This window comes from Eublepharis macularius, chromosome 4 (assembly GCF_028583425.1).
Source record: "Eublepharis macularius isolate TG4126 chromosome 4, MPM_Emac_v1.0, whole genome shotgun sequence".
Classification (NCBI taxonomy): Eukaryota; Metazoa; Chordata; class Lepidosauria; order Squamata; family Eublepharidae; genus Eublepharis; species Eublepharis macularius.
The window spans coordinates 145,932,168-146,508,883 of record NC_072793.1 but is presented as its reverse complement, the minus strand read 5'-3'; the positions used below and the strand labels follow the sequence as shown (position 1 = coordinate 146,508,883).

General features: G+C 42.7%; 2 protein-coding genes and 1 long non-coding RNA gene across 5 annotated transcripts; 1 reads left to right on the top strand and 2 right to left on the bottom strand.

Annotated features, from left to right (window-relative positions):
• Positions 1–152,310: 152,310 nt before the first annotated feature.
• ADAMTS9 (ADAM metallopeptidase with thrombospondin type 1 motif 9) lies at positions 152,311–325,873 on the bottom strand. The gene is made up of 40 exons (XM_054976014.1): positions 325,768–325,873; positions 324,303–324,706; positions 320,977–321,139; positions 288,366–288,655; positions 287,271–287,354; positions 286,950–287,074; positions 285,419–285,459; positions 285,192–285,297; positions 280,011–280,157; positions 279,265–279,406; positions 277,720–277,827; positions 264,206–264,351; positions 258,236–258,417; positions 256,378–256,514; positions 255,139–255,256; positions 254,474–254,569; positions 249,739–249,902; positions 249,484–249,613; positions 247,060–247,186; positions 241,577–241,787; positions 237,809–237,973; positions 237,247–237,411; positions 232,230–232,349; positions 229,593–229,697; positions 229,285–229,452; positions 227,970–228,260; positions 225,452–225,613; positions 223,886–224,062; positions 195,447–195,614; positions 184,839–185,012; positions 176,595–176,765; positions 169,411–169,605; positions 166,307–166,439; positions 164,812–164,906; positions 163,316–163,410; positions 163,080–163,213; positions 161,935–162,026; positions 159,005–159,109; positions 156,852–156,946; positions 152,311–154,081 (listed from the first exon to the last, which is right to left on the bottom strand). The coding sequence occupies exons 1-39, from the start codon at positions 325,871–325,873 to the stop codon at positions 156,857–156,859; spliced, it is 5,832 nt and encodes a 1,943-aa protein (XP_054831989.1). The 3' UTR covers positions 152,311–154,081; positions 156,852–156,856.
• On the top strand, positions 322,826–407,035 carry LOC129327396 (uncharacterized). 3 transcript variants are annotated; one of them, XR_008596815.1, is made up of 4 exons: positions 322,826–323,042; positions 394,573–394,684; positions 395,267–395,316; positions 406,773–407,035. It is a non-coding gene; the product is annotated as an uncharacterized LOC129327396 (long non-coding RNA). The 3 variants fall into 3 exon arrangements; XR_008596817.1 differs by lacking the exon at positions 322,826–323,042 and adding an exon at positions 392,578–392,626; XR_008596816.1 differs by lacking the exon at positions 322,826–323,042 and adding an exon at positions 392,860–392,938.
• Positions 351,527–351,907, bottom strand: LOC129327394 (small nuclear ribonucleoprotein Sm D3-like). Its single transcript, XM_054976013.1, has one exon. The coding sequence runs from the start codon at positions 351,905–351,907 to the stop codon at positions 351,527–351,529; it is 381 nt and encodes a 126-aa protein (XP_054831988.1).
• Positions 407,036–576,716: the final 169,681 nt, after the last annotated feature.

The window sequence follows — 576,716 nt, the reverse complement described above, 5'->3', positions numbered from 1 at the left end:
TACTATTCAGATTGCTGCCAGTGGGTATTTATGGTATTCACTTAATAATTCTAACATTCCATTAACTACAAAATATAACAAACAATGTATACATAAAATATTAAAACAGCTATAAAGGGGGAAATAGGGAAATGGAAGGAAAGAGACCCCCAAGGGAGAGGCAACCATGGATCTCTTAAACAGACATGAGAAACAAAATATAACTATGAGAAAAGGGAGAACAGGTGAATATACAGAAGTAGTACAGCAAGGGAACTAATATAGGAAAACAGGACTAAAGCATGAAAATGAAATCTGCAAGCAGTGGGGGGTGTACAAGCAAATAAAAAGCTCAGGATGAAGCCCTAGAAGAAAAGAAATTTCTAACATAGCTGGGGGCTGGTGGTTGTTGAGGGCCTTGAAAACCTGCAGTGCAATCTTATATTTTACCAAAACTAAACTAAAACAAGCACCTGCTGAGTAAACATAATCAATCATAGTTGCAGGCAATAAGTAGCCACTCTGAACAAGCTACAGATGAAATTTGGAACATTCTTGCCTTTCTCCTCCCACAATAGTTGACGGGGCTCCATGAAATGCTGCTCCTGGTTAGGATAGGGGATCCCAAGGACATGATGGTGGTTTGTAGTAGAAAGGGGGATTCAGTGGAAATTGTCAATTTAATCTGGATCCAACCCACAAGGAAGAATCCTGCACGGTAACACTTTTCTGTGGAAGCCACGTTGCTGCTGCAGCTATCAATGCAGCACAGCGACAATGAGGCATCCAGGTGTTGGGTTTCCTGTCATGTCCTTTCCCCCTCCCCTTATACTCCTGTGGGGGACTTTTTGAGGTTTTTTTTTAAAAAAAAACATTGTATCTATATATCAACACATCAATTAGCTGGAAAAAAATCTCCAAAAAGCTCCCCAGTGATGCAGGAAAAATGGCCACCGAGGGGGGTTGGGAAGGGGAAATGGCTGCCATGTGGGTGGGACCAGGAAAAGCCATATTTTCCTACCCACACAGCAGCCATCTAAGCTTTGCTGTAATATTTTACAAAACTTTGCAGCAAAGCAGTTTTTAGGTTTGCGGGATCCTCTTACCCTTCTGGTGGGAGGGGAAGCTCAGCACTCATCTTCGTGCCGCCATGAGAGTGCACCTCTGCCTGCGCGATGATGTCACTTCTGGGAAGTGATGTCATCACACAGGTGGGGAAGCACGTGCGCTGGGGCAATCTGGTCCCCAAACAGGCCCAATTCATTCCATTTGGGGCCCAGATTGCTCCACTGCAAAGCGTGGGAACTCTCTCGGGGTGGCGGGATGATGTCACTCTCAGGAGTGACATTGTCACACCACTCAAAGAGTGTGCCTGGGAGGCCTGTTCCCCCCCTTTCCCCCGCACCAGCCAGGTGAGTGGCAGCAGGGGGTGGAGGGTGGAAGCAGGCGATCCCACGTCCCACCCGGGGGACCTGGGATCACTAGCAGGTTTGGTAAAGATTGGGGAAAGGCAGGGGATAACTGCACCTTGCTGCTGTGGGGATGCAAGAAAAAAAAAACACTTCCCAACAGCATCAAGCCTTGGGTAAGCCTATGTGGAAAAGGAGGCTCTCACAGGTGAATCCAATCACAGCAATTCTCTCATAGCCCACAAGCTGGCCTCCTGGCTGCAGCTTCAAGGTGATATGATTTGGAGGTTCTCCCCTTCCCCCCCGCCCCACACAGGAAACAGTGGAGAGTAGCTGGGGGAACCTTGCGCAGGGACCCAGCGAATTGGACTCCTGGACTCAATTTACTCAAAGCCCCATGAAGTCTGTAGAGAACAGGCAACCCTCACTCTGCTGCAATTTGGGTGTAAAATGCATGAAAAAACAGCCCTTCCTGTTCCACAGAAAGTTTCCCCTATAAGGAGTAATGGTCCCAGTCAGGGCTCATTTGGAGCCGGAACACACAGGAACGGCCTTCCCGTAGGTCTAAAAAGAGGTTACGTGGGTTTTGGCCCCGCCCACGTGATTTCTTCCAAGTGGAAGCCGAGTGGTGCTGGGCTCCAAAGGAAGGCAAGCTGCTTGGATTCCTTCTGCTCTGCTCTTTTACTTTCATTTGTGACGGGGGGGGGGAGAGAAAATGAGTGAGTGAGTGCAAGCCAAGTGGTGCTGAGCTCCAAAGGAACGCAAGCTGCTTGGAATTCATGCTGCTTTATTTTCATTTGTGACTTGAGAGTGAGTGGGTGCAAGCAGGGCTGGCTCTCCAGAGGAAGGTAAGCTGCTTTGAGTTCATTCTGCTTTAAGGAAATACCTGGAGACTTTTGCTGAAAGGGGCCTGAGGGGTGGATGTTGCCTTCTGACACACTTCCAGTGATGTCAGGGGGTGTGGCATATGCTAATGAGTTATGCTAATGAGTTATGCTAATGAGTTCCTGCAGTTCTCTTTCTAGGAAATGACCCCTGGTTCCAGTTAATTCAAGAATCCTTCCAAAAACTGGATCTGAATAAGAAAACTGCTGTCAGTGGTTGTTGCTAGGCAACTACAACAATATTGCCAACCTTCCCACCTTGGTTTCTGTCACTGAAAGGCAGGGGGAGGAGCAGGGCCCTTTCCAGTGCTGTTTTGGCTTTTGACGGAGGCATCAAAAGAGACACTGAGCAACTTGATTCTATGAAACCTGCATGACTCACCCAGGACTGGCAGCTTCCACAGCAACCACCTTCAAAAATACAATTTTGTGTAGTGGTTAGTTTCAGAATAGGACCCGAGAGACCCAGGTTCCAATACCACTCTGCTGTGAAAGCTCACAGGGTTTTTGCGAGGATAAAATTGAAGAGATTATGTAAGCTGCTTTAGGTCCCCGTTGCGGAGAAAGGCAGGGTATAAATGAAATAAATCAATAATAACTAAAGCTGAAGATAGGTGGCAGATAAAAGTTAGGTTTAATGGTGAGTGGGAAGGAAAGATCCTGGACCCATTCCAGTCCGGTTTCTGCCCAGGTCACGGGACTGAGACAGTGCTGGTCACCCTCACAAAATCTCCGTAGGCATCTGGATCAAGGCAGGTCAGCGCTGCTGGTGTTGCTAGATCTCTCAGCAGCATTCAACACGGTTGACTATGAATTGTTGACCCACTGCCTTGCTGATGTGGGGATCCAAGGGACTGCCTTGCAGTGGCTTGTCTCTTTTCTCCACAGTTGGAGACAGAGAGTGGCGCTGGGGGAGAGGTTATCAGCACACCAATCCTTGGTGTGCGGTGTCCCACATGGGGCATTACTCTCCCCAGTGTTGTTTTAATCTCTACATGCACCCTCTTGCCCAGCTGGCACGGAGTTTCGGACTGGGTTGCCATCAATATGCGGATGACACCCAGTTGTACCTGTTGATGGACGGATGGCCTGGCTCTGCTCCGAGGCACTAATTAGAGCATTGGGGGCTGTGTCTGGATGGGTGAAGCAGAGAAGGCTGAAGTTGAACCCCATGAAGATGGAGGTCCTGTACCTGGGCCATGGGGGGTAGATATGGGGATTCAGCTCCTAGCCTTTGAGGGGGCACCACTTGTGCCCATTTCATTGGTCCAGAGCCTTGGTGTGCCACTGGATTCCTCCTTGTCAATGGAGGCCCAGGTCAAGGCAGCTGCCAGAACTGCCTTTTCCCATCTTCGGCAGGCCAGGCAGCTTGTCCCCCGTCTCTCAACCTATGACCTAATGACAGTGATCCATGCAACGGTCACCTCCAGATTAGATTAATGTAATGTGCAGGCCTGACCCGGAAGCTGCAGCGGGTCCAAAATGCTGCTGCTCATGTCCTGACAGGAATTTCATTCAGGGCACATGTGACTCCGACTTTGCAGCAGCTGCATTGGCTCCCCGTGGAATTCCGGATCAGGTTCAAGGTTCTGGTTCTGACCTATAAAGCCCTAAATGGACTGGGACCAGCAGGGAAAGGGAGTTGCCAGGAGAGGAAAAGAGTAAATAGTGTGGGGAAGAAGATATAGGTACCCCCGGCAAGTACTTGCTGTTTCCCCACTGTGAAATTGGGCATGGCCCAGCAGTCAGTGCCATAAAATTGGGCCCTATTTTACCCAGGTAGAGAGTGCCAGGGGGGAGAAGGAGGGAAAGCTGAAGACAGAGGCAGATAATGGTAGTTGGCTGATGGGTGGGAAGGAGAAAAGGAAGCAGGAAAATGGGAGAGGCTATGGGGGCTTTCAGAGAAGGGAAATAGTGGGGACAGAAAAATGAACTGTACCCCTTACAAGTCCTTTCGGGTCCCTTGCATGTGAATATATAACTTGGGCATACCAGCCAGCATTGTGGGAAATGCTAGAGCTCACAGGAATGCGTGATTCTATATATAAGCCACACCATAATACAGAATGCTTTTATCCATGACAACCAAGACTCCTGAAGGGGAATAGTGATAAAACAGAACCTTGAGGGTTGTTACATTAAAAAAAAAAAATCTCATTGTGGAGCATTCAGTTGAATCTGATTTTGCTATATTTCACTGAAACCGCTTATTTTTTCCAGTTCAGGAAGACTCTTCCCCATTTTAATTTCCCAGATGGAATTTCTCTTGCTTTTGGTTTTCTCCTGTAATATTTGCCTCTTCCATGCTATTCTCAGGAACAGCTTTCATCCAATTTGAGCCCTTACTCTAAACATTTGATTCAGGATAATATCTCCCCAAGTTGCTTGATACCCTCATCTAGCGTTTGTTTTATCTTGCCCCTTAGTACCAATTGTGTTCTGGATCTGATCCTACACAGGCCCTCCTGTATTGTGGCCTGGTGCTCAAACAGGGTGGCCAGCTGGTGGTCAGCACTCAGAAGGAGACTTGGGGTTGGGTGGATATGGAAGTGACATCATGCTGTTGATGTGACACTACAATTCACTGGAAACTCTATAGTTTTACCATAGAGTTTCTGGTAAATGCTAGGGCATCATGATGATTGTGATTTTTGAGTCATTCCCCTCCCTACCCTCTGTCCTAATGAGTAGTGGCAGAGGTCCACAGTTGCTGCTGGGAGGTCTCGGACATCATCACAGCCAGTGGGAGCATGCCCACTGCATGCTGGCCCAGGAAGATTTTGCCTCCAGGTCCCATTCCCCACACCTTTCCCCACCACTGATCAGGTGAGTGGTGGAGGGGGGCAGAGGCGGGGAGCAGACTGGCAGCTGTACTCTCACTGTACCTGGTGACCTTGCAGCCCTGTACACAAATGAACATGTACATAATTCTGGTACACTGAGAAATAAACTACTGCATTCTTGTTTTAAAAGCTGTTTGAGATGTAAAGATTATTGGTTGTCAAGGTCTTACACACAAAGGAAGCTGGACAAGACGAGTAATAAAAAAATGCATTCCTTTGATCATTTATTCCAGAAACGCATCTGATGAGACTTTACAGATCTTTGCTTTAAGAGGCAAATATCACCTTGGGAAATAAGCCCCAATACCCTTTCATAGTACTTAAAAGGTCAGTCATCAAACAAAGAGAAGGTTGTTACAGATCACATGCCCTGTATTTATGATGAATAATCCACACACGACATCAACAGATTATATATACGGTTTTGCTGATAAACTTCTCACGCTGTTAAATAGGCTAGTGCTCTTTCAAGATCCACACCACCCCCCATAATCTCACAGGAATAGTTTCACTTAACCAATGATTTAAGTGGAGAAAGATTATTGCCAAAATCTTACAGATTTTTAACATTAAGAGGGCAATCTTAAACAGAACTACTCGGAATGCCTCTCAGGAGGTCTACGCTACAGGCCTGTCCTGGCACCATGTGGGAGGCTGGGGTGGGGGGAATATAGGGGTCAACATGCTGCTTAGAGTGGCAGGGAGAAACGGGAGCTGGGGACTGGCAACCCTAGGGTTATTCAATAGGGTTTATTTTCAGGAAAAAGTTCTTATTGTAAAGTATTTATCTCACACATTTGCACAGTGATCATATCCTTGAGTTACACCTGCTTTTGAACTCTGCTTACACTGGTGATCACAAATCCATTAGCCCTGGCACAGTGGTTGCCTAGTGCTGTGGGACAATAGGATTCCCCTGCCCAAATCATTATGGGTGAATCGGCAGCTTTGGGGCAGCAATATTCTAATGCGGAGTGGAAAGCTGGGGAGGCTGAGAATACCAGGGTCAAGTACGCATACAGTGAACTGTTGCAGACTTGCCCCGGGTTACAATCCCAGATGCAGTAGAACCTGGAACTGCACATTAAACAAATAATTCAGCAGATTGTACATTATGACTCTAGTGCCAACTATTGCTATAATGGAGGTTTTTGACAAATAAATAACATTTTCTGATTTATTAAGTGTATAATCAAATAATACTTGAGCAATTCAGACAATACAGCCCGGAAAACCCACAACAACCAATTTATTTCCTTGTTTAAAATATTTATGTATAATTCTTCTTCAAAAAAAAATCAACAAAGAGGGCAAAAAAATCACTACTATCATTATGACCCACTTCAAAGGATTAAAAATAGATTTAAAAACATGCTATAATACAAGCAAATAATTTAAAATCAAACTGGAAGATGTATTAAACCAGGTTTGCTTGCCAGGAGGATTTCAGCGTGCCATCAGAACAGAAGCTGTTTGGGCACTCAAAAGGGAGGAAGGGAGTTCCGCAGGATCAGAGCTGTGATAGAAAAGGCCAGCAGATAGTCCTGCATGTTGCATGGAGAGTAGAGCAAAGCCGTCCTCAAGAATCTCAAAAGGTCTGAAGGTTCACATCCAGGCTCTGCAGAATTTGCCTTCATCTCTACAACCAACATTTTAAAGTTCCTACAAGCTACCATTTCCCCTTATGTTGTTCATGACTTTGTGAACTTGCTTGAAACATGAGAATCTAGGCTATGTGCATATAATTCCTTCCTGATCTCTATAGGATTAAATGGTTTAATCTGCATCTTGTGGTTTATCTATGGAATATGTTGCTCGTAGCTAGGGCTGCCAGGTCCCCCAGTAGAGATGGAGATTCTCTGCTCCCACCCTCTGTCCCCCGTAACCACTCATCTGGCTGGCGGGGAGAGGCAGGGGAACAGATCTCCTGGGCGTGCTTCCAGTGACATCACTACCGGGAGTGACATCATCACACAGGCACCGGGACTGCTCCCACGCTTCGCACCAGGCCGATTTGGGCCCCAAACTGGGGCCTGCGCAATGATGTCACTCCCAGAAGTGATGTCATCACTCTGCGACAGGAGTGCATATGCAAAGAGGAAAAAAGGATGAAAACAGGATTCCCCCCTCCCCCACTCCCTGCTGGGAGGGTAAGGGAACCTGGCAACCGTAATAGTAGCTGGTTCTTTTCAGTCTTTGGTTCCATGGTGCTGCCAAAACCCAAACCCTGCTAATTTGTCTATGATAATACACATAAAGACGCTTAAAATAGCCAACTGTCCAGCAATAAGTCTGAACTAAACCTCAAAGAATATTGAAGTACTATAGATGCTCTCTCTTCCCTCCCCTTTTCATCTCACACACACATACGTCCTAGGTGGGCTGTTTTAAAACAATCTACTTTGCAAAGCTTTTATAGTTCGATAAGTGAACTCCCATCACATTCATGAAGTTAGCCAAACCAACTGTAAGCACTGAACATCAGAAGCTATTTTATATTGCATCGCAGCATTTGTTCATCTAATTCTCCAGGGTCTCAAACAAGAGGCTTGCCCACTCCTACTACCGTTAAAGGATCTAACAAGAGATGCTAAGCACTGAACTTGGGGAACTGATGTTATGAATGCAAAGCATATGCTCAGTACGAGACTCTTTCTACCAAGCACAAACTCAAATACATTCTCCGATATTTTATTTATTTACATTGTTGTGCTGTCTTTCCACCCTATTTACAGTTCCGCAGGTGGAGGATCCCCAATACAGATACATTCCAGGAGGGAAGACTCTCTCTTTGCATAATTCATTCTCTTCATTCTCACTGCTCAAATCGGTAGTATGCTTAATTTTAAAAACATTAAAAGACCCATTCCATTGGTAAGTAAATAAATAATGGCCTCTGGCTTTTTTTAAAGACATCAGCAATCCAATTTACCTGCAAGCTGTGAAAGGAGCTTAGAAAATGTCCTCAGCAGTCCAGAACATGAAGGTATCCAGTTTTCAATAGGCAAGACACATTGTTTAGCGAGTTGGCTTCAGGGAAAGACTGTGAAAACAAACAACTGCTGAAACCCTTTTCCTGGCAACTCAACTTTGGTCTCCTGTTAGTTCAACCTCTGAGCAATACTGGCATGGTTACCAGGATACCTGTTGCTGAAGGAGACGTACACAATGGAGCTGAGTCTGACAGATGACAAGAAGCAGTCAAATCTCTTTGAGATGGGCAAGAACTCAGCTTGTCACATGTAGACGTTCCCTCCCTGCATGGGAGGAGTTAGGATGGGGAAACAGACATGCGTATACCCACAAACCTGACTGATGACAATGCTTTCAGCACAATCCAAAAGAGATGGTGTTGCACCAGAGCCAATTCTTTAATAATCAGCCCCAATACTATATTTTGGGCAGACTGTTACAAAATTGGCTCTGGTGCAACACCATCACTTCCAGGTTGTGCCGGAAGCATTCTCATTGACTGGGAATGCAGGCATGCACATATAGCCTTGCAGGATCATGCCAATTACACACCGCCTAGTCATTTCTGACTCTGCCTGACAACTACCTGCTGATCAGCGAGAGGAGGGGGAAACAGGCACAGGAAGGAACAATCAGCCCACACACTATGTTTTTGGATGATTGTTAAACAATCGGCCCTGGCACAATGCTGTCTCTTCTAGGTCAAGCTGGAAGTGATGTCATCAATTGGAGCCATGGATGCGTGTGCATGCTGGAACATGTACACACTAAGAAGAGAGTTGGGTATCCCCCCACCCCCACTGGTTGCCTGAGGGTACCTGGCAACCCGACATGTGTGGACATTTGCCCAGCCTGTCTCCTCCCATGCATGCTCATTTCCTGGGCCTGCTTCCTCCTGTGGATCAGCTGGAGATCAGCAGGCAAAGGCATGAATCACCAGGAGACTGTCCACCATGAGTGGGCACTTTCCAAGGCTAGTTACAGCCTTCTAAGACCATTAACTTGAATGGATTTAAAAAGATGTAAATCTTCTTAGGATTACACTATAAATCATGGTTTAGTATTCTGACAAGAGGGAAGGATAGAAACTCCAAATTGCACAGGTGCCTGCATTTGGATGTCATGGCAAATTGGGAGTTTGATTCAAGGCTTCTGAAACCAGGAAGGCTTCAATCACACTTTGAGCATGAAGGGAAGAAAGGAAGGGAGAAATGATTGAGCGTGGCAACGAGCTGAGTTTTTGTCTGTCCCAAACAAACCAGAGGTTTGTTCATGATATGTGAATCAGCCAATATGTAGGACACTAGAACAGAAGGGGATTCAGACGCAGTGTGGCAGAAGTGTTGTGACCGGGGCAAACTAAGAAAATGTGCCAAATGTAATCAGGATATCCTGTAGTCTGCATGAAGTCTGGACATGTCATATTTTGTAGATGAAAATTCAGTTAAAGGAGAATATTATACCCAGCGATATATGCAGGAAACTGAATTACAAATTGTTTTAAAAAATCATTCCTTTAAGATATGTCTGTACCGAAAACCATGAAGATTAAAAATACAAGCCTAACAGAGAAGAGCTGACTATTTAACCCACAAATGCAACATAGGATCTTGGGCAGGACTCCTCGAGAAATTAGGGACTTGATTTACAGAAGAATCTATGAAAGAGTGTCCCAGGCCTCAATAAATGTGTCTTCCATTGCACTCCGATAGTGACCTAAGGCACTATTTGTTCTTTATTTAGTGCATTTATCTCCCACTCTTCTTTCAAAGAGCTCACGGATACTTGGATTGCCAGCAATCACAGAGGAGGTGACAGAGTCAGCAGTCAGCAAGGTGAGGCAGATGAGGCCTGAGGGCTTCCCAGGGGGGGGGGGCTACTCCTAGGCAGAAACAGAGGGCTGCAGCATTACAAGACTGTGGTTTTGAAATGAAAACTTCAGGCCTTACTGGTTTATTTAGGGCTCAGAATCTGGATACAGTGTATTCTTCTTTAAAATGCTGCCTATTCTAGAAATGAAAAGGTTTTTTTTTAAAGAAATGGGTGCAGTAGATTTATGGTGGAAGATTTTCTCTTTGATTTAATATATATATATAAAGTTTGGATTATATATGTCTTTATGGATCGGATCCACACTAAACTGGCAATTTTCTCCAATTCCCCCTTCCTGCGACAGACCCCCCCTTTTGCTATAGTGCAACACCAATGCATTTGTGATTGCAGCTCTGGCTTGGTAGAATCAGGCCCTACCCAGTCCCAGATATCAGCTTTCTTTATATTCTGGATTAGTGATATAGCACTAAAATGGAAGCATATGTATAAGCACTAAAGGAAAGAGAGAGCACTTAGTATCAAGAGTGCATACAGCAGTCATTCATTTAGACCCTGACATTCTGGCTGATCCTGCTAACTTCTGGTTTACCAGTTGGACAGACAGTGACTAATTTAAGGATCCATGCTGTCCTCCGTATGATTTCCATGTGGCATGTGCCAAGCATGAATCAGTGCTCCAGACACCCCCTCAAAAAAGCCTCCATCTGCTAGTAGCCAAATTTAGAAATGATAGCCAACGTCATTAAAAAGAGAAAAAGCTCACATTTACAGCCTCTTTGGGAAAGGGGAACTTCTTAAAGAGGGGGAAATGTGTGTGGTTAAAGAGAGCTACCGGCATTCTTTTGGTGAACATTCGAACATAGCAACAGTGCACAGAACTCAGTGGGACTGATCCCAATTACACATGAAATGGAGTTCCATTTTGCTAAATGAGAAAAAAGGATCCTCTCCAAGAGCAGAAACTCTATCCAAAGCAAGCATATCACCCACCACAATGATGCAACAGGGAACCAAGAAGAGTATTACTGCATCAGCAACATATGCCTTAGCTTTTAAATGCAAGGGTACGTTCTACTTACTGCTGCGCAGACAAAAAGAAGCCAATGACAAGTAGTTCTTAATCTCCTAAGAAGCATTCGCCATCCTATAAACATTCACATGACACAAGCGCTAGACTGCTAACATATTTGACTGTGCTTTTCCAAAACAAGGGCCCCGTTTAAGTGGGAACCAGAGAACAAAATCTCTCTCTCTCTCTCTCTCTCTCTCTCTCTCTCTCTCTCTCTCTCTCTCTCTGTGTGTTTGTTTACAGATGCATGCACATTTCAAGTCAACTTAGCAATTCTGGGATATACGGTGAAACCACATTAAACCAAATAGCATAAGAGGACTAGTCATATTTCAGACAAGTCAACACAGTCAGTTCAGATGACGCTCATGAGATACACATGCACAATTGTAAGCAGAAAGCGGCCAAAGGAAGAGGTGCCTAGTAGCTCACTCTTAATTCCCCACTTTCCCACATAGCTTCTGAGACCCTCTGCACAAGGGATTCCTCAGAAGTAATTTTAAGAGGGAGGTCATCGTCTGTTAGCCATAACTGCAGATTACCTGACTGCTTCCCTCTCACATATTTCCCCCCCATCTGTCCATATTGATCCGGATTCCACGAGGCTTCCTTCAGAGTAAACATGCTCTATTAGGTTGCAAAGGCTGTGTCTTCAGTGAGCCATATCTTTCTTATCTTTTTTGCAGGGTGGCTAGAAAACTTCGACAATATTGCTAAGCCTTCCAAACTTGGCTTTCTGTCAGTCAGAGACAGAGGAGGCAGGGATGGACTGATGAGCCAAACACTTCTGGAAAGGACCCCTCTCCTCTGCCTTGCTCCCTGATGGAGAGAAGACTCACCCGGGACCTCTGTCTAACTTGTCTGGGTGACTCCAATGCAACTTGCTTGACTCAGCCGGGCCTAGAAGTGGTCACCATGAACTCACTTGGGTGACTTGACACTGTATAACTTGTCCAGGCCCAGGTTGTAGTATCCCTTGGAATTCCCAACATCCAGGAGGTGACTGGAGATCTCCAGGGATTTCAACTGATCCAGGTAGGGTTGCCACGTACCCACAGGGTTCCGGTGTTGGGGGGAGTACTTACTGGAAGCAAGTTCTTTGTGTGCACACTCAAAGTGCATGCGCACTCCTGGCCTTGGTGCAATGATGTCACTTCTGGCCATAGGAAGTGCTCCTGCACTTCACATGGGGCTGATTCTTAAGAATCAACATGTTTGGGTCCAAAATTGGTGCCCATGATGCACAGGAACATTTCCACAGCCAGAGCTATGATGTCACTTCTGGAAGTGATGTCGTCGTGCTCTGCTGGGAGCATGCCTGCTGCATGTTTGCCTGGGTTGCCTGCCAGTGGCAGGCAAATGCCGGGCAGCTTGCCACCTCTCACTGATTACCAGCGATTGGCAGGCACAGGGGCAAACTGCTGGGAGTTTACCCATTGCTGACAGGCACCTGGAAACCCTATTTCCAGGTGACAGAGATCAGTTCCCCTGGAGAAAATGGCTGCTCTGGAGGAGGGATTCTATGACATAATAACCTCCTCCAGCCCCTCCTCAATCCCTGCCCTCCCCAGGTTCCATCCCCCAAATCTCCAGGAATTTCTCAACCTCAAACTGCCAATCCCCCTGGAACGATCCCCACCCCTGGCTTGGACAACGAGCTGATTTATGCTTGCCCACAGAGTCAGGAGGAGGTAGACAGGGTCCTGCATGCTGTGAAACCTACCACATGTCCACTTGACCCGTGCTCATCATGGCTGGTGAAAACTGGTGATACTGGGATTCGGGTCTTGTTAGCTGACATCATTAATCTTTCTCTGAGTTCTGGGGTTTTCCCAGACTCATTGAAGGAGACAGTGGTTCAGCCCTTATTAAAGAAGCCATCACTGGATCCTGTTGATCCAGCCCATTACCACTCATTTCGAATCTTCTGTTCCTGGGTAAGGTAACTGAGAGGGTGGTAGTGGAACAGCTGTAGGTATACCTGGATGATGCCTCTATCCTGGACCCATTCCAGTCCAGCTTCAGGACAAAGCATGGTACAGAGACAGCTCTGATCGCTCTCACAAATGATTTGTGGCAACACCTGGATCAGGGCAGGTCAGCACTGCTGGTAATTCTAGATCTTACAGCAGTGTTTGACACGGTCGATCATGATCTCTTGACCCACCGCCTCACCGATGTGGGGATTCATGGGACAGCACTGCAATGGCTGATCCTTCCTCCACAGGGACAGAGGGTGGCACATGGGGAACAGATGTTCACCCACCATTCTTTGGTATGCAGTGTCCCTCAGGGGGTGATTCTTTCCCAAATGCTATTTAACATCTATATGACGCTTGCCCAGATAGTCCGCAATTTTGGGCTGGGTTGTCACCAGTATGTGGATGACACCCAGCTCCATCTGTTGATGGATGGCCAGTCTGATTTCACTCCAGATTCCTTCGCCAAGGGTTTTGAGGCCATGATGGCATGGTTATGTCGGAGTCACCTGAAATTGAATCCCCTGAAGATGGAGATTCTTTGTCTGGGTCTTGAGGCAATGGAGTTGGGGACCCGACTCTCAACCCTCGACAGGGTACAACTGAAGCCTTCGTTGATGGTGAGAAGCCTGGTTATGACTCTGGATGCCACACTTTCAATGGAGGCCCAGGTCACGACCATTGCCAGGTCTGCCTTTTATCATCTCTGGCAGGCCAGACAACTGGTGCCCTATCTCTTGCCCTGGGACCTGGCTACAGTGATCCATGCAATGGTCAGCTCCAGGCTAGACTACTGCAACTCACTCTACGCTGGGCTGCCTTTGGGCCTGACCCAAAGCTACAGCTGGTCCAGAACTCAGCAGCACGCGTTCTTACTGGTACGCCAGTTTAAGTGCACATCCATCCTGTGCTGTGCCAGCTGCACTGGCTTCCAGTGGAGTTCTGGATCCGGTTCAAGGTGTTAACCTTGGTGTTTAAAGCCCTTCACAGACTGAGACCAGCATACCTGTGGGACTGCCTTTCTCATTACATCCCCTGCAGGGTGTTGTGCTCAGCAGACAAGCAACTCCTGGTGGTCCCTGCCCCAAGGGACACTCATCTGGCCTTGACCAGGGCTAGGGCTTTTTCTGCCCTGACCCTGGCTCGGTGGAATGCTCTCCCGCTGGAGATTTAGGCCCTGTGGGACCTATTACAGTTCCGTAGGGCCTGTAAAACAGAGATGTTCTGCCAGGCCTTTGGCTGAGGACCAGTGGGTGTCCCCCCTCACTCCATCTAAGACTACCACCTCTTCTGTGACTGCCTTCGGCCATGTGTTCTGCCCACATGCTATGGCCTATATGCCGGTTTCATTTATCTAAAGCAGCCTATGTATAAGGTGCCTGGACTACTTTAATGACTGTTTTAAGATTGATTTTATAGTTGATGATTAATTTATTGAATTTTATAGATTATGTGAGCCACCCTGAGCCCATTCATAGGGAGGTTGGGGTATAAATGAAATGAAATGAAATGAAATCAATAAACCCTAAGCATGTAGGAATGAGTTTACCTCTCCAGCAGCACAAAGGGGACTTGAACGGTTCCAGCAATGGGTTTCTTTATTCCTCCCAACAGGAAAGAACACTTGCATACCAAGACTGCTACAACTAACTCTCACACACTAAACTGAACCAGTGAGACCGTTCCCATACATGCTGGAAAAACAGGAAGTAGTTTGTGAGACCTCGCTTAAAAGCATACACACATACATAAGTCACTAGCCTGGATTCAGCAGCAGCCACTACACAATTCACCTGGAATATTCACTACAGGCAACTTCACAATTCTACTGGGTTGGTAGTAGGCACTGCACAGCTCAACCAAATGACTCACTACTGTTCAACTTTTGCAACTTGGACAGACTTTTCCCAGTGGCCATAATGATCAATTCAACCCTGGGAGGGGAGGAGTGACTGAAAAAGGTAAAAGTTGAAAAGGAGGGAAGGCAGGAAGAAAGGAAAGGGAGAGAAGGAGAAACTAGGCTTCCCAGTTCCCAGCCAGTAGAGGGCAATCTCCCAGGGGTCTGCCCATTGCCCACTGATTGTTGGCAATTGGTGGAAAGTGGTGAACTCCCCGGTGATTGTCCGCCACCGGCAGGCCACCCAGAAAAGCATGCGCTGGGTGAGCTCATGGTGGGGAACGGTGTGACATTATCACACCAGCTGTGGGCATGCTCTCATGCTTCACTGGAGCCAATTTTGGCCCTAAGTGGGCTGAATTTGCCCCGCACAAAGCGTGGGAACATGCCTGTGGCTGGCACAATAACATCACTTCCTATATGTGACATCATCAAGTAAGCACCAGGAATGTGCATGCACAATGAAGACTCCTGAAAAGGAAAAGATAAGTGTCAGGTCCCCCCTCCCCCACTCAGGAGGTATAGGGAGTTGGCAACCCTAGGAGAAACTGAAGATGAAGGGAAACAGAAAAAGGTAGTTAGGAAAGTGAAAGAGAAAGAGGAAAAAATGGGAGAGGCTGCCAGGAGGAGGGACAGTTGAAAATGGAAGGTGCAAACGGAAGGTAGTTTCATTTGTGGGTGGGAGGAAGAGAAGGAAGCAGAGAAAGAGGAGAGGCTATAGGGGCTGCCAAGGCGAGGGGATGAAGAAATAGCAAGAGAACGGGTACAGGGCAAAATATGCTACCCACCACAACTCCTTGCAGATCTCCCACTTGAGTGTGAGTGAGTGTGGTTGTAGGACTGAGAGCTTCTTGACAGCCCCCCCCCCCCGCCCTCTCACACACATATACTGCCATCTTTACAATGCTGAAAAATTATATATAACTACACTCTAGGATTAACATTTTCTGTTGCTGTAATATACCATGAAAATCTTAGTTGAGAAAGGGAACACCACACCAACCACCTTTGTCTTTGAGGGGGAAAAACAGCTTTAGCTAGAAGTGACTCCCAGATATCTTTGACATTTTAGTTCTTGGTTTCTCACCTTGGTGCTCAAATGACATCCATTTCTTTGATGGTATATATCTTCAATTTGTCAGTACTTGATGAAATATTAAAAGTACTGAATATAATTTCCTCCATCACTCTAATAAAAGCGTCTGAGATCTCTTATAAAGTGACCGCGAGCTAAAGATGCCATAATGATACCCTGGCTGTGTAATAGGATAGAACAAGTAAGACAGATTCTTTCAATTCAGTTCCTGGAATGGATAAAATAGATCACCCAGCAGAGCTGAATATTCTTGTTAGGATATGGCTTCACTTGACACACACACAGGGGGCCCAGTGAATAGCCTGGGAACAGCTGGTGCTACAGTGTGGCTGAAGCTAAGCACACATGGATCTGATCAGTCTCAGGAAACTCCATGTAAGAGCAAGATACAACTATAAAGAAATGAGTATTTGCTAAAGCACTTGAGAAGCATGCTAGAGTAACTTCTTTCATCAGCTCAATGCAACGTACAACATGATTCCATGATGTGAAAAGAATTCTGCATAACCACTCAAGAAAATTCACCGTCTTTGCCGAAGACCACAGAACCACAAGTGACAAAAGGCACAGATTGGACACTTGTCAGCTTCCCTCAAGTTTTGATGGGAAATGTAGGCATCCTGGTCTCGCAGCTTGGCTCTCTGACTGCTGTCCAATGGACTTTTCAACTGTCACTTGTCCAACATTCCGCCAAGCTGCCTACATTTCACATCAAAACTTGAGGGAAGCAGACAAGTGTCCAATCTGTGCCTTTTGTCACTTGTGGTTCTGCTCTCAGTGAAGACTTCCAGCTGCACCTGATTGGCTTCTGTTCTTTTCTAACTCACTGCCTTCTGTTACCATATTTCTTCAGTATTGCAATTCACCATGTATCCATCTTTGAAATAAGCTAATGTCAGTGTGGTGTTATGTAAATCTTCTGTCTAATGTCTCATAGATATTAGAGTTCTGACAGGGCAATCCTCTGTAGGGTTACTCCAGTCTAAGCCCACCAATTTCAATTGGCTTATATGAGAATAACTTTGTATAGGAATGTACAGTAAATTTCTGATTTATTTCATAAGAGGGACATTTTTTAAAATACAGACCATGCTACACAGCTATTTCATACACTGTTGCTGATTTTTTAAAAAAAAATTAGAAGTGGGAGCATCTGTAAAGTATAATTTGTGAATGATGCCAGACCTACCCTGTGTATTATTAATGAATTAAGAATGCGACAGGCCGACAAATGCAACCATACAAACAAAATGATAACTGTAAATTTGCAAACGTATATGAATCTCATTTTAGCCATTAGGTAGTATAATGCAAGCATTTTTATTATTCATAGGTCAAGCCAAAAGACCAAGCTAGTAAAACAGTTGAAACTATGAAACAAGAGCATTCAGTGCTATAAATGTTTTAAAATGTTTTTTGATGAAACCAAAGTATTTCAAGTAATATTATTTACACACTGTGAATGTACAACAGCAAGCTGGGGGAATTTATTTGCATACAACAACAGACAGTGTGGCTAGGTTGCTTAAGCATAATTCAGTTGAATGGAATGGTTTCCCGCCACCCCAAACAACGTATGTTCTAATAGCAACCTAAAGGAGTCCCCCCTCCCCCACCGAATCTATTCCATTGAAGGGAAGGGCCAAAGCTCAGGGACAGACCACAAGTTTTTCCAGGATAAGATCCTGGACAGGAAAGACCTCTGGGGCAGGGCCTCTGCCAGTCTAAAACGGCAACACTAGGATACTCGGTGAATGATTTGATTCAGTATAAGGTCTCTGAACACCCTCTGCAGTGCAGCTTCAGTTTGCCAATGATGTAAGATACTGCTAGCAAGAGACTGCAAGCCTTCTGAGTCAAAAACACAAGTTTTAAGAAAGAGTAAAATCAGTACAATATGTTCCTCAAAATGAAAGGCACTTGAAGTCCATGTTATTTTGGATAGTGCACATGTGTACGCTCATGCCTTAAGACCTATGATGTTATGGGAAATATAAACAGATGTATTTCCAAGAGCAGATATATATGTAAGGTAAGCCTCCTGAAGCACATCTTGAGATCACTTGTCTTCATTCAGAAACAGATGTATTCAACGTTGCATGTGATATTTTCATAGACCTTCAAAAAGGAATGTTCTCATCCTTTTCAGTTCCCTAGATGGCCCATGACTTTGGCAACCCACCACCCTGCTGCAACCTGGGTGTATGGAGGGCTGGACAGGCACAGAGCTGCTGCTGCTGCTGGCTGGGCGCTGTGAAGCCGGTGGCCTCCTGCACTTCCTTCTTCCTTCCATCAGGGGAATGGGCTGGGGAAAGGCAGCCCAGGAAGGCATGTCCTGTCCTCCAGTTGATAATGAAATTTACCTGAGTGGCAACACAGGGCTGGCGGCACCCCCTCCCCCTGGGGCCCAGCACTGTAGGCAATTGCCCAGGTCCACCTAATAGATGGGCTGGCTCTACCCCTTTGTCTTCTTAAAGTAACACAGGAAGCAAATCAAAAGAAGCAGAAGACTAGCATGTACCAAATCCTTCTGATGAAATGCTGACAGAGAAAACATTCTTTTTGCAGAACAGAAAGTGGCCTTCAAAACCCTATGGAAAGATACATTCTACCAAGCGTCTGGCTTGCCATCTATCTCAGCATACAAGAGGCCAGAGACAAGCAATAGGCTGCAAAAAAGAGATGGATTGTTTCAATTACAGCAGCTCAGTTTCTTCTCCACTGATGCTTTTCAAGAGGCACATGGGTGAACAGCTGTAATGGAAAGCTTGTAATTGACCGTGTAAGATTGAAAAAGCAAAAATAAGTGCACAAATGAAGCCAGGCAACATACCAAGTAGAGGACTTTGGCAGACCATAAATAAAATGTAAAATAAGTCCCTAGTTTAAAAAAAATGAAGGGAGTAAACCTGGGAGAATTTTGTTGCCTGGAAGCAGACATCTTTCTACATTTAGTAGCAAAATTCATATACAGGTTTCCATTACATTCATGGTTTTACATCTTCAGGCAATAAAGTTGCACATTTGAAGTAGCTATGGGATGTGGGGTGGGAATCATTACTATTCTTGTAGTGTGCCATGAAACGTTTAATGGTTCATTGCCTTGAAGACAGCCAGCCCAATCTAAATGCTAAGAACCACTGAAAGGTGTCAAGTGGCAAACAGGCTCAGACCAGAAGCTCAGGCACTGGACTCCCCTCAGTATTTTGATAGGCCTCAAGACTAAAACACACTTCTTGAAGATGTCTCTCTGCCTTTTTTTCCATCTTTGAATTTGCCCACTAAGTTTTCACAGCCGGTACAAAAATCATGGGAATAATTCAGAATGTTAAGATTTCTACATAAAATTTGTTTAGGGTTGCCAGACTGAGCCTGGTAATCAGCTGGAGGGTTGTGGGGTGGGGACATGGAGCGGGTGTGTGATATCAGCGATGCCACCAACATCATTATGTCACTTCTGAGTAAAACCTGGAAGTGACAATGGTAGCTGTGGGAATCCCTGCAACTCTATGGTAAAGTTCCATGGTGATTCCTAGAGCTACCATTGTCATTTCTGGGTTGTACCTGGAAGTGATGTGCTGCTAGGCTGGAGCTTTTTAAAAAATATTCTCTCGCTGCTGCTTGGAGCAGTGATGTGCAATGGATTAAATCCCTGGGAGATTTCCCACCATGAGCATACAAATAGTAAGCCTTTCTGTGACTAGGTTGCCTTGTGGAATGATCAGCAAGGACAGAATGTTGGACACACACCAGAGATACTTGGATTCAAATTGCTCAGCCAGGAGTTTGCTGTTCCAGTCACTACTGATCAACCTCAAAGGGATATTATGGATAAAACAGAGCTGTAGAGTTTCCTACTGCGGCTTGGAAAATTCCTGGCAATTTGGGGGCAGTGCCTGGGGATGGAAGGAAACGTAGTGGAAGTGTGATACCATGTTTTAATATGTAGCAGTAGAAAAGAACAAGAATCCAGTAGCATCTATAAGACTAACAAAATTTGTGGTAGGGTATGAGCTTTTGTGAGCCACAGCTTACTTCTTCAGATAACAGCTCACTTCTTCAGATGTTTTGATATGGCACATCCAGAACAAATGTTAGCTCCTTCAACCCTTCCTACGAGGTCACTTCCTCGCATCATAATTTACATTTTAATTTTGTGCCTCACATCACTCCTATCCTGCACCTTTTTCTCCTACTTGATATCAGTTGTAGTATTTTGTATACATGTGTTCTGCATGTTGTGCTAATCCTTTGATCCTAAATATTGGTTATGGTATAATTGATGTATCCAGCTATGTTCCATTCAACCTTAAAAAAAAAACTCTCAAAATCCTCTTCAGGTTTTTATCTTCAGGTTTTTTATTGTTACGATGAAAAACCCACTCTGAAGACTCATATGAGGACAGCAGCCAACAGTAACTCCATAATTCACAGCTGGCTTCTGTTCCTCAGGTTTGTCAACCTCCAGTTGGGGCCTAGCCTGATCTCCACATCATGGAGATAAGTCCCCCTGAAGAAAAAAGCAGCTTCAGAAGTGGGACTCTATGATGGTATCAGATCCTCCACTAAGCTCCCTTCCAAAATTCTGTCCTCACCAGGCTCTGGCCCCAAATCTCCAGGAATTTCCCTACCTGGAGCTGAAAACCTTATTTTTCCTAGTTGCTATGACATACCATATAATTTCTGTGTTATACCATAGGTAGAAACTAGAATATTCACTTTCTGTAACCACTCTAGGACTTCCATTTCTCCTAAACTGTAAAGGTATTCCATCAAGTCTGCATTACAAAATTGCCATTTCACCTTTCAGCACCGTTGTCTGGAGATCAGTTGTAATTCCCAGAGGACTTCCGGTCTTACCTTGAGGTTGGTAACCCTCAATAGCTTTCACCTTGAGCTCCTTGAAGTTTTTGCTTATGGAAAAGAATGAGACGATTCATTCTCCATAAAGAGGAAGATTAAAGAAAAACACTTGCCAGGAGCAGGGAGACTGTTCCTTATTCCCGAACTGATCTTTATCATATGCCATGGAAGTGGGATAGGAAAACTGCTTGTGAACAAGACATTGTCTACACAGCCATGCCATAGATTTACTTCTTCTGCACAGTGGCAATTATCCTTTTTTTTTAATTCACTAACAAAGCTCAAGCAGGAGAAACATGTCAAATTGAATTTCATAATACATGAATCTTGCTTTCAGGCTGTAGGCACAGGCACTAGAACGCATAACAGGTGGCCCAGGATAAAGAAGCACATCACCATGCTCCTCAAAAGACACGACCTACCAGTCCAGTAAGACTCAGACAAGCCCAATGATGCACAGTGCATCTGTTATCGGTAGTGCGTGCCAACACACATGAATCTCTCTTCTCAATTTGGGGCACTTATTCTTGGGCCTATACTGTGCAGTGACACTATGGCTCCAAATGGCACTTCAAACAGGAACATTTTGTCAAAAGAATGATACAAACAAGCCTAGAATGCACCACCATACTGAGTAATTATCTTCTATTTTTATTTGACTCTGCTTAAATGGGCTCTTTTTTAAAAAAGAAAGAGATCCATGCCTCTAGCTATATTAAAAGACCTGACTAAAAATCAGATACGGAAGGGGGGGGCTGTTTATATACTTTGGCAGTCTGAGTAATGTGATATGTGTCCCTCTATTTTCACAAGGATGACATTGTGCTGTATAGAACAGATCCATATTCTTCCCAGGCTGATGAGCAAGCTATTAATGGGGCAAGATAAATGCAAACAAACCCATCCAGTACCTGGACACACTGCATACACAGAGAGGAAGTATCGTATTTAAAACCACACAACAGTGATCTGTGGTATAGAAGGTGCACCTTTCCATGAATTTCTTCCAGATGGGGACCAAGCACTATGGGTGGCAACTGGAGGATTTAAATTTTTATGCATGATCACACAACCATCTTTTTGAACATGATCCCGTTGTCGGGCCTCAAGCCATTAGCAAAGCAGCTTCAGAACAGAAATAATTAAGAATGTACTATTTACTGAGAAAACATTTAGGGCATGTTTTGCAGAGTCAAGCTACTTTTAGGTAGCTGCAAGGAATGATCCAACAGAGGCAATCAAGGCTCGGTCAGGAACAGTTGTTTATTTATGATGGCTGGGGAGAAATACAGGTAACTGTAAATTTTCACCCACAAGATTAGAAAGAGCTGGGGTGTGTGTGGCTTTTTTCAAGAAGAAAACAGCAAGGGAGAACAGGATTCAAGTTCCCCCTCTCCCACCATCATTCTACTCCTTGATAAAACCACCTTTGCATTTGCAAAATCTCTTAGAGATGTCCCAGAATTACAACTGTTCTCCAGATGACAGAGATCAGTTCTCCTGGAGAAAATGGCTGCTTTGGAGGGAGGACTCTATGGCATTATATCCTGCTGAGGTCCCTCCACTCCCCAGACTCTGCCTTCCTTAGGTTCCACTCCCAAATCTCCAGGGATTTCCCAATCCAGAGTTGGCAACTCTATCTAAAATGGAAGAAACCATAATTTGCAGTTGAGTCTTAAGGCAGGCGAAACTACAGTGCTGTCCCAAGCAGGCCATTGCAGTCAATGGGTTTTGAGGATGTAATTCTGCATAGGATGGCGCTGTTAATCACTAACCAAAGGAGGAAACAACTAACAGCTAATCTGGATGTAAAACTGATTTCTCCCAAGGTAAGTTAAACAAAAGATATTTTAATGGAAGTGTGCTGATACATATAGAGGCTAGCAACTCTAGATCACCTTGGTTAGGGTTATGATGGATACCCCTGGAAACTGGCGAGTGGCAGGAGATGGAGGGAGGCTTACCATTGCACACAAATGAGAGTGCACATGCTCCGGTGATGTAAACACATCACTTCCAGTACTGATGTTATCACATTGCTGCCATATCAGAGCTGCTTCATGCGGAGGTGTGATGACATCACTTCCGAATGTACAGGAAGTGATCTTATCCAGTGTGTGCAGTGTTTAGATTATCAGATTAGGATCTGGGCAGCCCAGGTTCAGTTTTCTGCTCTGGCATGGAAGCTTGCTGGGTAACCTTGAGCCGGTCACATACTCTCAGCCTAACCTACCTACCTCGCAGGGTTGTTGTGAGAAACAATGTAGGATACGAGAATGATGTAAATCACTTTGGGTCCCCAGTGGGGAGATAGGCAGGGCATAAATGAAGTAAAATAAATAAATACATAAAAATAAATTTACAGTGTTGCCAGGAAGGGCCTGCAGCAACCAGGTAAGTCCCATCTCTTTCCCTGCCAGCCAGCTAAGTGGCCATGGGGAGTACAGTCTGGAGTTGAGGAATTCCCTGGCGCCAGTAGGGGGCTGGGAACTCTAAACTCCCTTCAAAATACAGTCAATGAACAGACAGAGAGAAAGAAATGAACAGGGGATGTAATCTGCCTGAAAGCTAATCACAGAAGTAGTATTTAATGGCTTGTTTTTGTGATATGGTTTTAATTGTAGGCCGCCTTAAGCAGGCCTCAGAAGAGCCAGCATAAAAATATCCTAAAGAAAAATGACCAAGAAAAATAATTTCAGTGAGGCCTATGCAGAAAGTATTCCCAGGGGATTGGTATCCTTACTTACCTCCTCTTCCAATAGGATAAATCAAATTTGCACAAAAACGAAACTAATGCTTCCTTTTTATTTGTCCCTGTACCTTTATGTGTCTATAATAGATTCCTGGTGTATGTCTAAAATGACACTTTAAAAGGCCACAGTACATAAGTGTATTCTTCCCTAGTAAAATGAACTAAGCTGTACCTTGCAGTGCCCATAGCAGGACTTGTATTTCAGGATACTTGCTAATAGGTTGGAATGACCATTCTATGAGACAATGTAAAGGTCTATCAGAAACTTTCTCATATGTCCTATCATACAAACAGTGGGGCTCAATTCCTGCCAGTTTTCCAATGGATGTCATGAGTGATTTTCAACACAGTTTATACTGCAATCCTAAACAGAGTGACACCATTCAAAACACACTGACTTCAATAGACTTAGAAGGGTATTTCTGTGCTTAGGATGGCATAGTTAGAGCATTTTAATCTTTGTATGCCCTCCCTCCATTGCTTGCCTTTATCCTGGCCCCTCATTTACCTATCACCTCATTTACCTCATTTACCTATAAGCATTTTATTGTTCTCTAAAAAGCCATGTACATTTTGATCAACAAGAACAGGAACAGCAGCAAATAATAAAAATAACAATAACAACATTTGATTTATATTCTAACAACAACAACATTCAATTTATATACTGCCCTTCAGGACAACTTAATGGCTACTCAGAGCAGTTTACAAATTATGTCATTATTATCCCCACAACAAAACACCCCGTGAAGTGGGTGGGGTTGAGAGAACTCCAGAGAGCCGTGACTAGCCCAAGGTCACCCAGCTGGCTTTAAGTGAAGGAGTGGAGAATCAAACCTGGCTCTCCAGATTAGAGTCCCATGCTCTTAACCACTACACCAAACTGGCTCTCATATATATATTCAGCAAGCCCATCCATAGTTGGGACACAACTAGATGAGGTGCAAGCAATGTGTGGTTGAATCTTTCAAGATTCACTACGTGGAAGGAAAGTGGATTTTGATTGGGGCTGGTGGACTGCGGGGTATGAAGGGGTTAACCCTTCCCCATTTATGCAGTTTATCAGATAAAAATTAGCCCTACCAGCCATGGTTTGCCCTGTTCTATCCTTATAAAATAGTTTACAAACCAATATTTTCAGCAAACCTGTTTTTTACTGATATATTAGAAACTCTCTCACACACATAAAAATTACATTTATTATCCTCTGGGCCCAGGACACAAAGAGTCATGCCTAGAGAAGCTTTAAGAGCTCACCAGAGAGAGAGAGAGAGAGGGGGAGGGAGGGAGAGCTGCACCACCCTGGAATTTCCATAACCTTTTTGATGATGAGGGCAAATTTTCCACGCAAAAACTGACACCGTCAAATATTCAACTGAATCCTAATTTTAACATTGATACTGTTTATGCTAGAACTGACATTGCTTACTGTAAGCCTGCTGCGGGGAGAGGAGGGTAAATGTAGAATAAGGAGCAGGGATGGATCCAGAAAAGAGCTCGCTTAACTTTTGGAGACCATTTCCCTCTTTGCTCTCCCCACTGCCACAGTGACATCATGGGATATGCAAAGAAGAAGAATCAACACCTAGATAATACTGGGAACATTTCTCTGCATTTAACAGTTAACATGTGACCCACAAACCCCCCCCCCCAACCAAAAGCAACCAGAGAATGTTGTAGTGGTTGGGGTGACAGACTTTGATCTGAGAGACCCAGGTTGAAATCCCCACACTGTCTTGAAGCTTGCTAGGTGACCTTGGACCAATTGCTCTCTCAGACTACCCTACCTCTCAGGGTCGTTGTGAGGATGAAATATGGGAAGGGAGAACTGTATGTGGCAATTTTGAGCTCTTTGGATGAATCAATTTTCCTAGAGTTGAGTATGAACATACTGGTGCATATTACAGAATGTTTATGAAGTGTATATCAAAGCCAACCCCCAAGTTCCCAGCACAGTCCTGCTTGATGGAAAGACATAACCGTGAATGGAACTACACAGACAGGAACAAGCTTGAATCTTGCTGGCTAGTACCATAGCAGGGAGCAAGTTTAGCCCCTACTCAAAGCTTCCCAGGAGGGCCGAACTAGACATTAAAGCAGCAGACCTAAGAATCCGGTCACTACTGAGCTGATACAAAGGTCCGCTGGTGTCCCTATTGTTTCTCTGTATTATCTCCCATTTCAATGAAAGGTGGCTTGTCATTCCTTTCAGGAGGAATAAAGTGTTGCACTTGTGAGAAGAGCAAAATCTGCCTTCCACTTGTGACACAGACAGCCCACCCCTCACTAAGAGACAGCTATAGCACGCTGTTGTGTGTAGAGCGCATAGAGATGCATGGTACTCTCCTGGGTCATTGAAAGCCAGGAGCCCCCTTTCCTAATAACCACATTTAAACCTTGCATTGTATTGCTGATTTTATATTTTATGCGGCCTAGTTTTATTATTGTATATTTATACTGTTATACTGCTGTGATCTGCTCTGAGCCCGCTTGTGGAGAGAGCGGAATATAAATTTAATTAAATAATAATAAATAATAACAATACATTTAGCCATGTAAAAGGAGAAGGAATGTGTTCTCCTTTTCTCTTTAAAAAGCATTTGAAAATTGCAGTGATGCACAGGTACGTTTATCTTGTTTTTTCACAAGCCATAACTAAATCTGTACTCTTTAGGAATGCATAATCATACTAGCAAAACAATCTTCTACCTTTGTTTCTTTGCAGCTGCTATGGAAGAAAAAAAAACCTTTGCACTTAGTGCCTCCCACACCTGCACACATCTACCTAGAATAAGTTAAACAGGTGCTTGCTAGGACAGTGTATCAGTATTCAGAGTGGCGCTTAGTTCAGGCATGCCAGTGTCCCAAGTTATCACTCCAATTGTGATATCACCTAACTATTCATTGGTAACATTAACCAACAAACATTTGGATCAAGAACAGGAAAAAAATTGTTTCAGGCTTAGAACGAGGAATGTTATCAAATTTCTCATCCCTTCAAGTTCAGCTTGAAAGTTCCTGTTTTAAGTTTCGCTTCTCCTTTCTAATAGAACCCATGAGTCTTGATTTTTACAATATTTTCTGTTTCCTTGTGCTGAATTTTTCATATTTTAACTTTATTTTCATGTCAACTGCATATTAATTGTACCAAATAATTATATAGCACGACAGAAACAAGCTTATTGGGGGATAAGTAACAAAAATTAGTGAAACCAAAAAGCTCAGAATAATTAACATACAAAAGCAAAGAAAAATGAAAATGGCATGTTTGTACACATCGAGTGTAGAGTGCTGTCAAGTCATAGCTGACTTATAGCAACCCCTAGCAGTGTATTCATGGCAAGAGACTTGCAGAGGTGGTTTGCCAGTGCCTGCCTCTGCCTGCCCTGGCCTTCATTGGAGGTCTCCCATCCAATTACTAACCAAGGCCAACCCTGCTTAGGTTCTGAGATCTGACAGAGTCAGGCTCACCTGGGCTATTGAGGTCACGGCATTTGTACACCTAAAGGCATCATTTTTCTATTCCAAGACAAATGTAATACTGCTCTCTTTAGATTTTAGGCCTAAAATTTTTGATGTACCGTACAGTCCTAAACAGTGGCTCCCATCTAAGCCCACTGACTGCAATGGAGTTAGAATTATGTAAATCTGTCCAGGACTGCACGGGTAATCTTCTAATTTTGGAAGCCAAACTACAAAGTTGATCGCAAGCCCTAGCCCATCCATTCATCTTTCACACAGTGAAAAGCTATGAAATGGTAACTTGAAATTTATTTGCTATAGGTAGTGGATTGTAAACTGCCTTGATTACTGAAGATATAAATGTGCAGTAAGTGAACGAATAAACCAACTAAACCTATTTTTTCCACTTGTGCTTCATTTCAGTTGCAATCAGTGCCATGTTGCTGAGATGATGATTATGCTGAAACTTTTACATTTATTTGATTACTTTTTCTTCCAAGAACCTTTGGGGATACAACTACACATTATTGGAAAATAATGTCAAAAATGCCAAAGAAAAGGAAAACAAACAAACAAACAAACAAATACTCCATTGATCTCACCATCAATCAATCACGTTGGTAGGAAAGCTCAGAGCAGCAGGAATATGAGAGATGAAGGAAGAGGTCTGGTTTATTCAAGACATGGGGGTTGAGCGGATATGTGAATGTAGCATAACCTTGAGCAAACTGCACGTACCTCCAGAGGGAGATGTAATAAGAACATTCAAAAGGTTTGAGAAATAGACCTTGTCTACACAAGTTCATTATCATGTAACTTTCAATGTCAGGCCCATTTCAGGGCCTCAGCATTAGTTTGAGGGGGGATTACAAACTTTTAACCCCTCCACACACCACACACCACCAACACAGTCCCTCAATCCATACATACAATATCATGAACCATGAAAAAGTTTTGATTATGAAATTACTGTTACATATTCTACATTTCTGAAAAATGCCTGCTTTTGTAACTTTTGTTTAATAATAATACCAAGCCAGAGATTCCTACAAGTTTGCTAACTATTATGTAAATCTTTGGTCACTAAAAGGGGATTATCTTGTCAATGTCATTTTTAAAAAATTCTAATAGACCCATGTGGCTGCAAACATTAGGCCAATTAAATTAAAGCTTTCTTTTCCTGATCTTTTTTTGTTGAAAAATCATGAACTAGCTCCCCAAATCAAGTTGACACTCAATTTACCAGATGGCTAGGTCGATTAACTGTTCTTGCTTCATTGTAGAACACCTGCAATTTTTTACGAGTGATAGCTAGCTGAAACTTCTTTTAGCTTCTTCCACAGTCACTGATAAGGTTGCTAGGTGTCCCAGACAATTGATGTGTGTGGGAGATTTACTGGGTTGTGGGTATGCTTGCCGGTAAATCATTGACTTCACTCCTGTGTGTCCATATGTTATACCAGGGAATGCTGGGGACAGTCTGGTATTTGAGGAAAATTCTATGACTTAACCATAGAGTTTTCCCCAAATATCAGTGTGGCCCTGGCTTTCTCTGGTGACACACTGAAGTCTTTTCCTGGTGCATGGAGAGTGACATCAGTGTCTCAGGATGCCACTGAAGTTCTCTCTATTTCCCACCATTCCCCCTCCTTCCACTGGACAGCTGAACAGTGGCAGGAAGAGCTCAATGGCAATGGGGGATTCCCCCATGCTGACCAGGAGAATTGTAAGCCTGGTCACAAACAGTGTGCAAAGAATCCGTAAGCTTATGCACATTTCACTGAAAATTAGTTGACACAAAATCAACCCAGAGAGTGCCTGTGTGATGACATCACTCTCAGAAGTGACATCATCATGCCATGCTGGGGGTGTGTGCACATGAGAAGAAAACACAGGTAAGTGCCAGGTTCCTCCCACTTCCTGCAAGGAGGGTAAGGGGACCTGGCAGTTTCCTTTAAATTTTTTTGTTCCCTTTCTTTCACTTCTTTACATATCTGGCTGCCTGATTTGTATTTATAGCATGGAAGCTTGGAGCATGTGTGTTTGCGTCTGTGAATGAATTGTATGCTTAGATATATTTTGGGTGTGCAAATCCTACCAGAAGCAGCAGCAATACTTGCTTCCCCTGTCTTATGGTGCTTTACTTTGTCCTTCCCAGCAGGTGTCCCTCCCTTCCTCCCTCTTGCTTATGCACAAGGAATTTGAGGACTGATAGTTCTTGATATGAATGATAGACCCAGTTCCGAAGGTTGCTTAAGGCTGCTGCTGTAACACTGCTTCTGATTGGCTCCAGCCAATTTCACAAGATCTGGAAAACAGATACATAGATACAAGGAAATAAATTTCTATAAATGCCCTCACAAATGATCAATAGTTTATCCTAATTTTTTTTGCATGGTAAGGGTGATTGCAGCCTGAATAGGGCCCCTCTGCACCTCTGGGCCCCAGTAAAGGTACCCTTTGCCTCTCCCCATGTGGGAACCAGGCCCTTTTAATATATATGATATTGCATGCACAGAAAAAAATATCTGGAAATCCTTGTTGATATCAGCATTATTGCATTTAAATAGTACCAAATTGAAGAAAACTTTCCTGCTTCACAAAGTTGAAAAGTGGATGGAAATCTAAGAAACGAATGTGATGCAAGGTGGTAGTGGTAGAAAGTGCCATCAAGTCATAGCAGACTTATGGTAAACACTGCTGGGGTTTTCAAGGCAAAAGAATGACAGAGGTGGTTGGCATTGCCTGACTCTGCAATGGCTGGTTTTCATTAGAGTAATCCCATCCAATTACTAACCAAGGTCAACCCTGCTTAGCTTCTGAGATTTGATGAGATCAGACTTGCCTAAGCTATCCAGGTCAAGGTGTTAGAAAAAGAGTCACAATAAAATGATGTCCTTGGACTTTCCCTTACCTTACTGGTATTTCCCCTTGCCATTTTTTTTAGGGGGGTTATGTTTTTCCTGCGTAGTACACACAACAGCACAACTGATTCACATACAGTAAGTAGGGTGATAGACAAACCTACTGCTTACATTTGCCTCAATTTAAAAGATGAATCATTGTACTGACCTCACTAGAGTTAACGTACTTTAGTTTGACTGAAGCATAAATTTCACATCTAGGATTATAGACACACACAGCTATTCTCTGTATCTGCTGCACTAAAACTGCCTTTTGGATCCAGAAATCTGCTCCAAAGGCCTACCTATCACAAAATATGCATAATACACAGAGGATTTTTAAACATTTAAAACAATGAATAGAAACTCTGCAAGGAAAGGTTCACTATTTGCTTATGTGCAAATGTTTTTAAAGGATAAAGCATTTCCACAGGTCAATATGGTATGGAAAGCTTTTTTTTTAGCTAACTTTAAATCAAGTGAGCTCGTTGACGGGATTCCTTTCCCATATTGATTGCAATTTTGCTTACAAAACTGGAATGTCATCAATTCATATTTGCTTTCTTTTTAAAAGAAACAAAGGAGGTAACTATGAGATAAACTAATTTTAGAAAAAGTATCCTAAATGTAGCCCTGGGAGATTAAATGCTACTTGATAAAATGCTTCAGAACATTTATTTGAAAACTGAAGAATAGTAAGCATTTAACATGAAAACCTTGGGTCATTATATCTTGGGTTGCTGGCTCTGGGTTGGGAAATTCCTGGAGATTTTGGTGGCAGAGCCTCGGGAGGGAGGGCTTTGGGGAGTAGAGAGACCTCAGTTGGGTACAATGCCATAGAGTTCACTTGCCAAAGAAGCCATTTTCTCCACGGCAAATGATCTCTGTAGTCTGGAGATCAGTTGTAATTCTGGGAGATCTCTAGCCTGGAGGTTCAGAACCCTAACGATATCCCAGGTATTACACAGTTGTAAATATTATAATTGTATTATAATTAGAGATGGGCACGAACAGCATTATGAACAAAAAAAAGCCATGAACAGCCCGATCGGCTGTTCACAAGCAAGCTGTTTGTGAGGCGCCATTTTAGGCGAACAAGTGGTCGTTGCAAGTCTTGTTCATGTGTTCGTCCGCTGTTCATGAAGCCAGACAGTCAGGCACCTTCAATCAATCCCCTTGGCAATGGAGGCAGGGACTGCCTGAACTCTGTCTGCACTCCTGTCACCCTGGAAACCCCAATTTAAGACCAACTTAGCTTGATGGGCACGTCTTCCTTCCAAGCGTGGAGCTCAAAATTGGTTAAAATTGGTTACATGGGAGCAGAGACCAGGGGGGAGGGGGGTGTTCTGTAGCCATGGGCACTCCAATCTCATCCCTGCAAACCCTGTTAGGCAGTTCTGACTGCCAACCACAGACCTCCTGTTTTGCTCAATGGGACCTCTGGATATAAAAGGACACTGTGTTCCCAGTTCTGGCTTTCAGTTTTAGCAGGCAGTGGAGTGGGAGAGAGCTGTTGTGTTGCTAGCATTTTGAGAGAGAGAGAGAAGGAGAGTGCATTGGAGCTGGGATTTTTTTTGTGTGTGGTGAGATAGGGATCTATCCCCTCTGGTTCCAGGGCTGCTGCCAGGCCTTGGGGCCAAGCTCAGTAGGCACCTCGGCTGAGGGCTCACACTGATTATTATTTTTACTGCCTGATCTGATTCTGGTCAAGTATCTGGGAGTGCTGGGCTAGGGCTCTAGCCCCTCCCTCTGGTTCCAGGGCTGCTGCCAGGCCCTGGGGCCAAGCTTAGTGGGCACCTCGGCTAAGGGCTCACAGTATTCTCTCCTTCTCATTCCTCCTTAATTCTTGTTTGCTGGCACAATGAGGCTTTGGGCGGGGGCCAAGGGTGGTCATGGGAAAGTGCAAAGATTGTCCTGGTTGCCATGTGGGAAGCAGTACTGGGCGGGGCTTGGGGGCAGCAGAACCTCCTGCTCCCCAAGATTCAGCTGTGGGGACTGTGGAGGAGGCTGAAGAGCTCTTGCCGCCAGGGGAAGAGGATCTCCTTAAACTTTTTGAGGAGGAGGAGGTGGGCTAGGGGTCTGTGGAGGAATGGTTGGGATTCGATGAAACATCCATCCTCTCCCCATCCCAAAATCTCGGTGCTGTCCCTGCCTGCAGTCCACCCCTCACTCCGTCTTCCTGTGCCAGCTCCACAGTGTGGCCAGTAAGCCTTTGTCCTCCTTCCCCTGAAACAGTTAGTGGGCCACGTTTCAACCCGTCAGTATGGAGGCACTTTCGGGCCCTTCTGAATGACCTCCCCATGTGGTGTGGTGCCGTGTCTGTGATGGCCTGGTGCGCAGGGGCAATGACCCGAAGCACCTGTCTTCAATGGTCCTGAGTAGGCACCTGAAGATGCACCACCCGAACCTGTGGTCTCCGTCCTCAGCCAGCAAAACATCTGGCAGGGGGAAAAGAGGGCTACCAGCTCTTCTTACCTGGGATCAGTGGGAGAGTCACGGGAATCCAGCCCAAGCAAGAAGCCTTTCCCCGAGGGTGCTGCTGGTGGGAGCGGAACGGTCCCTTGGGGAGGTTGTTTCCTCGGGGTCGAGGATAGTGCCGCGGAAAAGGGTGAGGTCCAGGGTGCAGGAGATGGCCATTTGCATTGTGGCAGAGTTGATTGCCCTACAAGGATTCCTCCTATCCATCGTGGAGGACATGGGCTTCCAAAGGCTGCTTCAGCACTTCATCCCATGGTTCTCCATGCCGTCACGGCGCACCGTTGGGCGTCAAGTCCTGCCTGTCCTCTACCAGTCAGTGCAAGACTTGGTGCTCAGGGAGCTGTCAGCCGCCAAACACCTAAGGGCGTGTCGGCTTAGCTTTGTGCAGCCATTTCGGTGCTCCATATGTGTGTTGCAAGGTTCCTTCGCGTATGGAATTTGCCATCTGAACTGTCCATTCCCACCTAGGAGTGGTTGGCTATTATTGTATTTGTACTTTTTTGATTTACCTGATACGTAGTAGACTGTGTGAATAACACTATTTATATGTTTATAAGTGCATTATGATTGTTATTGCCACCCACTCATGTGGTTCCCACTGTTAGTTATATCATCATGGCTACCTTGGCATCACCGCTCACTGGTGGCATCCAGAGGATCTCCACCAACCCAGGCCAAGAACAGGCACCTGAAAACAGGTGCCATGCTTGACACCGAACTACAGGGTAGTTCTTCTCCAGGCCCGGGGGATAGATGATGTCCATACTGGGAAGAACATTGCCACCACGATAAAGGTGGCTCTGAGGGAGTGGACGGCCGGGGGGGAAGGATTTGTCTGTGGCATCTTGGTGACGGACGTAGGAAGCAACATTTTGGCAGCCCTGAAAGAGGCATCCCTCATGGGCCTGGTGTGGATGGCGCACAAGCTGCACCTGGTAATGAGGGACGTGCTTGGGCTGGGGAGCAAGCGAAGGGACAGTTGGGATGAGGGAACATTGGGGACGCACAATCTGCTGGACAGCTGCCGGCACATCACTTCCCATTTCTCCAGCAGCATCAACTCTTCCTGTGAGCTGCTCCAGAGGCAGGGGAGGGGGGGACTCCGAGCACCAACTCTTCCCGGACCTGCCCACCCACTGGAACTCCACCTACAGCATGATAAGTCATCTGTTGGAGCAGAGAGGCCCGTTGCAGGACATTCTGTCATCAATGGATGTCCAGAGGAAGAGAGAGGAGCTCAGCCTCAGCTCCATGGAATAGAGAGTCCTTGCCCAGATGTCTTGGTTGCTGAAACCCTTTAAGGAGGCCACCGAGCTCTTGTGCACTTATGAGGCCAGCCTGGGTCAGGTCATCAAGATCCATGGGCTTGACCAGTTACTGGCCCAGGAGCTCGAGCACAGTGAAGAGCTGCTCCCCAGGGCCAGGGACTTTGTGAGGAGGATACAGGCATGCGTGGCCGAGCACTTGCATCCTGTGCACCACGATGTGCCGTACCAAATGGCCTCCCTCTGTGATCCCTGTATCAAGGTCAGCATCATCATGCAGGCAGGTCAGACGCAGCGCTGGAAAAAGGAGCTTCACAGAGTGGTGCTCCATTTCCAGGTAGAGAAGGCAGGACGGAGGGAATCGGGCAGGTCCGAGGGGAAGGCGGCGGGGAAGGAGGAGGAGGGAGAGGAGGTGGGAAGAAAGCCACGCCAAGAGAGACCCACCCAAACGGGCCCACTCGATCTCTGGGCCTCATCGGTGGACTGTGTGGTTGGCCGCAGCACAGTGGGCCCGTCTCTTGCAGTGGAGGGCTTGGTGGGGGCCATGGTGCGAGAGTACCTTGCGGAGCCCACCGAGCCCCCCCATTCCAATCCATTGGAGTATTGGGCAAGTAAATCTGCCGTATGGCCGTACCTCATGGTACCATCGTGGCAACCAACATCCTTTCCTGCCCTCCCATCAGCATGCAGAGCGAGCGGGTGTTCTCCCACCTGGAAGACATCCTCCATCCCTGCCACACTCATCTGCACCCAGACCTGGTGTACATGTTGACCTTCATCAAGGTCAAGCTCCATCTGCTGGGATATCCCTACGTGGACCTGGACCTAGCTGGGCTCTGAGTCACCCTGGTCTACTGTGGTTCTAGGCCAAGCTCCTCTGCAGCAGGCTCAAGATCTCTGGCCCGCTGCCTGGCTCCAGGGCCAAAGCTACTCACTGCTATTACCTGTCCTGTGACTGCTCAGGTCAGGTTTCTGTGAGTGGTAGTGTCGTGCTCTAGCCCCCCTCAGTTCTCAGGGCTGCTTCCAAGGTTTGTTGCCAAGCTCAGTGAGTTTCTCGACTCATGGCTCGCAAATGTTAGGTGCTTCCTGGTCCTGCTGTGCAATGCGGCCAGGAAGCCTTTGTCCTCCTCTCCCTGACAAGTTCCCAGTCCCTCTTTCAACCTCTCCCTCTCTGGAACCGCTCCGACCCTTCCCAACGACCTCTCCTGTCCCGTCCTTTCAGTGAAGGCAATAATCCTCCTCTCCCTGAGTAGTTCCAGGTCCTTCCTTCAACCTCTCCCTCTCTGGGACCGCTCAGACCCCTCCCAATGACCTCTCATGTCCTGTCCGAATGGGAGGCAGCATGCCATGGGAGTCCTCCACTTGTAAACGGGGCCAAAGTCAACTGACTCTAATTGTATCGAATGGGAGTTTCCTGGGGGCATCGGATTTGGGAATGTATAACTCCAAGATCCCTATCGCAATCTTGACCAAACTTGGGTGATGGCTGTAGGACAACCTGCTGAACACTCCCTGTGAATATGGGCTCTCCAAGTGCCACATTGTTCGTGGATAGCAACAAACAACGAACATCATGTTTGTATATTTTTTGCCATTCATGCCCATGTCTAATTATATTAATTATTGCAATGTTTATTGTTTGTTTATTTGTTCATTTTTTTTGGCTTCTAGCCTGCCCTTCCTGCAAGCAGGCTCAGAGTGAGTTACAGCATGTAAAAAAATACATTTTGAAATCATAATAAAACCACATCAATTTTTCATAGAACACTGCCCCCATATGGTGATTTATACAACCTACCCCTGCCGATAGTACACGAGAAGGAATAGTCGTTACAGTTCACACTGTAACTCATATGTGGGCTCAGCTGATTATACAGCCCCACTGACAAGAGACCGGTAGGGAGTAGGGTTGCCAGGTCCCTTCTCTCCCCTGGCGGGAGGTTGGGATGCTGGCTCCTACCTTTCTCTCTCACTGTCATGTCCTTTTGCGCATGTGCACTGCCCATGTGTGTTCCCGGCAGGCATGATGATGTCACTTCTGGGAAGTGACATCATCACATGGGTCAAAGGGTGGCCTGGGCGCCCTTTGATTTGCGGCTGAATGCCCCAAATGGCTGAAAGGCCCCACTGCGGGGCATGATTCAGCCCAAAATGGGCCCGCTGCAGGGCATGAATCTGGCCACGGTAGGCATGGTGGTATGCCGCACCACCTGAGGGCACGCCGCACCACCCAAGGGGGCACCCCAGGGCACACAACCCTGCTGGCCAGGTAAATAGGGGTAGGGGGAAAGGTGGGAACAGGGGATCCCTAGACCCAAGCGGGGGAATGGCACCCCTAGTAGGGAGGCTCTAGATGAATACAAGACCAGCCTCAACCATGTGCCTGGTGGAATATCTCGGTTTTATAGACCCATCGAAAGAATAATCGATCTTGGTGGGCCAGAGTATCTACAGAAGGAGAGTTCTACCAGATTGTTGCCAGGATTGAAAAGGTTCTGCCTCTGGCCATGATCAGTCGAGCCTTCCTGGGGCCAGGGACCACCAGTAGATGTTTATTTTAATTATTATAATTTTATAGTATGTTTTTTTTGCACAGCAAAGGATAGACCCATGTAGGGTTCAGTGACAACACTTGGAAAAAGACTGGAGCAGGGAGACTAGGATGTATATATTTCTGCCACCATTTTGTTTTTGGGTTTTTAAAAAAACATTAGACTACTTTTACAGCATTTAAATTTGAAGCATTTAAGCACATTTGATGGTTCACTTTGCACTCATTTATCCTACAGAAGAGAAGCTATCAACTGGGATCGATGAGGGCCTCTAAGAACCCACTGTTTCCCTCCCTCAGTCTCTGGACCCTTTCCAGAAAGGTGCAGAGGATGGGAGAGAGGCATGACTGAGGAACAGAAGGTGGAACTCTGAATTTTCTGTTTAACTCACACATTCCTTATCTGTTGCTCCATCTGTCTCCATTCCCACCTTTCAGGTAATGGACACTTCCCTCTTCTGTCAAAAAGGACTCAAGAGATAAGAAAAAAGGAGATGCAGAATGAGAAGCAGAAGACTGTTCAAGTGAGAGATGAGGGACATCCCCCCCAAGTTCATGGCATGGCTTCAGTTACAGGGTCACATTCCCCGCCCCCCCCCCGCCCCATGGCAACCATATGCTGAGTGAGTGGCATAGGTTCTGAATCCTTTTTCATGTAACTCTGAATTTCTTTTTCATGTGACTTTTCTGGAAACATTTGGGAACACATATAACACATCTGATGGGAAATACAACACCATCTGGGCAGAAGAAAATATAAAGATTTGAGAAAACACCTGTTGCCTGAACAATTTCATCAACCTTGTACAGCAAGAGTCTAAATAGCTTGTTGCAGGTTACTTTTGCAATGGAAAGACTGAAGTAGAATGGAAGGTATTGTCCAAGAAGTAAATACGGCTGTGAAGCAAGTGGGATTCTGCTGGCAATATATGCTTGTACAACCTTTTACCCAGTGCCCAGTCCCTTCTCATTCTTTATTCCCACATAAACATGCCCCCACTTAAGATTTAATTCTTTGTAGCTATAACTAACTGAGCTTCAGCACCTGTAGGTGAGTGGTAGAACTGAAGATGAACCTTCACCACTCAGGAAGGGGAATCAAGGCATATTCCTGTGTCTGAAAGGTAACTGCTTCCTCCTCTTTACCTTTCATATAATTCTTTACTGGAGGACCCATCCATGAGAAAAATTAAAGAAGAATCGTCTTAGAGTGCATGTTTCCAGTTTTTAAAAAGTTTTTAAAAGTTTATTCTAAGTACAAAATAGAGATCTATAAGGGAATGGAAAATTGGGAGAGGGAAACACAGTTCCTCAAAAGAAAAACAACGAAGTATAGTTTTTAGCTAATCCAAAATATAGAGTACTTCTAGTTCATGCAAACTTTTCAGTGCAAGACAGCCAGTCTTTCTGGGTTTCAAGATCAGAGACTAAAGGAGGCCTCTTCTTCCCTGCTCTTTTAAGGGTTCAGTGAAAAGAAGGAGAGAGGACCCTGACCAGTCAAAAAGTGGCGGTGTAGGTGACAAGGCAATCTGGGGTCTCTTGTTGTGGGGGAACAGGTTTCCTCCACAACTCTACACTCCAAGCTCAGGCCCTGCTGGGATCACTAAACACAGACAAAATGGGTTGTGTGGTTTTCGTATTCAGTACGTGTGCGACAGTGTTTGAAGAAGTGTCAAAATGAATTTCCCCAGCACGCTTGACAGAAGTGTGAAATCCTTGTGAGTAAAATGGAAGCTTCTGGCCTAGTGACTCCCACAAAATGGCCTTATGACTACAGCAGATAGGGGAGCTTTATCATTATAACTACAATCTAGGTCATAGGTTTTACAGACTTTCTATCCTGAGGTAATTCTTTCCCCATTGATGTATGGCACACATGTTATGAAACTCGTGTATGCTACAGAGGATTCTGGGGTGTACATCTCAGTTTATGTGGGCTACTAATCAGGAGGTGAGGGCCTTGCCATTTCCCCTTAAGAACTTAAGGGGTCATACGTATATACAGACCAACCCCCCACCCCTTCCCAGCACACCTAATGCGTTTCGGGAAAGCTGTCTTCCAGAAAAACTTTATCTGTCATTGCTGATTGTCTCACTGAAGAAACTCTAAGATATTTGCAAGGAATTTCAGGATTTCTTGGAACAGAGCCTGAAAACCACTGGCTTAGGCATCAGGGAACAGCAAATACAATGAAGTCAATGTATTCTTAGAAGGAAATATGCCAAGAAAAAAATATATACTTATCACATTTAGTTTCAAATAAGTAAACTCTGCCAAAGCAAGAATACAAACCTCATTGTAATTAAAAGTAACTTTAATTAACTTCCTAAAACTTCCTGAAAACTAGAGGGACACTTATTATTTTTAAAAACACAATAAAGATTCAAAATATATATTACATAATAAAAATCCTCATTGAAAGAAATAAAAATAAATACTAACATGGAGGAAATGGCAATATTAATGATGCATAAAAATGAAAAATAAAAAATTTAAAATGTGAAGGCAACCCTAATGAGGGAAAATGAAGAGAACGTTCATTCTTCCAATTTAAAAGGAAATCATAATAGAACGGGCCAAGAAGTCATACAAAATGCAACTGCATAATGTTATAAGAAAATCAATCATAAGAAATTGTTACTATAATTGAAGCAGAAACCTGCCAGAGATTTGGTTGGACCATTAGACCACCTATTGTGAAAGCAACTTTTGAGAAGAACTGACATATCAGAAATGAATTCACAGCAGAGCATTGCACAGCATTGATATTGAGAGAAACATCCTCCAGTGGTAAATCAGAATTTCAAGTGTCTGTAGAAGCATTTTTGAAGCGGACTGAAAAATTACACAACCCAATAAAACTGGTGTTCCTCTGTGCCAGAAAAGGCAAGAATTCGAGGGCTTTTCCTTCTTGTAATGACTCTCCATAAAGTGATTGAACAATTAATGACACAGATTAAGGAAGATAATGGCTTTGAATCATTTTTAATTGAATCTGGCAGCCTGATCCTTGAGCTGTAGCAGAGCTGTGAATAGATTTCTTCCACAGCAGCTAAGAAGCACTCTAACTGTTCCATCCTATGCAGAGTTCCTCCAGTCTAAGCCCACTGCAATCTATGGGCTTAGACTGGAGGAACTCTGCATAGGCTTGCACCGTAAGAGTGGTAGCTGAGGAGGAACCACTCAGCCCATTGCAGGCTGCATTAAACACCCAACTGCCATGAAACAATGAAATCTGTTTGCTTTGATCTCTCTCAGGAAGGCTCCCCCATACCAAGTGCCACTGGCTGCTGTACTTTATGCAACACCACTGGAAAAGGCTGGAGCTATCTTCCCAATGGCATCCATCTGTACCATGACCCCAAGGAAGCCTACCATACCAGGATGCTGTTCAGGAACTGGGTACTGTCCTGGTACTTGCCTCTCTGATTTGCTGCATCAACACAGCCACACTACAGCCACTAATATAATCTTCCAAATGATTTTTTCCAATGTTGTGCATCTTCTTATCAAGCAATCTTATGTAGGTGGACTTAAATCCCTCTAACATGGTCCCAAGGTAACTTGTGAGAGCACTAAGGAGGACAGATGCTATTTGGGGTGACTACATTTCCCAAAAGTAATAAGAGTGGGTGGGTCAGATTCAGCACATTTTACAATTGCAAGAGCTTTGGTACATTATTCTTGATCAAGGACAGAATGGCATGACTGAAGAAAAACTGATCTAGTCCAATAGAATAATGAGCTAGGCTTTGGGTACTTAAACCATGCCTACTGCTAAGTACTTTCCCAGCCTCTAACACATCCGAGGAAGGAGTCTTCAATATTTTACTAGCCACCTGAGTTTCTTTATTTTTCTTCAAAAGTAGCAGAGAACCAAGCATTGTTCCAGTTGTGGTCATAACTAGAGATGGGCATGAACCAGGAAAAAACCAAACCATGTGGTTTGTGGTTCGTCAAATTTCATGAACCATGAACTTTCATGAACCTGCCCCTGGTTCACAAACCAGTTCATTTGGTTCGTGAAAATGTCACATACAGGTCAGAAAATCATCACTTCTGGGTCAGCAGAAGGTCACTTCCGGGTCAGCAGAAGGTCTGCAGGAATTCCATCCCGTTGCCTAGGAAACTGATTGATTGGCACCAGGCTGTCTGCAGTGACGAACCAAAAAGTTCATGGCATTCATCAGAAATGGGATCTGACGAACCGCAGTTTGCAAACCATGAACTGGCCTGGTTCATGCTTAATTTTGGTTCATATTTTGGTTCATGTCCATCTCTAGTCATAACTACTGCTGAGTCCAGCAGTACTTTCAGTCTCTTCCAATGAAGAATATTTCCTATTTCTTTTAACTGGCCACAGAAGACAATTAGACATATGCTGTACTCAGATATCACAACAAGCTACAATTAAACTTCAATGGGGAACAAACCCAGTGCGCTGATTAGCTTCCACATCCCTCATGCTTCTCCCACCTTCTCTAACACAGAGAGCTTGATTGAACACTCCAATTGATCCTTGGGGTCCAGAGGGAATCCTGGAAATTACAGGCCAGTTAGTTTAGCATCTGTTCCAGGTAAATTAGTAGGAACCAGGGATCATTTCGAGGGGGAACATGCAGGAACACAGTTCTGGCAGTTCCCCAAAGAGGTCACATGTCAGGTGGCCCTGCCTATCTGACTCTCGGCCATTTTGGGCCCATTTCAGCCTGAATTAGGGCCGAAACGGCCTAGATCGGGCCTCTGACGGGTGGTGGATCACTCTTCCGCTCAGCAGTGGCCTGATCCTGACCATTTTGGGCCCCTTATCGGCCATTTTCAGCCCTTTTTTGCCATTTTGGGCCCAATTTTGGCCCTGAATGGCCAGGATTGGATCCAAAACAGCCAGGATAGGTGATGTCAGAAGGTGTGGCATATGCAAATCAGTTACGTCAATGACACACTTCCGGTGATGGCAAGGGGTGTGGCATATGCTAATGGGTTATGCTAATAAAGTATGCTAATGAGTTCCTCCAGCTCTTTTTCTACTAAATGACCCCTGGTAGGAACTGTTATTAAAGATAGAACCATCAAGCACATACAAGGAACAAAGCTTTGCCATACCAGCCTTTTGGAGTTCTTTGAGAAGGTTGACACATATGTGGGTAATATAACACAGCAGATATTAATTACTTGGATGTGCAAAAATCTTTTTGACAAGGTCTGTCACCAAAGACTCATGAGTAAACTTAGCAGCCATGAGTTAAAGGATGGGTCCTTTCATGGATTTAAAATTAGTTTATCAGCAAGAAGCAGAGAGTAGAAAGAAATGGACAATTCTTACAACGGAGGCATGGAAGAAGTGGAGTCCCACAAGGATCAATAATTGTATCAGTGCAATTTCATTTGTTCATAAATTATCCGTTATTGTGAGTGAGTACTACAGTGGAGAAGTTCTGGATGATACCACATTATTCAGGACAGTGAAAACCAAAGTGAAAAGGGTGAGTGGATGACAATGTGGCAAATTATTTTACTTTATTAATACCCTATCTTTCTCTCCATTGGGGACACAAGTGACTTACATAATTCTCTTCATCTTCATTTTATCCCCACAACACCTCTGTAAGGTAGATTAGGCTGAGTTTGTGTAACTGGCCCAAAGTCACTCAGCAAGCTTCCGTGGCAGAGTGTGGATTCAAACCTGGGTTTCCCAAATCCTGGTCTGACACTTTAACCACTATACCACACTAGCTCTCAAATGCAGTTTATTGTAGGTAAATGCAAGATGACGCACTTTGGAATGGAAAATCCTGGCTTTAAATAGATGTTGATATGGTCTGAGCTGGTGGAGACTGAAAAGGAAAGAAATCTTGGGGCTCTAGATGACAGCGTGATGAAAATGTCAACTAAGTGTATGGCAACAGTGAAACAGGCAAACTCCATTGTGGGAATTATTAGAGAAGAGATTAAAATAAATCTCTTAGGAAAGCAATTAAAAACAAAACAGGCCATATGTATGGTGTAGCCTTATTTGGAATGTTATGTATATTTCTGGTCACACTATCTCAAAAAGATATTGCAGAGCTGGAAAAAGTGCAGAACAGGGAAAACAAAATAATTAAGAGGCTGGAACATTTTTCCCATGAGGAAAGGGCTTTTCAGCTTAGAAAAAAGGTGATTACAGGGGACCATGATAGAAGTTTATTATATAGGGGGTGCAGAAAGTATATAAAGAACTGTTTCGCTCCATTTCACGGAGCACGTGCCAAATCACGCACCTACTTTAAAATGGAAAGGGCTTCATCATAATCAAGGGTAGCTAACTTTAAACAAATTTAATTAACAAACTTGAATTACTTGACACTAAGTGAAGTATTATGGCTAAGGTGTTATTGGATTAGAAATGGGGAAACGGGTTCAAATCCCCGCTTGGCTATGATGATCACTGGTAGACTTTGGGCCAATCACTTGTTCTTACCCTAACCTACCGCAAAGGGTTGTTGTGAGGATAAACTGAGGTGGGGAGAACTGTGGACACTGTCCTGAGCTCCATGGAGAAAAGAGAGAATAAAAGTATGATACATATTGATCAAGGTTTTGACCTCATCCCTCAACTCTGCTGATGCAAGTTGGCTTCCCCTTCCTCCCTACCACCATGTGACCTTTCCCTCCTCGGGTTTCACAGCTCTCAGCACCACACTTACAGATGGCTGCTGGGAAAAAGTGAAGGTGGGAAAGTTCTACCTCTGCAAATGCCTTCTGCAGATCTAAGTCTGTGTGTTTTGCAGTGGCCCTCCAAGCCCAAAACTAACTGGTAAAAACTGGACACCAAAGAATCTTGTTTGCTTTCAGCAGAAGTCTCTATTTTTTCCAGCCTTGTGCTAAAAACCTTAACCCTCTAACAGGCAACAGGTGAATTAACTGAGCCTCTGCTAGTTTGGGGGTTTCCCTCCCCCTTTCTTTCTTGTTCTGAAAATTCCCACTTGCTGCCATCTTCTGAAAAGGAAGCAGATCCCTCTTTGCCATGCGCAGAGACTGTGCAGTGGAGCAAGCAAGCACAAGGTAGCATGTCTCCTTGTGTGGTCTGTTTTTGAGCATCTGTCTTGCGTTTAGCACAACAGCACTGCAGTGCAAGCAATTAAAACAATCTGCTCAAACGAAAAACCTGGATAAACCCACCCTTAAGCAAGAAATTGGAGTATGGCTAAAGAAGCAGCAGACAGAACAAAATGACACTGGACAATCCACAACTCATTAGTATTAAAGAGGAGGGAGTGAATTGAGAGCAGAAATATTTTGCTGTTAGGAATGCTAACAGTTCTGGGATCTTCAACCTCCTTCCTCCCCCCCAAAGTGCCCCCAACATGCAACAATTTTATTTTTACAAAATCTGGGGGGGGGGGGGAATAAGCAGTATCTTAATTGCATCTACAATATGAAAGTATTATTCCTATTTCCATTCATTTATGCTATCAAATGGGCAAGAAGGTATGATGCAGATCGGCACTGCTGCCCCCATTTTGAACACAGTACATGATGCAGAGATCTCATTGGCAAACACAGCTTGTCCACTTTTGCAGATACATTTCAGAATTAGCTCTATTAATCTACTGCAGCCAAAATGAGTCGTGTGACACCTTAACAAAACTATCCTGCTTCCTATGATCTGAAAGTGAGGCACCTTTCACTACACCCGCATAAAGGGATGGAGAATGAGGGTCTTGTCAGACCCACGCACACTGTGGGCTTCTATGGTTACAGCTGTTTGAAATCAATGTTCAGTACAGCAAGACAGTGAATCAAATGAAGCTCAGCCCAGACAAGACAGTGATGACTCTGTGGCTGAGGAAATGCCTGTTCTGGATGGGATCACACTTTGCCTCAAGAACCCAATGGGGCTGTGTTCCAGGTACCTCTCCAGGGGTTAGATGGCGACTTCTTTTTCCGTGACTGTTTCATATCTGCATCTTGGGATCATTAAGTTCAAAAGCGAAATTAATAAAATCTGTGTTCTAATGCCAAAATTAATTAAGCAACCTATTTAAAGTAATACATATCATGGATGAGAGCGGAAGGGAGGGTGATACTTTGGAGATTGCCCAGTGTTTGTGGCAGCACCGTGGGGAAAAATCCTCATCCTGTCAGATGTGCATAGTTTTACAGCCAGGAGTGAAAACATGGCATCTTTTTGATATGCTAGCATGTCACTATTGGCTGAGCAGGTTCTGGAGGGCAAGGAAGCCCTTCCAAATTTTTGTGATTGCTCCAAAATATGAGACTGATTCTATTCATTCTCTCATATACTCATTGAAATAGGCCTGTGAAGCAAGAGTTAGGAATTACTGAGGTTTTACAGGACTATAGGTGAGATGGATCCACCCTCCTGTCTTTGTCCTCTGAACTGGCAGGAGAAAGATCCAGAGGTGGAAATGATGCTGTGTGATGCATGACATCACATCCAGCCAGATATGACATAAGCAGCACATTGGGAGACATTCCAGAGATTCCCCCAAAACTCCATGGTAGCACAGTGATTCAGAGATGGCCAGAGCACTGCCAGATGTGCTTACATCACTTCCAGATTTTCAGCCAAATGTGACAACATGCAATGTTATTTCTGCCTCAGGACCCACCCCTAAAGATCTTGATGATACCAACTGGAGGCTTGACAATCCTAATAAGCAATGTCTGAGAAGCAACCAGCAACTATGTTTGAAACCAGGAATGCGCCTTCTATCACTTGTTTCATGCGACTGCTTCATAAGTTACAGCCCTCCTATTTAAGGTAGGTAAAAGCCTTATGGGTTTATTGCATAGGACAGAAAATTGCTGAAGGCACATACATATACAGCAAACAAATCTTTAAAAGACATCAGTTGCAGAAAACCAGGTGGCAATGGGACCTTAAGATGACTAAGGCTTGAAAGGAGCAGAAAACAGAAGACTGTAGAGAAGCTGACTGAATTTATTGTACTGGTCTTCTTCATAGGAAATAGTGAAGAAATAATCACCACCGAATTTGGACAGTGGGGGTGGGGGAGATATTTAGGATCTAGGAAAAGAAGAAGCAACACAGGATGACATACTAGAGATCACTGGCAGACTACAAATTCATGCCACTGATTTTCACTTGGAAGTTCTTGTAGAACTCAAACATTGAAATTTTAATAAAACTACACAGCTTGCTAAAATCTATTTCCTTAACAGAAGACAGGTAGCTAATGTACTATCAGTATTAAAAGAAGATGAAGAGGGAAGATGGGATCTCTCAGCCTAACTGCCATCTGGGGTAAATAGGTAAAAAGCTTTATTAAAGCTAGTTAAACATACAGAAGAATAAGCTTTGCCAGAGAAGAATAATCAAGACATCTTTAAAAAAGAAAGTCCTGACTCTCCAACTGTGTAGGCAGAGTGTCAGCTGGCAAGTAGACAGAGGCAACCTGATAAATAATATATATTTGAGTTTCAGCATCAACAACAAAACTTGTGAAAAAGGCCCTTCCCTCAGGCTCCTCCTATATAAACAGTCATGAATTAAAAGAGGACTTTTCCTTGGTATTGATTGGTGAAGGTAAAACTCAGGAAGCAGAGAGCAGAAATAAGGGCAGGGATCAAGGGGCAGTTTTTACAATGGAGAGTAATAAAAAACAGGATCCCCAATGGTCTGTAACTGAACAAGTGCTATTTAGCATTTATACGCGATCTGGAGTCTTTTGAGTGAACCGCGAGATAGTCAAATTTATGGATGACACCAATTTATTCAGGATAAGGATTTCTTCAAACAGGGTAAATTGGCAGCTCAAGGGAAGTAATTGCCAAGGACTCCACATTGAAGCAGAAATCCCTACCCCATATATAAACTGATCAGGTATGAATTGCCTGTGATTACTCAGGAAATATTTTGTGGTTGTACTCTGAAGTTTTAATCTCAGTGTGCAGCAGCAGTGAAAAGGACAAACTGAGTCCTGGGAATTTTTAGGAATGGGGTTGAAAATACAACAGCCATGATCTTATAAGTCTGTACATAAATCTCAAGAGGAAGCCACATTTGCAATGCCAATTACAGTTGTGGTCATTCCAACTCAAAAGGGATATCACAGCGCTAGAAAAGGTATGTAAAAGAGTAGCCAAAATGAGCTAAAGGTTAAACCACCTTCCCAATGGGAAAATTCTAAAGCTTGGTAAGGATATTAGGGGTGATTAGGGATCTGGAGACTGAGCCCTACGAGGAAAGGCTGAGGGCCTTGAGAATGTTTAGTTTGGAAGAGATTGAGGGGAGACATGATTGCTCTTTTTAAATATTTGAAAGGCTGTCATTTGGAGGAGGGCAAGGAGCTATTTCAGTTGGCAGCAGAGGATAGGACCCAAAGCAACAGGCTTAAATTACATGCAAAAAGCTACCGGCTGGATATTAGGAAAAACGTTTTCACCGTCAGAGTAGTTCAAAGGTAGAATCAGCTGCCTAGGGAGGTGGTGAGCTCCCCCTCACTGGCAGTTTTCAAGAAAAGGCTGGATGAATATTTGTCAGGGATGCTTTAGGCTCATCCTGCATTGGGCAGGGGGTTGGACTAGAAGGTCTGTATGTCCCCTTCCAACTCTGTGATTCTGTGATATTAGTTCAGAAAAAAGATGACTGGTAGTGTAATCTTAAGCAGAATTACGCCCTTCTAAATTTATTGTAGTCAATAGCTTTATAAGAATGTGACTATATTTAGGACTGCACTTTCAGGACAGAATGGAGTAGACAAGAGATTTTTCTCCTCTTAATGGCTATTAGCCATGCAAAGTCAATGAATCTCCAGATCTTGGGACAATATTCCTCTGAATATCAGATTCCGAGCACATACTGTGGGGGAATGATGTTGTCTTTCTGCCTTACTTGAGAGTTTTCCAAAGATATTTGGCTGCTGGTCCTTGTTGGAAGATTACATAGAGTTTCATTTTGGACTCTCATTAGGCTGTTTGGCCACACTGCACAAAATGTAAACACAGGAGTAGTTTATTAGAAGTTTGGTCATAACATTGCATTTTAACGGTTTCAGGATGGTTCCGGCTCCCATTATTCTGCAGAATGTGCAAAACAGAAATGTTCAGGGCACTGGAGAACAGAATTGCAGAATAATTGGACAGTCCAAGAGAGTGCTTTTATAAGGCAATAGGATTGTAATCTGTTGCAATGTTTATTGTTTCATCTTATTTTTTATTGCACTGTCAGAAGACTCTGTAGTACACTCTCTACATTGTTTATTGTTTGTCATCATGACTCAACAGTTTTCTGTTTGCATCATTTTCTAATTCTGTAATCCTAATACTATTGCATTGTTTATTGGATGTTTTATGCCATCTAAATAATTTTTTATATTTTGTAGTCTGCCTTGAGTCTCTGCGACACTCAAGCTATAAATAAACAAATACATTACCTGCATACTGAAATGAAAATCTGGTGATCAGCCAGTGATGTAATATCATCCTGACTGCAATGCTGTCTAAAGATTATTTGAATGACAGTGCCATCCCAAGCACAGTTATACCCTTCTAAGTCCACTGAAGTCAATGAACTTAAAAGAATGGAAACATGGATTGCACAGTTAGCCATTTACCTTTCATTTTCCTTTAGGAACACGAAACAACCATTAGTTCTGTAAAGGCCGCCAAAAATTGCTCCCCAATGTGAGGGCCATAATGTTTGCAAGTCCCTTTGCCATATTTGCCAGCCCTGTTGTAATGAACAAGAGCAACAAGATTAAAATATTACAGCCAACCCCCCACAGTCGCCACATGGAAGTGGTTTTCAGCAAGCCTCCATGTGGGGGCTGTAATACATGAAGCCTCCAATAAAGCCACTGTGTGGTCAGTTCCTAGGCTTTTTTTGGATACTTGTATCAGATTCATTCATTAGCCAATGACTTTTGCCAGGGAGGTGAACTTGGTTGTAATTTATGTAATTTTTCTATGGGAGGTGAACTTGGTTGTAATTTATGACCTTTTGCGGTTGTCTGAATTAGCTTGAGGCTGTTTCAATGATTTTTTTTTTATACAAGGCACCAAATAATGCCCGCTGGTTAACGTCAGTTACAAGGAGTCTCTAGCCAATCTATATCAACTGCTTTGGCTAAGAAGTAATACTGATGTGATCATGCACACGTTCACCTAATTAAGTGTGTGTGTGTGGTGGGCGGGGGGGGGGGAAGACTCACATATGTAAATCACCTATTTACAGATCTTGTCAGTGTACCTTCTGGAGCTGAACAGCCAGACTTCCTTTAGTCTCTCTTGAATGAGTTCTCTGACGGTGAGCTCATTATCTGGATTGGGGTGAAAACTATGGAAGCGGCTTGGCCTTTTTTGATATTAATTACACAGGTGATTTGTTCCCCCTTTATGCATTTCTTAGCTGACAGTATTCAAGGAAAGTAAAGGAGCTTCAATTTAATTACTGTACTTTACATTAAGTAACAAAAGTGGTGTGCTAATAGGAATAATAGCTTCTGTGAATGGTTTACATGCAAAAACGAGAGGAACTAATGTGGAAAAATGGACGGCATTGCTCCAATTCTGAACCGAGTCAAACAATATTGCAAGGTGGACAGAGCAATCCACCAAAGATTAACAAAATGCAATCAGGGAAATCAGCCCTCATCTAATTATACTTGCTGTGGTTGTCAGGAAGATTCATAGACCTCTACCTTAACTTCCTATAGTTCAGCTCTTCCCTAGAGGTGGCAGAATGCTCGTCTGATACTCTGATCCCACATTCATTTGTATATATTGATATATAGATCTTCCTCTCCTCATTTGCCGTTTTGGGCAAGAAGAAGATCATATAGCCTACACTATCTGTTCTGAATATTTGCTTTAACTATGATTAGTTTGTGAAGCCAGGATTCAGCTCATAGATGATTATTCAAATCCTGGTTTGCTTTTAGGATGCAACCTTCAGGCTGGCAACCTGATTTACATTGTAGTAGGGTTGCTGTCTCTGGGTTGGGAAATTCCCGGAGATTTGGGGGGAGTAAATCCTGGGGAAGGTGGGGTTTGGTGAGGGGAGCTCAGTGGGGTAGAATGCCATAGCGCCTGCCCTTAAATGCAGCCATTTTCTCCAGGGAAACTGACCTGGAGATCAGTTGTAATTCTGGGAGATACCTAGGCAACCCTTTATTGTGGTGGGGGCCCTCACCAGCAATGCTATGACATCACTTCCAGTGTAACTCAGAAGTGATGCCATTGAGCACGGGTGACACTCTAGCATTCACTCCAAACTCTATAATTAAATCATAAACTATAGAATTTGGGGTGAATGCTAGACCAACACCCAACACAATTGTGTCACTTTAGTGTCATGCTGAAAGTGACATCATGGCACAGGTTCAACACCAATCCCCTTCCATTTCCCTCAGAATCCTCCCTCCACTGCCTAGGTGAGCAGCAAAAGGCAAAGCCAGCAGGAGGCTGGAAGTCTCCTGCTAAAGCTGGAAACCTGGCCTTCCTATTTGCCTTGAAAAATATTGGTTTCATTCCACTTAATCTTTCCCCAACAGACATACCAACCAAGTTGGTGTTCTATCCTGTATTCAGTGAGGAAAGTGTCAGGGAACAGGCCAGGATGGTAACATCTTCATGTGAATTATTAAGAAAGGGACTGAAAATAAAATGGCCAATATTGTAATTCTATCCCCCAGCTCAATACCCTGTCCTGGACTCCTCTGGTTTTGAGAGTGTATACCTTGTGTTTGGACTGTGTGACAAGACTGGAATTTTGTTGGTGTACTGCCCATCTCACTGCCCTACCACCTCCCTGCTTGAGTCAACAGAAGTCATCTGGAGGATGGTGTTGAAGACTCCTAGGCTGGCTGTTTTGGGGAACTTCAAAAACCATGCTGAGGCTACCTTGTTGGGAGCAGCTCAAGATTTCATGGCTTCCATGACAACCATGGGCCTGTCACAGGTAATATCAGGCCCCACACACTGTGCAGGCCACACTCTTGATCTGGTGCTCTGCTTGGGCAGGAAGGTGATCTGAAGGAAGGGGGTTTGAAGATGGTTTCTTTGTCAGAGGACTACTTGTTGAGGCTTATACATACAGATGTACCAAGACTCCACGGTGGTGGGGGATTAAGATGATCTGCTCCTGAAGCCTGATGGATTTGAATGGTTTTCAGATGGCATTAGGGCATTTTCCTGCTGATATGTTTGGTGTTCCTCTTGGTGACCTCTGGAATGAAGAAATGATCATGCAACTGATATGATCGTTCCTAGATGCCCTCTCTCTCTCAGGTCTAAGAGCCTGGGTATCTCCTTGGTTCAGAGGGGCTGCAGATGATGAAAAGACAAGGAGGACAACTTGAATGACAATGGAGAAAGACTTGGAACTTCCCTATCTCTGATTGTCCCTATCTCTGATTGTAGACTATTATTATTTCTAATTCCAATAAAGGTAATTGATTTGACTTGGAACTTATGCAACAAGGCACAGGCTAGAGCTTGTTTTAAAGCCTACTCTGTGTTGGTGATGACTGCAAAGAAATCACATTGCTTGGCAGCTGTTTTATCTGCGCACTGTAGACCTCTTCCAGGCGGTCTGAGCTGGTTGGATTCCAGCATACAGGAAAAGGTGGACCGATTTGTGGCCCACTGCAATCATTTTGCTAAACCCTTTGTGGATAAAATCTCTTGCATCTATTCTGATTTGGACCCTGCATTAGCCATGACAGGATTTGATGGTCTCAGTTTGCCAATTTGTCTGTTTGCATGAGATACCTTTCAGCTTGTCCAGTCTGAGGATGTGGACAGGATTCTTAGAAGTTTGAGACCTACCACATGCTTGAATGACTGTTCCCCTCCTTGCTGCTTGAATCTACCAGGATCCAGGAGTCCAGGAGACAGTAATTGCTCCCCCTTCCCCCGTGTATGTTTGCTTGTGCCTTGAATTGGGGCAGGGATGCATCTGCTCCTGAAGAAATCTATTCTGGACCCAGGACAGCGGAATAATTATAGTCTGGTCCCAAATGTACCATTCTTAAGAAAAGGAACTGAATGAGTGATGGTTGGGTAACTTAAAGGATTCCTGAATGAAGTGGATTATTTGGATCTGTTCTGATCTGGTTTTAGGCCTGGTTATGGGACTAAAATGACATTGGTCACCCTGGTGGATGACCTGCACTGGGAGACAGATAGGGGGAGTGTGAGCCTGTTAATTCTCTTGGTCACCTTTGATACCATTGGTCAGGGTATCCTTCTCAACCACCTTTCAGGGCTGAGATTGGGAGGCAGTGTCCTGCAGTGGTTTTGGTCCTACCCCAAGGGTAGATTTCAGAGTGTGGTGCTGGGGGAACTGCTGCTCCACATTATGGTTTCTGACCTACAGGGTCCCACAAGGTTCCATCTTGTCTCCCATGCCTTTTAACATCCATGTAAAGCCACTGGGAGAGGTCATCAAGAGATATGGGCTGAGTTGCCACCAACACGCAGATGACAGTCAGCTCTATCTTGCAATTCCAGCATGGAAACCATGAACAGGTGTCTAGAGGCAGTTTTGGGGTGGATGAGGGCTAACAAACCCAAAAAAATAGAGATGCTGCTGGTGGGCGGAAGGTTTGCTCCAGGCATTGGGGTATCTCCTGTTCTGGATGGGATTGCACTTCCCCTAAAGAAACAGGTTTGTAGCTGGAGGTGCAGCTGGACCCAGGCCTTCTATTGGATAAACAGGTGGCAGTGGTTGTGACATTACACCCTGACCTGGAAAATCACACAACCACATACATGCTGGCAACACCAATAAGAGCTGTAATTTAACAGTTTTATTGATTTCATCGGGATCTAAGCATCCTAAACGGATTGCAAATTGCCACTTTGGGGCAACTCTTCATTGTTCTATTTTGTTATATAGTTTAAAGTTTTAAACAGAAATAATTTGATCAAGCATGCTCCTGCCCTTTCTGAGATCCCCACCGTCACCACAAGTTTTTGTGGCTCAAGCTACTCAACAAAGAAAGAAGAAGGTTTCAGTCATAACAAAAAAACATATGGGGAAATAGTCTTTGAAAACATATAATCCAATGTTCATGCACCTGCAAATGCTATTCCCCAGCTTTTAGCTACATTTTCATTTCTCGGCATCTTTGGAATGTCTGACAAGATGTACATACTGGCATCTCTGTTTGTTACATGCATTTAGGATAAAGTTAAAACCTTGCCTCTACTTTTACTCGCAGACAGACAGTCGAAAGAATGTTTTATGAAGAAAATTCCAGAGAGGTTTTATATTTCTCTAGTCTTCCTCTCAAAATGTCAAGACTGAGGGAGTTTTTAAACAAGCTCCCAAACTTTTTACGCCTTCTAAATATGCTAGCATAACTTTACCTTTTTATACATCCAAGATTATTTTTTTTTAAACTATGGGTTAGCACTGGTCGGCTTTCCACTGGTCGGCTTTCCACTGACTGACTGAAGAAATTATGGCTACATGGCCACTATTATGGTAAAGGTTGATTGGACCAGTAGTAGTTAGGGATGCCAGTACCCCACCAGAGGCAGGGTATCCCCTGCTCCCATCCTCCATTCCCTCCCCCGGTTACCTGGCTGGTGGGAGGAGGGGAATGCGTTTCCTGGTGTGCACCCCCTGGAAGAGTAGTGCACTCCCAGGTGCTGAAGTGGCCCGATTTGAGCTGAATTTGGCCAGATTCAGGCCCAATTTGGCCTGAACCAGGTTGCTGCAGGGCGTGGGAGCGCTCCTACACTTCGTAGTGGCCAGATTCGAGCTGACTCAGGCCTAAATTGGGCTGAATCCAGCCCAAATTGGGCCCAATTCAGCCCCCTGGAGAACCCAGGAGCTCTTCCAGGGTGGCTCATGACCTGTGCAATGATGTCACTTCCCAGAAGTGATGTCATCGTGCAAGCCAGAAAAGTACAGGGTAGGAGCCAGGCCCAGATTTCCCACTCCGGGGTGGGGGGGGAGGTCAGAGGAACTAGCAACACTAGGAGTAGTTAATAGCCCGTGTAGTATAGCCAAGCTTTTTTTGTGCTGGTATGCACTGGTACAGCATATGGCACCTTTTTGGCCAGCAGCACAGCTGTTTTCCTCATGGATCCCAGGCAGCAAGCAGGGCCTTTGCAGAACCAGTCTCCTGGGTCATCTCCAGGCTTGTGGACAGAATACATGGGGTGGCTGGCCTGGGGCTCTCCTGCCTCACCCCATTGCTCCTGGAGGGCAGGGAAGTGTGGAAATGGAGTCCATGGGGCCAAGGCTGAGCTCATGATGGGGCTGCAGCCCTACTGAGGATGTGTAGTAGCAAAACTACTCCTCACTTTGCACAAAACTGCTGTGACCATCTCAGCCCTTGTATTGGGTGGAGAGGAGAGATGGGAGGAGTGCTGGCCTGCCTCTTGGGGAAACCGACCAACAACAGAATTGGTTTCTCCATGCCACTGCTGAGATGACTGGAAAACTATAGGCCAAGGCCAAGGCCTGGTCTGGGAAGTGGGGGTGGGAAGATGCTAGTTTGGGGCCTTCCTGGAGGTGGGGTGTTGATGTTGGGGGTTGAGGCCCCCCAAAGGGAACCGAATGTCCCAGGAGGATCCCTTGCCCAGCACGCAAGTGTGGGCAGAGATTTGTTCTTCCTTGCTGAAGTGACAGCAGATTTCAAGGGCAAAGAAATAAAAATGCCACTGATCTTTTCCAATTTGCATCTTTCCCTCGGTTGGGCTTTTTATGGTGGAGAGCAGGACATATCATATCATGTAATGTGCACAATGTAACTCAAGCACTTTGCTTTAAGAAAAAAACACAAGAGAATGCCTCAGGTTTTGTTTCTACAATGTGTTTCCTTCCTTGTTTGCTCCCATTTTCTCTTTATTAGTACCTCCAAGTCCATATTTAAAAATACAATTCCACTCTTCTGTCAGTATGGTACAATTCAATATAGTTTCTATTTTGAATGCTATACTCAAGTCCATCTAGTACTGTTTTGGCATTCCTTTCCTCTCCGGCGTTCTCTAGAATTCTTCTTCAGGTTAGCTATTAAAATGGAAGGGATGTTATATATGAGTAGTGACACTTTTTTAAAATGAAGAAACACTGGGTGTCAGAGTAGGACCTGAGGGTCAAATCCCACTCAGCTTGGAAATCCCACTCAGCTAGGAAACAGCCACATTCTTTCAGCCTAAGCTAACTCACAAGGTTGTTGTAAGGACAAAATAAAGGGTAAACCATGTATGCCCTTCTGAGCTCTTTGCAGGAATTGTGTGATAAAAAAGGGATAGATGGCAGCATAGACAACAATAGCTGCTTGATCCCTTGGGTAACTGCGACCAATTAGAGTGGTCAAAACAGAGCTAGATGAACCTATGATCTGCATACGGAAGTTTCATATGTTTAATCTTCTCAGCCTGGTGAGGTGGGGGAGAAACAACGGTACAGTCCCTATGAACTCTGGAGAAATACTTAATCACTGAAGTTAACGAGGGAATGAACTATTTATCTTTGCAAATGTAGCTGAATGCACCTGTAAGACGACTTCTAAAATGATTTACAATGGTTTACTATTGTCTTTCCCTTCAACCACCCAGCAAGAAATGTTGGATAAATTTTTGACTGACCTTCCATCTCTCTTTGTCCTTGTAAGGACTCTAGGACCGCATTTCTACATTAACATTTTGCCAGCATGGATGAGTCACTACTGCTCACTGTGCTAAAAAACCTATACATAGTCACTTGAAAAACTAATTAAAATGTCAAATATTCACATGAATGATTGAAGAACCATTTAGTTTTGTGGCCATCAAGTGCATTTTTGCTTAGATGTTTGCAAGGACAATGAGTAATCTCTATCTCCTTTTCATTATATACTATTACAGTCTTAGACAGAAAGAAGAAAGGAAGGAAAGCTCTCTAGATTCTGATGTTGCTTTTGAGCAATTTATGAAACAAAACTTTTTTTTAAGTATAGAAGTTATTGACTGAGATTACTAAACAGACTCAGATCAACTGTATGAAGAAATACAGATATTCAAAACTAAGCGCTTGGAAATACCCAAGGAAATCTGCAATTTAAAAATCCCCACTTAGTAGAGAGATGGTTATAGGTAGCATCTGTCCATATATTGAAGGAAATTTTACTACTCTCCTTTCTCAGGTTTCTGATCATGAGTACAATAAACTTCTTATTGTCAAAAGTCCACAAATGTATTGACCGAGTAGCCAGTGGCAGCCACAAGCCACTTATTGCTTAGCACAAAGACAGGCTCTTCCCTTCCCTTCAGTTCTCTGCACATGCGAGAGAGGTTGGAGGCAGAAAGGTTCTTAAACTGAGAATCTTTAGACTATTCGCTCACCATGGCATTCTTAATCATGAAGCTTTCACAGATCTATTGAGCTCCATGTGAAACTCAGTTTGCTCCTGTCATCATGTTGTGCCCGTGAAGATTCTGTTGCCTCAGACAGTTGGGAGCAAATGTTTGTTTTCTTCAGTTGCTGGAGGCTTGATTAGACAAGCCAGGGTTGGTTTTGATTACCTATCTTCTTCAAGGAGAGGGAAGATGGTGACCAATGTGGTAACAGACGTTAGCTAGGTGAGTTAGGGTTTATATTTTGAGTGTTTTCCATGTATTGTTACCACCTTGTGTTGTATTATTAAGTTTGGTGCCGTTCCTGCAACCTCCTTGAGGATTTATGTACGTTGCTTCTTTTTAATTCCTCAGTAAAGTCCTGCTGCCTCCCCACTTTTGAGTGAAGAGCAGTCTTAGAGAAGGGACTCAGAGAGTGGGGGGTTGGTTTCAGCTGTTCAGATCTGCCACCTATATATGAAAAGAGAGCCTGAGAAAGCTGAGGCCTTTCTTATACAAACCCAGGAAGGGAGAAAAGGTGTTCCCCTGGTCATTATAAGTCAAAACCTTAGTAGTGTCAGCATCCCTGGAGCCTGAAGGGCTGCAAGGGAGGGCTAAGTGGTGCCAGGGAGAGCCCGGCCCCTCACCTGTGGCAACTTCTCTTACAGGTGGTACTGTGCACCACACTACATCCTCAGAGCAGGTTGTTACAGTTGTAAAGCTGCCCATGAAACAATCCCCAAACTGAACTGCAGTTAACTTAAAAACCTTACTGGAAATCACATTTTGCTTTTCTGCCCTTAATCTGAACATATGGCCCAGACCATCGGTTGATCTAGTGCAGTATCTTCTCTCTGACTGATTGCAGCTTTCCGGGGTCTCAAACAAAGGGTTCTTCTCCAGCACCTGCAACCTGAAAATCTTTTAACTGGAGATGCCAGGAGTTAACAGTGTTGCCTTGTGCCAACCAGTGGTGGGCAAACTTCCAGCACTTTGTCTGTCTGCCCACCAATGGCTGTGATGGGTGGGAGGAGGCAGACTGCCCAGGATTGCTCTCCATTGGCAGGCAGCCCAGGCAAATTATGTGCTCCTGTGTCATGAATGATGATGTCAGTTTCAGTTATACCAGAAGCAATAGCATCATGGCAGGGCTAATAATTTAAGAATTGCCCCAAAACATAATGAAAACTTACGTTAAAGTGAAACATAGTGAAAATTATGTTAGAGAATTGGCCCTGGAGTAGTTACATCACTTCCAGTCGCACCAGAAGTGACATCATTGTGCAGGTGGCCATGTTCACTGATGCACACAAACAAAGAAGACCTCAGGGGTGAGTACGTGCTGCCCCTGCCCTCCCACCGGTTGCCAGGGGGGACTTGGCAATATACATGGGCACGAATTGAAATACAAATCAAATTTTCGTGACGAAGTAGGCCTATTCGCATATCGCGAAACATGTTTTGAGGGGCCGCGTTTTTTCATGAAATCCATGACTTTTGGGGCTGATTTGTTCAATTTGTGAATGCTTCGTGATGCCAGACAGGCTGGCATCGATCCATTGATCCCCTAGGCAACATAGGCCCATAGTATCTGCAGACCTTTTGTTGCCGTGGAAACCCCAATCTTAGCCCACATAACCTTCATAAGCAGCTCTCCCTGCCAACCTGAGAGCTGAGCAATGCGGGTCTGCGGAAGTTTACCTGGGAACTGTAGTTGGATACTCCTTCCCCTCTGTTTCCCTTCTCCATTTTTAAGAATGGGATGATGGAGTAGCAGCGGCAGCAGCAGCATCCTCAGCAGCTCCTTCTGCCACTGCTCTCTGCTTGCCAGCTTCAAGAACCCTTCCTTGACTCATTACCTCCCATCCTCCTGCTGCTCTGACATGCCTTCCCACCCCTACCCCCCACCCCCAAGCTCCCCGGAGTGGATCCTGAGCGGATCCGCTCTGCTTGGCTTTTCCTTTGAGAACTTGGAGGCGGAGGGGAGGGCATGTCAGAGCAGTGGGAGGACGGGAAGGAAAAGTTAGCAAAGAGAACCTGAAGAGAGGAAAACCCAAGCAGATCTGCTCTGCTTGACTTTTCTTCCAGCAGTGGCAGAAAGCAGGAGGCCAGGAGGATGGGAGGAAAAAGTTAGCAAAGAGAGCCTGAAGAGAGCTGCTTGGAGGGTGGCTGGAGGAAAGCCTGCTGAAGTCTCCCTGCAAGTTTGGCATCTCTGGGTATGAAGGGGGCTGTTGAAGTACCCTGGGTTCTGATGAATCACAAAACTAACGAATCATATCATGAAACAGGACCATTTCGTGGAAGTTCGTGTTCCGTGATTCGTGGAACGCAACAAAACGCAAAACTCTTGTTTAGTTTTTTCTCATTTTGTGCCCAACTGTACTTGACAATCATAGGGGTTGAACATGGGACTTTCAGCACGCAATGCATATGCTCTGACCTTGAGCTATCAAATCCTCTCCATTAGCATGGCCAACATCTGTAAGGCATATGGCATTCATACTAAATGTTTTTAGGGCTATTGGCTCATTGATGGACCTTCTCCTTTGGCAGAGATAAATCCACATATAGTAAGGGCAAGTCTAGTCTATAGAAGTCATTCTGCAGCTTAGGAGGCATGTTAAAAAGCAGAGTCAATCAAACTATTATCATGGCTATTATATTTGCCATAGAGATCACTTTAGATAAACATCAGAGAAAATATCTGAGCATGGATACTCATGTAGTACCTTATCCACTTGTGTTTACCACCCACACACTATTTTACTAAGAAGTAATAAGTCTCAAATGAGAACTGTTCCCGTTGGCAAAGTTTATTTTAACATATGGTTGACTCAGCTGAAGGAAAACATGTAAAAAATTTTTTTTAAAAAAACAGAGCTACTTTCTGCATAATGGGTTTTATATTTATATATTTATATATATATTTAAAGACCCATATATATTTATAAGTTCCAAATGTTTAAGCAGGCTTTCTCCTCCCCAAAAAGTAACACCAGTCATATGGTTACTTGATAAATGAAAACAGCCTTTGCATTAGTCCAAAACTGTCAGTGGTATTTTAATTTCAAATGGGTGAGACATAATTTGTGGTTTCATAAATTGTGTTCACCACATCATAGCTCATGCATAGCAATAGCTGCCAGAGGCAGATATGGTATAACTGTGGATAAAGAGTGTTCACTGGATAGGGTGTTTGTTTTTTTTTAAAAAAAAGCAGAAATCACAAGGAATGTGGCAAAAGATATCACATAATTGGGAGAACATTCAGATAGCAGCCTGTTTGGTGTCCATTATCATTGGCTCCAGATGAATGTCAAGATTCACCCCAGCTTCAACTTCTTTACAAAATTAAGCAAATTGACACCAAAAAGAGGCAATGAATATGTTATATCTTGTGTGTAAGAACTGTTAGCAGCCAGGCCCCTTCCTTACACTGAAAGGGCAGTTTATGAATATGGAATATCATAAGCCGCCTTCCTCATGTGCCTTAAGCACATGGCACTGCCAGGCCAGGCAGGACAGACTCCAAACCTGCTGGAGTCAGGCTGGCTAATTACCCCTCCACACTCCGGAGAAGTACTTAAGTAAAACAAAAGGTCTTCCAGGAGTTCCTGTTTATCTCATCAATGCCCTTCCGTATCTTCCCAGCCCCTCCTTCCTAATCTGGGCTGTTCAGAGATGATAGCCCCTCCTTATCTAGTGATCACAGGTCATCAGTCACTTTTCTTACGTTTGGTTACACCCAGGAAGGTACAATCAGGCCTTTCCCAATGTATTGTTTCACTGCCAGAGGCAGCCATTAAACTATTGTTTGGGAGGGCAGAAGACGCAATCTTGCCCCAAGGTATGTTCCACGCTATAATTGGACTGCCCTGCCATGTGCTGTGTGTGTTCTTGATCTTGACCCTTCCATGTATCCTCAGACTATGTCTAAGCCCTCTTCTCCCCCTTCCATGAGACATTGGTCTCTCAGCTGCAACTCTCTACTGATGTCCTCTATCTCTTAGACTGGTAAATATCATCTGCCCCCTGAATCTTTCTCCTCCTTCCTCCCTATTTTCCTAGTTAGCTCTGTGTGTATGCTGTGTGTTCGCCTTTTAATGCTCCTTTAATTTTTTTTAAAAAAAACATTCCTGTTAAACATCCGTCTGTTTATTAGAGAGTCATCTAAGGGAACGATCCTGGTATACACTGGTGGAGATCCTACTAAATTACCCCCTCTCATTGCATCTCCTTCTATGCTAATTCTCCCAATTCTCAAGGAGACCCCCCCCTTTAGGTTAGCTGAACATGTGCATTCCCCCCCCCCCCGAATTCATGCATCACACAAAGCAAGAATGCACAGGTCTTACGTGTAGAGAACTCCGGATGCCCCATTGTACATTGCCTCATACAAAGTACATTACATTGCAAGGATCTTCTGCATGCACCTAATGAAATGGGCTGATGTCCACAAAAGTTTATGCTAGAATAAGTACTTCAACCCAAGGGATGGGATCCTCAAATGAGTTGCAGGATACCGCTTACTGAATTATGAACCTCTATAGAGCAGCCAGGTCTTTTTGCTGCCTTCTGGAAGGACTTGCTGCTGAGGCACATGCATAGAGAGCAAGGGTGCAACACCAGCTCCCTCTTTGCATGTAGAACCCAAACAGTTACATGGGCCTGAATCAGTCTTGAGTGGACCTAAGCAGGGTGCATTGTACAAGTATGACAGGCGTCTGCATCTCTCAGAAGCTTGCCTGGGAGCTGTAACCCATCTCTTGTGCGCTGCTTTCCTGGCATGCAGCTGCCCTGCTCAAAGCTGTAGCCCTACCTGACCCTACAGGAATTTCCAGAAATACTTGATAAATTGGTGGGTGAAGGGGGGAGGGTTCCTGCTGCACCCTGTGACTTCTGAGGAAAAGGGATTATTTCATAGATCTCCGTAGGGCTGCACAGTAGAGTTGCCAGCCTAGCTCTGGCAACACCCCTAAAGTCATGACGAATGGCGTTGCACCGATGCTGCAACATGACTTCCAGCATGACACGGGGTGACATCATTTCTGGGTTCACGCCAGAACTGATGTTGTGGTACTGGCATGATACTGATTTCCTCTCCCCTCTACTCATTTTTTCCTGAAGCTCCACTGAGTTGCAGCAAAAGCAGCTACTTGGAGACGGACAAGCCTGCTGTGCAGACACAGGATAAATCTCAGGTCTCCAGCAAGAGAATCATCTCTTGCAAGAGGGAGAGCAGGTGTCAGGTGCACTCTGCCTCCAGCCAACCTCCCCTGCACTTCAGGCTGCCTGGCGATCACTTCCTGATGCTGAGGCCCAGCATTTCCCCTCACCTCACTCCAAGCTGGTCGACGGGCATAGCCGGGACACTCTACAGCCCAGTGGCTGCTTGCATGCTCGACCAGTGGGGTGCCAAGGCTCTGTGCCTCTTCTAGGTCAATCAGCATTGCATGTAACTCTGGGGTTGTTTTTGAGCCTGGACATCTATATTTTTCAGCATTTCAAGAAACTTCATGCTTCTCTTACTTCTGTCCTGGTACTATAGGAACTCTGATTACAAAGCAGTTCAAGCTAGCATGAACAGAACTCCCTCTGTAGATAACGTGCAGAGTTCATGCCCTCAGTTTAACAAAACTGATTTTCTACAGGAAATAAATGTGTTTAATTTTCTTTCATTTGCTCTGCTTGTGATGAACTTGGTTCCTTTATTCAAAGAATTATGATTCTGTATTGTCATAACCACGTTTAATTGTTGTGATGATTCTTATATAAAGCAGTTCTTATTTCACCACTTGTTGCTTAAGAGGCTTCCAAAAGATACAAAAACAGGGGAGGGACATATTCAGATAAATGAGTGGGGTTTGTTTATACAATTTTAGAATTGAAATTTCAATAGATCGATACAGTTTGTGTCTTTGATTTGATGACGGCATTGATTTTACATGTGTTATATACTAAGGTTTTGGGTTTTTTTAAAAAATAAAGCAAGTCCTGTGCTATATTTTGGGGGCTGAAAGTAGTTTGGATCTCACAAAGCCTGTACTTTACAGCAGCGTCAGCATCTTCAATGAGTCTCCTCTAGTGTGTGCAGCACAGACCAAAGACTGATGAGAGGACTGCCCCTGGAGTTTTCCAGCATAGGCTTCCAGGAAACATTTCCTGGGGAACACAATTGCCAGCTTCAGAGGAACTTCACTAAATGAAATAAAGAGAAGCGTGGCACAGAGGCTTTGGGGGTTCTGCTATGAGCTTCCTGAAACGATCCCGTATATTCCTTCTCTCTCAAAACACCCTTCTCATCAGATCATTTGGCTAGTTGCAATAAAAAACAAGAACATTGTGCATTCCCAGTAGCCAGATGGAAATGGAGCACCTGCTTCACGAGCTTTCCCACCTATTGCTGAAAAGAAATCCCCAAATGAAAAGCCTTGTTCATACATAATTTAATCCAATCTAATACATTTGCCTTCTGTTCTATTTCTCAGGCATTAGGCATATACTGTTCATAAATTGCTCTTATATCAATGCTTTCTGAGAATTTTTTAAATTGACTTCCTCTTTTAGGGCCAACTAAATGTGATGGGATAACTGAGTTTGCATATTTATGAGTCTGCCCTTTCAACACATAAAGCTGGGAGTGGTGCTTTTACAGACACGTAGACAGACACACAAATGGTATGCAGATAAAGGGAGCTGAATGCTTCCTTTTCCTTAGCTTACCTCCCTGGACTCCACTGTTTCGTTCCCCCCCCCCAGAGATAGGTAAGGAGGGGGAAGATTTTGCTCCGCTCACCTACACATCCATTTCCATGTTAAACAAACACCTCAAATTCTGCTTTATATGTGAATGGGACAAACACATCTGCTCTTTCCATGTCTAGTTTGGCCCTAAATATCTACTACATTTAGGGTTTAATTACAACTCCAGCTTGGGAAATTCCTGTATATTAGGGGACAGTGTTTGGGGAGGGGAAGGAGCCCAGCAGGGATGCCATAGAGTCTGTCCTCCAAAGCTACCATATCTAAGGTTGCCATATGTCAGGTTTTCACCCAGACAGTCTGGTATTTTTTGAGGACTGTCCAGGTGAAACATAATTAAAATACCAGGCATCTGGTGCTGCCTCTGCCTCTTTCCCCATCCTCCTGTTTCCAGGCAGCTCCATCGCTTGTCTGCCCAGCCCAGCAGCCTCCCTGAGTGCTGTTGCAGGCCTGGCTAAGTGGCCAGCCAGCCCACCCAGTCACCTGTGCAGCACCACCTAGGGAAATGGCTGGCCACTGTGCCTAGGGAAATGGCTAGCCACCCAGCCACGTATGTGGCTCCACCAGGGAGTGACCAGCCAGTCCACCTGGCCTCCTGCACAGCACTGGCAGGAGTGGCTGGCCAATCAGCCAGGAAGTGAGGGAGGCACAATGAGGTCACTTCCAATAGTGATGTCGTAGTGCTTGGCCGGGAGTTTGCATGTGCCAGTATCAATGAAAAAGTAAGTCCCACACAGCCCACTCTCCTCAGGGTCCAGTATCCCTCCAGACCCCATCTGGCAACTCCAACCATGGACTCCGTGGGAAGTGATCTCTGCAGGCTAGACATCAGTCATAATCCTAGGAGAATTCCAGGCCCCACCTTGAGGCCAGTAATCCTAACTTTGTTCCTTAACTGATTAAAACAAAAACACTTTTCACAGTTGCTTTGAACCACAGACACAGTAGATATTAAGTAGTCTCAATGGCCTCTAGTGTTCCAGCCAAAGGCTTAACATGTTGAGAATGCAATACGCAACTTGCCTTACAAGACACATTTTAAAATCCTGTAAGCACAACTGAAAGGAAATTGGTGCCATGTAGCAAGCCTCTGACTCAGTACCTGGCTGATTCATACAAATTAAAAGTGACGCAATGACCAATTAATGTCACACAACTCAAGAGAAAGGGTAGGAGCACAGGTCAAGGGAAAAGTAATGATTACCCTAGATTTGTGAGTTGCTACAGCCAAAATGAATCATAAAAAGATGATGGCAGGCAGATGTGAATAACTCAGAGACTGCTTGGATGGGGTGCATGGGATATACTTAATTCCCATTTTGGTCTCATGATCAGTCATGAATTTATCAAAGTACCATCAAACCAACAATGTGAGTCTATTCTTGGAGTATAGATTGGTTTATGCCACACGTGCGTGATTTGAAGCGGACTGTCATTATCTGGTATAAATTCAGTGTTGCCAACATCCAGGAGGGGCCTGGAGTTCTCCCAGAATTTCCAATGGTCTCCAGATTACAATGAAAAGTTCCCCTAGAGGAAATGACAGCTTCAGAAGGTGGACTCTATGTCTTCACATTCCCACTGAGCCCCCTCCCTTCCTCCAATTCCATTGTCTCCAGGCGCTGCCCCAAGCCAGAGTTGCTGTTGTTGTTATTTATAGTCTGCCTTTCTCACTGAAATCCAAGGTAGATATAAGCCCTCCGGATGGGCAGTGATCTGCTTCTAGATGTCCGCTGTCCTGCCCCACAGATCCCCAAGGACTCCTGGCAGGGCTCAGTTATGAGAGAGTGGGGGTAGGTTCCCTCCACTTTAACCCCCACTGGCTCCATGGGGGCTCCTCTGGGTGCTGACTTGCCCGCTTGCTCACTCTCTCTCTCTCCTCATCAGCTCTCTCCCCTCTCCTCATCCCCATCCCCATCCCCTCAACCCCCCTCCTCAGCACCTGGGCCAATCCCATGGGAGCGGGACTTGGCCATTGGCCTGTCCCCTTTGGGCTGTCTGCAGTCACTGGCTTTGAGGCTAGGCCCTGCCCTAGGCCCTGCCCAACAGGCAGCTGATGATTTAGCCCAGCTGCAGGATGGTATCTGCCAAAAGCCCTGTTCAGTTGAGCAAAGCTGCCATACCAGAACATAGGAAGAGAGGCAGCTGTGCAGATTTAAGGGGCCTAGGCCACGAAGGGCTTTGAATGTAATAGAGTGCATTACAGTAGCCTAATCTTGATGTTACCATGGCATGAATCCAGGTGGCCAGATCAGCCATGTCAAGGTAAGGGGCCATCTTCCAGGCTAATCTAAGTTGGAAAAAAGCCCCTTTTTTGCTTTCTTCTCTAAGAGCAGTGCTATATCCAATATAACTTCTAGGCTTTTCATTTATCCTGGTTCAACTGGAACCTATCAGAGGTCAGAAGCACAATTTCCTTCAAGATCTCTGCTTTTCCAACCAGCATCACTTCTGTTTTGTCTGGGTTCAGTTTCAATTTATTTGCTTTTAGCCATTTGACAACAGCTGTCAAGCAGCAACTCAGTACCTCTACGGCATCATCAGGGGATTTGGATAGCGTATCATAGAGCTGGGTATCATTTGCATATTGATGGTATCCAATTTCATAGCTACAAATGATTTCTTTCTCCTAAAGGCTTTACATAGAGGTTGAATAACATGGGGGATAAGATTGCACCTTGCAAAATAGTTCCCACACTGAGGATAGCCGGTCTCCAATAGTAACCCTTTGAATTCAAACCAGTCCAAGGCACATCCCGATACCCACTTCTGCCTTCAAATGCCTCAACAGGAAGGCATGGTCTCCTGACCATGCAGATAGATCCAGAAGGAGCAACAATGAAGTGTGGCCTTTGTCTAAATTCAGGCAGAGATCATCAACTAGATCCACTAGAGCCATCTCCATTCCATAGCTTGGTCTAAAAACAGACTGAAAAGGGTTGGGAGCACAAGAGTTATCCAAGAAGGCCTGGAGCTGGTCAGCTACTGCTCTCTCAACCCTTGCCCAGAAAGGACAGGTTAGAATCTGGGCAATAACTGGCTACATCACTTTGTCTAAGAATGTTTTTTAAGTAGTGGGTAGATGATTGCTTCCTTGAGAGGCTGAAAGAAGGTGCCTGCAGGTTAGTGACAGATTTATGAGAGACATCAAGGACTCCTTTATGTGGTCTTTACAAGATTTTAGTAGCCACTTAGCAGAGATTCTGAGAATAGCAGGCTTCACCTTAAAATAATTACCAAGATGCTGCCTGAATGGTTTTACAGAACCAGTATGTTAAGAGAATTGCCTGAAGGACAGCTACCTATCTTCACCAAAAACTCACTGTGTGGGCTGTAAAACAGAATGCAGCTTTCCTCAGCAGTCCTTTATTCAACAGGCTCATGGAGTCTATGGCTGGTGATAGACTTAGGTTTAAGGCCATCTTTTTTTAAGGTCCTGAAGCCTACAGATATTTAGAGAGCACTTCTAAACAGATCTACTCCGAGAATATGTCCCACACTATTCAATGGGGCTCAATCCCAGGATTGCACTGCTAGAATGACTTTTCCCCCCATTCTCTGTTTCAACTTTTAACTACTTTCTGCAACTTCTGATATGGGACTTTCTATCTTGTAGTTTGTAGACTGCGTTGTCAATAACAACAAAATAATCACCATTTTACTTCTTTGTTTTTTGACATGCTTAGGTGGGGATTTGATTGTGGACTTGATTACACTTACAGACTAAGCAGACTGTGGATTGTGTAAAGGAATAAGTCAAATGATAATAATGGTGCCATGCCTCATTAAATGAGCTATTCAAATGATAAGTAGGAGCAGAGATATCTTTAAAAACACACAGGGAGTGCCAGTGTCCTATATCTGTCCCTCCTTCCCAGCTTTCAATAAAGACCCCTCCTCCTCAGACATGCTTATCGATCCCTTTCTCCTTCTCCTTTGCTTTCTTTTTCGTCCTGTCATCACACCATATTCAACATACGCATTCCAAATTCTGCAATGATTGAAACCCTGGCATAGAATAATTCAAGAACAATGGACAACTTTGTATAAAACAACAATGATGACACAGATGTTATTTACTGAAAATCTGGCAATTCACGGGAAAGTACCTAGAAAGACTCCTACATGGTGCCAGAACAGACAGACTGGAAGCACTGGGTGTCGCTATTTCTTCTAATCCTCCATCATGATTATTGCAAAGGAGTAGCTGCGTTAGCCTGCTGTAGTGAAATAAAAGTCCAGTGTTGAATATCTGATGAAGTGAGGAATGTCTCATGAAAGTTCATATGAAACGAATATTAAGTCTTTAAGTTATCACTGGACTTTTGTTTTATTTCCATCATGTTTCCACCATGAAAGGCCCTCCTGTTGGAATTCATGAACCCCGCTTTGTAGACTGAACACATAGCAAGGATTACCGCTAAAGATCCATACACCAACACACTGGTGTGTGAAGAAGGGTGTATGAGAAGTGCTGCATCATACTGTGTTTTTCATCAGTCATGCTTTAAGGCCTTAAGGCGAGGGCTACAAGACAAGCTAAGACATGTGCTTTGTTATTTTTTAATGCACCGGTCTATGTTTATGCCCCAGATCTTGAAAGAGAGAGATTGGTTGCAATAAAGAGCTCCTAGTGAAACTCAGGAGTGCGTCTTAGATTGTTTCTGCTGCTCTCAGAACACAGCAGAGATGAAGTGGACTTGGACATACCATGCAACACAACACTGAGGTTAGTTTAGCTTCTGTTTCCACAGTGAATGCTATTTGCGTCTTTCTCAAGTGCTCCGCAGTCACACAGCAAGCTCTTGAAATTAATTCAGTACCATCTCTGGTTCATCATCTTTGTGACCCATTCCTTTCTCTCTCATATATATTTTATATGGGAAGGATGACTTGTTACCTCCGCTGACTCAAACTCCTTGTAATTAGTTTGCTGGTTCCTATGGCAACAGATGCCAGTTCTTTTTTATGAGAAACAGCAACAGCAATATTTCAAAGTGGTAGCATCACAGCACCGCCGCTTTCATTGTGACTTGGGCTGTGATAAGCCAATAGGGAGAATTTCTTTCACAATTATGGCAAGGAAACAATTTTGAACGTGCGCAGTTGCTGCACCCGACATGAAGGGGGTGGGAAAAGGGCCCTTTAAGCACAAAGGAAAGCAATCCATATTGTCCCAGTTATAGCTTCTTTTTTTCTGCGTGGGAACTACTTAGACAGATGACGCAAAGGAGGTGGAACTGCTTCAGTGTCTGCTTCACTTAAATCTTTATGAAAAAGGGTAAAACGAGATGAGAAAATGAGCCAGTTTCACAGAAACGGGGAAACTGCGGTTGCAAAAGGAACGTATCAAAAAGATACATGGATGTTCTGACTTAACTTGTCAATTTGGCATGGAGATATCTGGGAAGGCATAACTGGTGAGATCTCAGAAACTCCATCAATATATTTCAGAGTATATATGTGGGGATAAGGAGACCAAAGCCTCAAGAGATAGGGTGGGGGAGAAGAGGACCAAAGGGAGATCAAATGGATAGTGGCAAACTCAGTTTCTGTCATCAAGAGTACATAACAACAACAACTTTTAATAATTTAATCAAGAATAAAGGCCTGCAAGAGAGTAAAGGCCTACAGGACTGGCAATAATAATGGTAACTTCAGTCACAGTTAACATTAATCAGCATTTGCTATCAACTGGAGTTTTAACACCAACTTTAAACCCTGACTTTAAATCTTGATTAAGAGCAACCCTGGTTAAGAAGAAGGAGGCCTTTTCCTAAGCCCTCTCCATAGCTTTTAATTTCCAGCTCAGGCACCCTAAAAACCCTTATCATAATTTTGAAATGATTTGTCATCAGCAGCTTAGTGAGAAGCATTTACCTGAGCCCACAAAAACACTGATTGGGTCTACAAAGGCACTTCCATTTTGCGATCAAGGGTTAAATCATGTCTCAACCTGATCTGGCAACATGCGCCAAGATTGATGTCTGAGCCAAAAGAAGAAAAGCCTGCATTCAAGGACTGAAGTCTATGCCAAAACTAGGGAAGCAGTCTGTGTCATGCTTGCACTTCCTTGTATCCATTTCTAGAACTGAAGTGCTGAGGTAATATACTCGTAAACACAGGATTCGCTAATAATGTGTGATTTCTTTTTAGTAATCTCCAATATATCTAGTTGTGTTCTGATAAATTTCCATACATCTGTGTTTTGGTTGATGATAGGATTTACATTTAGTTATTAAAAATATTTTCTGTTAAGATCCTTCGTGTGTTTTGATTGCTTTTAACTCTCTCTCACACAAATTGCCTAGTCGCTTCACCATGAAGGAATAGCCAGACCTTACCAGGCATAGAGGGACAGTGGGCTAAGACACAGAAGGATGTTTGTCCTCATTCCATATATGCACACACTATACACCTTCTGGTGATGCAGGGCAGAAGAGGGGAGCTGGAGAGGGGAGAAGGGTATTTACTCAGGTTGGTTGCAGCCTACAGAAGAGGAGCTTCCTAACCTTTGGAAGGAGTTGGAGAAGAGAGGATTTCTTGAAAAGAGTGAAACAACCCCACACCTGTGTATTCCAAACTCTCTGTCACTCACAAGGGAGAGCCAAAGTGGGGGCAGAGGGTGAATACAGGACAAATAGATCATATAGAACCTGGAAAACACATCACCTGGAATTCCCACAGATCATCAAAGCTCCTCAAATTCTTAATTATTGACTTGAATGAAGTCATTTAATGGAGTATCTAAAACTGGGAGAATCTACAAACACAGCTAAACTAAAAAATTCAAAATTATCTTGATATATCAAACAAGCACGTTTCTAAACAAAGCTATACTGATCATTTAAAATTATTATTAAACTACTGTTAAATAAATAAAGAAATGCAGAATAATTAAATGACAGCCAATAGCACCAAAAGGCTTTTGATGGGATAAGAGGGCTCATCCAATTGGCAAAGGTGCCAGACAGGGATGCATATTATCTCTCTACCTGTTCAATTTCTATGTAGAAATAAGGAAAGCTGGATGAGATCTAAAAGAAGGTGGAGTGAAAACTGGTGGAAGGAACATTAAGAATTTGAGACATGCAGATGACATGTTACTGGCAGAAAATAGTGAAGCCTTGAAACGACTACTGATGAAGGTTAAAGGAGAAAATGCCAAAGCAGGATTACAGCTGAACATTAAGAATACAAAAGTAATGACTACGGAGGAATTACAGTTTTAAAGTTGACAATGAAGAAACTGAAATTGTTCAAGATTTTCTATTCCTTGGCTCAATCATCAACCAAAAGGGAGACTGCAATCAAGAAATCAGAAGAAGATTGTAACTTGGAAGAGCAGCTGTGAGGGAACTAGAAAAGTATCTTACAGATAAAGATGTCTCTTTGGGGACCAAGATCAAGATAATCCAAAACTATGGTATTCCCCATTACTATGTATGGATGTGAAAGCTGGGCAATGAAGAAAGCTGTCAGGAAGAAAATTGATTCATTTGAAATGTAGTACTGTAGCGGAATCTGGAGGAGAGTTTTGCAAATCGCATGGATGGCCAAAAAGACAAATAAGTGGGTTCTAAATCAAATCAAGCCTGAATTCTCCCTAGAAGCTAAAATGACAAATGCTGGGAAAAGTGGAAGGCAGTAAGAAAAGAGAACGACCTAAAACAAGATGTCTTGACTCAATAAAAGAAGCCATGTCCTCCAGTTTGCAGGATCTGAGCAAGTATGTTAATGATAGGATGTTTTGGAGGACTTTCATTCATTGGGTTGCCATAGGTCGGAGGTGACTTGATGGCACATAACACACGCACACACCTCTTATGGATAAAAACGGGTTAAACAACAGGAAGCAAAGAGTAGGAATGGCCAATTTTGTCAACAAAGGAAAGCAAGCAGAGGGGTCCCACAATGATTGATATTAGGGTCACTTTTGTTCACAAATGATCTGGAACTGGAAGTGGGCAGTGTAGTGGCCACGTTTGCAGATAATAATAATATTCGATTTACATACCGCCCTTCAGGACAACTTAACATCTACTCAGAGCAATTTACAAAGTATGTTACTGTTATCCACCCAACAACCACCCTGTGAGGTGGGTGAGGCTAAGAGAGCTCTGAGAAAGCTGTGACTGACCCAAGGTCACCCAGCTGGCTTCAAGCAGAGGAGTGGGGAACCAAACTTGGCTCTCCAGATTATAGTCCTGCCGCTCTTCACCACACCCAGCTGGTTCTCAATAATAACATTTGATTTATATATTTTGATGACACAAAACTACTCATATTGGTGAAAACCAAGGCCAAATGTGAAGAGTTCCAGGAGAATCTCCACAAATTGGGAAATGCGTTACAATGTGACAAAGTTCAGCGTAGGCAAATGTCAGGTGATGCACACTGGAACAAAAAAATGTCCAACTTCATGTATATGCTAATGAGGTCTGAACGTGCTGAGATTGAGAGGGAAAGAGACCTTGGAGTCATAGTACACAGCTCAGTGAAAATGTCAATCCAGCGTGCCATGACATTGATGAAGGCAAACGCTATACTAGAGGTTATTAGGAAATGACTGAAAATAAAACAGCCAATAGTATAATGCCCTTGTGTAGATTTATCATGCAGATTTATTTAGAATACTGTATGCAGTTTTTGTGATCATATCTCAAAAATAATATTGCAGTGCTGGAAAAAGTACAGAAGAGAGCAACCAAGATGATTAAGAGATTGGAGCACTTTTCCTATAAGGAAAGGCTGAAGAGTCTCTCGGACGTAGAAAAGAGATGATTAAAGGGGGACATGATAGAGGTTTATAAAATTGTGCAGGGGAGGGGGTAGAGAGAGTGGACAGAGAACTTTTACTCCCTCTCCCAAAATACTAGAACTCAGGGGCAGTTAATGGGTAGTAGATTCAGAATGGAAAAAAGGAAATACTACTCTACTCAATGAGTGAATAAATGTTGAATTTGCTGACAGATAATGTAGCAATAAGGGTGTGCAACAAAAAAAAATTCAGTTTCCTGCTTCAAAATATCCGAAGTGAGAAAAAGAGTCGGAAATAAGCAAGTTCCAAAGCAGCAAGCCACTTCAGAAATCGCTTGTTAACCTGCTTCAGTGTGCTCTGTAAAGATTCAGAGCACACGGACAAACTTCCTGCCCCTCTGCTTATTTCATCTGGTGAGCAGGAGGAGAAGAATCCCTCCTCTCCCTCCCATCGGGTGAAATAAGCGACAGGCAGTAGTTTTTAAACCCTGTGGCTTGCTTCAGCTGGAAGGGAGGAACGACACTGCCTGACAGCTGAAGTCGGGTTTTAAAGTGTCCCTTTCCGTGCCCTTGGCAAGAGGCATGGAATCCTGCGCCTTGCTTCATCTGACAGGTGGGAAAGTCCCCGCCTGACAGCAGAAGCTGGAGTTTAAAGCATTTTGGAGCTTCCCCAGGCTTCAGCTGGGGGGGGGGGAATTACCCTCCCTCCCAGCTTAAGTTTAAAGCTCCCATTTGGGGGCTTCCCTGGGCTTCAGCTGGAAGGGGGGAATCCTCCCAGCTGAAGTTTAAAGCTCCAGTTTTGGGGCCTCCTGAGGCTTCGGCTGGGAGGAGGGGAATCCTCCTCCTAGCTGAAGTTTAAAGTGCCCATTTCGGGGCTTCCCTGCACTTTAGCTGGCAGGTGGGGAGGGGACTCCCCCGCCTGCCTGCTGAAGTTTAAAGCCCCTTTGGGGCACTTTAAATTCAAGCCCTGAGGCTGGCTCCAGCTGATTGGCAGAGGAGGGAGCTCCCCTCCCAGTCAGTTGAAGCCAGCCATGGCATTTGAAAGCACCCTGAAGCTTTCCAAAGCGACCAGAATCGCTTTGGAAAGCTTTGATTCAGCATTTCCAAATTGGGGCCAGCATGCTGGGCCCAATTCAGAAATCCCGACTCTTTATGAATTGGGTCCAAATCGGAAACCCGAATCACACACCACAGGCACAGATGGCTTTAAAAAGGGCATTAAGACAATTCATGGAAGAAAGATCTACTAGATATGGTGACTACAGGGAACCTCTGTATACTAGGGCAAGAAAGCAACATCAAGGGAATGCCTTAGTCTCTGTGCCCTACTGTTGGCTCTCCAGAGTAACTGGTTGCTCACTATGTGAGACAGGATGCTGAACTAGATAGACCACAGATCCAGCAGGGCTTTTCTTATGTTCTCATAGTATTAGTAAGAAGCATTACCAAGTTATAGTTGATCATAAACTGGCTGTAAATGCTGTAGTACAAAATGCCAATGCATTCTAGGCTAGGTCAATTAGCAAAATCCAAGACATGGCAAAGAATAGGATGATTATGTTATGCAAGCCAGATCTGGTTATTCCTGCTTTTTAAATTCTGCTTGGGGGTCTTAGAAATGAAGGTTTTTGAAGAGGACTTTCTGTGTTGACAATTTGCCCTCAGACTGATGTTAATTGGCTTCCTCAGCTTGGGTCCAGACAATACTTTGTGTTCTAAACACAGATTCCCCTGGCTACAATTTTTATCTCCTTGGACACAACAGTGGTAGAAACTGATTTGCTGAAAAGCCAAGAAACATTTTCTCTAGAAGATTCAGGAATGTGTTTTGCTTCATGCTTGGGAACTAAATAATTGCTATAGATGGAATTGGGAAGGACTTTTTCTCTGATATCTAAGCTTGCCAACTTTAAGTTGGCAAATTTGTGGAGACTGAGGGTACAGCCTGAGGAGGGCAGTGTTTGGAGAGGGGAGGATCCTCAATGGGGTATAATGCCATAGAGTCCACCCTCCAAAGCAGCCATTTTCTTCAGGGGAACTCTGTCACCTTGAGACCCAATACTAAGCAACATCTCATCCACTGGTTTCCTATCACATAGCTAAATACCATGCCGTCTCCCCCAGTTATGGCTGGAATTAAAGGATGTGTGCCAATCTAAGAGTTTGCACATACTAAGAATCCATATTAAACGGCCTTATTTGCAATTTGTATAGGTAATCCTAGTTATGTAGCTTACTCACAAAATGGGTTTTAGTCACTTTATTTTGGGGGATCAGCTTTGCCTCTCTGCTTCTTTAGTTCTGCGTGTGTGTGTGTCCCACTTTAGGACAGATCGTATGGTTTTTCTTACTGCACCCTTACTTAAACATACATGAGCACACTCAGGGGCTTCATACATCACCGTCCATACTAAACTTCACATCTGACATATGGCAGGCCAAAATCTATGTACCTATGTTTTTTGTTGCGTTCTTCATGTTTTGAACTCTAAATCTCGATTCCACTGTTCATTTACCTGCTTGTAGTGAAGCCTCGGTCCAGTTTTTAATTGCTTTGCTCTAGCTTTGCAACTGTTTAAGGTATGAGAAGTGAGACAGCTCGTACTTCAATGTGTTGTTCTATAAAGTTTGTAAGGTACTTTCTAGTATGTGAGTTCATTCCTCTACCTTTGTTCATCTGTTTAGTGGTGTGAGCCATGAGTGTCCTTTCTCATTAATTTGCCATCGTAATTTTTTGTGTATTTGATTAATTCCCCGCTGTGCTAGTCAAGTCACCAGGAGATAGCAAGCCCAGAATTCTCCCTCTCCTCCACCTCACCCCCATTGTTGTTTCCTGGTAGCAAGAATAGCGCCCTCCATAGGATCCCAGTATATATAGTTTACGTTAACCCTATGGATGCCACTCAGCACTCCAAGAGGCACTCGGAGTACTGTCATTAGGGAATGGGGTGCAGACACCTGTAGCCATTCAGGTAACAAGCTGTAATACTACGAGATCTCCAGGCCGCACCGGGAAGTTAGCCACCCTACTGGTTCCTCATCTGCTGATAATTCTGAGGATGGGTTTCTGTTCTACCTTCCTTCAAATCAGTAACCTCTTTAAAAAAACATGGGGTTACCAACCTGGTGGAGCCTTGAAGTTCTGCAATTACAGTGCATCACAATGTTGATGGATGTCCAAGAAGGAACTGTCATAACCTATTCTATTATCAGTCACCCAGATATGGGGAACATTTTTGACTCATGTGGGGTTGAAGGAGGTGTTATCAGTAGTGATTGAGAAGGCACGGGACCAAGTGGCTGCTTAAAGTGTCAGGGTGAGGAAGATTTCTATACCCTGCAAGAACGCAGCTTGTTCCAAGAGGCACAGAAGGATGCAACAGGAAAAGCCAACACCCACCATTTCCTCTTGGACATGAGCTGACGCAGGCACATCAAAGCCAGGCTCCTGTAGTATTACCAGTTTGGCTTGTTGCCAGCTGGTGGTAGCACAGGATGTCATGGTGGACATATCTTTCTCAGAGAAGCAAAATACCTTGAACTAGCCCTGGACAGATGAGCAAGGAGGAAGCAACACATGGCGTTCCATTTTCTGGTATGCAAGAGACAGACATAATATAACAGTAGAGCTCAGAACATTGTGAGATTTCTTTGGATATTACATGTTTTGAGCCTCATGCAGCAAGCCAAGGATAAAGCCTAAGTCTAGGCCATCCACTGTTGTTCTTGCCCTTGACTGTGTTTGCAGGAAATGGTATGGACGCCAACAGGGGTCCTGGCAGGATCCTTCTTCAGACATTCTGGCTTCTGCTTCTTTTGTCAGCAAAACAGGAGACACAGGTCAGCCTGTATATATATTTATCCTGTCCAAGGATGCTGATAAAGGGTAAATACTGCAAAAGGCGAGAAAAGAAATCCTCCCCATATATGCAGCCCAATATCTAGATCAAACTCATGATGTCACCCCAGAGGTAGATGAACCAACCATTGATCTTGCTTGAGCCTCTACAACACTCATGCTCTACAACACTCAGCTACTGACCTTGAAGAGTCAGCACACATCAGCCCACACTCACATCCTATCGGGAGTTCATTGTTAATATTACGTAACTAGAAACAAAGCCTGTTGTGGGAAAAAATACAATGGGCTCTAGAAAGGGGAGAGCAGGCAGGCAGGCATTCCCTCCTCCTCCATCACTGATCTCGACTGGTGAAGGAAGGAGGTGGGCATTGCCACCTGCTCCACACCTGATCTCAGCAACGTGAAGGGGTGGTGGGTTTTGCTACCTGCTGCACGCCTGATACAGGCCGGGTAAAGGGGGGCAGGCATTGCCACCTGCTCCGCTCCTGATCCCAGCTGGGTGAAGGGAAAATGGGCATTGCCTTCTGTTCTGCACCTGATTATGGCTGGGTGAAGGGGGGCAGGCACTGCTGCCTGCTCCAAGCCTGATCCCTGCTGGGTGAAGGGAGGAGCGGCCATTAATTCTTGCTCCTCACCTGATCCCGACAGGTTAAGGCAGGCAGTGGGCTTTGCTACATGCTCTGCTCCTGATGCCAACTTGGTGAAGGGGGTACGGGCATTGCCACCTTCTCTGCTCCTGATTCCGGCAGGTTGAAGGGGGAGCGGAGATTGCTGCCTACTTGGCACCTGATTCCGACAGGGTGAAACTGGGGTGGGCATTGCTGCCTGATCAGTGCCTTATTCCAGTAGGCTGAAGGGGGCGGGCATTACCACCTGCTCCACTTCTTATCTTATTAATATCATTCATAAGAATATTTAGTCCATGGTCAGTCCATTGTCGCAATCTGCTTGAGTGTAATGAAAGGAAGAAGGAATCCAGGTGAAGCAAAGTCATCTAGATGGACTGACCATGGACTAAATATTCTTATGAATGATATTAATTGCTTGTATGAGAGAATAGCCCTTGCTCTTGGGCTGCTTATGCACACAGCACTTTAGAGAATCACTGCAGTATTGACTATTTGGTACTATATATTGTCCATGGTAGTTTTGTATTGTTATATGAATTGTATCAGTAACTTATGCTTCTTTGTATGGGTTGTTGCATGTCTTTTTGCAAGAAGAACATATTAAAAATTCTTTATAAATTGTACTTAATGGTATACTACTTTTTTGTGAGAAGCAATTTCTTAGATTTTGTCGTTAGTTTTCACGAATTTTTGGTGATAATTCTGCTTTCTCATGATACTCTCTGTTTGGTTCTACTTCTGATCCCAGCTGGGTAAAGGGGTGGGCATTGCCCCCTGCTCCATTTCTAATACCAGCTGGGTTAAGGCAGAGAGTAGGCATAGCCACCTGCTCTGCTCCTGATGGTTTAAGGCAGGGGGTGGGCATTGCCATCTGCTCTGCTCCTGATCCCAGCTGGCTTAAGGGGGCGGGCATTGCCACCTGCTCTGCTGCTAATACCAGCTGGGTTAAGGCAGGGGGTGAGCATTGCCACCTGCTCCGCTCCTAATGCCAGCTGGGTTAAGGTGGGTTAAGGCGGACAGTAGGCATAGCCACCTGCTCTGCTCCTGATCCCAGCTAGGTCGGGTATTGCCACCTACTCCACTCCTGAACCCAGCTGGCTTAAGGGAGCGGGCATTGCCACCTGCTCTGCTCCTAATACCAGCTGGGTTAAGGCAGGGGGTGAGCATTGCCACCTGCTCTGCTCCTAATGCCAGTTGTGATAAGGGGGTAGGCATTGCCACTGGCTTCACTCCTAATACCAGCTGGGTTAAGATGGGGGAGGCTGGCACTTACACCTGCTCTGCTCCTAATACCAGCTGGGTTAAGGTGGGGGGGCAGCATTGCCACCTTCTCTGCTCCTAATAACAGCTGGGTTAAGCTGGAGAGTGGGCATTACCACCTGCTCCACTCCTGATCACAGCTGGCTGAAGGGGGTGGGTATTGCCATCTTCTCCACTCCCAATATCAGCTGGGTTAATGTGGGAGGCAGGCATTTCCACCTACTCTGCTCCTAATACCAGGTTTAAGGTGGGGGTGTGCATTGTCACCTGGTGTGCTCCTAATTCCAGCTGGGTTAAGGCAGGGGGTGGGCATTGCCATCTGCTCCCCTCCTAATACCAGCTGGCTGAAGGGGAGCGGGCATTGCCACATGCTCTGCTATTAATACCAGCTGGGTTAAGTTGGTGGTGGGCATTGCCACCTGCTCCACACCTAATACCAGCCAGGTTAAGGTGCAGAGAGGGCATTGCCACCTGCTCCACTCCTTTTCCCGGCCTGGGCTTTCCTCCATGGCATGTTTTCTGGAGTGATATGGTGAGTGACCTGGGCTTTCCTCTGCAGCAGTGCCCTCTGATGGTGACCAGGGTATAAAGTGAGTCGTCTGAAACACACTTACTCAATTATATAGTAAGATACTAATAGTGTGGTTTAATTTAATAATGATACTCAATAGACTTGATTGTAAGATTTTTAAATTTTCTTTATTTATAGCCCACCTTTCTCACTGAGTTGAAGAGAAGGAATTAGAGCACAGAGAGGTATTCTAGTAGAGATGTGTACTATCGGTCACTGATCTTTAACAACTGGAAGCATAAGCTACTCACCAGGAGAAAAGATGAGAAGTATTGTAACTATGACTCTCTTAACATCTCTGGCTCTGGTTACAAGGGAGAGCCATATAATGAGATCAATGTCCCCTACAGGCCCCACTAGGCAATGTTCACCATGTAAGAACTGGTGAGCAGCAAAGAGCGGTCTGGTTAACACCACCCCCCATGTGGTATGGGGGCAACAGAGCCCCTGCGAAGGGCGGCACTCTGAGGTTTCAGTCATGGTTGTTATTAGTTATTATTTTCCTTTGTGAGTGTCTTCAGACACGCAGTTGCTGGAATCTCTGGAACGTGCATTGAGATAAGCAACCATTTAGGGCTTACTCTGCTGTACCAGCCACCCCAGTGCTGCTGGGACTTTGATGTGATGCTACCTTGGATTGTCTTGCTGGTGTGGCTCACTGGTGTGTGCAGTAAGCCCCAGCTATTTATCCGTCGTGACTGTTTGAGTCGAGAGGGAATATGCCCCTTTTTCACTATCAGATTGGATTAGAAAGGTTATTGCAGATGCTCAGATGAAGATGTGATAGCACAAGACTCGAGGAAGAGGCGTGAGAAACAGGACAACTGTCCTAGGAAGCAGTCAAGGAAGAGGAATGGACTTTGTTGCCTGGACATTTTAAACATAAGAGCGACAACAGTCAGGAGGCTCATGTGCGTAACCGGACTGGAGTTTACGTTGCTCCTACTATATTGGGCATTTATCCTCAGTTGCAGCATATCCATATCCTGTGTTGGTTTTAACTGCTTTTAATTTACCCTGACCCAGCCTGCTATATGTTCTTTGGCTGTGGTATACGTGTGTACAGTAGATTCTAACAAACTATACTTGACCGGTGGAAGCTTGTGATGATTATAACCATTTGTGTACAATTCCATCATGTGAGGTCTTCATGTCACTGTCACCGAGATACAGAGAGAGACGTATGACGATGGATGGGCTACCTTTCATTAACATGAAAAAGATAATGGGTGACCATTATATAACAATAACCTGCCTTTCTCCCCAATGGGGGCCCAAAGCAGTTTACAACATTGTTCTTACTCTGTTTTATCCTCACAACAACCTTAACAACAACAACAACAACAACATTCAATTTATATACCGCCTTCAAGACAACTTAATGCCCACTCAGAGTGGTTAACAAAGTATGTTATTATTATCCCCACAACAAACAAACACCCTGTGAGGTGGGTGGGGCTGAGAGAGCTCCAGAGAACTGTGGCTAGCCCAAGGTCATCCAGCTGGCTTTAAGTGGAGGAGTGGGGAATCAAACCCGGCTCTCCAGATTAGAGTCCCGTGCTCTTAACCATTACATCAAACTGGCTCTACCTTGTGAGGTAGGTTGGGCTGACAGAGAATGACTGGCTAAGGACATCAAGACAGCTTCCATAACAGAGTGGGAATTCAAACTTGGGACTCCTTGTTTGACACTCCAGCCATTATTCCACACTGGCTTCCAGGATTTAGTCTGAAAGTATGTACTACAGCAACCTTGCTGAAGCTAAGCAGGCCTGGGACTGGCCAGTGCCAGCATGGGAGAGCCTGAGAGCCATCATGATAGAAAAAAAATAGAGATAGACATAAAACAAATAATCTAAACTCAGTTTGAGGAGCAGAATGATTCAAAACCATGTTGGAAACAGCAGAACACTCCTGTGATTACTACTCATGCAAGGTTATCCGGTGTAACTGCTGTGCAGTGTAATGTTACCACTGAAATCATCTGGAATAATTTTTGCAAGCACTTTTTATTTTAATAACAATTTGGTGAGTGGGTGTAAGGAAATGAGAAGAGAGCCACACCTACTGTTAGTTGAACAGAGTACAGAAGATATGACATATCTCTGGCAACAAGTCACATGAATCATGTATGTTCCAATGTTCCATTTCTAAAGCAATAATATGTTTGGCCAGGCTTCCATAATGGAGAGTGAAGTTAAAAATTATTACTATCTGACCTCTTTCTTCCCAAGAACGTTCAAGGAAGCTAGAAAAGTCCACAGCTGTTTCAGAATTGTTCACTGAGATTGCTGCGTGCCACAGCCAGAAACAGAAGCCTACCAACTAATGGGGGGGGGGGGGCAGAATAGCACCTAGGAAATGTAGGATGCCAAATTTATTTGCAGAGTGTGCCATAAAAAAGAAAACTAGTTCTTTTCAGGTTCCCGATGTCACAGAGTATACCCTGAGTGGACATCTAGGGCTTTCAAATTTTCAATGCCGAGACAACTCTTTAATCCCCACCTCAGTTGCAGAGCAATCACTGCTATGCCTGCCATGGAATACCAAAGTTTTACACAGTCTCTTATGAGACATAATGGCCAGGGCTGTTGGACCTCCCTTATTATTTGGTACATTTTAATCCTACCCTTTGTCTATAAAAAAAAAAAACTCAGATCAGTGTGCATTTGTTCTGTTCCCTTTTATTTTATCCTCACAGTAACCCTGTGAGGCAGAGTGGTCAGCCCATGGTCACCCGGAAAGCTTTAAAGAAGAATAGGGATTTGATTATTGGTCTCTCAGAGCCTAGCCCGACACTTTAACCCCTACACCATATCATGCACTGCAACATGTGACTTAGAACTGACCCCCACCCCCTCCAAAGGTGTTTGTTTGGCAAGCTTGTCCCCCACTACTAATTTTCATACTGATCTGCTTCTAAGGAACCCACGTGTCCTAGAACACATTTCTGATCCCTCATAAATAAATATCATCCAAAAGAAATCAAGAATCACTAACTTGTTCCCCCCACCCCCACATGCAGTTTTTTCACACTGCTGCTAAAAATGCCCAGATGAATAAATACCTCTTTTTCCTTAGCAACGGTACAGAGTCAAAGTCGGGTTTTTTTTCCCCCTTTACAAAAAAGATCATTTAAATGGCAATCAATATGTTCTGTGGGTGTAATCAAAATCACTGGAACACAAATCACACTTTTTAGGCTGAGTTAGAATTGCCTGTGGTTGGTAAGGAGAAACAAGGGGGAAAGGGGGAAGGAGAACGGGTACCACAGCTCAGCATTGTTACAACCCCTCCCCCCATCTCAGTAAACTGTCCAATGTTTTATTCTCTCACCAAAACAGAATCACTTTAATGTTGTCGAGAAACTGAATATTCATCTTTGGCACTCCGTACCCTACTGGAGTTTCATCGGCATATTTATCTGCCTACACACTGTAAAGGTCAAGTACAGTCAAAATCTGCTACATGTATAGCACTGGTGCACAGAATATGTATTCTTTTCACAACTCAATTCCTTTAGCAGTTCATTTAAGAGGGCTGCGTTGCATTTTTTCCATTAGGTGTTGGGGAAATGTTTTCTTTCGCTGGCACACAGCCCAATGCAACAGAAAAAAAAGAAAGTAAGAAACCCCTCTCCCAGTTTCTCTGCAGCACCAGTAATAGGACACTTTATTTACTTTAACTCTTCAGTTACATTTTAGGTATTTGCTTTGGTCCTTTCTTTTTCCATTTTTGTTTATTAATCAGACTCCTTTTCTAACTTTATCATGTAGTTGGGGACAAAGTTTTTTTCCTTCACCATGTGTTGAAAGCAGCTGTAAATTTACAGCATTGTTACTTGCAGTTTGTTCTTTTTTCAAAATGGCAAGGGCTTCTGATATTTATTCAGAGCACTTATATGCCACCTTTCCATAAAAATATGGTAAAGGTGCTTAATAATAACATAGACATATATAGTCATAGCTATATGACACTAAAAACTAATTTAAAACCAGGGGTAGGCTTCCACTTAAGAGTTGCCTGGCCTCAGCCCTCAACTCCTGGGAACTACTGGGGGTGGGGAACAGGGAGGGGAAGCATCAACCAACATCTCTTCCAGGTTTCACCTAGAAGTGACATCATGACACTCTAGGAATTCCTCAAAACTCTATGGTAAAACTATAGAGTCTTGGGGATTGCCTAGAGCCCTGTGACGTCATGTCTGAGTGAAACTCAAAAGTGTTGTTGCGATACCAATCAACCTCAGTCCCTCCCATTTCTCTTCCACTGCTTATTCAAGCAGCGTCAGGGGTTGGGAGGCAGCAGCAGGAGGTCTCCTGCTATGCTGAGTAAACCAGCAACCCTGCAAATTAAAGGGCCTTCCAAACAACCAAAATGACTTCCATTAATGTTGGAAGGCCTACAGTGAAGGGGCTAAACAAGGATGGAAGTTCCAAATTCTAAGGATAGCTGTTGAGAGGGACTTTGTGTGGCTCCCCAACAAATGTACCTCAGGAGACATGGATTCCCACAGGAGTCACAGAATTGCCAGGTCTTTCTGGTAATCAGTAGGAGGGTGGGTATGGGTGCTACTTATCTGCACTTCCCTAGTACACATGAAGCATGTTCGCACTACTGGGCTCTGATCAATAAAGTCACTTCCAGAAGTGATGTCATCACATATAGGGCTAGAAGAGTCTGTATCTGTTTGCCTGGGTTGCCTGCTGATGGTATGCAATTGTCAGGTGGCCTGACTCCTCCCACTGATCACCAGTAATCAGCAGACAGAAGGGCAAACTACTGAGAGAGAGATATGGAGAGAGATGGACCTCCAGGTGGTACTGGCATCCCAAACTATCTAGAACTTTAAACGTCAAAATGGGAACTTTGTGCTGGGTCTAGAAACAAACTGAGAACCAGCATAGTTGGCACAAAATAAGAGTTATGGCTGGCAAACAGCAGGCAGTTGTGAGGGGCTTGCCTTTTTGGCATCACACTGATGACATGACATTTCTAGTATGACTCAGAAGTGATGTTATGGCATCGAGGAGACGCTCTACCGTTTACTCGAAAACTCTATGGTGAATGCTAAAGCACTGCCTAGATTCACTTCTGGTTCATGCCCTTGCCTTATTCCCTACCCAGCTTAGCAGTGGTGGGCAGCACAGGTCTCCCAATGAGTTCATTTGCTATTGTCATTGTGTGAACCAGCTGAAGTTGCAAAGGCAGCTCCACCAGTATAAATGCATTTATTGCTAAAAAGCTACTCCAGACTGATAACCAGCACACTGGATCAAAAATAACAGTACTTAATATCTACATAGGATTTAATAACCTTTACAACAGTGCAATCATGGTAATTTTTACAACATAATAATGCTGGTTGGCCAACATTATTATTGTTGTTGTTACTATTATAGTTGCTCTGAATCCACTAGCATGGAAAGAAAGACAGGATATAAATATTTTTATAAATACTTTTTTTAGGTGGATCTCTTGAACTTAAGGGGGTGGGGAGAGACTTGCCTAAGACCAACTACTAGTTTTGTGGCTGAGATATGAAACCGTGACTTGTGGAGCACAGTTCATTCCCTTAACCACTATGCTAGAATAGCTCTGGAACAGTTTATCTTCTCAAGCCAAACAGACAAATAGGGTGAAGATTGTTACTAGCCCAAATAAAAATGAGTTACCAGTTGCTAAGCATAAAGTTTTACCAACTAGTCAATGTTGTAGTGTATCAGTAAAACAATCTTATTAAACTAGATAACCAGAGCGAAATGCAAAAAGGCAATAAACTCTATTACCTACTAGATCTTCCTAGGTTTTACTTATAATCTGCTAGGGTTTTTTTCCAGACTTTTCCCTAACGTCCTTTCCTCATCCCTCATCTACCATTATCTTTTTCTGTCTTGATTTTACCATATATAGGCCATATTTTTAAACCTAAAGTATTTCCTTTCCTATGAAATGAAATCTTTGTCCTACTCATGCTCCCTATCAATACTTAACTCTTTCCAAACCCATAGCCTCTACTTCTACAACACCACAATCTTCCCCTCATGCACCAAAACTTCACATTGGTCCAATGTGTGCTTTGAAATATAAGTCAACCATCCTATATGTCTGTATTGCCTTGGATTTCATATGGATTTGTCTGTTGGAAAGTACCCTCTGTTTTAAAAATCACAGCCCATTTAAAAAGTTGCTATGTCAGTGAACAAAAAATGTCACATATCTGAGGAAATGAGTGGTGACTCATGAAATCTCAAATTGAAATAAATGTTAGTTTTTAAGGTGTCACTGGACATGGCTACTCATCTACTACTGTAGTTCCCCTGCCCCAACTCATGCTGGGTCAGGTCTTAAATTACTTGCAGGACGCTGAACACAAAACAAACTTCCCCATGGATCCTTCAGCCGCTACAGTGAGGGTAGGCGCCTGTCATTCTATTGGCCCAAAGCTATATGGGAGTATTGTGGATATGTCAAGTTAAGCCCATGTGTCATACTGAATTTGTATGGTACTGAATGCGAAGGGACAGGAAGCACAAGCTGCTGACAATTCCCATACTTGGTGGTTCTTTGAAATATCTGAAATGGAACTCAAGCATGGCCCTCCTTTCAGAGGACATCTAGAATTGGCTAAAGTCCTAGGGCTAATTCACGCACGCACATTTGTAACTAGATAGTAACATGAGTATAACATTGAAGGATGACTTATATGTGGAACGGCAGGTCATAGGTCCATTGGTAATTGCTTTTCAACTCAAAGAGCTAGTTCACACCGTCATCTGGCAAATGTAGAGAAATCAAGTGATGCATGCAAACCAACCCCTAGGGTAGTAAAAGTGAAAAAGTGCATGCAATTAAATTGAGGAGCATAAGAACTGAAGTCATACACAGGATACCCCACACACTGAGATCCGTGATCCTGACTATTCTTCCTATTGCATGGCATTTTCTTAACCTTTCCACTAATACCTGTAACTGAGCCAAGATATGCTGTGTGGCATGACCTTATGTAGGCTGAGATGCAGACAATATGTTATTTGTTTCGGAAACCAGAACCACACACTGTAGCTCACAGCGTGAGTCTATTATTCACATTGCTCGCCTGGGTCCTACCAGGATTTATACATTAAGAAGAAGTTTTGCATGGAGGTCCACAATGTAATATAATAAAATATTTTAACTGTGTATTTAAGTAGTTCTCCTTCTATTGATGTTGGCAAAGGCAAGCCTGTGGAACAATGCTGGAGTCCATTAGCTGAGTCCATGTAAGGGTAAGGTGGTATTTATTACCCGTACTCATGGTGAAATCCACTGTGGTCCACATCTTTCCAAATGACCACCACTCTGAAGTACCCTTTATTTCACTGCAGTTGGCATCTCTTGCTCTCCTCAGGACAGTGGGGAATCAGGATGGTCAAGAGATGAGACCATCTACACAAACAAAAATCCCAGGCAAAGATACCAGCAACCTGTGTACTCTGTCAACATAAACAAATACTCAGTTGACAAAAATAATCAGCTCTGCAGCTCAAGGTAAAATACCCACATTGCCCATATATGGGAATTGATCCCATACAATAAAACATGGTTTTCACCAGGTACATTTTAGCCAGGTATGTAACTAAGATGTTGGCAAGAAGGTAGGAGAGGAAGATGGGATAACTGTACTGTGTGTGTGTGATAAAAGCTTCAGTACAAACACCAAAAATGCATTTGGGCTCAACTATACTGGCGCTCTTTGACAGGAACTCCAGAGAGGTTATTTGGATCCTAAAAAGCAACTTGGTGTTGATATGGATTGTGGCCATTGTGCAAGGGAGAAAGAAGAAGAGAGGTTCATTGTTGCTTTTTAATGCGTGTTTTATATTTTGGTTTTAACTAATTTTATGACATATTTTATAACCTGCTTTTAACTGATAGCCATCTTGGTGACACTGTTTGAGCTAAAAAGTATGATATAAACTTTGTAAACAAACAAGCAAACAAACAGAAGTATTCCCTTTGTACCCTTTCCTGCCTAAAATAGTCTTCAAATCCCAGTATAGAAAACACAACCCATTTTTTAAAAAACTGGGAAATAGTGAGTGGGAGATTAAACCTTTCAGTGTGAGTGATGTTTAAAGTCAAACCACACCTCTAGAGTTCCAGTCATGGAAGTCTAGATCATGTGTAATTTGGCCCTTTGTTACTTGGCCCCGTTGGGTGGGATCATTGGAGCCACTTCTGCAGCAACTGGAAGTTGACTGAATGCCAAGAAAAGTGATATGTCCCAGTTTGGTGTAGTGATTAAGAGTGGCAGGACTCTAATCTGGAGATCCGGGTTTGATTCCCCACTCCTCCGCTTGAAACCTTGGGTAAGTCACAGCTTCTCAGAACTCTCTCAGCCCCACCGACCTCACAGGATGATTGTTGTGAGGATAGTAATAACACACTTTGTAAACCGCTCTTACTGGGCATTAAGTTGTCTTGAAGGGCAGTATCAAATGGTGTTGTTGTTAGGACACTGAAATACATTGAATGTGGCCTGTGGTAAGTCTTCTCTCCAGGTTAGGAGTGTTCAGCCAAGGGCAGTGAATTCTGAGGTCATAGTGAGCCTGACTCATATTATATGCCAATATTAGAATCCAAAGACTTGTGAATGAAAGACAGAAACATCATCTACTTGCGGAGACCCCTTTGATAAGTTTATTCTGCCTTTGTCAGCTAAAAAGACTGCTGAACTGTTGTGAGGGGGACATGAATTGTTCTTTCAAGGTCACCACTTTTAACTGATTCAGAAAACACAGACATTAAACTTCATCATGCAATCAATTCTACCAGACAAGTATTACTAAGCAGTTATAATACATCGTTCATATAAATACAATCAATTTCATCAATAAACAAGGATCCAGGTAATTAAACGAACAGACAAGAAATGTAAGACTTAAAATGTGACACAGCTGCTTTCTATTCCTGTGCCCACCAGCACCAACAGTTTCATGCTTTCTACAGCTTATCAACATCATCAGCTGAGAGTGGTCTTTAACCAAATCCCAGTTTAAAGACAGGGATGAGGTAGGGGAGGGAGCTGGGGAGGTCTGCTTGCCTTGAATATTGAATTCATTTCAAATTAGTGGCTAATATTCTAAAATTTAGTATGGCATTTTATAGTTCTGCCATAAAATGCATCGTCGAAACTGTAATATTGGAAATCCAGCTGCTCCAACTAGTTTAATATCACCGCAGCAAAGTAAAAGTTTAAATTGAACACAGACTTGGCGTTTTTCACAATTACATAACTACTTGAGGAACAAATGCCCCAAAGCCTCTGTTCTCTAATACAAAAAGAGGAAGAAAACAGTCCATCAGCGGCCGGCAACCCTGGCTCCACAAAAACCGATAGCAGAATTTCTATTAGTTTCCATGGAAGAAAAAGAATAGTTCTCCTGATCCACTGGCTTCAGTGCGCACATGCTCTTCGTAAACAAAGGATGTTTTTCAGTAGTGGGAAACGTGCCATGTGCAGAATGTATATGCACATGCATTGCATAATGCTCCTCAGTACTGAACATTGAGCCCAGTTTGCACAAAACCTCCATGTGCACACTGAAATTCTGTAGGGTCAAAGCCATAGGTCCCAATCCAAAAGGCTGCATGGCACACTCACTGCACATCATATAGCTTCTGATCTTCCCTTTTTCAGAAGCACTTTCCAAGAACACTGGACAAGCCACTCTGCAAAATCAAAAGAACTTCAGCAGTAGCCTCCTATGTGGTTGCTGCCAGAAGAACAGGACTCGTGGCAACAGTCTTTATTACAGTATGCTTTAACAATGCACTAAAGGACATTCTGGCATGAATACAATGAACAGTGTGTGGAGTTCCATCTGCAGAACAAGGTTCTTCCAGCTCTTTCCAGGAACCTGCTCTTGATGGGCAAGGGGATGCTCTAAAATGGCATGGGTACCACAACCCAAGGAAGGGTACCTTGGGTTCCAAGCCCTTATTTTGTGCCAGAATTGCATTTATTACAAAACATTGTTCTCTCTCATGCACGGTTAACCATGGTGTCTTGTCAGATTTGAGACCTTAACTTAAGCTCCTTAAAATCTCAACCACTATCACAAAACAAATTCCAGAGGCATGGACATGTTGGTCTATTGCAGCGAGAAAAGGGGGGGGTTGTGGTACAAGAAAGTGAACAGCTGGAAGGGGCTGGATTTGTTCCATGTCACTTGTTTCCTGGACAGTGTGGAGTACTGGTTAGAGTAATGGACCAGGATCTGGAAGACCCAGGTTTGAATCCCTACTCTGTCACGAAAGCTTGCTGGGTGACTCTGGGCCATTCAAACACACACTCAGCCTAATCTACCTCACAGGGTTATTGTAAGGATAAATGGAGAAGAGGTAAACAATGCAAGCTGCTTTGGACCCCCATTGGGGAGAAAGGCAGTGTACAAATAACATAAGTAAATAAATAAATGTATTTTTTATGCTGCTGTTAGGGTAATCATACTCTCTTTCATGCACATCAACACAAACACACATAGCCCTATTTCTTTCAGAAAAAGTAGATGACAGCCAAGGCACTTATTAACATGCCATATACAAGATTTATGTATTTATTTAGAATATTTTTATGCTGCCTCTCCAGAAACCTGCCCAAGGCAGCTTATAAAATAAAAACCATATATTAAAAGATATTAATTAAAATCTAGTATTAAAAACCCAGCCCAGCATAAAAGCATAAACCATAAAAACAGGCCACTGACTGCTTAAAGTAAGTTTCCAGACGAAAACATTGTTAAAAGATCAACCCTTTATTAAAAGCCTGAGTGATCAGAAACATTTTGGCCTGGCACCTAAAAGAAAGCAATCTAGACACCAGGTGAGTCTGAAGGGAAAGAACATTCTATAAGTGAGGTGCCACTACTGAAAAAGCCCCGTCTCTGGTCACTACCTGCCTCACTTGTGAAGGTGGGGGCACAAGGAACAGGTCTTGTGAGGCAGATCTTAAGTATTGGGCTTGACGATACGGGAGGAGGCAGAGTACATATGGAATACAACTTTGTACTCCGTATTCATTAATCCAGAGTAGCCACCAAGCCAGGCAGACTCCACACCCACAAGTGCTTTTTCTCTACCCACAATGAAGCAGCAAAATGCATGTTCAGAAGTCAAAGCCAAGAACATTACATAAAACAGAGAAAACTGCATCTGGATTGTGATGAGGTAGTATCAGTTTCAGAAACTATCAGGTTTGCTCAAATATGTGCCTTGAAGCATTTTTTCCAAGCATGTGTCTTTGGTGTTATTAATTTATGAAACAGGAATGAATGTATAGACTACTCAAAGTCCTTAACCTGTTAAGAGAACACGGTAATTTAATTAATTGCTCACTAGTTCACTCCTTTCTAGGATATAAATCGAGAGCTTCCCCACACCCACCCCACACTGTGCCACCTTCACTAATTGCCTTTAAGGTGTATACCCTTCACAAGTTACTCTGTTGCTTTTACGTGCTGGGAGAGTTTACTATGGGTTAATTATTACTGCTGGGATACAGCAATTATATTATGTTGCAGGCATAATAAAAAACGGAGTTGGTTTTCTTTAGAACTGTTGATTTCTTTCACTCTGGCAATGTTGCTTCAAATGACTCAGTCTCTGACAATTTATCTTGGTGATTAGATGTCTAGATGGAAACCGGGGGAACAAATACAAGGGATGGAACATTTGCTTGAGAAAACAGAGCATTAATTAATGCATTCAATAGACAAAGACAAAAACTTGTTACAAAAGAAGGGAAACCTTATGTCTACTGCTCACACGTTACTTATATAGAGAACTACACTACCTATTAAGGCTGGCAGAGGAAAGGGCCACATATGAACTCTTCAACCACAAGCTTTCACCTTTGTAGGGTTGCCAGCTCCAAGTTGGGAAATTTCTGGAGATCTGGGGGGTGAAACCTGAAGAAAGTAGGGTTTGGGGAGGGAAAGGACCTTGGCATGGCATAATTCTATAGAGTCCACCCCCAAACTAGCCATTTTCTCCAGGTGAACGAATCTCTGTGGCCTGGAGACCAGTTGTAATTCTGGGAGATCTCCAGCCACTACCTGGAGGCTGGCACCCCTACGCTGTTGTCAAGTGGTGGAGGGAAATGCCACACTAGGAACATGCGCCCAGATATTTTCAGTCTGAAAATATAACTTTAAACTACCTTATTGATTATTTTGGGGTGTATTCCAGTCAGCTGAAGTCATATTTGGTGTAGTGGTTAAGAGTGTGGGACTCTAATCTGGAGAGCCGGGTTTGATTCCCCACTCCTCCGCTTGAAGCCAGCTGGGTGACCTTGGGCTAGTCATGGCTCTCTGGAGCTCTCTCAGCCCCACACTCCTCACAGAGTGTTTTGTTGTGGGGATAATAATGGCATACTTTGTAAACCACTCTGAGTGGGCATTGTCCTGAAGGGTGCTATATAAATCAAATGTTGTTGTTGTTGTTGTTGTTATAATATATTTGGGATTCCAGAATACTGACTATTGATTCCCACAAAATCTCAGAAATATTTGGGAATACCTGGGAATATCCAGGGCTCAGACCTGTTTTTATCCCATTTCTCAGGGTTCCCTGGCAACAGAAGGAAAGGGGGAATGTTTTCTGTGATGGAATGGAGATTTAAATGAAAGGTTTAATAAGTGCAGCACCCAGAGAGTGGAAGAGAAAGGGTTAAAAATGGTCTGAAGCGAGAATGATCCCCTCCCCTCTGTGATTGGCCAGTGAGAAGGTAACAATTGGTGCTGACAGAATTGTGGAAGGAGTTGAAATTTTGAGTCTGACAAGGAGGATCGGTCTAGTAATCCTCTGTGTGGGGAAAAATGAAAAGCTGCCCCTAATTGGGACAGCTTTAGGTTTGTGGAAAACTTTTAGTTAAGGAACTAAAATGTGAAAACCAGCACTAATTTACACAGACAAGTTAGAACTGGAGACGTGTTACTGGCAGAGGAAGTGGATAGCGAAAGGAGACTCCCCTTTAACCAAGTGATCAGGGCTATGTCTTTTGGAGACATTGTTGTGTATGTGTGTAGTGTGGTTGAGGAAAAACTCAGTGGACATATAATGCAATACAGCTCTGTTTCATCTAAGGGCTAATTTGAAAATCAAGTGCTCAGTTCTCTTAATGAGATACACCTGGTCTGAGATGCTCTTGTTCTCTGGTATTTCCTCAAGGCCCTTCAGCCAGGAGAACAGCATTAATTAATTTTAGAATTGGGAGGGGGAAGAAAGGAGCAGTGATGTGACAATTCACATCACTGGCTCTTTGGCTCTGAGGAGAACCCTGGGTCTGGTGTAAAGGGAAAAGGTGCTGTATTGAAGTCACCTAAGCTGTAAAGTGAAATCTATGAAGGAACATTGTTAAAATAACTTAAGTCTGAAACTACCAACCTCTCACTTTTAAAAACTATAACTACTGAAACTAAGCTTTAAGAAGATTATTATGCCTAATGCTTGTGAAGTATTCTGTTCCACAATCAAAAGTTACCTCAGCTTTACTTTCCCTGCCTACCTATATACCAACCCTGCCTGTTTAATAAACCTGCTGTTTCCTTTTGAACTTTGCTCAGCCTTTAATGTCATTTCATTTAAAGAAGATGTGGGCTCTTGCTTCTCCCCTACCAAGTATTTCTGCTGGAATATAAACCATAAATACATGTATTTTAAAGTGTGGGACAAAAGTAAAGATTATACCCATGGAAATGATACGAGAGGCTTCCCAGCCACAGCAAACCATCTTGGCCATTTTGGAGGTAAAATCTGCCTTCCAGTGGGGGAGTGAGTGGGGGTTACATCATTTTTCTCCATGCCAAAACAGCACTGATGTGGGTTGTTTCTCCATTTGTGCTGCTTCACATACCGTTTTGTGTGCATGGGCAAAAGCAGATAAAAGAAGCTTGACTCCATTTCAGAGCTATATTTTTTGGGAGTGTGCTTCTGCTACTTTGGCTTAATTTGGATTTCTACTGCCTGCTGCCTGCCTTAGAAGACCTCCTAGTTTTCTGTCTACTCTCTGATATTCTCATAATTGGTGGAATTTGTTTCAAAATTTTATTTCAAGCTTCACTTTCTTTTTTTGTTGTTTGTTTGCTGGGAGGATTGTAGTGAGGGGGTCTGCCCCCCCCCTTTCTGGTTCATTTCAAAATATTTTTCCTTTGTTTGTTTTGTGGTTTTTTTAAAAAAAGATATTTGTTGTATTAGGTTTTGAAGAAAATTTCTTGATATGTTTTAATAATAGTCAACTGTAGGTGAAATTGAAAAGAGTCCAGTAGCACCTTTAAGACTAACCAACTTTACTGTAGCATAAATTTTCGAGAATCACAGTTCTCTTCGTCAGATGCACATCTGACGAAGAGAACTGTGATTCTCGAAAGCTTATGCTACAGTAAAGTTGGTTAGTCTTAAAGGTGCTACTGGACTCTTTTCGATTTTGCTACTACAGACTAACACAGCTAACTCCTCTGGATGTAGGTGAAAGTTCAGGTATTTTTAAAAGAAAAAACAAGATTGGTTTGGCTTGGATTCTCTGGCTTGACATTGGTTCTATTGGGCTTGTTGTTCAGTTTGCACTGGAGGCTTTTGACCAGTGCAGTGCCCCTATATCACACGTATAGTTGCATTGTATCTCTCAATTGCTATGTGGGTTAGGTAGTATATGGTTAATTCTACTGCTAGCTGATCTTGTTGTATTCTTGGTTTTGTCTTCCTCAGCATTATTTTTTAAATTATTTATTGAATGCCAATAAAAGGTTCTGACTGACTGGCCAGTAGTTGCTCCCATGCGTTTGACTATTGGCTTCTTTGAATTTCCTCCCCCCCCCCACCGCCTGCCGTCATAGGAAACAATGGAGACAAGTAGGATGGCCAGGGGAACCCTGTTCACAGGCCTGCATAACTAAATTCCTTAGTCCAATTCACTTGAAACATGGGGGGGAGGGTCTTTCGGAGACAGAATCAGTAGGTCCCCTGCAATTCTGCTGTCATTTGATTGGAAAACAGCCACTCCACACACGTCCCAGCTCCCTTTAGGGAATAACAGAACCCAGAATCCAAATAAATCTGGAATCCCAGAAAAAAAAACCCAAACCCAAATCCTGAAATGGTATCAGAGAACCTGAATACTCCCAAATACTGGTATTTATGCCCTTCCTGAAATCCAAATAATACTGCTTCTGTAGCAAAGTTAAGTGGGAGGACTGTAATTCAGCACTCTGCTGGTTTGAATCCCACTACTGCCATGAGCTCTGCACGTGGCCTTGGGTAAGCCACTCCTCTCAGCCCCAGCTCTCCAGCTAAATGGTGGGGATAATGATAACACTGACTTTATTCACCACTCTGAGTGAGCACTAATCTGTCTAGAAGAGCAGCATATAAGCACACTTTCCATGGTCATAGATCCAGAGGAGTTAGACGTGTTAGTCTGTAGCAGCAAAATAGTAAAGAGTCCAGTAGCACCTTTATGACTAACCAACTTTACTGCAGCATAAGCTTTCAAGAACCACAGTTCTCTTCATCAGATGCATCTGACGAAGAGAAATGTGGTTCTCGAAAGCTTATGCCACAGTAAAGTTGGTTAGTCATAAAGGTGCTACTGGACTCTTTACTATATAAGCACACAGTTGTTACTGTTGCTATACTGGGGGGTTTTTTGGTACACATCCCTATGCCACACTCCAGCTGCTCCTGAACAAGTATCACAAAATAATCACCCAAAGGGGCTTCATACAATAAAATACTGTGAAGTTATCCCAGAATACTGATCTTCAGAGAGAAAACAGTTATTCCCTCTGTTGTGACCATAAGGATCCTAGTTAGGAGTAAAATAGGCTTTACTGAGGTAACTGGGAAGAACAGGTCCAAATATCTGTTGAGCTATAAAGCTTACTGTTTGATCTTGAGCTAAACAATGGCATGTTTCAGGTGAAATAATACACTCCAGTTCACTGTGATAGTCCGTTACATGCAGTAATCTAATCAGAGACTTGTAAGGTCGAAGCAAACCATAGCTTGTCATGACACTCTGGATTATGCTTTCCTGCAAAGCAGGATTAAACTACAGTTTGGAAAAATGCAAACCATAGTTTGCAAGGGGGGGCACATGAGTACAAGAATCCCCCAGACTTGTCCATGTAGTAACAAACTTTTCAATGAAGGAAGACTCCTTTCATCAGAGAAGGGAGACATTATATCCAACCATACATTTGGGGTAAGCATTTTCCTCCAAGGTCAAATTAGTTTGCTGAATATGTGCCTTCCCCTGCAGCACTGATTTTCAGGCTGCAATCCTAAGAACACCTTCCTGGCAGTAAGCCCTACTGAATAAAATAGGACTTACTTCCAAGTAGACTTACTTAGGCTTGCTCCATCAATGACCTTGGTCTAGATGCAACTGGTTTCTTCCTCTGACTTTAAATTCCTTATTCCTATTCTTAAAATCCAGTTTAACATGCCCAAATTTAATATTTAAGCCTCCCAGTGGCAAAAGGTAAACAATAACAGAGGCTCATTAAAATCAGCTGCAGAAATGATTTTCCAGGGAAAAAAGATACACAATTCAAATCTTTATATTTTCTTTATTGTCAGAAGGAAAGAAGAAATCTAGAAGTTCAGTTAAGCGTCACAGGCTGCCATCTGGTGTATGCTGACGTAAAAGCTCTTTTTCATGAAATATTAATATTTATAGCACATTTTAAAGAAAAATCCTTATTAAAACAATGGTTGCAAGATTCAGAAAGAGAAATATGCTAGTGCCTGAAAAGCAAGTGTTAAATATTCATGTATCATACTCTAAGGGCTGCGTTCTTCTGTCAGAAAAAGTAAATATGCTCTGGTATTTATACTGTGTGACCCCTGCAGGGTTGTAAATAAAGGTTCTCTCTCTTGTCCCCAAAACAAATAAAAGAATAAAGCAGCTTTACAATTTTCAACCATTTCTCCTGCTTTATATTTCATCAGGGCCCACATTTACTGCAGGTGCCATTTAAACCCACTGTCGGAACAAGTGAAGAAAAGACCAGTTTGCACAATCATTGCCTACTGTGAAATGCCACCACGAGGTTAAGAAATCCCAACAATTCCTCTGTGCCTCCAGTTTCCCACAGCTTCCAAACGTGACCACTTTTCCACAGTGGCTTCACTGGACTGCCAGATTTCAGGGGTGAAGCCTGAAGAGGGTGGTGTTTGGAGAGACCTCAGGAGGGTATAATGCCACAGAGACCACCTTCCAAAGCTTTCTCCAGGGGAACCGCTCTCTGTGGCCTGGAGATCAGATGTAATTCTGGGAGATCTCCAGCCACCACCTGAAGGTTGGCAAACCTATGAAACTGATGAAACAAAGTGGCTAAGAGAATATGCTTGACATGGGAAGTCTCCAGTTTCTCTCTCTCTTGAATGGGGAGGGAATCATACATGAGGCAGGGCCCTTGTCCAGAGCTGTTTGTCCCTCCCAGTCTGCCCCTGGCTAGAAGCATGCAGACCAGTTTTCTGTGCATTATCTGCAACCATATGGAACTATCCTGTTGCTAACCATGTTCAACCACATCCTTCTGAGAAGCACACAGCGTGGGAAGGCAGCAGTAATCCACTTTACCTGTCCCCCATGGTAGTTGGTTTGCAGAGGTGAACTGTGTCACGTTAACTTTCTTTAGCAAACTGTTATTTTAATTCTAATAATCCAAAGAACAAAAGCCGTACGCAATCAAATATAGTCGCTTGTAAATGTTTATCACGAATCTTACATCAGTTCCTTGTACGGTGACCATCATCACCTACTTTTTTCTTCTTCTTTTCTTTAAAATAGATGTTATTATGTTCACATTTTCCATTCCTAAAACTTCCAACTTTTGAAAATGTGACATTTAGAGACGATACAATTCCCTCATTTTATATCTTTAGATTGCAGAACGCAGATTTAACACAGCGGGAGCACAGACTTGCGATAAAATGTTACAATTAGTTCCGCATGCGGAGAGAGAAAGAGTCGTTCTGCATCTCTGCACTATCCCCAAATAGCTGCTTGTTCCCCGTCATGTAATTGTAAGGATAGAAAGAGTTTTCGGCAGCAGTAGGCTTTGCAGCGAGACCAGTGATTAGGCAGAGCTTCCGCAGAAACCAAGAGCGTGGTTGTCAGAAGCCAAAGTCAATTTCGTGCTGCTAATGCCGGACCCGTTTGCGTTAGAGAGTGGGGGAGGCAGGAATAGCCCCTCTTGCCTTTTGGGCAAAAAACAAATTCAAGGAAAGAACCAGAACCTTTTCTTTCAAAACAGACAAGAACAGCAAAGGACCTGTGTCCCAATCGAACTAAAGGCCATTTGCATGTGGAAGCAGACTTCCTTTGCTCAATGGGAAGCCGCTTATCTAAACAGGTGCCCTGAGCGCAAATCCTCACCCTTATTTATTTATTTAATTAGATTTCTAGTCCGCCCTCCCCGCCGAGCGGGCTCAGGGCAGAGCACAACATTTTAATGCACATAAAACACACACAAACCCTGATCCTAAAGCCCTGTTTTCAGAAGATCAAATCCTCACCACCAGCTGTTTATGGAGCAAAGAGGAAGGCTGGATTCATCTGCCTGAGTTCACAATGATTAGCAGATCAGTATCGCTGAGTCTGGCTTCGGAGTGTAACGTGCATTACAGACAGATGAGCAACAATAAAATAAACGAAATTTCAAAAAGTACTGTGTACAGATTTTTAAGATTTTCTTTGCTGTCACCATAAGGACCAGGGTCTGATATTTAAAATAAAGTCTGGAATGGTGGCTCCAAAATTCATAAAAATGGACACTCTGAACGGTTGTCACAATTTGCGCTATGATGCCCGGACACATTTTCATCACCAATTGCTAACGCTGCTACTTCCTTTCTTCCAACAGCCCTGTGTCTGACAGCAACACGAGAGTCATAGATTTAGCTAGCAAACTTTTTTCCAACACTGATACAAAGCAATGGGAACAGCTTAACCTGCTGAATTTCTGACATTCCACTGCTGAACAACAAAAAAAGTACCCCTTAGCCCCAGTCAGATCTCTATATTCTTTTATTCTGGTTCTCTCCCATGGTTATGCCATGTACCTCAATGCACAAGCAGGCCATGAAATTTTTTTCTTGGCAGAAGATGGAGCTTGTTCTAATGGTAACCTAATGGTTCATAATGGCTACCATTTCTGGCTGGATAGTTCTCTCTGAAACTATGGCAGTGGGAAAATATCCATGATAGCAGTAATGGACATGGGCATTTATTACGTCCTATGTGTGGCATAAACACTTCTGGTGTGATGGTTAGAATGTTAGACTAGGATGTGAGAGCGTGATGGTCAAATCCTACTCTGCCATGAAGAGCTTGCTTGTTGACTTTGGGTCAGTTACTCTCCCTCAGCCTAACCTACCTCATAGGGTTGTTGTGAGAATAAAACAGAGGAGGGGAGAACAATGTTTGCAACCCTAGGGTCCTTTGAAAACTGTTCAGAAATTTCAACTGTTTCACAACATGATGGATTGCTCCCTGGTGAGAGTTGTGGAGATCATAATTTGCCAATGTGGAAAAGATCTGCATTGCCTACCAGATTGCTTTACAGCGTAATTCAAATTGTGTTCATGCCACACATGGGACGTAATAAATGCCCATGCCCATGGCTGCTCTGTCACAGTGCCCTTAAAACCCTCATAAACTTTGCCATTCTTATTAGCAGTGTAAAGGGTTAAAATTACAAAGATAGAATACCAAAAAGAAAGGGGAAGGACAGATCTGTGAATGCCGCCCCCCCCCCTCAGTTACTGCTATCATGGATATTATTCCACTGCCATCGTTTCAGAGAGAAACTAGATAATATGCACTCATATCAGCCTTTTATAATGAAGCATAAAAGGGGGAAATGAAAAATGAGGGCCATATTCAGACCTAAGCTTTCCTAAGGGGGAAAAAAACAACTGTGTTACAGCCACTGGGTGAACATCCTTTGTGAAGCCACTGCTTGCTAATAATTAGGGACCTTTGTTGATGGTAATAGATGGGAGCTAATGGCTACTGCTGTTTCTTGAATGAACAATTTACCTGCAGGGTAGAAATGAGACCAATGCTCCACAAACCGAGTGCCTGGGTGTGAAAGAAACAGAGGTAGATATTAATCTGGACATAGAGATGAGAAGAGCTAAGAGATTATAGCTAGTGGGTAGGAATGCAGGATTAGCACTCTGTTGGCCTGGTGATTAGGGTCCTGCTCGTAGGGGCAGTTTTCATAAGGCATCTGGGACAGCTTGTCCTGGGTGCCAGGCTGGGGGAGTAAGGTGACCATCCGCAGCCCCACCATCTGAACGGAAGGGGGAAGAAAGAGCAGGAAGGCTCCAGCTTGCTGCTTGTACCCTTCCCCTCCAGCTCTCAGATAGCCAGCTGAGTGGTGGCCACACACACCTGCCCATTTCAGGGCTTGGGCAACAGCCAGCTCAGTAGCTGCTATGCATACCTGCCTTGCTCATCTGGGGTAGCCCCAGTGGAATGAATGACCATGATTCTGGGTCCCATCCTAGACTTTTGCTGAAGTCTCCAGAACCAGGTTGATGGTGACCACAGATTTTGCCTGCAGGGTGGCCAAAATTTCTGGGCATCTGCAGAGCAGTCTAGAGTTTGGACTCTCAGCCTCGCTGAGTTCAGCTTACATTTGCTATGGAATTCTCTTGCATGCTACAACAGGTGCATGTGAAAGATGGGTGATGGGACCACAACAGAGTGAGATGCTCATCCGGTGTCTCACCTTCTGCCTTGCACCTTTGAGCGGTAAAGTTTGGATCTGTGCTGCAATCAGGTGACTCCAGCTCAGAAAGAAGCAAAGGCTACTCTTGCATTAGTATTTAGTTGTAGTGAGTTAGACCATTGGTCTATCAGGGCAGTATCATCTACTCTGACTGGCAACAGCTCTCTAGACCCTCTGATAGAAGTCTTTCACATCACCCGGGAGCCTCTGGACTTGAAGCAGAATCACTGAGCTGCAGCCCCTCTCAAGATCTCACAGCAAGGCTGATGCTTTTTTCACCTGCATTTGTAGGAACAGGCCCTCCTTTGCAAAATTGTTTGTAATGACTTGCCTTGTAGCTCGGCTTGAACATTTTAATCTTACTCTGAGTTGCTAGGTGCTTCATTTTCTTCCTTTCAGAAGTTGCAGAGAGCTGGTGTCAAGAAATGGGAGGAAAGAGGGGAGGGGGGGAGAGAGCTTTGCTTTAGCTAATTGCTTGCAGCTGTGACTACATATCCCCACTTTGGCTTACCAGCTGGAGAGTGCGTTGGAGGGAAAATGGTTAGTGGAGAAGGTGGGTTTCTATGCTTTTGCTAGGCTATGCAGGAACCGAGTGGGCATGAAATCCAAGGAGACAAACAGGAAGAAGAGTCTGTTTATCAGCTATTCCTTGTCTCTTTGCTGTAGAAAGATTGCAGTTGAAGCCTTTCCTTCCTTCAGAGGTACCATTGTTGCTGCAGTAGCAATACATACTGCTACAGTGTCCAGCTGAAGCGCAATACAGAAAGCATGTTGCGCCTTCCTTGTAATGGGAAGGCATAATCCATTTTATCTTTCAGCCACAGACGTAATGGGAGCGAGTGTGGTGCAGTGGTTAGAATGACAAATTTGGATCTGGGAGATGCAGGTTTAAATCCCCTGTCTGCCATGGAAGCTCGTGGGGTGACCTTGGACCAGCCACACACTCTCAGCCTGTTCTATCTTGCATGGTTTTGTAATGATAACATGGAGGAGAATTGGTCCCCATTGGGGAGAAAGGCAGAGTAACCAACAACAACAACAAAATAACGATGATGATGTATGCATAGAAGTATTTATTGCAGAACTGTACATGGCTGCGCTCCGGAATCCAGAATTACCCCCTTCTCTTTTCAAGAGTGGACAGGGATTTCAGGAGAACTCTCCGTTCCATGCATGGATGGGTATGATGTAGACTACTGTATGATTCTCCTTCACTACCGTACAGTTCTACTTTTTGATCTATCCAAGTCTCATCCTTTCCCCTTTTTCCTATTATGCCTTCTGCTGGCTTAATTTACTTTCCCCCCATGCCTTATCAATATCTCCTCTATAGTAGTAGTCAAGGTTTATTGTGTTTAGCCATAGGCCATTACAAGTCACGAATAACAAGAAAAAAACAGAAACGTGTTTGCACAAAATTCAAACCTCCTCTATAAGTTTCTTCTTGTGTTCCATTTTAAATCCCTCCTTTTTCTCTGGATATGCACAGATTGCCCCTTGCTCAGATCACCTTTATTCTCTTCCATCTTTTGCCTCCTTTGGGCACCATCGTTAAGTAATGGTTAAAGACGTCTCATGTCACAGGCATTTCCTTCATATTTGTGCATCACTCTTTTCCCTACTTAGCTTGTGAGCATGGTCTCATCTGTTTTTGATATTTTGTACAGTGCTAAGCTTTAGTTTAGGCACTATGTAAATAATAAAAGTGCCAGGAGTGTTAAAGATGTTGCCAGCCCCTGCAAAGCTCTGCATACTTTCTGGAAACAAGTCCCATTGAGCTCAACGGAGCTAACTCTGGAGTAAACATGTTTGAGATTATCCTGAGAAGTATGAAACACCTAACAAAGCATTTGCATCTTCAAGTTCTATGACTTCAGATTCCAGCAGCTACATTATTATTATACTAATGCCCCCTAGAGGGTCTGTAGGGCACTGCACAGAGCACAAAGGCTATTTCTAATTGTTTTCTATTTTATGTAGTCAAAGGGAGAGTTACACTTTCTATTTTTCTGTTTTACAAAAGAATAATTTTCAAGGCTCAGTGATTCAGAACCAAAACATACGTTATATTTGCCAGAGGACTTCTTTGAGTCAAGCGGTCTTAGCCTGGCCCAGCCACAAAGTATAGAACTCATCATCATCATTGTGTGGATTTCCACCCAACACAATGTGTGTTTCCATACACTTTGCAAGCAGTCTTCTTGAAGGTCATACCAAAGGGATTTGTAAATTCATGCACACAGTATACCAATTTGCTGCAACTCTTCTTCAGTATCAGAATGAGATTTTATCTCATTTGGCTTGAAGACAACTCACAATTGTGAAAGGGTCATCGTCTTGGCAAAAACATTTCAAATGTGTTTAAAGTCATTTTATAGCAAAATAAGAGATGTATCTTAATGGGAAGTTGCCTCTTGGGACATTCCAGTTGTTGAACGGTAAGCAGGATATGATGTAACTGCTTTAAGATGTGAATACCTGTATCCCTTCACTGAGTATTTTACTGAGTAGTTTTACTATCCCTTCCTCTATATAAGACTTCAGGATAACACTGGATAATTTGGACACCACAGTGAGTGCTGTCCTATAAGATCTTTATTGGATGGAGTGACAGAAAAAAAATAAGGATATATGAGGAGGAAAGGAATCATATAGAACCATCCATTTATACATGTACATTTTCCACATAAACTTCACAAACAACCTGCAGTTTGTACAGCATGTCACAGATCTCAGCAATTGTGACTCCAAATCTTCTGTTCCTAAAACCACAAGAGATTCTTCCTTATTAGCATCAAACACTGAGTTGCATCCTTGTGTTCTTATAAAGGAAAATTACCAACGCCTTCAGATAATCTGGCTCCCATATGTTTAGAACAGGATAAGGGTAGGAAAAGGAAGTCGCTTTCCCCCCTGTTTCTCTTATTCTTGGTACATTTCCTTGATGGTAGTCAGAAAATCCCTGCTGAGTTTATGAGCATCATCTGTAGCTTTCTTTATCGTTCCTGCATCTTTTCTATGGGGCCTCATTCAAACGAGAGTTCTAGAGCGGAACTACAAGTGACAAAAGGCACAGATTAGACACTTGTCAGCTTCCCCTCAAGTTTTGATGGGAAATGTAGGCAGTTTGGCGGAATGTTGGACAAGTGACAGTTGAAAAGTCCATTGGACAGCAGTCAGAGAGCCAAGCTGCAAGACTAGGATGCCTACATTTCCCATCAAAACTTGAGGGAAGCTGACAAGTGTTCAATCTGTGCTTTTTGTCACTTGTAGTTCCGCTCCTATTCTACTAATTCAGAAAGCTCTACATGGCTTACAGAGATAAAAAAAAAGATTCAAAATTTGGGATGAGGACCCTTTGTGTTAAAAAAAAAACACATGGGAATACATCAGTCCTGATGATGACTATTCTTTAGTACATGGACACTACCGGCAGCAAATTGAAGGAGTTTCCTGTGTGGCTTTGAGGAAACCTGCACCACAATTCTAACCTCTCCATTGTGTGGAAATGTACTGCACCAAAATCACAGCCGAATTCCACTGGTGTTAATGGAGTTCCTACAACCAGGTTCCCAAACCACCTCTGATTATCTTATGGTAATCATACTTCTGCACATTAAACAAAAGAAATTCTGCAGATATTTCCATTATTATTATATACTACCATCTAAGGAGGGGTTATGGCTCAACGGTAGAGCATCTGTTAGCATTAAGGTCCCAGGTTCAATCCCCAGCTAAAAAGATCATGTAGTAGGTGATATGAAAGATCTCCTCTGAGAGACCCTGGAGAGCCACTGCCAGTCGGATGTACCAATGGTCTGATTCAGTTTCAAATAAATATACAATAATATATTAATCCATTCTATTATTCCTTTAGCGCCATTATTTTGCCAGCAATGGACAACATGAAAGCTATTTTGCTATTTTATTTCCCTCTCTTTTAGAAGAGCCTATATAATAATCACGGTTAGAATAGTAGGAGGCCTATTTTGAATCTCTACTTAGCCAATAAAAAGTCTATCTTTTCTCACAGGGTTGTTGCAGGAATAAATAAATGTTTCAGGGATAAGTGGAATTAACCTTAGAGATGAATAGGCTTGTCATTTGCCTATCTACAGCAGGTAAACCACCACCCTCAGCCCCCAAACCTTGTCCTTGAGAAATTGAGGAGCAGGAGAAAAAATGGCCAGAAAGAGGCATACATGGTAACTCTCTAGGCAGTTCCCCATGCCTCTATGGTCTTTACCACAGAGATTAGAGGAAATTCCCAGGGCATCACCTGGAAGTAATATCACATCCTCTCCAAATTCCACCTCCTCAGGCACTGTCCTCAAAATTTCCCGCCATTTGCCCAGGCAGGGATAGAAGCTCTAGATAAGATATGTTGTGAGAGGGCTTCTGTCACACAAAGTTCAAACCACCTCTTCCTCAGGTTTAGACTATAAAACCATCACTACACCTCAGCTTTTACTGATCAACCAGTAAGGAATGGGAACCAAACTGAAATGTCTAAGTAGTTATATCCAACGGTTGCTTTCTCTATTGCCCAGTAGGCCAAATTCTGAGCAGATATGCCATCTTATATTTAAGGAGATTAGTATTGAATGGTAACAGCAGGAAGAGCAAGAAAAGTTCTAATGGGGGCCATTGTGCAGATACTTTCACACATTCTTATCAGACTGATCATAGACAGTAGGAAACTGGCCCAATACCTCAAGTATGTACTGTGAAAAAAAATTATGTTGTTTAGTCTAGCAGGGAAAGGATATGAGATGACATCAGAACTGATTAGATTTTTTTGTTATTGCACACCAGTCAGTGTGAAAAATACATGGTGCATGCTACTTTTCTTTGGAGGCAATGTATATTTTTTGTTAAAACACATTTCCAGATATAGAACGCATACAGATATAGAACATAATGCAAGACTAAAATAAAGTAATGGCAGGACATCCAATATGGACCAAAGAATTCTGTTTTCCTAGTTTAAGTACCTTGTGAAACCCGAGGGGACTAAACATTTTCCAGCGTATGCTGATGTAACAGCCTCGGCTTCAAATGTGTTACAGCAGCTGTGGATTTGTTGAACAATTGATTTGAAAAGTAATTTAATCAGGCAGCTTTTCAAAGCTCTTTAAATCCTTGAAATGTAATCTGGAGTAACTTGCAAGAAGTCAAATATTTTAGACAAACAGAGTTTCCTTGTATTTGCCTAGCACCAAGTATATACACCACACCAACTCTTTTCTCTTTATCTCTCACATAAAAAATCAGTATTTCAAGGCTTTTAATGCAAATACACAAGGCATAAAAATAAATTCTCAATTACAAGTGGCCACAGAACTCTAACGAGGTTCATATTTTACTGTCCACTATTTCTTTATAAATCTTTTACTCAGAAGCAAACTAGGCATGATTGCTTGAGTGCTATTATTTGATGTATTTTTTCACCCTAAAAATAATCACTGGGGGGGGAATATAGTGCTGAGGGTTTCCTTGTGCTCCCCTTCCCCCCACTTACAATGCCTTCCCCTTTGGCTGCTTTAAGTTCTGATTGTGTGAGGGAAGGTACTTGTCTTTTGATCAGGCAAACAGCACTGAGGGAGTGGGGGAGGGCACCTGAACTCCCCCTTTCCCCAATTCATAGCAGACCCTCTGCAGTTGCTTTTTAAACACCCAAAGTCAGGAGATCTGTTCACCGAATACCAATATATTTTGCTCTCTGTAATCATTTTCAAAGTCCAAGGAGCCATTACAATTCAGAGGTGAAGCACAAGCTTTTCATGAAGATGATGCAGATTCAATCTTAACTTTAAACATGGTAGCTGTACTAGAGATGACTGCTGCTAGAGAGCTAGTGCCAGCAAACAGAATCACTATGGGAGGGTCTACATGATACATGTAGTTCTGTGACGCCTTTGTCTCTAGATTTTATACAGCAACCATGAGAAAAATATATGACTCACCATATGCATTAACAACTTAAACAATGGCCAAGACGACACTGTTCCGAAGCCCAAGTATTAAATCCTATTGAAACAAATACACTGGGGACTCTCAATAGTGGTGGAATGCAGGCCAAAACATAGCCAAACCTCCTCATCCAGAGTAAGGCAATGGTAAGAGAACATTGTGGTGAGTCAGGCTCATCCCACACCACTAGGACTGCCTGTCCCCCAGAGGGGAAAGGGGATCCCCCCACTCCCAGCCTCTGCCTCCTGCAGCCACCCACCATGCCAGTGGTGGGGGAGGCCCCAGGGAATGGACTCAGGAGGAAAGAGTCCTCCTGGGCCAGTGAGCAGCAGGCATGCTCCCCACAGACGTGATGATGTCACTTCTGGTAAGTGCCAAGGCCGCCCCTTCCCATTGGAAGGTTAAGTGCCAGGTCCCCTTAACCTCCCTACATACCACCATGTCCCTGGCCTTTTGTAGTATGCTGCACTTCACAACCCTCATACAACCCTTGACTTACAGCAGTAGTTGCTAGAGCAAGATAAGGCTGAAGGTTTAATATTGTCCTATAATTTTAAAAAATAGAAATCTGATGTTTAAAGGCAGAGATAGATTAGCCGGGTGATGCATGACAGCCACCACAGGGATGCTGTGAAAAATAGCCTCCCTGTGGAAAATAATCCCTAACCAGCCCATCACAGTTGAAGTACTTACCATATGTCTTCGCCCCCATCATATTGTGAGGTTTCTGACACTTGCCCCATGTTTCCTGCAGTTGCTGGGAGTGTGTGTTATGGGAATGACTTATGTAGCAAGCATCTGCAAATGTTACAGGCTTGGTGAGGATCATATACTGAGAGGGAGGCTAGTTTTGAAAGCACCCCCACGGTGAATGTAATGTGTGCTCCACCTCCAAAGCAGTCCTGGAGTTACATTCCACACGATCTTATACAGAATGCAAGACAAACTGCAAGCACTTTTAATGCTAGAAATCTCTGTCAAAATGATTGCAATAATAATAACATAGGGGAAATATTCTCAGGCAGATACTATAGGAAAGGATGCTGGAGCTTGATGGATCATCAGATCTGACCTGCTGTGAGCACTCAGCAGTGTATTATACCAGGAGCCAGTTTCCTTTGATTTTCCTTTACTGTTCAGCTAAGCTTCTACATCCCCTTTTTTAAAAAATGCAAAGGAATGTTAAAGAAAATAGCTTGAGGGTTTGAAGCAAGAAGATGCTGAACTAAAAATGGCCCACTAAACCCAAATCACTCATGCGCCTATTGCTGGACTGCAGCCATTTGCAATTTGTTACCAGCAACTTCTGCAAATCTGGGTGGGGGGAAGGGAATGCAGCCTGTGAATCCTGCAATGACTATATAAACTGAATTGCCAGATGCATGAATAAAAAAATCACCTAGTTTTGGACCCCATATTTAAATCTTTTAAGTCTTGAACTTCAGTAATGCTATAAGTGGTGGGGTGGGTGGATTCTGGAACAGAGGTAGACATGGCATGGCAATCTTGTGGCCCAAGGTCCCAACCCTCCTGCCCACAATGTCAATCTGTGACAATGCTGTCATGGCAGAAGAGGAGGGAGAAATGACAGCTGTACTTGGCTGAATACCCTGGGAGAAAGCTGAGCCCAGCAGCGCATCAGGAGTTCTATCTATAGCCATAAACACAAAACCCGCGTGGACATGGCTGCAACAACCTTTTCTCTGCTTCAGGTGGACTCTTGCAATAGTGCAAAGTGTTCAAAACAGAAGTATTTCAGGAAACAGAACCTGCTTTATCTGTAATGCAGCAGACCCCCTCCACAGTCAAAGCTACTTTTAAAATCAAGTTTGGTGAAATTAAGGCAACCTTGGCAGACTGTTCCAAAACACGTTAATCATGAAAATGAAACAAGTGCAAATGGGGGCGTGAAACGTTACGAAAACACTTGCAGTGTATGGTAGCAATAATTCAGAGGATTTTGTTTTTCAAAACCAGGGACAATTGCTTCATTATTCCCTGTTGTTCATCCCTTTGCTACTCTGAACAGCTAGCAACAAAGCTGCTAGATTTTTTTTGTTTTGCTCTTTGAAAATCTAAGAATCAAAGTAAAAGACCAAAATAAACTCTCAGGGAGCTCTGGATCTCAAAAGCTCCAACCCTGGAAATCTAGTTGGTCGTTAACGCTCTCCTGGACCTGAATCTCTCTCTTCTACCATAGATCAACTCGGCTACCCACCCAAAACTATTGGGTATGTGTCTGAATGCTGTTAAAACTCTACAAGGAGGAGTTTGGATCTAAATATTTGGAGCGTGTTACTACATCATTACTTGTACAAGCCCTCAAGAAGGGAGCATCCAGATCCCACGCAGGATCTGAGACAGGTGCAAATCTTGGCAGTAGCAAGTACGTTAACACAACAAGTATATATATATAACAACACAATTAATGTTTATTTTCCATAAAGTGTTGGGTTTCCAAACTAAGCCATGCTTTCTCAGGGCCCCATCTAGGCTAACATTAGCTTTGAAGCCTTGAAGAGCAGTTCCTGTAAGGTTGCTGCTTTGCTTCCTATTACCTACCACAATAACCCCTTCAGATTTATCAACTGGTCTGAAATATCAAAATCAGAAAAAAGCCTTCCATCTGCACTACATCAGACTGCATGTTGGTACAAACATGACTGAACATATTATGTAAGGCAAGTTTCTGCCCATAGCGTAAAGAGGTACAGTTGCCAGACAAATCTCACTATATAATTAAGCATGTTTCAGACAACTCACTTTATATCCTGGTGCACCATCAGAAGGCGCTGCTGCAGAGGAAAGCCCAGATAACTCACTATATCGCTCCAGAAAACATGTCGTGTTGGGAAGCCCAGGATGGGAAAAGGAGCAGAACAGGTGGCAATGCCCTCTCCGTGCCTTAACCCGGCTGGTATTAGGTGTGGAGCAGGTGGCAATGCCCACCACCACCTTAACCCAGCTGGTATTAGTAGCAGAGCAGGTGGCAATGCCCACTCCCTTTCAGCCAGCTGGTATTAGGAGGGGTAACTAAAGCAAAAAAACCAGGGAGAGAAGACACTTCTCAAACAGTCATTCAACACTTAACAATATTTGGCATATTTAAATATTTAAATTTTTATATTTTGATTGTGCAAAGTGCTAAAGTGTTAAGTGCAAGTACAATAAATATAAGCTGAACATTTAAATATCATGTAGCCGACGGGTTTTAGCTCGCATATTTCCAATTCCCGTTTCATAGGATTTACTTCTTCATAGGCTAATTCTTCAAAGACTATAATAAAATATTACATATAAGCCTCCTGTTGTATATCATTTTGCATATTTACAATGCATAATCACAAGAAACTGAGTGTGGGAGACCAGTGAGTATAACCTTGTTATTATGCATTGTAAATATTTAATTTAAATGTTCAGCTTCAGTTTTCCTCTGTGATGGTCTTCAACCTGTGGATAAAAAGAAACCCATTGAAAGTGACCAATACTCTGTTTTTCACCAGTTGGAGTTCTTACAACATAGACTTGTGATCTCAATTAATTTTATGTACTTATTTATTGTATTTATATTTATATTTATTGTACTTGCACTTAACACTTTAGCACTTTGCACAATCAAAATATAAAAATATCCCAATCCCAATCCTAGCCATTTAATCGTGTCCGATCCTTGGCTACTCTGTAGATCGTATCCCTCCAGGCCTTTCTGTCTCTGATATTCTGTTAAATATGCAAAATATTGTTACATGTTGAATGACTGTTTGAGAAGTGTCTTCTCGACCCGGTTTTTTTGCTTTAGTTGTCTTACGTACCTGGGCGTTCCCCCCCCCTTTTCGTTTCGTATTAGGAAGGGGAGCAGATGGCAATGCCCAACTCCCACCTTAACCCAGCTGGAATTAGAAGCAGAGCAGGTGGCAATGCCTGCTTCCCACATTAACCCAGCTGATATTAGGAGCAGAGTAGGTGGCAATACCCACCCACCCCTTCAGCCAGCTGGGATCAGGAGCGGAGCAGGAGTAATGCCCACTCTCTGGCTTAATCCAGCTGGAATTAGGAGCAGAGCAGGTGGCAATGCCTGCTTCCCACATTAACCCAGCTGATATTAGGAGCAGAGCAGGTGGCAATACCCACCCCCACTTCAGCCAGCTGGGATCAGGAGCGGAGCAGGAGTAATGCCCACTCTCTGGCTTAATCCATCTGTTATTAGGAGCGGAGAAGGTGGCAATGCTGGCCCTCTCACCTTAACCCATCTGATATTAGGAGCAGAGCAGGTGGCCCTCCCCCCTTCAACCACCTGGAATCAGAACCAGAGCAGGTGGCAATGCTGACCCCCCCACACACCTTAACCCAGCCGGTAATAAAAACTGAGCAAGTGGCAATGTCCACCTCCCACCTTAACACGGCCAGTAATAGGAGCGGAGCAGGTGGCAATGCCCACCCTCACCTTAACCCAGCTGGTATTAGGAGCAGAGCAGGTGGAAATGCCTGCCCCCCTCCTTCAGCCAGCTGGTATTAGGAGCACAGCAGGTGGCAATTCCCGCCCCCCGCCTTAATCAAGTTAAGAGTGTTTTCATTTTTTTTTCTGGAGTGACTGTTATTGTGAGATTTTCTAATGCAGAAGTGTGAGTTCCTTACAGTAACATGTGCCATGGTAATAGAAAGGTTAGGCTGCAATTCACAAAATGAACAACTTGAGATAGCAGCTGCATACAAGCATGATAAGAACAAGCCAGACATCCTTCAGCCTGAACTCCTCCCTCCTCCGCTTTAATGTCTGACATGGAAGCTTTAACTAGAATTCTAAACCACCTGATCCTGGGCAAGAGACAAACTGCAGTTTGATAAAGTGTCCAGTTTGGGCATCACAACAAATTGTCATTACATTGGATTTCTTGGTTTAGGAAATCTTGACTCACACTGTGGTGTAGGAAAAAGGGAAATGGCGGAAGGGGGAGAGAGTAAGCACAGGACTGCTAAGATTTCTGGCTTGATCAGGACAAACTAATTGTGGCTTGCTTATGATGCCTGAATGCAGCAACAGATTCTTGATCAAGCTGTGATTTCAACAGCATATAGCTCTCTGCAAAATGCATGGAAGGGGGGCAATAGACATGAAACAGAACACTAATGTGATTTTTTACACTTGCCAGTCAAGAGTTCTCCTCAGTATCATCCTGGTATTTTAAGCTACTGCAAGGAAACATAACTATGGCAACAACATTTCCAGCAAGAGAGATGATTAGCGATTCAAAATATGCCATAGGGGAACATGCACACACAAACACAAATTGGTCAGAAAACACTACTCATTCACTGCAGTATTTTCCATTTTACAACACAGGAATGCAGGCAACTGTACATCGAACTTTAAACAGTGTCTGTTTCAATAGGATGTTCTTAATCAATGCCTTCAAGGCAGCAAATGCAGTTTGCTTCATTCATTCTTCTAGCTAGTAACCATTTCTTGCCCTTAAAGGTTTACATATTCATCCTAATTGCATTAGGGACAGGCTGTAAATTCTCTTTCCCATTCTCTCCTTAGACCATTTTTTTAAAAGGGCTATTTGTGGAGACGAGAGTATTATGCAAAAGGCACTCCTAATAGCCATTCAGTCACCCAACTCCAATGACAGCTTTATTTAAGGCCCAAAGCTTGTTAACAAGCTGAATGGCGAGCAGTTTAATGTGATGCAGATCTGATTAGAAAACAGCAACCAGACTCTCAAAAAGAATTAGCAGGATTTCACTGTCACACACAATACCACCTTTTCCCAAGTGCCAACTGATATTAAATATCTAAAGGGCAGCTGATCTGTTAAAAATCCAAAAGTGTTTAGCATAAGAACAGCCCCCACACGGGCACAGATTAATATTTCAACACCTTGCACATTTTGGTCACAGTTTGTCTTAATATAATTTAAAGGGATCACAGGCTTTTAAAGTAAGGTGGCATTTGGGTTGCTTATGGCAGCTGCCACTCAATCCAAGCAATACAAGGAAGCTCCCACTTCAGGGATAGGTAATCAAATGTCCTGACATTTACTGAACAGGCTGACAGATCAAGTTTCAAGGATAAAGAACATATCTAGAGACAGATCCAAAGCATGGGAAGAAAAACTTCACTGAGGCATGGTGGTCCAGGGACCCCAACTAGGCTGCAAGCATATTACTAGAGTACTATCTATTTAAACTATTTCTAAAATAAATTATTTTTTTTGCATGACAGTACTGGAGGATGGGGCTAGTGCCACATATTGAGAATCTTGGGGTGCTGAATGAGCAGTCATCTTCAATTTTTCAGCATATTGGTTCAGTCTACCAGACATTCAAGAAACCAAAACAGGGAAGGGAATAATCCTCATGAACAATAATTTGGTTGTCCAAACGGCAGCATGGAGTTAGCAAGATTATTGTGGATGGCATAGTCCATAATTACAGGGAAGACCTAGAGCTCAGTGCATGGAACTTCAGCTTTGTCTACAGAAGCCAGTTAAAAACTACCTAAGAAAAGGGCAGCGTATGCATCTTTATAATGAAATGACAGCTTCATACTTATCCCAAGAGCATAGACTGGCCAAAGGTACATAGTATTCATATGGAGACTCCGTACAACCAGGCTGATTCACTGAGCAGATGTTTTTAAAATGTTATGGCCTCAACCTTCAACCTTCATACCACAGAATCATGATTGCCTCTCCCATTTGTGGCACAATGATTGAATTGGCAACCAGCAAATACCAAAGAAGGATTATGAAATAATGCCTTGGTCCTAACAGAGATGCCTAAGAGGCCACTTATTTTCCCCCATCCCATTACACTGTGTAAGACCAACTAAGAATGCCCCTTTAACAATACCATCCATGCAATGCACCAAGAGAATATAAATGCACAGCAAATGTTCTCATTGGCTATCCCAAACCAATGTAAGTGAAGCCTGAGCCAATTGTCTTTAGGAAGCATTGCAAGGCATTCTTTTTTTAACCCACGTGGCTTTACATGGGTACACAGAATGGAAGTTTAGCATTTGTTAATGTTCTAACCTTGAGTTCTTATTCCACACTGTAATATTGCTGCATATCTATTTTCACTGGTGTAGATCATTGTTCTGTTTTAAAGTATGACAGCGATGATTTAAAAACATTTTAAAGCCAACAATGGAATTATTCGTGTGAGTACTATTTTTTTTTAAAAAATCAAGAAAGCGGTAGGGGAAGTCAGATCCAAACTTACCCACCTTTGAAAAATTACAAAAAATTATATTTTAAAATACTTGTATCTGAAGAGAAAATGTTTAGTATTAAGACACACATTACTTTTAAGAGATGGTTTCTACAGAAAGAAAAATGAAGATAGATCTATAAGTATTTGTCAGTCATCTATCAAAGCACCTTCTACATCTCAGGAAAAAAGATTTCCAAATGTCCCCTTCAATCTTTTACTCATATTTTGCCAGATTTAATATAAATATAAAAACTGCAAAGACCATGCAATTTAAAAATCACAGCTAATTAAGAAACATAAGATTCCATGTAACAATCATAAATGAACATAGCTTCCTTCCACACCTGGGATGAACAGCTTTCTGAATGTATTGCAAGCTTATGCCCTATGGTAGCTTATAAATTCCCATCTTTGTAGCCCCAAGTCCAGTTTACATTTAATAGCAAAACTATACAGTTTGGGGTGGGGGAATAACAAAACCTTAGTGGTTAATTGATCTAGATTTGTTTCCTTAAACTAAATATTTCCTTGAAAGATACTGTTTTCTTTCAACATTATCAAGCATTTAACATAGCTGAATAGCTTTAGCTTCCTTCACAAACATATAAGAGACCCAAAAATTTGGCATGGTGGAAACTGAGGCAGTGAAGAACTCCAAAAGAATCTCTCCAAACTGCCTGAGTAAACACTGAAATGGCAAATGAGATGTCATTAAATGTAATACACATTAGGGCAATTTTTTTTTTCAAACGTCACATAAACATTGATGGGATTTGAACTAGCTAGGACACTCCAGAAGAGAGATTTCAGGGTTACAGTGGAAAGCTCAATGAAAATATAAATTTACAAGGCAATTCCATTGAAAAACACAAATTCTACATTGTGAATTATTAGGAAAGGCACTGAAATTACTGTGGAATGGCCACTATTATATTTTCTTTATATAAATATATGGAGCAACTTCCTTTTGGAGTCCACGTGTGCAATTCTGGTGACTCATTCTCAACAAGGCGGCCAGAAAACTGAAAAATATTTTTAAAAAAGGAACAGAAGTGCTCAAGGAAATGAAGCACTTTCATTATAAACAAAATCAAAAGGTTTTTTTTTAAAGAAAAGAAAACCATAGTTGGGGGTAGGGATATGACAGAGATTGACAAACATGGGTTCACTAATTCACTTGCCACAATGAGCTTGGCAATCAGTTTGGGAGCTGGTAAAGAGGATACGGCCTTCCCCTACGATCATGCTCAGTTTTAGAAAGGCTCCAAGAGCCTCTAAAACTCAACAAGACAAAGATGAGGCCTGTCCCCTTCCCCAGCTCTGTGTGGAGAAGTTAAGAAGTAGGGTGTGTGATTCTCAGCACAGTTACGTTGGGCTTCAGAGTTCTGAGTCTCTGGGGATGGCACACTCAGAAGTCACAGTCAGCAAAAATGTTGGTTGGTCACCTAGGCCAGCCTAAGTTTGGGGATACAAACTATAATATTATATGACTCTGAGAAAGTAGATAGAAAAAGAAAACCTCTCTACTAGAAGCTGGGTTTGCCAAACAAAGGAATGGATGTCTTCATGAAGCACAAAATCAACAGAATTCACTGCCACATGAACTCACTTGGTATTTCTCACATGTTGGTGCCTTACCACTCAGTAATTACTTAGATGTATATTAACAGTAACTTTGAAGCATCAGAAGACGCTGATACACAGTAGACTGGTCCTCTCACTCTCTACTTGCTTCCTTTTATAGTGATTCAAATGAAGTTAAAAAACAAGACCTAGTTGAAATTTCAATGTGCTGTCTTCTTATCAGTCTTTATTACTTTGCTATTCATCCATTTGTAATAAAGTTCTGCCCATTTCTGAAGACTGCAATTGTCTTACTTTGATGAAAATTGGCGGGTAAGCTTTGTAAACGTTATTTTTCAGTGTTCGCAGTGAGTCTGTGATTATGTTCTTCTACGCAGCATAACGTAACTGCAGCATTCCCAGTTCTCTATAATGGAAAACAGCCAGAACTCTCCTCAGGTAGCAAGCACAAGCTTTCCTTGCATCTTTTCATTACATATTCAAATAGTCTCCTTTGTATGAATCTTTCAGAGATTAGAAAATGCCTTTGCAAACTCTGTAGACAAATATCAAGTGCAACATCCATAAGAAATCTCTAAACCTTTCCATTACAAATGGTAAGCTGGGCCTCATCAGTGGACCAGAAGAGAACTAGTGGACTACCAGCAGCAGATACTGCAGACAAGGTAACACAAGGGATTGGGATAGAGAAGCTACAAATAGGCCTTCTTCAAATGTCATACTCAACCCTCAGTATGAGCAAAACTACAAGTGATGAGCAAAACTACAAGTGGCCATGGGTCCATCCTGTGGCTGCCAATATCATCTTAGAAACATTTGTAATCCTTTAAAAATTGTTGTGAAAAATTGCACATACATGATAGAACAGCCCCAGAAGCTCCCCCTCCCACACCTTTCCATGTGTCAAAACAGCCCTCCCACTGTTGTTTCAATACCTGAAAAGTTCAGGGGGAAGAAACAAGAGCTCCTGGGGCCTCCATGCCCTAACCCTAATGCTCCCCAGTTCAGGGCCTCTCAGCAATATTAAAAGAACTACAAAAGAACTTCTAAAACGTTATCAGCAGTGGCCATTGTCACTTACAGTCTGGTTCTATATGAGAATGGACCAAATCTTCACACCCACATATCCCCTCCCCCTTGTCCTTATCTCCATGCACAGGGCAAATATTGCAAGCCAGGAAGTTGCCACACTGTCATTTGTTATGGCATCTGAATTGGCACTTTAACACATTGTGGCTTGTATCCTGCTCCACAACTTGGACTAAACTGTGTTAGACTCTATGATCGTAAGCAAGAAACAAACTGCAAATTAATGAAGTCTATGATTTGAACATCACACCAAATGGGTGACTTCTTGAAGGCTTCCTAGTTTGCAATTTTGTTGCTGTGTTCAAGTATTATCACAATGAAGCTGAGATTTGAGATGTCTGATTACAGCTTGGGCCACTCAGTTACACAGCCTAACTACAAACACTTGATGCTGGAATATATACCAATAGCCTGTATTTACCAAAGGTTTGGTTCAGACATATATGTTCCTCACCTGTATGTGTGAATGAGCCATCAGAAATTTGGCCTTAAACCACTTCACAACATAGGGGCTTGGATCCACTAGAATGCTTCCATAGGCTTTTACCCACAGAGCATGAATTTCTCACTTTTCCCCACCTGCAGCAGCCCAAAATGCTATCTGAAATCCTGCTCCTGGATCTAACGTGAGTTTAGAATTTGGCAGATTCATATGTTCCCATGGCTGCTACATTTGCACGGCCCACACGACATTGTGTGTATGGAATCATGTGGGATCCAAATGGTAACACATGCTGTTTGAGAACAACAATATCTTGTGTATAAAGAAGAAGAGCAGAAGATCCTGCAAGAGGCAGCAAGCTTTAGTTAGACAGGACTGTAGGGGGAGTACCTCCTTCTCTTTCTGCAGAATGCTACTCTTAGAATTTTTCTAGATCTCTCTCATAGCAATGCAGCTAGGTTTATTTTCTTCTCTTTCCTATACAGTCTGTTAGTTCTAGTTCTAAAGCTTTTATTGTTCTTAATCAGTCCAGTGTCCTGACTGCTGCATATGCACTCTGCCAATACACAGAGATGAAACGACCAGGCATTAGCATTGATGACACCATAATGGAGCTATTGCCATATCTGTTGCTATTGGAAGCTGTAATAATCAGATGCAGAGTTATTTTTATTTAAAATATTCATATCCCAGTTTATTACCTTGGAATCAAGAGGGCTAACAATGCCACAAAAGCAACAGGGTCCATTAACAATGAAAACACAGGTCACAGATTTTAAATGTATGGATTAAAAATGCACTGATTAAAAATGTAGCCAAATCAGCCAAACAGTTCACCCTACACCAAATGCCCTCTGAAATAAAACTGTTTTATACCTTCCAGTGAAAGAGCCCTCTGCACCCACTCGAACAGGCCAAAAGTTAGAAAAACTGTTAAAAAAAAAAACCTATACAAGCGAGTGATGAATTATTTGTCAGTGATGCCAAAGTTTAACACATTTCATTTGAAGACAAGTATGAGTACTGCAAATTCCAATATTACGAAGCTAAAGTTATTATAATGAATTGATAATTTTTACTCTGATCAGTGTAGAAGGAAGAGAAAGGTCAGTAGTTAGGTGAACCAGATCCAGGAGTCTGGAGCAAAGTAACAGGATCTAAATGGCCTCAGTTCTCCCCAAAACAGTATTACTGTAGTCCTGTGTAACAGTCAAAGGTCAGATACAAAAAAATGTCCTGATGACTGGAACGACAGACACTTCCAAGCAGCCTGTTGTGCAGTAGCCCAATGAGCTAGAAAAGGTGCCCCTCCCCCCAACTTAAGTAAGGCAGCTACAAGGTGGAGGTGCACAGAAACAAACTCTGAGAAAATACATGGGTGTGAACACCGAATAACACATTTGAATCCAACGAAACACATTTGATAGCGGAACTTTCATACGATAAACGCACACATGAACTTCTGAATGTTCCAATATTGCCTCTGGTTTTGTTTTTCAGATTTTAAAAAAATGTGCGAAATGGCTCAATTCAAAATTGCACATTACACAGAGGCAAAGCTGAGTTGGCCAACAAATGTATCGTTAGCAGAAAGATGTGGACAAACACACCTCTGCAAGGAGGTTACCTGTCTGACAGACGTTTGGCATGATTGGCGCTTTTTTGGTGTCCATCTAAGTACATTTTCAAACGTACACCAGAAATAGTATGTAAAACGTGGATAAATCCAGGAAAGCATCCATGAAGTCTACCATTCATTGACTACTAACAAGGCATACAAGAGAGCAGGAACAGAAAAGACACAGTCATCGTCCATGGCTGGTGGTTGTAGGCAGGGAAACACAACCTTGCTTGTGAGCATTAAAGTACACTGAAATATAGATTCCCTAGAAAAACAATTCCATTATTTTACTAGTGCACTGGGGAGACAATGCAAAAGGATCACATTAGAAACAGTCCCATGGCAATTGCTTTGTAGCAGATGGCAAAAATGTGCCTTTCATTCATGGGGAACAGTTTCAGAGGTCCATGAGCAGGAAAATGAGGGGAAGAAAAGCACTTGTCCATAGCCACAATGCCTCGGGGTATTACCCATTCTGTAAATGACCCTTTCTTTCTGTTTTATTTGTCTTGGGATACTGTAAAGCTCTATGGCTCTTTACCAGGCTTTTTAAAAAGTCCCAAGAAGAGATCACATTGCTAAAACAAGAAACCGGAATACTGCAGTGGACTTTGCTCAAAAATTAAACCTGCACTGAATTGCCATTAGATGTTCAACCATTAGAAGTTTTTTTAAAGGAGAAAATGGTTAAAGGGACAGAAACAGCATTTAATTAATCAATTGATTTTGAATGGTAAATCAGGACAAAGCTGGATGGTGAGGAAGGAAACAACCCTCCCCGATCTTGGCCCCAAAGCATACAAATATGGACAGTCAGGAGAAGTCAGATGGGAAGCAACACACACACACACACACCTACCTACCTTGTGCTCTCCCCCCTCCCCGCAGCATCACTGTTTTCTCAACTCCTTGGGGTGTGTGAAATTTTCATTCTCTTACCTCCACCTATGAAGTGCAAAGCCTGGGCATCGGTCACCACACCTGCTGCAAGGCTTCTCTCTCTCCAGCTCACCCAAGGCAGTCAACTTCATTAGTTGAATTTGGAAGAGAGAAAAAAATAGAAGGAAAAGAGATCACAAGAAAACAATATGCTTTATCATGCAAGAATGAAACCGAACGGTGCTCTCCATATATCAGCGGATACCTGCCTGCCCTTTGACAGGAGCAGTAGACCTGATCTGGAATTGTAGGCATTGATACATTCGATCCATTGCTTCATTAGGAAACAGTATGTACCTCCATGGCAAGGGAGGGGAGAGGCTGATACCGCCTGGGTCTGGGGTGGTGGTCCAGGGATCGAGACATGATTCCCTGCTTTGGACAAAGGGAGCAGCAAGCCAGGGGGCTCTGACCTGCCCGTTGCTGGGGCTCGGATGGGGAAAGGGCTGGGGGCTCCTAGACGGCTCCTGGCGGAGGACCAGATCCAGATCATGGTTCAATCGATGTCCCCGCCACAACCCACTGGGACGTCATGCTTTTTGGGGGGAGGGGGAATCTCCGGGTGAGAAACAGGTGCAACCCGCCCCCCCCAGCAGATAACCGGCCACCCCACCCCACTCACCTCCCCACACCCGGCACAATGAGAGAGGAGCGGAGCACTCACCGATCTGCTGGAGAGCCGCTTCCGAGCGCCGCGGCTGAACATGGTACCTGCTCCCCGCCGCCTCAGGGCGCCCGGCGGGGTTGGCGAGCGGGTGGCCGGCCTCTGGAGCCCGGCCGCTGCGAGGGAGAGAAGCGGGACGGACTTGGCCGCTGCGCTGGGCAGCTGTTGCGGGCTTCGGGCGCGCTCTGCGCTTTCGTTTCCCAGTCGCCCCCCTGGCGGGCTACCCGGCGGAGCGGCTGCCGCCTCCTGCCCGCGACGCCCGCCCCCCAGCCCGCCCCAGGCCGGCTCCTGCTGGCGTCCTCCCCTCACGTGTCTTCGGCGCCCTCCGTTGCAGCGCCTCGTCCCTGCCCTCTCCCCTTCCCCTCGTTCGCTCTCCCGCGCCTGCTCGCCACCCCCGAGCGCGCCTTGCCGCTCCCCGTTTGGGTGACACCTGAACTCGCTGCGCCAACACCAAAGCCTCTCCTCACGGACTACCACCCGCTAGTCGTCCCCTTTCCTTCTCCCCCTTCTCCCCTCAGGGGCATTTCCTAGGATCAGGAGGACTGCGCTACCACCCTCTCCTCTCAGCACTAAACCGGTTTCTCTTGCTAGACTCACCATTTCCTTCAGACAGACTTACTAACTGCGTAGAGGTGAGCGGGCCACTCTACCCACCTACCCACCCGAAAGCCTTTCTCCTTCCCTACTCGGAGTTCATTTTCAGACAGCTGGGTCTCTCGCACGCTGCGCTCCTCCCCTTTCCTTACTACCCCTTTTGAGCTAGACCATTCAGCGCTGAGTGATAACCGGAGGATTTAGGATTCACTCACGCACACACACACTGAGATTTATGTCCAGAGGTCTATGTTTTAACATTTCTCAACTTTCTGCATGCTCCTCATGTAGAGCATGCCAAAATGACTGCAGTTTGGGGGATGGATATGTTTTTACTCTTTTTTTATTTTTAGTTATGGGTGTGTGGTGTTTCGGCTATTACGTTTTTGTTCTGCCTTCTATATACCAGTGAGTTAGCTTATCCACTGAGCTTCTTGGCCGAGTGGAGACTGGAACTCAAGACTTACCATTTTTGTCTCAACACTCTAACCACTGCATCAAACTGGCCAGTGTACTGCTATGTGGTTGTTGATTCCAGAATTATAGGATCACTGTAATCTGGCTGTCCATGTTCACCTGTGGGAAGTGTGCCCACCAGGGGTCATTTCATAGAAAAAGAGCTGGAGGAACTCATTAGCATAACTCATTAGCATATGCCACACCTCTTGCCATCATTGGAAGTGTGTCATTGGTATGACTGATTTGCATATGCCACACCCCCTGACATCACCTATTCTGGCTGTTTTGGACCCAATCCTGGCCATTCTAGGCCCAAAATGGCAAAAAGGGGCCCAAAATGGTCAGGATTGGACCACTGCTGAGCAGGAGAGTGATCCACCACCTGTCAGAGGCCCAATCCAGGCTGTTCCAGCCCCAATCCAGGCCGAAACGGGCCCAAAATGGCCGAGAGTCAGGTAGGTGGGGCCACCTGACATGTGACCTCTTTGGGGAACTGCCGGAACTGCGTTCCTGTGCATTCCCCCTGGAAATGAGCCCTGGTGCCCACCATGTTCTGGGGCGTTTCCCTGCTCCTAGCATGGACAGTTGCTGCCTGGCCATGTTCTTATGCAATCATTTGTGGGGATGGTTCAAAGGTCAATTTTAAGTCCATGCAATGATTCTTACACTTGCACAGAGAATGTCTTATATGGGTTGGACTTTCCAGAGTCACACCCTCTTATGAGGAACAAAGCCTGAACATGGTAGCTGGATAAAGTGCTGCCATATTCATGGAAAACATGGGTGAGAAACAGCTCTGTCTATGAGATCCTAGTTTATATATTTCTCACAAAAGATTAAAGTGAGCAGTGGGGTCCTACAAGGATAGGCATTGGGCCCAGTGCTATTGAATTTGTTCATAAATGATTTGCCACTGAGGGTGAGCAGTGTAGTGGCCAAGTTTGCAGACGATACCAAATTATTCTGGATTGTGAAAACCAAGGCAGATTGTGAAGGAGGATCTCTCAAAACTGAGTGAGTGGGCAACAATATGGCAAATGAAATTTAATATGGGTAAGGTGATGTATAGGTAACAAAAAGTCCTAATTTTAAATATATGCTAATGGAGTCTGAAGTGCCTGAGACTGAAAGAGATCTTGGGGTTGTAGTGGAAAGCTTGATGAAAATGCTGGCACAGTGTGTGGCGGTGGTGAAAAGGCAAGCTCTGGGTTAGGGATTATTAGGAAAGGGATTGAAAATAAAACAGCCAGTATTATAATGGGACCTATAGAGGCTGCTCTGCAGTTCTGGTTACCAAATCTCAAAAAGGTTATTGCAGACCTTGGAAAAGTACCAGACGGGGAACCAAGATCTTTAAGGAGTTGGAGCACCTTTCCTAAGAGGAGAGGCTGGATTGTCTAGGACTTTTCAGTTAACAAAAGAGACCACTAAGGAGGGGGACATGATAGAGGTTTATAAAACAATGCATGAGGTAGAGAGAATGAACAGAGACAACTTCCTCCCTCTCCCATCACATTAGAACTTGGTGGCACCCAATGAAATCGTTGGCAAATAGGTTCAGGACAGACAAAAGGAAATACTTCTTTACCCAATGAATAATTATTCACTGCCAGAGGATGAAGTGATAGCCACAAGTATAGGGGGTTAGACAGATTCATGGAGGAAAGATCCAGCAACGGCTACTAGCCATGGTGACTGAAACGGTTGCCTCCATATCCAGAGGCAACAAACTGAATAGCAGTAGCGGAAGGCTGCAGCCTCTATGCTCTGTTTGTATGGTCCTCTTGGGCATCTGCTTGGACACTCCATGAAACACTACGCTGAATTAGATGGCCTGCTAGTCTTATCCAGCAGGGCTTTTCTTATGTTCATTCTTAGCTATCATTGCACGGGGAAAGTACTGACTACATTGACCAGCTCTGGTCTTCTGCTCCTTTCTAAACCATATTCCCAGGACAGGCTTGCCAGACCTGTGGGGGAGAGCTAGACTTTTAATCCAGTCTGATAGAAAGTGGGAAGGATTAACAGTGGCCAGCATTTTTTCTTAATCTTCCAGTAATGGCAAACAGATGAAGGGAGGAGAGATTTCAAGGCCTCCAGCGTGTCCATCCTTCTTTATCCTCTTCGAAATTTCACACTACTAGATGGCTCTGTGAAACTGAGCCAACTGCCAGGTTTTTAAAACAAATCTTGATCAAATATTCTCAGAGCAGCTTGCAACATTGGATAAAAACATTAAAAAACTTCATAAAAAGCCGTAGAAACAACAGGTTTTTTAATAAAAATTCAATCAGCAGTAAAAGCATAACAGAAAAGCCTAAAGGTACCGATGCTTAGAACAATTAATAAAAGACCCCTTTCACATTTTGAGCCTGCTCTCCCTCTAAGGAATTCTCCCTGCCCACCCCCATTTTATCTTCAGCACGGCCATATTTTGGGGGGGGGGCGGGAAAGAGTTAGTCTTCATAGCAAAAAAGCAGAAGTGTTTTTTTCTGGTATTTAAAAGGTAGCAGATTTTATTAGAGGGATGACTTCCTCTGTGGGCAGGGATTTCCAGCGTCTGTGTGCCACTACCAAAAAGGACATGCCCCTGGACCTGGTGAGAGCTGGGGTATACAGAGCAGTGCCTCAGAAGCATTTCTTAATGTGTGATGAAATATATCCAGCAAGAAATTTAGATTTTAAACTCAGGCCAGAGACGTGTCTTTCTTTTAAATCTTGAAGGAAAGTATCACATCGATCCTTTAAAATCATGAGCGTCTAATGTGTGTGCTTGGCTTGCTTATAAGCAGTCAGAAGATGAAAGAAAGCTTGGCATGTGCTGTTTATAAAAGATGACTAAGGTGTGTGTGGGGTGGGGGTGGGGAGATGACTAATGGAAGACATGATAAAAGGGTTTATTTTTCTTGCCTTTCATATAATGCAAGAACTTGTAGTCATCCAGCTGATTAGTTCAGGTCTGGAGCAGGATGCCTGTCCATAAAGTATTCCTGACAGAAGCTATTCTCTTTTTTTTTTTTCTTTCTTAAAAACAGCCAAGGAAGTAAATTCTGCAGTCTCCAGTTATTACCCATGAGGAGAGTGAAGAATGTGACACAAGACATTGTACAGTAATAAAGAAGTGGTAAAAAAGCATTGTAAAATTACCCAGCCTTATTATGTGCTTATCATCTCCAGGCTGCTGTGTGTACCGACCCATCCCTCTAGCAGGAATAAATGGGGTCTAGAATGTGATACTGAACAATTGTCAAGAGCATGTCAGGGCCAGACTCTACATCACGGCTGAGTGTGATTAGTACTCCAGATGTGTCCTGTGATCCTAAAAAGCTGCCCGGGGAAGGGGGGTGTTATGGATTGGAGCTGCAGCACTATGGAAAGGAGAGGAGACTCTTCCTCCTGTGCCATTTACCTGATGAAAAATGGCTCCCCTGAATGGCTTTAAAAGCTAGAGAGGAAAAGGCAAGTGCCTGTATGGTACCAGCACAGAGAGAAGCATCTTTCAATAACAGAAACACTATGGTGGGTAGCAATGTAAAGTCTATCTCCTTTTCCCCAGCACCTTAGCTCTAATGCATTCTGCCTCCTCGCTGCCCCCACATTGCAACCTTTTAGGGCTAAATTATAAATCTGGAGCTCTATTCATAGAACTCCAGTGTCTAGGATTGCCAACACCCTGGAGAAAAATGTTCTGTCCTCTTAATAGATGCTAAATGGAAAGTTATTTACCGCCATGCCGTGAAAAGCATGCAACTGCCCATTTCCACACATTGAGCCTTTGTTAAAATGACAGGATGGGACATTCCCCCCCCCAAGATGTTGGCAAGCCCATGCTGGGGGTGGGTAGAAGGGTTCAATCTCCCCTCCCCATGTGGCCCTGATCCAAATTAGGACCTTACATGGCTGAAATTGCTTTTTAAAATTTTCCTGGTTAAGATCCATTATGCCAGTGACTTATCTCTTGTGATCCAAAGTCAACCCAAAGTTACTCAACCTCATAAAGGTATGCTGTATCAACAACTCAGATACAGGGAGCAATGTAGCAGCAATATTAACTTCTCAAAATCCATAATAGGCAAATGGTCAACATGAAATCAGACAAACCTTGGCAAGTTACTAACATGTTTCTGCCAGCAAGAGGCTCTGATAAATGGATGGGAATTATTTACCACTGAATATTTGATAAAATTTATGTTCATTATCTTTCTAACGTGAACATTTCTTCCCCAAGTCTATCCATACCAAATTCTTTTTTCCTTCCAGCTCTTGGCAGGAGCACAATATTCTTTTGATTGTCCGTACTTCACAGAAAATAACTCTGAAAGAGCAATGCAACTGAGGGAACTTTGAGGAGAGCTTCTACATCTGTCCCTCACTGCCAGATGTGCAGGTGTCCAGTTACACTCAACACATAATTATAGTAGTTCTTTATTATAATAGATTTTATATGGGGCAATAAGATTGCACTTTGGTATTCCAGAGAGGTATTAAACAGTTGTTTATACCTCAGATTCTGTTCCAGAAGATATCGATGAAAGACATATACATATAGATTCCATTACCAATGAAACAGGATGGAAGACAGACTGTGTTTCCATGTGGAACCATTCTGTTATGTGCTAAATTTACAGCTAAGCACTTAGTCAGTAGAAAGGTCCGTAAGGATTTACAATGAATGAACAATATAAGCTTCAGAGGAGTTAGCCGTGTTAGTCTGTAGTAGCAAAATAAAAAAGAGTCCAGTAGCACCTTTAAGACTAACCAATTTTATTGTAGCATAAGCTTTCGAGAATCACGTTCTCTTCGTCAGATGCATCTGATGAAGAGAACGTGATTCTCAAAAGCTTATGCTACAATAAAATTGGTTAGTCTTAAAGGTGCTACTGGACTCTTTTTTATTTCAATATAAGCTTGGGGCTTTTTTATTTCAATATAAGCTTGGGGCTTATTTCAATATAAGCTTGGGAAATTTCCACCATAGCATTGTTTGTTTAAAACATTTATTAGCCACCTTCCTACCTTGCAGGAGCTCAAAGTGGCTTTCAATATAAATAAAATAACAATAATAAAATGAATACAAACGAAGTTTAAAAGTTTAATTGTGAAAGACTGCTGAGGTTTGGGGGCAGCCACCCAAGGCTAATACAATTGCCCTGTTGTGTGGACTGTCAAGCTGCTTTTCTACTTCTGATCAGGAACAGGGCAATGTAGGAAGGAAGCGTTTTATTCTTTCCCTCCCATGCTGTTGTGGGTGGAATGGTATTTAGCATCTAGTCCTAACCCTATCTTCACGTAGAGTTGCCAACATCCTGGAGGAAAAAAGATATTTTCTCCATTAATAGAGGCTTAATGTGTTGAAATGGCCAGTTGAAACTTTTTATGGCATAGAGGGAAATAACATCACTTGGTAAATAACAGCCCATCAAGCCTTTGTTAAAGAGACAGGAACTTACTTCTCTAGGTTCTTGGTAACTCTACCATCATACTGTTCTCCGGGATACTCTAAAGGTTCTGCTACCTTCATATTTCAAAGAGTTTCTATTGCAATCCTCATGATTATTCAAAACCAAAAATTTAGTTTAATTTATATGATTTTTAGCCTGCCCTCCCCACAAGCGGGCTCAGGGCAGGTTACAACCATAATAGAAATACTGGTAATAAAACAACAAAAGCACAAATCTCAAAAGAGCATAACTTGCAGAATTAAAGATCTCAACAATATAGATTCCAGTGTCCCAGAATGGGGCCCCTTCACGCTTCCCTGCTCACCAAACATAGAAAGGGGGAGGTGTGAGTTGCTGTTGCTCTGTGACATCATGTACATGGGGGGCTGTTCACTATATAGACAACTATATAGCACACACACACCCTTGCTGGCAGGAGACTGGTAGGGAGGCTCATTTGATGGACCTAATGCCAGCCTTAACCATATGCCTGGTGGAACATCTCTGTCTTACAGGCCCACTGAAAAGATACAAGATCTTGGTGGCCCCAAGTCTCCTCTGACAAAGTTCCACCAGGGCCGATTCCAGATGGCCAGAAATTGCGGTTTTTCTGCGGAAATAATCGCTTACCGGCCACACGTTCAGTTTCGTCTCCATCCTCTTTGTCTCACAGCGTGCCGTGCCATCCCGCTTCCGGATGTTCGCACAGCCAACTGAGGTACCCGGGATTGTTTGTTTCCTCCCCGTCACAGTTGACGTCGGCGGCCTTCATTGGTTCGCATTTCAGTTTTTTTTAAAAAAAATTTTTTTACGTGTTTTGCGCAAATGCGCAAATGTGCAGGTATGCGAATATGCAGCGTCAACTTTTGTGCATTTGTGCACATTTGCACAGTTCAATGTGCGCAAACGTGCAATTGCGCAAATGGTGCCCGGTTTTAAAAAAAAAACTAAGGGAATATTGTTGCCAGCCAGCCGGCAAAGGAAGGAGGGAAAGGGGAGGGCCTCTCCACGGCAACGAAGTGTCCAGAAGTGTGCAAACCCGCAATACGGCGTTCACACCGTCCGCTTCTGGAGCACAACACAGTGCCATGAACCGGAGGTAAGCAGGGACGGGACATTACAGGTTTTTACGAGTGAGGCCGCTGGAAAAGCGAAAGCACTCGCTTTATTTGTGCCTGTCTGGAATCGGCCCAGGTGGGAGCCAGGGCCCAAAATGCCCTGGCCCTGGTCAAGGCCAGCCGAGACTCCCTGGGGCCAGGGACCACCAGTAGATGTTTACGCACTGAGCTAAGCGCTCTCTGGGGTACATACAGGGAGAGGTGATCCCTCAAGTATGCTGGTCCCAGTCCATTTAGGGCTTTGTAAGTTAAAACCAAAACCTTGAACCTGATCTGGAACTCTACGGGGAGCCAGTGTAGCTGCTGCAAGATTGGAGTAATGTATGCCCTGTATGGAGTACCCATCAGGACATGAGCAGCAGCGTTCTGGACCCGGGTCCATTCCCCCAACCATTTATGTGTTCAGTCCATACCACAAGGCTAAAAAAAGAAGTATTCTGGACTAGTTGCTTTTCTGATAAATGCCTGCTGGTGATCCCTGGCCCCTTGCCTTGACCAGAGCCAGAGCTTTTTTGATCCTGGCACCAATCTGGTGGAACTCTCTGTGGATACATGGGCTCAGCAGGACCCTTTATTATTCCACCAGGCCTGTAAGACAGAGATGTTCCAACAGGCTTATAGTGGTTGAGGCAGGCGAACCACCTGACTGGCCTCCTGCTGGACGGGGGGGGGGGGCGCGGGGGGGGGAGGCTGTGCCCCTCAGTTTCGTTTTCTAATCTGATGGTTGGCTACCCTCAGGTCGCACCGGCCTTCATTGATCAAAATTGGGATTGTGCAATATGTGCGCTGCTTTTAAGATATTTTAACATGTTATATTATATTTGCTACCTATGTTTTATGTATTTGAAAAGTTGTACTCCACTCTGAGCCCACTTGTGTGGACAGCGGACTATAAATCCTATAAATAAATAAATAAAAACAATAATATCTTGAAAGGAGAGCAAGAAAAATATGGTGTGAATTGTGAAGCACGTGTGTGTGTGTTTAAAAGTCATTAGACTTGGGTACTAGAATGTGAAGATGCAGTATAATTTTATACTTTCTTATTGAAATGGTTTCCTTGCCCATCCTAAAACATAAAAAATGAGCCGTATTGGCAATGACTACCTTTTATGTGGCGCAGCCTTTTCCCACTACAATCAGCCAGTGGCGGGAAGGGCCCATCTGCTTGCACAGCCCTCGGCAGCTGGCTCGAGGCGAGGATCCGGCATCCGTGCCTGGCCTAACCGCCCTGCCCTCCTCCGGCTGGGATTGAGGAGCAGGGGAGGCAGCAATGGCCAGCCAGGCCACCCTGCCCTTTCTAGAGCCTATTGTATTTTTTTTGCCACAACAGGCTTTGTTTCTAGTTTTGATATAAATGCTGATTTTAGCTTCTTGATTAGTCATATCTTTGCAGTGCTATAAATCTAACTGGTAAATTTACAGTACCATATTTTAGCATAGCATTTCTGTATTATTCACAAAAAAGAAGTGACGTTGAATGGAGAGGGGTTGCTACTCTACACGTTAAGGGATAAATGGAGGATCCTGGACTTTGATCTGAGTGACCCATCCCCACTGAAACTTGCAGGACACACCAGCCCCCGACACATGAAGTTGCCTATTACCTGTGGCTTTTTTTTTCAGCGGGAACACAGTGGAACAGAGTTCTGGCACCTCTTGTGTCTGGTGGGCCCACCCTCCGATCTCCAGACAGAGATCAGTTCCCCTGGAGGAACAGTTCCCCTGTGGGGGGGGGGATGTGTTTCTCCCTTATCTCTCTCTTGAGAGTTCCACCACCTCTTTTCCAAGAAAAAAAGCCCTGCACTGAGTCAGACCATTGGTCTATCAAAGACATTAGTGTCTGCTACTCTGGCAGTAGATCTCAGATGGAGATCTTTTGCACTGCATACTACCTGATCCTTTTAAAAGTGAAGACACAGCCTGTGACGGACAGGAGGCTGTCCTGCCCCTGAGAGGTAAAACAGTCACTCAGCTGTTTCCTCCCAGAGCCTATGGGAGAGCTGGCTCAGTGTCCAATCACCTTTCAGTGATTGTTGGAGGGAAATGCAACAGCAGTTGCTGAGTGTCTGCCTCAGCAAAAGAGCAGACAGTATCAAGGCTAACTCTACCTTATGGTGTGGCAGAGTGGTTTTGCTCTGCCTCTGGGAGAGGACAGAGTTGTGAGGATTGTCTCTGGTGATGAGCAGCTCTCATACCCTTTAGTCAGACTCTTGCGAAAGGGCTGGCTGGTATGTCCCAGAGAAGATCCAGTCTGGCTGGTATGTGCAAGAGAAGATCCAGTCTGGTCACATACAGTGAAAGCATGTTTGTATCTGAAAGCATTAAAGGCAATTAAAATCACAACCTCAAGCCATAACTAGCTTAAATTTATGGGCCTTCACCGGGCATCTCCTTTGAATGTTGGGAGACATGGGCTATTGATCTGTTCTTTAAAAACAACCTGTACATAAATAAATCTTCTTTGTTATGTTTATAAACTGCCTGAAGAGATCTCTGAATTCTCTGTACTCATCACAAAACTTATCTCCCCAAACCTAAAGCCTTTATACTCACTATGACGAGAACATCTAGCATCTGAGGGAAAGGTTTACGTTACAAAATAAATGAAGTTCCCCAGAATTATAGAAAGCTGTGTAGATTCCATCCGTTGGAAGAAAAGGCCCGTCACACAGAGGACTGAATCTGGGACATTCTACATACAGAACAGATGTTTTACCACTGAGCCATGGCCCCAGCATAGCCTGGTTTCTGGCATGGTGGGCTTCCAGACTATAGCAGACAATCTTGGAGTGGCTGCTGTGCTCATGCTCAGAGCCAAACTAGGTGGGATGTGGGATGTCTTTTGTCCTTTGAGGGAGGATTCATTGGCGCCGGGCCTGGCAGCAACCACTGTGCCACTTGCTACCATGAGACTTCCGTGATTCAATGAGGCCCAGCTACTAGCAACTGTTCAATAGCAGCCACCACACAAAAAATAGTGTGTGCAGTGGTTAAGAGTTTCAGATTAGAGATTTGAAACCTTACTCTCCCATGGAAGCTCATTGGGTAACCTTAAGCTAGTCATATACTTTCAGCCTAATTACCTCACAGGGCTGCTGTGAGGAAAAAATGGAGGAGAATTATGTTAGCTGCTTTGGATTCCCATTGTGGAGAAAGGCAGCATGTAAATGAAGTACATTAAGTATATCTGAAGATGGAGTGGGGGAGATAGAAGGTAAAGTGCCTGATGAGTGCAAAGGAGAGAAGGAAGCAAAGAAAGGTAAGGATATGGGGGCTGCCAGGAGGAGGGAAAGAGGAAAAATGTGAAGAGGGGGATAAAGTAAGGTGCTCTCTGCAAGTCTTTGGGCAAATCCACACTCACTCATCTTCCGCTTATCTTGCGCTGTCGTGGCAATCGCCTTTATTCCGCTACCAGGCTGTGCATCCTCACATCCACCCTTCCAGTGCATCTTCTTGGCGCAATCAGTTCTCCACATGCCACCGAGTACAGTGTTACCATGGGCGGTTCCATCCTCTGCCGTCAGAATTGACGGCGCACGTCACTTCCCTTTTTTTGAAAAAAAGGGGTCAATTATCCGGTATATCGATATCTTGAATTTGTTTCCCACACCTGCCGTTCACTGGAGACGACTGTTGTTGGAAATACAGGATTGCTCAGCTTAGCACCTCACACTCTTGAAAATTGGGGAACTCAATAGGGAAACGGTCCCCATGCAACATGCACATGCTCCGATGACTGTTTCTTTTCCCGCGCAAACTGCTGCTCACTAGGATTGGTTTACTGGTATACTGACCATTATGCACTGTTTAAAAAAAAGGGAAGAAAACGGATTACCGCGAATATCACGTGGTTTGGAGGGAAGGCGCAATAGTGGCGCGGTGATGGCGGGGAACACGCGGATCGGGAAAGCGTGTGAGTATCTGCATGAATAGCACGCCGCTTGCGAAAAAGCAGTGGAATCAAATAGGTAGTGTGGATTTGGCCTTTATAAGTATTCTATTGTGCAACTGGACTTAGTCCAGTGGCGAGAACCTGGCATAGTTTTTCCAAAGAGAGGATGCCAAGGGGAGGAATGGAGGGAAAGCTAAAGAGGATAAAATAAAGATGGGTTGGCAGGTAGGTGGGAAGGACAGAAGGAAGTAGGAAAAGGGGAGACGCTATAGGGGCTTTCATGGAAGGAAAAGAGGAAGTAGTGGGAAGGGAGAAAAGGAAATGTCCTTCACAAGCCCTTGTGGGTGCCTCTTCTTTTCCTATGTCTATTGTCTAACCCTTTCAGAGACAAAAGAAAGTCTTGCAAGCTGCAAATAAAGATCACCAATACAATGATAGAAAAATTGAGCAATTTGCTCCACTAAATTATTTTTTATGCACCAAAGCTCATGTATTTTGAGGAAGATTGCATCTTTCCATTTGGCCATTTTGAAATCTCTTGACCAGTTCTGAAGATCTTACCATTAGTGTGGTGGACAAAGTTTTCGCCTGCTCAGAGCAAGAGAGAAGAGGCTGTAGTAGACGATAGCTTCATTTTACCTGGTGAGGGTTGTCATCATTCTTGTCTTGGTACAGTTTATTGTATTTGTGATGAATATTTCAACCAGATCACCACGTCAGCCTACCACACTTCATTGCTTAAAGCAAATCCTGGCCATCTGGGTAACATACGATCCAATGCTTTCACATGCCTGAATCATCAGCCATAGTTTGAGCATCATGGAGTATTCTGTTAACCATCATAATACGTTCCTTAATTTCTCCACTTTGTTCTCCCTTGTTTTTCCCTGTTCCTCTAACTTTAATGAAAAACCTGCCATTATGTACACGCCGCAGGTATTTATAAACATCCTCCCTCCTTCTAACCTTTGGGTTTATATTGTGTTAGTTGCTAGGAAACTGAACAAGATTTATAGCCGTCTATTGTTAATTTGAAAAGGTGGTCTTTGTTTTGGCTGCTAAATAAACATTTCCAAAGAGGACAACGTGCCAATGCACCATAAAACCTTCTGGCTACTTTCCTCGCATAGGGATAAATGGCCCTTTAGAACAAATAAAGATGCAAAAATATACACGGACCTCTAGCACATTCAGAGCGAAAATCTACAAAGCCCCGTGTGTCGCTCGTGTGTTAGAATGGGTCGTTAGCGCCCTCCGGTGTTCAATTAGATTAATTGTTTATATAGGTTTTAGTACAACCGGGGTAGGCTGATCACAGCATACGCGGGTTATGTGTATTTTATACTAGTCTTGCAAAATCCCACACACTCGTCTCCTAACGTTTGATCTCAGATTCCTATTCAAAGTTTGTACATCAAAACTATTTTCCACCCGCTGCCTAAAGAAGCCAGTAAACCCGCTGCTGCCAGAAATTGCTGGATTTGATGTAAAAGACATGGTGCTCTTAAAATGAGCGGTCATTATAGGCTGTTTTAGTTACGGTAATAACAACACAGAAGGAAGAATGCCACCGGGTGTGGCCTTCCCCATTTCTACACACCTATATATAGAAAAACACTAATCAGTCCAGTGGGTGGTAGATTCACATTAAATACAATTATTTTCAGAAATAAAGGAGTAAGCGAGGGTATGCACATACAGCACTCTAGAAGATCATTATTAGATTGCCAAAAATCCACCGAGTAAGAAGAGCAGTAACATCAACTTCATTTCACACATCACATTTACACATCAGACACCATCTCTAGGAGGGACTTCAAAGAAAGCTGTGATGTTTCTTCTACCCAACATGAATTTCTACACACTCACCCATTGCCAAACCCAAGTATCTCCTGGATATTGGCTAATATCTATAAATTGTTGGTTCTTGAAACTGAATTAAAAACTTAAGCTCATCCTCGGCGTCTATTGTCTCCAGCTTTGTACGTCTTCATATACGTCTATGATCCAGTCTGATATCCAAACTAATGCAGCTGCTTGGCGGTACAATTTAATGTTTGATACTGCCAATCCCCCTCATCTTTTTTCATCCTGCAATCTTATTCTCAGTTTTAAATCTTATTCTCAGTTTCTTCCAACACATAGTATTTATTTATTTGTTGGAAGTATTTGTGTCCAACTCTCAGTTTCAAACTCCTGAAGCAGTTTACAATAATCAAGTTACAAAGCAACAAAAGTTCTGGCAAAATAAATGTAAGTTGACAATTGCTGAGGTAGAGGGTGCCATCGAGTCATAGCTGACTTAAGGTGACCTCTAGGGGGGGTTTCATGGCAAGAGACTAATAGAAGTGGCTTGCCATTGCCTGGTTCTGTGTAGCAACCCTCGTCTTCCTTGGAGGTCTCCCATCCAATTACTAACCAAGGCTGACCCTGCTTAGCAGCTGGGATCTGGTAGCTTGCTTGGGCTATCCAAGTCAGGGCAAGTTGGCAGTAAGGTGAGCAAAAGAGAATTGAAGAGTGGATTGCTAAAGACATTGAGACAAACTATTTCTTTTAATATAAGGAACAGGAAACCTGCCTGGGAGGAGATTGAGCCATTGTGAAGGAAAGTATTGCTTGAGGAAGACAGGGAGATTGCAGAGAAACAAGAAATTATTTGCATCTGTTTTCACTGTGGAAAATGTGGAGTACATACCCACACTGGACCTATAGGAAAAGTGTCTGAGTAAACTTAGCGATCATGGGATAGGAAGATTGGTCTTCTTATGGATTAAAAATGGATTAAACAACAGGAAGCAGAGAGCACTGAGCAAATTAAAAACAAATACATTTCTGAGCCCAGAAGGCATACATTTTTTTAAAAAATAACTCCAATGTGAAATTGTTGATTTTCTAACCAGCATATGTAACTTGTTGCAAAAATCAGCCTCCATACTAGATGGCTAGAAAGTAGCAAATGTTACACAAACAGGATCCCGAGGAAGTTCAGTAAACTACAGGCAAATTAGTGTAACATCTGTTCCAGGTAAATTAGTAGAAACTGTTCTTAGGGATAGAATTATTAGAAGAACAAAGCTCCTGAAGGAAAATCAGCATGACTTTTCCAAAGGTAAATTCTGCCTCCCCAACCTTTTGAAATTCTTTGAGCCTGTTAACAAGCAGATAGACATTATATATTTGGACTTGCAAAAGGTCTCCCACCACAGACTCTGAGTCCTGAATAAACTTAGCAATCATGACATGAGATGATTGCTACAGAGTAGTATATTTAAATGTAATAAACCTGCCTGAGAGAAGGATTCCCTGGGTATGTACTCTGTAAAACCTTGACACATTGTGTATTTCTCTCTGAATGAAATGTGGTTTTGTTCCTTTTTAAAAGCAAGCCATCTTGTGCCTGTCAGTTTGCCTCAGTTATCAATATGGATTTGGGTGGGTTTATATTAAGGCCCACCGTGACCTGGATAGCCCAGGTGAGCCTGATGTTGTCAGGTCTCAGAAGCTAAACAGGGTTGTCCTTGTTTAGTAATTAGATGGGAGACCTCCAATGAAAACCAGGGTTGCAGAGGCAGGCAGTGGCAAACCACCTCTGTTAGTCTTTTGCCACGTAAACCCCACCAGGGGTTGCCATAAGTGAGCTATGACTTGAGGGCACTCTCCATCACTACCATATTAAGTCCTATATTCTAGTCCAGTCCAGTCCAGACCACCTCCCTCTCCCCCACCCCATGTTGACTGAATGCACAGGGAGGGAGAATGGGCACGAGCATACTGGCTTCCTCCCTCCCTCCCCGCATGCATTCATCAGCGGATGGGCATAGTGCCTACACGTGGGGAAAGTGCCTTGTGCGAATGCTTCCAACACTGCTTTCCAAACCCTGGGGATCCCAGGGAGGGAGAGTACATACAGACACTTCCTCCATTTGTTCATACCGTGCAGAGGACCCAGCGATCATGTGGAGATGGGGATCAGGGCCAGCGTGCTGAAGACCATTTTCTCTCTCTGCATATTTATTCAGTGCACTGTAGGGGGGGTGGGCATCCCTACAGGGCTTCCATCCGCGTCACATTCTTCTTAATTTCCTGCTGGGGACCCTAGTGCAGTGCGATAGGTTGGAAATTGTGTATGGCAGAGGAGAACATCCTTTGTGGCGATGTCAAGCCTTTGGGAAATCTAGCACATATATATTTAACTGGTCATATCTATGACAGCTGGGTTAGGATAGCCATCCCTTGATCACTCCTGGCTTTTGATGGGGAGTGTCTGGTCTCTTCTAAAAAAGAAATAATATGGACAAAAGCATCACTGGGCTGAAAGAGGTTTACCAGGATTTTTGTATTCTGTCCCTGGATGGAGGAAAACACGTGTTTGCAACTGGATAACTGAGCCGCTGCTGGTATGGAGAGTCAGGCTGAGCAGTGCTTCAGAAGGGGGGGGGGTCCCCAACATGGTCCATTACATTGATGTGCACTCTGCTTTGAAAAAAAAGAAAAAAAAGAACCAGTAATAGCAATGCTGGCACATCTTTACTTGGGCATCCTTGAGGGGGGCCTGGCCCAGAGGTTTATTGCTCACAGGTAGTAGAGCTGATCAGCTGATCACTGTCAGCTCTGATGAGCCCTAATCACCTGTCTGTTGCTGAAGTGCCGTTTGAGTGTCCGGAATGACCTGCCTGTTAACCTATCAACTGCTGCATAGAAACTGGCTGTCACTTGTCAAGAAGTCACAGCTGCTTAATAAGAGGACCAAATGCAGTGAATGGCAGGACTCCTGTATCTTTCAAACTCTGAAGTGGAGAGGAAATTTTAGCAGGTGTTTCTTCTTAGGTTGTCATGCTACAAGGATGAGAAAAGCCACACCTATTCATGGGCTTCATCTGCGAAACTGTTCAAGATCTAGAGACCCCTTGCTGTCTTCTCAGCTAACAGGTGAGAAGTATACTGGGGCAAAGAAAAGCTGTGTGCTTGTAAATGTATGGAATTGCAGGGACTTTAAAAAAAAATGTTATAGGGTCTGGGACAACATCCAGAGCAAAGGAAGGTAGCAATTACTCACCTCCATCACAGAACAAAGGTTTTACATCTGTAAGAAATTCAGTGCTCTGTTACCAATTCTCTGCTACATTGGTGAAATGCAACTAAAGAATCCTACTTACGATAATTTCTTCCAAGTCGTAGCAGGGAAACACCAACCTTGTCAAAAGAGAAGGGCAGCAGCTTGCAAGGGTGGATTACAAGGGACAATGTCACAAGGAACCAATTAATTGAATTGTTTAGTGTGAAGGATGGGAAACGAATTATGAAAATGATCAGCATATGAATAGAGTTCAATAATCACTTTTTTATGTAAGAGAGAATGTGTTCAGCTGACCTTAAACCAGGTTTGCAGACAGGAATTACATTCCACAGATCGAGTGGCTTTGTCTCCAGCAGCAATTAATACCCCTTCCAAATGTATCAATGGTTTTTCATTTTATGCAATTAACTTATAATCATGGGGTCTACCAGAGCTGCATTAATCCACAGGCTATATAAGTTATTCTTTTTCTTTTCTTTTCTTTTAATTTTATTGGATGGTTAACATAACATACATAATATTATTACATCTTATTGTCGAAGGCTTTCACGGCCGGAGAACGATGGTTGTTGTGGGTTTTCCGGGCTGTATTGCCGTGGTCTTGGCATTGTAGTTCCTGACATTTCGCCAGCAGCTGTGGCTGGCATCTTCAGAGGTGTAGCACCAAAAGACAGAGATCTCTCAGTGTCACAGTGTGGAAAAGATGTTGGCAGGTCATTTATATCTACTCAGGAGGGGTGGGGTTGAGCTGAGTCATCCTGTAAGAGTTTCCCAGGGTGTGGAATGCTAATGGAGGGAGGCTTCACTGTATCCTGAGGAGGTTCTTTTGCATATGGATTGGTGCTTGATGTGCTAATCTTCTCTGCAGGGCTATTGTCGGGTATAGAGTGTTTTGTTAGCCTGGTGTTTTTCAGAACTGGAAACCATGCTCTGTTCATTCTTAAGGTTTCTTCTTTCCTGTTGAAGTTTTGCTTATGCTTGTGAATTTCAATGGCTTCCCTGTGCAGTCTGACAAAGTAGTTGGAAGTGTTGTCCAGTATTTTGGTGTCCTGGAATAAGATACTGTGCCCTGTTTGAGTTAGGCTGTGTTCAGCCACTGCTGATTTTTCAGGTTGTCCAAGTCTGCAGTGTCTTTCATGTTCTTTTATTCTTGTCTGGATGCTACGCTTTGTGGTCCCGATGTAAACTTGTCCACAGCTGCAGGGTATACGGTGTACTCCTGCAGAGGTGAGGGGGTCTCTACTGTCTTTTGCTGATCATAGCATCTGTTGTATTTTTCGGGTGGGTCTGAATACTGCTTGAAGGTTATGCTTTTTCATAAGCTTTCCCATCTGATCAGTAATTCCTTTGATATATGGCAAAAACACTTTTCCTGTAGGAGACTGTTTTTCCTTGGTTGTTTGATTCATCCTGGGTTTGATTGCTCTTCGGATTTCATTTCTGGAGTAGTCATTTGCCTGAAGTGCGTGGTTTAGATGATTAATTTCCTCATTGAGAAAGTGCGGCTCACATATCCGTCTTGCATGATCCACTAATGTTTTCATTATGCCTCTTTTCTGTCGGGGGTGGTGATAGGAGTTTTTGTGTAAGTACCGATCAGCGTGAGTTGGTTTCCTGTAGACCTTGTGACCTAACTGAAAGTTTGCTTTGCGGATGACCAAGGTATCCAGAAATGGGAGTTTTAAATAAATGACCTGCCAACTTCCTTTCCACACTGTGACACTGAGAGATCTCTGTCTTTTGGTGCTACACCTCTGAAGATGCCAACCACAGCTGCTGGCGAAACGTCAGGAACTACAATGCCAAGACCACGGCAATACAGCCCGGAAAACCCACAGCAACCATTGTTACATCTTACTTACTGATTATCCCTATATATATAGTATATGCTCCCCACCCCTCCCCTCCCCCTTTCCTCTATTGACTTCCAACAGCACTTCAACCCCCCGTTTCTTGTTACAAATGCTATCTCTTAGTTGTTGTCACTTTAAACTTAATGGTAAAGATTTACAATATCTTATCTTATTTAATAACGCTCAAAAGACCATAATTGTCCTTTAACATCCCATCTTTTTTCTAAGTATTTTTTCAATTTCCCCCAGTCCTCAAAAAATTCCTTCAGATCTTGCTCTCTCAGTTTCCTTGTTAATTTGTCCATTTCCGCCATATATAACACTTTTTGTATCCACTCTTCAGTTTTTGGTATTTCTTCTTTCTTCAATATTGTGCATACAAAGTTCTTGCTGCCGTTATCATATAGTACAGTATTACTCTGTCCTTTCTATCAATATCTTCTAAATGCAAGGATAACAATAACATTTCTGAATTCTTAACTACATTATTTTGGAGTATTAAAGACATTTCAGTACATATTTTAGACCAGAAGTCTCTAGCCTTATCACAAGTCCACCACATATGAAACAGAGAACCTCCATGCTCTTTACATTTCCAACACTTGTTGGATAGCTGCTTATTAGCAATGGCTAACTTTTTCGGTGTTAAATACCATCTGTATATCATTTTATAGCCATTCTCTTTGATACTGGTACACGTTGAAATTTTTAGAGTATTTTTCCACAGCTATGTAAGTTATTCTTGAGCTAGGAGAAGGATGGATGGACTCTGCCTTCCAAATCTGCTCCAGAAATGGCCTGTTGTAACTGGATTCATTCTCTGAATGTCTCATGCCTAGAAACAAATCTAGGTCCAACCACAAGGCCCTTTTGTATGGCAGTTTTACCATCACTATCCCAGAAACTGGGAAACTGGGAATCCAAGTGTGAACTTCTGACCAGGAATGGGCCAATGAGGTGGTCTGATGGGCACAATAATTTCAAGGCCCATATATGCAAGGCCTATATCTTCCCTATATGCTGAGGCCTGATTTGAATCAATGTTAATTAAAGGCAGGGCTTTTTTTCAGCTGGAACGCGGTGGAAGGGAGTTCCGGAACCTCTTGAAAATGGTCACATGGCTGTTGGCCCCGCCCCCTGATCTAAACTCCCCTCTGTCTGGAGATCAGGGGGTGGGGCCAACAGCCACGTGACCATTTTCTCTGAGGGCAACCCACTGAGTTCCACCACCTCTTTTCCCAGAAAAAAAGCCCTGATTAAAGGCATATACCAATGGGGCTCCATTGTGAAATAAATCTGTGACATCTTCAAAAGTGGCACCAACTCTTAAGTTAGGGTACAAGCCAGAAAGCTTGAACAGTCTTGATCCCAGTGCAAGCATTGCAAGAACGTGCAGCAGCATGCATTGTGTCAAGGGCTCGGATGCACAAATCACACAACAAGAGACATATAACAGTGCTACTCTGCTCAGCGGCTAGATAATAGACCTATTCCCTGGGTGGCGGGGATGGGGGAATAGGTCTCCAGGATGCACTCCTGGGGGGTGCAATGATGTCTTCTTTCACAGGCAATGAGAACCAATCCTTGTTGCCCACAGGTAGCCTCCTAATTTTAAACAACTTCTCACTCACAATAATGTACTTCCTAACATGTACAAGGACGATGGGACCCGGACCTGCTATAAACTAAGATACAAACTCTGTCCCCATATTCACTCCAACAACTCAATTAGTGGTCTTAACAGCACCAGTTACACCATCTCAGGTTCATTCACTTGTTCATCTTCCAATGTTATATATGCTGTCAAGGGTCAGTAATGCCCTTCCACTCTCTACACTGGACAAATAAGTCAGTTCCTACACAAACGAATAAATGAACATAAATCTGACACTGAAAACCACAACACTCAAAAAACAGTGGGAGAACTTTTTAATCTTCCAGGACATTCTGTTGGTTACCTAAAAGTGGCTGTCTTCAAACAATGAAGCTTCAAGAGCAGAAGACAATGTGAGATTGCTGTACTTGAGTTCGTTTACAAGTTCAGAACAATGGAACCCCTGGGGCTGAATAGAGACATAGGATTCTTATCTCCCTACAGATGCTAATTTCTGCTCTAGTCAGCTGTATTGTACCTTCACATCCTGAATCCTTTTCTTGCTTCTCCTCTTCCAACGCTTGACTGGGATATAAAGGCACAGGGATCTCCACTCCTGCCTGTATCTGAAGAATACAGGCTTTGACTCTCGAAAGCTTATAGCCTAAAAACCTTGTTGGTCTCTAAGAGCGGAACTACAAGTGACAAAAGGCACAGGTTGGACACTTGTCAGCTTCCCTCAAGTTTTGATGGGAAATGTAGGCATCCTAGTCTTGAAGCTTGGCTCTCTGACTGCTGTCCAATGGACTTTTCAACTGTCACTTGTCCAACATTCTGTGAAGCTGCCTACATTTCCCATCAAAACTTGAGGGAAGCTGACAAGTGTCCAACCTGTTCCTTTTGTCACTTGTACTTCCACTCTAAGGTGCCACTGGACTCAAATCCTGAAGTTCTACTGTAGATCAACACAGCTACTTACCTGAAACTAGATTTGTGGTGATTACTACATCCTCTAGCAGTGAATTCCACAATTTAATTATTTGTTGAATAAAGAAGTATTTCCTTTTGTCACTCCTGAATTTATTGTCTATCAACTTCATCTGGTGCCACAACAGCTAATATTATGGGAGAGAGGGAAAAAAAGTTTCCTCTATTCGATTTCTCTGTGCATAATTTTATAAACCTCTATCATGTCCCCCCTGGGTCATTTTTTTTCTAGCTGAAAAGTCCCAGACTCTTTAGCCTTTTCCTCATTGGAAAGGTTCTTAGTTGCCTTTTTTGTACTTTTTAAAGCTCTGTAATATCCTTTTTGAGATACAGCAACCAGAACTTTACACAGTATTCCAAATGGGGAAGCTCCACAGATCTATACAAGAACATTATAATATTGGCTGTTTTATATTCCTTTCCTAATAATCCCTGGCATGGAGTTTGCCTTTTTCACCAGTGCAGCATGCTCAGGTGGCATTTTCATTGAAATACCCACTACAACTCCAAGATCTGTTTTCCTCCTAGACTCTGCTCTTTCAAACCTCATTGATGTATATTTAAGTTAGGTTTTTTAAAATTCGTATGTGCATCACTTGTCTACATTGAAGAGCATTTGCCATGTTGTTGCCTAGTCATACAATTCAGAGCAGTCTTTCTGGGCTTCTTCACAATCTTCGTTTTCACCATCCTGAGTAATTTGGTCTTATCTGCAACTTTGGCCAGTGTACTACTCACCCACAATTCCAGATTATGAGCAAAGTAAATAGCTCTGGTCACAATACTGATCCTTGTGTAACCCACCCCCCCATTCTTCATCTTCTCCTCCTAATTCACCCACTTCAGTTTAAAAATGGAAATCAATAAATGAAATCTTGCAAGATAATCTCAGAACATTTTAGCCTCCATTTTGTATTAATTAGGAAACCACAGATAATATTGCCGATGTTGGTCTGTGGTTGCCCAGGCAACTTATAATGCCAGTCAAGATCTCATGAAATAGCCTTGTGAGATGTCAGATCTCTTATATTTTTTGTCAATAAAATATTGCCCCCAAACCCAATATTGATGTGGTCATAGGTATCCTCAAGATAATTTATTGTTTTAGTGGTGAACACGTGTAATCCTGCACTTTGGTGTAATACTACACAAAAATATTTGTATATGGGCACATGCAGTTATACTGTAGTTCCTGTTTTGTAGTGTTTTATAGATGTATGTATGGACAATCATAAAACTGCACAGAAATGATGAATTAACAGGCTCAATCTCATCAAAACTGAAGACTTCGCCCCAGTTTTACCAAGGTGCATGAGTGCATATAGGCGCAATGAGGGAAGAAAAGACACATATGAGCTGAAGGATCTAAAATCTGTGCCAACTCAGCATGCACAATGTATGTGCAAAACTTGGAAATTAAGGAGATGGGTTCAAGAGAGTACTCCTAATGCTTTTATTCCAGTTTGGAAATTACACCAGGTAATGTGGCTCTCCCTATTTTAAAAATGGTCCTTGAGAAGGAAGCCTGAGAAAACTTAAAATAACATACTTTCCTGACCACAAAGCATAATCTTCTCTTGATTAAATACAATTCATTGAGCCTTTGAATTCTTCAAGGCATGTGCTTAATATCTCCAATGGGACTTTGGTATGGGCTTAAGCAATTTGCAGAATACAAAGTTCACATACTTGGCTATCATGCCAATACATCACATGCCTCCAGATACCCACTATCTCTAAAGAAATATATCAGAAAGGGTTAGGAGAGATGCTAACTACATTGGAAGATAGTGAAATGATGACAGAGTATAAAGGAAACAGCCAAGGAGGTTATCCAGGAGTCAGAAAGAGCTGCAGAAGCCTCCAGTGACTTGTGGTTACAGTCGCATTGCTTTTCTAGTCCAGATTTATTATGATCAATGAAATTATTCATCCCTGAACACATTCAGCCCAGCCAATAAACACCAGAGACTCATAAGAATAGATATGAGGGGTGGGGGGAAGGTAATCCATGTGCAGCAGGAAATTGAGCAGAAAAGCCATTTGAGAGGCCAGGAAAAATATCAAGAGTGCAGCTACATTTACATCAGTCTCATTACCTGCCTTTATAAATCTACTCATGGAAGACTTATATGTTGTTGTCATCTGGCTAAGTGTGTGAAGAACTGGCAATGCTGTTAAATCTTCCTTGGACTCCTTTTTAACCCATAGAATTTCTTCAGTAGAAATAATTTTACTGAAATTGACACACCCCCATCTCACCTCTAGCAATAACCCAGATTTTCCACCGTATAGGTCTATCTCAGTATCAGCAAGCAATTGGTACACCCAATCTTGTTTCTCTTTAAAAAATCCAAACATAGGTCAGTTGCGTAGTTCAGGTCCTCAAAGGGAAATAGCTAGCCAAGAAATAAAAGATGAGAGACTTTATACTTTCATTTAGTTTTGTCGAAGTAAGAATTTCAGCACATGCAGTGTTTGTCCTCAGCTCTACATAATAAAGACACTAGATAAAATCCTCTCTTCCACAAAAGGCACTGAAGCCCTATTCATACTTGCATCTGATCACTTGGGTGGTTTTTGGCTTCCATCACTCTTTGACAAATAAAGATGAATGTTGGCAAAGGTGTGCTAGCTGACATGCTTGCTGGGTTCTTATTAGTCGTCCAGGCAGCGAATGGAATGCCAGCCTTTCCAGTTTAGGTTCAAAACAATAGATTTTATCAAGCAGAAAATAGTTTAAAATATAAATGGTTGTTCCATATTGCTTTTTAAGTCTCTGAAAGATTTTGCCCTGGATTTGTACTATTGGAACTTTATTGTTTACAATCTAACCTAAGACATACTCCAGTTGGAATAAAGTAACTGTTTCTTCAGTTACAGACAAAATTAGAACTGTTTCAATCTAACATTTATTTGGAACCCTTTTTGTCAATTCTGTTTTCCCAGGCAGCATGAAGAGGACCATAAGGGTAGAGAGCAGATATGTGCATAACAGGAATACAGTCTACCCATCTTCCCATTTCTGTGCATAGCACTTCCATTTTAATAACAACAACATTCGATTTATATACCGTCCTTCAGGGCAACATAACACCCACTCAGAGTGGCTTACAAAGTATGTTATTATCATCCTCATGACAATCACCCTGTGAGGTGAGTGGGGCTGAGAGAGCTCAGAGAGAGCCATGACTGACCCAAGGTCACCCAGCTGGCCTCAAGTGGAAGAGTGGGGAATCAAACCCAGTACTCCAGATTACAGTCCTGCTGCTCTTAACCACTACACCAAACTGGCTCTCCATCAGCCATTGCACCATTTCCCTAGCTTTGTGATCCAATAGGCAGGCTTTGCTTGTTTCTGCTGGAAGCAGGTTGGAGAATGATAGCCTCTGTTTCTATGATCCTTCATCCCCAATCATCAGGAGGCAGCACCTGCCAACCTGCCAGACAGATAGGGGAGGGCAGATAGGGGAGGATACAGGGTAGGACTTCAGTCCCCAACACACAGATGCTCCCAAACCAGATAAAAATCAAAAGATCAATTATGCTGATCAGATCAGCAATGTGTGAGAGAACTGATTAATGATCTAAGATCTTTCAACTTCTATAATTGCATAAAAAAGCAGTAAGCAGCCATTGTCCTCCCCCACTTAAATTGTCCTTTTCCTGCTCTTATTAGCTCCCATTTAGGCACCTCTGTACCTTCTTACCTCTTACTACAATGCAGGGATGATTTGGCAATCAACCTGAAAGTTCTGCCTGTCTCCAGGCTCTGAACCAATCCTGGGGATTCTGCCCTCAAGCAAACCCTAGAAACTGGCCAGCCACTCCAGAACTTCCCTGGATGGGCGCAGGGAGCAAGCCACCACATTTTGCATAGGGAGAAGTGATACATTTTCCTTTGGTCAGGGAGATTGCACTGTGGATAATACATAAACTTAGTCAGGCTTTTTATTTTGGCACTTTATAAAAGGCCCATTTTCTGGTATTGGTTCTGAAGCCAGATTCTCAGAAAGTCTAAAGAGCAGCCTAATACTAGGGTAGAAGCCTGTCAGCTGTATTAAGAGGTTTGAAAGGAAGCTGAAATGCTGAACAGCCCTGTCTGGAGGAAAAGCATTAATATTTCCCCTCAGCGTTTGCATTGTTAACTTAGGCTCAGGTTCAACCAGTTAATTTCCAGTAAGGGGAAAGTATAATTTCTGGGGGAATGGGGTTGCCAGCCAATTGTACATTAATATTTATTTCAGACAAAAACTTTAACTGCTTCTACAATTTATATGCTGTCAATAAATCTTTGCATCTGATGAAGAGAACTGTGATTCTCGAAAGCTTATGCTACAATAAAGTTGGTTATTCTTAAAGGTGCTATTGGACTCTTTTTGATTTTGCTACTACAGACTAACATGGCTAACTCCTCTGCAAATAAATCTTTGGCTGTTCTCTTCCATCCGTGTGCTGTCTGACAAATCAAAATAGCTTTGAGAAAGGGGTTGTTAATCACCTCATTATCAAATACCACATTACTGGGGTTACAAATAAAAGCCCTTTAGGGAACACAAAGTCACACATTACCATCCAGCTTATGTCCCCCCTTTTCATCGATATTGTGGCAGCTAAGGTTTAAACAGAAGGAGAGGAAATACCCGAGTGTGGGGGTAAAAGGACAGCATCCAGTCCAGGAAGCCTTTACCTTGGAGATCTCTCCCTCAGCTCTTCCCTTTCCCCAACATATCAGGGATACACCACAAATAAAATCAGTTGCAGCCCAAGCCAAACAGTCACAATATACTTTAGGGGGACAACCATGTGCTGTCACAGATGCTCAAACTCCTGTGGGGTCAGATTGCCTCATAATTGCCAGATGCAAATATACCACTGATTTATTGCTGATCAGATCAACTAATCAATGCGCTGTTTATTGGACTTGGCTGGGTGGGATGACTGCACAACAGCACTTAACACAATTTCAGCTTTCACAGATATAAGTAAAATTAAGCACTTGTGGCGTCTTTTCAGTCCCAAGGGGCAATAGAGTGCAGTTCTAAGCTGGTCTACTCAGAAGTAAGTCCTTTTTTATTCAGTGAGGCTTACTTCCAGCCAGGAGAGAGGATTCCAACTCATTCTGCTTTTGACTTTCAAGGAGTTTTGTTTCAGGGACTTGGTTTCATAATCTATTCCTTGTTTTAATGCATGTTTGTATTTCAATGAAGCCCATTCAACATCAATAGTTTTTACCTAGTGACTCAACTGCCTCATAACCCTGTTTAGGCAAAAAAAGCTACCGTGCAACTGCGAACCAGTCTGCAAATTGTTTGTGATGAAAAGTCAACTCACAATAATAGCTGCTAAACTATTGTTCAATTTGCCTGGTGCACAGCAGTGAAGATTGCAGCATCCCTATAACAGTTCACTGCTGTAAGCTTTGTCCCTCATCTAGACGACTTCTGGTTTTGAAGCCAGGCTGAGGGGGAAAAGAAACACTTCAACCACCAGAGCACATTGAAATAAGGCATTGTGCATGTGAGTGCACGTGCAAGGTTGCTCTCCCATTGCCTTTCATTTTGTTTATAAACAGACAGCCCCACCACCACCCTGAAAAGAATGGGAAAGCTTATTCACACCAATTCATGCTTTCCATGCAATATGACATTTTAGATGCCTATAGAACAGGGATGTTTTGTCCTATCTGCATGAAATATACAAGGGAGGGCCTAGTTGGGGAATAGTACAACTGTTCGGAATTTCACCTCCATTGGGTGTCGGGGAAGAAAAAACTGTAAGTTTCCTATTACCTCAGAAGCAATTAAAAGTGATGACTGGATTTATTTCCTTATATAACTACCCCAAACATTGATCTCCACATATTGAACTCAATCTTTTTTTTAAAGGACATATCTGAATATGAGTATAATTCTTGCACACCTCTATGTTGCATGCATTAGCTTTGCTCTAAAGAATTGCGTGTCCAAGGACTTTGTTTTTAAAACAGTAGTCCCTCTTCTCATGCTGCATGATACACTTTTTTGGGGGGGGGGGATACAACTAGTGATACACTGTTGTTCTTGAGTTGGAGGTCAAACCTATGGAAATAAGATATGGATAATTAATGGCCTGAAGAAGAAATTATATTTGAAACGAGTGAAAGGATAAAGAGGCCGGTGTAGCTCGTTGCCGTTGCCATTGACTGCCGTTGCCATTGACTTCAGTGAATGCGGTTGCTGCAATATTCGGCGAACTGTGTCGCTGCTGCTATTACCAACAAATCGTGGACGGCAGCCATTGTGAATTTACCCCGCACATATGGGAGGTTATATTGAACTTTGGTTCCCACTTTGGGATTATTCATCATCTACCCATTTGGGTCTCATTGGTTGTGTAGGTTCGGGACTTTATGATATATGTATATGAATACACTGGTGAATTATATTATATAATTTTTGAGTACTGGTTACTTCCTTGAGCTTGTGTGCTCCCTTTAGCATTATCAATGCATAACAAAAACTCTGTGAGTTGATACATGTTGGTATTATTCACATTAGAGGACATTTAGTGGGCTGACACTCTAAATGCTACACCACACTGGATCTCATGAAAGTAAACTTCAATGATACCCAATATGCACTTCCATGAGACTTAATGTGGCATAGTGATAGATGGGAGAGACCTGGACTGGGTTCAGATGGGAGAGACCTGGCCTGGGTTCGAATCCTCACCCAGCCATGAAGCTCCCTGGGCCAGCCACTCTCTCTCAGCTTAGTCTATATCACAAGGCTGTGAAGATAAAATGGGGAACAGTGGACAACATATACCACCATTACCTTCTTGGAGGAGGGGTAGATTTAAAATGTAATAGATTGTGATAAAATACAGCTTACATCCTGCCAAGTCTCCATTTAAAAGAGTACCTCTTTGTAGGAGAAAACTTCTTCCTCCAGCCCAAATTTGGTGTGTATGCTGATTTAGACTTATACCTCCTAGCACAACCACTACTATACACCACAATACCTACCTTTTCCATTATTCTGTCCCCTCAGTGTTCTCATCAGCTATACAGTCTGTTGGATTCAGGGAAGCAGGCTTGGCTGATGTTTAAAATTTCAATCAATCTATAATGGGGGTTTCCATTTTTGACAAGACTCCTTACAGTTTAACAGAGGACATTGATTTCAATCCTGAGCCCAGGCCTTCCATAACCTGACAAGTAATAAAATAGAGAGCAAATGCCTTTTGCTCATTACTGAACAACTGCAATTACATCTCACTTTTCAGGGCTGCAGCTTCCAGATCAGAATTTAAGCAGACTTCAGACCCAGCATTTTACAAATAAAACGCCATCTTGCTTCACCTTGTTAACTCGAGGTATGTGTCTCGCAATGTTGTCAGTTCTACTTTTGTGTGAAAATGACCATTAATGGCTATTAAAAGATTGGAGAGCATATGTCTGTAGAACATTCCTTTAAAAGATTGTTTTATTAATCCCATGTGTTTTTGTCTCTAAGATCAAAAAGGAAACGAATGGCCTCTCCCGTAAATGGTTAGCACAATTGGAGGGGATACCCCAGGGAGAGTCAAAGTTATTACACAAAAGTTTATACTAAGAATATTATTTACTATGTATCTTATTCATTGTCCACAATGCTTATTAATCATACACAAATTCACATGAAACTCAAAGTCCCCAGACTTGTTCACAAAAGCAGTCCTGTGTCCAAATGGTCCCAAATATATGTTCTCTTGATCATGGGAGTGTTGAACAATACAATCCGGGCCGTGCGCCCAATCCGGGGCCGGCTGTGCATCGGATTTCGTGAATATCTTCTTCAGGGGCGTGGCCTAATAAAAATGGTAAAGTAATACAAAACAATCAACACTTCCCCCTTTTTTTTCTTTTTAACATCATCAAACACCAGAACCGAACACTCATGGTACTGACCTCTGCGATCAACCTCTCATACACTTTACACTCTTTACACAAATGCTCCAAGGACCAGGCGGCAGTATCTTCATTAGCACGCCCAGAACATCACATGAGAACCGATATAAATACAATGCTTCCTTAAGCTCTTAAAGGGAACGCATCCACTTCTCATATTACAAAAAACAATGTAAAGATAAATCAAGATTCAGACCCAACGGATGCTTGGTTTGTAACGTGTGTATCCAAAATGCTTCCTTCTGTAATAACATTTTGTGATCGCCTTTCTGCACAACGCTTAATACTGCCACCCGAAAATCCGCTTCAGGGTGTTGATGGGAGAGAAAATGCTGTGTCATAGGAGCCTCCATTACCTTGTTCCTGATACGGGAAATGTGTTCCAAAATCCGTGTCCTAAGTGATCGTGTGGTACATCCCACATAATACAAAGGACAGGTACATTCAATTACATATACCACATTGGATGTTTGGCACGTGACAAATTGGTTAACTGAAATATTCTTGCCCTTAATAACCAGTTCATGACCCTCCCAGATGTTTTTACATATCCCACAACGTCCACATTTAAAGATACCCACCGGTAAATGCCTATCAATGGTAATCTCAGTTACTTTCGCCCTAACCAGAAAGTCCCTTATGCTTTTGTTGCGTCGAAGGCCACATAAAGGGTGTAAGGCGCAACCCTCAATGTCCCTGACTAACGGCCAATGTCGATTAACAATCTTTTTGATCTCATTGGCTAAAGGAGAGAATTCTAGTGCCCACTTAATTCTGTTGTCGTTAGTTCGTTCCTGTGTCTGAAAGAGAGAAGCCCTATCCCTAGCCCGTGCGCGTGAGAGTGCTGACTGCACCACCCGCGGTGGATAATGTCTATTTATAAATTGCTGGCAGAGCGCCTTGCCATCCCTCTCAAAATCTTGCAAAGTTGTGGAATTCCGCTTAATGCGCAACAGCTGTCCATAGGGGATGTTTGCTTTAAGAGAATAAGGGTGAAATGACCCGAATTCTAAATAAGAATTTCTATCCGTGGGTTTGAAAAAGGTTCGTACTTGAACTCTATTGTTCACACTCCGGTAGGTAGTAACATCCAAAAAATCAATTTCTTGGGGATGATGGTGCCACTCAAATTTAACATGTTGATCCCTAGTATCCAACCACTCACAAAAAGATTCCACCTTGTCATTTCCCCGAAACAAAAAGTATAGATCATCAATAAATCTCCCATACCAAAGAATAGACGTATGGAAGGGGTTAGATTCATGCAAAATATATTGCTCCTCCCATTGGCCCATAAATAAATTAGCAATACTCGGGGCCGCCGAACATCCCATAGCGACCCCTTTAATTTGCAAAAAGAAAGAGTTCTCAAACTGAAAATAATTCTTTTCTAAGACCAAATCTGTTAGCTGTAACAAAAATTCCACTGGATAAGGAAGATTATGTAAGGATCTTAGCGTGTCTTCAATGACCCTTCTAGCCGTTTCATGTGGTATAATGGTGTACAAGGACCGTACATCCATAGTCAAAAAAACGGTATCTTTATCCAACTCTTTGCCCTCCACCTGTGCAATGAAATCCCGGGTATCCTTCAAAAGTGATCTAACCTGAAAAACGGCTGGCTGGAGCACCGAATCCAAAAGAATAGCTAAGAGTTCCAAGATAGACCCGCATCCTGAAATTATAGGGCGTGCTGGGGGAGGTGTGATCTGCTTATGAATTTTGGGAAGAATGTAAAATAAAGGGATCCTAGGGGAAGTGACTAGGAGGGCCTTATGGACATGTTCATCAATATCACCCAGTTCACGTGCTTCATCAACTACAATTTTAATCAGACGTTTAACATCATCCGTTGGGTCTGAGGGTAACCGCAAATAACTAGTATCATCACGAAGTTGTCTAAGCACCTCTCCCACGTACATAGTTCGATCCAGTATTACAACACCGCCCCCTTTGTCCGCCGGTTTTACAATGCGTTCCGTATCATTTTGTAATGTGCGCAAAGCCACCTGTTCTACTTTGGACAGATTATGCCAATTGGTCTGTTTCCGTTCCTCCAATAACCTAATGTCTTTCAATACCATGTACTCAAAAGTCTCAATCCTATGATCCATTACTGGTGGGACGAACTGTGACTGTCCCTTTAATCGCTGGGGTAGTATTCCAAGCCCACTCAACGTCCCTTTATCAGACTCTTTAAAGAAAACCCGAAGCTTAAGCTGTCTAATTAACTTAAATATATCTATCCTTGTCTGAAGGGATCTGTACTGTGGGGTCGGGACAAAGCCCAAGCCCTTGTTCAGTACTGAAATTTCCGCCGGGGTTAATGGGCGGGAGGACAAATTAAAAATTAAATTTTCATTCTGCCCCTTGAAAAGCCTCTCCGTCTGCCTCTGTCTAAAAAAGAAGAAGAAGATGAAGATGGGGAACCTCTTCTAGTGGAAGTTATAGTCCTACTCCTAAGGTGTCTACTACTTGGACTCATCCCCAGAACTATCCGAGACCCCAGACGTTTCAAGATCTGAGAAAGAACTTATAGGCTCAGCCCAAGAGACCTTCCTTTGGCCACCCCTTTGCACATGTGTCTGATCCCACCAAAAGTAAACTCTATTGTTAGCATAATCCAACGTGTCCCTTTTAAATTTTTGTACCTTAATTTCTTTAGTGCGCATTTCAAACTGTTTAACCTGTTTCTCAATATCATTAATCCTTACATCGTAATCCGAAGCAGAAAGGGGTATCTTAAGAGCATCCTTGTGTGTTTGAATCTCCTCTTGCAAAGACTCACTCTCTTTTCTACATCTTCTAATAATAAGAAGCATTAAATCAAAGCTACACTTATTTAAAATAGAAGCCCAATCAGTTTTAAACATATCATCTGACCCGAACATACCCGGTGGCTTATCCGATGCACAGCCGGCCCCGGATTGGGCGCACGGCCCGGATTGTATTGTTCAACACTCCCATGATCAAGAGAACATATATTTGGGACCATTTGGACACAGGACTGCTTTTGTGAACAAGTCTGGGGACTTTGAGTTTCATGTGAATTTGTGTATGATTAATAAGCATTGTGGACAATGAATAAGATACATAGTAAATAATATTCTTAGTATAAACTTTTGTGTAATAACTTTGACTCTCCCTGGGGTATCCCCTCCAATTGTGCTAACCCTTTGTCTCTAAGATAGCAGATAGGTAATGATAAAGGACACTGGTAAACAAGAGAACAACACAAATCTTTAAAAATAACTTTTTTTAATCTTTCTTTTGTGGAACTCAAAAGAAAGAAAGCAAAATAACAAAAGTGCAGGCGAAAGAAAATTATCGATTTTCATAAGAAAATAATGGCATTGGTACAAGAGAACAATGATTATATTTACTTTACAAAAATTGTTATAATCACTCTGTGGTCCTCCTTTTAAAGGTCACACTAAAAATTAGTATCTACCAACAATTTCCTTACATTTTATTTCATCATTTGAAGGCTTTTGTACTAATGATAGCCATTATGAAAGTACGTGGTGTAAAGGAATGTGTAGATTTTAAAAAATAATATTTCTTTGTATAAATACTCAGTCACTTCATTATTGAAAATTAAAAAGCAGATTGCAATTTCCTAAGCATCAATTAAGCACCATTGTTCCTGTCCTAATGCTTATAGTAGTGCAATTCTCCCTTTCCCCTACAGAAATTTTTTAAGGATGAGTGGTAATAATTTTTAAAATCTCTACTCCTTTGACTACTTCTTATAGTTTTTTTTTTAACAGAATGTACGTTGAAATGGTATTTTTGGCATTTTCTCAAAAAAAAGTATGCAGTCTTTTTCCCCCCTTCAAACCATGTATTTGAAAACCTAACATATGAACATTTGGATTGCCTGAGAAATGTAGTCAGTTCATGCAAGATCTATGCTTGCTGAGAATTTATATAGCGAATAATATTTTTCCCTGTGGAGCCAAATGAAGTGCAACATAATCTGAAAGGCAGAAATCCAAAACTTTCAGCTAACCAAAAGTTCACGAGTAAAGATGAATATACAAAGCTGCCTTAGATTGAGACCACTGGTCCATCTAAGCCAGTGTTATACTGGCAGCAATTGGCTTGGGTCTCAGGAAGAAGTTTTTCTTAAGATCCTTTAAGCTGGAGATACCACGGACTGGACTCAGAACTTTCTCTATGCAAATCATGAGCACCACTATTGCACTATTTCCTTCCCTATAAACAGACTGCCACAAACTGGAGACAAATAAAGCTGACCTATACTGAGTTGGCCAGCAATTGCTCTGGCAAGTTTTGGTATTTCTGACTGGAAGTAGCTTTCCAAAATCTCAGACAGAGATTATTATCAGACCCTGGAGATAGCAGGGACTTAACATGAGACCTTATAAATGCAAAATATATGTTCCACCACTGAGCTATGAGTCCTGCTTTGGATAGCCATGGAACGTTCAGCCACCAAGCCAAATTCCATACTCCCTCCTTCTTAGTGGCAGGCAGAATATAGTCTGCTTTGTGCAGAAACCACTAGCACTGGCAAATCCAAGATGATCAGCCAGCACTGGGTCCTCGTAAAGTAAAGCTTAGCATAACCTGACTATTCTGAGGATCTGGGAGAGAGGAATGACAATTGGTAGTAGATAGGTGCAGTACAGTTTGTTGATTGTAGAGACTGCTACTGACCTATGGCAGGGCCAGTTGACTCAACAACAAAAAAATGTAGATTCTGTCCATTCCCATAAAATTCCATTTCTAAACTACAAGGAAAGCTCCTCAAAATGACAATCAAATCCCTTTTTATAGATGGATCTCACTGGCAACCCTACCATCAGAGAAAGAAGTGGAGTGGACCCTCCCCTTTCTTTCAGGGAAAGCAAACAGAGGGTTGGTTGTAGAATAGTTTTGCAGCTACTTCAGAGGAAGTTCTCCACCCCTTCACTTTTCATTTCCCTGATATTATGAAGTTCATGTCCAGAGAGGTTCATCATGGAGTTAAGAAAAATGTAACATTATTAACAACACAGCAACTGGGATGGTGCAGATGATTAAATGTATTCTAGAAAGTCAAATATTCAAGGTGACCATCTCATGCTGGTTTTGTCGCACAATCTATGTCAGGGTTCTTTTATCAGGAACCTCTGTGGTAAGTGATCTGACTTAGTACAAGTCAAGTTGCAATAGGAGGAGACATCTGTATATGTATGGTGTGTCCTATGATATGGATAAAGCCTGGAGCTGGTATGTTTGGCAATAGACTGAGCCTCAATATACTTCCAAACTCCCAACAGAATCAAGACGAATATTTTGGCTTTACTGAATTATTTCTAGAGTGAAATGTAAACATTTGGTCCATCCTTAGACGCAACCTACTGAACTAATGACTTGGGTCTAGAGTGAAAATGGAATTTTCCATGATTTAACTAGCAGTTCAAGTTGTTTATGTCCAGGGCTTTTTTTCAGGGGGAACACGGGGGAACGGAGTTCCGGAACCTCTTGAAAATGGTCACATGGCTGGTGGCCCCACCCCCTGATCTCCAGACAGAGGGGAGTTGAGATTGCCCTCCGCACTGCTCAGCGGCGCGGAGAGCAATCTCAACTCCCCTCTGTCTGGAGATCAGGGGGCGGGGCCACCAGCCATGTGACCATTTTCTCCGAGGGCAACCCACTGAATTCCACCACCTCTTTTCCCAGAAAAAAAGCCCTGTTTATGTCTATCTGTGAATCCAAATTTTGAGAACTGGGCGATGATTCTTCCACCCCCTCCCCATAGCTAATTAATCTTTTACATGCTAGTATCCAGCAGAGAGGTCTAAGGCATGGGAGCCATGCATACAAACAATGCACATCTAGTTACAGGTCTGCACCAACTCTTGTTGTTTATATCCCATTGAACTGGTTGGATGCATCTTTTATAGGGATTATATGGATTCAGAGTTGCATTTTAACTGAAGCCAGAAGTAGCTGCATGAAACTTATTAGATGTGATTAGAGCTGAATTAGGGCCCAGATTTTTAAATGCAGTGAAATATTTGTTTCAGAAATAAAATGTTTCCTTTCAGGCCTTCAACCTGGACACATACACCCACAATAGGCAGCAATTCAAACAACAGTCCAAGCTGAAAAGTCACACAGAACATAAATATCAGCTTTTGACATCAATTTTTAAAATGTTTACATTTTTTGCCAGTTCTAGTTCTCCCATACATGATTTTGTGATTCCATCTTGAACTGCTCTTATGAGGGGGAAGATAGAGCTAAGGTCCTCACAAATCAAAACATTTTCTTAAATGACAGAATCCATTGTTGGAGCCAGTAGATGTTTAATATGGGCTAGGACTTAATGTTTAATTGATAAACCTAACAAACTTTAATTATGACTTCTAATTGTATAAAAAGCTTCATCTCTTTAAGGAACCCTTATTACATTCACCTGTCTGCCACAGAAGCCCTGTACATTTGTAAAGGATTCTGGGTCATATTCTTAATCAGACACAGAGCATAGGGCCATAGGCCTTGTTGTGGCTCCATATGACGTGACAGTATACCTAGAATACTGCTGTGGTCGCACATGGCAAGCTGCCTTCTCATCTCTTCTGAGGAACCCTTGCTTTCTTGGGAAAACACAGTTTGAAAACTACTGTCTTAAACAGACAGTTGGAATTCTTCTTCAGTTTACCAAATGGACCTATTCATTCTCTATTGTCCGATGGAGCGTGGCAAAGGATTTGGCTTTTCAAGCCTGTATGATAATAATAAATATATCATGTTAGCACCAAACCAGTGGCTGGCAACACTGGCTAAAAGAGGTCACATGCCATTACAAAACAACTAAACACAACTAGTGATAAAGCTGTGACATAATGTATGTTCACTGAGTCCTTCTGTAGCACAGATTGCTTTTTTGTTAAAAAAAAAGTAATAATCACATTATATTTTCCTCAAAAGAAATTAGTTCCAAAATGCCAAAAATACCCCCAATGAAAAACCATTTAGCACCTTACAATGATCAGTGCAGCGGGTAACCAGAAGAGAAATTACTGAATGAAAGTAAACAATTGGGTACAGTGACAATAAAAGTTATCACTTCTGTCATAATGCTACATATAATGTAGAGTACGTAAAATGCAGTGGTTTGACTGCAAAGTTAAAACTTTTTTAAAAAATTAAAAAAAAAACAGGATAAGCAGCCTTAATATAAACATTTTACGTACAAAAATATTAAATCAAAAATAAATAATTCAAGACATAAATATTATACTTTAAAACATTAAGAATATACAATATATATATACACACACCCACACCCACGCACATATACTCATACATACTCATACACACAGACAGTGAAAGAAGTACAAAAGTGGAAGGCAGAGGTATTGCTCCATTATCCTTCATCCATCTTGCTTCAGCTCCCAGCATTCAGAGACCCTGAGAATTAGAAAAAAGAAAAAGATGCAGAGTTCTGGTTTTCAGTGCTATCAATATTGCTTTTGGTCCAGTGTGGTATCTGAACCAGGTAATTTTAGGTTGCTGTGAAGCAGGACAAACTCCTAGTTTGTCCTGCTTCACTGCAACCAATCCAAAACCTAGTTTGATATGATCTTTTGAAAAAGATTCCAGTCAAAATGTGGTTGTGTGACAAGTGGATGGGAAGGTGTACATTTTTTGCAGGTCATGCTTATTGGCAACATTTTCCTTGCTCAGTCTCTCCCTCCTGCCATTTTGGTAGCTGACACATTGCTATATCTAATTCTCAATATAGATAAAACCGTGGATACTAAAATCCAGAGAATGGAGCCACGAACAGACAAGATAGCTCTTTCTACAAACCTGAGAAAAACCTCAAGTTTGCAGAAGAATCTGAATGTAAAGGAAAAGCATTGGGGTGGGGTGGGTCAAAGCTGTTATCTGTTGCTTTAAGAAACTCAGACCTTATTTTGGGAGGTTGCTAGGCAACTGCAACAATATTGCCAGCTTTCAACCCTTGGTTTCCATCAGTGAAAGACAGGGGGAGGGGGCAGGGCCTTCTCCAGGGCTGTTTTGGCCTTTGAGGGCAGTCTCATTAGTGCCAGGGCTGGCAGCAACCACTGGGAAACTTGGTATCACCCAACTTGCATGGGTCATCCAGCACTGGCTGCTTGCTACTGTTCAACAGCAGCCACCCCACCAAAGGTGTTGTGTTGGTTGGTGTTTCAGACAAAGGTCTAGGAGACTGTTTAAATCACCACTCTGCCATGGAAGCTCACTGGATGATCCAGTCAAACATCTGTGGCCTAATGTTTTGCCATATAAATATTGTCGTGTCTTTTATTTCTGCTAATTAATGTGGGGTTTTGAAAGTGTTTGCTATGGTTTAGGAGAAGAGAGAGAGTGGCTGGATGAGTGAGTGATGTCTGTTATGATTGGCTGGTAGTTATGGCCTATGATGTGGAATGAACTGCAATTCGGCAGGAAAATGGAGAAAGGGCAATAGAAAGAGAAAGAGTGAGGTACTGTAAACTGAGGGAAGTCTGTGTGACCTTTCTAGTGGATGGTGTTAGCTTAAGTGGCACCTGAGGGAAATAAGGCTTTATGACAAGATCTGATTAGAAAATATGAAGGGAACCTGTATCTGTCTTTCAAGTAGGAAGCTAGTAGTCTTAATGAAACCATTATGCTTTTGGAACTCCCTTGAAACCATTATGCATATCTACTTCTAAATAAACTCTATTTCTGTTTAAGTAAAGCATTTGTTTAATCTAGAAGGAAGGACCCCTTTTATCTTACAGCCACCCCATGCGCTGACTGTTCTGTCATTCAACTAAATATATCTAAGCCTTCCTATGCTATAACTTCCTATACTACAGGTCAAACTCAGAGAACTAAAGTGAGAGCCTTTGGTGGCAGCAAAAATCTAAGAGAACACTAAGGAAGTCAGGAAGGTGGCATAATACAGGTCTCATAAGGTGAGTAAAATGCCACACTACCTCATATTAGGGTAGCCAGCTCCAAGTTGGGAAATTCCTGGAGATCTTTGGGGCGGGGGGGGAGTGAAACCTGGAGAAACCTGGAGAAAGTGGGGTTTGGGGAGGGAAAGGACCTTGGCATGGCATAATTCCATAGAGTCCATCCCCAAAAGTAGCCATTTTCTCCCGGTGAACTGATCTCTGTGGCCTGGAGACCAGTTGTAATTCTGGGGGATCTCCAGCCACTACCTGGGGGCTGGCAACCCTACCTCACATGGTTGTTGTGAGGATAAAATGGAATGGAAGAGAATGATATAAAAATTCCTTTGGGTCCATACTTTGGAGAAAGGCAGGGTGTTCATTGAAATACGTAATATATCTGATCGTGGGAGGCAGATAAAAGATAGGTGTTTTGGTGGGTGGGAAGAAGAGAAGGAAGAAAGGAAGGGTTAGGATATGGGAGATACCAATAAAAGGGAAAGAGGATATCGAGTGGGGAGTGGAAAATGGGAAAGTGAGATTCCCCCTGGGGTTGCTCACCATGCAACTGTACCCAGTAGCCAGCATTGTGCTACTGAGCCAGGCCCGGCACATAGTTTTCCCAGGTGGAAATTGCCAGGAGGATGGAAGGGGGAAAAGCTGGCAGATAAAAGCAAGTTGGTTGATGGATGGGAAAGAGAAAAGGAAGCAGGAAAGGCTATAGGGGCTTGTCTGTGATTGGTCAGTATGGGAAACTGGAAAGTTCTGGAAAGCCAAGCAAAGTGTATAAAAGTAGATTCAACTGTAATGGAAATAGAAAGGTTATCATCGTCAGAGTTGCATGTATTTCTTATATTATTTTTCTTGGCACGGCACCAAAAGGATAATGGCATAGTACACAATCAATTGAAATTTCTTCTGTTATTTAAATCTCAATAAACCAATTTATTTAACGAATCGCTACATCTAGCACTTGATCATATTAATTACCATGCTATATTAATATCTGCTTAGGGTACCTATGGGATAAAGGGACATAAACTCAAGTGGTGGCAGGAACACAAATAGACTGTCATACAGACTGCTTTTAATTTTAAGATTTAGATAATTCAATTAACATTTTTAGCTCAAATTCTGATTAGTTATATCTGAAAGCATGTCCCTACTTGTGATGCAAATCCTTCTTTCTATTCCTTAACGGGTTATCAGATTTTTGCTACCAATATTTAAATTCACTATTTTTAAAGCAATAAATTATACCAAGTAGAACTTACCATTGCTACAACACTTGGACATCGAGGCCAGTTCCAGAAGATGGAGTACATTTTCCACAGTAACCACCACATTTCCCTATTACTTTGGTACCATCCTAAGGGTGAAATATAAAGAGTATCTCTAAAATCAGTTATATCCCATGAAATGCTACCCATTTTGACCAAAGCACTTATGAGATAACAGTGGGAGAAATATGTACTTTAAATTAACCTATTTTTGTGATCAGAAATGAATAGACAATTTTCTGAAGCTGATTATTTTTTTTTCCGTTTCCCATAAACTGAACCCCAAACATTTAAAAATGAGTAGAAATGAAATATTTTGAAATATTGGAAATCATGTAATCTATGTCTTCTTTATTCTATATCTCAACTGATACTAAACATCAGTTCATTGACCATTTTTGTTTATGCTGTAATATGTAAGATTACATCAAAAGTCTCCGGTACCTCCTGTGGGGCTCACGGCTACGTTGACTTTGTATGTTTTTATATTCTGATACTGCTTGAAAGGAAGAAAATACATCAAAGCTGAGGAATGCAAGCTGTGGCATATAAACCTTTTGGGCTTGATACTATTGATCTGTGGTGCCATGCCCACCTCTTACAAGCATCCTTGCTCTCTTCCAGCACCTTAACTTCAACAGCTATGCTTCAAGAGTAATCCACATAGGAGAAGTGTCCTACATCGATTGCCTCTTTGCTTTGGTTTCAGTTCAGTTAAATGGGACTTTCTCCATCCTTGTGCTCAGCACTGATCTTGGCTGCTGCAGATTGACTGAAGGATCTTCCCTTCTGCACTATCCCTTTTAAGAGGAGCCTAATGATTTTTTTGCACTTGCCTTGGCTCCTTTGTTATGCTTTTAGCAGCTGAGATCATTCAAGAGCATCTCAAGCACAATCACCATTCTCTGCTCGAGGCGCCAGTACAGCAGAGTAATCATTCATGGCTATGCCAGCACGCAAAACCCCGGATCATTAATTTTCCGCTGTTGTGTATGCCTGAAATTCTGTCAGAAGCCGAGCCGTTGGATTTCTGACATTATTGGGCCCAATTCTCACATTTTTGTTTTGACCCACTTGAACACATGAAGCTGCCTTATACAGAATCAGACCACTGGCCCATCAATATCAGTATTGTCTACTCAGATCACCTACCACATGATTCTTTTAACTGGAGATGCCACGGATTGAGCCTTGGATCTTCCGCATACCAAACAGAAGCTTTACAGCTGAGCTACAGTCACAACCAACTTATGGTGGCCCCGGCCATGGGATTTTCAAAGCAAGGGATCAGCAGTGGTGGTTGGCCATTGCCTTCCTCCCCATAGCAATCCCAGTGTTTCTTGGTGGTCTCCTGTCCAAATACTGACTACGACTAACCTTGCTTTGCTCACAAGCACTGACAAGCTTGAGCTAAACTGGGCCTTTCGGGGTGCTTAAAATGGCCCTGAGAAGCAGTATATCCCTAGTCGGACATATGAATTGCCTTGAACATGTCATAACGAGAGAAAATCTGCCCCAACTTCCTGCTTATTAGTAAAATTCAATAAATGGTCTTGGTCAGGTGTACTTCTCTCAGGCTAGCTGACTCCAGGGATTCCTGCAATGGTGAAAGAAGTGTAAAAGCATTCTGCATGCTGAAAGGTACTTATATAATTGTATAATTAATGCGCATTAAAGAGAGGCTTCCTGTACATGTTGCAACCGGATTCATGGAGAACGGGTGGTAGTGCGGAACCAGACTTTGAGCATAGGAAAGCACTGGAAAAGGTAATCTCTTTACTACTTTATTATGCTCAATAGCACTGCTAGAGCAGACTCCCTACTGCATATTTCCTGAGGACTCAGACAACTAATTAAAGAAGTGTCTGCACCACTGTGCTCAGTGTTTTTAGCTTCACGGTTAAGCAGACCCACTAATTAATTGCAATAATACAGATCAAGTTGAATTTACTCCAATCCACAGCTCCAAATCCACCAATTACAGACCATGCTTCACAGATCTGATGCCTTACATCAGACTTTAAGAGGTTATTCTGACCCCGCCTCTGCCCATTCTTAGAAGAATACTGTTTATAAGACACAAGGAGATACATTGAAATAAGATGGGGTAAGTTAATAGGTATTAATTGCATTTGGGTTTAACGTACCGGTGATTTGATAATTTCTGAAACAGCGTAATTTCCTTGAGAAAGCCATCTTGCCGTTTGTGTTACAGACAGGCCAGTTCCAGAGAGGCTGATGCTAAAGCGACCCTAAATAAACAAATAGAAAGGATATTGTTTAGATCACGTAGGTCTCCTGAAATGACTGCTAACTATCAAAGTGCACCCTTGCCATAAAGAAGTAAATGTAATTCTGAATAGTGTTATTCTTCATTGCTTCCCCCCACCCCCCCATGTACCAACAAGCCACAGTGTCATTATTCTAACAAGATCTCCCCGGCAATGTTTTCAATTGTTCCAAGCCCTCATAGCGATTAGCACATACTGTACAAATCACAGCAGGAGTGAGATTAAGCATTTTTTCCCTCATTTGCAGCATTCTGTCAAAATGCTGCTTTGCTGTAGACAGCCAGCAGAGGGCATTCTTGCCCTTTGCCTAGTTAAGTTATATTTTTAAATGCTCTGCTGGTGCTGGAGCACGTCAAACATTGCTTCGTGTTCATATCGGACTATATGAAAAAAAAACAGTTGCCTTTCCTTCTTCCCTTTTTGACCTAGAATGGGCGTTCATATTTTTTATTTTATAACATGCTCCAAATGCTCGGTTCAGATGTAATGCAAAAGCATAATTTATTTCCAAATACGGATAGTCGGTGAACCCAGGATTCAGTTAACAGGCAATCACTCATATCCTAATTGCCTTCCCAAATGCAGTGGTTTCCTTTTCTTTGTGGTTAGTAAAACAACTTCAAAATATGGTTACAGATCTTGGTTTGATATACACCAAATAACCACATTCAGACCATCGTACCAATCAATTAAAACAATTTTTGTGACATTTGAACCAAGCCTTTAACTTCGTGTCAGTCATTGCTTGCTAAAAAGAACCCTAAATGTTTTTGCCTTTCAAATTCATCATTAATAGCTTTAATTCTTCCTTAAATGTATCCAAAGTAAAGGTGAACATGATTAATTCTCAGTAGTCTCAATGTGTTAAAGACACTTACTTTGTTTATTTATGCAATTATCTCTAGTTTAAAATAGAAAAGCTTTTTCCTTCTCCCTTTCTCTGTTAGTTCAAAGTATTAAAATGTAAAATGGCTGTGACACAGCAAAAGCTTTCTTTACATTACATAGCAAAGGCATACAAAAATCTTGAGAATTATGATGTTGAACTTCTATCCCACCCCAAATCAGACCATCATGTATAGAACAAAATATTAAATATGCAGACATAAAAAATGGCACATGGTGGTCCCACATAATGTTCCATACACTAGTAAATCAATTCCTATAGAATATACATGTATGCAGAGGTCTTGATGAGAGAATGAGCAGACCAAGGAGAGGTGTTCTCTTTAGATCTATTGCTTTTGGAATCTAACATCATTATAGTTAGCACTTTACATAGGCTAGTTTTTAAAGATGTTTTAGAAGATCCCTTCTAGGAGCAGAGCCAAGAGGATATTGTTGGCTGGCTCTGAGAAGCACCAGCTCAACCCACAGCGTTGAGACCAGCCACCACTGACACATCCTTGCTCCAGTTCCTCTGCTGTTACCTCTACCCAGAAATCTGAGTAACTAATCTCTCAGCTTCTTTAAAAATAGCTTAAGAAATCATACATGTCCTTTACGGTTTCCCAAATCTTGAGGCAAATTTTGCCACAGACCTCTTTGACAGTTGAACTTGTATGTTCAGAGATGTCAGTCAGATGTGAGCCAATCACCCAGCATGCTCAGTGTGGCCCGAAGAGATTTGTATCAGGTTTTTGCAGAGCTACGCATGAGCAAAGACATTGCTGATAGGCAGCCATTAACATTGCTAGGAGGGACTACTTAAGAGAATGCTGAAGAATAGGATTTCATTAACACGCAGCATTTATTTGTGACTTAGTTTTATGATTTGTGACTGATTTAATTGTTGGTTTAAACAATAGCCTGCTTAGCAGAGAAGTTACACAGTGAAGATATAGAGGAGGGGTAGAACAACTCGATCAGAGAATGCACATGTGCGAAAAGCCAGTTCTGCTGTACTGCACATTTAGGAAGGAATACTGTAAAGCAACATGACAAGTAGCCAGAAATGGGTCAACAAACCATTGAATGGAGCATGGAAAAAACAGCAAACAGGATATGAGCTGAACAGGCAGGTATTAGGCATCCTTTATTGAGAGAGTTTGACGACCATTTTTGTTTCCTCATTGCTAGGGAAACCAAAATCTTGAGCCTATTCCCATGAAAGGAAGTTCTTTTGTGAGAGTTCAGGAAGCCTTATAGGGCATGTGTGGCTTGGCATATAGTTTTAAGAGAGGGCCTGGGAAGCAAAAAGCAACAGGGACTGGCAGACATGGAGAAGATGGACACCTGGGATAAGAGGCCATGACAGATGGGCAGGATAATGCTGCATCCCCAAGTTCACTGCCTGAGGCAAGTAGCTCAGTTGATCTCATTGGCCCTGATCCAAAGGAGGACGATCCCTTCACAGTACAATACCTTCAAAAGCTTGTACTGTGGAACACAGTTATAGCTTTTCACACTGTGTGCACTAAACCAGCTTCAAGTATCACAGGGATAATATGGCGGTGTAACATGCCACCAGCTATCACTAACCAGGATTCCTCCTTACTGCATAAAATAACTCAACCCTCGAATTACTTTTTGTATATATTCTGCATTCCCTCTCAACATTAGCTTGGGCCAGCATGTTCAGCTTTACTACCTACAAAGTGAACCATATACTTTTCTGCTAAAGAAGCAATACTCTCCCAGTTAGGAAATATATGGTATGCTACAACTTTCTCCAGCGACTGGACACTGTTATCCTCATTATGACAGTTATCTAACAACAGGCAACAACACCAAGCAAGCTGTTTGTGTGTGTGATTCTGTCCCTTGCAACGTTGTTGTCAAGGTACCTGTGGACACTTGGCTGCACTGTAGCAATCCCCAGCGGTGGCAAAAGGAACAGGCCGTCCATCAAGCGTCTGTGCAAACTGTAAATCGGTTGCTGTGAAAAATATTTGGTGAGAAGGAAAGAGGCAGAGGGAACAGGGAGAAAAGGAGAAAGAAAAGCCAGACATTTGATCATTATTAAGTACAGTGCACCTGCCTCGATCCATCAATCTCATGAATCCAGTGGGATCCTCACTGAATAATAATGTTGTCAATTATACGCGCAATGCGACAAGAAATGTAAACATGTACGCATATTAAAGTAATGATTCTGTGGGAGACCTTTCATCCTTAAAAACAGAGGAATTCTAAACAGGCAGGGGCACCAATCTTTTAATTATGATTTTACACTGAGGAAATTTGCTAAGGATCACAAACATAGATGGTATTTTCTCTACCCTCATTCCACTTCTTCTTTTTCCCCTTTGCCTTATGTTTTGTATCATGTTTGACATTTTAGAATTGTCTTGGGAGGGCTGGAAAAGCAGAGTGACATTCAGAAAGGCTTCTCCTAAAATTCTGTTTTGAGAGGGGCAGTAGTGAGCTTTGACTTTCGTCCTAACAGAGTTTCAAGAGTTTAAAGAATGGCAGCCTAAGAAAACAGGAACTTTTCCACAGGAATTGTCTGCAGGCCTTGCTCTGGATGAAGTAAAAACAAGCTAGGGCACTGTTGCTAAAGGGGGAGATTTGCTATGCACTGCTGTGCCGCATGCCCTCCATTCATTCCAGTGGGGCTTGACTCTGAGAGCAGCTCTGGGAATGTATTTCTGCCTTTGTACAAAATGAAGTCACAGCAACATTATTTGAATGTGGAAAAAGAAAAAAAAAACCTTCCTGGAGACATGACCAGCTGAATGTGCAGTAGGGCAGAAGAAATCAGAGCAACAGGAAGACCTTTCTTTCCCCCCTTGTTTGAACTAAACGATAACACACTCATGATTGGGACTTTAAATGACACTCGCTTTCAAGTTCCGGGTACTGTATTATAAAATTTTAACCCAGGCAATTCAAGGACGTTTCTTGCTAGACTTGCTTAGTTTTAAATAAATAATAGGACAACAACAATAAAAAGAGAGAGATTAATGATAAAGCCCTGTTTGTTACTCACTTATTATTTGCATAGCGTCCAGGTCCAGCCTTACTTTGCTGAAGGCAGAAAACCCAGCTGCTGTGTAATCTTTCCTACACTGGCAGTCTTCTCTTCTGCTCCCATTATATGGACACTCGGTTGGGTTATGCAATCTGAATCAAAAGAAAGTTCCCTTTTCTACTCATGACAGGAAATATAACACCAGGAACAGAAAACAAATTATCATCAAATACGGAGCAGCTGATGTTCTTTACCTGTAGCTGTAGACTTCAGAGAAATTCTCTGCTTCGCCATTTACAAGAGTCACATATTCTTTTGGCCTGTCAGATTCCATGCCAGCACAATAGATCTAGGAAAAACAGGCCACAATTTCATCAAACATGAGCCATTGAATGCAGGACTAGAAAAATCAAAAGATGGAAAATGCCAAGACTGACATCACAGTTGAACTGAAGTACATGTCATTTAGATTCTCAAGAGAAAAAAAACATGGCACTGCAAACTAGTTTCAAGGTGGATGCTCGTAATTAAAACACGAAGTACTAAGTGACTTGAAAAAGAGTAGGGCCGATTCCAGACGGCCCCCCGCCTCACGAAACGTCACGCGTCGTCGCGCAGAAAACGCGAAATATCGCGTTTTCTTGCGCGAGTTTTGCGTGACGTCGCACAAAACTTGCGCGAGAAAACGCGATTATTTCGCATTTTCTGCGTGACGACGCGCGACGTTTCGCAAGGCGGGGGGCCGTCTGGAATCGGCCCAGGAGTTATCTAGTATCAAATTCTGAACGTAAGAGACCTTATTGACCAGAAGAACCAGGGAGTTCCATATGGCTTTGTCGATGTCATTAGAATATCCTTTTGTCCCACCCCATTGCAAATGAAACTGCAACACTTTGCATCAAGAACTTCCTAGTTCTTGGGGAAAGTATAGCTAAGAGACACGGCAAAAGAGCAATCTGTAAAATAACCAGACCTTCCTTTCTTTTATTAATAAGCTCTTTTGACCAGATGTCCTTCAATACAATAAAAGAGACTAAAATACTAAAATACATAACAGAGTAAAATATTTCAATACTCAAATACTATGTTCACAGGAAGTATGAACAAATTATAACCCATCTTGGTAACACCTTAAAGAAATCACTGCTGCCAAAAATTTGGCAACAGACGTGAGTTACTTACTATAAAAAGAAAAGAGATCACCCAGAATTTAGCAGGGGACTGATATTTGACCAGGATAGGCATAATCCAAACAGTACAGTCTATTAATTGCAAAATAATATGAGATAATCTGTAATCTCTATTGCATCAGACTTGCAAAAGCAAATGATTCAAAATGGGATTTGAGCGAAGTGACCCCCTCAGTTCTACCGCTGGCAAACGATTTACAGTGAAATCTTAAGCAGAGTTACTCCAGTCTAAGCCCATTGAAATCAATGGGTTTAGGGTGGAGTAACTCTGCTTAGGATTTCACTGTTAGCCTGCCAAGCATGAAAGCGCAACTGAGACTAGGGACTGTTAGGAAATTTAGGCATGAGGGGAGAGGGGGAAATCCCTATTGCAGAAATAGAACATACGCGCCTTGTACGTGGCTGCATAATAACAAGGTCCAGATTGATTAACCTCTACTTAATTGTCTTGATTTTCCTCAGTGGTGTCTGATAACTCACAATCAGAGCCTCAAGATTTCAAGAAACCCTGGAACTCTATAACCAGCATCACAAAGATATATGAGGTGGTTAAAACACACCTTTAAGAGCCTCCCTTTGACTTTAAGGTAATATTCTCCATCTTCAGTGATGCCTTTGAGAGCATTTACTTCCTTGCAGCTTGTTGGTAACTCACCTAAATCAGAGAAATAGTGTGATTTGTGTTTTAAATAAAAAATGCAAAACTATTGAACTGGATTAGCTCATTTAAATACATCTGTTCTTGGTCTCTAAAACCTGCAAACTGCCTGGCTAGGGAGCATACTGGAAAAAAAAACCCTCCCACCCACAACAGCAACAACGATATTCAAACACAGCACAATAGGAGGTAAAACTTCATTCCAGAGGATTCAATACCAGACACCCAATCACTAGATCATACCACCAAATTGGAGCTGAATTTAATACCTACCTCTATCTGGCTACTTCTGGTCACTCGCCATCTAAAAGCTAAAATATGTATAGTTTTTGTTTTGTACCACCTCTTCATTCAGTAATGACTCACCATCTCTGTGAATCCTTTCTTTTTAGTATATATTTTATTATATACAATTTGCTATTCTTCCTAACTTCTGTCCTGGGGATATTTTGTTTTCCTCCTGCAGTATCTTGTTGCAGGCTAGAGGCCCCGAAGTGGGTCCTTCTCAAACTATCATCACTTTAGGTCCCAGGAGAGGCAATGCTAGCCTAGGAGGAAGGAAGCCATTGCTATAAACTCCTCTAAAGTTATTTCTGACACTGTTTCAAGAGGGATAGAAGGAGCAGCTCAGCAAAGACTCTTGCTCTGGGAAGAGACTCTTAGTACTGTGTGGACCACAGCTGGGGAAATGAGAGCCATAGAGAGTGAGTTTGGTGTTATGATTAGAGTGTTGAGCTAGGAACAGGGAAGCACAGTTTCAGGTCCTCACTCTGCGAGGAAGCTCACTGGGCAATCTTGGGCCAGTCACTCTCTCTTACCATAACTTAACTAAAGGGGTTATTTTGAGAATAAAATGGCGAAGGGGAGACAATATATGCTGCCCTAAGCACCTTGGCAGAAGGGCAAGATAAAAATGTACTAAATGAATAAATCAAATGCAAAAGGTCATTAACTGATAGTGCCTTAAACGTCAGTAACTATTGATGATATAACTCCTTTCTTTTACCAGCACCACTTTGTGACTTTTAAAGTCGGTTTCAAGATGTAGGACTGTCCCCACGTGTACCACATGAACAGAGAAGCTCTCATGTAGATTATGAAAAAACAAGTAAAAATATAAGGGGAAATGTATGGAGTATCAGCAAGGTTACCTCTGCAGCAATGCCCTGATAATTAGATCTCTAGAATCTGTGCACTTCCCTTTGCCAGCTCTAGGCATCTCCTCTGAGGAAATACAGCAGCACCTACTTAGAGTATATGGCTATCTCCTGGAAATGTGGTATCACAGCCCTCATTACACAGGGACAAGGATACAGAACAGCTGTATTGGAACCAGTGCTAACATGGCATTATGGGGAATGTTTTAGCTGTTTCAAGTCGTTTGGAAAGCCTCTTACATTCGTGGATATTGTGGCATGTTCTTCTCTCTTCAGGTTTCAAATCATCAAGGCATAAATCGCTTGCCTGGTCATCATTTGTAAGGCACTGAACTGACCGGTGCATTAACCCAATTCCACAAGTCACTGAGCACTAGAAAACAAAGAAAATCAATGTCAGTTTCATTCCAGAGACAGAAGCAGAGAGAAATTGTTCATGTTTGGAGAAAGACTAAGAGTTGTTTCAAAAGCAAACAACAAGATAGTTGTGTGCATATTATTGTTATTTATAGTCTGCTTTTCTCACTGAGACTTAAGGTGGATTACACAGTGAACGTCAACATGATCAACAGCTGGGATCTTCAAATAGACAATACAACAGTGTATATATTGCAGGAACTGGAAACAAGCAGGAAAGCTGACACTGTGTTGAAACAATGCCAAAACAAAACAGGAACAAGTTGACATGACATACTAACTGATATGGAAACTACTCAGTAGGAACTTACTGCAACATACAGTACACAGTAGTACAGTCTACAGTAGTATAGTCTTTATCAAAGCTTCTCTCTGAACCATTTCCTTACAGCACGGCCTTATTTTCTGTGTGAAAATGCCCTCCTGAATAATTTGGTTTTGCACAGTTTGTGGAAAGCCAGGAGAGTGAGAGCTTTCCTGACTTCTTCAGGCAGGCCATTCCACAGGGTGGGGGCTAACCACAGAGAATGTGCATGTACAGGCAGCTGTCGATTTTGCTCATTGGCAAAGTGGGACCTGCAGAAGGTCCTGTTTAGATGAATGAAGCTGCCATGGCAGAGCATAAGGGAAAAGGCGGCCCTACAGGTATGAGGGGCCAAGTCCTTGAAGAGTTTTGTATGTGATGGCCAATATCTTGAACTGAGCCCGGTAAGTCACATTTCTGTTGTATTTCTGAGTCTTTTGTCATATTTGTCATACACATCAAGACTCACAATGGTTAAAAAAAATTAAACTATGGGAAGGAGATGAGTGTTTTTCAAATGGCATGCAGCGCTGGAAACTGCACATTACCATATATATTTGCCAAAAGAATGACTTGCTGTGTAGCACGCTGCTGCATCTACTTATGCTCACACAATACAACCTGCCATTTAAAAGAAGCGACCGATGGAGGAATGCCAGTACCACTTTCCTGCAAAGAAACCTCAAAGTAAACTTCATTATCCAGAACTGTGCAAAAAGAGAACAGGTACTGGGACGTGCTGCAGGATGTACCAACTCTTTGTAGTATGTTCAAGGACAGTATACAAACAGGCATATCTCAGTGCTGTGTAATTCTTTTTTTTAATCAAAGGACCAGTTAATGCTGTCTGTAAATTAAAAAGTTTCAGCTGAAGACTGCAGAGCTGTGGTGTCTCAGGCATCAGTCTCCTGATATCCCTAGCTAGAAAGCCAATGCAGTGTAGTGGTTAGAAGTGAACTAGGTTCTGGGAGGTTCGGGTCTAAATCCTGAGTCTATTATAAAGCTTGCTGGATTCCTGTTCTATTATACATACTGGGAGCTCACCAAGTAAAGTATGTGTAACCCATAATGTGGTAGCCTTCTTGAGTGTTTGCAAATACCAAAGCTAAACATGGACAAAAAAATCTGTGTGTTGCCCCATTCACATAAAATGGCAACCATGCTGTTGAGAGCATCTCCTATGGGTGGACTCCCACTACATGTGCTTGTAATGTCAGAAAATGACTTCTCTCTCTCAACCTGCTCTGATTCTCAAGAGTTGCTGTGAGCATGGAAAGGAGTACAACATATGGTGCTCGAGCTCCTTGAAGGAAGGGTGGTATAAAAACGCACTTGACAGATGTTCTCATCAGCTGATAGTCAAAAGATAACCTAAAAAATCCTGCAGCCCATTCCATCCACTCTATTCTCAAATCACTGTCTCAAGGAGTGTTGTAGCCGAGCAGTAGAGCAACTGCTTTGCATGCTGAAGGTCCCAGATTTAGACTCCAGCATCTTTAGTTAAAGGGATCATCAGGTGGAAAACTGTCCGGGAGGGGGTGTTGCCTCTCACTCGCTGCTGCTCAGCTTCTGCTGCAAAAACTGCCTGCAGCCAAATAATCTGGCCCAGCAGAGTTTGGTTCCCCAGATCCAATGCGAACTGGCACAGCTGGATTACGCTGGATCGACATAAATCTGGCTGTTTTACTGTTGCATGAATGTCAGATCACACGCCCCTACTGTTAATTCTGACTGAGCATAACATTCCTCCCCACCTGGCTTCTCAACTGTCACTGAGGACTTCAAGAAGTCCCAGCTGTTTGTACTTCTTCTGCCCACTGACTCCCAGATGATAGGCATTAGGAGGCAGGAAGCCCATTTCACTCTGATAGAAATTTCTCATTCTGAAACCCACAAATACCAAAGTCATCTCTGTGTTTAAGGCAATAGTCTAACAGTTATTGAAAGGAAGGAACTATCTACACAAGCAAAGCACTGCGGTGGCTCACTGTTGCATTTGTTCAACACACTAGACTGACTTCCCTCCTCCCGATCAGCAATAATGTACAACAAAAAAACTATGTACAATGAAATGTGTGAAGCCCGGTGAAATTACATCTTCCAAATACAAAAACCTCACTCAGATGCTGTTTGGGAAAAAGTTTTTTTTTCTAACATTCACATGGGGTAGGTTTTATTTTTGTATTTGGGCAATCCAATCAATCGGACACAGCAAGATTAGATCTTTGTGAACTCCAGAAAAATGCTAGCGGTTCTTACATCTTAACAGGTAGAGTTAAATGAAAGAAAAGATGTGACCTTGTGAGTAGAATTTGGGTTGTCTGCTAGTTAAGTTCCAAACCTCCTACCAGCACACGATCACATATTACTTAAACATATTTTGGTTAACCCTAGCCCTGTTCTTTTATCAGTCAATCCCTCAATTGCCCAAGGGGCCATATTGTAGAAGAATGGAGTTGAAAAATTATTAAGAAAAGGAAGTTCTCTCTCTCTCTCTCTCTCTCTCTCTCTCTCTCTCTGGGATACCATTTCCCCCCCATATTTGCTTGTTATGAGCCCTTAGGATAGGTCAGGCTGCGTAAAATGAAAAATGAATAAATAAACAGAATTATTAGAAACATACACTTCCCCAATTTCCAACTCTCCACATTGCCAAAACTGGACATTCACCCAAGTAGCACGAGTCTACATTTGGTGGCTGTGTGCCAGGACAGTTGACTGTGTTCTGATAACCGTACTCGTAATGATCCTTTCCTGTGTAAATTTCACTGCAGGAGACCAGCCGTTGCTTGTAGCCTTTTCCACACGTCACAGAACACTGGGGGGGAAAAAATCAAAGTATTTTGGTAATGTTATTCGTGGATACCCAAAGGAAGCCTTTGCCAAAGAAAATTAAAAACAAAAACATTATGTTATTATCTACCAGCTTGAGGCCTGTGAAATCTTATGGGCAGGATGGGCATATGGGTTGGGAGTCATATAGCCCCTTTGCCTTGCATTATCTTTTTCCTGCCACTTGCATCTTCTTCTGCTTAACAGCTAGTGATGATGGGTGAACTCCCCACTGCTTAAATCAAGATTGGGCTGCCAATTATGAACTGCATTCGCGATTTAAAAAATTCTTTTTACTAAGAGCTCTACAGGGACTCCCCTTTCCTGAGCATGCACATTCTCCCATTGCTGCATGGGAACTGAAGCATGGAAGGAGGTAGCACATTGCCTAGATAGCTGTGCAGTGCTCCCTTTCCTTCCATGTACATTGTGCATCACTATGACACCTTGCTGCACGTTCCATATTTACCAGCATGGATCCCTTTTTGGAGAAAGTAGAAGCAGCAGCTCTGGAGCCCTTTACCAATTTACATTTACAAAAAGCTCAAGTCAGTTTCAGCAACTATGACAGTTTCAACAAAAATCAATTAAGGGATCATACATATTCAACTTTTCAATGTGTGGCTACAGGCCTAGGCTGTCAAGTCCAATAAATGCCAACTACTCAGGCATAAAACCAGAACAGAATTTCAAAATACATCTTATTTTTAATTGCGAATGGAGTAATAAAATAAGGCAAGAGGGACTGACTTGTAATTAAATAAGCATAGCGCCTGACTAGGAGCAAGAGAAACTGGCATTACAAATCTGTTTCTTTTGAACTTCATAGCATCACTACATTCTGTTTTTATTTTACTTCATTTATACCCTGCCCTTCTTCCCAGTGGAAACCCGAAGTGGCTTATATCCTCCTCCTCTTCATTCTTTCTTCATACTCTACCCTACAACCTACTTAGTACCCCCACTTTGTCATTGCTGGTTTCCCTTCCCATATCAAAGTCACTTGTTTTGTCAAAATTGTGAAGCACCAGAAAGGAATCTCTTTCCTTTCTGATTATTCCCACAAATAGTTTCAATAGTTGCTCTGCCCCCAACCAGTTCCCAGTTCTCTTTGACACAGTCTGAGCATGATAATGTGATAAAGAGACCCAATGTTGCAGACTGGCTAGTATATACAAATAGACAATTCTGAGTTAGAGCCAAAAGTCATTTTCTGCTTATGGGAGGCACTTCTTCTCAGTGGAATGGAACTTTCCTTTCCCCACCCTCACGACAGCTTCCTGAAATGCTGTTCATGGGGTATGGGGGGCCCTCAGGAACGGCAGGAGAGGCAAACTGAGGGTCTGCCATCAGAGGGAGGAACTGGCAAACTTAGCTATAATGTTTGGATCCAACTCAATATTAGCTGGAGAAATGCATCTTTTACATTCAATGAGGCCTCACACTATAACTACACTATAACCTATTTTGCATCTCCCCCCCCCTTGAAAACAGATGTGGAGATCAATCAGATTTCAAACAAACTTATGTTGCATGCAAGCACACCAGCTTTTATCCCAAACATCAATCTCTGAGGCCTATACGGCATTCCTGCCCCCTTGAGATTGGCAGCAGACAGTGCAGGGATTCAGACATAAAACACAGAAGCCATGCCTTGAATGTGTGTGTCAAATTTCATTCCAGTATTTCAATGTTAAAAAAAGCATCATGGCACAAAGAAATGAAATGCCAAATCAAAGTCCTACTTAAAACAAAGGGATCATTGACCAAAACACTGGTGCATAGATCTGAAGTCAAGCACTTGAGCAGAATAGGCTTTAAAATTGGGTTGACTGCCTGTATTTTTATAATAATCTCCCAGAAGCAAGGCAACTGGAAACCTGAGCATTTCCAAGCAAAGCTAACATACCCTTGTTTGTTTATTTGAAATGAAATACTGAATTCTGAAACAGAATGCTCCAAGTTTTTATCTCACAGAAGATACAGAGCACTATTTACTTGCTTATTTACATTTTCATTTATACCCCACCTCTATGGGATCCCAAAGTGACTTACATCATTCTCCTCTCCTCCACTTTATATATACCCACTAACTATATACACTGCTGTTATAATCTTCAGCTGTGCATACACTCTGCTTTTACATGGCAAAGAGAAAATGCTTGTGCACGGCCATCGATGAGAGTATATTTCCCCACACTCCCATTGTGAGGAATACATTACAAGTTACTTCTGGATCAGATATCCTGTGGTTTCCTGAAAGCATAAAATCAGGGAGTATTGGCCACACACCACAATCTCAGAAGAAAACCAAAGGAAATGTGTAACATAAAACGACTGTAGAAGAGAATAAAGATTTAGTTGCAACCTAGAGAACATTTCTTTCCCTTTATTTATATTCTTCTTTTTCAAAACCAGTGGCTAGAAGAAATATGAGTCCTATCAGCAGAAACGTCAACATCTCATGGACTGAAATCATGGAACTGTGATGACTTTGAGGAAAGAATAGGTTACAGATTCTCTCTCTTTTGAGGCTGTTTGGGGAATGTCTGTCTTTGGTAGCAATGAGATGATCTGGTCATTTTCTTTTCCTATGTTATCATCTGTTTTGCTGTTGTAGATCGAGGGTTTTTTGTTTCTTTTACTCCATTTTTATACCATATAATGACATTTATACATTACAGGCAATTTATTTGTAATTGATGCAAAAAAATCGGAAAATACATTGGTTGTAATGGGAAAAATTTGGACCAAGGAAAGAAAAATCAGTGTGAAAATACCGATGAGTTTATTTCTCACAAAGAAGAAACAAAACCAAAATGGAGATATTCAAAGTGAATCAGATAGCTTTTGTAATTTCATCTTAGCTGAGGTCTCTTGTAAAGGGTCAAAAACCCACATCAGGGCACATCCGAAGGCCAGGCGACTTTGCCTTTACGAAACTCTTTTATCTTCCTCTCTATCTACCTGCCATTTCCCCATTTACCCCTTTCCTCCTACTATCCCACTTCCTGCCCTTTCACAAATGTTAAATCCACTAGATGCCCCAAAATGTACAGCTATAGTAATTTAGGAAGATAAAGGAACATTATGCCAAAAAAATTCACCTTTGGGGGACAATTCATTTTGGGAATTCTAACAGCATTACTGAGATCAGTATTTAGTACGGCAACTTAGTTGGCTGCCCTTCCTCCATATTTAAGGCACGCAGCACTCACCTCCTGCCTGTAATCCCAAATGGGGTATAAGGAAAGCGAGAGAAGCCATATAAATGTGAAACATTCACTGGGCTCTTCTCAATTCTTTTTCTTGCTACCATAACTCTGCAGTCTGCAAGCATTTTCTGTTTATGATTCTACTCCACTCTGCTCTTTAATTTTCCCTGTTCTGCTAGGTCAGCAAAAGCGAAGTCATTTCTCACTGCAGCTCTTCCAGGTGTGAAATGCTCCTTCATATGATGCAGAAGGAACAGGCCTGGATGAGGCTGTTTCCTTCTACGCTCAGCTCTGGCAACAATGGAAGGCAGTTGATTTCTCTTGGCACATGTGATCATTCTTGTGGGAGAGAACTGTCAATTCAAATTTGTTCAAAAGTATGAATCCGAGCCTCACCTTTATGTGAAGAAATGATTATTTTTAGTTGGCAACGAGTTGGTTTTACTTTAAGGTGGTTATTGTTTTTCATTTTAATTTCCAGTCCAACTGTTCCAGTCATAACTTAAGCACATGGATATTTGCAACCCTCTCCATCGTCTCCCTTTCCACCCACCTCACCCATAGGCACCTAAATCTGAGTGGCAGCTTTCTTGGTTGCATAATACTGACTAGAATGCAGATCCATCAAAAGATGGGGGAAAGGCAAATGAGGATGGCAAAAAGGGGCGAACGGCAGATGCCGACCAATCAGCAGACATTTTGTTTTACCATGGTCATACAGAACTCTTGTAGTTTTTTGGCGTTTACACTTCCAGCTCAATCCTAAGCAGAGTTATACCCTTCTAAGGCCACAGAAGATCATAACTTTGCTTAGGATCATTCAGTTACTTTCAATACATGAATCTTTAACTATTGGGAATGACCACTTTTGAGTGTAATTATATTAAAATGTGCATTCCCCGCCCCCATCCCTTTAAAAAATGATTTTATCTTCATTTACTTGTTACCTCTGGGACACTTTTTGCCTTTTGGTGGGGCTGGCAGATTGTTGACAAGTATAAGCAGCAGTGAGCATCCTATTCCTGTTTTGTTCCATTTTCAGGAGCTGGCAATTAGCTTCCTGGCCTAATTAAAAGTGGTGGTTGCATGCCTTAAAGCCCTAAACGGCGTGGAACTACAGTGTCATATCCTGTATAGACTTGCCTGGGTACAAAAATCATTGGGTCAGAGATCCTACTTAGAGTGGCCACAAGAGAAGGCCTTCTCTGCCTGATAGCATAACTATGGAAGTGTTAAAAGCAGACCTTCCATGGGAGGAAATGCCAGAGTCATGGTTCCATGGTACCACAGTAGAGAAGTCTATAGGTATCTGACCAGTTGTTGAAAATGGTCATTTTAAGGGCAGAATCTACTGAAATTTAGTTATGGATGGCTTTTGACATTGGCTCAGTATTTTCATGATACTGCTTTTAATAATTCAGGTAAAAAGAGAAACTGGAGGCTGTCTTATCAGCATGCAGTTATGTTTTAAAAACCTGTGATACTCAGTTTTATGTTCTTTTTAAATGTGTGGTAACAAATCCTCAAGGTTGTAGGGGAGAAAATACCAATTTGACTTACATGTGACTGTTTGGCTTGGGCTGTAGATTCCACAGATCGTCTCCCAGCCTGCGCCTCACTTCAGATGTTAACAATGGTTGTGGTCTATGAACCAATTTTGAAAAGCAAGGGAACAGACTGGGGCATTTTTACTAGCTGCTCCACAATTACAGAATATCCTTCCAGTCATGATCTACCTGGGAGCCTGCTTGTCACTGGAACAGTCCTGTGGCACCTTAGAGACCAACAAGATTTTCAAGGTATAAGCATTGAAGAGTCAAAACTCTCTTTATCAGATTGATGTAGCCAGCCTTAGAGGATTGCATTTATAGGAATGCATTTCTTTTGCTTTATCATGTTCTTTGTTCTGTGAAGTATGCCATACTGACACCATATTTGTATTGGAAACTTGTCATAATTATACATGATGACATCAAAAGATTGTAGTTCATGGTCTGTCCTGACAAGAGGTCTTAGGAAAACAAGAAAACAAAACATAGTTTCTAGGTACAAATTAAATCAAATGGACAGTGTAGTTAGATAAACAGAAACAGTGAAATCAGAGTTTGTGATCTCGAGAGTTAGTAAAATTGAATGGGTTATCTCTGCCCATGCATTAGTTGTTTGTCAAAGTTCCTTTGTTCGTAAAAGTATATAATGGCCGAATCCACACTTCCCTACCTTCCGCTTTTCATGAGCATTAATCACGCTGGATTCTATCCCACAATGTCCCAGTCTGCGTTCACATCCCTTCTCTTACTGCTGCTGCCTCGCACTATACTTCGTCCACATCCCTGGTAGAATCGCGCAATACGGGGCGGGTTTAGATTCGATGTCGCCAATGATGACATTGTGTTCATTTCCCCCCCCATTTTTTCATCACATTTCTGCTATAGCGTTTTTTTGCTAAATTGCTATGGTGAAGCCACACCCCTATGATGCCTGTGAATGGTTAATGTTATTCTATGCCTTCTTCTTTGAAATCCATTGGACCATTATTCTGGTGGGCTAATTTGAAGTGATATTGGGGGTGTGGGGGTGATCCAAACTCTCCAAACGGGCAGACTAATTATTTGATGCTTGAATGTAATGTTAGAATGATGGATTTCCGCTATAACAGTAATTTCAACAGTTAAAAACACATTAATTTTAACAGCCACCGATATTTACGACTGTTCGGCATCCTAAAAATGACATGGAAATGGAAATAACGCCACCCCTTGATGTCTCCACTGGGATTTTGGAGCACTGCGATTAAGATTTATGGCCGGGATTGTGCAACAGCGCTGGGAAAGTCCCCTTAAATTTTTTTTTTTTAAAAAAAGGGCGGGCAGGCAGGCAGGCACGCATGCTGCAGAAAGAGTGGGAAAGCTTGATAATTGCACGACAAAGAGGGATGGTGTTCCGGAAAGGCTGCAAACACAGAAGTGGGGTGGTTTGAAGGGGGCGGTCTCCTTCTGAAACGCTGCTATTTGTCCACATCCACGGTGAGAACCACGCAAGAGAAGCATTCTAATGCATAACAAATTCGTCTGAGGCACAACGCAAAAGACGAGGGGGAATGGTGGGATTGAGATAAGAGTATTTGAACAGCCCTCTGAGAAGCGAATAACGGGTGGGAAAAAAGCGGAAAACTTGAGACATGTGAAATCGGCCAATGTGTGCTGACACTGTGTATGGGATTTACAACTCATTCAGCTACCCCATGCTGACTGTAGTTGTAGGTCTGCAACTGTGTTTTGGGCTCTGTGTATCTCTGTCTCTTATCTCACCTGTTCTTGAATAAAAGGTTTTTCATAGATCACTGTTTTCATATTCTCCAGTTAAAACTGCCACTCCAAGATACAAGTCAAGAAGGGACTCTTGAAAGTTTGTACCAGGAAAATCTTGTTAATTTCTAAGGTGCCACTGGACTCAAATCCTGCTGTTCTATTGCAGACCAACACAGCTATCTGCCTGAAAATACTTGTTGCTGCCAAAACTCTTTTGTCTACTTCTCTTTTTGTCTTCCCTGAGTTCATTTACTGACAAAGAAAGAAATCCATCACCATCATATATATATTGCAGAATGTCATGATCTGCTCCAAGAAAACAACAGGAAGCATTATATGAACCAACCAATTAGCATGCTTCATCCTTTGAATTTGGAGGGCCTTGTTTAGAGCGTTTCCCCCTCTCATTAAGCCAGAAGCCTAGCCCTCTTCTTCTCTATGAGACATACCTCTGACCAATCCCCTGTAATCCAGACGTACTCGCATGGCGGCAAGTTGCAACTCTCAACCTCAGGTGGCCTCTTGCTTGGATCGCAGTGAAGCGCATCTACTTCTTGTCTGTTTTGATCCATGCAGATCACTTTGCGATATCTGGACCCTTCACCACACGTTTTGCTGCACTGTTAAGACAAAGAGAAAGAGAGTGGTTGGGGGCTATCTGGTGGCACTCATGTAGGCAGGGGAAGGTAAGAAGCAATTGATGAGAGAAAACTTCGTGTCTTTCAGAGAAAGGCTTCTCTACCCCTGCAGTTTGTTTTTAAAATGTCAATTACTTTCCATTTATTTACCTCTGGACCTGAATAAGGATGGGGAATTATACTGAAATTGAGGGTAGGGTGACAGAAAACTGACTAAAAGACAACTGAATGAAGCCTAAACTGAAGCAGTAAACCCAGTAAACATTAGTCAATAGTGTATTATTACTGTATGTCCTCATATTAAGACACATTCCCTTATCATTTTAGGTTTAAAGTGTGACTGACAGCACAAATTGTAACAAATAATTATCATGTTCCTCTGGATTTAAGCAGACAGGACAAAATCCTATATCCATTTCCTAGGGAATAAGCCCAAATGAATTAAGTAGTACTTACCTCTATGTGAATATGAGTATGACTGTGGTGTCACTCTTGCAAAATGATTAGTTCCTTAAGAGCCAAATTACTGAAGCTCTATAACAGGAACTCCAGAGGCACAGCTTGGTTCTTATAAAGCAGTTGTGGAGTGAGAACCTGAACAGGATTGATGGCTGCAGTGTAGGGAAATTGGGAACAGTCCTCCTTCCCCTGGCCTGCTTTCAGTCTCATAAGGAAAAGGCAGATAGATACCCATAATACGTCTTTCTCCCTTCCCCGCAATTACTTAAAACAATGCCAGGAAAGGGCATGTTTGACTGGCAAAAGGAGTTTCCCTAGTGCCACAGTCTTGATCCATATCTGCTCCCCCAGTGGCTTCTTTTTAGTGCCAAATTACCTGTCTCAGGTTCCAGTTACAAATGCCACACTTGTTTAACCAAGTTAGCACCTCTACATTTTCAGTGATCACTAAATTATCCTATAATGTGATAAAATTATTATCATGAAAATTAGGTAGTGTGCAATGCAACTTTACCTAAGTGTACTGCACTATATTAGCTGTCAAGACTAAAATCTGAGGGGATTATAGAAATGAGATAGCATGCAAGGATTTGCTAGACCTCAAGCAAAATGCAGACCAAAGAGATTTCCTTCTTCCTTGTGACCTCCCCACAGCATCCCTGGAATGCTGTATTTAAAGGGAATACATGGCCGTTTTCACACGTCTTACTGGTTCCGGTATGTCGTGCAAAGCTCCCGCAAGGACAGCATCTTCCTGGCTCGATTTTGCGTGAGAACCGGGACATACCGGAGCCAATAAGGCATGTGAAAATGGCCCATGTAGTAGTCAAAGTGGGGTTGTCCACTTCTAGATGCAGAAAGTACAAAGCATTAACTAATGAATACAACTGATGTTTACTCACAAGCGATTTCTTGACTATACTAAATTGGAAAGTCTGTAGGATCAAGGAAATTATGATGGTGTATTTAGTAGCGATTTGCCACAGCTGCAGAATTCCTAACCTGAGCTTGGGGGATGGTGCTTTTGGTAGGAGCACTGTTACACTTTCCTTTAGGAGCAAAAAAAAAAAAAAGAGGATTACTGCAGAGTGATCACTGAATACTAACTGCAGTGTTAATTTAATTTGGATGTTCTCTGCAAATTTCACTTGGTTTTATAATTCACCAGAAGCTTTCCAGTGATGCAGCCAGTTGGGCCTCAGATGGAGGCAGGTCAAGGTGTTCCACAAAAAATCTCAGCACCCTCCTGATACCTAAAGACATAGTCATTCCCATTTCCAGTGATGCTACCACCCAGAACATGGTCACTCTGCCCAAACACCAGGGGCAGGGAGGTATATATGGAAGTAGATTTCAAATGGGATCCAAGCAGTTTATGGATTTAAAGGTGAGGACTGGCACCTTGGATTGAACTCTTTTAGGCCAGGCAAGATGTCGGCCTTACCCTGTTAATAACCCTATCCAGAAGACCCTGTTAATAATAGAAGCCTTCTCACATTGAAGGAAGACTTTAAGTGGAAAAGAGTCTTTGGATTCAGATCAGAGTTTCCAGACCATCTTCAAGCAGTGCGGTACCGCAGGGCTCAGTATTGGGTCTGGTACTTTTTAACTTGTTCATTAATTATTTGGAGTTGGGAGTAAGCTGTGAAGTGGCTAAGTTTGTGGATGACACTAAATTGTTCAGGGCGGTGAGAACCAGAGAGGATTGTGAGGCACTCCAAAGGGATCTGTCAAGGCTGGGCGAATGAGTGTCAATGTGGCAAATGAGGTTCAACGTGGCCAAGTGCAAAGTAATGCATGCTGGGGCCAAAAATCCCAAATATAAATACACAATGATGGGGTCCAAACTGGCAGAGATTGACCAAGAGAGAGATCTTGGAGTCGTAGTAGGTAATTCACTGAAAATGTTGATTCAGTGTGTGACGGCAATAAAAAAGGCCAATGCTATGCTGGGGATTATTAGGAAGAGAATTGAAAACAAATCAGCTAGTATCATAATGCTCCTGTATAAATCAATGGTATGGCCTCATTTGGAATACTGTGTACAATTCTGGTCACCACACCTTAAAAAAGATATTATAGCACTGGAAAAAGTGCAGAAAAGGGCAACTAGAATGATGAAAAGGATGGAACACTTCCCCTATGAAGAAAGGTTAAAGAGCTTGGGGCTCTTTAGCTTGGAGAAATGATGACTGAGGGGTGACATGATAGAGGTTTACAAGATTATGCATGGGATAGAGAAGGTAGAGAAAGAAGTATTTTCTCCCTTTCTCACAATACAAGAACTCGTGGGCACTCAATGAAATTGCTGAGCAGTCGGGTTAGAATGGATAAAAGGAAGTACTTCTTCACCCAAAGGGTGATTACACATGGAATTCACTGCCAGGGGAGGTGGTTGCAGCTTCAAGCATAGACAGCTTCAAGAGGGGATTGGATAAACATATGGAGCAGAGGTCCACCAGCAACTATTAGCCACAAGGTATAGATGGAACTCTCTGTCTAGGGCAGTGATGCTCTGTATTCTTGGTGGGTTTTTTTGGGGGGGGAAATCAGTGGGAGGGCTTTTGGTGTCCCTTCCCCACTGGCAGACCTCCTGAGGACACCTGGTTTTTTGGCCACTGTGTGACACAGAGTGTTGGACTGGATGGTCCATTGGCCTGATCCAACATGGCTTCTCTTATGTTCTTATGTTCTAAGAGTAGTCTCTCGAACTGAAATGAAGCAAAACAAGCACACCTGAATTCTACAAGGACTTTGAACAAGAACATGAAAAGCTGAATCAGCAAGAGAGAGTGGTTTAGGTTCAGGCATTAATGAGCTGCAACCCTGTTTCAAACAGGCCTTTTATGTCAGGTTGGATTTACTACATGGTGGCTTAATTCAGTCTGTACTTAATCTCAATAAATTACACGCAAACTATTTTTATTTGCTAGCAAGGCTTCCCCCCCCCCCTCCACACCAGTTACAGGCTATCAGCCAATCCCTCCTCCCGAAAAGTCCGACTTATCTATATCTATAAAGGACTAAGAATTCAAAAGTGTGAACTAGCATTTAATTAATGATTATTTATGAGGAAGAAGACGATAAAGCTTTAAAAATAATTTTTAAAAGACATCCCTCGTACTCTGTTCCATCACATGTTAGAGATTTAGAGAGAGAGAGAGCGAGAGAGAGAGAAAGCACACACCCACACCCGGCATAGGGGGAGCCTGGAAAGCTTTAGAAAACCAGCGTGACCCATCAAACATTCACCTCCCACAAAAGGGTTGGCAGTGTATGGGGGGAGGGGTATCTAATGCTTTCCAGTTGTGGAAAGTTAAAACAAAAATGGTGAGAAACTGAAAGAGAGAGAGAAAGAAAGGCAGGGCGGGAGCCACTGCTTTGGGAGCTAATTACTCCAATTTGGTAAGTTCAGCAAACACATACTATTTGATGACCTATTTTTTTTAAAAAAGTGCTTGTAAATGAATTACCTGAATTAGTTTTGATGTGTTATGTTTGTAGTGTGTTTCCTACAATACCTCTCCTTTTAACAGTGGTTCTTCCGAAGACCAACTATGTAAGGTCATATCTTTCTTTGTTCTTTGCTATCTACAGGAACAATATTTTGAACTGATGTATGTTACTGTAGAATTGCTTGAGTCACGATGTTTTACAACAGTTGAATTAATATCAGTTTCCTGAGGGTTTCTATTAATCCTCACTTATCTTTATATGTGACTACAGTTTCTCTGGATTTTAAGCTAACCAAAAACAAATGTGTATTTCCCTTTTAAAATTATCCCCATGGTCCATAATATGATTGGAGAGGGTGTTTGCTGGGGGCTTCTGATAGCATTAATGTCACACACTGTGGTCAAAGGATCACTGTGTAAGAGAAGATTAAAAGGAGGAGGCGGTTATGGCCACAGCCTTGGGTATTCCTTCTGCTCTCTCTGAGCTGCACTGAGAATCTGGAGAACTAGGCACTATGTTTGCTTTTTATATATTTTGGTCCCCTCTCTAAACACTGAAGCTCATCAAGTAAAGAGGGCGAGATAAAGGAGTTGTATGTTCAGCAAACAATGCCTGATATGCTAAGCACAAAGTCATAGCCTTCACAAACTTAATGTGGGGAGGGGGCATAAGGCAAATAATCCAATAGCCTCAGTTCAAAACTATATTCTGTGCTTGGTGGTTCATACTTACAAAGTTTTTTTTCCCCACCAGTGGCTTATTTGAGATATACAATGTGAAACTAAAACCACCACACACCTACCACATAGCAACACTTATACATCCAATTAAGACCCTGTTTCAAGAAAGATGCACTCAACGCTCACAGGTAAACCAATGCCTGACCTGTCTGAGAAGAAGTGGACAGACAGTAGACTGAGAGCACAAACAGGGTGTTCCCTCCTTCTTACAGCCTCCTTCCCCAAATTAGCAGATGTTGACTAATCAGCTGTGGAACCTTAACTGTAAAGGTCAATATTAATCATGCCAGATCCTGTGAAACTACTATGTTGAGAACCGTTGGGTATCTCATTATTTCACATTATCCTTTACTAATCAGAATCATATTTAGCATGCTTTAGAAACATGTTTTAATTTTTTTAAAAAGGAGTGAAAATAAAACTAGTTGGAGGGACATTTATCTTGAGAATGGCCTTTCCCCCCCTCACCTACATGCAACTACATTTTATAACTGCACAATTGTTTTCTGCACCTTATCTATGGGACCTAACATGTATAGGGAGGGGAACAGCATTGTTGTGACAAATCCCACAGCAAGATCTGTCCTCAATATTCCTGCGTTCCTTTGAAGGAGTGTTAAATTCTTGTATGCACACCTTTGCAAGATTGGGAACCCTTACAAAATCTGGATATGAAAATGCAGAGTCCTTGATCACGGTGAGAACCCTTTACAGTCCTTGTAACATGTACAGAGAATAGGACTTCTCCACACCTTCAAGTGAATGCATTAGAGGTGGAGATTGCGACCTCGATGCCACTTCCCTTGCTAATTGTGATCAGTCACCAGAACTGGAAAATACTGAGCTCTTTTTTGTATATGATATGATAGTATCTCATCTCAACCATGGGTGGAACTTATTTCACACACACACACACACACACACACACACACACACACACACACACACACACACACACACACACTAATAATAATAATAATAATTATTATTATTATTATTTGGGGAACTTAGCCCTGGCTCAATAGTAGAGCCTCTGCTTGGCATGCAGAAGGTCAAAGGATCAAACCCCGGCATGTCCAGTAAGGACCAGGTTGTAGGAGATGTGAAAGACCCTGGAGAGCTGCTGCAAGTTTGAGTAGACAATACTGACTCTGATGGACCACTGGTCTTATTCCACATTAGGCAGCTTTACGTGTTCATGTATTCATGGCACAGTATTCCAGGTTGCTTCACCCAAGGGGTTTTTTTAAAGGATGAAATACCATTGTTCTTGCAGAACGCAAGTTTTTATTAGTTATATAAACTTCCTTGTAACAAGAGATGTGTTTTTGCTTCTTATGAATGTGCTTAATAATCACAGTGGATTATAGTGAAGAAAAAGCAGTCATCATTTTCTGCAGGTGACAGTAGTTAAGGGGTACTGGTTATGTCGTCCACTTCATAAACAAATCAAACACAGCCCCTTAAAAAGCTCTGTTATTTTGCCTTCTGAAAAATAAGCCTCCTGACTGAAGTCATGGATCAAGTTGCCAGCTTTAAGAGGTTTTTGGACACATCCTTATGTCTCCTTAAGAACTTAACGCTGAGCATTTGCCTGAACAACCAGTCTGATGATCTAACTGGCACTTGCCCATGGCAGTGCGTCCATTCGATATGCCATCCTGCCAACTGAAACATCCAAGCCAATAACCAGCTCAATAATCCCCAAGCTGCATCCTAACAATCATGCTTATGGGGTACAACAGGTGTGCTATTGTCTCTGTCAGACATTTGTCTAATATACCTCTATTGTAACAGTTAGCTTGGGAAATGTGCTGCAAATTCAGGCGTTTTTCAAGGTATAGCTCTTTCTGTGGCCAGATGTGCAAGCATAAAAATATAGAAGATTTCTGAAGAACAAAAGCAGACACAGTGCTTGGGGGGGAAGAACAGATTATATGTGCTCTGTTGGTGGCTAATGTATTCAAAGCTATTACTGCTTCTGTCATTCTTACTATTATTTAATCTAAGTTTATCAGCAGCACTGTAAAATGCGCAGAGTGATAAGTAAAACAGGAGGGTTTAATTCTACTGGAACAGCAAATAACATCAGGGCTTTAAACAGGCCGCTTGTTGTGGGAACTAGACTTTAGTTATTCAGTACATTCAATCTCTGCAAGCCACAAAATACCATCTTTAATTGAATAAACAAATAATATATTTTGACCCTGCCATCTCAGTCATAGATTCCCAAGAAGGTAATAAGTTCCACAGCCACTTGCACAGAAAAGAATGCTATAACTGGGCTAATGCAGGCTGAGTAGCCACACATGTTCTAAGATGCAATGCTAAGCAAATTCCTCTGCCCTCAAAGTGTGTTTGGCAGTAAACATGTAAAAGAACCTCTCATACAGACATTCCTTACTGAATCCCTTCCAATTATTATCCCTCTCTGCTTCAGGATATCTGAGAATGCTTTCCGTGTCCCCCTCCAAAGGGGTGCGTGTACTTCTATAAAGCATTTTTTTAATCTTTGAAAAGGTCATGCAATAGCTCACAGGTGCAGTGAGACTTGAGGACTGGCTCAGAAAGGCATGCTTTCTCTCACACACAGATACCTGCCGTGCAGTTTTCATGTCATAAACATGAATCTTCAAACAAGAATATGCCTGAGGAGAGTCCACAGGGCTTTCAAACTGTAATACAACATTACAGGATGTACCTTCTCCGAGAAGGAGAGCAATATGTATCAGATCTGGGGTGCTGGTAGGGTAAAGGTAAAGGTAGTCCCCTGTGCAAGCACTGAGTCATTACTGACCCATGGGGGGACATCGCATCACAACATTTTCTTGGCAGACTTTTTGTTACAGGGTGGTTTGCCTGCTGATTCTGAGATTAATTATTTTCAGAAATATACATCCATCATCCTTCATTAGCGCATAAGCATACTGCAGTACATAAATGTGACTTTCTCTTATGTACTATTTATATAGTACGTTGTACCTGTGCATACCAATGTATCCTTTCTGTTTTTCCAAAAAAGTATTATGTCTAAGGGCCAATGACCTAACTGGAATGTGTGTTCAGTAGCTCTGAGTTGATCTGGGGAAGTGAAATAGTTGTGCAACTGCTTCTCCATTAAAACAACTTACACAAGTCAGTCAGCATTTTCAGAACAGTCACTCATTCAAAATTTAGCAGTTTGTTAAAGGAATGTGAAAGGACGGTTGAGCTGAATCATAAGCTTTGGTACCTTGCAACTGCATATTTTGAACCACCTTCTATTCCATTCACCACAGTATGCTTTATAACTCCCCCAACCCCACGAGGAATATCACAGTGAAGAATATCAAGCACACTTTTACTTTGATGTATTTTAAATGCAATCCATGCTTCCTGCCACATTCTCTTATTTACTTACATCTTGCCAATCTTCTGTTTCCCATTTGTAGATGGCACATTCAATTATTTGGCATTCCCGTTCTGAGGCTGGTCTGCTGAGCTGGCCGCATTCAGTTTCCCTAATTGCTTTCTGACCGCCAAGATGGCAGTGGATGCTTCTCTGCTGAACGCCTCTCCCACAGGACACCGAGCACTGAAGAAGCACAAAAAGTAAGTGTCAGATATCTCATTTTTAATGCTCTAATAATGTCTAATAATAAACTGGTTTCAGGTTACAGGAAGAATTCTGTGGGAGGTCCCTAACTGCTTTTTGCAGTGGAAATTCAGCAATGCTACCAAACTAGCACTTTTGAGCATGGCTGACACTAGACATATGTCTGAGGTAGGAATTACAAATAGTGACCGCCCCGCCCCCACACACACTTACCTTTCTCCAAAACTGAGATATATACAAATATTTATATTTGGATACAAAATATTCTATTGTGACTCATTTTGTTGGTTGTATTTCCTTTTCCATCAGCTTAACACACTCAAAATCACTTTTATAACCCAAAGTTATAATAACATTCAGCAAGACTGAGCGTAACACCATACGTACTCTTTTAAAAATTGGTGTAAGAAAATGAAGCAGCCAACCACGAGCCATGTTTAGTGGTGACTGAAACCTACTGACTGAGAAAGCCACCTCAGCCCACCTCTTGACAGGGCTGGCAGAATTCCTTCAAGGCCACATAAAAGTGCTTCCTACTCTAGGATCCTAGCAAAGTTGTTCAAGGCACAGCAACACGTGCAAAACTCTTTACACATATAAATACCATCCATCCTAACCTCCCAAGACTGCAACATTTTCATGCTTTGAGGTAAATGACAAATCACAGCCACATGTAGAAGCTTTTTAATGAAATTATAAACCTCCTGAAGGCCACAGCCAGCTTCAACTACTCATCCTTGCCTGGGGGGGGGGGGGAGAATACCTCTGATCTGGAGAAGTTCAGAAGCAACAAAAGGCTGGACAGATGTTGCTGCACCTGAAGATTAACAAACTCTTGTTCTTCAAAGGTGGAAAGCTGTGAGGGCTTCACTATCTTATGAGGTTTCTGGTAAATTCTGCCTCTTTCTTCCTCACGGGAGCAACAGGCTTTTCTGCACCCTCTGCAGCGACTGGTGTGTGGCCAATTGTCTAGCTAGCAATCCATCTGCCTTATTTCCTTTTCCATTTTATCGACTCCTGATTTTATTATCATTTGAACATATTCCACCTAATGCTAATCTCAGTGAAGCCTAGCTAAACATTGTTCCAAACTCAAAACACACAACCCCCAACAATAATTTGTCTACAAATCCTTGTTTTAAGAGCCTCATTAAAACAATTAAGTAAAAGTTGATAGTGATAACAGTTGCAGACCAGAACACCCTTATGTGTAAGTCCCACCGAGGTCATTTATTCATGGGTAAAGGGCCAGAGTTGTTGACAAAATATTGAAAGTACACTTGCAGCCCAATTATATACAATTGTTATTCATAAACAAGGTCCTCTCAGTTCAACAACATTTACTTCCTGGTAAGAGTACCTAGGATTGCTGCCCTTATGTGACAACAGATGACACACAGTTCATCAGTACATCTTAAAAGGCAGCTTGAGTGTATGCAGAAGAGGATAATTACTTTTACAAAGGAAGCTTAAAAGTCAAGGGTGCAACATATTTTAACTGACATTTAGGGTGATTGAAGGTAATAGTTTGATAGGTCTCGTTAATGCAGGAGCTATTAAACAACGATTTATAATCTATTAATGTAATATCTATAAACATTCTTGAATTTATAATACATTTGAAATGTGGATATCGTAGATAACCTTTTGCCATTTACAAGAATTATTTTGAAAGCTCTTGGGATGGCAAGAGTTATTAGCAATAGGTTTATAAATTCCATAATGTCATCACATTTATCAGAGCAAATTAGCAATTTCTTGTACGTCACACTTTTATACCATTTTCTTACATTCACAATTCATATTGTCTTAAAAAATGTATTTAGCCAAACAAGTTTAAACAGGATCGCTCCTGCACTGCAGCTTTTTAGCATCTGTGCGCTCCATAAAGTGAACAGACTCAAAGAACAGCTGACTCGGGACATTCCTCAGATTATAAATATTTATGAAAGGCCAGTTTTGTGTAACTTGGAAAAGTGGAGCACAATGCAGCTAGGTTTCCATGCTGGGTGATGTAAATGCTTCCCATATGGTGTGGTGCTTTCCACTGTGATTAATAACACTTGATATTCTCATGGGACAATGGAGTAGTCAATTTGCAGATGGAGGGATAGACGCAAAACGCGCTTCAGTGTATTTTGAAAAGGATTTTAGCCCTTGTTTGTGATTTACAAATGTTTCACTGTTGTTGTGATAACATACAGTGATACATTCTAGCTGAAGCTAAAGGAAATCAAAGAAAATCTCCCTCTTGGCACTGCTAATAAGACAGTAATAGCTTCTCTGAGGCAAATGTTAGCACATATCAGAACTATGGCCAATGCTTTAGTGTTTCAAAGTTGTGGCTGAGAGCCAGTGTGATGTGTACTAGTAACCAGGAGCAGGGCTTTTTTCTGGGAAAAGAGGTGGTGGAACTCAGTGGGTTGCCCTCGGAGAAAATGGTCACATGGCTGGTGGCCCCACCCCCTGATCTCCAGACAGAGGGGAGTTTAGATTGCCCTCTGCGCCATGCGGCGCGGAGGGCAATCTAAACTCCCCTCTGTCTGGAGATCAGGGGGTGGGGCCACCAGCCATGTGACCATTTTCACGAGGTTCTGGAACTCCGTTCCACCGCATGCCTGCTGAAAAAAAGCCCTGACCAGGAGACCCAGGTTCAAATTCCCACTCTGCTACGGAAGAATGCTATGCATCTCCTTTTGGGGCTGTTATGATGATAAAATAGAGGAGATAAGAATGAAGCAAGCCTCATTGGGGAGAAAAGTGAGGTATCATTACATATGCTTAAGGTCTGTCAGAAAGATCACAGTTCATGTAAATCACTCCTATATCTGAAAGCAGAAAAGTGCAGTAAGGATAGGGCTGCTAGTTCCCCGCTCCCAGCTTCTGTCCACTGTTGTTACTCACCTGGGTGGCACTAGGTCCAGAGAAATGGTCCCAAGAGGCAAAAAACCTCCCGGGCCAGCACGCAGTGGGTGTGCTCCCCATGGGCAGAATGATATCACTTCCAGTAGTGATGTCATTGAACCTGGTGGCAGGCATGCTCCTGCCTTTCACATGGGCCAAAATTCGCCCTTGTCAAGGACAGTAGTGTGCCCGCTGCTGGGTGTGCTGACATCACTCCTGCCCGCGTGTGAGGATTCTGCAAAGGTGAGTGCCAGATCCCCCATTCCCAGTGGGATGGTAAGAAGACCTGGCAACCCTAAGTAAGGTACACTACTAGGGTTGCCAACTCCAGGATGGGAAATTCTTGGAGATTTGATTTTAAGCCTAGGGAGGGACCTCAGGATGGGTATAATGCCAGAGAGTCCACCTCTCAAAGCAGCCATGTACTCTGTAGTCTGGAGATTATGTAATTCTGTGAGATCTCCAGTCCTTACCTGGAGGTTAGCAGTAGAGATGGGCACGATCCGCATTACGATCGAAAAAAACCCACGATAATGGCAATCACGCGATCGTGACCCAGCGGATCATTATCGTCCACGGCCAACGATCCAGCAATCGGGAGAGGCCTGGATCGGGGTGATCAGGCTCGGATTGGGGATCCAGACACTCAGGCGCCAGCAATCTATTCCCCTGGCAACGGAGCCAGGGGAATGCCTGAGCTCTGTTTGCCCTCCTTCTGTCACGCTGGAAACCCGAATGGAAGCCCAGCTTTCCTTGATCAGCAGGGCTTCCTTCCAACCATGGAGCAGCAAAGCAGTCACCAGTTGGGAGAAGACACCCAGGGGAGGGAGGGGGAAGGGGGTGTTCTGTAGCCATGGGCACTCCAATCTCATCCCTGCAAACCCTGATAGGCAGCTCTGACGGCCAAACACAGACGGCCAAACACAAACACAGATGCCGCTGGCATCACCCACCGTTCCTGTATCGCTGGGAACAGCAGGGCGCCCCTTCGCTTTTGCCTCCACGATCCACAATCCACAATCCACGGATCGGGAACAGGAGATGCTCGGTGCAGGTAGTTAAATCGGGATCGTCACCGGCGCTGATCCACGATCAGCTTGATCGTTAATTTTTTTTTGATCGTGCCCATCTCTAGTTAGCAGCAACCTACATACTACTTCTAGTGTAATTGCTAAAAAACTTGTGTTATGAAAAATATTTTATCCCGAGAAAAAAACTTAGTTGAAAACAAGCATTTGAAAAAATGGTGATAAAAAGTTTTGCAATAGATGATAACTGCAAACATTACACAGGTAAGACAGCCCATTTTATTCTTCTCTGTGTGTAAAATTTAATTTCTTGATAGCAGGTCCTCCCATTTTTGGCTGCATCTATAATAATAACAACAGTGTGCTTATATACCACTCTTATAGACAGATTAGTGCCCACTCAGGAGTGGTGAACAAAGTTAGTATTTTATTATCCCCACAACACAGCGGGGGCGGGGGGAGGGCTGGGGCTGAGAGGGGAGGCTTACTCAAGGTCACCCACTGAGCTCACCATAGTAGTGGGATTTGAACTAGCACACTGCTGATTCACAGCTCAAATACATAACCACTATGCTACAGCAGCTCCCTATAGTTTGGTTCTCCTTTCCAAATATGTCACTAATCTCTGAAAATTAATTGCTGCAACTTCAAGTTAGATTCATATTATATTTTGTGGAGGTGAGCTTCTGGCTCTTTTATCCCTCTCTCCCCTGGAAATACTTTCTGTTAATTAAGGAATAGGATTTAAAGGAGGACTACAAGTAAGTCTGGTTCATTATATTGGAAAGTAGATAATGAAACATCAATCATGTCACTCTGTAATGCGCAATGAGATATAATTTGAAAGCAGATGAACACTCCCGATTTATTTCCAAACAAATTAAAAAGCCCTCAAAGAATCAGCTCTTGATGTTGTGGGAGTCCATAAAGCAGGAGTCCCCAGCATGGTGCCCACCAAATATTTTTAGAAAATGGGTGGGGCAAGGAGGGACTTTTGCAAAGCATGGCTTCTGATCGGCCACTGGAGTACTGATTGCCTGTGCAGTTTTTTAAAAACACTGGTTTGACAGAAACTGCTTCCACAGTACTTGAATCTTCACTGTGCAACTGAAGGTAAGCTGTAGCAGCCATTTTGTGGCTGGCTCCACCTCCTGCAGCAGTCTTTTTGTGGCAGCCATTTTGTTGCTGTGCCCACCACACTGTGTCAGAATTGTAAATGTATCCTCAGACTCAAAAAGATTGGGGAACCCCTGCCATAAAGGAACTGAAACATTAGAGGCTATTTTTGCACAGCAGACCTAACTGAGTCCAACCCATATTAAAAATCAAGAACAATTAACTGGCATTATACATTTATACAATAGTTAAGGAATATATTTATAAAACGCTTTGTGGTTGACCTACAGCAAGGAGTAAATTGTTTAAATACAGTCACAAGACAGATATTTGTTCAACAGATGAAGAATGGTAGGCTATGAACACAGCACGATGAACCTGACTACAGAGTAAGGAAGAGCAAATGGTGGTTCCATCAACAAATCAAGGTTGGATCATCTGGCCCTCAGTTGCCTGTTTAGAGGCAAAATGAGTTTGTGGTGGGAGCAGAACATTGGATAGCAGTGGGGAAGTCCTGGCTACCAGGGCTGACAGCCTCCAGATGGTGGCTGGAGATGTTCTGGAATTGCAGCTGCTCTCCAGCTGTATATACTGGTATTCCTGATATGTCCTTTGTTCAAAAATACTGTTTTAGTATTCAGATTAGGCCTTTTTGGAAATCTGAATATATTTGACTCTATTGTTCCATATGGTGGAATTTTTCTGAGGGGCTAGAGGGTCTGTCTTTAATTCAAACTAAACCAAAATTGCAGTTTAGTGAGGCTGCCTGTCCTGTAAAGACCCCCCATGTTTCAAGTGAATTGGACCAAGAGGTCTGATTCTATGGACCCTTGAATAAGGTCCCCTCAGCCACTCTCTATTGTAACCTATGGGGGTGGGGGTTGCATGCTTTCTCCAGGACAAAGAAGGCTTACCAAAACACAGAAGAGCAACCACAGACTCTAAGTCTCCCCAAAGGAACTAATGAAGCCCAACAGAACTGAAGAATCCCAGCTGAACCCACCTAGCAGAACTTCTTGCTTTGACAGAATGGCGTGCCCCTCCTTTCTCAATCCCATGAAAATTATCTCCAATTCTCTGATGAGAGAGAATTGTCATGGTTGGACAGACAGTGCACAGCTCTCCTTAACATGTAATGCCATTCATCTTTGTGAGTTACCTTCATCACACCCCCCAACATTGGTTGGGAAAGCAATGAAAGGTGGGATAGGGGTGGGGATTATTTCCTATGGATGGTAGAGAAACTAGGTGAGCCATTCATAGGAAATAATGGAGCTGTTATTGACTTTGGGCTCTAGACAGACCAGATCTACATAGAAGAAAAAATGGCTCCATCATTTCCTAAAGAAGCCCTGGACTCTCTCTGGCCATATGTGTGGTAGACCTACCTCCAGTGGCCAGGTCTACCTGACCAGCTGTTCATCTGCACCTCCAGTTTGTTTAAATGTTAATGGGCCATCATTTTCTATGGGAATCTTCCCATTGAAAATAATGGCCCTTTAAAGAGAGAGAAAGACACCAACTATTTGGTTCTCTGGCTTGTCTCTTTCCCTCTTGGCTCCTGGCAAATGAAACACTCCCAAAATTCCAAGAAATAACTTTTCATTTCTCCCAGAATCTGAGAGTGTTTGAGGTCAATTTAGGTATCTCTGAGATTTTTGGCTTGGGTATATCCTAATGCAGACCCCTAAGTTTTGCATGCTTAGCTCCACTGGTGTCAATGGGTCTAAGCATAGGCAAACAGGCGCAGGAATGCAATCATAGCCTTTAATTGCCAAGTCAAAGCAGATTATCATAGGCTATAAATCACACTATATACTTATTAACTTGGGGTTTCTTTTCAAATTGAACCCAATGATGTGAGATAATTTTTAAAATTTTTAAAATGTCTGTTTTTCTATATGTTAGGCATCTGACAGACTGTTATGCACTGACCAGCATGATCTCTTTATTTACAAAAATTGTTTTCACCATTAGAAGATAAAAACAAAGCAAAGATATTCCGTAAAGCTTCTGACCAAGAATGGTATGTTATTTAAAAAAGTTAAAAACAAGATCTCAGGCTTTTAAAACTGGATTCTTTAATCTGCCTATAATATATTAATGTAACTGAGGAATCAGGGATAAATGGAAATATTCAAGTACAGCTAAACTCATCACATTGTAAAATGTTGCTGTTAAGTGGCCTGGTTAGCAGTATCTCAGCAATAGTTCACTTCAAAAGCCAGACTATTGTGGTGCTGGTACGGTCTTATCTAAAATACTTTTATCCTGCCTTTGCTCCAAGAAGCAGCAAGAACTGTACATGGTTTACCTTTCTTTGTTCTATCCTCCCCTAAACCCTGCCAAGGTAGGTTAAGGTGAGGGAGTGTAAGCAGCCTGTGGTCATCCTGTGAGCTTCATGACTGAACTAGTGTCACCTAGATCCAAGTATGGCTTTCCCTACCACAACTGGACCTTTTTTTGACTTCAACATCATTATCAGGCTCAGTGTCATGAACACAACAATGTAATAATTGAATATAAGAAGAGCTCTGCTGGATTGGACCTGTTGTCCATTTAAGTCCAGCATAAGGGTGGCCAGCCAGTTGCTATGGAGGGCCAACAAATAGGGCATAGAGGCTAAGGCCTTCCTCTCATGCTGCCTCTTAGCACCTCAGGTTTGCTGTCTCTGTATATGGAAGTTCCCTTCAGTCATTATGGCTGGCAGCCATTGATAGACCTATGCTCCATGAATCTCTCTAACCTTTTTAAAAAGCCATCTATGCTTGTGGCAATCACTAAACCCACTAGCAGTGAATTCAACAATTTACTCATTGAGTATTTTCTTTTGACTCTCCTGAACTTACTGCTCATTAAGTTCATTGGGTGTCCCTGACTTCTAGTATTATGGGAAAGGAGAAAAAGCTCTCTATCCAGTTATTCCACCCCAACCACACTTTTAGGCCTTATGTCTCCCCTTAGCTGTCTTTTTTTTTTCTAAACTGAAAAGTCCCCTTTCCTCCTAGGAATACTGCTCCAACCCCTTTCATCATTTCGGTTGCTCTCTTCTACACTTTTTCCAGCTCTGCAATATTCCTTTTTGAGATACAGAACTGTGTATTGTTTTCTAAATGAAGTCCCCTTCTTTCTGCTCTGGCCAGTAGGGGTGTGTGAACTGGCAAAATAGCTGGATTTATGCAGCAGCACCAGCCAGCCCAACAAGCAAGAGTACGGCAATCCTCACGGTGCGGCAAGAGAGCAGCGCGAGGACAGCGGAGAACAGGCAGTAGCAAGCAGGTGGATTCCCATCCCATTCAGCTCCTCCACCCACGACAGAGATCCAAAAGCCCTTCAAGCTGTTGGTGGGCATCTCTAAACTCTGCAAGTCTGGCGAGACTCCCCCACCCGCACCCCCACTTCAGTAAGGATTCTCTCTAATACCTTTACATTGGAGTTTTACAGTTTGCCATTGGGGTTCTCTGGTTCTCTTGCTTCACTTTGGTTCTGTTGGGCTTTGTTGGTTCAGCTTGCATGGAAGTGGGACTTGCATTTGAGACTGACTTTTGGCCAGGAGTTGTCTTTCCTTAAGATGTCCCTCATCCTGGAAAGCCTTGGAAATGTTTTCCCCGTAGGAAACAATGAAGAGTGGCTGGGGGCAGCTTGTTCAGGGGCCCTAGAATTGGACTTCAGGGTCAAATCTACCTGAAACTTGGGAGGGGGGTCCTTATAGGACAAGAAGGAATAGGTTCACAGCAAATTTGGTGGAGTTTGCTTGAAAAATGACCTCTCCTCCGTCCCCTGGATATTTCTCTCTACTATTCCTCATAGGGGAATCCCTTTAGTCCAAAGTCAATGGGGCAGCCAAGCCAAGAACTTGACTCATAAGAAAGGAGAAAAGCCTGTTATGGACTTGCAGCTGACCAAAAGTTGCTAGCTGACATTACTGGCTTAGCTGTGTCAGTGTTCAAATAACTGACTCTTCTGTGCATCTTCCTTATCCTCTGCCAATGCAGAGCCCTCAACCATAATCCATGGCCCATTACAGACTCATTTTTCCCTCAGCAACTGATAAGCAAACCCAGCTATTCAGCTCAGTCTAGGTCGGTTATGTCCAAGGCAGCACCTGACTGCAGCCTAGGCTGTTGCCTAGCAACCACAGGCCCTGAGCTCCCCTCATTAAACTCCAGTTATAAAAGGAAGGTGCTTATATTAGCTCGAAAGGCCCTTACTTTCAAATAGTAATGGGAATGGCCTAGATATGGATAAACCAGAGATTGGAGGGTATTATGGAATTGTTAACATTATACTGGCCACAATGTACACAACTTCTTACTTCACGCTGTTTTCTCATAACCCCTCTTCAGGAGCTCAGGCTGATCTGCCCTCAGAGGCTTACTTCTCCCTTTTCAATGACATATTTATTAATTATTAATTATTTATTAATTATTAACAAGGAAGGAAGGCGGCATGGTATAGCCCACTCTCAGATCTCAGAAGCTAAGCAGGATCACCAAGGAAGACTCTGCTGAGGATGGCACAGACAAATCACCTTTGCTTCTTACTTGCCTTGACAGCCTCTTGCTGTGGTCGCCATAGGTCAATTGCAACTTGATGGTGTGTGCGTGCACGCATGTGTGCAAGTGTTCACATGCACTTTTATTGACAAGACTTTTGCTGTGGCACAGATGGGCAGGCAAGCCTGATCTTGTCAGATCTTGGAAGCTACACAGGGTTGACTTTGGTCAGTAATTGGATGGGAGACCTCCAAAGAAAACTATGGTTGCTAGACAGAGGCAAGCAACAACTATGACTTGATGGCAGATGATAAATAATAAAAATAAAATTAAAAAAATAAAATAAATAAAATATGCCACAATGAAGAAGCACTGCAGCCAACATTAGTTCCTTTTACTACTGACTGACGCACCTCTGTCAGATGGCTACCAAGAGTGGTTAGTTTAGAAATGGTCAAGCAAACAAGACTTGCAAGCAACATAGTCTCATATGAACATGATCAAAGGCTCTAGCCATATGGACACCATACTCCTGTTTTAGATTTGCACCAATAAACTGGAAAAGAAACTCAAAACAATAGCACATAGCTAAACATATGTAGGCAGCCTTATTCCAAACCAGAATGTTGATCCATGTAGCCCAGTACTATCTGCTTTGACTAGCAGTGGCTCTCCAGGGCCTCAAGCAGAGCTCCTTGACAGCCCTATTACTTGAATTCTGTTTGTCTAGAGATGGTGGTTATTGAATCAGGGAGCTTTTGCTTGGCCAGCATGTGTGCTTCCATTGGGCTATAGCCTCCCTATACTCACCAGATAGGGAGTTTAATAATACTCATAGTGCTTGGCAAAAATAGGATGTCACATCTTACCTGTCCCCAATCTCCTGTTTTCCACTTTGGGCACCGGCTACCTTTACATTTTTTTTGCACATTCGGTTTAACCAGCTGCTTGCAAAGATCATTTTCCAAATGTTTCCCGTCCTTCGACAAGCAATAAACATCTCGGTACTTCTGCCCTCGGCCACAAGAGACAGAACACTGTAACATAAAAGTAAAGACATATGTGTCTTATATAGCTACGCCTTTACACACAGTTACTGAAAAATACAGGATATTGCATTTTGCCAGTACAAGGATGAAAAAGAAGCCATATGACACAATTTCACACAGAGAGGCAGAACAGATCATTGCGTGCGTTTCCTATGATGATCGTGGCCATTTATAGCTGCTCCTCTATCTCTACCTCATTCAATCGTCTTTCATCAGTTTTCAAATAAATGTTTAATAAGGTATGTAGCAATGGGAGGGGAGAAGTGCACCAAGAAAGATTCGGTGTAAAAGTTTTAGTCAAATATGCTATATTTTTAGACCTGTTTTGAAACGGATGTTTTGACTAAGATGTCAAAACGTTCTTTTTTTTAATATGTAAACGCAACAATAAGGGCATAAAATTATGAGTAGCTTGAAGAAAAGGATGGGTATAAATTGTTTACAATTTCATATCAGAACTAAGGGGGAAATGTCTCATTATCATGCAGCAGGCTTAAAATGAACAAAACAGTACACCACAAATGTATAATTTGCAGCAGACTCGTATCTGGACTTGGGAAATATCTGGAATATAAGGATATGAATCAGGGAAGGACCATGCTGCAGTGGTAGAACATCTGTTTTCCATGGAGAAAGTCCCTAATTTGATCCCTGGCATCTCCCATTAATAGGATTAGGTGGCATACGATGTGAAAAATCTCTGCCTGAGATCTTGGAGAGCTGCTGCCAGTCTGAGCAGGTAATACTGACACTGACAAAGCAATGGCTTGATTCCGTATAAGGCAGCTTCATGTGTTTAAGCGATTGTAGCACATAAAAAGTCGTGCAGTTAAACACATTCCCAAGGAGTCTAAGTGATCTTATTCCTAGTTTTAATGGAACTCTCCCAAGTCAAGTCTCTTCGGTGGGCACATTTGTGGGCAATTTCCTATTTTAATAAAAAACAAGAAAACACTTCCTCTGTGGACTGCTACCTTTTCCGGTGGAGCCTAGATTCTCAGCTCACATTTAGGGACATCTAGCCATGTTGCTTTCCTTCCATGATTTTCAACTACTTAGCAGTGAGTTCTTAAAGGATCTGGTTCTGCTCCAACTCCATGTGACCAAGATATGCAGTCCAAGTACCTGTCCACCCTATTGCATGGGTTCTTATCTGATCAGCACAGAAAGCCAGCAGGAAAGGAAATATGTATTTAACCCATTCTTCTGAATCTTGAAAGACTTAAAAATATAGGATTACGGGAACTAGATTTTAAGTCCTAAATTTCTAGAGCATATATTTTTTTAAAGATATGGTTTGAGAAATGTATTTAGTCATGCTATTTCTGTGCTACCTCTTCAGACTCCTGCTTAAGGCAGTCAATGAAGTGGTTGGAGTCTCAGTTAGCACTGGAGGCTTCCACAGTTGCTACCTAGAAAGGAGCTCTGTGTCACGTTGTGATCACTGTGCTGAGTAAATGGATCCCTTCCTTTACAATTTCCCCCAACAGCTACCAGTAAGGATGACCTTTCTGCTCCCCCTTTGATTGCGGTGCACCGGTGAAGAGTAATTCCTGTCAATGAAATGCTTCATTGGCAGTGGCTGAAACTGGTACTGTTGGGGGAAGTGTGTTTATGTGCATTTTTAAGCAGAGTTGGAATTGGACATAAAGTTAAAGAAGGGACTTCTTTTGCTATTGACATCTAGAGATTATTTTGAATTAAGCAGAGAAGTATCAGAGTAGTAGATGCCAGTCTCTGGCATCTCTAGTTAAAAAGATAAGGTAGAAGGTGAAAGCCCTTTCTGTACTTCAGATTCTGCAGAGCTGCTATCAGTCAGAAAATACAATACTGACCTTGTTAAACTAACAGTCTGAGTCAGAATAAGGCAAGTTCTTTGTGGTCATGCAAATTCAAGACAAGGAAACCCAGCTAAAATGTACCATGTTGAAAATGTTATCAGTGTTGCCTTTTATAGTGCAGGTTGTCTGACTCTTGTGGCCTGTTAATTACATATATAGTTAACCAGAAGAAGCTCAGTATTCTTTTTTTACACTTGCCAGCTCCAAAGAAGGCCAAGCAGCCACAACATGACATTATGATCCTAAGCAAAAAGCAAATCAGCAGGTAAGTTGGCTGCAAGCTTTGTAGTAATGCAACAAAATCCAACCCCCTTCTGCAGGTTCATTGAACTTTTTCAAATCTGACCACTTTTGGCATGTGGGCCTCTGAATCATTTTGGTTTCAGATTAGTCTCCACCAAAAGATTTAGGAATCAAAAGGGGTCTGGACGCACAACAAGAATTTAATATGACAGTTCTTTGCCAAGCGGGCCTCTTACTCAGCATGATGTAGGGAGTGATTCAATTTCAATTTCTGCGTTACATGTTAAACAAGTCATTGCATGTTATATCACACGCACTGTCAGCTTAATTCTTCGGCACAAACACATTTCACTGTGATCTAATCAAAGTAATGTTCTCCTGTTTTCTTTTTAGAATGGAGTCAATGCAGGATGATGCAGCCAAGTGACATTTAATAGGCCTCAAAGTCTCTTCCTCTGATTCACAGAGATGCTAATCAGTTCAAGGCTTTAAGATTCAGATTGATTTATGTTAAATAGAAATAGGTGGATACTGACGCTGCTTTCTGGAGATTTAGACAACTGTCAGACTCAGCGACTCTATTATGCTCCTCATGTCAGTTTCTAATCTATTATGTTCATCATGTCAGTTTTGAAACAGTTTTGAAACAACTGTTTTGAAACAATTACAATAGCATTACTATCAATCATTCAATCTTTTGTTTTGCACGACACTGGCAATTTCATTTCACTGTCACCTACCTCTGCTACACAAACCCATCTAATTTCTGTATGAAGCCTGCCCAAGTTGCGTGATAAAATGAACTACTACTACCGTAAGGTTGGTAGAGGAGATTTCCTCCTGTCACTGCTACTGGACCGTTTTCACTGTTATCAATTACTGTTATTACTATTATTAAACAGCCCGACTGACCTGAAAAAACATCTAAAATTGCCACATAATATGAAATATATATAAAAAGCAACATTATTTTTATCTAAGAGCCAGCGGGGGAAAGTGGCTAAAGTGAAGCACTAGGATCTGGGCAACCCAGGTTCGATTTTGTGCTGTGCCATGGAAGCTTGCTGGGTGATCTCGGGCCATCCATACACTCTCAGTTTAGCCTACCTCTCAGGGTTGTTGAGAGGGAAAAATCGAGGATAAAAGAATGATGTAAGCCACTTTGGGTCCCCACTGGGGAGAAACGTAGGGCATAAATGAACTAAAATAAAGTAATATATATATATTACTATAAAATACTGTGAAAAATACTGCCAGATTATCTGGGCTGCATCCAGTGCTCACTGAAGAGTGATAGCAGTGGCGGCAATTTCTGTGGGGAACATCACCATCACAAAAACATTTGATTTATATACCGCCATTCAGGACAACTTAATGTCCACTCAGTTTACAAAGTGTGTTATTATCATCCCCACAATAACCACCCTGTGAGGTGCGGGGGGGGGGGGGCTGAGAGAGCTCTGAGAGAGCTGTGATTGACCCAAAGTCACCCAGCTGGCTTCAAACAGAGGAGTGGGGAACCAAACCTGGCTCTCTAGATTACAGCCTTGCTGCTCTTAACCACTACACAGACCTATGTCTCTATGAATCAGACTAGAGCTTCATCTAGTCAGGCGTCTTGCTTCACACAGCAGCCAACCAGTTATAATGGAGGGCCAAACAAACAGGGCATGGGGCCAAGGCTTTTGCTTGATGATTCCTTCTAGCACTGGTATCCAGTAGTTTGCAGCCTCGGCATATGGAGGTTCTCTTTACTCACCAGCGCTAGTAGCTACTAGAAGCCATTGAGTGATTCATTAATGCGTCTAATCCTAATGCTTCTGGCTATCCCTAAGTCCACAGGCAGTGAATGCCACAGTTTAATTAAAGAAGTATTTCTTTTTGTCTTTCCTGAACTTATTGCCCATCACTTTTACTGGCTGCCTCCTAGTATTATGTAAGGAGAAAAAGCCCTCTATTTACTTTCTCCACCCCATGCACAATTTTATAAACTTCTATCATGCCCCTTCTTAGCCACCTGTTTTTCTGAACTGAAAATTCCCAGACTCTTTAGCCTTTGGCCACAGGAAAGGTGCTCCAGTCCCTTCATCTTTTTGATTGCTCTCTTCTGCAGTTTTTCCAGCTATGCAATATGCATTTTGAAACACAGTGACCAGAACTGACTGAATTCCAAATGGAGCTGCAACATAGCTGTATACAAGGGCATTGCAATACTGACCATTTTTCCTAATAATCCCTGGCATGGGATTATTCCTTTTTAACTCCTTACCCATACAGAGTCAACATTTTTATCAAGGCATTCTCTACCACCCCACAGTTCTGTTTGGGGAAAATGGCATAAACCAGAACTATTGGCAATTTTATATTAAACTGGGATGAGTGGAGCATAGAGAACACAATGAATTCAGACGGAGTAGGAACCTAGATAATTTATGGTGCAGTTATACCCTTATAAGCAATTACGCCCCTGACTTCAGGGGGTTTAGAAGTGCATAATGCTGTTGGCACTAGCTGACAATTAAGGCTTGACCATAATAGAAGATTTGATGAAAAGTTATGCATTCTTATGAGCTGCAATCTGTGTATCAAGATAAATCATGAAGCAAAGAGATAAAACACGTGCTGGAGAGAGGAAGGTTCAGATATTCAGGAGGATTGGAGTCCAGTGGCACCTTAGAGACCAACAAGATTTTCATGGCATAAGCAAGGGGTTCCCAACATAGTGCCCATGGCACAATTGTGCCTGCGGACACCTTTCATGGTGCCTACCAAGAGTTTTTATAAAATGGGTGGGGCTTTTGCAAAGCATGGCTTCTGATTGGCCACTGGAGCATTGATTGGCTGTGCAGTTTTTTTAAAAACATTGCTTTAACAAAAACTGCTTCCACAGCACAAGCATCTTCACTGTGTGACCAAAAGGTAAGCGGTAGCAGCCATTTTTGTGGCTGGCTCCATCTCCTGCAGCATCCTTTTTGTTGCTGCGTCCACCACATTGTATCAGAATTCAAATGTGCCCACATGCTCAAAAAGTTTGGGGACCTCTGCTGTAAGCTTTCAAGAGTCAGAGCTCCCTTTCAGGGTGTAAGCATTCAAGAGTCTCAGCTCCCTTCTTAACCCTGAAAATCTTGTTGGTATTTAAAGTGCCACTGGAGTCAAATCCTGTTGTTCTGCAGATCAACATGGCTACCCGCCTAAAGATATTCAGGACTATATAATATAAAAATATTCAGGACTAAATTATAACATTAGTAATTCCTGCTGCTTTTTTTTGAGCACTGTATATATGGTGGAGTGGCGGAGAGTGCCCTCAAGTCACAGCTGACACGGCGATCCTGGAGGGGTTTTCATGACAAGAGACTAACAGAGGTGGTTTGCCATTGCCTGCCTCTGCAACCTTGGTCTTCATTAGAGGTTTCCCATCCAATTACTAACCAAGGCTGACCCTGCTTAGCTTCTGAGATCTGATGAGATCAGGCTCACATGGGCTATCCAGGTCAGAGCATATATATGGTATAACTCTGTAAAATGGTTCATCACATTCACAGAAATGTGGTATTCTCAGGATAGTAGTTCATCTCATGGTATGACACTTCCAAAAAGGTTTGTATATATGAACCGAGCACCAGGCCTGGACGTGGACTCTGCCTTTTCCAAGGGTAGGCCCCTGGAATGCCACCCCTCAGCTGCAATGCATTCCTAGGAACAGAACTGAGCAAGACAGCAGCGGCTGCAGGAGGGATCCAAAAAAATTATCCAGCTTCCACTGCAGGCAGAAGAGCCCTTGCACCAGCAGAAACGGACTTTAGGATCTAAACTAAATCAGTGTTTTTCAAATATTTTATTGCTTTTTCCACATAATGATGCACCAAACAAAGCACAATTAAATAATATAAAAAGACAACAAAACATGAATTAAAAATTTTCCAAACCCAATGAAAAAAAACAGAAACCCCCATTTTACTCTGCTGTTACCAATTTCCTGTTGGGGGAAAAGGTATGTGATTCCGTTTAACTTAGTTATTTATTAGCTATATTTGCTGGCTTTCCTGCAAAGCAAGAATCCTATAAACAATACAATTAAAATCAATATTACAAAAGACTGAAGATATCACACAGCATTCACTACACACTGTTGGCACTATCAGCCACTCGTTCCTAAGGATTCAGCAACCTGCCGGAGGGTACATTTTTCAAGCTCCTCGCAATGGGACTGTATGTTTTAACTGCTCTCTATAATACATCTAAGCATATTTGCAGGCTGCAAATTCAATCATGAAACCTCATCTGATTGTGAAAAGCTAATTTAGATTCGTAAAATATCCGTTTATGTAAAGCATTTCAAATGTATATAAAATACAGTTAACATGATCATGCAAAGAATGATACAATCTTCCTTGGCCTTTTCCCCCTCATGAACTCTTTATGTCAATAGCTGACTCCAAGAATTGTTTTTACAGCTGGAATCTACACATCCTGTTTGTAATTTCTATCAGTAACAACTCCACTGTGAGGTAAGCTTTGACCTTAGGCTTCTTGAATACACAGAAGAAATACAGATCAGAGAACTCAGGGTTATGTGTGTTTGAAATATTTTAATGGTAGGAACAGGCGAATTTACCACTTCTTTCCAACATACAAGAGTCTCACTCACAATGTTATGAAGTTAGGACTCCCAATCGATTTCAAACCCTGAAGCATTATGCTGACCTGTTCCTTACGCCATCTAGTTTACAAAGATTTCAGACCTACTTGTTACTGTTGAACTCTGCGCTACCAGAAAACATTCAGAGCTAACTTGTGAATAGCCACTGAACCTGCTTGTCAAATACACTACAATATTTGTTTCCTGAAGAAGAGCCTTGGAATGAACATTACAAAGTCAAGAAAAACTAAAACAAAACTCCCAAAGTATATGGGAAAAATCAGGTATTTGTGGTTTATATGTAGAATAATGGATAATAAATTGTGTTTGGACAAAGGAGATGCAAATTCAAGTATCTGTACAGCCACAATGCTTACAAGTTGACCTCAGACAAATTACTTCCTCTCAGTCCAAGTAACCTAACAAGACTGATGTGAGAAAAATTGTCTAGCACAGTGAAAAATGATATATAAATTATTAATTTTTGTAAAAAATACATGGTGCACGATTAATATGTATAGGCTGTATAGTTTTCCACAGTTATATAGGTTTTCAAAGTTCAAATTCAAATGTGAATATCCACAGTAAAATCAGCCACCTAGGTTTTTTTTTTGAAGCACTGGTTGTGAACAGTTACTCATTTCTAGATCAGTTTGTAAAAATGGAGTACTCATCCACTAAGGAATATATTATAAAATATATCACAATCTATGGAGGGCCAGAACTCTTCTACAAGTATTAGCTAGTTAGTTTAGCTATTTATACTTCACCTTTTCTCCCCAGTGGTAACCAAAAGCTGCTTAAAACATTGTTCTCCCCTGTTCCAGTTTACCTCACAACCACCTATGAGAAGGGCCGATTCCAGACGACTAACCGGAAGGCGCTTCATGCTGCCATGTTCTGGATCGCGACGGGGAAAACGTGAAATATCGCGTTTTCTCACGCGAGTTTGGCACGATGTCACGCCAAACTCGAGCGAGAAAACGCGGTATTTCACGTTTTCCCCATCGCGATCTGGAACATGGCGGCATGAAGCACCTTCTGGTTAGTCGTCTGGAATCGGCCAAGGTTAGGCTGACAGAGTGATTGTCCCAAGGTCACCTAATAAAGTTTCTATGGTAGATAGTAGATTTAAATCTTTGTCTCCGAGATCCAATCCAACCCCATGTTGGAGTGGATCTGGAGAGCCAGTTTGGTGTAGTGGTTAAGAGCGTGGGACTCTAATCTGGAGAGATGGGTTTGATTCCCCACTCCTCTACTTGAAGCCAGCTGGGTGACCTTGGGCTAGTCACGGCTCTCTGGAGCTCTCTCAGCCCCACCTACCTCACAGGGTGTTGTGGGGATAATAATATACTTTGCAAACTGCTCTGAGTGGGCATTGTTATCCCGAAGGGCAGTATATAAGTCGAATGTTATTATTGTATTTTGCACAAAATATTATAATTGAGGAACTGAAGAGAGCATCTCATTTAACCCTCCCCCCACAATTTCCTCTTTCCCTTCTTTGGCCAAAACTGCTTCTCCTTTTCCTGCTTCCTTTTCTCCTTCTCACTCACCAGCCAACCTACATTTACCTGCCTCCTCCCTTCAGCTTTCCCTCCTCTTTGCAGCCTCTACCCAGGAAAACATGACCCAGTGGTGTAGTGGCATCGGCCAGGCGCAGTTGTGTGGTGAGAAACCCACAAAGACTTGCAGGGAGCATCTTACCTTCCACATGCTAATTCCCTCCTCCTGGCATTTCTTATATTCTCTCCTTTCTCTGTTTCCTTCTCTCCTTCCCATCCACCAACCAAACTACTAGTATCTTTCGCTGTACTGATATTTATTTACTTCCCTGATATTTATCCCCTGCCTTTCTCCAAAATAGGGACCTGAAGTAGTTTACATCATTCTCCTTCTCTCAATTTTATCTTTACAATAACCCTGTGAGGTAGATTAGGTTGAGAACTTGTAACTGGTCCAAAGTAGTCAAGTAAGCTTCCACAGCAGGGTGGGGATTCGAACCTGAGATTCCCAGCTCTTACCTTGGTTTGAAACACTAACCACTACACAACACTGGCTTTCCTGGGGTAGTGGTAAGCAGCCAGGCCTGGATAAAATCCTGCAAGTAAGGTGGTAGCAAGTCACCTGGTTGTTGTTGCTGGGCCTGATCGCGATGAGTTCTCCCTCAAAACAGCCTTGGAAAGGGCCCTGCCCACTCCCCTTGCATTTTACTGACTGAAACCAAGTCTTGAAAGCTGGCCTACCAACGGCCACCATTTCTTAAACCCTCAGGTGTTGGTTTGAAGAGTTTTAAAGTTTGAAGAGTTTTAAACTCTCCCCCCACACCGTCTATGTTTTAAAGTTTTAAACTCCCCCCCACACACACACACACTTGGGGCTTTTATCAAGTTCCTAGAAAATTCTGTCTGGTCTGTTCATGGCTCCAGTCTCCAGATTTTAAGTATCCTGAGATGGCCATGTTAAGAATTAGATATATTTTATAATGGAATGTCAAGCATCCACTGATGTATATACTGGACTTAGAGCAGAACCACAAGTGACAAAAGGCACAGGTTGGACACTTGTCTGCTTCCCTCAAGTTTTGATGGGAAATGTAGGCATCCTGGTCTCGCAGCTTCGCTCTCTGACTGCTGTCCAATGGACTTTTCAACTGTCACTTGTCCAACATTCCACCAAACTGCCTACATTTCCCATCAAAACTTGAGGGAAGCTGACAAGTGTCCAATCTGTGCCTTTTGTCACTTGTGGTTCTGCTCATAGTCTGTTCTGGAGGTACTGATTTTAAGAAAATACTTATCAAGACAATTCACCAAAACGTGAAATTACAATGCTTTTTAAGATATTTTCCTAGCTTTTAGATTTAGCTTTTTGAGCTCTGATTTCTGTTTTCATATAGTATTTTAAGTTCCCCCCACCAACTCCCCACAGCCACAGAATATTACTTCAAAACAGTTTAAAAGTCAGAATTCTGAAAAGAACCTAAACACAAATATGCCTTAATGATCATAGCATCATTTTATCACTGTACTAATATTTCCCCTCCAGAATCAGTACCTACCTTTTTAGTAAAAAAAGATCTTGCTTTTCTCCTGTAGCAATGCTTTTATTTAAACTTAAATTTAAATGGAAACTAGCTTGTCTATTTTTTCTCTTAAATAACCATAGAAACACACAATTAAGCCTTTTCTCATGGCTTTCTACTTCTACCCACATTTTAAACCCTTAACTGCACATTTGTTGTGAAGAAGCAGAACATGGAAATTCTGCTATTGAGATGGTCTTATCTAAACTGACATGTTTGTACATATTGTCAGTTTTCATCTATTTAGATGCTGTGATCCTCCCTACCCCCAAATCTCTAAACTTTGTCTTTCTCTCTTGTCACAGAGTAGAAAACCAGGATATTGGATGGCAAATGGGTGAAGAAAGAGAATGTGAGACTTGGACTGAAGGACATGGATACTGGAAGCATGTTGTAAATGTAAATTATGCTCCCATATAGAAGAGTTAAACAATACCACCTCCAGTTTTGTAACATATAGAATAAATTGCTGCACTTCCCTGCAGTAGGAAAAAAAAAACTAATGGCATCCACAGAAGCTACCAGATTCTTGGCTCATATCATACTCATTTTATCATTCTCCTCATGATATGATTTTTTTCTTAAAGTAGCCACTGTAACCTCAGTTGGGATCTATGAATTATAATAGTATTGCATCATGCATGGCCTAAACTGAAAAACAACAGCACTCTAAATAAATCCATTAACTAAAACTGAACCCAAAACTTTTTATGATTTCTTAATTTGTGGGGCTTGCTGCACAAAGGGGACTGTCATGTCAACTAACATTTAGGGACTGAATACTACTGAAAGATGAGCATATGCAATCAGGGTCCTTAGCCAAGAATCTGGTAGCTCCTTTAGATTTCATTAGATTTCTATAGGGTTGATCTACTTAACAAGTAAGCACATTTGAAATGGACCCCACATATAAACCATATGCCATATGCCACTGTCTCCTAATGTGAAGCACAAATAACTTCCAGCATAAGCCAAGCCTCTGTGCAAATATCCTGTTGAGCAGATTCCCAGGTTACATGCATTTCCCATTCAAATACTATATGTGTGACGAAGTGGGCATCTATGGTTCACACTGGAGGCTAGGTAGTGTGGTCAGTCAAATTCTGATTTGCCTTGACAAATGATGGTTTCATTTCCTTTGTTTTGGCCAAGTATCTCTGTAGTTAGGGAATGAATGAGGGTGGCACTGGAAAAACAATCAGGACTGAGCTAGTACGTCCACATTCATATATCACATGAATGCATAGTTAAGATTGACCATGGTTAATAAACCAAATTCAAACCATAGTGACAGCCCTAGTTTAGTAGCACTAGTTTAACTAGCCCTAGTTTAGTAGAGCGACATGCATTTAGACAATCATTCTAACCTTAGTTTATTTAAAACATTATGCCTGAAGAAAGTCAGTGTCATTTACACTTATTTTGGTAGCACTGGGCAAACCACTGCACTCCTCAAGTCTCGACTCATAAAATGTATTATTTTTTGCATCATCAGCATCAAACTTTATTCAGGATGAATGTCACAACAACCACATTAAGAATGAATTATTAGCATTACAGAGATTCTATGTGTATTAATGGATAAAGATTATACTATCAGAATGTAAATTCTACCACTACTACCATCCTTAGATTTCTGTTTTAAATTACTTGTGTGAACGCAATGAAAGGCTAAAAAAAAATCTTTTATTTATTCACTAGCAACAAAGTCCATTGTAGGAAAAAATACAATAGGCTCTAGAAAGGGCAGGGCAGGCAGGTGGACCAGGCATTGACCCCTCCACAGCATGCCAATCTTGGTGGGGGAGTGCAGGGCATTGCCACCTCCCTCACTCCCTGATTTGGGTGGGGCCAGGCATTGCCCCATCTGCAGCACCCTGATCTTTGTGGGGGGATGGCAGGGCGGGAATTCCAGGCATTGCTGCCTCCCCTGGGCCCTGATTGAGGCCGGGGGGGGGAAGGGGGGGCCTGTCAAGAACTGCCCCCTCTGCAGTGCCCAAATCTGGGCTGGGAGAGGGCACGGTAGCCAGGGCAGACATTGCCGTCTCCACAGGACCCCAATTGGGGTGGGGGGGAGGGTAGGATGGTATGGCAGCGGCCTGATTCAGCCCTGATTTGGGCAGAATCAGGCTATTGAGGAGCCTGGGAGTGCTGCAGGAGTGGCTCAAGGACACGTGGAGTGCTCCTGTGTTCCACAGCAGGCCGAAATGGGCCGTTCTGAAGGCTAGGAGAGCTGCTGCAGCAGTGCAAGTGGCCCTGAAGCACTCCAGCACTCTGCAGTAGCCTGATGCAGGCCTGATTTGGCCCAATGCAAAACCCAGGAGAACTGCTAGGGTGGCTCAAGGGGCCCTGGAGTGCTCCTGCATGCCAATTTGGCCTAAATTGGGCTGCTGCAGAGGCCGGGAACATTGTTGGGGACATGAAAGGGGCCCTGGAACACTTCTGTACTCCACAGCGGCCTGATTCAGGCTGAATAGGGGCAGCGCAAGGGGACCTGGAGCACTCCTGTGCTCTGCAGTGGCCCAATTTGCCCTGTTTTGGGTTGCTGAGGAGGCCGGGAGCTCTGCTGGGGTGGCACAAGGGGCCTCCTGTGCTCCACAGTGGGCTTACTGGAAGGCACCCAGGCCGCGGGAGTGTGCCAGCCACCAGGGAGCGCACCTGGGAGGCGCGTTCCTCTGTCCTTTCCTACACTGGCCAGGTAAGTGGGGCAGGGGTGGAGGGGGCGGGGATGGCACAGCCCTCCCAAAGCCCTGGTGGCCGGCCACAGCGGCTTCCTTGAGCCATCCAAGGCAAGCCGTGTTGGCCAGGACTCACCTTTCATCCCCGCAGAGGGGTGTGAGTGCACCTGTGGAGGGATAAGAGGTGTTTTGTCGCCAATATGGCTTGCCTTTTATAAAGTAGGATATGCATAACTTGTCCAATACTAAGGATTTAGGGAGTTCATTAAGACTGCAATAAAGCATTATTTAAGAAGATGGTAGGGATTCGTAAGTAAAAAGAAAACCCTGACAAGCTTCCAGTGACCAATCGGCATCAAGCAATTTGTTATATTCTCCAGCAGCTGAAGTTTCTACACACTCATGCCTTCACAAGTGTGTAGAAATTTCAACTGCTGTAAAATATTTATATACAGCACACTACAACAGTTCACTGGTTCTGACTGGATGACTGAAACATGTTAAAGTGTGCCTAATCCATATTTAAAAAAAAAAAAACTAAGTGCATAGCTTGTGCCTCACTGTTGAGGTACAAGGAGCAGATTCAGGAGACACCAGAAACCCCAACGGCTCAATCCAATCCAGTGTAGGATGGCAAGGCAAGTAGGTGGGAGTTAGGATTGGCTTCACTAGTGCCACCTTGATTGACCCCAACTGTGCTTTTTAAAACCATACTGCAGATAACAAGATAGTAGCCAGGAGGTAGATGAATAAACAATTGGAATCATAGGCTTTGATCCAGCATAGTGTTTCTGGGGGTGGGAGGAGAATATCTGCCAGCAGAGTGTGACATTTTTTCCTTCCCGTTCACACTGTAGCCCCAAATGCCCTTGAGTTGCTGCTCCTAGAGAAGAGGGGGCCTGCAAGAGCAGAATTTTGGTGTGTATTCTGGGCTACAACAAGAGGGGAGCAGTGAGAAAGTTGCTTTCTGCGGGTGAATACAAGCCGTGGAGTTTTATTTCTGTATTTATATAGGTCGCCTGTAGCTCCAAGTGACATATAATTCTATATAACCGCAATACAAAAAAACAACTCAAGAAGCAAAAATAGGTAGAAATAAGTTAAAACAGATACAACAGCAGTTGAAATCAGAGCAGCAATAACTAAGTAAAATGTAATACAGAGCACAGTCTGAATTTATCAGGCAGTTTTACCTGTCTGATAAAGTCAACAAGATGAGGCTCTGTCAGGCCTCTTTAGGGAGGGAATTCCATAGCTGAAGTATGCTGACCTAACCTTCATGAAAGCTGAAACATACAGCAGGGTATTGCTCCTAATGGGGCCCTCATATTGAAGAAGTTGCTCTGTAGAGTATCCTGGCCTGTGCCCAGCTCATTAGGACTTTTTATAAAATAATCAATATTACTTACACTAAGCCTGGATATGGATAGGAAGGCAAGCAAATTAAAGCGTACTAGTTATTCCTTGTGCTGATCAAAAACAAAGTCATCTCGTTTTGCACTGGCAAAAAATGCTTACAAACAATATTCTAAGACAGTACACAGAGCATAGTATAGTACTTGGAACTGATAGTAATTTACATTAAAGAGTAATGGATTTGATGTAGTTCATTTATATGCTGCTTTCCACCCAAATAGGATCCCCAAGACATATGACATTTTAGGCAGGGTACTGGATCAAGGAGTGCTCCCAGAATGGCAAGAGTTAGAAGGCAAACTTTCATCAATAATCCTGCCACAAGGTGTTTTAAACTTTTTAAGAAAGATTGCATACTGCTTTAAACCTCTTCAAAGAAAATTATTCCACAGCCTCCCAAGGCAGCTTGTTAAGTTTTGGAATGGCTTTTAGGTATACTTACAATTTTTTCCTAAATGTTTCATGTAAATCTACCTGCCTGTGATTTAAATCAGTTTTGATTCACATCAGTTTGTCTGATTGTCCTTAAGCAAGCTGATATTTTGCCTTGGGTTTCTGCAACATGAACCTCATTTACACACCAACACAGTGAGTCCTGTTCAGAATGTTTCTCTTGTGATTTCTGAAAATAAGGAAATACTCATTTTAATGCTAAATTTAGGGCCATAGATATGTTTTCTCTTCAGTTCATGTTGATGATAGAGGAGGTCTTGCGAATGTAAAAAGTACTGCATTTTCAAACCCCAACTCAGCCCTTAACATCTGGCAAGTTTTTATGAACTTAATTACTTTCTTTTTTCAAAAGCCTTTCTAACTCATTGTTGGATAGCAATCTCTTTTATGCTAGAATAATTTTCTCAGAAATTACTTTTGGAGTCCTAAAATCAATGACAATTTCTTTAGAACTAAGAATTTGCTTCCATTCGTCCATGAGTGCTTTTTTAGAGCTGCCTAAACAGCAACTTACTGTGGAATCACCCTGGATGTCACTGATACCAAAAGCATTATTAAATTCATTTTCCTGGTACTTACAGTGCAGTCCTAAGTAGAGATGGGCACGAACAAAAAAAAAAAAGAACCTTGAGGTTCATGGTTTGTCGCATTTCATGAACCATGAACATGCCCTGGTTCATGAACCAGTTTGTTTGGTTCGTGAAAATGTCAAATACGGGCCAGAAAATCGTCACTTCTGGGCCAGCAGAAGGTCTGCAGGAAGTCCACCCCCAGTTGCCTAGGAAACTGATTGATCAGCACCAGGCAGTCTACAGTGATGAACCAAAAAATGAACCAAACGAACCAGCCTAAAGTTCATGGTGGTTCATCAGGTATGGGCTTTGATGAACCGCTGGTTTGCGAACCACAAACCGGCCCAATTTGTACTGAACTTTGGTTTGTATTTCGGTTCGTGCCCTTCTCTAGTCCTAAGCAGAGTTACACCCTCCTAAGTCCATTGAAGTCAATGAGCTTAAAAGTGAATACAATTTACTTAGGATTGTGGTGTAACACACTTCCCATCACAATAAGGCAAGAGAGTGTTTCTTTTCTCAAGGCCAAATTTTCAAGTGTTTCAAAGTTTCATATACAAAAGTTGCTTAGAAATCTTAAGGGCCTGGCACGGATGTCTAAAAAGATACAATTTCCACACCCAATTTCATTGATGTTTTGCTTACACCCACCCCCAGTTATTTGTATTACTGGGATATTGTATCAATCACAGGAATAACTAATGCTGTACATACCAAGAGGCATTTCATTCTACTAAGATCTGTAAAGCATCATGGTAGACAAAATTAGCTGTGCCATGGATATATTGAGCGCTACAACCATGCCACTCCTTGCTTGAAAACCTAACCTGAGAATGTTAGCTTCAGGTTATTTTGAGAGAGAGATCAGAATTTTCTATTTTCAATAGCACGATTAACATAAGGGCTATTCACTGTATATTGCAGGCTCTCTCAGAAAGGAAACATAAGGAAGCAACTTTTCTATACTTACGTAGATCTCTGCATATACTGCTGTCTTGGAAATAATTTAACATTTGAACAGAGTTAGCTTGCATGCCTCATGCAAGTTGTACTTCCTCACTAGAGCCCCACACCTCACTTCTGTGACCCTGGAAATTATCATTGTGGGGTCAGAAGGGGTTGTAGAAACAGGGAGGAATGCAATAAAAACACCATGTTCTGTCCAAGGAGTAGGAGGATAATGCTGGCAACAATATACACAAGTTTCAAAATTCACAATACAATTATTCAGTTCAGAAACAAGACATTTTATCAACTTCTTTGGGTTTCCTTAATAAAACATGTAATGAAATCACCGCATGGGGAATCCCATTAGCTGTAATAAGAGGAATATTGATGGACTTGAATGCAAGAGATAGAAGGAAAAAAGAAGAAAAGAGAAAGGAAATAACTGAAAAAATCAAAGCCAAAGAGATGCAACTTAAGAAAAGACCAGGGAAGAAGCGAATATATCAGGACATAAAAATATTGCAGGAGCAATTGACGGCAATGAATAACAAAGAATTGGAGTGGAACCTGAAAAAAGTGAATCAAAAAATATTTGAAGGTGCAAATAAACCTGGCAAATATTTAGCTTGGCAATTAAAAAAGAAAAAAAGAGAAGAAAACTATAATTAAGATTTGAGAAGAAGACAGAATATTATTGGATCAATCAGCTATTAGTAAAGCTTTTTATAAATTCTACGCAAAATTGTACCAGAAAAAAGAAATGAATAGAGATTCAATAGTGGAGTATTTGGAGAGAATGAAACTTCCAACGATGTCAGAGGAATGGAAAGAAAAATTAAATAGGGAAGTGACAGAGGAAGAAATAAAAGAGGCCATCCAATCAACGAAATTAGGGAAAGCACCGGGACCGGATGGACGGACGGCAAAGTTCTACAAAATGATGGGTAACGAATTGGCACCTTTTTTGAGAGAGGTAATGAACGAAGTTATGCAAGGCCAAAAGATTCCTGATTCATGGAACGAAGCTAATATATCACTGATTCCGAAAGACGGACAGGACTTGACTAATGTCAAAAATTATCGGCCAATTTCGTTGCTGAATAATGACTATAAATTATTTGCAAAAGTTTTGGCGGAAAGGATAAAGGGATGGCTGTTGGAATTTATTGCAGAAGAACAGGCTGGATTTTTGCCCAATAGACAAATCAAAGACAATTTAAGGACAGTAATAAACGCTATTGAATACTATGATAAGCATTGTGATAGGGAAGTTGGTTTCTTATTCGTGGACGCGGAAAAAGCATTTGACAATCTGAACTGGGACTTTATGTTTGCCACTATGGAAAAGCTGCAAATGGGAGAAAAGTTCATACAAGCGGTTAAAGAAATTTACAGAGACCAATGTGCAGCGATTGTAGTGAATGATGATTTAACCAAAAAATTGAAAATAAGTAAAGGTACAAGACAGGGCTGCCCTCTGTCTCCATTGTTGTTCATTTTGATATTGGAAATATTGATGATTCAAATACGAGACGATGACACAATCCGAGGCATAAAAATAAAAGAATTTTCCTACAAGGTCAGAGCATTTGCGGATGACATAATGTTAATAGTGGAAGATCCAATTGAGAACATGCCCAAAATAATTGACAAAATAAAGGAGTTCGGAGATTTGGCTGGATTTTATGTGAACAAAAAGAAGTCGAAGATATTATGTAAGAATATGACTAAGCAGAAGCAGCAAGAACTAATGGAGATAACGGACTGTGAGGTAACTAACAAAGTAAAATATCTTGGTATTGAACTGACTGCGAAAAACATAGATTTATTTAAAAACAACTATGAGAAATTGTGGATACAAATAGAGAGAGATTTGATAAAATGGAATAAGCTGAATTTATCATGGTTGGGAAGAATAGCAGCAGTAAAGATGAATGTTTTACCGCGTGTGATGTTCTTGTTGCAATCAATTCCAATTATTCGAGACTCTAAACAATTTGACAAATGGCAAAGGAAAATTTCAGACTTTGTGTGGGCAGGCAAGAAACCATGTGTGAAAATGAAAGTATTACAGGATGCGAAGGAAAGAGGTGGTTTGCAACTGCCCAATCTAAGACTATATCACGAAGCAATATGTCTGGCATGGTTAAAAGATTGGATAACGTTAAAAAACCGTAAATTGCTGGCTTTGGAGGGATACAAAAAATATTTGGATGGCATGCATATTTGTGGTATGATAAAGTAAAAGCGGACTCTATGTTTTTGCATCATTACATTCGAAGAAGCCTCTTCACAATCTGGAAGAAGTATAAGGTTTACATGGAAGATGGAACTCCTTCATGGGTGGTTCCGTATGAAGTAATAGATCCGAGAACTGTCGACAATGAACAGCAACGTCTAACTTACAAGGAGATAACACAAATACAACATTCAATATTAAGAATAAAAACAGAAGAAGAGCTGTCTCCTTGTTATGGATGGTTTCAATACAGACAGATCAGAGATCTTTTTAACTCGGACTGTTAAGGAGGAATAAGAATGGAAAATTTAGAATTAGAAGAAGTGATATTACAAGAAGGTAAGAAAGAAATCTCAAAGATTTATAAAGTACTTCTAAAATGGCATACGGAGGATGAAATAGTAAAAGTCCAGATGGTGAAGTGGGCAATAAATTTTCATAAAGAAATAACAATGGAGGCGTGGGAGCACTTGTGGAAAAATACACTGAAGATCTCAACTTGTATGAACATTAAAGAGAATGTATATAAAATGATCTATAGATGGTATTTAACACCAAAGAAAATTGCGTTAGGAAATACTAACATGTCAGACAAATGCTGGAAATGTAAAAAGCGTGAAGGATCATTGTACCATATGTGGTGGACTTGTGAGGTAGCTAAGCAATACTGGGGATATAAAATTGAAGCAATTAATGAGATTTTACAAATCCAAATAACTAAGAACCCAGAATTGTTGCTACTGAACTTGGGAATGGAAGATGTTCCAACGCATTACAGAACACTGTTATTTTATATGACTACAGCGGCAAGACTTTTGTATGCACAGAAATGGAAAATACAAGAAATACCAACTATAGAAGATTGGATTTACAAATTGCTGTACATGGCGGAGATGGACAAAATGACAAGAAAACTTAAAGATCTTGATCCAGGACAATTTATTGCTGATTGGGGGAAATTGAAACAATATTTAGAAAAAAAATGGGATGTGAAAGGAGAACTGTGGCAGTTAGAGAATTATTAAAATGTGATGTTGAAAATAGAGGAGAGAAGCAACTTTACCATTAAGGGGGAAATTGAACTATTATAATCTAAGCTAGTATTATGTTTAAGGAAATTTTATTTAGAACACACAGTTTAATTAAGGAAGAGTAAAATGGATATATTAGTGGATTTAATATAGTATATATATAAAATAATTTGAATATGCTTAGAGTAAGAGATATTATGACATATGTGTTATAGAAGAATATAAGTGAAGTTAAGTAATAAGAAGGGTTAAGGGTTGGAAAGCTGTTGGAAGTCGACAAGGAGGGGGGAAGAAAAGGGTGGGGGTTAGAGCAAATTAGATATAATGGGAATGTATGTATTAAATATGAAATATAAACTCACCAATAAAAATTAAAAAAAAAATCACTGCATGGGGAATCAATACTTGTGGAGATCTAAATGTTTCCTTGAATAGAAGCTGCTGTGATCTGAACTGCTTTGTTAGTCCCTTGTTTTGTCTCTGTCCTGTAGGTGCTTTTTGGTGACCAGATCTTTATGAAAGTCATGTAATATAATATTTACAATATTGAAATCAATGGAATAAATCATCCTGGCCAAGATCATACCACGATGTATATATACTGTTCCCCCTGCCCCCTGGCTTCCCACAAACTTATGTAACCAAGGCCTTGTCTACATATACAGGAGAATAAAGAAGTAAAAAGGACTGTACTACTTTAGACTGCTTTATTAGTCTGTTTGCAAGCATTCAAAAATATGACCCACTCGCCTGCGGTTTAAAACAATCCAGTCAATTTTACTGCATCAGAACATGACCACCTCATTCTATGGCACGTGTAGACTTTACCCAACGCTCCTATGTACAAGAACTTCAGGCTTTCCACACACATTAGATGATATCCAATTCATTTAGATTATTAGTTTAGTGAGCTAGTGTGGTGTAATAGTTAAATTGTCAGAAAACGGTCTGAGAGACCCAGGTTCAAATCCCACCCCCCCATCATGAGACTCACTGGGTGATCTTAGGCTAGTCTCTCTCTTTCTCTCAACCTCACCTAATTCACAGGGTTGCTGTGAAGATAAAATTGGGAAGGAAGAACCATGCACACTGAACTCCTTATGAGGAAGAGTGGAATAAAAAACACACTTGATAGAATCACTACATGTATGTACAGCCTTCTGCATTGTACAAACCAGCAATGTGGCCTGAAGATCTTTGCAAAAGAGATGGGCAAAGTGCCAGTAAATTCCTATTTCCATACCTATGCCCAGTGTCTATTTTATTGAGAAAATGAATAAAAAGGGTTAAAACAGTGACCCACTAAAGCACACGCCTCATAGGTTTCATCTAAACTGAAGCTAAATGCACCTGGCAATTATTTCTTTCTTGCTTGAGTACTGGTTCTCCCATGCATTTCAAAGCCGAAGAGAAGATTGTGGGTACACAGCAAATTACTGCACACTAGTAGCAAGGTTAGATTGCAGACCTAAGAGGTCTCTGAAAGAAGGAAAGAGAAAATTGCCTAGTTCCCATGGGCATTTAGTGCAGGAAACCTGGGCAAAAATAAAAATAGAGAAAGAGACCCAGAGCAATGTGGAAAGGATATGTAGTCATTGCCTTCTGTCACTGATGTTATTGTATTAAGAAAATTAACTAGGGAACACAGTAGTAATCCTGGAGTAAAAAAAAAAAATCAAGTTGGAATATCCCTGCCCCCTTGCGGGGCCTTTGGGAATGGGCAGCCAATAGACTGACCTTTTCAAAGCATTTATTCCATGAGTACTTCTCCCTGACTTACTGGCAACATTCAGATGTAATAAACTGCAGTTTGTTTAAACCAGTTTGTTGCACTAACCTTGGTTAGTCAACAAGATGAACATAAGATCTGTTTATAAATCCTACTTAGAGTTAGCTGCCTCACCTCCAAGCAGAATCCTGAATTTTATTGCAGTGGCAAGTGGGGAATGTTTGCTATAAGTACACTGCAAGAAAGGGGAAAGGAAAAGGGGGAGGGAGAAACCTCAGGCAAGTCAAGCATCCCCTTCCCCCTTCCTGGCTAAGGAATGTCAGGATCCCTCCCCCTTTCTGGCTAGCTGCGTCACAACGTTTGTCCTGTGAAATCTTTTACAACCCTCACCCTGCTTTCTCTTTTGCTAACCATCAGCTACCTTTCCTCCCTGTTTCTACCCAGTCACTTCAATGCATCTCCTGAAGTGTACTCTGAAACAAAAAGATTTTTCAGCCCCTCTGGCAGGGAAGCCGAACATGGAGAGAAGGCAAAGGAAAGGAAGGAGGGAGAGTCCTTGGAAAGCACTATCCGTAGCTGAATGCAGCTCAAGCTGTAAGGTTTTCTGTTTATGCTTCTCTATCTGTATGCAGGAGGCTAAGAGTCAAGCTGAACATCAAGCTAGGGTGGTTTTTTCAGGTTTTTTCCTGCTCCATATGGAGTATTCTGGGCATGTGGAACAGTAAAAACAGGGAAAAAACACCTTCCCATACTATTTTGACACAGGAAATGGCTTGAGGAGGGAGGGAGGAGCCCTGCCCACATGGAGGCATTCCGAGGCTGTTTGGGCTTTCCAAATGGAAACTCGACCCAGACCCAACTCTTTAAAAACTTGCACATCTAGGTTAGCCCTAAGAGCAATGGTGTAATTCAACAAAATGGGATTTCTGCATTCAGGTGTCATGAAAAACACAATTAGTACAAACCACAATTAACACACCACAACGTTGGATCCAGTGGAGTTCTCAGCAGAAAATGTGGGCAGAAGCAGATTTTCAGCACAGTCCCTATCTCCAGCAGCCCCTATACCGCCCCCCCTGCCAACTGATTGACTAATAGCTTCAGCGAGGTGGAGGAAAGGCAGAATACCCCCCCCCACCACACACACACACTCTTATGGCAGCAGTGTCCACTTCCAGAAGAGGGAAGTGATTTCGTTTCCATCCCCCTCCTCACTGCAACCTACTCATCTTGTCTGGTTGTTCATTCATTTGGGTCTTGTGATCCAGAAAATCATCCTTCCAGAGGTTAGAAGAGGCAGCTGTGGACAGCGGAACAAAGTAAAAATCCACATTCAACAAGATCTTCTGTTAACAGCTCCACTGAATCCAACCAATAATTGAGAGTCCTAGTTTAGACTCACCAACAAACCACAGCTTGCTAGGAAGCTCACACTCATACTTCTCACTACACCAGAGTTTAAATGAAGCAATGGTGTATCATGTCTATATGAAGCCAGTCTACCCACTATTGCTCCAGTCATTCTCTGGCCCATCTACTGTAATCTCAAATTACATGGTTCCCATGATTGTTTTCTTCATCTGTGGTCTTGAAAAAAGGTGATCACAACGTTCAAGATGACTGAGAAAGAATTAGGTGGCAGGCAAAGTCAACACAAAAGTTCTGTGTGTTCAATTCCCACAAGAAAGGAAATAAGAGAAGCCCCAAAAGCAATAAACACCATCTTCAAAAATAAATTGACAGCCATCCAATGTGATGTGGACCAGAGGGAGGCACATCCAAGTATTCAGATTACATTCACTGGCAACTCCAGAGAAGACCAAGGTCTTCATAGCTAATTTAAAATAATACCCTAAAGGCCATGAAGATTAGTGGAAATTTGTTAAACTGTCAGGGAACTCTGGCATTAGATTACATAGAAAGAAAGAACAATGTAAAACATTTGGGAACTTTCAGACCAAAGCCATCAGTGTCTCTCAGAAAATGATCAAATAAGAGTTATCTAACAATGTCACTACTTATTCTTGGACCATACCTGAAGGACTTATGAACAACAGAGTTGAACACAGCTCACTAGTCACATACTAGTATTATTGCCTGTCAGGACAGACCCCACCAGTTTTTTACAGTCCTTGGTGGACAGCACGAAAAGGATATCCAGTAGACCTCATCAAACATGGCTGAAAAGCTGTATTCAGTCTGCTGGGCTGTAACCTGTGGGAATCTGCCTTGAGCACTGATGTAGGGAACACCCCAAAACAAACCAGAAACAAACATTTTATACTCGAGTCAAAGTGAACATCCCCATGCAAGCTCTCTCTACTGGCCTGGCAGAAGGATATTATTAATGATAATATCAAAGGAAGAGAGGTATGCCACCCTGAGCAACTCAGAGGAAGGGTGGGCTGAAAATGTACCGATAGGGATTGTATTGGTTTCTCCCCTCTTTTCTAGTTTGTTTGTTATTGCAGTATTAAAAGAAGAAAAAAGTAAAGAAAAATGCATCAAGACAGATACATAGTACTTTAAAGCATAAAAAGGTATTTGCAGACATTATCTCTGTAAGCCACAGAACACTCCTGTAAGATTGGATTGCATTATTTGCATCCACATTGTACAAATGAAGGTATTGAGGCAGTTTGCCTCAGGCAATCTAATGAAGTCATAGAACAGGTAGGGCTTACCTGGTTCCTAGTTTAGTCTCTCACAGTGCAAACCTTCTGGGCTCACAAGGGTGTTAGTCTACTTAGGACTGCAATGTTAGCCATTGTAGTATACTAGCTGTGTGCGGCCATCTTGACTGCACCTCCTACAGGGCTGTACGGTACATGTGCGCTTATCTTCTGAGTGCTGGCTGCAAAGTAACAGCATGTTCATTCCTCCTCTGCTATCCACAATCACAACTGGAAGGACTGATCTGGCTTCAGAAAACTCCGTATCACCCCTAACAAATAGGACAGGGTGGATCTTTCCAAAAGTAGCTGAGTCTCTCCAGTTATGCGCTGGAGAGGTGAGAGGAAGTAAACAATATCTCTTGGGAGCAGGGGCTGCCAAGTTAAGAGACAACAGGAGTCGAAGGGTTTGCGTTTGTTGGAAGTAACAGGTGCCACAATGAAATTTCTAGGTGCCATTATAGCTGGCATCTGGGCTTTGTAGAATCCTGCTCTGGCTCATGACAAATTTCTGAAGAGGCACTCAGCTAAACAAGCTGGTCCTTGTCTATGTGCATTCCTTTACATTACTGTGTTACTCAATCAATTTATTGTATCAAATGACCTATTCCTCGGAAGAAGATCTGAAGGAGAACTATAACATATGCTCTTTGGGAAACCCTGCTGTATCACACTGTAAAATATATACAATGGTAGTGCAATATAAAACCAAAGAAACCAATCTACAAAATATCTTGATTATTACATTCTACTTTAATTTTTTTCCTCTGTCCAACATTCAAACATTGTAAATGTAATGCAACATTTATATAAAATTAAATAACAATGGTTGAAAAATAAATACATTTCATTAACATAAATACATAAAGAAACCCATTCTGCTGAAAAACGTTTCAGCCAATACTATACTCTTGTTTCAAAAGTGTCCCAAAACATGAAAGCAACACTCCATCTGGTACAGATGAAGTACAAATATTTACAGCAGAAAGCTGGTGATCTAAAATGTCAGAAGGAAATGTGGCAACATAAAACTAAAAGACGGCTTTCCTCCTCTACCTATAATAGTAGCACATGGTATATCAAAACGAGGTAGACAAACATTATTGGTTGCACTTCTCAGGTAAAGCAAGCAATTTTGGTTTAAGAATTCGTATTTTTTTACCCATTCAGCACCAGTTGTACCATCATCCATTTACAGGGCAATCCTATGCAGAGTAACCCTAGCCTAAGGCCTTGTGAAATCAATGAGTTTACACTGGAGTAACTCTACAAAGGATTACATGGTTAAACTCTCAGAGTTCGGTTCCATGTGGAATGTAGATATTTCTCATGATATACAAATAAGTGGCTCAGCCCTGCAGACTTTTCTCAGGAGGGAATTTTTCACATGGTAGGACTGCTGGAATTTGGTGAAGACTCTGAATACTTTGGTCACAAGACTCTCCACTGAAGAGCCAAAGGTCATTAATATAAAATTAGAAAAGGTTTACTGCTCCCTGGCTGTAGTGAGACCAGAACCTGGACTGGACTGGGCTCTACTCCTTTTAAGGATTAGTGTCCACTGAGCAGCAGATCCAGATTTTGACCATTTCATTCTCAATGTTTGAATCATATGTAGGCAGGAGAAAAGGGAGGATAGACTGGAGAGGCTACAATTGTACTGGGGGAAAGGCAGGAGAATATATAACTTAGGACACATCTGTTTCTTTATTACAGAATCAGGCCCCTTCTGCCCAAGCAGCTTTGTGATTCCTTTTTTCTGAACTACTGAAATAACATTTAACCACATTATAGTAGACTTTTTTAAAAACCTGATTTAGAAAAATCATCCAATTTAACTGTTCTGCACTAAAAAATTAGATCTCTAGCTCACAATCACAGACTCCCCCCAATTTGTGTTCATTCTCTCTCTATAAAAATACCACTGTGGTTCTAAACTCTTTTTTTTTTGTGTGGGGGGAGGCCTACTATGATTCTTTTTAACCATCTGGGATGGTAATATTACCACTGATACTTGGTATCATTACTTGGTAAGGAATACTGGATGAAACCCTGTATTTTTAATCTTGAGCGTAAGATAGTGAGGAGCAATTCCATAGTCAAGGACCATTATACCCAGCAGAAACTGTTTTAGAAAAACTGAACGGGAAACTGGCCAGAATGCATCTATTGTGATAACTCCATTGGTTAAAAAAAACACATACACACAGGTGCATGAACGATTGTACAATATCCTTTCCGCTCCCTATCCCCTTTGATGCATGGAAGTCTTCAAAAGTGTAATGACATGTTAGCAGCAATCTTTAAGTACATAATTTGGAGAGAAAACCAGCCGCATGAGATGCCGCCTAGCTACATTTCTAACATACTATTTCTAGCACCAACTTATCCCTCTGTAGAGAAAGGGATACATTAGCACCTCAGATTAAGGTATTTTACAGCACTGTCCCTTGTAATGATAAAGCACCATATAGATATCACTTAAGGAGATGTATGGCTATTACACAATTAGCTGAGGTATGGAATTAAAACTGCCAAAAACGTGCCTCAAAGGCTACACAAAGCACCATTCCAGCCATTTGACTATGAAGGTAATATAGGCAGAAGGAAATTCCTACATTTGTTGAAGAGGGCTCTCTTTTATAAAGTGCTTTAGAGACAAATTAAGATCTTTTTAAATACGCTATGAGAAAACAATGTTATTTGGAAATTGATTTGTGACAGACATTTAAATAGACACACTAATGGTTTTCATTCTGGCCACTATGGTCTCATGTTCTAAACTCACAGGGCTAGGGGGGCGGGAAATCAAATAAGTTGCAAGGGGCAAGTATTTCATAAAGCTCTTTGAAAGTAGGACAAGTTCTCTCACGTATTTATTTATTATTTATTATATTAGATTTTTAGTCCGCCCTCCCCACCGAGCGGGCTCAGTACTCCTTTGTCCCAGTAAAACAATGTCTTACTCTTTTTGTGTGTGTAAGTCATATATTCAATGATTAGTTAGGAGTTCTGCAAGGGGGAAATGCTTGCAAAGAAAGACTACCTGTCTTAGTGGCTCTTTGGCTGTCATAAACACTGCTTAATTATTATTAATGCCATTTCTAATAAATTTATAATTTATAATAAAGGAGTTGTTCAAAGCTGAAGTACTTCTTAGCTAATTGTCAGATATGGGGCACTGAGAAACTTGCTTGGAATCAAGGGATCTCTGATGTGTTCACACAAGCTAGGGATTCATAGGGCATGGAACAGGTTGTTCGCATTTTACATACTTGCTATGCATTGCATCAATATGAAGCCACCCTCAAATATGTCTGAATTTCTGGAGGATATGTTAATTGGATCTCTGTTAGTGACACAGCAACAGCCACCAACAGAAAAAATGCTTCAGGTCTGTCTATTTTGTTAACTTGCAATGATTGTGATTGGGAAAGATTTTACCTTTTTCATCTTTGCGCCCGTACATCAGAAAGCTGTACTCAGCAAATAATTTTTATCCTGTCCGATCAAAATGGCACGGGGCAGTGAACAGTACTTTTGAGTAAAAAACATTCAGCTATTACGTGGTTCTTAAAAAGACATTCTTAAAAACATCCCACACTTTTGGACTTTGCTATTAAACATACATCAGTCCAGTACATGTTTATACAATATGTTACTCTCCAAATTTCAGGAAAAGTAATGTTCTGCTTATCAGTATTGCCTGTATTTCTTCAGACAGAATTGTTTATGTCATTCCTATTTACTAGAGATGGGCACGAACTGGAAAAAAACCAAACCGTGCGGTTCGTCGCATTTCACGAACCACGAACTTTCATGAACCTGCCCTGGTTCGCGAACCGGTTCGTTTGGTTTGTGAAAATGTCACATCCAGGTCGGCAAATCATCACTTCCGGGTCATCAGAAGGTCACTTCTGGACCAGCAGAAGGCCACTTCTGGGTTAGCAGAAGGTCTGCAGGAAGTCCATCTCCTGTTGCCTAGGAAACTGATTGATTGGTGCCAGGCTGTCTACAGTGAGGAACCAAATGACCCAGCCTAAAGTTCATGGCGGTTCATCAGAAATGTGCTCTGACAAACCATTGGTTTGCGAACCACAAACTAGGCCAGTTTGCCACAAACTTTGGTTTGTATTTCAGTTCATGCCCATCTCTACTATTTACTAAAAAAAGACTCTTATGTTACCTCAATACATGAGTTTGTACGGCACACTGAAATACATATACAGACATAGCAAGACAGATGGAGGCAGCTTAGCACTGGAATTCTCTCATAACTATAGTACTTTTGCAAAGGACATGAAATAGACATTTAAAAAGGAGATTAACTGTCCTTTTTAAGAAAGAAAAATGGTTTTCGGAAGTTGAATGCTTAAATGATTTTTGTTTGCTTGCAAAGGGTTTCTTCATAATGGAGATTTGCAATGTGCAGCACACGAAACGGGCTAATAAAATGTACAAACTTTGTTATTAAGCAGAAAGTGCCTTTTTAAAAAGTGAATGGGATTTCTCAGCTGAAGCCCTTCCTGAATGCCTATTTTATTTGGAATGCATCATTCTTTTAAGTGCAGTTTTCTTTTTAAAAACAAAACAAACACACATACATGCACCAAATATTAGCACCGTGACCTTAGCACACTCACTCCGTTCCTATGAAATATCTGTGCATGATTAGCCCCCGCCAAATACAGAAGTATGCTATGGTCGTACCGAGCTCCAAGGGCCAGTGCTCCAGGCAGCCTCACGAGGGCAGTCCCGCATATTGCACTGCTCACGGTCTGGTGGCTTGTCAAGAATTTCACAGCTCAGATCCGTAAATCTCTCTCCATTGGGATGCTGGCACACAACCAGTCTTGTTCTGGTTCCTCCGCCACATGGCTTTGTACACTGGAAGAAAGCAGTAGACACACAGATTATGTTAGTAATAATCAGGCTGTTTTATATGATTGCTGCTTCTGTGATCCAGCTCACAGTCCATTCGGATGCCTTTTGGGAGTGATCTGCATATGTCTAGAAACCAGGAAAAAAACTTAAACGTATTTATTTATTTCATTTATATGCCTCCTTCCTCCCCAATGGGAACCCAAAGTGGCTTACATCATTCTCCTTTTCCGCTATTGTATCCTGACAAACACCCCTTGATATAGATTAGGCTAAGTGTGTACGATTGACTCAAGGTCACTCGGTGAGTTTCTATGGCAGAGTGGGGACTTGAACCTACGTCTCCCCCAGATCCTAGTCCAACACACAAACCATTACATCACAAAAATGCAAGCAGTCATATTGGCATATTAAATGAACTCCAGAAGGCCTAGATCCAATTGTAGGCAAGAGCAAGGAGTTACCACTTCATATATCATTTTGGGTTGAAAGATTTATGAGAGATTCCCACATTTGTAAAATCTGGGAATGAATTAATATCTACACTGGTGTACATAAAAGGTTGTATGACACCATTTCTCTTTATTTCTAAAGAAACCAAACCCTATATTAGAAGTGGTGGGGGGCAGGAGAAGAAAATTCAGTAAGTACATATCCTTTGAGGCTGTTCCTCCATTGTGGAGAGCCATTTCCATCAAAAATGTAAAAAAGACATTGCAAAAAAATGGTTGCGTCCCCTCCTTTGGTTTCCAAGTCCTCCTAGAGCTTAAATCAAAGAGCTACATTCACATTAACAAAAGCATGACCGAGTGGGCTAATCAGGGGATTTGAATAACTGATGCGCTGATCACAGGGGCTCTCCAATGCAGTTTTTAGTGGCTCAGTTGTTGATTGTGCTCACTGTCCTTGATCAGAAGCTCCAAAGGAGCTCTTGCACACCCATGGAACGCTCAGTGACTTTCCATTTCACAGCAAAAAAGGGCACATTGTCTGTGCAGCAGTAAACCCATGAGAACAAGAATTCTTTGTAGAGAATTCTTCCCAAAAAGGAAAGGATCCATTTATTAAAAACATGAATAATAAATTTTGGGGGGCAGTCAAACAATTTTAACTGCTTTAAATCTGGTATCCAAAGTCTTAACTGCTGTTTTATAAATGATTCCTGTTCCTAATGAAGCAGCACTTACAGAAACAAGACAATATCACACACACAGTTCTGTGGTGGTGTCTTGCTGTTTTTGAAGTTTCTAACTTTTTAAAATAAAAAATGAAAGGAAATTCAAATGTAGTAAAATATTAAGTACATTTTAATTTCATAATTAATAATGCCTCAGTTATTAAAATGAAAATCTTGGCAGTGATTTTTTAAGATGAAAGAATTTATACTTTTCTTACCTCACCCCAGCTGCCATAGGCCCACTGAGGGCAAGGCCCTGATTCACATGATCTCTGCTCATCCGGTTTTGTTCTTCCATCACAATTACTAGCAGTATATCCATTTTCATCCTGGCACACCACAACCCGCCGCTGGAATCCCCCAGCGCATGTACTGGAACACTATAAAACATGATTATCAAAGGCTAAGGAAGCTCAGTCTAGGACAACTCGTTCACTGGATAAACATCACTAGGTACTGAGCATTCCTCATTTCAATCTATTTGCTTATTAACCTCCCCCTCCTCCCCCATTTCTGCCTTGTCTGTTTCTTGAGAATGGTAAACTCTCTCATCAGCAGCTGTGGTGGCATATTAAAATATAAATACATATTGAACGTCATAGTGTAATATTTATCCAAGAACACAGTTGCTGATGGAATTTGGATGTTCATACAGAACTGGGGCTCCGAGATTAAACAAGATCAACATTCTTAAAGCAGAATGTTCTACACCAACTTTTTTGACCCTGTGGACACCTTTGGAATTCTGACACAGAGTGGTGAGGGGAACCACAAAATGGCTGCCACAGGAGGCAGAGCCAACCACTTAAACGAAACCCAAGTATAGGGGACAAAAAAAATACACTGGGAAAAAGGAGTGAGGGAATGAATCCAGTTTTGTGGTGGCTGCTGCCACTGAAATAATGTTATTTAATGGGCGCAGCCAATCAGCTCTCGAGTGGCCAATCAGAAGCCCTATTGGGAGCCCTACCCTCTTTCTAAAAACATTTGGTGGGTATTAGGAAATGTGTTGGCAGGTGCCACAGAACCAAAAACACCACACTGGGGACCTGTATTCTACGCCAAAGATATCTTCAACAGGACTATGCTCTGCCTTTCCTTTTGTTAAAAAAAAGAAGTAGCAGCTCCTCATTGCACGAAGTGTAGTTATGTTCTGAATTCACAAAATGGGACACTAAAGATGCTTCTTAAAATAGGACAAGGTTAACTATGGAAATAGGTCTTTCAACAATTAACAGACCCCTGATTTGTTATGCTAATAGAGTACTTATGGGTATAAGTAGTTATGGGAGAGAAAAGGATCTTCTCTAGAGGAATTTGCTATATGTTGGCAACATTTCTTAATCTACTGGAATAAAACTAAACTCAGAAAAAATGTTAGGGATTTAACTCTACAGTATATATAGGAGGTGTGGTTAATAGGATGATATTTTCTGTTTCTTGGTGCAAAGATGGTGTTACTATACTACCTAGTTGTGTATGCTTATGTATTTGAGACTGATTTGTTTATAATTCTTTTTACTTTGTATTTGTGAATTAAAAAAATAGTTAATAAACATGACCCAAAGGAGTACTGGATATCAGGGACAAAGGATGACCAAAAGCTGACCTCACTTGGTAACTTTAAGGCATCTAAATGGCCACTGCTGTAATAGGACTGACTAGAAGGCTCTTTGGCTGGATTTGACAAAGAAATTCCAGTGTTCTTTATGTCCAAGGAATGAATCTCCATTAATTTTCCAAGCAGTTGTTTGTTGTTGTTGTTATTATTTAGAATGCTTCTGCAGGTCCCAGATCTTTGTGCCCCACAAAACTTCCCAATCTAACCTTGGAATCAATAGAGTACCTTAGCAGTGATCTAATCAAAATTTAGGCTATAGAACAAAGTGTACTAGTTCAATAAGCAAATGTAAAGATGCTGATATCCACAAACAGAACCTGCTGTTAAGTTATAACCAGACCTGGTGCTAAAGCCAGGAGGTAGCGAGCATTAAAACTGAACACAGCATGTTCCCTAAAGATAGGCACAACACATGAGGAGTCCCAGCAGTTGTCTCCAGAGTTTTACATTCTACAATCATAATTCGGATATTTAAAGTGTATTTTGGATAGCACCAGCACAACCATTCAAATTTTTCTACCAGGCATTATAAAGATGTTTCAAGCAAAGTTTCCCATCCAGATATATTACAATATATTAAGAATCTGTCATCCAAAAGATGCACTCTGCCATTTGGAGAAGCACTCTGCCATTACATATAAAGCAGTCCTTTCATCTAACAAGAGAAAACATACAGTCTTGGCTTAAAACAAAATAAAACAAGTTTCTAGCTCTTGAAAAAAAAAGCCCAACTTGGAAGCATGTAGTAGAATCTTTTCAAAGGTTCAGAGGTGAGACCAGTGGTTGGACAAGTTTTCACAACAGCCGGACAGTGGAGATTTGTGCTTTACTCAGCTTCTTATCCTTTCCCCATGGCTATTACTCCCTACCTTGCTAATGTCCTTTTAACAATCATATCAGCTCCTTTCCCTTTTCTCCAAGCTTCCTGAAAAATCTACCCAATCTTCTTGGGGAAGATAATCTTAACTTAACTAGCATAGTTTAATCTGATCACTGAATTTTTGTTCCCCTTTTTATGGAACTTTGGAAAGTGGGCAAAACAGGTTCAGTCTGGAAATAGCTTACATCCGAGCCAATTCACTGTGCAATTAAACATATCCCCAACAGCTACTTACTGCTCCCCATGGTCCAGTTCTCCACTGACTGCCTCCATGAACATGTCCACGGCCTTGGTTTCGGTTCAGGTTTCCACCATGGTTGTTCTTCTGACGATAGTCAGGATAAGGGAAGGGATGGATAGGCCTGTTGTAGTCAGGGCTGATCTGCTGGCACGATGGCATAGAGCACTCTTGCTCTGTTGCAGGGATATCCTCTGGATCACATTCACTCCTTTCAACAACCTGGTTGTTGTAATCTATGCAGACTACCTGCCGAGTCACTTTACCTTGCCCGCAAGTTACAGAGCACTATATTAACAGCAGAGAGAAATGGAAATGATCACCCTTAGCAACAAGATGTGGGTTTTAAAAAAACGAAGTTGCCTATTTGTGAAAAACAATTGTTAGTTGTTTCATAGTGTATCAACTGATGATTTCATAGTTATGGGAGCTGAGGGCCAAACTACACATCACAACATATGCCATTGGAGGGGATCATGCATACATATTGCAACTGTGAGTTCCTGTGAGAACTCCATAAGCCCTGCAGGGGCCTGACTTTCATTGGAAGCTCTTGCTTTCTCCATGCATGGATTTTTCCAGGCTGAAACGGCACTGGTGTTATTTGCAATAATGCTTACTGCTCCCTTTTGGCTTGAGAAAATGGTGTGGGAGGGAGGCAGGAGCCCTTCTTCCCCCAAGCCCCAGTTCTGATCTGAATTAGGCACCCATGGCACTTTTAAATGGTGTTCCCACCAGGAACTCACAGCTACTATATGACTGCGAGCCCCCATGGCGAACTCGTGTACATTGTAACGTATTGTTTGTTCCAAAGTTGAAAGACTGAGGTCTCAAACAAAAGTGATGCTGGGAGTTCCATGAATGGTGCTCCTAGCAATCTTTTCTCTAAACACCAGGTGTGTGTGTGTGCGTGCGTGTGTGTGTGTGTGAGTGATTCAGACTGGAATTGCACCATGAGGGGAACGCATGTGTATTCTCAACCTGAAACAGCCCTGGGAAGCTGCTACTTGCCCAGTTAGGGAAACATACAGGTGCAGACACAGGCACCTATATGTTTCCTCTGTGGGGCAAACTGCTGCTCCCTGGGGCCCTTTCAGATTAGGATGTAACCTTCTTATTCTCACTTTGGATGTAGTCCTGTTCCAAATTGTTCCCCCACAGCACACACTGTGAATTGGCTCTAAGATTCAGCCAGTGACTCTGAAGTTCCTTGGTCTTATCTTCAAAATGCATTGGTGGATGTGATCAATGGGACATACTGAGCAGCAAGGAAGGAGGGGAAATGTTTAAATTTAAAATAAGGAATGCTTACAGAGCTCCATTCCATGGCCTTCCACCGCCCACATGGTGTTACAGTACAGACTTCTGTCGCTGACGGCTTCAGAAGGTGAAAGCAGGCAGCCTCGTCAGCCACAGAGCCCTGATCATCCCGACAGCTGACATATCTCATCCTGGTGCCTTTCCCACATGTAGCAGAGCACTAGGAAAGATTGACAGGAAAGCTGGTGGGAAAGCTGACCCATGTGATTATAATAGTACACTGCAGACGTATGGCTGCAGGGTTTACCGAGCTGACTCGAATGTCCCCTGGTACCGTATAGCTGAGCAGTTTCAACGTACTGGAGTCCAGGATCCAAATCTCCACTGGGTTCTGTGACTGCCAGGCATGCTCTCTTTTGTTTCTGGATTGCTTGGTTGAAGACGGCATGGCGCTGTTTCACAATCCTGTTTCACAAATGACAACACACACAAAAAACGAGCAAAATATTGAGCAGTATCTTCCATTTCCAGGTATTTTTATGCAGATGGCTGTAGTGTAACAGTGTAACAATGTTATTAGGAAACAGGGTGTGGGGCCCCACCTTTGCTTGTTTACTACAAACACTTCATTGTAGCTTAAAGGCAGATATTCCTGGTGTATTTGCAAAACTGTGAAAGATACTAAAGACTGAGAGATAAATTGCAACAGTTTTTTTTGTACCTGTGTCTCATCATTTTCCAGCAAAAATGCAAGCCCTTACAGGCACATGTTGCCAACTGACAGATGCTTACACTGATTCCATGAATCGCTTATGTAGTGCAATGTTGACTACTTACTGAACAAAGATGACACACAAAGGATTACAGCGTAACACATGGACAAGTCAGGAACAGGGCTGACAGAATAGTTTGGACTTCGAAGGCTGTGGCTGCTTCCTTATGTTTTGCTTTGCTAACAGGAGTGCTAATTTTGGAAGCAACCACGTGATGCTATCCTTTAATTGCCCACTTTTCAAGTCTTCCCTAGCTTTGATCAGTTTTTTCCCCATAAAGATTGCAGTCCAAGTGTATTTGAACACTGCATAGACAAGAAGATGTACATTTTTGAATGCCACATAAACACCATTTTTCTCACACCAGCCCTCTGGGGCTGCCATTTTACCCAATGTGCCACAGGACAATTTTTTTCAGGATTTTAAAAAAATCAGTAATTGCATTTCCAATATATCCCCACCCCAGAAATGTTCTGGTGATGCAATGTGGGAGAAATGGTAGCAGAGAGGTGCAAAGGGAAAGAAAATGCATGGAATGCTGGCATATGGATGCTCTGCTGCCGCTCTGCATTCACATCATCAACAAGAACTGCACAGAGACTGCACACCAATATGAGTGTAGCCTACAATGAATAAAGAGAGATTAAGTATATGGGCACATAAGCAGGGAGAATTCTTAGGTGTCAGCTTAGCCTTGGTGAAAATGTGGACCTCGAACACAGATTTGAAGATGCTGTGGGACTCTAGCAAGCATTGAAGAAAAAAGCTTGTTATAGACAAGGGGAATAGTGCAACAAAACACAGAGAAATGGGAGGAAGAAATAAAGAGATGACACAAACCAATACGCATCACATGGGTGACATCCTTCCTTTACTATTTAGTTCACACTGGAGGAATTCTGTTTTGCTCATGGAAAACCAGCATGTCAGTAGGCAAAAAGCCTACTCCCATACATGGTCATCATTCATAGAGAGGGAATATCTGACTAGTGGTGGGGCAAAGCATTTTGTCACTTTTCCCTTACAAGGTTGTGTGTATCTTGAATGAGTTATGAATAGAGATGGGCACGAACAGCAATACGAACAAAAAAAAAGCCACGAACAGCCCAATCTGCTGTTTGCGAACAAATTGTTCATGAGGCCCCATTCTAAATGAACAGGTGGTCCTTGCAAGCATCCTTCGTTGCTGTTTGTCAAGCCAGACAGTCTGGGCACCTGCAATCAATTCCCTTGGCAACATAGGTAGGGATTGTCTGAACTCTGTCGGAACTCTTGCTGTTGCCCTAGAAACCCCACTCTAAGCCCAATTTAGCTTATTAGGCAGGTCTTCCTTTCAACTGTGGAGCTCCAAATATGTTACAAAGGAGTAAAGACCAGGGGGGAGGGGGGGCTCCCAACTCTGACTTTGCAGACAGTGGAGAGGGAGAGAGACAGTTGCTGTTGGCATTTTGATAGAAAGAGTGCATTGGAGCTTGAATTTTCTTTGTGTGTGGTGGGATAGGGATCTACCCCTTCAAGTTCCAGGGCTGCTGCGAGGCTCTGGGGCCAAGCTATTATTTATTATTGGTACCTTTCCTGGTGCCTGCTCAGGTCAGGTTTCTGGGAGTGGTGCAGTAGGGATCTTGACTTGGATGATGGCTGGAGGAGAGCCTGCTGGCCCCCATGAACAGTGAATCACAAACATATTCGTGAACAGGGCCATGTTCGTGGTTGTTTGTGAGTCCCTGTTTGTGGATAGCAACAAACAACATCATGTTTGTTTGTTTTCTGTTTGTGCCCATCTCTAGTTATGATAGAAGTGTGCAAGCTTTTTCAACTGAGTGTCGGGAAAAATGCAGAATCTCCTTGTGAAAATATTGCTGTGCTGACAAACAAAACAGAAGAGTGAGACATGAGGATTGTACTTGGTCAAACATTCTGGCAGCAAGCTGTGCTCCAAGCAATGTGCTACCAGTACCTCAGGGTACTGGCTTTCAACCCAACTGGTGGCTGTGCTTGTTGGGCATAAGCCAGGCCCATCACTTTCTCTCATGCTGCCAACTTAAGTGCCTGAGAACTTGTCTCATTTACTTGTTTGCAAAGCAAAATGATCAAGTATGCTGCAATCTGGCTCATGTGCCAAGGTTGCCGGCTTATCTCTGTGTTAGGAGTTCAAGTGCTTCACCTCCTCCTGATATTAAAATGGATGGAGATTTCTGTATGTCAGGCATCTCAACACACCTACCTGCGTATCTGTTGGTTTGGTGGCAGCATTGCACTCGTTATCGTCTACAACAGATACATAAGCACCAACCACACATTTCACTGCTCTCATCTGGTAGCCCTGCCCACATGTTGCAGTGCACTGCAGTATAGATGGAAGAGAAATAAAGAAAGCAGTGGTGTATTTATACTTCAAACAAAACTATATCCATTTTATACCAACTTGGCTCCCATGACATTTTCCCCCATCCCCAATATTCCTGGGAACTGCAATCTGACAAGGGTGCCAACAATTTGTGTTGGAGAACTATCATTTGCGGAACCAAATCAAACCACTTTACGTTTGTGGTATTGCATGTGCTCTGTGAAGCAGGCTTTGTAATGATTCGGCCTTACTTTCAAGCATTACAGTCTGATGGAATAGGCAACTCAGCACGCCTTGGACGTTGGGGGGCACTGCATGTCTCTCTGAGCGTATGTGTAACTCTTTTGATTGTAAGCTGCTTCTCTTTGTCTAAGGTGGGAACACTTCCTGATTCCTCCTCTGTCTCTGTGCCTCTTGAAAGATTTCTCCCTCTCTTGCCTCATGGTCTTCCAAAGAAGGATGTGATCCCCTGAGCTCTTGCCGTGAAGGCCTCATCCACAGACCCGCACCTCAGCCTCACTGCCAGGCTGTGGTTAGTGATAGGGAAAGTGACTCTTTAGATTGGGACTCTTTCTCTCTTCTCCAAGATATTGCTATGGATGCACTGTACCTCAATAAAACTGTAAGTTCTATCTTTCTACAATTTGTCTGAAGATTAATTAATGTATGTTGGGTTTCAACACTTCTGACTAAGTAACTCTGCTGCTACTATAAATGAAATACATCTACAATCAAGGGCCAAAACATTCAAAAGCCAACTTCTCCTTCAAAATTCACACAAATTAAACATAAAAAAGATGATTTCCCTCCACTATTTCACTCATTTCCTTTTCAAATTGGGTAAAACCATTAAAGCTTTTCTTTAAATCTTGCATGCTTCATGTATTGTCTTCAAGTCATTATTTTGCAGGCTATAAATTTACCATACTCTGTCATGTTTCTTCACTCAATGTCACACAATCTTAAAAAAACATAATTGTGACAGGAAAGCATGACTAGCTGCACGGAAATGTGTGTGGTTGGGACAGGTTTACCTTACTTGCTTTGAAAGTATGATTCAATTAAAGGTATTCCTATAATTGATACTGAGAGGGTTGAATTAAGTTCTTAAGAGATATTGATAAGAAGGTTTCATTCCACATGAAGTGCATTTTTAAATAAAAATGGCCAAGAAATTATTTAAAACTAGTTCTAACTGTTGGAATATAGAAAGATGCGTGTATAAAAGAAGAAGCTCCTACAGAGAGCAAAGTGAAAAAAGCCAATTAGCAGCGCCGTATCTTGGGTTGTCAGCACACAGGGCAACTCCTGTCAGGTGGTGCCCCTGTCACCACATGTGCATGTGTGCACGTGTACTTCCATGGCCATGAGATGATGTCATTTCTGGGAAGTGATGTTATCACACATGGCACGGCCGCCCCCCTGGGAACGCTCCCATGATTCAGGCTGCTGTTCCCATAGGCGAGGCATGTGGCCAGGGCAGCACGGGTGGCCTCCCAGCCCTCCTGCGCAGCTGCCTGTGCTGCCACCGCCAGCTCCACGTGCCCAGCGAGCCGGCTGCCCCGTTGGCGCAGCAAGTGGCCAAGGCAGCGCGGGCAGCCTCCTAGCCCTCCCGTAAAACTGCCCATGCTGCCACCACTAGCTCCACAGGCCCAGTGAGCCAGCTGCCCCATCAGCATGGCAGGTGGCCAGGGTGGCCTCTCAGCCACCCTGCACTGCCACCACCAGCTCTGTGCACTCCTGGCCAGAAGCTGTGCCTGGCCCCCTCTTTTTGGCAGCACCCGGGGCAAGCGACCCCCCCCCGCCTCCCTAAATACATCCCTACCAGTTAGTGAGGGACAGGTGTCCTGTCTCTGCTTGCCTAGCTGCTTTCTAATTTGTCTCAGAATGCAGCTCTCAGGTTTACTTCTTGATTCTTCAAACCCTCTTCTCTTTCTATCGGCAATGTATCTAGAAGTCAAATCCCTCCAGGATGCTTGGAAACTATTTAAAACTACACTAACTAAGGCTCAGGAAGAACGTGCATCTCACATCAGGAAAAGTACCACCAAGTAAAAGGATGCCTGTGTGGTTATAATGATCCTTGTTAAAGAAGTCATGGAAGGTTTTACTGATTAGGTGAACGAAAAGGAACACACATTCTGGCAAAAGAAATGGGAAGTTGACAATAAGGCAAGGAAGAAGAGAATTTAAGGAGCGAATTGCTAAAAAAACCCCCATTAAGACAGATAATAAGCATTTCTTCAAATATATCATCATCAACAAACCAACCAGGGAGGCAGTTGGGCCTTTGGATGACAAGTGAATGAAAGGATTTTTTTAAAGGAAGATGAGGAGATGGCAGGGAAATTGAATGAATTCTTTGTATCTATTTCCAAGGTGGAAAAAGCAGGACATGTGCTCATGCTAGTACCATTGTTTTTGGGAAGGATGCCTGAAGATCTGAGTGAGGAGACAAGAGAGGAAGTTTAAGGACTACAAGGCAAACTGAAAGCTAGTAAGCTTCCACGGCCAGATGGCATTCACCCAAGGGCTCTTACAGAGCTTGAATGTGAAACTGTTGATCTAGTAGCCAGCATATTTAACTTGCTGCTATAATTGGCCTCCATGCCAGAGGACAGGGAACTAGCAAATGCCATACTAATTTTGAGAAAGGGGTCCAGGAACAACACCTCAGTTAGCCTGACACCTGCTCTAGGTAAATTACTATGACTACAACTATGACTACGATTACAACAACATCATTTGATTTATATACTGCCCTTCAGGACAATTTAACACCCACTCAGAGTGGTTTACAAAGTAAGTTGTTATTATCTTCAGAATGATCACCCTGTGAGGTGGGTGAGGCTGAGAGAGCTCTGGAGGAGCCATGACTGACCCAAGGTCACCCAGTTGACTTCAAGTGGAGGAGTGAGGAATCAAACTCAATTCTCCAGATTAGAGTCCCGCTGCTCTTAACCACTACACCAATTCATTAAGCACAATGAGGAACAAAGCCTGCTGAGGGAAAATCAGCATGCCTTCTGCAAAGGGAAATCCTGAAATCCTATCTCATCAACATTTGGATTGAAAGATTTAGGTTTAGTGCATAAGTTGATGAAAAGGCTGACTCAGTATACGGCAGTGATAAAAAAGGCAAACTCCAGGGATTCCTAGGAAAAGGGACATAAAATAAAATGGCCAACATTGTAATGCCCTTGTACAGAGCTACAGTGAGGTCTCACTGGAATACTGTATACAGCTCTACTCATGATATCTCAAAAAGGTTATGGCAGAGCTGGGAAAAGTACAGAAGAGGGCAACTAAAATGATTAAGGTATTGCAGCACCTTTCCTAGGAAGAAAGACAAAAGGGTTTGGGACTTTTCAGTCTAGAAATGAGATTACTAAGGGGGCAGACAGGTTTATAAAACTATGCATGAGGTGGAGGAAGTGGCCAGTGAGAGCTTTTTCTCCCTCGGCCATAATAATAGACCTTGGGGACAACAAATGAAATTGATGAGCAACAGCTACAGGTCAGGCTACAGTAAATACTTCTTTAACCAATGAGTAAATAAATGGTGAAATTCACTGCCAGCGAACATAGGGATGGCCACAAGCATAGATGGATTCATGAAGGACAGGGACCATCCATGGCTACTAGCCATGGTGATATGGCTACTAGCCATATACAGAGGCAGCAATCCTTTGAATATCAGTGCTAGGAGGCAACATCTGTGCCAGGCCATGGACTCTAAATATTGCCTGTTGCCTTTCCAGTGCAACTGGTTGGACACTTTGGGAAACAGAATACTGCACAAGATTTACCACTAGTCTGATCCAGCAGGGCTCTTCTTATGTTCTAGAAGGTAAAGTCTTTCTTCTATATCTAATACTGTAACTTCCTAAATGAATATTTTGTTGTCTGTAACTGGACACATCTCCCTAGTCAGTTCTCTGTGAACAGAAACTCACTTGGCCAGCAGTTATGAGATTGATCAAAAACTGCCTTTCCTTTTCAGTCCTTCTTCTTATCAGATTACCTACTGTCAGTGATCCTGCTGAGGTAGAACATGTGCTATGACCTCTAGCAGCAAGCTTTGGGACAATCTCAGCCTGACACAAACTCAGATAGTTGCTTCCATTCCTGGCAAACAGCGCTGAGCTTGATCACCCCAAGTGTGACACAGTAAAGGCCTATCCTTTAGAAATACAGAGTTCTAGATCATGATCAGAAAATGACCTGAAGATAAGGTTCCAAACAGATATAATATTGAAGGAGAAGTCACAAAGAACTTTTCACCCACAACTTTCTTCAGGCTTTGCAATATGCATGATAGCTGTCCATTTCATCCAAGTGGAAATATGGTTGACCTTCAGTCTTGGACTGACCATGAACTTCCTGTTCCTTCTACCCATTTAAAAACTGTTTTTAAGTACCATGTGTATCATACATGTATTTCTGTATTATAATTTTAAAAAATGGCCTAATTGATCTGGAGATGGATGGGAAGTATCTTGAACAGCCAATATGATGCAGTGGCTAACACTAAGGAAACCTGGACTCAAATGCCCACAAGTTTTTTCTTTCTAAAAACCAGGAAGACAGGATCCTGATTTAGACTGGCACCATGGCACAAGGAAAGAATGATTTAAGCATTCTCCCTGAGGTTTTCCTGATATAACAGAGAGACAGTTTTAGATTGAGAAAATTGCACCAGGAGGAAATGGTTTAAACATCTCCTCTACTTGGGGTACCAATCTAAACTGAGCCCAACTTTTAGAAACACCGAACATCATGAACTCCATTCATGGAACTCCCACAGTCGCGTCTGAGCTCTCCATGTTGAAACTCACGGAGTGAAATAAAAGCTTAGTAGAGGCAAACAGAAAGAAAAAATGAATTCAAATACCTGGCCCCATGGTCCCACTTGCCACGCAGCACATTCCTGCTGCTGACAAGCCTGCATGGAATCTGGTTTTGTTTCAGGATTGCAAAGCCTGTCGCTTATGCGTTCGCCTCCAAACTGGCACCAAATCTGTCTGTGTTTGTGCCCTTTTCCGCAAGTTACCAAGCACTGAAAGAAGAAAATAGGAACCTCAGGTCCCTGGAAGCAGCTGTTACGAAGCATTGCAGCTTATCAGTGTAACTTTTACAGAAAAGATTAAAAAGGCAAAAATGGTTCACAGGTGAGGATTAGTACTTTGAGTCTGAAATTCAGTATCCTAGCCATGAGGGCAGCTGGTGTAACAAACATTCCTACTGAGGGGTGGCAACGTGTGCTTATGGTGCCAGAGAACTCACCTTGTTAATGAAGGAAGATGGTGTGAAGACATGTTAGGAATGGAGAAGGGAGGGGGAAGAGGAAGAAATCATTTCAGTACGGTCCTTTTACCCATGATGCTTTGGTGTGGCCCCCTGCACTACAAGTCCCCTATCATCCAAAATCTACCGTAATGTGAGAAAACCCTTACTTCTGACCAATCTCCGGTTCTCCACTGTGGACATGGCAGTTCGTTGCATCGCTGAACAGTCACCTTCTCCTGCTGACTGCATTTACTGTCCTCCAGAACATCGTTGAAGGTGTTCATGCAGACAGCTCGGCGTCTCTTTGTGCCACTTCCACAGCTCTTGGAACACTTTTAAGAAGGAAAACAGAGCCAGTAAAGAGAACTGCCCACTTCTCCGCTCAGCCTAGGTCATCTGGCTTCAAGCTGCAACTGTCAGTGAGTGTTCAGAGGCGCATGGGAAAGAAGAGTCAGACCCCTTTCTTCAGAAAACTCTAGCTGAAAGGCATGTTTCTCCCTAGATTCTAAGCAGCTGTCAAATAAGACGATTTTTATTCATTCTACGAAGTGACAAAAACGATCACTTCTTTTAGGCTACACGTAAGCTGTCAAAAAGTGAAATATATTAAATGTGTGCAACAAAACTGTTTTTCCTTTTGGTTCTGTTTTTTCTTTAATTTTTTTTTGTTTTCCTTTTTATAGTTATTACAATTGTTCATCTTCTTTATTCTATTACTTTGTTTTCATTCGTCTCAATGTTTCCAGTTAACTGTTTCCAGTTAAAATGGAACAGACCTGCGGCACTTTAAAGACGGACGAGTTTTTTGTTCATGGTCTAGAGCTTAGTTTTAGTCCATAAAAGCGGTGTTAGAATGAAACACTTGTTAGTCTTTAAGATGTCAAGACTTAGCCTCCATCTATTTGTGCTGCAATAGAAAAACAGATTATCCCTCTAGAACATTTATCAGAAATCTTTGCTGTTTGATTGACTTGTATTTTGTAATCTGCCTTGGGTCTCAGTCTGACTATTAGTAAGTAAATAATAAATGGCTTTGTTTTCCATCTAAATAGGATGACATTTTCAGGAACTGAACTCATCTCTCAAGGCACAAGACTTTTCCTGCTCTGACCTGTTTCCCTCTCAACCAATGAGGGTGAAATTGTCAGGGACTGCACTCTTCTCTCCCTTGCAAGGGCTTCTTTCTGCCACTTTAAGACAGACAGGAGAAAGAGCCTCTGATTTATAAAAGGTGATATTCTGGATTGAATAATATTGCAGAGGGAAGCATTTGGCAACCACCAAAGACAGAAAAAAGCAGAGTAGGAGGTAACTGTACAGCCTCTCATAGATAACACTCAGTACATGCAGGGGGAGTGGCACTGCTGTTCCTTCTTCCGAAACAGTTCCCCAGAGCACAATGGCTGGCAGAAATGCAGCACACAAATCAGAGCAATCCTATTTGGTGCCAGCAGAATCCAGCTTCCTGGGAATCTTCGCTTAGATTTTAAAAATAAAATTTCTAGTCCTTATGACTGGGATGTTACAGTAAAAGGTTGTGATCATGAGAGTTGCCAAACAAGATTTTCAGTGTTCAAGGAATGAGCCTTGCCTAACTCCTTGCCCCTAACCAAAACTCAAATAAATTATGTAAATGAAAACCAAGGTGTTCAAATTTGCATAATTTATGCAGGTTGCAGAGCTGACCTTCCTTTGGTTGGAAATACATTATTTATAGTTTGTCATTGAGACTCCATAGGGATTACATAGTGCAAGTCAAATACAATCGACAGGATTGGGGCATCCAATAAACAGTGCAATAGGGTTTGGATTGCAGGTAACTGAAAACAAGCAGAAATCTGAAACAGGGCTGAAACAAACCTGACAACAAAGCATAAGCATTTAAACATGACACATTAAATAATGTGATTTCATAGGATCATATTTACAATGACGGTCAGATCACCATAGTATAGGCCCTTTTCACACTACTTGCCTGCTCCCGGAACGTTGCGAAACATCGTGCAAAAAACGCGGAAGATAGCGTCTTCTCGCAAGAGTTTTGCGCAATATCGCGTTTCGCAACATTCCGGGAGCAGGCAAGTAGTGTGAAAAGGGCCCCTAGTCTACAGTCCCTATCCCTTCACCGCTGCAACTTTCTGAACCATTTCATTACAGTACAGCTCTATTACCTGTGCAAAAAAGGTCCTCCTGAACAATTCAGCTTAGCATAGTTTGCAGAAACCCAGGATGGATGTTGATGGGATCCTGGGATCGGTGAAGACCTCTACTTGTGCCCTGGATTCATGCCCATCCTGGCTGCTAAAATCACAGAAGGATCACAACAATGAGCCGGTGTCTATCCGAAAACCATCTCTAATCCAGGGCACCTTCCTTTGGCTACTCTAAGAGAGACTTATCTGCCCACCACTTAAAATATCCCTACATAAAAACCTGCTCTTCTAGGCAGCGATTGAGAGTGCAGTAGCATACCGGCTCCAGGTCTTCTTGGATAACTAATCAGTTTTAGACTATTTTCAATCTGGTTTCAGGCTGGTCTATGGTACAGAGACAGTGCTGGTGGTTTTACCTGATGACTTGCTCGCTTTGTTAAGAACCTAGGAGTCATAATGGACCCAGGCAAGTTAATGCAGTTCTAAGAAAACATTTTCTTCCAACTCAGTCTAGCCCAGAAGATGGCCCTCTGCCTTGAAACATCGGACCTGGCCAATTGGATCCACACCGCATTAACATCAAGACTAGACTACTGTTATTCACTATACATAGCTCTCCCTTTGAAGTCAATTTGGAGACTCCAGTTGGTACAGAATACCACAGCTTGGTTATTATCAGGAGCTAGGTGGAGCATGCATATTACATATCCCATTTTGCCATTACACCAATGGCTGCCCATCGGTTACCAGGCTCAGTTCAAGGTACTGGGCTATCTCATGGTTTTGGACTCTCATATCTCCAAGACCATCTCCCCCCTATAACTCCACCATGACAGCTTTGCTTATCTGAGCAGGGCCTTCTGCAGGTGCCATCCTGCAAATGAACAAGATCAACAATTGCCTGTACACATCCATTCTTTGTTGTGCCCCCCCCCCCCACATTATGGAATGACCTGCTTGAAGAGGTCAGGAAGGCTCCCACTCTCCTGGCATTCCACAAACTATGCAAAATTAAATTATTAAGGAGAGCATTTTTACAAAGGTTATAGGGCTGCACCATTACAAAGTAATACAGAAAGATGCTTTAATAAACGGAAAAGGGTGGTAGACTATATTAATGTGTACCGGTGAATCTCCCTACCAGTCTCCTGTTGGGGAGGGGCTGTATTATCATCATGGCCCCCCATAGGAATCCATCCGACTGGAATGTTGTCCCCTTCTTCCCTCCCTTCCCTCCATATAGTGTCAGCAGGGGTGGATGTTATGGATAAGGACCACCATCTTGGGGATTACAAACTCTGGATTTAAACTGTTTTATGATTGTATGATTTTATTGTGGTTTTATATTGTATTTATGCCTGATGTAACCTGCCCTGAGCCCGTTTGTGGGGAGGGTAGGCTAGAAATTCAATAAGATAACAGTAACAATAACAATAACAAAAACAATAACATGTACTGTATCATTGCTGTATGTGTGATCCTACTATGTAGTTTTCATGCTGCTTAACATGACACATTAATAATTGTACTTTGTTTCAGCTCTATTTCACATTTTTGCAACCCTGTTCCTATTGCACTGCTTACTAGATGTCCAATCCCATGTAATGTATTGACGTCCACTGTGTAATCCACCTTGAGCCTCAGTGAGAAAGGAGGACTAGAAATAATGAAATGAAATTAAAAAAAACCTGGAACATAATTTCCATAGTATTTAGTGCAAAAAGCACAGAGCTCTGTTCATACTGTGCCCAGCTGTATTCACCCCGCAAACCTTCATCTTACTTCTGTCCAAGCTGAATAGCGCCAACCTCCAGTGTGGCATTCCGATGAACATTTCTCCCTAGAGTTTGGTTTGGGGATGCCGCTGCAGTATTGATCATCGAATTTCTCAATTTTCCCTTCCAACTTGTTGTACTTTGTGCAGGAAATCTCTAGCATTTGGTATCCCAGTCCACACTGCGCAGTGCATTCACTCTTTCTGGCAATATGCCACCTAAGCACAACCAAGGGAACGTTAGCAAGATTATCATAAAGGAAACTGAAACAGAAAAACAAAAACACCAAGGAGGGAACCAAGCCTTTCCCATCATGTGAAATAAGGTATTATTTAATTTACATAGATTCCCCATGCCAAATGATATTTGATTATTACATTTGCATCCTGCCTCTCCTCAGTTACAAAACTCAAGGCAGTGTAAGTAGGGAACTATCCATATAGAAGAGGAAGAGTCAAGGCTGTTGCTTTTGTGATAGTCGTGCAAAATGTGCAGTTCTATCTACAGAGCAGAGAATTCAATTGTAGACCAACCTTTGGCATGGATACCTAGGCAACCCCATGCACCCGTTAACATGCTGGAAGCAGCTGCTGCTTTGGGTGCCTTTGCATAGGCAGGTTCAGTCCGTGAGAATCCCTGCTTTTTCTGCAGCAGCCTTCTGGAAGAGGTCCACAGGGCACATTCACCCCTCCACACCAGATTCTGGAAGTTACTCAGAGGGCTTTTTCAAATTAAGTTATTATGGAGGGTTTTCATTCTTGCAGCTTTGCCGTTCTGAAAGTTGAAACGAAGCTGCTGCAAGGCTGGATGTTAATTATTCTTATGGTCTCATGAGGCTTCTTTTTATAGTTTTTATTTGTCATGTGGCATTTTAATTTTGTGAGATGCTCTGAGCGATACAATATTCTTTTTTTTTTAAATTAAATATAAATAAAAGCAAACATGACTCTCTCTTCAATGGCAAACTCTCAAGAAAAAGAAGGGCATTTAGGCATTTAGAGAGCCGACGAAGTATAGTGGTTAGGGTTGTCAGACTAGGATCTTGGAAACTCAGGTTTGAATTCCCACTCTGCCGTGAAAGTTTGCTGCATGGCACTGGGCCAGTCACATCCTCTCAGCCTAACCTACCTCACAGGGTTGTTGTGAGAATGAAATGGAGGTGAGAGGAATGATGTGAGCTGATATGGGTACCCATCAAGGAGAAAGGTGGGGTACTATACTGCACCTTTCCTTGGCAGAGTGGGAATTCGAACCTGGATCTCCCACATCCCAGTTCAACAGTCTAACCACTTCACCACATTGTCTTTCAAGGCTCTTCTCTCCTTTGCCACTCTGTTCATGTGCCCTGCAAAAAGCCTGTTCTATGCCGGCTCCTAAAGCAGGATGTCTAACAGATTAAATATATGAAAAATAGTGAGTTCTATGAATGGAGGTCCAGATTTATTCTTCTCTAAAAATCAGGCCCAAGATGGCTTATGGTACAAAGGAGGAGTCAAACCTCCACAGTGCCTGGAAGCCACTACAAGTACTAATAACAGTTTTCCCCAACTGGGCAAAAACCCTGAACAAGGTGACCCCAGACATTCTTGATGGTTTCCTATGGGGGAAACATTTCCAAGGCTTAAGCAACCTCGCCAAAAGTCAATGCAAGTCCCATTCCCAATGCAAGCTAAACCAACAACAAGCCCAACAGAACCAAACTACAACAAGAGAATCCCAATGTTGAACCAGAGAATCCCAAACTAAACCAAGGGGAGGAGGATTGCTGGAACCAGACAAACTGCAGAGTTTGAAAGGTGGCTGGTGGTGGCTTGAAGCACTTTTTTGAAGATTGGGGCTTGGAGGTGGAAGCAGGATGGGAATCTCTCACAGAGAAATGCAGGCACAGTGACAAAGGCAGAGCAGTAGCAAGAGGGCTATGGTACAAAATGCAAGAAAGTGGGCAGTGGCTTGAAGCACCAAAGCAAGCTCCATGGCAGCAGCAGGAGAGCAGCATGAGGCTCACGCTGGCAAGGAGCAGGAGGCAGCAGGCAGAGAGACTGGGAGAGGAGCCAGCCAAGAGCATGGGGAGCTGAGAAGGCAACAGGCTGAGGGAGATGATCTTGACTCCCTCCTATGTGTGAAAAACCCATGAAAGGTTGGAGGAGCAGCCAGCCCATGGCTGCAGCTGCATTCGCCAGATCCAGCCCGTAAGAATCCGGCTTCCTGGATCTGAGCCAGGATTCTGTAATGTAACTTGGTATAACCAGACTATGCTGGATTAGCATAAATCCAACCATATTAATCCCAGATCGCACACCCCTAAACTCAACAGCATTCAACATTTATTATCTGGATAGACAGTTACAGGGGAGAGAAACCAGTGCACATATGCTGATGCTAGCAAAACTTTTTCAAGTTCTCCAAATAGTTCCCAAAAGACAAAAAAGAAATAAAACAAGGACAGTGATTCACCAAAGAAAAATACCAGGCCGGGGGGGGGGGGCTGTCCTGGTAAATAGGGACATTTGGAATTTATGCAATTCTGGTTGCCAGATGGATGTAGATCTAAGGGGAAAGGGGGGACTTTGGAAGTGTGATATTTATTTTAAGGACCGGTTGTGCTGTGAAACAAGATGCACTGTTTAAGTTCTGTTCTTTAAAGAAAAGGAAAAACCCTTAAAATAAGGAACCCTTTTTACCCCTTCAAATAGAAGGCATCTGGCACCTCTCAGCATAAATGTTATGTAAGTTAATAGTAAAAATATTTGGAACTAGTTTCTCCTAAATTGCAAGCTGTTCAAACTGTAACAGCTTTGTAAACTTTTGTGTTCTCCAAACTGCTACATTAGGCAGGCAAGGAACATTTTGTCTGTTGTTATAATAGCCAGGAATAAGAGCCTGTCTAGATGGCAACTTTCCATCCTGGTTGATTTAAACTGAGGAAGTTGTAGGAGAAATCTTGAAAATTAGAAGGATAAATCAGTGCGGGGTTTTGATGAGTAATATTTGAACATTTTGAGGTCTTTCATGCAAGGCCTTGAGGGATGAAGGGAAATTTCTCTTATTTGTACGGATCATTTGATGGAATTTTGGTTAAACCCAATCTGTATGAGACTCTGAATGCCCAGGCACTGGCAACAGTGTCCACATTAAGTTTTTCTACACTCTTTCCTCCATGACCCACCCAATTCCCTGAATTTCTTCTCTGCCATGCCACTGGAAGAAAGTTTTTTTAAAAATTGGTAATTGCTATAGTGTTATAGCTTGCTGGTAGAGTGGTCATGAACAGATGACTGAAGGAAAATGGCACGTGTGTGTGAGGACCTCAGAAAATGTGAACTTTCTAATCCAGGTGGAACACTAAGATGTTTGATCTTTCCTAAAAGGCTGTAGCAGTAGGGGTGTGCGCTTTGGGTTTCCAATTCAGATTTTAACCTGATGGGTTCCCTCCTCCTCCCTCCCATCAGGTAAAAAAAAAAAGGCAGTGGGAAGCTTGAAAGCAGCACTTTTCTTGCAATTTGCAAACAGCAAGGAAGTGCTATGGCAGCTCTACCCAAAGCTTTCCAAAGTGTTTTAAACACTCAAATCCCAAAGTGACTTGCCACTTTGGGATTCAGGGTTTTCCGAATCTTTTCCCCACTTCGGTAAACCTGAAGTGGGAAACCTGAATCTTTTGGTAGAGCACACCTTAGTAAGCAGATTTGAGTAAGAACATGCTGAGAAAACCCACAAAATGGATGGATTAGATGGTTTTGTGCGGATGCTCCCAAAAAAAGAGATTGGAAGCAAAATGTGGAAGCAGCCTAACTAATTTCTGGAGAAGGGTTAAGACTCCAGTGAAGTGAACTGAATCATCTCCAAGCGCAAAGCTCAACTTCCTACCATGCATTTTTCTCCCACCTGAGTTTACTTTTAGCCAAGCCAGCTGATTGCTTAGCCTGTTCCTTTCTTGTACAGAATGGTAGGGGAAAAGCAAACTAGTCTGCTCTAATAAACACATGAAGCTGCCTTATACTGTATCAGACCATTGGTCCATCAAGGTCAGTATTGTCTACTCTGACTGGTGGCGGCTCTCCAGGGTCCACATCACCCACGACCTGATCTTTTTAACGGGAGATGCCAGAGATTGAACAAGGGAAGGGACCTTCTACCAGCAAAGAATATTCTCTACCATTGAGCATGGTCCCTCGTCTTTAAACTTGTTCCCTACCATTGGTAGGAAATTATAGGACATCATGTACCCTATTGCTTATAAGAAATGGATTGGGGTGTTTTTAAAAAGCTCAGAGTCAAGTCAAGCTGCATAGTCCTGCAGTGCTAGCAACTTTAGCTCCAACTCGATCAGCGGCAATGCTGATAACATTATTTATTATTATTTATTTATTACATTACATTTCTAGACCGCCCTCCCTGTCAGACGGGCTCATCCCTTGTTTCCCACCTGCTGGCACAGGCCAAATTCAAGAAAATGGATAAAGTGCCACTCTGCCCCTTCATCTTCGAGGCGCCTTCTCTGTATTAAGGATGTGGACCATCATCACGATTCAAATTCAGATTTTTTTTTTTAAGCTGAAATGTCTGAATATCAGGACTCCATTAAAGTCCATAGGAAACAGCCACTTCCCACTAAAAACAAGGCTAGACAATTGTTAAAAACCTTCCCTTTCAAATCCTGGCAACGTGACCCTGCCTATATAACAAAATAAGATGCTGTTCCAGAGTCACAATCATCTCTTACTGGCACCTTACTGGTTCCCAGAATACATGGAAGGAAACACAAACTATAGTTCAATCAGGGTCAAACTGTATATTATGTGGGAGTTTCTTGATGCTCAAAGGCAGCTGCAATGTACACATATTTCTGTGTACCACGGCCACAGGGTTAAGGGATGCAGTTTAACTCTTTTCCTGTACAAACAGACATCCACCCTGGGAAGCAACTATCATTGACAGATTTTATTTATTTATGCCCCACCTTTCTCCTCAGTGGGGACCCAAAGCAGCTTATGCTGTTCTACTTTCCTCCATTTTATCCTCACAAGTCTATGAGCCAGGTGAGGGTGAGCAAGTGTGACTGGCCCAAGCTTCTGTGAGAGAGATCCTGGTCTGACATTTGAACCACTATACCATATTGGCTCTCAACGACACTCGGGGCGGGGGGGGGGGGAGAAGAGAGTCTGGAACAATACAGTTCAATAATTACCACAGTCCCCTCACCACATTGTCGCTGTCAAGTTTTCATTGCTTAAAAAGAATATTTTCTTTAAGCTTTGTGTTAATTTCCTGAGAAATGAGGGAGGAAGAGAACAGCAAGTATCTGCACTGAAGCCAAGGCACGCTGTCTCCCTTGGTCAGATAATGACAGCAGAACTGGCCTCTTTACAGGCCAAATGGAGCCCATATTATTGCACAGTTTGATTTTCAGCACGTGGAATAGAAACAGAGAAATTTTTAAGAAGTCAAGCCTAAAATATATGAGGCAAGCTATAGAGATAATTATGGGAGCACCTTAATTCACAGTTTGTGTTACACAGCTCAGATACTGGATCAGGTTGGGAGATTCCAACACATCTTTGGTCAGACACCATGAGTTGGTCAGATTCTCGTGTGCAGATAAGTTTCCGCTTTCGTTCCCCTAAAGAAAAAAAAGGTAAGAGAAAAAGATAAAGCTGGACAGACGTAGAGCAAATCGCATTGGATCCAACCAGCTTTTCAGCTGGTGGTAAATGAACAAAGGATCCCCAATGACCACCAAAAAATTCTACGCTGCAGATCATGGGACCTGCATGGACAAACATCATGGGAAATGGAAACTGTGCTAAGAAGGGGAATTGAGCAGAATTTAATGAAAAGGCTGGCTGAATCTCACCCATTGGTTATATCTTCTCTGATCATGGTTGGCCTCATTTTGGGGCTATTACTTTTGGTTTTGATTCTCAGAAAGCAAGAGATCCTCTTGAAAAAAATAAATAAAAATATGCTCCAAGACAATAAGACTATCAGACTTATTGTAGTATAAATTATTGTGAGGCTAACAGATTTATTCTGGCATAAGCTTTCACATGTCGCAATAAATCTAACAGCCTCTAAAGTTCCATAAGATAGACATGGCTCATCTTCTGAAATACAGACCATGTGCAGGAGAATCATGCCTTGTTTCCAGAATGAAGTCACTGTTTACCTGGCAGTACGGAAAAGTATTAACTCAGGGACTTCTGCCAGGCCAGGGTGACTTTGAGCAATTGGTGGCAGGTGGGTATAATTTCAACAACAAAGAACCTGTGAACAAGGCATGTGCAAAAGCATGAGAAGCCTTTGTCCCAGAAAACCAGGGAAGCACTTATCCCAGCTGCAGCATTAACATACAATCTGCAACCTTTGAATTGGATTCACAGAATCACGGAAATTATAAGTATGCTATTAAATCCTCACCTGCCCTGTAAGACAGACAGTCTTCCACATACTAGCAAAAGATTTCATTGGGGGGGGGATGTCCCTGTGCCAAAAGGTTCCAACCCTGCTACACTGCTCATGTAGTCTAACACTGTTACTAGTATTTCTTCATTCCAAGCACTGATTTTCTGATTACTGTCTCCTATAGGTGCATTCTGACTTCACAGTGAGAGCTAGCGTGGTTCAGTTAATGTTCCTGGATCTGGTGAACCTGCCATGGGCAAATCAATCTCTCTTCATTTCAGTTCCCATCTGACAAACTTTTAACACTGTGCACTGAAGTTCTTCATAAGATAAACCCACAATAATGGTCATACAGAATTTTGCAAATAGCACTATCTAAATTACTTGCAATTTTGGTAACCACAGAAGAAGCAGGGAAAACTGAAGGTTCCGATGAAACGCACAAACATGACAGTGGTACTGAAGTATATTGCACTGATGGGAAGCACTTTTTAGTTCAAGGGTCTTTAAGATTTGGGGCCAATTCACTTGCAGGGCCAATTCAGAGACACTATCATTGGTGGGACTGTTACCTTGTGTTGCTTGTGGTAAACTGATTGCCTGAATTGACTGCAATAATAAGCAGTAAGCTACTGGCACTCCATCCGCAGCTTGCAAAGAGCTACATTTGCAAGTACCCTCAAACCAAAAGAGCCACATTTACTCCCATCCTTGGCATGAGGCCTGCACTTCAAAGAGTCTCACAGGTTACCCTTTTCTCCATCAGTGGCTTTCAAATGGGAACCCACTATCAACCACAAGCCCCACCAGGCAAGGAGCATGCCCGTTTTCCTGAAGAGTGGGGCAGGTGCCACATTGGGGAATGGTTCTCAGAAGAGCCACAGGTGGCCTGCCAATGAGGCACAGGAGGCACCCAAGCTGCTGAGTGTCACTGCAATGAACATAAAAAGGAAGCTGCGGTTTTCTGAATATTATGGAAGGTAGGGAGAACAGGATGCACTTGTGCATTCTGGTTCTTCGCTTTTGTTCATAATCTTTCAAGATGAGATTTCACTCCTTCTTTGAGTCCAAATTGCAATCTCCAATCTTGGAATAGTTTGAAAGTCTGATTGCTAGGAGAAGAATGCAACTTCTAGGCTACTTGGGCTTCGTGTTTCCCATCCCATCGGAACCTGTTCCTTGTGTGCTTGCTTCCAAACTGACTCAAGAAAAACTGCAGCGAACATTTGTGGCCACCTATATGCCTTGAGCAGGGGAAGAAAAGGAGCTGGAGCGGTCGGCCCTGAGCTCCTGTCAGTTTGTAAAGCAATGCAGAAGCCTAAAGCACTAAGTAAGGGCCTGGCATTATCAAGACAGCATACATCATTGCACTGCAACAACTCTTGGGAAACCCTAGCACTTGAATTATATCAAAAGCTAAACACAGACAAAAGAAACGCATTTGTCATCACCGCCAGACTCCAAAATAAACCAATAAATACAGTAAATGATGTAAGAAACCCTAAAGCCACATACCTTGGCACACTTTACTGCAGGGCTGCCAAGGGCCATAGATATTCCAATAAAACTGCTGAGGTTTATCTTCAATGGGGATATTGAATGTGTATCGAACATCAGGGTTATATAAATTACCCACTGATAAAACCTGAGAGGAAGAATTACCGAAAAGCATGCAATGAACTGCAAACTTAGGCTGTTTACCCCCCACTCCCCAAATCAAAATTTGCACAGCAGTAAAGTTTGCTTTAAAAATATATATATATTTTTAACCTGAAGAACTATTTCTTGATCAATACGGTATGTAGAATTGATTCGTTCGACGGAAGAATCCGAGCCGCTGTATTCTATCACAGCATTTCCAACTTTGATTTCCTTTTTAAACATGCTGACAACATAGTCTCCATTTAATATGAAGCCTTCGTTACCTGACAATGCTGTGCGCAGGGAAACAAACAAACAAACAAACAAAATCAATGTGATTTGCTCACATAGACCAAGAGAGATGTTATTCGGCCTGAAAAACATTTTATTTACAATTTAGCTAATGTCAAATGAATTCAGGAACTTGGGCCATTTCCACACACCTTCAAAAGGATGGTAACGTCTCTGTTTGCAAAATAGATGTGGGCCATTTGGCTTCTGTTTTTTTGACACCTTTTCTGGGACCATGGAAAGTGCATTCCCAAAAAAGGCACTGAAAAAGCGGACGCCAGATGGCCCACAACCATTTTACAAATGGAGGCATCTGGATTCACAAGGAAAAGCCACCAGCGTTTGGTGAGTGGGCCGTCCCTTTAAGGGTGTGTTGAAACAGCCTTGGTTTCCATGTGTAGAAGCAAGCAAGACAGACAAAAACCGAAGGAGTTAGGGGATCCAAAGATAACCCACCACTAGCCCTAAAAAGTAATAGGTTGGCCCTTATGCTGGCAGCCAAACTTGTGCAGTGGAGCCAACCACAGCTATAAATCCTCCAACCCCCACCACAAGAGGAGGGAACACTCCCCCAAACCTGCAGTATTTGCATATATTCAGACATTACAAAGAACAAACCACTGGAATTTTGGTGACATTCTCTGTTGCTGAGGCATGAAGACTGGGGGTGGCCAGCAAGTGACTACCAAGGATAAGGAAGAGAAGGTGATGGCAGCAGCCAACAGGAGGAGAGCGGGCACAGTGGAGTTGGCACCAATGGATGAAGATGGAATTTCCCCTTCCACATGAGTTCTTTTTTTTTTTTGTACCAATCTATTCTCCACCGAGTCTTAAGGACAACATATGCAAATCATTTGGATCTGTTTGTTTAGTCTGCACGAGTATTAGCATGTGTGGCTCAATAATCCACATCTAAGAATATTTACCATTTGTGTAACACTTTCAAGCATTCAAAGCTCTCAAAATACCATCATCTTGCTGCAGTTCTTACACCAGCCCTGTAAGGTAGATCAGCACTACTGTCCCTGTATTGCAGATGGGAGACTGAGGGTGAGAGATAAAGAGACCTTGTTTAAGGCCATCTAGTGAATTTATGGCACAGGTGAAATTTCAGTCAAGGGCTTCCCAACTCATGACTCCGTCTCTCTCTTACCACACTACACCAGATCTAAGCTATATACGTTGTCCGATGAAAGCATGTTTGGGGATTTGGATTAGATTTGCTCAGAACATTTAATTGGAATCCTGTTTCTGGAGCAGACAGCTGTCTATCCTGATCACCTCTGTACAACTGTACTTACTGCTACGGTGAAAGTGTGGATAAATAAAGATAATGAATTCCTATTATCCATTATTTGTAGGGAAACTGTGCTCTGCTTTTCTTAGAGTGGTTCATACAATTAATTCTTCTACCCTTGAGCCATTAGCCTCAAATCCAGTTCTTAAAAAAATGCCAGCTAGCTTTGGATGAGAAGGCACTATATATGCCACCCTAACAGAGTCAAGGTGGACAAAAGAAATGGCTATTTTTACACTACAGCCAATTCTCTTGTGGAACTCTCCACAAGATGCAGTGATAGCCACTGGCTTAAAATTTGATTGAATAAATTTATGGAGAACATGTCTACCATTGGCTTTTTTACCCATGACCGCTAAATGGGGCCACCAGGCTTAAAGATAGAATGACTGTAATTGTCAGAAGGAGAGTAGCAGGTAAGGCCATTGTAAGGCCCCGGCTTCCCTATGGCAACTAGCCCCGACGGAAACAGGATGCCTGACTCAATGATACAGCCTACCTGCACTTAATCTTCTTAGGTTAAGTTCAGCAGTTATTCCTGCTTTTCTTGGAAATGGCAAATATGGGAAAGCCCAAAGCAGGAACTAAGTTCTTTAGCAATAGGAGCTCTTGTGAGTGAGCAATGAGCATTGCATTTTCAGGCTGTTGCCACTGAGTGGCAGCCAAGGAAAGCATCTGCACACATACTTATCCAAGTGCCTACCAAGAAGGGGTCTAGATTGCACAATGCAACCATTGCAGTGCTGCATGTGGATTTTGCACAGAAAGACAGAATTTTATTATTCATATCACAGAAGATGGTTGTTCCCTGAAACTTGGGACTCAGGTCTTCAAAAATGGTTTTCTAAAATGGTAGGGAGGCATTTGAGAGACTCCTTACAATGATATCATGGGCATCCCCAAAGCAACGAATGGGACATCAGGGCAAGTGCTATCGACACAACAACTTGCAATTTGAGTTCAGGGGGGGGGGACGGGGAGACTGTCTTTCCCCATGTTGTAATGGAAACATTTGCTGGGGCAAAACTGCCTGGATCATGTGCAAGTGCTTTGTGCTAGCTGTGCAATTTGCATGCAGAAAGCATCTGGAAGGCCAGTGTTTCTCATCTAGTGTGGCTAACATTCCAAGCTCACAAATGCTCTGATCTTCTGACAGTGCATTGACCTTTCATCTTCAGCTCTAGGGTGAGCAAAGCCACCTGGGACAAACCCATACCTAATTAAACTTCAGCCTGTTTGTGAGCTGTGGGCATGATGGTGAGCCTAATATTAAACTTTTACTGTTCTCCATCCATTTGCATGACACAACGGTTTTTGAATGTGACTTCTGCAGAAACCTCTGCTATACAGGTGGGCAGTTGAAGATTATTGTGCCTTTTACAGGGCGTGCTACAGGGACATCCATCCTATTCGCTCTCAGGCAGAATTCCAAAGGTTGCTCGGATATGAGACCTTAGTATGGTAGCATGAACAACGCCAGCAAAACAGGTTCTCTTTTTAAAGAAAACGGCCCCCCAAACACTAAATTCCTCCTGTCCACTCAGCCTTTGTCTATCCACGTTCTGGCCTGAAACAGATATTTCTGTTTAACTGGTTTGTCTAAAGTCTCTGAAGGCCATTTGCTTCATATTCTGCCCCATACACAAGATGCAAAAATCAACATGTATGACATGCATGGATGTACAAGCACTCAAGCGGCTATTCTCTTCAGTAACATCCCACGGACACAGCCACACTTTGTATCTCTCTCTTTCTCTCTCTCACACACAAAATTTACTCATTCTCTCTCAATCCTCTACCCTTCTGTAACACAAATAGTACAGAAACCTGCCCCCTCCCTGTCACACAAATCTCTCCTCTGCACTTATAAAATCCCTGAGCTCAATAACTGTGCATTTAAACTGACCTTCCAAAGCATAGTTAGAAGACATTTGGCCAGCATTATATTTTGTGTTTTCTTTCATGCCAAACTTGAGCTATGCACAAAAAATGCCAAAAGCTTAAAGCTCTAAAAAGCTTTCTTATAAAGGGACGGTTTCCTGAAAACAGCAGTCTACTGCACAACTCCACGCTAATGCGATTATGTAGTTAATTTCCTAAGTTAGTTTCCCCACCATTTCACCCATCACAGCCACTACAATGCCCTAAAGGAGAGCTCTGCAAAGAACAGGAGGAGTCTGCAAGAGAGAAGGAATTGTACGTGGCCCTGGCCCAGGCAAGGGAAACATTTAATCACACAAAGAACACACTGCTTTCAAGTTCTGTGATCACACAGAACATTTACATTGCAGTCCTAAGCAGAGTTACACCCTTCTAGACCCACTAGCTTCAGTGGACTTAGAAAGGTGTAACTCTTCTTGGGACCACACTGCAGTCTTTTTCCTCAGGACTTCAGGATCAACTAGCAACCCACAGTACAGTGACACATTCCAAACTTACAGGTGTGATTAAATTTTTCCACAAGAAGGATGGTCAAAAATAATAAACAACGAGAACTGCTGCAAGCACTCAGTGGCCAGCCCCAGCCAGGAGGCAGCAGATGGACACGATTCTCTCGTCTGGATGAGCAATCTAAAGTGTGTCTTGTTGGAAAGGGCCTTCCGAGCCATCTGGTACAACTCTTTTATTAAACACTTCTGTAGGCATCTTTTTTGTGGCGCATCTCCCTCCCTCCTCTGCTTAGGGTTGCCAGCAGGTCTGCATGAAAAACGTCCTGACCCTTTAACAGAAGCTTAATGTTGGGAAATGGGCCAGCAAAGCTTTCCGTGGCATGGAGGTAAAGAACATCCTATTAAGCCTCTGTACAAAGGGACATTTTCCGTCTAGGCCTTCTCTCTATACTAGATTTGGGCGAACATGTTAAGAGTGTCCCTCACTTTGGCCCCTCCCCTTAGAGCCCCCCCCCCCCCATGTGTTTGTGTATTTGCCTCTGTGTGTGCTGCTGAATTGTTTTTATTGTTTTGGATACATGCATTTAAAAATTTGTTTTAATGTTTTGGCTGTTGCCTTGAGGACCCTGAACTGGGTAGAAAGGAGGCATAAAAAGGCTTTAAACAATAAACAGTAAAGATGTTTTAAATAATAAAGCAACAGTAATAATAAAAGTGCTTTTGTATGGGAGCTCCCCGCCTCAGTACAATGAGATTGGAGCGGGGTGAGATCTGAACCTTCAAGTTCTTTCCAAACTGGAGTTTTACGATAGTGTAATGGAAATCAATCTCTGCACATCAAGAAAATAACATGACCTTGCAACTGTTGAGCATCGTTGTATCTTACCAAGGTAGTTATCATCTTCTGGTTTCCCTGAGTAACTATGCTGCCGTACATCAATATTTGTAGCACCAGCTGGTATGCGTACCACAGTGTTATAACCTGGGGAAAGAAACTCAGAAGTCAAGCTTATCTGTACACATCTGTATCATTTGTTGCTGGTTTTCTGATGGGCTCAGCAGAAAAAAAAGTACCATCATTACACCAAAGAAGACCAAGGCTTAGGTAGAAGGCATACTTTGCAGGCAAAAGATGCCAGATTAACAGTGCAATCCTAAACAGAATTACACCCTTCTAAGATCACTGATTCCTAGAAGGATGCAACTTTAAGACTGCACTGTTAATCCTGGGCATTTCCAGTGGTAGGAATCTCTCAGCTGACAGCTGAGAAAGGCATTGCTCTGCCTGAGATCTTGGAAAATTACTATCACTTCAGTAGACAATACTAAGCAAGATGGATCAATGGTCTGACTCAGCATAAGGCAGTTTCATATGTTCAACTACATTTGTTGTTTAGAGCTAGTGTGATGTAACAAGAAAACCAAGAATCTGGTAGCTGAAAAGATTTTTGCACATTTGGGTGTTAAGTTTTTCAGGGCATTATGTGTGGTTACAGAGGGCTGCTGCCACTCTCCTTTTCTCTAGTAAAGCTTCCAGTGACAGATTCTTACCATAGTGCACAGTATTGAATGTCCCTTGAATCGTTCTGCATGACGAATTATCACCACCACACACACCACATTTATCTCTTCTGGCTTTGGAATTGAGCACATGATCACATCCAGCTTGCTTTAGAGAAAGAAAAGTTCAGAACTAGATTGAACAAATATGAAAACAGGACAGAATTTACAGGGCTCCAAATTAAAACCATACATCTGCCAGCGAAGGTCTACGACAGTCTCATTCATTCTTTTCTTTCCAATATCCTCAGTTAAGCTATAATTATAACCATCTTCCAATTAGGGCTTGAAAAATGAGTTTCCTCCAGGCCTGCAATGCGAAGTGCAAAACCACTTGGAAGGAAGGGGGGTGGGTGGGAGGAGGAGGAGGAGGAAAGATCTCTAGAAGCAACATGCAAGATCACAATGTGGTTATGCCACATGGGCTGAGCTTGCACCAAACATAGCTCTTCGTGATTTGTGACAAAGCAACAGAATCTTTGCAACTTCTACCCTGATCTATTTCAACTTCTACCCTAATCTATTTCAATTGTTATGGTGGTTTCAACAGTTCAGAAAAGCAGGGAGAACAAGAAGTCCAAGTCATTTTTTCCCTTGTAACGTTGAACATGAAATGCTTACATCTCTTCCACACTGGATTCCACAAGTGAATCTTTGCAAATCACTTCACAAGGGAAGATACCAAAGATATTGTAGAGAAGTATAAAGGACAAGAAGTGTAAGATACATGTAAATGTCTATTTCTTTTGCTTCTCCACTTTACAGATCCCCAGGAATTCCATAAGGGAGGGATTTCAGTGACCAGATTTTAAAAGCCTATCCTGAACCATCTTGAATTTACATGTCAACTTCAGCATGGATTCAGAGTGAGTCCTTTGATGCCTCCAAGCTGTGGCACAGGGCAATTTCACTGCCAAACACTGGGGTCTGAATGCCTCAGTCTTTTGCCTGTATATTGCATTTACATGGCAAGTGAATTCTTCCCCTCTCCACCTTCCATCCCCTTGCACTGAAATTTCTAATCATTTCATGATCTAGGGCTTTAACAAAACACATCAGATATTATGACAAGGCAGAGGGTAACATGAAACAGAACTCTGAAATGGGAATCTTATAGCCTACGGTAGTTACCAAAGCTCTTTAATTTAATATAAAAAACATGGAGCTTATGCGGGGAGGAACTTTAGAGAAAGTCGCCCTTATCAGAAGACAGCAGAAGGAAATATTTACCCGACAAAGTCCTTGAACACAGATGTCATTTGTGTCTGGGCCACAAGGGGTGCCATCAATAACCCTGTCCCTGAGCTGATAATAGGCTGTGTTTCCTGCCACTCTGCAGAAGAGCTTGCACCTGTCTTTCATTAAAACTGCCAAGACAAAAGGAATCAGGTTATTTTAATGCCAGTCCCTGCCTTCATACGGGTAGAGCCGTCATTCTCTCTCACGGATCAGAATTACACATCCCTTCACTCAAACCCAGGAAACAGATCACCAGTACAGCCTGGGACAAAAAAGTCAATCCTTGCCATGAGTCTTGGGTATCAGGAGAACAACTAATATGGAGGCACAGGATGATAACAGCTTCCACCAGAGAGGGGGGCTTGACAGGAAATAGGGCTATGGAGGTCTGGCAGAATCTGACCCAGAATTTTAAAAAAAAAACAACTTAAGAAAAAATAGTAAACAAGGGTAGGGAGCAGATTGCTGTAAGAAAGAGCCCATTAAAAACTGGTAACTGAACAACTGCCAAAGCTCTGGTGATGACAAAGCAGCCAATCAGTGCTGGCTGTAGGCTTTGGCAGGGACTTTGGGGGCATAAACCTCCTCCTAGAAGAGGGAGCGGAACACAATTCTTTCATGCTACTTTAAGAAGCCTCATTCATACAGGTGAAGCTAAAAGCAGGGGAAAGGTAACGACCCCTCTCCCTCCAACTTCCTTTCCCCCCAAGAAATAGGAGAAAGCCTCAGAGGGAGGGATGCCGTGAATTTCTCAGTGAACCTGTTTGGCAGTTGAACTTATCCTGTTTGACGCTCACGATCCGACTGTTAATCGACCTGCGATATGTTCAGATTGCACTGAGCAATGTGAACGACTGCCAAACCAATTTGCAGCAGCCCTGTTGGTTAGGAGTCAATTTACTGATCAGGGCAAAATAGCTAAATGATAAAAATGCAAAACAGAGAGGAGAAAGAACTTGTTCCTCTTCCCTCCCCACAAAGCTGGCTGGGTACAGGAGCAATACTTGAAAGAAAAGATATCCATTTCCTTCTCTCCACCCCAACTGAGAGATCTTTAGCTGTAGAGAACAGGAGCAATCTCCTTTTATCAAAAGATCGAGCTGACACCTTGGAGTGGGGAGAAGGGAAACCAGCTGGGCTTCTGATCAGCGCCCTCCCCCCAGGCTGAATTTGCTGTGTTTCAGTTTCCAGGATGGGAGATCAGAAGAACCCACATATCAGTTGATCAGCTGAGATTTGACTTCTGATGGATGTCAGAAGTCCATCCCTGTAAATACAAACAGACTGCAAACAGCCAAACAGCCTGTAGATTAATTGGCTGCCTGATCACTGCTGGTGAACGTGAAATGAGCTGAACTGGCAGATGTCTGAACATCCTACTCAGAGGTCCGTGGGGCAATCTTGCATTCCTGGTGGGAGCATTTCAGGTGGGTGATGGGCTCTCTGCTATGATGTAGGTCTTAGCAGATGTCTAATAACACTGATTCTCAGTGCCAGCTGACTTTGCATTCAGTTTTTAAGATAGGAAAGTCACTATCAAATGACTTAATGTTTTACACAATATTCTTGTAAGATTATAGATGCTAAAAATGTCTAGTGATTTTGCAAAATTTTTGCGCAAGAACTTTCCAAGGCATGCTATTTAAACATGTGACAGGGGCTCTCGTGAGACCAATTAGCCACATGAACATTCCCTGGGGAAGTCGCCTCATTATAACCTTTTTGTCTTAGAAATGGCAGAAAGTCATCCCTCAGGAAAGCATATACCATTAAGCAGAAGAGAAGAGGTGTAGATAGCACTACTCGTTGAGATCCAACAACTAGTTAACCAATTTCTTGATGCACTTACTTCCACTATATTTAGGAACCCAGCGCACATTAGGAGGTAGACCGTTAATGTTAAAATGCTTCCCATCAAAGGTGGCACATTGTTCATCCCGGAAATCTTTTTTTTGCTTAGAACAAGGGTCAGTGTTGCAGGATTTAAACTTCATTCTGCGTCCCACACAGTACTTTCCACCATTTTTTGGCCTAAAAAAAATTAAAAGTAGAAAATACACCCACTTACCAACTACAAAATAAAGGTAAAGCTCAAACACACCTATGTTCTTTTATATTTTATATATATAAAATAAAAAACAGTCAGGACAGAGAGGGTATGGGAAGGGAGAAAGGGGATAGAAGGGGAAGGTCAACAAACACTGCTTACAACATTACATATCATTTGATACTACAAGTAGGTGGACTGTGATGATTAACACAAATTATATTCAAGCCTTTATATTCTTAATACACTCAAGTCTTTGTGCTTATTTTTAATCCAATCATAGAATGGAGTCCAGGTCCCAGCAAAGTCCTCTTCCATTTGCCCTTTCAATACTGAGGTCAATTTGCACTCTCCATAATCTTCGCCTCTAGTTCTTCTTGAGTAGGCATTATTTGACGTTTCCAATAATATGCTAATAGGATTCTCGCTGCCGTTACTGCATGTATTATGAAATATTTCTGGTCCTTACTAAATTCATCTGGAATGCAATTCAACAAAAACAGCTCAGGTTTAAAAGCTATTGGGGTCTGTAAAACTGTTTGGAGTGGACCACTGCATGCGCCATTACCAAAAATTTATGTGTATCTTGACAAGTCCTCGGCATGTGGTAAAATGTTCCTGTGTGTTTCCCACATTTCCAGCATCTACTTGACATATTCTTATACATTTTAGCCAATCTATCTGGTTCAAACACACCTATGTTCAACTCATCAGTTTTCGAAAACATCCCTATTCCTTTTAATCTTCCTTTTCATTTACGCTTGTCAAGACTTACAAAAGCCTGAGGCAAGTGGGCTGTTCCTTCTCAACTTGGTCACTGGTAAAACTCCAGTTTGAAAGACACCAAAGCCAGTCAGCCACAATGCTGAATACTAGGTTGCCACAGAAAGACGGAAAGTGCTGCATCTGCAAGGCATGCAGAAGGGCAGAACAAATCCCCCAAAGGAAGGCTGGAGGCCCAGAACAAGAGAGGAAGATTTAAGAACCTTAGCTAACCAATATACAACTCGCCCAACACAGCTATTAGCCGTGAGCTCCATAAAGCTACCCTTTGAATGTCTGCCTGGTCTGCAAAAGCAGAAGAGCTACTGAGCACCTGCCAAGCCACTGTTTAAGGCTGGAGGGTTGTATTCGTCTTGGCGGGTGTCAAATTCTACTGGTCTGGATTACTTGGTGGACAAGGATTTTCAGAGCAGAATATGAGAGCTGCAGAATCCTCACTGGAAAACCACTTGCAAGAACAGATGAGCATTAAAACATTTCAGTGCCCAGTACACGCACCCAGTACAAAATAAATTCTCAAACGTCACCTCATAGATGATGGTGGACATACTTTTCCCTACACAAAAATTACTTGTGTAAGATAAAACGTTATATACTAAAGAACTTGAAAGCTAAGGGATTAGGCAAGATTAGATACAATCTCCACATTATTTTAATCTATTTTTAATCCTCCCCTTCCTCCCAAGAGCCCACAGTGATATACAAGATCCCCTCCCCCCCATTTTGCCAAGGATGGTTGGGCTGAGAGAGAACTAATCAAAAGTGAGCTTCAGAGCAGAGATTTGAATCTGGAACTTCCCTAACCACAGCAGCCTGCTAACTTCCTGGTTGAAATCCAAAATGTGTTCTGCTGAAACATACATCTCTCCATGAATAAAACAGGATTCATTTAATCCAAGAATTAATACTGGTTTAGAAAAAAAATTTCCTTCATACAGGGAAGTAAACATGTTAGTTTGAAGTTGTTCTTACAGAGATACAAAGCCAAGCTTGCCAGACCGCTCACCATAGCAGGGGCTTCAGACAAAAAACGCCCGTGCCCCTGTGCTGATGGGAAAATAGAATCCTTAGAACATGTTATCTTTGAGTGTAAAATGTACAATCAGATCAGAAAAGTCTATATAATGCCTATACTTGTAGTATACCCAGGAAGACAAAGAGCTCTTCTTCTTTCGAAAATGCTGTCAGAGAAGAAAGAGGACGTAACATACAAGGTTGCTAGATTCGGATGGTTGACAATGAAGAGCAGGAGACATTATATTACTAACTAAAGGGAGCTTTCTTAATTTTGTATTTATGTTGGATTAGGTTTTACGCAGTATTGGGTTTTAAAATAATTTTAATGTGTCATTTCACTGTACTGTTTTATTGTCCTGCTGTTTTATTTACCCATAAGTTTTACTATCCATTGTATCTTGCTTGCTGGTCTATGACCGTAATAATAAAATTTGATTTGGCTCACCTTGCTAATAGGGGGGAAGGCACCTAGAAAGGCCAAATGCAGGCCTTAGGCACACATACAAAATGCCAGGTACCCTTACCCTCCTGGTGGGAGGGAGGGTGACCCAGCAATCACACATGCCATTTCTGTCATTTCTGGGAGTGAGAGCATCATGCAGGCTGCAGGAGTGCTCCCGAGTTTCACGCCAGGCTGATTCTTAAAGATTCAGCCTGTTCAGTCCCCAAATTGACCAGGTACGAAGTGCAGGAGCACTCCTGTGGTCTGAACGACACCATTCCAGGAAGTGATGTTGTTGCACTGCACCAGGAGCATGCCCCAGGAGGCCCATTCACCCGCCTTTCCCCCCACCAGACAGGTGTGGGGGATCCTGAGTGTGGGGGGTGCACTCAGGGCCAATTCTCTAAAAATAGTCCCAAACACTAAGTTTCGGGTTGATTTTTAAAGAATTGACCCCCAGCATGACTCATCGCTTCTGTGTCATCCAGAAATGACATCATTTTCTGGCAACACAGGAGCTTGCACAGGTGGAGTAAATGCCCACCCCTCACACACCCGTTTATCCCCCAGGGGACCTGCCAACCCTGTATGGAATCTATACCTAAGTTTTTGAATCATGATCCTCCTAAAAAGAAAGGTTTTATTATTGATGGCACGGATATTTTATTTGAGAGATGGGACCAAAGGCCACATACAGGAAGTTTTCAAGGTAATTCTGTTTTCTGGTGCAATTTTTGCTGTCAGAAGCACTATATTGCAAATTTTGAGCTGTCACAAACTGCATTGGTCTAGATTTTGCTGCCAAGCTATCATCCATCTGCTGAACATTTGCCATAATGAAACTTCTTTCAATAAGAAAGTGTGGGTTAAAACATACAGCTCTGAAATTGATTTTCTTTTCCAAACCTGCCCCAAACCACCCTTACAAATTTTATGAGAGCTTTAAAGATATTTAATGACTGAACATCATCTTTCTTGGAAAGAGAACAAAAACCAGGCCCAGACCTGGCTTTATATACCTCACACAGATAGGAAGACTTGCTTAAGAAAAGAGTCTTATTTCCAATTTGCTGTTACCTCTCTTACCATGCAATCCATTTTAGTAATGAATGCAAGTGGGTGTTTGCAAATCTACCATTCTTATGAAATCAGATTTTATGTAGAGCCCTCTAATAAAGAGATAGAGGCATAAAATTAATCAGGTATAAACCTGAACATTTGAAATGACTGTGGAAGCCCCTTGTAAGATGAAGAATTTTAAACATAAATTATCTATGATCAGATGATTGCCTAGTCTCTTCTCAGGCTCAAGATCCTGGTCATCATCTAGTCTTACTGCAGGGGAACTTTTTAAGATAGAGTACTGCTGCGTTTAAGAAACACAGATTTCAAGCATGATGTAGCTTGTCATGTGTCTTAACATAGTGTAGGTGGGTGACTGCTAATAAAACCCACATTTGTTAAAGTATGTCTTCACTTATTCATTGCAAAAATCAGCAAAGCCACACAACATAGCCCATTTTCAACACAACAACCAAGGAGAATCTCAGTCTGTTTCTATTAAGCACCCAGGCAGTTATCTGAAGATGTGCTTATGTCTTAACACTGCCCGTTTTGAACACCATCAAGATAAGCTCTGGAGGTACGCAGAAATAGAAGATGTAATCCAAGTAACGTCCAGGGATAACGCAGAGATATCAGAAGAGCTGTTCCCCTAGGTAGGGCTCCCTCAGCTTTCTCTAAGGTAGGAGCCAAAAGGGATTCATGGACACTGATGGTCTCCAAAATGGAATGGGGTACATTTTTAAGAAGTCCCCCTCCCCTCATTTCCATTCTGATACCTCTTTAGCTGTGGCCCCCAGGATTAGAATGTTACATTTTCCCATTGCACATTTATTTAGTTAAGGTATTTATATACCACACTTCCCACCATGTGTTTGAGGCAGTTTCTAGATAAAATTAAATCACAGATAAAATAATAGCCATCAACCAAAGCTACAAGCAACAGTACTAAAATGCAGGACAAATGCTATGAGCTAAAAGCAACAGCAGAATATTACAAATTTCAGTAACACTCCTTGTCAGCACCCCTAAACTGGAAAAGGCTAAAAGCTAAACAATTAAAACCAGTGCAGAATCAAAAAGAAGAGTAGATTGAAAAACCTTTACAAGCAATCAAATTAAAAGAACAATCCTGTATCAACTCTTCCACTGCTTGCGATGGCCACAAGGAGGCTGCCACATCTAGTTTGGCCCTGTGAAATCCAATTACGCTGGATTTCATAATGGTATCAGACTTCTCACTGGATCAAATCTCCTTCCAAGAGACTTGCAATGAGCATTCTGACCCAGTGTGAGTCTAAGATTCGATCCAGGCACTTACAGAATCACACGTGCTAAAATGCTTCTGAGAACCTGTCTAGATCCAGTCTAGATGGACTGCAAAAAACCATCAGGAATATTATCCCGGACAAAACCACAGCACACCTCGCTATTGAACTTTCCCACTTTGTACTCACTCACAATTACTTCAAATTTGGTGACAGCTTGTATCTACAGGTTAACGGCACAGCCATGGGCACATGCATGGCACCACCATATGCTAGCATATTCATGGCAGACTTGGAGCAACACTTCCTCAGCTCAACAACTTTCACCCTACTATCAACCTAAGCCTGGACCACTCTACACAGCAGGTACACTTCCTGGATACCACTGTACAACTACATAATGGACCGCTTATACCAGAAACCCACCAACCGATACTCATATCTACATGCCTCCAGCTACCACCCTAAACATACCACTCGGTCGATTGTCTACTGCCAAGCCTTATGTTACAATTGTATCTGCTCCAATACCCTTGATCGGGACTCCCACTTAAGAGATTTACAACAAGCATTTTTGGGGCTACAGTACCCACCAAATGAAGCTCAAACCATCCAGCGTATCATCAGTGATCTACAACCCATCCTGGTAAATGATGCCTCACAAGCCCTGGGTGGAAGACCTCTCCTTGCCTATAGATAGCCCCCCAACCTTAAACGACTTCTCACTAACAACCATGAATCTGCTAGCAGTCACCAGCACAGATACCAGACCCTGCAACAGACCCAGATGCCAACTCTGCCCTCATATCTACCCAGTAGATATATGTACCACTTATCACTGTATGTGTGCTGAAAAGCTATGATTACCTATGATTTCACAGCCTACGTACATGCAGGAAAATGCACTTGTATGTAACAGTCATGTCTTTTCTCCATAAAAATGCTACCCTTGTAGGAATCTCGCTACACTGGAATCAGCCCTGACTTAGCATCTTCATCTCTGTTGGGCTGAAGCCAATTAGAAACGGAGACCCAAAACAGTTTCCTACATTACACAGTACTTGTTAAAGACATTCAGATTTTGGGATGGAGATAACAGCCTATCCTCATTTTTCCAGTTTTTTGAAGGAAGGAACAATGAAATATTGATTCATTTTCAATAGTGAAACAGAATGTACTGTTAAACACTCATGTACTTACTCAGGCCTGTTGCACTCTCGAACAGCATTTTTAATTCCCCCACCACAGCTTCGTGAGCAAGCGCCAAAAGGGCTCCATGTACCCCATGTCCCATCTATCACAGGCAGTTCTCGTTCCCTGGGAACACAATGGCCATACTTGCAGTGCTAAACTCCAGAAATCAGATGGAAGATGGTAGGAGAGAGAAAAAGCAGTTTTACAACATGGTTTCATTGCTGAGACCTGACATTCTAAAACCCTCTTAAGATATACTTTGTATTTGATTGTTTATACACCTTGCTTTAAAAATGTGGCAGCCAAAGCACCTTATATCTTACAACTATGAATTCTTTATCCCAATACCAAATCACAGAGCACAGGTGTACTTATTTAGATAGCTGACCAAGCACTTAGAATATCTGCAAAACAAGCAAGTGGAAGATTCTAAATCAGTACAATTTTCTGTAATTGAACGTCCTGGATGACAACTGCCTTCTAACAGGGGCCAAATTCCTGGATTGAGCAAATGTTGACGTGACAACAACAATAGCTCCACCCCACTGACTAGATCCTCTGTGAACTTACATGTAGACAGAGAGGCACTTCCCTCTCCAACCACCTAGCAAGTACAGAACATCAAAATCCCAGCTAATCCATGATGCGGGAGATTCTCAGCACTAGCATGAGTTTCTGAAACGACATGGCACACCAACATGTCTTAGCTGAGATACAAGAGTAAAACTGGGCTTTCTATTCCTCTAGTTATGGAGGTCATTTTGATACCTCATTCTACAATTCCCTGCATGGTACACAATTGCTTGGATTCTTACATATGTCAGTAAGTCTCTGCAAAATAAAGTCTTAGTTGCTAGAAAAGGTGCTACACATAGGATAGAATCTCCTTCTCCTCCTCTAGCAAATCCACAGTTTCTAGGACTGAGCCTAGTCCTAGATACCAATACTTAACATGTAGTATGTTTCTGTCTCCAAACATGTCTTTACTTTGAGTAAACTGTTTCAAGAAGGGGCCATGAATTCCCACATGGCTCCAAAAGTCTTGGGATTCACGTAGCTGTCTTGGTCAGATTCTGATTGGCAGCATATATCCAGAGCCAAATCAAAAACATGGCTAAAAGCAAGATTAAAACTACAGAAAATACAAACTGCTACGATAAATACTTTGCAAATTTAAGTCCCAAACATACTATTTGATTGAAAGAGTGGATGTCATGGCCCAGTCTGGGCTCAGTGAGAGCGAGGACTCCTCAGGAGGAGAGGGGCTTTGTGTAGCCAGGCAGGACTCCTCGGGAGAAGAGGAGCGCCATGTAGCCAGCCCTTACTCAGCAGAGGCTGGTAATCAGGAGCCACAGCTGCTGGCTAATCGGAGCTTACAGCCAGCAGCTGAGGCAGAGCCACCAGTACTCGTCTCCAGCCCCATAGGGGAAGCTCAGCCAGGGACTGCCAACATCACAGGGGAAACCCAGCCAGGGGCTCACCCCCCCCCCCCCCGGTTCACTTACAGTACACCGCAGACAAAGGCTGAGGCTGGAGCTGCAGGAGAGACAGCGCAGTGCTCGTCTCCTGAACTGACGCCAGCTGCTGGAGAGTGATGATGAGTAGCAGTAGGCTGGAGCCTCAGCAGTTGGCTGTAACCCATGCCTGGCTATAAAAGCTGAGCTGAGGAAACTGCCAGACGTGGAAGCAAAGTGTCAAACTACCTGCAACCACTCTGTGTGCCGTGTACCTTGCTTGTGCCTGCCTTTGGATCTGACACTACTGGCAACCGAGCTTGGACTGCACCTGACCTGGCTCTTGGACTCTGGATGCACTCCTGGCATTTAGTGCATGCTCTGACCACAGTTGGGGCTTCGCTTTCGACCCCTGAACTCCCCTTGGGCTTTGTGTTGGTGCTTGGACTTGAACCACCCTGCTTGGGCTGGCCCAGCCAGTGACACTGATAGACATAACCAGAAGTGGCTAAACTGGGAATTTCTTTGTTAGGAAATTGTTATTATGTAGTTATTTCTTACGGTACGTCCACTGCCCACCTCCTGTTTGGTGAGATGGCTTTTGAATGTTAAAAAAATGTAGCTATAGCTGTATATCCATTCTAAAAATATAATTGTTTCAGATTTTATTTTAGTCATTTTAAAACTTTAGCAAAAAAGAAACACACACACACATAATAAAAAGCTTCAAACACCAACCTCCCCACCCACTCTACAGCAGACTAGTAAGGGCAATGAAAATTAAAGATTAGAGATAACTGAGATTACTATTACAGGCAGTATCTTGCTTCTACAGTAATGTTTTCCCCTATCATTAGTGCAGTTAATAACATTATATAAACTACAGGAACTGCACTGAAATTTTTGTTTCAGAGTCCATAAAAGAATCTTTTATTGCCAAGGTCTTCATTTTCTGAGTTGACAACCTATACCAGTACACCAGTATGTAAAACAGTACTAAAAATCACCCAGAAAAACTACACCGCAGTTCAGATTCTTGAAGGCAATATAGATGGCAAAGCAGCTTGGTGTCAGCTACCCAGCCCCATTCTCCCTTCCAAGTGCTATTGAAAAACGTTTCACAAACAGAGCACAGCCACTAAGGGCAGTGAAAATCCTGCCTAACGAGTAGAGATGGCAAGTATGCTGTTAGACAAGAGCATCTGAGAAGGAAGCTGAATCCAGAGGCAGAACTTATTAGCCTGAATCTTGATGGGGGGGATCAGCATCTGCACCAATCCCACAATATGTGCCTGCATGACAGCAGGAGGGGACTGTCTATCTCGCAGGCACTATTGATATCTCAGAAACGTATACACAGCAGAATACATAAGAGATTTGTCTGTAAAAGCAAACTGCAGGGGGAAACACAAGATGTCAAGAACATAGCTTTGTTAATGTTCCAAATGAAGCAGAAATGAAAGCAATGGGGGAAAGAGTGATGAAAATTCAGATCTATCATCTAATATAGGGCTGCAGCATTCATTCAGTGAATCTTCTACTCAAACACTTTTAAGCCCAATAACAAAGGTTAAATACTGGAAAACTTCTGTTAAAACACATCTTTTTTCAGCTTCTTTGACAAAAACAGCAAAGCCTAAACTAATTGACTCCCAAGTGGTACATGGTCTGTTCTGGCGGTTGAAATTTGCAAGGAAAACAGCTAGAAAGTAGATGGAAGCATTGTAAGCAACACTGGATACAAAGGATTAGATCCAAAATGCTGCCTGTGAACAGATTTTTTCTTGCCTCCCTGCATTCCTCCTGCAGCCCATTGTGCACCTCGAAATAATTCCTGGCAGTCAAGGAGACCTTGGGAATAGTATAAGGTACAATATGGGAGTGGCACATTAGTGGAAGGGAAACTAGTGGAAGTGCCCCCCCACACACACACCGAGTAGAAGTACTGAATTCTGCATGTTGAATCAATTATAGAAACCAAGAGTATTTAATAGATACAGGAGTTAAACTAATGGATCCATAAAATAACAACAATAGCTCTTTCCCTTGCCAAAGCCAATGCCAAACTGCTGAAGAAGAGAATTGCACTTACCTGTAACTGTTGTTCATCGAGTGTCTTCTGTGCAGGCACACACTGAGACTGTGCAGACACAGGCCAGTCTCAGAGAGAGATTTTGTAGCTCTAAAATCTGAAAGAGGGTGTTCCACTTCTACTGCGCATGCGCTAACCTTTTCCCACCAAAAACAGGTAGATAGGTGGAGCACAACTACTTCCCTCAGTTCTCCTAAGTCAACAGAGTAATGAAAAGTTACAGGCAAAAAAGGCATTCACAGCAGGGCAGGAGGGAAGGAATGTGGGCCAGCAAAGAAGACACTCGGCAAACAACATCTACGGGGAACTGCAACCCTGGTTTTGTCGCTGTTCTTCTGTGTAGTCCCACATTGAGAGTATAGCAAGCTAATAACCAATGGAGGAGGACAGGCTGGCGCTGCTGAGGAGTGTGTGGCGCTGCTGAGGAGTCCCCAGACAGGCTGGCGCTGCTGAGGAGTCTGCCAGCAAGCGGCAGAAGAAGGGGACTGTCAGTTTCACACACCCCACGCTAGCTTCAGCCCATTGGCTGAACCCAGTGCAGGGTGAGTGAAACTGACAGCCCTGTTCTGCCACCCGAGTGGCAGGAGAATGGGAGCTATCAGTTTGGCAGGCCCCATGCTGGCCTCAGCCCATGGCATGGGATAAGTGAAACTGACAGCCCTGTTCTGCCGCCTGAGCGGGGTTCCCGGCACGGGGTCTGTCAAACTGACAGCTGTTGTTCTCCTCCCGCTTGGGCAGCAGAACAGGGTTGTCAGTTTGACAGCTGTCAGTTTGACAGACCCCGTGCAGGGAACCCCAAGCAGGGTCTGTCAAACTAACAGCTGTCGTTCTCCTCCCGCTCAGGTGGCAGAGCTGTCAGTTTGACAGACCCTAAGCAGGAGGAGAACAGACCCCGCGTGGGGTTCCCGGGCTGAATCCATGGGCTGAACCCAGTGTGGGGTGAGTGAAACTGACAGCCCTCTTCTCTTGTCCTCTGAGTGGCAGGAGAATGGGAGCTGTCAGTTTGACCGACCCCGCGCCGGCCTCAGCCCATGGGCTGAACCTGGCGCAGGGTCTGTCAAACTGACAGCTGTCTTTCTCCTCCTGCTCGGGCAGCAGAATAGGGCTGTCAGTTTCACTCACCCCGCACCGGGTTCAGATTCACACAGACAACACTAGCCATTTCCACATATCCTAAAAATAGCACCACACTAATTGAACACTGGCAACTTTTTTGCGTGATTTCTGACATCACCGTTTCCAAAAAAGATGCAGGCAGTTGATTTCATTTTTATAGCGTCATCAAAATGGAATCATAACTGCCTGCATCCATTTTGGAAATGGTGACATCAGAAATTGTGCAAAAAAGCTGCCAGCGTTCGGTGAGTGTGGTGCTATTTTTAGGACATATGGAAATGGCCCTTACCTGATCTTTATTATTTAAAGGCCAAGAGTTTTGCATGGTTTGCAGTTATTGATTTAAAAGATGCGTACTCCATACATTCTGATCGCAGGATGTATCTACATTTTCAATGTGGGGGTGAATATCTTCAACACATTCCCTTTGGCTTGGCCTCCGCATCATGGATATTCACTAAGTGCATGGCAGCGGTAGTAGCTCCAAGGACTGCTTCATTTACCTGTATTTGGACGATTGGCTACTAGCAGCAGAGTCCTTTGCACTACTTAATTATCACATTTATCTCACTTCAAACACCATTTCCAGCCGAGGTTTGTCTATCCTTACCTCCAGTCAAAATATATGTTTCATTGGGGCTAGAGTTGACTCCTCCATGGGGAGGGCTTTTCTTCCAGATGATAGGGTGAGAAGACTGCAGTCCTTGGTCCATTTGTTCATTGCCAAGTGTTATCAGTCTGCTGTCTTAAGTCAAATACTGCTGCGTCTCATGGTCTCTACTACTTCAGTCTTTTTTTTTTTGCTTATCTGAGAATGAGACCATTACAAAATTGGTTTTTATGCCACTACAACCCGTGACAAACCATCAACATGCCAAATTATCCTTTCCCAGAACTGTACTCAGATCCTGGAGAGGTGGGCACAGCCTGAGAACTTAACCCAAGGGTGTCCATACCCTTTGGTTCTGGCACAGAGGTAAAGACATCTAATTCTACTGTTCTGGCCATGTATATCATTTGCTCCGAAAATAGGCAATAGTTCTTGTTTGGAGAAGATGATGCTGTGTCACCCACAGCTTCCTCTGGTGATGGATCTGACGCCAGTTCTGAAGTGACATTGGACTGTGAGACAATACCTTCATCTGAATCTGAGAAGGCAGGTGAGTGAGATCAGAACTGATGGGGTGGAACAGGTGGAGCTCCAAGAATGGTAGATGTCTGAACCAAAGGGACTAGAACCAGAGGTGGAGCTGGATTGGTGGGGTTGGAACCAACAAAGGGTCTGGAACTGATGGGATCGGAACTGATGGAAAGCTTTGTAACTGTGGGAACATAGAGGCAGACTGTAGTCAATTTACAAAGTCATGCCAATTGGCCACAGGTGGCGGCACTGGAATCGTAGCTCAAGGGGTGGTCATGTGTGAAGCTGATGGTGTAGACACAGCCTGCAAGAGCAATAGAATGGGTGGTGGTTGCTGAAGGCCTAAGTATTGAGAAGAATCCTGTAAATTTGTAGGAACTGATGTTGGTTCCATAGACTAGGGACTGGTCCTCAAACTGGGAAATCCTTGGTGGGATTATAGTCCTCATTGTCCTCATGCAGGGATGAAGTGCAAGGAGGTGGGGGTTAATGACTTCTTCCTCTATAATAACAGACGGAGTTGAGATCGGAGAGAGACCCTGCTTGCTGTGTGTGGTGGATGCCGGTAGCTTTGATGTTTTAATTTACTCTTCACCTTCTTAGCAGACGGTTCAGAGGTGGCACATTCCTGATGGGTCAGAGCTGGGAAGGGGCGTCTCTTGCATCCCAGAGTGAAAAACTGTTAGTGACTGGGCAGAGGATCACATGCCGTTGAACAAGAATCCGATGGAAGAGCAGCCGAAACTGAGGGATGATGCTCGGTTGGATCTGATGACCTAGACCCTGGAACCGAGGAAGGTGGCTTGGATTGGGATGGTGGTTCTATTGTGGGAGACGACTTCACTGTCAGTTTGTTTGAGCCAGAGAGTACTTTGTCCCACAAGGCCACTTTGAGCCAAGAAGCTCTATCACTTCTGGCTTTTGATGTAAATCTCTGACAGTGCCGGCATCCTGATACACTGTGCACCTCTCCAAGGCAGAGCAGGCAGAGATCATGTTCGTTGGTGTGAGATGCAGGTTTGAATACCCACTGTGCCACAGAAGCTTACTAGATGGCCTTGGGACAGTCACTCCCTCTTAGTCTAGCCTGCCTCACAGAACTTTTGTCAGGAGTATAAAATGGAGGGGAGAATGATGTACATTGCGCAGATGGGATGAAAGAGTAGTCAAACCACTGAGTCCAGCAGTGGAAAACCTCCCAAAGCCATTGAGCTGTGCCCATTTACTGATCCAGAACAAGAAAACTGTTTGTCTGACTTCCTGATTAGTGGTTAGCTGACATAATAGGTCAATAGAACAGACACGCTGAAAGAAAACATCAAATCATTCTGAAATCTAAAAGCATATAAATGATGGAAGACATGCTGCTGCAAGAGATAAGAGAAATCCATTTTCAAGTTAGGGAAGCTTCCTAAAAGTTTTCCCCCTGCAAAACAGTTCAAGATGCTGTTTTGCTGAGAGTTATCCCTGTACTTTATTGTTGGCTGCCTTAGGCGAACTGAAAGGAGCTGTGGTCTACTGAAACTCACTCATAATAAGGGTAAAATAATCCTTCCTCTACCCTCCCCTTTGACAGTGAAATTGACTGGAACACCAGCTATCCACTTGCCAAGAGGGGCTCCAGCCAAACTGCCCTAACAAGCAGATCCCCTTGCGTTCCAGTCTGATGCTTGAAAGCCCAGGAACTTGCAATTAATTCCTGTCCTGGAAACCACAACCCCACAAAGAGCAACCCTGCAACTTGCCTGGCTATAAGTTATTATTTCTTGTTCAGCCAGAAAGCAAAAGAGGAGACAGGGCAAACATAGCTTTAACAAGAGGTGGTGATCGAGAGGGGACCTATAAAGAGAACAAAGCTCCAGGCAAGACAGCCAAAATCTCACTCCTGCAGCATCGTTCCTCTGTGCTCATCAGGGAGGAACACTGCTATCAGCAGCCTTGCTTACTTCCTTGCAAACCAAAGTTCAAATCCATGGATTTTGTTATGGTATCAGGAATGCAGAAGACGTGAGGCTATTCAAGCATTACAGTGCACACACTGCCATTTTTATGCTGTATGCGTGTACAGTTGTTCGAGCGAATGAATTTCAATTTTGAATCTATGAACCAATACCCTGAAAATTCCAGATTGCATATCACACATACCAATGTACTCTCATTGAATGAACACACTTCTTGTTATGAGAATGATATAATGATATAATGTAAATATTCATGCAATCTGCATATGCACAGAATAAAGCACAAATTGAGTGCATGTGTAGACTGGATAGCTGAAAAGAGCTACAGGAGTTTGCTTCAATTACGTAGACATCACTAGGAACACAGGACAGTCAACAAAAACAAAGGTCCTAGATAAAATTCCACCCCATCAATTTCCCATCTTTAAGCATATAATTCCTCTTGCCCCACGACTTAATGACACGACATTATGCATTTCTCACCCCTGCACAGCAATCAAAGCTATTAAGCAGAGTCAAGAAAACGAACACCACAGAGCTGCTGTTTATAACAGCCGATTCTTCTGTAAAAATTAAGCAGAAGACTAGCGGCACCTTAAAGGGTAACAGTGTAATCCTAAAAAAAGTTACACCCTGCTAAGTCTATCAAGGTCAATGGCTTCGAAGGGTGTAACACTGCTTAGGATAACAAAATTTATTTCAACATGAGCTTTTGTAAGGCTGGTGAAGTGAGCTCTGATTCATGAATGCTAATGCCAGGTGTCCTCGTGCCTTGGCTTAGTGGGTGGGTGGGTGGTGGTGGTCTTTTGGGCCTCTGCAGCACTCTCCAGATGTTTTGTTAGCCAGAATCACAGTTTGGAATGTGTGTATCTGATTCTGAGGACTCAGGACAAAATAGGGACTTTGTAGGTGTATCGCCCACCCTGCTGCCCAAGAATTGATCTGTCTGAGGTGACAGAGACGATCTTGGACTTGGCATTGAGCACCCCAAGGCTTGGTGTCCCTGGAAACTTCAATATTCATGCCAAGGCTGACCTAACAGGAGAAGCTCAGGACTTCATGATTGCCATGATAACCATGGGACTGTCCCAGAACATTCTGGTACTTACTCATACAGCACGTCATACACCCAATTTGTTTTTATTCTGGGGATAAAGAATTTTCCACTCTGCTCTTGCCATCCATTATCTGGTAGGATATAGACTCAGACAATCAGAACCTCAGTAAGGGTGGGGAGACAATTAATATGGTCCGCCTCAGGAGGCTGATGGATCCAGAGGGGTTCCTGACTGTCAGTAGGAAAATCCTGTCAGCAGTTGGTGAGACCTGATGAAGCAAACAAGGTGTTTCGAAGATTACAGCCCACCATTTCCAGTCTTGCCCTCATGTCTAACATGCCAGGTTGGGTTAATTAACTGGGTCCAGGAGGTAATAAACGACTATCTGTGATACAACTAAGGGTCAATTTGGAAACCAAGTGCTCCGTGCTTTTAACCAGATGCACTTGGTCTGAGAAGCTTTTGTTCTCTGTTATCTCCTCAAAGCCATCCAGTGGGGAGAATGGCACTAATTAATTTCAGAGTTTGGCGGGGGAAGAAAAGAGCACTAATATGACAATTCTGGAAGATTCTCTAAAGTGAGACATTCTATTGGTTAACATGAGTCATATGGCAGAGCACCTAGAAATCTATACCTTAGCAGGTGTCAAGTGTGAAAAACAGTCTTTGGCACTAAACCTCTTTGGCCTATGGATCTTCTTATGAGGCACTCCCTGCATCTCTACCAAGGGTTAAATATTATTGGGCTTGAATGTTCTGCTACTGCTCAATCAATTGATGTACACTGTGGAGTGAATTAACAACTGCTTCAGGTACCAACTGCATTGTTTAGGACAGCTAGTTTTATTGTTTTGCTGCTTAAAGATCCACTGAGACTCTTCTGGCTTTTAATTACTTTGCTTCATTGTTAATTAATAAAGATTTCTGTATATCTAAGCAGTAGTCTTTATTTCTGAGTAAGACTTCCTTACTTGACTAACTGATTCCAGAAGGTGACGCTGAGGGGCTGCAGCTTGGCCCCACAGCATTTGTGAAACCACTGGGAGAGGCCATCCAGGGATTTGGAATGAGGTGCCACCAATGTGAATGATGCCCAGCTCTATTTCTCCTTGGCAGCTAAGCCAGAAGGGTCTGTGGAAGTCCTGAACAGGTGCCTGGAGAAGGTAATGGATAAAGGGAGAGCCAATAAACTGAAGCTCAGTCCAGAAAGACTGAGGTGCTGCTGATCAATGGATAAGCTGATAGGGACTGCAGAGCTTCCTGTCCTAGAGGGGGCAGTGCTCCCCCTAAAGGAAGAGGTTCGTAGCTTGGGGGTGCAACTGGATCCTGGCCTACAACTGGAGGTGCAGGTCTCTTCCGAGGCACACAGACACTAACTCTCATTGGCTCAGCATTCCACCTGCTCCCATTGGCTATTTCTCAGGAGAAGTGGAACTGGAGCCAGTCCCATCTGTCATACCTTGTTTACTGAATGTTACCAAATTTTACTGAATTAATTTGGTGGCTTGAGTTCAGAATACCAAATCTGATTTGGTATTGCCTATTTTGATCCAGAAAAGCCTAATTTTACCAAATCAGCAAAAATGCAGCTTTTTTTCAAATTCCATACATGAATCACACACCCCTACTACCCAACACACCAGTTGTCTGCCTCTCAATCCCTGCTCTCTATGCCCCCATCCTCAAAGATGAAGTAGGGGGTGACTAGGGACAGTGTGGGGGTGTCACCTTGCCTTTAGCATGCCTTCCCCCTTGAGGCTTGTCTGGTGCCTAATTTACTTTCTTTTATGAGCCAGGCCAAAACACATCTTTGTATCCAGGTTTTTAAATTAGGATTTAATTTTACTAGCTTTTTATTGGTCGGCTTCTGTTTTATTGGTATCTTTTATGCTGCTTATGTTTTAATGGATTGTGTTTTAATACTGTGGTATTTATTGTAAGTCGCCTCAAGTATGACTCTAAAGAGGAGGCATAGAAATATTCTAAATACAGATATAGAATGAAAATTGTTACCCTTTTAAAATCAACTGGATTTCTAACTCATTTTGCTACAAGACAATAACACAATTAGGCTGTTTCTGTATTGGGCAGGCAGCTGGATTAGATGATCTGTAAGGCCCCTTCCAGCTATGACTATGCCTCTGAATTTATGATTCTATGACTACCCCTCTGAATTTAGTTCTTCTGTCAGACTCCATAAGCATCTCTCACCCACTCTAGTTAGATGATTTATACAGAGTAAGTTTCCCCTCCCAAAACTACCCTGCATCACTTGTACGTAGGAGTGTGCAATTCGGGTTTTCGATTCAGGATAAATACCTGAATTGGACCCGATTTGTAAAGATTCAGGATTTCAGTAGGCTGGCCCCATTCGGAAATGCCAATTCAAAGCTTTCTGAAGTGATTCAGGTTGCTTTGGGAAGCTTCAGAGCTTTCAAACCCCAGTTGGCTCCAGCTGATCTGAGGATTGCTGCGGGCCAGCTGGCATTTAAAGGGCCCTTTCAACACCCCAATTGGCCCACATTTAAAGGGCCCTTTCCCTGTTGCTTGCGCAGCAGGGAAAGGGCCCTGCCTGGCTTCAGCTGGCCCACATTGGGTGAAGACTGGCATTCAGTTTCAAACCGAACACCTTGCTTCTTCACCCGATGCAATGGCATCAGGTGAAGAAGCAAGGTGTTCAGTTTGAACATTCAAACATTCAAACTCAAACATTCATTCACCCATCCTGATGTGATCGGATGAAGACGCCCTGCCATTCCCTTCACCCGCTGCAGAAGGCCAGGGAACTCCCTGGCTCATTGTGGGCAAACGGAGTGCCTACAGCCCCGCTGCTACCTTTCGCCTGGTGTGGAAGGGGCCAGGATATTCCCTGGCCCCTCCTGCAGCGGGCCAAGTGTGTGTGGAGGTGTAGGTTTTAAACCTACACTTTTCTAGTCACTTGTAAGCAGCTAGAAAAGTGTAGGTTTAAACTTACCACCCTACCACTTATTTGACCCGATGGGAGGCGAAGCAGGGAACCCCCTCCTCTCCCTCCCATTGGGTCAAATAAGCAGTGGGGCTGGAAGTTTAAATGCCTTTTCTGTATGCTCCAAATCTTCACGGAGTATACCAAAGCTGGTCCATAAGCAATTTCTGAAGTGGCTTGCCAAGTATTTTTCTACACTCCTACTTGTATGTAAGTGCAGATCTCTGCTAGGGAAAGCAACAATCCGAGAGTTCAAGATCTGCAAGATCAATCCCTATACTTACTTTCTGCTTTGACACACAAGCACCACAGCTGTCACAAGTAAAGACACACATGGCATCGATACAAACAAGTGCTATAGGAACACCTTGCAGAACAGCTGCCACTGTGCCGCAAAAATATTTAACAGCAATCATGCTTAGCACAAAATAGACCACTTGGCTCACGATAGTATAGAATCCATACATCATGGAGTGTTATACGTATACCAAGAATTGACAGTTCATGGCAGAAGCTTCATCTGACAATCTCCTGGACCCACTGAAATCTAGTAGTAATTATGAGAAATACAGTTATCACAAATTCACTTTCCTTTCCAGTTACTGATTACTGCTTTCACATTATAAAAGGGCTCTGTCCATCACAGCTACAAACCACGCAAGTTTCAAAAGAACCAGACTTCTGTGTACTAGCTGCAAGTAGTGATAAACATATCTTTCATTCAAGCCTAAATACGGAATCGAATTTTGTAAACCAAGTTTTTGCCTTCCCTCATCATAAAACAGCTCAGTTATTTCAGTGTTCCTGAAGACATTATGAGGAGTGCCATGGGGTTTCCAAATCACTTTCTGACTCCACTTCCACGAACTATCTCAAACCCACCCTGCAAACCTCAAAAGTCTCCTTGCCACACTTTCCCAACACACACAGGTGGCTTGGGCTTCTGCAGAGGACTCTGCTTCTCCCTTTTCCTCACCCAAGAGCCTTGAATGCTGCTCCAGTAGTGACCTATGCACCAGGATTCCTGGGGAATGTGTCCTGAGAACCACAGTGCACTGTTGGAGCAGAAGCCCAAGTGGGAAAGGCACTGAGAGAGAAATGTACAGATTGCCCCTGCCGCAGCCATCACAAAAGCCACAGACAGCAACAGCAGCTGTCAAGTTAAATGGTGCAGAAAAAGGAAGGAGTAGCTCTTTTCCACCCTGCGTCAGAAACCAAGGGGAAGAAGATCTCTGTTTTCAGTTGTCATCTCAGATTGCATGTAGGGTACTCCAAGCCACTGTTGCTTATATTCCAATGCTAGGGATTACCAATGCTGATGGCAGCACTAACAGAAATCATAGTGAGAAAAATTGAGTAAGACGAATTCGCCACACATCCACAACAGGCAGAGCTCAAAGCTCATGAACACCTTTTCTGGCAGCAGGATATGAAGATTGACATCATATCGGCAGCTTGCTGATACAAAACAGTCTGCAAGTGTTAATCTTGTTCAAAAGGGATTCTTCATAGTGCTGTAGTGGAATGTGTGTGTGGACATCACCCACCCATCACCACGAAGGGGACAAGAGTTGTAGTACTGCTCTCCTTTCAAAATGGCTCCCTGATGCTCCCCCCTTCCCCAGCCATTTAAATTTCTGGTCTGCTTTATAAGTGACTTTCCAAAATCAATTAGAAAAGGGATCTTCTATCTGCATGGGGGAAAGCAAGAAACAGCGGTGGTGCCAACCAACCTTTGCTTGACCGCATTCCGTCCCATCAGCCCATGGTGTGTGTTGAGTGCGACATCCCTTGTGTGCTCCATCAGCATTGATGCACCAGAGTCTCCTGCACTGCTTCTGCTTAAGTGATTTTAAAGAGTCAGAGCATTAGTGAATAGCCAGTCTGCCATATGCTACAGCCCGTAAATACATTTTACATCATCTCCCTGGTGTAATTACCATTACTAAGAAAGGAAATGTAAACAATGAATGTCATAAAATAGGGGAAGAGAACTTGGCTAAGCCTGAGAATGCAGAACAATATTGTTTTGCTTTATTTTAGGAGGTCTGAAGCACCTTTGCTATGAGGAAAGTCTGGAGAACCTGGGACTTTTCAGTCTAGAAAAAAGACGGCTATGGGGAGACATGACAGAAAAAGTATTATAAAGTTATGCATGGGGTGAAGAAAGTGAATAGAAGGAGCATTTCCCCCCATAAACTTGGGAGCACCCAATTAAACTGTTAGCAAATGGGTTCAGAACAGACACACAAACTGTGGAATTCACTGCAAGGAGAAGAAGTGACAACCATGAGCACAGATAGCTTTAAAAGGGGATGAAACAGATCCATGGAGGTGAGGTCCAGCAATGGCTGCTAGCCATGGTTACTGGAGAGAGCCTCCATATCCAGAGGCAGCAACCCCCTGAATACCAGTGCTGGGAGGTAGCAGCATGGGATGTCCTTAGCCTTTATGCTCTGTTTGCCCCTCCAGGCCAACTGGTTGGTCATTGTGTGAGACAGGATGAAAAACCAAATGGACCACTGGTCTGACCCAGCGGTCTTCTTACGTTCTTATTTTGCAGTGAGTTTCATGGTTAAACTTGTACACAATCAGAGCTCTCCTTTAATGGAAACTGCAATAAAAACAGCTGCCCATATCAACAAACAGTAAGTGACTGAGGATTTCTGCAAATATTGTTCCTGAGACATCTGACTGTGGGTGGGTTGGGATCTAACATAAGGCCCCTGTTTTATAACATCCTGAAAATCAAGTTCTCTTTTAATATTATTTGTTGCTTGCTTACACATGTAGAGGAATTCACAATTGCTTATCAAATATACCCCCTTCAAATACACATCTAGACACATCCCACTCTTCCCCAAGGGCTGCTGTACATGTATGAATACTCCAAATACAAGTAGTGATTGAATGTCCTTGCCACTCAATCAGAACCCTAGCAGAAAGTTGATGCTAATCAGGTAGGGCAGTTCTATGACATTGGCACTACCCAAATTATTGTAGCACATCCATGAATTATTACAATAATGACAGTGGGCCACCACAAAAGAAAGTAGTTCCCATTCGACAGGTCATTTGTATGAAGGGAATCATAGATATTGAAGAATTTGGTTATGAGAATTAAAAGCTTCAAATTCCATCAAACTAATATGTTCTTTCAGCATTCACCTTTCCCATTCTGGTGTTGTATATGCAAAATAAGTACACGTGTCTTGTTCTGAATAAGCGCATTGGTATTTCTTACTTAGAATAAGCTAAAGAAGTGGAAATGCACTTACCATATACGGGCAAACCTCAGCTCCAGGCCCAAAAATTAACTCACATTGCTTATTGACATCATAAATGAATCCTGGAAGCTGTTGAGGCAAAGTGTACATTCTCGACGAAGGTTCGTCAAGCAAGCACTCTCCATAACCAGTGCTAGAAGGAAAAACAAAACATGCATCTCCACCACTGCACTTGCAAAGGCAGATTAGGAGCATTCCAAAAAGATCTCAAATGCCTAGTCAAAAGAGCATTCACAATGAATAGTAACATCTAGCGTAAGGCCACTTAGGAGCTGCCAACCCTCAAAAATGTCATTAGAAAAAGGCAACTCTACTGAATGATCGTAACTATGTTGTGAAGTCTGCACACTATATAGTAATCTGTTCTCCTACTAGCTTGTGAGAATTGCCATTTAATTTTTAGTTAGAATGTTTCTGTCTCTTATTTTTGTGGAGGTGAAGGTGGAACAGCTGTTCCAGAGGTGCTACCGGAGAATGTGAGAATGGCTTCCGGTAGAGAAATGAAAACAATTATTCACTCTTCCGAAACCTTCTCTTTCTCACAAGTTCCAACACTTCAGTCACTACTGAGTGCGTAACCAGGATCCCTACTCCTTCTTTCCATCTGCCTCTACACTATTCTGTCACAGAAACAAAAAAAGAGTGCACAGGTGTTCAGACACAAATTTCTGTTACCCAGTCTCTCTCATCTACATGATTACAGTCACACGTGCATCCAATGATTGTTATGGCCTTACTCTAGAAATTCAGTGATGTATTTCCGGCTACATTTTGACCACATCCAGGGGTTAGTGTTATAGTTCAGGGTGGGAGCCATAACATGTTGCTGGTTCTTCCCTCCATCTTCTTTGCATTTATTGTTGTCATCATGAGGCATGTTAAATCTAAAGAGAGACAAAATATGGGCCAACATGATACTACTGGCTTTAAAGAGCAGAAAGAAACAAAGGAACAGCTCTGCCAAAGTCTTTTAAAAAATCATTGATTTCAGCACAAGAGTTACAGCAGGTAATTCAATCCTGTTATTTCCCAGAGGACATAATTTTGGTATTATATTTATTATGCCAAAAGGAATAATGTAGGTGGCAAAAACCCCACTCCCTATGCCTTGAACATCAATGGATTCCAAAATTTTGCGAGATCCAAAGCATTGGGTTGGTTCCATTCAGTTTTTTCACTCAGGGCCAAGCTACAAGTGACAAATGACACTTGAACGGCAAGCCATCGAGTGGAGGGCAAGTGAACAGGGAGGAATACACTTGCTGTTCAAGTGTCATTCGTCACTTGTAGTTTGGCCCTCAGTCTTGCCCAATTCCCTTCCTTACTACAGCCACATGCATGACTTTTGTCCATGCAGATCCCATGATCTCCAGCATAGCCTTCTGAAGGTCAAAGGGGACCACTCTTTCCTTTTACACTGGAGGAAAAATCCGGTGGATCCAACCATACTGTTGATAATCGTCTTTATGACTGAATGTGAATTCCACTGCAAAGGTCTGCAATATCTTTGCATAAACAGGCTTTGTCCTAGGGCTTTCCAAAACTAAAACCCAGGTTTCACCTGTCTTGCCCGAAAGCAAGAGCTTTCACTCCTCCACAGGGGGCAAATCATGTTTCAGAAGGCCAAGTTGATAGCAGCAGGCTATATAAAACTCCTCTTGTTCAATCCACATCCCCAAATGACTAAAGGGACAGAAATTCATACTGCATTTACACACTATTTTTCTTATTGTGATAATCTGTGTGTTGCACAATCCATCTATGTGAATTACTCTTTTCCTTGGATCTTAAGCAACATCAAAGAAATACTGAATAAACAGCAACTTCCCCTGATTTTAGTCTTCTATGCCCCTCCAAACTTTTGGTACCATGGGTCAATTTGACAAACTGGAGCATCATGAAAGGGAGTCAAAGTGAAGGACTGCAGTGAGATCAGGGAATTGTTGAAAATCACCCTGCCACATGTCTGTAACCACAATGGGACATTAAGATCCAAACCTTTCTACATACACCTATCATAGAACTTTATTCTATCTGCTTATTTCAGTTGGTGGTCTCCCTTCAGAAAAACGTATTTCATGACCTGGGAGCCACATACTTGAAGGTGTTTCTCTCCCTCCCTCTCTGTCCCCCCATATCTGTCTGTCTGCCTGTCTGATCACCAACTCAGATCAATCGAGTGACTCTTTCTGAATATACTCCTGAATATACCTAACTTTCAAGATTTCAAATTGGCATATGTTGCATCTTTGGTCTTTTCTGCATTAGCATCCACTTTATGGAATAAGCACCTGAGGACATACCAAATGAACTCTCCCTGGTTATGTTCCACAAATTACATAAGGCTGTTTTATTCCAACAAACTTTTTTTTTTGACTGAGCTCTTTGGCTACAGTTTGGGTCTTGGTGCTTGGCAACATGTGTACATATATGTACATATGAGGTTGCCTCATACTGAATCAGATCACAGGTCCATCAAGGTCAGTACTGTCTACTCTGGTGGGCAGCAGTTTCCCAGGGTCTCAGATAGAGACACTGCTACCTGACCCTTTTACTGGAGATGCTAGAGATTGAACCTGGGATCTTCTGCATGTAAAGCAGACACTCTACCACTGAGCTATGGCCCCTCCCCCATGTGCTGCTTTGGTGCTGTCAGTCTGTTTTGTTCTCCCTAAATGCTGCTGTTCTGAAGTGTAGGCAGGAGCTTTGATTGGTTTGTTTGCCAATTTATGTTTCATGATTGTATTTTATGATACTTTTATGTAAGCCACTTTGTGCTCAGGGGAGAGATGCACATCTTTAGAGTAAATAAGTATGCCATGCAACATGCAAAAAACGCCCCCAACCTCAAATTACAACTGTTATATAGGTATGGCTTTATCAGTTACATGTAATTGCCTATTAAGGTGAAGAAGAATTTTTATCAGGCTTACACAATGGGCTCTTCAGTTATTTAATGTACTCAGCCAATGATGTATTGTTATAATAAACCACTTTCATTCTAATTGTGTTTTATGATCCTCAGGTTGCTACTCTAACCAGTGGATGCTACAAAGGGCCTCATTCCACATTTTTACAAAATTTGAACCAAGTATCATTCCACAAGGTAGACTTTTTCCCAGATATAAAATTAGGCTTAATTGTACAGATAATCAAATGGAAAATCTCTACAGTCACTAAAATAAAATCAAAGATATCTGAAGGTGCTAAAAAAAGAATTATGCTGGAAAAACCCAGCCCCTAGTTCAGCCTGCGCTGCTCTTTGGAGGCTGCCCTCAACTCCAAATCTTTCCTGCATATAACTGTCCAATGTACCAGGAAATCCGCAATGGACTCTGGTGCATCAGATATGTTTTTCATCGCCAGTCAAAGTAGTCATAGCAGCGATATTTCAGATTTTCTACTAATCATTGGTGGTTATACATCTTGATTCATGGAAAGCCCCCACGTGTACGAAACGTCTTTCTAATGAGTTAAACTTTTAGCTTTAGTCATTTACATGCAACGTTATTCCTGGTGTCACTCTATAACACAGAGTTAGTCCCCAGGGATAGAAGTGACTCCAGGAATGAATCTGGCTCTTCTTTTTAATGTGGTCCATTTTACAGAAATGCCATCAAGCATCAATATCAATATAACCGTCCCCCTAATATGAGGTGTGGAGCACATGATATGTGAAGAATGCTGCAAATATACCACAGAGACGGAACAGCTTAAGCTGCTGTGCTAGCTGAAGTGGAAGAGAGGAAATGACCTGATGTGATCTTAAATTTGAAGGCTGATGAGTTTACATTTCCATTAAGCTTGCCTCCAGTGAACCAACTTTGCCCCTTTGCTAAAAGATCAAAAAAGAGAAAGAGAAAGCGCTTCCTGTTTGGAACCCCTGATAGACCTTCCAATGAACTGAGAAAAGTTTTGTTCACTGCAGGCAAGACCGGATTCCAAGAAACTGCTATTAAGAAGTCTAATGAAAGGAGGGGAAATAATCTAGAAGCATTTATTTAAGAATAAAAGAATGGCTACAATTTACCCCAATGTCAGCTACTCGAATCAAGAATATTACATCTCACCAATTTCAGAGGAAAACAAAAGGAGTTTTTCTTCCCTTTGTTACCAAATTAAAAACGGGAAATTCAAACCTGGCCAGGGAAGAGAAGGGATTTGGCAACCGCCCCTGCCCTACAGCTCCCAACCCGTTCCCCTCTCTCATTTGTACATCCCTCTCCCCCCTCCACTCTGTGTTTATGTGCTTCACAGGTGTCATCGACGTATGCATTTCTACATGTCTCTTTGCTTCTATCTAACAGAAGGAAAACAGGCAAGATGAGGGAAAGGTGTTCCTCATTTTGCTAGTCTAATTTTTCACTGTCTTCTCCTCCTGTCTCTCCTGCTGCTGCACAAAGAATCTACACACATGTAATTATCATCTAATCTCTGACTGCATCCAGACTATCTAGAAGGCAACCCCTACAGCAACAGAATAGTGATGTCCTACTGCTTGGTCACAAGTCCTTATAGAACTTCTATTTTTCTCTGTCTCTTGGAAGGATCTACTACTAATATTCACACAGAGAGAAAGCCGTGCCCTTCTGTACAAGCACATGAGGAGGACCAGCCGTATGTCAATGCAAGGCCATTCACTTATTCAAGAGTTCTGACCCTTAGCTTGTTCCTCACCTCCTAGAGCTTATTTTTCCTGCCCCGGCTCTCTTACAGTGCAATCCTATGCATGTCTAGTCAAAACTAAGTCCTATTATGTTCAATGGGTTTACTCCCAGGTAAGTGTGCTCAGGATTACAGCCGTGGCCTGTTGCCCACAGTTCTGGTCTTAATACCAATAAGGTCATAACCATGTCTCCTTCTCTTCCCGTAACATGATTTTGATGTCACACAGTTTCCTGTCACGTGCTTGCATCTTGGTGCTTCCCCAAGCTCAATGGAACCCAGGTCAAGAACACATTCCTCTTCCGAAATGGCAGCAACCTTTATATATTCAGCAGAATTTTAAGTAGACTATGTTTGGTAGCAGCTGAGACAATCAACAGATAATAGGTACATACAATTTGGCTTGCAATGGTCTCTAGCTGATAGTTGGGCCCTAAGAGATTAGTGCAATCTCAAGGAAGATATCTGAAGCCAGCAGTACGTGCTGAAATTAAACTTGCAAAAAACATATCAGATATTTGGGTCTTTCTTTCATAAAAGTATTCATAGTTTTGGTAATATTTACTCAATTCATGCAATTTATTTGCTTAGCAGATTGCACTAACAGACAGAAATTTTAGAACAATGTAAAATAAAATCAATATTGCTATCTTATTTGTGAAGCACTGGATTTTAGGATATTCCTCTTGCCCTTCCCCTTGATCAAAAAGTTGTATAGAGCTTATAGAGTAACCTGGAAATTCTTTGTAATTAAATTTCATATTCAGTGAAATTAAATTGGAATGGAAATTTCCCAAGACAACTGAGACTTGGAATATGTAATTTGGCATTCACAGCACAGGATGCAAATAAGCACTCCCAAAGAGTTAATATATCAAATACCTGTTTGATGTATTTTGTTAAGCATGTCTCTGCTGGAAAGAACTGGCTTTCCACTTGGCTGCACGTACTCTCTAGCAGAAGGGAAAGTTGGGAAGTAAAGTTCACACCAAACTGAAAATGTCAGCCTTCGCTCTCCCAGTCTGAAGGCATTTTCCACTAGAGTACCTAAAGCTGACACCATAACTATCATTGCTGAACAATCAATATTGGAATTCTACTTGAAAAGCTATACATTATTGCCCATCTTCTTTAACACAGAGGAATATATGTGTTGTTTAACACGCAATTTCTTACCAAACAAATTATAGTTATAGACTTGCTTTGCAACCCATTGTTTAAAAAAAATAAATCTGTATTTTTACAGAACATACACATGGCCAAGTTCATGGGCAATCGTAAAAGCTGTACTTAGGCCACTGTCTTCACTAATTGAACAGCTCCGGTATGGATCACAGACTGTACCCAGTTCAGCCAGACCTGGGAAATCCAAAGCAGAACAAAAGAGAAAGTTTGCTATTTAAATACAGATATGCAACATACTGTCAAGAACATGTAACATTATCACCTTAAAGAGTAAGAAAAAGGAGATTAGGCTTACCTAAAGTATCACATTTGTCTTGAGCTCTACAAATATCCTGTCTGAAAGCAAAACAGACTTGATGCTTTTAATTTCCATGCAAGTTATCATTCAAGCATACAATAATCAATACACACCACTTAATTATAGTATGTTGGGCTCCCTGCCTGATATTTTTTGAAAAATGTATTTCAGTATATATCCTGTCCAACTCCAAATGCTCAAGGTTGGCTACAATTGTTTTTACTCTTGCTCATAATATCTTACTAGCTTTTTCAAAGGGCTGTCTAATTATTTCACATTTGCTTTGATGTATCTACCACATCCATATTCTTGAGCATTATTATGCCCTCTTGAGGCCTCAGCTGTCATATCCCTGAAAATTTTCAAACAGAACCTTGAACACCTGGCATGATTTTAGTAAATCGTCATGTATTGTTCTTAACTACTATCTAAACCTTATAACAAAATCAAAGTAAACAAATGGATCTTTCCAATCGCTTTTTAAATATGCTCTGGAGTAAAAACTGTGTTATGCCCCAGAGGTAGCTGGCAATGCCTCTCATCCAGACGACATCTGGCCAGACTGGAACCTAAGGAAGCAGCTGATAATGTCCTCAACAGACAGCACATAATGATACTAATATAATGCACCACTAAATTGAACAGATCAGAGGTCTCTCCCTCTTCCCACCAAAACAGCTGGTGTTTTGCTATCTTAAGTCATCAGTATGGGCTGTGGGTACTGCATAGCTTGAGGACTACTCAGGGCCAAATATTTACCACAATCCTCTGTGTTTAGAATCCTCTGTGTTTGGAATCTATGATTCCAAACAGGTCCCAATGGCTTGTGCTAGAACATACACATGCACACACAGCATTTTTTTCATTTCCACCCCAGCAGCTCCTTTCCAAATGGATAAATTGCACTGTAAAACATTCCACATCTAAAACACAGTTTGTGGTGGGAGCCCATCAGAGTAAAAATGAAAAAAGGGTGCGTATGTGTTGGATCACCGCCTATATCCACAGCTGTACTACAAATGCTTGTGTATCCATAAAGCCACTTCCGTTCTCTGCTTTAAATCCTTCATCACAAATCTCTCCTTTTCTGAAAATGCTGTAGTGGGAAAAGACTTCCTTATACTGCTTAGTGCTGTTTAATAAGGAACTTTCACAGATCACAAAACCAGTATCAGTTGACTCAACAAGGGGGAAGAGGGAGACGAAGTTCCTGTGGAAATCTCAGGTTGTCTTCAACCTTTGAGCAGATGGCAAAACAGAAACCAGATTGCAATGTGGTACCCATTCATTATAGCAAACTAATATTCCTTGATACTCCCCTCCACATTGGGACACTTCTGAAAACTGGGCACCACTATAAAAAAAATTCAATGTCATTCTAGTAGTTACATTCTACTAATCTCATTTACTTTAGAGGTCTTAGAAGGGTTAACTCTGGCTAGGATGGCACTGTTAATTTCTTTTGTCAGGCCATAACACAGCAATCACATGGCTTATTTAAGAAGCAAAACTTCCAGCCATGGCATACCTTGTCACCAATACTGCAGTGTCATGTTTCGCTGGATGGTGCTCGCTCGGGTGGTTCTGAGTTTGCTGCCACTGGCAGAAGTTTTTTAATGTTGTCTGGGCATTGTAAGATATGGAAGGTCCATCCTAGTTAAAAAAAAGAATGTAAAGAGGATTAGTATTTTCTATCCTTCTCAACCACCTCTCTTCTCTATTTTGTGTGGTTTAGGCTTTTCCCGCAATTGTACAGTGTCTGATAATAGATACAACAACAAAAGAACCACGTGACATTCACTAGGTTATCTCAAGTGGAGAGAAAGGAAGCATCCCCTAAAGTAATTACCTGATCATTATGTATGATGATTAATTTCACAATAACAATATTAATTAAATTTCCAATGCTTGGGTCTTTATATATCGAAGCTACCTGCATAAAAGATAAATTACGGAAAGTTAATGTTTACAATGTGTTAAGAAAGCAAACTATCCTCACCAATTTTATATGCTAATGTAAAAGGCGACAACCCACAGCAAATTTTGTTCCTTCATTTTGTTCCTATTTCTATGAAGACCAAAACTGGAAGGCAAAAGGGTCCACGTGCAGTTATACAAATGACTGTGACATAAAAACGTATAGGGACAAAATGATTGTGGTTTATTACACTTATGGAGGAGGATATGGGCTATATTGCAGACAACAGAATATTGAAACTGTTTACTGTTTTGTTGCTTACAAAACAGACACAACCAGAGTAAAAGAAAACCAACAGACCGATGGCAATACAATGACAGTCTCTCCACACCCGTATGAGAAAGAGATGTTGGTATGTGGAGGAATAGCCACTTAAACTGGAGGAAGGCTTCAAACTTTGCTACATGCTACTGTGGCAAAGATATACAGAGCCCTCTCTTTGATAGCTACTATGAGCTGTCGGTTTGAAAGTGCAGTATACACTCTCAATTCCTTTCCATAAACCACAGAAACCCACTTCATTTAGGTGACAACTGTTCTCTCTGCACTTCATAACCACTGAATTTATCTAAGGTTGAAGTGATTTAAAGCAAGGAAAAGGAATGCCTTGATAAACAGCCCTTGAGTTTGAAAGGAAAAGCCTCAAATATAAAGCAATGTTCAAGAGTCGTTGTTACTAAATGAAGACTTTGGAACACTGCTATATTGGGCTTTTTCTTAATACACTATTAAAGTGTAGTATGATGTAATGTTTATTTCTGAAATAACAAAGGAAAAAAGGGCAGACACTGGGGGTGAAACTGGATGAGATACAGATCTCCTGATGCTTCTAATTTCCTTTAAAAGAAGTGACAAGGGGCATCAAATTTGATCACACAACCACAGTGCTGGGGGGTGAGTATCTGACCTTTTCCATCTGTATTGTTATTATGATCTAAATATTGTTATGGTGATTTGAATACTCACTATTGACATTAATGTCAAAATGTAGTGTTGTAGATTTGCTCCATGGTAAGCGACCATTCGACTATCTGCTACCACCATAACCTCCACAAAGCGGGGATAGGAGAGGAATCGTTTGGTTCTTCGGTGGCCATTCTTCCCCCTTGTGTTACCAGTCTTGTTGTTGTTGGATGCAGGAAACTGTTGTGAGACTATGCTATGTTTCAATACTTCTACATCAGATAATATGCTAGTTGGGGGCCGCTGTCTTCTCCTGCTTTTCCTCTTGAACTTTCTGTGATTTTTTACATGCCCTATTTAATGAAAAAAAGATAGACAATAATAAATCTGTAAAAGGTTCATTAGTAAAGCGAAGTTTCCTACTCAAAGCCCCATGTCTGCTATGAACATGGAGCCCACACCCAAGGCAGCTTTCCCATTCACTTAAGTGGGATCGGTTCAAAACTCAAATCTCTGCAGACCAGTGAGCTCCGTATCCCCTTGGAGTTTCTGTAAAGAACTGGTTCATTGTAGCTAATGGCTTCATGCACCATATAAATGCTTTAAATACAGGCTGTGCCACGATCTCCCCACAAGAACAGAAAAAACAGAATAATTCCTCAGAATTTTACTTCTAAGAAAGTGACATTCTAGCCCTTGTGATTAAAAAGATATGGAATGTCTATTGGAATTTCAGAGGGAAAGAAGAATAAAATGACTGTGAAGCGAACAGCTGCACAGCAAAAAGAGACTAAATTATGCAAAGTAGCAAAAAAATGAACAACAGATTATTAGCAGTGTGCATTATGAAAATCCTGAGGTATACATGGAAATCACTATTTTAGGTCATCAGTGTAATTTTCCCAAATGGTAACACAAATCCAAGAAATCTGGGAATTATGAAAAAAACCTTCCCCAATTTATTCCGTGATTTATTTGCGTTTGGGTGCTTACCAGCCATGCAGTGCGAGCTTTTTCTTTGGTTCTACTGATTTCTTGAACAATGGAGTTTCTCCCAATCAGATACTTGCAAGGGAGGAGCATAGACCACTCCCAACCAATCAACTTTGGAGACAAGCTGCAAAGAGCTGCCATTCTCCTTTGCTCCCTCTTTCATGGGACTGAAGCCCTTTTTTCTTCTCTGCAAGTAGCAACTTGCGTACCTCTTTCAATGGCCTACAGAATTGGAACCTTGGTCCAATTTGCTTGAAATTCACGGTTCTTTAGTGGGCAGGCAGTCCTAGCTCCACTGCAACTTTATTTTGATTCTTTTCATTTTATTTTCTTTATACCCCATCTTTCTCCCAACTGGGGATCCAAAGCAGCTTACATAATTCTCACAACACTGTGAAGTAGGTTAGGCTGAGTACGTGGCTGGCGTAAGGTCACCCAGCAGGCTTCCACTGCAGTACAGGGAATTAGATTTGGGTCTCCCAGCTCCCAGTCTGTCATTCTAGCCACTACACCACATTGACTGAATTTTGGTGACATTTGGCTGAAAAACAGTCACTCGAATCCCACTGTCCACCGCCAAAGTCCCCCTCAGGGAATAATGGCAGCCCAACGGGACCAGGCAGGGGATCTGCAAAGGAACCTTTACTCAAGTTTGTGAAATGGAGCAAATAACAGACCACAATAGAGAAGGATGGCAAATGCAGATTTTCTAATGGTAAGGTAAAAAATTTTGATTGTCAGTTTGTCACTGTAAAAGTAAGAAAATGAAATGAATGCAGACTTTTTTTAAAAAAATGCTAATGGCCCACTGGAACTCTCCTGGTAGGCGGCTGCCAATTGACCGCCATTTTAGGAATCAGTAGAGAGAGGTGTGGCTGTGCAGAGAGAGACCTATTTTGTGAGTCTGTACAAGTGACCCCCTTTCTTCTTCTTGAAACTTAGGAGGACTTTAGGTTAGAGGAAGGGCTGTATTATGTGCAAATTATCTTTATAAACTGCTGCCCCAGTACCGTGTATACATTCCCCATTGAAAATAACGGTCCCAAACTTCAGAACCCAAAAAACCACATAGATTTGAATCCCCAAACCAGTAATGTCCTACTGAGAAATAAGCAATCATGGTAAGAAATTTCTCCCCCAAAGCTCAGATCCGAAATTATAATGAATTTTTTCTTAGTGCACACCAGCACAGATTACCTAATTTAGTTCAAAATCAGAATTATAAGAAGTGAGAGAAATTATGAAAACAAGTATAATTTGTACAAGTCAAAGGATTAGCTTCTCTTGGTGTAATTTTTGAGTGACCTTGGTGTATACAATTTTGCCCAGCATCAAGCATACATATCTTCCTCTAGCCAGCAATGCAGCCAAGTTACATTTATTTATTTACATTATTTATAGTCTGCCTTGCTCATTGAGACTGAAGGCGGACTACAAAGTGCAAGTCAGCACAGTTAGTATCAAAGACATTTCAATAAAACAAGTAATAGATATATACAAGCAAATTTGCAGAGCTTTAAAACTAGCAGAAACCTAATACAGAGCTGAATAAATGCTAAGCAGAGCATAAGCAGTTCTAAGACTGGCATGTTAAATAACATTAACTACCCAGTAGGATCATACTTACAGAAACAAGCAGTACATAGAAACAAAGTCTACAGACCCAATCCCTTTACTTATCCATCTTTTTGGGACCACTTCCCTACAGTACAACTCTCCTATCTGAGTAAAAAGCCCTCTTGAACCATTCAGCATTGCATTGTTTGCAGAAAGCCAGGAGAGTAGGAGCTTCCCTGACCTCTTCAGGTAGGCCATTCCATAGGGTGTGGTCTACCCCAGAGAAGTATGTGTTCAGGCAGCTGTTGATTTTGCCCATGCACAAGGCGGCACCTGTAGAAGGCCCTGTTCAGATGAGTGAAGCTGCAGTGATGGAATATAGGGAGAGAGGTGGTCCCATAGATATGATGGATCAGGGCCACAAAGAGCTTTGCAAGTGTTAGTCAATACCTTGAGTTGGGCTCAGTAACTGATAGGTAACCAATGGAGTGACTGTAGAATGGGACAGAGCAAAAGTTCAGTAGCACCTATAAGACTAACAAAATTAGTCTTTCATGAGCCACAGGTCACTTCTTCAGAAGTGGTATCTGAAGAAGTGATCTGTGGCTCACGAAAGCTCATACCCCACCACAAATTTTGTTCGTCTTATAGGTGCTACTGGACTCTTGCTCTGTTCCACTGCTACAGACAAACACGGCTACCCATCTCATAGAACGGGAATAATATTCACGGTCCTCTTAGCTCCCAATAACAGCCATGCTGCAGTGTTCTGCACCAACTAGTTCTCTGGATCACAAACAGCTATTAGACAAGCTAGAAAGATATGATAATATCTTTGAGGTCTCAATAATCTCAAAAGGCTACTTCCCATATTAACTTTTTCCTACATGAATTTCTAAAATCCCCATCACAAAAGATTACAAACACACACACACACACACACCAGTGCCATTTCTGGAATCTCAAACAGCCCCCCCAAACTGCTACAAAAGCAATCTGCATGTTCAAGGGAGTAGAGGTCTTCTGAGGTCGGGAAAATGGCAAGGGGGGAAAGAGTTAACCTTCCCCTTCCAGTCCTAATCCAACCCATGGTCTCTTGTGGCTGCTTTTTTTTTTTGAAGGAAAAAATACACAGCAGATCCAATCCACACATTTTGCAGTGCTTGACCCTGAAGTATAGGAAAGACTGGCAAGCAACCAGAATGGTGCAGCACAGTGGCTAAAGACCAAGCTATAAATCAGGAAGTTCTGAGTTCAAACCTCAATTCTGACAGGAACTCCACAGGGAGGCCTCAGTCAAGTCACTCTCAGAGCCAAACTACACGAGACAAATTACATGGGTATGACACGTGAATGCACTTACACGAGTTTCCTCGTTGCTTTCCTGTTCACTCGCACACTACGGCCACACTGCACTCAATCCCGGGCTTGCATTAGCCTGTGTTTCTTCCTCATTCCTCCCAGATGAGAGATGGTATCTCTTCATGCATGCTCAAACCTTCCTCTGCAGCTTTTCTGAGAGGGAGACTTGTTTACTCCATTAGACATATTGGGAAAAAAACCCAACGGGGGGGGGGAGCGCTAGAAATGGGGGTTCCACACCTCTGCTGATATCTTGCAGCTTGGCCCACCAGGAATGGGGGGAATCTATGCAAAGGGGGTGGGTGGGCAATCCCTACTTCGGAAGCAAGGATAGCGTTTCTTGCTGTCAGCCAAAATCAACACTTTCCTGCCTGTTTGTTCCCAGCCACCTCCGATCTCCATTATTACCTATGAGGGAAACTATGGGGGGTATCCAGGGGGCTGGAGGTGGTATTTTGCAAAATGAATCCACAAAATTTTCAGGGGACCTACTTTTAATTGTCCTCTAACGACTCCCCAAATTTCAGTGAGATTGGACCTTGGGGAGCCATTTTAGAGCCACCCCGTTTTTTATTATTGTGGAGGGGAAATGACAGCAGCTGGGGAAATTCATTGATCATGCCTTTCCCGAGGTTCAATTGCCCTGAACCTTGGGGGGTCTTTAGAGGACAATGCAAATTTGGAGCATTTTGCTTGCAGAATGCCACCCCAGCCCCCGAGATAGCTTCCCTAATTTCCCCCACAGGGAATAATGGAGATTGGAGGTGGCTGGGGGCACCTTCTTTTGGGGCCCATAAAGTGGCCCCCTGAAGTCCAATCTTCATGAAACTTGGGGGATCTTTAGAGAATGGCTAGAAGTAGGTCCTCAGCAAATTTGGTAAAATTCGGTCCTAAAAAACCCTCCCAGACCCCTGGAAAGCCCCGAATCACATCTCCCATTGGAAATAATGGCCAAATTTTACCCAATTTGCTCTTTATTGCTATACCAAATGGGAGAACGCGTACTGCCCACCCCATACTTTTCAGGTTCACGTATCAGGCATGTTTCTGAACTTTTGCTCGGATGCTCAATCATGTTGCCACAATCTTTCTTCCCACCTCCTTCTTATCCCAACCAAAGGTGCTGCATGGGGAGGAGGAAGTTACGGGAGGGCGGGGTGCAGGGAGGAGTAGGGAGGCAGTGCCATCAACTAGAAAATGGGAGAATTTAAAACATGCCATATTAAAAGCAAAACAGTTTGGGCATAAGCCAGATCTAAGGGCAAAAAAAAAGGGAGAGGGAATCCAAAGCCATCTAAAATCGACACTCTGCAATGACAACTCGCTGATTATGACCATGGACACTCGCCACCATGACTACACCAGTTCCCCAACACATGCATGAACTAGGGCTACAGGCTATGTGTTCACCTGGGGTAAAATGGACACAGGTAGGTAGGACATGATTCTAGACACTCACATAGCCTCTTATAACACATCTTATGTAGTTTGCCTCTTAGTCTTGATCTGTGATACGGAGGATAACAATACTGGTTCATCTGTTGTTGCAAAGATTGCAACAAAATAATAGTATATTAAATATGTGAATGCTCAAAACTCCTAATGAAATGTCAAGAATTATTATTGTTTCAGATTCATAAACTGGCCAATCCTACTTTACAAAGGTTTCCAGTTGCTTCTCTCTGATTTTCAGAAGCTGGGGCTCATCTGATGAAGCATAGTTGTTTCTTGCACACTACTTCCATCTATGGTGTTTGTCACAATGACTGTCTACCAGCTGCACAAAGTGGTATTTAAATTAGGAACTGAAAGACCTAAAACGGCGGTCTATGGCTTTAGAAAATTAAAGTATCCTGGAGGCAAAAAACTGAATAGCTTCTTAGAGGTCCTTTTCACAAAGGGAAATGGTAGGGGTGAACAGTTTCTAGTAAACCAAGTGTGAACACTACGTAGATTTATACCACTGCACTAAAACCATCACAGAAGGTGCTCCTATGCATATTTATTGCTTATTGTGAGACCTCATGTGTGCCACTTCCTAATAAAGGACTTAAAACAGCCAGCGCTTAGGCAGCAGAAAGTTTATGCCTTATTAGTCAACATGTCAATTATCAATAATGTTTACTTGTATATTTTCCAGTATGCAAGTGAGCATTCTTACATTAGCTCTTTGTGGATTTCTTGATCAGAATTTAAATGTAGTTTGACTCTATATTAATAAAAAGTTGCAGACTCTTATTCTAGAATACAAGCTCAGCACAGAAATCATTAAGAAGTTCTAGTGCTATAATCTGTCATCATGATTATTGTGTCTAGCCTCTATCAATGGTTAGTGTATACTTTCAACATGCATTGCCTTTAACGTACTTAAGGTTTATGAGCCAAATCTCTTATGGGTTACACTGCACACTTTCAACATTTCATTTAACACAGAGAGAATTTACAAGCCACATCTATTAATCTATATTCAGAAAACAATTTCTACATTAGTACGGGACCTTAACATGAGAGCAAAATTCATTATAAATTAGATTTTGACAACAGCACCGTTGTACTTAAAATATACACAATTTTTTCTTGTGGCTTTTATTAGTGCTATACAAACCTTAAAGGTCATCTTATTGCACAGCTATTGGTGGATAAAGGAAGTTTCACTTTTGGTATTTAACAAGACAAAACACAATAGAGTGCTAAAAATATTCTGCATACCTATGGAAAAACTGGCTGCAATGTAAGCAAAAAAGCTTTTTAAAAAACCCTGTATACGGAAACATAGCATCATAACGGAATTTAGAACAAAACTACACATGATGTTAAAGTTCCATGAGTGGAATGCCAGATGTCAATATGTCTTTTTTCCCCCATACCAAGCTGTAAAAATCCCACAGTGCCATTTTCAATTAGTTAAACAGAATAGGGAGTAAGGGAGAAGGCCCTTCCCCAGCGCCACTACTGCCACAATCCATATTGCATCCCCACCTCTGCCACAGCAGCTTTTCAGGGCAAAATTTAGGCCTGTAATTCCAGTCACAGAAATCTAGTACCAGGTATTGTCTGTTTAAACAAGTTGGTATAAACAAGACCAAGTTGGTATAACTCTAATAATAGCTATAGCTCCTATCCTGTATATATATATATAGCTCCTGTATATATATATATATAGCTCATATATATATATATATATATATATATATATATATATATATATATATATATATATATATATATATATATATATATATATATATATATATATATATATATATATATATATATTCATGAACAAAAGCTTTAACAAAGCATCATGCAAGAACCTGGTCTACCAACTTCAAGGATATTAATACAAAGTTTAGATAAAAGCATGCTTAAACTGTTGCACATGACTCTGTGTTGATTAACAGCTTGGAAAACCAGTGCTTGAGAGCAATCTAACAATGCAATGCTAAGCGGGGTTACACCTTTCTAAGACTGTTAGAGTCAATGGACTTAGAAGGGTGCAACTCTTGCTTAGAACAGAACTGTAAGAATCCTGAATTTAGGAATCTGGTGTTGTGATTCAGTGAGTCTGGCAAGGATTCCACAAATAAAAACATGTTGTTTTACATTTGATGTAATCTATGCATCAAAAAACCAGTTGCAACACATGTATAACCTGAAAAACTGAATTATGTACTCTTACGTTATACTGGTCAGTAAGAAATGGGTGATTTTTACTTCATTTCCAATTTGCAGATGAAATCCCCTGGATGAAGCTGCCAATGTGATTTTAGTTTGAGAAATGCTACAAAAGTTGAAAGTTTAGGCAATCTTAAGATTTATAATCGGATATCCATGCATCTTTTAATTCCCTCCTCTGATGTGACATAAAACAAAACTTGACAACTATATAAACATACCAATTTTTAATCAACAGTATTTATATAAGCCTGGTGCCTTTTGTTTTTATATAAGCCTGGTGCTTGTTTTTTATGTGTTTTAGTTTTCATATGGTTTTTGAAAGGTTTTCCACTACATGATATAAGCCGGTTTGACATTTCTGAAGGGAGCATTTCCCTTGTGTTCCTTGAGGCTAGAATGTATGTCATATTTTATTTCTTTTTTGGGAGAAGACACCTGGGGAAGAGAAAAACAGGTATGGGATAGAATTATCTGTAGTCAGATTCACTCTTCAGACAGTACTACAAACTATTTGGAGTAAGGGCAAAAAATGGTTACAGCAAAAACAACAACAACAAAAGAATTTTAGAATACCAACATAATATGTCATAGATCCAGAGGAGTTGCTGTGTTAGTCTGTAGTTGCAAAATTAGTAAAGCGTTTATTGTAGCATAAGCTTTTGAGAATTACAGCTCTCTTCGTCACATGCATCTGACGAAGAGAGCTGCAGTTCTTGAAAGCTTATGCTACAATAAAGTTGTTAGTCTTAAAGGTGCTACTGGACTTTTAACATATGTTATAAGCTTTACTCTAGAACCCATTATATCAGATTTGATGAAGTGGACAGTAATCTACAAAAGTTTGTTTATTTTGCTTTTTTATGCCAAGATATAGGAAAGTTAGTTGCTGGATCTCCATCTCCCTCTATCTAAGATTCTGTCCCATTAAAATAAAACACTGAAAAAGCAAGTAGCAATACTCAGTTCTAATTTCTTGACCCCACAAATACTGAATTGGATTGAAAAGTGCCTTTCCACAGGCACAACAGCACTTACATAAGCAGAAGGGTAGAGCAAGCTCTGTCCATTCTCCCTGCTTCTTGTGAGGGTCTCCTGACCCCAAGAGATGCAGTAGAAAGAGTAATGGGGGACACAGTTCCGGCCCATGCACTTTGCTCTTTCTGTGGTACTTCAGATACAACTCAAAGATACGTGAAACTCAGAAACTGAGAGTAAATTATCCTTTTTTGTCACTTTAAACTTGCTATTTTCCACATTAACTTGTCCTTCACACCAGAAAACATCTTACGCTATTAAGTGTAGCACATGACAATGAAAAAAAGCCCAGTCCAGGTTCATGAAGATGGGGGGTGGGTAAATTTCTATAGCTACTTGGAGTCACCCTAGCTGAGGCTAAAGGCAGTAACTAGATAGTTAATTATTTCACAGACCTTTGCTAAGTTCATCAAATGTTAACCCATATATACCTTCAGGCTGTAGGCTGAAAACAAAGATTTTACCTATTGGTACAATCCTAGATGATGTTGACATTATGTTAATAGACAACAAACAGATTTACCTTGCTAGACAGCACATTTTACCACAGCTCTGGAGGTACTAGGCAGCAACATGGTCTCTTGCACGCAGCTATATATCTCCATAATTGACAGTGAGTACTACCAGAACTATAGAAATGCCACCTCAATTTTTTTTCCCGCGTCGGATTCTGTCAGACATGTTTTCCTTTCTCCTCTTTTAACAGTAAGAATTCGGGGGAATATTCTGCAAGATCTAAAACCTCACAACTCTAGGGGTGGGATGTGAACTGAAATTCTTGGAAGTATTCAGAAAGACAGGAGACAACAGATTTGCCACTGCAAACCCAGAGCGAAAGTAAACAATGAATATCGTCAGTATTTGGGAAAAGAAAAAAAATAAAGACAGCAACTGAGAATGCTGATGCAACTTCTTAGTCACAGTAGCTGTTATCAACATTAGCAGTAAGTTGGCACAATACCCACTTAACTTTTCCGGCTTGTTCCAAAGTGCCGAGGAACTGTCATTTCATGAGAATTCTTTGACTTTTCCTTGAGAAATCCCTTGTCCCCCACTCAGAGCACATTCACACATTCACTATTTATAGGATGTCAGAATAAGAAGCAATGCGTACTCCTATTTGATCAGTTCTGACAGATGCGAAGCTGGAAAATCAAGGATAATATGAGCGATTTATGATTGTGAGTACTGACCATAAAGGGTTTTTTCCACATAATTTTCTCAGAAAAAAAAATCACAGCTCCTTAAAATAACATCATCAAACCTATAGGACCAACTAACAAGTATTCCTTGTGGGACAGCCACTAAACTGGATTAAGTCTGTAGCAGAGACATTCCATTTGTTGAAAGAAATCATAGCTGGTGGTATTTGGCATTCCTCAGAATTTGTTAGGAAGTGAAGCTTTTAATTATGATCCTTTTACTGTGATCATACCTTTAAGAGGGTGTCATTGAAATGCACAACCACAATATTTTTTGCACCATTAAGACATCTTCCTTTCTTAGATCAATGTTTTGCTATCAGTTCTTAGCAATCAATAAAAAAGAAGTCCATGGACAAGGTTATTCCCTACAGCAAAGACTTTCAACACAAATCAAAATCTTAGATAACTTACCCTTCCGGTGGGCTCCAGCAGTTCCGCTTCCCAGCAACAGTCATACTGACATTACAGGTAACATGAGTGCCCCGTTTGTAAAGCAAAGTACTAATCTTTGAGCCTAAACAGGAAGGATTGCTGCCTATCTTTTCATGGACATGCTTTAACAGTAACCTGACATATTGAAAGGAAATTAATCAGATGAATTACGTACCTAGAAGGCCAATTAAAGAATTTGAAGAGAAATGGGGGAAAATATTCACTTACAATGGAAAAAATCTGTAAAATGTTTTAATTCTGTAAATCTGAAAATGATCACATATTGAAACATTTTATACTTTGATTATAAGATAATTAGTTATATAAAGATAATTAAAATAGAATGTATAATATCAAAATATTGGCAAAAAGTTAACTTTGTTATTGTTAGCTAAAGTATAAGTAAAAAGTAATGATAAATAGAGGGGAAATTAGGATATTTTTATTCTTTAAGATAACGAGTAGAAATAGGTCAGAATCTTCAATCATACTTTATATCAATACTCTTAAAAGCTATGATACTCAGTTACATTAAGTAATAAGCAATGTTATTGTAAATAACTGTTATTGTTTTAAAAAATGGAAAGGATAAGTTGGAGCAATATTTAAATAATGAGTTTTTAACATTAAAATAATGAGTAGAAATTGGTTTGAACCTTGTATGTGTAGTATATGTGGAAAAATATATACTAATCAGGCTTAAATATTATTTTAATTACTATTGTAATATCGACAAAGGTTATGATTTTGTACTCTGCACTTTAACAAGCCTTGTAGCACACAGCTTTATATTTGTCTTGTTTGTCCCCTTTGCCCCCCTTTTTAGGTACTTCCCTTTTATTTTAATAAAATTTTTAAAAAGAAATTAATCTTCCCTCATCATTTACCTCCATGCCAGAAAAAATATTTACCAACTACATTCTTTATAAGGGAATAGACATGGGCATGCATCGAAATACGAATTAAATTTTGTGACGAATCGAGCTGATTTGTGTTTCGCGAAATGTGTTTCGTGGGGCCGCAGTTTTCACGAAATTCACGACTTTCGGGCCGATTTGTTCAATTTGTGAATTATTCATGATGCCAGACAGGCTGGCGCCAATCCATTGATTCCCTAGGCAACATAGGCCCAGAATGTCTGCAGACCTTTTGTTGCCATTGGAAACCCCAATCTTAGCCCACTAAACCTTGATAGGCAGCTCTCCCTACCAACTGGAGAGCTTCCATTCTGCCCTATACAGCAAGGAGCAGGGGGGTTAATCCCCTAGGCAACTGAGGAGATGGTCCTTCTGTAGCCATGGGAACACCAATCTCATCCCTCCAAACCCTGTTAGGCAGGTCTATCTGCCAACCAAAGACCTACTGTTCTGCTCTATGTGAGCACTTCTTATATAAGACACAGCTCTTTGCCTCGTGTTTTTCAGTTCCAGTAAGCAGAGGGAGAGGGAGGACCTGTTGCTGGGATTTGGAGTGAGAGAATGAAATTGGGAGCTTTTGGCTAGATTTTCTGCTGCTTTAAAAGAGACTGAAAAGCCTCTTTCTTATTTTCAGCTCTTGGCCTTGCTGGGAAGGTCATTGGGTGAGGGTGCCTTCTTTCCTCCACCCCACCCAACCTCAGTTTCAGGGCATTGCCTGGCTCTGGGGCCTAGCTTGACTGAGGCCTACCTTTTCCCCTTCATTTTTCTTTGCTTATATTTTTGTTTAGAGCATTTGTTCTTGCTAGCTTGTTGGGTGAGGATGGGTGGAGGAGAGCCTGCTGAAGTCTCCCTGCGAGTTTCGCATCACTGGGTATAAAGGGGGCCATTGAAGTGCCCTGGGTTCTGACGAATCACAAAACTAACAAATCATTTCACAAAACGGGACAATTTCATGGAAGTTCATGATCCATGGAATGCGATGAAACACGAAACACTTGTTTTGTTTTTTCCCATTTTGTGCCCATCTCTATAAGGGAGTTAAGTTTATTGTTTATTCAGCAAATTTATATGCTGCATTTCCAGAGACCTGCTCAAATCAGCTTACAAATAAAATTGATACTATACAATCATTTAAAAGAATGCAAGTTATTAAATAGTAAAAGCAAGCCATTAAAAATAAGCAGGGACATAACAACAACAACAGATTTATATACCTCCCTTCAGGACAACTTAATGCCCACTCATAGCGGTTTACAAAGTATGTTATTATTATCCCCACAACAAATACCCTGTGAGGTGGGTGGGGCTGAGAGAGCTCCTAGAAGCTGTGACTGGCCCAAGGTCACCCAGCTGGCTTCAAGTGGAGGAGTGGCAAATCAAACCCCACTCTCCAGATTAGAATCCTGCCACTCTTAACCATTGAAAAAATACTTAGCAGCCTTTTTAAAAAAATCCATAAAACAGGCTAAAAGCAGACCATAAAACAATGGGGGAACAGATAAAATCCTTCAATTAAAAGCATGAGTAAAAAAGAAATGTCTTTGGTTGGCCCCTAAAAACTGTAAGGTAGGCACCAGGTGAGCTTCAAGAGGGAAGAATAATATTCTAGCAGGCTGGACAGTATGGGAGAAGGCAATTCTTTAGGTAGCATGACCGAAAGCTGTTTAGGGTCTTAAAGGTAAGAACCAGCACTCTGAGTTGTGTCTAGAAAGAGACAGACAGCCGGTGCAGATACTTCAGCACACAGATGATATGACCCCTGTATCCAGCCACTGAAAAGAGTCTGGCTGATGCATTCTGAAACAGCTGTAATTTCCAAACAGTAGAGACCCCCTCACCTCTGCAGGAGTATACCGTATACCCTGCAGCTGTGGACAAGTTTACATCGGGACCACAAAGCGTAGCATCCAGACAAGAATAAAAGAACATGAAAGACACTGCAGACTTGGACAACCTGAAAAATCAGCAGTGGCTGAACATAGCCTAACTCAAACAGGGCACAGTATCTTATTCCAGGACACCAAAATACTGGACAACACTTCCAACTACTTTGTCAGACTGCACAGGGAAGCCATTGAAATTCACAAGCATAAGCAAAACTTCAACAGGAAAGAAGAAACCTTAAGAATGAACCGAGCATGGTTGCCAGTTCTGAAAAAACACCAGGCTAACAAAACATTCTATCCCTGACAATAGCCCTGCAGAGAAGATTAGCACATCAAGTACCAATCCATATGCAAAAGAACCTCCTCAGGATACAGTGAAGCCTCCCGCCATTAGCATTCCACACCCTGGGAAACTCTTACAGGATGACTCAGCTCAACCCCACCCCTCCTGAGTAGATACAAATGACCTACATCTTTTCCACACTGTGACACTGAGAGATCTCTGTCTTTTGGTGCTACACCTCTGAAGATGCCAGCCACAGCTGCTGGCGAAACGTCAGGAACTACAATGCCAAGACCACGGCAATACAGCCCGGAAAACCCACAACAACCATCGTTCTCCGGCCGTGAAAGCCTTCGACAATACAATTTCCAAACAGTTTTCAAAGGCAGCCCCACTGTTAAAAGAAGCTTGGCTGATACTACAAGCTGGCCCACAAGAAAAGTTGCCCATTCTTGCCCTGGTAACCTCTATACAAGCAGAGTTGCATGCACATCCTTGCCCTGGTAACACTTTAAGATGTGAGACATTTATCTTTTGCCTCTTAAAGTTTGAGGCAGCTCATGAACTAATAATAATAAAATAAAGCTACAGCTGAAAACTCCATCACATGGTCCAAGGCTCTTTTACCTTCTTTTTAAAATTGCAGTAAGGAAAAATTAGAGTGCTGTTGGAAGCAGGAGGTGGAGAAGGACAAGTTAAAGCTCAGACACAAAGGAGGCAGGTTTTAATAATTTGTAGGAATAGGGATTCACTAGGTGCTGTGCAACTTATCATGCATGAATGGAAAAAAAGATGTAGCCACCAGCGGTCCCTTTTCTACTTTTCTTTATTGTTCCTCCTTCACAGATGTGTGAGAATTGCTGAGGCTGCTGAGTGAAGACACGGCAACTCACTAGCCAAAAAATAGCAGAAAGCAGACAGGAAGGAGGAGGTGGAATGATAAACACCCCCTTCCCTTATATTTAATTCTAAAGTTTTCTTGGATGACAAGGAAATGAAGGTATCATGGAATGCAACTTTGAAAATCTTGAGGGTATTTGGGGGGGGGGCGTGGGGGGGAAGATAGAACTAGTCTTAAAGCTTCCGTAACAACAAAGGTGTCTTTTCAGTTCAGCTTATCTCTAAATGCACTCATTATAAATAGCTTCAAGGATTTCAAAAGACCTTTTGATTAAAGCTAATGAGAATGACTAAGGCTGAAGATAGTGGAAACCAAAGCTCTACTGCCATTGCCCTTAAAACACACACAGGTTTGCAGCATAGGCTGCAGTAATCCAAGCCCCCCAATTCTGCTAATGTGTTTTGCCTTTGACTTTATGGGGCCACCTCTAGGAAGCGTTCCATTTCCAGGTCCAGGCAAGCATACAGTCTGGCTTACACCTTCTGTAATATGGACTCTGAAACTCAAAGCATTTCCCAAAGGCAAAACTGCAAACAAGAGGAGAAAACGTGCCAACCTTGTCTCCTTGTCCTTTCAGGCAGTTTCAAAAGCCTCTGTTCTTACTGCCCACAATCCAGTGGGGTGTGCATGAAGGAAATGTTGACAGGCCCAATTGAAGCATTTCTAAATCACAGAGTAGCAAAATATAGCGATTACTGCTGTTGGGTTAAGCAAAAGAGTTTTAAAAAATCACATCAGTATACATTTACCTTCTAGAAACAATGGATGCCCACTGAATTGTCCCTGAGGTTGGGGGTGGGAGGAAATGAAATGCAGCCACGGTCTTTTAGCACACGGCACTGGGATAAATTCTCTTCTCAGTTACTTTACTTGAAACAGCTCAGGTTCCCTAGAGGCCAGCCACAGAGTCAGCCCTAATCATCAGCCAGCATCCAGCGGTCTGAAGAATCAAATTGGGTGGGTGGGAGGACTAAAATGATTCATATTCTGTTAAGTAACTAAAAGGGTTGCTGTGTCGAAGGTATTCCTACTCTCCTGTTGTTGTTATAGCCGTATGTTTAAATTTTGCTTTGTATTTACCTCAGGTTTGAGCCCTGTTCATTGAGGGGAGAAAAGTTCCACACTAAATGAAATTATTCCAACCACATGTTTGCCCCCTCAATAAGAATTTGATTTTTTTATTGAACGTTTTATGTCTGAAGTACTACTCTGTCATTCCTTCAAGCTGATGCATTTCAAAGAGTTTTGATGTTCACGGAAGTGAAGAAAGAAAGGATCTCAGACAAAGCCCTCAGCTTTTCTGTCACCTCCATTTCACCTTATCAGTCACTGCTGGGAGGGAGGGAAAGACTTTGGCGTCAGATCCTATATATTCTCCCAGAGGCTGGTACCATGCTGAGAACAATTTCAATCTCTTGCCACCACAGTGAGAATTGGAGGAAGTCCTTTTATTCCTGGTTACAACCATTTTAGCTCTTCCTCAAGAAGGGGAGGCCTCTGATCCACCTTCCTACTTGTAAATGAGAAGAGTAATGTTAGGTCATTGGAGTAGCTGGCCTTTTGTGAACACTTCAACTCTCTCTGAAAGAGCTATGACACACTTGGATTTCAAAACCCTCACATCTATTCTCTTGCAATCCCTGCTCTGATGCAGATGTTTAAAAAGGCAAGATAAGCACAAGCAGGCGGGTATCCCACTAAGAGTGGTGGAATCAGCCTTAGTCAACTACATTTACTCCTCATTCCAATGTATGAGGGAAAAAAAACTTCTTATCAGTTACTGCAGCCAGATACAGACCTTGCCGCAATACCAAACAAAGGTCAAAGGGAAAATGATGTGGGAAAAAAAGGGTCAACGTGTATTGCCAATTTTTTAAAAGCATAAAAGGTGAAGCCAGGAAGGAAAATGAATAAGCATAAGGAAAGGTCAACTGATAAGAAAACAGAAGTTTAAAATCATTCATGATACTGAGAAGGAAATACCAGAAACCATTAATTAAAAATACAGATGCTGAATGCAGACAACCTGCATACAAACAAGGGCAATCAGAACTGCAGTTTCTGAACCCAAGTCAAATCTCAAAAATTTAATATTGGGGGAAATCAAAATATCAAAAAACTAAGTCTAACACAAAACGGCATTGCTGCAAACTCTGAATACCAAAAACAGAGAATTAGGCAGTATATGTACATAAAATATCTCAAGTTCCAGACCTGGTATCTGCAAGATCAGGTCTTGAACATAAACATTCTACATAAAACGGCAAGCACTCCATTCACTTTTTGTCCCCTCTTGTATTAAAAGCAATACTGAAAAAAATACAGCCTCTAAGATAGTTCCTGGAGTGAAGGAGAATTTCCTTCGTAACCTTGAATATAATATTCTGTTCCATTCTGTTCCATCTCTCTTTTCTAGTATCTGTTTAAACTTTCAATGACTGGAGACATTCATAGCCCTCCTATCCTGAGGTAAGCATAGCTTCTAAAACCAAGACACCAGAACTGTCAGAAAGCCAAAAGATATCTCAGCATCCTCCCTCACAACAGCATTCTCCTCTGCTGCTACTCCTGCTCTGATCTCCCTCAGTCCCCTGATTTTACATCTTCACAATCTTATTCAGGCCCAAACTATACAAAACTGGCACCTCCAAGTTCGCCTAAGGGAATCATCACAATTTTAGTGGGAACTCCTTTAAACTACATCTCAGGGACTTAATTCTGATCAGGAACAATATGGCGTGTGGGAGAGGATCTGGCTTCTCCCACCACATTGATTTTCCAACCTGAAACTACACTTTAGTGTTATTTGCCCATATGCTTCCAATACTATTTTGGGTAGGAAAAACAGGGCAGGGTAGCAAACAGGATCTCCTCCTTCTTCAGGCCATGGTGGTCCCAACTAGAATTGGGCCACAGAAACAAAGTTCAAAGGAGTTTCCAGATGGGAGTTCACTCTCTAAAATGGCAATGCATCATAGGGATCCTAGCCCCACCTGGGGGGGGGGGATCCCCCTGCTACCATCTCCTACCACCTCTCATCTGGCTGGCGGGGGGGGGCATGGGAATGGGCCTCCCAGACATGCTCCCAGGATGGTGTGATGTCACTTCCAGAGTGACATCATTGTGCCATCCCGGGAGCACTCTTGCACTTAGCAGTGGGTGAATTAGGCCCCATAAGTGCTGAATTGGGCCCCAAATCAACCCACTGCAAAGAACAGGAGATCTCTTGGTCCCTCTTGCGCTTCGCAGTAGGCCAATTTAGGTCCCAAACAAGCACAAATCAGCCTACTGAGCACGGGAGTGCTCCCACCCTGCACAATGATGTCACTTCCTAGAAGTGACATCATTGCATGGCCCTCTCCACCAGGAGTGTGTGTGTGAAGACGTCTCAAAGGTGAATGCCAGGTCCCCCTATCCTGCTGGGAGAGTAAGGGGACCTGGCAAACCTAATACATCCCCAGGATTAACTCAAGAACACACGTGTCTTGTCTAGTTTGGCCCTCAGGCACAACTTTGTTCAGCTATTGTCTAGCCCAGCCTATCATCTAGGGTAGCCAACTCCAGCTGGGGAAATTCCTGAAGATTTAGGAGTGGAGCCTGTGAAGAGCAAAGCTTGGTGGGGAGAGAGGGAGCTCAACAGGGCTATGATACCATAGAGTCTACCCTCCAAAGCTGCCATTTTCTCCAGGGAAGTAATTTTCTGTTGTCTGGAGATCAGTTGTAAATCCAAGAGAACTCTAGCCCCCATCTGGAGGCTGGCAACCCTACTATCATCCTAGAATCTCCCCTTCCTATGGACTCTCAGATTACTTGATGTAGCAGTTAAAGTGCTAGGCTAGGATCCGGGAGGTCCAGGTTCAAATTCCGACTGTGTCATGACCAGTCGCTCTTTCATAGCCTAACCTGCCTCACAGGGTGGTTGTGATGAAGATAACATGGAAAAGAAGAGACTGATGTATGGCACCCTGACTTCCATGGAATAAAACTGTACTAAATAAAAAATAGTTTCATTGCAATCTTTATTTCCATTACTAAGGAAATTCAGCAAGGGTAAATGTAAAGTTTACAATATGAAAGAAGGATGAAGCAGAGAAATATAGGGATACATTCTGGATTGGTAGCAATACTCCAGAGAAAGCTGAGGGGAACTCCAGTGGGAAATACGCTGAACAAGCTGATATTGTGGCTCAAAAACCAACACCATTTTAGCATGGAAACAGTTTTGCTTCCAAGATTTGCAACATTCTAACAGTACTCTGTATATTTATTACTGGTGAGATTTTATTTGTAATGCTGATTTCAGTTCTTTGTAGGGCTAAGCCAAGTGTCCGCATGTTTCAATTTTCATGTCAAAACTGGTATGTTGGACAAGGAGGAAAGTCTTTCATTGAAGAAGTATGCAAATTATGCAAACATTGGAACTATTTTGCTGGTTTTTGTCCAAGGCCTGGACACAAAACACTGCTTAGAGAGCCCTGTGCAGGAAGCCTCAAAAGGCTGTTTATTAATACTGCAGGCAGCTGTGCTATCCCTGAACTTGCCCAGAGGGGCCACACTGAGGGAAGCTCTTAAGTTTTGGAATCAAGGCAGCTAGTCCTTGAGGTCCAAACTCGGGAAAACACCCTTGATTCTAATGAGAAAGAACTTTGCACAGACAGTAATGCTATACACGCTTACCTGTTAGTAGTAGTAGGTTTAATTGTATATGGTCAAAGGCCATCACAATACAGAGTTAAAAACAGTAAAAATAGAAATCTATCTTAAAGCATAAAATACAGTTATTAAAATAATAAAAATAAAATACAACTAAAATGGGACCTTAATAAATACCAGATAGTTAGTTATGAGCAAAGTTAGATTTCTGAAGAAAAAATCTTGGCCCTAATCTTTTTTGCAGCTAAGGCAAACAGGGATACTCTGCTAGTTACAAATGAATCAGTATCAGATAACAAAAAAACTAATTTGTCAATATCAGAGGTACAAGGGTGTCGAACTCATTTGTTACATGGCTGGATCTGACATAAATGTCACTTTGTTGGGCCAGGCCATGTGTACCATAAAATGTAATGCCAGGTACCAGAGATATAAAGTTTATAAAGAACACAAGCAAGCCCAATTATTTTTTACTCAAAATACAAACATGCTTAAAACTTTAATACTCTTACAGTATTTCCTTTATCTAACACTTTGATAACTGATGCCACTTGTTCTGAGCTATTGCATCAAAATCTGAAGTTAAAGCTATTACATATTTGCAGGCCATGCAGTTAAGATTTCAGTTTCTCCTATAAATACCACTCTTCCTGCAACATTTACAAACATGCCAATTTGTTTAAATTTTCACACATACATTACTGAACAGTTGTGTACCAGTCACCTCTAGGTTGGAAATCCCTATGCCCCTTTTGCTTCAACAGCCTTCTTGAAACCCAGATGAGAGAAAACTAGCAGCAGTTGTCATGTTAAGCAACTTTCATCTTGCTACACAAGATTCAGGAACAGTGAAAATTTACAATCCTAAACAAACTTATTTGCAACTAAACACGCACAGAATCAAGTTACCACTCCCACTTCACTCAAGGAGCCTGACTCCCCAGTGAGCACACTCTGAATTATAGCTTTCACAAGAAAGAAGTCCTGTAAACTTTACTAGTATCTTGCTCCTGAATAAGGATAGCTATTATAGGAGACGGGAGAACAATACTAAACAAATTCTATTCAGAATCCTTTTCTGGCCTGTTCAGTTGCTGGAAAGTATTCTCAGGATTGGTGGTGGTGAATGCCCTTAAGTCATAGCTGACTTATGGCGACTCCTGGAGGGGTTTTCATGGCAAGAGACTAATTGAGGTAGGTACGCCATTGCCTGCCTTTGCAACCCTGGTCTTCGTTGGATGTCTCCCACCCAATTACTAACCAAGGCTGACCCTGCTTAGCTTCTGAGATCTGATGAGATCAGGCTCACCTGGGCTATTGAGGGCAGGGTGTTCTCAGGATTGCACTATTATATATGCTTTAGACAACAATACCCAGTGATACCACCCCAGCACCAATTTGCCCCTTCTCACCCCTTACAGCCAAATTATATCTTGCCTCTGCCTCCAGCTTGAACTGTCTGGTACCCAGTCAGCTCCCTACTCAATCCACCACTATAGCAATTTGAACTAGCCACCTTGCCACTGAGGGCAAGTGGCCTCACCAGCACCAGAGCCCCCTGGTGCACAGCATCTTGTGAGAAGCCTCAGCCTGCAAGTTCCGACCTAATGCACCCTCACAGTGCACACCCCGGAGCAGCCTCCAGCCTTTCAATTGCTCGCGGGCCGGATGCAAGCCCTGGAAGGGCCAGATCCGGCCTGTTAGCCATATGTTTAACACCCCTGTGTTAGTAAGTGCTGGTGAACATAATGGAGCTTCTTCTGAATAAATGCATAGGATTACACTGATATTAATTCCTATAATTATAGGTTTATATAATTTATTGCATTGTGTACCTACCAAGAGTTAGTTTCAGTTGAGCAGCTTAGTTGGTCAGCAGTAGAACATTAAAATTTGAGTCCAGTGGCACCTTGAAGACCAACTTTTTTTTCAAGGTATAAGCTTTTGAGAGACAAATCTCGCTTTGTCAAATAAAAATTGGAATGGAGATCCCTGAGCCTTTGTATCCCAGCCAGAAGATGGGATGGGTGTTACAAGGGGTGTCCTGGTATTTCCATTCCTACTTGTATTTAAGCAAAAGGAGCTTTGACTCTCAAAGGTTTATAACCCCAAAATTCTGCTGATCTTTAAGGTGATACTGGACTCAAATCTCAGCGACACCCACTGTGATATAGTGGTTAGGGTATCAGACTAGGATCTAGGAAACCCAGGTTCAAATTCTCACTCTGTCATGGAAGCTTTCTGGGTAACCTTGGGCCAGTCATACTTTCTCAGCCTAACCCACCTCACAGGGTTGCTATGAGGAAAAAACACTGGAGAGTAGGAAGATGTAAGCTGCTTTGGTTCCCCATTCGGGAGTAAGGCAGAGTATAAAAGAAGTAAATAAATACAGTAAGATAAACCATACATAATGAAAATAATAAACTCTATTAAACAGTGTTTGCTAGATTTCAAGCCTGCTGCATTCTGTAACACCTTGGGATGATAATTACAGCAGATGCTACCTGCCATAAACTAGAAAGACAAGGATAAAACAAACCATAGCAGGAAAAGAGGAGATCTTGCCAACCCTCCAATAAATATACTTGGGAGGTAAGTACCAGCACTGGGAAAGAATGATGTACACAATAACTGATATATGCTGTGAGAAAGCAGGTACCATAAAAGGTTTTGAAAAGACCTTTCTGTATTTCACAACATTATGACTCTGCAGCAAATCTAACCTCTAAAGTTCCAAAGTGACCCCCCCCCTCTCCGAAATCATTCCCCATCTCCTATTCTTCCTGGATCTCATGCAGGCACCTAACTATTGAGCCAATCTTTTCCTTCCCTTTCTCAATATCCTTCTCAAATCCTCCCTCCCCTGCTCAGGAAAGACCCAGCTCCTAAACTCTGCAGTGAGCAATTTCCTCTCTTTATTAAAAATTATTTTTAAGCACCCAGCCCCCTCCTTCCTCTGCCTCCCTTCACTTCCCTGCCCATATTCCCTCCCACAATGACTGGAAATGTTGAGATCAAATTCTATTTCAAGCTAGTTGGAAACCTATAAAACAGGGATGCTAGCAGGCAGAAGCAAAGAAGCACTAACTTATAACTTGTCACAAGTGTGTGCCTGTGAGTACAGGTTGCAGCCCAGCAAATCACAGTCCTGAAAAGCACACTGCCCTTTTTGACTACTTCAAAGGAGTGTGTAAAAAGGGGAGAAGGCACTTCGGTAAAAAAATTTCAGCTAAAAAAATCCCCTAGGTTGAATGTCTTGCCAGTATTTATACTTCTGGACTGCAGTCACTGAGTAGGGTTGACATCCTGCCCAGTCTGATGGGTTTCATCTGAGATCTGGGCATGCCGTCTGATGCCTGTTTGGACCATTCGCTGACCCAGATAGCCAACCTTTATTTTTAAAAAAAGTAAATCTCTGGGTCTATCAAAAGATAGAAGACAAATTGTGAATAGTTTTCAGTATTAAATTAAGTAGTTTTCACTACTTAAATTATTCAGTGGACAAGCCCCATTTTCTAAACAAAGAAGGGAGTCATAGGTATGATGGACAGGAAGGCCCTTCCCTTTGTTCTAGTTAATGAGATAAGACATGACTGTGATCGACAAGGCCTCCAACAGCAATCGATAACTCCATTTGTACTTTCTGCTCCTTAGGCTTTAGCTGGCCTCTAAAAGTAAGCCAATTTGAAGGGAAAGTATCTCATGCCATCTTGTGAATTTCCAAACAAATCCAAAAGACAACAATAATGCAATAAAAATTGGGATGTGAAAGGAGAACTGTGGCAGTTTGAGAACTTTTGAAACAAGACATTTTAAACAGAAGAGAGAAGTGACTTTACCATTAAGAATTTATATCTATTTTAATCTAAGCTTGGATTATAATATAGCAGAAGAGGGATGAAATTTAGAACTGATTTTTTAAAGAATAAGATAGGGAGGTTATGATAAGTAATACCTTTATCAGAGTATATGAATAAGGGAATAGTTAAACAAATATACTGATGGGGCATACTATATATACTATTATGTTGGTAGATTAGATTGTATATTATATAATGAATGTGCAGTATGGTGCTGTGTGCGGTGCCACATTGGTGGCAGGGTGCACAGTAGGGGTGTTAATACATATTATAATGACAATAGTATATTTGATAGAATATATGTTTAAAAGAAATAGAATATGTTTAAACTAAGACTTTTGTTATATATTATATTATATTATATCATACTGGTCTATATTGAGGGGTATAAGATTTATACTATATTGATAGTATAATTGATAGATGTATATTATACTGATAGAATATTTGATAGTATAATTGATAGAAGCATGCTATATTGATAGGGTATTTGATATATATAATAGAATACCTGGAAAAAAAATTAGAATGTGCTTAGACTAAGGGAATTATCAAGTAATAAGAGGGGGTAAGGGTTGGAAAGCTGTTGGAAGTCGATAGAGAGGGGAGAGGAAAAGGGTGGGGGATAGGGTTAATTAGATATTGAGGGAATGTATGTATTGAAATTGAAAAGTATACTCACCAATAAAATTTTCTAAAAAATAATAATAATAATAATGTAATAAAAATTAAGCCTCGTTCTTTAAAAAAAATTAAACAGTGCTTATCAATCCCTTCCCCAGCTTCGTCTGTAAGGTTGACAGCGGCAGGGAAAAAAATCATCTTTATATTTTTAAAACTAGAAAATAATATTAGTGCACTATGCTAGCTAGTCAGAAAGAACCAGATTGAGTGATATTACCTAGCAGAAGAAGAGCATGTAATCCAGTTGTAAATCTGTAGGGGCAGCACATGCTTGGAGAATCCATTTCGTTTATTACAAATTTACATATTGTAAGTTTTTGGAAATAAGCATACCTTAAAAGTTGAAACAAGAGTAACTGGCTTGTAATTATTTTCTTTTTACATAGCCAAGAGGTGGGGGGAAGGGAAGGAATAGGTTTTGATAGCAGAAGATGCAAGGCAGCTGGGGAGCAACGCAATAAGTGATGCACTTGATTAGCATGATTAGCCAACAATTTACAATTTATGCTGTTTGACTGCACTGTACAAACTATAATATGCATTCAGTGTCAGCAAGAAAGAAGTGAGGCTAAGAGAGAATGACTTCCCCAACGTCGTTTACAAGGCCAACGGGGAATTTTGAACGCAAGTCTTCCTGAGTCTAGTCCCACACTCTGATCACTACCTCACGTTGGTTCCCCTTACAGTTACTCAACTTTCCCTTACCATTACAGCATCATAAAACACATTTTCCTTCAAGCAAATGTAAGTGTTCCCACACTTGAGTTTTTAGAGGTTCAGAGATGGTATGCGGGAGATGCGGGGGCATGGAGGTAGCTGGCAGCACGCCCTGCAGCTGATTACTTTATTAACAGCTGACTGCCTGAACGCCGGAGAGCTGAACCCTCCTAGGAGAGGAGTATCCAACTGGATGGGAGGGGAGTGCCAGGTGGGCACTTACATTGGAGCAGAGGTTTACAAGCTGCGGAGACCACTGAAATTGATTTATACAACTATGCTGCACTGCAAATGGAAATGAAGTGCGAAGGTCTTGGAGTAAGCAATCTGGCACTGATGCCAGGCTCCTGGCAGCTGGGCAGTAGACACATTATCTTCTGGTGCCTGCTTGACCTGCCTTTCTGAAACTGGGTCACCTACATGGATCCGAGGTACTCAAACAGCCGTGGGGATGGTTAGGGAAGTTGGAGGCTTGGAGGAAATTGGAACTCATGGGCTTGCCAGATGACTCTGGAAATTGGGCTGTCTTGCCTTGTCTGTGGGAACAGAATGAAATTGTCAGCCTCCTTCATGAACCTGGTTGGGTTGTGGTATGACTACCAGCTGCAGCCGAGAACTTCTATGCTGCCATTGGAATTTTGTTATCAGGGTATGAATGAATTTATTAAGATGGTATTTTCTGTCCATGGAATGGAATTAATGTTTTATTGTGTTATTATTAATTGTAGAAATGAATTGACTGTATAGTGTGCTAATATTAATTGTAGAGGTGAATTGATGATATGATGTGCTATGTTGTAATTAATTGGGGCTATATTGGAAATTATGCCTCGTAAGCTGCGTGTAGGTGGAAAGTATTGAGGGCAATTAGGACCAAACATGGGTTCAGATTGTATACATTAGATTGTTGATACTGCCAGGTACTAATTTATGGGGTTGAGAGTGGGGATGTCCATGGGTGTGACAGTGGAGACCAGGGTGGGGCTGGGGATCTCAGTACTCTGGGGTCAGAGGAGGTATGGTGGTGGGGCATGGGGCTGGAAAGGAAGGCCGCAGAGACGTGATGTCCTTCCAAACGGCACCCCATCACGAGGCATGCTGGTTGTGGGGCTAGGAGGATTCACTACTACAAGATTATTTTGTAGAAAGCAATGTGGACCTGGTATGCATGACCAAGACCTGGGTGAAGGATGGTGAAACAGTCGCCTTGAAAGAACTGCTCCCCCCCCCCCTCGGGGTTCTCAGTCCTTCACCAGTCCCAGATGGATGGTCGGGGTGTGTGTGTGGCAATACTCAATCGAGAGACTTTCTCCTTCACTCCCCACACCAAAGATCACAGGCATTGATTGTGTTGGCCTGATGTGGGATACTCAGGAGAGTTTGGCTGACTGGTGTACTGACTTCCTAGCGCATCAGCAGCTACCCTGTTGAGCCTGTTGGAGGTGGTGGCAGGGTGGGCCTTGGAGCATTCCAGGTTATTGGTCCTGGGTGACTTCAACATCCACGTCGATGATGGCGCCTCTTTACAGGCTTCGGACCTGGTGTCATCCATGGCGGCACTGGGACTCACCCAAGTTGTTAGTTTCCATGAATCAAGCAGGCCACATGCTAAGTTTGATCTTTGGGATGGGGATTCAGGTGGACCTTGATGCCACTGAAGTGATGCCATGGTCAGACCACTTTGTCCTGAAGGCTCGTTTGGTAGTACCAGGCCCCTCCTGCATAGGCGGCAAGCTAATTTATGCTAGTCCATGGAGACTAATTGTTCCAATTGGTTTCCAGGATGCTCTGCAGGATCCAATGCCCCCTGAGGGTTCATTGAATGAGCTGCTGGGGGACTGATATGACCCTCTCTCTGAAGCTATCGACAACATTGCTCCCTGTCATCCCCTCCGTTCCCATACTAGACTGGCCCCTTGGTATACGAAGGAGCTACGTCAGATGAAGCAGGAACTGTGATGGCTTGAACGAGTGTGGCAGCGGAACTAGGATGAAGAGACAAGATCATCTTATAGAGCATTTATGAAAGACTATGAGGTGGCTGTGAAAGCAGCAAAGAAGAATTTCTATGCTGTCTCCATAGCGTCTGCAAGCTCACACACAGCAAAATTGTTTGAAGTAGTTTGATCCTTGGTCTCCCTTTCTCAGGGAGACCACAAAATTAAACATTTGGCTATTAGCTGCAAGGCTTTTGGGAGCTTTTTTACAGATAAAATTTTGTCTCTCCGCCGCAATCTGCTGGCCACGGTTGATACAGTAAGGGAACCGGAGACCCTTAGCCATCTTCTGGTCCTTTTTTAAATCAGTCCTGTCTCCCAGAAGGAATCTGACAGGATCCTGCAGCTGGTTCTCTACGTGCTCCCTGGACCCCTGCCTTTCATGGCTGGTGAAGGCCAGAGCGGATGGGTTGGGGGCCCAACTGGTGGTTATTATAAATAGATCTATAAATAGATGAGCTCTGGGGTTTTCCTGGAGCATTGAAGGAAGCCATGGTGAAGCCTCTCCTGAAAAAACCATCCTTGGACCCCACTGATCCCTCCAATTACCAACCAGTCTCGAACCTCCAGTTTCTGGGTAAGGTGATTGAGTGGGTGGTGGTGGAACAGCTGCAGGTTTTCCTGAACGATTCTTCTGTCCTGAGCCCATTCCAGTCTGGCTTCCGCCCAGGCCACAGGATGGAGATGGTGCTGTTCACCCTCAAGGACAAGCTTCACAGGCATCTGGATCAAGGCAGGTCAGAGCTGCAGGTTCTGTTGGATCTCTCAGCAGCATTTGACTCAAGTCGACCATGAACTGATGACCCACTGCCTCGCCGATGTGTGGATTCGAGGGACTGTCTTGCAGTGGCATGTCTCCTTTCTCCACGGTTGAGGACAGAGGATGGCACTTGGGGAGAGCTTATCCACATGCCAACCGTTGGTGTGTGGTGTCCCACAAGGGGTGATGTCTTCCCTTTGTTATTCAACCTTTATATGTTCCCCCTTGCCCAGTTGGTGTGAAGTTTCAGACTGATATGTCACCAATACGGAGATGACACCCAGTTGTATCAGTTGATGGGCAGCCAGACTGACTTTGCCCCAGATGTCCTAGTGGGAGCTTTGGAGGCCATAGCTGGATGAGTAAAGCAGAGCCGACTGAAGCTGAACCCGACAAAGATGGAGGTCCTGTACTTGGAGCTGCCAGACTTGGGAATCCAGTTCCCGGCCTTCGATAGGGCACCACTAGTGCCTGTCTCATTTGTCTGGTGTCTTGGAGTGATACTGGACTCCTCATCGATGGAGGGCCAGGTCATGGCAGTTGTCCAGTCTACGTTTTTTTCACCTTCAGCAGGCCAGGCAGCTTGTGCCCTATCTGTCAGCCCACGACCTAAGTACAGTGATTCATGCAACGGTCATCTCCAGAACAGACTACTGTAATTCGCTCTATGCAGGGCTTCCCTTGGGCCTGACCCATAAATTACAGCAGGTTGAGAATGCTGCTGCACATGTCCTGATGGGTTCACCATACAGGGCACATATTATGCCAATCTTGCAGCAGCTGCACTGGCTCCCCGTGGAGTTCTGGACCAGGCTCAAGGTTTTGGTTTTAACCTTTAAAACCAAACGGACTGAGACCAGCATACCTGAGGGACCACCTCTCCATTTATGTACCCCGGAGAGTACTACGTTCAGCAAATATGAACTTACTGGTGGTCCCTGGCCCCAGGGAGGCTCAGCTGGCCTCAACCAGGACCAGGATCTTCTCACTCCTGGCCCAACCTGGTGGAACTCTCTGTCGGAGGACACCTCCCAAGATCTTCTAACTTTTCGGTGGGCCTGTAAGACAGAGATGTTCTGCCAAGCATATGGTTGAGGCCAGTCTTAGGTAGTCTTGGGATCCTCCCTACTGGTCTCCCACCAGGGGAGCTATGAAATCATCTGCCCCCTACAAGCAGAGTCACTGCAATGTTATTAACTGTAACCCCCCACCCTCCCCTCTTTTGTTTACACTTTGGGGAAATTGGAGGGGGCCGCCATCTGAGATGTTGATCGTATGTATCATTGTTTTTGGATTGTAAATGTATTTAAATGTTTTAAATGTGTATTAACTATATTATTGTACCCCTCCCAGAGCCCATCCGTGGGGAGGGGAGGCTAAAAATCAAATAAATAAATAAATAGATATACAAGTGATCTACAGAAAAAGTCTCTTGGAGTGATATTAACTGCTGATCATGGGAGCATTAGGATTCCTTTAGTAGCTGGACAAGAAGTATCCCACTGACTAGACCTTTGTGGCAGCCATTTTAGGACCTTCTTCTTCCATCTCCAATGCCACGCTGGTTTGAACCTAAAGGGCAGCAAGCCACCTAAATTCTATCTACTTGCCACAAACTTTAAGATGCTTAGAACTTAAGATTGTCTTTGAATTCCAAGAGTGGCTGTGACAAAATGCAAGTTAAAGAGAGGTTTCCGCAGCGCAGCACTCAGAGGGCAGGGGAGGGAGGAGTTGACAGGGGCCTGGAATAAGAACTTGATTGGCAGAGTTCCCCCTTCCCTCTGCTTGGCTAGTCAGAACCCACCTTCAGGATGAGATGGTTGCTGACAGGATTTTGTTCAGTTAGGAGGTAGGATTTGAAGAGAGTGGGTGTAAGTGTCTGACAAGGAAGATCAGACAGGTACATCTCTGAAGTGAGGGAAAAGATATCAGTTGCCCTAACTGTAACAACATTGTTTTGAGGGAGAAGAATTCCCAGTATAAAAGCCAGCACAAGCTGAAACCTATTTACAGAACCACAATAGAACTGGGGCACAGAGGGATTGGGTAGTAAGTGGAAACTCCAATACCAGCCAAAGGAAAGGGTTAATTCTTAGGAAAGGAAGAATAATTCCTGCCCAGTGTCTAAAAGGGGGGTTGGCTCTGTGGAGAACCCCAGGACTGGTGTAAAGGGAAAACTGTGTTGAACTAACATCTGGAAACCTATGTTTAAAAGGGGAGTTCTGTGAAGAAACTTTGTTACTATAAACGACAGAGTAAACAAAACACCTCTCAATAATAAGAACAAGAACATTGAAACTAAGCTGCAAGAAAACTGTATTGCTTTTTACTTTTAAAGTATTCTGTTCTACCAACAAATTTTACCTCAGAAATTTTATCCCCTCACTGCCCATATTCTACCCCTGCCTGTTCAATAAAGTTGCTTTTTCTTTTGAGAGTTATTCAACCTCTAGTGCCATTTCATACAAGTAACAGAGAGGGCACCTGCTTCTCTCCTATCAAGTCCTGGGCTGGGCTAAAAAGCCAAAAATATAACTGCTAACCAAGAGTGTGACGGAAGGAACTATAAACTATAAACAGATACACACTAGATGAGGCTGTTCAGCCACAGTAAGCAAACTTTGATTTTGCGGGGGGGGGGGGGGGAATCTGCTTCTCAGAGTGGGAGAGTGAAGTCGGGGTCCATCATAGTGACATAAGCTGGATTTAAAATTTCCTTCTGTTTTATTACAACAACACCCAACTCATAATATAAGTAAGGGGTAGTGTGCCCAAATCTCAGTCAAGTTAAAAAAAAGGAGTAGTTGGCCTGTGACATCCTTCATTTCCAGACCATTAAGAATGCTATAGAATTCCACGCCCCCTTTTTTGCTCAGAGAAAGATAACACCTCGTTCTTTTCTCCAGTGGAATGCTTCAGAATCAATAAAACAGCAAATATTATCTTAAAGGTTGTAATTCTACCTGTGAGAGTCATGGTAGCCACTGGGAAGATTCAGACATAAAGGATTTTTTAAGCAACAACATAAAATGAAGAGTTCAGAGGGTTAGGAGGTACATGTCCCAAAACAAGATAATTCCTCTAACAGGTTCATTAAGTAAAACATTTGGAAATAACTGTTCGTATGTTCTGCCATGATGTTTTAGAAATATTTTCTGGATGCTGGTATCAGAGAAATTCTCACTTTTAAGCCTTTAAGAAATCCCTTGCTACTAACTCATTAACATGTAAGTGAGTCCTGGCTCCAATAATATTGTAAAAGTCAATCAAAGTCCCTCACTGGAATACAACCACCAAGCTTCACATTTCTAATGAATTTAGTTCTTTTTCTCTGGTTGGCTGGTAACTGTGACTAATGAAGTCAGTCTGCACAAAGGACTGCAGCAAGCTATGTTCCAGTGATGAAGTTGACGGTAGCCACTGTTCCTTCCTCTCCTTCTCCCACCTTCTTGGGCCAATTGCTCATAAAGCAGAAGACATTAAGGCAGAAGAAGGCTCAAGTAGGCCTGTGCATGGAACACAGTACGCTGATCTTACATCTTCAAGGCAGACATCAACACAAGATACACTTAATCCCTTTTCAGAAGAGGAACTCAAACATTTCCATAGTGAATCTTCAATTGATTAAAAAGAAAACTGATGAACTGTGCAGCCCTAAGCAGATCTGAACTCTTCTGAACCCAGTGACTTCAACAGGCTTAGAAGGGTGTAGATTTGCTTAGGATTGTCTGGAAGCCTGTCTGTGTTAATGAAAATCAGTAACAGGCTGTTCAGATGATGGTTCTCACGATTCCAGGTGTGTGGTCAAGGAGACCAGAAAAAAAGAAGAGCAGAAGGACCCACACAATTTTCCCCCTCAGGGTCCTTCCAACTACCTTTGAGTCAGCGAGCTCCGTCATCTGTTGATCCAGTCGTCCAAGGGTTGCTGATGAACTGTGCCAGATGCCATGTTTCTTTCCAACTGTTCTGAGTCTCCTGCATCTGATCTCAAAGAAGGGAGCAGAGACAGCTGGAAGAGAGAAACCAGAGTGGCATAGTCCGGCAGCAACCCTTGGAAGGACAAACCATAAAAAGCCTTGTGAGAGAGATAGTTCTCTCCTGCATCCTCTGCTCCCCTACAACACCAGGGATATTGAGGAGACTGCCTTTGTTGTACTTTGCATTTATATTTCCAGTTACCTTGTGTGTTTTCTCTTAATACTATTCCTGTAGCTATTATCTCCACACAGATCACTTAATCTGAAAAAGAACTAAACCCTGATTTCCCCATAGGAATACTGCATACTGAGGTGGGGGCTATTAAAACACTGCATTGCAATGATTAAGAGAGCTAAAAACTACTTGCCCACAGCATAATATGAGCTCTGGATTAGTGTTTCAAGGAGAAAACTGAGGAACACTAGCCCAGTCGCCTTGGAAACAGGCTGATGCATTCATTTTCTTCCTCATTCCATTCAACCAGAGAGCGAGGGAGCGAGCACCCCTGTGGCTTCCCTTATGTCATGCCACAGCAATATCTGATTGGCTGTGTGATGGCACGATGTCATCATGTTTACAACATGATCCCCATTTAGCTTGGATCATATTTTGAACAAGAAGAGACTGTGTCCAGAACAGCATGCTGGGGGAACACAGAAGCTATGGGCAGCTATAAAGACAGGAAAATAAAACCTAAAAAAAGCACAATATGGGCTTTTGGAGGAGTGGGGATTTAGCAACCTTTGAAAATCCCATCTTTGAATCAAAACTTTTAACAGGAAAAAAAATACAATCGCAGCACTACTAAACATAACAGAGACTCAGGTATTTAGTTGCCATGATTCAAAATCATGACTGCGTTTGAATTTGACAGCTAACAAAGTATACAGAAATACATGCAAGCTGTATACAGAAATATCATGTTGAGCAATGCTGAAATACTATATGGCATTAGCCCCTCAGCTGTATTTGGGACACCAGCATTCCACCTCACACAAAGATATGCAAGATGCCACAATTTCAGTATGCTGCAATAGATATCTTTTCTCCTCCTCCTCGCCTATTATATTAGCGGAAATACGTAGGCCTAATTTTTCACCAATTAATTTTTCAGAATTAAAGCTGGTGGTAAAATTGTCCTAAGACTTTTTTAAAAAACAGAGACCAAGTTTTAGTGATCAACGTGTACTCCATAAAGAGAAGTGAATTAACATTGGGAAACAATCCTACAATGAATGAGATCGAACTGTAACAGGCTTTTAAAAACAGGAATAAATGTGTTTCTGGACAAGCTCAAAAGGAGACCAGGAGGACCTCAAGATACTTCAGAATGAGTATCAGGTGAAAAAGCACATCATGTGGTAGTTTGAAGGTGGAAGAGGATAAGTTTCCATACTCAAGCAGTGAGAAACAAAATTCAAAACATGAGTGATGAAAGGTACAGGTGGAAGCCACTGAGCTTTGCCACTGGGAGATCAATAACATTAGAAGTCAAAGACATCCTAGTCGAGCAATATCACCAAGTTATTAGCTCAGAAAAGCTATTTTTATTGGAAATAAAAGAAGAAAACAGTATCTTCTCACACAAAGGCTACTGATCCCAATATGTCTCTCACATCAAAATTGTTTTACATTTCTCAAAGTTTTGTAAGCTGTCCTGGAACCCCCCACCCCGTGGGGGCAGGAGTGATGAGGACAGGCAGGATATAAGTGATTTAATTACTGTAATTAATTAAATTTGGAATGAAGGTCTGGGGAAATGAAAATGTCAAGTACCTGAAGTGTCACAGGTCTGTCTGTCCCTTGGAGCATCTGTTGGAGGTACTCTGTGTCTGTAGACAACGTGTGGCTTATTATGCTCTTCTTCATATTCTTTCTGGTCAGTTGTCAATAGTGGTTCTATGAAATAGTCTCCATCATGTGACCTGAACGTGCCTAGCTGAGAAGGAATGAAACACCAACAGTGAAGCTTTTAATGGAGCTCTGCTAAGAACAGATGAGAGAAGCTACCATACATTCGTACTGAGACTTCTAAACGTTCTTTTAAAACATTATTCTGCACACTGCTTGTGTCAGTACTGCAGCATTGCCTAGTAAGTTGCATCACATGCACTTCAGTACACAAATAATGCTTTGTATCACCTGCTCCTTTATCTAGGGTCAATTCACATTATATACAGCAAATCTGTTAAGTATATTCCTAAAAATTACAAAATATGAATGTCTGCTTTGAACAGAGTATAATATATAGGAGCAGGGCCAGTTCCAGGTTTGGGGGAACGCAAGGCCAGAAATTGCCCAAGGGGCACTTTCACATTCTTTGCCCATCAACAGGACCCCTGCTATCGCCTCCCTTCCTGTCCCAACCTGCATGCTTCCCACCTGCTTATGATCCCTCTCACTGTTGACACAACTCATACAGAGACACATATCCACTCCCTGACTGTACTGGGCAGTGGATTTGGCTGTGAGGCTGTGATTATCACCACTGTGACCATCAGGACATGGCTGTGCATGCACCACCTGCATGCTCTTCTCTAGTAGAGCTGGGCAACCAGAAGTACAGGTGGTAGAGCACTTACAAGGCACCAGGCAGCAGAAAGACAACACAGGTGGGTAGAATGGGAGGTGCATGGAAGGAGGCTGGGGGCCCTGGTAGGAACCCAGGGCCCCAGCAGCTGCCTCACCTCAGATTATATGGATGTAGGTCTGTACAGGAGCTAGGACAGGTTGCAGCTTTTTGTTGAGTCAAGCCATGCATGATGCTCAGGTTCTGTGAATGGAACTCCCAAGATGTTACCTGATGCTAAAAAACAACTGGTGGGAGGTAGGAGTGGATCAGGGCAATAACACTGGGAAAGAGCAGGGAGTTAACTCTTTCCTGCCACACCATTCCCCAGACTGCTTTAAACCCCAGTAAGTGGATGGAAGAAGAGAGGTACCCTTATTGTGGGAACAGACAGGAGCCAAGATGCTGGAGAGAAAAATTACTGAAAATGCTCCCAGCATAAGCTTTTGTGTGTGAGACCTCATTGTATCAGATACACTGGCGTGTACATGGCGTGTACATAAGCTCCTGAAAGCTTATGCTGGAATAAGTTTTGTTAGTCTTATAAGGTACCACTGGGCTGCTGCTTTATTTCAATTAACTAAGCAGACGGGGCAGGAAGAACTAAAACTATCACACTGGGCTCTCACTGGGAGACTGGAGCAGGAAACAGTGGATTAATATTACAGTTTTTGCAGACAAAATTTCTAACTCTCTAACCTCTAGGAATCATTCCGGAACTCAAAAATACAAGATCAGAAATTACTGAGGTTGGAGGTCATACAAAAACCTCTTGGCTACTCATAAAAACACTCACTGCTTGGGTTCTGTATGTGTATCTTCAACAAACCCCTTTCTCCTTTTTCCACCTTAAGTTTCCAACAGCCAGGAGGCTGGGAAGTTCCTGGACTCCCTTAAGGTCGACCTCAGTAAGAAGCCACAATGCCAAAGTTGATGCCTTCTCCATGAGGAGATGGGGGTAAGAATTCTTTTCTTCTTCCAGCCACGCCTGTAAGGCATGTCTAGATGGCTGGAATAACATACTCCCACCCCTTGCTGGATCTTCCCTGGGCGGGCACCAGCCCTCGTTTCCTATCCATTGCCTCCGCCCACCAAATATCACAACAACAACAAGCAGTGAGGTTACTACAACTGCGCAAGCAGCACCTTGGAGGAAAGATTGTTTGGGAGCAGAGGAAGGGGCTTCCTGTCAGTGCCCCCTTCCCCTTTTGATGTTCTACTCGTAGGGCACTGCCAGTGGGAACGCCAACAACTAGACTGTCCTGCCTGGTTGGTGAGTACAGCTAAACTTGGCTGCTTTGAATCTCTCCCTCTGGAACAGAGGAGGAAGTCAGGGGGGCGGGGTGGGGGAGAGGAGAAGAGCCTCTTTTACTCCAGTTATCTTTGAAGAATATATGCCCCACAGAAAGTAAAATCTCATCTTTGTGTCCCTTTTCATTCAGCCCTCTAAGTGGCACTTTTGGCAGTGGAAGAAAGCTAAGAGCAGCACGACCAAACTTTGGGAGCAAGAGCTGAATGCTATTACTGCTTTGAAGGAGCCCCCAAACACACGCACACATACAAAATCACAGTGCCATTCTCTCCTCTCCTCCATAACCCAGGGGAGGGGGAGGGAGCTCTCTTAGTAAGAACGAGCCACAGAATTGACAGTTTCATATCCTAAACACATTTAATTAGGAAGTAAGCCCTGTTGATTTTTAACAGCTCTTCAAAAGCAAGTGTGATCCAAGCAGAATCTCCCATCTGGAGCAAAGCTTCTGTCCCTAGAGGAAGCGAGAGGAAAGAAACGCGCAGTTTCTATTTTTCTCCCTCCACCTTAAATGTCTTCTGCTCCCAGCCGCAAAGCACCACCCTTGTTTGGGGTTCTGACAGAATCCTCCTCCCCAATCCACCCCTCTGCCCCCTCCTCCAAAAGCCGCCTGGGGTAACCCCACCTCCTCGCTTCCGTTCCCACTGCAATCCCTGCCACACGTCAGAGCAGTTCCCCGGCAAAGTCACCTCGGACGCTGCTGCCCTGCAGAAAAAGCACCTGGCTCCAAAGTCTCTTGCTAATAACCAAGGCCAGTTCCTGGCAGTTCCTTGATCTCTCCACCCTCCTTCTTTCCCCATCAATCTCCTTGATAGTTAAAACTTTTGGGTTTTTATCCTTCACTTTCCCTGGCTTTCAATGGTGATGCTGTCTTAACTTTCTTTCCCACCAGTTGCAAAGAAAAAGGAAGTGATTTAAATGAATCTAGCTGGGTTTTGAAAGGGTGTTTTGAAATTAGGGGGGGGGGGGAGATGAAAGTTGTAACATCCATCAACAAGCAACAACGTTTTAGGGGAAAAGAGTTTCATGTTAACCCTTTGATCTTTAATTCCCATCTCCTGCAATTCCCAAGAAAACCACACTAAGGATTTCCCAAGATATGTGACCCCCCCAGAGACATCAAGAGTTAAGCGCGAGTTTTGTTTTTTAAAGGGCTGTTAAGTTCCATTCGACAAGTCAGAAGCCGAGTCCAAAGGAAAGTAGCACACAGGGCGAGTCACTTACCATCCCAGAACAGAGGCTGATCACGGCAGTGTGTTGGGGCTTGGTGTTCACATGGCCTCTATAAAAGCAGTGCTTAATATTGCTTCCCTCTTCCACGTAAAAGTTTGTTTGATTCACCCCGGGCTCTCCCAGGAAGCTGACGGTGAAGAGAGGGGCGATAAATCCCGAATGGGCTGTAAGGTTGAAGACAAAGTGCTGCCCGAAAGCTGAGAGCTCGTAGCGGGCTTGGGTGGTGCTGGAAGAGGAGGAGGAGGAGGTAGCATCCAGGCCCCAGGGCTCCGCGTCCGAAGGCAGGCTCCGCTTCGACCTTGGAAAGTGGACCTTGGCAGGAAAGGCCTCTCCGAACTCATTCACCCGGGCTGGAGTCACGATCTCGTACTCGCTCAGCGCGTCCAGAAGTTTAGCTGTTCAGAGGGAAATACAAACAGTTCCTGTGGACAGATGCGGCGTGTGCGCGCTGGCACTGAGAACTCCCGAGCGTTAACTTCCACCACGTGAGATAACTGCAGGGAACGGAGCCAGCGGTTGTACTAGATGCTGGGCAAACAGCACCCGCCCCCCCAAGACCTAGCTCAGCGGGCAAAAAAGTGGGTAAGACCCGGGTTCTTGCCAGGCAGGACTGCCTAGTGGTTCTTTTCCTGACATGTTTGATCGCCCAGCTATGCCTCCCTTTCCTGCCTCTACACTCTCTCAAGCATCTAAAGCTGGGTGCTCCACGCAGCGACATAGCTTACTCCAATGGCCCGAGGAATGCCTTCCACCAAAGGATGCATGCACATCACAGTTTAGTTCTTATATAACCAGGCTGGGCATTGCAAAAGAGCGAGCAAACCCGTTAGCGACTGCAAAAAACGCGGCTCAGAAACCCGCCTACTACCATATACACATGTTAGAACACAGCATTGCAAATACTGCCTCACAAAACGCTGGGAATTAGAAACGTTTTTCAAAACTCCGGACCGTAGCAAACAGCAATCAAATTCTCGGCTCGTTTGGAGGGAGCACCAACCTATTTGCTAATAGTTTTAAACTACAGCCTTCTCCAGATTGAAACTTAAAAAAAAAAAAAGAAATAGTTTTCGTTCTGAACTTGGAAAAGGCCAAAGTTTCAGGACAAACAGAAGTTTGCAGCTGCTTGAAGCAGAAATACACGTGACACGTGGGGGGAGCTGTTTTTTGAAGTTTGGGGAGCAAATCTCTGCTTCCCAGTCACATGCCAAGGGCTACCGAGCACAATCTTGCGGGGCTACAAAGTTACGGTTGTAGGCGGAGACTAGCTACGACTGGAATTACAGATGCTTAATACCGCTTTACAGCCCACCAACCCCCCCTACACACACACACACACACACACGCTGTGGCACCGTATTGAATCGTAACCCCCAGCAAAGCGCTACCAAACTTCTCTCCCTTTAAAAACAAAACCAAACCTTGAGTGCTGCTGCTTCTCCTTCCAGCATCTTACCTTGTCTCGGATGCAACCCCTGAATCCTTGCTGCTACACCGGCTACATTCAAGAAGTCTTGCAAGAACAGCGTGCTTAATCCCACTGCCCATAACACAAGCTGCATGGTGGTTTGCGCCGCTCCGTTGCAGCGATCAGCCTTTTCCACCCCCCCCTTTGCAAAAAAAAAAAAATGTGATTCCTCCCTTCTTGCGCCTTCTTGCTGCTGGGGGGGCGGAGAGGGGAGGGGAGGCGGGTCAGAGCCAAAACTTCAGAGAGTTTCTTTTTCCTGCCCCCCTCCTCCTCCCACCACTTCACTTTTATGAAACGTGGGGATCGCTCTCCTCCGGCTTGTCTCCCCTGGGCTCCGCTGGGGCAACAACTGCCAGCTCTGGAGAGTTGACCGGGAGGAGCAGAAAGACTCGAGCCCCGAGGATCGGAGACACCAGCATAGTGTAAGGAGAGGGGCTGGCGAGGAAGCAGGGAAAAGCCGCGGCGGCACGTTTGGTGGGCTGCCTTTCCTCCCTCGCTCTCTCACTCTCCCCCCGTTTGCCGGACGACAAGAGTGCTTGGGAACCAGTTTAGGATACCGGAGGAGGGGCGAGATCCGCCAGATCAAATGCCCTGAGATCCCGCCTCCACTTAAGGAGGGGAGCGGGGGAAGGAGCTGGTTATCCTTCGTCGTTAGATGGTGGAGTGTCACCCCCCCCACCCCCTCGCTCGGTCAAATGTGGCTTTAAACGACAACAGAAAACGACTCTTGTGTGTTGTGGTGAGCTTCAGAAGATGTTATTTAGGATTGTGTTATGATGATAATTATTAATAGTAACCCCCCCCCTCCCAGTTTTTTAAGAAAAAGAGGTCAAAAAGAGCTCTGGAGATCAGACAGCCACCAAAACTCAGAAGTGATCACGCATAGAGAGAGAGAGAGCGAGAGAGCTCTGCGGCCTGAACTGCTAAGGCTAGAGAGACAGAAGAATCGTTTCGACCAAGTGGAGTGGCTGCCCTTTGGTTCCCTATTGTGTGCCTTCCTCCTCCCCCTTAGGAAAGCTAAAACTAACTGCCTGGTTGAATTCTTCCCCTCTGCTATAATTTGTTCTCTTAAAAACAAGGAAGCTACTTCAAGCCTTTGAAATTATAGGCAGCAGCCGGTAAAGTATGCATCTATTTATACTTCCCTGGATTAAGAGTTAATCTGGAACAATCAGGCACTTTATTAATACTTTATGGACTGTGAAAACTCTTTGTGGCTTTGCTGAGCTAGGGGTTTTTCCCCCTCCTTGAGAGAAAGAAAGAGAGGCCATCAGTCACAAAATCCTGCCTTACTACTTTAATAACAACGAAACCCACTAAGAATACTTCTTAATTTTGTTGTGGTTCATTTTACTCAGATACCATTTTAGTGATTTTTATTTAAAGTCATTAGACCTACTGCAAAATATAGATACGTTAGTTGTCACAAAAGCAGCTCACATATCTTGACTGGGAAGTGAGAGTCACTGAATTCAGTATGTCATTGAAATCAGTATGACTTTTGTCTGAGTAAAATGAGCAGCATGTCACACTGAACTCTGTGGAAACCAAAGTTAATCATATTGAGAATCCTGTAGACCAGTTAAGACGGCTACCTCTGTTTCACACCTTATATTGATGTAATGAATTGGGATCCCAGCAGTGATGTCAACAAGCATAATAAAGAGTACAAAAATGACAGTGTGACAGGTAGGAGGGCAACCTGCCCCTGGGAGGTAAAACAGCCGCTCAGCTGACTCTCACCTGAGCCTATGGGAGTGCTGCCCAGCATCCAATCACCTTTCAGAGGGAATGTCGTGTTGGAGGGAAACACAGCAGCAGTTCAGTTCACAGCAGCTTCGGGGAGACAGCAATCAGTGCCCTCTATAGTTTGGCCTGGTATTGTGGCAGTCGTCTGGGAGAGGAAAGAGCCGTGCGGACTGTCTATGACGATGAGCAGCCCTTGTACCTTTTAGTCTGACACCTGGAAAAGGGCAGGCCGGTGTGGGTGGAATCTTGTGTGAAAGGATCCAACCTGGTCACTAGTCAGTGAAAGCTTGTTTGTACTTGAAAGCATTAAATGGAATCAGTACCATAACCTGAAGCCATAACTTGCTCAAATTTAAGTGCCTCAGCCAGGTTTCTTCAGAGACTGTCTGGAGGCCTGGGCTGCTGTTCTGTTCTTTCAAAACCATCTGTACATAAATAAATCTTTGTTGTTTTGTGGAACTTTCTGCTTCAGTGATCTCTCTACTCTTCAGGTACAATTTAAAAATTATCTCCCAACAGTGATCTCAAAGCCTTTACACTCGCTACCATATGAATGTCTAGCAACTGAGGTGAAGGTTTACATTAAAAAACAAACCTAGTTCTAGAGAATAGTAAACCTATGCTGCTTGCTCTCCCAACTGAAATTACAGTGCAGTCCTAAACAGAATTATATCCTTCTAAACCCATTAACTTCTATGGATTTTAGAATGGTATAGCTCTGTTTAGAAGCTGCATTTTAATGGTGTTTTGGCTGAATAATGCCCACTATAAATAGTTTTAAAGGTTCTTTCTTCAAAGTCCAAACTCTTGATGTCTTTTAATCGAAATAATTTAATAAGAGATTAAGACTTCTTTTGTAATTTTTACTCTCACTGCCAGTGACTGCAAAAAAAGCCAAACAAACCCTTTGAAGCAAACAAAGCAATCCCCTCCCCCAATCAATTACTAAAGAGTTGGCAGTCTCATGCTTAAGGAAAAGGGTAGGCCCCTTCCATGTGGTTACGAGTTTGTAACTCTTCCTGGAATATATTAATTTGGCTCCATCTTGGTTTCATTCTGGCTTAGGGTTGCCAGCCTCCAGGGTAGTGGCTGGAGATCTCGCAGAATTACAACTGGTCTCCAGGCCACATAGATCAGTTCACCTGGAGAAAATGACTACTTTTGGGGGTGGACTGTATGGAATTATGCAATGCCAAGGTCCTTTCCCTCCCCAAACCCCACTTTCTCCAGGTTTCACCCTCAAGATCTCCAGGAATTTCCCACGTTGGAGCTGGCAACCCTATTCTGGCTCCACTTGGGGTTTAATTTGGACCATATCTCCTCAGGGGCCTTTACCTAATCTCTGTGATTTTATATGATATTTATTATGTATTGTTTGTTCTGGTTGTAACCTGCCCTGAGCCTGCTTGCAGGGAGGACAGGCTAAATATCCAATACAATAAATAAATAATAAATAAGAACCTGTTTTCAGTGCTAAGGGTTAGCCCAGGAACATTCAAAAAGAGAAAAAGACTGTGCACACACGGAGCCCATCTTCTTCACAGCCCATCTCCATCCCTTTGCAAGATGTCAGCAGGAGGCAGGGCTTCCAAGTCAAAGAGTGTCATCACTTCCTCGCTTGCAGACTCCAGTTCTTCTATTTTTAGAAACTAACAACTGGCTCCATCTATGGGCCAGTGAGCCAGTGTGGGAACCACCTTGTTCCAGAGAGTTTCCTGTTGGGGAAGAAAGCATCTGGAGAAACGAGGATGATGGCAGTTTCCGTTTTGGATTTCTTCTGTATAACACCCTATCCAAACTTCGATGAAATGATCGTGCTTCCCTATCGAGCTTGAAAGAGTATATGATATTGGAGGCAGGCCTGCTTAACTGGTGTCCAACAAAGTTGAATTCAGCCCACAACCATGTATGGCAACTGGCCGGGGAAACAATAAGCCTGAGATTGCCTGAGACTGCAAGAGCCATGAGGGGAGGTGACAAACACTTGGCAGGCCGTGATCCACTGTGGCTGCTGGGATGACTCCGTTTAGCTTAAAGGGTTGATACCTGTGTTTAGCTTAAAGAGTCAAAGTTGTGGAGGCTTGTTCCTTCAGCACTGTTAAGATCCCCATTGCTGCATAATTCACAGGTACAATCTTTCTGTTTGCTTTTGCCTCACAAGAACAGTGGGAGAAACTGCACTCTTCTGTGAAAGAATTCTTCCCAGCTTTTATAGTCAGCAGAGTTTGTGTTTTGCTCCTGTGGTAATTAAATGTGAATTAAATAAGGAGATGAAATAAAAACAGTAAATAAAATGCAATGCTAACAAGCGGGGGGAAATATCACATTAGGTACTGCCTACACTGTCATTTCTGCTGTCCCTATTTATTTTTCGCTAGTCTGAGCAGAGTCAGGTGTGGGGCCATCGTGCTCATGGCCAGACTTCCTCCCTGCACTGTGAGTCGATGCACAAGCAAGTAATTTGCACAGGGCTGTTTACTTGGACTGACAGCAGTTCTCTAGGGCCTTGGGCACCCCTTACCTGATCCTTTTAACCAGAGATGTTGTTGATTGAAGCTAGTTTTAGGTGGGTAGCCATCTTGATCTGCAGTAGAACAGCAGGATTTGAATCTACTGGCATCTTAGAGACAAACAGGATGATTGAAGCTGAGACCTTCAGATGTTCTACCTCTAAAACACAGCCTCCCCCCACCTTAAAAAGAACTTAGTTGCAAGAAAGAATTCAAATCTTCAATGCTCTTTAGAGTACATTATTTTTTAACCCAAGGACTTTTGCTGATGATGACGGCTTTGAGAAGTGCCTTTGGCCAAACAAGATCAGATAGACCTTATGAAGTGCCACTCGGTAAGCACATGTGTTTTTGGCCCAGTATCTAATTGCATTTTTGCCTCTAAGCAAAAGAGTATCCACAACACTCAGATACAAATGTTTTGCACTCTCCCTGCTCCTTCCACCCCCAGCTTTGGTGATGGGGATCAGATTCTAGGTTAGCCAGATGCAGATGACGAAATGGCTCAAACTTTGCTATAAGGATTACATAGGAGATGGAATTTCTCCAAGTGTGGCTTTTCATATCACAGTACTGATGAGAAAAGCAGTATTTTCCCTCCTGTATAACTCTTAAAGCTATAGAAGCCCTTTCCAAAGCTGGGCTAAGGTTGTCCAATTTTTCTGTTAGGGCTCATGTAGCTTAGAGAGTTGCATGACAAGCAGAAATTCAGCAGGTGAAACTTTTCTTACCATTGATGGAGCGAGGGGGGAAAGTTTCATCCATCAATGTTTTGGTCTGGCAAAGTTTAAAGGCATAGAAGCTGTATCAGACAAGTGAGTCTCAACTAGGGGATGGATGTGATTCCCATAGGTTGCCTCCATTTGAAAAAAATCTTGATGGATTTTAAATGCTCAAATAAAACTCACAAAAAGAAAATATAAATTTCAATCACCAATCTACTTCCCTGCTATCTGCCCTGAGACTCTCCTGACTGCCTTCCACAAATTTACCAAATGGAGAGTGAAGATATAAGGAGTTTCCTTACCTATTCTAACTCTGACTGGTCCCCTAGAAAAACACTGCAACTGTCCTGTGAACAGAGTGGAGCCCTGGGAAACACAGTGGACTCAAAAGCCCTGGAGAACTACGTTTCCCAGAGTGCTTTGCACCTGACATTATTATTGCAGCATTTTTCTAGGTGCCCTCCAGAGTAGGGTTGCTATTCCCCCACTGGGGGTGGCAGCGGCCTGTTCCAGGCTGATTTGGGCTCAATCTGGGCTGGATTCGGGAAAAACCAGGCCCGAATTGAGCCCCCTGTGGAGCATGGGAGCGTTCCTGCGGTGGCCATGGCCTGCGTGATGATGTCACTTCCAGGAAGTGACATCATTGTGCAGGCCCAGGGGCGTGCATGCATGATGGAGATAGGTGGTGGGGCCCCCACCTCCCGCTGGGAGTAAAAGGGGACCTGGCACTCCTACAACAGAGTGAGAGATGAGAGAAAGGGAGACTTTGCTGTTGCTTTTGCCCTACATTGTTTGTATCTAACAACAACATTTAATTTATATACCACTTTCGGGATGACTTAATGCTCACTCAGAGTGGTTTACAAAGTATGTTATTATTATCCCCACGACAAACAAACACCCTGTGAGGTGGGTGGGGTTGAGAGAGCTCCTAGAAGCTGTGACTGACCCAAAGTCACCCAGCTGGCTTCAAGTTGAGGAGTGGGGAATCAAACCCAGTTCTTCAGTTTAGAGTCCCGTCCGTGTTCTTAACCACTATACCAAACTGGCTCTACTGAAGCAAAAGGAATTATAGTGGTGATGGTGGTGGGGTAATGGTGAGTCTAGGGTTGCCAGGTTCTCTTACCCTCTTGGTGGGAGGCGGGACCCAGCACTCAGCAGTGGGATGTCCTCATATATGCGAAGCTTCTAAGAGTGATGTCATTGCACAGGCGGCCAGGAGCACTCCTGCACTTTGCACCTGGCTGACTCATCCTATTTGGGGACCCAAATCTGCCTGGCTCAAAGTGGGAGAGCACTTGTGGGGGCTGCGCGATGACATCACTCCTGGAAGCTTTCTTCTCAGGACTGCATGTAAATTTGGTTGATTTCAATAGAAACTATTTCCACAGAATAACTACAAAAGATTAGAGGAGCAAGGGATTCACATTGTTTCTGTCATCAAACACATAACCTGGATGAGCATCTTTGCCTTTCTATAACCAAGTACTGCAATCCTATGTATTTTGGATACAAATCCAAGATTACTCTGGAATAAATTTAATAGGCTGAGAAAACAATGTGACTTAAAAATGAGTACCTTTGTCTAATAAGTATTACTTGTTGTTCAAGGAGGTTTCCAAACAAAATCACCTTGTACAATAAAAAAGTATAAAACAACAGTTTCCTGAACTGAATTGGTAGGAAAACTTCAGATGATAATAGATCTTTAAACTCTGTCTGTGGAGTGAAATGATAGATGCTTCCTCCCTTCCCAAACTAACCATTTATAAATGCCTGAAAAAAGAGGGGAAAAAAATTTAGCCTAGGGCAGAAAGATTAACAGATTCAAAGCCAGCTGAAGGGTTGGATGGGTTTATTCCACAAATGAGGTGCCACTACAAAGAAGGCCTTGTTCTTAGTGGCCACTCCCTTCCCTTCAGACGGCATGGCCATGCAGAACAAGGCCTCAAATGAAGATCTCCAAACTCAGCCAATCTCACATGGGAGCAGGTGGTCCTTTGGGTATACTGGCCCTGGATCAATTGGAACCTTAATTAAGAACTAGTACTTTGAACAGACCCTTCTTCCCAGCTCTTGATGGTAGCTCCTGCCAATTGGTGCGTAAAGTGATTCTTATGAAAAAAATATAATAAAATCTAATAGTTTTAATAGCAGCACAATAAAATCTAATAGCAGACTATTAAATCTATTTCAATCCCTTTTATTTTCTTTTGTTTTCTAACCAGCAGAGAGTTCTTTATGTGCGTTTGATTGGTGGAGTGATAAAAAAGTGCCCATATCAAGTACACATATAAAGGGCACAAGCTAGCGTGATCGACTACTTGGTCTTTTAAGCTTTTCTTAAGCTTTTCTTTAAGCTTTTCTTATCCCAAAACTCTCAATACAAGTAATTTTATTAAGACATGTGACAGGAACAGTAAAGTATTAAAAAATGGGAGTTGCCAACACAGGCCTGGAGAAAATGTTCTGTCTCTTAAGGTTAGGTTTAATGTGTTGAAATGGGAAGCTGAAGCTTTTCATCACATTAAATAACATCAATTAGTAGATAACATCCCATTTAAAGGGATGTTATGGTTTCTCCAGACAATTAGTAATCCTAAAAGTAAAGTAAAATATATATATATATATATTTTCAAATTAAATGAAACTTCTGAGCATCCAGAAATAACACCAATTCGTTGCCAGGGATGCTCTAGCATTTGGGCAAAACTTTATGGAAAGCATCCCTGGTGACACACTAATATCACTTCTGGGCATACGGAGTGATGTCAGTGCATTGGGATGTAGCAATGCTCATCACTTCCCCCCGTTTTGTTGCCATTTTCCTCCTGCCAGACAGTTGAGTGGCAGTGGGAAGGAACTGCTGGCAGCAAGGGATCCCCTGCCACCAGTGGGAGCTTAGTAAACCTAGGCCATAAGTCGGTGGTAGAGCCTCTGCTTTGCATGCAGAAGGTGCCAGGTTCAACCCTCAGTATCTCCTGTTAAAAAAGAACCAGGTATGAAATGAATTGAGAGGCCCCCCACTTGACATTCCAGAGAGCCGCTGCAGACAGAGTAGACAATACTGAGCGTAATGCACTTTCAATGACCTTTCACTGTACTTTGCAACTGAATTTTACTGTGTGAAACAGGAAAATGCACTTGCCAATGACTGCTAAAGTGCCTTGAAAGTGGATTGAAGGTGCATTATTCAGCATGTGTAAAAACAGCCTCTGAATTCCAGATGCAAAAAAAAAATGAAAAAGAAATCCAACACCATTACTGTAAGGAGGGCATGTACTGTGGAAGACAGCAGGGAACAACCAGCTGCGTTAGGAAACTCTAAGCATTCAATTCCATTTATTGCTGGTACAGGTTTTCTGATTCAAATTTAAATGAATAATTTATATATTTACATAATGTTAGCAACATTTAAAGAAAGGTAGCCAAAGAAGGCAAACACACCATGTACAAGCCTGGGCCATGTACAAGCACTGGGGTTTGTCCATGCTTCATATCCCACATTTAGCCCATTTAATATGATTGAATTGCCACACAACAGCTCTGACAGCTATAGATAGACTATATTTACATATGTGGGGTTGAATTTTTTTCTGCAAAAAAAAATCACTGAAAAATCCGCCCCCCCCCATATCACTGGTGTTGGCCAAGCGCTCATGACAACATGTTCCTGGCTATTTTGGAACCACAAGATGTGGCAGCAGAACAGGCTATAGCTGGAAATGAGAATTCCAAGCAATTCTGTGCACTGCATGTATGGCTACCCTTATCTACCTGAAATGTGTTTTTGACACATGCACCATCAAGAAAAGATTAAATACAAGTTCCAGTTATATACAGTTATAAAAAACTTTTGTTTGTAATCTTTTTTTAGATCAGTTTACATACAGGTGCCACAAACCCACATCCAACTGAGGCTTAGGGTGACCTTCCCCTACCCTGAGGTAAAACTTCACCTCTTTAAGCCTATGAAGCTGTATACTGGGCTGGGAAGCCTCTGGTAGTGTGGTTGATGATGTTAAGCTTCAACTTTCCTTCTTGTCCCACCCTTAAGGATGATTAAAAATGGTTACCCAGCCAAGTCTTAGTAGGGAACAGATCAGAGGTTTGCGCTTCCCTTTAGCAGAAACTGGCACACAAGGCTTGGGGAGGTTCAAAAGGTAACAGGTTTGTTTCCAGTAGGTTAATGTCCAAAGGCAGGTAGGCAGATGTTTGAAATTAAGTAACAGAAAGGTTTTTATTCAGCAACTTCACTGTTGTGAGGCACAAAACACTTGGTTTAACACTAGGTTGCTGGCTTCTTTCAGAGATTGACACTACTTCACAGATGTTATACTTTATATACTCATACATAAACACAGTACGACTTTCCCCTTAAGGGTGCTCCACTGAGACAAACCCTTCCTAGATACTGGGCAGGCATTATAGTTATGAGCTATAACCCTGTTCCTGGCACTGAAGGGGTGACTCTTCTCTACCCACTTCCTTGGCCCTCTTTAATCCCCAGATCTGGTTTTCCACACTTTAGTCCTAGGGCTAAAAGTATTTCACAAACATTATTTCCTCTCACAGAGGATTCTCTGGCTAACCCTCTCTGGTCTAAAGCTCCAACTCTCTTGTTTTCTCTCCCACTCCAACTGACAGTTTCCCCAACATTCCATCCCCAACAGCCATTTCAGGATAGCCCCATGGCGGGGGCGGGGAGGGAGGAAACATGTCAATCATTCTCTTACTGTCTGGAAATCTCAGCATCTGAAGCTGAGTCTGTCACACAGGGCTTTCTTCTTTTGTGGTAAATAGGCATTATTTCGTCTAACAGGTGACTCCTCTTATGTCAAACATGCCAAATGGAAAGATCAAAAAACTTAGAATGATTTTTAGCAGTAGTGGCCTCTTTATGAACTTTTACTCTTATAGAGACATGAATTATTATTTTATTAATAATGCTATTTATTTCAAGGGAGTGTGCGTTTTCAGCTTGTTATAGATCTTACTGGGAAACTGGGCTTTTTGCTTTTTAGGGTTTTTTTTTTCAAGGATTGCTTAGAACTGACTTACTATATGAGAATGAACAGCACTTTGAAGTTTGGAGGCTAATTCATGTTGGAGCCTTTGTTCAGAGCTGAATCTTGATGTTATGGTTAAATTGTTTTTATTTGTTTACATATGTTTTACAGGTTCTCCAAATGAAGATCAGTGAAAACCCTTGTAAATCACTTATCGAGTAACGACAGCACCTTATCACCTTCACTCTTTGCTCCTTCCTGTCATACAGACACCAATACAAACACTTAGTGTGTAGTCTGCTAAACACTGTCTGTATGAATTCCTTGGTACTACAGTCAGACGCAAGCCTTTCCCTTGGGGGCTCTGTTGCATATGGTTTCTGTATGCTGCACTGAATGTTGCCAACAACCTGGAGCAAAAAAAGTCTTCCCTTTTAACGGGGTTAATGTGTGGAAATGAGCGGATGAAACTTTTCATGGTGTGGAGGTAAATAACATCACCTGTTAAAAAATTCTTCCCACAAAGTCTCCATTAAAAGGATTGGGCATCTCTCTCTCTCTCTCTCTAAGCTGTTCATAATTGTAGCTGAACTCCTAACCAATAGACTATGAACTGGATGACTGTTGTGACCAGACTCATGCCTATTCCTTCTTTGTCTTGCTCGTTTGTTTGCAGATGGTCTGACAGGAAGCTGTGAGTTGTTCCAACAACGTACTTTTCCATTGTGTGTGGGGGGAGGGGGTGGTTTCCTTGATATCACCATGGTGTTCTGCCTATTGTTGCATATTTATCAAGGTGCTGTCAGAACTGTCACTGTGATTTCTGGATGGTGGTGGAGTTGACAGGAACTCTCTAGGGGAGTGCTGTTTCTGCTGCAGTTTCTGTGCTTTCTATTCTGCTACTGGGGAGGGCTGGGGTTTACAACTACTTTACACCAACATGGTGTTTATTTGCTGGTTGCTAGTCATACCTTGAAAAAGATCCTCTGTTCTACTTGGTGTAGGCCCCTAGACAGGGACAAGAATGCCCAGAATGCCACATTGAGAGGGAGGTGGGTGGTTATGATGCCAGAGAGAGATGAAGGTGACCCAGGCTCAGTGAACTCCCAACTCAGCCATGAAGCTCAATATGTGACTTTTGGCCAGTCACTCTCTTTTAGTCTACCTCACAGGAATGTTGCGTGAAGATAAAATAAAGGACAGGGAAATTATATAAGCTGCCCTGAGCTCTTTGAAAAACAACAATAGCAATAAAAGATGGTGACTAGTGTGTCTGCCTATTAAATAGTGCATTATTAAGCAGTTACACCCTTCTAATCCCATTCTCTTCAGTAGAAGTTTGTGTGTGTGTGTTTGTGTAATTCTGTTTAGGATTATATTGAACATGGTCTTATTTCAAATTCTCTTGAGACAGTTGCCATTATTTTCACGTGTCTTTGATCTGGGCAACTGTTTTCTCCTGAGACTTTCATTGGCTGCATCTAAATATAAATATTTGTTAGGAGTTATATTGGTCAGACACTAAGATTAAAACAGGTAATTTCAAGTTGCACAAAGCTCTTTGTCATCAAGAAAAGAAAACATAATAACTCATAAGTATATAAGAAAGTCTCAGACCTGGATAGCCCTGAGAAGCCTGATCTTGTCAGATCTGAAAAGCTAAGCAGCGTCAGCCTTGATTAATAGTTGGATGGGAGACCTCCAAAAGATACCACAGTTGCTATTGCCATGAGAGGCAATGGCATATTACCTCTGTTCATCTCTTGCCTTGAAAACCCCAGCAGGGGTTGCCATAAGTTGGCTATGACTTGGTGGTGCTTTCCACCGCCACCATATAAAAAGGGCAGGTAGTTATGAATGAATTCAAGTTCGAAGCTTACTTCGGTAGCAATAAACTTGTGCTTTAATACAAAAGGGCTTACAGCAAAACAGAAAGGCAGATGCTTCAGAATGATTGGTAATATTTATGTAGTTTTATGTTATTTAATTTTGTTATTGTGTAATTTTATCCTATTTATGTACTTATCTGTAAGCCAGTGCATTATATGTACTACCCCATCCCCATCACAGAAGCGATAATTAAGTGTGTATAGGAAAGCACATATTTAAAAAAATTAACAAATGCTAAAAAAAATTCTAACCCCTAATTGTCTTAGCCTCAGTGACCAAAAACCATCTTTTGATCTTAAAGTGGTTCTGAAATACATTACTTTCCCATTCTCTGGATAAAGAGTTCTCTGAAACTCAAGAAAAGAACAGTCTAGACTCCTGGAATTAAGCTAAAATGAGTTTGCTGTTCAGAACAGACAACCCCCCCCCTCTAGTAATCAATCCTATTAATTATTAAACCAAACTTTAAAAAAGATAATGGTGGCTTTCATGGGGAAAATATTATATGTTACGTTTAAATAATAGATTGTTGAAAAGAGGATGTTTTTATTAAATGGCATGAATTAAAAGATAACATTGAACAATAATTCTTAAGATGAAAGGGGGTAATTATAAGTATACAGGTGTTTTAGCTTTTTTGGATATGGAAAAAGCAGTTGATTTGGCTAAACTAAGCATCATTCCCAAATTTTTATTTCACTTTCATTCACTACCAGTATTACTTATGAACTACAAAAACTGGCAAGAAGCATTTCTCTGGGTGCTTTAGATAAGACTAGATGAAAGAGTAGACAGCATTTTCCAAACATACACTATAAAGGGGCAAATTTAGCAAGAGGAAAACGTATCATGTGCAGTGGAATGGCCCTGTTGACTCCATGCTGTTTCAGCCCACCAAGATATTTAGGTCATCCCACGACTGGGTCCACGAATGCACCACCCTCCCTGCTTGCCCAGCTCTCAGAGGGTTATCTTGCCTATCTACTTCAATGCACTGCCACCAGCTGGTCTATTTCAGAATTACCCAGTCAAGAGGGCCTTTCTTCCTACTGCCCTCATCGGTTTAGCATGGGGATGGCTTACTGCTCTTGGACACTCCCAGGCTATCAGAAATCTAGCAACCAACCACCTCCTTTCTCCTGACACCTGTTTTGAATAGTATGTTGTAACAGTGAACGCCTAAATGGTATAGAGAACAACAACCCACATTTAAAATAGGAAAGAATTTATTAAAAATAAAAAGTCCACACACGTACTCTGCAGATTGAAGCCCAGATATAAGTCACCCAGATGGAATCAGACAAAAATGGAACCTCCCGCCCTATTCTCTGCCTACCTCCTCTTTGGCCAAACTCTTTTTGAGCCTATCTAGCCCCATATCTTTCAAGTCTCTGTCACCTTCTTGGTGTCAGATTTCAGCAATGGTGTGAGCTGGCCATTTCATTGTTTTCAGCCAGGAAAACCATTTGCATTTATAAAGTTTGATGACTGACTATTTCTCAGAGTAAGGTTCCCAGGTTCACCAGTGGCAGGAAACCTCCTGGCAGCTTGCCCCAGTGCAAGGTAACCCAGGCAAATGTACAGTGCATGTACTTCCAGCCAGGCATTACAAAATCACTTCTGGAAGTGACATCATCACGCTGGTCATGGGAGTGCTCCCACACTTTGTGCAGGGCCAGTTTTGGCCCCAAACAGGCCTATTCTTAAAGAATCATGCACATGAAGGAAAAGAATCTCAGTAAGTACTGCCCCTCCTTCCACCAGTTGCCAGAATGACTGGGCAACTTATCTCAGCACCATTGATAGGATGGGTGATACTTGAGAGCAATTGACTTCCCTATTCCTGTCTGTCTTCTACTAACAGAGAAAAACTTTTAAAACCAAGGGTGACATTTTTGTAAAACCTAAAACTTGAAATAAAATGGGTATCTCCACATCATGAATGTTTAATGAACAAATATAGTTAAAGTATCTCTCTTGGTCCAGAGGACATGAAATCCTAAGCAGAGTTACACTTTTGATTGGAGTAACGCTGCTTAGGATTTCACTGATAGTAATGTTATAATAAAGACCATGTTAAATGTGGGGAATAAAACTAAAAAGATTACAAGTCTGGAATATATCACTTTGGGAATTCTTTTATGCTGAAGAAACAGCATAAACGAGCTGGGAGCATCTTCTAACAGCAAGATATTTGATAGAACTAGATGAAATTCTCACTTGTTTAGACTTAATTTAAAAAAGGAATAGAGAACATCCCTTCTACCTCAGCTTTTTCCATTTTGAGACAATGATGTCACTTTGGGTCAGCTGGAACAAGGGGGGAGCTTTTTAAAATTTAAATCGCCCTTGGTGAAAATGGTCATATGGCCAGTGGCCCCGCCCCCTGATCTCCAGACAGAGGGGAGTTTAGATCGCAGCAGCGCGGAGGGCAATCTAATCTCCCCTCTGTCTGGAGATCAGGGGGCGGGGCCACTGGCCACGTGACCATTTTCAAGAGGTGCCAGAACTCCGTTCTACCATGTTCCTGCTGAAAAAAAGCCCTGCTACTGGAGTCTCTAGTTGTCTTTAAACTCCCTTAAGGCTTTGCCACCTTGACTTCCTGCATGTGTGAACCATGTCTTCTTTTTAAAGTGAGAAGAGTGTTTAATTTTATTTAGATATTTATTCCTCCCTATTCTCCCCAGTAGGGATCAAAGGGGAAGCTTGTAAATGTATTTCTGGATGCCTGTCAGAATCTTTCTCAACATACTTACCAGCCATTAGCAAATGCTAGTCTGTAAGGTCCTATTTTTGCAAACCATATTAGCCTGTTAGTAGCTAATGTCCAAAAGGTAAAACAAAGCCTGGGATAGGAAAGAGACCGATCTATTTTAAAATTACTTCAGGCTGTTGGGCTCCTTTTCCATGCAATGCCATTGTTCTTGCATTCTGCCCTGGCTCTAGATGAAAGAGCAGTCCATTGAAAGCTGGGGAGGTCACACCGGTTCTGTGCTTCTGGGGTTCTAATATCATTCTCACTCCCTGTGTAAGACATTGCAAAATAGGTGGACTTGGGGAGAAATATGGAGGGACTTGGAGGGGGGAGAAATAAAGCTGGAAACTAGGTTCCGCTAGTGCTAACGAAAACAATGTACAGGGCAGAAAAACTGTCCATAAAAACGTTGCTTTCATTAGGATCTTTCTAGGTAGTCTCTCACACACACTTTTACTGCTCTAGCTATGCTTTTGTAGAATCACCACTATTTACACAGTGCACTAGGAGAAGTATAGCCTTTCTTTCTATTAAAAGGGTTGAAGTGGAAGCCAGTGTAGTGGTTAACATGCTGGACTTGGCTCTGGGAGCCCCAGGTTCAAATCCCCATTCTGCCCCGAAATTTGTTGGGTGATCTTGAGTCAGATGCTTTCTCAGCCTAACCTAGCTCTCACAAAGTTGTTGCAAGAGGAAAAAGCAGGAAGGAAGACTAATGAACACCTCCTTGAGTTCCTAGGAGGGCGGGCAGAATAATTATGTAGTAAATACAGAATTGGAAAGGGGGCACACAGGGAGCTCAAGAGGCAGTGGGATGGAGAAAAATGGTTAATGGAACCAAAAGAAATGGCTGGCAAGATTTGCTGTGGTGATTGTGCGGGGGTAATTGGTTGTATTCCCAGCTTGGTTCTTGTATTTTTTAAAAATTATGCTAGAGCAGTATAGCTTCTACAAGAAAGAATGAAGCCAGCGCCTTAAATATTTCTCAAAATGGTGGATGCATATGAAGAACATGCTGTTGCACCACAACTGACTTAAGGTGACTGCATTCATGGGCAAATCCAGGCAAGAGATTAATAGAGGTGGTTTGCCTTTGGCTTCCTATGCATAGTAATCCCACTCTTCCTTGGTGGTCTCCCCTTCAAGAACTGAACGTAACTAACCAGCCATATTTAGCTCCTAAGCTCTGATGAGTCTGGGTTAAATTGGGCTATTTGGGCTGCCGGTAGATGAATAGTTGTTAGGAAAATGCATCTTTTCCTCCAATGAGCACTTCCAATTGTAATTTGGGAATTCTGCACATCCTGTGATTGTTCAGTTGTCACAGGATCTACACTCAGTGCTCCAATTTACAAGGGGATGTGTCTGCTGGAGGAAAAACTGCATTTTTCTAGCCATGAAGCATTGCTGTGTGAGTACAAGGAAAGTGTGATTTTCCCAGAACAGTGGAGCATGGTGATGAAAGATACGTGTGATCTCTTTAACAGCTGAAACTGTGCATTTCTTGCAAATAAAAACACAAGGGAAAATCCTAGTCAGGCTGGTGCCTCTTGTTGCGAGGTACTGACTTGAGCTCTGTAAACCTCACAAGTCACGTGCAGTTCAGCACGTAGAGTTAGGTGCATACTGCATAAGCTATTGGCAGTGTCTAACAGAACAAATCCCATTAAAATTGGCTGACGTGGTCATATCCTCAGATGTTGCAGAACACAGGAAACCTGGTTATCGTATAAAGAAATCCCAGCTCCAAACCATTATATTTCATCACAAGCCTCTAAAGCAACTTCTTTCTTTTTAATTTACCCCTTATCCCTTTCAGGCTTTCTGTAAAGGATGTGTGTCATAAGGGGCAGTTACTCTAAGGAAGAATGTTCAGTATTAAAATGTGTTGATATACTATTATGTAGTGTGACAGGACTGCACTGCCAAACCCATTTACCCGTCTTCATTGTGGTTAAGAGGAAGACATACGTTCTGCCATGGTAATGACAGCCATCTGAATCACTTCACTTTTTCTTCCTGCCGTCTTTAAAGCCAGGTCCAAAGTTAATGCTAAAAGGTCAAACAATAAATGTTTCTTTTTATTTCCAAGCCCGACCAACATATTTTTATGCTGATGCTTAAAAAGCTATCAACTGTGGAATGGTATTATAGATCAACCCCTGCTGTTGCAACCAGTTCCTGGGTGGTATAATATCTGATTGTGTGAATGCCTTTTTATTGGCAGTTTGGATGATATACAGACAAACTTCTTACGGCTCAACATTGGGAATCTTTGCAGACGGGAGGCCCTGAGAGACAGCAGGGAAATGAACAAATATGCAACATCTGAAAGAATGAAGCTATAATCCTAAATACAAACTCAGCAAATAACTTTCCTATCATGAAGGATCTGTTTCTGCTTATAGTTATAGATAGGCTCAGGATATAATACTTGTGCAAAGTTTGCGCACACAAAGAGAAAAATAATGGAAGTAGATGGGTCTTAAATCTACATCTCTCCTGCTAGCTGGGATCAGTATAATTATTAGGTGAGCAACCTGATTTTATGGATATAATTACAAACAGTATTGAAAATATTCAGGAACACTGACCCAGGCCAGAGATGGACTTGTTCTTATTTTAAGTCACAGTACCACAAATGGTACTAACACCGCTTGTTTTCAAAGGGCACAGATTGCACCAGCGGTACAGCCTGTAGAAGCATGTGTAGGGGAGCAGAGTGGTACCCCTGGTCCTTGTTAAAAGCATATTATGGCACATTTGTGCAACAGCTATTCACTTTATTTGTTTACCCTTTTTAGTTTAGTTTAGTAGTATCGGAATAATTATGGTGCCCTTTGAAAACATGATTTCTGGGGAAAGGACAGTGGGGCTGTTGCTCAAGACATTAAACATTAGAGATCACAACCCTCAAAATTAGTGGGAGAACATTTTAATCTTCCAGGATATTCCATTGCTGACCTAAAAATGGCTGTCCTCAAACAGAGAAACTGCAAGGGGAGTTTACAATGTGAAATTGCTGAAATAGAGTTTATTCACAAATTCAAAACAATGGACTCCCCTGGGGCTGAACAGAGACTTCAGATTCTTATCTCACTACAGATGCTAATTTCTACTTTAAGCAAGCTGCTTTGTACCTTTACATCCTGATGCCCTCCCTTGTAACACCCCCCTCCACACACACACACACACCTTTGGCTGGGACATGAAGGCTCAGGAACTCCATTTCTACTGATGTCTAAAGAAGGGAGCTCTGACTCTTGGAAGCTTCCACTTTGAAAATCTTGTTTGTCTCTAAGGCGCCACTGGACTCAAGTCCTGTTAAGCAGGCAGACAAGCAGGGGTAGAACTACTACTACTACTACTACTACTACTACTACTAATTAAATTTATAGTTTACAACATACAATGTGTTGTTCAGACTAAGAGCCAAGCTACAAGTGACGCCTGACACAGGTTGGACACTTGTCAGCTTCCCTCAAGTTTTGATGGGAAATGTAGGCATCCTGGTCTTGCAGCTGTAATGGAGAGCCAAGCTGTAAAGCCAGGACACCTACATTTCCCATCAAAACTTGAGGGAAGCTGACAAGTGTCCAACCTGTGTAAGCCGTCATCTGTAGCTTGGCTCTGAAGAGCTTGACCGGAGTCAGCAGATTTAGAGGACTAGATGGTGCTTGTATCACTTGTTCTGGGCTGGTAGCTGCAGTATCAAGGTTGGATTAGACAATACATTAAATGTGAGCTGGATTGGGGAAAATCCCAACCCAACTTGTATTTCATGTGACACTCATCTTTAAAATAGTGTCTGGGGGGTAGGGCACAAATTGGTTCCCAAGTGCATGTGGAGGCAGAAGGAGCTTCATTCTTTCTGTTCCACCCTGTGTACTTTGGCTAGCAAAAAAAGGGCTGGGAGTGGGGGGGAGCTCTGAGACATATGCAATTGGCAAACAGCCCACCCCCGCAACCTTTTTCTGCTAGCATGAGGTGAAAGGGAGGGAATAATGAAGCTCCTGTTGTCTTGGGAGCCAATAGAATTCCCCCTCACACTATCTAAAATGGAGCATTGGGTCAAACGTTAAATGTGAGTTGAGTGGGGGAAACTTGAGTTTAACATAATCCAACACAATTTACATTTAATGTATTGTGTAATCAGACCCCCACAGTTCAGCCATCTGCATTGGTGGTACTTTAATGCAGCAGAAATGAAGCAAGCAGGGCTTTTGGGCCTCCCACTATGGCTCTGAGCAGTGCCGGGAGATTTTTTTTTTTTTAAAAAAGCGTCATTAGCTATTAAATTACCTCCCTGAGGCTATGAGGGATACATCCATCTTCCTGCAGAACTTTCAAGAAACTCTACAAAAGTGAGCTATTCAAGAGGGCATTTGAGGGCAGAAAGAGAGATGATATTCTTTTAGTATTTGATGTGTTGGGGCTTTGGATTTTATGTTTTTTTTAACTAATATTTTGTTTATTATTGTATATATGCTGTTTTAACTTCTTGTATACTGCTTTAGATGCAATTCAGAAAGATTGTTTAGAGGAGTTTCAAATAAATAAATAAATACCAGAACTAGAAATATAGCTTAAACAAACCAGATTTTAGCTACAGCTTTGGCAGTGTGTATGCTTATATGCATACAGCCCATCTATATGTTGGAAGAATGGGGCATCTGTCCCACAATATCCTCAAAGGGAGAGAAAGAAATCTGAAGCAGATAATCACTCTGACATACATCTAGTTAAAGTTAGTCATGCCTAACAACCAATAAAACAATAAAAATTAACTTTAACTGGATCATAGCCGGAAAATATAATGACAGTCCTGAATGTTGCAGGAAGCCATGTTGCTTAACATTTGACAATGGTTTTGTGTCTCGACCTTTAAGAAACTGCTTAAGTATTTATCAGAAAATAGACATAAAATGCTTACCACACATAATTGTATCTTCTGCACAATCTAATGGGACGAAGGACCATTTTTTAAATAGTACCATTTTCCATTTATTCCTCAAGTCACCAATGGTATGTGTCTGAGCTACTGAGGCTAAAGTCCTCAGATCATTTACTGTGAAATAGTATGAAGGCCTTCAGTGAAACTCTTCTGGGACAAGAGCATATACTACAGGTATCACTCTGCATACCCTCAGGACAGTGACTTTCAAACTTTCTGTGTACTAGAAACATGTTCTGCATTGATTTGTCGAGGAATCCCTGTGGATCTCTTATGGAACCATGTGCACAGAGACAAGCTCAAGTTATTTTGGTGCCTGGGAAAAAACCAAAACAAAACAAAAAAGCAGATGGTATTTTCATGGTCCTAAAAATATAATTAATATAAAAATTCTAAAAATATAATTAATAAACTGTGAAATCCTAAGCAGAGTTACTCCAGTCTAATCCCATTTAAATCAATGGGGTTCAACTGGGGTAAATCTGTTTAGGATTTCACTGTCAATAATTGACAAACTGCCACCCTTTATGGTTAACTCCAAATTTGCCGATGAATTAGGCTACCTAAAGTGCAATGCTGAGGATTTGGGAGTGTGCTTGCAATAGGGTTCCCAGGTCCTTATAACCTCCCAGCGCCAATGCAATGATGTTCTTCTGCAGGTGACATTGTCACGCCATCTGCAAGAGTGCTCCCACCACACTCTACATGGAACTGATTCTTTGACAATCAGCCCAAACAAAGCGTGGGAGCACTCCCGTGGCTGGAACAATGATGTTACTTCCAGAGGTGGCATCATCACGTCTGCAGGGAGCATGCGAGACCAGCGGGCAAGCAGGTAAAATGATGGGCACTTGGGATCCTTAGCTTGCAGTGCTATGAGCTGCTCGCCAGTGTTATGAGCTTACTGCACCTTGAATATATTCAACAAAATGGTGAAATTACACACATATATCCTTTTTTCTCCCTTGTGGAGACCCAAAGTGGCTTACCATACAGTTTGTCCTCACACACACCTTATCCTCACAACAACAACCCCATGTGGTAGATGAGGCTAAGAGATTGTGGTGGGCCCAACGTCACCTGTTAGGCATCCGTGGCAGACAAGGGATTCCCCATTGAGCAGACAAGGGAAACCCCGTTGACCTTATCTGATACACTACACTGAATCCCACGTTGAAGAGAAAGATGAGTTGGGGAATTTAAGCTATAATTTTGGAAAGGTTATCTGCTGTTGCTGATCTTGGGAAATAGGTTGAACAAGTAGGTACTCTAGAAAAATTAAAAGAAAATTTCACTGCGGCTGAACACACGCCATCTAGGAAGAAAAGAAACAGGAGTTAGAAGAGAGCCTTTGTATGATGATGGAAAAGGTATAGATATCTTAATAAATAAACTACTCCTCTCCTACCTTTTGTGCAAAAACTAAAGTACAGCTAACAACCCACGTTTCATTTTGAATGTAACTCCTAATCTCATCATCTGCTCAGCGCATTTCAGAAAGCCAATAAAAGCTCTGAAATATTGTACTTTGCTCAGGACCAGGATGGTTTCAGGACTTTTGCCAGTAAGTGTATATTTCCTGTCTCAGAATTGCTCATTTTGAAGTTGTAAACTTGGGTCCAATCCAGACTAAATTGGTTGTACCTCACTTCCTTAGCGTTCCCTTCCACTGTAGTCACCTTGTATCTCTCCCAAGATTTTACTCCTGTGTTTCTTCCTACTTATCGCTGATTTCACTGAGACTGCTCCTTATAGGAGGGGGTTATCCCTTGTAAATATATTTTCAGTAATTGTGCCAGAGCATTTGTTATAAATCCTACAGCATCCAAGATTTTCATCCCTAGCCAGGAAACCCAAAACCTGCAGGTTTTTGGCATACGTGTAATTTTCAAAAGTCTGCCTGCCAAGCAAAAGCTTTTGATCATCCACTGGTTGAAGGGTTTTAAATTTATGGTCTAACTCTTTACCCAGTAGCAAGTCCTGCTGCCTCCGGCTCTCATTTCTCTGTTATCCCCATATCTCATGGCCCCTACATTACCAGTACTCAGAGGCTAGATGCTGTAAATGTGCAGGAATGGAGGAATGGAGTGCAGGCGGCCAGTTTTAACAAAGCGAGTTCACATATTTTCCTCCAAACTTTTGTTGGACAAAAGTAGGAATATTTGTCATGTGTTATGTGAGACAATGGCTCCTTGTAATGGGGCAAAGGCTAGTTACCATGAGGGAGACACCACTTTGGTGTTTGGAGACTGCATTTATTGTTTCTGTAATGTGATTAAAATGGCTGTTTTCTGAATGTCTTCATAGGGTTGCCAATTCCAGGTTGGGAAATTCCTGGATATTTAAAAGTGGAGTCTGGGGAGGGTGGGGTTTGGGGAGGGGAGGGACCTGCAGCAAGTTATAATGTCACTAGTAACAAAGCCCGTTGTGGGGGAAAATACAATGGGCTCTAGAAAGGGGAGGGTGGGCAGGCGGGCATTGCTTCCTCCTTCATGACTGATCCCAGCTGGGTGAAGGGGGGTATGCATTGCCTACAGTTCTGCTACTGATCCTGGCTGGGTAAAGAGGGCAGGCATTGCTCCTTGCCTGATCCCAGCCGGGTGAAGGGGGGGCAGACATTGGTACCTGCTCCATGCCTGATTCCAGTAGGATGAAGGAGGGTGGGCATTGGTACCTGCTCTGCGTCTGCTCCCAGCTGGGTGAAGGGGAAGCGGGCATTGCCACTTGCTCCACTCCTGATCCCGGCTGGGTGAGGGGGGGGCAGGCATTGCCGCCTGCTCCATGACTGATCCCTGCCTGGGTTTCCCACTGCGGCGCGCTCTCTGGAGGGACAGGCTGCCTTGTCTGGGCTTCCCTCCATGGCAGCACCCTCTGGAGGTGTACCAGGGCAGGAAGTAAGTTTTCAGGAACACGCTTTGTCTTTTATATAGTAGGATGCAGTCCACCCTCCAAAGCAGCCAGATTCTCTGGAGGAACTGATCTCTGTAGTCTGGAAATCAGCTGTAATACCAAGAGATCTCCAGGACCCACCCGGATGTTGGGCAGCCCTATGCCTTCAACACGGGCTTTTGGGGTGGGTTGGATTACAAACATTCATTACATACAAACTGTATGTCAATAAAAATAATTAAAAACCTTCTAAGGTAATGCAAATATGGATTATAATTGTTCAAAGCAATACATTGCCCATACATTGTATTGGGGATGTGCATTAAGAAAGTAATTAGTCAAAATATGCCTCAAATGTGATCAGTACATTAGCAGAGTAACTAACCCAAATGAAATTTCTTTTTGACTTTTAGACCCAAACGAAAGGCCAAACTACATGTCACATTTTGTAATAAGTCATGCTTGAGTTCCCATTGCCCATGTGTCTCCAAAATGGGGCAGGTAACTCCCCTTATGCTGTTTCAGCTCAAGAAAACAGAAGCAGGAGCCTCTTCTTCCCCAAACTATGGTTGTCAAATTTCAGGTGGGGCCTGGAGATCTCCTGGCATTACAACTGATTTCCAGACAACAGAGATTAGTTGCCAGGGAGGAAGTGGCTGCTTTGAATCATATACCCAAACATCTCTGTTTCCCACACCCAGCAGGACCTTGACCCTTGCACTGGGCTTTAAACGAGCTCAGGGCTGTCCTGCCCAAAGGAAATCCTTTAAAAGGCTGGAGAAAGGGTAGCGAAAGAGGACAGACCAGATCTCTACTTTACAGTCAAGAGGAAAGGTGTAAAGCAGTGGAGTGTGGGGCTAGGGTGGGACAGAGACCCCCCTCCTCCCTCAATGACTGAATCTTTGTCTGTGGCCTACTGCTGAAAGAGGATGCAGCAGTCCTAGGCTCCATCCCTCAGATGTCAGAGTCTGACTGAGAAGGGGGAGGGTTAACCCATACCCCCAAACAACGGAAGCAGCACCTGTACCTTTAAGAAACTAATGCCCTTTTAAATGGCTCATTCTGGGGGTTGCTAGGTAATGACAACATTATTGCCAGCATTCAAGCCTTGGTTTCTATCAGTAAAAGGCAGGGCACATGGCAGTTTCCAGGCCTCTTTTAGCCTTTGAGGACAGGACCAGGACCAGCAACAACATTTGGCAGGTACAGCTGCCTGCTACTAGTCAAGAGCAGCCACTGTACAAAATTCAGTGTGGTGTAGTGGTTAGAGTTTTATACTAGGATTTGAAAGACTCAGGTTTGAATTCCCAGTTTGTCATGAAAATTCACTGGATGACCTTGGGGCAGGTCACATGCTCTCAGCTTAATGGTTGTTGTGAAAATAAAATGGAGGACTGGAGAAAAATGTAAGCTGCTTTGGATCCCAGAAAGTTGGGTATAAATAAATTTAGCTGAAGATGGGGGGTAGATAAAAGGTGGTTTGGCTGGTGAGTGGGAAGTTGAGAAGAAAGGAGGGGAAGGGGAGAGGATATGGGGGCCGCCAGGAAAAAGAAAATAGGAAATAGTGAAGGAGGGGGATACAGTGGAAAATGAGATACCTCCCACTCGAGTCCTTGTGGGTCACCCAGTTGTTATATCTAATAGCAATGTACTGGCCCTCTTGTAGGTAACAAAATTAGCACAAGGAAGGAGGTAAATTCACACTTGGGGCAGGTATATGGGGGGATTTATGCATTCATACAGCTATCACACTGTCATAGAAACCAGGCAGCATGAGAAAAAAGGCAGCATGCAGAAGCAAGCTTTTTTAGAGAGTTATTGGGTCAGGAGGACAATGATTATGGAGATAATAGAGAGCATGTGACCGGTATGAGGTAAGTGCCAGGTTCCCTCTACTCCCTCTGGGAGGGTATAGGAACCTGGGAACACTACATAGGACCAAGGGCTGCAGCATGTTATCCATGGTGTAAGACAGCCATAGTTCTTCCTCCTTTTCCATCCTCCACAGATGCAGGAGGAATCTACTTCCAAACCACTTGGATCAGTGTATGAAGGAGGAAGAGATCTTTGACCTCAACAAGGGAGGGGAATTCTTGGGAACATGTCTAACAAGTGCACAAAACCTGGGCTAAACTTCTGTCACTGGCACCGAAGCATGGTCAGGGCCAGAAGTGTCAGCCTCTTGGTCCTTGTCTCTTAGCCAGCAGCTTGGACTTTGCCAGTTTCCAAGGCCATGATAATCGTCTCTGTATCATTCCAATTTTAGTGTGTGGGTGCCAGTGGATCCCAGATGTCGTTTTGGAACTCTTTGGTGTTTCCACATGCACACTTATATTTGGTTTTCTGGATATTTGATCCATGAGGAACAGATCCACTTTAAACCTCTGTAATTCCACACTTAAGGGAGTTGAACCAAAATGGTGTCTGTTTATTTTTTCTGTACTAGAAAAATGCCCAGTTTCTAGTGTGGGCTTTCTGGGGAATACATTTGTTTTGTCAGTTGATTGGCTGAGAACATGTCAGTTTTGTCAGTTGATGGGCTAAGGAAACTTACAAGTTTTTTTTTTAAGGTCCCCATGTTTCAATGTTTTAATTTTTTTTTTAAAAAGCCAAAAAAGAATGGACTAAAAAGTACAAGAAGCACAGAGGGAAACATTAAAATATCCAGTGGGATTCAGGGCTTTCTGCAGAGTTTTTGTGTTAGCCATATTACAGCATTTTCTCCTCCATCCATTGCAATGGTTTTTTGGTTTTTTTTAAAGCACCAAGGCTACAATGTTGCAGTTTAAAAAAAAATCCAGGGAAAAAACTGGATTGGTTGCTGTTCAACAAATCAGGATGCAGGGGAGTAAAGGGGAGGGTGAAAGGCAGGGCTAGGGTCAGCCTTACACTGAAGAAAGCATTCTGTACTTTCAAAAAGCTGCAGTTTGACTTCGCTGAAAAAAAAATATAGGGGTATGCGCTCAGGGAGAAAAGCCAGTAAAAGAATGATTCTGCAACTGGTGATGCAGCCTTTCTCTGTGCAGAATGCAAAAAGGCCCGGGAAGCAGTTTGGAGACTGAATTGGGGTATATTGGCTGTGCATGTAGAATTCTGGAGAGAAATCAATGCAGCATGGGGCAAGAACTGATGGAAAAGCCCCATGGTTTTTCCTGTTCATTTACATGGTACATTTTTTTTACTGTTTTCTAAGAAACATCGTTATTGGAACATACAAAAGCAATTGGCTTCTGACAGCTTTTAGTTCACCCAGCAGAGACAGTCCAAAGTTATCTTTGCTTCTGGAAAATGTTGCCATGCTCCATTCCATGTGCTCTTCCTCTTGCAGCCACCTGGGCTTTGAGGATGGCTGCTTTGCCTCTTCCAGCCCCTGTGCCTTGGTTTTTGTTCTTCATGCTTTTCAACATCGGAGCATTTTTCAACATATCTGGTAAGATGAGAAATCTAATTTTGCTTCCTTGGATGTACATTTTCTCTAACTGTACCACGCACCCATCTCTGTAGGTCACTGTGATGCTGGACATCTGGCAGTTCATATTGTCCTCTGCCTCAAAGAGCTTCCCTTGATACACTTCACCTGTATTGGTTTCATAGGTCAAAACATGGCCCTCTGCTTCACGCAGAACTTTAATTGGCACTCCAGTAGACATGACAGCAGTTGTTATCTGTATTCAAACCCTCCAGAATCCCTCCTGATGTGATAGCTACAATGATGGACTACCCTACATGATACATTTGTAAGCCACTGTGGTAGGGTTGCCACTTGCCAGCTCCAGGTTGGGAAATTTCTGGAGATTTAGGGATTGGAGCATGAAGAGGATGGGGTTTGGGTAAGGGAATGACTTCAGCAAGGTATAATGCCATAACGCTTGGAAGCTGGCAACCCTATGGGGTTCCTGTTGGGGAAAACAACTGAGCAACAAAATGTCTAAATAAATACCCAGATGAGATTAGGAGAGGATGGGGGACAGTTGTGCCATTTCCTCCTCAGAGTGATGAGGGTTCTACTCCTTGGGGTGGTCTCCCTTCTCGTGCCATCTGGGGAAAAATGGAGATGCTCTGCTGTCCTAGCCCATGCCTCTTCAGATCTGTGGAGAGACCTCAAAAGCTGTAGGGAGCTGCAATTCTCACACAGTAGCCCTCATGAAGACTTACAGCTTGATCTTTCATGTGTTTACTGAGAAGTAAACCCTGTAAAGTTCAAGGGATTACTTCAGGTAAATGTACATTTGAGTTCTGTGACACCCTGAAAGGTCTACTGCTCTGCAGGGCTAGGCATGCCTCTAAGCTGTTTGACATTCAGGTATGCCTATAGACTCTATAGAATAAAGCTATTATTAAGAGCCGAGGTACTGTAAGGAAATCCCCACTTCATATCTCATCCTTCACCCACAAAACAGCATTCAGTTTAATCACTATTATCTCATTCCCCCCCCCGCCCTACTAATAATTATACAGAAGATAATTATATAGGTCTATCTTATGTTTTCATTGTGAAGATCACTGAAGTAATTATGGTAATAGGGCTCTGCCACCAACCAGCCACGTCACCCCTCTCATCTCCATAAACAAATATAGGGTGCACAACAACCCTAATGTAACACACACACCCCCATCCTATAAGAGTCCAGAACCTTTGCCAAAACCAACAAGAAGTGAGGGAACTCCATAGCCCACCACGTATCCAGAACTCCAATCTCTTCACTAGTAGACTTCATCAACTGCTCAAAAAACAATACAAAAACCTTGAGCATTCTCCCAGCCCTGCAGTTCCTGATGGATCATCCACTTGTAGTTTTCTCATATGTTTCTTTTCTTATCTCAGGATGTGTGCTTACAATGTTCATAACCAAGTGCTTTTGAAATCAGTGTGACTGCCTCATAAGTGAGTGAGCATAGGCTTGTACCATAATGGGGTGGTGTATCTGCAGGAACAAGTGAACTTGGGAGTGCAGCCCAGGTGTCTTTGCCAATAAAATTATAATAGCACCCAATTAAGTGCAGAAACAACAGATGCTTCTTGCCTTCCAGCCAGAAAATGACTTGTGAAATGTAGAACTTATAGATCATCCCAGAGAGCTTTACCCTATGTATTCTTACATTAAATATTTCATAATGCATGTTTCCATTAACTAAACATTCAAGTAAGCCCATGAGGTAAGTATTATTTCCCCATTCTCTTTCAGCTGAGAAACCTGCAGCAATTTGATGCTTCATCCAGAGCTATACAATCTATCAGTGACAGAGAACAAGAGTGCCAGATTTCCAACTCCATGCATTGTTCATTTGGAAACATTGTGTTACAATACACATTAATGTACAGGAATAAAATATGGGCAGTGAAGCCTGGTCCATTTACATTGTAATTTTCAAGCTATCAGACTTCAGACTGAGGGATGAGTTGTTTCCTCATACATTCCCGTGCCATAGTAATTTGAGGGATATTTGTTTAATGTTCTCAAAAATGGTCACAAAGGAAGAAAAGAAGTTCGTATTTTTCCACAGGAAGTCACTGCTTTCTTGTAAATTGTGTGGACATACTTCACATTGGAGGACTGATGCTTTAGTACAAACATGAATAGAGACAATATAAAATATCAGTTTCCATTGGCAGAAAATGGTATATGGAGTTTCATTATTCTAGTTAAATCTGCAGTTAAAGTCCTAATTTTAGCTAGGAGTGCCAGATCTCTACAACTGAAATTCCAAGAGACAAGAAGCAGAGCCCAGTGATGTCACACTGAATAGCGGTACTTCTACACACCACTTGGAATTGTGTCATATGGTATGAATATATGTAGTCAAGTAGCTTTGAAAAGATGGACTATTTACCACAGAAAAAAAATTAAATGTGGAAAATAATAGGCCGTTTCCACACACGTTGAATAATGCACTTTCAATGCACTTTAGTTATCCTTTAGAAAACCCAGTTCCAAATGATCACTAAAGAGCATTGAAAGTGCATTATCCAACGTGTGTGGAAGCAGACATAATTTATTTATTTATATTTCCATTTATATACCGCCCATCCTCAGGGGGTCTGGGCTGTGGTGCGATAAACATAATGTGATAAACATAAACTGTAGGTTATCTGTTAAGGTTAGATTATTTCAGGTGGGTAGCCATGCTCATCTGCACTAGATAAGCAAGGTTTTAGTCCAGCAGCACTTTAAAAACTAACAAGATCTTTTGGGATTTAATGTTCGAGAGTCAAGCTTCTTTCATCAGTTAAGTTTTTACTGACCATGAGGAAATAACTGATCTTTCCATTCATCCATCTGAAGTCTATTTGGAAAGGTGGCAATAGAGAATACTGGCTATGGTACTGACAAGCATTTTTATTGATTTCTCCTTGGACCTCACTGCTGCTTTGTGCCTGTCCTAGCCTTTCTGTACCAGTCTTGCTCCCTCAAAAAACACTAGTTTCCTTCAACAGCCCCATTGGCTACCAACCTTGAAACTATCTAACCCTTTGTAAATTTCTCAGACTTTCCTGGTTTCCCAGTTCAACTTCAGAGACAGGCCTGCTCCAGCTTAGTTCCAACCTGCCAAGTTCACTACAAACTAGGGATCCCAGGTCTCCCAATGGGGGTGGGGGAACCCTGGCTCCCACCCTCTGTCCCCCTGCCACCACTCACTTGGTTGGATTTGGGCCCCAAATGGGCCAAATCCAATCCCATTTAGGGCCCAAATTGAGCCTGTGCAGAGCTTGGGAGTGCTCCTGGCCCCTGCATGATGGCGTCACTTGCGTGTGAACACATCAAGAAAGGTAAGTGCAAGTTCCCTCCTCCCACTGGGAGGGTAAGGGAACCTGGCAACCCTACTCCAACCATCCAGGATAACAATCTTTTCCAGATTTATTCCCAGTTTCAGGGTTCACAGGGACTTGATCTTTTAACCAAATGCTACACAGCTTGGCTCTTGGCATTGCACCAACTTTCCTTTCTGTTCAATGTTGAGAATAGCTTTATTCTGAAGAGGTCAGAACAGCAGGTTTAAAACCAGGAATAGTCATGTGTTTAAAGCTAGGGCTGTGCTGATCATGTGCCCAGTCAGATTTTGGGTGTGAAATATCCCTTGAAAACAATCTCTTTCTTATCTTGACATAGCACCTATTCATTCCCTAATTCATTGCAGCTTCAATTCCCCACTCCCTGCCAATTTTTTTCTTGGAATAAAAATCCAGTTTGAGATCACATAGGAGTTTTCCTCATGGATTTTTTCCACATACTGCTTCGATTTATCTCCTGATTTCACGTGGATGTTTTCCCCTTTGGTTTTCACTTTATAAAGTTTCTTTTGGTTTTGTTTGTCCTGCCCACTCCCTCCCACCTTCCTTTCCCCCTTCCTGGTTTTAATTTCTTAATTTTTTAAAAAATCACCATATCTTAATGATATACTGACCTACGATTATACGAAGAGATGCAGTAGATTTTCTGAATTCTCAACTTTAAAAAAGCAGCTCCTCCCATAGCAGAGATATGCCATTCCCCTCATATTTCTCCTAGGAAAGGGGCTAGAAATTTACTTTTTTAAAAAATGAAAGCCGTTCTCTGTTGTGGCCTCCTCCGTATGGAATGGCCAGCCTGAGGAGGTCAGGAAAGCTCCCACTCTCCTGCCTTTCCTCAAACTAGGCAAAACTAAATTTTTCTTGAGAGCTTTTTACACAAGTAATAGAGCTATATTGTAATGAAATGGTTTGGAAAGATACTTTGGTAAAGAGAGAGAGAGTACTTCTGTGTAATGTCTATTGCTGTAGGTATGCTCCTACTATGAGATTTCTGCATTGTTTAATGTGCCAGGATTAAATCCTTATTCTTTGTTTCATCTGTGCTTTGAGTCGCAATGAGAAAGGTGAAAAATAAATAAATAAATACTCTCACCAAGTGCTTATGCCAGCTGACTGTATAATGTGATGATCAATGATAAATGTACACAACTGTATATGCACATCGCACACGTGTGTGTGCATGCACGCACGCACGCACGCACGCACACACACACACACAAACTGTCTCAGTTTTAAATGCTGCAAGATCTTCCCATGACCTTGGGGTATATGTCATTTTGCCAGAACTCCAGTAAGTTCTCATCTAGTGATGGACATGAAACGGGGGAAAAAAGAACCCTGAGTTTTGTGGTTCGTTGCATTCCACGAACCACAAACTTTCACAAAATTGTCCCATTCTGCGAAACGATTCATTAAGTTCATGATTTGTCAGATCCCGGGGCTCTACTACAGCCCCATTCATACCAGAGATTTCAAACTCACAGGGAGACTTCAAAGGCACCTTCACCCAACAACCTTCCCAGCAAGGACAAGAGTAGAAAATAAGAGTCTTTTCAGTCTCTTTTGAAGCATCAGCAAATCCAACCAAAAGCTCTCAAATCCATTCTTTCTCACTCCAAATCCCAGCAACAGCTCCTCCCTTTCCCTCTGTCTACTGGAACTGAAAGCATGAGGCAAGTAGCTATGCCTTATATAAGAAACGTTCACATAGAGCAGAACAGGAGCTCTCTGGTTGGCTGGGAGAGCTGCCTAACAGGGTTTGGAGAGATGATATTGGTGTTCCCATGTCTATGGAAGGCCCATCTCCCCCCTGCTCGTTGCTTTCATAGAACAGAATGGGAGCTCTCAGGTTGGCAGGGAGAGCTGCCAGTCAAAGTTATTTGGGCTAAGATTGGGGTTTCCACAGCACCAAAAGGTCTGCAGACATTCTGTGCCTATGTTGCCTAGGGAATCAATGGATCGGCGCCAGCCTGTATGGCATCATGAAACATTCACGAATAGAATGAATTTGCCCCCAAAGTCATGGATTTTGTGAAAAATGCAGTCCCACAAACTGCATTTTCGCGATACATGAATCGGCCTGATTTGTCACAAAATTTGATTCATATTTTGATTTGTGCCCATGTCTATTCTCAACATGTGCCAGTACCTTCTGCCAGCTGACTGTCTAGTGTGGTGAAGATGCCACTGATTAAACAGATGCAAAGCTGCACATAAATTTGAAATACAACTAGGACTGCCAAGTCTAGGTTGGTAAATTTCTAGAGATTTTGTGGGAAGAACCTGGAGAAAGCAAAGTTTGAGGGGGAGGTTTCAGTGGCATATAACGCCATAGAGTGTACTAAACAAAGTAGCCATTGTCTCCAGAGGAACTGATATCTCTGGTCTGGAGATTGGTTCCAGGAACCTAGAACGAATTCCAGGATATCTCCAGGTCTCACCTGGACATTGGCAATTCTAAATAAACTTCATACAGTAGCTTGAGAGTATGGATAATGGGCTGAAGATAAAACAAGCATTGTGAGCTGGGTTAGTTCAGTTCTTGAATCTGTTATTTGCCTTCCCGAAGCCTTTTATTCTTCAGCCTCGAGACTGCAATTCTCTTCACAGCCAAGTAAACTGGTCTTAGAGAAGGTATCCATTCTGAAACGTTGAGTTTACTCCTGTGGTTTCTTCTGGAATGCTGATGAGGTAGGAGTGCACTGCTTACTCTTAAAATAATGCTTCTCAGGGGTGTGGAAAGCAAATGGAACAATACAGCATCCCACCCAAAGACAGAGTTAATTTCTTGCTGGTAAAATGAGTAGATTTATGTTAGTGATCACACCACAGCTGTTTATCCGGGTTTTCTTGGACAGAGGTTTCTGACCACTAGGACCGCCACCCACCAATTTTAGATAGACTCTGCTGTGCCATTTGAAATATCCTGCCTGGGCTAGTACCCAGAGACCAGAGTCTAAGATTAGAAGCAAAATCTTCAAAAAGAAATAAAATTATTGTATATCTTGGCCATGACTATAAGATACCAGATGGTTTTGGAAGAGTATTAAACAGAAGACAAGTTCTTCTGGCATGCCTAAATTCATCCAGGAGTTGTGTTTGTATTTATAACAGAACATTTCTTTTGAGACAAAAATTGCCTACATTGTCAGCTCCACTTACTCTACAAAAGTGACCTAGATAATAAAAAGGGAAACACAGAATCAGAATGTTTTCTAAAATTTAAAAAAGTTGAGAAGTCTGCGTGTTTGCCCCCTCTCCAAACAAAGAGATACATGTGAAGAGCTCCCACATTTGTTCATTCAAAAACTATAAAATTTAGAACGGAGAGTCAATTCAAACTTGCTCTTTCTAAAGCAGAACAGTTGTCTCATGAGATTGTACTACATCAGTTTTCCTTTGGGGAGGTATTTGTTGGAAATGACCCTTACCAAAATGTATCTCAGACACTAATCTTGGTTTTCCAGCCTTCTTTGTATCTTTTTAAATTATTATACTTCCAAATTATTTATCATACTAAAGTTTTTGCTAAGTGCTCAATGGCAAGTAATAAATAGCAACTGTGTGGTCTTATTTCAGTCTGTGTATCTGAATTATATGTTATTGTGATGCCACCCAGAATCGCCATATGGGAAATCCAATACATGTTAATGGACAACAATCGTGTCTGTATGAATCCACATACATTGTCATCCCAGTCCAGGATATAGAATATTTCTGTGTGTTGGTGTCAGGTCTTGCCAGGTATTTCCCCCAACACTTCACTGCATCACTCAGGTGTATGAGTTAAAGTTGTTTTTATTAAAGAAAAATACCAGTGTTAAGATGCTAGGACAGGAGTATTGGCTGGAATGGCCTAAGGTAGCAAAGCAAGGTTAATTATAGGTTACAGTCACCACCACCCCACCCCCCAGTGAGAAAGAAAGTCTGTTAGGATTTTGGTGCGCAGAGCCTGGGAAGAGGAGAGGAGGGAAGGGATGAGCTCTACTCTGCATGTTCTCAGAGGCATATTAATTACTCTAGCAAGAAACTCATAACACATGACAGATGTGCTGGAACATTTAACTCATGGCAGATATGCTGGAGGCTTATCTAACAGTTGTTTGCCAGATTAGACTACTGTAACTTGCTCTATGCAGGGCTTCCCTTGGGTCTGACCCAGAAGTTGCGGCAGGTCCAGAATGCTGTTGCACGTGTCCTGGCGGGTACACCGTATGGAGCACATGTGACACCAACCTTGCAGCAGCTGCACTGGCTCCCTGTAAAGTTCCAGATCAGGTTTAAGGTCTTGGTCTTAACCTATAAGGCCCTAAACACACTGGGACCAGCATACCTGAGGGACCGCCTCTCCCTGTATGTACCCCAGAGAGCGCTTAGATCAGCAGGAAAACATCTACTGGTGGTCCCTGGCCCTAGGGAGACTTGACTGGCCTCGACCAGGGCCAGGGCGCTTTTGGTTCTGGCCCCAACCTGGTGGAACTCTCTGTCGGAGGATACTCTGGCCTGCCAGGACCTTGTGTCCTTTTGGTGGGCCTGTAGGACAGAGATGTTCTGCCAGGCATTTGATTGAGGCCAGTATTCAGATCCACCAATTGGCCTCCCTGCCTGTCTCCTATTAGTGGGGGGCTATATGAGTCATCTGCCCCCACTATGAGTCATCGGCAGGGAAGGGTGGAGTGAATCCCGTCTTGGGATATTAGGAACATGGTGCAGAGTTCGTTTTTATGCTGCTAAATCTGGCTTTTACTATTATTCGATGTACTGTTTTATTAATGTGTTTTTATCTGTATGTTGTAATCCACTCTGAGCCTGTTCGCGGGGAGGGCAGACTATAAATTTAATAAATAATAATAATAATAATAATAATAATAATAATAATAATAATTGGTGATGTTCCTCCACAGTATTTAAAGCAAGATCCAAGCCCAGTAGCATCTTAAATACTTATACGATTTTCAGGGTATAAGCTTTCAAGAGCCAATGCTGCCACTGTCACTGTCTGATAATAAGTATCTGATGAAGGGAGCGTTGAGTCTTGAAAGCTTATACCTTGAAATTTTTGTTGGTCTTTAAGGAGTTGTTGGCCTCAAATCTTACTGTTCCACAGCAGACCAGCTCGGCTACCCATCTGAAACATAGTATTTATGTCATATGAAGGTGCCTAATACCTAATCAGACACCAGCAGGGAACTAATAGTTTAGTAGGCAATTTGGGTTGCTGACAAGCAGCTTGAGAGTGCTAACAGAAATACAAACCACGGTAGGAGACATAGTTTGCCATCTTTCCACAGCATTTAATAATCAGACCTGACCATTTATGACCCTTGGTGGATGGGAATCAATTTACATCTATTGAACAGGTGCAAAATCAGCCACAACAAGGCAGAAGGAAATGATATTTCATCACCACAACTTACTGTGCAGCTGCAAAGCTGTTTGACATGCTGTTCAAGTCAGATGGCTGTGATACAAGGAAGTGTGCTGACCAGCAGAATATGTTCACCACACAGTTCTCAACATCCCCAATAACAACTGCTATTTATAACAGCTTATAACAACTAGGCCTTCTGTCACTATTAGTTTCATGAGGAAACCCTATGAAATAATATTGGGGCTTTCTTTTATCTATCCTCTCTGGATGTAACGTCTCTTTCATCTCTGTTTCTGCAGGTGGACTTATTTCTTAGTTAAGCAAGCTTCATTGGTCTTGTTTGTTTGTTTTTTTAATTTGTGCATTCATAATTCTGTTGCTTCTGGAGTGTCTAAAATATATAATTTCCAATTGCTGGCACAACCTTAGGGTGCCAGCAATTGGAAATTAGGGTGTTGAACTTCATGATACATCATTCCAGGTGAAAAAACAATATGTTCCCATGTCCAGACTAGTTTTTCAGTTGAGTCCCATGGCAAGTGAACTGTTGTATTGGCAAATTCTATGCAATGGGATGCTCATCACTTAAGGGAGTTTATAAAAATCTGGAGATACACTGTTATTTATTATTTACACAATGCTATCAATGGGCTTTAGCTAAGGAGACAATGATCTTCTCTTCCCACCATGACAGCTTGTTGTGTAATAATCACCAGTTTTCTCATACTGGAAACTTTTTGCTAAGCATCAGGGCTTTTTTCTGGGAAAAGAGGTGGTAGAACTCAGTGGGTTGCCCTCGGAGAAAATGGTCACATGGCTGGTGGCCCCGCCCCCTCATCTCCAGACAGAGGGGAGTTGAGATTGCCCTCTGCACCGCTTGGCAGAGATCGGGGGCGGGGCCACCAGCCATGTGACCATTTTCAAGAGGTTCCGGAACTCTGTTCCCCCACGTTCCCCCTGAAAAAAAGCCCTGCTGAGCATTATTGAAGTATAGATATCAAATTCCTTCCATCAAAACTGATACTGTCTTTGGCACTCTGAAAAGATTATTTTTTTGTTTTCGTTTGTTGAGTATGTAAATACACTCTAAACTGTTCTGTTAAACAGCTATTTCCTACATGTTTGTTTCTTATTTTGGCTCAATGAACACACATCTGTTCAGATTTTTCCCTTACTTATTCTCTTTTCTGTACTAAATTTGATTTTGATTTTGTTCCTTACAATGCTTCGCCTGTCCTCATCTATTTGTTAATGTATGTACATGTACATGCCTTGGATGTCCTTTCTTCTTCTTTGCTTTTGGCATTTTCCTGACTTCTAGTTGTTCTTCCTGGATTTAAGCCACCTTAACTCTCTCTCTCTTTCTTTTTTTGTTTTTAATCAGTAGTTTAGGGAAATTTTCCATTATCTTTAACAATAACAATCAAAACAGAGAAATAATAAACAATGCAAATGCTTGAAATTCTGGGTGGTACAATATTTTTTGGAAGCAAAGAAACTCCTAAAATTAGTGTTATTTCCTTCTTGTTAGCTATTGAGCTCTATGAATTAGAATCATAGAATCATACAGTTGGAAAGAGACTTAGAGGCCATCTAGTCCTACCCCCTTCCCAATGCAGGAACAGCATAAAGCATCCGTGACAAGAATTTGTCCAGACGCTCCTTGAAGACTGCCAATGATGGGGAGCCCACCATATCCCTAGGTAGCCAATTCCACTTCTGGATTACTTTTAAAGAATTTTTTCTGTTGTCCAGCAGGTACCTTCCCTCCTGTAGTTTAAACCCATTGTTCCAAGTCCTATCCTCTGCTGCCAATAGGAATGGCACCCTCCCCTCCCCTAATTGACTGCCTTTCAAATACTTAAAGAGAGCAATCATGTCTCCCCTCAACTTCCTCTTCTCCAAACTGAACATTCTCAGGTCCCTCAGTCTTTCCTTGTAGAGCTTGGCCACCAGGCCCCTGATCATCCTGGTTGCTCTCCTCTGCACCTGTTCTGATTTGTCCACATCATTTTGAAGTGAGGCCTCCAGAAATGCACACAGTACTCCAGGTGGGGCCTGACCAATGTGTTACATAGTGGGATAATGACATCCTGCGATTTGAATGTTACCCCTTTATTAATACATCCCACGATTGTGTTCGCCTTTTCACTGTGGCATCACACTGATTGCTCATATTTAGCTTCCTTTCCACCTATACCCCAAGATCATATTCACACCCACTGCTGTCCAGAAGTGTATCCCTCACGCAGTATGCGTGCTTAGCATTTTTGCTACTAAGGTGGAGAACCTGGCATTTATCTATGTTAAACTGCATCTTATTCAAATTTGCCTGCTTTTCCAGTGTGTTCAGATATCATTGACTTCTATCCTTGCCTTCAAGGGTGTTTGCTTCTTCTCCCAGTTTGGTGTCATCTGCATATGTAATGAGTAGTCCCTTCCCACCCTCGTCCAGATCATTTTTAAAAGTATTGAAAAGCACTGAGCCCAGGACCAAGCCTTGTGACACTCCACTGGACACCTCCCTCCAATCAGATGTGATTCACAGTGTTAGATTCTTGTCTTAATCTATGTAAATAAGGGCCAAACTACATTTCTAGGAGTTTTGTGATTGGATTACAATCCTAAAGTGTAATTTGATGCTCAAAGGGCAATCATGTCCCCCATCAGTTAGGATTTGGTCCACACTAAAGAGTATACATGTGGATGGGGTGTCTTACTTCTACCTGCCTGCTATTTCTCTAGTTGGAAATGTCCTCCCGCCCCCCTTTAGTGGAAAAAAGACTGATTTTTTTCTACTTGGACTTCAAGCAGCCAGTTAAGAGATTTCTATTTGAGAAAATGACATAGCCAGAAGAGTTAACCATTCTTCCCCAGTGATGTGATCCCAATAAATATGAGTACCCCCTCATGGCTACTTTTTATAGCCAAATTGCACATTTGGAGTTCTAGTCACAGAATATTATTTCTATGTCTCTTTTGTCTATTTTAGAAACATTCATTATTTCTCTTATCCCCACAAGAAGGCAGGAATTTCAATATACTTTGAGGATCTAGGGTTGCCAGGTGTCCAGTTTTCATACAGACAGTCCAATATTTTGGGGGACTGACCAGAAGAAATGTTCTCCAAATACCAGATACATGGACCCTCCCCTCCCATCCCCTCAGAGGCAGCTGCATTGTCTTCTATGGCTGCATGGCACCACCAGCCCAGGGAACTGGCCAGCCAGCCCAGGCACCTGGCCTCCTGTGAGGCACCAGCGGGAGTGGGCAGCCTGGTTGGCTTCCTGTGGCTGTGCAGTGTTGCCCAGGAATGGTCAGTAGCCCAGGTGCCCAGAAGTGTGGTTGGTGTGATGGCATTACTTCTGGTAATGATGTAACCACTCCAGGACAGGAGCATGTCTGGTATTATTCTGAACCCCATCTAGCAAACCGAGGCATGCAAGAAGATATGATTTACATTAGCCAAAAGAAAATGTTCCAGGAATGTTGAGAGCACCTGAGTGCAGCTACAGATGGGGGAAAGACTGAATGAAATAAGCCTCCTTAATCCCCTGAGAGCTTACAGAATCTGCAAGGGGAGTTTTTTGGACCTGGAGCAGGATTTCCAAATATTTCCACCTCCTCTTGCCATTTCTCACAGCCCCCCTCCCTCTTGTCTTTTAATGCTACCTGCAATTGATGCTGTGATCCCAGGGTCTAAAAGAGCAATGGCACCTCCCCTCTCCAAGTATAACTCAATGAATATTCAGCAGAGGTATTTTCATATTTACAGCCCCATCTTGTGCCTTTAGTTTTCAAAAGGGTAAGGCCAGGAGCAGAGGAGTAGGAGGGAGTTTGTCTTGTGACCATCAGGCCTTATCTCGATGAAAACAGAAGGTAAATTTAAGTAAACTGCATGAATTTTAATTTTTTAAAAGAATTTTTTGTTGCTTATACACATACACATACACATACACATACACATAGAGAAAGGGGGTGGGGGCAGTGAGGCCGGTAGGAACGTGGTTTTGTGGTGGTGTGGACCTTAACTTGTTTGTAGATGTGTAAATAGGAGGTTTACATTTCCGCTACTGATACTTTGTATAGTGTCACACATAAAAAGGTTTAAATATAAGGCAACAGGGATAAGGATGAGTAGCTATTTACAGTCTCTCTCTATTGAGACAACTAAGGATGTATGTAGCGTGAAAGACAAGCAAAGAGCACTCAAAAGATTACTCAATGGATCATTAATCCCTGTTTAAATAGGAAGTGAAGATAGAATTTGGCATCTTCACATACTGCACGTATTTAGTGTAAGGAACAACAACAACAACAAAACCCCGGGGTAAATTAAGCTGACCAACTAACAAGCGTAAATGAAAGTGCTATAGTGCTATGTCCAATCAGGGAACTGACTACATCATTCAGCTCTGTAATTTAACAATTTCCCTGTTTCTGTCTCATTTCTGAGCTCTTGCAGCTTTCTCACTGGGATTTTGTTCCTCTATATCATCCTGCAGTGTTGTCATTTTTTCACACACCAAAGGCAATTTAATTAATTTATAACAAATACTTGCATCTGGCTATTCTCCTGATTGATGGAATTCAGTTTTGAGACACTTGGGGAGAATGTATGGTCAAATCATGGCTTGTATCTACCTCTATTGAATGTGCAAATATTGTAAAATTCTCTGTCATGCAAATGACTGAGGCAGTCTACCACCTCCTTATGCAACTGGATGCCTACCCTGATAAGTTACCACTGTGAATAAATTGTTGGAGGGTGAATACACAGAAGAACTGTTCACTTCATATATCCAGAGTGAAAATAATGCATGTAGAGTGGTGACCTCTGCCTACATGTGATCTAGGAGTTGCTAATTCTGGCTTTGGAAATTTCTGGAGATTTGGAGTGGTGCCTGGAGAAGGCAGAATTTAAGGGTGAGAGGATGGGGTGTCCCTCTAGGACTTTTCTTTATGGTATAATATAGAGTCTGCCTACTAGAGCTATCATTTCATTCAGGGCAATTGATCTCTTTGGTCTGGAGATCAGTTGCAATTCTGGGAGAACTCCTGGATCCCTCAGGAGGATATTATCTCCGAAACTGCAATCATGTGAGTACTGCACCTATTTACATGCACATGGTGTATTCATCCCCATGAATGGAATTCTGCTTTCTCACACATCCTAGATATAAGGATTGTAGCTTATTTATTTATTTTACTTCTTTTATACCTTGCCTTTCTCCCCAATGGGGACCCAAATTGGATTACATCATTCTCCTCTCCTCCATTTATTCCCTCACAACAACCCTGTGATATAGGTTAGGCCGAGAATGTATGATGGGCCCAGGAAGCTTCCATGGCAGACTAACTAATCCACTGAGTTTTTTCTCAAGCAGAATAACACACACACACACAAACTCAACAGCAATGGATCTACAGAAGGTGAGTATCATTGGGTGGAGCAATGGCAGAGGGGAGTTCCCAAGTACTAGAGTGCTGCGACAAGTGCAAAAAACAGTCCTGCTTTGTGTTCACTTTTTTCTTTTTCTATAGTCCCGATAACTTATTCTATTTGCATTCTGCTGTTGCCTGTTGGTTTTCATGTTTCTCTGTTTTTTGTAGTTTTGTTTTCAACTTCCCATAAGGGGTGAGTTCAAAATCCAGGAGGTACCAGGATGAATGACAAGAATGCCCACTGAAAACAATGGGAGAGGCTTGAAGGCCCATTGGATATGATGGGAGCTATGAATACCAATTTACTTGCATTGCTCTATTGAAATATATTATAGTATCAAAAAGTTGCAATGAAAATGTGGAATGGAGTAAAAAATAGTGCTCTGGGACTGAAATGATGACCCTAAGAGTAAAACTATGGTTGCTGATACCAGTTAAATTGCTCTGGGACTGGAAAGATGATGACTGGGATTGTCATTCCACTGCAACAGCTTTCTTTCTTTCTTTCTTTCTTTCTTTCTTTCTTTCTTTCTTTCTTTCTTTCTTTCTTTCTTTCTTTCTTTCTTTCTTTCTTTCTTTCTTTCTTTCTTGTAAATATTTTATTTTTAAAACAATAGGGAGTAGAGAAGGAAAAGGGGAAAGAGAAAAAAAGGTTTAAGTTTGCAAGAAAAAAAACTATAGATACACATTGCAACAGCGGTCATTCCAACCCCAGAGTAGTTCAGGTGGACCCAGAAACCGTAATGAGAACCAGTTTATGTAGTGGTTAAGAGCAGCAGGACTCTAATCGGGAGAACCGGGTTTGATTCCCCACTCCTCCAGTTGAAGCCAGCTGAGTGACCTTGGGGCAGTCACAGCTTCTAGGAGCTCTCTCAGCCTCAGTTGTTGTGGGGATAATAATAACATACTTTGTAAACCACTCTGAGTGAGTGTTAAGTAGAGATGGGCACGAACAGCAATACAAACCAAAAAAAGCCACAAACAGCCCGATCTGCTGTTTGCGAACATGCTGTTCGTGAGGCCCCATTCTAAACGAACAGGTGGTCCTTACAAGCCTTGTTCATTGCTGTTCATCAAGCCAGACAGTCTGGCACCTGCAATCAATTCCCTTGGCAACTTAGGCAGGGATTGTCTGAACTCTGCCTGAACTCCTGCTGTTGCTCTGGAAACCCCAATCTAAGCCCAATTTAGCTTGATAGACAGGTCTTCCTTTCAAATGTGGAGCTCCAAATTTGTTACAACAAGGGAGCAAAGAACAGGGGGGGGAGGCGGGCTCCCAACTCTGACTTTGCAGACAGTGGAGAGACAGTTGCTGTTGGCATTTTGATAGAGAGAGTGCATTGGAGCTTGAATTTTCTTTGTGTGTGGTGGGATAGGGATCTACCCCTTCAAGTTCCAGGGCTGCTGCCAGGCTCTGGGCCAAGCTATTATTTATTATTGATAACTTTCCTGCTGCCTGCTCAGGTAAGCTTTCTGGGAGTGGTGCATTAGGTATCTTAACTTGGATGATGGCTGTAGGAGAACCTGCTAGCCCCCACGAACAGCCAACCACGAACATGTTCGTGAACAGGGCCATGTTCGTGGTTGTTCATGAGTCCCTGTTCGTGGATGGCAACGAACAACGAACATCATGTTCATTTTTTTTTCTGTTCGTGCCCATCTCTAGTGTTAAGTTATCCTGAAGGATAGTATATAAATCGAATGTTGTTGTTGTTATTATTATTCCATTCTGGCAGTTGTCATTGCAACTGGAGAGACTTGTTACAATTTATTTTCCTGGATTTGGTTCATCATTCTCAAAGCTGCTTTAACAAGTTGAACCAGTGAGTTCTGTGTTTAATTCTGGCACTTTCCCCCCATTATGCACTCCCCTAGTCTCCAAGTCGCTGGCCTGAGACAGCTGGATCCTCTCAGCCTACCATACAGGGTTTGTAAAGTTTACTAAGAATATATATGCAAACTGGTTTGCAAAAGTGTTGTACAAATGTTTTTAAGGTGAAGATGATGATGAATGAAATAAAAAAAATACTGATATAAAAGGAAGTCATAATAAACAGGAGTGTCCTCTCAGTTTCCACAACAATGTGCAAAAAAGCTGATAGTTCTGTAAATAGTTTCTGCAAAAGAGAAGTTCAAGAGAACTGGCCACAGTTGTAAAAAAATCAAGCCAATATCAACTTCACTTATTTAGTCTCACTTTGGAAATAAAGATATAATACAATGCTGGAGCAGAAAAACAAATAAAGGTATTTTGGTTTTTTTAAATCATTTTTTACATCAATACACAAATTAACAATGGTTTAAATCTGGAAATAGTTTAAGGAAACAGAGCAAACCAAATAATCATGGAGGAGCTAATAATATCTTCAGAGGCATAAGATTTGTTTCGATTGTGATAGATGAATATATTTTTAATCAGTCTGCTGGGATGGCCTATGAAATAAATTAGTTCTGCTTGCCTCCATAATACTAAGAGTTATTTCACAAAATTGCTTTACCTCATTCATATGGCAAATGGGCATCTGATTTCTTTGCTTTCAGCTGTCATTTTTATTCCACTGAAAACCTAAATATGGGTGAGCATGTTACCATTATACCGTTCCATGTGGGAATCCCATGCAGGGAGATTTTAATAAAGGTATTGTGCAGAAAAAAGTCACTTTTGCAGTGGGAAAGAAAATATCCCACATGTCACAAGAAGTCTTGAACAAAGGTTTGGGTCCTTGAAAATGTTCAAGTGGAGAGCTTTGAACTTTGGAGTGAATGTTAAGCACAGAGACTCTTAACAAGCACTGTCTTTAGAGCAGATGGTCTTAAATCTCTGAAATCTGAATGTGCATTTGAATCTCCTCTTCCTTCTCACTATATTACGTCATGCCATTTCTTTTCTAAGCTGTAAAAAACAATATTAATAAATTAATAATGTAATGGTTTCAAAACATCTATATTCTACATCAGAATGTAAGCAGTATATTAAGATTATATGTATTGAAATCTAAAAAGAAAAAAACCCCTCTTGAATTAACTGTAGGAAATTACCAAACTTTGGTCATTTCCGCACAGCCCATTATTCCCACCTTTTTCCTGTTTTAGATTTGTGGTTGAGCAGAATCATGCTGACAACTCAACTTCCATATGCTGTAGCCTCAAGCACTTACCTTTTGTAACCTCCATATGTACCTCCAAAAGTGGTTTTGGAGGTCAGGCACTTTCATCACTGTTGTCCTTTCCAAAAAAATGTTTTTGCACATGCCCTATTGCGCTACAGTGCTGAATGAAAAATTAAAAAGGAGTGCAGCTACTACTGCAAGCAAGCTTCTGTGACTGGATGCAAATGTAGAGGGGGGCAAGAGCTTCGGGGGGAGAAATGGGGAGAGATTGAGTAAGTAGCGGGAGGTTTCTTCAGAAACGCTTTAAGCATTCATATGCCAGAAAGTGCAAAGAACCCCACCAGAAACACGCAACAACAACAAAACATTGGAGCAAGTGCAGTCCCAGTAAACCCATGAAAATCTTGGCACAGAAACACTATACACATGGCTGGCAAACAAGAATGTGTGCATGCTTGGAAAAAAGCTGCCACAGTTCTGTAGGTGAACCGCATCTCTAATGAAATGGCACCTGTGACAACTCTGCTCCAATTTAAAAGTTTATAGGTCCATATTACTACCTTTGCAGGGAAAGGAGATACAGTAGCTTAACATATATGATTTTTGTGATTTTAGTGTAGTTTCCTTTTAGAATTTTTTCATTTGGCGATATAGAAGATAATTTGGAGGTATGTTGTAGCAAAGAGGTAGGTGTAAGTTTTCTTCACAAACTAATACATATATTTCCTACTTTGAAACATACTATTGAATATTGATGTGGATCCCTCCATGTATGAAGCATAGGAGCAACTGTTCCTCTTTTGAAAAAGCCCTCTTGATAAAAAAAATACTGCTATAATCTGCACAGTATATAACTTGAAGCAGCCACAACATATAAAGGCATTTACTTAGATGTTTATCATACATAGTTCTGAATTCTTCTCTGAAATTATATTTTGTGACATGTCAGAAAGATGGATTTACTACTGTCTGTTTTATGACAGGATGTAATACAATGGTGTTATATATCATGATGTTTATTTGGAAGATTGTTCTAAATCTTGACATTATTAGAATATTATAATAATAATATTATTATTATTATTGTCTGGAAATGAAAACCCCACATCTCCCTGGGTAAATTAAAGTCATGAATCTTTAATTTTGCATTTTTTTCTCTACCCTCATTTGCTTGATTTTTAAAAATATTATCAATACAGTATAAATACCATATGTATACAGGGTGTAAAATTGGTGTAAAATGCTTTTAAAAAATCAAATCATGAATACCAGAAATAAAAATGCATGAAATAAGAAGACAATATAACAATATGTGACAATTAAAAGGAATGAAAAAATGGCATGTAAATGCAACCGTACTATTGAGGTTGAGCCTGGATGTATGTGTATCTCATTTAATTTTTTTAAAGTGCATTTTAGTTTTATAACATATATTTTATCATTGTAACTTGTCAGAAGTTCTAAAACCATCACTTTCACAAGTGTAAAAACATAAGAACTGGAAAGCCCACATAACACTTCCTATATCTCTTCTATTCTAAGATTGTCCCTATTGCATCAAAGAGATTAATTTTCTAAATCCTCCATCTATTTGTGAGATCAACGGGGGGCCAAAGTATATGCTATGAGGATGCCACCACCATTTTAAACCAATTTTTAAAATGCTGCATGGCCCATATCTTGATTAGGTCCAGAGTGTGGAGGCTTTGCTTCAAGTGCCAAAACAGCCATGCGGGTAGGGTATGTAGCCATTTTGGCACTTGATAAGGTGCTGGAGGTGGGACAAAATCACCTCAGCTCATTGCACTGAGGGGGCCATCATGGCATTTTTAAGACAGTTAAAAAGGGCTGCAGCATCCTCATGGTAGCCAGGAAGATGATGTCATGGCTCTACAATGTCCTATGTAAAGAAAACAAAGCCCCGCTGGTTAGGGTAAGTCAGTAGAAGTGCCTCAATCCTAAAAGAACACTCTTGAACACAGCAGCAGGGTAGTACTGCTTTGTTCAGAGACTGGGGAAAATAAGCCTCTAGCTTTACAGGAGCAGAGAGTAAGCAGAGAGGAGTAAGTATGTTTACAGGAGCAGAGAGAGTAAGTATGTCTCCACAAAAGATACAAAAGTATCTTTGTCTGGGTTCTGATTTAGGTTGAAGTCAAGATCAAAGAAACACAAAACAGTCATAAAGAATATTTTGTTTGTTCTAAGTATGCATAAAAAGTTATATTTTGGAAAGTGTGGGGAAGGATAAATAAGACAATAAAGATCTTTCTAGACCTAACCCTATTTTGATGGACTTCCCTAAGTCCATGGAATACCCTGAGGCAGATTTCCCCGCTAAAATCAAAGTTTGTTTGCTGTGCCTGAGTAGCCTCAAGTAGCATATCTCTGTTTGTAGTTTAAAGTTCATTTTGTCTACTCTGAGAAGTAGTTATACTTTGGGGTTTTTTGCCTAGCCCAGAAACTTGATAGGGAAGAAACAGGAGCCCTCTTCTTTATATGAAATGGCCTGGAGGCTGAGTAACTCACAAAAGAAACAGCAAATTTATTGGACAGGCAGAGATGGAATATGGGCAGTAAGGGGATGAAATTGCTGAGGTGAAATCTGTTGGTAGAACAGAATTCTTTAAAACTAATAGGCACAATTGGTTGCTTGCATCTTGGATTCAATGTTTACAATTCTTAAGAGCAAGAGGTTAGTATTTCTATACTTTGGTTAAAGCAGCAAGGTTTTACAACGCAAGTGTCCTGATGTTAATTTAACACTGTTTCCCCTTTACAACAGACCTGGGGTCCTCCTTAGAATGAAACCCTCTTTCTTGACACTGAGCCAGAATTATTATTCTTCATAACACATAACCCTTTTCACTTGGCTGAATAGGAGTCTCCATTTACTATCCACACATTTTGCCAAAAACACACTATTTACACTGGCTGTGTAAACAGGTTTCAATTTGTGCTGGCTTTTATAGTTGGACTTATCAACTGAATGTCTTCCTTAAGACAATGTTGTCACAGTTGGGGCAGGCATTTACTTTTTCCTCACTTCAGAGGGAGTTCTTGTCAGACTCCACACTCTCAATTGAACTCAGACTCATAACTGAATCAGAGAGAGGGGGGAGCAGCCTGTCAATAAATCTCTCCTTCCAGGCAGTTATTAACTCCTTCCATTCCACTCTCTGAATGCTGCACTGTGGAAACCTTGCATTAAAGTGAACTCCGTCACACCTATGCATGCCAGGCAGTCTTTTGCTGTTTTAAGTCATGATGGTAACTTATAGGTGTAGTGTAGCTTTCTTAATCAGCATCAGAGTTTCTAAGTCCAAGGCATCAAGTCAAAATTGTAATCCAAGTGTGAGAGGACACCCATAGTTAAGGAAGGTCATAAGGGACCTCAAAGAGATCCTCTAGAAAAGAACAGACAGACCAACAGAAGCAAAACCTAACTTTCCCAATTTATTCCCAGTTGCCTAGCAACCTGGGAAGATCTCACTAACCAATCAATGCCCTGCAATGACATGTGAGGTTGATGTTCTGTGGTGCATGACAAGCTTCTGTAGATTCACTGTCACAATGGCAACACTTACCATAATTCATAAAGACTCTAGCCAAGTAGGCCTATTTCTTTACACCCTATTTCTTTACAGCAGTCTTCATTTCAGTCCTTCCAAATCTTTAACTTTCTTAAGTGACAGCATATAACCAAGATACATGTTTGTCATATCACAGTCACATGAAAGGAATAGCAGAAGCCAGAGCGCTGGCCTCACCAGTGGCAAGACCTGGCCACCAATGGCAAAACCTGATGAAGAGAACCAGAACAAAAAAATAGAAGCCAAATAGAGGGGATGTGCGGTAATGTGGAACAAACCAGTACCAGCATGTTCAGAAACCTTCTCCCCCTCTCCCAAAATTCTCTCTCTTTGCCTGGTCTAGCCATTCCCCACTACTACCAGTCATCCAGTCCTCCTCACCCACATTTTCAGTGTGGAAACCCCATCCATGAAAGATCAGTGCACAGTGGCACGTACCTGTAATCCCAGCCTGAGCATGGGAGGCTGACACCGGCTGATTGATTTACCTTGGGAGTTTGGGGCTGCAGCGGTGCAACGTCAGTTGATGGTGGTTTCTGTTTCTGTGAGCCTGAAAGGGAGAAAGATCAGTTTTTCCAGGGAGAGGAACTCCATGCCACAAACACTGGAGAACTGATTTGTAAGAGTGACTGGGCAAAGTTTGGAGAAGAATTTTTAATTTTATTTTACTTTATTTATACCCCACCTTTCTTCTCAAGGGGGACCCAAAGCAGCAAATATTGTTCTTTTCTCCTCCATTTTATCCTCACAACAAAAATCCACCTATGGAGCGAACACTCCAAAACTATACATTCTATAAGAAAAGCAGCTAGACATCCCCAGGTCTATTCTTTAGCAACCAAATCTCCTTCTCTTGGAGATGCTCCTTGTGTAGTTGATTAAAATTTGTATGCTATCATTGTGGAGAAGTTGGAGGGAAGAAAATCCTGGTGGCAGGCATTGTCCTTGATTGCCATTTGTTGGCCCTACCCCATTGTTCACAGAATCTCTGCGCAAATGTTATGTACAGAGACTATGGCTGTTTCCTCATGTCCTTAAAATAGTGGCACACTCCTGGAATGCTGGCGGCTTCTTTGTGCAATTTTTGTTTAAAATGGATGAAGGGTGTTTTTTTGGCGCATATTGAACAAAGAAGCCACTAGGGTTCCAGGAGTGTGTCACTATTTTACGGACGTGAGGAAATGGCCTATGAGTGAGCTGTACCCTGAAAAAAATACTGGTGACAGTTTGTATAGAAAGAGGCACTACACTCATAACCCAAGCCAGTGGTGAAGCCAGTACACTATGGAAGCAAAAGTAATTCTCAGATTTGTTGCTTCAGTGTGAAACTTGTTTCATATAGGTTCTTTTACACTGCAGGACAGATCCTTGACCATTGAACATGTTTGCATTCCAAACAAAGTTAAAGAGAAAACCAGACATCTTTTATGATGTTTAAAATGGATTCTTTATTCTATCATCTCTGGGTTTTTTAAAAAGCATTTCATCACTATCTCTTTTTCTTTTGAGACCTGAGTGATGGCCGTTTGCTGATTTGTATGTATGTGAGTGTATGATAACAGCTAATTTTGATTGCCTTTTATAAGGGCTTAGAGGCAGATCAAATCTTCCTTTACCGTTTAAAATGATTACATCCCAATATTACCAGTCCTGTTGTGCTACTGCTATAGGAAGATGAATGGAGCAAAAATAGAAAAGCATAAAACTTTAGAAATCAAATTATGCAGTATCATAGAATCACTTTGTTGCATTGACTGGTAGCATTGGTTTTATTTACATAATTTGAGCACTGCAACTCCTTTTGAAACACAAAGTATGCCACTTTCTTTGTTGAGAGGTCATTCTACAAAGAGAAGTACAAAGAACCAATCAATCACCTGCAACCCATAACTTTTGATTAAAACAATCATGTCATGCTGATAAATTTAAAAACTTTGGTGCCTGCCTGGATGTACCTCCAAACAACAAAGGATGTTTGAATTGAACTGGGTCATTTTATCCACTGGTACAAAGAGGAGAAGAGAAGAGATTCTTTCCAGTCCCATTGGTTTCCAAAGGAGAAATTAACATTCATTCTTCTAGTTTGCCATTTAGTTTGCCAAAATAATATAGGCTAATGCTAGCCCATTCACACTTTGGGAAGTTTAAAAAGACTTTGCGCGAAGGAAGACACTTTAATCAACTTACTTTAAATCAGTCAGTTGAAAAGACTAAATGGATCCAGCCAGCTCCTGAAAAAGGAACAAATGGTCTCATTTGACCACCAACATTTGCTATGCTTGAGACTAGAGATGGGCACAAACCGAAACATGAACCAACATTCATCATGAACCAGGCTGATTCATGGTTCATGAACCAGTGGTTAATCAGAGCCCATTTCTGGCGAACCACCACAAACTTTAGGCTGGTTCGTTTGGTTTATTTTTTGGTTTGTCACTGCAGACAGCCTGGTGCCAATCAATCAGTTTCCTAGACAACAGGGGATGGACTTCCTATAGACCTTCTGCTGATCCGGAAGTGACAGTTTCATGAACCAAACAAATCGATTCATGAACTGGGGCATGTTTGTGAAAGTTTGTAGTTTGTAGTTCGTGAAATGCGATGAACCATGAACTGCATGGTTCATTTTTTTTCCTGTTTGTACCCATCTCTACTTGAGACCATGGAAGCTGGCAGGGGAAAAAGTCATATGGGAAAAGGGCTGTAGTAAGGAGGGGGATAGGGCAGGATTGATGGAAGAAAATGGCTGCATCTGAGCCTACATGTAAAATAAATGTCTCACTAGCATAAAATAATCAAGGGAAATCAGATTTTTTGTATATCCTTCAGAAATACTGCCATACACTGTTATTTTTGCTGTCTTTATAGAGAGAGGTTAGATAATATGGTAGGGAATGTGCTTCCTTCCCTAGATTGAGGAGCATTGAGAGCCAGTTTGATAGTTCTTTCTTTCTACTCCTTCTTTCCACTTAAAGGATCTCAGCTGACAAGATGAGAAAGACACTGAGAAGTGGGGGAACCACTGCAAGGCAGAGTAGACAGCACTTTCTCTCTAGGGACCAACCATCTGGCTTAGTACAAAAGAGTTCCTTCCATCCCCATTTGGGGAAATTAGTTTTAACCTGGGAGAAACAAATGTGTGGAGTGATGGATTCATTTATTATGTTGATTCATGGCTATAGGGAGGATAAGGATGAGATCAGCTACAGACCAAACAAAGGGTAAAGATTTGTCAAGGGTAAAGCAAAACGTATTGTTTAAATAGACAGAGGCTGATACCAAATGATGCACACAGCAAAATATGGCAAGTTAGAAAGCATAGGCTGATAAGGAAAATGGGAACAGGGTTGTGGTCCAAAGGGAATGGGCAGAAGGCCCACTTTGTGAATCTATTTAGCAGGATATCTCAGTCTTCCCCATTGCAGGTTTTGCTGCCTTCCACATTTGCTTTCTAAAATGGGGAAGTCATGCTGACCTCTATTTTGGAGTTGGAGAGAATCCTTGAAGGCTAGAGCCGAGGAGGAGTCTGAAGCCAAGAACTGGCTGCAGTTATTTATAAACAGTTTAGAAGAACAGCATGAACTGGAGCGGGAGTGGGGGAAATTTTCTTTTTGCTGTCTTTGCTGCTTGAGTGAACATAGCAGCATGTTTGGATTTGCTTTGTTACATGCCAGAGGGCTTCATGTTAGACAGTAACGTAAGATCCAAAAGCAGCTCTTGATGCACATGTATGCAGAACTTGAAGCAGGCATGAAATTAAAGTAGGCATTGCACCATTGCCTAAGGTATATCTTTATTAAGCATTACTACCTGTTAGAATTCCTTAAATACATTTAGGATTACCTGTATTATCTGCAGGAAAAATCCAGACATTAGATCTAATACAGGATGAGTATTCATTTGTACTCTGCTCTTTCTGTGTCCTCATGGCTTGTCTTCCCCAAGTAAAGGCTGAAATTTTTGCACTCCACCATTCAACCTAAAGTAATGTGGTTCTCTGGGCCCTCCACCTGCAGAGGTGAAATGGGCGGCAACCAGAGAGACAGGGCTTTTTTGGTGGTGGCATCTCATTTTGGAATTGTTACTCCATGAGAGGCCCTGAGTTGGGAGGCATATTGAACCCCTCTTCCAGGTTTCCAGGGGAGCTTGGATAGCTGTAGACAATGGCTGTATTCTGTGGCCTCCTGAGGACTCATCAAAATTCAGGCTTACTATCAAGGTTTTCAGGACAACAACCATCCTCCTAGGATCACCCAGGAATCTGTTTTACAATGGAGACTAGTCTGGAATTATGATCGAGAGCCATCATCCCAGCCCCTTGCTTTTGCCAACAGGCATTAGTCAAAGCTGTTGCTCAAGTAATTCCATCACCCCACTCAGATCCATCTGACTTTTCCATTACCTCATCAGGTACTTTCTTTCTGCTTGCATCTTGCACAAAGAAAAATCTGAATCCTCCAATCACAGGCAGCATTCTGAAATTTGGCTCTATGACAGAGAAGATTCAAAAGTACAATGAATAGGATTTAGGCCCAAATGTAAATGACTAGGACTTATTTATTTATTTATATTATTTAATTTTTGCCTTTCTCACTGAAATTCAAGATGGATTACACAGTGTAATAGGATAAGGAATGCAGAAATCTGAACCAAGCAGAGTTTTGAAACAATAAGTATTAACATGACATGTTAAATAATGCAGAAATTACATAGGATAATATATACTGCAACCGATAGTACGTACTATGTAAAGCAGTATAATATAAAGGTGGCATCTTGGCATAGGGAAAAGTGGCTTCAGTTCTCTGTTCCAAACTGTTCCTTTCCTACTTCAGGATAAGACATAGTAACATAATGTTTCAGTTCCCTCACCAGAATTGCTCCTCCACTTAGGGGTGCTCCATCTACTAGGTGGTCCTAGGCAATTGCTTAGGGCACCAGAGGCACCAAAAGCAGGCAGTCCCTCAGTCCCCTGGTCCCAGCATTGTTGACTTCCAGGTTACCTGGCCAACTGGCATCTCGAGGTTTATGTGCACCTGCTAGCTGTCTAGCTAGTAAATGTGGGTGCGCCTGCCAGTCCAGCTGATGAGCTAGTGTTCCCCACTGGCTGCACATGCACCCAAAGCCCTCAGGCTGGCCCTACCTCCACCACTGAAACCACAGGACAGATATATTCTCCTTCTTCCTGGACCCTCCCCTCATTCAGAACTTTCACAAGTGCATTGAGACTGCTGTATTAAGAGAAGTATGAAACTTCCTATTTTGTTTCTTTAATCTGAACTTCCTTACCTCCTGACTCTACCCTCCATGCTTCCCAAATGTATCCCTCCCTGGCTCTGCTCTGAGTGCTGCTCAGAGAGAAACTTCAATTATTACCTTTTCTCCCCCCCACCTTTTAGGGACACTGTATGATCATAACAGCACCAAGGGTTCATTCTTATTTTGGACTGGCCTAAGGGAGGGACATCTAGCATTACTGGGACAGCTTGCACAAGAAATCATCCGTTTTGTTTGCTGTTGCTTCTTTATATCCTCGTGTGATTTTATATGTTATCCAGTTCCTCATAGCTCAATGATTCTCCAAACTTAGTATTTTACATTGCTCTTTCAGTCTACCTCCTTGTTCCTAAGATAATACCCAAGTTTGTGCCCATTGAAGTGCTGACCAAAGGAGGTATATTTGTGAAGGAACCCCAGATTTCCAAAAATTTCACTCCCTAGTGCCTATTGTACTTTCATTTACTTGCAAAGCCAAACCATTTTTCCTTACCCAGGCTTTTAACTAAGGGGAACATCTTTTTTAGCTGTGTTATGGTCTTCTCCAAGCCTGATGACTGTTTTATCAATATCATTTTAGACTATTCGATTTGTTTTATGCCACTTCTATACCCTGGCATGTTTTTCTTGACCTGTTTTTGTTAGGTTGACTTCTTTTATTTACTTGTTGGCCTTGTTTTAGTGTGTTCGTTGTGAACAGATTCTGGAAGGCTGGTGTCTATATTTTCTGAATAAATAAATAACACCAGCTCCTACTCTTGGAAAGCAACTAATTTTCAAAAAGGAGGAACTGACAGAAGCATAGTAAAATGATGACTACTGTGAGAAAAATGGTTATCTTATCATATGATCCTGAAAGCTAACATATGGATTAAAGTTTGAGTGTGCAGTGACATGTTTATGATGTTACCTCACATAATGAAATACAAATATTTCACTAAAGGTTGATATTCTGCTTATATCAAACTTTCTGTCTGGGTCTTGCACCCTGGATGTGGGGGAACAGACACCTGAGTTTCTTACTTATAGTCTGTCTATGACAGCCAGCCACAGTAAAGAAATATAAGCACTTAATTTTTCATTAAAAGTTACATTTAGAGTTCTGAGGAATATGCCATATAAAAGTTGATTACAATAACATGCCAACATGACATTAAAAAATGCCCAAGAGAGTTGTCTACTTGTATGTACAGCATAGCATCAAGAAAGCGAGAAACTCAAGCCTGCCTCTTTTTAAAAAACCTGTTCAACAACATTGGGCATAGGGGTAACCACCCCTTGTGACAGGAACCAATCCTTATCTTACAAGTCAGAGAAAGACTGCCAGAGCAAAGCCTGCGGAAATCACTCATGAAATCTTATGCTACTATGAGGTTCCATTTACCCATGAAAATGAAATTTGATTTGAATTACCAGGAAGAATAGAATTTCTACTTGAACCCCTCGACCAGGCTAGGAAGCTTATTAGCATGTTAAATTGAGCATTCCAGGAAAAGAAAAGGCAGTCTGACCAGTACCCTCCAAAAACACAGGTATTTTAAGATTAATTGGGCAATGGACTGGGAGGGGAAAGGGAGAGCTGAGTTGTTGTGGCAACAGGCAAGAAACACATTAGTCATAGCCTAGGTTAGCATTTTCAGCCTGCCAAGTGGAGGTTTACTCTTGTAAAATCAAAGCTAGGAATATCAAGCAGACCAATATAAGTGAAGTGCATCAGACATGCTGTCCCTATAACCGTGCAAGCATCTGTGAGGGGCTTTTTAAAAAAGTTTGAAGGAAAAGGCAAACCCCACCCATGCATTCTTAAAGGGAACCTTAAAATCCAAATTATGGGAACAAAGGGGAAAATGATGTGATGGTGCATTGGTTCAAGGGTCATGTAGGCCATGACTAGGGATGGTCAGGTTCAAATCCCCTTGCAAACATGAAGTTTGTTGGGTGCCTTGGCCATGTGAGGATAAAACTGAGGAAAGGAGAATTAGTATGTTACCTTGAGGTCTTTGGACCAGGATTGCCAACTCTGGGTTGGGGAATTCCTATAGATTTTACTTTTGTCTCAAGACTGAAACCTTCCTTCAGTCTAAAAGCCTCCCTCTAAATCCCACCTACTTAAGAGCCACTTAAGTTGGAGGAAGTCTTCTTAGGCTAGAAGAAGGCTACGTGCAGGACAGTTGAATCCATCCCAGTAGCATTTCTTGAAATGGGCTGAGTTCAAGCCATGTAGGTAAAGATCCCAGGACATCAGCAATGCCATCCCTCTCATTTCTCCTGCTGCTCAGTGGGCAAGAGCAAGCAAAATCATGAACAACATAGGAAGGTCCACAGAGATCCATCTTTCCACCAGTGGGTGAAGATTTTTTGTTTTGTCTGGCATAATCCCAGTAACTGTAATTGAGTAGAAAGACAGCATAACATATTTTAAATACACTACATTATACCAATCCTAGGCAAAATACTACATCTGCACCAGCAGCAGTCCATGTGCACTTTTCAACAGCAGCAGTGTACAGCCAGTATTGCAGTAGTCAAAGCTTGTAGTTCACAAAGTACAAATGATGGCTCAGGGCCGGATCTACGGTTGCCGGTGCCCAGGGCAACCGAAGACTGGCCACTCATGTGCATTCGCAGTGTGCGCGCGCTCCCGGCGCTGCATGATGACATAACTTCTGTGATGTCATCATGCAGGGTGATGCGTGCCACCCCGCGGCAAGCCAGCTGTCCTGGAGCGCAGCAGAACTGGCGGCAGCAATGCGAGTGGATAGGAGGCTGCCTGCGCCATTTGCCTGCCCCACAGGACAGGGGGCGCGCAGCAAGCGTGCCCCCTGTCCTGCTGCCCACGTGCTCCCGGGGCTGGCAGCTGCGCCCAGCGCCCCTTCTTTGGTGGCACCAGGGGCAGACTACCCCCTGCCCCCCTGTCAATCCGGCCCTGTGATGGCTTAGGGTATTTGCAATATATTGGTTTTTCTAGCTTTCAGTGCTAGGAATTGTGGGAATTCCACCTCTTAGCAAGAACAGTTTTGCTTTCCATTTCCAGTTGAGTCTGAGGGTATTAAGGGCTTTGTATGTGGATATTTTGAAAATGGTAGCACATTCATAACAGAAATACTTTTGAGGGCTCATGCCATATTTATAGTGATATGGGCGTTCATGTACAGATGTGTAAAAAGATGGTTGTATGTTGCATCCTTTATATAACCCCCTCTGAAAAATTATTTGGAATCACCTTCTTTGGCTTCTATCCAGTTGTTCAGGGTCCCCAAGCATTCATTTCCAGTAAGAGATGAAATTCCCAGAATGGTGAAAAGAAAAGGCATTTGGGTGTTACTAGATGACAAATCATGCCAATCCTAGAGATGATCTGGCTTCATACAGAAGTCAAACAGAAGATGATCCTGTCTTTTTATTGGCATAGCCGCCTGTTGGCAGACACTTCATTATCTTCAACAACTGGGACAAAAGAAGAATTGGTCTTAATTGGAGCTACTAAACTAGACAAGTAAAATAATCTTGGATAATAAATTGCAGATGTGGAACAATCAAGTTCAGGCCCCTGAGGGTTTCTTAATCCTAAAGCTGCCCCTGGATCTTCTCTCTCCTCCTTTTTCTTTCAGCCCCACTAAGAACAGATTTTCAAAAGCTATTAAGGCAATAATATCACGTGTGGTTTGAATGTCTTAGATCAGCATTAATTCTAGTCTAGTCTATTATTCAGTAAATGAAAACATTGTGGTTCCTAGAGAATGTTCCATGTCTTGACTAAGCTTGATTAAAACCTTCCTTAAAAAAAAAATTCCCCAGAGCTTTAAATCTTAAAAACTGCTGATGTCGTCTGATCCAATATGGTATCACAAGCAGGGGTGAAGGGATCCTATCTCAGTGCTTTGTTCCTGCTGGTCAGGAGAATGAAGGCTTTATGCTGTATTTTTTATTGGAACAAACTGCTAGAGTGTACAAGAACTCTTTGAATTTTTTACTAAATCTGTAAGGTGTATGAAGTGGGGTGACTAAATTTGGGACTGTCCAGGATCTTGCAACTGTCCAAGTCATTTTGGTTTGGGCTGGTAAAAAGTGATAGTAATCCCTCTTTCCACACAGGATGTTTACACTGAGGAAGCCCAAGCGTAATTTCTCAGGGTCTGGCATGACCTTGTAACATGGTCCCCTCACAAGTCATACAATCCCACCCATGTGTACAGTGTCAATCATCGTAAGCTACCACTTACTGGCTTTTCCTCATGCTTCAGATAGCTCACCTGGTTGCCAACTCTGAGTAGAGTTGCCAAATCTGGGTTGGGAAATTTCTGGAAATTTTGGATTGGAGTCTGGGTAAAGTGGTGTAATAATTTCAAGTAAATGAGTGCATGTATCTTTAAATGCTTGGTTTGAGTTAGGTGAAGAGTGGGGGTGAAAGAGAGGGATATGATTGGTTGATGACTGAGAGCGTGGGCGGAGTGAATGCCATTTGAGACTGACAGGGCAGAGAGCAAAGTTTCAGTCAGAAGACGGCAGGCTAGCTGTGTGCTGCCTGAGTATATTGAAGTATTTATGAGAGAAATATAACCTGTGTGGAACCTGAACTGAGCATGTTTGTGAAAGGACACTCAGTCAGGGAAAGAGAGGCCAGCTGTGTGCTGCCTGACCAGGTTTAATATTTCTGTGAATGAGAGTCAGAGAAAGAGAGGCTAGCTGTGTGCTGCCTGAGGAGTTTTAAGTATTTCTGTGAGAGAAATATTGAGTTAGAGAAAGAGGCTAACTGTGTGTGAAGCCTTAGAAGAGATCTGTATGAATGAGTTTAAATGAAGTAACTTTAAGAGCCAAAACACACGTTAAGAAAAACCTAGGTTCAGCATGTGTTCTCTTACCTCAAGGTTTGCCGGGATCTGTAGGAGTCCTGGAAGCTTAAAGTAGGCGTCCTGGAAGCTTAAAGATCTGTAGGGGTCCTGGAAGCTTAAAGTCCTGGAAGCTTAAAGGATCTGTAAGCGTCCTGGAAGCTTAAAGGCGTCCTGGAAGCTTAAAGCTTAAAATACAGGCGCCTGTATTTCCCTTTCCCTTTTTGCTGCTCTGTAAATGCTAAACTTTAAGCTTCCAGGACGCCTACAGATCCCAGCAAACCTTGAGGTAAGAGAACACGTGCTGAACCTAGGTTTTTCTTAACGTGTGTTTTGGCTCTAAGAACCAAGAACTACTTTTATGAAACTGATACGCTTCTTGAAAAAATAAAAGTTTATTTTGTTTTGTTACATCCCAGAGTAGCTGTCATTGCTATATCCCATTGCTATCCTCAGGGCCACATAGAACCACGAAGGAGCCTGACGCTTACGAACGTCACCAAAGGGAAACTTAAATAAAATATCTTGGAATATAATATTCCCGGTGGCAGCAAACTACCCAGAGGGTGTTAAGGGAAAGATTAAAAGAAAAACCTACCCAAGAGAAAGTAAGGGTCGTAACAAGTGGGGTTTAGGGAGGGGAGGGATCTCAGTGGATATAATACCACATTCTCCAAAGCAACCATTTTCTCTAGGGGAACTGATCTATATAGTTGCAGTTCTTGGAGATTTCCAGGCCCCTCCAGGAGGCTGGCAGTGGCAACCCTACCACAGCACTTTTTCCTGTTGTAGATCTTATCCTATTGAATAGTTTCCCCAAGTATCTTAGGGGATGCTGTCTCTAGAAGTCTGTAGAAGGTCATTTTATTTGCTAGAGCTTTCAATGGGGTGTAGGCTTTTGGTGGGAAGGGGGGTTTATTGTAGTTTATGAGTTTTAGATTTATGTTTGTAAGCTGCCTTGGACCATAAGGAAATAAAAATCAGATCAATAAAAATTACATCAATAGGCAATATCATGGTAATGGCCTTGTAGCCAGGGCTGGCCCTCCTCATGAGCAAGTGCATCCATTCCCTTCTAGCGTGTCAAGGCCCTGAGGAGGACTTGTGGTATGAATGTGTTGAACAGTTTTTATCACACTTTCTCCTTTTCAGTTTCTTCCTTCCCATAATTTCCACTGCATGGCAGTGCTGGTTTCAGTTAATGCTGTTCCTGAGGGTATAAATAGATGGACCAGTGACAGGGGATCATATATTGATCTTTTCATTGGCATTCAACATCAAAGAGAGGCTTAATGCATCCAGTTTGTTAGCACTCCATGTACCAGTGTTGGGGAACAGCTCAGTCTCCATCATAATTTTCTGTGTGCTCTTTTAAAAACACTATCAACTACATTTGTCATCAGCATTCACCATGCCAAAGCACGTTTCCTCATAGCAAAAATATGTGGACAACATCTTATACAGATAACATCACTTTTTTAAAAAATGTTTATTTAAAAATTAATGCCCCACTTAATTTCTGTCACACAATACATGCAAATAAACCAGCCAAACCAAACAGCTCCAATAAACCAGGAAACATTACAGCCAGAATAATGACCCTCCACAATCTCCAAGGCCTTCTGCAGTAGGAAAATCTTCTCAAGGATTACTAAATGAGAATAATATATGAAGGAGGGAGAGAATTTTAAAGATAGAACACAACAGGAGAGGCAGCACTTGAACTTGTTGCATCTGTTCATGCCCCCAAGAAATAAAGTGTTGCGAATTTTAACTTTAAAACTATGTTTAGGATGTTTTCACTCACTGGGCCTGCGAGTTTGCATTTATGTTGTTGTGCAATCTGTAAACAAGCATTTTTTCATTGTTCCAGCAAACCTACAATTTTCAGCCTTGAACAGAATAATGTGAAAAAAATAGCTTTATAAGCAGAATAAATCCCAGAACAAACAAAATAAAGTTTGTAACAATTATTCTTTGGAATGCTCAGAGGTGTCTAACCTCATGCCTTTACAGAAAATGAATTAGATAGTTTAATAAGGTTGCATGAAGCTCATGTAATTATTTCTAAATAAGACAGCCACACCTAAAAAACCCAAATCTCTTAAATCTTTCCTGAAAAGCCTTGGTAAGACTTTTAGAAATTGTATATCATCTTCAATTGTAGGCTAAGTAGGAGAAGGGATGGCATATATGATCTTTTATTTATCATCTCATTTAAATATGCTAGTATTTTATTCTGGTTTATTTAATTTGTTCAAGGATAACTAGAGTGACTTTAAATAAGGTTTTTAAAAGACAATACTGTATTGTTGGCTAAGATACAAGGCTTTTACCAGGATCTGGAATGAAGAACTCCTCTCTGTTAAGTTAGAAGACTGGGGTACCTGTAAAGAATGATCATTAAAGAGTCTGATCATTCTTCTTTCTGTGGTTTAGTGGTTAATGGATTACTTTAAAATAGTCAAAGAAAGTTACTCCATAACAAAGATAGCAGGGTCTTCTCTGCAGATTTGAGGACTTGAGGAGGAGCATGTCTTGAGGAGGAATATGTAGGAGTCTCTACATACTGAAGGGACTCCCAAAGTTTGTAAAAAGGCATGGCCTTAGAACATTAACCAAAGGCAGACAGAAAAAATTTAAGTGGCCTGGTGAGAACTAACAGTGCTATCCTGAGCAGAATGATACATTTCTAAGTCCATTGAAGTCAATGGACTTAGAAGGATGCATCTCTGTTTAAGATTCTATTAGTACTATGTACCACATGGAGTCGAATGTTGTTTCTGTTAGGTGCCAGGCCAAAATGTTTCTATTTACCCAAGCTTTTAATTAAGAGGTTGTTTTTTTAGCAACATTTTAGCCTGGAAACTGTTTTTTAAAAGCTATCTGCGGTTTGTTTTTATGATATATGTTTTATGCTGGGATGGGGCTTTTAAATGCTAACTTTTAATTGATATCTCTCAATGTTTTATTCTTAATATTTTTATTTTGCAAGCTGCTTCAGGCAAATTCCTGGAGAGGTGGCATAAAGATGTTCTAAATAAATAAATGTTGAAGACCACTTTTTTACTTGGGTAGAAGAGGAAAAATTTGGTTGCTCAGGTTTCTGAAAGCTCAGAGGGTCCTAGAGGGGAAGATTTGGTGGATCCTGCTGGAGAAGATTTCTGCATCGCCCTCCTTTGATGCCTCTAGCTTGTCATATTCATAACAGCCATTTTTCTTCAATTGTCCCCACCCAATCTCAGCGGGTTTTTTATTGGTTTCTTTCAACTTGCTGTTATTTTTTTATCTGTTTGGATATTTATTCTGCAGTTCTTCTATCAAATTTTTACTCTGACAATTGTCACATTCTTCTGTAGAGAATCTTTATTTACTTTTTTTTAAAAATCCCTAATCCCAACATACTCAACTGATTACTGTTAAGATTCTCATTGTTTATAAGTTTTTATCTGGCATAAGATGTAGCAGAGCATAGCTGACTTTTGGCATATTTTCACATACTGCCTGTCAAATTTTCTCATATCTTTAGGGTCTCTGTTAATTAATCTGAATTGCTTCCTATGCCAGTGGATGTGTTTATTAAAACGGAGATTACTTAGAAGTGATTTGCCAAAGGCACAAAAAGATGAGTTTACTCCCTCTCATTTGGTTATATTTTAAAGCAGTTCATAGTGACTTGTGACCTAGTAAGTCTAACAGAGCCCACTAGCCATATTCAGAATCTGGCCTTCCAAATATTTAAATCCGTCATGGTTTTGCAGTCCAGGACAGGCCGCCAAAACAAGAAGTTTGTTTGTCCCAGAGCTGCCACTGAAATGTTGCTGAAAGTGAAATCTGAATTAAATTTGGCATTTTATCAATACACAAAACATCTGAGACCTTTAAGAGGATTTTGTAAGAGCTCCGTCCTGATACTTCTTTCATACCTGAAGTCATCATATCTCACTTGAGTGAAATTCACAGGTTCATCCTTGGGTAACCCATCTGAAGAAGTCTGAGGGGAGTCTATAGAGTTGCATAAAGAGACTAATAGAATTTCTGGGGCGTGGCTTCAGCTTCGGAGAAGACGGATGCCTGAGAGCTGAGCTCCGTCCCACCCCACTCCAAAACTCTCCAAAACCCTTATCTTTATAAATAAAAAATCGTTCCCAGATATGGGGAAACACAGCTCAAATGCCAAGAAACGAAGAAGCACAGTAGCAAAACATCTGCAAGATTTTTTTCCTGCTCCTCAAGCTTCAACTCCAGAGCTAGCAACTGCAAGTGACGCATGCACAATGGCAACAATGAGAAACGCAGTAGGAGCTTCATTGAATATTCCGCCAGCAGAATCTTAAATTTAGGGGGGTTAATGAAGATATAACAGCAAATCAAGATTTATCTTTATTTTTAGCCTACTGGCTTTCCAGTTTTTTGCATCCAGGTAAAAACATTACTCCAGTAATCTCCAAAGCCTACTGGGTTGGTCCTCTAAAATGAAATAGGAAAGCTCCAAGAGATATCATTGCTACTTTTCCAGACTAGAAGACAAGGAAAAGAATTAAAGAAATTGCCAGGAAGCAAAAATTACTCCAGTACAATGGCTCCCAAATTCAGATCTTTACAGAACTACTCAAGGAAATATTATCCAGGAAAAGAGAGCTCAAACTGATTACTGAAACTCTACGAGACGCAAAAATAGAATATAAATGGATCCACTACTCCAAACTCTATGTCCATTTCAAGGATAAGAAACATTCCAGAAGTTGAGAAAACTTGTTTTTTTCTATTCTTAAAAGTTGGAGAAAAAAGGGAGGGGGAAGTAATCAGAATTTAGAATTAATGGTTTAAAACTAAGCTAGCAGTTTGTGTCACTTCACTCTATGGAGGTTTTGGGGGGTGGGGTGGGGGGAGACAGTTTTTCTCCTTGCTCCCATTAATGATGTCCCCCTAGATGCTGTACACTTGTACAAGGACCCACAGGAGATTTTTTCAGTGCATGCCCTTAGCTGGCAACCCCTGGAGACTGGGGGAGGGGGAGAATTGCATAAATGGCATTCCATTGTGCTGCAACATCACTTCTGGCTGCTTAACCCGGTGATGTAATAACTAGAGATGGGCACGAACTGAAATACGAACCAAAATTAAGCACGGACCAGGCCAGTTCGTGGTTTGTTTGTGAACCGCAGTTCATCAGATCCCATTTCTGATGAACCACCATGAACTTTAGGCTGGTTCGTTTGGTTCATTTTTTGGTTCGTGACTGCAGACAGCCTGGTGCCAATCAATCCGTTTCCTAGGCAACAGGGGATGAACTTCCTGCAGACCTTCTGCTGACCTGGAAGTGTCCTTCTTCTAGCCCAGAAGTGACCTTCTGCTGGCCTGGAAGTGATGATTTTCTGCCCCAGATGTGACGTTTTCACGAACCAAATGAACCAGTTTGTGAACCAGGGGCAGGTTTGTGAAAGTTCGTGGTTCGTGAAATTTGACGAACCACGAACTGCATGGTTCATTTTTTTCTGGTTTGTGCCCATCTCTAGTAATAACATTGTGAGACTCTGTTTCCCCTCCCTTTCTCCACTGCTCTCCTATTGAGAACAGTGGGTGGCCAAGATTAAGGATGGGAGGTTGTCCACCTCAAAATATGGACTTAAAATATACTGGCAGAGATATTTTGGTCTAACATGCAGACTGAAGAATTACGAAGACTCAGAGCCAAACTACAAGTGACATCTTACACAGGTTGGACACTAGTCGGCTTCCCTCAAGTTTTGATGGGAAATGTAGGCGCCCTGGTTTTACAGCTTGGCTCTCCATTACAGCTGCAAGACCAGGATGCCTACATTTCCCATCAAAACTTGAGGGAAGCTGACTAGTGTCCAACCTGTGTAAGACGTCACTTGTAGTTTGGCTCTTAGTGACCAAATTAGCCTCCCATGGGTTTGAAGCAGTCCATCTACATTTTATCTTATAATGCAATCTTAATAAACTATAAAGCAGTGGGGCATTTCCAGATAAGTATGTTTAGGATTACGGTCCATGTAATATGCTGGCCATTTTCTCAGATTCCTTCCTGTCTTATCTCACCATTGCAATTCCATTCCTTTGCTTACCCTGTTCCCAGGACAGAAAATATCTTAGCAAGGATGATATGCCAGAGTGCAAGGAACCCTGCTATGGAGGAAGACAGCAGTCTCTCTTAGGCTTTGTGCATAATGCAGGAGATACTGCAACAAAAGGATTAGGAGGCTATTTCAGGGTAGCAGTCTTTGCTGGCTTGGCTATCGAGCAGAAATTTGAGCAGAAGCAATTGCACCAACATGTTAAATTAACAAACAGAAGGAGCATATTCCAGAAGAGATTAATTCCTCAAGTTGCCGTTTTAATTATGGGAAAGAAGCAAGGCAGCACTGAAAACAGCTCTGGGGAAGAGGGAGAGAACCTGCAAGGAGAAAAGGAAAAGCTTGCCAGCAAATATAGAAGATTGTGTAGTACAGCTCAGTGTACTGATTCAAGCCACTGCACTTGCATTCCTAAACATTAACTCATTGTATCTGATGGCATGTCATAAGCTGAACACAGAACAAGCAAGACACACCATCTCTGAGGGCCACTCTACATGTTACTTCTTTTACGAGTTCTCCGCAGAGCCAACTTGTGCTCGGTGCAGACAAACATCAGCTCCAGGGATTGGCTTCTATGAAAGAACAAACAAACAGGAGTGCAAATAGGCGCCTATAGATCCTTCTGCCTTTTAAAAGAGCATTTTCCATTATGCATTGCTCTAGTCAATACTTATGGTTGTGGTTACCTAAAAACAAACTCTCTGCAGTATCTCTAATGCATGTATATACTTAAAAGTTTATATATCTCATTAATAATAAACAATATCTATCGGGAGCAGAGCAGAGTCACCTGGGCTCAGGAGCACATGGTCTGCAGCTGCTAGAGGAGGTAAGGGCTTTTTGCCTTTCTTGGCTGTGGTGGGTTAAGCTGAGAAGCTAAGGGTGGTCCTCTCTAGCTTTGGGGCTTTTTGTGTGTAGTTTTGTGTTGATTTGAGTGTAGTTTTGAGGCTAAGTGTGTTTGGGCTTGATTGTGTTTGAGGGTGAGTGTGTTTGTAAGGCTGCTGGGGGTTGCTGGAGTACAAGCCACACACCCCCTTTGTGCTCACCTCCTGTGCTTAGCAGGAAGTGACCTTTTTCATTGAAAAGGCAACTGCTGGGCAGGGGCGCGAGCCTTTGGCGCGAGCCGAAGGGCGAGAGCTAAAGGGCTCTTGGCCTGTGGCTCTTAGCCGGGGGATCATAGCCGTTTTCTTTCCTCTTAGTGTGTTGTTCCTAAAACAGAATAATGAAGTCAGAATGCCAGCAGGGGGTTGGGGGCTTTCCAGTGTATTGCACTGAGTGTCACATGTATGACTATCTGCCTTCTGGTCAGAAGTCCTGGATGTGTGCTCGCTGCAAGGAGCTCCTGGTTCTTAGGGAACGAGTACGTACCCTTGAGGCCAAGGTGGCTGACCTGGAGAAGCGGAGACAGTTAGATAGGCACGAGGACAAGATTCTCAGGGACAGGATAGATGTGTCCCACTCTAAAAATGGCAGCGTTCTTGTTGTCAAGGAGAATGAGGATCTTGTGGAATCAGGGCACCGTACTGAGGATAAGGGGAACATGCCCTCAGAAGGGACCTCTTCTTCAGTTGGTGAGCAGGTTTCCTTTCGCATCAAGGAACCATCCCTGGGTGGGGCGGGAGGGAGGCTCTTGGTAGTTGGTGATTCGATCCTTAGACAAGTAGATAGCTGGGTGGCACAACCGCGTTCTGACCGTATGGTGACTTGCCTGCCTGGTGCGAAGGTAGCGGACATTACGCGTGTTATAGATAGGCTGGTAGATAGTGCTGGGGAAGAGTCAGCGGTCGTGGTCCATGTTGGAACCAACGATGTTGGGAAATGCAGTCGTGAGGTCTTGGAACAAAAATTTAGGCTGTTAGGCAGGCGACTCAAGGCCAGGACCTCCAAGGTAGCCTTCTCAGAAGTGCTACCTGTTCCACGCGCAGGGCCAGAGAGACAAACGCAGATCAGGAGTCTCAATGCGTGGATGAGACGATGGTGTAGGGAGGAAGGGTTCAAGTTTGTTAGGCACTGGGATTCTTTTTGGGACAAGCGGGAGCTGTACAAGAGAGACGGTCTCCACTTGTCCCGAGAAGGAACCCAGCTGCTGGCACTTAAAATCAAAAAGGTGGCAGAGCAGTTTTTAAACTAAATGCTAGGGGAAAGCCGACAAGAGATAAAGTGTCTCTGGTTCAGGATGGTTCATCTCAGAGAGATGAAGGGCTAAGTATAACACTTCTACAGGGAGATAGATTAGAGTTGTCAACTGAGATGGAGACAAACAGTGCAGATGACCTAACTACGTCTCGAGGCAAAGTGTGCCGGGGAAGTTACAGGTGTTTATATACAAATGCTAGAAGTGTCCGAGGTAAAATTGGGGAGCTGGAATGTTTAGTGTTGGGCGAATCCATAGACATTGTGGGCATATCAGAAACTTGGTGGGATGAGGAAAATCAGTGGGACACGGTGATTCCTGGATATAAATTATATCGGAAGGATAGGGAGGGAAGGGTTGGTGGTGGGGTGGCTCTATATGTCAGAGAAGGTATACATTCCAGTAAGATTGAGAAGGTAACTGAATTAGATTCGCTTCTGGAAATGCTATGGGTTGAAATTACGGGCCCAAATGGAAACTTAACTGTGGGAGTTTGTTATCGCCCTCCAGATCAGAAAATAGAGGAGGATTATAAAATGATGACAGGATTAAAGATGGCTGCTAAACAAAAAAACTGTGTTGTAATGGGTGATTTTAACTACCCACACATTGACTGGGCCAATGGGTGTTCGAATCGGGGGAGAGAAAGTGAGTTTCTAGACTGTCTCAATGACTGTGCTATGGAACAGATGGTTACAGAACCTACTAGGGGGGAGGTGATCCTGGATTTGGTCCTCAGTAATGCTGAAGACCTGGTGAGAGATGTAAATGTGATTGCACCACTTGGGAACAGTGACCATAATGTTATTGAGTACAACATATGTATAAATAGGAAATTGCCAAATAAGACCAACACAGCCATGTTTAACTTCAAAAGGGGTAACTTTTCTGAGATGAGGGGGTACGTGAAGAAGAAACTGAAAGGGAAAGTAAAAAAGGTCAAAACACTTGGGGAATCTTGGAGACTATTTAAAACTACAATCCTGGAAGCTCAAATTAAATATATACCGCTGGTTAGGAAAGGCACAAATAGGTTTAGGAAAAGGCCAGCATGGTTAACAAGCAATGTAATAGAAGCTGTAAAAGGTAAAAAGGATTCTTTTAGGCAGTGGAAAACTAGTCGGAGTGAGGTTGATAAAAAGGAGCATAAGCTGTGGCAAAAAAAGTGCAAGTCTGTGATCAGACAGGCAAAAAGGGAATATGAGGAGCATATTGCAAAGAACATAAAGAAAAACAATAAACAATTCTTTAAATATATTAGAAGTAGGAAACCAGCTAGGGAGGCTGTGGGGCCCTTGGATGACCAAGGCGTAAAAGGATTACTAAAGGGTGATAGGGAAATGGCCGAGAAGCTCAATGCGTTCTTTGCTTCTGTCTTCACTGTGGAAGATAAGAAGTGCATGCCCACTCCAGAAGCACTGACTTTGGGAGGGGTTTTGAAAGACCTGAGTCACATTGAGGTGACGAGAGAGGAGGTTATGCGACTGCTAGATAATTTAAAAACTGATAAATCACCGGGCCCAGATGGCATACATCCAAGAGTTCTGAAAGAACTCAAGTGTGAACTTGTAGATCTCCTCACAAAAATATGTAATCTGTCATTAAACTCTGCATCTGTTCCTGAGGACTGGAAGGTAGCTAATGTTGTCCCCATCTTTAAAAAAGGTTCCAGGGGAGATCCGGGAAATTACAGGCCAGTCAGCCTGACGTCAATACCGGGTAAGTTGGTGGAAACTATTATCAAAAATAAAATTAGTGGGCACATTGATGACCAAAAGCTGATGAGGAAAACTCAGCATGGGTTCTGTAAGGGAAGATCTTGTCTCACCAATCTGTTAGAGTTCTTTGAGGGAGTGAACAAACAAGTGGGCAGAGCAGAGTCTGCTCCCGATAGATATTGTTTATCTTGACTTCCAGAAAGCTTTTGACAAAGTTCCTCATCAAAGGCTCCTAAGTAAGCTCAGTAGCTATGGGATAAAGGGCCAAGTCCTCTTGTGGATCGAAAACTGGCTAATTAATAGGAAACAGAGAGTGAGTATAAACGGGCACTTCTCACAGTGGAGGGTGGTGAGCAGTGGGGTGCCACAGGGGTCGGTATTGGGTCCAATGCTTTTTAACTTGTTTATTAATGATTTGGAATTGGGATTAAGCAGTGAAGTGGCTAAATTTGCAGATGACATGAAATTGTTCAGGGTGGTGAAAGCCAGAGAGGATTGTGAGGCACTCCAAAGGGATCTGTCGAGGCTAGAAGAGTGGGCATCCATGTGGCAAATGAGGTTCAATGTAGCCAAGTGCAAAGTAATGCACATTGGAACCAAAAATCCAAAATATAAATACAAGTTGATGGGGTCTGAACTGGCGGAGACTGACCAAGAGAGAGATCTTGGAGTCATGATAGATAACTCACTAAAAACGTCAGCACAGTGTGCGACTGCCATAAAAAAAGCTAATGCTATGCTAGGGGTTATTAGGAAAGGGATTGAAAACAAATCAGCCGGTATCATAATGCCTCTGTATAAATCGATGGTGAGGCCTCATTTGGAGTACTGTGTACAGTTCTGGTCGCCACACCTTAAAAAAGATATCATAGCACTGGAAAAAGTACAGAGAAGGGCAACTAAAATGATTAAAGGGTTGGAACACTTTCCCTATGAGGAAAGATTGAGGCGCTTGGGGCTCTTTAGCCTGGAGAAAAGACGACTGAGGGGAGACATGATAGAGGTTTACAAGATAATGCACGGGTTAGAGAAGGTAGAGAAAGATGTGTTTTTCTCCCTTTCTCACAATTCAAGAACTCGTGGGCACTCTATGAAATTATTGAGCAGTCGGGTTAGAACAGATAGAAGAAAATACTACTTTACACAAAGGGTGATAAACACATGGAATTCGTTGCCACAGGAGGTGGTGGCAGCTACAAGCATTGCCAGCTTCAAGAGGGGACTGGACAAATATATGGAGCAGAGGTCCATCAGTGGCTATTAGCCACAGGAGATAGATGGTATTCTCTTTGTGGGGAGGTGGTGCTCTGTTGTCTTGGTGCTGGAAGGAAGGCAGTGGGAGGGCATCTGGTGTCCTGGCCTCACTGACAGTCCTTTAGATGGCACTGGATTTCTAGCCACTGTGTGTGACAGAATGTTGGACTGGATGGGCCACTGGCCTGATCCAACATGGCTTTGCTTATGTTCTTATGTTCTTAATGTTTATTGTATATAATATTGTTGAATGCATTTGTTGTATCATTCTATCTTTGTTGTTGTTGTTAAAAAACAAAAAAAATTCTTAAATAAAAAGTTTTTTAAAAGAGTGCAAATGAGCTTGGAAGGATGCTGCAGGGGACAGGAGAGCTCTTGCCTTTCTCCCAAGCTTTCTTCCCTGTGCAGAAACAGTGTGGAGGACAGTCAGTTCCTCATTTCTGCTGCTCCATATGAAGGTATTGTGTCAGAATTCCAAAGGTGCCCACAGGCTCAAAAAGGTTGGGGACCCCGATCTATGATAGCTTCTTTCAAAGCATGAGTTGGGCCAGGTCACAAAAGGCAGTATTTGAAGTTGGCCATACTTGTTGAAGCTTTCACATTCCTTTGTTGTTGTTGTTGTTCAGGAAATTCACTCTATGCTATGTTCCACTCCCCCATTTTAATTGGTAGGATTTCTATCATTAATTTTAGAATTAGAGCATGTGCTGTAGAAGTCCAACACCTGGAGAGGAATTCAGATGAGAATGTCAGAAGCATCTCTGAGGTTCGTTTGGAGTTAAGGGGAAGAGGTTCATGATAGTAGGTAAGTTTGGTATAGTGATTTAGAGGAGCAGGACTCTAATCTGGAGAACAGGATTTGATTCCCCACTCCTCCACTTGAAGCCAGCTGGATGACATTGGTTCAGTCACAGCTTCTCTGAGCTCTCTCAGCTCCACTCACCTCACAGGGTGATTGTTGCGAGGATAATAATAACACACTTCGTAAACCGCTCTAAGTGGGTGTTTTCCTGAAGGGCAGTATATAAATCGCATAATGTAGTAGTAGTAGTTGTAGTTGTTAAGTGGCTGGGCTGTGAATCAGCACTCTGCTGGTTCAACTCTGCGAGTCAGCACTGCTGCTTTGAATCCCTCTATTGCTATGAGCTTAGCAGGTGGCCCGGGGTAAGCCACTCTTCTCAGCCCCAGCTCCCCAGCTGTATACTGGGGATAATAATAACACTACTGACTTTCTTCACTGCTCTGAGTATGGTATTAATCTGTCCACTGTCATTGTAATTGTTGTTATTAATAATTTTACTTCCAGCCCACTTCAACAATGAGGTGGTAGTGCTGCTTTGTTGTACTGCCCTCTACTACGAGACTAATAAATCTCTTCAATATACAGAGGAGAAAATGGTGTAAGGATGGGAGAAGATGCTGCCCTTTCTGGAATTGGTAAGAGTACAAAGCCTAGGTACTTCCATAATTGTGTTGTCTTCTCCTTTACTTTGAGTGGGGTATTAATGAGGGTTGGTTGTGGAAGCTGATCATAAATATTCCATTATGGCATTGGCATCCCACTATGCCATCTTTCAACCAGAAACTATTCTTTGTGATTCTTGAATAATTAACAAGTTTATTACCAATGGCAGGGTAGACAATAGAATCGTGTCTCTGTTCCTACCCATCTGGTCCAGCCACATTTCATTTACTGACAACTGTAGACCTGGCCTTGCTACAGACAACAGTTTGGTTTGTGGTTTGTGTTTCATGGAGGCATCACAGTCATCCATAAAGAGTTTGCCAACATATGTTTTGTTTGTATACAAGGCTCTCTCCCACATCTAACACATCCATATAGCATCTTATTGATGGAAACAACTTATGTCTGTGTTTTTTTCCCCTGGGCCAATCCTAAACATATTTACTTGAAAGCTGATCCCACTAACTTTCACCAGAGTTTCTTTTCAACTGTTTAGGATTGCCTCTTTCAATTATTTTTAATATAAATGAGCAGGGATGCTTTAATAAGTGAGGCTACATTGAATGCAAACCTCAAAATTGTGGAACGCCCATTCCTTTTGATCCAGGGTGTCTACAAGGAGATAGGACAAAGACAATAAAAAGACGGCTAATGAAATCGAAAGCACTTAAAGTTGCAGCTCTGTCATCATTGCCAAATAAACAGAATGACATGCTAACACTCTTCTCTGAACTAGTCTACAGTTTTTCATATCTGTGTATGAATCACAAAATGCGACAATGCACTAACACCACTTAGAGCAAAAAAGACTAGGGCAGAGATAATTACAAGAGGAGGGAAGAACTTCTGGTTTGTTTCTATTTTATGTTGTCAAAACTAGAAGTAGTTTGTTCTGTTGTGAAGATTATTATGTAAACATAAAGAGGGTGGTTTACTACATTCTCCTTGGTAGTCTTCTTGGTCCAGTTAGAGAAGAACAATGGTGGAAACTACCTTACGCTCTTGTTCTGCTTAGGCAGCCAAGAGCTAGCTGAATATATATGTATGAGAGTTTACCCAGAGAGAAGCTTGGTCCCAAAAGATCTTATACTTTTATTTATTCATTTGAAACATTTATATACCCCAATGCCTCCTGGCACTATCGATTCAGTTTAGGAGGACACGTTCATAACATGTATTAGAACTGAACAGTTCGGGAGGGTGCTTATATAAGGGAATAGTCTATGCAAGGTTTGATAGAGGTATAATCTTGCGTTAATGGAATTGTCTTCTACTTTTTTACTGCACTATTAATAGAATATTGTGCCTTAGCTGGTTTGTTGTTAGAATTGTTTTCTAATCTTGTAATCCTAATTCTGTAAATCTAATTTTGTAATCCTAATCCTGTAGCATTATTCATTGGATGTCATGCTGTTTTATTGCATTTTTAAAATATTTTGTAATCTGTTTTGAGTCTCAATGAGAAGGGCAGGCTAGAATTAAATAAAAAAATAAATATCCAAGGCAGGTGACACCACTAGATATAATATAAAAATAATCCTATTAAAATAATTAAGCACATAATTAATAATACATAATTTAAACAGTTGAGACCATTCCAGCTGCTCCATAGCTCTTCTAAATCATTCTGTCTTACAGCCTTGACAGAAGGCCCCGAGGGTATTTATTTATTTATTTGTGTTATTTATAGTCCAACTTTCTCACTGAGACTCAAGGCGGATTACATAGCGTGAGATTCTACCTCACCACTTTTTTGAGGCTGTTCCATACAGGGATGCTAGAATACCAGCTGGTTCAGATCAGGCGCTGATTGCCCGTTATGTTCAGGCAGATGATACTTTTTTTTAAATTAAATATTTTATTTTAGATAACAATTCAATATAACAATTCAATATAACAACCTGTAACAGATCAACATATGAACAGAAATCTTCCATTTCGTAAAAATTAAAACATTAACATGTTTTGTAGTGTTAAGTAAACTTGCATTATTTAGTGTAAGCAGATGATACTTTGATAACTGCTTCAGATGCTCACAATATGTTTGTGGCTTCTCAAGTGGTTGCAATGTTCAGGAAATGGAGAGAAGGACAGACCTCTAAAGAGGAGTATATGAGGGTTACTAGGTACTGCAGATCTGCCATCAGAGAGGCCAAAGCTCAGTACGAGCTGGGTCTGGCCAGGAGGGCTCGCTACAACAAGAAAAACTTCTACAGATATGTGAGAAGCAAACACAAGGTAAAAGAGGCAATTGGACCACTGTTGGGAGTAGATGGAGAAACTCTGGTGCAGGACAGAGAAAAAGCAGACGGGCTTAATGACTTTTTTGCCTCTGTTTTCTCCCTGAAGAACTCAGGCACATCTAGAGATAGTAGAAAATGTGGCAGGACACCTGAGTGGCTAATTGACATTGACAGAGAGGTAGGGGAGAGGCATCTGGCTGCACTGGATGAATACAAATCCCCTGGGCCGGATGGGGTGCACCCAAGAGTGCTGAAAGAACTTTCCAGACAACTTGCAGAACCCCTGTCCATCATCTTCAAGGCCTCCTGGAGGACTGGGGATGTGCCACAAGATTGGAGAAGAGCGAATGTTATCCCAATCTTTAAGAAAGGGAGGAAGGATGACCCGGGAAACTACAGGCCGGTCAGTCTGACTTCTGTTGCTGGGAAGATATTAGAACAGATTTTAAAGGGATCAATCTGTAAGCATCTGAAGGACCGCTCAGTGATCCAGGGAAGTCAGCATGGTTTTGTTCCTAACAGATCCTGCCAGACCAAACTGGTTTCCTTCTTTGATCGAGTGACCAGCTTACTGGATCGGGGGAACTCTGTTGACGTGATTTATCTGGATTTCAGTAAAGCTTTTGATAAGGTCCCCCATGACATTCTGATGGGCAAACTGGAAGACTGTGAAGTAGACTATAGGACAGTTCGGTGGATAGGGAACTGGTTGGAGGACCGCACTTAAAGAGTGGTGGTCAACGCCGTTTCATCAGATTGGAGGGAGGTGTCCAGTGGGGTGCCGCAGGGCTCAGTTTTGGGCCCGGTACTTTTCAATATTTTTATCAATGATCTGGATGAAGGAGTGGAAGGGCTGCTCATTAAATTTGCTGATGATACCAAATTGGGAGGGGTAGCAAACACCCAAGAAGATAGAATTAAAATTCAACAAGACCTGAATACTCTGGAGAAGTGGGAAGCTGTGAATAGGATGCAATTCAACAAAGACAAGTGCACAGTATTACATCTGGGCCACAAAAATGAGAAGCACAAATACTGGATGGGGGATACACTTCTGGGCAGTAGTATATGTGAAAGGGATCTTGGGGTAAGAGTGGACTGTAAACTGAATATGAGCAGTCAGTGTGATGCGGTGGCAAAAAAGGCTAATTCAATCCTGGGTTGTATCAAAGGGGCCATAGCATCGAAATCGCAGGAGGTCATAGCCCCTCTCTATACTGCCTTGGTCAGGCCACACCTGGAGTATTGTGTGCAGTTCTGGAGGCCTCACTTCAAAAAGGATGTGGACAAAATCGAGAGGGTGCAGAGGAGAGCGACGGGGATGATCAGGGGTCTGGAGACTGAGCCCTACGAGGAAAGGCTGAGGGCCTTGGGAATGTTTAGTTTGGAGAAGAGGAGGTTGAGGGGGGACATGATTGCTCTCTTTAAATATTTGAGAGGCTGTCATTTGGAGGAGGGCAGGGAGCTGTTCCAGTTGGCAGCAGAGGGTAGGACGCGAAGCAATGGGCTAAAACTACATGCACAAAGGTACCGACTGGATATTAGGAAAAAGTTTTTCACGGTCAGAGTAGTTCAAAAGTGGAATCAGCTGCCTAGGGAGGTGGCGAGCTCCCCCTCACTGGCAGTTTTCAAGAAGAGGCTGGATGAATACTTGTCAGAGATGCTTTAGGCTGATCCTGCACTGGGCAGGGGGTTGGACTAGATGGTCTGTATGGCCCCTTCCAACTCTATGATTCTATGATTCAATACTCCTTTCCAACACAACACAACACAACACAGTACAGTAGGTTTTCATGCATGTACATTGTCTCAAATCACAGAGCCCTGCCATCCAGCAGTCATTGCTGATTCCCTCCAGAGCCAAAACACAGGATCAAATCAATCATCAAGCATATAAACTATTGTCAAATCAATCACTGTTCCTTTCTATATTCCTTAGTGATGGTAATGGCTCCCAGGCTGTTTGGACTGGGAGGGTATTAATGCGTGTGCAATTTTGCAGAGCACTATGGGAGTTGTAGTTATCCATTGTCATCATTATGGAAACCAAGAGTGTGTCCTAGTGTTTTTTTTTTCACAGAGATATGAGGATCTTCAACAAGATCTCTGTTCTTCAATTGAAAGTGCTGTAGTACAAACAGTTCCTATTGCCAGAGTTGCAGAAGTGCATTATTGCACTTGGAAAGAAATGCAGACTCTGGTTTCTGCACTTCAGTATGTTAGGTTGAGCTGTTAAAGTGGGCAGGAAATAACCCTCCCCTCTTTTCAAATCTCTTTATATCAAAGAAATGCATTAGCCCTAGTATGACATGGCAGTGCATGAATTGCAGAGTAGAATGAAAAGCAAGCTTTCTATGAAGGTGAAGGTCAGGTCCCACTGTTGTCATGAAAGAACAGTTGATCTTTCCCCGTCAGATCCTACATGCTGCAGAGCCAGAACACGGGTCTATAGGATTGGGTCTCCAGCTGGTTTAAGGACAAGGCCACTTGAGTTGAATAGATTATGGATCACAGCCATAAAATCTTCTTTATGACACTAGCCATTGTATGATAATGGGCCTGAGAGAACTGTGAAAGAACTCTTTTTATCAGCTGCAATATGTATAAAGGGAAACATTCTTTTGATTATAACAACAAATAAGGAGATCGTTGAGAAACTCCATCCATATCCTTTCCAAATTCTGATGTGCTGAGTGTCGTTCCTGCTAATTAGCCTGTTTTTTTTTTCTGGCAGAAAGCAGTGATCAAAGATGAAAATACACCTAGACTTGATGTTGTCATTGTAGTAGAAGTCCACAGCCATAGAGAGCTTCTTATTTGATTTCTTTAGTTATGATGATTAAAACAAAATCCCAAACATAACTCATCATATTTTATTTTATGTAATTTCATTTATACCAGCCGTTCCCCTCAGTGAAGATCCCAAGTGGCTTATATCATTCTCATCTCCCCCATTTTGTCCTCACAACAACCATGTGTGGTAGGTTTGGTTGAGAGTTCATGACTGTCCCAAGGTCACCCAATGAGCTTCCATGGCAGAGCAGGGAATCAAATCCGGGTCATCCAGATCCAGTCCTAGTCCATCACTCTAGCCGCTATACCAAACTGGCTTTGGTTTATCAGAGGGTAAAAAATATTTCTGTAAGATTTGGACCCAGATTAAAGCTGACATTCTACAACATGTATTAGATCTGCCCCAAATTATAGAAACACACAAACTACTGCCAAATTTCCGGTTTGGGTGCAAAATGATTTAGTGTGGCTGTAAAATCAAAGGAAATTGCACTATACTAATCAGCGGCATTTCAGAGGATTGCTGCAAGACTGTTCTTAGGGCACAGAACAAGACAAACAAAACTGTAAACATCACTGCCCCTCTAAAAACACAAGGCTATGTGCAGGGATAAGTACACCGATAGCAATAGGTAATTCCTTTATAGGACCCTTTATTGGCTCCCTGTGTCACCTGATCTCTGATGCGTTGGTATCTACAATACCACCTTGTGGCTATCTCCAGTGATTGTGGTGATGTGCAGCAGAGAAAGGTCCAGTGGCAAACATCAGCCTGCAGATGTACACATGAACACATGAAACTGTCTTATTGCTCTCTCAGAGTTAGCCAAGAAAAGAAAATAGAAAAATTCAGGATCCTTCCCCCCCACAGTACTTTTTTTCTTTTTTTTCTGATGGAAGAAATCGGAAAATATGGGGGAGCATTGGGGAGAAAAACATTCTGTAACGTATCTTCTCTTTTATTGAAATGTCTTTGAAATTGACCGTACTGACTCACACTGTGTAATCCGCCTTGAGTCTCAGTGAGAAAGGTGAACTATAAATAATGTAAATATATAAATAAAAATAAATAAAATCTATAGCATTGATGTTCATTTCTGTGGCGGAACAGGGCCTTTCCTCCCACTGGTAGACCCCGCTCGGCCTTCCCCTCCTTTTCTGCCTCTGGCCAGGCACCTGAAGGGGCTGTCTCCCTTCTCTGTCTCCAGGTGTTTGCTGCCACCACTGTCCCTGTATGGGGTCCTGGTTAGGTGGGACAGCCTCCTAACCCCCTTCCTCTGCTAGTGGGCCCAAGTGGTTGGGGGACTATGTGAAACAGAAGAGCTTTCCTCCGTCATCAATTCGAAAACTCATTTATTGAACTGCTAACTATACACAGGTAAATAAACAGTGAACGGAAGGACTAATAAAACCTAAACAGAAACCCCTACTCTATCTCCCTCATGCCCTAATTAGATGTTGTGTAGGGCAGGCCCAATCCTTTGATACCTGGGGTTACACTAGATCTACCTCTCCCCTCAGAGCCATTTCTCCTGCCACCAACTGTCAACTTCCTCACCAACTGACTCTCCCTCCAATCGCATTCCACTCCAGAACTCGCACCTCCCCTCTGCAGCCCATAGAAAGGTAACTCCAGAAACCACAACGGCGTTTCTCCACAATTTCTTTCTATATTCTAGACATATAAAACATTTTCAAGATATTTTTTTAAATGTAAATAATTTTTGGAAACAATTAATATACTATAATGTGTGTCGTGGGCCAGTCTGGACTCAGTGAGGGTGAGGTCTCCTCCAGAGGAGAGGAGCCTCATGTAGCCAGCCAGGACTCCTCAGGAGGAGTTCTGTGTAACCAGCCCTAGCCCTGACTCAGCAGAAGATGGTGATCAGGAACAACAGCTGTTGGATGATCAGAGTGCACAGCCAGCAGCTGAGGCAGAGGCACCAGCACCCTCTGACCCCAATACCACAGGGGAAGCTCAGCCATGGACATCCAAAGCTACAGGTGCAGCCCAGCCAAGGGCCTCCACCCCCCAGGTTCACCTATGCCCAAAGAATGCTGCAGACAACACCAGAGATTGCAACTGCAGGAGAGATGGTGCAGTGCTTGTCTCCTGAGCCAATGCTAGCTGCTGGAGAGCTATGATGAGTAGCATCAGGATGGAGCCCCAGCAGCTGGTTGAAAACCACAGCAGGCTATAAAAGCCAGGCTGGAGAAATTGCCAGGTGTGGAAGCAATGTGTTGATTACCTGTGTAATTTCTCAAGTACTGGGTATACTTGCATTTTTTCTTATAGAAAACAAAGAAAAATTACAAATTGTTATAGAAAACAAAGATACTGATAAATCCACAAATATTTATTTATTTACTTACGTTAAACATTTCTATAGCACCTTTCACCCAATCCAGGTTCCCCAAGGCAGTAAACACTAAAACATTTCAAAACATTAAAAAACATTTAAAATACATATATATGGAAAATATCTAAAATAAATAAAGCATATAAATACATAAACACCTACAAACAAGGAAGACAGCTAATAAGAGTCAGTGAGGGAATGCCATACAAAATACAAAGTTGTCACCTGCTGATGGAAGACAGCAATGAGTGAGAGAGATTAATCTCCTGGGAAGAGTTTCAGCTCCACAATGGTAACTAAGTTATAAATGATGTATTTTATGTTGTCAAAACAGTATAAGAATTTTAAGTTTGACAGGAAAGTATGAAAAATAGTTTGATTTTTAAAATATATCTTTTTCTGAGGAGAAACATTTTTTTAAAATGTGGTTTCAAAATTTCCAGAAATTTTCTATCTCTAGTATAGTTTGCTTTGGCTTGCAGTAGCAGTCCTAGGCCCTTCATATTACCTTCTACCTAATCCTTTCAACTGGAGATGCCAGCAATTGGACCTGCGATTGGAAATTTTGTATGCAAAGCAGATGCTCTTCAACTGAGGTACAGCCCTTCCTCTGGTGTTCTTCATGAACATTCATAGAGAGAGTAAGAGCCAAGCTACAAGTGACGCCTGACACAGGTAAGACACTTGTCAGCTTCCCTCAAGTTTTGATGGGAAATGTAGGCATCCTGGTCTTGCAGCTGTAATGGAGAGCCAAGCTGTAAAACCAGGATGCCTACATTTCCCATCAAAACTTGAGGTAAGCTAACAAGTGTCCAACCTGTGTCAGGAGTCACTTGTAGCTTGGTTCTCAGATGCTTGGTGCCACTGATAAACATCCTGCTTCTTGCACCCTGAGAGACAGTTGTCTCGACCAAGTAAGGGCAAGAAGAATTAACAAATATCCTTCCAGTTTGGCTGAAATCAACCAACATGCGCAAGCTTCATTTATTGAAGTGAAGTGATCCCCTTACATTTCTTCACACTTTCTCTGTCAGCCCACTTTGACTTTTAATGATATCTTTGCACTGACATCTTCTGCTACTCTCTACACATAGGTGACCTTAGATTATTCACGATGATCATGTTTTCTCTTCTCCCTGAAAACAATCTTTTGAACAAAGGTCTTTTTTGACCTGAACAGCACTGACCTCACAGTGTCCGGTTTTGCTCTGTCACCTAGCTGTTTTTTTCACACTGACATCTCCACTGTAAAACTTCTGACCTATTCTACTATCTCTGTTTTCTCCGTTAAACATGTGTTATGTCTTCTCGTGGGTCAAGAAGGGTGTCATTCTCTCTTCTGTATGATGCTCAACACACTGTTAGTGATATGCAAATTTCAAATAGGAGGAAATATCACTTAAAATAATCAAAATCATTGATTTGAAATTTTAGAAGAGCTAGATGAGTACTTATGAGCTGGAATGATACTATGAGGGGCTGTTCAACCATTGAAGCAGTTAGGAGGAAAAGAATATACAATAAACTAAAGCTTTGAAAAGTTCACAGAGTGACACAGGTGTGGTTGTTGTAGCATAGTTGTCACTCATCACTGATAATCACATGCACCTCCCAGCATGTGACAGTTCTACTTTAAGGAAAAATAGCTTCCTGCAAGTAACGAATTAATCACATCTGTACATTTGTTGTCTGTGTAATCTTATGGAAGCCTGCGTGTATTGCATGAACTCCTTTCACCACTAGAGATATGGGTATGAACCGAAATACGAACCAAAATTAAGCATGAACCAGTCTGGTTTGTGGTTCGTGAACCACAGTGTATCAGATCCCATTTCTGATGAACCACCACGAACTTTAGGCTGGTTCATTTTGGTTCATTTTTTGGTTCGTCACTGCAGACAGCCTGGTGCCAATCAATCAGTTTCCTAGGCAACAGGAGATGGACTTCCTGCCGACCTTCTGCAGACCTTCTGCTGGCCCAGAAGTGACCTTCTGCTGACCTGGAAGTGACGATTTTCTGACCTGGGTGTGATGTTTTCATGAACCAAACAGACCAGTTCACGACCCAGGGGCAGGTTCGTGAAAGTTCGTAGTTCATGAAATTTGATGAACCATGAACCACATGCTTCAGTTTTTCCCCAGTTTGTGCCCATCTCTATTCACCACTGCTATGGCCTTTATTACTTTCCTGGCTAGACTGCAATCCCCTCACATACTGCCATCTGACCAGCTTTGCCTATCTTGTGTGCATGAATACCTTTTAAATGTGCTGGTGCTGTTATGGCAACTTGATCTGCACTTGCCTTCCACTTGCTATAATCACTTGGGGCTGATTTCTACCACTGTGAAGAGATGAGTTTAAGAGAATTTCAGAAGGAGATGCCAGAACCTTTTTCTGTGATCTCTTCCCCAATCTTATCCCTGGAAGTCATTGTCAATGAGGTACTTGTGAGACTCTGAAGAAGCAAAGGAAAAAGGAAGGGATATAGTAGATATAATATTCAGGAGTCCAAGATATAGCAGGAGGAGATCTGGTGCCTTGTCATCTCTGTAAGTTTAATATTTTATTTGCTTGCTTGCTTGCTTGAATGTCTAGGTCATCCAGATATTTTGGTGAATTACGAACAGTGCCTAACAGTAAGTTCAGATAGAAAAATAAAACCAAATACCCATTCCATTTTAGTTTAGGCTTCCTTCCAGTATCTGTTCTTCATAAACAACTATGTGGGTTTCAAAAGCATGCAGATAACATATAATCCTGACCATGCAAAAAGATCTTTCCCTAAGTCAGCAGACATACGTAACAGAGTTTCCTGGGAAGCACCAAACAAAGCATGCTTCAAATATTTTGGGATTTCTCAGACTCCTCATGGAACTGATACAACTACAACTTGGAACAGAAATTTGCACATTGAGGCTAAATTTATGCAAATGTTAAGCAACTAGCACTGAGGTTTTTTGCCAGTGGTTTCAGGATGTGTTCTATAGAATAATTTAAAGACAAGCAACCAATGTGTTTTTCAATTACATAAAACATTTCATGTGTCAGATTAGTGCTACATGGGGAGTCCCATGTAAAACAGCTGTATTTGACCGCTCATTTATATACTTCCTGATGTTCTGGGTCACAAATACTGTTGGTTTCCAAACTTGGCTAAGGGATACTTTGAATTTTATCGTGCTGGCTTGGATCCTGTTTGCTTGGCAGGCTAGCAGCCTCCTGGCTGTACAGATGTCATTTTGCAGCAGTAAGCAGCGAATACTTAAGTCAACTTTTTAAGTAATCCTTGGATCTTGGGATACTATTCAAATGTCACTTGATATATCATTTTCCTTCTGGGATATGTATCAGAGAGGTACCGTCTTTCGGGGGGGGGAGTCATTGAGTGAGGAGAAAAGATAGTGAAATCAACTATCTATTTGTGAAATGGCTATAAATATGTGCAACAACTGGACTACTGGTTCAAGAGAGTTATGTAGTTTCTTTGGCTCTTCCCTGGTTCTGCCCATTTATGTACAATGCAATGATGTCATGATCTGTGGGAAACTCCACACGCTATCAAATTTTGACGATCATACATCACAGCCCTCAAATGGTGGATGCAGTTCTTAAAACCAAACTAGATGTTTTAGCAACCATAGGTCAGACCCACATGGGACTGGTACAACTAGACTTGCAACCCAATTTAAACATCTTTGCTCATTGTCTAAGTAATATTGTAAGTCACTTCAACTTGCCATTTCTTAAAAGTCAGTAAACAAAAGGAGCTGAACCAGCAAAGGAACCAACAAAAATCAATGGTTACTCAAATGTGAATATTCTTGTATTACATAACAATAACGCAACAGTTTCAGTGAGATACTCTGTACAATCTATCAGTACAAAATGAATCACTTCAATACAATAAAAAGTGTGTATATCAAGTATTCACATCAGACTGTATTCCCTCAACTCAGTCTCTCAGTCATGTGGTAGATGTAGTAGATGCTTGCTCTTCAAAATAGTGTTGTAAACATAATTATTTCCCACAGGCTGAAGACTCCTGCCAGGGCGGCAGGACTGGAGGAGGGTCCAAATGGAGAGGAGACAGAGAAACGAAACCCCCGAAGGGTGTGAATCTCCTAATGTTATATTTTCGATAGCAGGTAGAGTGCAGAGGAGAACGTAGGACCCAGGAGGAACCCCAGCCCTACAAGTGACCGGTTATTTTGGCTTGTTTCATGCAATCCACTTCCTCAGGGGACGGCACACAATCCACCTTAACAAATAACTTTTCTGTGAACCAATTAAAAAAACATTCTCAATACAAATGCTTCTGTTTCATGAGTGTAACTGCAAACTTCTCTGTTGTCTGCAATTCTTACCTGACTCTCCAACGAAACAACCTCTCATGCATACATCTCAGCGCACATACAGGAACAATCATGATAGATACGCCCCACCATAATGGAAGAATATATACTTACAAACTAATTAAAATTTAAAGGAATCCACACACATAGCAGCTACATCAGTATTTAAAGTGACAGTCACAAGAAACCAATCCCATCCCACTCGCAGCCCAAGAAACAAGATAAGTTTAATTCAGAGTTAAGCCCCTCAGGCTGCAATGTGCCCAAACAATGTATCCATTCTGCCTCTTGTCTTAAGAGATCTCTCTGGACCTCCAGCTGACTTTCCCTGCATGACACGTATAATATAGTATATTTCAAAATGGTCATGCCCGGGTGATGCTCGGCAAAATGCTTCACCAGCGGAGCCTCCATCACTTGCTGTTTAATTCTAGATAAATGTTCAGAAATGTGTACCCGGGTGGAACGGATTGTACTGCCAACATATAATTTGTGGCAGGGGCACATGATCAAATACACTGTAGCTTCTGTTTGGCAAGTTGAAAAATAATTGAATTTAATATCCCTGAGCCTGTCATCTGCTTTAATTTCTGCAAGTGGCCACACGCACGGACACACCCAACAATGCCCGCACGGGAAATGTCCCTTAGGGAGACTACTCGGGGTCTCCTGTGTTTGGAATTTAGTGTGCACTATCAACTCCTTAACATTTTTGGTCCATCTGAACCCCACTCTGGGTGTTATCTCACACCCCTTAATTTCAGACACCAGATGCCTATGGCGTTCAATAACATGTTTTATACTATTACCCAATGGTGTATATTCAAGGGAACACACAATAGAATTCTGTGGCTTGGGTTCTTTTTGTTTGAATAAGTCACGTCTAGGTGTCAACACAACCCTGTTTTCTGCTCTTAAAAGTCGGAATATCGGTATAGCACAAAAGTAACTCTTTTTTTTAAAAAAAGGGAAGTGACGTGCGCCATCAATGCTGATGATGGAGGAGGGAAACACCCACTATAACGCTTTACTCAGTGGCGTGTTGAGAACTGATTGCACCACGAAGACGCACTGGGAGGGTGAATGTGATGATGCACAGCATGGTAGCGGAATGAACCCAACTGCCATGACTGCGCAAGATAAGCGGATGGTGAATGCATGTGGATTTGGCCTATATTTCTGACTAATTCAGACCCAGAATTCATGGTATAATTTTGAGATTTTATAAGCAGTACTAACATTATGCCTGCCTGTGTACACATCTTTCTATATTGCAATCTGAGTGTTCCTTTATACCTGGAGGATTTTTTACTTGTGCGCTATGTGTAGTGTTTAATTCATAAGTACAAGACTGCACGCATCATGGCAATTAACCTGACCCACAACTGAGTTCTTATTTTACAGAGGTAAAGCCCCCTAGGTCTTCTCTGTTGTTTCCTGCCCATTAGCTGACTACAGGGCTGTTTCCATGATGCGATAATACTTGATTACTGCTCCAAGGGCACTCCCACATTGCACAATGACCTAGAATTAGGAAGGGGAAACCATCAAATCCACACCGAAGGACTGATTATCTAATCAATATGCCACACAAACAACCATGCCATGTCAACAGTCAGTATGATCACCAGATTTGAGTACTGGGCCCTTTTGCTGATTCAGCATACTAAGATTTTTTCAATCGAGTATGTTAAATGTAAAGAATTCATCTTATATGGAATAGGAGAAGAACTTTCGAGTGAGTGGCCCATGAGATGCTTGGTGCTGGGTTTCTACCCTACTTCATCATATTTTTTTAAAAAAAACTTTTAAAAAATGGCATATTATGTAATCTTCTTACTTAAGGGAAGGGTTATAAGCATTTGTTTCTGAGAAGAGGAAAAAGAAAATACCTTTTGGGAAGACAAAAGTATAAATTGGGGAGTTTTTCAGTGTTAATTAACTTATGTGACTTCCTCGCTACCCTAATTACGCCCCGAGGAAAGTCCTTACAGGCAGCTTCTGTATTCCCCCCCCCCAAGAGACTCCTTTCACTAGCTGGAATAGGCCTAGAACTCAAGTTGGTTAATTAAATTGTCCCAGAGGAAGGCCCCCCCTTTTTGCCTCGTTGAGGCAACAGCTGTCCGTTGTATCCATTGACTCTGCTAACTAATCAACACTGTAGCGTCTATCCACAATTAAAATTAATAGCCAAATCAACAACTGCAGTGAGCAATCAATGTCGTTACCCTCAGAAAAACAGAGACTAGCACAGTGGCAAAACAGTGACTGCTGCTGGAGAAAATAATGGGATAAAATTGGTGGTGGATTTTTATTGTTTATGGTGTGCTTATAAAAACAGATGTCATACCTAGAAAAATGAATTCAGTGCCATTCGGCTAGGATAGGCAACTCACCATATTTCTACTGAACACATGAGTTTTATTCACCTTCCAGTGGCAGGATGGTTTACAGCCAGCTTTGGCTTACTGCTTATTTCACCTTAATGGCCATCTTCAGAGCTTGGTTTATGGTCCCTTTAAAAAGGTAATAAAATAAGGTCATAAATTGCCCATACATCTTGGGCAGCACAGATGATTATAAAACTGGATGGAAAGAATTAAATCTGGTTGTCCCATAGAAAGTGACTAAAATGTTGTTATTGGCTGATAACACTTTTCAAACAAGTATAACAAAAAGATATATTGACACAAAGTGGTGCAAAGAATACAAAGATCATGTCTGTGCTAGTGATTTCTTAATACTGCTTTCTTTTAACTTCTGATGTTATGGGGGTCTTTACAGGACAGTTCTGATTGAAACACAAAGGCAGCTCTGTCTTCTCATTCCTCCTCTGTGTCTCGGTCAACCTCTTAATATTTTTTCTTGCTTGTTATGCCAAGTGCAATATTTATCTTATGTTCATATTTGTACAGAGAAGGAAATACTGTCATGACCCCTCCAACCAGCCCTCTGACCAACCCAATGACTCTGATGTGGAGGGTTCTGAAGAAGAGCCTGAGGAGCCAAGGCCGGAAAATCAGAATCAGGGAGGGCCTGACTCTCCAGAGGCAGCTGCTGACTGTGCTCCAGCAGCGCCAGAGGCCACCCTGCCAGAGTTTGCAAGGGAGACCTTGCCACTGGCCTCTGAGATAACCATTAGGGATTATCCCCCTCAGGTCCTGCTCCTACTCTGCGAGAGTGGCATCAGTGGAAGGCCTGGGCCCCAGCAGTGCAAAGGAGAAGAAGTACCATACTGGCAACATGCACTCCCAGTAGGGATCCCAGGTGCCCACCAGCTCCAGGCAACCTCCCAGCAGTTTGCCTGCTTGGCTACTGGTGGGAGGTTGCAAGCTGCCCAGCAGTTGCCCGGTCCTGGCAGGCACCCTGGGCACAAACGTGGCAGGCATGCTACTGGCAGGCATGACCATGTCACTTCCAGAAGTGACGTCATTGGATCAGCTGCAGGACTGCTCCCAAGCTTCATTTGGGGCCAATTTTGGCCCCCAGTGGACTGATTCTTTGCAAAGCATGGGGCAGCTCCCACAAGCAGCACAATGGCATCACATCCAAAAGTGATGTCATCATGTGGAGGCCCGGAGTGTATGTGCAAAGAAAGGAAGAAGGTAAGAGAAGTAACGATACTGTCCCCTCACTGGTGAGCCCAGGAGACCTGGCAAACCTAACTCCCAGCCGGGATCCAGAACAGGGCTCTGGGAGCAGTACTTCTTTGCAGGATCCTTCCTGACCAAAGCACAGCCCAATCTCAGGAGCCTCTACATCTGCCAGCACGTGCGGCTGAGCCCAATAATCTCCCAGCCTATTTGGGCTGAGACTGTACCTTATGCTTCAACCCCAAGCCCCAGTTCCTAGTCTGTGTTCTTTTGTCTAGCCACTATGTCGGTGGTGGTGGGGGTTGGGGTTACATTTTCCTTTTAAAAGGGAGAAATACTATGTGGGAAAATGTAAAAACAATTCCAGTCATCTTTAATTGAAGTCAGTTTGGGGACTGCAGTTGGTATAGAATGCTACAGATCAGTTATGATTAGTAGCTAGGTGGAGCATGCATATTACTCCCATTGTGCAGTCACTCAATTGGCTACCCATCACTTACTGGAGTCAATTCAAGATTTTGACTATCACAAACAAAGCCCTTCATGGCCTTGGGCCCTCATATCTATGGAAATGCCTCTCTCCCTATGCTCCCTCACAGTAGCTTCACTCATCTGAACAGGTCCTTCTGCAGATACCACCCTGCAATTGGTCAAAATCATCAGCTGCCCATACACAGGCTTCTCTGTAGTAGCCCCCACATTTCCTGACCTCTTCAGGTAGGTCATTCTACAAGTTGGGAGCCAAGGCAGAGAATATGTTTGTGTATGGGCCGCTACTGATTTTGCCCACCTGCAGGGTGGTATCTGCAGCAGGTCCTGTTCAGAGGAGCAAAGGTGCTGTGGCGGACCATAGGGGGAGAGAGGGTCCTGCAGATATGATGGACCAAGGTCATAAAGGGCTTTGTAATGACAGCCAAAACCTTGAAGTGAATCCAGTTACTGATGGGTAGTCAATGGATTTTCTGCACAATGGCTGATTCCGCACATGTTGGATAATGCACTTTCAATGCACTTTATCAATTGTTTGAGGTGGATGTTTTTGTTCTGCACACAAAAAAATCCATTCCAAATGATCTATAAAGAGGATTGGAAGTGCATTATCCAACATGTGCGGAATCACTCACTAGGAGTAATATGCATGCTTTGCCGAACTTCTGATAACAGTTGAGTTGTAGCATTCTGCGCCACCATCATTATAATTCCTGATTCAAATATCAGTGGGTTGGGTCCTAAGATTAAGCAAGGGTTTTGTACCCTCTGAGCATGTGATGCATAATAAAGAAGAGTGTGTGAGCATGGGGAGAGTACCTTTGCCTCAGCATAGAACAACCACAATCAGCTCAAGACAGGCACGAGTAATGACTTTCAAAGCAAGGGTGTGGCTTTCAGGTGGATAGAAGCTGCCAGAGTTCAGAAAGTGAACATTGCCTCTCTACAGTGACAGCTAAAGGGAGGTGTGTGAGTGTCTTCTTAGTCTAGTCTTTTTCAGGAATGGGATTCTTCAGGTCTTGGTGAGCAATGCAGGGATGGTGACAGTGGTGTGTGGATACAGCCTTCCTCACTCTGCATATTTCTCCCATTCCTTCCTGTCCCAACCAAGCCTTTGAAACCCCCAGGGATTCATCTCTAAGAATCATTAGAACTGGATGCAGAGAAACCCCACTGTAGAAGATCTTACCTGATTTAAAAATCTCATAGGAATCCAAAATTCACTTTAAAACATTCCTAGCATAGTTATGTCTAATGTATAACAGGTATCAGAAGTGATTTTCTGCCAGGGTGCAGAAAACTAGTCATTATTTCTTTCTCTGGTCCAGGGACAGTGAAACTTTTCGCTGCATTTTTTTTTTGCCAAGCCTATTGGCTCTTTTGAAGACCAGCGTGTGAGCTTTCCTTTCATGGTCCACAAGCCACCAGTGATGCTCCTTTCATTGTCTTTCCTCCATGGGGTTAAAGTTGCCTCAGAAAGGCTCTCATCACTCAGCCTGCTCCTTTTTTTACAGTGCTTGCAGGTTTTTCATAAAATGATGCTTTTTATTGGGCCAAATGCAGTTCCCTGTGCATTTGAGCTCATTGCTTTTATCACTTGGTCCAAAATGGTTGAGACGTCTCTCTTTAGGCCTGCCATGGCAACCACCTTAGAAAACAAAATAAGCAGCTTTGTAGATAACATTGTCTTTTCCATAACTGATGGCTGAGCTGCGTCTGTCTTCTGACCTATTATGTCGATTGTCTCTCTCTTTTGACCCTGGGGACTCCAGGGGTGAAAAACGATACTGTATATTTATCTCCCTTTACTTGGCTGCTTTCTGCATTCATCTAAGACCCTCTGCGTTGCTTCCTTCCTGTAAGAATAAGTGCCTGTAACCCGGCCTCCTGTTTTGTACTTCTTTTTTCCTAGCACAATTGAAAGCCATGTGTTCAGTGCTGCCTGACTGCCTCTCCCCTGTTGTGCTAAATAAGCACTTCAGGAAATGTCCCTCTCTCATCAGAGCATGATCTCAGTAAGATGTGAAAAGGATATCAAGCTCCCTGAGGAGCCCAGGCGAAGGCCGAGTGGCAAAGTACCAATCGAAGAATAGGAGGCCAAGCAAGGGTGTAATCCTGCCTGCTGTTAGCATGGGAAATTCCCACTGAGTTCAACGGGGCTTATGCATGAGTAACCAGGTGCAGGATCAATGCAACCATCATCTTTTATTACTTATCACTATATCCAATGGCAAATAAGATGCTGACATGCTAAATATGAAACAACAAAACCAGGCTGTGCACATAGATCCCCAAGCAGGGGGCAGAGGGCGGAGTCTTTGGAAATTAAAAGACTCCTTCCTTGACAAATATGCTCCTGATCAAGGAGATGGGGGAATCGATTTACTTAAACCACTAAGAATGTATAGAAGCCTATAGGATCCTAGAGGGGACATCTGAGGGATGGTGTGGGGATTTTCAAATGGTTCATTCTTCCCAGAATTCCTCATGGGCCCCAACTTGTACCATACCTCTATCTTAGGCACCACAGAAAACTTTTAAAAGACATACTATTATTGATGAGTTGCAGTCTAGTAAAACATGACACACAAGGAAAAGAAATCAAGAGAGGAGAGAAATTATATGCCAAATGTTGATTCGGGAGGAACAATCAAGAAAGACTGCAGAAGGAAAAATACGAATTTCCAATCAATGCCTTTTAAAAAAGGAAAAGAAGAAGCCAGTTTGTTCTTTAATGGAAGAATGTTCTGTACCACCAGATATAAAAGGATAAAGCTGAGAAATGAGGCATAAGAAATGGGGTTTAAAAAGAAGATTAGTATCTGAATGGCAACAAGACCAAGCTATCAAATGAAAGGAAGAATGAAAGATAGCAAGGGCTAAGACAAACTTGTAATAATATCTGTTTCATCACACACATAATAACAATGACAAATGAACTACTGTGAGAGGAATATGCCTCTATACCATTCATCTGTAGTAATCACAACTGTTTTACAGGCCTTCTTAACAAAACAGTAAATGGTATGAACAGGAAAAGTGTAGATACTGTGAGATAACAGGCTGCAGCTCTAGAGTGTAAAAACTCTACATGAAATGGCTTCGTATTGTGCTAATCTGTATGTGATGCTCAAAACAAAAATTATCTCTGGAAACGGATGGGGATGATTCATAGCTCTATGGAAGAGCACATACTTTGCATGCATCACATATTCAGTTCCAACTGTCTTCAGTTCAAAAGATCTTAGGTGGACTTTGGAGAATCACTACCTGTCAAGATACAGCTCTAGCCTGGGATCTGTAACCTATGGCTCCAGAGTGGCTTGGTATGGAATTAAATATCTCTCTTTAAAAAATAAAATGAAATCTTTTAAGTTAAGATATAATGGGGGTGGGTGGGTGGGATGCAGGGATAACCAGTATGTGAAGGGAATGACAGGTAAAGATTTTTAGGGGGTTACAGAATTTCTTAGAGATGCTTTACAAACACGGAAATTATAAAGGTGAACAGTTGCCAGTAGTCAGTGTGCAAACCATGCACAAATTTATGCCACTGCATTAAGACTTCACCTCACAGGTTGATTCTGTGTAAATGTATTACTTATTGCGAGACTGTTTCCCCACACAGCCAATTCAATACAACTTTAATTTAAAAAATCTTGGACAGGCTGTGATTCACTGGCCTGGATAATGCAGGCTCCATGTAAGGTTGCCAACACCAGGTTGGGAAATTCCTGGAGATTTGTGGATGCACCCTGGAGAGGTGGGGTTTGGGGAGGGGAGAGACTGCAGCAGAGTATAATGCCATACAGTCCACCCTCCAAAGCAGCCATTTTCTGTAGGGGAACTGATATCCATCATTTGGAGATCAGTTCTAATTCTGGGAGATCAGTTGTAATTCTGGAAGACCTGAGGATGGCAACCCTATAGGGCTGCAAGTCCCTTTGCTGAGGGTGGGGGATCCTCTGCTCCCAGCCTCTGCCCCCCCACTTACTTGGCCAGCAGGAAGGAAAGGCCCAGGGAATGGGCCCAGGAGACAAAACATCTCCTGGGCCAGTGTGCAGCAGGTGTGCTTCTGCCAGGCATGACAACATCACTATCGGAAGTGATGTCATTGTGCCCTGCTGCGAGCATGCTCCCGCTCTTCACAGTGGCCCAAATTCACAGGGTCTGGAAGTGATGTCATTGTGCCTGCTGGGAGCATGCACATGCTTTGAGCATGTGCGAGATCTCCCCCCCCCAGTAAGTGCCAGGTCCCCCCCACAGCTGGGAGGGTAAGGGGACCTGGCAACCCTACAACCCTAGCTCCAGGCTCATTGCTCATGCCTAATGGCTCGTGCCTCTGGCTGCACCTGGGCTAAGTACTTGTAAGCAGAAAGGAAAAGAAAATCAGCCCAGATGGTATTAGGCTACTGCTAGGAAGCTAGTGGAATCTCTTGACTTCCTTTCCATAAATATAAAACTCTATTGCAATAGATTCACATTGCATGCAACAAGGTGTTGAAGGGACTGGTGTAGGGTATAATTTACATCAGGGGTCCCCAAAACTGTGAGCACATCTAGAATTCTGGCAGTGGGTGGTGGGAGCAGCAACAATATGGCTGCCACCAAATGGCTGCTACAGCTTATCTTCAGTCACACAATGAAAATCCTTGTGCTGTGGAAGCAATTTCTGCCAAAGCAATGTTTTTAAAAATCTGCATAACCAATCAGAACTCCAGTGGCCAGCCAGAAGCCATGCATTGCAAAAGCCCCACCTGTCCCCACCCACTTTCTAAAAACAGTTGGCAGGTACCAGAAAATGTGTTGACGGGCACCATGTTGGGAAGCCCTGAATTACATGATGCTCTTCTCTCAGAGGTTCCTTGGGCACGGTTGAGGGATTTGGTCTTACCTGTGCATGTCAGAAGTCTGTGAATGTTGGGCACATATTAACATGAACAGGCCTATGTGGCAGGGAGCAGACCAAGAAAAGTGAACTGATCCTTCACTTTAAGGAGGTAGGGGGCTTCTCTAAAGAAGAAACATTCACAGTTAGACACCTGTAGAGGGTTCCCATGGAACAGTCTCATTGCAGTGTTTGGAATGAGGAATGTACTTTACATGAACAAATGCGGAGAAACACAAGGCAAAATCAGTGAAGTGCAAAGATATAAAATGGAAATACGGTCAGTTCGGCACATTCAACATTTGGAATCATTATTGTGGAAAAGATATAAATACCAGTGCTGATATTTCTGTCACTGTAACACATCTAGTGAACTACTATCATAGTAGTCTTAAGAGGTTACAGTTAAGAAAAAAGTCTTATTATTCTGAAAAATTAACATGTTCTTTATTTTATTTTGACGTGTAATCCACTCTCTCCTTAAGAGTTCATGACAGGTAACAATCTCTATAATACACCAGTTCTGCAAAGGATATGTATGATGAAGTGATATTGATTATAGCTTAGGAAACATGGAGATTGCAGTCATTCTGGTGAGAGAAAGAAGTGGATCAGAAGAAGGAAAAGGATTTGCTTTCCTGGCAGCCCTTATGCCACAATGTTCTCTTTCCACCCTCCTATGCCACTGATGGACAGACTCTCGTGCATAGATGTGGACAATCAAAGCTCCATAAACTGACTGAAGAAGCTTAGAAATAAGATTTATCTATATCAGTCCGTTTATGATAATGTAGTCCTTGCTTAGACACGATACATCAAATGCTCAGCCTGATCATTGCCTCTGAAAACAGACTCAGATTTTGGTAACCAGCGGGTTTCTGGCAGCAGTTCTAGGCACTAGCTTTGACATGCGCAGGAGCTTTGTTGGCTAGTGTGCATGTGTGAGAGAAAATAAATTTACACTCAGAGGCTTGGCTTAGGTTTAGACAAGACATGAGAGTTCTTTATTATAGGAACTCCATACTCTGATAGGGAAGAGGAGAGATAGATTCCTATCTATTTAGTCTAAGGATGGGACAAGGAGGAAGTCATGAGATTACAACCTACACATCAAAGGATAGTTCTGGGCAGTACAGAGTAGGTATCTCTGACTTCTCTATTTTTCTAACTTCCTGATTTGTTCCCTCTGAAACTTGAGGACGGGGCAGTGTTAGTCTTCCTCTTGCAACATTTGGGGCCCACATATTTGAAGGAGCTTCTCTTCCTGTAAGTGCCCACACAATAGCTGAAACTGATGTGGTCTTATCTTTCCCCCTTCTTTTCAAGAGACATGATTGTCCTTTATTAGAGCGGCAGTATTCTCTGTAGTAGCCCTGTGTTATGGAATGATCTGCTAGAGGAGGTTAGCAGAGCCCTTTCTCTGTCAAGATTTATGAAGTTTTGCATGGCCACACAGTTCCTGTGGATTTTTACAAGTTAAGACCTGTTGACATTTGCTCTTACCGAGGTCTATGGATTCCCCAGGAATGGATATTAGTGAACTGTAGATCTTTGAGATTAATGGCAGATACTGTGTAGGCTAAATTGGGTAATTTTTTGACTTGGTCTTTGGGGGTTTATAAGTATGCTATTATTTTTGGCACTCTCCTGGACAAATTTAATGCCTTCTTCTAACCTATGGAGATTTCCCCTACTTTTGGCTCTTCCTCCAATTGATTAGGTACAATGCCTGCCACTGTTTTTATGGCTTGTTGGTAATATTCTATGGTGTTAGGAGTGTATTAGTTGGCTATATTATGAGCTACGTGGTGTTATGAAGAAGTGGGAAAAAATAAATAATAAACCTCAAAATGGTGTGGAAAAAAGAAAGAAGCAAAGTGTCATGGACCAATGGTCACTGCTGTGGTTTTCGTAATTTCAGGATGGGTACGGATCTGCCACAGTTGTCTTTTCCTCTGTGCTGTGACTTGAAAACTTGGTTGTAATGTCACATCTGTACTAGGTGAAAACATTTCTGGGTTTATTTTGACAAGATGATGAGCTTTCAATTGTTTGAACAACTGCTCAAAATAGGGAATGACATACAAAAAGTGCACCTAACAGCCTATCAAAGTAAAGCTGTAGCTTAAGCTACTTGTATATATTATTCAGCATCACATTTTTTTCCTGAAGTCCAGAGTGTGTATAAAGAGAGTCCTCAGGCTCCAGATCCTTGCGGTGTACAGGGAGGCTCTTTCAGGCTGAATAAAAGAAGCAGTGTGGCACTCACAAACTTAAAATTGCCCAACTAGCTAATCCGTCTATGGTTTTAATGTTGCTCTTGCTAAAAAAAGAGAGTTTGAAAGATCCACTTGCTTGGAAACAGAAATTGGTACTTTTTGTTAGAACCAAAGACCACAGCTTTTAAGAACAGCGTGTTTGTCAAGTACTGAAAAATAAATGTTTACATTTCCACTGCAATTGCAATAAAAGAAAAAATCTTATCTTGTAGCAAAAGCAACAAGCAGTTTCAGTGTAAGAACAATGTCTGTAAAACCTTCCTGCCAACTGGGCCTGCAAAATCCCTATTTTGAGAGACACCATAACACTCAAAAATTTGTTTTCTGGCTCTGGAGGGAAAATCTGTATCTTCTTACGTGCTATGCATTTCCCTACCTATACAGCCAGCTCCGGGATGGGAAATAACTGTAGATTCTGGAGGTGGAGACAGGGGAGAGCAGGGTTTGGGGAGGAGAGGGATCCACAAGGTATAATGCCATAGAGCCCATCCTCCAAAGCAGCCATTTGTTTCAGGGTAACTGATCTCTGTAGTCTGGAGGTTATTACTGTAATTTTGGGAGATTATCAGGCCTCACCACTATGCAATGTCTCCCCCCTCCAGTCCATCATGTGGGTGGAAGACACTGTATTATTGCTTATGGACCAAGTTTAATGACAACATTTATTTAGGATGTCTGTCATCTGAAAAAGCCTTGTTGCAAATTGTTGCAACAGTTTTTAGGTTGCAGCAACTGCCATCTTCAGATGCCAAAGAGCAGAACTGTTGAGTTGACTTTTCTCAGTACTCTACAATGCAATTCAAAGTTTATTACGGTCATGACTCAGGAAGAAACTTACCAATGCTGGTTAAAATGCTGTTTGGAGAAGATGATGCAATAGAGGAATGGCTTGATAAAGCAATACACTGCAAAACGGGCTGTCTAAATTGCTAGCGCACCCGTTGCCAACAGCCCGGGAGCTTCCTTATCAACCTTCTGGCTCCTGTCGGACCCTCTTCACTCTTCATTGGCAGGTTTGCCAGCAAGAAAGAAGAAACAACCTGTTGGAACTGTACATTTTGAAAGATGAACTTTGTATTTATATACATGTTATTATACATGTATTGTATGGACTGTATTCCATGCATTGGGGCTACATGCGTGCAGATGGATAGTCCTTAGTATTTTTGCACTTTTTGCACTTACCTTGCACTTTTTGCACTCATTGCATTGGCACTTGCATTAAAATTGCATTATTGTTATTATCTATCAGGTTGCTGTAGACCGTTTGGTCCTTGTTTGGCAATATTACAGTCATAGACTAGCATTGTATATACTACAGTATTTATTTGAATGCAAGACCAAGTTTTTTTCTCAGATATGCTATTAAAAAAAGAAAGACATCATCTTACATTCACATACAAGTTGTGGCAATGTCCAGTAATTATTTTATGTATAACATTCTTAAGGGGGTTGCCTTACATTCAAGGCCACCTTTATTTTGAGTAAATATGGTACAATGAGCAACCAAGCCCTTTTTTAAAAAATGGGCTCTAGAAAACGGAACACCCTCCAGAGGGACTGGCCGCCTTGCCTGGCCTTCTCACCGTGGTGGCGCCCTCTGGAGGGACGGGCTGCCTTGCCTGGCCTTCCTGCAGCTGCGCGCCCTCCAGAGGGACGGGCTGCCTCGCATGGCCTTCCCGCCACAACAGTGCCCTCTGGAGGTGCACTAGAATCGACTGAAGGACCCCAATTAATATATTGTGCATCCTTGTTAATCTGTTTCTTGAATAGATTGTTTAACATTTCCATATAAGTTCAGTTTAATTTCAAAATGGGATATTTAATTTCTTTTTCTTTTACCACCAAGAAATGTCTTTTGTCTCATATGTTCTTAATAATGAAAAATATGCAGATGGCTTCATACTTTCCTGGAAGATACTATTTGGTTGAAATTTTATGCACAGACTTTACTTTTTGAAACTTTTGTTTTTCTTAAAGATTAAAAAAGAACTAGTTGGCCAGTAATTAATCCACATGCATTCCCATGAAGAACATCAAAAGACTTCAATCTGTACTGTAGCACAGTGGTTAAATGGTTGGGTTAGCACTCTGCTGGTTCAAATCCCATGAACACCATGAGCTCTGCAGGTGACCTTGGGTAAGCCACTCCTCTTAGCCCCAGCTCCCCAGCTGTATTATGGGTATAATAATAACATTGACTTCGTTCAGCGCTCTGTGTGGGGCACTAATCTGTCCAGAAGAGAATAATATAAACATGCGATTGTTGTTGTTGATGATGATTATTTTGTTATAATCTTTAATTATCCAGCACAAGGAAGGACAGAGGGATCAATGGAACTATCTTTGGTGTTACAGAGTCAAAAAATGTCTGTCATCATTTTGCTATTAAATAGAGTTGCAAGGGATAATTCTCTAGTGACCACTGACTGGTAAAGAAAACATTTCTTTTTAGCCATGATTCACTTCCAAAAATACCTCTTCACAAGGCAGCTATCCTTCCTACATCCACTGGACATATTTTTAAGTAAGTCTTTTGTTTGTCTGCTTCTAATGCTTCATTCCCATGGCTGGTCTCATGCTACCATAATTTAATCAAAGTTAGATTCAAGTGGAAGTTTGTCTTCTTGTAAACAGATTCCTATTGCCACATTCCTATATTTTATTATTTTTTAAATTTATTTATGTCATTTATATTCCACCTTTCTCACTGAGACTCAAGGTGGATTACATAGTGTGAGATTAGTACAATCAGTGGCAAGGACGAAGGCAGGCGTTTTCATACAGAGTCAAGAACATTTCCATAAACAATGTCATAGGATAAATGAATACAAGTTTACAAAGGCATAGTATTAGCAAGGATCCAATATGAAGTTGAAGAATTGCTGAAACAGAACACAATCAATTCTAGGACTTACATTAAACGACATGAAGCACAGGTAGTATATAGAAGTACATATTCAAAGCAACAGATAATATGTAAGGCAACATAGTCTATGGTCCCTAACTCATTAGTGAAACATCTTGGACCCCTTTCCTACAATACTGCCCTCTTAACTGAGAAAAAGTCCTTTTTGAATAATTCAGTTTTGCATTGTTTGTGGAAAGCCAGGAGTGTGGGGGCTCTCCTGACCTCCTCAGGCAGGTTGTTCCATAGGGTAGGGGCCACCACAGAGAAAGCCCGTGTACGGGCTGTTTTTGATTTGGCCCATGTACAGGCTGGTACCTGCGAGAGACCCGGTTCAGATGAGCGAAGCTGCCGTGGAGGGACATAGGGAGGGAGGCGGTCCCGTAGGCATGCTGGACCAAGGCCGTGAAGAGCTTTGTATGTAATAACCAGTACCTTGAACTTAGCATGGTAACTGATAGGTAGCCAGTGGAGTGACTGTAGGATAGGAGAGATGTTCAAGCTCCTGCTCGCTCCTGCCATGTGCCTTGTAAAAATTACCACATCTTTGGTGGTAAGGCAGAGTCCAATGTACTCTGGACATCTAACATGGATGTCATCACTATATAATTGCAAAATCCCTTGGTGTGTGTGTATGGGGGGAGCAATTCTGTCAACTCATGTGCAGATGTCAGCAGCTGCAGAATGGAGGTTATGTACATAACAGAAGCTATAACAAGGGCAGGAGAGTGGGTCAGATAACATCTGAAGACAAAAAGAATTACTTAAATTGTATTCTACCACTCCACTGAACAAAGTCTGAAGTCTTTTATCCTAAGGAGCCTTCCTCCAACTTAAATGGTTCTTCCTCAAAAAAAAAGAGCCACTTAAGTTGGAGGAAGGCTGGAGAAAACTTATTCATCCTAGTGTAGGTTACATGCCAGTGTTGGGAAATGATAAGAGAACTAAGTTGAGGGGTAATTTCATGGGGTTAGAACAACAGCAGCCAAGCAAATAATTTTAGGCTGAGTTGTATATAGGTAGGCAGTTTCTAACATTGTGTGAGACAGTAATGTTTAATAGAATCTAGTACTGTTTTAATGAAGAAATTTTAGAAATGGCATTCAGAGGTATGAGTTGGGATGAGACATGCTGCACTAACTTCCACCACATTCTTGGTTTTTAGAAGTGAGAATATTACTTGGAAATTCAGAGAGAAGGGTGCCTAGCTTTTAGAATTAAAGGTCTGTTGTGTGTGTGTGTGTGTGTGTGTGTGTGTGTTGCAGTATTTTACTAAGACCTTGGTTGTAGCATGCCTATTGCAAGTAATGACGACCATAATTTACCTTGTGTTGAAAACCTAAAATTTCATAACAAGGGATAATATTTTATCTCCCCCTTTTTCAAAGCCTCCCAAGCAAATCTGACAGAGAGATAATAAACAACTCCATGCATAGCAGGAGCTGGTCTGAAAAAGATATTTGTCTTGAGAAGTTCTTTTAGACTTGGCACAGACAAGCATGAGACAAAGAAAGAAAATTCTATACATTTTGTGAGTGATTATATCTTTCTGAGGTGGAGCAGTCCTGCTAGAAACATGAGGAAAACAGATCAGGTTTAGATAAAAGAGAACACACACTATTGCCATAAGGTTAAGATTACATGGGGCCACAGAGGGGAAACCCATTATGGAAGTATAATATGAGAAGCTGTACCTGTTGAAATTCTTCCTCTTATGGAACCATCAAGTACTGAATGGTATGTAGAATGGAGATATATACATCAGTGGTAACAGCTGTTGAGTAATTGCCAGACTGGGTGTTGGATTCTGAAAATATGCTTTTTAGATAAACCTACAGACCATACTACAGATGGTAGACAGATACAAACCGAACAATTAGTTTGCTTAGACTGCCTTCTCTTCAGTTACAAACTACGTTTCAAATTGTTAAGTATCTTTCATGAAAAGGGGAAGATAACCTCAGACTTATATGGAATAACAAAGTAGGATTGCCAGGCCGAGATTGGCAACTGATGGAAGGATAGGGGCAGGGAAGTGAGGTGGGGATGAGTAACATCGGCTATATTGCAACATCACTTCTTTGCAAAACCTTGGACGTAGGGTAGCTCTAGGAATCACCAGAAATTCTATAGTAAAACTATGTGGTTTTACCTGCAAGCGATATCACAACATAGCCAATGTTGCTGTTTTTCCAATTTTTTTTTACCCAGAAGTAATATTGTTACATATCCAATATTGTTGATTTTTAAAGAAAAAAATATCCAGAACCACTGCCAGAGCAAACAAGGCTGCTGGCAGAAGGCCTCCTGCCATAGTTTATGAAAATGTGCTTGATATTGAATGTACTAATCTCTCATTGAGACTTGGGTCTCAGTGAGAAAGGTGGACTACAAACAAACAAACAAACAAACAAACAAACAAACAAACAAACAAACAAACAAACAAACAAACAAACAAACAAACAAACAAACAAACAAACAAACAAACAAACAAACAAACAAACAAACAAACAATGGGAGACCAGGCAGCCTTAGAGGGCTCTGGGGTACAAAAATTTATGCAATGCTAACTTTGTTAGCCTTTAAGGTGTGAAAAAGATTGTTTAGTTTGGATACTATAGGTTAATACGGCTATCTCTCTGGAACCGCCTAACATTATTTAGAAGGCTTTAATAAGAAAGACTAGCAAATTTCAGTGTGTATGTGTATACATGCTATCTCCCCATGCCTTTCTACTTAGGTTCTATAGAAAACATAAATGCAGGTTGCTAGTTAATGTTAGGATGCTTAAGCTATCATCCGCCTCTCAGCAGTAGCAGAAGGAAGTAGCTAGTGAAGAAGCTCCTCGTGTAGTGGGCAAATATTGAGAGGCATTTGGAATGTCTGGCTTGGGAAAGACATACAAGAAAATGAAAGGACCTAAAAAGATTTTCAAAAGGTGCCTATATTTCTCAGGGTGTTCACATATCCCTATAATGGTCTGTGAGCACTAACTATACCACTGAAATAGCTATTTTCCAATTAGGGATAAAGTGATATATCCTGTCACCCTGGAGATTAGGAAAATGAATGTGTGTACTGGATTTTTCTTCTCTTTATTGCTTGCTGATTATTTTATTAAAAATATGTGTACACTAGTGTCCATTCATTGGTATGGAACATGAGGCGCTAGTTCACAAGTATGCATGTGTATAACACTTGATATCCTGTCCATTACTCACAGCAGAATGTGAAAACTGCCTCATTTTAAAATCAGCATGGTTTAGAAAATGCAATTTATGGTGTTTTGACCTGTGATGGTTGTTTTATATATACAAATTACTATTAGATGTTACTGTCATCAAATTATGTAACTACATTTCTGAATTAGTCCTTAATTCCTCCTACTTCTTGACTCAGAGCACCACATTGATAAACTTGGCAGTTCTTATTTTTGATACTCTAGATGTGAAACAGGCCTTTTTTCAGCTGGAACATGGTGGAATGGAGTTCCAGCACCTCTTGAAATGGTCACATGGCCGGTGGCCCTACCCCCTGATCTCTGTCTGGAGATCAGGGGGTGGGGCCACTGGCCATGTGACCATTTTCGCCAAGGGCGATTTAAACTTTAAAAAACTCCACCCTTGTTCCAGCTGACCCAAAGTGATGGCATTGTGCAGTCCTGAGTTCCACCACTGAGTTCCACCACGTCTTTTCCCAGAAAAAAAGCCCTGATGTGAACTATGCCTTTAGTGGAGTATTTTACCATGGGATTTCATATGCCAGCTTTAAAGGAAAGACAATGTTATTTTTTTTAAAATGACAAGCATTTCAAAGTCACAGTCTCCCATCAATTAGCCGTGCCCTTCACTGACTTGTTCATCTGCAGGGCAAGACCACAGTTACACTCTTCTAACTCTTCTGAAGTCAAAGGAATTAGAAGGGTATAACTCTGCTTAGAATAGCAGTGCTAATCTCTGACCTTGTCTTTTTCTTTACACAAAGTCTCTCTGAACTTTGTGGTTTACACTATCTGTGACTACATTTGTAATGGGCAGACAGGGCTACAGTCTCTTGGTTTTGACCTGTCTGACATGCTTCTTTTGAGTTTGTGCTGTAAGAAAATACAGAATTAATAAACATACAGGCTTTTTGCATCAATTAACCATGTATTGGAGGGGGAAGAGACCTATCAGACGGTTTGTCGAGGACACCTGTACAAGCTGAATGTATTTTCTCGTCTTGGCTAGGATTTTTAGAAAAACTGCTATGAGCAATAAATAAGAACAAATAAAACTAAACTACTCTGTCCTAGATGTCAACAAAACTTCTTTACATAGAACAGGATGTTCTTGTTAATTTTGTTTATGACCCTTGAAGTTCACTAACTGCTCATGTGTATAGAGGTCTTTTGGTACAAACTCAGATTACAAGTCCACACCATCAGATTGCTACTTCACACATGACGTATATTTAAACTAGGCCAACATATGCAGGCAAGCAGGCAGGCAGGCAGGCAGAGGGGATGAACGTGGGCCCTGTGCATTTGTTCCCGCTGCCCTTGCCTCCTCCTATGCATGTTTTACAAAATGCAAGCACAGTTCTACTGGAACCAACATTCCCAATCATAGTGATGGAGCCAATGTGCATACTGAACAGCATTATGCCTATGGTTAGAGGTGAATGCACAGGGGCAGAGACATTGTGCTTGACTTGCAAGTAGGAGCTGGGCTAGCACACTGATTCCTACTTGCCCTCAACATGCCCTATCCCTGAACACAAATATGTCACACATAGATGATGATTATGGAGAGTGTCCTCAAGTCAAAGCTGACATGTGGCGATCTCTGGTGGAGTTTTCATGGCAAGAGACTAACAGAGGTGGTTTGCCATTGCCTGCCATTGCAACCCTGGCCTTCACTGGAGGTCTCCCATCCAATTACTAACCAAGACCAACTCTGCTTAGATTCTGAGATCTGATGAGATCTGATTCACCTGGGCTATCCAGGTCAGGGTATGTCTCACACATACAGGGTTCAAAATATAACCCCATCACACACACACACGATTTGAGCACATCACAAGTTGATTCTAGGGTTGCCAATATCCAAGTAGGGGCTGGACTTCTCCAGGAATTCCAACTGATCTCCAGCCTACAGACCACTGGATTCTATGGCATCAACATCCATGTTGAGTTCTCTCTTCAAAGTCCTCCTTCCCCAAGGCTATGCCCGTAAATCTCCAAAAATTTCCCCACATGGAGTCAGTAACCCTAGTTGATGCAGTCACTGGTTCATGCACTTCATTGAGATGTAGTAAATCCTAGGCTAAATAAATCTCACTGAGTATGTCAGAAAGGCCCCGGTGTGTCACACATTGATGCGAGTCTGTACTGTTGTCAATCTGCACAATTTCTCAGAAGACTCCACATCTCTTCAGCAAAGCTCAGCACAATCTAGATTTTAAAAATTCAGAATCCCAACGCAGCATGGAAATTCAGCAGAATCTAGATTTTTTAAAAAAATCCAGTCCCTCTGAAGTATTATTTAAAAGGAACCAAATTATTCTATTGAACACAATTCTTTTTTAAAATTTTACATATTTCATCACAATAAAAAGGAACAATAACATTATGTACTATGAAGTAGTATTAGTATTAGTATTAGTATTAGTATTAGTATTAGTATTAGTATTAGGGTTAGGGTTAGGGTTAGGGTTAGGGTTAGGGTTAGGGTTAGTAGTAGAGTTTATTGTGTATAGCCAGAGGCCATCACAAAATTACAAAAAACCCATTAGATAAGATAAAAATTAGGTAAAATACAATTATATATACAATACAGATTTACCAAAATGCGGAGAAAATTCCGTTAAAACAGACACTGATTAAAACCAGAAATCAATAAGTTAACTGCAAGTTCAAGTACCACCCTCTTTCTTTGCTGCATTAGACCTTATCTTCATAGCAGCCAAAGCAAAAACTCTGTATGAATCATACACATCAACATCAGAAAGCAATAATGAGATTTTCTCTGTGTCTGTGTATAAGCTTAGACCAGATAAAAATCCCGCCAGAAACTTAGATCTGGGATCAGAATATAAAATGCAAAAAAGGATAAAATGAGGTAAATCCTCTAGTGTATGGGATCTTATGCACTATTGATTTACTTATGAAATACTAACCATATTTATTTATTTGATATATTTATAGACCAGTGTGGTATAGGAGTTCAAATCTCCACTCTGCCGTGGAAGCTTACTGGGTGATCTTGGTCCAGTCACACACTCTCAGCCTAACTTATTGCACAGGGTTTGGGTGAGGATAAAACAGAGGAGAGGAGAATGACATGAGCAACTTTGGATCCCAGTTGGAGAGCAAGGGAGGGTATAAATGAAGTAAATAAATAAATAGGTTATTCCAGGCAGTTTAGAGTTCAAAAGAACACCAACAATGTAACAGAACACAAAAATGGGACAGAAAAAGAAGAGGGAAAGTAATTCCAGATATTAACGTCTATGCAACCTATATAAGAACAACTAGAACTTGCAGAGGGGCATTTCATTTTCCTCTCCCCCATTATTTCCTCTTTCTTTTTCCTGAAGGCCCCCATAGCATCTTCCTTTTACTGATTCCTTCTCTCCTTCCCACTCACAACCCAACCAACCTTTATCTTCTCACCCCACCTCCATCTCCAGCTTTCCCTTATCCCCTACAGCAGTCTTTTCCTGGGAAAAGTCTGGTCCGTTTGCGCAGTGCCAGCTGTTGTGTTGGGCCAAGTATCATGGTGCTATCCAGACTGTTTCTAGATGCATGGTGGGCAACCTGTAAGGACTTATAGGGGGCACCCCACTTTCCCCATATCCCCATGCCACACTTTCCCCTCATTCTTTCCTCCTGGCAGTCTCTATATCTTAATCTTTCCCTACTTCCTTATCACCTTCCAGTCACCAAACAACTTTTTAATTGCCCCTATTTACTTCAGTTATACCTCAGCTTTCTCCATAATGGGGAACCAAAGCAGCTCACATAGTTTTCTTATTGTACATTTCTCCCCACACAACAACCTTGAGAGGTAGATTAACAACAACAACAACAACATTCGATTCGATACCACCCTTCAGGACAACTTAATGCCCACTCAGAGCGGTTTACAAAGTATGTCATTATTCTCCCCACAACAAAACACCCTGTGAGGTGGGTAGGGTTGAGATAGCTCCAGAGAACTGTGACTAGCCAAAGGTCACCCAGCTGGCTTCAAGTGGAGGAGTGGGGAATCAAACCTGGCTCTCCAGACTAGAGTCCCGCTCTTTTAATCACTACACCACCAAACTGGCTGAGAATGTGCAGCAAACGCATGGTAACCCAGTGAGCTTCCACAGCAGAGTGGTTATTTGAACCTGGGTCTCCCAGAAACTATAACTTGAAACTATAACCACTACATCACACTGGCTTGCACGGGGTGGCTGCTGTTGAACATTAGCAGCAGTTGGGCCTGGTGAGTCATTCAAGTTGTGTGGTATAAAGTTGCTTGGTGCTTAATGCTGGCCCTGGTGAGCACTCCCTTGCAGGCCAAAACAGCCCTGGCAGAAACTAAGGCTTGAAGGCTAGCAATACTCTTGTGGTTGCCTAGCAATGGCTGTTGAGGACATTTGTTTCTTGAAGCTAAAGAGGCTACTATGATTTGGGGAGGGGTTTTTAACTCTCAATGTTTTTTAAAAAATATATCAGATTTTTCTGCAAACTTAGGGCTTTACTCAGGTTTGTAAAAAGATCTGTCTTGTTTAGAGGTGAGCACGGACCGGAAAATGGACCAAAATTTAACACGGACTGGGCTGATTCAGCATTTGTGAACCGGCTGGTCATGGGGTGACCATTTTCCACAGACCTCATGGATTTTTCACCAGTCCATTGGTCCATGGCCCATTAAAGCGACTCTGCCCCACTGGCAAGCGGCCCTGGGAGTGCTTTAACATTTAAATCTCCCCTTGCTCCAGCTGACTGGTGGGAGGGTTCTGGGCTTCAGCTGGTCTATGGAGGAGGGATACCCCCCTTGCTCCAGCTGACTGGTGGGCACAGCAGTCAGCTGGAGCAAGGCGGGTTAAAATGCTCCTAGCACTGTCCTGGACCAATGGTCAGTTCATGAACTGGCACTGTACTGTGAAACATCACGGACCCATGTCCCATGGGATTTTCCCCGGTCCATGCCCACCTCTAGTCTTGTCTGTTCATGCTCCAGTTTCTGATTTAAGTATCCGCAGGTGGTGACACACTGAAAATTAGATAAATTGAATTAATGATAATTATTCCATACTAGCTAAATGCATACTGGCTAAGGGCGATGGTTCTTGGAGGCACAGATGGTAGTTGATCCAAGGCAGGCTGATGGAATGGGTTTTACTGACTCACCTCTGTCTCTGTGGCAGTCAAGGGGAATGGCCATTGTGTGAAACAGTTTTGGAAGCAGTACAGTCAAATTATGGCATTTGTGTGGCCTTTGTCGTTCTTAACGGATCTTATGAATTCAAACAATAGGCAAACATGAAAGAAACATGCCAGTACATGTTTCTTAATGGATTACTGACACTGACAATAATTTCTCATTCCAGTTTATCTTAAATAGTCTAAAGATGGTTTTGATTTAGAATTTTCCAAGCACCTACAGGAATGAGGCACAGTTATGTCCTTTTACATTTATTTTTAATTAATGTGAAGGCTGATTTTTCCACCCAGGTTCTGTATGAATGATTAGCTGTCTTATTGCATGCTGATGATTTGGCATCGGTTTTTAGGACTCCATTTATACTAAGAAGATCCTGACAATAATAATTATCTGAAATTAGATATTATCAAAACTAAAAATTCTGTGTATGTGGATAGCTAAAAAGAAACCTTGTTGGAATCCCTGAGCGGGTTATATGTTCTTGAGACAGCAGATTCTTGCACACAGTACTGTGTATTCAATCTGCTCTTGCCCTTTAGCATCAGTGGTCTGGGGCCCTTGCTCCTTGTCTTATCTTAAGTGAATAAGATAAACTCTTCCCTCTGCCCACAAACATCCTTTTCTTCTTTCTGCCATTCTTTAAATATTTGAAAGCTGCCAACTTTTCCACAAGGCTCTCCATATCCAATTCCTTCAGCTGTTCCTCACAGCAGGCAGACATGCACTTCAGATTGAGTCTCCAGCCCTTTTGACCCAAGATTTGCTATACACGTACATGGTCAGCAAATGGTGTTTTGAGGTGAATTTCAGATATTTACAAAGAGCCTTTTGCTTTCCCATTGCAGTCTGAATGATAAAGCCTCCAGAGAGATAACAAGAGGACTCCTAGTCTGTAAACCAGATCTGAAATCAATATTGATTGTTGTGCTTCAAACTGGCTTCTTTGTCAGTATCAGAGGAGACCTCTCAAGAAAACAGGATTACCATAAGATCCTCAGGTGTCCCATCCATGCTCTGCAATTCCTATTTTTTTCAGGTACAGTATGTGTGTGTGTGTGTACCCACTTACTCACCAGAAACAGGCCCAGCTGAGCAGAGAATGAAACATTAAGAAAATTGGTTCAACTTCTGCTTATATATTATAGAATCATGAAAGTTCTCAATGTAATGATTTGTTTAAAATAGGGATACAGTGCATAGGAACACCAATGGAGATGATCCTCTTCAGTGGGAATATCTTGCTAACCCTTCTGGTTGGAAGATGCTCCTGTCAGAGTATGTGTTGATTCATTTGTCCCTTCAGTAACTTTCTTACTTTGTGTAGCTGTGAAATGTAGCTAGTGAGGTACCAGAGAATTCTCAAAGTTTTTCAGAGTTTACTATTTATTTTTTTAGTGATAGACTGATTATATCAAAGGAAGGGTGGGGATTTGGTTCAGGATTCTAAATACTTTCTGAATGTTCATCCCAATTAATCTGGATGTTTCTGAGCCTTCTTAAAGAAGGCCATTAGCCATGGCCAGACTTGCAGCCTGTTTATTCTTTATTGTACACTATATGAGTTTTCTCCTAATTAAAAGAAAGCGCTAGTTTTTGAAATACAGCTATAGATATGATGTGGTCTAATCTAATTCAACTCCTGAATGTTTTGTTTATTCATTTTTTATCTGCTCCTTACACCAAAGATAACAGAAGATTATAAGATCATGCTATAATATGAGCTGTTTGCACAAAAATTCCTTCATCACCCTTACACATTTTTGCATCTTCCTGTCCCTTTTTTCTAAACATTTTCTACATCAATACACAGTCCTAGGGGACTGTGATGGAATGGGCTTTTAAATGAAAGGTTTACTAAGAGCAGCACCCAGAGAGTGGAAGGGAAAGGGTTAAACAAAACTGCCTGGAGGGAGAATGATTGACAGTCTGCTCCTCCCTCTCTGTGATTTATTTATTTAATTTCAAATTTGTATTCCATCCTCCCCGCGAGCGGGCTCAGGGCGGATAACAACATATTAAAAATACAATTAAAATACAATTAAAAATTCATGTTCATTAAAAACAGGGAGGGTTTTATACACCCTTTTTTCCAGGCTGGTGGAGGCCAAGCCTCAGCCATATGCCATATGCCTGGCAGAACAACTCTATCTTGTAGGCCTGGCAAAAAGATAATAAGTCCTACCGGGCCCTGATTTCAGCAGACAGAGAATTCCACCAGGTGGGAGCCAGGACTGAAAACGCCCTGGCACTAGTCGAGGCTAGGCAGACCTCCTTGGGGCCAGAGACCACCAACAGCTGTTTGTCCCCTGACCAGAGTGTCCTTTGGGGAATATATGGGGAGAGACAGTCCCGTAGATACACTGGTCCCAGTCTGCACAGGGCCTTATAGGTCAATACCAGAACCTTGAATCTGATCTGGTACTCCACTGGCAACCAATGCAGCTCACATAAGAATGGTGTTATATGTGCTTTATTTGTCACTATTGTAATAACATGCACCGCTGCATTTTGTACCAGCTGTAATCTCCGGGTCAGGCTCAAGGGCAGCCCCACATAGAGTGAGTTACAATAATCTAGCCTAGAGATGACAGTTGCTTGGATCACTGTAGTTAATTCACGGGTTGATAGGTAAGGGACAAGTTGCCTGGTCTGCCGCAGATGGAAAAAAGAGGACCTGACAACCACTGTGACCTGTGCCTCCATTTTCAGGGAGGCATCCAAGATTACCCCCAGGCTCTTAACCCTCGGAACTGGCACTAATGGTGCCCCATCGAGGGCTGGGAGCTGGAGTCCCGAACGTAATCCCCCATGGCTCAAGAACAGGACCTCCATCTTTGTCGGGTTCAGTTTCAGCAGACTCTGCTTCAACCAACCAGTCATGGTGTCAGAATGTCAGTTCTTAAGCCACAGCTACGCCATGTTCTCCTGTTATAATCTGTAGTTATTTAGTTCTTTCCCTCCAGGCCCAGGTGCTTCCCAGGCCACCGATATCCATGGGAATGAAGAATTCTTATCAGCCCGGCCGACCTTGATGTCCTCGTCTTCCCAGGTCTTCTAGACAGGACTAAGGGGGGAGGCTGGGAAGGGGTGTTTGAAGTGTTGTTACTTTCATTTTATGTGTCATTCTCGACACAGCTTTGGTTCAGCTAAGGGCCTCAAGTCCTTAGATCATGGACCCCTGTATCCTGAGCATAATCTTCCAATAAACCTTTTGAAACCAAGAAACCTTGTGCTTCTTGCAGAAGGGAGGAGATGAACTCTAGATAACTGGGATTCCATAGTCTGACATTTTGTTGAGAATCCCTTTTAACTCCCCGACCCCTCAACTGGAGGAGATGGATACCGGTTCGCATCTGACAGACTCGTCTGAGCCAGACACGGAGGATGAAGGGCAGTTTCTACAACCTGATGGTGGTACCGATCAGGACAGAGTGCTTAGAGAGGGGGCCCGGCCAAAAACCAGCGTGGGACGAGGTACCCCCCTGCGAATACCACTGCTTATGTCCTGGCAATGGGATCCGAGGCCCTGGGATGCTCAGGAACAACTTGCCGGCAGCACATTCTCCTGCTCCATGCTTGAAGGCCCAGGGGGCCAGAAAGCCCTCCGAGTCAACCCCCAGCCCCAGGACTACTGGGCTGAGGAGGGCCTCCCGGACTGGGAGGTGCTGCGCTTGAAGCTGGGCTGGGGCAGCGAGGAAGCTGAACCAGCTGGAGCTACGGGAAGAGAGCCGGCAGCCCCTAGCGGAGAGGGGTATTGGGATGGTGCAAATCAGCGAGCCCGAGTAATGCAGTATGGAATACTTGTAGCGACGGGAATTGCCAAGGGTTGGGTGGCCAGCGCAACTGAGATGTTGGGCCCTGTGGGGGCAACTGTAACGTCTGGTCCCCAAGCCCAGTTGCAAGAAGCCCAAGCCACGGAGGAAGCGGTGGAAAGAGCCGACTGCCAGCAGAGAGCTTGGGAGGAGAGCTTGCTCCAGCAGCCCGGAGAGGAAGAGACGCAGCCAGACCTCAACGTAGAGGAAGAAAGCCGCTACCAAGTCTTAGAAGCACAAATGGAGGAGATGCGAGCAGATTTAGCACAAGCCACCGATTTGATTGCATTGCTAGTCCAAGGGGAGGAAGGTGTGGGACACACCGGTGCCCATGCCCCAGAGAGACTACATCAGTTGCTTGAACTAGCGGCAGCCAGGGGCAATGCAAGACCGGCCACCCCACCCGCGCAAGGCCCACCACTACGGTTGCCACCACCACCGGGAGGAGTCGCACCCGCCGCAAATGGTGCACGGGGAGGGGTAGCGCCCCAAGGACCAGCAGCAGGAGTCCCTCCAGCGGGGGGGCCACCCGGCTCCTACCGCCAGAGGAGCGGCCCCTACGGGACCAGGGCCTGCCATTCCTGCTGCAGCAGTACCTCAACCTTGAGGGCCGGCGCCACTGCCACAACCAGGGCCAGGGGGAGCAGGGCCACCGGGGAGACTCCCTGTTCCACCTCCACCTCAGCCACGTCCAGTTGTTCCAGGAGCGCTACCAAGACCTGCGCCGGTTCAGCCGCGTCCCCAAGGTATACCTCCTGCACCACGACGACCACCTGCACAACCGGTTGACTTGGGAGAAGCCGGTGAGGGCGAACTTCCAATGGGATGGATTAAGCTAGAAGCTACCTTCGATGGTGATCCTTGCAAATTGGGGTTCTTTGTTGTACAAGCCCTACAATTCTTCAATCAATGGTGTTACCTATTCCCCAATGAAGAAAGCCGAGTGATGCACCTCACGGCCCACCTGGAAGGCATAGCAGCTGAGTGGTATGTAACCCTCTACTATGCGGGGGCCCCAGAGCTGGGAAGTCTGCAAGCCTTTATTGCTGCACTAAGAGCCCAATATAAAGAACCTCTAAAAGGGGAATGGGCCCGCACGGAACTGCAAACCTTGCGGCAAGGGTCCCAGTCAGTGAGAGATTATGCAGCCAAGTTCCGTCAGCTAGCTGCCAAGTGCCCCCATCAAGAGGAAGGAACCAAAATTGTACTCTTTCAGAACGGGATGAACCCTAGGTTACTGAACAGGAGGCTAATGCAGGATGATCCACCAACGCTTCTGGGGTGGATACAACTGGCTTGCAAAGTGGAGAATCGCACCCAAGTTGTTCGAATGGTGGAGCAACAACAGGCCACGGGGACCCGAAGAGCCCCGCTAAGTCAGAGAGGAGGACGGGGTGCTCCCGCTGTGAGAGGAGCCCGTGAGATGAGATGGAGACAAGGACTATACCTCCAATGCGGCAACAGCGGGCATTTTGCAGCCCAATGCCCTCTTCGGAGGCAAGCACCGGCACCCCTGGCACATCCCATTCCAGCCCCACGATCCAGCAGAGGCCAGAGTTTACCTAAGAAGGGGCGCTCAGAAACCAGCTTGGAGGTGGAAGAAGCATGCATCGAGTTTGAAGCACAGATCTCGGAGGCTGATGAGCTCAGTCCGCCATCCGGAAATGAGATGGATCTGTCGTGAAGAGGCCCCAACGGCAGATCGAAGAGAACACCACCCCAGAGGAGGTGAGAGAAAGAGGGGCCATATTATTCCATCCCATTATGCTAGTAAATCCTAAGAGGGGGACCCATGTTCGAGTCCAAGCCTTAATTGACTCTGGTTGCTCCCGGGATGTTATAGCACCAGCGCTAGTAAACGGACTGGGTCTAGAAACACATGAACTGAATGTCCCAATTGTCTTTGAACAAATGGATGGATCTAATATGAACCCAGCGGTTCTAGAAACAGAACAAGTGCTCACAGGCATGGGCAAACATTGGGAAGTGCGTCCATTTATTGTAAGCCAAGCAGCCAAATACCCACTCATCTTAGGCAGTAGGTGGTTGTGGGATCACAATCCCTACATCAACTGGGCTGAAGGAATGATAGTATTTGATCCAGAATATTGCCAAAAGCACCGTTGGAAAGCAGAATGGGGTACAGTAGCCCCCATGAATCCAGAGGTTGCTCTGTTAACCGCTGAGGAGCTAATCCCTCCAGAGTATCAAGACCTGGCTCAAGCCTTTAGTGAGGAGGAGGCGGATAGCCTGATGCCGCACTGGAACACGGACTGTGCTATTGGATTAATCCCAGGAGAGAAGCTCCCCAAAGGAAAATTATATTCCATGAGTCCAGCAGAAAGTCAGGAATTCAGAAAATTCATAGACAAGAATCTGGAGAGAGGATTCATTCACCCGGCTAGCTCCCCACATGCAGCTCCTGTGTTGTTCGTGAAGAAAAAGGATGGGGGGCTCTGACTGTGTACAGACTTTCGAGGCATCAATGCCGTGTCTATGACCGCCTATCCGATCCTGCTAATCCGTGACCTGCTAAGTGAAGTGGCACAGGGTAAGATCTTCTCAAAATTGGATCTTAAAGATGCATATTTTCATGTTAGAATAATGGAGGGGGATGAATGGAAAACCGCGTTCAATACCCCCTTTGGCCAATATGAATATTTGGTCATGCCATTTGGCTTTTCTGGGGCCCCTTCGGTTTACATGTCAATTATAAATGAGGTCCTACATGAATTTTTGTACAAAGGAGTTGGTTGTTGGGGGTTTTCCGGGCTGTATTGCCGTGGTCTTGGCATTGTAGTTCCTGACGTTTCGCCAGCAGCTGTGGCTGGCATCTTCAGAGGTGTAGCACCAAAAGACAGAGATCTCTCAGTGTCACAGTGTGGAAAAGATGTAGGTCATTTGTATCTACTCAGGAGGGGTGGGGTTGAGCTGAGTCATTCTGTAAGAGTTTCCCAGGGTGTGGAATGCTAATGGCGGGAGGCTTCACTGAATCCTGAGGAGGTTCTTTTGCATATGGATTGGTGCTTGATGTGCTAATCTTCTCTGCAGGGCTATTGTCGGGTGTGGAGTGTTTTGTTGGCCTGGTGTTTTTCAGAACTGGAGCCCATGCTCTGTTCATTCTTAAGGTTTCTTCTTTCCTGTTGAAGTTTTGCTTATGCTTGTGAATTTCAATGGCTTCCCTGTGCAGTCTGACAAAGTAGTTGGAAGTGTTGTCCAGTATTTTGGTGTCCTGGAATAAGATACTGTGCCCTGTTTGAGTTAGGCTATGTTCAGCCACTGCTGATTTTTCAGGCTGTCCAAGTCTGCAGTGTCTTTCATGTTCTTTTATTCTTGTCTGGATGCTACGCTTTGTTGTCCCGATGTAAACTTGTCCACAGCTGCAGGGTATACGGTATACTCCTGCAGAGGTGAGGGGGTCTCTGCTGTCTTTTGCTGATCGTAGCATCTGTTGTATTTTTCGGGTGGGTCTGAATACTGCTTGAAGGTTATGCTTTTCCATAAGCTTTCCCATCTGATCAGTAATTCCTTTGATATATGGCAAAAACACTTTTCCTGTAGGTGACTGTTTTTCCTTGGTTGTTTGATTCATCCTGGGTTTGATTGCTCTTCGGATTTCATTTCTGGAGTAGCCATTTGCCTGAAGTGCGTGGTTTAGATGATTAATTTCCTCATTGAGAAAGCGCGGCTCACATATCCGTCTTGCACGATCCACTAATGTTTTCATTATGCCTCTTTTCTGTCGGGGGTGGTGATTGGAGTTTTTGTGTAAGTACCGATCAGTGTGAGTTGGTTTCCTGTAGACCTTGTGACCTAACTGAAAGTTTGCTTTGCGGATGACCAAGGTATCCAGGAATGAGAGTTTTCCCTCACTTTCTTTCTCCATTGTGAATTGTATGTTCAGGTGGATGTTGTTGAGATGATTCAAAAACTCCCTCAATTCTTCCTCCCCATGGCTCCAAATGATGAATGTATCATCCACAAACCGGAACCATACACTGGGTTTGTGGGGTGCTGATTCTAGAGCTGTTTTTTCAAAATGTTCCATGTAGAAGTTTGCTATAACTGGGCTGAGTGGGCTCCCCATGGCCACCCCATCCATCTGTTCATAGAATTCGTTGTCCCATTGGAAGTAACTGGTTGTCAGACAATGATGGAATAAAACGAGATCCCACTTGCAAAATCACCAGGCTAACAAATGCGCTGATCAAGAATTCCTCACTACATCCCGGCATGCACAGAAAACTATGCAAGACTGAAGCACAGCCACCTAGACTATATGGACTCCCCAAAATACATAAAGATTCAGTCCCACTCCGACCCATTGTGAGTGCCATTGGTTCACCGACATATGAATTAGCTAGACATCTGGCAGATCTCCTGCAGGACCACATCGGGAAAACCTCGTCTTACATCAAAGATTCAGCAGATTTCATCAACAAAATCAGTTCTCTGAAACTCAATCCACAAGACATACTTGTCAGTTTTGATGTTGTATCCCTGTTTACCAAGGTTCCAGTAAAAGACACTATTGCACTGATTAATCAGATTTTCCCAGAGGATGTAACAGCCTTATTCCATCATTGTCTGACAACCAGTTACTTCCAATGGGACAACGAATTCTATGAACAGATGGATGGGGTGGCCATGGGGAGCCCACTAGAGCAGACCCTTCTTAAAGAAGACAAGAAAAGAATATCCAAGGTATACCAAGTACTGTTGAAATGGTATACTGAGGATGAGATAGTTAAAACACAGATGGTGAAATGGGCTATAAATTTCAATAAAGAAATAACAATGGAGGCATGGGAATACTTGTGGAAAACTACAATGAAGACAACGACATGCATTAATATTAAAGAGAACATTTTCAAAATGATCTATCGTTGGTACATGACACCAAAGAAGATTGCGCTAGGGAACTTGAATACTTCTAATAAATGCTGGAAATGTAAGAAACATGAGGGCTCCCTCTATCATATGTGGTGGTCGTGTGAGGTAGCTAGGCAGTTCTGGGGGGAAATAATAAGAGAAATGAGTGAAATTTTACAGTTTCAAATAAATAAGAACCCAGAACTCCTGCTGCTAAACTTGGGAATGGAGGGAATTCCAGCCCATCATAGGACGTTGATTTTTTATATGACTGCAGCAGCTAGACTTTTGTATGCGCAGAAATGGAAAGTACAAGAAGTGCCAACTATTGAAGATTGGATCTACAAATTGCTGTATATGGCTGAAATGGACAAGATGACAAGAAAACTGAGAGATCTGGACTCAGGGCAGTTTAACACAGACTGGGAGAAGCTGAAACAATATCTGGAGAAGAAATGGGAGGTGGGAGGAAAACTGTGGCAGTTTGAGAACTACTGAAGTATAATAAAAGTATAAAAGAGAGGGGTGACTTTACCGGGGGAGGAAGAGAAATGTGAATTTATAAGCAGTTAGATTAATTGATTGAGATATATATAGATATGTATAGGTTAACTGATAGAACATTGATAGAGAATAATTAATGATAAGGTTTAAACATGAGGATTGAGTAAATAATAATATTTTCTTTCTTTGATAAGATTTATATGCACCAAACTGAATGTACAGAAGAGTTAAATTGATTGATTATGCGAGGAGTTATATAGAATTACCATAAAAAGTTGAAATGAGTAATATATAGAGAACAAATCAAATTGTTTGATTTAAATGTGGGAAATTTTTATGGTTTATGATATATAGGTTTATATAGAAATATTCAAAACTGGAAAATGGGATAAATTGTTTATCTAAAGACGTATAGTTTGGGTGTATAATAAGTAAAGGAGTTGAAGATGTACTGCTTAATATAATGGAGAATGTATATCTGTTTTAGACAGAGGAATTTAATAGAAGTAAGGGAAAAGGGACAGAGGGTGGGAAAGCTGTTGGAAGTCAACAAAAGGGGGGGAAAGGGAGGGGGTTAGAAACGAAAAATTAGGGGAAAATTGACTGTAATGTAAAAATAAAAATGTTCTAACCCAATAAAAAATTTTTCAAAAAAAAAAAAAAAAAGGAACTACAATGCCAAGACCACGGCAATACAGCCCGGAAAACCCCCAACAACCATCGTTCTCCGGCCGTGAAAGCCTTCGACAATACATACAAAGGAGTTGTTGTTTACCTTGATGACGTGCTTATTTATTCAGAAAATAAAGAAGCACATGTAAAATTAGTCCAGAAAGTCCTGGCCACTCTGTCGCGCCACAAGCTCCCAATCAAGCTGTCCAAATGTGAGTATCACAAAAAAGAATTGGACTATTTAGGCTACCGCATATCAGGAAAAGGACTAAAAATGGACCCAGCAAAGGTCAAAGCTGTGCAAGAGTGGCAAGCGCCCACCACACGCAAACAATTACAATAGTTTCTGGGCTTTGATAATTTTTACAGACAATTCATTGAAGGCTTTGCACAGATAGCTTTTATTGGTTTTAATTCCCTTACGGAATTACTTAAAACAAAAGGGAGGGGGAGCAAACAACCAAACCCACAGCCCGACTCCTTTGGACCCCAAACTGTTAGCTAGCGTTCAAAACGCTGAAGGATCGGTTTACTACCGAGCCGGTTCTACAACACCCCGATGAGAATAAAACATTCATAGTACAAGTGGATGCCAGTGACTCTGCCATTGGAGCTGTCCTCATGCAAAAAGGGGAACGTGGTCAGGTACGACCCTGTGCATATTTGTCCAGAAAATTTACAGAAGCAGAAAGGAAGTGGAGTGTGTGGGAAAAAGAAGCGTTTGCAGTTAAAATTGCCCTTGATTCTTGGTGCCATTGGTTGGAGGGGGCACGACATCTCTTTCAGGTCTGGACTAATCACAAAAACTTAGAAGCGCTCAGAACTCCCCGACGCCTTAATGCTAAGCAACTCCGCTGGGCGGAATTCTTTTCTAAGTTTGATTTCACTCTGAATTTCTTACCGGGCAAATCTAACTTCCTGGCGGATGCCCTTTTGCACATGCTCCAACACCAGAGCAAGAAGGAGGAGACTATTGACACAGTATTTTCCCCCACTCAATTAGGGGGAGTGGTTACTACTCGTAGCCAGGCAACCCAACAGTCCGACGACCAAAATGGGTGGAGAGCTAAAGTGAAAAGTGAAGTGGAAAAGGAGGGGGAACAAGCGCCCACAGGAAAAATTACACAAACAGCAGCTGGAGAATGGTTTAAGGGAAATCGGGTATATATCCCTGCTAGTTTGAGAAAGCTAGTGCTACAACAATGTCCTGATGCTCGGACCGCCGGCCACTTCGGATACCTGAAAACCTTAAATTTGATACAAAGACAGTTTTGGTATCCAAAGGGATGTGTCTCAATATGTAGCTTCCTGCCCTACGTGTGTCATGGCGAAACCCAGAAGGGGGAAGCCCCCGGGACTGCTATAACCCTTGGAGACCCCAAACAAACCCTGGGAAGTGATTTCTATGGACTTTATTACTGATCTTCCCCCATCCAAGGGTTGCACCTGTATTCTAGTCATGGTGGATCTGTTCTCCAAACAAGCCCACTTCATCCCATGCTCCAGTATTCCTTCAGCAAAAAAGTTGGCCAGTCTATTCATGAAACATATTGTAAGACTGCATTCTTTTCCTTCCAAGGTAATATCAGATTGTGGAGTTCAATTTGTTGCCAACTTCTGGGAGGAGCTTTTACAAGTGGCGGGTATCGAACAAGGAATAAGCTCCGTCCACCATCCCCAGAGTGATAGGCAGTCCGAAAGAACTAATCAAGTACTAGAACAGTTCCTTCGATGCTATATTAATTTTCAACAAGATAATTGGACCCAGCTCTTGCATCTTGCCGAGTACGCGTATAACAACGCAGTACACAGCTCAACAGGAGAAGCTCCCTTTAAAATGGTACATGGCTATGACAGAGTAGTGTTCCCCTCCGAAGAACAACCTCCCAGCAACCGCTCAGGAGACTTGGGCGAATGGTGGATCACCCTGGCAAAACAATGGGCAGAAATCCAAAAAACTTTGAACAAAGCCAAAGCTGATTACAAAAAATATGCAGATCGCCATCGTGTGGTGCAATGGAAATTACACCCAGGAGATAAGGTGTATGTCTCCACAAAAAACTTCAGAACAGAACAACCTAGTAAAAAGTTGGGCCTGAAATACTTGGGACCCTTCCCAATAAAGAAAGTGATCAATGATGTGACTGTAGAACTAGTTTTACCAAAAAATCTATGCCAGGTCCACCCAACTTTCCACATCAGCCTACTCAAGAAAGCACCACCTCCTGATGAATGGCATCCCAGCAAATTGGTGCCACACCCAACCATGATAGACAACCAAGTTCACTATGAAGTTGAGGAAATCTTGGATTCCAAACGCAGATACAATAAGCTCTTTTACCTAATTAGGTGGAAAGACTTTGAGGAGGGGTATCATGAGTGGGTGGAAGCTTCTCATGTAAATGCTCCTAGACTGGTTGCTAAGTTCCATAATAAGTACCCAGAAAAAGCAGGGGCAGAAGGGTGAGGGGAGGGGTCTTAAGGGAGGCAGAATGTCAGAATGTCAGTTCTCAAGCCACAGCTACGCCATGTTCTCCTGTTATAATCTGTAGTTATTTAGTTCTTTCTCTCCAGGCCCAGGTGCTGCCCAGGCTGCCTATATCCATGGGAATGAAGAATTCTTATCAGCCCGGCCGACCTTGATGTCCTCGTCTTCCCAGGCCTTCTAGACAGGACTGGACTAAGGGGGGAGGCTGGGAAGGGGTGTTTGAAGTGTTGTTACTTTCATTTTATGTGTCATTCTCAACAAAGCTTTGGTTCAGCTAAGGGCCTCAAGTCCTTAGATCATGGACCCCTGTATCCTGAGCATAATCTTCCAATAAACCTTTTGAAACAAAGAGACCTTGTGCTTCTTCACGTTACCATCAACGGTCATGGAGGGCAGATATGCAAAACAACCACTCGAGAAAAGAGTATGTATATGTGGGGCTGGAAAGATAGAAACTAGGGGACATGTACTCTTCGAGTGTGAGCTTTATCAAAATATTAGGGCAATCTTCATAACTCCAATTTGTAATCGGTTCCCAGGTAGAAATGACAGATTCTATCTAGATAAGCTTTTAGCCGATAAGGACCATGAAATTACATTAAAGGTGGCAAATTTTGCTGTGCAAGCCATACGGATTAGGAAGTATTTTACAGGGGGAAATATTTAAATATTTTATAATGTTAAGGATTTTAATATTTAATAATTTGGTCTTAGGCACTCAGGTTTTAAGGTTTTAAATATTTAAGACTCTGTATCCTGAAATTTTAGTGAATAGATTTGTAAATAATATGACTTACCATGACTGGGTTGTATGCTATTATTGTGTGGTCTATGACCGTAATAAAGATTGACTGACTGGCCCAGGCTGCCTATATCCATGGGAATGAAGAATTCTTATCAGCCCGGCCGACCTTGATGTCCTCGTCTTCCCAGGCCTTCTAGACAGGACTAAGGGGGGAGGCTGGGAAGGGGTGTTTGAAGTGTTGTTACTTTCATTTTATGTGTCATTCTCAACAAAGCTTTGGTTCAGCTAAGGGCCTCAAGTCCTTAGATCATGGACCCCTGTATCCTGAGCATAATCTTCCAATAAACCTTTTGAAACCAAGAGACCTTGTGCTTCTTGCAGAAGGGGGGAGACGAACTCTAGATAACTGGGATTCCATAGTCTGACACACGGGCCGGCTGCAAAAGCATGTTCCATGACATCTGGGGCTGAGCCAGGCTGGCCATCCATCATCAAATACAACTGGGTGTCATCTGCATATTGATGACACCCAAGTCCGAAACTTCGTAACAACTGGGCAAGGGGGTGCATATAGATGTTAAACAATAAAGGGGAGAGTATTGCTCCCTGTGGGACCCCGCACACCAAAGGGTGGCGGGATGACAATTTCTCCCCAAGCGCCACTCTCTGTCCCCAACCATGAAGAAAAGAGACAAGCCACTGCAAGGCAGTCCCTCGTATCCTCACATCGGCGAGGCGGTGAGTCAGAAGATCGTAATTGACTGTATTGAACGCTGCCGACAGATCCAATAATATCAGCAGCGTCGAGCTGCCTTGATCCAGATCCGAAGATCGTCTGTGAGGGTGACCAGTAACGTCTCTGTCCCATGTCCCGGACTGAACCCGGACTGGAAGGGGTCTAGGGCTGAGACATCCTTCAGGAAGCCCTGCAGCTGTTCCACCACCGCCTGCTCAATCACCTTTCCCAGAAACAGGAGGTTCGAAACCAGGCGGTAATTGACCGGTAATTGACCAGGTCAGTGGGGTCCAGCAATGGTTTCTTTAAAAGAGGCCTCACCACAGCTTCCTTTAATGGCCCAGGAAAAACCCTGGAGCCTAAGGCTAGGTTAACAATGGCCTCCAGCGAGGACCGCATCCCCTCGGCACTGGCCTTTACCAGCCACAATGGGCATGGATCCAAGGGACATGTGATGGGCCTAGCTGATCGCAGGGTCCTGTCAATTTCTTCCCCAGAGAGTGGGCTGAAATGATCAAATATCGTCCCCGAAGACGGCCAAGGGGTCTCTAGCTCATTCACTGAATCAACTGTGGTTGGCAAGTCATGGCGGAGAGACAAGAGTTTATCAGCAAAAAAGCTTCCAAAAGCCTCACAGCTAATATCTGAATTCAAAATTTGATGGCCTCCCTCTGGCAAGGAGACCAATGACTGAACCACATTAAACAATTTTGCCAGGCGTGAGCTAGCTGATGTGATGGAGGCTGCATAAAACTCTTTCTTCACAGCCTTCACCGCCACCTCATTGGCCAGTGAGAGGGTAATAATTGGTGCTGACAGAATTGTTGGGGGAGTTGTGTCAGAACTGTGGCTAGATAATGTCCTTACTCTAGACTACCTTCGGCAATCAGACAAAAGCCCGTTGTTTTCAAAAGTTTACTGAAGAAAGAATGCATTATAGTCCACGAGCCTGAATACAATATTCAGGATGGTACATGTGAATTGTTACCAATGACAGGCAAAGCATGAAGTACAAAGTAACAGATCCCAGCAGGCCCAACCTCCCCCCATAGTTCTCATAACAATCCCTTTGAAGCTCGGAAAGCGAAAGTCCTTCGAAGCTGGAACAGTGGTAGCCAAAACATTCCTCCTCTGGGAGATAGCTGCCTGGGAACATCCTGGCACCTGTGAAGAAAGCACTCATAATACTGAAAGGATTAAAATGGAGTCTCTTTGGCACTAGCATACCTGAAAGCATTCTGATTCTGACAAGTTGAAGTTTGGAGGGTCAGACTACTAAACCTCTGTGTGAGGAAAAAGGAAAATTTTGCCCTAATGGGGACAGCTTTAGGTGTATGGAAAACTTTTAGTTAAAGTAGTTAACTGTGATAGCCAGTTCTAATTTACACAGACAGGATAGAATTGTGTGTGTGTGCGTGCGCGGGGAGTGTCGTTGGCAAAGGAAGTGCGTAGTGAAAAGAGACTCCCCTTCAGCCAAGTGATCAGGGTTTTGGAGAAGAATGCCACCCAGCCAAGTGATCATCTTTTGGAGAAGAATGCCACCCAGTGCCCCCCTCCCCACAAAGGGCTTTGAGCTCTAAGAAGGACCCCTGGGTCTGGTGTAAAGGAAAAAGAGCGCTCTGTTGAAGTCAGACCACCTAAGCTGTGAAGTGAAGGAACCTTGTTAATGCAACCTAAGTAAGTCTGAAAATACCAACCTCTCACTTTTTAAGATCAGTAACTATTGAAACTAAGCTTTAAGAAGATTATTATGCCTAATGCTTGTGAAGTATTCTGTTCTACAGTAAAAAAATTACCTCAGCTTTCCTTTCCCTGCCTACAGAAACATGCTACCAGAGGCTGCCCAGCCACAGCAAGTAATCTTGACAGTTTTGGAGGGAAAATCTACCTCACAGTAGGGGAATGAGTGGGGCTTACATCATAGGGACATTTCTCACAGACTGTCCGAAGAGCTGTGGCTGGATGCTTGCCTGCTGGGACTCACACAATTCAGTTGCATGGAAGATGCATTTTTGTGACACATTTTCCTGAATGTGCTGTAAATCACAACGGCTGCAATCCTTTCCTGGGAGTAAGCCCCACTGAATAAAAGGATATTTATTTCTGAGTAGATCTGCCTAAGATTGTTCCCAATGTCACCTATTTATTAAACATGTTTACCTTAATATGTGTAATTATTCCACAAAACCAGAGTCACTAAAAAGAAGATCACAGCCCAGGGGGTAGAATTTCTGAGATTGACCAAACGCTTTACATGCAGAAAGATCTACTTTCAATTAATAGCATCCCTGTTTAAGAGGATCTCTCTGACATAGGACTATGGAAATTGAATCTGTTCCAAAGCCTGACTAAAATGAGATGTCTCATCCAGAAGTGCCTGGAGCTGTTCTATGACCGCATGCTCAATTAACTTCTCTAAGGAAGGGAGATTAGAGACAGGTCTGTATGGTCACCAAAGCTTAACATATTGAATCAGAACTGGCCCTCTGAGAACCTTTGAACTCAACCAACTGCAATTTTTGAGGTGCACTTTCCTAAAGGCAATGCATTAACAAGCTTGCAGGGCATAATTTAAAAATAGTTTTACAGCAATGCCTGATTATTAAACCCATTTTGGAAACACAAAAAAATGAAACAGTAAATGTATTTCTGCATTTTAAAGTATAACTAGGATATTTGTGTTTCAGTTTTAAGGAGTTCAGATCTCTGCAGGCTATTGGTGTTTACCAATATAGATTTTAAAAAGAAGTTCATAAAGGGAGAGTGAGCCCATAAACAATGTTCATATTATACCATGGCACAAATCCAAAGATCATTTATACTTAAACTGTATTTTCTATAGCAACATAGTTCTACATTTTGTACAGCTTACTACTGGTTGAAGTTTCTTCCCCTCAGCAATCCCATGGGGATTAGAATGTAAAGAAACCTAAGAGGCATAATAGATGGAAATATTATGTAAAATATCAGGGTCTTTGAATAATAGGAATTTTTAAAAACTAGATTATAGGAGAAAGGTAGTCTTCAGGGGAAAGACAAGAACACATATGCTGTGAAATGTGTGGATGTTGCACAACAATTTATTTTTATTTATTTATGTCATTTATAGCCCGCCTTTCTCACTGATACTCAAGGCGGATTACACAGTGTGAGATTAGTACAGTCAATTTCAAGGACAATGCTTGGCTATAGTACAATAATGTCTAATAGTACAAAGTAAAATCCTTTTACTCATGCGGAAAACTTTGCATATAATCAGACTAAGCATTTTCTACTTAAGGGTTCAACTTAAACTCTTTGTTGCTTGTTCATTCTAAGGCATTAATTCCTCTATCAAGAACCTGGCTATCAGATCCTGAGAAATAAAATGGCATAGTGATGGTGGCTTGAACCCATGAACATGGGGGGAGGACTGAGACTAGGATGGGACCCTTTCACAATGGGCTTTGTGGATCATACACACAGATATTGGATATGCCCTATACTTCAGATGTATACAGTATGGATAAGTCACTGATGGTTAGGCTGCATATAGGTGGCTGCAGCTTGTGATTCTAGTCGTGTCCTTTAGCATTGTGTGAAAAGGAAAGCTCACAGTAAATCTTGATGCAGTGTGGCATGAGGGATGTCAGATAGGAATGCAGTAGGGTTACCATACTCAAGGTGGGGCCTGGAATTCTCCCATAATTACAACTAGAGATAGGCACGAAACGAACCACAGAACAACATTCCGTACAGAACGGCTGGTTCGTTTGAAACAAAACACGTGTTCCGTGGGACCGCATTTTTACGGAACAAATGAATTTTTCCAGCCGTTCTGTGGATGGTTTGGAGTTTCACAGACCCTGCACTGGTTTCAGTCCCGCAGGAAAAGAGGCTGTCAGTTTCACAAACCCCGCAGCTGAGCCCAGTGCGGAGTCTGTGAAACTGACAGACCCTTTCTCCTGTCGCTCTGGCAGCAGGAGAAAGAGGCTGTCAGTTTCACAGACCCCGCGCTGGAAGTGGCGTGGGGTCTGTGAAACTGACAGCTCCTTTCTCCTGCTGCCTGGGCTCTCAGTTTTACAGACCCTGCACCGGTTCCAGCACGGGGTCTGTCCAGGTGTACTGTGGGGATAATAGAAACACTGACTTTGTTTACTGCTCTCTGTGGGGCACTAATCTGTCTAGAAGGGTGGTATATAAGTGATATTGTTGTTAATATAGCACAGCCATTGTTCTGTTGCCTCAGAGATCTAAACAGACAAGCAATGTTGGATTCTGCTGGTGTTGTTTAGTATTATGAGGATGTTTGCATGTCAGGGAAGTGCTTGGAAATGTTATGTTCTCTTCAGTTCAGACTATAAATTTCATCTAGACTGACACATCGCATGCTTAAATATGCTGAAATGAGAGAACTGTGTTCTCATGAGCATTTGTTCTTGGTTCTGTTCAACCAACACCCTTCAACAAACTCCAAACCTGTAGCAATCTTTCTGTCCTTTTGAGAAAGGTGATACCCCGCAAAAAAAAATGTCACCCAACACTGGCCTTGCCCAACAAAGACTCCATCAGGGAATGGTTATCAGTCAGCTGAGGATGTCAGTGCTACACAATAGTTTGTTCCTATCATTGACAAAACTCTTGCTGGCCAAAAAATTCTCTTAACTGATACGTCTCCTCTCCACAGTGTGACAAAATAAAATCCACAAGGGCCTCAACATATTCTGGACTGGAACCTGCTCTCCTACCACCTCCTTGATGCCAGAATGGAATTTCTGTATTGCTTCCATTTTCCAATTTGGATCTGCATGTCTTCTGGAGCAGAAATTCTTTTAGCACAAATAAAAGGTCTATTTTTGTGCGGTTTCTGAAAGAGATTTGACTCCTCCATTTCTCTCCTGCTCATTTCCTTGCTGGTAGGGTAGCCATCTCCAGGTTGGGACATTCCTGAAGATTTGTTGGTGGGAAGGGTAAGGTTTGTGGATGGTATAATGGCAGGGTATAATGCCATAAAGTCAACCCTCTAAAGCAACCATTTTCTCCTGGGAAACTGATCTCTGTCATCTGGAGATCAGTTGTAAGTTTTGGAGATCTCCAGGCCTCCCTGGAGGCTGGCAATCCCCTTCTTGCTGGAGTTCAAGCACATGTACCGTTCCCTTGGAGGAAGGGTCATACTGGAAACTTTCATGCAGTTAGTATGTTACTTTCCATTTGGATGGAGATGGGACTCTAGTCTTAAGGTGTAGCATGGGACTTATGCGCTGACAGGGTAGCATAAGTTTTAATATTTGTACAGTTGTATCTATTCTATTTCAATGAATTGTTTTTAAATTACTTATGTCATTAGACATATTGTTCTCAACAAAATGTATGCATGGGGCAGTCCTCTAAACAGATAAGCCAATGAAGGTGAGTGTACGCCAATCACGGGCAAGCAGAAAGTTGGAGTTTGTTGCCTACTTCTGATCTCATTCATGTTTTGTCATGTATGATGGAGAGTGTTCTGAATAGCCAAGCTTGAGGAGTTTTGTGAGAGGTGTTCTTCCAAAAGAAATACAAGCTATTGCCGGAGAGTCAATATATTGGTTAATTCACTATGGAAACGAGCCAAAGAAAGTTCTCTCCTCTCCTTTTTTTCTGGAAACAATTTGCTGCTTGACTTCAGTTATTGTTGGGGGATATTGATGGCTCCCATGTTCATAAAGCCACAAATAAGTCTATTTAAAACTTGTGAGATTGACACGTAGTCACAAGACAAAAAAGCAAGATGTCTTGACTTTAAGGTGGCCTTTCTTCAAAGCCCAAGCTAATGCTCTGCAAAGCAATTACAGCTGGGCCATTTCCCATCACTGCAGCCATTGGAATGGAACTCTGAAATGGCTAAACACGGTTAATAGCAGCATTGAGCTCTTGTTTTGGGATTAACAAACCCTTCAGAAGAGTTTAACCTGCCCCTGGCTTTGCTCTGAGCTCTTCACTAACAAACTGGTCATTAACCACTTGTGGAAGAATCACCGAGTGGTTTCCTGGGATTACATCAGCTGTAATTAAAAAAACCTAATCGGTTGCAAACAATGGCCTACTAAATTACACTAATTTATCATCTCAACCCCTGAAAGGACCTCAAATAAGTGGACAACAAAGAAAGGGGACAAAAAACGCTGAATGAAATGCTAGCCCTCAAAGATGAACTGCCAGCAATGCAAACTGAGAATTTTCGTGGGATCAGACATTCTTTCCATGTTACATTTGTACACATATCTGAGGCTGTAGTCTGTCTCATGTGGGGAGGTTCAAGTGGGTGGGAACAATGTATGCATTTAATTTGGATTTTCACAGGAAACAGATTTATAGATTTCCTTCCAAAAGATACCATATATTTCAAGAGATCATAAAGGAAATAGAAGTATTCTTTTGTTTGTTAAAACTGCCAGTCAAGATGCAACGCTTCTCAGCCAGCCATTAAACAGCTGTTTTACATCTTAATTAAAGAATGGAAGTTCTTAATAGCATGAGTGAGTGTGCACGTTCAAGTATGATATTTGTTTTACTGATAAGTGCAATGTAAATATTTACAGAGCTTATAAAATTCTCAAAGCTAAAAATATTCTCATTGGGTGCCCCTACCTGTTAAGTTCATTTGGCTTTGGGGTGTTAAATGCAAATGTTCCAAGAATACTGATAAGTAATTCTTATGTGTGAAATGTGTTCAGTGACAATAGAAATTGTTGCTGATGAGTTAGTATTTCCAGTGCCTTCACCTTGAATCCCAGTTGATAATATGTAAAATTTCTATTGCTTTCCAGTCTTTTAAAAGTTTTTATTGTGTTTTTAAAAATGTTCATAGTGCTTTAAAATTATGACTTATTTGAGACTTGAAGCATCTTTGTGATCATTCAAGGAAACTGAGATTGGATGTTTTTGATTTGCACCTTCGTTAAAAGAAAATAAAAGCCTTTCTGTTCTGAAAAATAGTTTTCATAATGACTCCTAACTGTCCATACTGGAGGATATAGGAAACCCAAGTTTGAATGAAATGTAGAGAAAACTAGAATTCCACTCTGCCATTTGTGTCTTGAGGGCAGGAACAATTGTGCCACCTCCTGGTGGTTGGTAACATTAAGGGGGGGGGGGAAATGAGCAGATGTTGCTTCAGGAAAGCCCTCCTGGGTGTGCAGTTGATGGAGAATGAAGACAAGAGAAGGCCTGAATTTTGTATAAGTCCATTAGAATAAATCTTTTAGTGAACTATTGTAGGCTTCTACTTCTTAGAAAAAGATTAGCTGTCGACAAACAGAAAAAAGGAAAATTCACAAGAAGTTGGATTCTAGAAGTATTCATCCTGTGTTTGCAAATTAGGAGGTTAGCAGGTGATTCTCCACAGTGAAGCTTTTCCCCACACATATACCCCCCCCTTTAATGCAACCCTTATTGTTTCTTTCCCTTTAGGTTATAAACCTTATCCTTTGAGCTGGGGCTCCTCTGCTGTGGAAAATTCAAAGCCAGCCAACTACACAAGGGAGTATTCATCAGACATATGGTCCACACAGCAGTCTGTTCTGGGGTGAAAATTCACCCAGCCTTTGGAAAGCTAACAGTGCATTCCTAAGCAGAGTTAGACCCTTCTAAATCCGCTGAAGCCAATGGGCTTAGAAGGGTGTGACTCTGCATGGAACTGCACTGGAAATGGCAGAAACATCCACAATCAGGTAAACATTTTCCGGTTATTTTACTCATTCAGTACCTGTGCCCAATTACTTAACCTGCATGATTAAGTGTGCGTATGTAAAGTTTATATGATTAAGAGTCTCAGTGGATTAATTCTCATTTGAAAAGCAATTTGTCCTTTCAGAAAAACATTTGTGAATGTAATGAGATTAATTTGAAGAAAAGAAGCAAGTATTGTCTGATGGATTATTAGAACTGTGTATGACAGGCCCTCATAGTTCATAAAGAAATGTCTTAATTCAGTGAATTCCAAACATCCTATCCTTTTCCGAGTCCATTTCTTTGCCCACATATTTGTCATGGCATCCTTATGGAATTGTAAGGTTACCAACTCTGGGTTGGGAAAGCCCTGGAAATTTTGGGGCTGGAGACTGGGGAGAGCAGGGGTTTGATCAGGGGAGGCATGTCAGCAGGTTATAATGCCATAGAGATCACCTTCTAAAGCTGCTGTTTTCTCTATGGGAACTCTGTGATCTTGAGATCAGTTGTAATTCTGGGAGAGCTCTGCACCTCACTGGGAAGTTAGCAACCCTAAATTCAAATGTGTCCTAGTTAGGCCTAATGCATTCTACATAGGTCTTTCCTCAAAGTCAACTGGGAGACTCTAGTTGGTGCAGAATGCCACAGCTCGGTTACCATCAGGAGATGGGCAGAGAATGCATATTACTCCCATTTTGCAGTCACTCCATTGACTCAATTCAAGATATTGACTATCACATACAAAGCCCTTCATGGCCTTGACCCCTCATATCTGCAGGACTGCCTCTCCCTCATCCTCCACCACAACAGCTTCACTCATTGGAGCAGGGCTTCCAACCACCCTACAAATGAGCAAAATCAAGAATTGCCTGTACACATTTATTCTCTGCAATGAAATGAAATCCTGCCCTCAAGTCATAATTGACTTATGGTGACCCCTGGTGGGGTTTTCATGGCAAGAGACTAACCGAGGTGGTTTGCCATTGCCTGCCTCTGCAACCCTGGTCTTCACTGGAGGTCTCTCATCCAATTACTATCCAAGGCCAACCCTGCTTAACTTCTGAGATCTGATGAGATCAAGCTCTCCTGGGCTATGCAGGTAAAGTTATTCTCTGCTATAGCTCCCACCTTATGGAATAGACTTCCTGATGAGGTCAGGAAGGCTCCCACACTCCTGGCTTTCTGCAGACTATGCAAAACTGAATTATTCAGGCAGGCTTTTTAACATATGCAATTAGGGCTGTGCTGTACCGAGATGTTTCGGAAGGATGCTTGGGTAAGGTATAGGTACAGAAGACTACACTGCTGTGAATAGACATACTGTGTGTTGCTGTAAGTATGACCTTACTATGCAACTTCTGCATGTGTCACTTAAGCTTTGTTTCACCTCTGTTTTCAGATTTCTGCACTCCAAACTTTATTGCTTTGTTTATTGGATCTCCCCTGTTGGAGTACACATGTGCTCAGTTTATATATACATAAACTATGTACCCATGTTTCAGTGCATGTGCACAGTTTTTACATACATATGATCTGTACCCATGTTGCAGTGCATGTACATTGGCAGGGGGTGATGCCAGCATGCACAATCCTGGAAAAGTATCAGGGCCAGCATGCTCAATCCCACTGCCCCACCTCATATGTGGCCCTGTACATACATATGCCATGTGTATGAGGCTTAAAAGTGAGCCCTAGATCATGACCAACACAGTCTTCTGTAGATGCATAGTTTCAGAGAAGATCAGTAAAGGCAAAGGGGTCATGTTGTCAGATGTTCTCAGTGGGGAACTCATGATGAGCTTCTAAGGAATGCCAGCTTAAGAATAGTTTGCAAAGTGAAGTGTCATTCTGTTGGTAAAGGCATCAAAGGGGGTAATAGGAAACAAAATCATGTCTATCACACAGAATCACAGAGTTGGAAGGGGCCATACAAACCTTCTAGTCCAACCCCCTCCCCAATGAAGGATGAGCTTAAAGCATCCCTGATAAATATTCATCCAGCTTCTTCTTGAAAACCGCCCATGAAGGGGAGCTCACCACCTCCCTAGGCAGCTGATTCCACCTTTGAACTACTCTGATAATGAAAAAGTTTTTCCTAATATCCAGCTGGTATCTTTCTGCATGCAATTTAAGCCTGTTGCTTTGGGTCCTATCCTCTGCTGCCAACTGGAACAGCTCCTTGCCCTCCTCCAAATGACAGCCTTTCAAATATTTAAAGAGAGCAATCATGTCCCCCCTCAATCTCCTCTTCTCCAAACTAAACATTCCCAAGACCCTCAGCCTTTCCTCGTAGGGCTCAGTCTCCAGACCACTGATCATCCTCGTTGCTCTCATCTGCACCCTCTCTATTTTGTCCACATCCTTTTTGAAGGCCCCTAGAACTGCATACAGTACTCCAGGTGCAGCCTGACCAAGGCAGTATAGAGAGGGACTATGACCTCCTGCAATTTCGATGCAATGGCCCTTTTGATACAACCCAAGACTGAGTTTGCCTTTTCTCCCACCACATCACACTGACTGCTCATATTTAGTTTACAGTCCACTCTTACACCAAGATCTCTTTTGCATATACTACTACCCAGAAGTCTAGGGATGTTTTGACAGATTTGGCTGCATTGCAATCTGTACACTGTTTTATGACCTGATCTGGATGTCCCAGGTCGGCCAAATATCATCAGATCACAGAATTTCAGCAGGGGCAACCCTGCTTAGGGCCAAACTACAAGTGACGAATGACACAGGTTGGACACTTGTCAGCTTCCCTCAAGTTTTGATGGGAAATGTAGGCAGCTTGGCGGAATGTTGGACAAGTGACAGTTGGAGAGCCAAGCTGCAAAACCAGGATGCCTACATTTCCCATCAAAACTTGAGGGAAGCTGACAAGTGTCCAACCTGTGTCAGGCGTCACTTGTAGCTTGGCCCTGAGTTTTTGTATGGGAGACCATCAAGGAAATCTGGTGTTGCTATGCAGAGGCAGGCAACGCCAAACCAGCAATTGCATTATATCTATTAATTATTTTTGGAAACAATCCAATATCCACCCCATACCCAGACACAGAAATAGTCAGCAATGAAGGATTGCTCCAAAACTTATTTCAATTAATTTCTTAACTGAAGTGAAGTGGCAGGGTGTGTGTGCACTTAAAATGGTTCTATATAAGAGTTACGTGGAAAACCACACAGCACAAGAACAGCTACACCCTTAAGTAAGATTAGATTACAGCTACTGTGCTCATTTAGACTGAGGCAAACCCATAATTGTCACCCAAGTATACATTCAACAAGAAGATGAAGCCAATCTGGACTGGCTGACAAGTATACCTGCATGAGCTACATGGTTGCATTTATGCTTTTGTCACACAGTAGAAGCCAGGTATGATCTTTTAAAACTAATAAACAAAATACAATTATTTCAGTATTGACTTTTCAAACATCTGAGGTATACACCTAAAAATGAAATATGTGAAGTGATGCTTCATCACAGAAGCAAGAGCATAAGAACAAAAATGTCGCCTGAGATTCTAGATGATATAGTATGGGCATTTAGTTTAGTTTAGGCAACTGCCAGCCCAGCTCCTGCCAAATAAACCAGAACACAAAACCGGCCTTCGCCTTGCAAGGAAGTGGTTGCTTTAAGCACCATGTGATAAAGGAGACCTGAATGAAACTGCTGTTGTCACTTGGGATTAAGATTCGACTGATTCTTCCAAAGAGGCTGAATGGATGGACAAACATGAATGAATATGCCAAGAAAACTCCACTATGGCTTTTTCTTGATTGGCAGTTGATAACGTTTTCAATAACATGAACTCTGCTTGGCTGTAGAATGCCACTGCAATCTAGGCATAGTTAAAAGTGTTAACAATTTTGTTGCTTTTATCTGAACACATTTTTCCCACATGCTTTAAGTGACCTGGGTCATAATCTAAAGACAAGCAGTCCTTCTTGTTTTACATGCTATTAGTCTGGTGAGCTATTTCTTTGCCCGGTGTGCAAAGGTCAGCGGACCCCAGGCAACTTCTCTTGCCAGAATCTCCCACAAATCCAGGATGCACCAAAACAAACACAGATGGATTACATGTTGTCTTATCTCAGCATTTCTTTTTGCCTTGCATGCCAAAAAACAATTAAAGGCTTTTTGTATACGCGTTGTGATGAGGCATGCATACGAGTTAACAATTACCCTGTCAGCTACTTTTATTAAATTCTCCATAACTAGAAATTGATCTAAGTGCATACTGCACAGCTCTATTAGCCTTCTGATATGCAGTTTTAAAAAAATGAACTGGGAAAAAATTAAATGGAATATTGAACACAAACTCACATTATTTGGGAAATGGATCAAGAAAATATTTTAAATGCCAACTTAAAAAAAAAATCCAGTGCAATATCGCCTTCCCTAGGAAAAAGGATACAAAACAGATAATCTAAAATGTGGGTATTTAACAGTAGGCTATGCAAGAGTGAAGTCATTTGAGTCTGATATTTGAAAGTCCCTACTAAAATTTTTAAAAGAGAAGTTTGTTTAAAATATATGGAGATAGCATTGTAGAATTGTGCTTTCTGGGTAAATTTACTGTGTTGGTCTGACATGTGATGATGTCAGTTTGACATATGATGGGAACCCCACTAAAATAGCACAATACATCCAACATGCCAGAAGCAAGACACGGTTCCTGCCTGCCATGCAACTTCTGGTATAACCTACTTCCTGCATGACCCAGAAGAACACTTACATTTTACTGGATTCTGTTATGAATTCATAGTTTTTTCTACTTCAGAGGGGGAAAGCCCAATGGCATCTATAACTGTGAATGCTGACAACAAATTAGGAAACTATAGATCAGAGCTTTAGCAAGCAAATTCAAGTGAGAAGAAATTGCTCAAGAATTTCCTTCCCCCAAACATTGCCGCCATGCTGTGCTCATTGGCTGCTCTAGGCAAAAATTACCAATGTGGCCAGAATACAAGCCATATATGCTTATGGGGTGAAAAATACAGTCAACACAACATTCAGATCAATCCATGCAAAAAAGTGAGCTAATTTCATTAAGCTCCTAAAATGGCTGTATGAATGATTCTTAGGATTTTCAACTATTACAGGAGTCTTCAGCATTTTTGAGCTTGCAGGCACCATCGGAAATTTTAGATGAGGTGGTAACTAGGGGAGTGCACTGATAATTTTTTTGTTATAACTTTGGATCCAGGCTTTGGGAGGGGGAGGGGAGTTTAACCATGATTACTTATTTCTGGTAAGACATTACTGATTCAAATTCAAATTTGTGTGTTTTTTCAAGTTCTGGAATTCCAGGACCATTATTTTCAGTGGGGAATATATCTGAGTCTAGGGCATCTGTTTTTACATTTAATGGCACAAAAATTGCACAGAACACAGTCCTCCATTGAACCTAAATAATCCCCAAATTTCAAGAAGATTGAATGGGGAGGAGGGACATTTTACAGACCCCCAAGGTAGGTCTCTCTGCTTCAGCCAGCCTCCAGCATTTAAAAAAGCAAAGCCCTGTCTGCCTTCATTTCATTTCCCTACTCTTTACAGTGACTGAGAATATTTTTTAATCTTTCTACTGAAAACACTGCAGTTGCCAGTCGTTCTTATTTAGTTTGTTGTTTGTTTCCTTTCAGAAAGTGAGGAAGGCTTCCATTGCAGATACCCTCTGGGATATCTGATGAAACAAATAGTTACCTATGAAAAAGCATTGTAAATGCACTGTGCAATCTATAGAGAGGGTTGCCAAGTCCCCCCTGGCAATCAGTGGAGATGGGGGAAGGTGGGAACTTATCAAGAATCATCTGTATCAGATCAGGCCATTTCTGACGCAAAGTGATAGTGTCATGCTGAGGCTGATTCATTTGGCCAAAACACTGTGGTTTTGTCCAAGTGCTAAAGTATCGGTCCTGGCATGGTGCTGTAGCTTTCAAGTTGAGCTGAAAGCAATGTCATCACATGGTTGCACCCTCCTCATTTTGGTGAGCCTACTTCTGCCTGTCCATCAGCTAAGGATTGGTGAGTAGCAACTAGAATCCCTGGAAGATTGCTTGCCATAAGGAGCCGCCTGGGAACCATAAGAGGCCATCTGTAGAGTTCCACAATACTTTGATTCTGACATTTATTCATTCTGATACAGGGTGACTTACATTAGTCATCTTCTTCCTTGAACTCATACTCACATTTTTTTTTAATTGAAAACATTTCTATCCCACCCAATCTCCTTATTGGGGATATGTGTGCATTAATGTAGCAAATTTGCATTAGGAAAGCATGGAATCACATGTGGTCAAACACTCTTGAGACAATGTATTGCAACAGATAAAACTTACTTTAATTGAAGTTGATTCACATTCACGTGCGCTTTTTTAGTAGCAGAGGAAAAAGAGAAACCTAATCTAAATAACTGTTTCCTACTAGAAGTAGCCAGCTAATCTGTCTACATATAAACTGGAGTATGGGTATACCTCTTGCAAGCTTGCACAGGAGAGTTCTGCATAACTGGCTTGCTTCTTGCAAGACCAGGTGATGAGAGAGAACAAAGAGTGGAGGAAGAGAAGGAAGAGCCAGAAGCTGCCAGATAAATCAAAGAGACCCCTCTCCAGAGAAAAATCTGCACCCCCCCCATTGTCCAGGCATACTGAGTTGCCTGTATTCCAACACTCCTTAGACTCAAGGCAGTGAACAATGTAGCATAAATTGATAAGAGATTAAAATACAATTTCAAAGCATTCAGTCTTAACACAGAAGACTTAAAGCATGCAGGATCAGCAAACTCACAGCCAGTTCTGCTGGCAAAATTCACTCTATACCAAAAACTTTCTGGGATAGGACTACCTTCCATGCCTTCCTAAATGTAAACAGATAGGCAATAAACACAATGAGATCCATGATGGACTGGTGAATTCCAAACAGACTCCAGTGTTTATGGATTTGATGGGAAGTGTGAACTATTCTCACAGGACATTTATTGCAGCAGGCACAGCTGTGACTCATGAAATCCAACCAGTATATGGGAAAGTAACATGAGCACAATCATTCAGAATGAGTGCAGGCTAATATGCGACTCAAGAATAGACGCCAATATGAATCTCTCTTTCATTACAGTTTTCATCACGCAAATGATTTGCAGGGAAATGGAGCCATAAGTGAAAACAGAAATAGCGGTGCCTTGTGTGGCCACCCCAGTACTCCTAGGGCTTAATAAAGGTTCCCAGTATTTTTTTACTGGGCCTGCTTCTTGACTTAACATGCAGAAATTCAGCAAGTGATGCTTTTCCTGCCGTAGAGACAAAGCTTCATCCGATTCCTTCCTTCATGACAGGCAACTGGTAAAGGGAGAAGAGCAAGGCAGGAGGCAAACCTAAAGCTTAAACTGAGTCAAGGCTGACCAGCCTCAGCCTCCAAATCTGGTTTTAATACCAAGGATTAGAGATGAAGGATGTGAAATAAATTGGAAGATGAGAATGCTTCTGAGCTGGAGGATTTTACCATATATCTTCCTTCACACCTGGCTGTAAGGGCAGGGTTCCCCGTCAAAGTGTGAGGCCTTCCAATCAAGGCCTTCTCTGTTTAGTAAACAGTAGGCCTGCTAACTTTGAAGTGGCCCCTGTAGCTGCCCTTTCACAGATCTTCAGCGATTTGCGAGTGATCAGGTTTTGTTTCTATGCCAGGAAAAGCATCACCTGCAGATCAAACTCTCTTAAAGGCATGGAAACAGGCCTGGCTGCTTAGCAATTCTGTTATTCACTAGCCCCAATGCCAGTAATTCACACCCGCAAATACCCTGCTGTCAGCTTTCCACACAGTCTTATCTCCTGGGCATACAGACAGCCCTTCCTGGCCTCATCCAGAGGCTTATGTGGCATTATAGCAGCACCATGAGTGTTGTTCCGAAGGGGTGTTTGACTGACTGATAGCCTAGCTTATTTCCTGGTGGTTTTACTAGACTGTTTTGTTCTTTGAAAAATCTATCTAGGGAGCCATTTTGCACTCATAATTTTACAACCATATACTTTTCTTCAGGGCAGCCTTTCTCATATTCAATCCACACTTGGAACTAGCTCTTACAAACATTTCAGCACTTATCACTTGCCAGGTAAGGGCAGATTAGTAAAAAAAAAAAAAAGAAGAAGAAGAAGAAGTTCTTAGCATCTCTGTTCAAAGCAAATTTCCCCCCTGCAAAATTGCTTTTTTGCCAATTTTATTGGCTAAAAATAAGTAGACAACATTTGGAAGGGTACCAGGCCCCCAAATGTTCCCATGCTAAAAAGCACTGGTTGTCTAGCCTGTCAGTTTTAACCAGTTTTTCCAGAAGATTCTGATATGTGGGGGGTGGAAAGTAAAAATCTTTCCTGTTTCCCATTTGAGCTTCACCACTGACTCCTACATGCATGTTTACATGCAAGACAGTCTAAACTGAGTTCAATAGAGCTTATACATAGGCAGGTATGGAGAGAACTGTGGGCTTGGTTCAGTATTTCATATGCAAGATTCATGAGATGTGTTGTGTACTCTGACCAAGCGACACTCGGTGGCTGTGTTTGACAACGGGAATACTCCCTCAGTCTTTCCTTGCAGGGCTTGGTCTCCAGGCCCCTGATCATTCTGGTTGCTCTGCTCTGTAACCATTCTGAGTTGTCCATATCTTTTTTGAAACGAGGCCTCCAGACTGCTCACAATAATCCAGGTGGGGCTTGACCAATGTGGTATATAGTGGGACAATGACATCCTACGATTTGGATGTGATGCCTTTTTATATGCCCCCAAGACTGCATTTGCTTTTTTTGCTGCTGCATCACACTGACTGCTCATATTTAGTTTCCCATCTATCCATATCCTAAGATCTTATTTTAAAAAAATGACCCATAGGTCATTAAATAGAACTCAAAAATCAATCTAATTGTAGTGATTTCACATTAGAGTTCTTGCTTCAACCATAACCCTATTCTCAAAACACATCTGGATTTATTGAATTTTCCTAGGGAAGCAGGAACAGTGAATTGTAGTACTTTTGTATGAGAGATTCCTTCACTTTGAAAATATTGGAGTCTAGCAACATTCTGTGTACAAATAAAAAGAGAAGATCATACAGGCGGCAGCAAGCTCTAGTTAGACAGGATTCTAGGGGGAGTACCTGCTTTCTAATAAGGGTCTTTCTCCTTGTCTGTCTGCAAAATACTACTCACAGGGTAATCTCCTTCTTAGAACTCTCAGCTACAAAACCACAAGTTTATTTGGTCTCTCATAAGTTTGTTAGTTTTATTATTTATTTTTATTTATTTTATTTATAGTCCACCTTTCTCACTGAGACTCAAGGCGGATTACACAGCGCAAGTCAGAACAGTTAATGTCAAAGACATTTCAATAAACAATGTAACTGGTTATATAAATGCAAATTTGCAAAGCTTTAAAACTATCAGAAATCTAAAACAGAGTTGAAGGAATGCTAAAAAGAGCATAAGCAGTTCCAAGACTGACATATTAAACAACATATAAACTATCCAATAGGATAGCAGCATTGCGAATAACCAGCTCTGTACTGTCTGTCGCTGTAAGTAACAGGCAGCTTAATGTGTTGTGTCTAAAGGGCTCTAATTCTTAAGAGAGAACGTGCATTAATGAATGCTTCTTCATTAAAAAAAATCTTGCACAACAGAATCTTAGCTTACTCTTCTGCCCAACATGCTATTTTTCCATGTGATAAAGCATTCAATGATGTGAGCCCTTCCTTCCCGAAGTCTGAAATGGTGTAATTGAAACAATGTTTTACTATCTCAGTAACAACTAGGTTTAAATATGGCCATATAAATGAAGAATTTCTATTCATCAATAACATACTTGAAAAGTTATCTCCATGTGGAATCTATGCTGAAATTTTTCCAGTTCCAGAAAAAGCTACCCCAAATGATATCAGTGATAGAATTAAGCTTCCCCAAAGAATCTTAGTGTTTTAAAAAGTCTAGTTTCTATCTTTTACAACTGCAGAGGTATGCTTAGAAGAATATGGGCAGTGCCTGGTAAAGCCACAGAGGTCAGAGGAATTGTTCCTTGATTCCTAACGATTACCAGAAACATCATAAATTATGCAAAATAACAAAAAGTACAGAATAAATTACACAAAGTAAGAGAAATCATACACATAAGTATTTATCTATTTCATTTATACCCCCTCCCCTTTTCTCCCCAATAGGGACACAAAATGATTTACATTGTTCTCTCCTCCATTTTATCTTTACAACTCTGTTAGGTAGGTTAGGCTATGAGTGTGTGGTTGAATCCACACACCCGTGGAGCGATTCGCGCTAGAAAGACACTACACTTCCGGGTTTTTAGCGAACATTTAGCGCAACGCCGGGACACTCCGCGGGTGTGTGGATTCAGCCTGTGACTGGCCCAAGGTCACCTAGCAAGCTTCTGTAGCACAGTGGGGATTTGAACCTGAATCCCCTAGATCTTAGTCTGACAGCAGGCTTACCACTCACCTGCCCACAGCAGGAAAACTCCCACCCCTACTAAATCAACTGAGCAGTGGCAGAAAAAAATGGGGAGAGGAAACAACAGCATGGATGCTTTGAAGTCAGTTCTCAGTGCTTAGAATGATGTCACAGCCCCTCCTGGGAATGGCAAATGTGGGGAAGCAACCCTATGTGATACTCTAACCACAACACACATACATTTAATGTATAGATTTCACAGAATTTTGCAATATGACACAGCCTATTATTTATTTCTTTATTATGGTACAGAGTACATAGAGCCCCTGATTATAATTAATTTAAACCAGGGTTAGCCAGGATTCAGGCCTTTAAACTGTTTTGAACACTGGTATGACTTAGTTATATAGAGAAGGGTATCTCTGTGCATGTACAGAATTCATTCTTTTCAGAATGGCCAGAGGCAGTCCTCTGGGATCGTTAGATCAAAAGGTGCATTCTTGTGCCCTGACATGATGGAAGGTTGTGATTGACAGGAGTTCAAGGTAAAGCATCCACTCAGCTCTTTCATCTCTGACCTATAGGAGAGCTGCCCCAGCTAGAGTTGCCAGATGGCATAGTAAAAAAACCCGAACTTATCAGTTTAGAAGTTTTTGCATGTGCATGTGCATGTGCTTCTGGGGCCAGCTTGATGACATCACTTCCAGAAGTGATGTCATCTGCCACCCTCACCACTTGGGCAGGGCCGGATTGATGGGGGGGCAGGGGAGTAGTCTGCACCTGGCGCCACCAAAGAGGGGGCGCCGGGTACAGCTGCCAGCCCCGGGAGAGCGCCTGGGGAAAGGCAAACAGCATGGGCGGCCTCCCAGCCACCCACGCTACCTTTTGCTTTCCTGCAGGACAAGGGGCGGCCGGCTTGCCGTGCGCCCCTTGTCCTGGGGAAAGGCAAATGACGTGGGCGACCTCCCAGCCTTTTGCCTGCCTCGGGAGGCTGGGAGGCTGCCCGCACCATTCATCTCCCCCCCCCGCCCCTGTGGCAAGCCGGCTGTCCTGGCTCGCCGCAGAGCTGGTGGCGGCGGAGGCAGCACGAGTGGCTCAGAGGCCACCCACACCATTCGCCTTTCCCCAGGACAAGGGGTGCATGGCAAGCTGGCCACCCCTTGTCCTGCGGGGCAGGTGAATGGCGTGGGCAGCCTCCGAGCCACTTGTGCTGCCGCCGCTGCCAGCTCCACGGCGCGCCGGGACAGCCGGCTTGCCGCAGGGGGCAGGGGGGCCCCCAGCGTGATGACATCATGGGAGTGACGTCATCACACAGTGCCAGGAGCGCGTGCACGCACTATGTGTGCGTGCAACTAGCCTGACTACGGTTGCCCTGGGCACTGGCAACCATAGATCCGGCCCTGCCACAGGGTAAAGGGTGGAGAAGCAGAACAAGGCCAGCCCAGGCCATGGTGCTGCCTCCATCTCTTGCCTGGCCGGCCTCACTGAGTGGCAGAGCGCCAAAACAAGGCCAGATGACCCAGTAGTCCAGTATTTAATCTTGTTTTCCCTGGACAGTCCATGAGAACACCAGACTGTTCAGGTGAATACCAGACACCTGGCAACCCTATCCCAAGCATCCAATCACTTTTCAAAGAGAGGATGTTTGTTGCTGCTGCTACAGAGATCTCTGTATTTTTCAAGGGCAATACAAAGCTAATCTCAAAACAACAGATCCAAATTAGGGTTGCAAAGTCCCCTTACCCTACTGGCAAGAGGGGAGGGATCTGGTGTTTACCTTTTTCTTCCTCCTGGTAGCCTCCTCACGTGTGCGCCTTGCACAACGCAGCACCACACCAGCGTGATGATGTCAATACCGGGAAGTGACATAATCACGCAAGGCAGGGGAGGGTATGCATGCTTCGCAGTGGGCCAATTTAGGCCCCAAACAGGCCTGGTTTGGCCCATTTGGGGCCCAAATTTGGGGCTACAAAGCATGGGAGCATTCTTGGGGTGGCACGATGATGTTAGTGATATTGTCACACCAACCCCAGGAGTGTGCCCAGAAGGCCTGTTCCCTGCCTTTCCTCCTCACCGGCCATGTAAGGGAGAATGGGATCCCTAATCCAAAGCCTCTACACTTGCAACTTGAAGAACCCCGAAGAACTGAGGGGAAGGTTTACATTTAAAAACAAACTTAATTCAAAATTGTAGGAGGCTGTGTGACTAGGCCTTTACTAAAATGTGGGCAGCCACTCAGCTATGCAAAAGTTAAGGTCTTTCCTTTTAGAAACAAAGGGACTATACGTTAATAGCAAAAGAGGGGCTTTGTTCCTTTGGCCTTTGCAGATGTTTGTTTCTGGCAAGTCATCAAACAGAGATGGCTCCATCTCTGACATACAATGAAAAAAAATTTAGGTAGCAGGGCAAGCGGAGGCCTCTGCCTGACACCCTGGAGACCCAGAATCAATCAGTGAGTTGGATGGATGCAGAAGAAAGGAGGCATGTAACTAATGCTGGCTGCCTCAGATGACATTAATTAATTCCAAATATATCCATCAAAGCTGCAAACACATCTCAAGATGGTGATGACTGGGTGGACGATTCTTGGTGGTGATGGTTGGTGATTATGCGAGACAATGGAAGAGGCAGATATTATGAATATTTGTCAAGCCCATGTGGAAATAACTCTCAGATGGAGGATGCAGATTGGGTGGTAGGCTCCGTCGCAACATGTGCCCAACACATGTTCAGGGAATGTTTATGACATAAAGTTGTCCCAGTAGCCACACCTATGATCTCCCTGTGGGCATCTCCACCCCAATATCGCATCATCATATTTGGAACAATTACCGTGTCTTTTGATGTAGAGGCTCATGGCATGAAACTGACCTCACTGCAGCCTGGCACTGGCACAATAAAAACATTCTTAAATTGTGCTAATCTTGAAGAGGAAGGCAACATTGCTCTCAAGTATTTATGTGATCTTGAAGGCATGCTGGAGAGATGTGAACATGAATGGCCTCTTACTGAATACAGGATACTGGCCAACAAAATGTCATCAGGACTAGAGATACCATGTGAAAGGAATAAAGCCTGCACCTAGCACTTGAGTGTTAGGGAGTGGGAGTGGTGGGAGGGAATGAGAACAGTTTATAACTTGTAGTATAGGGGTTTTTTTATTCTGTGAAGGTTGATGAAGAGACATGATTAGTGGAAGAACAGCAATATGTGAAAAATGGGTCAACATGGTTTACTAATAGGGCTGCAGGGTCTCCTGGATTGGTGAGAGACCTCCCGTCTGCATCCCTCTTCCTCGCCAATGCTCAGAGAGTTGGCAGGGGGAAATGCATGTGGGGATTGGTGACAGTGCTGATATCACTTCTGGTGTCACCAGGAACTGACGCCAACATGTAGGTAGTGATGTGTTAACATCTAGTTAAACCATAGAGTTTTGTATGAATACTAGAGCATCACCCCTGCATGGTGACTCCCTTCTGGATCATGCTGGAAGTGACATTGCTGGACAGGACCCTCCCCTACCCCCGCCCCATGGTAAGTCTCTTGCTGGTTGCCAGCCTTACTAAGAATTGTGGAACAAGAGCTCTGAACTATGCTAAAAGATAAATTTCATGGAAGCTGAATTGAACAGAATGATGAGAACTTCCTGGCCACCTTTCTAGACCATGAATATGAGCCAAAGCATGGTATTGTTGAGAAAACAGCTGCCTAAGAGTAACATGCAGCCTAAATAAAGGGTCAAAATGATGAAAATGGCAAAGAAGGGTAGCTTATTCATTTTCTTAAACATAAGTCAAAAAGAGCCCCGTTAAGTATGTGAAAAGAACAACAAACAGTAGTAAGATGGCCCCGTCCCCTCCAGAGCCACATTCAACTTCAGCAACTAATAGGGGGACTGCATTTAGCAAGCCCAGTGTTTAAAAGGCTTACATTATTTCTATGACATACTGTGCTTAATAGAGCTTAAGATAACTTTCATTATCTATTGCTTATGCATGCAGTTGATGGCCAATAAGAATTATTGGAATAGTCTGGCCTGTTTATGTACCACTCCCCTCCCCACCATGTAGCTGCTCCAGTGCTACCCAGAATGCAAAACTGTGGATTCACTTTTAGTCTTGTTTATTGGAAGACACACATTACAGAATATGACTCTTAAAAAAGAGTTTCAAGTGTCAGTGTGAGGTGTAATGAAGAGCTTGTGGGAATTATAAAAATGAAGTACACAGTCCTTGAGGGTTCTCATGAGAAGAACAGGATGCATATCTGTGAAATGAAGAATAATAAACTAGAAAGTGGTCAAGAAGGCACCTGCATGTAGTTTAAATGCTTTTCTACAGCTCTTAAATAATTGTGAGGCATTAATCTGTACACAGATCCTTTCTCCCAAATGCTTCTATGTGCTGTGTTCTTCTCTGATTGACACCTTTCCTTCACCACACAAATCATGTGACACCAAAATGTGGTTTTGCTGTGTTCCATATTGTTCCTCAGGCAGATGTGAAATACACAAGGGAAACATACTGATGATTATGCCAAAGATAAAGAATTTCAGCTATGAGGAGCAGGGGAAACAGTCCCCTTGTTTTTAACAATATTGAACAAAACATATTCTTCAGCTTGCTCTGTTCCTTTTCCTTTTTCAAATTGCCAGCAAACAGCTGCTTGATTGCAGCTCCCATCTTCTCTGTATATGTCAAATACAGATACAGGACTGGATCTTTCTCTGTTCTCAATGCAAATTAACAGTCTAGGTAAGGTAGATGTTCCCCATTCCTACCTCCCTGTGGAAATCATACATGCTACTATAAGAAAGTTTTGTTGGGCTAAGAATAGAAAGGCCAAGAGTCTAGTGCCACAAAATGAGCTTCTGTGAGTATCTGAAGAAGTGACCTCTGCCTCTGACTCACGAAAGCTCATAAGCTCCCATACCTTTTGTTAGTCTTATAGGTACTACTGGGACTCTTACTCTTTTCTACTACTACAGACAGACTAACGTGGCTATCCTGGGCCAAGAATGGATGTTGATAAATTTGGGGTGCAAATCAAGAAAATCCTAAGCATCAAAGCCTCTGGAATAATCTTGGGAGAAAGAACAGGCTTTCAAACATGGCTATAAAATAATTATAAGGGATAAAGTGTATAATATTAAATCAGGGCCAAACTAGATGGGAGGTAGAGAAATCAGGGAATTGTTCTCACTTAAAAAGCCAGGTGGCAAGGAGATTGAGATTGGGTCTGCAACATGAAAGCAGGGGGATGTCACTCTTTCTTGCTATGCCAGTTTCCAAATCTCATTTGGCTTCTTAGTGCTGGTGTTTGTCACATGGAGGAAACATACTCACTTGGAGAACCTGCATAATACAGTGGTTAGAGTATCAGATTAGGATCCGAGAGACCCAGGTTTGAGTCCCCAATTTTCCATGGAACCTCGCTGGGTGACCTTGGGCTAATTAATCTCTCAGTTTAACCTTATTCACTCGGTTATTGTGAGGATAAAGTGGGGGAATGGAGAGTGATGGTGTAAGTTGCATTGGGTTGAAAAACAGGGAACAAATATATAAATATATACAGTCATATGTGTGTGCTTTTTTGTAATTTTTAATAGTTTTTTTTATTTAAACAATAAATAGTGAACGTTACATAAGAGATAAAATATACATCAGAGTAGTGGAACTACATAACATTTCTCCTCTCCGCCCTCATACATACTTAAAATACTTCACATTCAACATTTTATATTTTACATTTTATAGTCAACATTACATTCAACCTGATTACGTTCAGCATATTAGCTTACTAATTTAACTATTTAACTTAACAATTGATCTGTTTTAATATTAATTATACTTAATTCTCCTTAGTTTACAGCTACATATTCAAAAATGGACTATGCTGTGAAACACCTTAGTCTGGATTGTGTAGTCTAATTTGAATGTGAATATGTGGCGTGAAGAAGAATCTGTTTGAGGCCAAGTAGGAGAATTAGATGATACTGTTTCTTTGCCCATCATGATTGCACTAACAGTGCAATCTTAAGCAGAGTTATACTCATCTAAACCTACTGAAATTGATATATGCTGTTTTAAAAGATTTATAATGTTGTGTATATTCTTTTTTAAAAAACAAAACAAAACAAAAACTAGAACATGCTCTAAATGTTAGAGAAGTGAGGGGGGGGGTAGAACCAAGAAAGTTTCTATTTAAGAGATAATTACCCAGACTGTACAGAGGCAGCTCTTTAAGAAAAAAAATTATAAAGGCAAAAATTGCTCAAAGGAGATTTGAAAAATGTCCCTCGTTTTGACATGTAGAAACAAATATTGTACTGGAGTAGCTAATGTGATGATAGATATTTACAGAAAAATTATAACAATATGGCTAAGTTTTCTAAACTTATGAACCTACACTGAAATTGGCTTTTTGCCATGCAAAAATCTGGAAATGATCTAAATTTTATTATAAAATTTCTGAAAACCAGATTTCAGGAAGTTAATAAATTGTATGCTATATTAAAGAGCAGTGCAGTGAAGCCTGCCATATTCCGTGACCAACATACATACCTCTGACCAAGAAACCACGTTTTTTCCTCCATCACATACAAATGCAGGTACACTTGCTCTATTCTCCTGCCCTGTCCCAGTATTGAAACATACTCCTGTCAGAAATGTGGGAACACTCATTTGGGTTCTGAGTTGTGGGAAACTTTTAGAAGAAACTTTAATAACTTTTAAAAGAAGACTATAAAGCAGACAGATCAGTCATCCTTCACACTTTTAAATGTTTTGTTTTAAAAACAAACAGAACAACACACAATGGAAATGTTTGGTGACTCAGATTCAAGTCTATATTTCCAAATGTGTATTTATCATTTGATAATCCTCCTCTTAAAATAACATGGGTGTTCTATTCTAAATATTGGTGCTTCGGTATATGAACATTAATTTTTCTGTTCCTAGATCTGTTTGAACTTTGTTAAAAATTAAAATAAATGAGACATTAAAACACGACCCACAAGCCTATTGTACATACTGTTTTGTAAATGCTAGTTCCCTCTCTCTTTCTCTCTCTGTTGCTTCTCTGCCATGAGCTGTAGATCCAAATTGTGCTCATTCCTCAGTGCAGCAAAAAACACCTCCACCATTATTTTGAACTAAATTATGGTGTGCTCATGTATTTGTTCTCAGATTTCTGCTTGTTCTTGGATTTCTGCAATCCATGCCCTGTTGTATTGTTTATTGAATGCCCCAGCTGTTGATTGCATTGAATTACATGGAGTAATCCGCCTTGAGTCTCAGTGAGAAAGGAGGGCTATAAATAATTGAAACAAACAAATGCATACAAATAAATTTATATAGAAATAGAATAAGTACATATGAAGTAAACATATTGTAAAGTCTTGTCAGGTAAATCCCCAAGCACTTCACTGCATCACCTCAGGTTATGAGTTAAAGGTACTTTATTGATGAGATATAGCAGTATCAAGATATTCAGACAGAAGCATTGGCAGAAGTGACGCAGGGTGGCAAAGCAAGGTTAATTATAGGGTGACATTCCCACCCCTGGGAAAGAAAGTCCGTTAGGATTTTGGTGTGAAGGGTCCAGGATCTCGGAAGGGGGGAAGGGGGAGGATGAGCTCATACCAGTCCTTAGGGAGGGTGATACGGCTTCAACTGGAACTTCAAGGCCACGTTCTCAAGCTGGCCGGGGAATAGTAACCAAACACTTGCAATATAAGCAGCTAACAGTCAAGCAAGCAAACATGTTCCCTTTGCATATTCTCAGAGGTTTAGAATATTGTGCACCGAGACAGTCATGGCAGATATACTAGGGTGTTTCTGACACATATCTTTAAGGAAAACTCAGCTGTAGTGCTAGTAGACAGAGGAGAAGCAGGTAATACTTTATTACAGAAATGTTACATCAATAGAGATATGGTAAATAGTAGCAAAGCACTAAATGAGGGATAGACCTTTTGTATATAATATGGAACAGACATATTAGGACTCTGGGTTCCAGAAATAATTTTATCCATAAGCAAAATTTATGTGTCTGTGTGTGGGAGACATCCACCATCTCTTTGTACATTTTCCCCATTTCTCACTTTCTATTCTGCCTTTTTTGTGTCAAACTTCCACTAATTTTTTACAGCAGTGATCTCTTGTAGTCACAGTGAACCTCTTGATAACAAATTTGGCAAAACATCTGAAAGTTATAGCCTCACAATTTTGCAGGAAATTTTGCAACAATTTCATAAGGACAGCTATGGGCTACCTAGATGCTGTGTGAAAAAATGAGATCCTGATTCCCAAATAGTGGAACAAAACAAAGCAAAATTTATTTTAAATTCTAGTCAATTAAGAACATATAGAATGGACATAAACAATAATGTTTATACAATGTCTCTTATCACATTATCCATGCAACGTTTGATAGTTAAATCCTTAACAGAGTGATACCCTTCAAATATCCTTGAAGTCAATGGGCTTAGAAAGGTGTACCCCTGCTTAGGATGGCATTGCAGGACTCATATCATATAAAATGTCTTGTGGCATTAATTGAAATATAAGGTTGAGCTAATGTTCACTGCTATTCAACCCAACTCTATCAAAAAAGAAGAAAGTTAGTCTGACATGATTTGTTCCTGAGGAACCCATGCTGGCTCTTCGTAACCACAACCTTCTTTTCTAAATGCTCAAAGACTGACTACTGGATAATTGGTTCTAGAAGCTTTCCTGGTAAGCTGACAGGCCAGTAGTTACCTGAATTAGAGATGGGCACGAACAGCAATACAAACAAAAAAAAGCCACGAACAGCCCAATCTGCTGTTCGTGAACAAGCTGCTTGTGAGGCCCCATTCTAAACGAACAGGTGGTCATTGCAAGCCTCGTTCGTTGCTGTTCGTTGCTCCAGGTAAAGTTCAACATCAGAATGTCTTGTGAGGAATTCTCTGAGTTTTTTAAGACAAAACCAGAGTTGCTGAAAGCTGCTAGAAGCCAAGAAAAATACTTATTTTTACTTGTCTGTAAAATTGTCCTCCAACACCACATTTCAAAGAAATCAATTTTTTTCCTGTCAGGTTTCTTCATTGTCCAACTTACACATTCATAAACAGAGATGGAGAATACCATAGTATGAATTATTGTGATCTTGGTATCACCAAGATACCTCCTTATCCTTAAGGATTAGACATGGGCACGAACCAAAAAAAATTATCGAACCAGTGGATCGTGGTTTGGTGTGGACCACGATCCCGAATTCCCAAACAGCAACGACCATCTCCCATCCCCAAACCCGGATCGTGGATCATGGATCGTGCAAAATGCAGCGGGGTGTGCCGCTGTTCCCAGAAATACAGGAATGGTGGATGGTGCCGACAGCCGCCAGGCCTGGCAAGCACAGGGAGGAGGCGGTGGGTCTGCCCGCTTGCTGGCAGCACTCGCTGGCGGTCTGTGTTTGGCCATCAGAGCTGCCTATCAGGGTTTGCAGGGATGAGATTGGAGTGCCCATGGCTACAGAACACCCCCTTCCCCCTCCCTTCCCTGGGTGTCTTCTCCCAACTTGTAACTGCTTTGCAGCCCCGTGGTTAGAAGGAAGCCCTGCTGATCAAGGAAAGCTGGCCTTCCATTTGGGTTTCCAGGGCTACAGAAGGAGGGCAGACAAAGCTCAGGCATTCCCCTGGCTCCGTTGCCAGGGGAATAGATTGCTGGCGCCTGAGTGTCTGGATTCCCAAACTGAGCCCGAACACCACGATCCAGGCCTCTCCCAACCACTGGATCGTTGGCCGTGGATGATCACAATCCGCCGGGTCACAATCACGCGATCGCCATTTTCATGGGTTTTTGAGGTTCGTAATGCGGTTCGTGCCCATCTCTATTAAGGATCTTTTCGAGTTTCTTCATGGCTGCCTTTTCAAATCTGAAGCTCTAATTTCTTGGTTGCAGTCTCCCTTTTGGTTGATGATTGAGCCAAGAAATAGAAAATCTTTAACAGTTTTAGTTCTTTCATTGTCAGTCTTTAAGTTGTGCAATTCTTCCAGAGTCATTTCTTTTATGTTCTTGATGCTCAGCTATAATCCAACATTGGCAATTTCTCCCTCAACCTTCATCAGTTGTCATTTCAAGTTCTCACTGTTTTCTGCCAGTAATGTAATGTCATCCTCCTATCTCTTATTGTTTATGTTCCTTTCACCAGTTTTCATTCCATCTTCATTTAAATCTAATCCAGTTTTCCTTATGATATATTCTGTATATAGATTAAGCAGATAGGAAGATAAAGCACATCCTTGTCTGACACCTTTGCCAACTGAAACCATTCTGTCTTTCCATGTTCTATCCTAACAATAGCCTCTTGTACAGAGTACAGATTGTACATCAACACAATCAGATGTTGTGGCACCCCCATTTCTTTTAAAATCATCATAAGCTTTTCATGATCCACTCAGTTAAAAGCTTTGCTGTAAACTATAAAATGCAAACTTTACCTCTTAGCAGTGCAGTTTATGACTAACAGTGTAAAGTAGGAGAGAGAATAATCTAGGTTACCAGAACTTGTATCAAGGCATCTTTGTCTTTAGATCACATCTCAGCCAGTGGATCAGATATGAGCTATACCACACAGTATGCCAAAAAATGTCCAGATGTGACAATATGTCCTAAAATGATCCAGTCTTTTCTTCAATTACCATATCTAATGTAGCTAGAGCTGTTCTTGGAACAATTGTTGCTGGGAATACTAACTAGAGGAAGGACAAGACCTGAGATTGGGTGGGGGGAACCTTCTCCATTGTATAGCCTGCGCTCCAGGTCAAATTGCAAATGCCGTGCTGTATGCAATTTGGCAGCATGGGAGAGACAAATACATAATCACAGTGGTATGCAATCTGTACAGAAGGTTCAGACCAGATAGGATTACACCACCAGGAAGCAAACAAGCCCTCATTTGCAAAAGCCACATAAAGAGAGGGGATTGCTCTGTACCTCTCCAGCGAGTTATAAATGAAAACAATAATTGCCTCTTTGAAATCACTCTGATATTAATTGACCCATGCATACATGTGTTACGCAAACGTTACCTAAATTTCATTTCCATTCTCTCCCTTCCCCTCCCCACTGTGGAAAGTAAGCAAGTTTAAAGGGATTTCTTTGTTCTAGTGCCAAAGATTTTGCACAGGAGAACACAATCTTCTCTTCTAACAGATTCAAGCAACAACAGTTTTACCTTCTTTGCTCCCACCCCCCATTCAGATGTGCCTGAAGATAAGATTTTAAGGTGTTCATTCTTCCAGACAGATGAACTATAGACATTGGCTCATGTGTCAGAAAAAACTGATGGGTGTTTGGAGGGAAGAAGCGACAGGTCTGGAAAGCATAGAATTGTCACAGAAGGGCACTGATAAAATCAGAAGTTGGATTTGTACTAATACTCAGTATTTTCTGGGTATGTATTTTGTTTTGATTTTACAACCGCACATTATTTGCATGTTATATATGAGAATAAGATGGGAGATGATTGGGCAAGCAACAGCCCAGAAACAGTCAAAGGTTCAGGATTAGGGGTGTGCAAGCCAAAAATTTTCGGCTATAGCCGAAAGTAGAAAGCCGAAAGAAGATTCTCTATCGTTAAAGCCGAAAGCCGAAACAAGAATCTCTTTCGGCTTTCGGCTTTCGGGATTCTTTCGGCATTATTTCGGCATTCTTTCGGCTTTTTTCTATGGGAAAATGCCTCCGTCTTCCAGGACGCCTGGAGGAGGCATTTTCCCACCGAATAAGCCCAAAATTGGTGGGGACCTTCCTCTAACCCTTCTCTAACAACCACCCAAGTTTCAGACAGATTGGACTTTGGGGGGCCATGTTATGGTCCCCCAAAGCAGGTCCCCCCATCCTCCCATAAGAAAGCGAAGGAGCAGCATATTGTTAGCATGCTGCTGCTGATCTTTCTTCATTATTTCCTATGGGGAAAAAATGAAGAGGCAGGCTTCCTTTGCCAGGGGTGGCATTTTGCATGCAAAATGCCCCCCAGCCCTCAGGGGCCCTTCTCCCACCCCTCCTCCCACCCCCCACCAAGGCTCAGCCTGCTCCCACTTGGGGGGGCCATTTCATGGCCTCCCCAAGTAGGTGCTCTAATCTCTACCACTGACAGCTGGGGGAGGCTTGTGTTGCCAGGGGTGGCATTTTGCATGCAAAATGCCCCCCAACCCTCTGGGGCCCTTCTCCCACCCCTCATCCCACCCCCCACCAAAGCTCAGCCTGCTCCCACTTGGGGGGGCCATTTCATGGCCTCCCCAAGTAGGTGCTCTGCTCTCATCTCTACCACTGACAGCTGGGGGAGGCTTGTGTTGCCAGGGGTGGCATTTTGCATGCAAAATGCCCCCCAGCCCTCAGGGAACAATGGGGCTGGCTGGCCAGCCATCTCTGTAGGTGGTGGGGGAATTTGAGGGAGGGTGTCTGTGGTTCAGGTGCTCTTTCACAGGGACCAGCTGGCACTCAGAAGTGTGCCCACCATTGTGGCACCCCTGGGCTGTGCAGAATTGCCCAGGGAAAGAGAGTTTAGAAGTTCCCAGCATAGGGAACAAAGGGAGAGGGCTGGCCTTTGCCAGCCTGTTCCTGGGGTTATGGGTGTGGGGCAGGTGAGGGTGGATTTGGGTCTGTGAGGGGCTAATGTGGGGATTTGGGTCTGTGTGTGGCAGCTGGGGGGGAATTGGGTTTGTGTGGGGCTGTAAGGGGTGGACTTTAGGGGCTGAGAGGACCTACTTGGGGAGGCCATGAAATGCCCCCCCCCAAGTGGGAGCAGTCTGAGCCTGGGTGGGGGTGGGGGGAAGGGTGGGAGAAGGGCCCCTGAGGGCTGGGGGGCATTTTGCATGCAAAATGCCACCCCTGGCAACACAAGCCTCCCCCAGCTGTCAGTGGTAGAGATTAGAGCAGAGCACCTACTTGGTGAGGCCATGAAATGGCCCCCCCAAGTGGGAGCAGGCTGAGCCTTGGTGGGGGGTGGGAGGAGGGGTGGGAGAAGGGCCCCTGAGGGCTGGGGGGCATTTTGCATGCAAAATGCCACCCCTGGCAAAGGAAGCCTGCCTCTTCATTTTTTCCCCATAGGAAATAATGAAGAAAGATCAGCAGCAGCATGCTAACAATATGCTGCTCCTTCGCTTTCTTATGGGAGGATGGGGGGACCTGCTTTGGGGGGCCATAACATGGCCCCCCAAAGTCCAATCTGTCTGAAACTTGGGTGGTTGTTAGAGAAGGGTTAGAGGAAGGTCCCCACCAATTTTGGGCTTCTTCGGTGGGAAAATGCCTCCTCCAGGCGTCCTGGAAGACGGAGGCATTTTCCCATAGAAAAGCCGAAAGAAAGCCGAAAGAATCCCGAAACGTTTCGGCTTTTTTCTTTCGGCTACCCGAAACGTTTCGGCATTCCCCGAAACGTTTCGGCATTCCCCGAAAGAAGCCGAAACACTTTTGTTTCGGCATTCTTTCAGCATTCTGAATGCCGAAACGCACATCCCTAGTTATAGGTTAGGATTGACAGACTTAATTCTTCTTTACAGAATGTTCTCTAAAACCAATCAGTTATGTGTTCTCTGGCTTTCCTGGCAGACAATTCTGTAAATAAACCTGGAGACTTGACTAAATGTGTTAATCAGAATTTTTCTAGTCTATTCCCTTATGCCTTCTCTCACTGTGTTTTATGCCATATTAATTAGGTTACTCTTATCAGCTACAAACAAATGTTTGTAACTCATTAGACCAAAGGATTTTTATCCTTAGAAAAGTGGTAGACTTTTTAACTGTGCAGCTTTTTAAAAAAACTAACTCCATGGGGGCCGGAGCGCCCATGGAGGCCAGGTAGGCGGTGGCTTCGGGCGCGAGGGCACTGGAGGGGCGGTGGAGGACGTGTCGGGGGCGGAGGCGCGTGCAGCGAAGCTGGCATGACTGGGCTGCAGCTACTGCTGCAGCCAGCCAGTCCCATGCTGCCGCCACCGTTGCCACATGCCCCAGCCGGGCAGAGCCTCTGTGAGCCACCCCAGCAGCGGCTCAGGGCTTCTGCGGCCAGCTGGGGCGCGTGGCAGAGGCGGCAGCATGGGGCTGGCTTGCACGCTCCTCCACTCCCACACGCCCTGGCCGGGCGCAGAAGCCACGAGCCGCTGCTGGGGTGGCGCGTGGAGCAGCCTCCGTGTGCCGCCCCAGCAGCGGCTCGGGGCTTCTGCGCCCAGCTGGGGCATGTGGCAGTGGCAGCGGCATGGGGCTGCAGCCAGCCACACCAGCTCTGCTGTGTGCTCCTCCGCCCCCACACGCCCCAGCCGGGCGCAGAAGCTGCGAGCAGCTGCTGGGGCAGCATGCGGAGCATGGAGAAGCTTCCAAGTGCCGCCCCATCCATCTTGCGTTCTGTGATGACGTGACATCATCACGCAGTCAGAGGTGTGCGCGTGCACAGCATGCACGCTCGTGGCTGCAGGCGCCAGAAACTCTGGCGCCGGCCCTGCATGGATGAGCGGGGGCAGGGCCAGAAAACTTGTGCCTGCTCTTCATCCCCATTTGGTGAGTCAATGCGCAGACAGATCATCTATGCGAGGCTTAAGTTCAGTGGGATCAGAAGGGTATAACTATGCTTAAGATAGCACTATTACATAGGGTTCCCAGCCTTACTTTGGCAAATACTGGGAGATTTGGGGCATTGTGCCAGGGGAAAGTGGAGTTTCAGGAAGAAGTGATGTCATTTCTGGGTTATGCTCTAGGGATTTTCTTTAATCTCTATAGTAAAGACCATAGGGACTAGCAAATATCCTACAGCATCATCGCTAATACCATTTCCCTCCCATTTTTTTATCCTGCTCAAATTATTAAGGGTGGGAGATTGATGTGGCACTGGCAGGTGGAAAGCTTACTGTTTGACTCTGAGCTCCACAAGAGCTGTAATATTATGAGTGGAGGGGGCCAAGCCTATGCAAAAGAAGCCATGAGGGTATGTAGCAAGACTGGTCATAGATCTGTTTGGTTCTAAAATGTACACCAATGTTTACGCTTCCTTGATATTTAGTTCTTTTTTCAGTACTGTGTACATTTTATAAGTATCTTTGCTTCAAGTGAAAGCCTGATATACACACACTTTGTTTTGTTCAGAAGTGGACTGCATCTTCCACATGCAGCCAGCTGTGTCAAGAACAACTTGGAGGTACAGCTGCTTCTGAAAGTCAAGAAGAAGGCTGTCCTTAAGCAATTAAGTGCCAAGTGCTGCTTTGCATTATTAACATTCTTCCATTTGAACACAAGAGTCTTTTTTCACAATAAATTGCATGTATGGATAATCCTCACATACATACTTCCCTTTCACATCACCAGCTGTCACACTGTGTGGTTCCCCCCACACCAATTAAGCAAAGAATCCAAGGGGGGGGGACTAGCAATTTTGCCAAACATGCACATTCACTATTAGAAGTTAAAATGATCTATTTTCTCTCCAGCCATGTGCCTATCTTAAAAACTTTAACTCCATGAGGTTACGGTCAAGATTACTTTTTATCTGCTGGTGGGATCAAGAAGACTTTAGATCAAATCTCATCCTGGATGATCCCTGCCCCCTCCCAAGCCCTTCTCTGTTCAAATTCTAAGAACTTTCAGCAACAAGCTACCTTTGTGGAGCTTTTGCCAGTTCATATTCCCCTGTCTTTTCCAGCTCTAAAATGAGAATATTAATGATGTAGAAATGTGAGGACTGTAGTTAAAGTAAAATAGTTTGTATAATATATACTGTTAAATATGTAATGCTGTTAGGATCCACTGAAATGGATCACCTGTAGAGATGGGCACGAAATGGAAAAAAACCGAACCCTGAGTTTCATGGTTCATCGCGTTCCACGAATCACGAACCATGAACTTTCACAAAATTGTCCTGTTTCACGAAACGATTTGTTAGGTTCATGATTTGTCAGATCCCGGGGCCGTACAATGGCCCCATTCATATCCAGAGATTCCAAACTCACAGGGAGACTTCAAAGGCACCCTCACCCAACAACCTTCCCAGCAAAGACAAGAGCAGAAAATAAGAAAGAGTCTTTTCAGTTATGTGGGCTAAGATTGGGGTTTCCACGGCAACAAAAGGTCTGCAGACATTCCGGGCCTATGTTACCTAGGGAATCAATGGATTGGCGCCAGCCTGTCTGGCATCATGAAGCATTCATGAATTGAACAAATTGGCCCCAAAAGTTGGGGATTTGGTGAAAAACGCGCCCCCATGAAAGTTTTTGCGATACACGAATCAGCCTAATTTGTCATGAAATTTGATTCATATTTCAATTTGTTCCCATGTCTAATCACCTGCCTTCACAGTTCTGTTTATAAGCCACAAAAAGTGCCCACAGTTTCAGTAATTATTTGAGGGGAAGGGAGTCAGCAAAAATTTTGACCATCTTGACCATCTTACTGGTGGTAGATGGTAGGAGATGGAGTCACAGGCAGGAAAGGGTCTGTCTTGTTTGGGTGGTACGTAGCAACCTGGGTGACAGTGGCTGCCAAGCAACTATGCTCCTCTCACTGGTCCAAACACATTCAACCACAGGTTCACTCCTTTCCCAGCCTATTCAGAGTGAGGGAAATGCAATAAAGGAAACATTGCCCTCACTTTGAATTGGCTTCCTTTGCTTTAAGTGACATTATTATAGTGCTGAATCTGATTGGCTAGCTGGCATTGTGATCTCATCCCATTCACAATGTGACCGTTGTTTGAATGTTAACATATTGTATGGAAGAAGGAACTATGTAGGAAAAACAAGTTGGATAGAGAAGTCCTAGGATCAATTTTTAGACAACACCATCTTCCACTGGATAGCGGGGATAAGAGTTTTAAGTGCAGTGAAACCTCTGAAAGCTCTGCATTGTGTGCATGGATCATGCAGCAACCCCAAGTGTACATGTGTTGTGAACAGTCTCTTTATTGTAGGCAGTTTCCCACAGACCATCTCTGTTGCCTGCTGCTATGCCAAGTGACAGTGGGAGAAAATTAAAGGGGGGGGGGAATGTTGCTGGCCTCTGTGCCAGTACATCACTTCTGGTAGCTCTAGGAATTGTTGGGCTGTATTTGGAAGTGATGTACTGATGGTGTCACCCCCCAGCCTTCTCGCTGGTTGTTAGGCTCAGCGTGACAGCCTAGGTTCAGTTCCCTCCTTTGTCACAGAGGCTTGCTGGGTGATCTTGGGCCAGTCACAAACTCTCTGCCTGGCCTTCCTCTCTGAATTTGTTGTCAGGAAAAAAATGGAAGAGAGGAGAATTATGGAAGTGGCTTTGGTCCTCACTGGGAAGAAAGGCAGGGTATAAATAAAGTAAAATAAAATAAATAAAATTCGGACATTCATGGAGATTTGAGGATGGAGCTTGGGGAGGGAATCATGGTATAATACTATAGTGTTCAACCTCCAATGATGCCATATTCTCCAGCGGAACTGTTCTCTGTAATCTTAGAGCAGAACCACAAGTGACAAAAGGCACAGATTGGACACTTGTCTGCTTCCCTCAAGTTTTGATGGGAAATGTAGGCATCCTGGTCTCGCAGCTTGGCTCTCTGACTGCTGTCCAATGGACTTTTCAACTGTCACTTGTCCAACATTCCGCCAAGCTGCCTACATTTCCCATCAAAACTTGAGGGAAGCTGACAAGTGTCCAATCTGTGCCTTTTGTCACTTGTGGTTCTGCTCATAGAGATCAGTTGTAATTCCAGGCTCCGCTTGGAGGCTGGCAACCCTTGGTCTCCCTGGTCCTGTACCAACATCCTAACCACTTGACTGTGGTTGCTGTTTGCTTGAAAACCCAGCAAATGCCAGTCAAAGTAGAGGGTATTGCTCTGATGGGACAAATGCCATAGCTCATTATGAGGTAGTTTCGTATGTTTAAACACCATAAGTTCACTAGGGGCATCCTTCACTGAGGGTATTTCATGAATCATTGTTTTCGAGAGCCTCACAATTAGAGTTGTCAGCTCCTTTTTCTGGTAGCCCTGTAATGACAGACACTCAACAGGTCAATAATATTTCCTGTTCATTGCATCGCCATACTGAGGAAAGCGATATCTCTGGAATTTCTGCGTTCCTGCTGCAATCATGTGCAGCAGAATGCTCCAGTTCTCATAATTCTCAATTATGGGAAGAAATCATTGTGCATTTTTACAGTGTAGGGGATTGGAGATTTCAGAGAAGCAACCACAGGCCGAATAAGGTTTATGGTCAGAGTTGGCAGGATGATATTTGGGGAAACTGTGAGTGAATGACCAACAAATGTTTTAAGTTGTGTGTGTGTGTGTGTGTGTGTGTATGTGTGTGTGTGTGAAGGCCATGAGACCACTCTGTTTTCATACTGCTTCCCTTGTTATGTCATTAAATGTAGAATGAAAGTCTGCTCCTCTGTTCTTTTGTATGTGCTCAGAATGTGTTTTGCAAGCTTGCTGCAGTGCATCTCTAAGTAGTACTCCAGAGTCCCCTGGAAGAAGATCATCATTAAAAAATGTACTGTACTTCTGCAGCTGGATTCCTGCTTTGTTTTGCAAATCAGAAATAAACTTCGGCTACATTAAAAAGGAAACAGAAAGCTGGAGGCTTATACTGGCACCCAGAGGCATGTTGATCTGATCCAAGAATATGAAAAAATATGTGTGACTTTCCAATGAGAACATATAGAATTTCTGTTTTAACCAGGAAAAAAAAACCTAGACCTTTTAGACTTCTCTATCACTACAAAAAGTCGTAGGAGAAAATAGGGAGGTATTATGGGTGTTGCAATATGTGAAATGTAAGAAGATTTGACAACAAAGTTATGTATCATTGACTTTTGTTGCATGACTTGCCTTTTATAGGCCTGAAAGGCTGGTGTGTTCATTAGTTACTTGCTCTAAGCAACAGCCGCAAATAACTCTTGGCTGTGCTTACTATTTTTTATGAATTCTGCCCCCTCAAAAACTATGCTCTAACTGTCCCTATTTTCCAGGAAAAGTCTTTATATTTTTAATATATGTCCCTAGTTTAGAGTTGCCAAATTCATCTTGGGATATTCCTTGAGATTTCGAGGGTGGAGCTTGCAGCATGGAGGGAGTCAGTGGGGAACTGATTCTTTCCCCATTTGCCTTTTCCTATGAGAAACTGCTATCTGTAGTCTGGAAAATGGCCACCATCACCATCACCATCACCATCACCATCATTTAGTACATTTGTATTCCGTTTTCCCCGAGAACCAGGCTCAGAGCGGATCACAGAAAAAAAGATATGAAACAAGCAGTGTAATAATTAAACACTTCAGTAAACATCACGGCATTTTTATTGTACAATCACTCTCTCTATAAAAAAAAAATCCCACAACTATGGGTAGCAAGCTGTTTGATGCTCAGCAAACTGGGGGGGCCCCCCGGTCATATCCCCCCGGTGGAGGGGCAGATTGAAAGGGGGAGGACGTTCGCCTCAACCACTGTATGCCTGGTGGAACTACTTCATCTTGCAGGCCCGGTGGAAAGATAAGTAAATCTTGCTGGGTCAGAGTCCTCTGGGAAACTGGAATCTGTATGATCTGTTTCCAGCAATGCCCAGTCACATGCCTCTGGATACTGACAGGAAACATTTCATACTTGGTACCTTTTTATTTGTGAGGGCTTCATTTAGTACCGAGCTATGCATGACGTTGAGAATTCACAATCAGAGCTCATGACATGCAATTTACCTATAGAAGGTAGCAGCAGCAGAAGCAATTATTTTCCTTTCTTTTGGTTTCTTTCCTTTTCTTTTAAACTTCTGAAAATATGTAAAGAAAAAAAAGTTTAATGCTTATCATTGTTCTGTATTTTATTCCATGGAAGGATTTTGGAAATGAAGATAGAGGCAAGATGGTCTTGCGAGGAATGCAGTGTGTGCATAAAATCCTGGTGATCAAAAGAGCTTCCCCTGGATAGAAGTAACTTTTGTGAGGCTGTACATTCAAAGAAACAACAAATGAGGAAACTCTTGGGCCTATTTTGATAACTAAGATAAGGGTCACTGAGAATAGCATGGGCTGTGGTGAATGACCGATTTTAACTCCATCTTCTTACAGAAACTGCAAGACTTTGTTATCTTGCTGCCAGACTGAAGTTTTGCCTGATACTTCTCTGTTTTCTATATGGGTCCTTCCATGCTCAGTCTCAGTCTCTCTATTAGTTTCTTTCCCACTTTTTAAAGAGCTTCTCTTGTTAACTTCCAAATAAGCAGGGGGAAACATAAGGCATATCACAAAAGTGCCATAGGTATGCTATTTAACTAGATAGTCTATTGCAAGAACCAATTTTATGAGGAGTGATCATGGCCTAGTATAGTTTAGGGGGGATGGAAGCTGCAGAGAGGAGATGGCTGAGATCTCCAAACATAGCTGAATGGAAAATCTAGTAATGAAAGGACCACATCTGGCAACCTTCGCAAAAGCATGGCAGAGCATGCAAAACACTTCACATAATAAAGCACTTAGTCATCTTTACAATAAGCCAGCAAGTTTAGCCCATATTGTGAATGGGACTAGACAAAAGGCAATGGCTTAACATTGCCAGGTGAGTTCACGGCCAGAAGTGATATTTGAACTGAGGGCTTCTTGAGTCACAGTTCAGTCTTGTAAATAATGAATAAATGCATCCCTCCTTGGCTTTTTCTCCCAGCACCCTTCTTGCAAAAAATCATAAAAGGATTAGTTCATCAGTGGCCGGCACGACTCCTTAGAAAATAAAGCCACATGCCTCAAAATTGGCCACTGCTTTCAGGATTATTATGAGAGTTGCAGTGCCCAAACCAATGGGAATCAGAGCAAACTAATCCATGTACTCTCCACACACACCCCACTCTTTGCGTGGGAAACTATGGTTGCCTCTGGCAGGCATAACTTACTAGAAAATAAAGCTAGACATCTGAAATTTGTCCAGCAAGTTCAGGATGATGACGACGACGATGATGATGGGAGCTGCAGTGCCAAAAAGATGAAGTGAATCAGGACATCCTGCCCCAGGTTATCTCCAGAAACCCTCTGATCCTATTTGCAATGGAAGCAAAGGTTGTCTGTAGTAGGAATATCTCGTCAGAAAATAAAGCTAGTGATTTCCAAATTGGTCACTGCCTTCAGGATGATCACGAGAGGTGTAGTGCCGAGAATTAAGGGAATTGGAACATTCAGTATCAAACAAAGAGGCTCTCTGTGGGAGAAAGTGCTCATATACTTATAGGGAAAAAATCCCCCACACTATAGGTATCAAGTTTTTAAATTTTTTGAAGAAATTTTTAGAACGTTTTTATAAACAGTGTAGAAAGTGCTGCATGCTTTGAATAAATAGTACAAAATACAGGTAATAAATAATAGCTATACAATAAATATGTGCAACCATCAAACCACTCTTCAATAAATCAGTTGCATGATAGCCAAATATAAACCAGTACAATCTGTGTAAATTTAAATAGTCGCTCCTGGTACTTCTCTCTGGGGCTCCACAACTTCATTCAAACTATAAAGTCCTTATGACCGGTAGTCCTTCAAAAACACTGTGTTCTTCTTTTTTGTAATCTTAGGGCCAAGCTACACATGACGAATGACACTTGAACGGCACGTGTATTTCTACCTGTTCACTTGCCCTCCACTCAATCCACTTGCCGTTCAAGTGTCATTCGTCATGTGTAGCTTGGCCCTTAGATGTTCAAGGTTAGTAGCTAAGAATTGGAACATTCAGGCCAAGGCTGTATCCAGATTGAACCCCCCTCCCCACAGCTATTTGCAGCTATATGGAGGCTAGGCTTCTCTGCTTGTGGCAGGCATAACTTATCAGAACATAAAGCTAAGGATTTCAAAACTGGCCATCAACTGGCCAAGCTACAAGTGACAAATGACACTTGAACGGCAAGTGGATTTAGTGGAGAGCAAGTGGAGGGCAAGTGAACAGGGAGGAATACACATGCTGGTTCATGCGTCATTCGTCACTTGTAGTTTGGCCCTATGAGTTATAATGAGACATGGAACCAGTCTCTCACAGCATAACCTACCTCACAAGACTGTTGTGAGGATAAAATGGGGAAGAGGAGAATGGTATAAGCTGCTTTTGGTCCCCATTAGTGAGAAAAGTAGGGTATAAATGAAATAAATCTATACTCATTGCATGTAGTAAGAGGATGGTTGTGTCTGGAGATTACCTGAGCTAGGATGTAGGAAGCCAGGAAGCTGGAGGAAGCACAAGAAGAGAAGATGGAGAATATTCCTTTTTTTACACAAGAAACCATCAGACAATTTGCAAATTAACAGGACTTCACTGGAATAATACTTCAGACAAAGCAGCAGATTTAAAAGGAGCAACTGCAATGAGCTACATATTAGAAAAATATGGCCAGCACCAGTTTATGGGTTAACCCACAGAGCATGCAAGAAGAGAGTCCCTATAAATCAATACTATGAGTGCAGCGAGCTACAGGGTGGGCAAGTGGAGCAAGCAGACCGGGTCTAGTTCTAAATATAACACCACACCTTATTTCACAGCAACGTTTTTTTTTTAACTAACCTGAGCAATTGTGGCAACCTCCAGTGCACAGAATGTGGGCTTCATTGAACTGGAATATTTTTTGTAATAACAAAAGAACGTTCTTGTGGCACCTTCATTGGAGCATAAGCTTTAGTCTCTTTTCTGCTTATTCATCTGTTCATCATCCAACACTGTGATATATGCTGACATCTGCCAGCAATGCCTTTTTGCATTTTAGGTAGGACAAGGAGATCAGTCATTACACAAAAGAACAGATGGGCACAAATTTCACATAAACAGAGGCAACCTTCAAAAATTGTGGGAGAACTTTTCAGTGTTCTAGGGCATTCTGTTGCAGACCTAAAAGTCATCTTTCCTCAACAAAGGAAGTTCAAATGGATACTCCAATGGGAAACGGCAGAATCAGAATTCATCAGTAAATTCAATAGGATTAGCCAGAACTTCAATAGGTCTGACATCAGGAAAAAAGATGTGACAGAGTTATTTAGGCAAAGGACAAAGTTAGTTAGTAGATTCAGGCTGTGACTTTATCTGTGGGGGGAAAGCTCACTGTCCCATCAACTTCAGTGATTTTTTTTCAATCATTTTTCAGTAGTTGCCGCAAGGTTTTTTAATAGGGCTTTGTTTTTGAGAGAAACCTGAAACTTTAACTAATGTCACCAAGCTTACAAATGTCGATAAGGAATTTTTATCCAAAAGATTATTCATACAGGTGAAACACAGTTTTTGCGTTTCATATTTCACCAGTCTCCCCCCAAATGTTAGTCTATTATTTTGGGGAAATGGTAACCTGAAAACGATTAGTCGTAATTTAAACTGATGTTCCTGCTGACTAGACACTGAATCATCCCAACATTTAACATCCAAATGGTATAAACCACAACACAGAGCAGTAAATCAGAATGTGACGAGTGAGGTGATTAAGGGAAACAATGGAGTTATATTCTGGGTCATGCTTACACTGTTTTTTAGTACTTGCACATGCAGTTTCAATAAGAGAGAGTCTGCTTAGTGTCCCTTATCTTTAAAAATATACCCTTTATTTCTCTTTGCATCTTGCCTGCTGGTTTCATGTTTTCTTGTGTTTACTCCCAGGGAAGTGTCTTTAGAATTGTAGCCTATGATTGAAGTCTTCCAAGGTTCTTATCAAGTTTGAAGAGATCGTTTGCATGTGCGTGCATGCACATTCGCACACACACATACACAAGGCAGTTTTTCTCACAGCAACCATTCAAGTACCCTGATAGGCATGAAGAGCAGGCCACGGCCTGGGTAGGAATACAAAACAAACCAAGACACACCCACCTGAAACAAATCTACTCAGATGCAAGGCCCATGTTATTCAATAGTGCTTACTTCCAGGGAAGTGTCTTTAGAATTGCAGCCTATGATTGAAGTCAACACATTTCCCCTTCTAAACGTTTCCAAAGCTGATAGGCAGGGAGGGGTCTCCCCTTGAAAGGACCCGATCGGCAGGGAGACAATGCCATTATCTGGGTAGCAATGGGGGGGGGGGAATGTGCATTTGTGCACATTGTGCACATTCCCCCTTCCTGCTAACAGTTATTTAATAATGTAAAGGCTCTTTTCCCTTGGGATCCGATTGGTGAATGCCATTATATAATGGGGCTTACTCATGTTTTACTTGCATATGTGCTTTTTAAAAATTTAGCATATAATGTTAATTAATTACAGGGTATCATAGCTTCATAGCATGCATTTTAATTGGAATTATAACTGTTTTCCTTCCTTATAAGGAAAATATTTTTCCTATAAATATTTTTCATATCTGAAGACTGAGAATCCACTTCATGCATCTGATGAATTAGATTCTAACCATGAAAGCTGAAACTATAATGCATCTTTTTTTTAAATGATGGCACGAGATTGCTGTTTAGTTTTGCTGCAACATACTAGAGGCTACCCTTTTAGAATGTGACTCTTCTAATTACTCTTCTAAGATTTCATTAGGGCTTAGCCCAAGAGTTTGTTTTTAGCACAGGCTGAATTCTGAAAGAAGAATACTTCCAGGCATACACAGAATGCCTTCCCCTCAATATGGAAAAACTGCAGTTTCTATTCTTCCCATACACTTTAACGATTCATTAGCATACTTAAAGATGCAGAGGAAGGAGGGATAACTGATTATATTTCCTGGTCCCTCTGTAAAAATGAGGATAAGATTACATGTCCTGTACCTTTCATAACAATAAAATAAAAGGCTTGCGGGATCATACCAGAGGACTCTCTAGTAAATATCTCATTTTCCATGTTGGCCAGCCAGATGTTTCTGAGAATCCTATAAACAGGGAATAAAGACAACATCAACCCCACACTTGCCCCCCAAACTTGGCATTCAAGAGTATACTGCCTCTGAACATGCAGGTTTTATTTGTCTGTCATACCTAATGGCCACTCATGGATGTGTCCACCTCCACGAATCCTTCTAATCCCCTTTTAAAGGCTTGAAACCAGTGGTTGTTGCCTCTTATAATAGTTTAATACATTTTGTGCAGCACATGATACAGTACTTCCTTTTGGCTCACCCTTAAGTTAATTATGAGGGAACTCCGACAGTGAGGCAGAAAAAAATTCTCACTCTTCATTTTCTTCACATCATTCAGTAGTTTATAAGCCTCTTTATTTACAAAGTTTAGCTATCTATATAAGCTTTCATGGTTCTGTAAAAGCAGCATGGGCAACTTTCTTCACCTCTTTCCAGCCAAACTGTTCTTGCCAAAAAAAAGCCCTCGTCTTCTATTTAGTAAAGATGCTTGAACCTCCCCTGTTCTCTTTTTAACAATGCTTAATATGTAATTAAAATCACTTCTGAATATTTAGGGATAGGAACAATTCTAATTCTACATCAGATTTTGATATAAACTGGAACTAAGGCATTCACAATTCCACATTTATAACTATTAAAACATATCACAATGCACGTGTGCTGGGGGGGGGGGGAGAATCATACTTTCACTACTTTGAAAACAACAACTATGCTTATTTACCACACTTCTAGACAGATTAGTGCTCCACTCAGAGTAGTGAACAAAGTCGGTGTTATTATTATCCCTTTAACTGGAATACGGATTAGATCACAATATACTTTAGTTTCATATATCTATTCTAGTGAACTGTGTATGAACTTTAATGTAGTTTGTCAACAGGTTGTATAACAACATAGATGTTCCTTTTATCTTTGACAACCAATTAAAAGTTCTTTAATTGCTAGAATGGACCAATCATGATCTGCTCACATAACTTTGAGTCTATGGTTGTTGTGGGTTTTCCGGGCTGTATTGCCGTGGTCTTGGCATTGTAGCTCCTGACGTTTCGAGTCTGTTTCTAAAGATTTATGAAGTTTATCTTGTATCTGGCTTAGCAGAATGTCACGTGATTGAAAATCTGAAGAATCAGCTGGATCGAAAACCAATCATATTTTTATATTGTTGTCGTGTGTGAAATATTTTAGATGTTTTTATTTATGACACATACTAATTAGTCTAAAATATTTATTTGTTGGTTTGTTTATGTTATTTATAGTCCGCCTTTCTCACTGTGACGCAAGGCAGATTATATAGTGTGAGATTAGTACAATCAGTATCAAGGGCATTTCCATACAATATCAACAACATTTCCATACAGTGTCATAGGATTTTTCCATAACATTTCCATAAACAACGACATAGCATTAGCAAGGATCCAATACAGAGTTGAAAAATTGCGGAAACAGAACATAATCAATTCTAGAATTGACATTAGAAAATACGAAACACAGGTTGTACATAGGAGTACATACTCAAAGCAACAGATAATATGTAAGGCAACATAGTGGTGAAGTCTATGGTTCCTAACTTATTAGTGAAGCATCTAAGACCCTATCCCTACAATACTTCCCTCCTATCTGAGTAAAAAGCCTTTTTGAATAATTCAATTTTGCATCATTTGCAGAAAGCCGGGAGAGTGGAGGCTCTCCTGATGTGCTAAGGCAGGCCATACCACAGGGTAGGGGCCACCACAGAGAAGGCCCATGTGCGGGCTGCTGTTGATTTTGCCCAAGTGCAGCCTGGCACCTGCAAGAGATCCTGTTCAGATGAGTGAAGCTGCCATGGAGGGATATAGGGAGGGAGGCAGTCCTGTAGGTATGTTGGGCCAAGGCCGCGAAGAACTTTGTATGTAATAACCAATACCTTGAATTGAGCATGGTAAGTGATAGGTAGCCAATGGAGTGACTGTAGGATAGGAGTGATGTTCATGCTCCTGCTTGCTCCTGCTAACAGTTGAGCTGCAGCATTTTGCACCAATTGGAGCCTCCTAGTTAACTTAGATGGAAGACCTATGTATAGAGCATTACAAAAATTTTGATGTTACCATAGCATGGATCCAAGCGGCCAGGTTGGCCATGTCGAGGTAAGAAGCCATCTTCTATGCTAGAGTGTGATTGTAGTAAGCATTTTTGTGGCTGCCTTAAATTGTTTTTCTAGTAGTAGTGCTGGATCCAGTATAACCCCTAGGCTCTTAACCAAGTCTGCAAAGGTTAGTTGAGCTCCATTGGAAGTGGGGAGTACAATGTCTTTCAAGATCTCTGGCTTCCCAACAAGTATCACTTCAGTCTTGTCTGGGTTCAATTTCAATTTGTTATTTTTCAGCCATTTTGCCACGGCTGTCAGGCAGCAATCTAAGATTTCTATTGCATCCTGTGGGGACCTGGATAGCAAGATATAGAGTGTCATCTGCATATTGATGACATCCCACTCCATAGCTGCGAATGAGTTCTCCTAAAGGTTATACGTAGAAGTTGAATAACATGGGAGATAAGATTGCTCCCTGTGGAACCCCACAAGATAGTTCCCATTCTGGAGATAGCTGATCTCCGACAACAACCCTTTGAGTCTGTTCCATTAGAAATGGTTTAAACCAGTCCAGGGCACATCCTTTGATGCCTGGTTCTATTTTTAAATGCCACAACAGGATGGCATGGTCTAGTGTGTTAAAGGCTGACGACAGATCCAGGAGGAACAATAAGGAGGCATGGTCTTTGTCTATATTCAGATGGAGATCATCCACTAATGGTATTAGTGCTGTCTCTGTCCCATGCCCTGGTCTGAATCCAGACTGGAAAGAGTCTAGAGCACTAGAGTTTTTCAAGAAGATCTGGAGTGGGTCAGATACTGGTCTCTCAGTCACTTTGCCCAGATTATTTGGGCAAAAGGGCAGATTAGAGACTGGGCGATAATTGGCCACATCAATTTTGTCTAGAGATGGTTTTTTAATTAGCGGGCGGATAACTGCCTGTTTGAGTGGCCAGGGGAAGGAGCCCTGAGATAGCGATTGATTTACAATAGATCTCAGTGATTCACTTATATGATCTTTACTTGATTTTAACAGCCAAGTTGGGCAAGGTTCAAAGGATCCAAGGATCCTTGGAAGGATGGAAGGATGAGTCAACCCTGAGCTGGCTACCTGAACCCAGCTTCCACCAGGCTCGAACTCAGGTTGAGCAGAGCTTGTGCTGCAGTACTGAAGCTTACCACTCTGCACCATGGGCAGTTGTGGGACTTTGGGAATCCTTTGCCAAATCCTTATCTCACAAGACATTTTAATTCTCATTTTAAAAGAATGTCCCTTGTTTCCCTTGTTTCAGATCATCATAGAACTGCAACGAATATCTCTTATTTCAGAGCAGTCCATAGTTCTCCACAAAACAGAGGCAGCAGGTTTGTGATAGCTTTATATTTTTATATGTTTCAGCATACTGCTTTAAAAGAATATCAGGACGACCGACCTTTCTATTCACTTTGCTCAACATTTGCCACTTTCATCACATGTTTATTCCAATAATAATAGGGTGACCTTCAGGTAGTTTAAAAAAATATACAGCCTTCACATTTCCATGGTAACAAACCCAATGTGGAAATCTCATAAGCAACTTTTCTGCTTCAGATTTCAAGGAGATCAAGCCCACACATTGTTAATTTTACTTTTCCTGCTGCTATCAAAACAATTATAGATTAGGCCATCTTGTTTTTCTTAAATAAAATTTCAATATCAATATTCCCACATTTTACATTTTACAACAATAACAACAACAAACCCCACCTGGACATGGTTCACACACACCTTGCTCAGATTGAATTTTTTAAAATGTGAGCCATTAAACAGGCAATTTGCAAATTATATAATATTCCAGAAGAGTCCCATACTTAAGTGGAACATATGCAATATTCACCATTAAAATGCTACTGAAAACAGGATATCAACAGGTAGTTGATATCCTGACTGTAATGTACAGAAATAATTACCATATGAATCAGTCCCATCATATTCCACTGGGGTAGCCCTGTTAGTCTGTTGCAGTAAAAATAAAAAGGAGCCTCATGGCATTTTATTTATTTGTTTATTTACACAATATTCACTCCACCTTTCAGCCCTCCTCAGGGCCACCATGATAGATAAAAGATTTTTAAAAATATAATCAAAACACCTTAAAACATTAAAACTGAAAAAACCCACTCAATTAAAACATTAAAATATATGTCCAATATAATAAAACACACATGCATAAAACAACAGTTAAAGCAGGGTGTGATTGTTGTCTGTGGTCCTGATCAAGCCCAAACCACTGAAACCACTGCCAACCCAGGATTTCAGTACTAGAATTTGTTCAAATACCCATCAGTTTAGCTCATGGCCTGTTCAGCACTTGTGATTAGGAATGCCAATTAATCAACCAGCTGTTCAGGTGACCCCAAACGGTTTGTACTTCTTGCAGCAAGGGATCCAAGAGTCAGCTTCTGATCTCCTGCTAGAGAAACTGTTGTTGCCAAGTATTTCTGCAGGAAAGTTGAAGAGGGGGGCTCAGAAGACAACTCCCAGCTGAGGATTGGCTTCTTATCTCCCAGCCCTGCAAAATGTATTGCCTGTTGCTGAGTGGGACATTTTTTTTAAAAAAACCCATTATTTATAGTTTTGGACATGCCACTTGCATCCATCTAGGTTAGCACACTCTCTTTGCATCTATAGATAGGTAGTGCTTCTGGAAGTGACTGCTAAGTAAGACTGCAAGGACTGCTCAGTAAGCTCAATAGTCATGGAGTAAAAGGACAAGTCCTCTAGTGGATCAAAAACTGGCTAATGAATAGGAAACAGAGAGTGAGTATAAATGGGCAATATTCACAGTGGAGAGTGGTAAGCAGTGGGGTATTGCAGGGCTCAGTATTGGGTCCGGTGCTTTTTAACTTGTTCATTAATGATTTGGAGTTGGGAGTAAGCTGTGAAGTGCCTAAGTTTGCTGATGACACTAAATTGTTCAGGGTGGTGAGAACCAGGGAGGATTGTGAGACACTCCAAAGGGATCTGTCGAGGCTGGGCAAGTGGGTGTCAATGTGGCGAATGAGATTCAACGTGGCCAAGTGCAAAGTAATGCACATTGGGGCCAAAAATCCCAAATACAAATACACAATGATGGGGTCCAAACTGGCGGAGACTGACCAAGAGAGAGATCTTGGAGTCGTGGTGGATAACTCCCTGAAAATGTCAGTACAGTGTGCAACAGCAATAAAAAAAATGCCAACGTTATGCTGGGGATTATTAGGAAGGGAATTGAAAACAAATCAGTTAGTATCAATGGTATGGCCTCATTTGGAATACTGTGTACAATTCTGGTCACCACACCTCAAAAAAGATATTATAGCACCGGAAAAAGTGCAGAAAAGGGCAACTAGAATGATGAAAGGGATGGAACACTTCCCCTATGAAGAAAGGTTAAAGCACTTGGGGCTCTTTAGCTTGGAGAACGATGACTGAGGGGTGACATGATAGAGGTTTACAAGATTATGCATGGGCTAGAGAAGGTAGAGAAAGAAGTATTTTTCTCCCTTTCTCACAATACAAGAACTCGTGGGCACTCAATGAAATTGCTGAGCAGTCAGGTTAGAACGGATAAAAGGAAGTACTTCTTCACCAAAAGGGTGATTAACACATGAAATTCACTGCCACAGGAGGTGGTGGCAGCTTCAAGCATAGGCAGCTTCAAGAGGGGATTGGATAAACATATGGAGCAGAGGCCCATTAGTGGCTATTAGCCACAAGGTATAGATGGAACTCTCTGTCTAGGGCAGTGATGCTCTGTATTCTTGGTTTTGGGGAGGGGCAATCAGTGGGAGGGCTTCTAGTGTCCCTTCCCCACTGGCAGACCTCCTGAGGACATCTGGGGTTTGGCCACTGTGTGACACAGTGTTGGACTGGATAGGCCATTGGCTTGATCCAACATGGCTTCTCTTATGTTCTTAAATGTGCTGTTACAGCAGAATAGTATTGGCAACTGAAATCAATAAGGAATAGGGTTTGTGCCTTTAACAACAGACTTATGGGGATGGTAGTAAGATACTCCTTTCTGCCCCTCTTCCTGTTGATAAAGATATGTTTAAGCAGCAATTGAGACAAGTTCAACTTCTTGCTAACATCTTATGGAAGGGATGGAAGCAAGAATACCTCCCGACTCTGCAGTGCCATTGGAAATTAGAGACAGCCAAGCCCAACCTACCAGAAGGTGACACTGTCCTCCTGACAAAGATGCATCTAGAAACTCGTGGCCCATGGGACTCATAGATCAGATTTTTCACAGCACGGACAGGCTAATCCACAAGATCAATGGCCATGTAGTCAGACATGATGTCCTGAACGCTCACCAAACCAGTCACCAAGGTGGTCCAGCTTGTACTGAAGACCATTCTGGAAGACTGAAGCCACAGTTTGCATGCCACAGTTGCTTACTTTGTAGTTCATAGTGTAGCATGCCTTATATGCCTAGTTATAAATATAGCGTAGCATGCCTCATATGCTTAGACTAATTATAGAACTTCACTAGCCTTGCTTGTTGGGGATAAATCCATGGGATTCCAGGTGGGGCGTGTGCTGTTACAGCAGTATAGAAATGCCTATGTATTGGCAACAGAAATCAATAGGGAATAGGGTTTGTGCCTTTAAGAACAGATTTACGCGGATTTTAGTCAGATGCTCCTCTTCCGTTTGGGATGCACAGGACATATGAGTCTTTTATTGCCCCCTTTCCTGCCTTTGTCTCACTATTTACTTCTCCCCAATGAGGGATGAAGGAATCCATCCTTTTTTACCAGGAGTCTGAATGGATTTGGATAAATAAATAATTTACTCCGTTTGAACCATGTCTGCACTCTTATGAACTGTGAGTAGAATGCATTCTAGAATCTTTAATGTCTGTGCATTGAATCTTTCCCTGAACCAGCTGAGAACATGCAGTATGGTAATAAGAAGCTTATAAGCAAGGCATGAGAGCAAACACATTGCCCTGTCTATCCCCACAGCTGTTATTCAGAGGCATACTGCCTCTGTTTATCACAGCAGATAGTGAGGAGATTCCATGGGATGGAATTGGGGTGGAGCAGGAAGAAGCAGCTTTTAGTAGGTGGAGCTGAGGGAAAGAAGACAAAAGGCTTGGCAAAATGGGTGGGATTCCTGAGGATCCCACTTTTTGGAGACAGTTGCTGCTCCTGAATTGCATAGATCACCTCTACCATGAATACTCTGGTGTACATTTTTTAGAACCTCATGGAAGTTGCTGCCTCTGTGAAGAATTACAAATTCAATGGGATAACTATGAATTTGTAGATTGGAATAACCAGTTTTGCAGATTGCTCCCCAAATTATACGAATCTGATGTCTCTGATAAGGGCCCTCTTGCAAAGAAAAGCTGACACTCTGAGAAATCTGTTAGCCTTCAAAGAGTCACAAGATTCCTTTTTTGCTATTCTTTTTTGTATTTGTTCATTCCATTCTCAGTTTTCCAGAAGAACTGGTGCCGCAAGACTCTTGTCTGTTTTTGTGGTAGCAGACTAACAAGACTACCCATCTGGAATCTTGAATGGGCAGGTGATTAAGTCTTGCCCCACACAGTGTGTGAACCAGTTCTAATCTTGATGAGCTTAGGGACTTAAGGAGAAGGAACAAAAAGAAGTTGATTCCTACACTGAATGGGATGTTGTATAATCAGTACTACTTAGGCAATCTTAAACTGGCTTGAGGTAATTTTTCTGCCTTAAAGCATTATTTAAAAGTTTAGCCTTAATACTAGACAAGAGGTGATTTAAAATTGAATACATTTGAAACATGCAAATGAGCAATAATGAAAGTTGCAAATTCGTTTTTTTAAGAGCTGGATAAAAGACCACAGACTGAAAGGCCTGCTTTTCTACAAAACTCTAACAGATTATGCTTTTCTTTTAAAAAAAATTTAAAATTCAAATATACAAAAACAACTAGCCATATCCATAATACAGTTCTAAGAAGTCTAATTGTATATATATTAACCTTCTGATGAAGTTTAAAGATAAAGCGCCAAAGCAGGATTACAACTGAACATCAAGAAGACAAAAGTAATGATGACTACTGAGGAATTACACAATTTTAAAGGTGACAATGAGGAAATTGAAGTTGTTCAAGATTTTCTATTCCTTGGCTCAATCATCAACCAATAGGGAGACTGCAATGAAGAAATCAGAAGAAGATTGAAACTTGGAAGAGCCGCTGTGAGGGAGCTAGATAAGATCCTTAAAGATAAAGATGTCTCTCTGGGAACCAAGATCATCCATCTATGGTATTCCCCATTGCCATGTATGGATGTGAAAGATGGATGGGAAAGAAAGCTGACAGGAAGAAAATTGATTCATTTGAAATGTGGTGCTGGAGGAGAGTTTTGCAGATACCATGGACAGCCAAAAAGACACATAAGTGGGTACTAGATCAAATCAAGCCAGAATTCTCCTTAGAAGCTAAAATGACAAGATTAAAGCTATTGTACTTTGGTCACATTATGAGAAGACAAGATTCTCTGGAAAAGTCAATAATGCTAGGAAAAGTGGAAGGCAGAAGGAAAAAAGGAAGACCTAAAACAAGATGGCTTGACTCAATAAAAGAAGCCATGTCCTCCAGCTTGCAGGTTCTGAGCAAGTCTGTTAAAAATAGAACATTTTGGAGATCTTTCATTCATAGGGTCACCATAGGTTGGAGATGACTTGATGGCACACAACACACACACACACTCACATTAAAAATATAAAATTACAATACTAGCAAAGACAGTATACTAGACCAGCATTTTTCCTTTGAAAACTCTCACATTTACATAAAATCTTACTGCTGTATCCACTGTTGAAGGTAAAATAAGGTAACCCTTTCCATCCGAAAGATGATGCTTTTTGATCTCCAGATTCATTGCCCCTGCAATAGCCATTTGTCAATTGAGTACTATATAAAATAGAGCTACCAGTTAAACAGATGATCTGCTCACTAGCTAATCAAAACCTGGAAACAAAAATGGCCTGTTTATTAGTTCAAATTGAAAAATTAATGACAGTAATATTTGGAAAAGTTCCAGGTCATTATTATGGTGCCTGTCTGTCTGACTTAGAGTTCACTGAGGTCAAAGGAAGGGGGGGGAGAGAATGACCCAGGAGTTGTTTTCCAATCAGGAGAATTACATACAGATTTTGCCATGGAACAGGATTGTGCTCATTGGTTTGTATTGTTTACACATTTAGGCTCACTACTTGTCCTGTACCTTACCTTGCTGCACTCAACTGCCTTCTGCATTTTTCTACCAACCAGGCTTACTGCAAGTATTTGAGCTGGACTAGTGAAAAATGTAGAAATCAACAATGCACCAAGGTAAGGAGTGGGATTGGTGAGAGTTTAACTCCCCTCACTCTCACATTCAATTTATCCTTAAAAATAAATTCTCCAGTCCTTTGCTTTCTTATGAACAGCTGGACTCCCCCATTTGTGACTATGACTTGTGCCACAGAAACTTAAGAAGAGCCTGCTGGGTTAGGCCAGTGCCTCTCTAGGCCAGTATCCTGCTTCACACAGCAGCCAATCAGTTGCCCTGGAGGTCCAAACAAACAGGATGTAGAGGCTGAAGCCCTCCACTGCTGCTGTCTCCAAGCACTGGTATTCAGAGGTTTGTTGTTTCTTGATAGATGCTCCTTTTAGTCACCATAGCTAATAACCATTGATGGACCTCTCCTCTATGAATCTGTCTAAAGTTGTTTGTGCTCATGGCCATAACTATCTCCACTGGCAATGAATTCCACTTTTTAATCACTCATTGCATAAAGAAATACTTCCTTTTGTCCACCCTGAAACTATTTACCGACAATTACATTGGGTGCTGCCCAAGTTCTAGTATTATGGGAGAGGGAGGAAAAAGTCCTCTCTATCCACTACCTACTTTCTTGGGTTGCCAAACTCATCTCTGTGTTCCTGCTCGGATAGTGAGAAATTAAATTGCCCATGCAATGCGGGAAAGCTTTCCCAGTTAACTTGAAATTTGTCAGGTGGGGGTCCTGGGGTACATGATAAAGTTCCTAAGAACTAGATGAAGGGAAGGGGAAATTACTAGCAGAAAATGTGTTTTCATTGAATATAACAGAAATGAAAATGGGATGGCATAACCAAAACAAACAGCTTTAATAATTAAAAGTTTTTGAGAAAAACAACAAATTAAAATGAAAACTAAAAAAAAATCACATATCTGAGATCTCAGATGTTTGACTTCATCCAGACCTAGGACTGTGCACCCCCAAAAGATTCGGGTTTCTCGCTTCTGGTATACCTAGAGCAGGGAAAAAATTTGGGTAAACCTGAAACCTGAAGTGGCAAGCCACTTCGGGTTCAGGTACTTAAGCTGATTTGGGATTATTAGGGAAGATTCGACCATTGTTTCCAAATGTCATGTCCACATCCCTCCATGCCATTAAGTTCTGCTGATGTGTTGCTGTGGACCATTGTTCTGTGCTGAACCATTGTTCTATGCTGTGCTTTGATATCATATTGATGATGCCATAACTTGCCTTGTATTCACAGGCCTGCTGTATCCAGAATGTCTTATCTCTTGTGCTTTGAAACTCAGTGTCTCTGACCTTACAAACCTGCTAGTTCTCAAGGGGAAGAAGAATACCGTGTTTCATTCTAATCTATTGCCTCTCTCCTGTCTAGACAAAGCATGTAAACTATTTAGGGAGTTCTCAGGACTGATTCGCGCTAAAAGTAGTGTTTTCCTGTTGGGAGGGGGGATGAGTACTTGGGACCTATATGAGCCATAGTTTTACAGATTTTGTTTTTCCTGTCAACCTTCTGATCAACCTGTGGACATATCTATGACTACAATTTGATTCCTTGAATAAAGCCTTTTCAACCAAGACCCTGGAGTGCTTGCTGTGAGGGTTCAGGGATCTATTTGCCATAGCCTGTCATCTATGGACCTGACACCAATGGAAAACACTGCTCCTGGCTATCTGGGGGCCTGGGGGGCATTTTCCTAATTACACTAAACTTGCAGGGCACCCTCTCCCAATCCTCCTCTCATGGCCACCCAAGTTTCAGGGAGATTGGACTTCGGGGGCCATGTTTTGCCCCCCCCAGAAGGTTTCCCCAAGCTGCCGCTGATCTCCATTGTTTCCTATGAGGAAAATCAGGGGGAAGATTCCCAGGAGGCTAGGGGGTGGCATTTTGCTAGCAAAATGCACCAAACTTGCAGGGGATCTACTTCTACCTGCCCTCTGGAGATCACCCAAGCATCAGGGAGATTGGACTTCAAGGGGCCATGTAATCGTTCCCCAAAGAAGGTTGACCACCACCCCAGCCATCCCACTTTTTGTTGTGGGAAAATCCAGACTCCCACAATAGAAGCACATGGAATTTGGCATCCATGGTCACAGGCAGAAACCCCTCAATAAACCCCCCAACAGCCCAACAAAACCAAAGACAAACTCTCCAAAATTCCCCAGCACCCCCAGAGCTGGCTGGCAAGCCACTCTCCATGCTTCCCTATGGGGCCAACCATCACAACTGAGATTCACACACACACAAAAATCAATTAAAAATTATTTCTTGGTAACAGCAATAAAAACATCACATCACTGTTAAATCACAATGTACAGTCCTAGATTAAATCAACCCCCACCGTCACATTAGACAATAAAAAATACTCCAAAAACAGAATCAAAACCACACCAAAAATAATTTTTTAAAATTTTATTTATTGGATTTCTGGGAACAGCATTAATAGCACATTCAAATCACAACATACAGTCCCCCACCTTGAAACAAATTCTAACCACACCAGAGAATCACACACCAAAAATAATTTTTTAAAATTTTATTTCTTGGATTTCTGGGAACAGCATTAATAGCACATTCAAATCACAGTCCTACCTTGAAATATTTTTTTTTTTAAATAGTCCTGCCAGAGAATCCCCCAATCGGGAAGGGAAGAGCTGCTTGCTGCTGCAGCGACTGGCTCTTTCTCTCACCCAATCTCCCTTCCCTGATCACCCCCCTTTCCCCCTCCCTCTCTTGCCTCTCTCACTCCCCTCTTTTCCCTTCCATCACGCAAAAGCCATGGGAAGGGAAGAGCTCTTTGAAGCATTTTTTCTCTTGCTGCAGCAAGGGAAAAAAGCTTCACAGGGCTTCCCATAGCAAGTGCTTTGGGAAGCTCTGCTTCAGGTTTCCTGAATCAGCCCAGCTCTGCTGGGGCCAATTTGGGAATCACATATAAACCTGAATCAGGGTTGATTTGGGTGCGCTTCGGGTTTCTGAAAACCGAAGCGCACATCCCTATCCAGACCCTCTGAGTACTGGATTGCAATTTTTTACCTCAAGCTATCTTACCATGGAATTGCTTTACAATTTTCAAACAATTTGTTTACATTATTTCAGTAACCTCTACAAAAGATGTGTGAGGTAGGTTAGTATTATCAGTCCCATACTGCAGATGTGGAACATAGAGTCTCTCTAAATGAGACACCTCGGTATGTGTTTGTCAAGTGTAGGAAGATGCAATGTTAGCCGGGAAGCGCAGTCTGAAAAGACAGAGCCAGCAGAGATCACTCCTCAGAGGGTTTGTTAATCTCATCTTTGCCTCCCTGAAGGCTCTGTCAATTTTATCTCTCCAGTCTAAAACTGTGGCATCACAACCAGAGGGCAGCAAGGAATGGAAATGAGCTGGAGCTGCCAGCTGTGCTTGGACCTGGAGAGGTTATATAATGGGCTGAAGTTTCCCTTCTGGCATTTCACAGCCCCTTCACACAACTCCAGTGTATAGCAAAGCCTTTGCCTTGCCGCCGACTCTGTCTCTTTAAACTACCCATCTTGACTAACATTGCATCTCCTGACATGTGTTCTTCACATGTCAGATGTCTCGTGTAGAGAGACTCTGAGGCATGATGATTCACTTAAGGCCACCTGGTACATTCATGGCAGAAAGGAGAAATGAACCAGGGCTTTCTTTGTGCATTGGACAGTCTCTTTGACACTATACTGGAGAGCCCGGTATCCAGCTGTTGGAAAGTCAGCATGGTATAGAGATTAAAGTCAGATTAGGATCTGGGGGACCCAGGCTTGAATCCCCACTCTGCCGTGGAAGCTTGCTGGGTGACCTAGGGCCACTTACTCACATTCAGATGAATTCACCTCATAGGATAAAATGGTATGAGGATAAAATGAAGGAGAGGAGAACAATATAAACTGCTTTGGATGCCAATTGGGGAGAAATGTGAGGTATAAATGAAGTAATTAAATAAATACTGTTGTAGTTCCTGTAACTGAAATGCAAGAATATTTGCTGTTGCTGATTGGGTATTAGTAAAGGCGAGTTTTCAAAGAAATTCAGATAGAATGCAGTAAAACTAATAAGGTGTGCTTAAGTTAGATTCCTTTGGTCCCTAGTTGGGAATAGTAAGATTACTGAAAGTTTCCATTTCTTAAGTTACAGAAAGCTCACTTTTCTGCTCCAACTTTTCCAATAAATTGAAACAGATTATATCACTCTTTTCCAGAAAGGCTGCCTTCTTAGTTCTGAAGGGCTACTTTATTTTCAAAACAGAGAGATTGAAGACATAGAAGACAATGCTTCCCCATGTGAGACAGAAGCGCCATGTATGGAGGGAACTCCATGTGGCTCAACAGAACCCTGTTCCCCCCGCAGCATCTTTAGAATTCAGAAAGAGAGGAATTGAAGGTTAGAGTACCAGACTAGCACCAGGTTCAGTTCCGAACTCAGCCATTCAGCTTACTGGGTGACTTGAGTCCAGTCACTCTCTCTCAGCATAACTTACTTCATAAAATTGTTTGGAGGCTAAAATGCAGAAGAGAAATCCATGTACGCAGCTCTGTTCCCCTTAGAGGAAGAGCAGGATAAAACTGTAATAGACTGATTGGCTTGGAAGGTATACAAGACTCCTGTTCTCCTTAATCCCCTTACCTGCTCTCATTGCTTCCTTGTTGGGCTGAGGGGAGCATTTACAAAAATTGATGTGGGCTAAGTCAGGGTATTTCACAGGCCACAGAGTGGACACCAGATTTTCATTCTCGCTTTGTTCAAATTCTGAACGTTTTTAAAAAGAGTACTTGTTTTGAGGAATGTTTCTGAGAATGAATACTGCCCCTCCCAACTTTCCCATCATGTATGGATTTAGTCATCTGGTCTTTCCATTGTGTTATAGAACTTGATACTTTCCCCAGCTTTTTTATTTTTTATTTTTCTGTGCATACCTGATTAGTCTCTTTTCCATATCTAAAGCTTTCAGGAACACCAGCAACTGTACACTGCAACTTTATTAGATAGAGTACTTCCAGATGCGTTCCATAAAGCAAGGTACATTAAAAGATTCCAGTTTCCCAATATTACAAAGAAAATCACTGGAATGATTCATTGCAACATGACGAGACCACTTCCCTTTAGACACTTGTACTTCTGTAAAAAGCGCAATGCTTCCCATTAACAGTTCCGTACAACAGCATATCAGTTACATGGGAATAACATAAACATATGGCAGATCAGTTCTCTCTTGGCTGGTTGAAACAGGATATGGGTAACATGTACGCACAATTATGCAGAGTGAAACAGACATATATGTGATGAATTGCAATGGTAGAAATTAATTGGACAAGTAGTGTAATTTTTAATTTGCTTTAAAAATTATAAAACACTGCCTCATCCACAGCTGCAAAGCCTATACCATGGAGGAAGAAGGTGGTGGCCTGGTTGGCTTGGGAAGTTCCTGGAACTTTCTGGGCAGTGCCTGGGAAGGAATTTCTAGTTTCTTCTAGTCTCTATGGCATAGCATAGAGTCTTCCCTCTGAAACTGCCATTTCTTTAAGGGAACTGATATCTGTAGTCTGAACTCCAGTAGGAATTCTGGGAGAACTCCTGGCCTTACCTGAAAGTTGGTAGGCCTACACTCCCAGTAAGAGGATTTGGGCCTGTAGTTTGGCGATTTTTATGAAGCTCTGCTGTGGCTGCTTTGCTTTGCTTCTGAAAATGCCACCTTGCAAGGGGGCAAGATAACAGCTGCCTGTACCTGACAATTTTCTGAGCAAGTCATGAAGGTCCCCACATAGTCGACATTCTCCAGAATGTGTGGTATGGAAGAAGTGCATGCAGAATAGGTGTAATATGCATACTCTGCCCTGAGGTGTTCTGCACCAGCTGGAGTTTCCAAGTCGTATTCAAGGGCAGACCCACGTAGAGTACATTATGATAGTAGAGCTTCAAGGCTACCATAGCAGAGCCACATAGCTAGATTGGCTGGGTTATGCTAGGCACCGATCCTGTGGGCCTTGAAGATGGAAGAAAGCTATGTTTACATCTGAATTAACTTGTTTCTCCAGCAATAATGCTGGGTCCAGGATAACCACCCTCCCCTTTCATGAATCAGCAAGAGTTAGGTGGACCCCATCAAATATGGGATGAACGATGCTCTTCAGGACCACTAGCATCACCTCTGTTTTGCAAGATTCATTTTCAGCTTCTATACCCTTAGGCATTTAGCCACATCAGCTAGGCACTGGTTCAGAACAACTGTGCCAGCTGATGTTTTTTGTTTAAATTATTCTTCAGAGCCCCATAGACACTGATGGCACAATACAATAGATTTATTCTTGCTCACAGATTATACGGCAGAAACGGTAAATACATAATCAGTTCCTACAATGCTGTAATGGGACTACTTTGCAATTTCATCCCATTTGTCACAATAACCTGCATTTAATTCAGCTTTAAGTTGTGATGTAGCCTATGTTCTCTAGAGACCTTATAGAGCTAATGCTTTTGCCTGCTATCTTCAAGGAACTTACACCACAGCAGTCCAATTAACTACAGTGGAGCTACTTCAACGTAAGTGTTGTGCCTTTAGTTTTCCAATATTTGTTGAAAATGACAGCAAGTGAGATGTAGTATGAATTCCTACAAATCAAATCCATTTAAGTGTTTCTGAATAATGCTGAAATCAGATCTCAAAAATACAGAAAACAAAGTTGCTGCCCAGGTGGTAAGTTTCAACTAACCTTTATTGTATAACAAGTATTTTGTAATTCTCTCTCTAGGAGGCAGGAAAATTCATTTAAAGGGATTTGATAAGAGAATAATGGATTTTAGTATTAAGCTCACAAAGATCAGGCTGAGTATATTGGCTCAGATTTTAAAATAATGTTGGAAGTTTTAAACCTCAAGGGGCAGGTGTTGCTTCTCATTTTGTTTTGTGCCAACTACTGAACAGCCATGTTTAGAGGGAGTCTTGCAAGAGATTTTGGCTGGACAGACCCTCCACAAACTAGAAACAATTATAATCATGATGGAGAGGTAATGAAGTGAACCATGCAGAGAGAGCTGATCAAAATTTCAAAAACAACAGCAAACTCTAGAGACCTATGGTATTCAAAAATAAAAATTGTAAAAGCGGAGGCTGGGTGGAGTGTGGGTTGGACTCCAGAAGAAAAAAATATGTTTATATATCATAGTCAACTCATAACAGAAAAACATAGTTTCAGGTGGGTAGCCATGCTGGTCTGTAGTAGAAGAGCAAGGTTCAAGTCCAGTAGCACCTTAAAAACCAACTAGATGTTCAGAATATGAGCTTTCAAGCTCTTTGCGGAGCTCTGACTCTGTTAAGTTCATATCCTGGAAATCTAGTTGGTCTTTTAAGGTGCTACTGAACCCTAATCTTGCTCACAGACAAGCATAATTACACTATCTAGCATAATTTAAGTTCAGCAGGTGAACTTAAATTTCTAACTTGCCCACTTGCGGGAAGGGTGGGTTAGAAATGGAATAAATAATAATAATAATAACATACCGTTTTTGGCAGTCATGATCAGACAAGAACTTACACTCAGATTTCCTTGCCTTGTCCAACTTGATTTTTGGCAAGATTTTTCTTCACACGTGTACGCTCTGATGTCTGCAAGATGATGTCACTCCCACAAGTGACATCATCACACTGGCCACAGGAGGGCTCCTGTGCTCTGGGAGGGGGGGGCTGTAGAAGAAACTTAAAGAAGTTTCAGCAAGCTAGCCCTCAAAAAATTCTAGATGTTCTACAATGGGGCAAAAATGATTAGGCCATCTACCTAGCCATCTTGTCTGTTGAATGTAAACTTGGAGGAGAAATGGACTTTGGGTAGGGTCCCTATACTCTCCTGGCTGTGGGGGGAACCTGGCACTTATCTTGTGCCTTCTGCATGTTCAGTTTCGTGCCCCATTATGGGAATTTGCCCATGGCTGGCGTAATGACATCACTTCAGGAAGTGATGTTGCTTTGCCTCACTAGGAGCACGTCTAGTGTGCACCTTCCCAGGTTGACAATGATTGGTGGGCAATGGGGCAAACCACCAGGAGATTGCCCACCAGTAGTGGACAACTGGAAAGCCTAACTTGGGGGGCTAGTTCATGATTTTGCAATGAAAAAGACAAGGAAAATAATGTTTTCAGTCATTTGGCCTAATCTTTGCAGCCACATTAGTCCATTAGAATTGTTTTTAAGACATTGACAGGATAATCCCTTTTTAGTGACCAAGAGGTTACAAAATAGTTACCAAACTTGCAAGATTCTCAGGCTGAGTGTTATTATTAAACAAAAATTGCAAAAGCAGGCATTTTAAAAGAAATATAGAATATGGGACAGTAATTTCATAACTAAAACTCTTTTTATTGCTCATGAGATTGTATGCATGGGTTGGGGGATTGTGCTGTTGGTGTGTGCAGGGCGAGACGGGGGAACAAGTTTCTACTGAGCATGAAACAATAATGCTTGGGCCCTGACTCTATTCAATGAATGGAACTTGAACAGGAGATTGAACAGGCCTCCCTGATCCTAGTCTGACTGGGTGACTTTAGAACAGTCTAAGCCCTCCTCATACCATATATAATAACATTACTGGAAAGAGAAGTTAAAAATATGGTAGACTATTCCTTGCTTGGAGCTTTTGGGGATGCAAAGGAAGAAATGTTTTTACTTACTATATTTTATCCCACTCCTCCTCCAAGGAGCCCAAGGTGGCACATATCCTTCTGCCTCTTTCATTCGGTCATCACAATAACCCTGTGAAATATTTCATTTATTTATTTATTTATTTATTTATTTATTTATTTATTTATTTATTTATTTATTTATTTATTTATTTATAGTCCACCTTTCTCACTGAGACTCAAGGCGGATTACACAGTACAAGCTTAGTATAATCAGTATCAAGTACATTTCCATATAGTATATCAAGTACATTTCCATAAACAATGCCATAGGGTAAATAGATACAAGTTTAAAAAGACATAGTGTTAGCAAGAATCCAATACAAAGTAGAAGAAAATACTGGAACAGAACATAATCACTTCTGGGATTGACATTAGACAACAGAAAGCACAGGTAGTACATAGGAGTACATATTTAAAGCAACAGATAATATATAAGGCAACATAGTGGTGAAGTCTATGGTCCCTAACTCATTAGCGAAGCATCTGAGACTCCATCCCTACAATACAGCCCTCCCATTCAAGTAAAAAGCCTTTTTGAATAATTCAGTTCTGCATCATTTGCGGAAAGCCAGGAGAGTGGGGGCTCTCCTGACCTCCTCAGGCAGGCCGTTCCACAGGGAAGGGGCCACCACAGAGAAAGCCTGTGTACAGGCTGCTGTTGATTTCACCCATGTGCAGCCTGGCACCTGCAGGAGACCCTATTCAGATGAGCGAAGCTGCTGTAGAGGAACATAGGGAGGGAGGTGGTCCCACAGGTATGCCTCACCAAGGCTATGGCCTGATCTAGCTGACTTACAGCACCCCAAGGAGAGAATAATGCCCCTTAGACAGTGGAGAGGCAGAAGCCTCTACTTCCCCCCCAAACCATGGTCCCAATCCAATTCAGATCCTGCACACTTGGGAAATAATTCCCCCCACAGCTGCCATCTGGATGCGGGAAAGCAAGTTGAGGTGGAATAATCCTCCTGACTCAACTCATGGACTAAGATCTCATCTAGTTCAGGTCTGATACATAGTGAGCATTATACTAACATCATAGGTCATTATAAATGATAACGACTAATGGAAATTATTATAAATAATCGCAATCAAATGAAAATTGCGACTACAGTATCTCATCTTTTGGAACAAGTTGCTAATGTAGCTGTTGATCAGGATATCATGGCAGTCCTGTACAGTTATCAGGAGGGTAGGGGAGAAACATGAACTGGCAGATTGTTGTTGTTGTTATTTTACTGTTGCCACCTGGCTAAGACAAGCAAATGGAAAAGCGGACAGCTCATTCTGTTGGGTGCTCAGCTGCAGCAAAACCTTTCAGAACTCCTTTGGCTGTGCACAACTCTGCTCTTCCCACCTACATGAGTGCCTGGGACAGCGACTGCGCCTTGACTGGATATTTTACTGAGCACAGACTCCATGTGAGAGACTTAAAAACATCAGTTATGCACAAAAGGTTTGATCTCTCTGTTTTATTGTCAATTGCAGCCTTGGACTATTGTCTGTAGTGATGGATGCTTGTGGTCTCCACAACTTCCTGTAGTTCAGTCTCTTTTCATTTAGTGTTTGCCATGGGAGATCTTGGCCACAACATCTGTGACTATAACATCAAAAGAACTCACTTCAGTTTACATTCTGTAAAGATGAAGTAAATGAGACTTGTTTGTGTATGCGTGTGTTTTAATTTAGGGGCTTTTGTTTTTAGAAAAACATATAGTTTTTTTTTTCTTTTTTGTGAAGGAAACTCCAGTGGTGGTTCAAAACTTGGCACTGCCTTGAGCAAGCAAAGCTCTTCCTTAAGAAGCCGAGTTTACGTGTCAAAGTGGGACTACTTTTGATGTTACATGAGGACACAAAGGCTACATTGATTTTCAATTAATTTTTTACTTGAATGTTCTCTACATTCCATGGTCTCTTGTTTAGCAGTTGGAACAAAAGCTGTGGAAGTACCATTCATACATTAAATAACAGTAGTAAAGGCACACAGACACAGTGAGTAATCCTTTTTTTTTTTTTTTAATTCTACTTTCCAGAAATTCACCATAAATCAAGCATGAACATTTTCTGGATAAGGAAAGGGAACAACAACAACAAACAACAACAAACAACATTCAATTTATATACTGCTACTGTCTCCACAACTAAACATTCAGTTCTTCCCAATCATGGAAAACTTAACCATATTCAGGAACAGAGACACTGGAGAGGTGACGGCACCAACATTTTAGGAGTCTTTTCTTTCTACTGCAAAGACACCTGACACAACTCTCAGTCTGAAGTATGCCAAATTTTACATTAAGTAAGCTATCCCCCCCCCATCATCTTTCTCAATTACTGTGTACATGATTACTTCAAATTAGAACTGCAGTTGCCCTGGAATTGCCATTTTGTTCTTTTCCCCAAGGAAACATGAGATGGGGAGTCAAGTACAGATTCAATAGAAAGTACTGAGATTTTATTTCTGGTGGGCTGGATACCTGCCGAGACAAAGAGCTGCTTTTATTTAAACTAAATAAATACAAAGGGTTCTTTTATACTTCAGAAGTCCTTCAGCAATGGGGGCTCAAAATGTCTTTGTCTATTGCCCAATAGACCAAGGAAATATTTTTTTTTTGAAAAGTTTTTTATTGGGTTAGAACATTATTATTTTTACATTACAATCAATTTTCCCCTAATTTTTCGTTTCTAACCCCCTCCCTTTCCCCCCCTTTTGTTGACTTCCAACAGCTTTTCCACCCTCTGTCCCTTTTCCCTTACTTCTAATAAATTCCTCTATCTAAAACAGATATACATTCTCCATTATATTAAGCAGTACATCTTTAACTCCTTTACTTATTATACACCCAAACTATACGTCTTTAGATAAACAATTTATCCCATTTTCCAGTTTTGAATATTTCTATATAAACCTATATATCATAAACCATAAAAATTTCCCACATTTAAATCAAACAATTTGATTTGTTCTCTATGTATTACTCATTTCATCTTTTTATGGTAATTCTATATAACTCCTCAGATACTCAATCAATTTAACTCTTCTGTACATTCAGTTTGGTGCATATAAATCTTGTCAAAGAAAGAAAATATTGTTAATTACTCAATCCTCATGTTTAAACCTTATCATTAATTATTCTCTATCAGTTAACCTATACATATCTATATATATCTCAATCAATTAATCTAACTGCTTATAAATTCACATTTCTCTTCCTCCCCCGGTAAAGTCACCCCTCTCTTTTATACTTTTATTATACTTCAGTAGTTCTCAAACTGCCACAGTTTTCCTCCCACCTCCCATTTCTTCTCCAGATATTGTTTCAGCTTCTCCCAGTCTGTGTTAAACTGCCCTGAGTCCAGATCTCTCAGTTTTCTTGTCATCTTGTCCATTTCAGCCATATACAGCAATTTGTAGATCCAATCTTCAATAGTTGGCACTTCTTGTACTTTCCATTTCTGCGCATACAAAAGTCTAGCTGCTGCAGTCATATAAAAAATCAACGTCCTATGATGGGCTGGAATTCCCTCCATTCCCAAGTTTAGCAGCAGGAGTTCTGGGTTCTTATTTATTTGAAACTGTAAAATTTCACTCATTTCTCTTATTATTTCCCCCCAGAACTGCCTAGCTACCGCACACGACCACCACATATGATAGAGGGAGCCCTCATGTTTCTTACATTTCCAGCATTTATTAGAAGTATTCAAGTTCCCTAGCGCAATCTTCTTTGGTGTCATGTACCAACGATAGATCATTTTGAAAATGTTCTCTTTAATATTGATACATGTCGTTGTCTTCATTGTAGTTTTCCACAAGTATTCCCATGCCTCCATTGTTATTTCTTTATTGAAATTTATAGCCCATTTCACCATCTGTGTTTTAACTGTCTCATCCTCAGTATACCATTTCAACAGTACTTGGTATACCTTGGATATTCTTTTCTTGTCTTCTTTAAGAAGGGTCTGCTCTAGTTCCGAGTTCTCTGTTCGTATGCCCCCTTTTGCAGAGTCCGAATTGTATAAATCTCTAATCTGTCTGTACTGGAACCAATCGTAGTTAGGTGATAGTTCCTCTTGCGTCTTTATTCTAAGTTTAGATACTTCAATTTTAGTTATTTCTTTGTATGTTAAACATTGTTGTTCATTATCAACAGCTCTCGGATCTATCACCTCGTATGGAACCACCCACAAGGGGGTTCCTTCTTGTAAGTAAATTCTGTACTTCTTCCAGATTGTATATAAACTTCTCCTTACAAAATGATGTAGGAACATCGAGTTGACCTTTACTTTGTCGTGCCATAGGTATGCGTGCCATCCAAAAAATTTTTTATATCCCTCTAGGGCTAATAGTTTCTTATTCTTTAACGTCATCCACTCTTTTAACCAAACTAGGCAGATTGCATCATGATAAAGTCTCAAGTTGGGCAGTTGCATTCCGCCTCTTTCCTTTGCATCTTGTAGAACTTTTACTTTCACTCGAGGCTTCTTGCCTGCCCAAACAAAATCTGATATTTTCCTCTGCCATTTTTCAAATTGTTTAGAGTCTCTGATGATTGTTATTGTCTGTAGCAAAAACATTACTCTTGGTAACACATTCATCTTAACTGCTGCAATCCTGCCCAACCATGACAAATTCAGTCCATTCCATTTGATCAAGTCTCTCTCTATCTGAGTCCATAATTTTTCATAATTATTCTTGAACAAATCTATATTTTTTGCAGTCAGCTCAACTCCCAAATATTTCACCTTACTAGTTACTTCACAGTCCGTTGTTTCCATTAACAATTGTTGTTTCTGCTTAGTCATGTTTTTGCATAATATCTTTGACTTCTTTTTGTTAATGAAGAAACCTGCCAAGTCACCAAACTCCTTGATCTTATCTATCACTTTTGGCATGTTCTCCAATGGATCTTCTACAATTAACATTATGTCATCAGCAAATGCTCTAACCTTGTATGAATAGTCCTTTATTTTCATACCTCGTATTTCCTCATCTTGTCGTATTTGTATCATCAGAATCTCCAATACTAAAATGAACAACAATGGAGATAACGGGCAACCTTGTCTTGTTCCTTTACTAATCGTCAATTTCTTGGTCAATTCATCATTCACTACAATTGCTGCAGTCTGGTCTCTATAGATTTCTTTAATTGCTCTGATGAATCTTTCTCCCAGTTGTAGCTTTTCCATAGTGGCAAACAAAAAGTCCCAGTTTAAATTGTCAAACGCTTTTTCAGCGTCTACAAAGAAGAAACCAACCTCTTTATCACAACGCTTATCATAGTATTCAATAGCATTGATCACTGTCCTTAAATTGTCTCTTATTTGTCTGTCTGGCAAAAAGCCTGCTTGTTCTTCCTCTATGACTTCCGAGAGCCACCCCTTCAGTCTCTCCGCCAATATCTTCGCAAAAATTTTATAATCATTGTTAAGTAGTGATATAGGTCTGTAATTTTTCACGTTAGTCAAATCTTGGCCCTCTTTAGGGATCAATGATATATTCGCTTCGCTCCAAGTGTCTGGAATTCTTTGATCCCTAAAAACTCCATTCATCACCTATTTTAGGAATGGTGCCAGTTCATTGGCCATTGTCTTATAAAATTTAGCCGTAAGTCCATCTGGCCCTGGCGCCTTTCCTAGATTTGCGGATTGTATTGCCTTACTTATTTCCTCATCGGTTACTTCACTATTCAACTTATTTCTCCAAGCTTCCGAGATCTCTGGAAGTTTAGTTTTCTCCAAATATGATGCTATTGATTCTTTGGTTACTTCTTTTTTATTATACAGCTTAGCATAAAATTTATAAAAGGCTCTACTAATGGTAGTCTGTTCCAGATACGTTTTATTTTCTTCACAGATTTTATTTATTATTTTCTTTTCCCTTTTCTTCTTCAATTGCCATGCCAAATATTTCCCAGGTTTATTAGCACCCTCAAAAGCTTTTTGATTCAGTCTTTTAAGGTTCCACTCCAATTCTTTATTACTCATTGCTGTTAACTGTTCTTGAAGAATTTTGATTTCCTGATATATTTTCTTTTTCCCTGGTCTCTTTTTTAACTGTACTTCTTTGGCCTTTATTTTCTCCTCAATCTCTTGTCTTTTCTCCTCTTTCTTTTTCCTTGCTCTGCCATTTAAGTCCATTAGTATGCCCCTTACAACCGCCTTGTAAGCATCCCAAACTTTATTGGTTGGTACTTCTTTATTCACGTTGTATTGTATAAAAAACTTTGTCTCTCTTCTCAATATTTCCATATTCTCACTTTCCTGTAACAAGTCCTCATTTATTCTCCAGGCTTTCCTTTTCCTCCTTTTTCCAAATTTCCACATAATTGGATTGTGATCTGAGCCTACCATCGGCATTATTTCTACCTCCTTAGTCCATAACGCTAAGTCCTTTGAGGCCCAGATCATATCAATTCTTGATAATGTAAGATGCCTTGCAGAATAAAAAGTAAACTGTTTGGTTTTAGGATATTCTCTCCTCCATACGTCTTCGAGAGTCTCTTGTTGAATCAACTCAAAAAAAAGCTTTGGCAATAGTCCTCTTTTCTTTTGTGCTGTTGTAGTCTTTTTGTCTAGTTCCAAATCTGTCACTCCATTGAAATCTCCAGCAAGAATTATCTGGTCATATACAAGATCGTCTAAATGCTTCCTTAAATCCTCAAAGAAGCTTTCCTTTGCACCGTTAGGTGCATAAAGTCCGACTACCAACACTCTCTTTAAATTCCAATTACATTCCACTGCTACAAATCTAGCTTCCACATCTCTCATAACAAATTTTGGCTGCAGCTCCTCTTTTATGTACAACACCACTCCTCTTTTTTTCTTGTTAGAGGCCGCTACAAATTCTTTGCCCAATTTTCCAGATTTTAAATATTTTACATCCTGTTTTCTAATATGGGTCTCCTGCAAACAAACAATATCACATTTTTGTTTTAGTAGCCAATGAAAAATATTTTTCCTCTTATTCGGTGAGTTTAGTCCATTTACATTCCAAGATAATACTTTACACTCCATATTCATGGTTTTGTTGGTAAGTCTTTTTCATTGTCCTTGATAAATCTCTCCATCTCCCGCTCAGATCTGATGCGTTTTTTTGCCCCTCCAAACTCAAAGGACACTCCTTCCGGTAACTCCCATCTGTACCTGATATTCATGTCCTTCAAAGTCTGAATTAGCACTCTATATTTTTTCCTGTCCAGTAACACTGATCTGGGCAGTTCCTTCATTATGATAATCGTCTTGCCATCAATCTCCAATGGATCTTGAAATTGTTTTGTCACAATCCTCTCTTTCATGTTTCTAGTTGTAAACTGCACAATCACATCCCTTGGTAGTTTCCTCTGGGTTGCAATTCTCGAGTTCACACGGTACGCCACATCTAGGATAGCCACAATTTCCTCCTCCTCCTTCCCCAGGTAATCAGCCAACACCTCAGTCATCTGTTCTTGCGCTGACTTCCCTTCCACTTCCGGCAGACCACGAAAACGAAGCTGCTTCTCCATGTGTTTAGTTTCTGCAACTGACATCCTCCCCTTCACCAGTCTCATCTCTGTTTGTTGCGTGTCTATTAAATTCTCCATCGCGTCTTCTACTGTTTTAACTCTCTGCTGCGTTCCTTGTAATTCACTACTAATCGTTTCCACGCCTTTTTTCACTTCTGACAGCTCCGACTTTACTGTCTGTGTAACTTCTTTGACCTCTTTAATAAGCTCCAATTTCGTGTCCTTAAGTTCTTTCATCATGTCTATAAGTTTTTTGTCCAAATTTTCTATCGCCGATTGCCACTCTTTTTTCGACATCGTGGGGCTTGCTTTAGCTCGCTCCCACGAATCTGCTCTCTTCCTTAGCTCCGTGGCGTATATTTAAACGTTTTCCTTTTTTTCAAATGTCCCAATCTTTGCCAAAATTAATTTTTTTTTGTATCCAAAATGTCGGGCGTCTTTTCTCTATGGTTTCTCTATGTTATTGTAATCCAAGATGGCCTACTTCCTCTTCCGCTGAAGCCGCGACCCTTCCCCTTTCAAAAATGGCGATTCCCTGCTTCCTGTCCGTCGGCAAGGGCCGCTTCCCTCCAGCCACTCTATTGTTGTTACGCACTTCCTGTCTCCCGTCTTCCCACAGCAGGTCTCGCGATGGTGTCTTTTTCCCACAGCTCCGAAACCACAGGTATTCAAAACAATAGTCCAATTTTTGCAATAACTTCTTTAAATTTAGTCTCTTTTAAAATACAACTCCTGCCGAGTCTTCGCCTCCTTTTCACTAGTCTGCTGCAGTTTAAAAATCCACTTTCTTTCTTCTCTGTTTTTATCAATCTGTCCCGTTTCAAGAGATAGCGATCTTTACCTTCTCTTCAGCTTTCTCGGGTTGTAATCGCTGTTTCGATCTTAAATTCTCCTCTCGACTTCCCTCCCCGATCGAAGCTTGGGTATGTAGGTCTTATGCCAGCCGAATTGGCCCCAAAACTGCCGCAGAGATTATAGCCGACCCGTCGCAAGGTGGGACCTCAAGGATCAGGGGGGAGACTCCTTGAGTAGAGCCCCCCCTCGTCCGAGATCTAGCTCACCCTAGGGTCTTGAGCGTTCTTTGCCTGCTCCCCGCCTGAGAGCAGTCGGCCGCGGGTTATTTTCACCCCTCCGGCCGGTTAAAACGGCAATCCGGTCAGCTCCGCAAATGGAGCTGCGTTAGACCTCCATGAATCCCAAACCGGAAGTCAGACCAAGGAAATATAATGGAGCCTAGTATTGCTGCAACTGAAAGTGAAAATTATGGGTTTGAACCCTTTCCAGGGGGATAGCATTGCTTCCCTCATTTTGAGCATCATCTTCAAGATTGTATTTTGGTTTTTAATGATTATAGTGAGTCTACTGGCTATACTGAGTTAATATTTTATTGTATTTATAGTGGTGGTTGTTTGGTGTAAGCCACCTTGAGAACGTTTTGATCTTTGGAGATTGAGAGGGCCAAGCTAGAAGTGACAAATTACACTTGAATGGCAAGTGAACAGACTACATGTATTCTTCCCTGTCTTGCATTCTGCAAGTGATCGAGTGGTGCGCAAGTGGAGCACAAGTGAACAGGGAGGAATACATGTGAGTCTGTTCACTTGCCATTCAAGTGTAATTCGTCACTTCTTGCTTGGCCCACGGTGTTTCATGAATGGAGACTATTCGGAAGAGAGAAGGGCCCATGTCTGATTGCACCTTTCAGGGATGTCTAGAAGTGGAGACAGGAGAGGGGAGTAATAGTAGAAATCCCTCAAGAACAGTGTCTTGCTGGATCTACCTGACTGTCCCTCCAGTCTTGCATTCTGTTTTCAGCAGTGGCCTTCAAAATCCTTGTGGGAATCACAGAAACAAGACATGAAGTGAGCCACCTTCCCTCTTGCTCTCTCTCAGGAATTAATAATGACAGGCAGACCACAAAAGTAGGGCTCTAAACTGGTTGATTTTACTCAGGCTCAAAAACTGGGTTTGGATAAGGCACTGTTTCTTGCTGTTGCTAGTGTTTTGGATTTCTCCTGTTGGGAATGGTGGACTAAGCCTTGAACTGTCACAATGTATCTTGCCACTTCAGAAACTCCCAGCCCTGCTTTTTGATCTGACAGGGCTGAAAAATTTAATTATTTTTATTTCATGTTCGTTTTCATGACTCTTGAAAAATGTTGGCAGTTGTTTGACCCTTACAGACACAAGCATCTTGTTTCTAAGCTGTTTAGTACTCTTCTTGTTCTTCTGGCAACTGTTTCTTCCCAGCAACTATTTCCTTTTTCTTCTTTGCCCCCACGGTATTTAATTTGATTGGCTGTGGCAGCTCACATGATTTTGTTCATGGTCTCAAGATGTGCTTCTGACACTCTGATTCCACAGATCAGGACTGGCTCTCTGAAGAGGCAAGGTAAGGAGATAGTCTCGGTGCATTTTCACAGACTCTACCACCTTGATTCGTCCCTTCACCTTTACCTGCTTCTCCTCCACCCCTGCTACTATGCCCCCTCAAATCTCACTTCGTCTGCTTACTGCCTCCACCAAGAACAGCTATGTTCCTTCCCCCAGGCATTTTTAACCCTATGCATACCCAGCAGGGCTGCCCAAACTTTCTTGAGATTCAGTTTGAGAGAGTTCCAGGAGATGTATTGGATAAGCATAGCTTGCCTCTCTGTGATTAAAGATGCCTGGGAAAAGGCAGCAGGCAAAGGCAGTGAGATGTGGGAGGGCAGTGGTGGAGGAGGAGGGGCATGGTGGTTCCATATGGCCTCCTTCCATATGTGCCAATCTCCCAGTAATATTCAGCAAAATTCACCATGTGAATTCTACGGAATGTAGGGATGGTATGGATGGTGATCACAAAGAGAAGGGTTTTTTGCTACCCTCAGCAGAACTTTGTACCTTATTTTTTCACCAAGAACAATGATATCAAGTTTTGTTCTAAAGCACAGAACCAAGAGCCTGAGAATCTTACACACAGAGATATTTTTAGATAATTAACCCATCTTGTCCTTGATTCCCAATTCGGCCCATCTTTGCTTTAACAAGGAGAAAGAAAAGCTTGGAAACTTTTCCATCTGGATCAAAATAGTGTCATGTGAATGCCTTCGGGTAGATCACTAAGATAATTTTGGTGCATTTTTTTTTTACTAAGTTAACTCAGGCTAAGCTTTTTGTGTGAATGAGTTCATTGGGTTACAGAGAGGGCACAGTACAATTGAGCACGAAGGAGACTTGGAAGCAGCTTTAGATTCCAGAAGCGCAGCTGTGGATTTAAGATGCTTGCTGCCAAATGTGTGTAACTATGAATAAGATAGACTTGCATGAAACAAATGAATCCAGAACCAAAAGATGATTGATGCCATCACTGTTCAAAACTGGCACTGTCTGATAATGAAGCTAACAAGAGACTTGGATTGACTTAGGTAAAGTTAAAGTTTCATTCTACACATTCTGAAGTATACCAGAACTCCAGAAATTAGATCCGCAAAATACAAACAAACTAGAAAGCTTCTATTGTATGCCTTTCTTTGCCATGCTAGTTCCTTGTGAAAATTTGGTGTGGGGGTGGGGGACACTCAATCGTGCAATTTTCTACTTACAATCTGAAACGTACAGTCCAAGGACTGCTTTATTGTGTGACAATCTGCTTGCATAGGGAGCCAGAGATATTATAAAGGGGGGGGAGTTTCCATGGATAGGCAGTTCAGGGAGCTTGAGAATAATCAAGCGAGCTTTTTGTACAGTCCTTGAATAAAGTGAACTATGGCAAGTGATTTGACTGAGGATACATGTAGATATAAAGGCAAGACTAAGCCATTTCACATTATGTGGTATATATTTATTGATGTTTGTATCTGGTTTTAAATTAATATGTTTATGTATTTTATATATGTTGTATTCTGCTCTGAACCCGTTCGCAGGGAGAGCGAATTAGAAATATAAATAACAGCAACAACAACAATCTACCATTCAACTGAACAAAGTTTATAGCCTTCCTCAAACCTGAAAGTTAAAGCCATCCTCAGGTCAAGGAAGTTTCTCCAATCCAGGAGTCCCAAACTTTTTCAGCACGTGGAGTCAACTGGGATTCTGACAAAGGGTGGTTGGCACAACCAAAAAAATGGCTGCCAATGGAAGCAAAGCTAACCACAAAATGCAAGGATTGGGGTTATGCATAATTCTATGAGTAACTCTTCAATGTTTCAAGCAGAGCTTGGCTTAACAAGATGCCTTTCCAAATAAACATATTGTTTTAAAATATTTTCTTGCATTATCTTCAGTCATGCAGTGAAGATCTCTATGGTGGCAGCTGCTGCTGAAGCAATCCTTTTTGAGTCTGTACAGCCAATCAAATCTCCAGTGGTCAATCAAAATCCTCACCAGGCCTCACCCATATTCTAAAAACACTTGGAGGGCATCAGGAAAGGTGTCATAAGCACCATGCTGGGATCTAAGGAGCCTTCCTCCTACTTGTGGCTATTCCTGCTCCAGTCTAAGGGGCCTTCTTCCTACTTGGAGTTAGAGGAAATTTCCTCCAACCTAAGAAGTATACATGTCACCCTGGCCCATCTAGCCTGTGAAGTCAAGGAAAGGTTTAATGGGCCATCTGTCCCTGCACAGAACTAGAGATGGGCATGAACCGAAACATGAACCAAAGTTCATCACAAACCAGGCCGGTTCATGGTTTGCAAACCAGCAGTTCGTCAGACCCCATTTCTGACAAACCACCATGAACTTTAGGGCAGTTCATTTGGTTCGTTTTTTGGTTTGTTACTGCAGACAGCCTGGTGCCAATCAATCAGTTTCCTAGGCAACAGAGGTTGGGCTTTCTGCAGACCTTACGCTGACCCAGAAGTGATGTTTTCACAAACTACAATGAACCGGTTCGTGAACCAGGGCAGGTTCGTGAAAGTTCATGGTTCATGAAACATGACGAACCACAAACCATATGGTTCATTTTTTTTTCTGGTTCATGCCCATCTCTACACAGAACTCTCTGTTTACACTGGAGCTCCCATGTGCATTCAGGAACTGCTGGATTAGGACTCAAATGTTTACAATAACATTAAGCTACACTTACAGATGAGAATAACTTTTTCTGGCATATTAGACCCCTAAAATAGAATAGAATTCTGCTGGAATGTCATTGAGCAGGCAAATATGAAAAGATGAAGCTCTGTCCTTCCTTCATTATACATAAAGGTTGAGAAAGAGAATGTAGAAACAATTGAGATTGCTTTTTCAGGAGAGCAGAAGAAATGTGTTTTTAATTTGCCCTTAAAATTATTGCTGGTTAAACAAGCTCTATTTAAATAATTCAAAATGGCACTTTAAAAAGTGCTAATTTCTTGCATCCTGAAGGCTGTGTTTCCAAAGCAATTGGATAACTAGTATCCAGAGTGAACCTGTTTTGTGTTCTTAGATTAATTACCTTGTCAGTTTTTTCCTTCATAGTTTGAATAGGCATAATTTGAAGGTTACTTCTTTATGTAACTTGATGAAAGATATAATGATTCCATTCTAGCTACACTAAGCAGATGGAGCATTGTTGTGAGACAACATAACATTAAACAGAATAGATTAAGTTCTTTTCTTATGCAGATTATATAAGAGAAAAAAGGCAGAAATCTTCTCTTTCTCTCTTTTAAAATAAATTTACCACAGCATGTGCAGTGAAAAATGTTGGGTATTTACTAGAAAAGTGGAAGAAAAAGTCTTACAGGAAACATTTATTGCTTTTCTGAAGAAAGGACCCTTCGGTTTAAACTTTGATTGAGCATTCAATTATCCTAATCTGAAAGTCAAGCGCTTTAAACTGGTCTGACATTGAGCATTCTAGAAGGCAGGACAATATTTATGCAAGGTGGTCCTAAAAGTGTCATCATAAGCAGAGTTACACCCTTCTACATCTGTTAAAGGGCTTAGAAGGGTGCAAATCCAACTCTCTTAAAATAAGTTCACAGCTAGAATCTCTCTTTGAAATCAGATAGAGTCAATCAGCCAGGAGCACCTGTAAGGACTTGCTGGGGGATTTCATACCCTTCTGCTCCCCTTTCTCATGCTCTCTCTACTCTCTCTCCTGCCATCTCCTTTGCAGACCACACAGCTTCTATACTTTCCCTGCTTCCTTTCCTCCCTCTGACCCCACCCTGCTTGCTCCATGTTCCTCTCTATGCTGTAGCTTCACTTCCCCACCCCCATCTTCCTCATTTTCCCTGTCTGCCTATTCCTTTCCTCTGAATCAACACACCTCATATTTCAAAATGAAAAGCAGCCATCATTCTGGATTACCTAGATAACTACATACAATCTAGAATGGCTGCTGAGGTCTTGTGAGGTAATCTCATGAGATCTCAGCATTTAATTTTTTTTTCTATCTTAGGGCTTCCCCCAGATTTAGATATATGTACACCAAATATTCACAATTGAATATTTCAGTGTAGATATATTTTTCTTGGGAGAGGCGTAGGACTGCTATGACCGCTCTTCCACACCTTTTAATACCCTCATTTGAGTTTGTTTGCTGTCATATCAATAGCTTCTTTGGTGTCACTTCTTTTCAACTGAGGTGGCCCTAGCGTTGTCAGCTCCAGATTGGGAAATTCCTGGAGATGTGGGGGGTGGAGTCTGGAGAGCATGGGGGCTGGCAATTTTAGCACCGGCCCTGGATTGTGATTGGATGGGAGACCACCTAGGAAGTCTAGGGTCACAATGCAGAGGCAGGCAATGGCTAACCATCCCTGTTCATCTCTTGCCTTGGAAACCTGTCAGGGTAGTCATAAGTTAGCTGCTACTTGATGGAACTCTCTCTCTCTCTCTCTCTCTCTCTCTCTCTCTCTCTCTCTCTCTCTCTCTCACACACACACACACACACACACACACACACACACACACACAGAGAGAGAGAGAGAGAGAGAGAGAGAGAGAGAGAGAGAGAGAGAGAGAGCTTTTTCCTGTCTTAATGAACTCAGCTAATCAGAAACACAAGAGGGAGACCCTCAAGGACTTGCGAGAAGCACCTCATTTCTGCCTCCTCCACCATAGCTTCTTTCCCTTCCTCCCCACACCTCTCCTCCTTTTCCTGCTTCTTTCCTTCACACCCAGCTTCTTCTGCCCTTCTGTCCTTACCTTTCCCCCTTCCCCCTGGCAGCCTCTCCACTATGGCCCAGTTGCATAATGCCAGTCGAGCCACTGCCAGGCCCACTTGCATGATGGAGAACCTTCAAGGACTTCTGGTGGGTACTTCACTTTTCACTCTATCCCCTTCCCCATGCCATTTCCCCTTTCCCTACACCTGGCAGCCTCTATATGCTCACCTTTCCCTACTTACTTTTCTTCAATCCCACTGAGTAACTTATCTTTTATCTACTCCCCATTTTCATCTATATTTACGAATTTACTTCATTTATATATTGCTTTTCTCTGCAATGGGAACCCAAAGCATTATTTCCCTTGCCTCTACATTATCTTCACAGCAACTCTGAGAGGTAAGTTAGGTAGGGTTGCCAGCTCCAAGTTGGGAAATTCCTGGAGATCTGGGGGGTGAAACCTGGAGAAAGTGGGATTTGGGGAGAGAAAGGACTTTGACATGGCATAATTCCATAGAGTCCACCTCCCAAAGTAGCCATTTTCTCCAGGTGAACTGATCTCTGTGGCCTGGAGACTAGTTGTAATTCTGGGAGATCTCCAGCCACTAAAGAGGCAACCCTAAAGAGGCTAAGTGTGTGTGACTGGATCAAGGTCACCAAGTGAGCTTAAACAGTAGAGTGGGGATTCAAACCTGAGTCTTCCATATCGTATTCCGAAACTCTAACCACTACATTAAACTGGCAAGTAGCTGGGCCTGGGTGAGTCATGCAAGTCACGCAATATCAGCTTGCTTGGTGGTTACTTCTGGGCCTGGCCCAAGTGAGTCCTCCCTCAAAGTCAAAAACAGCCCTGGAAAGAGCCCTACCTTTTCCTGACTTAAACAGAGCCTGGAATACTGGCTGAACTGTTATGGTTGCTTAGCAACAGCCACTGAGGGCTATAGGCATTTATTTTATCATTCTATGTTTTTAAAAACTCAACATGTTTCTTTAGATTTCAGATTTTTCTGCAACTCTGGGGCATTTTTCAGGTGTGTAGGAAGATCTGTCTTGTCTGTTCATCATGGCTCCTATCTCTGGATTTAAGTAGCCACATATCAGAGCCACTTGGCTGTTTGTATGAAATATGACAACGTGCTGTCATTACAGAGCCAGTCATGTTTAGCTACATGACAACAGCAATTAAGAGTGAAGGCAGGAAAAATTGCTTTCACTGCTAATGGCTACCACGAAGGAGACCCTGCTGCTAATATTCCGTACTGTGTAATTTGCCTTCAGTCTCAGTGAGAATGACAGACTATAAACAATGTAAATAAATAAATGCAATAGCTCTTTTCAAGCATTAATTCTGACCATGTGTACAGGATAAACACACTATTTGTGTGAGCATGTGTGTGTGTTCCAAGACTAAAAAGTCTCACATTGTACCTTTCAGACAAACTGGTGAATGCATGCACTGGGAAGACCATGTGTAGGCCCTTCATACCATACATACTATCAACCCTATTGTATGAAAAGGGATTTTTTTTTCTATCCATGTTTGAATTCCCTCTCCTCTAACTATTGCCTCAAAAGCAATATAGGTGAGGTGGGGAACAAAAAGCTCCCTTTCCCATTTCGATTCAATCTGAATTAAAATTCCTAACTTTGGTAGAACCATGCTGTACTTTTTGCTTTGTAACAGGAGTATATTTTTAAATTGCTTTATGTACATTTGACATGACATCGGGAGCAAGGTCCCGGTCTCTGTTAGCCTTACAGCAGACCTACAGGCTAACAGATATTATATCCTTTGCTGGCAGATTTCATTTTATTTCATCAGGTCACTATGCAACCCCCCTCCCCCAAATATCTCACTCCAAAGAATGAAATAAATTAATTTGCTTGATGACAGCATGTACAGCTGACATGGGGCAGTCACCAACATCTTGTAGGTAGCTGTGAACATCTGTGCTGGTGCCAATTTATCCTAGATAGTATCATTAAGCAAGAAGGCAGATCAGGGAACATACAAAGCTCTATTCAGTACCAACAAAAAAGAAGTTGTACAGGTGTTCAATAGAGTCCCCCCCCCACCCCAGCTGTCTTTTGCTGGCAAAATCTTGACCAGGTAACTTAGTGCTACTCACATTGCATCAAAGAATGGCACTGAAGAGAAACTGTCTTTTAAAAATTCATGTATTCCTGATGGTCCTAATTTCAGGAAATTAGGCTGCTGCTATTGTGTTAGGAGTTGTCATGATTTTGACAATTCCTAACCCAATAGTAGCGGCAGCCTAGTTTATTATGTTTATTATGCTTTTTACTGTTTTTTTACTTCGTATGTAGGCCACTGTTGGCTCTTTATAGTTGTATTTTTGTTATGTTTTACTTTCCTTCTTTGTTCTATTTTTTTAAACTTTTCTGCAATAAAAATAAAAATAATTATTAAAGAAAACAGAATTATCAGGATTTTATGCAAGCACACACCCACCACCCTCAGCCACCCCAATAATCAGGCCTCTGTCCATAAATTCACAGAATGTGTTTTGTTTATGGAGCCACACTGGCTTCTTCAGATTCCTCCCATTTTTCCTGCTCATTGGAATAGTTTGTGATTGTGCCTTCAATATCTTGCTTTTAAGAAACTCCTGCCCATCTTGCACTCCTTTTTTCTTGAGTATTTCTGATTGTGGGATTCTACCCAACATAACTTTGAGCTTGTTAAAATTACCTTTTGTAAAATCCAACCTACATGTTTGACTACATCCAGCTTTTCCCTTACTCAAGATCCAACATTCCAAAATTACATGGTCACTACTACACAGGATGCCCAATACTTTCACCTCATCAACTAGTTCTTTCCTATTGGTATGAATCAGGTCCAAGATAGCAGTCCCCACCCCCACCCCCATTTCCTTCTCTACCTTCTGGAAGATGAAGTTGTCAGCAAGACAAGTCAAGAATTTATTATACGTTAATTTCTGAGCAAAGTTTGACTTCCAGTAGATATCAGGATAACTGAAACTCCCATGACCACTATGTCCTGTCTCTTTGAAAATTTTGTAATCTGGTCTACGTATGTATCTTCAAAATCCTCTGCCTTACTTGGGGCTCTATAGCAGACCCCCACGATAATATCACTATAATTATTTTTATTTTTACCCAGAGGCTCCCAGTTGACATTCCATGCCCAGATTCATGTATTTCCTCACAAGTATATACATCCTTGACATACAGTGCTGTACTTCCCTTCTTCCTTATTGGTTTGTTTCTTTTGAACAAGTTATTCCTCTCAATCCTAATATTCCTCAATACTAGGGGTGTGCAAGCCAAAAAATTTCGGCTAAAGCCGAAAGCCGAAAGCCAAAAGAAGAATCTCTTTCGAATAAGCCGAAAGCCGAAACGGCCAGCCGTTTCGGCTTTCGGCTTTCGGCTTTGTTTCGGCTTTGTTTCGGCTTTCAGCTTTCGGCTTTTTCAATGGGAAAATGCCTCCGTCTTCCTGGACGTCTGGGGGAGGCATTTTCCCACCGAATCAGCCCAAAATTGGTGGGGACCTTCCTCTAACCCCTCTCTAAACCCCCCCCCCCAAGTTTCAGACCGATTGGACTTTGGGGGGCCATGTTATGGCCCCCCAAAGCAGGTCCCCCTATCCTCCCATAAGAAAGCGAAGGAGCAGCATATCGTTAGCATGCTGCTGCTCATCTTCTTCATTATTTCCTATGGGGAAAAAATGAAGAAGCAGGCTTCCTTTGCCAGGGGTGGCATTTTGCATGCAAAATGCCCCCTTACCCTCAGGGGCCCTTCTCCCACCCTTCCTCCCACCCCCCACCAAGGCTCAGCCTGCTCCCACTTGGGGGGGCCATTTCATGGCCTCCCCAAGTAGGTGCTCTGCTCTCATCTCTACCACTGACAGCTGGGGGAGGCTTGTCTTGCCAGGGGTGGCATTTTGCATGCAAAATGCCCCCCAACCCTCTGGGGCCCTTCTCCCACCCCTCCTCCCACCCCCCACCAAGGCTCAGCCTGCTCCCACTTGGGGGGGGGCATTTCATGGCCTCCCCAAGTAGGTCCTCTCAGCCCTTAAAGTCCACCCCTTACAGCCCCACACAAACCCAATCCCCCCCAGCTGCCACACACAGACCCAAATCCCCACATTAGCCCCTCACAGACCCAAATCCACCCCCACCTGCCCCACACCCATAACCCCAGGAACAGGCTGGCAAAGGCCAGCCCTCTCCCTTTGTTCCCTATGCTGGGAACTTCTAAACTCTCTTTCCCTGGGCAATTCTGCACAGCCCAGGGGTGCCACAATGGTGGGCACACTTCTGAGTGCCAGCTGGTCCCTGTGAAAGAGCACCTGAACCACAGACACCCTCTCTCAAATTCCCCCACCACCTACAGAGATGGCTGGCCAGCCAGCCCCATTGTTCCCTATGATGGGAACCAACTGCACAACAAAGAATAAAACACGAACAACACAAAATAAAGATTTTTAAAAATTATTTTCTCCCTTTCAAAGTTCAAGTAGGCAAAGCATTATGACACATTACACCAGCAGTCCCCCACACAGAAAAATTAACACAACTCACTTAACATCAGAGAATCACAAAACACGATTCCTGTCAAAAACACTTTATTTCTTGAACAGCTTTAGGTTACACAGCAGGGGGGCACACCAAAGGGCATGGCAGCAGTATCTTACACAAAAATAACACAACTCACTTAACATCAGAGAATCACAAAAGTACAATTCCTGTCAAAAACACTTTATTTCTTGAACAGCTTTAGGATACACAGCAGGGGGGCGCACCAAAGGGCATTGCAGCAGTATCTTACACAAAAATAACACAACTCACTTAACATCAGAGAATCACCCCAAAATATTGCTGTCAAAAGCACTTTATTTCCTTAACTGCTTTAGGTTACCCAGTAGGAAGGCACAACAGGGCATGAAAGCAGTGTACTACATAAAAATAACACAACTCACTTCACATCAGAGAATCACACAAACACAACTGCTGTCAAAAACGGTGAAGTGGGTTGTATTATTTTGTGTAGTACACTTCTATCATGCCCTTTGGTGCGCCCCCCTGCTGTGTATCCTAAAGCTGTTAAGGAAATAAAGTCAGCCTGTTCCTGGGGTTATGGGTGTGGGGCAGGTGGGGGTGGATTTGGGTCTGTGAGGGGCTAATGTGGGGATTTGGGTCTGTGTGTGGCAGTGTGTGTGGGGATTTTGGGTCTGTGTGTGGCAGCTGGGGGGGATTGGGTTTGTGTGGGGGGGGGGATTGGGTTTGTGTGGGGCTGTAAGGGGTGGACTTTAAGGGCTGAGAGGACCTACTTGGGGAGGCCATGAAATGCCCCCCCAAGTGGGAGCAGGCTGAGCCTTGGTGGGGGGTGGGAGGAGGGGTGGGAGAAGGGCCCCTGAGGGCTGGGGGGCATTTTGCATGCAAAATGCCACCCCTGGCAAGACAAGCCTCCCCCAGCTGTCAGTGGTAGAGAAAAGAGCACCTACTTGGGGAGGCCATGAAATGCCCCCAAGTGGGAGCAGTCTGAGCCTTGGTGGGGGTGGGGTGGGAGGAAGGGTGGGAGAAGGGCCCCAGAGGGTTGGGGGGCATTTTGCATGCAAAATGCCACCCCTGGCAAGACAAGCCTCCCCCAGCTGTCAGTGGTAGAGAAAAGAGCACCTACTTGGGGAGGCCATGAAATGCCCCCCCCAAGTGGGAGCAGGCTGAGCCTTGGTGGGGGGTGGGAGGAGGGGTGGGAGAAGGGCCCCTGAGGGCTGGGGGGCATTTTGCATGCAAAATGCCACCCCTGGCAAGACAAGCCTCCCCCAGCTGTCAGTAGTAGAGATGAGAGCAGAGCACCTACTTGGGGAGAAATGGCCCCCCCAAGTGGGAGCAGGCTGAGCCTTGGTGGAGGGTGGGAGGAAGGGTGGGAGAAGGGCCCCTGAGGGTAAGGGGGCATTTTGCATGCAAAATGCCACCCCTGGCAAAGGAAGCCTGCTTCTTCATTTTTTCCCCATAGGAAATAATGAAGAAGATGAGCAGCAGCATGCTAACAATATGCTGCTCCTTCGCTTTCTTATGGGAGGATAGGGGGACCTGCTTTGGGGGGCCATAACATGGCCCCCCAAAGTCCAATCGGTCTGAAACTTGGGGGGGGGGTTTAGAGAGGGGTTAGAGGAAGGTCCCCACCAATTTTGGGCTGATTCGGTGGGAAAATGCCTCCCCCAGACGTCCAGGAAGACGGAGGCATTTTCCCATTGAAAAGCCGAAAGAAAGCCGAAAGAAGCCGAAACGTTTCGGCTTTTTTTCTTTCGGCTAGCCGAAACGTTTCGGCTTTCTCCGAAACGTTTCAGCTAACCCGAAAGAAGCCGAAACACTTTTGTTTCGGCTTTCTTTCGGCATTCAGAAAGCCGAAACGCACATCCCTACTCAATACCCTTCAATCCTAACATCCCACCAAGTTTCAGTAATGACTATTAGGTGATAGTCCCCTTTAAGTGCCTCCTGTTTGTTTGCCGTACTCTACACATTAGTGTAGAAACATTGGAATCCATGGTTTGTGTGCCCTGAGTGCTTCATTCTTACCTGCAAATTACTGGGTCCCTGCATATGTGCCCCTTCTTGCTCATCAATAGTGCTCTTATTTCCAGTAATACTAGCGTTAAGGTTTTTGTCTCCTGCCTCTACAGGATTTAGCTTAAAGCCATCCTTTAAACTATTACTTGTAGCCATTTCCCCTTCCTGCTCTTGGTTAGCCACTGGGAGCTGTTCTAAGGGCCAAACTACAAGTGACGAATGACACAGGTTGGACACTTGTCAGCTTCCCTCAAGTTTTGATGGAAAATATAGGCAGCTTGGTGGAATGTTGGACAAGTGACAGTTGAAAAGTCTATTGGACAGCAGTCAGAGAGCCAAGCTGCAAGACTAGGATGCCTACATTTCCCATCAAAACTTGAGGGAAGCTGACAAGTGTCCAACCTGTGTCATTCGTCACTTGTAGCTTGGTCCTAAGTCTCTTCTTTCTGCAGCTGTGAAGCTCTTGCTTCTCTTAATGGCTCCTTTCTCCCTTCTCAACCTGGGGTGTTGTACGATATAAGAGTCACAGCAAACACTCCTGTCTGGTAATGAACTAGGTGTGATACACAGGCAGAAATATTGTCCCTGGCAAGTGAAGTGGGGAAGGAATCAATCTTGAACACAGAAAAACAACAACAACATCCCTACTCAGTTAAGAAACATATCAGGTGATTTGGGGCCAGTTGTTTTCTCTCAGCCTAAGCTGCTACACAAGGTTGTTGTGAAGATAAAATGGAGAAGACAACTTTATGTGGCTGAACTGCTTGGAGAAATGGTGGGATATAAATGCAACAGGTAGTAGATAACCACGTACCTTGAAACTAGGTTGATGTAGTTTTGATGAGGGAAGGTATTCTGGCTGATAAGCCATTGAGGCTAAATATATGAAGCATCAGTTATTTTGGGGGGGAAACGTGGAAATGTCATATGTTAGTCCTCCTTACAATGGCAGTAGGTACTCATTTGTTGATCTATTTATCTTGAGCTGCACTATAATTTTACATAAAGGGCAGTGCTTTTTTATGTTTTCTGACATTTTCATACTGCAGGTGCTCATTCTGCCTGTTTACCTTTCATACATTGCAAAGCGTATTTTGAGATACACACTGAAGCCTGTGTGGAAGCAGCCTCTGTTTTGTGGATTGGTAGGTGAGTGCATTTTTCCTTTGCATTGGAGAATGGAAGTTCAACAAATAAAGCATGATACTTTGCTTCAAAATAAGACTTCTTGTGTTAGAATTCCAATGCTAACTCACTTCAGATATGTGCAAGTAAGTGCCATTGGTCATTGCCACTAAAATATCATAATGAACAGAGATTGCAAAATCTCCTTTCTAAAATTACATACTTTGTTGTCACTGTAAATCTTATTGAGAAAAATAAAATCCTTTGCTTTGTGGAACTGTTATCTGTATTATGCCATGTGGTCCCACCCATATGACAGCCATTTCCTTTCCCTTTGTCGCACTGTGGCCATTTTTTCCCCTTGCAACTGGGCAGGGGATTTTTTCTCTATTTCCCTTTTTTTTAAAAGTAAGACTCTAGCCCCTTCTGTTGCAGAGATAGGGGGAAAGGCATATCTCCACAATGAAAAGGACTACTGATTTATGTTTGTTTAAAACAAATGAAAGTTGGGAGTTCAGAGAACCTGATACACAGATTATTATAATGTTATATTGATATTTAATTACCATTAAAAAAAAACCCTGAAAAATCCCTGTGGCATGGAAGTGAATGTCCACTAGGAAATGAGGCAGGGAAACTGCAGGGGAAACTGCCATGTGGAAGCCCCTTTGCCTCTGAGCTGTTTTAGTAGCTGTGGCAGCAACAGGGAGAATACATAAGTCAGTCCTCATGTGAAAAACACACAAGACAGTACAGGTAGGTTTAAAAAAAAAGAAGAAGTCCAGAACATAAAAGAGTAAACAAACCACTTTAAATGTCAAAAAGGAGGAAAACTGACAACTGTTCAAATGCCTGTTGCCTGCTTTAATATTTACTGGGAGCTGAACACCTTTGATGGTCAGCAATTCATCCCATGTCATAAAATGAACTATTGAAAGAACAGATTTTGAACCAAACCAATGATATGAGAATTTCTTTCACATTTCTATCTCAAGTATGCTTTAGGGGAGCCCAGGGTTCCCTGGAACACACTGGCCCAATGTACACAACAGTCCCAAACATTCATTGAACACACAGGGAGGGAGGGCTGGAGCAAGCATGCTGGCCCTGCCCCCTCCCTCTGCACGATAACCTAGCAATCTGCAGGAGCAACCACATGGAGGAAATGGCCATGTGAACTCTCCGTTCCCAAGATCAATGATGTTCCCAAACCAGCATTGCTGATCAAAGGAAGGGAGATTTCACCTGGCCACTTCCTCCATGCCACTGCAGATAAACAAGGGGGGTGGGAGGGAGGGAGGGAGACAGTAGACTTGCTCTTCTTCTCCTTCCCTGAGTATTCAGGGACTGCATGGGCTGTTGTATGCATTGGGCTAGAATGGAAAACATTCCTTTGAAATAACAGAAATAGCCTGCAGTTCTAAATAGGGGTGTGCAAGGAAAAAACTTTCGGCTTTCTTGTTTCGGGATTACCCGAAACAAGATTCTCTACCGGCATTAGCCGAAAGCCGAAACAAGAATCTCTTTCGGGATTCGGGATTCGGCATTATTTCGGCATTCTTTCGGGATTCTTTCGGGTTTTTTTGCTGGGAAAATGCCTCCGTCTTTCAGGACGCCTGGAGGAGGCATTTTCCCACCAAATAAGCCCAAAATTGGTGGGGACCTTCCTCTAACCCTTCTCTAACAACTACCCAAGTTTCAGACAGATTGGACTTTGGGGGGCCATGTTATGGCCCCCCAAAGCAGGTCCCCCCATCCTCCCCATAAGAAAGCAAAGGAGCAGCATATTGTTAGCATGCTGCTGCTGATCTCTCTTCATTATTTCCTATGGGGAAAAAATGAAGAGGCAGGCTTCCTTTGCCAGGGGTGGCATTTTGCATGCAAAATGCCCCCCAGCCCTCAGGGGCCCTTCTACCACCCCTCCTCCCACCCCCCACCAAGGCTCAGCCTGCTCCCACTTGGGGGGGCCATTTCATGGCCTCCCCAAGTAGGTGCTCTAATCTCTACCACTGACAGCTGGGGGAGGCTTGTGTTGCCAGGGGTGGCATTTTGCATGCAAAATGCCCCCCAACCCTCTGGGGCCCTTCTCCCACCCCTCCTCCCACCCCCCACCAAGGCTCAGCCTGCTCCCACTTGGGGGGGCCATTTCATGGCCTCCCCAAGTAGGTGCTCTCAGCCCCTAAAGTCCACCCCTCACAGCCCCACACAAACCCAGTTCCCCCACCCCAGCTGCCACACACAGACCCAAATCCCCCCAGTAGCCCCTCACAGACCCAAATCCACCCCCACCTGCCCCACACCCACCATAACCCCAGGAACAGGCTGGCCTGCCCTCCCCTTTTGGGAACCCCTAAACTCTCTTTCCCAGGGCAGTTCTGCACAGACAAGGGGTGCCACAATGGTGGCAGTGCCAAATCGTCCCTGGGAAAGAGCACCTGCCCTGGCACACAGACAACCACCCCCCTGACCCCCCCACCACCCGCAGAGAAGGCTGGCCAGCCTGCCCCATTGTTCCCTATGCTGGGAACCAACCTCCCATCAAAGAAGGGAACACAGACACACAATCATTAAGTTTAAAAAACCTTTATTTTCTCATTTTCAAATTACAAGTGGTCAACAAATCACAACATATTACACTTATTGTCCCTCATAGCACAACACAACACAATTAACTACACATCAGAGAATCTTAAACACAATTTTTTTTTTGAAATGGACAAACAGTAAAGTTTTGAACATTACAACAGGTCACATAGTGAGCGGGCACAACAGGGCATGGAAACAGAAGATGATCATAATAACTACCAGCCTAATACAACTCTCCCTCCATAACATGACTTAATGGGGGGGAACCACAGCAACAAAATCCCCCCCCAACCCTCTGGGGCCCTTCTCCCACCCTTCCTCCCATCCCCCCACCAAGGCTCAGCCTGCTCCCACTTGGGGGGGCCATTTCATGGCCTCCCCAAGTGGGTGCTCTGCTCTCATCTCTACCACCGACAGCTGGGAGAGGCTTGTCTTGCCAGGGGTGGCATTTTGCATGCCAAATGCCACCCTCACCCTCAGGTGCCCTTCTCCCACCCTTCCCCCCTACCCCCCACCACATGCATTCCTTGACAATCAAGAAATCTGGAGTTAAATATAATGTGCATGTAAGTCCCTCAAAGACAGAAGCAATATGGAGGTAATGACCCATTTGATTTCCACAACCTCAGACACAATTAGGGATCCGTTTCCCCTTGGTGGGGGATCCCCCACTCTCACCTATCACCCCGAAGGGGGAAAGTCAGTGAATGAGCCTTCAAGGTACGCTCCAGGGGCTGCTGCCGTGATGTCACTGATGTCATCTGGCTGCCCTGAGAGTATGCCTGTGCTTTGCAGTGGGCTGATTTGGGCCCTACAGGCCAAAGCAGGATCCCTTGTGGCCCAAATCTGCCTGCTGTGAATTGTGCGTGCTCCCCAGCCTTGTGTGATGATCACATCACCTCCTAGAACAAACATCATCATGCCAGAGCATTGCCATTAAATGATCATGCGTGTGTGAACAGACCCTAAGTATCCTGTAGGCTTCAGTGATGGTATAGTAATGTTTTCACTCACATTATAGAGAGAGAGAGAGACAGAGAAGGGGGGGAGGCACTGAAGCTAGATTATTTCTTCTATTTTACTGTCCCCTTCCAAAGCCAGGGTGGCGTTGGCACAATGCCCCCCTCCCCCCGGCCAGAGCCTTAGTACCAGTATGCATTGACAGGCCCATGCATCATAGTCCTTTTTGAGACCCAGCCAAGTTGTGCCTTTTGGAGAAAAATGTTCAAGTTGCTGGTGGGGGTATGAACAGTTTTTAGATATCCACTGTAGTGCAATGGCTAGAGAGTTGGTCTAGAATCTGGCAGACTCTGATTCTGTGCCTTGTAGGCTTGATGGATGTTCTTGGCTCAGCCTAAGTAAACAATTGTGTTGTGTTTTCCAGAGGCAGTCTACGTGATTTTGGGGCCCTGGACAAATGTTCTGGACGGGGCCCCAGAACCAGTGCCGCCCCACCACTGGCTCCTTGCCAAGGCCAAGCAATTTGGTCACCTAGGCCCCAGATAGAGTGGGCAGGAGTGCGTTGTTTCCTTCCTCCCCCCCCTCCACCCCCTCCAACAACTAAGAAGGCCATCGGTGGAGTCACTCCAATGTGAGGCATGGAGCAGCTGTCTATTGTTAGCCTGGTTGTGATGAGGGTGAAACAAATCAAGGGAGAACAGCAATGTGTAAACCACTCTAGGTTCCCATGGGGGAGAAAACCGGGGCATAAGATAAACCTTTAATTTGGTGGGGAGGGGGTATATACATTTTATGTGTATGTGTCTGTATGTTTTATGCATTCAAATCACTTGTGGTGTACTTTAGAATTATATTGAGCTCCACAGTATCCCAAAAACCTTGTCCATGTATTGCAAACCGCAGTCAATCTACCACATCTAGGGTATTCTTCTTTTCCCTACTGCCTTCAATTTTTCTTAGCATTATTGTCTTTTCTAGTGAACCTTGTCTTCTCATGATGTGACATAAGCACTATCATCAATTGATATCTTCAAGGGAGAAAGCAGGCCTGATTTGGTCTGGATCCCACTTACATGTCTTTTTCGGAGTCCATGGTACATGTAAATTGAAACTTTCTTCCCACTTCACAGTGTGAATGCTTTTTCCTCCTATGAGCTTAGTCTAAATTTTACTGTACTGATACTGCTCATTTGGCCAAAAGGCCTGCCCTTGATCAATGCCACATTAAATACTTCATAATAAAAAAATGTTTTTAGAACCATTTAAAAGTGTCCTTAAGTGCCATACGCTGATTTAAAAAAACATAAGCTAAATGTTTGGGAACACAACCAGATATGTGAATGACTGAAATGCAGCCCAATCCCACTGCTACTTAAAATCCATTTTTGATGGAGGTCTGGATTGTCTTACATTGGTGTCATTGGGCTTGGAATCAGGAACCTGGAAGCGTTCCATGGGGGCTACAACTTTCATGCCAAGGCTAAGAGGGTGGGAACGGGATCTCTCTGGGGTGGCAAACTCTGGCCTTGGAAGTTACTGGCAATTTGGGGGTGGGACTTGTGGAAAGGAAAATCTGAGTAGGGATCTCCCCCAGAATCCATGGTCCGCATTTGCCCTCTAAAGAGATTGCCCTTGGAAGCAGCCAGTTTCTCTGTAGGGAACTACTCTCTCTAACCTGAACTCAAGCCCAACCAGGAGTTTGGCAGCCCTAGGAAAATTTCAGAAAAAGATGGCAAAGGAGGGCCAGCAACTGATGGAGGCATGGAAGCCCACACCAGGACAGTAGCAGGGGCCTACTTGGGCACAAGGGACAACCAGTGCTCTCATCCCCCATAGTCCACTCCTTTCAGCCCCACACAAACCCAGTTCCCCCACCCCAGCTGCCACACACAGACCCAAATCCTCCACTCAGCCCGTCTCAGAACCAAAACCACCCTCAGCTGCCCCACACCCAGTACCCCAGGAACAGGCTGGCCAGCCTGCCCCATTGTTCCCTATGCTGGGAACCAACCTCCCATCAAAGAAGGGAACACAGACACACAATCATTAAGTTTAAAAAACCTTTATTTTCTCATTTTCAAATTACAAGTGGTCAACAAATCACAACATATTACACTTATTGTCCCTCATAGCACAACACAACACAATTAACTACACATCAGAGAATCTTAAACACAATTTTTCTTTTGAAATGGACAAACAGTAAAGTTTTGAACATTACAGCAGGTTACATAGTGAGCGGGCACAACAGGGCATGGAAACAGAAGATGATCATAACTACCAGCCTAATACAACTCTCCCTCCATAACATGACTAAATGGGGGGGGGGAACCACTGCAACAGGGTCCAGCAGAACCTATGTCATTTCCTGTGGCTGTGCTTTCAGTTCAGACACACAAAGCTGAACTGGGCACTTCCAAGGCACTGGACAATGGTATTTCTGGAGCAGTTCTGCAGAGGTCTCCCCCCACCCCCACACCAGCCTCAGAATTTACCTGGGAACATCTGTGAGAGATCATCATTGGCCGGTGCCCATCCACCACTCTACCCGCATCCCCCAACCATGCAAACCCAACATTAACATCAAATTTTTTTTTTTTAAACATGAACATTCAATCAACTTTTAAAAAACATAATCACAACATTTTTTTTTGGTTTTTTTTCCTTTTTTTACATGAACGGAACATCAACTTTTAAAAAACATAATCACAACATTTTTTTGGGTTTTTTTTTTTTATGAACATTCAATCAACTTTTAAAAAACATAATCACAACATTTTTTTTTGGTTTTTTTTCCTTTTTTTTACATGAACGGAACATCAACTTGCAAAAAACAGTACAACAATTCTTCTACAATTTTTTTTTACAAGGAGTTCATCTGATAAAAACACCTAAGCAATCCCTATCTAACCTGTTTCTCCCTCCAGTAGCAATCCATGTTTCTGGGGCATTATTTCTCATAATAAATTTGGTCCCACAGGGTATGTCTCAGTGATGGGAGATGTTTTGAATACCCTGGGGGGGGGCTTTCAAATTGCTGGGTGTTTTCCCTTTGCCACTGGTTCCTAACCACCCTCCCTCTACTGGCCGGTTTTAACTGTATATACAGGGTTTTATACAGGGGAGAGCGCGATTCCAAAGGATTGGACTCATAGAGGATGCAGGCCACAAGTTGGGCTCACCTCAGTCACTCTGGAAGTCCAGTCCTGAGAAATCGAAGAGGCGAGAGTTGACCTTCAGGAAGGTCAACTGCTCGACTCTCCATGGGAGAAGGCGAGTGCGATGTGGGCCGACAATGTCGCCCGCATGTGAAAAGACGCGCTCGCTCTCCACGCTCGTCGGAGGGCATGAGAGCAGCCGCTGCGCCTCGAGGGAGAGGTCCGGCCAGACCGACTCCTTCCTGGCCCAGTAGCTGAGCGGATCGGTGGAGAGCGACTCGCAGGGCTCCGCGAGGTAGTCCCTGACCATCGCCTCCGCCGGATCCTCTCTCACGGTCCTCACGACCCCAGAGGGGACGAGGGCCCACCGGAGCATCTCCATCTCCATCGGCACTCCGGTGGTGGCCTCGGGGGGGGCCTGCGCAGAGGGGGCGTCAGAGGGACCCGCACGGCAGGGCCCCTCTTGCGTCCCCCCTGTCGACAGGCGTCCCCTCTTGGCCTGCCTGCGCCTCACCCAAGAGCAGAGCCCGTCTCTGGCTTGGGTGAGGTTCCCGTCCCGCTCGGCGAAAGTGCCCTTTATGCGCGGGTCACACATGGTCGCCAACATGTATGACTCTTCCTTAGTGAGAGGAGTTAGCCTGGCAGCTATGCCCTGCTGCAGCCTTCTCACTAATGCGCGCACCGCTGGAACAAGGTCAGCACGGGGCGCGACCCGGTCTGCAAGGGTGGCCAGATTCCTCTGGAGCGTGTGCACCAGGGGAATGACCAGACCGAGGGTCGCCGTGTCTGACGAGACCGCCACAGTGAAGTCCTTGAAGGGCTTCAGGACCTCCACTGTCTGGGTGATGGTGAGCCAATCCTCCCGGTTGAACTCACCCACCTGACTCGCACCGCGGTGCTCGGAGAGCCACGCGTGGAGTGCGGCCTGCTGCTCCACCAAGCGCTCAAGCATGGCGCAGGTGGAGTTCCAGCGAGTGCTGACGTCAGTGATCAGAGCGTGCTCTGGCACACCTGTCCTGACCTGTGTCTGGCGCAGTTCGTGCGTGGCCTTCACGCTGCGCGAGAAGTGACCCGTGAGCCTCCGACATTTCTGGACAAGTAACTGGAGTTCACGGGTCCGGGTATCCACGGGTTCCTTCGAGGAGCCCAACCCCAGCGCATCTCTCACCACTAGGTGAAGCTTGTGAGCGGCACAGTAGACGCTCTCTCGGCTCACTAGATGCGCCGCTGCCCTCATGTTCTTGCCACCGTCCGTCACCATGCATCCCACGGTGGCGGGTCCCTGGCCTATCCACTCGTCCAACTGTCTCCTTAAGGTGGCAGCGATGTTCTCCGCCGTGTGGGACACGTCGAGCACCTCGGCGTGAAGCAAGGCCTTGCAGTAGCCGGCCTGGCGGTCTCGCATCCTTCCCTGTCTAGCTGTGCTAGGCACCTCCCCCCGGCCCCCACCCAGAACCGACTCGGGTTCCCACCAGTGAGCAGTAAGCGAGAGGTACGCTTGCTGCACACTTGGGCAGGTCCAGATGTCCGATGTGAAGTGCACAGTTCTCCCGGCAACCCGGGACAGCTGTGCCTTCACATGATCCCTGGCAGCCCTGTAAAACGAGGGCACCACCGATCTGCTCAACGACGTGCGAGCAGGGACGGCGTACCAGGGAAAGCAATCTTGGAGCAGCCCTGAGAAGCCGAAGTCTTCAACTACGGAATACGGTTGCCCATCCACTGCTATCATGTTGACGATGTGGCGCGTGATGCGCCTGCTCGCCCTCCGGATCCCCTCTCTGGGCACACTAGCGCCCTGCATACCAAGCATCTCCGGGAGAGAGGCTTGGCGTCCCTTTCCTGCAGGTACCCTTGGGGGGAGAGCACCAGAGGAGCCTGCCTCCTTCTGGCTAGCTGGCGGCCGTGCGGCGCCACTCGAACCCTCCTCCCGAAGAAGCACCGCCTGGTGGTGCCTCTTCATATGGTACCTCATCCCAGACGTGGAGAGATGCCACACATCTTTGCCACGGCTGACGCGCTGCCTACAATGCAGGCACAGGGCTGCTCGGGGATCCTCCGTTGTCTGGAAGTGCTTCCAGATTTCGGAGGAAAAGGGCATCCCACGCTTCCCAGGAGAAGCGCGTTCGGGACCACCCTGCGGCACCTCCTGTGAGGTGCTCTGGCCGGACACACCGTGTCCCACTCTCGGCCGGGCAGGTGGGGATGGACGAGGCTGAAGGGGCAGAGATGTGGGCTCTTCCACCACAGTCTCTGCCTCTTCCTCCCGCGTCCTCTCCTCCTGCACAGCCGCGAGAGGCCTGCTGCTGGCCTCAGAGGAAACTGGGGTGGACCGCCCCAGGGGGGGTCTCACGGGCAGTTCCTCCAACATCCTCCGGGTTCCTGGGGTGAGCGGGAGCGCAGGGAAAGTCATGTGCTCCGCGCCCATCCCAGGAGACACCACATGCTGCCCCTCCTCCAGCAGCTGGCTCGCAACCACTGGAGGAGGAGGAGCCTCAGCAGCAGGCCCCTGCCCAGTGCCAGCCCCTGCCTCACGCACCCGGGTTGGGGGTGGCCCTCCAGCAGCTGCCTCAGGAAAGAGAGTCTTGCGAACCCTCTTCCTGTCACCAGAAGCCAGGCTGGTGAACGGCAGCAGCGCAGGGGAGGGCCTCCTCCGCTCAGATGGAGGGGCTGCCGCAGCAGTCCCCCTCCCCCTCCCCTCCTCCCCTCTAGATTTCTCCCTAGCCTTTCCCCCGGGTCCCCTCTCTGCTTTCCTCTCTGACATACTTTCCCCTCCCAAATTCAACCCTAACTAATCAGAAAAGATTTAGAAAACAAAGGTCAACTTTGTTTTCAAGACCTAACTAACCTGCTATAAATCTGTGTTTCTAGTGGCTCTGTGACTTGGAGATGAACAATCAAGTGCCTTTTTAAGCAACCCTATTTATGTCAGGGAACCTGAGCCTGCCAATCAGCTGAATTCCTCTGGAATTGAGCTGGCCCTAAACCCCAATAACAGGTGACAAAGCCTTAAACACTCACACACTAGTATGCCCGGGCCGGCCTGGCACCACCACGGGTGCCAGAGATGGGCAGTGGAACCCTAGTTATGGGGGCACTAATGGGAAGCCTATTGACAGCTATTACAAATTTTTATATATATATATATATATATATAGAATTCAAACCTAACACTCACTCACTAATGCTTTCCCTGCTGAGTCCCTATTTAGTTTTTTTAAAAAAACTAGGCTCGGTTTCCCTAATAATTATGTTGAGGGCAATTATCCACTGATCACCTACCAACTGGCCTACCTACCTAAGAGACACTATTTAGCGGGACCGATGTTTCTGTGGTATGTCGGTGTGGGGTGTGGATGTGGTGTTTTGAAGATGAGCCTCCCCCCTCCCAAGCTAGCAAGAACCCACCCCCAAGGCCACCCAAATGTGAACCCGGACTCGCTCACAGTAACACCAGTCCTGCAGTCCAGCGATGTTCAGGCGGTCTTGCAGCTGGTCCTCCTCTCCTCCACGATGCTGTCAAGAAAATTGGAAATGTTAGCAGAGTCAACACCACACGCCGCACACGCAACCCCAAAATTCAAGGCCCCGTTGCACAAGCCAAGTCAGCCCCCCCCCCCTTAAAGGCTAGGGCCAACCAGCAGCAAAACAAAACACATCCACCCAGCAGAGCTTCTGGCCTGTGCAGGCCAGAAGCTGGCACACTCATTTTTTAGTCCTGTGAAACAGCAGTTCATGCCCACCCCACACTCAAACTTGAAAAATGAAACATGAAAGAAAGCAGGCACTGCGATCAATGCTGGCCCCCCTAACCCCCAAACAATATCCTCTTGCCCAACCAGAAAATGCCCCCCCCCGGCCCAAGCCATAAAGACAGAGCCAAAGCATATGCTTGCAGGTAGGCACAGCAGCAGACATAAGCTCAAAAACCAAATTTAACAACAACCCTACCAGTCCACCAGTGCAGATGTCCAGCAATGTTGATCCTCCACGCAGAGATCTGCAGGCCGATGTCAACCAAGTGCAGTCCAGTCCAGAAGAGGTCCACCAACGATAAACAACCTGAATGTGAAGCAAAACAGTGAGTGCCAGGCCAGCAAACGGGAAGGGTTACCAAAGCCGGAGCAGCAGGCCTGTGTGTGGGCCGAAGGCTGGCACAGTTGATCAGGACGGAGCCTGTTGGGAATCCTTGCAAGCAGGGGACCAGACACAGAAACGCAAGCCACACCATTCCAGATTGTGGAGCACAACTGTGAGTGCCAGGCCAGCAACCAAAAAGGGTTACCTTGGCCAAAGCAGCATACCTGTGTGTGGCCCACAGGCTGGCACAGTTGATCAGGACGGAGCCTGTTGGGAATCCTTGCAAGCAGGGGACCAGACACAGAAACGCAAGCCACACCATTCCAGATTGTGGAGCACAACTGTGAGTGCCAGGCCAGCAACCAAAAAGGGTTACCTTGGCCAAAGCAGCATACCTGTGTGTGGCCCACAGGCTGGCACAGTTGATCAGGACGGAGCCTGTTGGGAATCCTTGCAAGCAGGGGACCAGACACAGAAACGCAAGCCACACCATTCCAGATTGTGGAGCACAACTGTGAGTGCCAGGCCAGCAACCAAAAAGGGTTACCTTGGCCAAAGCAGCATACCTGTGTGTGGCCCACAGGCTGGCACAGTTGATCAGGACGGAGCCTGTTGGGAATCCTTGCTAGCAGGGGACCAGACACAGAAAAGCAAGCCACACCATTCCAGATTGTGAAGCACAACTGTGAGAGCCAGCCAGAAGAAAGGCTTCTGGCCTGTGTAGGCCCGAAGCTGGCACACTCTGGTTTTAATCTTAAAACAGTGGATCAAGCTTAAAGAAGGCAAGCACAACAACCAATGCTGAACCCCCCCCCCCACCATCAAAGATTGTCTGCCCAACCTGTCCCCCAGGCCATACCTGTGTGTGGCCCACAGGCTTGCACAGTTGATCAGGACGGAGCCTGTTGGGAATCCTTGCAAGCAGGGGACCAGACACAGAAAAGCAAGCCATACCATTCCAGATTGTGAAGCACAACTGTGAGAGCCAGCCAGAAGAAAGGCTTCTGGCCTGTGTAGGCCCGAAGCTGGCACACTCTGGTTTTAATCTTAAAACAGTGGATCAAGCTTAAAGAAGGCAAGCACAACAACCAATGCTGAACCCCCCCCCCCCCACCATCAAACATTGTCTGCCCAACCTGTCCCCCAGGCCATACCTGTGTGTGGCCCACAGGCTGGCACAGTTGATCAGGACGGAGCCTGTTGGGAATCCTTGCAAGCAGGGGACCAGACACAGAAAAGCAAGCCACACCATTCCAGATTGTGAAGCACAACTGTGAGAGCCAGCCAGAAGAAAGGCTTCTGGCCTGTGTAGGCCCGAAGCTGGCACACTCTTGTTTTAATCTTAAAACAGTGGATCAAGCTTAAAGAAGGCAAGCACAACAACCAATGCTGAACCCCCCCCCCCACCATCAAACATTGTCTGCCCAACCTGTCCCCCAGGCCATACCTGTGTGTGGCCCACAGGCTTGCACAGTTGATCAGGACGGAGCCTGTTGGGAATCCTTGCAAGCAGGGGACCAGACACAGAAAAGCAAGCCACACCATTCCAGATTGTGAAGCACAACTGTGAGAGCCAGCCAGAAGAAAGGCTTCTGGCCTGTGTAGGCCCGAAGCTGGCACACTCTTGTTTTAATCTTAAAACAGTGGATCAAGCTTAAAGAAGGCAAGCACAACAACCAATGCTGAACCCCCCCCCCCCCACCATCAAACATTGTCTGCCCAACCTGTCCCCCAGGCCATACCTGTGTGTGGCCCACAGGCTGGCACAGTTGATCAGGACGGAGCCTGTTGGGAATCCTTGCAAGCAGGGGACCAGACACAGAAAGGCAAGCCACACCATTCCAGATTGTGAAGCACAACTGTGAGAGCCAGCCAGAAGAAAGGCTTCTGGCCTGTGTAGGCCCAAAGCTGGCACACTCTTGTTTTAATCTTAAAACAGTGGATCAAGCTTAAAGAAGGCAAGCACAACAACCAATGCTGAAACCCCCCCCCCCCCCCACCATCAAACATTGTCTGCCCAACCTGTCCCCCAGGCCATACCTGTGTGTGGCCCACAGGCTGGCACAGTTGATCAGGACGGAGCCTGTTGGGAATCCTTGCAAGCAGGGGACCAGACACAGAAAGGCAAGCCACACCATTCCAGATTGTGAAGCACAACTGTGAGAGCCAGCCAGAAGAAAGGCTTCTGGCCTGTGTAGGCCCAAAGCTGGCACACTCTTGTTTTAATCTTAAAACAGTGGATCAAGCTTAAAGAAGGCAAGCACAACAACCAATGCTGAAACCCCCCCCCCCCCACCATCAAACATTGTCTGCCCAACCTGTCCCCCAGGCCATACCTGTGTGTGGCCCACAGGCTGGCACAGTTGATCAGGACGGAGCCTGTTGGGAATCCTTGCAAGCAGGGGACCAGACACAGAAAAGCAAGCCACACCATTCCAGATTGTGGAGCACAACTGTGAGAGCCAGCCAGAAGAAAGGCTTCTGGCCTGTGTAGGCCCAAAGCTGGCACACTCTTGTTTTAATCTTAAAACAGTGGATCAAGCTTTAAGAAGGCAAGCACAACAACCAATGCTGAAACCCCCACCCCACCATCAAACATTGTCTGCCCAACCTGTCCCCCAGGCCATGCCAAGAATAAACTGCAACACCTTTTTGCAGAGGCAGGCCACAGCAGCACATTGCCCAGCATCAAAAAAATTTACAAAAATTTTAAAAAGGCCTACCAGGTGTCCTCTCAGGATGTCCAGCACAGTTGATCCTCCAGGCAGATGTCCTCCAGGCTCCAGGTGCAGTCTCTCTTCTTCTCCTCTCTCGGTCACAGCTCAGCAGCAGCAGCAACAGAAGTGTTCCAGACAGTCTTGCTCCAAATTTAAATCCCCTGCTGCAGCCTCAGCCAAAGATTTAAATCTATTGGCTGGCATGAGAATGCAGCAGTGGGATTGGTGACTCCTAAAGTCCCCAGTCCCCTGCCTTTCCCCACCCACACTCCAAGAGCCACCCTCCTCCTGCTCCCCCTCCCCTACCTGTTAGTTTTGGCGGGAATCTCTGCTGCTTTGCAAATGCAAAGTGCAATGCAATGCTTGCACCTTGCATTTGCAAGGCAAAGCAGGATTCCCTATCCTCCTTTGCAAGAGGGGTGGGGGGTGACAGAAGGAGTGAGTGATTCACTCCTTCTCCCCCCCTCCCCTCTTCTAAGAGCCTGCAGGAAGCCTTTGCTTCCAGCAGGATTTTGCTAGCCGCTTGCTAAGGCAAACGGCTAGCAAAATCAAAATGGCGATTCTCGAATGCCGAAAGAATGCCGAAAGAATCCCGAAACGTTTCGGGTTTTTCTTTCGGCAATCCCGAAACGTTTCGGCATTCCCCGAAACGTTTCGGGATTCTTGAAGAATGCTGAAACACTTTTGTTTCGGCATTCTTTCGGCATTCTGAATGCCGAAACGCACATCCCTAGTTCTAAACTAACTGCACACCTAAGTGGTAGTATGTTTTATCTCCTTTGTTATGTGAACATTATCGGTCATCCTCTAGAGTTGCAATAAATGTTGACTGGAATCTGAAATACTGCATGGGCAAACACATGTATGTTTTCCCCCCTTTTGAGTTTTCTTCTCAGCTGCTGGTACAATAGAAGGGCCCCATGAAATTTTTTAAAAAATAGGGAATTGCATGCAAGTCAAGAGTTGCTTGTTATGCCAAGGAGGTGCAAAGATGACATTAATGACACCCTAGGAAATCAGATCTCTGGGAAGGATACTCTTTCCCAGGAAGGGAGAGCAATGAAATGTTCAAGTTGCCAACTGAGTGGAGATGAATTTTCTACCAGCAGATAACCATTTGTCGCTGCTGCCAGGAAGGGCATGGGGAACAGCCCATGCCCTGTGCTGCGCAATAAAGCCAGAGGGTACCTGCAGGCCATGCCACCCAATATAGCTGGAGGGGGGCTTCCTAGGGGCCATTCAATTTCAAATCCCAGATTGGGAGGGGTTTGCCCATTAGGAGAAAGTGTTAAAAAACTGAATGCTATGTTCAACTTGTATGAAGAGCAGGAAGTATAGAGGGCATTTGCCTCTATTGCATCTGTTTCTGGGGAAGTCCTGTATCCACCTCAGTGAATGGGATTCTCAAGTTAGCCTAGCTAGAATGGTTTACAGTCTTTCCCTTAGATCTGCAATAGTCATTGTGTTGTGATATTATTTCCCCCGTGTATCTAGGTTGTAGTGGAATAAAGATCTTTCTTTTTAAGAAAGTAGATTGTGTCAAAGTTTTCCTCACATATTTAGGTGCTTGAAGCATGTACACACACACATGCATGCACACATGCACAAGCACATGCACACGCACATGCACACCTTGCTGGATTAGGAGCAAACAGGAGGAGGAGGGAGTGGGGAAGTGAAGGCATCTCTACTGTATATACATGCACAGCCACACTGGTGCCTAAACTCACAGGTGAAAAGAAAGGTAGAATTAGTTTAGGGGTGGCACAATTAAAGGTACAGTGGATCAGAAGAGGAGAAGTAGGGAAAATGCCCTCTAATACACATGCAAGTGCATAAAGAACTCCCCTAGGCTGAGGAGCAAGATCAGGAAGAAAAATATGTGCATACCAGTTAGGGTTGCCAGTCCCCTTCTGGGGTAAGAGATGACCCCTGGCACCATTCCCCTGGGTGGTGGTGGGGGACAGGGGGACATGAGGAACCAACTGACCACATGACTGAAAGGCAAGCAGCTGAAATGGTTGTGAGTAGACATGGGCATGGATCAGGGAAAAACTACAGACCATCGGTCCGTTGTCTATCATGTTTCATGCACCATGGACCATGGACCATTCACAAACCCACCCCAGTTCACGGACAAGTTTGTCAGTCCATGGTCCATCACTTCCAGGGGCCCTAGCACCGCTCCTTCACACTCAGAGATGCCAAACTCATAGTGTGTCTTCAGCAGGCTCTCCTCCAGCCACCTTCCAAGCTTGGCCAAGATTGCATTTTTGACATCTAAGTTACACACTCCCAAAGCAGCTGCCCCCAGGAAACTTCCAGTACATAACACCAATTGACTTGCACTGGCTTGCAGAAATTGGCAGAGCCCTAGGCTAGCCCAACACCCCACAATCAAATAAGAATTGAAAGAGAGAAAACTGGGACAGAAGAGTGAGCCCTCAAGGAGACCAATAAGCTTGCACCCAGAGCCTGACTGCAGCTCTGAGACTGGGTTGCGGCACAGTCCTAGGCTAGCCCACTGCCCCACAAGCAAATAAGAATTGAAATTTTAAAAAAGGAGAAACAAGAATGAGCCCTCAGCTAAGGTAACCCAATAAGCTTGCTCCTGCCCAGAGCCTTGCTGCAACACAAGCCCCAAGCCTCCCTCTGGCACAATCCAAAAAAAACTCCCACAACAAGCAGTTCCTCCAAGCCAGTAACCCAGCTGAAAAGTGAAACCGCAGCTCCGCACTGTGTCTTATATACTAAATGCTCATATAGAGAATAATGGAACTCTCTGGTTGGCAGCCAGAGCTGCCTATCAAGGTTTTCAGGGTAAGATTGCTGTGTGTCAAGGGCAGCAGAAGGTCTGTATGCGGCTCCTACGTTGCCTAGGGAATTGATTGCTTGGCACCAGGATGTCTGGTTTCATGGTCCAATGGACGGACTGGACAAAGTTTGTTGCGTCTGTGAAAAAAGGCACATCCTATGATCCAACTGCTTGCAAACTGCTTGCGAACCAGCCTGGTTCTTGTAAAATTTTGGTCCATTTTCTGGTCCATTCCCACCTCTAGTTGTGTGAGCACTCCTACACTGCCAGAAAATGACATTGTTTCTGGTGCAAGACAGAAATGCCAAGTCATGCCGGGGGCTGATTCTCTAAAAAGCAGACCCAAACATTAAGCAAATATTTGCATCCTACTGCCCTCCATTCTGGTTCCCAGGTTTGACCCCAGGGAACCTGACAACCTTGATGCCAATGTCTGTGCCCTTTTATTAAACTCTTAAACTTCTATTTTAAATTCAGAAGAGTTTAATAAGTGTGGAGTCTTGATGGGAGATAAGGCCATCATTCTGTACTATGTGAATCCCTGACAGCAATTAACAGGATTCAAGGTACACTAACAGTGTTATAATCACAGTAGAAACAGTTGCATGTCTAGATGATAATTTATATGTCCAAAAATAGTGACCTCCAAACTATTTGTGGCATTTGGTTTACAAAATATGGCTGTAAAATGGAAGATGTTTTTAAAGGAAAAAGCAGTACTGTTGCCAGGGACCCCCCTCCTCCTGTTATGAGGCCTGCCATGAACTGTGTCAGTTTCCTGTGTTGCTGTTTTATGAATTCATCAAAGACTCTGTTTTGGGGCAGCATTGCCCATGCCTATTTCCTGTTGTCCCTGCTGCAATGGACTGTTCAATCTATGTCTGTTTCCTGCCTCCTTGGGCACCTAACTCACCTGGGCCCAGAGCCATGCTGCTAGCAGCACAGTGCCAGCCGGAGGGAGCCTCCATGAGCCTGGCCAGGCACCCCCTGGCTAGTTCCCATAGAAGGCCCCTTGCAGGATGGTCACTGAGTCTGCCCTCGCTACCGGGCAACCTGCTAGCAAGCCCAAGCCATGCCAAGGGAGAAGCCATGTTTCCCAGGCAAAGGAGAACCACTATGGACTGTGTGCTCTGTGGCAGCCATTTCCAGACCAGGCTCCTGTCACATCCACGGAGCCCAGCCTCACCCTGATATGCATATCTCTGGAAGCCGCCCTGAGATGGAAGCTAAGTGCTGACTGTCCAGAACAGCTAATGGATGCATCTCAATGCAGCCACTGCATTCCAGGACTGATGACATCAAGACAAAACCAGCTTCCTGGCCGATCCAATCAATCCGCCCGGCACTCCCTCCCCTCCTTTGTTCCCACTTCCCGAGGTGTCACACTCTTACAATCAGACACTAAAGTGGCCCATCGAGGGTAGTTGTAGAGCCATTAAGCCTTTGTTCCCCTTTTGAGAACCACAGGGAAAGGCATCTGCCCCAGGGTACGTTTTGGGGTATTTAAGCCTGCCTCCCTGGCCATGAGGTTGCACGTGCCATTCCTCTCCAGACCCCAGCCAGGCACATGCCATTCCTATCCAGACCCCTTGCTGTCACTCTCTTGGATCTAGTGCAGGCATTAGACCACCTCATCTCGCTGCTACGTCTTTGCTCCATGCCGTGACTTGGTGAGTATACCCAGTTCCTTCGTTCTCAAGGGGGCTACCCTGCTAATGCAACCACCTCTATTTTCTTATTCTGTATTTCCTAGCTCTTGTACGTTTCTTGTATGTGTGTGCTAACTTAGGCATACGCAGCACTATTTAGTAAAGACACGTTTTATTGTTATTTAGTCTGCCTCTTTATTACATGAGTGTCTGGAGAGGGACCGTGGTATAAATTGGTTAAGATCTGCATTAAATCCAGACTGCAAGCTAAGTTCTGGTAACAGTACAATGCTAAAAGAATTCTGAGATACAAGGAAATCTCTCGTGATAGCTCTGAAATATGGTTTTTGTTTACTTTTGTCCAGATGCTACAGGCACTATTACAACAGCATTATTAAAAGCTAACACAGACATAACTTTTAAACCCAGAGGTGGTAGCAGCAGCAACAAACTCATCCCCACTTGTGCTGTGATTTATGTGTAAATGCTTCATATAGTTTGGATAATCTTCACACTGAATAAACGAATAATCTTTGAAAGTCCCATTTATTGGTTTGTCATGGTGGTGATAAACAGAGATTGCCAACAAAGTGTGGGTAAATACCTGCCTCTGAATAAGCTTTTAAACTATGAGGGGATGCTTTATTTCAACACAAACAAGGACGCATTTTGCTAGTGCTGCAGAATAAAGAGTGCTGACTACATATGGCAAGGAAGTAAGTGCACAACACAATGGCCCAAAGGAGTCTCAGTGAGCAGCTCTCCAGAAACCGAATATTCAGCATTTTTCCTAATCCAGGTAATTTCTTTTTTATTAAACACGTAGAAAGATAGCAGGAAAGTATTTCCATCGGAGTGTGCTTGTGGACTTGTAGGTCTCTACTCACATGCCTTTGAGCTTTAAGAAAAGCTGCATCCTTTGTTCTGAAACATAGCCTTTGATACCTAAGGAGGAAAGCTGGGAAGACGTGGCATAGTGATGCCAGAGCATAGCTGAGAAGGTTATTGGGAACCAAATGGAATTGCTGAGACTGTTCATCAAAGGTTGAAATTTCTTTATTGTCTAGGGATCTACGAATTATGAGACGATTTTTCTGGAAATGAAATAAGCATTTATGCCTGTCTGCCTTTTCCAATTATATGTACAAAATGAGGTTTTAAAGAGAATCACCAGATTAAACATTTGGAAGTCATTTTGTTTAAAAAAAAGTGTCTATATTTTTACATGTACTTCATGGCGATCTGATTTTTTATTCAGCTGGAGCAGATTGCATGAACAAACCATGAAACACCAAGATACTTACCCACACATCTGAAATCCAGGCCATAAATATGCTTGACACTTAATCCCCTTAACAACAGTATAACCAGACCTTTGGTCTATGGCTTTTGAAAGCTGGAGAGCTCCAGATACAGTCTAAGGAAGTCTAGGTCCATCAAAACCAACTAGCTGTCCTTCTCTAGTGGCTACTTCTACAGGAAAATACTTGTTTTGCAGTCTCTCTACACATTGCAAATTACCTCTACTTGCTGCAAATTGCTCAAGTGCAAGATTTTATGTGTGGTCCTCAATTCACATGCCGGCTGTTCTTGCTCGGTGCACATGCATGCTGCTTTCACAGGAGCTCCCTTTGTGTGATTGTATCTTCAAGTGAGTCCAGCTCTGTTTTCACTGTGAGGCTCCTTTGACTTGCCAATTTGCATTTCTTATAGTGTGAGAAACTGTCAAGCTCTGCAGTTCTGGGAGGTGGGGGAAATGGGGATACTTTTAGCTGTTGAGGAGGAACTGGTATTGAACATTTGAATGTACTCATGGGGAGCAAATTGAAGTATGACTGTGCAAGCGAGTGTATGGGAAGTTGGGGGGGGGGCATGTGAAATAAGGTTCACTTGAGTACCCCGAGGAACTTCGTAATGTGTAGAGAGTCTGTCAGTAGTGTGGATATTCAGAAGTGAAAAGAAGCAGCTTATTATTACCCTAGTGGCTTGATGAATGGATGCTACAGAAATGAAAAACTGGACTGAACTACTCTCTTCCAAAGAACTCTGATGGGCTCCAACCAAATTCTGAGATACAACCCTGAATTTTCTATAATACACCGTGCTAGAATATAAGCTCACTTATTAGCCCCAGCACTGGATTGTAAGGAAATATGAAGAGCAGGGCTGGGAAATATCTAAGGCCCAAGAACACTGCCTTAAAATTAGGAAAGTTGTGGCTCAGTGGTTCAGCACATACTTGGCATGCAGATGTTAATCTTTAACATCTCCAAGAGAGCAATCCTAAGCAGTTCTACTCAGAATTCTCCTCAGGTCTATTCAATAAGTAGCAGGGGTTTCCCCACCAGAGACTCTAAGGAGTCATTGCCAGCCAGAGTAGACAACATGGAGCTAGATACATTGACTCAATATAAGGCTGTTTCATTAGCAGAGGTTAGCAGTGCTGAACTGCTGCAGGAACAATAGTTTTGGATCAGAAAAGTGGCTCTTTACATGGTTCCTAGCTTTATATGTTTCCAGGGGAAAGGTACCCCAGTGCTGCTCCTGAATGCCATGACAATCTGAACATGTTTGAGATACAGATGTTTAATAGGAACATACAAAATATATGTATATCGGTCTTTCCCATTCTTCCTCTCCCCTCATTCCATCTTTCTCAAATCATTTATCCCAATTTCTCTTGTATTTCCTTCACTTTTCCAACAATTCCCTCTCTGGTCTTTAACAGACACTTGGGCGCCCAGCAGATTTCTTCCATTTCATGATGTCACGCTGGGGATTCTCAGCAGATAGGGTAACCTTTGTTGTTGGCAGCAGGCCACACTGTGTATTAATGTTTATACACACAGGGCTTTCCTCAATGAGATAGAGGTCAATTTATGTTGCTACTCACATGGCCTCATGGGAGTCTTATGGTTCAGGAACTCTGGAGGAAAAAGAGTCAAATAATGGTTCTGGAACATGCCAGATTCCATTTCAGAATTAAGTGTGACTGAATTCTGAAGGTAAAGATTAATGTTTTGTGTTAAGGCACCTATTTAACAGTGACCTCACCCTGCTTGATTAATCTGTAATGAATTTCAGTACTGCTGATGTGATGCATTAGGCCAAACATGAGAAGGGGGAATAAGTATACTTTACTGAGGACCTGTGGACAGAGGGGTATTCAGGCTACAAGCCATATGACCATAAAGTGTATGTTCTTTCAGAAATAAAATTGTTTTCTTCCTGTACATGTAAGAATACCTGGATCTTTCACATTACATAATACCTGATCCTTTTATCTAGAAATGACAGGGATTGAACCTGGGAACCTTCTGCATGAGAGGCAGATACTCTACCTCTGAGCCAAAGCCCTCTCCTTTCCATACTGAACTTTCTCTGTCATATCCTGAAGGATCTGCTACAAGAAGGATGTGAAGCAAATCAGAAATAAAGGACAGGCAGAGTCATTTATTTATTTGGATATTTTATTTACATCTTGTTTTTCTCCCCAAAGCAATGTACAATTTTGTTCTCACCTGCTCTGAGTGTACATGACTGGCTGAAAGTCACTCAGCAAAGTCCACCCAGGTAGTGTGGGGATGCAAACTTGGCTCCTCAAGGTCCTCATGCAGCCCTCTAACTACTATACCATGCTGGCTCATATATTGCTTGGCATGTTGAGTGTGGAGTAGGAAGATCTGTGCTCAGTTCCCTGCATTGCCCATGAAATTAATTGGGCTACTTTGGGCTCTCCCTCAGTTTAGCCTATGTGAAGAGGAGGAAAAAATGGGATCCCCTCACTCATGTATGGCATGTTGAGATCCCTGGAGGAAGGATAGGATATATATGTGATGAATGAATGAAAGTAAAGACTCAGCCACTGTGATGTATGCTGTCTGCCTAAAGTAGACTGTGTATTTTATCAGAACATGCCCCCTAGCCTGTGCCTGTTTCCCTTATGGATTCGATCCTCTTCAACTATGCCCTTGAAAATGTTAGCAGCGATTTCTACAGAATTCATAAGAGATAAAAAGATTATTTGGCCTTCATTGGTGTCATTCCCTCATTGCCTTCACTTTTCAGAAATCCCAAATATATTTGTACAAAAATCGGATACAGAATGTGGAGGTGAAGGATTCCATTGAAAGTTATTGGGTTTGAAATGCCATTGTTAAACATGAAGGTTCTATTTGTGTCATTAAATATATTATGGACAATTTGTCACTTGAAGTTGCATGAAAATGACGAATGTCCATGTGCGGACGTCGTCTTGAATACAGCCAGGAACCAGCAGCTATTCAGTCAGAGTTGTATAGCCAGGGGCTCTGGTTCAAAGAACCTTGATTGTTTATTGAGCCATTCTAGTTGGTGATCTAAAATCCACAGTGCTAGGAGGGCTCAGAGCTTCCTGAGGCTGTCCTTGCTTTCCAGTGGTGGTGGTGATGGTGGTGGAGGGTGGCATCAAGTCATAGCCGACTTATGGTGCCTCCTGATGGAGTTTTCGAGGCAAGAAACTAACAGAGGTGGTTTGCCATTGCCTGCCTCTGCGTAGCAACCTTGGTCTTCCTTGGATGTCCCCCGTTCAATTACTTAGTTGCTTAGCTTCAGACCCTGCTTAGGTTCAGAAATCTGACAAGAATGGGCTTGCCTGGCCTATCAAGATCAGGGCTGCTTCCCAGTGATCTATGATAAATCCAAGGAGGGTGCACCTCTGATCCTGTTCCCTTTTGTTTTGGAAATGGCCCCCACTGGTGTTTTCTGGGCCTCATGTGAATGGCAAAATGACTTGATTGTGAACTGAAAATGGAGAGGAAACAGAAAGGCCAACAGCATGGAGTCTTGATGGCAACAGTACCTATGCACAGTGAGGCTTTTTAATCCGTATTCCCAACAGATTCAATATGCTTTTAACAGCATTGCATTATGGGGGGCAAGGAATGTTGCACTTGGATCAGGGCCAGGATTGCAGCACTAAGAGAGCAAATGAATGCCCTGAAACACCACATTTAGGCTTGCCATTTGCCTGCTGACTGCGAGCAATCCCCCACCCTCAATGATTTATTTATTCTATTCATTTTTATTTATTTATATTATTTATAGTCCACCTTTCTTGCTGAGATTCAAGGTGGATTACACAATGTAAGTCCAAGTGATCAACAGCTGGAGCATTCAATAAACAACACAATAGAGTATGCATATGAGAAATTTTAAAAGAAGCATAATGCTCTAGCATTCACATAAAATAATACAGAGATGAGACATTGCTAAAACCAAACATTAGTAATTTGATGAGACCTATTAAACAATGCAGAAACTATCCAGAAGGATCATACCTGCATTCATAGACAGTGCTCAGAAGTATAGTGTACAGGAGCAGGATTAAAAATTGGGGGGAAATAGCATCAGTGTTGATGTTCTAGAAATTTCCCAATCAATATGGTAAAGATCAAAGGGATTGGAAGGGTTCCTAGAGAGTCACCTGGAAGTGATGTCACATCTTGCAAACCTCCATCCAGAAGTGATATCACCTCCTCCATGATATTCTAGGGATTTCCTCAGTATATGTGGTATTTGCAATAGAGATTGGGGAAATTTTTAGAGCATCATGGAGGATGTAACTTCATATCCCCTGAAACTTCACTCTCCCATGGCACTGCCCCCAAAATTTCTCAGCATTAGCTGGTGCAGAGCTGGCCACCTTAGCCACAGTACTGTAATATATGAATGTAGTACAACGATGTGCTTATACTAATTAGTAAAGCCAAAGCAGATATGAGATAGGTTTAAAAACTGCAAATTACCTCAAGCTTGAATTGGGTCTTCAAGTGAGGCAAACTAAATTCAAGAAGTATCCCCCCCCCCCACTACCACCACATTTCATCTTTTGAGAGAAATTCTGTATATGCAATGTGTGAACAGGCTTCAGGGACTTATATGCACTCATCCAGATAAAGTCAAATATGAATTGTATGAGGTGAATGGCACCATGATCCAGAGACATTACTAGCAATCAATATCCTTCTAATATCCAGGAAAAGTCATTTAATCCCTTGTGTGGGTAGGTATGCGATCATGACATGGATCTCAGTTAGGCAAGCAAGCTGAATGGAGTCTCTTACGTAGCCTTGGTATACTGGAAAAAGTAGATAGGAGGGAAAGCGGAGGCAGGAAGAACAGAATCAGTGAAGCAGGAATGTGCAAGACTTTTTAAATGTGGATCTCAAAGAAGGATATTATACAATGAAGCTCAAATTGCAGCTATCTTGTTTTCTTGTTTTCGATATCATATGCTTGATGACAATAGGCAGCTATCATCTATTCTTGTGTTAATGAACTGCTCTTCAATACAAGGAAGCCTCATTGGGCATGTATGACTTGCCATATTGTGCTGAAAGATGTCTGGGGAACAGGGAGGATTAGTTTCTTAGTGTGGAGGTAGCAGGCATGAGAGGCAGTGGGGGCTTCAGTCAGCTGTTGAATAATCAATGACTGTTTTGGCAGACAGTGTCCTCTCCTGCTGCAGAACATGCACAGTCTGCTGTTTCACACAAGAATATCTGGAGGGAGGATCCAAGTTTCAAGGGAACAGCTTGAGGAGGGGCCATGATGAATCAGTTTTAGAATATCTTTGTTGCATGCTGAAGGTCTCAGGTTCAGTCCTCATCATTTCCAGTTAAATGAATCAGCTAGTAAGTAAGGTTGACATCCCCAGGCTGGTAAATAGCTAGAGAGTTTTGGGGGTGGGGAACTACCTGCCTGATATCACTTTTGGCACAAACTGGAAGAGATGACAATGTCAGGGGGCAATGCTCTAGCATGTGCCAAAACCTCTGTAGTTTTAACCATAGAGTTCTGGGTGAATGCTAGTGTCACTGTGATGGACAGGAGAATCCACACTCTTTTCTTACTTATTAATAAAATATTGAAAGTCTGAATGGAATGTTGTAATGAAATTAGACAGTACTGACCTTGATAGACCAAGGGTATGACTGGGCAGAAGGCAGCTTTGTGTCCTCAGCTTATTTTTTTATTACATACTTCAGTTGTTGGTTTGTTCTTGCCACCAGGGAGCTACATGTAACAAGAATAATGTTAACCTTTCCTCCTATGTGAGTAAAATATTCTTTGTTTTATAATTAGTGTCCAATCATGAAAAGTCTTTTTGCTTTTAATTTGTGCCTTCATCTTGTTGAGCAATAAGTACCTGTTTACATGACTCAATCTGTTGACAATGTTCAAGAGGACAAGCACAAAATTATTATCAAATGTTAATTTATTCACTGAAACCACTCAAAGGGATAACAATACTTCAGATTTCTTTTTAAATAAGAAATCAAATATAAAAACATGAGATTTTTTGAAAATTACATTGATGCTGCCTTTCTTCATGGAATTGCATTTTCTCTCTCTTCACCATGACAATCCACATCTGTAAGAATGCATCCCATCCAAGCCACAGAAAAAAATTCCTTGTTACAAGCTTTTTCGCTTGCCAAAATATTCTCCAAACCTTCAAGCCAACAGCTGCTGTTTAAACCAGTTTGTTATTCATCAAAAGCTACTTGCAACAGAGTTTGCCAAAAGGGCAAGACACACACACACAGATTTATTCCTTTTTCCTATATGGATAGAATATTTTTTAAACCATGGGAGCTCCCACCTGCACCCTCAAATAGTACACTTCAGACACGGGTTTACCACCTCAGTGAGAGCCATGCCTTAGATATTGTACGAACTGATGACAGCTTCCACTAACACAGCTGTAGATTTGAAGAGGGGGAAAGGTCATCCTGGATGAGAAGACATAGATTAGAAGCTAAATTAGAATGATACTCAGCCCTTCTTGAGTGAATTATGGCACCCATAACAAGAGAGAGATTGGAACCAAAACATTAACTATAAACATTACAGAATGCCAAGTCCAGTTTGGATCATGACTTATACTTGTATACATTTTTAAATTACCATGTTGAAGATCCAGGTGCAAAGCCATGTATAATGTCTGAGCTTTCAACATTTAAATTGTCTGTATTTGACCTACAAATATATGTCCTTTGCAGTAGAAAGAGTATTGCCTTGTTGGCTCCAGACAATTTGCAGTGCGGTCCTAGGTGGAGTTACTCCAGTCTAAGCCCATTGATTTCACTGTTTGCACAGTTGATATTCAAAGGGCATAATCCTGAGCCATGAGAATCAACCACAGTTTTGCCAATGATTTCAACACGACATAGACTGTACCTGCACGTTCTATCCATTCTACATTTCAAACGCTAGCGATACAAGAGACCAATCAATCAATTTGTTTAAAATATTTATATGCCACTTTTCTCATGCATTACAGGACTTAAAGCAGCTTACAAACTTTAAAATCACTATTGGAGAGTTGAACAGTCAGGAAAGTGTGGAATCACATGTGGCAAAACACTTCCCAAACCAGTATATTGCAACAGATAAAATCTTTTTTTTGTAGCTGATTCATAGTCACTTGCATTCTTGTAGTAGCAGAAGAAAATATAGAAACTTTAAATAACGCTATTACTATACTATCAACAGGATGGGAGATCCAATAAGCAATGCAATAGAATATGTATTGTAGGAACTTGGAATCAATCAGAAATTTGAAAATAGAACTGAAACTAAACTTGAGTATTAACACGATATATTAAACAATGCAGAAAATTACATTACTTAGAGCAACAGGCACCATGAGCTATACACAGTAGTACAGACCGCAGTCCTTAAACCATTTTCTAATGATCTTTCTAAACCATTCTGTACAATACAGCCCTATTACCTACGTAGATAGCTTGATAGTTTGACAGCTGTCAATTATTGTCTAAGCTTAGAGCACCAAATCATTTGAGGCAAAGCTCATCAACCATGACTCTATTTCCAGAGCTAAGGTTTTGTGAAACAGCAATACAGCTGAATATGAGAAGAACAAGAACACAAAAGGATGAATTTCAGGTCATGTGTATGCCCAGCAGAATTATTTTTTAATATAGAAATGTATTTAAAAGGCAAGATGTAACAATAGAAAGTGCATAAAAAACTTATACAAACACTACATTTGGGATTGGTTTGAAACCTATACACACCTAGTACACCCAGAAGAATTATTGATGCTTTTCTTTTAACCCTCTCCAGGGTTTTTTTCTGGGAAAAGCGGTGGTGGAACTCAGTGGTGGAACTCAGGACCGCACAATGACATCACTTTGGGTCAGCTGGAACAAGGGGGGAGTTTTTTAAAGTTTAAATCGCCCTCGACAAAAATGGTCACATGGCCGGTGGTCCCGCCCCCTGATCTCCAGACAGAGGGGAGTTTAGATTGCCCTCCACACCTCCCCAGCGGCACAGAGGGCAATCTAAACTCCCCTCTGTCTACAGATCAGGGGGTGGGGCCGCCGGCCATGTGACCATTTTCAAGAGGTGCCAGAACTCCGTTCCACCATGTTCCCGCTGGAAAAAAGCCCTGACCCTCTCTCTCCCACATCAAAGGATATTCTGTCAATCAAAAAGAACTTGTCCAAAGTCAATAGAATTAAACAGGTATGAGAATAGAATCCATCTTCAGTGGGGCTGGTTCTCTTTCAGAACAGAAGCTTGGACTTGTCCAGACAGTGTATTGGATCTAGACCAAATTTTCCACTAACAGAAGGGTAAGGGTAATTTCCACCAATACCCTCCCCCTTCTTACTGCAGACCCCTAATTTGCCTCTCATGCTGTTCTTGAGGGTCCATCTGCAAATTACAAAGTCCTCATGTTTGTTGGTAAATAACACAAGAACTTTGTATCAGACATGCACCTGGAGTTTTGTGCCTCCAAGATGTATGCTGCTTTCCCCTCCCCTGTTTGCAACTACAACACACACCGAGAAGCATCTGTAGTGCCCTCCTCATGCTGATTTTCCATCCTTAAACAGCTCATTGAAGCTTCTATTGGCTCCACTGGAAACTGAGAGCCAAGCTACAAGTGAATTTTTTTACACGGAAAACACTTGCTTGTTCTCGCAAGTTTTCCTGGGAAGTGAAGTCTGAGTGTCCTTCCCCTCTCTGTTAGAATCGCTGCCTGAAGAGCCAGAGAAAGCTAGTGGCAGCAGCAGCTTTTGCAAATAGTTCCTCCAGTCACAATCCTGTTGGACAACAGGGCTCCCAAACGATCATTTGGGGGCGGGCAGCTGCTACTTTCTCCTGGGCGTCCTGCTCCCGGGGAGCTGCTCTGGAGAAAGCTGCCGCATCGGTGAAGCTCCAGCTGCAGCAACAGTGGAAGAATCTGCTGCTGCTCTAACATGCCCTCATTCCAGTTTTTCTCCAGGAGCTCAGGAGCAGGAGAAGGGCATAATAGAACAGCAGCAGATTCTTCTACTGTCACTACGGCTGGAGCTTCACTGATGCGGTGGCTTTCTCCAGAGCAGCTCCCCAGGAGCAGGATGCCCAGGGAGAAAGTAGCAGCTGCCCACCCCCAAATGATCATTGGGAGCCCTCTTGTCCAGCAGGCTTGTGACTGGAGGAACGAATTGCAAAAGCTGCTGCTGCTGCTGGCTTTCTCTGGCTCTTCGGGCAGCGATTCTAACAGAGAGGGGAAGGACACTCGGACTTCACTTCCCAGAGAGAACAATCAAGTGTTCTCCACGTGAAAAAGTCACTTGTAGCTTGGCTCTTACATGTAGCCATGTAAATAATGTGATTTTTGTAGGGGAGCCAATAGCAGCTCTATGGGTGGTTTCAAGAAGTGAAACAGTGGAGGAGGCACTTCTTCCTGCATGAAGTAGTTACAAACAGAAAGACCTAGTGTGCATCTTGGAGGCACAAAACTCCCATTGCACATGTGATACGCAGCCCTTGTGTTGCTCCCCAACAAATGTGAGAACTTCATAATGTGTAGAGGGAGCCTGAGGGTCCCTTGCCCTTCAGGATCAGCATTTTGGAGAGATCAGTGGGCTGCAGTGGGAGGGAGGGACGGAGAAGTTCTGTTCCACTGGAAGAAGTGCCTTGAGTGAGCAAAAGATTTACTTTGGATCCAGCTCTTTGAGTGAAAGTGTGGCAAGTTTCTCTCTGGAAAAGCTGTCTGAGACAGATAAGAACAGAGGCAGCAATGAAAGCATGGATCAAATTAAATGATACTAACGAACACACAATCCAATATTATGCATAGGCAGCAATGCTCCTGTGCAGCTCCCATATTTTAATTGGATTTGCAGAGAGGAAATTTCCTTATGGTTTGCATTTTTAACAGTAGTGCCCCTAGCATGAAACATCCTTTACACTTTTTTATCTTTTCTCAGCTTTGCTCTGTAAAATTTGCTTATCTGTATTTGTTTTGTAATAATCTGGTCTACTGTCTGCTAAAAGGAATGTACAGGTACACCCTTTACACTTTGTTCTGGCTTAATATATTGTTAACATATTTTCATTTTGCCCATTTCCGCTGCTGGCGTTCAAATTTTTTAGTGAATTTTATTATGTATTCTCTCCATTATAGCCTTTTCTTCACCACTGATGCACAAATAGGCTACAGATTTTAACTGTAATAATTTGGTCAAATAACATTAGTAAGATCAGACAAAAGATGACTGCTGTTTTGTACTGAACTAGGGTTTCCATGAAATTCGGCAACATTTCTATCTTGATACTAGTTCAGCGTGCTGCAGAAACTAAAATTATATTACTTGGATGTAACTTGCTTGTGTCTTGGAAACCAACTTTTTCTGGAAAGCTGCTAAGACGGACCCCCTTCACTACCTCATTCAGAGGCAGATTTTCCCACCAAAGTTCAAGTTTGGCTACTTTGGCTAAGAAGCCCCAAGTAGTGTGTCTCTATTTGTGGTTTTAAAGTTCTTTTGTGTTCCACCCTGATAAGCAGTTATAATTTTGCCTTTTTAGCCCAGCCCAGAAACTTGATAGGGGAAAAGCAGGAGCCCTCTCCCTCAGCGTTGGAAATGGCACCAGAGACTGTGATCAACCTATACGAGACCTCTTAGACGGGGACACTCAAGTGAAAAGAGACACAAAGGCCATTTCCACACACGTTGAATAATGCACTTTCAATGCACTTTAGCAATCCTTTGGAAGTGGAATTTTTTGTTCCACACATGGAAAATCCGTTCCAAATGTTCACTAAAGAGTATTGAAAGTGGTTTATCCAATGTGTGTGGAAGCAGCCAAAGTTAGCCGGGAAGCTGAGTTTGGAAAGAGGGAGGCTGGCAGGAGGGGGTGAGCAGAAATTAAGACAAGGGATGATTTGGAAGGCTCTGCCAATTCCCCCCCTCTACACAGCCAGCAAAGATCACCTGTCAGGGGTTTGTATATTTCCTCTTCACCTCCCCCGCCCAGGCTCTGTCAATTTCACCTCCCCACTAATTTTTCCTCTCCCTTTGCTTCCCTCATGAATGCCTGTTGATCTCCGGAACAAGATAGATCAAAGATATTTGGAAAGGGTCAAAAGCAAGGATGATACAGAGGCACAGCAAAAGGTTCTTGCATACAGTGAGAAAGATCCTCTGGATGCCTTGAAGGGGAATGGATCTGGCGTAACAAGGAGGTTGGTGTAACAAGAGGGACACTGGTAACAGTCTCTCTCTCTCTCTCTCTCTCTCTCTCTCTCTCTCTCTCTCATTGGACTCTTTATTTAGCAATGGCCACCCCCAGGCAAGTTGTCAGTTCAGCATGAGGGAGGAAATGAAAGAGATGCAGAGAGGAGAGGAGCCTGGCTTTCCTCCACGTTGTTCCTGTTTTGTCTGTTAGCGCTAGGCCAGGAACACATTCTCTGCTCACCCCTCCTGCCTGCCTCCCTCCTTCTGAACTCGGCTTCTCGGCTTTCATTGTGCCTCACTTCACTTGAATGTCCTTAGGTAATTTGTCTCATTTAAAAAGGCTCTGTATAATGTTCAAGAGAAATAACAACTTTATTGAACAGGCAGGGATGGAATAAGGGCAGTCAGGGAATGAAAGAGTTGAGGTGAAAAAATTTTGGTAGAACAGAATACTTAAGAAACAGGCAATATAGTTTTCTTGCAGCTTAGTTTCCATGTTCTTAATCCTTGACAGTGAGAAGTGTTTTGTTTAATACTATGGTTAAAGCAACACTGTTTCTTCACAGAGTTCTCTTTTACAATTCAAGTTTTCTGATGTTAGCTCATAACTGTTTTCCCTTTACCTGGGGTCCTCCTCAGAGCCAAACCCCCTTTAAACGCTTGGCAGGAATTAATCTTCTTTTCCTAAGAAGAATTAACCCTTCTTCACTTGGCTTGAGTGGGAGTCTCCACTTACTAGCCACTCACTCTTGCCAAAACATCCCCCCACCCACCCCAGTTATATCGTCGCTGTGTAAACAGGTTTCATTTTGTGCTGGCTTTTATGTTTGTAATTCTTAATTAGAATTCTCCCTCAAGACAATGATGTTACACTTAGGGCAAAATATTTTTTTCTCATTCCAGTGGAGGACTTGTCTGATCTTTCTTGTCAGACTCACTCATAAAACTCTTTCTCAAAATTCTGTCAGCAACCAACTCTCATCCTAAAGGCTGGTTCTGACTGGCCAATCAGAGAGGAGGGAGCAGTCTGTCAATCAAGCTTTCATTCCAGGTAATTGTTAACTCCTTCCCTTCCAGCTCTCTGAGTGCTGCACTTAGGAAACCTTCTTTAAAGTGCATTGTGTCACAGTTGCATTTTCTAAAGCTCATCATTATTACTCTTTCATTTTATCTTCACCTCAGAGTTTCAGACTCTATCATTTCAAGATCACTTTCTCCTCAGATCACTTTTCTCACTGGAGTTCTTTATCAACTCTTCTCAACTGGTCAGTGCCCAGTCTTAACATTGTTTTCTCCTTGTACCCATTCCCACACATAGTTTCTTCTTGGGCTATGTAGAAAAGAGTGACAGACAATACACATTTTAAAAACTTTGTGGACATGATTCAGCATCCTGCTGCAGTATTCCATCAGTGTATAATGAAGCTTTTCATGAGGTGGAGTGACCTCAGTAGAAGTTTATAGGAGACACTACAATGCCATTTTATACTCTAGGGCAATTAATGGGATTTGGACTATAAGCAGCTGGGGGAGGGCAGGAGGGTTTGTTGGGGTTTTAATTGTATCTTTTATGTTTTCAGTTTGGATTTCTAAGCCCCATTGAGCCAAAAGGGAAGGGTATAAATATTTAATGAGTGAATGTAGTTTACCCATCTACAGCATATCTTATCCTATACCAGAATGCCTTCCAAAGCATGCTCCCGTGAGCTTTGCTTGCTTGGAACTACCCTATCTTGTGAGCAATGGAGTGGTCAGTCTGACATGTTATTTGTCTCTGCTGCTTTCTCCCTGAGATCAGTTTTGATTTATTTGCTGCCTACACACTTAGATTTCCATCTTGGAAATTCAGTCTTTATTGGACCTACACAGATGGGCCACTATATATTCTCACTTTCTTTTTGGCTTCTTGTCTCATGTCGGGTGAATGGAGTGTGTCACACATGGTGTGTGCATGAGTGTGTATGCTTGCAATATTGGGCTCTTAAAGTAGAGGTTTTAGTGTTGGTAACTATGACTGAATTCTAGATACTACTTTTGACTATTTGAGTTGCTCATTCTTTGGCCCAGTTATTTTCATTATTCTCCTCCCTAAATTGTTTCTATGTCTGCTCTATCTGGAATCTTAGTATTCAAGCTTGTAGAGGCTTAGAGCCCTTAGAGCTATTTGTGTGGGTGACTGGCTAGATTCAGGGCATTCTTTTACGGTCGGTGTAGGACATAAACCAACAGCACATTTAGCATAGAAATGAGAGGTGGAGCAAGGTGAGGTGATATCTGTAAGCTGAGTACCATTTCGGTCTAGAGACTTATGGATTATTGCAGAGTACTGGAAATATTTGACCTGTTGTTGTGATTTATGAAACATTTTCATATGCAGTGTGTTTTGTCCCTCCCCCCACTCTTTCTCTCTCCTCCATTTATCCTCAAAATATCCCTGTGAGATAAGTCAATATTATTTCCATTTTACAAATGACACTGAGGGATAATGACTTGCCCAAGGCTATCCTGTAAGTCAGTGACTGAGCACATCTCATAAATCGCATGATTATATTTTTTGCTGTGAAGCTATCACATAAATAATAGTCATAGAAATTTGCCCTATATCTCCAGTAAAGAGATAATACAGATTCTCAAAACTGTAATAGATTGAGAAGGAATTTCACTTCTACAGACACCTTATTTCTTCTACCTTTCTTGGAATGAACTCTGGGAGAGTATTTTATTTTATTTTCATTACAACTCTGTGATGTTGGCTAAGTGGTTGTGAATGGTCTAGAATCACCCAATTAACTGCATATCATAGCTGAACATGGAACTACACGGTGCTGCCATAGAAATAATGCAGCTTACCTCATGTTCTGATAGAATAACATTGTTTCCTCCCAACCCGTATCACTGGCAAATGCTGCAGGGGAGGGGAACAGACCCTGTGCATAATGACATCCAGCCAGAAGGTGAATTGTACTACCAGTAACTGAGAGCTAAGCTACAAGTGACACCTTACACAGGTTGGACTCTTGTCAGCTTCCCTCAAGTTTTGATGGGAAATGTAGGTGTCCTGGTTTTACAGCTTGGCTCTCCATTACAGCTGCAAGACCAGGATGCCTACATTTCCCATCAAAACTTGAGGGAAGCTGACAAGTGTCCAACCTGTGTCAGGCGTCACTTGTAGCTTGGCTCTCAGGCAAGCAAAACCTCTGCCATTTTCAGGAGCAGTCCCGTGTTTCTTGTAACATGCAGTTTTATCTCTGTGGTTTTGATTGCACAAATCCCTAGCATAATTCCAGCATCTTGTCTATTGCATCACATGATTGACACCAATCAAGTTCTAGGTATGTTCACAATAGATTCGGTATACTGTTGAAACTATTTTGAGGAGGAAACACTGTTAGAGGGTTATTTTGTTTAAAATTGGGGGCTGAATGAGTTTTCCTGCTGAAGTAATTTTACTCTCTGGAGTGCTGCTGTTAATATCTAGTTACAAACCACCTTTTTTAAAAATGAGAAGGTTTGTTTGGCAGAAGTGACCAGGAACTAATGGATAACACAGAATGCATACTGTTGCTCTTTCTCTTTTGTTAAACTAGGAATGCTAATAGTCACTGGAGAGGCTGCAGAAAATTCACCCTGAGGCTATACTGAAATGGTGTCTGGTGTGAGCGCATCTTGTCTCTATAAAACTTTTTAGCGAACAAATGCACTTTACAGATGTCCAATGGTTAACTTAGGCAGTCCAGAATGAAAAAAATAATAATAACAGCAAGCTCATGCTTGGGATTAAATCAAACGCAAGCTAATAGTACACAATTATCACGATCCTGGTCAGAACAATTCTTATAAGTAAGACAAATGAGCTCAATTGGCCTCAGGCAGGGAAGGCCAGAGTCTGTAAGCCCAAGAGAAATGAACAAAAACTCTCCATTACTGCTGCTTTTCTCTTTCTAGCTCTCACTTTATTTCTTCATTCTTCTCATTCCAGACACCAGTCCACAAGTTTTCCAGGTAGCAGGTGGTTGAGGCTACAGGGTTTATTTATTTATTTATTTCCATCCCACCTTTTCCCTTAATGGAGACCCTAAGTGGCTTGCAACAGCTTCACCCTATGAGGCAAATAAGGCCGAAAGTGTGTGGCTGGCCCAAGGTCACCCAGTGAGTTTCACTGCATATGGGGATTCTGACCAGGGTCTTGCGTATTGTAGCCTGACACTTATTCATATATGCCACACTGAGCTCCCTCTAGAAAGAGTGGAATAAAAATGTCCTAAATAAAAAAATAAACACAGATATTAAAAGGGTTGATAAACCTTAGCTATTATGCACTATAAAGCTTATATCCATAAAAAGGGGCTTGTTAGGACAACCGACTGAATTATCTTTCTCACATGAAAAGTGACCTCTGACTTTCTTTCTGCTCCACCTTGATCCTATTAACTGATCTGCTTCTTAGCTGTTTAAATTAAAATTTGAGTGACACATTTTAATAGGATATCTTATATTGATTATTGTATGTTAGGTTAATGAAATACATCCAGCCGGTGAAGGTCTTTTAAATCTAGCAAAAAGGTATTCAGTCTAGCTACTCTTGTTTAATAGCCTGGCTGTCAACCCCCTGTCTGCTGTGGTGATGGGGGCACATCTCAAGCACCAGCCTGTCTATACCTTCATCATGTCATAATGCTGGGATACATTTTTAAAAAATCAACAGGTGGACTGGAGAGGAGCAAATTAATTTTCAGTGGCAACTTTATGCAAAAGAAGGCATAAATACTGCCCATAACATGGCCTGGAAAGATTTCAGCGGACTCAACAGGAATCGTTACAGAATATGATACACTCGTTATAGGATTAGTAGTATTTAGAAAGCCATTCTTCAAAAGGTCATTTCCTTCTACTGTGTGAGTAACCTGAGTCATGATGACACATGGCCAAAGGCAGGAGCAAAAGTGTATTTTGGAAATAGCTAGGAATGATAGAAGACTCGGTTGCTCTTCTTTTGAGGATTCTCAGATAATTTAAAGAACCCTTTGCTTGACCTTCCACAATGATGAATTTAATGATGCATCCAGTAATGGATCTGTCTGTAAGGGGAGAGTAATCGCTTTCTGAAAGATTAAAAAAAATCAAAACTGCAACTTTCTGGAGCTGTCAGATTGATCTAACTCCCCTGGACAGGGTTGGCCCAAACACTAAGCAAACCTAAGTGACCAGGCAAGGTACCAAATTTTGACGGGTGTCAAAAAGGTGAGAGGAGTTTCCTGTACTGGCTTGAAGAGAAGCTTGGATGTTAGCTGGCTTCTAGAATCTCCATATATGCTGACTCTGGCCTGATGTAGCTGCCAAGATGAAGCATGGAGAGTTTTTGAAGAGATTATTTATTTTTAATTTTACATTGTTCTTTTGAATGCCCAGTCATTCCACGCTTCTCACTTTTCTCTCCATTGTTGGGGGAGGGAGGGGGGCACCAAAGGCATCATTCACCTAGGGTGCCAAAAAGCCTTGGGCTGGCCCTGCTCACCGATCCCTATTCTGACATTCAAACTCAGACTTCAAGCCATCGCACAGGTGCCCACCAGCTGTGAGAACTGTGAGTTCTTCATGATGAAGAAAACAGCGAGCAGCAGGAATGCACTCCAGGCTATTATTCAAGAACATTTCTGCTGAAAACAAATACTTAGGTGGTTTATAAAAGAAAATAGAAAAAGGACGAAAATGAGATACATTAGCTGCAATTCTAAGAACATTTCCCCAGGAATAAGCCCCATTGAATAAAATAAAACTTATCCTTGATAATGTATTTTTAGACTTGCTCACATAATCAATGAATATCTTTTAAAATAATTTTAAAGGCTCTGGGGACTTACAGAATGAACAAGTTTTCAGCTAACACCGGAAGGCCTCTAAGGACGGCAGCATCCACAGTGCAAGGTGTGTGTGTGTGTGTGTGTGTGTGTGTGTGTGTGTGTGTGTGGTCCATAGCAACCGAAAGACTCCTTGTGTGAATTCCTACTTGCCAGATTTTCCTGACTGAGGTTTCTTGCATTAGTGCTCTTTTTGCTGACCAGAACTTATAAGTGAAGATGGGCTACTAGATACCTTGAATCTAAGCTGATTAGTGCTTTAAAGGTTATTATCAGGACTTTGTACTAGGTCTGGAAGCAGTCAACTTAACTGGCAAAGAATAGATGTGATATGTTCACTGAGGTCAGCTCCTGATTAATTTCAAAGCGGTTAAAAATCAACAACAATCAACATTTGGGTCCCAAAATTCTGGTCTAGTGACCTACTTAAATGTCCCCTCCTCTTCTGGAAGGAAATTTGGAGGCAGAAGAAAGTCATAGGAATAGAATATGATATGATATCTCTTGATCATAGGGCCGCTTCTTGTTACTGTAGCAACTTTTCATCCCCCCTCACTTGTATCCAGTTAGGAAACACTTTAAATAGGTATAGCTGTATAGCGGATATCACTGGCTGCATTGTCCACTATACGGTTCCCTTGTACTCATGCTTCTGTTAAGAAATTTTCACTCGTTTCAATGGCATATGCACAGAAAAACTCCCCAGTAGAGAGTGCTCCATATTTGGAGCATGGAAAAAAGTTTACAGGTCAGGATGGGTAGTAGCCTTGCAAGAAAAGCTTTTGTCTTTTCTTGCAGCTTGGCTTAGTTGCTTGAGTTGACTGAAGAAATATCAGACAGGCTGCCTCAAAGCCGAACCTATTCTTAACACAGCACACTGTGATCCAAGCCTAATTAATCTGCCAGGCTGTGTGGGTTAGACTTTCTGATCCCTTCCTAGTTTATGTGCCAGTGTTTTGAACTACAAGCTGTTTGGGAAATCCTCAAAGAAAGCTCCAAGGCTTCAGAATTATCTGACCCCTCTATTCAGTATACAGTGCACAGCTGTGTGGGTCTCTCCCCACCCTCATTCCTCTATTATTCATTGCTCCAAGCAATTACATTGGCTACCTCAGTACTTAAGAACCAGTCAGAATTTATTAACTTCCATTCTCATCCACAACAATATGGGGTTCTTCTCCCCTCCCTTCCCTTAAACATTGGCAGTCAGTTATTCAAACAGAATCCTGGAAAGGATTTGAAGGTCGCCTAGTTAAGGCGTTCTCCAACATTGTCACAGTGAGCCAAAATCACGGAGAAAAATATTTCACTCTACTCAAGTGTTGCTAAGACTAATGAAAAAGAGAGCATTGGGGAAAACATGAGCCCACATTATTAGGTAAATTGCCCAATAAGGTACGCATGTCTGTGAGGAAGAAATTGTCATCCCCCCCAAACAATAGCAGGCTGAGTTTTGGATCCCATACAGTAACAAACTATGCAATAGCAGAAAGAGGGGGCCGAGCAGACACTGGGTACCTCCAGGCTCAGTCAGCAGCACAAACACAAAAACAGGTAGGAGGCATCCATTCCTAATCATTATTTTAGGGAAGCCCTTCTCACATTTGGATGCCAATTCCTATAGAGAATGCAAGTTAGTCTCTTGCAGAAAACCAGGAGTCTTTTGGCTCTTTAAAGATGAAAACAAATTATCATGGTAGAAACTTTTGTCAACTAGAACTCACAGATGTATTCAGAGACACTTTTGTGGGACTACTTGGGAGTCAGAATAGCCAGAGGTCCTCTTTTTCTGTCCTCTTTTTTGAATCCTACCCTCTGAAATGTCTGGGTTCTGCTCTTGTTCAGTAAAATCAGCTGAAATATTGAAGGGAGGGGGTGTTTTGTCCTGAAGAAGATTTTTGTAAACATTTGAGTGACAGAGTGCCACTCAAAGAACAGTTCTTCATCTGCTCTCCTTGACAGAGCTGGCACTGTGGTCAGCTATATTGCTATTTACATTATAGAAATTGTGTAAACTTGCATCAATGAATATAATTTAGCATACATAATTTTGTGCAAAGGTAGCCCTTTTTTCTTCATCTTTTTAAAGGTTCTGCCTTTCTTTTACTGTCGTCCAAAGATGACACTTGGAGAGCATATATATATATAATAACCCATAAACAATGTGATAGAGTATTGGAAAGCAGAAAATGTTTGACACAAAGCTAAAACACTGCTGAAGCAAAGAGTGAATATGTGTGTGTGTGCACACACATGCCCACATACTCATGGACTCTCATCAAACTAGCTGCATGACAGTAACTAGCCTTATTTGCCAATTTGCCATATGTCCTATTCTTTCTGCTCTGAGCAGCATTTCAGTTTCATCACCACCCAATGAGGGAGGTAGTAAACTGCTCCTGGCCAATCATTGAACATCCTTAGATGGGATTTCTCAATTATTTCAATGTCATGAATAAGCTGGATCAAGAAGGGTAGCCGTGTTAGTCTGTCAGTGGAAAAGATTAAGAGTCCAGTAGCACCTAGATATCCTGAAGAAGTAAGCTGTGACTCACGAAAGCTCATTCCCTACCACTAATTTTGTTAGTATTATAGGTGCTACTGGACTCTTGCTCTTTTCCATGAATAAGCTGCTATGTCATTCCCCCGGTACAAATTATAGTAACTGTGCTTATATCACATATAACTGTGTTTAAATCACATATTCACATGTGCCCAGATGTTATTCACCCTGATTGGGAAAAGACATGCATTTTGCTGTTTGTGTATAAAGAAAGTTGTGTGTGGTGGGGAAGACCTTGACTTTCCCACACCTTACTCTGAGGCTTTTGTTCTCCCAGTCTGGCCAAAAGGGAGGGGGGACAGTTCAACCCAGAGAAAACCAAAGGCAAAGAAAACCTTGGGCCTGAGAATAACAAGATTAATACAAAAAAACCTAATAATATATTAAACTACAAAAGCAAATTTCAAATATTTAAAACTGTGCATTAAAAAATCTATTCACTATGATTACATATATGAGTTCCTAATCCTATCTCTTTTGTAGTTTAAGGTTTTTGTTAGCTTTTTTGATATAGACCATGATATTCTTAATACCAGGTGTCCAACAAGTTACAAAAAAAATACTGAAATCAATCTAGGCTCGTGAACAAGTTGTGTGGTTTAATCCCTCTTAGCCATACACTCTTAAAAACAGAAAACTATGGCCACTTATGAAGCCCAGGAAAGGAGGGAAAATGCAGGCACCAATGTTGTTATGCTTGCCTGTTCTGCAAGCGGGAATTTTCAGTGCCTATAAAATGGGGACCGCTCTGCAGGAAATGTAGCAAGGAGGCAAATGTGGCTGAACGTAGAATCCCTAGCTGAAAGAGGAAAAATTACAGGTTTCTCTTTGAAACCAACAAAAATGAAAGCTAAAGCACCTGAACAGGTGTAGAATGTTTCTACCTCCCCTTCCCCCCATGGACAGAATCAAATGTCTGTGGACATCCTTAATAAGTAGACCCCTGACTTTGAGAAACTGAATGCCGAGAGACTTTGGGCGTCATTCCCACTACATTGTCCCAGTACCTCATGGATATGGCAGGTATAGATCTTCGGAATAGTGAACTGTCAGTGTCAAATAAGTTCACTCCATTGACACTGAACAAACACACAGGTTTCTTCCAGCTAATGTGTTCACAGCTAAAAATGTTACGTGCCAGTTCTTTTCTTGGACATTCAAGTATTGTACGCCTGTTCAATGTTGTATTTGAAGCAGCTAATTTCCTGGCTCACTGTCAGCCCTAACAAGTTTCAATCTGTATCTAAGCAACAGTTTCTGTAAACATTTCATACCCCCCACCCCCATTCTGTGAAGACCAGAACAGGCTAAAACATTCCAGAAAGTGTACAGGGTGCTGAGGTAAAAGTGGCCATAGAGGTGAAAAGACATAGAAGTAAAAGAAAGCTGGCCACTTTTTAAACTAATAAGACCTTCGGAGGTTTGCAAGATCATTTTTCACGCAAATTAGCCCCTTAATGGTTTCGCCTAGCATAAAAATCTACCTGATGTGACAAGAAATATTTGCGCTGTTGATAAACTTGGTTGGAATGCAAGCTCAGCTTTTAAAGTTACTTTTCCTGCGCTGCTCCTGCTGCTTTTCATTTGTTCTTGAAAAGTATCTTGGAAAGCTTCAAAGCTTCCATTCTGTTTCGCCAACAGAAGTTGGTCCAAAAAAAGATATTACATTATTGACTAGGGAGCACAATCCTCAGAGACATTCTTCTGAGCAAGCTGCAGGAAGCAAACTCTACTGTTGTGTGCTGAGATTCATTTCTATGTGTTTTGCCCAGGGGGATTTCCCCATGGATTCAGCCTATCAATTGAGTTAACATGGAAGAATCTCCTGCTTATATTTTGCGTGAGCATTTCCCTGTGGCAGGTCTGATTCACACTGATTAAAAATGCATCTCCCTTGTGATTCATTCGCCTCTTAAAGCTTCTTATCAGATTCATTTTTTATTTCACTGCATCTATGTTAAGTTACTCCCGGGTATGTTGGATACATAAGCAAGGATTGTTTTCAGTTGTTGTACTCCTGGAATGACTTTAAAGTATGGTTTTCAAAATCTCTCAAAATAGAATGTGCTCACATAGTACTCAATTAAGAAAAGCGGAACAGAGTTGGTGCTCTACACTTCTGGTGGATAACCACCGTCATCCATCTAGCTTCTGTATTTTTCTACAAACAATACATGGTAATGGTGAGAAATTATCTGTATTTATTTCAAACTATTTTAACCTGTGTTTCCTAAAGGCTACTTACAAATACAGAATATACACAACAGACGAAAAAAGCAGGCATACTATACAATGCCCTGATTACAAACACGCAGATTCAGCTACCCCACATCAAAGGAAATATCCATCCACAGAAGGGCCATTGAAAAAGCACAGCCTGACTTGACTTGCAGGAAGCAAGACACAATGGTACCACGGGCAGACAGCCTCAGGGAGTCTGGGCTACAGCTCAGGATCCACAACAGAAAATGCTCAGGAATGGACCAAAGCTGAGAAAGCTGCATAAGGAGGAGCTGTACCAAAGAATGCAACTGGAACATGGGTGCACACCAGTATAACATTGTGTATACTGTCTAGATCTCCTTTGAAGAAGAGTGGGATACCAGTGATAATTAATTGAAGGAGGGGCATGCCTACAAATGATTGCACATTCTTGCCATTTATTTCCACGGTTATATCCTCCCATCCCTTTGTAGTCACCCTTATGTCAAATTTTGTATTCTAAACTTCTTGTTTTCTTGTACTCTGTAAAGCATCAAACACATTGATGGGGAATAACAACAACAACAATCCCACAACAAATAAGAACCATAATAATCCCAAGACTTCACAACAGCTCCTGCATTCTCAGTCTCCGTTCCATGGGAGGACTGCATATTCGTGAGTCAATCCGAGATCATTTTGCTATGGACACAGGAAAAAAGGCAGGTAATCCACCTTCTCAGGAAAAGGCTTGAAAGTAGATGTCAACTTCCATCAGCTGTGTAACATAATTACATGGGCTTCCGATCAATTATGTTTTTTGAGTTGATTAATTATCTGATTTTTAACAGATTAATTGGTTAAATTGGAGACATCCATCTTGTTGGAAAAACAAAAGCAAGTGAAGGAATCAAGCATTTTTATTTCTTTCCTTCTAGCAGTAAGTTCCCTCTGGTGTTCTTACCCCAGTTGAATTTCTTTTGAAGACACCAGAGGGTTTGTAAAAAGCAAAACTTGGTGTACATTAGGTCTTGTAGATTTATCCCAGATACCAGAATCAGGTCCTTTGGTCTGTTTCCACCTGCCTAACAGTCTTTATCATTAAAGCTGCTGGCATGGGAAAGGAACAAAAATGGCCGATCTGCAGGTATTCACATTTATTTCCCTTTCCTTCATTCCCTGCAGCTCTTTTTTTGCCGACTCAGAAAGTTAAAATGCTGGCAAAGGATCAGCACCAGGATGACCCCTCCAGTGGCAGAAACCAATTACTTGGGGCCTCCACAGAGCATGCTCCAGCTTATTCCTGGCTAAAGCAGGGCATTGTGTTCACTGTTTATGTTGCATCACAGAGAGCACAGCTGGAAGAACAGTAAACACTTTAATTTCTTTCACTCTGAAGCAAGTTAATTATCCTACTAAAAAAAAAATCACACAACTTCTAGGGATTTTTTAAAAAAATGTTTAGAGGAGGGTTGGGGGGAGAATCCTAAATTGATATGGCTGCAAAAGTTCAGGCTTTCATGCATCTTTCTAGCTTACCAGCTTGATCTGCCAAAAATGCCATGACAGTTTTATTAAAAGACCAATGAAGCAAGTGGGCAGAGGGGCAAAGTCATTAATAAGAAAGCAAAATTAGTATAGTGCTTCTGCTATACACAGCATATATAGTCCAGATGTTATAATCAAGTGTGAAAGGAGCCAGCCTACTATGCATAATGGGAGTGCACACTGCCAGTAATTATCCTGATATGTGAAGACACTATATTGTATGAACAAGAGTAATATGAAGATTTACAATACATGTACAGCCTTGGTTTGTATGAAATAGAAACCTGAAAAACCCATTGCTCATTTGGATGTACTGAGGCTATAAATGCATGGTAAATAGAGGTGTTGCCCCTGTTGATACAATCTGGAGATTCCATATATCAGAATGATAGCAAGTAGCATACACCTCTTTTACACATTCTTGGTGGGCACCCAGTACGTGTGTTCATAATGTCTGAAAAGATACTTTATTTCATGCCATGGGTATCTCTGGCTGTAAGGAGGAAACACACAAACTTCATTTCACCTGACAGTTCAGGGGAGAAATTTAATTGACAGAGTTAATACTGACAGGCACGCCATGTACTGAAGACATTTTCAGTTGAAAATGTGACTGTTATAAGAAATAAAAAACATTGAATATATCCTTTTTTCCTAACAATAATTGGCCACCTTTGTTTATTACATTGTAAGATGTGTCACTCTTCTCCAGCACCCTCAAAAAGCCACCTATAGCTAGAATCATATTCTGTTGGCTCAGAATACGGACTTTGTTGCGATAATGCTTGCCTCCAATCCACATGTTCTTCTCCAGCATGAAATGCCAAACCACCTCCTATAATCTCTTTGAAACCTGTTGCAACCTTTCTGCCACAAAATGTTCCTTCCCCAACATGCTTATGTTTACAGATATATATTCATCTGTAGTACAACTGTGAATGAATGAAACACTGTGGTGCCTCCACTTAAAACTGATATTCCTACAAAGGGAAAGAGAGTGAATCTGAATAGGCTTTTAACTACCCTGAAAACAAATTGCTGACTTGCATGTTATGCGCCATGTGAAAAGAACCCAAACAACTCATCATACCATACAGCAATTTGGGCCAGTGGCAGGCAGCCAGTTCACATGAATGGCTCACTCAGGCCTCATTCATACATCTATACTTATCATTTGATGGCTTCTGACTGATTAAATGCAGTTATATCCCATCTATTACTCATTACGGGACTCAAGATGGCTTACACGGAATTCTCAGGACATAATCCTATCTGGGCTGTGATCAGACCTAAAGCTTCAGCATCACGTGCCCTCCAATCCTACCCTGGGAACAGCTGCAGTAACCAGTAATGACGTGCATGAATGAATGGACTATCATATATATAATACCACACAAAGGACATTTTATATCCAATTACTCACAAAGGAGGTAGTTTGCCACTTGCAGTCCCAGTTATCAGATGTAGAAACATGAAAAGGTGAACATAAATGTGTGGACCAAAGTGGAGGTCCATGTAAGTTCTCAACAACTGAGAGAGAAGGCAGCGAGAGTGATTGTGAGAACTATCTCGATGTGCATGCATTTGTTCTTGGGGAACAGCATGAGGCCCAGCTCAAAATAATTGTTTTAACAGATTTTAAGACAGGAGCAAGCGTTCCATGTCAACGAGAGATCTTAGTTCACAATTAGCCTAGAAGACTTTGGGTTGATTCAATGGATCCCTTTCTCCACATGAAAAACCTTGAAGTGGCTGATTCCTCAAGTGGAAGGGATCCAGCTCCCTGTTTTTAGTAGTTGTAAAAAAAAAAAGAAGTTATCTCTGTGGGTCAAACAGTTACATTTTTTTGTACACAGTGAAGTAAAGGAAGGAGAGATTTTGAAAAGAAAATTAACAGCATGGAATAAATCAAAGCAGCAAAGTGTCAATGTTCGTTCCTGTGCCACCCAAGAGTCGCACATTTCTGCTGGTTAAAAAACAGATACAAGCTGCCCTCCCAACTGGCCTCTATAAGCATCCAGTGAGTTGTGTTGACAAGAGTCCCCCCCCCCAAAAAAGAGTTGTACTGCTTGTCAATTATCAGCTATTTAACAATCCTGTGTGACTTCCTCATGTGTGCTGAAAAAAATGGTCTTCAGGGCTTTGATGTCTTAGTAAAAGCAGGAAGCCCTGAAAAAAATATCAAGATTAGGAAAGAAATGTGTTGTTAAGGAATGATTCACACTTGCCAGAATTTGAAGCTGATTCCCATTTGCTTTCCTAAATTAAAAAGGAAGGATTTGTGGAATGTCCTTTTTTAAAAAACCACGTTAGAGTTGAAACGAAAGCCTGTGGAAAAGTGCATATCCATTTACTCCTCTTCCTGACTAGTTGTCAGAAACAACTAGAGAGACTGTGAGAGCAGTGATCAAAACTGCCTGACACTTTTTGAATGGAAACAGTGGAGGAGGGTTAAACCCCCTTTCCTTTAGCAACACAATAGGAATCAGGGCCTTAACCCTCCTCCCCAATTAAGTTTTGCTGACTTCAGAGAATTTAGTCCTGGAAGACGGGGATGGGATGGGCCTGCAAGAGCAAAGAGATAGCGCCTACCTTTCCCGCCTTTCCTGAGCTAATGGATGGTTGATTTCATGAAACTGCTCAGGGGGGAAAGGTTCAGGCTTCTGATGGCTCGCATCATGATCCTAGCCTGTACTGCCATCCCTCCCCCTGCAACCTCATTTTGCCTTTAAAAATGATGGAATATCTGGTCATGGATCTTCCCATGGCAGGTCTGGTTTGGCCTTTCAAAGCGGCAATTCATAGGATATTTCCTAGGGATTCCAGGTCCCCTGGTAGGGGCAGGGGATCCCACACTCCCACCCTTCATTCCCACCACCTCTTAACTGGCCGGGGGGGGGGGGAGGCAGGGGAACAGAGGCACGCTTTAGGGGGGCACGATGACATCACTCCTGGGAGCGGCATCATTGTGCAGGGCCCAGAAGTGCTCCTATGCTTTGCAGCAGGCCAATTCGGGCCCCAAATGGGCTGATTCTTTAAGAATTGGACTGGTGAGAAGACACCAAAGGGGAGTGCCGGGTCCCTCCTCCCGCTGGGAGGGTAAGGGGACCTGGCAACCCTAATATTTCCTCATGGCTGGGAAGATGCCTTTTTAAAACCTTACATGGAAAGAAGAAGTTTTGTTCTGAGCTATAGGGAATTCTAAAAGAAACAAACTGAAAGAAGGAGGACAGACACATACTAAGGCTTAAATCCAAAGCGATAAGTTTTACTGCTTGGCATGCATGCTTAGGACCATGCCGCACCTTTCACAGTTCATCAGAGCCTGTGGAGGTGAATCCTGCAGCAATAGCAGAGATATAACATAAGCCACTTGCAGAAATAAATGTGGCCTAATAATCCTTTAATTATTACACAAAGTCTTAAGCCAAAGGTGACTTTGCCAAAGCAAAGTGAGCAAAGGGGGAGGTGAGGAAATGATAAGAATTATATAATTCTTCCATCATCAGTTTGCTTAACTATTCACAAATGAAAAGGGACATATTAAAAATGTGTTTCATGATAAGTTGGGGGGAAATGACTTTGTATTTCGGGGTGTGTTTATGAGGGAAAGTCTGCATTTCAAACCAGCAGCTGGAAAAGTGGAATCTGTAGAAGCAACTTGCCCCCAATAAAGTCTAGTTATTCTTGGTATTTAAAAAACAAAGTCTGAAGGAACATTTAACTCTGAATAGCCACATTTATGTGGAAACAAGTCTTTATTTTTCAAAGAAGTGAGCTTAGTATTTTAGTAAGTCAAGTTTAATAACTGAGCTTAGCATTTAGCCTATGACTACCGTTTTCTAGAACTGCTGTGGTAAACAACTATTTTGTTATAGACTTTGAAGGCTGTAAGAAATTATTAAGGTTCTTTGGGGCAGTTTTTTCATCATACATCCTCAAGTGCATATTTGCACAATAAGCTCTAACTGCTCCTGCTGGAGTTCACAAGGCTATTTATGTGCTGGAGAGTTGTCAGTTGTGTCACAGGGTATATATTCACGTACTTCTAAACTGTCCATGTTATAGACTTTCTCCAGCAGCAGGTCATAACCAACTGTCTTCGCACGGCAGAAGCCTAATTCAATAAGGTGAAAAAGGATCCTAGACTAGTGGACAGGATGCAGAAACCCAATGATTCTGGTATCATACAGTGTGTGGGTGTGCATGTTTGAGACAGAGATGCTTGCTTGGATCCTGTGACATGTGAATGTAAAGGGTATTGGACCAAGCACCATTCTATTTGAACAAAATATATTTCCCAGGGTGTATGAGCACAAGCTTTGCCATCTCCTTCTGCTTCTTGCCCCCCCCCTTTGCATCACTGGCACCCCTGGTGAATGGTAACAGAGGCCATACACCCCTGACCACATCTCAAACCCCAAGGGAGAGTGCCCATAGAGTGTGATAGAGACTTACTCCATTGTGGAATCGATTCCTACACATCCCCTGATATATGCTGGGGAAACACAGTATGAATGCTCAGGGAGCCATATCCCTGGGCCAGCTCTAGCTCTATCACCATCTGCAGTGCTTCCTTGTGCAGAGCAGTAACAGCCTCCTAGGTTCAGTGATGCTCTCAAATAATAACTTCTCCAGTAAACTGTTTTTCTCGAATCACCGGGTCCCAATTACTCCTCACTAGACATGGGCACGAACCAAAAAAAATTAACGATTCAGAGGATCGTGGTTCAGTGCAGACCACGATCCCAATTCCCAAACAGCAATGAACATCTCCCGTTCCTGAACCGAACAGTGGATCGTGGATCGTGGATCATGGATCATGGAGGCGAAAGCGGAGGGGTGCCCCGTTATTCCCTTCCCAGCAATACAGGAACGGTGGGTGATGCCGGTGGCTGCCGGGCCTGGTGGGCATGGGGAGGAGGCGGGGGGTCTCGCTGCTTGCTGGTGGCACCCCCCATGTGCCCGCCTGCCAGGCCAAAGTAGAGCGCCTTGGTATTCCCACCGAGGGCAGGAACGTGGTTGAAGCTGGCGGCAGCCGAGCCTGGTGGGCTTCCATTGGGGTTTCCAGGGCGACAGAAGGAGGGCAAACAGAGCTCAGGCATTCCCCTGAGGGGAATAGATTGCTGGCGCCTGAGTGTCTGGATTCCTGAACCGAGCCTGAACGCCACGATCCAGGCCTCTCCCGACCGCTGGATCGTTGGCCGTGGACGATCACGATCTGCCGGGTCATGATCGCGCGATCGCCATTTTCGTGGGTTTTTGACCTTCGTAATGCGGTTCGTGCCCATCTCTACTCCTTACATTCTCTCATTCTGTCTTTTTCTGAGAAGACAAATCCCAAAGGAACCAAGAACATTGTACTCCCCACTTTCGATGGAGTTTGTCTAACCCTTGCAGACTCAGTTAAGAGCCTAGGGGTTATACTGGATCCAGCATTATTACTAGAAAAGTAATAAGGCAGTGGCAAAAAATGCTTTCTACAACCTCACTCTGGCCTGGAAGATGGCTTCTTATCTTGACACTGCTGATCAGGCCACTTGGATCCATGCTATGGTAACATTCAAGGCTTGACTATTGTAATGCTCTATACATTGGCCTCCCATCTAAGTTAACTAAGAGGCTCCAATTAGTGTAAAATGCTGCAGCATGAACATCACTTCCATCCCACAGTTGCTCCACTGGCTACCCATCATTTACCGTGCTCAGTTCAAGGTATTAGTTATTACATACAAAGTTCTTCACGGCTTTGGTCCAGTTACAGGACCGCCTCCCTCCCTATGTTCCTCCACGGCAGCTTCACTCATCTGAACAGGATCTCCTGCGGGATCTCCTGCAGGCTGCACATAGGTGAAGTCAGCAGCAGCCTGTACACGGGCTTTCTCTGTGGTGGCCCCTATCCTGTGGAATGACCTGCCTGAGGAGGTCAGGAGAGCCCCCACTCTCCTGGCTTTCCGTAAACGATGCAAACCCAAACTATTCAAAAAGGCTTTTTACTCAGATGGGAGGGCTGTATTGTAGAGATGGGGTCTCAGATGCTTCACTAACATGTTGGGGATCATAGACTTCATCACTATTTTTGCCTTATCTATTATCTGCTGCTTTAAATATGAACTCCTATGTACAACCAGTGTTCCATGTTGTCTAATGTTAGTCCTAGAATTGATTGTTTTGCTCCAGCATTTTTTCTACTCTGTCTTGAATCCTTGCTAATGCTATGTCTTTTAAACTTGTATCTGTTTACCTTATGGTATTGTATTGAAATGTACTTGATACTGATTGTATTAACCTCATACTGTGTAATCCGCCAGGAGTCTCAGTGAGAAAGGCAGACTATAAATGACGTAAATAAATAAATAAATAAAGTGTATCTGCAGTTTTCTCAGGGCAGTGCTACCCATGGTCCAGCTTGTCTGCATTCCCAATGAAGTAATGTGCCAAGAGCACACAGTGTCCAACTATGGTGCGTCTCCATTGGAACATGACCCCCATCTCTGCGAGGCAAGTCAAAAGCCAATACAAATAGGAGATGCAGAGGGCATGCCAGAGAATCATAAGCATACAGGGCATTTCTTGTGTCGTGTTATGTGCAGTGTTATGACATGCTATCTGCAACATGGAGCAAGGGGACAGCGTGAGGTTTTTCTTGTGCTTCTGCATACTCAAGGACCCTAATATAAACAAATCTCAAAATCCTCTCTTCAGTGCAAGTTTTCTCTGTATTGACATTTGTTATGAAAGAGCATTTAGGCATGCACACTGAAGTGGCCCCATTCCAAAAGGATATGCCTTCCCCCCTGAATATTTAGCTCTGCTAGAGCTGCCATTGTCATAATGCTGACTCATCAAGTAACCTTCAACTGTCTTTTCACTTTTCTAATGAAAGAGAAATCCCAACGCTTTAGCTTTCTGCATCAAGATTCTTTAAATAACCCCAGCCCTTCCTTCACAAATCTCCTTTGCATCCTCAGAGAATACAAGTGCATTAGAAGCAGCCAGCGATTCAGATACAACTGTTTTTAAAAGCATTACCATTTTTTCTCAGTGCATTTTCTTTTCCATTACTGCCATATGTTCTCATAAATCAGTTAAATGTCTGTTTGAAAGTCTTTCAGTCTTCTGTTTCATTGTTCATCATTTCTGTGAAAGTATATACTTTTGTACTATAGATAAATGCCATTTACTTCTAAAGACTTTATTGGAGAGACCTGCCTTGACTTCTTCAGTCTCCGTTTTACCTTCTTTTCATCAACGGCTCTTTTCCTTTTAATTCCTCGTATTGGCATTCTATTTGACAGAGAGGTTGAGCAGATGCTAAGAAAACAATAAC

Coding starts and splice junctions, on each gene's coding strand:
- ADAMTS9 (XM_054976014.1), bottom strand. CDS start 325,873: ATGCAGCTTGTGTTATGGGCAGTGGGATTAAGCACGCTGTTCTTGCAA. Junction 249,614..249,738: donor ATCAAGAAATAGTTCTTCAG/GTTAAAAATATA, acceptor TCTTCCTCTCAG/GTTTTATCAGTGGGTAATTT. Junction 156,947..159,004: donor CAGAAATTATCAAATCACCG/GTACGTTAAACC, acceptor TTTCACCCTTAG/GATGGTACCAAAGTAATAGG.
- LOC129327394 (XM_054976013.1), bottom strand. CDS start 351,907: ATGTCTACTGGAGTGCCAATTAAAGTTCTGCGTGAAGCAGAGGGCCAT.